General features: G+C 41.5%; 1 protein-coding gene and 1 long non-coding RNA gene across 2 annotated transcripts; one reads left to right on the forward strand and one right to left on the reverse strand.

The window, feature by feature from the left end:
* Positions 1-85,234: 85,234 nt before the first annotated feature.
* Positions 85,235-319,956, reverse strand: NRP1 (neuropilin 1). The gene is made up of 17 exons (XM_089668696.1): positions 319,230-319,956; positions 310,755-310,929; positions 226,342-226,523; positions 212,968-213,192; positions 192,886-193,041; positions 189,839-190,005; positions 140,706-140,861; positions 139,075-139,219; positions 136,120-136,454; positions 132,894-133,038; positions 129,055-129,159; positions 126,197-126,253; positions 97,578-97,715; positions 92,917-93,194; positions 92,579-92,675; positions 90,277-90,333; positions 85,235-89,598 (listed from the first exon to the last, which is right to left on the reverse strand). The coding sequence occupies exons 1-17, from the start codon at positions 319,324-319,326 to the stop codon at positions 89,309-89,311; spliced, it is 2,805 nt and encodes a 934-aa protein (XP_089524822.1). The 5' UTR covers positions 319,327-319,956; the 3' UTR covers positions 85,235-89,308.
* On the forward strand, positions 257,908-269,808 carry LOC149469737 (uncharacterized). Its single transcript, XR_016311521.1, has 3 exons — positions 257,908-258,108; positions 259,694-259,847; positions 269,687-269,808. It is a non-coding gene; the product is annotated as an uncharacterized LOC149469737 (long non-coding RNA).
* Positions 319,957-576,716: the final 256,760 nt, after the last annotated feature.

Below are 576,716 nucleotides of genomic sequence, written 5' to 3' on the forward strand. Positions count from 1 at the left end.
GCAATAGACTCCCCAGCACATCCTAGCACCCCTTGCTATTACATACATTCAGTGCTGGAGGTGCCAGAACTGCGTCCCCCCCGTGTTCCTGCTGAAATAGAAGCCCTGCCATGCCGTAACTCCTTTATGACTCGGGACTTGCAAACGATACAGTTTTTATTTTTGCAGATGAGAAAATAAAGTTACAGTACAGAAGACAGTGCTATGTACGTTCTGCATAAATGACCCTAGTGGAAGATAGATCATTCTAACCAGAGTCTGAATTGGGACATTGTTTACTGCTGGGCAGCATACTCTATGTCACATGCCCTGGAGAACTGATACAGAACAAAAGTGCTTTTATCATGATAGTCTCTACAGTGTAATAATTGTGTGCTCACTATATTTTACTACGGATAGCAATGCTGAATGGAAAGAGAATTGTTTATTGGATTCTGATATAAATGCTTTTGTCACCCAAAGTACAGAGCTATCATTGTATGCTGGAACTTACAACAGGTTAAAGTGAACCTGCCATAAACTAGTAGTTAAAGGGGAATTTTCAGTTGTACCTTGTGGATTTTTAACAATAACTTCACTCTCTCAATCAACATTGACTATTTTTATTCTTATGCTGCCATCATTATTAAATAGAACTTATATCATATTTACTTGTTTCAAACATTTTTTTTTTACATTTCTTCAGTAACTTCCTGGTTTCTTGCCTTGGCAAAATATGTCATACATCCCAGGAGTCTTCTGGAGGGGAGGAGGGGTTTTCTCAGCTAAGCACACTCTCCTGCTTGTATGCCTGAGCTAAGGGCAGACAGATTCCAGGAAGTAAATGCTACACAAATTATCTGCCCTTACTCAAGATGGCCATAGCCAGAAATGATAGAGTTTGTTTTTTTTCAAAGTGATTTCTTAGCAAAATAAAGCATGGAGACATGGATGAGTTTGCTTTGAATATTAAAAATGAATTAAATAGCATTTTTGCTTTGTGGTGCCCAGATGCAGTGTAGTTCTGCTTTAACTGGGCAGCACATTGGCTAAATGGTTAGCACTTCCGCCTGGCAGTACTAGGATCGTTGGTTCAAATCCCAACCACGGCACCACCTGCCTGTTCTCAATGTGCCTGCATGGGTTTCCTCCGGGTACTCCAATTTCCTCCCAAACTCCATAGACATGCTGGTAGGTTAATTGGTAGGTTAATTGGATCTTGTCTAAACTGGCCCTAGTATGTGTATGTATGAATGTGAGTTAAGGACCTTAGATTGTACACCCCTTGAGGGTTAGGGACTGATGTGAATGTACAATATACTGTATATGTAAAGCGCTGTGTAAATTGACGGCGCTATATAAGTACCTGAACTAAATACATTAACCACTTGCCGTCTGCCCGCTGTTTATAAATGGCAGGACGGTGGCACTCCAGGGGTGGGTTGCCGTTCATAAACGGCACCTGCCATTTCTAGCGGACACAGTGAAACACTGATCGTCAGACGGGACCTCTGTACGAGGTCCCAATCATGTGATCACTGATTGGCCAATCAGTGATCACATGCAAAGTAGTAAGCAAGATGTCACTTGTGACATCATTGCTTACTACGTGTGAAATCTGTGAATAATCACAGAGGTCACATGGTACAAGGCTATTCACAACAGCCTTGTACCATGTGACAAGCTGTGACCAATCATAGCTCACTCAGTAGTTCTCAATGGCTGCAAGAATGCAGACAGAGAGAAAGAGAAATGATTGCTTTTACATCCTATATGGGTGTAAAAGCAATCACTGTAAAAAAAAAAAAAAAAAAAAATCTTCATCACCCCCCACAAGTAGTAGGGTGCCTGCTAGGGTGACAGTATGTAAAAAAACCCCAAAAAAACCCCATAAATAATAATATAAAAAAAAAATAAAAATGTAAAAAAAATGTTTTAAAATTATTATTTTTGGTTATAAACTAATTTGGCTTATTTTTTTTTTACTAAAAAGATAGCGGAATACATTTTGGCCAAGATTTATGATGAAAGATTATTTATTTGCAAAATTTTATAAGAAAAACATTTTTTTCAAAATTTGTGGACTTTTTCATTTACAAAAAAAATAAAAATCCCAGCGGTGAATAAATACCACCAAAATAAAGCTTTATCTGTCTCAAAAAATTGTTAAAAAATTCATATGGGTACAGTGTTGCATGACCGTGCAATTGTCATTCAAAGTGTGATAGCACTGAAAACTGAAAATTGCCCTGGACAGGAAGGGGGTAAAAGTGTCCGGACAGGAAGTGGTAAAAAACAGAGACTACTAGTTTGTAGGGTTAAGAAGATGAACTTGTAAGCAGATATAGCATGTACATGGGACACTTCTGAACGATGGAAACTGACTGCTGGAAAACGTAGGTTAAAAAATGTCTGTTTAAGCACCGTTTGCATAACACGTTTATGCGCATTTATGTGCATTTGTGTTTAGAAGCGTTTTTAAAGATAAGCACAGGAGAACCTCCCAAATGCCCAGAATGCACTGGAAAGTGGTAAATTATTAACTATTTCAAACTGTTTCAGAGAAATACAGAGAGTAGAAGCAGAGACAGCAGTATGTGTTGAGATAATTAGGTAGGAGTTGCTCATTAACATTTCTTTTGTTTCCTAGGGTGGGAAAGGTGTCTGGTGGAGGGAGTTATTAAGGTCACTTGGCAGGAGGTCTTCATGAGGAATTTGAGGTGTGAATGGTCATTAACATATCTTTTGTTTCCAAGGGTGGGAGAGGTCTGAGGTGTGAATTGGTCATTACAATGTGTGACAAGCTTGGTCTGAGCATCCTGTGTTCAGTGTTTTGTCCATCTGAGTACCTTGAAAATGCTTTGCACACATATTTAATGATGAAAAAAGGCTCTGGACAGCATTGGGAACTGGAAGAGTAAAAAAAAAATTTTCAAACGCAAACTTTCTTAAATGCAATTTGCCGCGTTTACAAGCGTTTTGCATTTGAAACGCTGATAAAATCGACTGCTGAACTGAAATTTTCTGCGCTCAAAAAAACGACTGTAAACTCAAATGCCTGTAAATGACAATGTGTTCATGGACACATAGGAAAATATTAGGGTGAGTTTAGGGGCTGCTGAAAAAAAAAACGCTGAACAGCTCCTAAATGTGAGTTTATCAGCTGCAGTGTACATGAGCCCTTACTAATTGGGGGTCCAGTTGTTATCTGTGCTTTATTGCCACTCTTCTCCAGGCCAGCAGCAGATGTTAAAGCTCTGTAACTGATTTATTGATGATGTGTGAGAGATAACACGTTGATCAGTAAACAAAGGTCATAGAAGCAACACAGGGAAAGGTGGGCCCTAGCAGAAAGCCAACTGTTTTGTTAAGTTGATGGAAGAAATAATAGTGTAAGAAAGCAGTAAGTTTAAACAATATGGTAACTATGGAACATATTTCTGAGCAACTAAAACACAAAGCTTTTTTTGGCTGTTTCTCTGACCTCACTTTGTTCTTCTCTCTTTCTCTTCTGCATTTTGTTTCTCATTTGCACTCTCTTGCTGTATTTCCATCTATTGTTACATGCTCTCCTCCACATCTGAGTATTTTAGGCACATCAGCACAGAGGATCCCATTCAAGTGATTTAAATGAGAAAATTCAGGTCACTTCACCAACAATGCAACATGTGTGCGTCAATATCCTCCATTTAAAGTTTATTTATTTATTTCAGGTACTTATATAGCACTGTCAATTTACGCAGCGCTTTACACATATATATTGTACATTCACATCTAACCCTCAAGGGGCGTACAATCTAAGGTCCCTAATTTACATTCATACATACACATATTAGAGTCAATTTAGACAGGATCCCATTAACCTACCAGCATGTCTTTGGAGAGTGGGAGGAAACCGGAGTACCCCCGGAGGAAACCCACGCAGGCACAGGGAGAACATGCAAACTCCAGGCAGGTGGTGCAGTGGCTGGGAAAGTTGAACCTCAAGTGGTATTAAACCCAAAACCAAACAATTATTGGTTGCAGCTTACCAATTCTTAGATGTGATGGCTGCATTCGTTTTCTTTTTTAGGCTTTATCCTATTTTCATCTGGTGATCCTGCCAGTAAATGTTGTTTTTCAAAAGAACAAGCTCTCTTGCAGTTACAGATGTAGCTCCCTCTAGTGTTCTACTAGAATAGTGTAGTGTATTGCAGGTAAAATCATTGTGTAAGACTCTTGGTAACTGTGTGAATCTGTGACTGAGATCGGGTTATTGCAGGTCAGCTGGATGACTTAACAGGTTGTGGCTCTATCGCCTCTTCTTGACTCTGGAGGACCATAGAACCTTCCAGAAGTCAGTAAGCAGGAAGGGACCTAATCTGCATGTTTATGGGAGTCTGGCCAATCCCAGGTTTGGAGGCTCTGGTAGAGTGGTGGACTGGCCCACAAATATGGGAGAGTCAGGCTGACAGAGGAGGCGGGTGGAAGATGGAGTGCTGAGGAGACAGTCGGTGCCTGGGTCTGGGGGGGGGGCGGCCTCCAGGCTGGCTCAGGATCAGAGGCGGACTGACAACTCATGGGGCCCCCGGGAAATAGGGGATCATGGGGCCCCTGTGTCCTTGCCCAAACTCAAAAAAGCCTATGAAAAAGGTACCAGGGGCATCTCATGGGGCCCCCTACTGACCCCGGGCCCTCGGGCGGTGCCCGAGTTTCCAAATGGTCAGTCCGCCCATGCTCAGGATACATTCAGCAGTGCAGCACGAATGAGATCGAGACTTGGAGCAGTGGGAGCAAAGAGGACAGAATGAGTATATCCGTCCACCCTGGGATCCACAAGGGGAAAGGCTACCACACGTAGTAAGCTTTCAAAGGAAAGCGCTGGGCTCAATCCTTTATTCTTGTCCCGGGAGATCTTCTTAGCAGCCAGGAGGGCTGGTAGTGTCTACAGGCTGTGAAGCTGGGAGCAATTCTACAGGGGGGAGAAGAGACATCTCTGCATGTAGTTACGAGAAGCTAAGCTGATTCTGGAGGGCTGCAGGGAGTTCCTCACCCGTAAAGGATTGTTGCTACTTATCCACAAAGACTAATGGCTTTCAAGGAAAAGAACAGTCTAAGATCTGTCTCTGTACCTAGGAAGGAAGTTGTTCCCCCCTTCATTGAATCAATCCACACTGGGCATTCCATAATCTATATTTCCCTATCCAAGTTATTTTCCCCTAATGAAACAACAAAACCAAGCTCATGGATTGTTCACTGACTGTGGATGAAAGTGTGTAAAATGCCTGTTGCCTGGCTGTGCAGAACTTAGGGGTTCCCACAACACAGTGGCTCTCACGAGGGTAGCGCTACACGGGAACGAGACAAACCATTTACCACTGACATGGGTGCTTACAATGATGATATTTTATTTGTTTATGTAAAACCTTTACCCTAAAGGAACAAAATTGGCTTGCTGTAACTGAATATAAAGACTTTTCTGGAGACTGGTTTCAATTTGTTAGTGTATCTGAATCTACTAGTACATTTACACTCCCCTCCCTCAGACTGACAATGCTGCTGTCTGATGTGCCCCCTGTGATCCTTCATCCAGAATGCAGGCTCTAATACAGGAGGTGTGTTACTGACCAGATCACTAGGTGCAAATTAACACAGCCATAACATCTAATGGTTGGTAAGCTTCATTATATGACATTTTTTGTTTTTCAGTTTAAAAGGGTCCCGTGGTTTGCTCCCTTCCAACAGCCTGTAACTGAGTTACAAGGTTTTTTTTTTTTGGGGGGTGGGAGGGAAACAAGTACCAATTTATACCAGTACCTACTCCCACAATCCCCACCTAGGTGAGGAAGATGCCTGTTGCCCCTGCCCCTCGAGGCTGAAGAATCATTCAAAAAGCACAGCACAATGTTGCATATGCACAATGGGGTGTTAACTGTGGTTCTTAAGGAAGCCACATCTGACTTATGTACAATATCCATGATGGCGACCCGCAGTGGTAAGAACCTACTGTAGGAAGACAACACTAGACCCCAGGCACTGGTAATACCTGATTTATAAAAGTCAGCAGATTCTAACTTTTAAAAAAGAAAATACAAACCAAAGCTCCTTTTTAAATAATGGATTTTCTAAATCTCACGCATGCACTAAACGTTGCAGCAACATGCATTAAAGAAACAAGCCCCCATACTGAAGACATTCCACCCCCCACATATCCTCATCCTTAGCTTTTCATTGTTTTCCAGAACCATGTGATATTTTTGGCAGCCTTGCTGGTCCACTTGACATTCATTCCATGTTATCCCGTAATGTAGTGTATAGTGCCAGGGTCTGATTTACCAGTAGACAGAGTAGGCTTGTGCCAATGGCAGGCAGAGGTGGCTTTTGCCTGTATAGTTGCCAGCCACGCATTTTCTTTTTACATTATAACAAATGCTGTCATCTAATGTCAGGCTATTTACACATCATTGTAGTGTTCTAAGCCTTAGGTCCAGAAATAAGTAATCCCAATAGTGAGGTGTGGGGAGTGAGGGGATTTCAACGCCAAAGGTTGTGTGCTTACAGGCTCCAGTAGGGGAAATCGCACTCCATCAGTGCATGAGCGACCATTTATCTGACCCAAGAACTGCCATCTTGGGGCTGAAGGGAGCCTGTAAAACACTATGCACTTTTCAACTTTAAGAAAGCTAAAGCCTGCACAGTAGTCTGGGGCGACTATGGCTGCAGAGGAGCACAGGGATAGTAAGTCTACACACCTTGTAGTGTCTTTAGTGCAGAAAATTTGTTATTATTTGCTCTGTATGGGAAAATTCACCCTACACAAAATTCACTAAATGATTCTCCAAGCTACGTTGGGCCCCTTAGCAGTCACATGGTTTGCAGTGGTTTTAAAAGAGAAGAGAAGTTTTTTTTTCTTTAAATCATACTTACCTAGGTGGATGTAGCATCAGTCCCCCATCACTGAGTTCTCACCACCGATGTGAACGGAGAGTGATGACTGTCATTCACCGCTGTCTGCTCTGCCCTCCACCCTCCTGCACTCACTGGAGCACTGGGCTGTGGAGGGGGCGGATGGCTCAGTAGTTGCTGCTCCAGACTCTGGTGTGGATCCTGACTTTAAAGTCGGGATCTTTCCCCAGCCTGGATCAGCTGAGTGATGTCAGCCGACACCAGGCTTCAGCCTGCTGTTAGCTGAAAATGGGTCACAAATTGAACTGCACTCCCATGATCCACAAAAGTACAGCCAAAAGAGCTTTGGCTGTAGTTCTCCTTTAATGACCTCCCTGCAACTGTTTGTCCCTATGCACAAACTAGCTGGGTTTCCTTTTTTTATTTGCAATTACCATGAACAAGAGATGTATTGATTATGAATTCAGATTCAAATGAGCTCACAAAATATTACTACGACTATGGTGTGAAATAAAACAGCACTCTTGTTCCCCCTGGTAACTGGATGTCTTAAAACACCAGCAATTTGTCGGAGATAATTTTGCTTGTGTCTCAGATTTTAGATTGTGTATTCTGCCACATACTAAGCCATTATAATTGGAACAGTATGTACCCTTGAACTACAACATAAGCAATTCAGAGGATGGACTAATCATCCCGAAAAATGCATTGCCTAATTCTTGCAGCATAGCCAGAGAGATGAAAGGAATCTTATAAAGGGATATTTTTAGAAGTGAACTGCCACCCTTGGTGAACCTTATGAGCAATTTAAAGTGGATCTGTCACAAATATATGTGGGTTTCTATTTACAGTAGTTACGTATCTACAGCAGATCTATTAGTTGCTTATGAAGTAGTGAGATTCTGGTGACATAGTAGAATGCTCTGCCTCCTGGCTGGAAATAACCTCAATAACGTCAGATAGATGGGTGGGCAGTGAGTCAAAATTTGTACTTGATACCTAGGGTGGGGTGATGCACATAGCAACCAGATATTTTCTCTCATCTCCTCTGCACCCCCCACTTACTGCATGCCTTGTCCACCACTGCTCTGACAAAAAATCTGTACCCCTACTGCAGCCCCCTCAGGCCTGTTCCACCACTGCACCCACTACATACCTCTTCCACCACTGTGACCTCTGCAAACCTCTTCCACCATCCATTCCATCACCCAATACACCTGTTCCTCCATCACTGCACCATCCCTGCACAAATGTTCTACTACAAATGTACACCCTGCACACCTTTTTCGCTACCTCTATGCTATCAACAGACATGTTCCAATACTCCCGCACTTTGTGTTTTCCCCTATATTGGCATTGTGTCCACAGTAGCATTTGTGTAGGCAGAGCAGAGTAGGTCTGGCCATAGAGGGATTACTTTGACGCAGTTGGCCAACTTAAACATGTATTGCAATATGTGTGAACCAAATGTCCCTATTCTTTATTGCAAAGTCTGCTGGAAAGGGTATATACCAGTGTGCAGAGGGCCCTTCAGAATTTCTAGTGTTCCACCACTGTTCCCCCTGCACATATGGTCTACCACTGTACCCCTTCTGTACACCTGTTCCATACCTGTACCCCTCTGCACACGTGTTCCATCACTGTACCCCCCTGCACACATGTTCCATCACTGTACCCCCCTGCACACATGTTCCATCACTGTACCCCTCTGCACACATGTTCTATCACTGTACCCACCTGCACACATGTTCCATCAAGGACCCACACACACATATTCTGTCACTGTAACCCTCTACACACGTGTTCCATCACGGTACCCCTGTACACACGTTCTAGCAATGTACCAACCTGCACACGTGTTCCATCACTGTACCCACCCTGCACAAAAGTTCCATCACTGTACCCCTGTACACACATATTTTATCACTGTACCAACCTGCACACGTGTTCCATCACTGTACCCCCTGCACAAATGTTCCATCACTGTACCCCTCTCTACACATGTTCACCATTGATGACAAACAGGATTCAGTGTACAACTATGACAAGTGGGGTCATTGGCTCTTAGCACCCTTGCTCCAGCAGACATTTAATTCACTAGCCTGCACATTGTACTTCCTGCACAGTCCGGACTTCAGGAGGCAGCAGGTGCAGCGCTGAATGACAGGGCAACAGACCAATCAGCCTCCAGCTGCTTTCGGATGAATCGGCAGCCAGACCTCCTGCTGAGAGGTGGAGCAATGTAGATAGCTGTGTAGTAGAAGCTCTGGCGGAGCTGTTCTCAATGACACAAGAGATATGAGCAAGCACACATGAAGCCTGCTATGTATATTGTGTTCACTAAGATGCACATCCAAGAGTCTTTTAAAACTATCAAAACTTCCTGCTGACACCACCGATTGTGGAAGGGAGTTCCACATCCTTGCCCTGTGTCTTCTTACACTCCTTGAGACTGAATAGTTTACTTTCTACACTGGGATTACCATTTATGTATTTGTATACCGCTATCATATCTCCTCTCAAGTGTCTCCTCTCCAAGTAGAATGAGTTTAGTGTTTATAGCCTTTCCTCATAACAGAGGTCGTCCAGTCTGCTTGTTAATTTCTTCCCCTTCTCTGGACTCCCTCCAGTTTCAGCACATCCTTCCTAACAACTGTAAGATTTAATTCTCCTTTAAGGCTGTCAGCAGATCAGCATCTACAAATTCGGTAGTATCTAAAAATGCTTAAAAATGGAAAGCAACTGAGCATGTGCAGAGCAGGGTGGTACAGTGTATTACTGGATTATAAACAGTATAGACACTTATTTTTAATGTTTTACATAGCTATACCTGCAAAAGGGGCCAGTTTGAAGTAATCTAAAAGGACTTAAAAGTTCCTCTTTAAGAGACACTGACATGCACACTTTAGGCATGTTATTTACCTGTAAAATCCTCCCATGTGTACAGATCTAACTCAAGGTTGTCTGTCAAGTGACGCTCTGTAGCAGGGGTTTGAGAGGTGGAAATCTACCTGAACAACATGGAAGAGATCAGAGATCCCCAGGGTGTGGTGCCCTTGTCTTTTAAAGAGCAGGGCTTTTTTTTTGAATGGATGTGGTACTCCACGTTGCTACCTCCAGCACTTACCACGTGCTCACCAACCTGTTGTTTGGAAATGTAGAAGATGATAGAGGCAGTTTTCAGCACTACTCAATCCCTCTGCCGGTTTCTGTGTTTACAAGTGACAGTGCACCTCTTTGGGTGGTTCAGGCTCAGAACCCTCCCTTTTCCATCCATATGACACTGAGGAAGAGGTCAGCTGCACCAACTTCACAGCAGTGTCTCCTGCAGAAGACCTCGCACCCAGCGAGTAGTGAACAGTGAAAACTAGCAGTTCTACCAGAGCAGACCTTCTCTCTACTATTCTGTGTTCAAAAGGGGAGAGGGAGATATCAGTCTGGGCAGAGAGCTCTGTACTGGGGGGGAAGACTTTGGTAGGAAGGTAATGTAGCCAGGTGTTGGACTACAGAAACATGGAGAAGGAAACATTTCTCTCTTTACAATCAGTTTATGTTCACTTTCTGTTGTTATTCTGAATATTGTGTTGCACCTCCAGTCAACAGAGGGAGCACTATGGCTAGAAAGGTCTGTATGCAAAATAATAATAATAAAGGTCCTATGCAAAATAATGGGATTTGAAGTTCAGGTAGTAAGCCATATTATGGAGCTTTTGGACCCTTTGCACTGTAATTCCCAAGAGACCCTGGGACAAGGAGGAGCAGTGGAGCTGCTTTTCTGAGATTGTCCCGCTAGGTTCTTCTTCTTGTTGTCGAGGAAACTGATGGGAACACATCTGCTGCATATAAACCAGACTGCTGAGAGGCCAGACCAGTGGAGACACCCCAGGCAGCGCAGTGCAGATAGTAGCGACAGCATCTGCACTGTTGCCACAGGGAAACCAGAGCATCATCTCACCTTCCACCACTAAATCTCTGGAGAAATTTTGTTGAGAGACTGAAGGGGCTCCCCTTTTTACAGTGAGAGATCACAGCCGTACCACAGAGACTGGTGAGAGGGCACTGCCCACTATTCACACTACTAGCAGGGACTGAGTTACTAGAGGCAGAATACTAAGTATGCAAGAATAGTGTAAAAAATAGTAAGCGCTTTCAAAATTGTAGCAGCTGAACATCAAAGGAAAACGCATAACAAGTCCTCAAATTCTAGTATGAACAAAATGCAGCGCTAAAGAACATTAGAAATAATGGTGAAAATAGTGAAACACAGTCCAATAAAGGTGCTCCTTGATTCCCCGTGCAGATGGATTCCCAGTGCAAATGGCAGAAATACACACTAACCAGAAGGCGTATGAAAATACGCATATGAGTATATATCCTGAAGGTCCCTCTCTCCTTTCTGGTCTGGTCTGGTCAAGGAAATGGCTGGGAAAGATGGAGATCCTATGCCCTCATGTGGTGAAAGAATGGTCCAGCAGGTCAGAGAAGAATCAATCAAGATATGTCCCCCCTTCTCAGGCACTGACACAAGGATCTCTGAGGGCTGTAAGGGTTGAAAAGCTCCTCACAGGAGACATAGGGAAGCACTCATAGTGTAGTAAGTAAGAATTTTATTATAAAACACTAGTGCACAGTAAAGCATAGCAGTGCCAAGCATGAATGAACACACTGACCCCTTGGGAATAAAGGTGGCCGCCGGGCCTCCACGTGGCACCGGCGGCTTAGTGTCAACGGCGTCCTGGGCTCCATCTGACGCGTTTCGTGCGCACGCACTTCTTCAGAGGTAGAGCATAGCATGCCATTTGCACTGGGAATCCATCTGCACGGGGAATCAAGGAGCACCTTTATTGGACTGTGTTTCACTATTTTCACCATTATTTCTAATGTTCTTTAGCGCTGCATTTTGTTCATACTAGAATACTAAGTATAACCCAAATATGCTACACCTATATTGCACCTTAACTGCATTTTTACTACATCTATATCAAATGCTGGTTTATTAAAACTGTCATTAAGTGCACCAATGCTTCTTAAGGGGCCCCAACAGTAGCCAGCAGAAGAACAGCATAAAGGGCTGCCCCTCCTGTAAAACCATCCTGCAATCTCTCTTTGTTCTCTTCTCCCCTTTCCGTCATTTTTATGGACAGTGCACATCCAGTCAGTTTAGGCCTAGCATAGTTGCCATTAATACACTTTGGCAGTATAGATCCTCCGTTTGGTAAATCACACTTTATTACTGCTCACTGCTGCACTTTAGGTGACCTTGTTGTGGTGGTATTTATGCTAACCTGGATGCCAAGTGTCATCCTTTGCCTAGTCTTTATCACTAATCACATTGTACACTAAATTGTGTTTTAACCATTGTTAACCCATTTCTATGCTTACTTCGTTACCAACAATATCAGGTGACAATGTATTAAAGTGATTCTAAAGGCTGGGTGTTTGTTACCTTAATGCAGTCCCTGCATTAGGGTAAAAAAACACCTGACTAACTACCCCTCCTCTTTCTAAACACTCACTTGAGCCTGTCAGGAACCAAGGCTGTGCCTGGCTGCAGCCTTCCCTCCCCTCCCTTCCTTTTCCCACAGGGACTTGTGCAGTCAAATCCTGTGAGGAGGGACCAGGGGGCGGGGCGAGCTACACTGTGTGTGACTATGGAGCGTGGCTCCATAGACACACACAGCTAGGGAGTGAGCATGCACATGTGCCCCATAGCAAGTGGCTTGCTATGGAGGCACACAGAGAAGGGGAGGAGCCTGAAGCACTGGCGGGGGACCTCAGAAGAGCAGGTTCAAGGGTGCTTTGCGCAAAACCATTACAGGTAATTATAACACAGAGCAGGTAAGTATAACATGTTTGTTATTTTAATAAAACAAAAAAGGTAGACTTTACGAACACTTTAAAAATTGTTTTTCTTCTAAGTAATTCTTTTAGTGATTTTCTGTGATATTGCATGCTTTGTACACTCAACTTAATGTGTCAGAGGAGCTGAAGTTCTTAAGGAGGTTGGAGCAAAGAACAAAGGACCTGTCCTAACTATTGGCTCTTATGGGGGGTAGCACTACAGTAATTTCTGGGTGAACACTGGCCTGTATTACCCACTCTTGAGCACTGCTCCCTATGCGTTAAGCTCTCCTACACAGATCGTTGCAATCTAAGAGGGAGGGTCGAGAGATACAAAAGGTAATAACTATGGGGGATAGACTGATGGACAAAGTACATGTACAGTTGTTAGGTGGGGACAGGCTAGGCCTCTCTGAAGAGATGAGTTTTCAGGGACTGTCTAAAAGCAGACAGAGATGGAGATAGTCTGACACATTGGGGAACGGAGTTCCAGAGGCAGGGAGCAGCTCTGGAGAAGTCTTAGAGGCAAGCATGGGAGGAGGTAACAAAGGAGCTAGAGAGCAGGAGGTCTTGTGAGGAGCGAAGAAAACTATTTGGTTGGTATTTTGAGACCAGGTTAGTGATGTAACTAGGGGCTAAGTTGTGCATGGCTTAGGTGAGTGGGAGCCAGAGGAGGGACTGGCAAAGAGGGTTGGCAGACACTGAACGTTTGGTAAGGTGGATAAGTCTGGCAGCAGCATTCATGATGGACTGGAGGGGGGATAGACTATGCAAGGGTAAGACAGTGAGGAGGAAGTTGCAGTAATCAAGGCGGGAGATGACCAGGGAGTAAGAAGCTTTGTAGTGTCATTGGTTAGGAAGTATCTTGAAGATGTTGCGGAGGTTGAAGCGGCAAGCTTTGGACAGTGATTGGATGTGGGGCCGAAAGGATAGTTTAGAGTCCAGGATTACACCCAGCACCCTGGCATGTGGGGACGGGTTGCTGGTTGAGTCGTTGACTTTGGCAGAGAAGTCAGTGCAAGGGGCACGTAGGGGAGGAAATATTATGAGCTCAGTTTTGGATAGAATAATTTTCTGGAAGTGGTGTGACATCCAGGCTGATATGTCTGTTAGCAGATTAGTGATGCGTGAGGAGGCTGATGGAGTGAGCTGAGGGGTAGAGGTATAGATTTAGGTGTCATTAGCATAGAAATGGTATTGAAAGCCATGGGAGGCAATCAACTGACCCAGAGAGGAGGTGTAGATTGAGAATAGGAGGGTCCAAGTACAGAGCCTTTGGGAACCCCAAAGGAGAAAGGAAGAGGAGAAGAGGAAGTAGAATTGTAAGTGACACTGAAGGTGCTGTGGGATAGGTAGGATGAGAACCAACAAAGAGCACAGTCACAGAGACCAAAGAAGCAGAGTTTTTTTGAGGAGGAGGGAGTGGTCCACTGTGTCAAAGGCAGCAGAGGTCCAGGAGTAGGAGTACACAATATTGTCCATTGGTTTTAGCCATTAGTAGAATGCTTATAAGTTTGAGGAGAGCAGTTTCTGTGGAGTGCTGATCCAGACTGAAGGGGATCAAGAAGGTTATTCTCAGTGAGGTGGTTGTTCAGCTGGTTGTAGACTAGGCGTTCAGAATTCCTACTCCACCTCCCTTTCATCCATTGGGTCTGGGAGAGTGAGTACAGAGAAGGCCACCATGGGAAAGGGAAGCAGGGGAATCAGTATCAGAATGATGAAGCAAAGTTTCGGAAATGGCAACCAGGTTAAAGGAATTTGTGATAAAGAGGTCGTCGAGGGAGGTGAGTTTGTTACAGACAGAGTGGCTTTTTGCCATTACCAAACTGAACATATTTTGCTCTCTCCAGTAAATTTGATTGCATGACATATCCAAAATAGGTGAGTCTGGGTTTTGTAATCTTGTTATGCAGTGAAACGTCTGGTTTTGGGCTCTCCATTATTTGCTTGTCTGTTATCTTTGGTGTCCATGGAATGTACAAGAGTTCTCTCTAGCCCCATACTTTGTACACATCGATTTTCCTCCTGTCTAGTTTTTTCATGGTCCAACTTTCACAACCGTAGATAACAATGCAGGGCACAATTGCCCGGACTAATCTGCATTTGCAGACTAATCTGGATACCGTTTTAAGAAGGGCTAATAGCTAGAAATGTGTACTAGCACCAAAAAATTATGTAAAAACCCAGTTATGATGTCCTAATTAGGAATTATTCTGGAATCAATAAATTATTAGTAGGTATTACATATTGACTTCCATATTGATGATGATTGTATCACTTCATAAAAACATTTACATCAGCGCCCTTCATGTGAGATATTCTCATTTTCACTTTACTGAGCAGGAACAGACATTAAACATGCTACCTTTGTTAATATTTACCAAGTCATGCCTTTGCTTGCAGTGGGAGTGAGATTATTTCCTGTAGTTCAAAGTACTGATTAACACCATGGCCAAACTGATGAATATGCAAAAAATTCAGTATTACTATTGTTTTAGTCTAGATAAACTCCAGGGAGGCAACTGATTGCAGTGTTGAGATACAGTATGTATTTAGGAAATATTTTACCTGCAAAAATATTTGTGATTCAGTCCATCCCGTCTTTTGTTGTATACACCTCGGGCACACTGCATGGAAAGGTGGGTGACCTCATCCTTTTCCATTATAGGTAAGCTAATCAACTTGATCACTTTCCAACTCACAATTTACAATGGAGGAGCATCAGTACTTTGACAAGGCCACTCCACTGTACACTTCTCCTGTAAGCAACTTCCAAACGTCAGACTCTACTCTTTAATGCTTTGAATTGCTCAAATTGTAGCTTAAATAGGTGCTGTCCTAGATGTGAAGGGTAGGGTTAATGTTATTTCTTGGGCTTTGTTTTGGCGGGCATTCTTGGGTCCGACCCACTGGTCCTGTACCTATAAAAAGGGATAGTGATCTAGAACCAGGAGAGAGAGCTGTAGCCAATGTGCCATCTGAGTCCTATGCTGTGAGAGTTCCGGATTCTGGAGTTCCTGGCCTGTGAGCTGCATGTCACCACCAATGCCAGAGTCTGAGGTTGCCTACTTTCTGAAGCTTCCACGATGTAAGGGGACAGCTAGTCCTCCCTGAACATACCAGCAGCTGAGTTCTGCCAACCATGTACTATTCCACAAATGGACTCTAGCTATGAAGGTACGCCGGGACAGCACACAAGCCTGATATAGGGACTAGGGATGTAGGGAAAGAACTGTATTGTACTTTGAACTCTGTTATATTCAGAATTTTTGAGTAAAGCCTTTAAAACTTGCCTTTTGCCTGGTCTGAAGTCACTAAAGGAGTGTGGAGCAATCGTGCACACAGAGATGGATGCGAACCTCCATTTTGGCAAAGGCCTCCATCTTGTATCATTTTCTACTCCCAAATCAGATTCCTCCGATATCCCCCCTCCCTCTCTGTTGAGTGACATGTGGTCTGTTTGATACAGAGATCACAGGCAGCAAACTCATTGGGAGGGCATCATGTTTATAAACCCCAATTAGCCTGGCCCCCATATGTCTGCGAGACTCTTGCTGGAAAAGGATCGTAAAGCCATAAACCAAGTCCTTTACTGAGCCTCAAAGACACTCCAGGTAGTTGTAAAACGGACTCACATTTAAAAATCCCCTTTTCCCCTATGCTTTCATATCTTGGAATATGCAAGACTTACATAAAAACCAGGCATATGTTCAGACCGGTCACTTTAATACAAGTCATCTGATATATTACACCCCCTAGCTGACCTCTGCAGGAGAGCAGAAAATGATATCTCCTTCACCGTCCCAGCAGGTATGTCATATTTCATATCTAGACGTTCGGCAGGTGATTCTGCATAATATACTACTCGTGGATAGAATGTTATATGTATCCAGGGAAAGTTATTGCCCTGGTATCAACTTGGGAGGGATTTTGGTTCTAGCTGGGGCCTCCGCCCACAACTCCCTCCCAAATGAGGCAATTGGTTCTCTGTTTCAGGGAGACACCCTGCTGAGTTCCTAGAAAAACTGTTATGCTTGGAGCTAAGCTAAGTTAAGCTGAGTTGAGTTGAAGTTGAAGAAGTCTCCCTTTTAACATCGGAATCAACTTTGGGAGATAAAGGCCCTTTTGCTCAGGAAACTTGATCTGCTAAACCGGGTGTCGGCAACCCGCGGCTCCAGAGCCACATGCGGCTCTTTTTCACCTTGGCTGCGGCTCCGGAGCACACTGCCCACCAGGTGACAGGCAATAGGGCAGCAATGGGCAAACTACGGCCCGGCGGACCTTTTAATCTGGCCCGCGGAGCTAGGCTCCCGCTAGGCTCCTCTCACAGTCTGCCCTGAAGACCGGTGTAGCATGAAAATCTGTCTCCTATGAGGATCTGTCCCCCTCGACGTATCTGCGCATGTGCCGGAGATCGCCGATCGGCTGCTAATGCCTGAAACTGGCACATGCGCAGATACGTCGAGGGGGACAGATCCTCATAGGAGACAGATTTTCATGCTACACCGGGACGGCGCGGGAACACGGCGAGAGGAACGCGCGGAGCAAAGGTAAGTGAATTGACACAGGGGGGACTTGGGGACTTAATATGGGGGATGAATTACTATGGGGGATGAATTACTATATGGGGGATGAATTACTATGGGGGATGAATTACTATGTGGGGGATGAATTACTATAGGGGGGATGAATTACTATGGGGGATGAATTACTATATGGGGGATGAATTACTATGGGGGATGAATTACTATATGGGGGATGAATTACTATGGGGGATGAATTACTATATGGGGGATGAATTACTATATGGGGGATGAGTTACTATATGGGGGATGAATTACTATGGGGGATGAATTACTATATGGGGGATGAATTACTATGGGGGATGAATTACTATATGGGGGATGAATTACTATATGGGGGATGTATTTTCAGTTTTAAAAATGTGGCTCTCAAAATAAATTTCAATCGTGGTTTTGGCGAGATTTGGCTTAGTTGAAAAAAAAGGTTGCCCACCACTGACCTAAGGCTATGATTGTGATTATGACGATACACTGTGGCCCTGATTAACCCTTTGCTTACTGGGCCCTTAAACCCCCTTCATGACCAGAGCGCTTTTTGCAATATATGCAGTGTCGGATTTGTTTTAAATGTTGCAATGGTTTTGCGGCTCCCAGTCTTTTTTTCCCTCTCGGAAACGGGTCCAAGTGGCTCTTTATGTCTTAAAGGTTGCAGACCCCTGTGCTAAACCAAGGCTGACGGCAAGTACTTTATCTCTCTAAACTTCTTTCTGCTATCTCTTTGCTGTGTTATTGCTATCTGTATATTTATATATATATATATTGGCTACATCTTTTTCTGTAAATATTTTTATTGCACCCTTTTGACCTTTTAGTAATAAATCTTACTTTCTGAAAGTGTTGAACTGTTGCTAAAGCTCTTTAATACAAACTAAGAACCCCTGTCTCTGAAGAGCGCTACTGTGTGTTTTAAAATGTCTGCATACAAACAATTATTCAAACATCATAGTGTTATTGCTGATATTGCCGAGTTTCCTCTTTCTCTGTACAAAAAGGAGGTGGTGGCAGTGTGAAGGGTTAATTGCGTAATTAACCTGACCCAGTAACAATCGCTCCCAGGCTGCAAGTACACAGATTGTGGTCCATTAGCTGGAAAATCTTTGTGCAGGGTGCAGCTGGGTGTGGTATTGTTACGCACGTGACAGCGTGGTTTTAGATTGGCTAGTCCTTCGGTCACGAGTTTGGTGAGAAGGGCTGGGGTCTGACGCCGCCATCGTCACATAGTGTATGTAAGTACCTGAAACACATAGTCCATAACCTGGATCAGTAAACACATTGGGGTATGAAGACAAAAGCGGTTACCAAGGGTAATGGAGGCCATCACTCAGTTGTGTGGATTGCCATTAAACGTGTATCTGTGACAGGTGGGACATCCTTTTGTAGTAAGAGAGTGTTGTGGGCATATCTCCCCGGTGGTGCATTTCTCATAGCAATGGGAACAGATCAATGCTCAGAGGTTCCCGGCATGTGCGCTGTGTACGGCAGAGGAAGAGTTAAGTAGTGCATGCATGGAGTCCCTGCTAAGTGCATAGCGTGTTCCATTCTGCTACTGGCAGTGAGGTAGTGGAGATAGTTGGAGTGGGTAGAGGCTCAGCGTGTCCTTCCTAATTGCAGCAAGTTACAGTGAAGGTGTACGTCAACATGGGAACTAGAGAGTTAACTGGAGAACAGTTTAGAGGTCCAAGTGAACCCACTGTACAACACAAGGAAAGGTACCCCATGTGTGAGGCAGTGACCCTGCTCAAGAAGCCTGGCGTAGCCAAGAAGAACCCAACCCAGGGAAGGCCTTCTATGTAACCCATACTTGGCGCACAACAAGGAGGTGAACATGGAGCAAGTGTAACCAGCCTATTACCCCACGCAGCTTACATGCTGAGCCAACCTCAAGCTGGGTCCTAGGCTGGGCAATTTGGGAGGATAAAATTAAGCCAAATTCTAGAAACTTAATATATATATTGATTTTTTTCCATGAATGGACTGGAATGAAGGATGATTTTCCTATGTTAAACTCAGACTGGTTAAACCTTAATTAGGCTTTAAGAAGTTACCTAAAGGTCAGATTTAAACCTTACTTTAAAAATAAAATGGTACTTTGAAGTTAATTGGTAGGTGCGAAGCAATAAACATTTCTTACTATAAATCTGTAAAAGCAAGAGCCTAACCCAGTAGAAGACACAGGTTGAAAACAAAATACTTTTTAGGATAAACGTATATTTTGTGATTGGAGTACACTATGTCATTGATGGAAATACGTTGAAGTAAATAATTGAGTAAATATAACAGCAAACCTGAGTGATATTGTAATTTGTTTTGAGATCCACTAAAAAGAAATATAGCAGGTAGGGAGAGCAAATTCCTCTACATTGAGAGGAAATCACCACTTTGGTGGCTGTCACTGGAACAGATGCCCCCATTGAAAGATTTCTCTGTTTGGGTGACAACTCTAAGGCCCCATTTACACCATTGCATCGCATCACTTTGTTTGCTTTTTTTTGTGCACATTTGTAGTGCAGTAGGATAGAGCAGCCCATTCTCTTGAATGGGCTGCCCTATGTATGACAAACATGCCAAAATAGCTGCTGCACCATTTTGGGCAGTGAACCATTTTTGTACAGCTCAACAAAACGCATGTGTTCCAGCTGCATTTGTGTGTCATTAAAAAATAACTGCGATGTGCATTTTCCCATGAACCTGACAGTGTGAATGGGGCCTTAAATAATGGATTTCCCTCCTCTCGCTAATCCAGTGATCACAGGACAAAAAAAGAGAGTGAATCTTTCCAGTGGCAACACAGAAAGCAATAGAACCCGATCTTTCTTTGCTATCATCACTATAAGAGTTTTTGTTTGAGATATACTTTAAAGTATTTGTTTAGTATAACTTTAAGAAAAATTTAATTTACATTGTCCCTTCTCCTTCTTTATGTGGACGATGTAAACAAAAAAATCTAATTACCTTTTTCTTAATGGCACATGACCTAGCTCTTTCCCAGCCTGTCTGTAGGGAGACATAAGCAGGAGAAGCTTCTAGTCCTCTGCTGCTGGTCAAATGTTCAAAATAAAAAAAATCAGCCTTTGGGATGCAGAGTAAAAATAACTAATTATTATCAATAAACTGGTTTAAATCATCATACAAATATTTATATGAAATCAAAACTTTATTATTGTTTGGCAATAACATGGTGTGGGTGGATTTCTGCCAGTCACAGCCTGTGTCATACCCCTCCAGCCTGTGTCTTGGAATAACAGGAATGTAAAGCCTCCATCAATCAAGATGTATTATCCCACCCCCATACTGTTTAGCTGGTTAGCGGGCATGGGGTAGGAGGGAGGGAGTGGGCTATCATTTACCACTGTGTACTGCATACAACCACATGTGTGACTCTATAGTAATATGGGCTGCTCAGATGTGATAGGGAGGAAATGCACAGGGTAGAAAATACACTGAAAACTGAGCATGTGCAGTAGTTGCCAACACTGCTCTGCAAAATCCCCAACTGCATTGGGGACATCAAACAGAACGGGGAAATAGAGAACAGCAGGATCAACCAGGTTTTTTTGCAGAATACAGCAAACAAATCCCATAGTGACCTAGTGAGTATGAACAGCATGTAATACAGCATTTATTGATAGTTTGTTTATGATGTGGGTTTAATGACACTTAAAACTCTGCCTAAACAACTATTCACTGTTCCATTACTCTTATTTGAGTACAAGTCGCTGGGATATCTGAAACATTTGTTTTTGAAGAATTTTTTTCAAGGCCATGGGAGTCATACAGGTCTTTTGAAGTTAGATTTATACAGTAGTGTAATACCTGAAGAATGTTCTTCCAAAATCCTCTTCACCCCTCACTATTACAAAAATGCTCCATTTCCATGCTATGATTGTGAAATATTCCATAAACATAGGGCTTTATAATGGCTGCGTCTGGAATGTGTTAAATGACTTTCAGCTTTGACCATTGTAACACCACATCTTTATCTGATCAAAAAAATAAAAATTGCAAATAGCCTTGCTGATATTAATGCAGATTTTATGCACATGGAATGTATAGTCTTATAACCTATTTCAGGTTACACTACATGTAAAGTAGATCAGCTTTATCTAAATCATTTTATGAGTGTTGCTTTCAGTTTTCTTCCCTATTCATAGTATAATATATACTGCATATACTGTACATGGGGGCACACATGGCTGTTTGTTCATTTTTATATAAGTTATTCTTGGGTATCTGAGAAGTCCATCATCCTTCGATATCTTTTTATTTTTGGTATAGTCAGCCCAAAGGGAAGATTGCCCCTGTTTGTAGTCCAAGAATCGTCATTCAACCCAGGAATAAGCACAATCAGAACAGCATGTCTGCTTAGCGTGCCACTGTACAAATGCACACTAATACCGACACGTCTCAGGGCCATGCCCCTTTATCAGTGTGTGTATATAGAAATTCAAATGGTTTTGGCCTGTTGAGTTGGTATGTTTTATGGTATTTATGAAGGTTTCTTTAATGCTCTTAGGAACTTCAGTAGGATCCTGTCTCTGTTGTGTATGATGCTAGAAATACTAAAATTCAGTCAATGAAATACATTGATTCTCAGTGAGAATCACTGTATCTTGTGGCTGAGTTGTAGTACTAAACATCACCCAAACCATCCTCTCCGCTCCTTGCATGACCATGCTTTCTAGTTCCCTTGTCTCCTCCTCCCATACTCGTCTCCAGGACTTTTCCAGAGCCTCCCCCATCCTCTGGAACTCTCTACCCCAATCTATCAGACTATCGCCTACTCTGCCCACTTTTAGACGATCTCTGAAAACCTCTCTCTTCGGGGAAGCCTATCCTGCCTTTAGCTAATAATGGAATCTTCTATTTCTTCTACCAGTCCATCCCCCACAGTTATTACCTTCTGTACCACCAGCCCTTCCTTCTTAGATTGTAAGCTCCAAGGAGCAGGGCCCTCCTAACCCTCTTGTATTGAACTGTATTGTTGCTGTATTGTCTCCCTATATATTGTAAAGCGCTGAGAAAACTGTTGGTGCTATATAAATCCTGTATAATAATAATAACAGGTGGAAGTAAAATCTGAAGTTGCAGCTACATGTCATGGTAAAATTTAGGAGTTATGGGAATTAATAGCCCCTTTGTCTTTGATCAGAGAAGGGTTCCAATTAGGGAATTCAATCTAGCTGAGAAATCGTATTTAAGAAGATCAGATCTATAATTACCATAATGGCACTTGCAGGCCAGTGCCTAGGCATCAGGGTTATCTCGGGTTACCAGACCTCAAAATTTCCAAACTGTGGTACCATTTTCTGTCTTGTTTATTTCCTCTTCCCTTAAATGTACCTTAAATGTACCTCTGGACATTTGTGGCTTAATTTACCAAGAAAACAGTAGGTAAGGTGGTGCAGGGGATGTTGAGAGAAGTCAGAAGATGCACTGCAGTTCAGTTCTGTGTATGTCATGCAGTAAAAATAACAGTCAGCAAAGCAATAACAAATATATTTTTGTAGTATGTTAACACTTCCATGATTTATATGACAAATACAATATAACATTTTTGATATGCTTTGCAGTTTCAGGGTGACATCAGAGGGAACTGTGCAGATTGTTATCACTGCTTTGGAATACAGAGGAAGATAACAAAGCTGTTTACCAGATGTAAAGCTTTTAAATTGTTTTGTGCCCTTTGATGTGTTCTGTGACTCTGAAACCCTAGATTTTCAACAGATGATTATTCTCTACCTTCTGCAGACTGATCTAAAAGACAGCTATAAACAGACCATACAGTACAGTAGTACCACAATGAGCAAAGCATCATATTGTATATCATGGCTCACTCAATATAATTGAAGACTGATGATGGGAAATGTGTAGTTGTCAGTAGCTGGCAATCAGAAGTAATTTTTTATGGTTTGACTGCATTAAAGCGTAACCAAACCCAAAAACAGGAATTGTATATATTGTAGCTTAAAAATCATTGGATTTGGTGGCTGCATTAGTTTTTTTTTTATTCCCTTTTTTTCATGTGGTTATTGGCCAGTTCGGCTCCATTCACACCAATGTGAATTCAAAACCCTCCCTGGACCCCACCGACCTGAACAACCTTAGACCCATCTCCCTGCTGCCATTTACATCCAAGCTCCTTGAGCGCTTAGTCTACAATCGCCTAAGCTCCCACCTCACTGACAACAACCTCCTTGATCCCCTACAGTCTGGCTTCCGTCCCTTACACTCCACCGAAACCACCCTACTCAAATTCACTAATGACCTGCTAACCACCAAAGCTAATGGCCACTACTCAGTCCTCCTACTCCTCGACCTTTCCGCGGCCTTCGACACAGTTGACCACCCCCTCCTCCTTAATAAACTACACTCCCTTGGCATCAGAGACTCCGCTGTCTCCTGGCTCTCCTCCTATCTATCCCAACGCTCCTTTAGCGTTACCTATAATGCTACCACCTCCCCCTCTTTCCCCCCTCTGTTGGGGTCCCCCAAGGCTCTGTCCTCGGGCCCCTTCTCTTCTCCATCTACACCTCCTCCCTCGGCAAACTGATACACTCCCACGGCTTCAACTACCACCTCTATGCCGATGACACGCAAATTTACCTCTCCACCCCTCACCCCACCCCTTCAGTCTCCGCCCGTATCGCCCACCTACTGAACGACATATCAGACTGGATGTCACTCCATTTCCTCAAATTGAACCTTTCCAAAACCGAGCTCCTAATTTTCCCCCCAGCCCGTGCCCCCCCTCCCATCCTCTCCATCACAACCAACAACGCCACCATCAGTCCCACCCTGCAAGCCAAAGTCCTAGGTGTCACTCTAGATGCAAACCTGTCCTTCCAACCTCATGTCCAATTGTTGGCAAACTCATGCAGACTCCACCGCCGCAACATCTCCAAAATACGTTCGTTCCTAACCCCAGACACTACTAAACAACTTATTCACTCCCTTATTATCTCACGACTCGACTACTGCAACTCCCTTCTCACCGGCCTACCCCAACACAGGCTATCCCTGCTTCAGTCTATCCTGAACTCAGCGGCCAGACTCATCCACCTTACCAACCGCTCCGCATCTGCCACCCCCCTCTGTCATTCCCTCCACTGGCTTCCGATTGCCCAACACATTACTTTCAAAATACTAACACTGACATACAAAGCCATTCATAACGCTGCCCTAAATTACCTCACCGACCTGATACCCAAATACCACCCAACCCGTACTCTTCGCTCCTCACAAGACCTCCTACTTTCTAGCTCCCTGGTCTCCTCCCCCCACGCCCGACTGCAGGACCTCTCCAGGACTTCCCCCATCCTCTAGAACTCGCTACCCCAATCCATCAGACTGTCACTTACCCTCCTCACCTTTAGGCACACCCTGAAAACCCATCTCTTCAGGGAAACCTACCCCAGCCTCACTTAACAGCCGATCTCCTCCACTCCTCCTACCACTCCATCCCCCACAGCCACTTCCTCCTATACCACTATCCCCTCCCTCCTAGATTGTAAGCTCGAAAGAGTAGGGCCCTCGAACCCCTCGTGGATTGTTTTGTTACTATATTGTCTCATGTTCTATCCCCCACTATAATGTACAGCGCTGAGCAAACCTTTCGGCGCTATATAAATACTGCATAATAATAATGTGTTTTTTAGTGCTTTTAGCAGAAACGCACTATATATTTATTTCAGGTACTAATATAGTGCTGTCAATTTACGCAGCGCTTTACATATATATTGTACATTCACATCAGTCCCTAACCCCCAAGGGGCATACAATCTAAGGTTCCTAACTCACATTCATATACAAGGGCCAATTTAGACTGGATCCAATTAACCTACCAGCATGTCTTTGGACTATAGTCCATTTACATGGTTTCCTATGGAACATGTTCGCATCTATGCTTTTTTGAACTGCTGCATTTTTGGAAAGGGTCAGGGACGTTTTTAAAAGCAATGGAGAAGCTGCTGAAATGCATGGTAGTGTGGTTGTGCTGCATTTTTGCCAGGTTTTGCGCTTTCTATTTTTAATCTGCCCAGCAAAAAAAAAAAATTCCACGTTAACAAAAAAAAGGAGCTAAACAAGACGTGGTAAAAAGTCGCCAAAAACATATAAAAAACATCAAAAATGCATGTAGAAAAATGCAAAAAAACTGCAAAAAGCACTGCAGAAAGCATCATACACAAAATGCACATACAGTCAGGTCCATAAATATTGGGACATCGACACAATTCTAACATTTTTGGCTCTATACACCACCGCAATGGATTTGAAATGAAACGAACAAGATGTGCTTTAACTGCAGACTGTCAACTTTAATTTAAGGGTATTTACATCCAAATCAGGTGAACGGTGTAGGAATTACAATAGTTTGCATATGTGCCTCCCACTTGTTAAGGGACCAAAAGTAATGGGACAGAATAATAATCATAAATCAAACTTTCACTTTTTAATACTTGGTTGCAAATCCTTTGCAGTCAATTACAGCCTGAAGTCTGGAATGCATAGACATCACCAGGCGCTGGGTTTCATCCCTGGTGATGCTCTGCCAGGCCTCTACTGCAACTGTCTTCAGTTCCTGCTTGTTCTTGGGGCATTTTCCCTACAGTTTTGTCTTCAGCAAGTGAAATGCATGCTCAATCGGATTCAGGTCAGGTGATTGACTTGGCCATTGCATAACATTCCACTTCTTTCCCTTAAAAAACTCTTTGGTTGCTTTTGCAGTATGCTTTGGGTCATTGTCCATCTGCACTGTGAAGCGGCGTCCAATGAGTTCTGAAGCATTTGGCTGAATATGAGCAGATAATATTGCCCGAAACACTTCAGAATTCATCCTGCTGCTTTTGTCAGCAGTCACATCATCAATAAATACAAGAGAACCGGTTCCATTGGCAGCCATACATGCCCACTCCATGACACTACCACCACCATGCTTCACTGATGAGGTGGTATGCTTAGGATCATGAGCAGTTCCTTTCCTTCTCCATACTCTTCTCTTCCCATCACTCTGGTACAAGTTGATCTTGGTCTCATCTGTCCATAGGATGTTGTTCCAGAACTGTGAAGGGGTTTTTTAGATGTCGTTTGGCAAACTCTAATCTGGCCTTCCTCTTTTTGAGGCTCATTAATGGTTTACATCTTGTGGTGAACCCTCTGTATTCACTCTGGTGAAGTCTTGTGGACTTTGACACACATACACCTACCTCCTGGAGAGTGTTCTTGATCTGGCCAACTGTTGTGAAGGGTGTTTTCTTCACCAGGGAAAGAATTCTTCGGTCATCCACCACAGTTGTTTTCCGTGGTCTTCCTGGTCTTTTGGTGTTGCTGAGCTCACCGGTGCGTTCCTTGTTTTTAAGAATGTTCCAAACAGTTGTTTTGTCCACGCCTAATGTTTTTGCTATCTCTCTGATGGGTTTGTTTTGTTTTTTCAGCCTAATGATGGCTTGCTTCACTGATAGTGACAGCTCTTTGGATCTCATCTTGAGAGTTGACAGCAACAGATTCCAAATGCAAATAGCACACTTGAAATGAACTCTGGACCTTTTATCTGCTCATTGTAATTGGGATAATGAGGGAATAACACACACCTGGCCATGGAACAGCTGAGAAGCCAATTGTCCCATTACTTTTGGTCCCTTAACAAGTGGGAGGCACATATACAAACTGTTGTAATTCCTACACCGTTCACCTGATTTGGATGTAAATACCCTCAAATTAAAGCTGACAGTCTGCAGTTAAAGCACATCTTGTTCGTTTCATTTCAAATCCATTGTGGTGGTGTATAGAGCCAAAAATGTTAGAATTGTGTCGATGTCCCAATATTTATGGACCTGACTGTATGTGAACCAAGCCTTACACATCTTATGTCAGAGTGGCTACATTCCCTCCTCCACTGTATCTGTGGAGGAGCGGCATAGCCACCCTTTGACAGTAGCATTGTCAGGCTCTTTTCTTTATTTTCAAGTGGTGATTGGCCAGTAACACATCTCCTGTGTTAGGATGGTTACATTCCGTCCTCCACTGTATCTATGGAGGAGCAGCATAGCCACCCTTGCATTTCAGCATTGGCAGTCAGTGCAGAGGCTAGTAGATTTGGATGGACTCATGTACACTGCAGCTGATAAACTCATGTTTAGTGTTCAGTGTTTTTTTCAGCAGCCCCTGAATGCACCCCGATGTTTTCCTAAGTGTCCATGTACACATCTTCGTTTACAGTCATTTACATGCATTTGAGTTTACAGCCGTTTTTTTTTAATGCCGAAAACTTGCGTTCAGCAGTTGATTTTATCAGCGTTTCAAACACAAAACGCTTGTACACGCAGTAAATCGTGTTTATAAGCGTTTGCGCTGTAAAATTTTTTTCATCTCTTTTTTTCATCTCTTCCAGTTCCTGATGCTGTCCAGAGCCTTTTTTCATCGTGAAAAATGTATACAAAGCATTTTCAAGGTGCTCAGATGGACAAAACACTGAATACAGGATGTTCCCACCAAGCTTTTCACACATGGTAATGACCAATTCACACCTCAGACCTCTCCTACCCTTGGAAACAAATGATATGTTAATGACTATTCACACCTCAAATTCCTCATGAAGACCTCCTGCCAGGTGGCCTTAATGACTCAATCCACCAGACACCTTCCCACCCTTGGAAACAAAAGAAATGTTAATGAGCAACTCCCACCTAAGCTAATCTCAACACATACTGCTGTCTTTGCTTCTACTCTCTGTATTTCTCTGAAACAGTCTGAAATAGTTGATAATTTACCACTTTTCAGTGCATTCTGGGCATTTGTGAGGTTCTCCTGTGCTTATCTTTAAAAAACACTTCTAAACGCAAACGCACATAAACACGTTATGCAAACGCGGCTAAACAGATGTTTTTTAACCTACGTTTTCCAGCAGTCAGTTTCCATCGTTCAGAAGTGTCCCGTGTACATAGGGCCTAAGTGACTAACAATTTAAAGCCCAGCTACACCTAACAATTACTAAACAGTTACAGCAAGAGTTTTTGAAATAAAGTTTTTACATAATTGAATAAAAGATGATCATTGGAAGCACCCCTGTCAGTGTTAATTGGTTTGTCTCAGCCTTCTAACCTCCATTTTTGCTGGACAGCTTGGTCTGTTAAAGGAACCTGAAACACAACAGACTTACTAAAAAAGCCTGCTGTGTTAATGCTACTGACAGACTGTATCATATATTTCATCTTTGATTTTGGTCATAGTGAGGACATTTCACAAAGCAGTATCTTACCACATACAAGTATACGGAAAGATACCACACAGCATTTCTCCAAAAGTGTGTTGGCATTCACTAAAAAAAAGTTACTAAAATACCACAAGTTATTTTACAGTCAGGCTGTATTTTAGTATTGAAAACATGTGCCAAGGTAACAAGCTGTTCCTTGCTGACAGTTGAATGTGAAAAAAGAATTACTGGAAATTAAAGAAAAAAAAAAAACAGCGTGGGGTCACTCCCAATCCATACCAGGCACTTCGGGTCTGGTATGGATTTTGAGGGGAACCCCCATTCCAAAATAAAACAAAAATGGCGTGGAGTCCCCCCAAAATCCATACTAGACTCTTATCCAAGCATGCAACCTGGCAGGTCCAGAAAGGGGGGGTTGGACGAGCAAGTGCCCCTGTCCTAAACCATACCAGGCCACATGCCCTAAACATTAATTTGTAGCTGCTGACCTTTAATTTTTTTTTTGGGGGGGGGGGGGGCAGGTCCAGAACTCCACTTTATGTACCCTCCCAGCAGGTGTGGCCAGGAGGAGCTGATTGGTGGAACCTGCTGGGAGACACCTGCTAGTGGACACTGAAACTACAGCTTTCTGCCCAGAGATCCACAGCGCCACCAGCAGGTGAACCAGGTCGTGACAGCATGCATGAGGCAGAAGTCCATCAACAAGTATCTGTATGCAATATGACAGGTTCAGTAGAGCTGGGCTTTTTTTTTTTCCCTATTCCACAGGATGCATGCACTGTATTGTCGCCATTTTAGTAGACAACAAGAAGGGTGAGCTGTCACAAAGCTTCCATCAGCAAAACTGTACCAATTGTGTTCCTGCTGGAGCACACACTGCATGGCATCATGGCCAGGGCACTTGAGGCAGAGCTCTATTCAGACACTGCCCTTGTGTGAGCACAGCAGACACCAAAAGAGAAGGAATATGATTACCATTGAAGGTGAAGAAGACATGAGGCAAGAAGAGGGGCCATTCATGGTTGGCAAACCTCCTTGATCCACGTTACAAAGGGAAAGTCATAGAAATATGGCTGCCCCATAATAATATTGTCATTACAATATATTCATAAAAACAGGGTTTTTAAACATAAATACTGATCTCCAGGAATTATCCAAAATTCTGTACCCTTGCAGTGGGGCCCCACTGCACTGCATGGGTTAAATGCTTGTTAAGTCTAGTTGGGAGATGAAGAGGATGTATTACTTACCCTACACCTGTACAGGTGCTCTCCTTCTCTGCTTCATCATGTGCAATGCTATTAATCTTGCATTATACATAGAGGAGACAGGAGTGCAACAGTGACCAATGCACTATAGAGGGAAGCCAGAGCTGAAGCAGGGAATACATTTTACTCCTTAGATCTACACTCCCTAGACCTAATGAGAAATTATTACTTCACTTTCTTTACCACAGGTGAGAGACAAGAACTCATGGATCATGATACACAAAAAAATGTTGGAATTGTAAATGATACTTATAAAAAAATTAGAAAAATTATGAGACCCATGGATCCAATACATACACAAAAGACTACAACCTCCCACTGCAGTTGCTCAAACAATGAGTGATTTCACCCAGATCCAATATTTTCCTCTTCCTATCCCTGACATTCATTTCCCTCTTTCCCTTTTCTTACCTGTAGGTAGGTACCTACAAGTTGGGCTGTTAATAGTTAAAGGTAGTGGGCTGCCCAGGTACGGAAGGGTTAACATTGGGCATGCATGTTTTCTGGGCTTTTTCTGCCCTCCACCCTGTGATACATATAAATGGGGAGGAAACCTGAGTCAGTAGCCGGTCAGGAGTTGGAGAGGACCACATGAGAAGAGGCCAATAGGTCCATGCCAATAGGTCCATGCCAGATAGACTGGAACCTGGAAAGGTATGCCTGGGCAGCCTAAGATTAGTTAGTTAGGGAAAGCTGTGTTTTGCACTATGAACTGTACTGTCTCAGGAAATATTCAGCAAAGTGTCTTGAACTGTTAAAAGCCTGGTCTGAAGTTACTCTAAGGGGTGCATAAGAGTACATGGTGTATCTAGAACAAGTCCTGTAGAGGACATACAGGGTAGAAGAGAAGGTCCATCACAAGGGGTTAACTTGACAATAGAGAGGGAGGGGAGCAATTGCCACAGCTAACCCTGAACTGTTGAGAATGTAATGCAGTCAGATGTCAAGGAACGGTACCAGGTAGGGTAACAGGTGCTTCGATAGCAAGGGGGGTCGATAGTCCACCTTCATCCCTAGTGGTTGGTTCCCCAAAGGAGGAGCACTGGGACTGAACCTACGGTACGGAGACCCCATGTACCCAGTCACATTGTATGGGAGAGAGGAGTTCATTGTGTGCACACATGAAGTCCACACTAGTGCACGGCGGGACCCCATTCTTTCACTGGGAGTGAGGTGGCAGCGATATCCTGGTCTGGTGGAGCAGGGCATAGGCTCAGTGATGTCCCTCCTAAAGGTAGCATTCACAAGGCAGAGGTGTGTAACAACATGGGATCGGGTGCTTTACAGAGGAATTCTGTACAGTTGTCACTGTACAGTGAATGGCTCATATATAAGCTGGGGTTCAGTCTTAATGTTGATTTCCACATGAACGCAGCCCCACCTGGTACGGAGCATTGAGGAGCAGGTACACCAGAAAAAGGTACCCTTGTGTGCATGGGCATGGTGGCAATGCCCACATAACTATCCTCTGTAGCAGGTTCTTCTTACGTATAATAATTTATCAGATAATAGCTATATACAGGCTTTATCAAACCATTGTTCTTGTTTTTTGTTATGTATGCACAACTTTGCTTGAGATGAGTATATTTGGTTTCTATGCAACAAGTAATGTGATGTCTTAGCCTATGCTTTGGCTATTGAGAATCCCATGATGTAACGGTTATATTTCCGTTGTTGATATGCCTCTTCCTGTTGATGATGCCTTATGCTCTTTTACTATGTAAATTTTATACATTTCTTCTTAAAATCCTGAATACAAATCTGTTAAAGTATAGAAATATATCCTTGGTGCTCGGGAAGGGGGGGGGGCGCACTGCAAGGGTACATTTTTTTTACTGAGCATACAAGACATCTGGCAATATAACAAGGAAAGTCATAATATAAGCCTGAAGGAGATGTCCATTAGATGGATCAAAAAACACAATTATGAAAAAGAGACACCTCGCAGAAATGTATATAATTCAGTACAGTGGTTGGAAAAAAGGAATGTCACATGAAACCTTGGAACCTGTCTTGGAATGATTGTACTCTCTAAATAATGTTGAAATAACAGGAAAAAAACAAAAGGAGAAACAAGAAAAATAAAGGCTAGGGAAAGGTACATAGCAGAAAAAGAAATAGGAGGAACCTCAGAGCAAGGAGTCTGAGCCGACCGGGGCACTCACTAAAGGGCATGGTTACCAATGAGGAAAAGAAGAACAGCAGTATGAAATGCTATGAGGCATGGGGGGAGATGATCTGATGGTCAGAAAATGGTGGACCAAGAGGTCTTATCAAAAACCATCCAAAAATATCTGTAATTTAGGAGAGTCCTTGAACAGTATCCAGCCTAGCCAGGTCTGTTTGAATTTATTATAGGTATTTCTGTCAACGGCCACCAATCTTATCACTGAGAATCTCTAGCCATTTCGGGAAAGAAGGGACAGTACTAGATTTTAAGTGTCTGAGGATCAGATGTCTTACCGCAAATATGAAAAAAACGCAGTAAAAAGCCCTTTGCTTGTGAATTTGGCTAATTCCCGGAGTTCACCTTTAAAAAGAATTTACAATATAATCATTTGTTAGATGAAAAGTTGCCACCCTTACAGTCACAGTCTTGACGTGTGACAGACACTCTTCTGATATGTAGCGCCTGCGGAGAAGGGCACACTTTACTCACACTGCTTAGTACTATGGAAGTAGCAGCTAACCACAACCCTGTCAACCCCACCTATCTCTGTAGCACACTGCTGGCACACATCTGTTTCCATATCTGCAGAGACTCTTCAATTCCTGTGCATGTTTGGACACCTCAGCCAGCTTTTGCAGCTTATGAAATAAAAAAAAGAAAAAAAAGCAGCCATGAGCATGTACATATGCCAGCATTGGGCCTTTTTTTTTTTTTACAGAGATTTACTAATTTATTAGCAGATTTATCCAATCTTCTATTTAACTCATATAAACACAACTGTTATACTTTCTACAAAACGTAACTAATGTGCTATACAGTATGTGTGCAGCAGCTGAAGCTCCTTTCCAATGGTGACATTCTTCCTGCATGAGTGTAGGCAGATAGCACAGCCTCTTAGTTCCGCCTGCATTTGGTGGTAACATTTTATATAAAAATTTCAGTACACCCTCTGGTTATTGTCTTCACATAGAGCAGAAAAATATCAAACATTTCACATGCCTATTTCCAGTGTTATTCCTTTCTATAAATATTTTTTATTCATTTGCAATGTGCCTTTGAACATGCTAGAAAAATGACTAATCTGTTTCCTAGCATAACCCTTTCCCTACTTACTCATCAGTCTCCACTTCTGGGAGTGTCTAACTACTCTCTTTGCTGGCCTAGCTCCTCTGTCCCTCCCTTCAGCTCCTTACATAAACATATGAAAATGCTGGGATGGGTGCAAGGGGAGTACTATTGAGTGTCCCTTGAGTGACATATCCAAGATGGCGGCACCCAACAGCAGCAGTCTCAGAACTATTGGACGCTTACACAAGGGAAGTTTTTGACGGTAAATAATACGCTTAAAATATGTTAAATGCATATTTATTCTTACAAGAAGTTTGTTGTTGAAATGAATGGTCTGTCAATAGAGAATCTTTAACTACTTGAGCTCTAGAAGATTTTACCCCCTTCATGACTAGGCCATGTTATGGTACACCACACTGCGCAACATGCAACGCTGTACCCAAGTGAAATTTATATAATTGTCTCCACACAAATAGAGCTTTCTTCTGTGTTATTTGATCACCACTGTTTTTTTGATTTTTTTTTGCGATATAAATGAAAAAAATGAACATTTTGGGGAATAAACAATATTTTTTTACTTCCTGCTATAAAACATATCCAATAAAAAAAAAGAAGAAAAAATCAAATTTATTCATAAATTTTGGCCAAATGTATTCAGCTACATGTCTTTGATAAAAAAAAAAATCCCAATAACTGTAAATTGATTGTTTTACATGAAATTTATAGCGCCTACAAGCTATGGCATAATTACTAGAATTTTATTTTTTTATATGATGCAGCGGGTACTCTGACACTGACTAGCTGCCACTGACATCACCAGTGGCATTACGATACAGTGATCAGTGATAATATTATACACTGTCACTGTACTAATGACACTGGCTGGGAAAGGGTTAACATCTAGAGTGATCAAGGGGATAAATGTATGCCTAACAATGTGTATTATATGCAAGGTTTGCTGCTTTTTATGATCTCTAGGTTGACTGTCAACACAGAGCTCTGGGCTATGATTGTACACAGCCGATCAGCAGGTCCTGGCTATGAATCACTGGCCGGGACTTGCCGATAGGCTCCCGCTGTATACAATCACAGCGGGTGCTGGCCAAGGGGTGTGCATGCACGCACCCGAAACCCAAACGTAGGCAGCGATGTACGGGTACCTTGCTTTGCCTACAGAGGCTGCCCATGCACAGTACATTGTGGGCAGGCAGGAGCTAACTGCTAAGTTCCATTTTAAAAACATAGGAAGGTTTAGAGCTCTTGGTTTCTTTGCTGTCTGTGTCTCTGCTCAAGAGCTTCACACTCTATTTGCCCCAGTGACCAGGACAGAAAGTGATGGGAAATAAAAAAGTTTACAGTTGTCACCAGAGTGGGTATAGGTGGTAAATCTTACATTGGGAACACCTGTTCCAGTGTTGACTGTCTAAGGGTGCAATCACACTGGCTGTTTTAATTATACCTGGGTATGGTTTACCCTTTTGGTTCATTTATGAAAGTGCTCTGATCCATGTCTGTGTATGACTAAGTGTACAGTGTCTGCAACCACTTGGAAGAGGTGGTCTGGAGCATGGCTTATTTGGAGTCTGGGTGGCCTGGAGCATGGCTTACTTGGAGTCTGGGTGGCCTGGAGCATGGCCTATTTGGAGTCTGGGTGGCCTGGAGCATGGCTTACTTGGAGTCTAGGTGGCCTGGAGCATGGTTTATTTGGAGTCTGGATGGCCTGTAGCATGGCTTACTTTGAGGTTGGGTGGCCTGGAGCATGGCATATTTGGAATCTGGGTGACCTGGAAAGATGGTTTACTTGGAGTTTGGGTGGTCTGGAGCATGGTTTACTTGGAGTCTGGGTGGTCTGGAGCATGAATTATTTGGAGTCTGGGTAGCATGGAGCATGATTTACTTGGAGTCTGGGTGGTCTGGAGCATGGTTTACTTGTAGTGTGAGTAGTCTGGAGCATGGATTACAGGAGTCTAGGTGATCTGGGTCCATGGTTTACTTGGAGTTTGGGTGGTCTGGAGCATGGTGGGGTGTGGCTTCATAATAATCAGCTGGTGCACTCTGTGTTCTGATAAGAAAAGCTGCAGGATCTGCATCCTTTTAGAAATAATTACTCTTAAGTACCCTTAGCAAAAAGTAAAATTCTTTTACAGAGGATGCCTATAATTTGACTTGTATCTTATTCTAGAGTTCTGGGAAAATCAGTGAGTCAATCACATAAGCAGGAAATTATATTTTGTGGGGCGTTCTGAGCACAAACTGTGTACAGAACACTTCCAGGTTGCCATTGTAGCGCTCATCTTTGAAGGAGCTGCTGAGAATGTACCCAGATCTTCTTTGCTAGTACAGAGGATGCCAGCCACAAGCACAGTTCAATACACACTGGCAATACAGGCTACAGTCTAGGTGATGTCTTTTTAGAATGTATTGCTGAAGAACATGAACAGAGGAGGGCTTTAAGGCTATATGGATACTTCAAACAATAGCAAAAAAAACCCCAGGAGGACAGCATCTCACTAAGATTCTATAAGCAGCCTTTCCTGAAGGTAACAAGGGATGGCCAGTATATCCAGGACTAAGAGCATTCCCAGTCCATATAGCACCCTGTGGCACTTAGTCTCCTTCTAGAACTCACACACCCAAAAGGCCACAGCAATGTCTTTACTCACAATATCCAGGAGATGTCTACCAAATTCACAGGTAGATCCTCAATGAGGGAAATAAAAGATTCTTCTCCAGACCAGGACTTCAGGATAATGCCCTCCAGCAAATATTCCTTTAGCAGTCTTCTCCAGGCCCTCAGCTCAGCTCCTGCTGAGGCCCAGACTGTTATTTGTCATCTCACTAGTCATCTCCAAGGGGCAGTAGCCCAAGGAGGACTAAAACCTTCACTGAAGGGAAAGAACACTCTGGAAAGGTCTCCCAGATATTTAGCACCCGCAGCTAACTTCTGGATGCCTTCTTCCATGTATTGGCCAGGGCATGATGAATGTTCATAACTGGATGACTGACCCTCCTGCTCCATCCTCTGATAGATTCTTCCAGTAACAGGCAAAGGAAATCAATCTCACAGCTTAGGAAACCCTCACCAAAGCAAAGCAAAGGATCTTTGCTCCACTGACTGCAGTCAAGCCAAAAAAATAAATAAAATTTAGCCTAACTAGAGGAGAACACCACACCATATTGCATGTAATTTTACAGAAAATTACAGCAGCTGCACATTGAAAAGGATTGGTAGTATCAATAACATTGAATTACAATACCCTCCAAACATTTTTTTATCCCAAATTTTATTTTTTTTAAATTATAATCAGATCATTCTGACAGATAAGGGAGATTCTGTGATCAGAAAGGCGTTCCCAGAGCACAATATATAACACACTTGGGTTTAGTGTGAGGAAATGTAAACCACTCCCAAAATGATTTCACAACTTTCCAAAAATCTGGGTCATCACTAGACTCAGCTGCCAGGCTTCTCTGAAATCACAGTGAAAGTAATACATTATAAGGGAACTAATGTCTTTACACACACTTACACTTCCCCTCCATACCCCAAAAATAAAAGTTGAGTGCAGACAGGCTTTTTATTGTAGAACAGGTATACCATGTTGTAGCAATCAAACCCACAGAGATGGACGCGGTTCAACCATTTTGCTCCAACCTCTATCTTGCCAAGGGATCATCCATCTTGTACAAATATATCTTTCCTCATCCCCCTCCCTCTCTGTCAGCAGGGAGCTCCCAGCTATAAAACCTCAAGAGCTGGGTGCCTCGCTGTCTCAAAAACTGTGCAATCTGGCACATCATAAAAGTATAAACGGAGTCCCTCACTGAACTTCAAAAGACCTTCCAAGGGGTCGTAAAAACAGACTGACTTTTAAAAACTCACTTTTCATATAAGTTAATATCTTCACCTAGGACATAACTACCTAAACATGGAGCCTATATTCGGAAGTTTGAGGACATTCTCCTGGTATGTGACACCCCTTAGCTGGCATACATAGGAAAGCAGAAAAGTATATCTCTTGAACCATTCAAGTGCATATTTCATGTTTCATCTCTAACCATTCCGCAGATGCGGCTGAGTATTAATATACTAGTGCCCAAGTCGGCCAATGTACCTAGGAAAAGTTATGAGCCAAAATATAAGCTAAGAGAGATTCTGGTTGTACTTAGGTCTCCTCCCAACACCCCCTCCCCAAAAGGAGACGATTGGTTACTACTCCAAAGGGACACCCTGCTAGGATTTGGTAGAAAGGCTGTTAAGCTTGGAGTTGGGGTGTGAGAGAAAGAAGAGTCTCCTGTGTTTAATATCGAAGCTAGCAGTAGAGACAAGAAATCCTTTTGACTCATGAGACTTGAAGCTGCTTAACCCAAGGCTTTTTGGCAAGTACTTATCTACCTAAACTTCTTTCTGTTATCTTTTTGCTGTGTTATTGTTCTCTGTATGTATATATATATATATATATATATATATATATATATATTGGTTACATCTTTTTTCTGTAAATATTTTTATTGCACCCTTTTGACCTCTTAGTAATAAATCTTTATTTCTGAAAGTGTTGAACTGTTTCTAAAGCTCCTTAATGCAACATGCAAATTCCTGCCGCTGAAGAGTGCTACTGTGTGTGTTTAACCCTCTGTATAACCTGTCTGCGGTGACAGTGGTATACAGACGATTATTTCAACCATCATAGTGTTATTGCTGATATTGCCGAGTTTCCTCTTTCTCTGTACAAAAAGGAGGTGGTGGCAGTGTGAAGAGTTAATTGTGTAATTCACCTGACCCAGTAACAATCGCTCCCAGGCTGTCGGTACATCGATTGTGGTCCAGTGAGCTGGAAAATCTTTGTACAGGGTGCAGCTGGGCGTGGCATTGTTACACATGTGACATTGCGGTTTTAGATTGTCTAGTCCTTCAGTCACGAGTTTGGTGAGATGGGCAGGGGTTTGACGTCGCGATCGTCACACATGTCTGTTCTGTAATAAAATCTTCTTACCTGCCATTCCACAAGCCTGCAGAATACACTCACTGGCCACTTTATTAGGTACGCAGTGCTAGTGCCAAGAAAATATCCCCCACACCATTACACCCCCACCACCAGCCTGAACCACTAATACAAGGCAGGATGGATCCATGCTTTCATGTTGTTTACTCCAAATTCTGAGCCTACCATCTGAATGTCTCAGCAACCAGTCTGCCCATTCTCCTCTGACATTAAAAAAACATTTTCGTCCACACAACTGCCGCTAACTGGATATTTTCTCTTTTTTGGACCATTCTCTGTAAACCCTAAAGATGGTTGTGCATGAAAATCCCAGTAGATCAGCAGTTTTTGAAATACTCAGACCAGCCCATCTGGCAACAAAAACCATGCCACATTCAAAGTAACTTAAATTCCCTTTCTTCTCTATTCTGATGCTCGGTTTGAACTTCAGCAAGTTGTCTTTACCACGTCTACATGCCTAAATGTATTGAGTTGCTGCCATGTGATTGGCTGATTAGCAATTTGTGTTACCTAGCAATTGAACAGGTGTACCTAATAAAGTGGCCGGTGAGTGTCTATTCTTCGTGTACCTCAGTCCTGGGATATGTGGAAATGACGTCATTCCCAAGGTTGACCAATCAGGATGGCCAAAAGATGCCAAACTCAGAAGAAGACAGTGGCAGAGATGTCATATCGCAGATGTCAAACCACTGGAGGCAAGTATATGTGGACTTTAGGCCAGCTTTCAAGTGTTACTAAACCCATAACAGTAAAATCAGTTTGTATATGCAGGGCAGCACAGTGGATAAATGGTTAGCACTTCCGCCTGGTAGCACTAGAGCCATTGGTTCAAATCCCAGCCACGGCACCTCCTTCCTGGAGCTTGTATGTTCTCCCTGTGCCTGCATGGGTTTTCTCCAGGTACTCTGGTTTCCTCCCACACTCACATGCTGGTAGGTCAATTGAATCCTATCTAAATTGGCCCTAGTATGTGTATGTATGAATGTAAAGTAGGGACCTTAGATTGTACGCCCCTTGAGGGTTAGGGACTGATGTGAATGTACAATATATATGTAAAGCACTGCATAAATTGATGGCGCTATATAAGTAACTGTAATAAATAAAATATACAGTAACGCAAGCTTGTTATACTCACTGTCGAACCTAAGGGGGTTAATCCTTGTTTTTAATTTTCTAAGGATCAAACAACCTTTAAAAAGGCTGTTTGATCCTCTCTTCTCTGCTCCTCCCCTTATTCTACTGTCCCCAATCCATATGCTGATAGTATAAAGTCCTAGGAGTCACTCGGCAAATGATTGGTTTAGTGTGTATGGCTACAGATTCTTTTTGTACTTTGGGAGGGTACATGTGTTCTGCACAGGGCCAATCAGCACTGTCCAGACAGAGGGTCAGGGGTCATGCAGACTCATACGACAGTCAGAGCAGAATGAAAACTCCTCCTACAAGCTTCAGCCAGTGCTCAGCTGGACACTGATAAAAGTCACAAAACTGCTCTAACTGCTGATGAAAAAGGGTATATAGCAGTTTATTTTTACTAAAATAACTGCATTTTCATGTAGTGTGTACTATGGGAGACCAGATTTAGTGAATGCAGGGTCTTAGGTTTAGTAACACATTAAAGCAGATCTGCACCTTTAGGACAGTTTCAGTGTTTTCCCCCATGTTTTATCTTGATGGTCTTGCTAGCAACAATTCCAGTCCTAGGGTGACAACGCTCACTTACTGCACTGTATCTATGGAGGAGCAGCAGTTTCATTCTAGGGTAAGGCTATAGAACATTTCAAACCCTCTTCTTCTCCATAACATAGGAGTTGGTGGTAGGATCTCTCTTCAGGGAACGTTTGACAGGCAATGTGGAGGCATGATATCGCCTCCTCATTGCTTGCTATAACCCCTTAAGCGCTGTACTAGTGGGCTGCAAGCTCGCAAATTGCACACAGTTGCGAGGCACCCCTGTTCAGCCGTCCAGGGGGTGGCACTGCCAGTTGAACACAACAGCAAGGGTCTTGAATCATATGTATTTAGTTGCTGCCTCCATGAGCTAAAAATAATAAGAATCTCAAAGTTTGATATTTTTTTTTTTCACTTTGGATACCGTAATGAAGAGTTATAACCCCTCTCAGGTTTTTTTTTTAGCAATCTGTGTCCCATTGAGGAGCTTTTCCTTCACTTCTTGTCCCATAACCACAACAGGAAATAGGAGGAAATCCCCTAAAAGTGAGGAAAGTCCCTGGTAGTCACTAGAACTAGAGTCCCCCCATTGGAAGATTTCCCCTCTATTACTGCTCTGGTGACCACTTAAAATTTGGAATTTTTTGAGGGTAATAAAAGTCACAAGGACAATTCGAGAGGGTTAATCTCCATAGTGGGGTCTGGAAAAAAAAACCTGAGAGATGTTCAGATCCCTCTCTGGTCTATATTAAAAAAATTTTACTTTTACCTATACTTTAAAGGGAAAAAATAACTATTAAAAAAAAGGCAATGACATAGCAAATTTTATTTCTTTAAATTTTCTGTAAAAATCTTTTGCATTGATCAGTTTAAAAGTTTTGTAACAGGAGCAGAACAACAACAAAGTCTTTGTGTTGTAAAAACAATTCAATTTTCAGCCTTGACGCCATTGTTTTACTGGAAAAGAAATGTTATATATTGATGCTAAAAGCTTTTGGATCTGTACCAGGCTAGAAGTTCAGATTAAATGTTACAAAAATGAAATAATGTTTTGATAGACTGCTTATAAATACAACACCCCTTTGAGCTTTTTGAGTCCAAAAAGGAAAATGTAATTGATTTAAAAGGAACATTTAGCTTTTAAGGAAAATAAAACAAGATTACTGAAAGAATTACAGAGCGTATATTGAAAACTGCTCTTAAGGGTCACTACAGGCGGACATTTATTCAAAACCAGTAACATGATAGGACTCCTGTTGCAGATTGCTGCGGTTACAGGTTCAGCTCCACCTGCTGAGAAAATCTAACACTGCATGCAACCCTAAAATAGCTGGAGCCTGTATAAGAATTACTGTATATGTATGGTCTGCCTTTATTAGGACAGGCCTTTTATTCCAGCATAGGGCTCTTAACTAAATAACGAGTTTCCAGTTTTCATTCTTTCTCCTATAATAGAAGTCACATTAAAAAAAGACGTGAATATATATGTGTGCGTATATACACATTTGTTTTTATATAGGTGCAGGCACTCCCTCTGTCTGAGTCACCCCTTGTCTCCGCCCCTACCCATCCTCAGGCACTGGTCCTTGGTATGGAATTTGCTGATAACAAGAAAAAACGTAGACTAGATTCCCTGCAGCCAACAACAATTGAACCCCCCCCCCACAACAATAGATCCCCTCCACAACAACGGACCATTGTAACAAAATACACCCCCCTTAACAATAGACCCCTGGCAGCAACAGTAGATCTACCCGCAGCCAGTAGCTGGTCTTGCCTAGGGAGCAAAATAGTCTGGCACCGGACCTGGGAGCAGTATGTTTGGTGAAAGTAGTGTGTGTAGTGGGAGCGGTGTGTACATGGGGAGCAGTGTATGTAATGGGAGCAGTGTGTATATGGCGAGTAGTATGTATAGGGGGAGCAGTGTGTGTATAGGGAGTAGGGTGTACATGTGGAGCAGTAGTTGTAGGGGGAGCAGTGTGTGTATAGGGAGTAGGGTGTATAGGGAGTACGGTGTACATGTGGAGCGGTAGATGTAGGGGGAGCAGTGTGTGTATAGGGAGTAGGGTGTACATGTGGAGCGGTAGATGTAGGGGGAGCAGTGTGTGTATAGGGAGTAGGGTTTACATGGGGAGCAGTAGGTGTAGGGGGAGCAGTGTGTGTATAGGGAGTAGGGTGTACATGGGGAGCAGTAGATGTAGGGGGAGCAGTGTGTGCATAGAGAGTAGGGTGTACAAGTGGAGCAGTAGGTGTAGGGCAGGGGTGTCCAAACTTTTTTCAAAGAGGGCCAGATTGGATGAAGTGAACATGGTGGAGGGCCGAACATTTTTCCGAACATTCTTTGAACCATTACAATTAAATGCAAATAAATTATTTTATGCCAAGTTAATTGCAAACGACATACTTTTCATTTCATAACATTAAGATCAACTGTGAGCTGAGTTTTCATAATGTATTGAAAATAAATTTAAAAAAAACTTACCTGCACTAATGTGAAGAGTGAAAAAGGTAGCTGGAGCTGAAGTCTCTACTCGGCAGCCAGGAGGGGAAGAGAAACACACTTCACGCTGGAAGCCCGGCCCTGACGTCACCGCCCTCTGTCGCTCCCAGCGCGGCGCAGTCACGCATGCGCACTGCTCTCAAGCAGAAGACTGTCTGCCACAGAAGGGAGGGCCGTGCGACAGCCGCATTTACACAGACCAGGGAGAACGCGCCGCAGTCAGGCATGCGCACTGCCCTCTGCTCTCAAGCAGAAGACTGTCTGCCATAGAAGGGAGGGCCGTGGGAGGGCCACATTACACAGAGCAGGGAGGGCTGTTGGAGGGCCGTATTAAACCGACCCCCGGGCCGTAAATGGCCCGCGGGCCGGACTTTGGACATGCCTGGTGTAGGGGAAGCAGTGTGTGTATAGAGAGTAGGGTGTACATGTGGAGCAGTAGGTGTAGGGGAAGCAGTGTCTGCATAGGGAGTAGGGTGTACATATGGAGCAGTAGGGGGAGTAGGGTGTACATGGGGAGCAGTAGGTGTAGGGGGAGCAGTGTCTATATAGGAAGCAATATGTATAGGGGGAGCAGTGTCTATATGGGGAGCATTGTGTATATAGTGAGGAATGTTGGGGGGATGTGTGTGTAGGAGGAGCATTGTCTATATGGGTAGCAGTCTGTATATGGGGAATAGTATGTGTAGTGGCTGCAGTGTGTATAGGGGGTGCAGTGTGTCTAGGGGGAGCAGTATGTATAGGGGGAGCAGTGTCTATATGGAGAGCATTGTGTATAGGGTGAGGAATGTTGGGCGATCTGTGTGTGTAGGAGAAGCATTGTCTATATGGGTAGCAGTCTGTATATGAGGAGTAGTGTGTGTAGTGGAAGCAGTGTGTACATGGGGTGCAGTATGTATAGGGGGAGCAGTGTGTATATGGAGAGCATTGTGTATAGGGTGAGGAATGTTGGGGGATATGTGTGTGATAGGAGGAGCATTGTCTATATGGGTAGTAGTCTGTATATGGGGAGTAGTGTATGTAGGGAGATCATTGTCTACATGGGCAGCAATGTGTATATAGGGCAATCTGTTGAGAGAGAGCAGTGTATAGGGGAGCATTATCTGTAGGGGAACAGTGTCTATATGGGGAGCAGTGTGTGTAGGGGGATCTGTGTCTACAAGGGGAGAAATGTGTTATGGGGAGCGCTGGTATAGTGGGAGCATGGTTTATATTACTAGCTGTGTGACAGCTGGTAATGCAATTACAGGAATTGGTGGGGAGAGGATTTGGCAGCATCAGTGACTGAGCAAGAAAAAGAAGAAATGAAAAAATATCACGGATGGGAGTCCCCTTACCAAGCACTAGCCTAGAAGTTAAGGCTCCATGCACACAGGATGTTGTGATACCGCTGGTAACATTAGCTTTTCAGCATTTTTGTATTAGTGTTTTAGCAGTGTTTTTTTTCGCATTATTTCACGTTTGCGTTTTTTAAAGTTTTATGTGACCAAAAAAAATAATTTTTTTTTGGTTAAAAAAAGTCCAAAAACACTGGTTTGCTGCAATTTACAGCATTTTTCAGCATTAGAGCGTTTTTATAGCTAAAAAAACTCCTCTAGAAAACAGCTAGTTCTGGGGTTTTTTTCCAGGCAAAAAACATCCCAGCCAAAAAACGTTGCTTACAGTCTATGTGTGCATGGACACATAGGATAACATGCTGGGGAGTTTACTGGCTGTAGAAAAAAAATGCCAAAAGCCAAAAACAGCCGCTGTAAAAATGTTCAGTGTGCATGAGGACTTAATAATGCAAACTGCCGTTCTGCAATAAAGTTAGTTTACTAGATAAGGGCATGTGGACGTGAAGAAAAAAAAGACTTGCATATTTTATTAGGGAAGCTATGCATTTTTTTCTGTGTTGTTAAAATATAAAAATTTCCCCCCTTACAGAAGCCTCCAAATTGCTGGAGGGCAGCTTATTGTATTTCTTAGTGTAATTCTAACAGAGAACAAGCCAGGAGTAGTTTCTTCTCTCTTCTTCCCTCAGCGGACTTCGGTGCTCTGATGTCACTCACGTTTTAGCACCAATCCATCCTTCTCTTCTCTTAGGAAGGGGTTGCGTCCAGGGGCGGACTGACAACTCATGGGGCCCCCGGGCAATAGGGGATCATGGGGCCCCTGTGTCCTTGTCCAAACTCAAAAAAGCCTACGAAAAAGGTACCAGGGGCATCTCATGGGGCCCCCTACTGACCCCGGGCCCTCGGGCAGTGCCCGAGTTTCTAAATGGTCAGTCCGCCCCTGGTTGCGTCTTACACACCAATGGTCATGTAGCTGAGGTCATTTACACTCACATTGCACCATTGCAAAAAAAAAAGCAAGACTGCATAAACTTTTAAAGAAAGAACTGGTATGATGAAAAGGTCAAATTCAGTGCTGCCCTTTTTCAGGACTTGTTCACACCATGTCAGTTGAGCTGCATTGATCTACACAGAACAACGCAGGCTCAGTGCAGGACACAAACATAAGAATCGGGGCCTGCTAAACCGTCTGAGACAAGGTCTGTGCTTGTAATTCACACCAGAAAAAATACCATTGTAGCTCCAGTTCACCTCTGGTTTGTTCTCACTGTTGTCTATCAAGCCCTGGTGAAAGGGATGCTCTTGGACCTCTGAATCACGTTGGCTACTTTTTAGATTGTACCCCTGACTTTTATTGGAATAAAGTTGTATCTGGACCTCTTAGCAGGGGTGCAGCACTTCAATTTTAATTCTTATTACTGATGTAAAGGAGGACTGTGATATAAGGGGGAGCAGGATTTTGATATGAAGGAAGGACTGTGATGTAAGGGGGGGACGGGACTATAATATGGAGAGGGCTGAATGGGATATGAAAGAAGGACTGCAATGTAAGGGGGGTGGGTGCCGTGATGTGAAAGAGGGGTGGGGGCTGTGATGTGAAGGCAAAGCTGAGGACACTAATGTGAAGGCAGGACTGTGATGTGAAGGCGGGACTGTGATGTGAAGGCGGGACTGCGTTGTGAAGGGCGGGACTGCGATGTGAAGGGGGTGACTGCGATGGGAAGGGGGGGACTGCGATGTGAAGTGGGGGACTGCGATGGGAAGGGGGAGACTGCGATGTGAAGGCGAGACTGCGATGTGAAGGCGAGACTGCAATGTGAAGGGGTATCGTATGTACTCTCCAGCGCCTCAGGATATGCACATATGAACCTAAGGGTACCAGGACAGCAACAACCAAAGAAAATGCTTCAGGGGTGCAGCCCTCCTCAGACGGGGAGATCAGCCACTGGATAAAGAGAAAACAGGTGGCGCACACACCTAGTGCATTATCCAAACTTTGCTTGATCGTTGTCAAAGTGGAAATTTGACCAAGTGGAGTTAAAAAATAGCGATTATAACAGGAGATTATAACCTACCTGTTGGTCATCAGCTCTGAGGAAAGGGATTCATCCCCGAAACGCGTCAGCCATTTGACCGCACTGACAGTGAGAACACCTTGCCTGCCGTTGTGGCCATTGTCATTTTACTATGCTTTTTAGATACATGCTTCGTCTGTGAGTATGTTTTTATTATTCTTTCACTCCTACAATAAACCTTGGATAATGCACTAGGTGTGTGCGCCACTTGTTTTCTCTCTATTCTGCGATGTGAAGGGGGACTGCGATGTAGCACAACCATGGAGATGTTTACTGACCAGACCTTCCAGAATTTTAATTCAAGACCTCTGCACTATAGGAACCCTCTGGCATTTTTACATGTCCTGATTTTTCTCTAACAGCAACAAATCCTGAGTCAGGTTTTCACTGCTGTCTGTGCCCTATTGGGGAGATTTCTATACGTTTCCTGTAAGGTTACAATATCTGAACTTAGGGCACTAATGGTGTGTTACCTGAAGGTGAACCTTTCAATAAATGTTCTTCTTGCGGTATGTATAATATGAGTAGTTAAAGTAGAATATCCAATTTAGCTTGTGCCTATAGAGTGAACATTGTCTATGTAATGGAAATACTCTGCTTGATATGTGAAGCTGGACATTTTAGCTTTTTGTAGTTATTTCCAGTAAGACAAATGACCTCTACGGTAAATAGTAAACCATAGAAATGCATTTCCTTCACCTAAACATTGATGATTTCCTTTGTGAAACTAAAAGGATATGGCTCATTAAAGCATCTGCAACCAACCACAAGCAGAATTTTTTGCAGCTTTTAAGGAGGCTTAAGTTTTTTATAGTGACTGATGGAGGAACAGTTCATGTTGGTGGCAATAACCAATCAGAAATTCATTATCCAAAGAAAAGGAGCAGGTAGAAGGAGAGAGAACGTTGCTGGAGGCATGGGAAACAGTCATGAATGAAGCACGTTTCCTAAATAGTCCAGTAATAGGCTCCTGCAATCAGCCATGTTTGTATGTAGATGTGAAACTGGTCAGGTGACCAACATCTCACGTACATGAGTCTGGGTTCCTTTAGCTTGGCACAAGTGTGAAGATGCGTATGTAGCTCCCTCCTAAGTAGGTGCTAGGATTAAATAGATACGTTTAGTTATACTTTTGATAGGTACATTTAGTTGTCACTCTGTAGTCAGAGTGGATGTAAATAGGAGTTGGGAAAAAGCATAGTTAGCGCACTGTACTTGGTGAGCTGTGATCATTTAGTTGGGTCTGCTCTGTTTGCTCAGCTTCTGCTAGTCTGCCTATAGCTTCCCCTGTATCCAGGAAACTATAGAAGTTTATGGATGATGGGTGTGGAGTTATGCAGATGGCAGCATGAATACAGCCTCAGCCTATCCCAGAGAGAGGGTCTCTAAGGCATGCTGGGTAACAGTATATATTCAGTGAGTACACGGGATTCTGGGTCTTTCCTGGCTCGGATTGCCCAAGCCTGGGAGAGGACACATTGCCCTCCCAGGCAGCTGCTGCCGTAGGCCTCAGGTGGATTACCTGAGGACCTGAATTGCGCAGACCCGGGTTGTGCTCTGCTGACTGAGGGGCTGTCTACTGAAGATCTGGTCTGTTGTCATGGAGGAAAGTGTCCAGTTGCTCTTGCACTGTGCGAGTACAAACATCCCAAAGGGATATTAACAGCTTCCTGACCGCCCTATAGCAGAGATACTGCTACAGGGTGGCACGGGTGCGCAAAATCATAAATCTATACGTGATTTTGCATTTCCGGGTAGGGGGGGGGGGGTACGCGAGCTGCGCACACACCCTACCCGCACCACCATTCGCGGCCGCCAATCACTGTCCCCAGCCAATAATGATCCACTGGTGCCCAATCATTACCAAGCATCTCCGATGGGGAGGAAGACTGTGTTGCTTACAAGCAGTCTTCCTTCCTGTCAGCTTGGGCGCACTGCTCCTGATTAGTGTGCTTACAGTGAAGCACCCCCCTCCCCCCAACCCTAGTAAAGCACTCCCTACACATAGTTAACCGTTGATCATCTCTCATGTTAACCCCTTCCTGCCCAGTGTCATTAGTACCATGTCAATGTTTTTTTTTTAGCACTGATCACTGTATTGGTGTCACCAAGTTAGTTCCCCCCAGTGGCAGAATATCTGCTGCAGTCCCGCTAAAAGTCCCTGATCGCCGATCTGAGGAAAGGGGTTTAGCTCCCGAAACGCGTCAGCTTATACGCATCATTAGACACAGATGTACTGCGACTGTGTTTGTGGACCACACATATTGCTTTTATATCACGCTGGTTTGTGAGTATATATCTTCTTTTTTCAATAAATGCGTGTTTTACCATGGTAATGCACGATGAGAGTGCGCCCTTGTCTGTTCTTTTCTACTAGTGCTCAGATTTCCCGATCTTAGAAGGGCTGCACCTCTTCGGTTGGCATTTTGGCATCTTCTTGGTTGTATGAAGACTGGAGCGCTGGTTACGTTTGTCTATTTTTTGATGTTATAGGCATGGTAGCCATGACAAAAAGCGGACAGGGTTTAAAATATGCCAAATATTGGGCGTGGCTTAATGTGGTTAAATAGAGTTTGAGATAACTTCCTGTACATAGTGCAGAATGTGGTAATGTTAAAAAGAGAATATATGGTTCAGAATGAGGGAGGATGGAGATGATTGTGTGTGTGTGTAGGATAGGAATGACAGGATGGAGGTGTGTGTGTGCACAGGATCGAGATGACAGGATGGAGGTGTGTGTAGGATGGAGATGACTGGATGGAGGTGTGTGCAGGATGGAGATGACTGTGTGTGTGTGCAAGCTGGAGATGACTGGATGGAGGTGTGTGCAGGATGGAGATGACTGGATGGAGGTGTGTGTAGGATGGAGATGACTGGATGGAGGTGTGTGTAGGATAGAGATGACTGGATGGAGGTATGTACAGGATAAAGATGACTGGATGGAGGTGTGTGTAGGATGGAGATGACTGGATGGAGGTGTGTGTAGGATGGAGATGACTGGATGGAGGTGTGTGCAGGATAGAGATGACTGGATGGAGGTGTGTGCAGGATGGAGATGACTACTGGATGGAGGTGTGTGTAGGATGGAGATAACTGGATGGAGGTGCGTGTAGAATGGAGATGACTGGATGGAGGTGTGTGTAGGATGGAGATGACTGGATGGAGGTGTGTGCAGGATGGAGATGACTGGATGGAGGTGTGTGTAGTATAGAGATGAATGGATGAAAGTGTGTAGGATGGAGATGACTGACAGCCATACCCACCAGATAGAGAACTCAAATGACTGCTGCTCCCCCCCCCCCTAAAAAAAACCACAGTGACCCTTAGTATTGCCAGTGTCCTGGAAATCTGAGATCAGGGCAGGTTCAGCAGCAGATAGGTGTTCCTAATTCTGCAAGAGCCTAGAGTAATTAAAAGAGTAAAAACTTTCCTTGCCGTATTTGCTCAGCGGGAAGGAGGGGCCGTGGCAGACTGGGGACTATTCCTCCATTTTTGAATGCCGAGTACTAATCTGCAGTGCAGCGGCTTCCATGCATTAAACTAATGTCCCGGCCTCTTCTAAATCAATCTGCCGGAGCAATCCAGTGGATTGATACAAGAGTGGCTTGGAGTTTAGTTTACTAATAAGAACATGCATTGCTCCTGATTACTTCTCCACTCCTGAAAATAGAGAAATAGTCCCCAGTCTGCCCCCCCCCTTCCTGCCGAGCAAATAAGGCAAGGGAAGTTTTAATCTTTTACCTACTCTAGGCTCTTGCAGAAATAGGTACCTCTATCTGCTGCTGTCCCCGCCCTGATCTCAGATTTCCGGGACACTTTTTAGTTGTGATTTAGCATGTGTTTCTGGGTAATGAGGACTGAATTCAGGCCAGAGAAACCCCTTTATTGGTCACTATGAACTTACAATAAGTCATATTTGATTTCATATGGCTGAGTACAGAACACCAATAAGAAGGTTTAAAAGAGGTATGGTTTTTGTTTTTTAAATATTTACCTAGGTGGATGCAGCAGCGATCAGATGCTGCATCCGTCCCCTACTGGCTCTAAGGGTGGGAACTGAGCGATCAGACACCCCTGATCGCTCAGTTCTCCTCGCCGCTCTGAGCAGAGAGCCGGGACAGTCAGTTACCGTTGCCCGCCCCCCCCCCCCCAAGCTTGCTGGAGCATTGGGCTGTGGAGGGGGTGGGAGCGGCTGGCTCAAGCTCTCAGCAGCTTGCTGAGAGGCTGAGCTAGGTGCCAGTCCAGGCTTCTGGGTGAATCCCAACCATATGGTCCTTATCTTTCCTAAGCCTGGGCTGGCTCTGTGATATCAGCCAGCAGCATGCTTTAGCCTGCTGTCGGCTGAAAACAGATTTGGCTGTACTTCCCCTGCGGATCACAGGTGTGTAGTTCATTCTGCACTCCTGTAATCCACAGAAGTACAGCCAAACGGGCTTTGGCTGTGCTTCTCCTTTGTGCTCTGCACCGATCTTGTCACTTTCCCTGTGCATATCCAGCTCCTCTCAGCAACCAGTGAGGCAGCAAATTGGCAGGGAGATAGTAGGGGGTGGCAGTAACAGGAATGCAAAGGTGCCTAGGATGGGGAGTAATGGAGGTCTCCAGCAAGAAGGTGGCACCATAAGGAGATGCCAAATGGAGAGAGCCACAAGCAGGGATCATGGGAGTCCCTATTATCTATAGCAAGACCACTCTGTGTATACTTAAAAAGTCTCCCTAAAGATCCTTATAAACATATAAGAGCGACAACAGCAAAAAGACCAAGTAGGTTGTTGAGTCCTTTTTCATTTATATAATATTTACTTTCATTGTTTTTTGTCTGAACATATATCTGTTTGTCCAAAGCATGTTTGAAACCCACTTACTGTTTTATGACATCTCTGCTGGAAGTCTATTTAAAGCATCAACTTCTCTTTCAGCAAAATAATACTTTCTAGATTTAGTTTTGAATCTTCTTCCTGTTAGTTTGAGGTCATGTCCCCGTGTTCTTGATCTTGGCTTCATATTTAAAATACTGCCCTCCTGAACCTTATTTACTCCAGATGTATTTAAAGTGGTTGTAAACCCCAGACATGAAATATGAACAAAAGCATATCCCTCTATAGTGTGTACTTGTCTCAATCCAGAGTACTAAGTGTCATTTCTGTCCACTGCCTTGTTCCTCTGCTATCTGCATGAGTCACATCTGATGAGTTTTCCTGACATCAAGAGAAAAATGATGAGAGGGGAGGGCACAGCCTGTGATTGACAGCCTCAGATCTATTCCTGGGTTATGCTCACTGATGTAAGCTCAGCTCCACACCCCCTGCTTTTAGAACTGAGAGATTCTGTGTAAATTCTGCACTTTGAATGGATGTAGGAGACAGACTGCTGTAGATAAACAGGTACAACTTATGTAAAAGGATTTGCTTCATCTCTGTGTATTACATGAGACCAGTCACTTCACCAGGTGTATGTAAGGGTTTATAATCACTTTAAAGGATTCAATTATGTCTCCCATTTCCTTCTTTCCTCCAGACTATACATATTAACGCGCAGTTCCACCTGAAAAAAAAATAAAAGTCAGCAGCTACAAAAACTGTAGCTGCTGACTTTTAAAATACAGACTGTCCCTCAGTCCAGCAGTGTCCTCACTACAGCTGGTTTCACCAGCCATCTTCTCTCCCTGGCGCCGGCATCTTCAGTGTGGGAGCCCACTGTGCATGCGTGAGAAGTGCTGTGCTTTGTGAATGGCCCCATAGTCTTCTGAGACCTGTCACGTGTCCCAGAAGACTACAGGGAGGGAGGGGGGAGGACAACTTCCACTTCCGATTGCCTAGACGATCGCAGCAGAAGTGGGAACAGGTACCTGTCAAATTCAGGTACCCACCTGCTCCCCAAAGGTGCCAATCCTTAATGGGGAGCAGGGGACAAAGGCTTAAAGCGGAACTTTTGGGTGGAGCTCTGCTTTAAGTTCCTGAAGTCTCTAATGATCTGTTTTTATCCCTCAGACCTTTCACCATTTTTGTTGCCCGTCTCTGGACTTGTTCTATCCTATCAATTGTATTTTGTAAGTAAGGTCTCCAGAACTGGACACAGTATTCTAAATGAGGTCTCACTAAAGATCTATATAGAGGAATCAGGACCTTCTTCTACCTGCAGGTGACCCCTCTAGTGATGCACCCTAGTTTTCTATTCACTTTTCCCACTGCCTGCTCACTTTGCAATCATCTGCAATCAGTTCCCCCAATTCGTTTTCTTCTGTAGTGCTGGCCAACACTGTACTCCCAATACTGTACTTTATCAAGGGATTCTTTGTACTCTATTAAGAGATTCTTTTAAAACTGGAAGAAAGCCAAAAAGGAAAGCAAAGCTCAGAGGCCATTATTTTCAGGAGCGCCATCACAATATTTTGCTTTGCAGTGTCATGCTTCATTTCTATTGTGACATCCAGACTCTGGCTAACGAGTTCCTGTCCTCGGTGATTATGATCTGTCACCGGAGGAAGGAAGGTCCAATTTTCCTTAGCATTTTCTCTGCTCCCACTATCTGACTTGCAAGAGGAACGTTTGAATGGTCAAGTGGGGGAAAGCAATAATAACTTCAATATCCTTATTTACGAGGCTGCTGTTGACCCAAATAACCTAATAAACCTTGATAAACTATGCTGTAAGGTAAATGTTACACAAGGGGCCCATTTATAAAGAGGAGATGAATCTAGACAATACTCTTTTCTCTTGGCTCCATTGTTTTGTTTTTCCTGCATTTTCAGCTTACTTGTAGTCTAATTTAAGTTATCTAGGTATGGCTGCCCCAGCCAGGGTGAAGGGGTTAATGTTTTTACTGCCTTCCCTGGGGTTTAGTTCACTGGCTTTTCTGGGTTCTGGGCCCTCTTGTCCTGTGTGCTCTGATACTGTGAGTCCGGTGGATTTACAGTAAGCCACCCGAGAGTCTTCCGCTGTACTTTGCTCAGGGAACAGCTATAACACCAGCATGTAAAGGATCCTCTGGGATTTGTAGTTTGCTTGGAAGTTATTGACTTGTTGAGACGCCGTCCTCATGGACTACCGCCATGCTGGACCTACCACCTATGGACTCTTTCTATGCAGGTATGCTGGGGCAGCCACAGGTAGAGTTAGTTAGAAGAAGATTGTTGCCTGTTAAACTGGTATGCTGAGTTTTATCATTAAAGCCTTTTAAAAATGTTCTGCCTGGTCTAAAGTTATTCTAAAGGGGTGTATGGCAACCAGCACAGTAAACAGTCATCTGAAGTCTGGGTCAATTAAAGTACATTGGGGTATGAAGTCAGTCTCTGCAAGTGTTAATGTGTTATGGAGTAGCAGCGAGTAGTTGCCAAGAGCAAGGAGAGACTAATATCCAGTATAAGCAACCTGTCGTGAAGAGTCGTTCCTGTGCTAGGTGAGGTGTCCTCCAGTAGCGAGTGGGTCGCTTCTAGGGCCCCCTCTCCAGCAGTATGTTGCCCACAGCTATGGGAGCAGATCAGCGTCACAGAGGACCTTAGCTTAGCTACCAGGTATGGAAGAGTAGGAGGAACTAAGTGCACGCATGAGGTCCATGCTATGATCATGGTCGGACCCCATTCTGTTACTGAGAGTGAGGTAACAGAGGTATGCTGGACAGGTGGAATGGACATAGGCTCAGTGTGTCTCTCCTATAGACTTTAGTAAACAGTGGTATGAGCATGCAGGATTGATGTCTTCTGGGACAGATTTTCTAGGTGTTTTATTGCTCTATTATAAGATTTTAACAAAGGGCGTACATAATTGTACATCTATGGATGACCATGTTTACTGGGACAGGGATGCAGAGGTTTTTCATTAAAGCCCATTGCTGTCAATTAGGATTAAGCAGACATACGGACACAGCCGCTGCTCCCAATATGACATCTGTTCAGGTGCGCAGCCACAAACTCACCCTGATATCAAACTGGGAAGAGCGGCTGTATCCGTGCAGCTGCTGAGTCCAAGTAGACATCAATGGGACTTCTTGCATAGGGATTCATACAACCTGTGCACACCTGTACTGTAATTAATGGCCCTCCACAGGCGTACGGCTATGTACGTCTCATGTGAATGAGGCCTAAGACAGCAGAGAAGGAAATGCCCTATATATACTAGATGGTGGCTCAGTCTGACCTAAAAAGTACATATTCAAAGCCTGTCATGTCATGTCTGTGGGAACCTTTAGAAGAACAAAAAAGAGTATTTGTTACCCAACTCAGCTACTGTGCTATGCTGTGCTGGAGAATTTAAAATGCGGTCTTCTTGAATGGTATTATGATTGATGGCAACTCAGCAGCAAATTGTCCCCGACTTTATGTTGGCACATTCTTATTAACAATATTTATGTATGTATTAAAAAAAGTGAGAACAAGGATTGTTCATTAATGTAATTGTCAATGATTAAAAATGTGGATATTGCACTTGACAAATACTGAATGTCTTAATTGGGAGCTTCTTCGACTGTAGTGAAACTCTAAAACTGGAAAGTCAAATTCAGCTGTAAGGAGGTGACACGCCAAACCAACACCAGATAATATTTTCCAGAAGCCGTTGCAGTGGAAAATAATGTTCATATTTGGCATGTGCGACCCATGTGCCTACCAAATGTTTCCTTCCTGTATTTATATTTCACTTCACAGCTGCTGTGATTGTTATCAAAATGTGGATTTCTTTCTCCATCTAGTGGAAAAAATGGCTAATGACCATGAAAAGGGGAAGGTTTCTGAAAGTGTTACTAAACCCACGACAGTAAAATCAGTCTGTATATGCAGTAAAGCATGCTTGTTATACTCACTGTGGAACCTAAGGGGCTAATCCTCCGCGTTGTGTAAAAAGGCCATTTGTCCCTGTTTTCTCTGCCCCTCCTCTTGTTCAAATGTCCACGTCTTATCTCCTGATAAGACAGACTGAACCCGTAGCCACATTCACATCCTCGGTTTAGTGTTTATTGCTAGAGAGGTTTTTTTTTTCTTTTGGGAGAGTGCATGTGATCAGCACAGGGCCACTCAGCACTGTCCAGACAGAGGTCAAGGGTTCTGCATCCTCCTAGAGCAGAAAGAAAACTCCTCCCATAAGCTTTAACCAGTGCTCAGCTGGACACTGAAAAAAAACATAAGACTGCTCTAACCGCTGATGAGAAAAGGTATTTAGCAGTTTATATTTACTAAAATAATTGCATTTCCTTGTTATGTGTGCTGTGGGAGACCAGATATAGTGAATGCAGGGTCCTGGGTTTAGTAACACTTTAAAGAGGACCTTCCCTTCCAAATGGAAAGTTCATTTTTTTTTAGCAAGCCCTAGCTCCTCCAACCATACTGGCTGGGGAAGAACCTACTGCAGTGTGATCTGCACTGCATTAAAGTGGTTGTAAAGGCTCAAAGTTTTTTTTTACCTTCATGCATGCTATTTTATTCATGGATGCTAATAGCTTTCTTTTTTTCCTCCTTACTTTCTGTTAAAATAAAAATGCCAGAATAGTACAAAACCCCCTGAAATTACCCTTTTTGGAAAGCAGACCCAAGGTGATCTCATTTGTGCCACAATTTTTTGGAAGTGAAGAAACATGCTGGTACTGAGGGGGTTAACCACAGAGATTGAGAATGGTGAAAAGATATGTTAATGTACAGGTCATGCACAGAAGGAGGAGGAAGTGCACTGATCACATACAGTGGCAGGATGGAGATGAAAGGGTTAATGTTCAGCTGGGCAGGACAAGGTGGGTGGGTGAGGTTTTAATATAAAAGTCACATAGATACAGCATTACAGCTGGTATGTGTAGGAGAAGGAGCAGGATAGGGTTAAAAAAAGGCCTCAGAGTAAGTGCCACAGAATGCAAGGATCAGCAGTTGCAATTGCTGATCTATTCATTCTGTGCCCATTGAAAAGGACTGATCTCTCAACAGGGGAAGGAGAGGAAAGAATCATTGTAAATAATACCATGTGATTGCTGTGACCAATCAAAGCGATCACATGGTACGTAGCCCCTCGGATCAGCTGGGTTCAGTGTCTGTGTATCTAATGACGGGTGGGTACACAGCAATCAAAAAACAGCACTGGGTAAACTAGAAAAGCTACAATTTCTAGGGAAATTGTGTGAAGTGTTCTTGCCTCCACCAGTAGTCTACAACTCACACTCTAGCTTTTGTCACTCTTCTGACTGCTCACACACCTGGGTTCCTATGGCAACTCACTCAGCAAGGGCAGAGAAGAGCGGTTAAAAACAAACTGCTCCAACTTGCTCACTTCACTGGCAGTTGCCATCTTCAAACAGTTGTAGTTTAAAAATGATAAATCCTACACCGAAGAGCTTTATATTGTGAGAATCACAAGACCCAGGCCTACATTTTGAAGACACAGTCACAGTTTAGAAATTGCCCTTCAAATTTGTGGTGGCTAGAGTGGAGTTTCAATGAATGTCAAAGGGCGGCGTGAGTTGCAAACAAATGGTCATATTGTGAAAACTATCAGGACTATGGTTTAGCCGTGGACATTTTTAGTGGCAGCAGGGATAGCTGAACCTTTTGATATAAAATTTGTGTAGCTTGAAAATGAGGGAGTGATGGCAGTTTAGAAATCATGTCCTGATTTTCAGCTCACACTCTAGCTTTTGTCAGCTCCTACTCTAGTTTTGAACATTCCGCCATTCATTCCTATGGGACCAATTTCACCGCAAAAATGCCGATATTTCAAGAACCATTTGGCGAAACGTTCCACAAAGTAATAGCACACCAATCAGGAACAATCCGCACGTTTCGGTATATTACTGTCTATGTAGTGTAAAAACTGTGGGAGGAGTTAGGGTGGTAAATTTGGCTATAATAATAAGAACATATATGTGAGATAACAGTAAGTGGTCTTGCCATGCAAGAACACTTAATAAAGGGCTGTCAATCTGCCATTCATAGATGGACAGTAGTAAAAAAAAAGGTTCATCCTTGCCTAGGTGAGAATTACATCCCCTTGGCCCATCGTTCCTGCCACCTGCAGCTTCCTGGGACACGACACACATCCTAGGTGCTGTGTCCCTGCAAGTTGCGCCACACACAGTGCCACACAACCTCACACACGTGCAGCGGGAGTCGGCTGCGAGACATCAGGAAATCACAGCTGGTTACTACATCCAAGATGGCAGCACAGGGGATAAGAATGCAAACCGCTACTGTGCAGAGAACTGTGTGATGCACTGGAACGTTCCTCACACCGCCCCCTCAATGTGATAAAATTGACAGCTGCCAACACCACTCCAGTTTAATATGAGAGCAGTGTAATTTGTTTTCTAGCCTGATAAAAATACTTGCCACCCATGGAAGGTTTTCTTACACTTGTGGCCAAAGGCAGTAAAAATAGGTGTTTGAGCCTTTTCCTTTACCACCCTTCCCAAATCCTCCTAACACCCCAGTCACATCAAAGCCAATTTTGAAATCGTGCGCCTTACAGTGAAGTCGCACAATTTCAAAGTCAAGTGACTTGCCAATTTGAGGTGCGATTTGCAAGACATCTGACACAGATATCTATACAAATTTTTTTACATTTATTTCAGGTACTTATATAGCGCCATCAATTTACGCAGCACTTTACATATACAGTGGGGATCAAAAGATTGGGCACCCCAGCTAAAAATTTGTAATAATGTGCATAAAGAAGCCAAGGAAAGATGGAAAAATCTCCAAAAGGCATCAAATTACAGATTAGACATTCTTAAAATATGTCAACAAAAGTTAGATTTTATTTCCATCATTTACACTTTCAAAATAACAGAAAACAAAAAAATGGCATCTGCAAATGTTTGGGCACCCTGCAGAATTAATATCTTGTACTGCCCCCTTTGGCAAGTATCACAGCTTGTAAACGCTTTTTGTAGCCAGCCAAGAGTCTTTCAATTCTTGTTTGAGGTATTTTTGCCCATTCTTCCTTACAAAAGTCTTCCAGTTCTTTGAGATTTCTGGGCTGTCTGTCACGCACTGCTCTTTTAAGGTCTATCCATAGATTTTCAATTATGTTGAGGTCAGGACATTGTGAAGGCCATGGCAAAACCTTCAGTTTACGCCTCTTGATGTAATCCCCTGTGGATTTTGAGGTGTGTTTAGGATCATTATCCATTTGTAGAAGCCATCCTCTCTTTAACTTCAGCTTTTTCACAGATGGCATCAAGTTACCATCCAAAATTTGCTGAAATTTTATTGAATCCATTTTTCCTTCTACTTGTGAGATGTTCCCTGTGCCACTGGCTGCAACACAACCCCAAAGCATGATTGATGCAACCCCATGCTTAACAGTTGGACAGAGGTTCTTTTCATTAAATTCTGTGCCCCTTCTTCTCCAAACGTACCTTTGTTCATTCCGGCCAAAAAGTTCAATTTTAACCTCATCGGTCCACAGAACTTGTTTCCAAAATGCATCAGGCTTGTCTATATGTTCATTTGCAAAGTTCAAACGATGATTTTTATGGTGAGGACGTAGAAGAGGTTTTCTTCTGATGACTCTTCCATGAAGACCATATTTGTACAAGTATCTCTTTATAGTGGAATAGTGTACCACAACTCCAGTGTCTGCCAGATCTTTCTGGAGGGATCGTGCAGTCAAACGTGGGTTTTGAATTGTTTTTCTCACAATCCTGCGAGCTGTTCTGTCTGATATTTTTCTTGGTCTTCCAGATCTTGCTTTAACTTCCACTGTTCCTGATGACTGCCATTTCTTAATTACATTCCGAACAGAGGATATTGACATCTGAAAATGCTTTGCTATCTTCTTATAGCCTTCTCCAGCTTTGTGAGCGTCAACTATTTTCAGTTTCAGTTTTCTAGACAACTGCTTAGAAGAACCCATGGTGCTGATTGTTGGGGCAAGGTCAGATGAGTCTGGGCTATTAAAACCTTTGAGAGTGACATAACCTGGTCTTCCCAGACGATGATTGAAAACAATCCATGACACTGGCAGGTCTCAGCTTTGCAAAGGGGGCAGTGCATGCTATAAATTCTGCAGGGTGCCCAAACTTTTGCAGACGCCATTTTTTTGTTTTCTGTTATTTTGAAAGTGTAAATGATGGAAATAAAATCTAACTTTTGTTGACATATTATAAGAATGTCTAATCTGTAATTTGATGCCTTTTGGAGATTTTTCCATCTTTCCTTGGCTTCTTTATGCACATGAATACAAATTTTTAGCTGGGGTGCCCAAACTTTCGATCCCCACTGTATATATTGTACATTCACATCAGTCCCTAACCCTCAAGGGGTGTACAATCTAAGGTCCCTAACTCACATTCATACATACACATACTAGGACCAATATAGACAGGATCCAATTAACCTACCAGCATGTCTTTGGAGTCAAATCTCACCAAAAGTAGTGCATGCACTATTTTAGAAATCGGTGCAGCTCCGACCAAGTCGGAGCCACACTGAAATGACCGCTCTAATAGCAGACAATAGGTTGTGACTTAGCATACGATTTGCAAGTTGCATGGCATGCAAATCGCATGCCAAGTCACACCCGATGTGACTGGGATGTTAACCTCACATGACATCCAGACGGGGGCAGTATCACTGCCAAATGCAACCCATTCAAATGGATCATGCCACAACCACCCTGCAACCTTGGGTTAGGGCTCATTTACACCACAATCTCTCCTTTCACTCTGCTTTTCTGTGTCATCTCAATTCATTTTTTTTTATTAAGTTGTGTTTACCCGCATTTGCATTCATTCATGTGTGCTTGCAAAAAATGCAGCTTGCTGGGCTCTTTTTAAATGCACTGTAATAGTGTCAAATAGGCTCATTGGAATTTTTATTTATTTTATTACAGGTACTTATGCAGCACCATCAATTTAGGCAGTGCTTTACATATATATATTTTACATTCACATCAGTCCCTGCCTTCAAGGTCCCTAACTCACATTCATACACATACTAGGGCCAATTTGGACTCTGTAGAGTGTGGGAGGAAGTGTGGTGTTGTGGTTGGGATTTGAACTGACAACCTTGGTGCTGCTAGGTGGAAGTGCTAACCATTTAACCACTGTGCTGCCCTCTATGTGCTTAGCTCTCTTTCATATGCCTTAGTACTGCCTTTAGCAGTGTGCTGTCACTCATAATTCAGGGAAAATTGAATGGGGACCAGTGTCTCAACTCCTTTTCAGACTCCACCAACCCCACCCCATTTATCTGTCAGTGTGATGAGTGGCAGGGGAAGGATGAAGAACACCGAGTGCAGCACAAATTGTTTACAGCAGTCATCACTAAATGGTCTGAACCTCCGTCCAGACCTGTATCCAGCTCTGTTTCTGCCTGGCACAAAAAGCTACAGGAGTACTGTGATGGGGACACCTGATGTAAGGGTGCTTTATGATAGGGACACCTGATGAAAGGGTACTTTATGATGGGAACACCTGATGAAAGGGTACTTTATGATGGGGACACCTAAGGAAAGGGTACTTTATGATGGGGACACCTAATGAAAGGGTACTTTATGATGGGGACACCTAATTTAAGGAACTCTTTGTCTGTTTAGCATTTTCATTAAAAGTGAAAGTAAGAAAAATCTCAAATGTTGGGTTGACACCAGAACAGTATTAGAGGGGAAATCTTCCAATGGCCACACTGGTTCTGGTAACCCTTGTTGACACCCTGGGATTCCCTCCCTTTGGAGAGATTTCATCTCACTTCCTGTTTTGGCTATGGGGCAGGAAGTGAAGGGAAATCTTCCCAATGGGACACACATGGCAAAAAAAAAAAAAAAAAAAACTTGACAGGGGTGATAACTTACTGTATCCAAAATGAAAAAAAAGGTTTTGCTTTTAGTTTTATGGAGACACCTGAAGTAAGGGGCACTCTAATAGGGACACGTAATTTAAGGAAATAGGTTGATAGGGATACCTGTTGTAAGGAGGCACTGTGATAGAGTTACCTGATGTAAGGAAGCACTGTGCTGGGAACACCTGATGTAAGGAAGCACTGTGCTGGGAACACCTGATGTAAGGAAGCACTGTGCTGGGAACACCTCCATGCTCTTGAGACTGTGCTGGGAGACACAGCAAATCTTCTGGCAATGGCACGTATTGACGTGCCATTCTGGAGAAGTTGGACTGCCTGTGCAACCTCTGTAGGGTCCAGGTATCGCCTCATGCTACCAGTAGTGACACTGACCCTAGCCAAATGCAAAACTAGTGAAAAATAAGCAGAAAAGATGAGTAGGGAACAAAATGTCAGTGGCCTCCACCTGTAAAACCATTCCTGTTTTGGGGGTCGTCTCATTGTTGCTCATCTAGTGCACCTGTTGTTAATTTCATTAACACCAAAGCAGCTGAAACTGATTAACCAACCCCTCTGTTAATTAACTGACCAGATCAATATCCCAGGAGTTTAATTGACTTGATAATATACTCTGATTAAAAAGTGTTCATTTAAATTTTTTGAGCAGTGCATTTATATATTACACAGTTTTGATTGATTGATTTATTTATTATAATATATATATTTCTACTTAATTGTGAGTTTAATTTTTATCTAATAAATACAACTTTTATACGTACTACACTATGGGAATCCCATGTTTTGCATGAGCTTATTGTAAAGATAAGAACCACATCCCAAAGGGGCTTTAAACCAGTGGAAATAAGGGGGAGGGGCCTGAACATGGCGCCATGAGATCTTGAGGCAGAGGGAGCGGAGAGGAGAGAGGAGGACTGGCTTTCTTTCAGTGGAGAGGCAGCGACCTGAGAGAGGAGGGGCAGATGCCGAAGGTGCCCACGTGGTGTCAGCGGGGGGCGCTGGCTGGCAGTGGAGGAGACAGGACACCGGGGCTGTCTGCATTGGAGAGGAGCTGTCGGCTACCCAGGTTGAAGAAAGGCAGAGAGTGCCTGAGTGGATTGACCCCTGGTGGAGAAGCCCGGTTTAGTACAACACACTCCGGTATTCTGTCACCAATCCCTCCAGGAGCTCCAGGGATCAGAGTCCTAGTGGAAGATGGGCCCTGGAGAGATCCATGGTGGGGATTATTGCTGGACTTCCATTCTGTGAGTAAAGACCCTGAAACACCTGCCTGTACAGGGTTTCGGGACTTGTCGATCTGCATAACCTCCCGCCCAGGCCGCCTCACAAGGAGCCAGAGAACTTTGGATAGAAATGGTGAGTTGCCGGGGGTCAACGGCTAAATATTTATACAGATATTGCTTTGTCATTATTACAAGAGATCTAACATCTGTGAGAAGGGTTTGAGCGGGCAGAGTGATCTCTGAAGGGCAAAGAAAGTGTACTCAAAGGAAGGTGATATCATCACATATCTGTGCTAATTATTCCAGAACTGTACATATGAAAATGACCAACTAGGAGGAAGGGCCTTGTACTGGACTAGAGGGATATCTCCTTTTTTTTCCTTTTTCTTCTTCCTTCATATACCAGTGGCGAATACAGCTCTCGCGGATAAGCCCAAGTGAACATGAGGAGTAGAACTAATAAGGGAGGAGGTGTAAAGACGCCACAATCGAACGCAAATATGAGTACAATTAAGAAATATATTGCAGCACAGGAAAAAGTCCTGAGATACAAGGTTCCGAGAATCAAAAGGAAAGAATTGGAAAATTCGATGTGGAACAATCTAGACTGTCTTTTGGAACTCGGGAGGGAAATCTGGGTAGGGGGTTAAAGTGGATATATATGTTGTGATAAAGATTTATAGCTGTTGTTTTTTTTTTTTTAATTTGTATGTGTAAAATAAAATCTAATAAAAGATATAATTATAAAAAAAAATAAACCAGTGGAAGTACGATCTCCAAACCCAGAAACAGCAGGAGTCTTAAAGGGGAATCAACAAAAGAATCCTACACAAGGGAAAAAGGCACATATGACTTGCCAATGGACAGGTCCACATTTGGAGGTGAGCCCAGTGGTGAACAGTGGTGGATACAACTTGCATGGTGTGGAATGAACACAGGAGGTGCTATATAATTTAAAGTGGAGAAAACACCACACATCTTCGCAGTCACAAGATTAGCATAATATTTTAAGAGACCGTTTATGTATATTCACAAAGGATATTTTAAAATCAAGTTTACACTGTTATGGTGTTGAATATTTATTTAGATTTATGTTAATTTATATTATATTGAAAAGTGCAATATTCACATATACATATGGGATATGAAATGCATTTATTTATCTATGGAAGGGAAGGCGTAACATCACTTTTTTCAAGTCAGATAAACTGAAATTGTCCTGTAATAGGTTTATAAATTTATCCTTTATCTGTTCCTGCAGTGCTATTACTCCAGTCAATTTTAGGGTAGTTAACCCCCCCTTCATTATTATCACTGTCCCTGTAGCAATATGTTATATGCTGTGTATGGCCTCTAGGGGGTCTCACTACTTAGATACTGGTACAACTGTGTTATTGCCTCTCTTTGGTTGTAGTTCTAGGGCAGACACATGTATAATGGCAGCTAGAACCACCTAATAAAATGTCTCCTGTTAACTACAGTGTGTGAGCATCTGAGCAGGATCGACTAACAGAACATGGTGGCAGCTGGGCACTGAACCTCTGAATAGCAAGTCTTCTGTCTACAAATACAGATTGTGTGACACTAGAACTGTACAGAGAATCAGCAACTGTAAGTACAGAGTCCCTATCAGACTGCACTATGGAGAGTGGCCTGAAACCCCCTCAGAGACTGGATGTCACTTCTTCCAATCTCTCACAGACATGGAGACACTGGAAGGAAGAGTTTACTCTGTATGTGGACCTGACAGTTGCACCCAGAGATGAGCAGAGGGAAGTAAAGCTGTTTTATTACTTGATTGGGGAAAAAAGCAGAGAACTAGCCGAGACCCTGCTCACAGACAGCATGGCACTGACAGACATACTGCAAGCATTTGATAAGCACTGTGACCCCAAAAAGAATGAGACGGTGGAGAGATACAAGTTCTTCTCAAGGAATCAGGAGATTGGGGACAGTGTGGACAGATATGTGACAGAGCTGAGGAGACTGGCTGCAACCTGTGTATTTGGGGACATCAGGGACTCCCTTATCCGAGACAGGATAGTGTGTGGCATCAGAGACTCTCACCTCAGAGAAAGATTACTGAGGGAGGAAGAGCTGGCTTTGGAGAAATGTATACAAATCTGCAGGGCTGCAGAGCTGACTAAAGACAGGCTGAAGATGATGGAGGGCACCAGTGATGCCTCAGTACATGCAGTATCTGTGAAAGGCAGAGCAAGGTCCAGGCTCCCTGTGAGCTCAGTCCAGTGTAAATACTGTGGCAAAAGACATGAAAGAGACAAAGAGAAATGTCCAGCGTATGGGGAGTCCTGCAGGACTTGTGGCAAGATGAACCACTTTTCAGCTGTGTGCAGATTCAAAACCAGCAAACAGTACAGACAAGTCCACACAGTGACCCAGGACACAGACGAGGACAGCACAGAGGGCATCACATGGCTGCAGCTGCAGTCTGCAACAGAGAACGTCAATGTAGTCAAACAGCCAGTAGCCAATGATGCAAAGCAGCTCTTTGCCATATTTATGGTGGATGAACAGCCCATAAGATTTCAGCTGGATTGTGGAGCAAGTTGCAATGTCATTCCATTTACTCTGCTTAACAAACAGGTTCCCATTGAGCCCACTGATAAGGTACTGGTCATCTACAACAAAGTGTTCTGAAACCCATGGGAACATGCAAGCTAAAATTAAGAAATCCACGTAACAGAAAGAGCTACAGAGTGGAGTTTACTGTGTTGCAGGAGGACGATCACATTCCTTTGCTGGGAGTTAAAGCAGTTCAGGCTATGGATTTAATAAAGGTGCAGTCCCATAACATCATGGCTCTGGAAGTTTCTGACAATACTCAAAATCCTACACAAAAGGCAGAATACATTTTGGATTTTCACCACATAAAAACAGAGTATGCTGATTTATTTGAAGGTGATGGATGCCTGGAAGGTAAATACAAACTAGAAATTGATCACACAATACAGCCTACCAGACTGCCTACAAGAAGAGTACCTGTAGCCTTAATGCAACCGCTTAAAGAGGAACTGCAGGATTTGCACAGCAGAGGTATGATAGCACCAGTACAGGAAAGCACAGACTGGATAAGCAGTTTGGTGATAGTGAAAAAACCATCAGGCAAGTTAAGAATATGCATTGATCCTAAGCCACTGAACAAGGCCCTTAAAAGAAATCACTATCCAATGCCAACAATAGAAGATATTCTACCAGATCTATCAAAGGCTAAAATATTTTCGGTATGTGATGTGAAAAATGGGTTCTGGCACGTGGAACTGGATAAAGAATCAAGTTTATTAACAGCATTTTCTTCCCCATTTGGACGCTATAAGTGGCTTAGAATGCCAATGGGAGTAAGCCCAGCTCCAGAAGTGTTCCAACAAAAATTGATGCAAGCTTTGGAAGGACTGTCTGGAGTAAAAATAATAGCAGACGATATACTAATAGTTGGGGAAGGTGATGATCTAGAATCCGCAACAAAGGATCACGATAAAAAGATGATACAATTCTTAGACAGATGTAGAAAAAAACAAATCAAACTGAACCTGGAAAAATTCAAACTAAAAATGACAGAAGTACCATATATTGGACATCTTCTTACCTCAAATGGTGTTAAAGTCGATCCAGAGAAGGTAAGGGCGATACAGGACATGCCGACACCTACAGATATACGTGGAGTACAACGATTCCTGGGCATGGTGAATTATCTTTCCAAATTTTGCAAGCATTTATCAGACATGTGTGAGCCACTGAGACAGCTAACTCACAAAGACGTACTCTGGGAATGGACAGCAAGCCATGAAACTGCTTTTCAGTCAGTGAAAAATGCTATTGCAGACGCAGCAACGCTAAAATATTTTGATCCAGATCAAGCAGTGGTAGTACAATGTGATGCCTCAGAAACCGGCCTTGGAGCCACACTAATGCAGGATAAACAGCCAATCACATATGCAAGCAGAGTGTTAACTCTAACAGAGCAAGGATATGCTCAAATCGAGAAGGAACTACTAGCGGTAGTATTTGGGTTAGAGAAATTTCACCAGTACACCTACGGTCGACAAGTGGTGGTGCATTCAGATCACAAGCCTTTAGAAAGTATTACAAAGAAGCCACTACTGAATGCCCCAAAAAGACTGCAGCGTATGCTGTTAAGGCTTCATAAATATGATTTTAACATTTGTTACTGTCCAGGGAAGGATTTACTGATTGCAGATGCCCTAAGCAGAGCTTACTTACCCATCACAAATAAAGAAGAAAAAGACATTGAAAGCATCAATATGTGTGAATATCTGTCTGTCTCAAAAGACAGACTGAAACAAATACAGACCTGCACAGCGGAAGATAAAACTCTACAGATCCTATCGACTGTCATCTTGAAGGGATGGCCAAAACACAAGCAGCATGCTCCAATGGAGGTTTCTCCATTTTTTCACATAAGAGATGAACTCTCTGTGCAGCATGGAATCATCTTTAAAGGAGAAAGAGCTGTCATACCACAATCACTTAGAAGAGACATTATAGAAAGATTTCACTCGACTCACTTAGGTGTAGAAGGATGTCTACGTCGTGCACGAGAATATGTTTATTGGCCTAGAATGAATGACCACATAAAAAACTTTATAGCACAGTGTGAAATATGTGCATCGTGCAATGATAAGCAACCGAAAGAGACATTGCAACCACATACAATTCCAAACAGACCATGGTCAAAAGTAGGAACAGATCTGTTCACGTGGAACGACAAGGAATATCTGGTAACTGTGGACTATTTTTCCAACTTCTGGGAGATAGACTACTTACAGGACACAAGGGCCAAAACAGTAATTAAAAAACTCAAGGCCCATTTTGCCAGATATGGCATTCCGGATATTGTGTTCTCTGACAACGCCGCTCAATTTACATCGGAAGAATTCAAAAAATTCAGGGAGAGGTGGGAATTTGAGCACCAGACATCATCTCCTGGATATCCGCAGAGTAATGGTAAAGCCGAGTCAGCAGTAAAAACAGCCAAAAGACTCATGCAAAAGGCAAAACAGGCAGGTACAGAGATATACCTGTCTATACTGGACCACAGAAACACACCCACACAAGGCCTAGACACCAGTCCAGCACAGCGGCTTATGAGTAGACGTACAAGGACTCTCCTACAAACTGCAGGTCAACTACTAAAGCCAAAGCTTGTGGGCAATGTTAAAGCCAAACTAACGAAGAATCAAGATAAAGCAAGCTTTCTATTATAATAAATCTGCAAAAGATCTGCCTGTTCTCCAGAGCAATGACAATATACGGATTCAGCCAATAGGGAAATATGACAAACACTGGAAAAAAGCGAAGGTTGTACAGAAATTGGGACCACGGTCCTATGAAATTATAACAGAGGAAGGAAGAAGATGGAGGAGAAATCGGAGACATCTGAGAAAAACACAAGAAGGAGATGATACAGGGCCCTGGGAACAGTATATGGACACTCAAAGCGATGAGACTATGAATACCAGCAACAAAGAAACAGGGACTGCTGAGGAGCATAGGGAGGTCTCTAGGCAGAGAAAGACAGTCCCAGAAAATAGACTGCCAGAATCAGAAGAACACCAAGATTTCTGTGAAGAAACCTCATATGTTACGCGAGCTGGCAGAACAATCAGAAAGCCGGCTCACCTCAAGGATTATATCTAATTTATAGCTATGTTCTACTTCACCATTTTGTGTTTGTTATATTTCATTGTTCTTTTATTTAAAAGAGAAAGGATGTAGCAATATGTTATATGCTGTGTATGGCCTCTAGGGGTCTCACTACTTAGATACTGGTACAACTGTGTTATTGCCTCTCTTTGGTTGTAGTTCTAGGGCAGACACATGTATAATGGCAGCTAGAACCACCTAATAAAATGTCTCCTGTTAACTACAGTGTGTGAGCATCTGAGCAGGATCGACTAACAGAACAGTCCCAGTCCTTTCTAATACAGTCAAGTTCTGAAAAGATCATTGGTGTCAGTGGGAACTTATTTGAGAGGCATACATTGCTCAGGGAAGCCTTAGCAACCTCTGAAGGAACCCTAGAATTCCATGGAACCATAGTTGAGAAACCCTGGTATGGAACCTTTTCTATATGCAAAGTTGCACCTTTTATTTTCAAGTCAAAAGAGAATGCTGTCATTCCTTTTGAGTTGATTTCAAAGTGAAGAACTTTCAACTAAATATTCCTTATGGCCCATTTATATGAATGATCATAAAGCCCTTTTAATTGCCTCTTCTGAAGTGTTCTGAAAATACATTTAATTTAGCTAACCTTTTCTCCGAACTGAGGTCCTCCATGCCCCTCAATCGTGTAATTGTCTTTTCCCAGTTCCTTGTCATCCTCTTTGTGAACTGGTCCCCAAAAGCGAACTTCATATTGTAGATGAAATGTTACTAATGCTTTGTAAAGGGACAAAACTATGTCTCTCTCCTAAGTCTTTGCCTCTTTCTAGCTTTAGAAGCTGAAGATTGGAAAAACAACAAGGGCACCCCGATCCTTCTTCCTTGTTATTTCAGTTATTTTTACTCCCCCCAGGACTACATGTTGCATGTACGTTTTTGACTCTAAGTGCATTTTCCATTTATTTGCACTCACTGCCAGTCAGCCAATTTGTCAGAGTTCAGCTTGTAAATAGAAGATATCTTGCAGGGACTGTCTTCCATTCTATAGCCAAGGGTGTAGATAGACATCCTACCTGAGCCATTCTACCAGCTGGGGCATGGAAAATAAATTATTAAACCACTGAAGAATTAGAGATGGGGGAAAGTTTAACAAAGGTGCCATCAATAACTTTAAACTCTGTATAAACGCACTTAACATATTGCCTATAAGATAGATGTTGGAGAGGCAGTGGTGCCTATAAAAACAATAATATGGCAAATATATCACCTCTAGTAATGGTGTATCTTTGTTGGTTATTGCCTGATATTATTGTGTGTCTCTTGCAGTGCATAGATGGTTCTGATGTGAAGCATATGAACATCCAGTGGCTGCGGGCACCAATGGGTATTGTATCCCAAGAGCCCATGCTGTTTGACTGCAGCATAGCAGAGAACATTGCATATGGTGACAACAGCTGAAAGGTGATCCAAGAGGAGATTGAACAGGTGGCCGAGGAAGCCAATATCCAGACCTTTCTAGAGTCTCTACCTGATGTGAGTCTAAAATACTACATTGTGCAGCCACATTCAATTTAGAGCATATTTAAACCCTAAATCAAAAAGTTGATAGTAATGCAACCTACTATGTGGTGGTTGCATTAGCTTTATTTTGCACAGTTTCTCACAAAACCTCCTGCTCTCTAGCTTCCTTGTCACCTCCTCCCATGCTGACATCCAGTACTTCTCCGAGCCTCACCCATCCTAGGGAACTCTAGAGATTGAAAGAGACAGTAAAGTGCCTGATAAACTGTCTGGTTTAAGCGGAACAGTAAAGTACATCATAAATAGAATAATATTATAGTAATGTCTGTGATGATACGTGATGTAAAGTGCACTAAAATCGCAAGATTAAGATAAAATAAACAGATAATAATAATATAATAATGTCCGTGATTAAACGTGATGTTGGTAAAATCATAAATCCATGAAACGCCAAGTAGGTGTCCGTAGAACCATAAGGTACAGCAACATAAAGGTGCAAAGTGCAAGTGCGGTATTGATCACACAGGGGAATCCACCACCTCTGTCAGATGTACAGTCACCAGAATAAAGCTGGTAACAGGCAATCAAGCATAACACATCTGGAGATGGAAGGCAGCCAAGGGGTTAAAACGAACTGCTTATCTTGGACACTGGTTGAGAGATAGGCCCTTGTCCTCTTTGCTGCAGTGCTGTTCCTGATCCCTTTCACATGTGTGGTTTGTCTGTGCTCACCTAGGTAAGCAGTGCTCATGTAAGTAGTAGATGAGTATGGATTATTTTTGGAGAATAAGTCCTATCATCTCAGATCTTCAAAGTGCTTCTTACTATCTGATCTTTTTTTGCTTTTCCTGGGTGCTACCCTCACCTGTGTTTCTAGTACAGTTTAGAACTTTTTTGCTGTTTCCTTCCAGGTTGTACAGGAAGCTGTCAGCTTCCTGTACAACATTATGTTCCTGTCAGCTTCCTGCACCCCCTACTCTTGAACCCCGCGTTCCCTTACCAGAACGCTTCCGTGGAGACCGAAGCCGCTTCAGGGCTTTCCGGAATGCGTGCATCCTGTTCTTCGACCTGCAGCCCCGCACGTTCACCACCGAGACCGTCAAGGTGGGGTTTATAGTCTCTCTCCTTCAGGATGAGCCACAGGATTGGGCTCATCGCCTGATGGAGAATCACGACCCCCATCTTGATTCCGTGACTGAATTTTTTAGAGCCATGGCCATACTATATGACGACCCTCAGCGAGCTGCTTCCGCAGAGTCCACCTTGTACTCTCTGCGGCAGGGTCGCCGGGCAGCCGAGGAGTACGCGTCTGAATTCAGACGCTGGATGGGGGACACCCGATGGAACGATGCGGCATTATGTCACCAATTTCGCATCGGGCTATCTGAGTCACTCAAAGACGAGTTAGCACGGGTAGGCCTACCTGACTCCCTAGAGAAGCTAATCGAGCTGGCCATACAAATTGACCGCAGACTGAGAGAATGCCGGCTTGAACGAAGCAACCAGGGTCAAAGGGCGGCTTGGGTACCATCAAGGGGATTATTCCCACCCACAGGAAGCACTACCCGGAGCTCGGAACCTGAGGACACCTCCGAACCCATGCAACTGGGACTGGCTCGGTCCACATTATCGGCCGAAGAACGTCAGAGGAGACTATCACAGAACCTCTGTCTGTACTGCGGAGAAGCTGGCCACCGGGTGCGCTCCTGTCCTACGAAAAAATGTAAGTCCACTTCTAGTTTTTTCCCGTTATCTGCAGAAAGGGGTGATCAGTCAAGTTATCTGGCAATACCGGTGTCTTTACAGCTCCCAGGAAGAACCTTGACGGTGACAGCTATCATAGATTCGGGGGCATGTAGCTGCTTTATTGATCTCACGTTTGCTCACCAGCAAGGTATCCCACTCCAGACCAAGGAAAGGGGGCTGAACATCTTCCTGGCGGATGGGTCTAGCTTAAAATCGCCTCAATGGCTGATCATCACCAGGAATTCCTCCGTCTGGACGCCATCGCGTCCCCCCTTTTCCTGGTCATTCTGGGGCTTCCTTGGCTGCGAGCCCATAACCCCCAGATTGACTGGGAGAAGGGAACTGTGCAGTTTCGGTCCACATACTGTCTGAAAAGTTGCCACGTCTCAGGGCTCGTGGTCCCCCAATTACTCCTATGCATGGATGGGGATACAGATCTGTCCCAGGTTATTCCCCCGGCCTACCACGACTTTCTGGACGTGTTTAGTAAGCAAGGGGCAGACACACTTCCCCCACACCGATCTTACGACTGTCCCATAGACCTCCTGCCCGGATCTGAAATTTCGTTCGGCCGTATTTTCCCTTTATCGGAGCTTGAGTCAGGAGTTTTGAGGGAATACATAGACGAAAACCTTCAGAAGGGGTTTATTCGCCCTTCCACGTCCCCAGCCGGGGCCGGGCTATTCTTTGTAGAGAAGAAGGACAAGACACTGCGGCCCTGTATAGACTACCGCGACCTGAATAGGATCACGGTGAAAAACCGCTACCCGTTACCCCCTGGTTCCCGAGCTCCTCCAGAGGTTAAGGTCCGCAATGGTTTTTACTAAGCTAGACTTACGGGGGGCCTACAATCTAGTTCGTATCAGGGAAGGTGATGAATGGAAGACGGCCTTCCATACGCGTTACGGACACTTTGAATACCTGGTCATGCCGTTCGGGCTCTGTAATGCTCCGGCCACCTTCCAACATTTTATAAACGACGTGTTTCGTGATTTCCTTGATATCTTCATGGTTGTCTATTTGGACGACATCTTAATCTTCTCGCCCTCTCTGGAGGCTCATCGAAATCACGTGATGCGGGTGTTGGAACGTTTGCGCCAACACAGGCTATACGCCAAAGCAGACAAATGCTGTTTTGAACAGCATAAGATCACATTCCTGGGATTGGTTCTCTCCCCCGCGGGGGTCGCGATGGACCCCCGGAAAGTCTCGGCAATCCTGGATTGGCCGATACCCACCGATAAGAAGGGCGTGCAGCGTTTTATCGGTTTTGCAAACTTTTATCGAAAATTTATCAAGAACTTCTCCGGGCTGGTCTCCCCAATCACGCAACTGACTAAACAGGGGATCCGCTTTAAGTGGTCTACCGAAGCACAAACTGCTTTTGAAGTTCTCAAGAAACTTTTTACCTCTGCTCCGATACTCAGTCATCCCGATTCTTCTTTCCCATACGTGTTGGAAGTGGACGCCTCAGAAAACGCGGTAGGAGCGGTCCTGTCTCAAAGGAACGGCACCAAGGAGCTGCTACATCCTGTAGCGTTCTTCTCCAGGAAATTGACACCTGCCGAGCGAAACTACGACATCGGAGATCGGGAGCTCCTGGCCATAAAGACCGCCCTGGAAGAATGGCGGTACTTGCTGGAAGGAGCTACACACCCCATCCTGATATATACCGATCACAAAAACCTGGAGTATTTGAGGACAGCCAGACGACTGAAGCCACGCCAGGCGAGATGGGCTCTTTTCTTTTCCCGGTTTACCTTCCACATAACTTATCGACCTGGCTCTAAGAACACTAAGCCGGACGCGCTGTCCCGCATGTTTGAGGACCCCGACGATACACCAAGACCTGACACGATCCTACCATCCGGAAACTTCCTCGTCCTACAGACGGAACTCCGCTCCAAACTTCTTGACGCTTCCGTGGGACTACCAGCGCCACCTGGGACGCCTCTCCTGAACCGTGAAGGGTTATTGTGGAAGGAGGGTCGGATCGTAGTACCCGAAGGAGTCCAAACCATGGTCCTGGGCCACTGCCACGACCATCCAATGGCGGGCCATTTCGGAGTTACGAAGACCCTGGAACTTCTGCAGCGCTCATTCTGGTGGCCAAACATGGTCAAGGACTGCGAGCGCTACGTTCAGACTTGTCCTACCTGCCAGAGGAATAAACCCTCCAGAAGCAAGGCCTGGGGATTGTTGCGCCCGTTGCCAATTCCAAAGAGGGCCTGGCAAATGATAGCCATGGACTTTATTGTCGAACTCCCACCATCTCAAGGCCACACTGCCATATTTGTGATTGTCGATCGCTTCTCTAAGATGGCCCATTTCGTACCCCTGGAAAAGACACCATCCGCGCCGGAAACTGCACGAATATTTATCAAGGAAATAGTTAGACTACATGGAGTTCCCGAGGATATAGTATCAGATCGGGGAGCCCAGTTCACTTCAAGGTTTTGGAAGGCTTTGTGCGAAGCATTGGGAATCAAGTTGTCACTCTCGTCCGCTTACCATCCCCAGACCAATGGGCAAACAGAGAGGACCAACCAAGTATTAGAGCAATACCTCCGATGCTACACGTCCTACCTACAGGACGACTGGTTGACGCTGTTACCATCAGCGGAGTTTGCCTACAACAACTCGAACCACTCCACTACGGGGCAATCCCCGTTCTTCACCAATTACGGTTACCATCCAACATTTCTTCCCGATCTCATGCCAGAGAGCTCAGTACCAGCATCTCAAGACATCCTAAATTTCCTTTCGACCAATAACAAAACAGTTCAGGAGGCCATCACGAAAGCCCAGGAGGACAGCAAGAAGACATTTGACAGGAGGAGAAGGGGGGAACTGGCGCTTCAACCTGGAGACCGGGTTTGGCTGGCCACTGCCAACTTGAAGATGCAGTGTCCATCAAGGAAATTGGGTCCGAAATTTGTTGGCCCGTTCCAAGTCAAGCGAGTCATCAACGAGGTGGCTTACGAACTCGAACTGCCGGAGTCTTTCAGGATTCACCCGGTGTTTCATGTGTCTCTTCTGAAACCAGCCGCATCGGACCCTTTCCCGGATCGGGAATCCAGGCCTCCTGAGGCAGTCACCATAGGTGAACAAGAAGAGTACGAGGTAGAAACGATTCTCAGTTGCCGTAGAAGGGGAGGCCAGACGCAGTTTTTGATAAAATGGAAGGGTTATGGTCCTGAGGAAAACTCTTGGGAACCCATCCAGAATGTTCACGCTCCCAGGCTCATCCGGGAGTTCTTTCGTGGCCACCCGCGGTGGAGAAATCAGTGGGGCTCCCGGAGGGTGCCCGTAGGGGGGGCCAATATCAGGGTCCGCCGCGGCTCCGTCCCCGGCGCATGCGCAATAGCGGCGGCTCACGCCGGGACACAGGCACCAGATCCCGGCGGGCCGCGGCTGACAGGAGGCCGGGCATTCGCAGTAGGAGCCGCGGGCGCGCCTCGGGCGACCAATGACAGCCCGGGGGGGCGTCCTGGGCGGCCAATGGCAGTGCAGGGCGCGATATTTAAAGATGCCCTGCACTGTCACAAATCGCCGCAAGGTCTGATCTGATACCTGTGTTTCCTGTGATTGTGACCCGGATTGTTTGACGTTCTGCCTGCTCCTGCCCTGACCCGGATTATCTGACTACGTTGCCTTCCCCTGTGATTGACCCGCATTGTCCCTGACTACGCTGCCTTCTCCTGTCCCGACCCCCGGCTTGTTTGACCATTCTGCGGACTGACCCCGGTAACTGACCCAGCGTGCGACCTGACCACTCTCTGCCTACTGTCTCGGTACCACGCCATTTCCCACGGTGACAACCGCCGGTTTATCCTGCCAGGTCCTGCCGGCCTCCTCACATCTGACTCTACTCTGTCCTACTTCTATCCACGGAGGCTCCCTCTGCCACGGGTGGTATTGCTCGGAGGTCGTGACCTGGTCCTGGTTCTGCTCCAAGTCCATCCCCACCATCAGGGGCCCTGGTGAAAACGCAGACCGGGACTTAGACCCCACGCTCCGGGTGATTCCGCCTAGTGGGCTGCCAGAGGTGCCACCTGGCGGATCCGTAACAGAAGCTCTGGATAAAGCTCAGGAGGGTCGCACCTGTATAGTGATCGCTCACCGACTCTTGATGTCTGGACGTTCAGGATATCATTCTGCATATTAATCTACCAGTGGCTAGGCTGCTACATGTACCTAGTGAAGGTTATTGGCCATGGTATAAACGCGGGAGGGATTTGGTCACAGTCTGCGTCCCCGCCTAAACACCCCTCCCCAAATGAGGTGATTGGTTCTCTGCTTTAAGGAGACACCCTGCTGGGTTCCTAGAAAAAAGGCTGTCATGCCTGGGGAGTAAGATGATGAAATTCTCCTTTTTAACATCAGGAACCAACTTTGGGAGAAAAAAAACCCTTTTGTTCAGGACACTTGAACGCTGCTTAAACCAGGACTTCTGCAAGTATTCTACCTTCTTAAACTTTTTCCTTTATCTCTCTGTTGTGTTATTGCTCTATTTATATACGTATATATATATATATTGGTTACATCTTTTCTGTAAATATTTTTATTGCACCATTTTGACCTTTTTAGTTATGAATCCTATTTTCTGAAAAGTGTTGAACTGTTTCTAAAGCTCTTTAATGCAAACTAAGAATCCCTGTCTCTGAAGAGTGCTACTTTGTGTTTTAAAACCTCTGGATACATCTGTCTGCGGTGACAGTGTGTATACAGATGCTTATTCAAACATCACAGTGTTACTGCTAAGATTTGTGAGTTTCCTCCTTCTCTGTAAAAAGGAGGTGGTGGCAGTGTGAAGGGTTAATTGCGTAATTAATCTGACCCAGTAACAATCGCTCTCAAGCGGCTGGCACATAGATTCTGGTCCAGTGAGCTGGAAAATCTCTGTGCAGGGTGCAGCTGAGAGTGGCATTGTTACGCAAGTGGCAGCACGGTTTTAGATTGGCTAGTCCTTCGATCACAAGTTGGTGAGAAGGGCTGGGGTCTGACGCCGCGCCTGTCACAGACAGTGTCTTCTGTGCCCTGTCATCTGTCTTTAGACCCTCACCCGCCCATGCAAAATTGCAATATTGAAAATTAATTTCACTCATTGGCAGAAAATACAGGGTTAGACAAAAAAATAGAAACACTACATGATTTGCAGGTGTGAAGGTGATGACATGTTTTGAGTTGAAAGCGGAAGTGTTGTAACATTCTTTTGCTTCCGCTGTGTGATGAGACACCAAACTAACAGGTTGGAAGACTCACTTTTGTCATTCGCTGTGTGCGCTGCTAGTAATATGGAGTCATGTCAGAGCATACTGAGCTTCAAAGAGGGCAAATTGTTGGTGTCGCTAAACTGGTGCCTCTGTGACTGAAGTTGCCTATTTATATGCCGTGTCATGAGGTAAAGTATCAAAGGTTATGACAGCATATACAGTTTCCGAAAAACATTGTCTGATAAGCATAGGCACCCGACATGGTCAAATGACTGACAGAGACAAAAGGATATTGTGCAGGATTGTGGCCCGGAATAAGAAAACAACTACTACAAAAGTGACTGCAATCTTCGGGGGACTGAGATTGAGCTCTGCAGTCACTTTTGCAGCAGTTGTTTTCTTATTCCGGGCCACAATTCTGCGCAATGTCCTTTTGTCTCTTTCAGTCAGTTGACCATGTTGACCGCACTTATGCTTATCAGATGACCTTTTCCTGAAAACTGTATATTCCATTATAACCTTTGGTACCGTACCTCACAACACGGCAAATAAACTGGAAACTTCAGTCACAGAGGCACCAGCTAAGCGGCAACAACAATTTGCCCTCTTTGAAGCTCAGTAAGCTCTCACATGACTCCGTATTACTAGCAGCGCACGCAGTGTATGATGGAAGTGAGGCTTCCCACCTGTTAGCTAGGTGTCTCATCACACAGCCAAAGCAAAAGAATATTACAACATTTCCATGTCATCCCTTTTACACCTGCAAATCATGTAGTGTTTCTTTTTTTGTCCAACCCCTGTAAAACAATATACTTTACCTTACGCTAGGTTCACAACTATGCAGTTTGCGTTTGACTCGTTTCTGCATTGCGTTTTGCGTTGCATTTTTGCCGTGTTTGTGATGTGGTTTTGCAGTGTTTTTGATGCATTTTTTATACGTTTTGCAATTTTTTTCTTTTTTTGTTGTTGCTAGGCAGATTTAAAATGCAAAACGCATCAAAAATGTATCAAAGCGCGGCAAAAATGTATAAAAAATGCAGCAAAAACACACTTTTCCGCAGTGTTTCCACTGAAGTCTATAGAACTAAAAACGCAACTTTTTGCATTCAAAGACGTCCAAGACCCGTTCCAAAAAACGCATCAGGTGAAAATGTGGAGATGTGAACGTGTCCCACAGGACATCATGTTAGATGGACTGTAGGACATTTCTGCAAAACGCAAAACACTGTGGAAAACGCTTAGGTGTGAACCTAGGGTGACTCCTTAGCTTCTGCCCACAGTGCCATTACAATGGGAATATTAGAGCCTTCCTGCAAGATCCTGGGAAAGATGAAGATCCCAAATTTTTCCCCGCCATTCTTTTTCCAGATTTGGGATCCTCATGTATGGGGGGGCAGGGGGTAAAAAAATGGAATTAATACAAAAACCATCATTGTTTCCTTTTACCGTAAATTCACAGAAACCACATCATCATAAGGAAATGATTATTGTGGAACAGCATTGAAATCCCACAGGAAGAGCTCTATCTATAGGACATTCTGGGAGACCAGTTGGACAATATGTGTAGTTGCATGTTTAATATCTTTTCAGAGATAATATATTACAGGACTGTCAAAATACAGAACATGCAGTGTTTTTAAACTATAATTCTCTCTACGTAGGTTGAGATTATGCAGATGTTTTTATGTGTATGTTGTCCATTTACAGTATATTAACAACAGTAATTACTGTATGTTGTGTAACATTCTAGAATCCATTTTTATAAATTATGAGTCTTGGGCGATGTACCGGTAATTTAATATAGAATATGGCATGTTATTTGTTTACTTGATGTAGTAAAACAAAAGTGCATAAAAAAGCAATATATCTTTTAAATGTTTATTCATTGATGAACTAGCATTTAACATACCGCGTGCATTTTAAACAGATTTTAAATACTACACATACTTACATAAATACAGTGTATAAATAATGTATATGTGGAATATGTTATCTTTATAATACTGGTTCCTTCCAGCATTGCTTATGTTTTTATAACCTGTGGAAGTAAAAAAATATAGCAAATTGTTTACGCTAAAGATTCCTGGATGGCCAGTAAATTTATTTAATTTACCTTCTTTAATTAATCAAGTGTATACCAGATTCTGGAAGGTTCTGCTACCGTCAACCTAAAGGGTTTGTTCACCTTTTCAGAAAAACAGAAAAGGTAAACTAACACCCCCTTTCCTCAGGTACCTGCTGAACTTACCTCCATTGGTGTTGAGTTGTCAGTGCCCACACAGCTGGTGCAATGGTCAAGGGATTTGAAATCCCATCTCTTCTCCATCTTCTCTCTGCAGCACGTTTGGAACCGATCAGAGCGATACTCGGTGCAAGCGCTGACCAATCAGAATTGCTCTGATATGTTTCGGAAGTCCTGCACAGAGAAGAGGGAGAAGGGCGTGGGTTTCAAATACCTGGATCACTGCATTGGCAGCATGGGCACTGACAGCTCAACACCCATGGAGGTAAGTACAGCAGGGACTGAGGAGTGGAACAGTTGTACTATGTTAGTCCATCTTTTAATTTTTTTTCTGTAAAGGTGAACTAACACTTTAAGCATTTGTTTTTGGACCCCTTCAGAGGTTAAGGGTTCATTCTCCCTGTTTTGTAACTACTTTAATTTGACCCACTTACATCCTACATGTTTGCTTGGGACCAAGATCTTAGGACACCTATGTTCACACAACAATGGCAGTTGATGTTTATTAATATCAAAAAGATTTCCTATTAATTGGCTGTCCGGAAAACAGTTCATAAATATCTGGGCCATGATAGTTGATGGAGTTGCCCCTTGGTTTTGGTCCTTTGGGGTAGGGTATGAGATCTTATTCCTCAGTTAATCAGTGTTACGCTGAATGGTTCTTTAGCCCATTACTCATTGTTCCTCCCTCAACCTTCCACTCCAAATGTATTTCATAAACTGATCTAGTCTACCCCGGGGGCGGTGCAATAGACTATTGTGTGTAACTGTGATTCATTGAATATTCCCTTCAAACAAGTAATCATTAGGGTCACCAATATTCAGCTTATGGAAGGGGTTTACCACCTTATTCATGACTCTGATCCCAAGTACCAACCTGTGTGGGATCCTTGGCTTACCCAAGCACCTTACAAGGTGTCTTTTGTAGTGTAACTGTTTTAAGCTATTCACTCACCTCTCTCTATTGGTTTGTGAATATGATGCCTGCTGTATATTTTTCCAACGCTTTATGTGGTCAACGCTGCATTAAAAGGTATTTCCAGCCCAGGGCCGGTGCTAGACTATTTTGTGCCCTAGGCAAGACCAGATACTGGTGCTCCTCCCCCCCCTCAAAAAAATAAAATTTAAAAAACAGTAGAAAATATTAAATCAACAAAATATGAAACTGCTAAATTTCTTTTAATTTGTAAAAATAAGTGCCATAAGATGCCACCAGAACCAATATTAATGACAAAATATATACTAAACAAATATAAATTAACTGTATTAACCAGACAGAGAAACAAAAAATAAAAAGTTACAAAACTCCACAGTGATCAGCTGGCCATACATGTTGGGAATTTCATCCAGTTCCTGATGAACTGGTTGAAATTTGCTTCAAGGGTGGCCCTGTCTGCACCCTTTTGCCCAACATCCAGGTGGAAGATTGTGGTCTGAACAGTGCCTGGATCCAAGCAGTGATAGATTTCTCCATCCAAACTGTTTAGCATGGATGGAGGAATCTGTTTTGCATGGATGGAGGAATGGGTTTTTTTGTTTGGTTTCTCTTGGAACCCTTACCAAAACCAATTTACTGGGGATCAGTGGGAAAGATGTTCCTTACGTTTGTAGTGTTTCGCTACGTCTTTGGGGTCGTATTCGATATGTGCAAGGAGAGATCACAACAAATACTTATAATTATAACATTTATTACAAGTAATGACAGATAAAGAAAATATAACAATAATACTTGCTGTTTTCACCATGGGTCCCTCCATTATATGGCGTGGCTGATGACCCAGAGCTTGCATTAAGTATGCGTCTGTTCTGATCAAGACAAATATTTCCATTCTAGCTGTGTGTTATATACTGGACTTGTGTGTAAGCAATCGACAATCCACCCCCCTTGTAAACAACAACATGATGACCTTCTAAGGAAAGTGGCACATTCCTGAAAGGAGAGTGGGCTGGTTTGTCCATATAGTCACATTCCTTTGTTATTTAAGGTAATCAGACCATGTCCTCATATAGCCCTTTAACCAAGGCTTGGAAGCATTCTTACACATTTGTGAGGCCAATATTGTTAAGGAAATATGTAATTTGAAATTTCCAATCAGGTAGTCAGTAGGAAGAATGCAACCAGTGCACTCTACAGACAGCTAAAAAGATAACTGGTCATGCTACTGGCTTTGCCAAGTGGTATTGGCCCCGGGCCATGCAGACACCATTAGATGAGAGTTAAATCAGCCACAGCTCAAGGAATCCCTAGCCACTTTTGGAGGAACCCTAGTATTCCAGAGAATCCTATTTGAGAATGGCTGCTCCAAACATATAGATCAATGCAAGTTCATACTATGAGGATGGAACTAGACTCATTGGTGGACCGCAACTATAGTCTACTAGCTCCTATGTAAGTCTGATTTAAGGCAACCACAAGAAGAGAATTCAATTAGTGCTCCAGACATCCCTCTGAGAAGAAGGAATAGGGTACAATTCACCCATATTATATCACTGTTGGTATTCAAAAGGCACTTTTTTTTCCAACCTTCTGAATACTGTATACATAGTCAGTGGAATACATCTGCATGGTGCTAATTTAAACTGTCTGCCTGAGGTTCTTTTCTGCAGCTCACTGATAATGCTGTGTCTCTCCGCTGTCTCTGCATGTGCTCCAGCTATAGGAGGTAACACAATGACTAGCGGCAGAAGGAAGAGAAAAAAGTAAAGCAGGGGTAGGGGTTGCTCTGGAATACTATTAAAATGCTCAGGCCAGAGGGATAAAACTCATGAATCTTTAAATTGAATGCATAGTCTGTTTTTTTTTGTAGATAAACATGTAAATTGATCAATTTTATGTAAATGTTCTTCATATGTGCTAATGGTTTAACAAAAAAAAAATTCTGTGCATAATCTGTGCTTATATACTTAAGGCATCCATATATATGCATTACATCCCCAGGCTCTGCTTCCTGCTTTACAATGTTATACAACGGTTGTGCATTTCACAATGCAAGTCTATGAGTTAGCCAAATCATTGGGGTTGATGTACTCAAGGTAATGTTCACTTTACTCATCCTTTCTTGTGCGAGGTAAAATCCCATTTTTCCAATTTCAGTATAGCTTAACTTTATTCCTTTAAGTGTTACTAAACCCACAACAGTAAAATCAGTCTGTATATGCAGTAAAGCATTCTTGTTATACTGACTGTGGAACGTAAGGGTTAATCTTCTGCATTATGTGAAAACGCTGTTTGATCCTGTCTTTTCTGATCTCCCCTTCTTCCAGTGTCCCCCTCTTATCTATTGATAAGACATATCGTGTAGAGACACTCTTCACATGCTCAGTTTGGTGTGTATTGCTAGAGAGATTTTTCTTTTTCTTGGGAGAGTGCATGTGATCAGCACAGGGCTAATCAGCACTGTCCAGACAGAGGTCAAGGGCTCTGAATCCTCCTAGAGCTAAATGAAAACTCCTCCAACAAGCTTTAACCAGTGCTCGGCTGGACACTGATAGAAGTCATAAGATTGCTCTAACTGCTGATGAGAAAAGGTATTTAGCAGTTTATATTTACTAAAACAATTGCACTTCCATGTTTTGTGTACCGTGGGAGACTAGATATAGTGAATGCAGGGTCCGGGGTTTAGTAACACTTTAACACACACAGTAATGACCAAAAAAAAAAAAAATTCTACACACACACACCTATACATACAAATAGGCATTTTTTTTCCTTCAACCCAGCAGGCTGATTGAAAAAATTGGAGGAGCTCACTGAACTAACTATGCGATGTGAGTACAGCGATCTCACCACTGAGCCATTGTGCCCCCCCCCCCCCCCACACCAGAACATAACATTTTTCAGATGCCGATTGGATGCTCATCAGATGCCGTCTTCTGTCAAATAGGCTGCTGTACACATGGGCCGAACGTCGGCCCGTGTGTACCAGGCTTTAACCTAAGTACACCTTTGCTATGCTAAGTGATTATTTAGTATCTCTTTAGTAAATCTACCTTCATGGAAACAATGCATTTCTTGTGGGGGCTGTTATGTTATCACAACAGCTCTGAAGACAGAGACAGAATAATTGCACTGAAACACTGAGAGTCTCAGCTAGCTACAAAACTCTATATGTAATGTCATAACAACGGAAGTTAGATGGATCAAATCTTGGCCAGTTCAGCAGGGATTGGCCGAGATTCGATCCATCTATGGGCAAGCTAGTTGTACTTTTCAATATATTTATAAACAATATAGTGTTTGGGACTAAAAGTACCATTTCAGTCTTTGCAGATGACACCAAGCTGTGCAGTGGAATAACGTCCTTACAGGATGTCTCCCAACATACAAGCCGACCTCAATGCACTGTTTAATTGGGCAACTATGTGGCAAATGAAGTTTAATGTTGATAAATGTAAAGATATGCACTTGGGGGCTAAGAATATACATGCATCATACATACTAGGGGGGTACAACTGGGGGAATCAATGGTGGAGAAGGATCTGGGGGTTCTGGTAAATCACAAGCTTAATAATAGGCATGCAATGTTAAGCTGCGGTTTCTAAAGCGAGCAAAATCCTCTCTTGTATTAAAAGAGGTATAGACTCCAGAGAGAGAGATATCATATTACCCCTGTACAAATCATTAGTAAGACATCATCTAGAATATGCAGTTCAGGTTTGGGCACCAATTCACAAAAAGAACATTGGGGAACTTGAGAAAGTACAGGGAAGGGCAACCAAACTGATAAGAGGCATGGAGGAGCTCAGCTATGAGGAAAGATTAGAGCAACTGAATTTATTCTCTCTTGAGAAGAGGAGATTAAGGGGGATATGATCAACATGTATAAATACATCAGTGGTTCATATAGTGAACTCGGTGTAGAGTTATTCACCATGGGCCATCACAGAAGACAAGGAAGCACTCTTTACGTCTGCAGGAAAAGAGATTGAATCTCCAAATACGAAAAGGTTTATTCACAGTAAGAGCTGTGAAAATGTGGAATAGACTCCCTCAATAGCTGGTTCTGGCCAGTTCAGTAGATTGCTTTCAAAAAGGCCTGGATTCTTTCCTAAATGCACATACTATAACTGGATACTAACATTTTAAGGTAAAGTTGATCCAGGGAATATCCGATTGCCTCTTGGGGGATCAGGAAGGAATTGTTTCCCCTACAGGAGCAAATTGGATCATGCTTTGCTAGGGGTCTTTTTGTCTTTGTCCTCTGGATCAACTGTGGGTATAGGATTGTGTATATAGGTTTGTATACATTTTTTTTTCCATTTTATTGGTTGAACTAGATGGATTTGTGCCTTTTTGTAACCAGACTAACTATGTAACTGAAGTAGATCTATCAAACAACTTCAGTACAACCAGCCTGTTGGATTTTTTGTATGCAATTACTGCCACCGGCTATAGTCGCTAGCAGTGATCATTGTGTTCAGCCGGAAGGGAAGGCTCCCTGTTGGAAGAACCCAATAGCTCCACAGGAGGCATGCCCCCATCAACACCAACTGTGTTGATATAGAAATTGAGCAATTTTCTTTCCTTCCACCCATGGAAAGAAAATCATATCATCTATGGCCTGCTTAAGCATATAAGACATCACAAAGATAGACTGACCAGATATCCCCAGTTTTCTCTCTGAAGATAGGCTTCTCCCAGATTAAAAGTGTCCCTGGATGTGTTCCCATTTCTATGAGTTTTTATAAATATAGCTCTGTTCCCTGACCTGGCTGTCACATGCATGTAATTATGGAAGTGGTAGCTGGATTTGTCACACTGCGATAAAGCATCATTGGTTGTTAGAATGCATCTGGCCGGTCCACACAGCACCATGTGTTTCCATGGTGTGGGCAGTGGCAGCCAAGCCACCTACACCATGGAAGCATATGACCCAGTGTGGCCCAGCCACATGGTGTAATTGGTAGCTATGGTGCTGGTGGTCACGAGCCATCAGCCAGGTCTATGATATATAGCAGCAGGAGTGGGGCCCTTTCCAGAATCACCACCACATTGGGACATACAGTGTACAGGGAGCTGTGCTACTTCTGTGACACACAAGGCTGGGGGAAAAGAGTTGGTGACCAGTATAGATCAGAGTAGTCACCAGTACAGATGTCAGGTGTTCTTCAGTTCCCCTCCCTACCCTAGAGCCACACAGGGCCACTTGGTTCAATGCACCCTCCTAGGCTAAGGATGCTCGGTAAATGTACTGCAGTGTGGCTTGCTCTGTAGCCAGAGGAGTTCTGATCTGCTTTTATGTCTGTTCAGGCTCCACAGTCTGGGCATTTGATTGATTTCCCCTAAACATATTGAGAACTTTCCAGATCTCAGGGCTCCAGCCAATCCCTGGGGAGGTGTGCCCAGACGGTGGGTGGGAGGCAGGTAATAGCCCAGAGGGATCTGTTCTTCCCCTGGAACAGTGTTTCTCAACTCCAGTCCTCATGGACCCCCAACAGGTCATGTTTTCAGGATTTCCATTATTTTTCACAGGTGATTTGATCAGTTTCACTGCCTTAGTAATTACCACAGCTGTTTCATCTGAGGGAAATCCTGAAAACATGACCTGTTGGGGGTCCATGAGGACTGGAGTTGAGAAACACTGCCCTGGAAGAAGGGGGACCATGTGATTCAGTGGGCTGCTAAGCCTTGAAACCTTCCTGACTGACTGCTGGACTACTCCCTCTCCTGGATCGAGCCCATACCCTTGTTTCTATTGGGATTCATACTGTAAGTAGAGCCCAATCATCCGAGCTGCAGTTTATCTATGGTCCTCAGCTAAGGATATTACAAACTGCTCCAGTAAGCCTAGTGTGCTAGCCATCTTGTGGTCTTCAGATGCAAGAACCCAGACTGTTTCAGTTTGTTCCTCATAACTGCCCAAACCTGTCTTGTGGTCATCAGCTGCAGAAAACTTAGACTGTTCCAGTCTGCTTTCATGACCTACTCATGGGCTAACATTCTCCTGGCCTAACATTCTCCTGGCCTACAACTGGGAGCGAAAAACTAATCCCTAGTGGAGAGGTACATCTGCTAATTCTGTGCCTAATATTGTCCTGGTCCACAGCTCGGAGTGCAAGACTGTGTTGTTATCCACTAGAGAAAGTGTCATCTGCAAAATCTGTGCTTTGACATTTTGGAGAATCCCATACTCTATTGTGCAGGTTTTTAGCAATAAACAAAGACATCCCTTAGACTGATTATTGATCCGAAGTGAGTGCCTGGCTGCCTCTACACTAACTTTGGAGAAAAACCTGTGGAATCCAGCAGCCCTTTTTGGGGGGTGAGCGCTACACATAAGAAAAGCAAGAGAGTATTTTATGAAAATGTTTATTCAACTGTATCTTTGGAATGTAGTAGTCATCGTTTGGGATTTAAATTACAGTTCAATTTTATGTGATTATTATGCAATTCAATGTCCAAGAATACAAATGTCATTCAAAGTTAAGGCTTCGCAGTTCATTCCAAAACAACAGTTTACAAGTGTCATATTGTCATATAAAATAAAAATTTCTGTAAAAAAATTTGCACAAAAGTTCATGATGATACAAAACATGAAGCAATAATATACCAGTAAAATGAAATCATTTTACTACAGAAAAAAGTTTTTTTTTTCTTCCTTAATAGTTTTTGATAAAGAAAAAAATATGTTATTTTACATTTTTAAAAATTATGAAACAATCTAAAACAAATATAAATGAACATTTTTTCTTTAACACTGCCTTTACAAACAAACCCTTCGTTTTAGTCCCCAGGCAGAGAGGGTAGTGACAATCTGCTACGCAGCAGTCGCTACCCTCTTTGGCTGCTAAAGGGTTAAATAACCTTATCAACATATAATTTTAAATAGAGATTTCAGTGCAAGATTCCTTTCTCTCGGCTGAGGAGGATTCAGTATCATTTTTCCTATGCTCAGCTAAATGGATGAAAAGAAACGATAAGAGCTGAAATGTATCATGGGCAAATATTAGATTTTAAAGGTTTTTTTAGTCATTGATGAAAATTAAACAAAATTCGAGCAAAAACAGTTGTGGAATTTGGTAACATGCAGAGTGCAGCAACCCATAGCTACCATATTGACTTAATTTATATGATGACAACAAAATCCATGATAGTTTACAGAGTACCAATGGCATCAGTTCTTGCCTCTGTTGAAAGCTACAATTTAATGCTCCTATCACAATCATGGAGCTAATGTACTTTGCACATTGCCTGCAGGTGCGTTAAATCTAAACCCTGTGTATGTTCTAAGCTGGTCTGTCTGGAAGCTTATACAGGCTCTTATTTTATCTCCTCTCCTATGTTAGCTTTTATGCTTGAAAATTCAACCCACGCATGTTATCCTTTAGAGCCTAATCTATGCTCAGGCCTATACACTGGGTATTTCAGAAAGGAGTAGTGAAGAACACAGCCAAGATGAATATGGGTGAATGGTTAGCCCTATCAAGAGAACATCTCCAAAAACCTAAATTCTGCACACTGACACAAGGCCCACAAAATAAATCCCTTTATAAATTTCACAATAAAAATCTAATATGAGGTCGAAGTCCACCAGTACCAACCATAGTCACAGAACACAAAGGATTCCTTAACTCTTGGATTCTACGGACTTTACTCATCAAATACACCCCATTGGTAGAAACCTAAACATCATAATGTCTGAATGAGAAGTCACTTCCTAGATCTTAACACTTTATTGTATAAAGAACAGTACAATAAAGCAAATGTTTAGATCTGAGAAATTATTTCTCATTCAGATATTTAATGCCTATATGACATTTAGGTCAATGGGGGTGTATGTGATGAATGAAGTCCGTAGAGACCGAGAGCTGCGGATTCTTTGTCTTCTGTGACTATCAACAGGACCCATCACTTCAACCATTAATGATAAGTGAAGGAAATCAAGGCTGGAAGAAAGGGAGGTATATAAAACACCATCAACCAAAAATTAAAAAGGTATAGTAACATTTGAAGTCATCAAGTATAATCTAATGGTTATCACTGTCTAGTTAAATGGAAAATGTCAGGATAGAAATATAGGAACTGCCTTTGCTGACTTGTCTATTTTGTCAGATTTTCTTTGTTCCTTAAGGAGTCACTGATTCAGCGGAAGCACAACTTTTCCGATACTCCAATAAGCATATTTTTGTTCCAGGTAAAAATAACCCCAAGTAGGGAGGAAAGGATTGAGATAGCTGTCCTGCTGCTTGCCCTTACAAGTCAGTAATGGTGATCCTCATATTCTTTTCCCTTTAAAAACACCCCTATTCTCATGTTCCCCTTTTCTCTCTTTCTATATAGTACACAATGTGAAAAAGATGTGACTATATTTTGCTGTAGTGTTTTATTTAGTGTCTGCAAAAGATTTTTTTGGCCTAAAGGTGAACTCTGGGATTTTTTTTCACATTTACCACTTCCCCCTTCCTTTTAGATTGTAAACTCTTATGAGTAGGGCCCTCTGAACAATCTTGTCTTGATTTGTATTGTTACTGTACTGTCTCCCTTCATTTTATAAAGCACCACAGAAATTATCGGTGTTAAATGGTATTAGTCCTCTATAGCAAATAGGAATAATTTGATATGTAAATATAAACTTTCTATTAATTCTTGTCCTATGGAGTAGTGCACTTCCAGCTTCACAGATGCCGTTAGTGAGTTAACTTGATGTCTTTTCATGCATTATTGTTAAAGGGAATCTTAATGAATGCTGTTTAAGGACTATACAGTTTCAAGATCCAGGCACTTCCAGGTTATATCAGCCTGTATAAGTAGAAGAATGAAAAGACCTTGAAGTCCTGGACATAAAGCCAGCTTACTGTCTCATTCTTTGAATGTTTTGAAGAACTATCACCCACCCTATACTGCTCCAGTACACCTGTAATGGGGAGATATATCTGAGGTATTTTTTAGGATACAATAAACAACATACAATAGGTTTAAAAACATTCTACCCAACACCGAAACCTCCTGTATTCCTTTGCTCATTTTGTAACACATGACCTATAAGGATTATTAAATAACAAAAGTGCTGTGGTATAACTCAAAATAGCCAGTCAGACAAACCAGACTTATGCTCAGGACTATTATCCTATTGGCTGTTCTGGTTTTGTCAAGCAATGACTTCTACCAATATTATTAAATAAAGTCCATATAATTTGCCCTACGGTGAAAAATGATACTGTATCTTCTAACATCCAGATAGAAAGCCAAAGTTAGACTTTGTAGGGTTAATGTAAGAAGTTTCCCTTATTGGATTTACACCAGAGGATTATCTCATTATCGGAAACAGAGCTGTATTTTGCCTGTCAATCTATGGCAAAAACATTTACATTGTTTACTCAGAGTTGAGTATAGACCGTTAAATACATTCTACAGAGAAAAAAAATGGGATATTGCAGCCTTTTAAAAAACAAAGTAATGGATTCAACATTAAAATAAATGCAAAAAAAAAATCATTCTGTTTCAAAATAAAAACTTTCAGTTGAGTTGATGATTCAGTGGTAGCCCTTGCCTTTGAGAGGCCATCATCACATTTTTTTTTTTGGCCATCATGGTACATAGTTCTAGACAAGGGCCTATAATGATAAGAAATGAAACAAAAGCATTGTTGCAATCAGTGAGAACACAGTCAAAACTAACACAAACACAAAAAGGCACTTGAGAGGACATCCACTAGCCAGTGCCAACAACATTGTCTTAAGGGTAGGCCGTACCCTCTATTGCCCATTGCATTTGATGATGGTGCATGAACCCTAGAGACGTTTTAAAGCACTATGCTCCAGAACAACACTGAAACACAACATTAATGGGTAGCGTTGCTTTAAAAATTGCCAGAAAACATCATAGTGGCACATTTTGTTTAGGACTGCCTAAGCCTTTGTTGCTTTATACACAGCACAAACAGATATGCACAAACAGGAGGAGTAATTCGTGCTGCAAGTCCTATGATGCGTGGGGTGGGGACTTGGTGGACGTGGCATACCATGTGACCATCCACAGAACCCTACTCAGTGTATTTCTGTGACAGTATTCTGGATTCTGCTCACAAAAAAAGATATCCGCAGCAGAAAAACAAAACAAAATGGAACGAAGTTTACAAAACCATAAAGTCAATCATAATTGGTCTCAAAACCAGCATCTGATTATCCAAAAAAAAAAAACCCAAAAAAATGAAAACAGAAAAGCCAGCTGTACATGATTCAGATTGTATATGCGTCCATAGTTTTCAGGTATTTTCACTGAAGCTCCTGAGAGAAGTTTGGCTTCACGTCAACCAATGCATTTATAGCCTAGCAGTAAAAGATCATTGGCCCGCCTCCACCAAAACTGACTTTAGTCTTTCCGCTGAATTTATCTGCAACAATTTTCTTTATTTCCTATTTGCTGCTTCATGCCTCTGAATATGTATTTTGTGTGTTTAGTTTGTCCTTTTTTAACTTGACACCGTCTACAAGTTCGAAATTATAATTTTCCAGGGCGGATAAGTTCCTCTCTGACATGCCATTGTGCCAACAGGCACAGTACAGAACCACGCCACAAATGGCACCAAGTAAGACTCCCAAAGCACTCATGGCAATGATGGTAATGAGGATGGGGTCCAGGGTCTTTAGTACACCACCTGGCTTCTTGGAGATGCTTTCATCAACACGGTCATCACCGGAGTAATTCGGAGTAATCCCTATTTAAGGAATAATAAAGACTGTTAATAACAACATTTTCACAAATTTTCTAAAATTCACTGTTCTGACAGTAAGGTTAAATAGCTAGGTTTGCTTTATAAACTTAGCTGTACAGAAGTACAGCTTAAAGCTGTCCCAAATTTAGAGTTTAACCCTTCTGTGACCAAGGGTCACTGTTGCCTAGATGCCCAGGCCAAAAAACTTGGTTAACTTGACAATAGCTTTATGATTAATTTACATACCTAAATAATCTGGCTTTTATTTGGTACATTTTCTATTTTCGTTATTTACTATCTTTTATAGCAAAATTGCATCTGACAAATACAGTAATAAACAGATAAATACTGATACCTTCAGGCAAAAGTGACATCGGCCAACTGTAGTATAAAGGCTTACTTTATCAGTGAAAGCTCAAGCCTGCATATGGCTACTATGTACTAGATAACAACTCTTAATTAACTGTACATTTTAAGCAATATGTAATAGAGTCATATGAATTACATTGTTTAACATCATTTTTTAAAATGTTTGTTTTGGGAGATTAGAATGAAAGCTTTGTCTATTCTTTCTGACAATCTCTATTTTGTTTTCTTTATTATTTATGGTTTCCCATCAGGTTATTAAAATTTTTAATTGACACCAACAAGTTATATAGGATGAAGAGAAGGTGGCAATACCTGGCTTATCGTTATTATTGTCCTCAGTTCCTGTTCCAGATTCCAATGAGTCAGGACCTAAATAACCACAAAAACAAAATCAGTTTTACTGCAAATAAAGTTGTCAGCCTCTTATATCAAAAACAAGCTAAGTACAACTGAGTCATGCTATCAATTCCAGTTTGTTTCATCCATGCTTTACTTATGCTCAGTTTGAAATAAAGCTTAACAGCCCTCCAACAGCAGATTATTTACGTGCCCTTGTTCCTGCAGCCTGTGCTAAAAAACAAAATTAATGCATTGCTGGTCCTACAAGGATTACATCCAGAGTTTGCTTGAGTTTCCTTGAGCCATGGCTAAATGATCTGCCATTTAATGGTGCCTGCATTGTTCCAGGACCAACTCTTAGCAAAACCAGCAGCCTGACCCAATTATCTTTTAAGCCGTCTGTAAAGATGGCATTCGGACCACCGCTGTCAAAGTTGCATTCTTTCTACTGACCACCATTGTATGAGGCATTTTCATATTGACCCTTGATTAATAGATATTAGTACTGGTTCCCTGAGACCTGAAAATTATTTTAGGGGTTCCTCCGGGATACGAAGGTTGAGGAAGGTTGCCATAGACCAGCAATGGGCAAACTACGGCCCGCGGGCCGTATACGGCCCGGCGGACCTTTTAATCTGGCCCGTGGAGCGCGATACTGTCAAGATGGCTGTCAGGATGTGTGTAGGCGGGGCAGCGTGATGAACGTGAGGGGAGCTAGGCTCCTCTCACAGTCCGCCCTGAAGACCGGAACGGCGCGGGAACACGGCGAGAGGAACGCGCGGAGCAAAGGTAAGTGAATTGACACAGGGGGGACTTGGCTTACTACTTGGGGGGGAATAGTACTATGGGGGATGAAATACTATATGAGGGATGAATTAATATGGGGGATGAATTAATATGGGGAATGAATTACTATATGGGGGATGAATTACTATAGGGGATGAATTACTATGGGGGATGAATTACTATATGGGGGATGAATTACTATAGGGGATGAATTACTATGGGGGATGAATTACTATATGAGGGATGAATTAATATGGGGGATGAATTAATATGGGGAATGAATTACTATATGGGGGATGAATTACTATGGGGGATGAATTACTATGGGGGATGAATTACTATATGGGGGATGAATTACTATAGGGGATGAATTACTATGGGGGATGAATTACTATGGGGGATGAATTACTATATGGGGGATGAATTACTATGGGGGATGAATTACTATGGGGGATTAATTACTATGGGGGATGAATTACTATGGGGGATGAATTACTATGGGGGATGAATTACTATATGGGGGATTAATTACTATGCTTACTATGGGGGAATATTACTATACTTACTATGGATGACACATACACATCATTCATCTACTCTTGGTCCGGCCCCTGGGTCCAATATATGAACCCATTGCGGCCCTCAAGTCAAAAAGTTTGTCCACCTCTGCCACAGACTAAGGTCTACAGTGTGTCAAACATCAACAGGTTCACATTTAGTAGCACCAAACCTTAAAACCTTAGTTCCTCCTTACGTTGCATAGTGCAAGTTGTATGCCTGAATGGGTATAATTTGCACTTGGAGGGCAACAGGATTCTTTCATGAGAAATATTTATCTACTTTATAATAAGTGAACCAGGTCCTTACTCTGCTTAATAACTTATTTTGCCTAAAGTGAAAATAACACAGTGATATCTGCTCTCTGTAAACTTTGATAAGTTTTGAAATCTTTAAAGAAAAAGTCTTGTGTCAACTTTTATTAATATGTGTTGTTCCCCATCTTCCTGGGTGATGTCTAAGGCTAGCTGCAAGGTCACAGTTCCCCCCTGTCCCAGCCCCCCAACCCCATGGCCATCTAAACATGCAGCTAGGAACAATATGGCTGCTTTGAAACATGGCACTTTTCTCAGTCTCCAGGCACTCCCGTTAACAATTTTGTTTTACTTCCCCAAATTGGAGTTGAAATATGATTACACTAGCTTGCTGAATATACCATTTTCCTGGCTATTGTTGGCTTTCTGAGTGGCTGACCTGGAACAAGCACACAGCAAGTGAAGTCACAGTGAACTCCTGATTTACGTTCTTTCCAGGTCAGTGCAATTACTGAAGTCATTCAATTCACATAAATGCCATCAAGCAAAGGTCAGCAATAGCCTCCATACTTTCTCAGTAGTGCCAAGTTACACCATCCATATACGTTTTGTAGCTTAGTAAATACAACATAAGGTCTATGGTGACTTGCAAACTCAGCCTGTGTTAAGCAACCTACCTTTGCATTGTTCAGGAAGTATATGATTAGCAATAATGATATCATCCACAGCAATTCCACCACTGCTTCCTTTGCCAATCGTGCCCTCAATCACCACCTGTATAAAAATTAGACGTAATGTTATAAAAATCTGTTTTAACCCAAGGTGGAATTCCAACAAAAGCTTCTGGATAGCTCAGTGAAGGGGTAAAGAATGTGTCAGGTTGTCGGGAAATGAAAGAGAATCTCTCTAATTAGCTAGCAGACAGATTTTGCCAAACACATACCCCCCAATGCAGACCCTATTTAGATAGCAAGCCCCCACCACGGAGAAGAAGAGGAATCGTGTTTGCTCTTACCCGATACTGCTTCAGTGACTTGTGTAGTAACACCCGAGCTTCCCTCCAGTGGTCATCCCGACGCTCACTGTCACCGGCTGTCCACAACATCTGACCAAAGCCTTCCTGATTTAGGTACTCTAGCTTGATGCTCAAAGAACCAACGTGAGGTCCAGACATGTGGTACCAAAAGGTCATGCACTGGGAGGATTTGGACGAGTCCACCACAGGACTCAACAGTCGGGCCACTTTACCTCTGTGTCTTTCATCAGCTTCGGAGTAAATGAAATTTCCATCTCCTGAGAAAAAGAAATAAAAAGGTGTTTCTCAGGGCAAAATAAAGAATAAAAAAAAGATTCAGTCCGCAATACATGCACATTACCCAATGTTACATTCCTTTAAAGACCACGCAAGTACAGAAAAATACCAGTTGATCTGCCAGAAATGCACTCAGCTCCAAACTCCTGTTGTGACCTGACAAGACACAGCCTATTTATGGACTTCAAATTCTGTGAATATTTTGGACACTTTAGTGGTGTCAGGCCTGCCCAGCTATCTTTTTCTGAACTGCTCAAACCTTCCTCATATCCTGTTCTTCACCAGATGGAGACTAATTGTTATTTAGTCTCAAGAAAAGAACTGGAAGAGCTAATTAAGCTCCATAAGATGGCACAGAAAAAGAGCTCAGAACTCAAGATAGCTCTGACATGATCAACAGGTAATTTCTTATAAACTGATATAACAAACACTTTTAATTTTATATCTGAAACGCAAATATGAGAAGTTCATTATTAGGGTTTACATACATTTAATGTGTATTATTATACCAACAATTTACATATAGTATTTTGTACATCAATCCCTGCCCACAAGGAGCTTAATAGCTAGGGACCCTATGCATACTAGGGCCAATCAACCTGCCTACATGTCTGGAGGATGGAAGGAAACTAGAGTACCTGGAGGCAGGGGCGGACTGACAACTCATGGGGCCCCCGGGCAGTAGGGGATCATGGGGCCCCTGTGTCCTTGCCCAAACTCAAAAAAGCCTATGAAAAAGGTACCAGCGGCATCTCATGGGACCCCCTACTGACCCCAGGCCCTTGGGCAGTGCCCGAGTTTCCAAATGGTCAGTCCGCCCCTGCCTGGAGGAATCCCACATAAGCACATGGAGAACATGCAAACTCCATGTCCTGGTTGGGATTCAAAGGGCTGATCCCAGTGCTGTAAGGCAGAAATATTCACCACCAAGCCAACCCAACTCAACTAAACACCTGCATCCATGATCAACCTAAATTTTACATGTGAGATTAAAAAAGAACTCCGCAAAGGGCTGCTTACAAACTCAACTGGCCTCAAAACATAAGCACAATGTAGCAGAGAAGGTCTGAACAAGGTAAAAGCTCATAAAATCAACAAACAATAGATGTTTTCCCTGACTCTTCCCTTTAAAAGATGCGTGGCCATTCATAATGCTGAACTGCACAGGATGGCTGGAACCACAGCATTTTTCCGGGTGGCATGCAAATTAAAGCAGAACTGCAACCAAAATACCAAGATAAAAAAGAACAGCCAAATAAAAGATTAAATAACAAAACAAGCCTCTGGTGTGCAGCTATCAAACATGTAATAACTGGTGAAGGGACAGGCCGAATCTTAACACTGGAGGGAACCTGGAGCAGCATTTTCTCCAGGAAAGGTAGTTATTGTGGCCTTTTTGTTTGCTCTTCCTACGAAGAATACTAAAGATATATATATATATATATATTTACATTTGAGTATAGATTCAGTATTTTTGCTAGAGCAAAGCTATTAAATCTTTGCTGGATTCTGAAATACATAGTTTTGCGCTGGCGGCAGATATTACGCTTTTATGTCACTATACCCTGCCTGTTTTTCCTATGTGTAATGACCTTACACTTATAGAAAGGCAATTTTGCAGCAAAATGAGAAAACGTCCTATGAATAAAATGCCATAAATAAGTCATGTGACCTAGATTCCAGCGGGCCTGAGAGCTTCCCTGCGATAGCTGCATCGCTCTGCTCCTGATCAGCTGTGCGGAACAAAGCAGCAGGCTGTTTAATGCTCAGCTGCAGAGCTGCAGTCAGCTCACTGTCCAGGATGAAGAGAGGCTTGGCCGTTCAACTCGATTAGATCATGTTTTATTAGCGGCTCAATTCATCAAACACAATGTTAATTTTCTACACGCTGCCCATCAAACAGCAGGGAGGAGGATACAAACAATGCTGTCCATGACTAAATTGATATAAATTTACCCTTTTAAACATGCACCCTTGTGTAATACATTCAGAGCCGGGTATGGGACTACAATCTCTAGCCCAGGACATCTTACTGAAATAATGTGAACATTGAAGCCTTTTGGTTTTGCTGCTGTTGTCATTCTTTTACAGTTCAGTTAACACAACTGAATTCATTGCAAGTGGCTGAAGATGAACTCCAGACACAAAAATGTGTAATTTAAATATATTCCTCAACAGCCACAAAATAAATCAATACACTATGGGGCTGATTTACTGAAGGCAAATAGACAGAATACAACTGAATATAACTGGATACTAACATTTATAGGTAAAGTTGATCCAGGGAATATCCGATTGCCTCTCGGGGGATCAGGAAGGAATTTTTTCCCCTGCAGGAGCAAATTGGATCATGCTTTGCTGGGTTTTTTGTCTTCCTCTGGATCAACTATGGGTATAGGATTATAACTTTTTTTTTTTTATATCTTTGAACTGGATGGACTTTTGTCTATTTTCAGCCAGTCTAACTATGTAACTGTGCACTTTGCAAGTGCAGTTGCTCAAGAGCGTATTAATTTTACAGAAGCTCTGCTGACTTCTATCATCCAATCATGTGCATGCAAAAATGCATTTTTTTTGTATTTTCCTTGCATGTGATTGGGTATTTTTTGCAAAGTGAAGCGTCCCATCATTTACTAAGCTCTAGAGCAGGGGTCTCCAAACTATGACCCTCCAGCTGTTGAAGTACTACAAGTCTCATCATGCCCCTGCCTCTGAGAGCCTTGTCTGTGTCTGGCAGAGTCTTGCATGTCTTCATGGGACTTGCAGTTTCTCAACACCTAGAGGGCCATAGTTTGGAGACCCCTGCGCTAGAGCAATTGCACTTTACAAAGTGCACAGTCTGTTTGACTTTAGTAAATCAACCCCCATGTGTGCAATAAATGCCTTTGCAAGCCCAGATATTACCCTGTGACCTCATTCCTGTTCATAAACAAAGCTGTGGGAGGGGCCCAGCAGGCCCCACCCTTTAATAACTCCCTGCAGAAAACTACAGGGGAGGTGGAGACAAGACCAGTCACCCTGCACAAGATGAGAGGGCAGCAGTGACCAGTTTTTATTACAGGAACCTCCTACACAAAGGCAAAATTTCACACTGGATTACTGCACAGATCTGTAAGAAAGACACAAAGTGCAACAAGATTCAAATAAAAATACGCATGACTCTTGCATGAGTGTTAACCACTTCCCGACCAGCCGTTGTATATAAACGGCCGGACATTGGCACTGCAGGGTTGGGTGGCCGTTTATAAACGGCCTCCCCGCATCCTGCTTGTGCGCGCTCCCCGGGAGTGTGCAGCACTGCAATCTGGTGCCTGCTGTGTCCTCTGGACACACTGAAAAACCCATCGTCGGACGGGACCTCTGTACGAGGTCCCGATCATGTGATCACTGATTGGCCAAGCAGTGATCACATGCAAAGTAGTAAGCAAGATATCACTTCTGACATCATTGCTTACTATGTATGAAATCTGTGAATGATCACAGAGGTCACATGGTACAAGGCTATTCACAACAGCCTTGTGCCATGTGACAAGCTGTGATCAATCACAGCTCACTCAGTAGTTCTCAATGGCTGCAAGAATGCAGACAGAGAGAAAGAGAAATGATTGTTTTTACATCCTATATGGGTGTAAAAGCAATCAGTGTACAAAAAAAAATCTTCATCACCCCCCAATCATCACCCCCCTCATCACTGTACTGCTAGGGTGACAGTATGTAAAAAAGAAAAAAAAAGTAATAATATAAAATAAAAATGTAAAACAAAATGTTTAAAAATTATAATTTTTGGTTATAAACTAATTTGGCTTATTTTTTTTTTACTAAAAAGATAACGCAATACATTTTGGCCAAGATTTATGATGAAAGATTATTTATTTGCAAAATTTTATAAGAAAAACACTTTTTTTCTAAATTTTTGGACATTTTCATTTACATAGTAAAAAAAAAAAAAAACTCCCAGCGGTGAATAAATACCACCAAAATAAAGTTTTATCTGTCTTAATGGTAAAAAATTCATATGGGTACAGTGTTGCATAACCGTGCAATTGTCATTCAATGTGTAAAAGCGCTGAAAGCTGAAAATTGCCCTGGTCAGGAAGGGGGTAAAAGTGTCCGGACTGGAAGTAGTTAAATAAAAATCCTGCTTGCTGCATTTTTTATGCACTTTCAATGAAAACGTGCATTATACAGCGTTCAAGGGTAACAAACCTCAAACGCAGCCAAAGTGCACCGCAATGATGTAAACCAGCTTCAGGACCTAATGCAGTATATGCAATACATTTGTTTCCACTAGATGTCACTGTAACAATATCCAAACCAGAACTGTTACATGTCAGGCATTCGAATATTGAAGTTTTTTGACCCACCTGTGTGATCCTGCACTGGGCCGGTTTTGCTGTTCACCAAAGTCCACTTGAGGCTCAACGTGTGATCATGTTCCCACTGGCAGAATGTTTTCCGTAGTCCCCAGCCAAATGTACAGTCAAGGTTGCTTTGTAATGAATCTGTGTAAATATAAAAAAAACAGTGTTGGTTAAAAACAAAAAACCCTATCTTTGCTTTGTCACAGACACAGGTAAGTATACAGATCTTTCTTCCACAAGGTAGTTTACATAGGTGTTAGAAGGTGGGAGCAGTTACATAATTACATAGTTAGTCTGGCTGAAAAAAAGACAAAAGTCCATCCAGTTCAACCATAAAAAAAGTTATAATCCTATACCCACAGTTGATCCAGAGGAAGGAAAAAAAAATCCAGCAAAGCATAATCCAATTCTCTCCTGCAGGGGAAAAAAATCCTCCCTGATCCCCCGAGAGGCAATCAGATATTCCCTGGATCAACTTTACCTATAAATAGTAACCAGTTATATTCTGTGTATCCAAGAAAGAATCCAGGCCTTTTTTAAAGCAATCCACTAAGCTGGCCAGAACTAACTCTTGAGGGAGTCTATTCCACATTTTCACAGCTCTTACTATGAAGAACCCTTTCCGCATTTGGAGATTTAATCTCTTTTCCTCCAGAGTGCCCCCTTGTCCTCTGTGATGACCTCAGGGTGAATAACTCTACACCAAGTTCACTATATGAACCACTGATGTATTTATACATGTTGATCATATCCCCCCTTATGTATTATACATGTTGATCATATCCCCCCTTATGTATTATACATGTTGATCATATCCCCCCTTATGTATTATACATGTTGATCATATCCCCCCTTAATCTCCTCTTCTCAAGAGATAATAAGTTCAGTTCCTCTAATCTTTCCTCCTAGCTGAGCTCCTCCATGCCTCTTATCAGTTTGGTTGCCCTTCTCTGTACTTTCTCCAGTTCCCCAATGTTCTTTTTGTGAACTGGTGTCCAAAATAGAACTGCAGATTCCAGATGAGGTCATACTGTTACTTACTGTTTTATATATATATAATATATATATTATTTACCGGAATTCCACTTTAGCCCCTCATTTAGTCTGTGGGAGAATAAAGCACTTTTACTTACCTGATCCTTTGTTCCTCCAGCAGAGGGAGCTCCAGTGGTGAACTGTCCTTCAATGTCCTCGCTCAATGGAGGGCTATAGACCCTGCATCAGTTTTGATGACATAAGGACCTTACACTGCGGGAGCATGAGGAAGCAGATGCTGTGGGGACCAGTCTAACAGCCCAGAGAAGCAGAGGATCTGGTAAGTAAATCTATTCCATGCCATTACACCTTTTCCATGCCTCCTAAACCTAAACAAACATTTAACAATTGCAGTGCAGGCTTTAAAAACCTAAGGCAGCATTCTTTACATATGTATGCCATGCTTCCTGCTTTACACTGTTACACAATGTTTGCGCTTCATTTCTTATTCTCCTAATGCAAGTCAATGTGGAAGATTTACTGAAAATGGAAAGTGCAAAATGTGGTGCGGCTCTGCCTAGAAACCAATCAGCTTCCAGGTTTATTGTCAAAGCTTAATTGAACAAGCTGAAATTAAAAGCTGATTGGCTAGCATGCACAGCTGACCCAGATTCTGAGTGCTCCAGTTTTAGTAAATCTCCCTCAATAGGTCTGCTGATTCACTGAAACAATATACTAGCTGTGTGCCTAATAACACATCAGCAGTTGTTAAGTAGGGGGATTGAGAGACTGCAAAGAAATGCAGAGCTCCCTGTAGTGGCTATGACATCATTGTAGATGTAATACAAAGGAAAACTATAGATTGGAAAGCCTTCAAAATATGAATGCTCCAGGCCTATTATCCATATACTGGCTTCATAATATAGTAAGTCACTAAGCATGAAGAGTCCAATCAGGTTTAAATCTGAACTTGGTGAATAAGGCTGGCCATACATTATACAATTTTCTTTACATTTACCGAAGCCATACAATATGAGGTCAAACCTAAACATTTTCAATTTGTCTGCAATCAGGCAGGAAATTGAATAGGAAAATCATATAATTTATTGCCAGCTTTAGACCGGGTTAACGCTGATACAGTGCGGGAAACACTGCCAATGCTGTGCGTTTCCCGCACAGCATTGCAATCGCACTGCGTTTATGTGATCTGGTGCAGGCATCAATGTTAAATTAATGACACCCCTAAACAGTGCGATTGCCAGAAATTGCATCGCATGGGTGTTCTGAATGCCATTTGATTCAGGTGTGGGTAAAAAAAAAAGTTCCTGCACTGCACAGACATTGCATGTAATTTGCACAGGAATGCACTGCGATTCCTGTGCGACTTACATGCGGTGTCCTGCACTGCATTAGTGTGAACCCAGGCTTAGACAGAATCTACCCTTGCAGTGGCCCCTTCCTAGCCACATTGAAAGGATTAAAAGCTAATTGAATCTAGGGGTTCGGAGATGAGGTGGAGGAAGCAAGTACATGACTGCTACTGAGAGTGTCTTAGGCTCCATTCACACCTATGCAATTTGCTTTTTGTCCATTTTGCAGTTAATTTTGCATTTTTCTACATGCGTTTTTAACACGTTTTTCATGTGTTTCTACTGCGTTTTGTTCAACTTTTTTTTTTAAAGTGGAATTTTTTTTGTTGCTGAACAGAATAAAAATGCAAAACGTGTCAAAAACGCACTACCATGGATTTCAGCAGCTTTTCCATTGAACTCTACTGTAGCAAAATGCTGCTTTTTGCTTTTAAAAACGTCCCTGAGCCTTTCCAAAAACTCAGCAGCTCAAAAAAAATCATAGATGTGAACATCTATTCTATAGGAAATCATGTTAAATGGACTATAGTACGTTTCTGCAAAAAGAACTAAAAAACGCATTGCTGTGAATGGAGCCTTATAGAGACAGGTCCACAGGATGGTTCAAATAGATGGAAGGAACAAATAGATGGAAGGAGCCTACCAGAGGGAGGAATAAGGTACGTTTTATACCGTATCCCTCTAGATCTATGAATGGAGGATGCGGGGATGAATGAAAGATCTTCCTTCTCTATTCATAGAAATGATAGCACAGCTTCTATTAATGGAAGGGAGGGGCAGAAAGGAGGCATATTTGGCAGTCTTGAAGAGTGCCCATGACAGGTGCAGCAAGTGTATTAACCCCTGCAGCATTGAAAGAATATGGCTGTGGGGGTATGTGAGGAGCAGAGGACTTCAGATTTCAGCTAGGACAGCCGGCACCAGCAAACAAGACACTACTCATTCCATGTAGGTACCATCTCTTGTGCTTTTACTTCAAATTAGGTTTTAAGAATTGAATTTGCATCACTTGCTATGATCAGACAGCTGTGTGTAATATAGAAATCATCCACTAGATGTCACTGCGAACAAACCTTCAGCCTCTACAAAGGCTCAGTGCCAAGCTGAGTTAAGACCAAGGCACGTGTACAGCAAGGGAGCTGGTATTAGATGACATTATGAGATCCTATAAAATTGTGTGCTTTCTATTCCAAGCTCCCCAACAGCCTTACACAATGTAATTGCATTCTTCTTCTTCTTTTTTTTTTTTTCCTAAAGGTTTAGGAAGATGAATTGAAGGATGTGTGAGACAGATAAAGCTAATCATGTTTATGTTTTTGACTTCTGCCGCCTGCTGCAAAAATCATGTCCCTAACATCCTCTCAATTCCCTGGCTGCTGGTTCTTTGCCCAAGGAAGGAAACACCCGCCTAGCAGAACAAAAAAATATTCTTCAGGAATTCTGCCACGGCTCACAACAAAGTCATATAAGGTCTTAGAAAGCAGACATCCTTCCCTTGCAATTGCATATTTTTTTCCTGATACAATTGCCTTTATTTTCTTTTTCTGTAAGAGCAACATCCTCAAAAATAGGTCTCCAATTCCCTCAATGTCCCACCGCCCTGTCACTGGCGGCTGTTGTAAATTCTACAGAGAAGCCGGCGCTAATGGCGTTTATCATATCCGGCGCCCTGCGGTATCAACGTGTAAAGTGCATTTCCTTTGAGTATTGTGATGCTTATGCTAAAACAACATGATATATATATATATATATATATATATATATATATATATATACTTGCCATATATAATAAAACAATACTTTTAGAAGTCCAGGTTGAAAAGACGAAAGGACCATATTAAAGTATATGTCAACCCTCATCTTGTAAAACAACCCATTCAGTTTGAAATAGAAATGAAAGGCAAAACATTTGCGTTTGGATATAAAAAAAAATATTATGAACACTTTTTCCCTTTTTTAAAAGTGAATACAGTTGTGACCAAAATTATTCAACCCCCAATGCTGTAAAGGGGTTTAGGGACTATAGTGTACATTTGGAATTGTATTCAGAATCAAATCCTACAAGGACGTTGTAACTACCCAAATGCAACTAAAATGACATCAATTGTTTATGTAATACAGTAGTAAATGGTTCTTATGTGGTTTCTTCATTGCCACAATTATTCAACCCCTTAAAGACTACCACTCTGAAGAACAGAGGTTCATACAGGTGCTTTCCATCAGGTATTGAAAACACCTGTGGATGTCACCGAGCAGCAATCAAGCATAATAAGCACCAATTAGGCAGCTTTAAAATGACTGTGATACTCAGCTCCTTCTAGACATTTACTGGTGTGGTTACAAACATGGTGAAGGCAAGAGAATGGTCCAGGAAGACAAGAGAAGAGGTGATTTCTCTTCACAGGAAGGGCAATGGCTATAAGAAGATTGCAAAGATGTTAAACATACCAAGAGACACCTTAGGAAGCATCATTCGCAAATTCAAGGCAAAGGGCACTGTTGAAACGCTACCTGGTCGTGGCAGAAAGAAGATGCTGACTTCGACTGCTGTGCGCTACCTGAAGCGTAGAGTGGAGAGAAGTCCCCGTGTGACTGCTGAGGAACTGAGAAAAGATTTGTCAGATGTGGGTACAGAAGTTTCAGCCCAGACAATAAGACGCACACTGCGTAATGAAGGCCTCCGTGCCAGAACTCCCAGGCGTACCCCCTTGCTGTCTCCAAAGAATAAGAAGAGTCGACTGCAGTATGCCAAAAGCCATGTGGACAAACCACAAAAGTTGTGGGATAGTGTTCTGTGGACTGATGAAACAAAATTAGAACTGTTTGGGCCCATGGATCAACGCTATGTTTGGAGGAGGAAGAACAAGGCCTATGATGAAAAGAACACCTTGCCTACTGTGAAGCATGGTGGAGGGTCAATCATGCTTTGGGGCTGTTTTGCTTCTGCAGGTACAGGGAAGCTTCAGCGTGTGCAAGGTACCATGAATTCTCTTCAGTACCAGGAGATATTGGATGGAAACGTGATGCAGTCCGTCACACACCTGAGGCTTGGGAGACGTTGGACCTTTCAACAGGACAATGATCCCAAGCATACCTCCAAGTCCACTAGAGCATGGTTGCAGAGGAAAGGCTGGAACATTTTGGAGTGGCCATCGCAGTCACCAGACTTAAATCCGATTGAGAACCTCTGGTGGGACTTAAAGAAAGCAGTTGCAGTGCGCAAGCCTAAGAATGTGACTGAACTGGAGGCCTTTGCCCATGAAGAATGGGCGAAGATACCCGTAGATCGCTGCAAGACACTTGTGTCAAGCTATGCTTCACGTTTAAAAGCTGTTATAACTGTAAAAGGATGCTGTACTAAGTACTAAGATTGAATGTCACTTGGGGGTTGAATAAAACTGATAATGCTGTGAGCACAGAAAAGACATTTGTGGTTATTTCATTATAACTGTTATGTTATATTTGTCTGACCTACAAGTGCCTCTTTAATGTAAATGTAAGCAAGATGACTGAATGATCAAAAGCAATGTCAAACTGGCCAAAACACTCAATTTCAGTGGGGGTTGAATAATTTTGGTCACAACTGTACATTCTCTCTGTTTTCAGCTGCATAAGAGCAGGGGAAGGAGAAACAGCAGAACACTAGTCTTCCCAGCGAATGGCTGTGCAGGGGAGGTGTGTGTTAGGACAAGTCTGATCATTGGAGGAGATCAGGCTGAGTTCTCAGCACAGCTAGAGAACTGAGCTCGGTGTGCTCTAATGCCTACTGTGGTCAATTTTTAATAGAAAAGTAGAGGGACTGGCAGGAACACCAGGGATTTCACACAAAGGAAGCAACAGAAAGAGAACAGGATACTTTTTCATACAAGTACATGGTACAGCAGGCACATACCAGGAATATTAAATGTTGGGTTTACATATTCTTTAACCTTTTCGTGCCCACACCTCCCGGCCCTTTAAGAGCTTCTAGATCCTGGGAGGTGGGCATGCAGGTCATGTGACCACTGTGATTGACTGTCAGAGAGGTCACATGATCGGAATGATGCCGATGGTAAGTATGCATCGGGAGCTTAACGATTCCCGCCGGCTACCATGCAGGGAGCACTCTCTCAGCATGGTAAGTTGTATATATATAAATGTACAGCCAGCGCAAAAAGGTTAAAGCTGGTCAGAGATGGACGGAAATTCAGCCGATTCAGCAGGGACCAGATACAATTCGATCCATCTACAGCCGTTCCCACTCAACGGAACTCAATCTTATGATCGACTTTTGTTGAGTAGGACAGTTGGAAAATTTCCATTAGATCAGTGGCTCCATCCAATTGGCTGCAGCGCTGATCAGTGTATTCTGACAGTGGAGGAGTCCCCGTTATCAGAATAGCCAAGCAGTGAGGTCTCCTCCTTTCACCTCATTTATGTGGATGGGGGAATCCATCCATTTTTTTTAATCAGCCCTGTAAAAAAAATGAATCACCTATGGCCAGCCTAACCTTTTTGAACAATGGTGTGAAAAAAATATTGGTAACCATTGGGAAGTCAGCTTGTCACAGTGAACTAAAGACAGATGATTTCTGAAAGGTTGGCAATGCGCATAATTCATCCACCAAAAACTATCCAATTGTCAAAGGGGGGACGGGAGCAGGAGTCAAATTATTCACAGTCATAGATGGGGTAAAGATCTGCTATAATGTCTTTTATTGCAAGAAAACAAATAACAGAGGGTGCAACAGCCTAGTGCATTATCCCAGGGGTACTTTATTATATGAAGGTAAAAAACATACTTACAAACAGTGAAAATATGCAGTGTGTCCAGCCACCAACTCGTGGCACAGTGGATAGTGGGACCCAGGGAGATCCAACGCCAAGCAGATGGTGTATGGGATCTAGAAATGGCTTATGTGTTTCAACGGTAACCCCTCTTCATCAGAGCCTGATGAAGAGGGATTACCCTCAAACCGCTTAAGCCATTTCTGGACCCCGAACGGTGTCTGCTTGGCTTTGGACCTTCTTGGGTCCCACTATCCACTGTGCCACGAGTTGGTGGCTGGACACGCTGTATATCTTCACTGTATGTTTCTTACCTTCATATAATAAAGTACCCCTGGGATAATGCACTAGGCTGTTGCACCCTCTGTTATTTGTTTTCCTGCAGTTGTTACTGGACTTCCCCAGTTGCTAGAGGCAGCAAAACCTGCCATTCACTGTGATGTTGTAAAAAGAGGCATGTGTGCGAACTGACCCTAGTCCACCACACTTATGCACAGGAGGTGTTATATCATTTGAGCTATAGGATTTCTTTTCTATCTGCCTAGAGTTGAGCTTAAAGCGGTTCTCCAGTCTCCCCCAAAAAATTAAAAGTCAGCAGCTAGAAATACTGTAGCTGCTGACTTTTAATATAAGGACACTTACCTGTCCAGGGATCCAGTGTTATCCTCACCCGAGCCGATTCTTCAATTGGCTTCAGGTCCAGAAGCCGGCATCCTAACTAAAGGAAACCAGCAGCGAAGTCTTCAGACTACAGCTTCACAGCAGGTTTCCCACTGCGTATGCGCAAACCGCACTGCGCTTTGTGAATGGTCCCGTAGTCTTCTGGGACCTCTGATGTGTCTCAGAAGGCTGCGGGGGAAAATGGGAGAAGATGCAGATAGGTGGGAATTCCCCTTTTGGGTGAAGTTCCGCTTCAAGACCTTGTTCACACTCGGCATACTATAGACTTCTACCTGTGCGAGGGCCATGTTTCCCCACATGGGGATTCATAGGTGTTCTGTGCATCCCTGTGCAGGCAGTCCCATTCTTGACAATCGGGATGCAACAGCCACACGAATACAGCTCCGAATTTGACATTTATGTGGGTGCATGTCCCCGAATGTAAACAGTTTAAGTTCTGGGACATGCACCCACACAAATGTCAAATTTGGAGCAGTGGCTGGGTCCTTACGGCCACTGCTTTCCAAATGACATGAATGGGACTACCTGCATGAGGATGCATGGAACACCTGAGCCTCCCCGTGCGGGAAAACAGCCCTAGCACAGGTGTATGCTATAGTACGCCACAAATGAATGAGGCCTTCAGAACTTCTGAACATTTTTGCATTAGCTATATCATATACAAGTAATCAGCAGCGTTCATTAACCACTTCCCGTCTGGCCCATGTATATAAACGGCCGGAAGGGAGCAGTGCAGGGTCAGGTGGCCGTTTATAAACGTCCTCCCCGCTTCCCTGCTTGTGTGCGCTCCCTGGGAGCGCGCAGCACTGCGATACGGTGCCCACTGTGTCCGGAGGACACATCGGAACACCGATCGTTGTACAGGACCTCATGTGAGGTCGCGATCATGTGATCACTGATTGGCCAATCAGTGATCACATTAATAGTAGTAAGCAAGATGTCACATCTGACATCATTGCTTACTACGTGTGAAATCTGTGAATGGTCACAGAGGTCACATGGTACAAGGCTATTCACAACAGCCTTGTACCATGTGACAAGCTGTGACCAATGACAGCTCTCACAGTATTTCTCAATGGCTGCAAGAATGCAACCAGAGAGAAGGAGAAATGATTGCTTTTATAGCCTTTATTGGTGTAAAAGCAATCAGTGCAAAAAAAAATCTTCATCACCCCCCACAAGTAGTACAGTGTCACTATGGTGACATAAAATATATATACAGTCATGGCCGAAATTGTTGGCACCCTTGATATTTCTCCAGGAAATCATGTATTTCTCACGAAACGTATTGCATTAACACATGTTTTGCTATACACATGTTTATTCCCTTTGTGTGTATTGGGACAAAACAAAAAAAGGGAGGAAAGAAAGCAAATTCGACATAATGTCACACAAACCTCCAAAAATGGGCTGGACAAAAGTATTGGCACCCTTTCACAACTGCGGATAAATAAGAATGTTACAAGCATGTGATGCTCCTGTAAACTCACCTGGGGCAAGTAACAGGTGTGGGCAATATAGAAATCACACCTGAAAGCAGATAAAAAGGAGAGACGTTCACTTAACCTTTGCATTGTGTGTCTGTCTGTGCCACACTAAGCATGGACAACAGAAAGAGGAGACGAGAACTGTCTGAGGACCTGAGAACCAAAATTGTGGCAAAATATCAACAATCTCAAGGTTACAAGTCCATCTCCAGAGAACTAGATTTGCCTTTGTCCACAGTGCGCAACATTATCAAGAAGTTTGCAACCCATGGCACTGTAGCTAATCTCCCTGGTCGTGGACGGATGAGGAAAATTGATGAAAGATTGCAACGCAGAATAGTCCGGATGGTGGATAAGCAGCCCCAAACATGTTCCAAAGACATTCAAGCTGTCCTGCAGGCTCAGGGAGCATCAGTGTCAGCGCGAACTATCCGTCGACATTTAAATGAAATGAAACGCTATGGCAGGAGACCCAGGAGGACCCCACTGCTGACACAGAGACATAAAAAAGCAAGACTACAGTTTGCCAAAATGTACTTGAGTAAGCCAAAAGCCTTCTGGGAAAACGTCTTGTGGACAGATGAGACCAAGATAGAGCTTTTCGGTAAAGCACATCATTCTACTGTTTACCGAAAACGGAATGAGGCCTACAAAGAACAAAACACAGTACCTACGGTAAAATATGGTGGAGGTTCAATGATGTTTTGGGGTTGTTTTGCTGCCTCTGGCACTGGGTGCCTTGACTGTGTGCAAGGCATCATGAAATCTGAGGATTACCAAAGGATTTTGGGTCGCACTGTAGGGCCCAGTGTCAGAAAGCTGGGTTTGCGTCCAAGATCCTGGGTCTTCCAGCAGGACAATGACCCCAAACATACGTCAAAAAGCACTCAGAAATGGATGGCAAAGAAGCGCTGGAGAGTTCTGAAGTGGCCAGCAATGAGCCCAGATCTAAATCCCATTGAACACCTGTGGAGAGATCTTAAAATTGCTGTTGGGAAAAGGTGTCCTTCCAATAAGAGAGACCTGGAGCTGTTTGCAAAGGAAGAGTGGTCCAAAATTCCGGGTGAGAGGTGTCAGAAGCTTATTGATGGTTATAGGAAGCGACTGATTTCAGTTATGTTTTCCAAAGGGTGTGCAACCAAATATTAAGTTAAGGGTGCCAATACTTTTGTCCAGCCCATTTTTGGGGTTTTGTGTGACATTATGTCATATTTGCTTTTCTGCCTCTGTTTTATATTTGTTCCAATACATACAAAGGGAATAAACATGTGTATAGCAAAACATGTGTTAATGCAATACCTTTTTTGTGTGAAATACTTGATTTTCAGGAAAAATATCAAGGGTGCCAACAATTTCGGCCATGACTGTATATCATATACATATGATATAAAAAAAAAAATTTTTTTAAAAAGTTTGAAAAATTTTAATTTTATAAACTATTTTTTTTTACTAAAAAGATAACTGAATACATTTTGGCCAAAATTTATGAAGAAAGATCATTTATTTGCAAGATTTTATAAGAAAAACACTTTTTTTTTTTAAATTGTTGGACTTTTTCATTTATATAGCAATAAAATAAAAATCCCAGCGGTGAATAAATACCACCAAAATAAAGTTTTATCTGTCTCAAAAAAATGCTAAACAATTCATATGGGTACAGTGTTGCATGACCACACAATTGTCAAAGTGTGATAGCACTGAAAGCTGAACATTGGCCTGGATAGGAAGGGGGTGAAAGTGTCCGGACTTGAAGTGGTTAAAAATTGCAAAGAAACAAAATGTGAAAGATGTGTTCTTTTTCAGTCTGGGCATACATAGTGAAAGATTTAATATTAATAATAAAGTGCAGATGTGGAGGAGAGTGTGCTGCTTCTGGAAGTCAATCAAGGCAGCTTTAATGTTCTGATCTCCAATAAAAGTGACAGCTGGAACATTACTGGGGTTGTTGTAGGTAACGCAGTATCTTTCAGTCTTTTCCTGGGTCTGGTGGTGAAGCTCACATGGCGAGTCTCTATTTTTATTCCCCCGTCGCCTGTTTCCATTCCTGGAAAGGCTGCAGAATTCCCCGTGTCCTGTGACTACAATCAGGTGGTGATGAAGCCGGCGTGCGTCTAGTGGCATCTTGTGACTGTGCCAGGGAAATTACTGGCGAAGGAGCTCTGGGGAAATTCACTGAGATTTCCTCTTTTATAATGCACTCTTTAATAGCTCTGAAGCCATGAATGAAGCCTCCTAGTAGTAATAAGGGATAGTTAATGGCTTCTGCTTTCAGTAAGAGGGGATGATTAGCGGTATAATGTTGCGGTTGTCGTGGCGACAGCAGCACTTGAATTTTGGAGCTCTGCTTTCTAGAGAATCCGCGTTCTGTCGCACTTTCATCCTCCTCCTCGTGTTTATAATAAGTGGGGGTGCAGCAGAGTTCCATCAGGGTGGAAACAAGCACGGCACAATCGGCCACAGAGAAAGAAGAGAGCTGGATGGATGAAACACTACGAAGCAATGGAGCTCACAGCAACCAATCAGATGTTTGGAGCCTGATTAGGGAATGACAACGTCTCCTTAGTTACTATGGGATGCTACCATGGGCATGCTGCTCCTTGCATTGCTGAATATGCCGAGTGATATTATTTCAGGTATTTATATAGCACCATTATTATTATACAGTATTTATATAGCGCCAACAGTTTGCTCAGCGCTGTACATTTATGCAGCGCTTTACATACATATATTGTACATTCACATCAGTCCCTAACCCTCAAGGGGAGTACAATCTAAGGTCCCCAACTCACATTCATACATACACATACTAGGGCCAATTTAGACAGGAGACAATTAACCTACCAGCATGTCTTTGGAGTTTGGGAGAAAACCAGAGTACCTGGAGGAAACCCACACAGGGAGAACATGCAAACTACAGGCAGGTGGTGCCGTGGTTGGGATTCAAACCAACCACCCTAGTACTGCCAGGCGGAAGTGCTAACCATTTAGCCGCTGTGCTAATCAATATTCAATATTATTACACAGACATATCCCACAGAGATCAACAGTAAGGATTCAGCCAAGCCAAATTTGCCGGCCATACATAGGTTGAAATTCGACCGATTTTTCGTCCGAAAATCGGACCTAAGAATAATCGGCCAATTTTCGCTCTGTTAGTGGGATGATTTTCGTGGTTCCTTCCCTTTTCGCCGATCGGGCATGTTGGAAAATGCATGAAAAACGACCGATTTTCGACTCAATGATGGTCAAATCGTACGATCATTTTTCCGAAAAGAATATGCGCATGAGCCATGACCTGGAAGGAACAGAAGTTTTACCTGTTATATGGGGTGAACTGTATGACTTGGTCGGCCGATTTTCGAAATCATTGATAGCACCATCGGATTACCGAGCGAACGACGGTTTCAATTCTCCGACAAAAAATTGGTCGGAATTCGAGCCATGTATGGCCTGCATAAGTCCATAAGCCAATATTTAAGGTAGTTCAACAAGCCCGTGTTCTAACAGACACTCAATGGATGATTAAAGCCCCTGAATTCACTTTTTTTTTTTCACAGCAAGGCATGCTGTGATTGATAACTGTCCCAGTTGCTTGTGCTCTCAACTAAACTGCAAAGCCATCAGATGGCTGGTGACATAACTGATCACATGTCAACTGCAGATCAAACAGAGGCTAAGACGGCAGCTTCCTTGGCTGTAAAGCGTAGGAAGGTTTAGTTCCACTTATTGCAGATCTTCCCTCCTTTACTTACTCTTACTACTCTCATGCATCTTATTCCAGAGCTGGATTTGCTGGGCAGGTGAATATATCATAGATGCATAAATGGACTGTCCTCAGAAATCTAAGACCATCCTAATTAAGTGTTTTTAAAGAAATTTTTTTTTTTACCACAGCAATAAAATCAGTCTGTATTTGCAGTAAAGCATGCTTGTTATACTCACTGTGGAACTTAAGGGGTTAATCCTCTGCATTGTGTAAAAAGGACGTTTGATCCTATCTTCTCTGATCCTCCCCTTCTTCCAGTGTCCACGTCTTATCTCCTGATAACACATATGATGTGGAGTCACTGTGCACATGCTTAGTTTGGTGTGTATTGCTAGAAAGGTTTTTTTTTTTCTTGGAAGAGTGCATGGGATCAGCACAGGGCCAATCAGCACAGTCCAGACAGAGGTCAGGGGTCCTGCATCTTCCTGGAGCAGAATGAGATCCTGTCTTCTCTGATCCTTCCCTTCTTCTACTGTCCCCAAATCATTTGCTGATAGAACAGAGTCTTGGTGGCAAGCCACACATGCTCACTTTGGTGTGTATTGCTAGAGAGTTTTTTTTTGGGAGGGTGCATGTGATCAGCACAGGGCAAATCAGCACTGTCCAGACAGAGGGTCGGGGGTCCTGCAGCCTCATAGGACAATAAGGGGAGGATGAAAATCCTTCTACAAACTTTAACCAGTGCTCTGTTGAATACTGATAGAAGTCACAAGTATGCTCTAACTGCCCATGAGAAAAGGTTACTAAACCCACAGCCGTAAAATAAGTCTGTACATGTAGTAGAGCATGCTTGTTATACTCACTGTGGAACCTAAGGGGTTAATCCTCTGCATTGTGTAAAACCGTTGTTTGATCCTGACTTTTCTGATCCTTCCCTTCTTCCAGTGTTTCCCTCTTATCTCCTGATAACACATATCGAGTGGAGTCACTCGGCACATGCTCAATTGGGTGTGTATTGCTAGAGAGATTTTTTGTTCTTGGGAGAGTGCATGTGATCAGCACTGGGCCAATCATCACTGTCCAGACAGAGGTCAGGGGTCCTGCATCTTCTTAGAGCAGAATGAAAACTCCTTCTGCAAGCTTTAACATGTGCTTGGCTGGATGCTGATAGAAGTTACAAGACTGCGCTAACTGCTGATGAGAAAAGGTATTTAGCAATTTATATTTACTATAATAATTGCATTTCCATGTTCTGTGTACTGTGGGAGACCAGATATAGTGAATGCAGGGTCCTGGGTTTAGTAACACTTTAATGCATTCCCTGCAGTTAAAATATGTCCCAGTGTTGGTATCGTTTGCTCACCTCCTTAAATACACAAAGGCAGCAGTGGGAGCCATTGGATGTCATCCCCTGCTGTCAGGAGGGAGCAGGCACAAGGCCAAGCCATGCTGTGTGTGTCAATAGACACACAAAGCCTGGCTCGGGAGCATGCCTGCACATATGCCCCCGTAGCACACAGCTTGCTATGGGGGCACATGCAGGGAAGGAAAAGCAGAGAGCACTGGCGGGGGAACCCAGAAGAGGAGGCCTGTTCTGTGCAATACCATTGTACAGAGCAGGTAGGTATAACATGTTTATTATTTTAGGTACAAGAAATGTAACTTTAACACCACTTTCATTTAGTAGTGTAATCTACAGAGTAGAGAAGGTGTGCAGAGTGCTATAATCTGATGTAATCAGAAACCACTAGCACATTATGGCTGACTTACCTGTCAAGAGGAGACCTCCAGCATTGTGCTGTGTCTGCTCCAGGCACTTCCATCTTCTCCTACCCTTCCATCTGGGTTCACATGGTCTCTGGCCATGATGACGTCCCTCCCGCACATGTGGACGGAAATCAGGATCACGACACAGCACTCTCTGCATTCTTGGCACACTCTAGGTCCCCTAAATATAGAATGCACTGTGCGTGCGCAATGACATCATTGGCTGCAGCCTATGCAAATATCTCCTAAACGGTGCAAGTTTCCAAGAAATACACCGTACCTACAGGAAAGACTTATAATTAACGTACCTGTAGGCAGGGCTTTTTTTTCTCAGAGAATAGGTGCAGGAACTCCCCCTTCTGAGTTTCTGCCCCCTACTCAGCTCCGAGCACTGTCCCTTGGTTCCACCCCCTACCCACTTCTGAGCACCATCCCTTGGTTCCACCCCCTACCCACTTCCGAGCACCATCCCTTGGTTCCACCCCCTACCCACTTCCGAGCACCATCTCTTGGTTCTACCCTCTACCCACCTCCAAGCACCATCCCTTGGTTCCACCCTCTACCCACCTCTGAACACCATCCCTTGGTTCCACCCCCTATCCACCTCCAAGCACCATCCCTTGGTTCCACCCTCTACACACCTCCGAACACCATCCCTTGGTTCCACCCCCTATCCACCTCCAAGCACCATACCTTGGTTCCACCCTCTACCCACCTCCGAACACCATCCCTTGGTTCCACCCCCAACCCACCTCCCAGTAAAGGGTCCTTATAGAGATTACAAAGCAAAGTATGATTTTGTATGGAATTTGTTAATGATAACAAGAAAAGCAGTAAAATAGATCCCCTGCAGCCAGAAACAATAGCCCCCAGAGCAACAATAGATTCCCCCAGCAACAATGGACCCCCACAACAGAATACAACTCCAGCAACAATAGACCCCCAGCAGCAAAGAACAATAGACCCCCTACCTCAACAGTAGATCCCTTCAGGCAACAGTTGACCTCCCAGCAACAACAGATCCCTCTCTAGCAACAATAGATCCCCATGCAAAAATAGATCCCCTCAAGTGCCAATAGATGCTCCAGCAGCCAGCATCAATAGACCCTCTGGCAAACCCCAGCAACCCTTGCCATTACATACATTCAGTGCTAGAGGTGTCGGAACTGCGTTCCCCTGCGTTCCCGCTGAAAAAAAAGCCCTGGCTGTAGGTACAAGTGAAACATGAGCATGTAATACCACTTTAACTCAGAGGGGTGTATACTATCTGAGATTCAGTCTACAGAAACAGAACGAGGACAAACAGAGCGAACTATCTGTCAGAGATGACTCACGTCGGATTAGTCACAACCGTCTTACAAGACACGGATAAAATAATTAATAATGTATAGTCTTGAACTTCATAGCTGTACTTTCTCCGAGAACAAAGTGAATAACAGCGGCACTTGAAAGACACCAAAAATAATCACACATTCTTCACGTAATTCTATAATGTATGTTCTGCCAGTCTGGGAACCTACTGTGCTGACAAACCCCCTGTGACCGGAGCTGTGCTCATTGACACAGGGACACAGGGAACGGTGCTCATACTATACAAAACAGGTCACGAGGTGGGAGATGGTCACCAATGGTGGTCTGTTATTCTCTGAGCCTGGGTTCACACTGATGCGGTGCCACACTAGACTCCTCCCTCCACAGTAGATTTCCCCCAGCAACAATAGACCCACCCTGCCACAATAGATCCTCCAGCAGCCAGCATCAATATACCCCCCAGCAGCCAGCAACACTAGACTCCTCCCTCCACAGTAGATTCCCCCCAGCAACAATAGACCCACCCTGCCACAATAGATCCTCCAGCAGCCAGCATCAATATACCCCCCAGCAGCCAGCAACACTAGACTCCTCCCCCCACAGTAGATTCCCCCCAGCAACAATAAATCCCCCACCAGCAACAATAGACCCACCCTGCATCAATAGATCCCCCAGCAGCCAGCATCAATAGACCTTCCGGAACACCCCAGCACCCCTTGCCATTGCATACATTAAGTGCTAGAGGTGCCAGAACTGCGTTCCCCACATTCCTACTGAAAAAATCCCTGGCTGTAAATAATGTATCTGCCATTACATGCACTCTGTACAGACTACAGTGGATGTAGGTAGTTACAATGCATCAGTCTTTCTGACAAATGCCTCAAATATCATATTCCTGGTAACGAATCAGATACAAACCTGAGATACTGAAAAGCCCTTTTATTTTTTTTACATGAGAATACCTTTTTAGAATAGATTAGACTTTTCTTTAGAAAGAGCGGACAGTGATAAAGGTTAAATAGCGGCCTATAGAAATCAAGTCAAATAACATTTAAGTTTTCGCCTTTTAAATGTCTACAGAATAATTTATTCAGTTCAAAATGTCAACCGGTAATATTTCTAGACATAAGGATATTTCTTCTACAGAAGGAAATGCACTTGACAGGGGCATGTAGTTGTGTTTGGAATCACGTAACTTCTACATTGGTAGCGTAAACATTGGCAGAGCAGTCAGCGGCCTGACCTTGTGCTGGGGATACAATCACATGAGATTCCAGGAACACAGAATACAGCCAGGACAGATAGCCTGAAGTCTCATGGAAAGCTACAAGTGAAATGAATAGAAGGTTTACGTGTCTAAGGGCTGTCAGAGTTATCTCTCTGACATTGCTGGCTCACTTTGTGAGTCTCCATGTATTTCCAAGTTATTCAGTATATATGATAAGCCGCAGAGCTGTGCTGCAGCAAACTGCGATAAAATGCAGACAATGCACTGTACAATAATTCATACGGCGTCATGAATCAAGTGTACGTTTTGTAAAGTTTGTCCAAAACAACAAAAAAAAGAGGAAGTTGTGTGATGCGTTGAATTGCATTCCGCGCTCCCTCCCTGTCGGGAGCCTACAGCTTCCGGATAGGTAAAGCACTCTGACAGTTGTCCATTCTAGTGTAAACCTGGCCTAAAAAGAATGCCCCACACATGGTCCCTAGGTGAGGTCAGGTTTTTGTAATGACAAAGGTAGAGAGATGATCAAGAACAAAGTGTGCTGTACTTACTAGAGTTGGCTACATTGAAGAGTTTGTAAACATGTTTTAAGGGCTCTTAGTTATTAAGACTAGAGAAACAGCTACGGTCAGGTCCATAAATATTGGGACATCGACACAATTCTAACATTTTTGGCTCTATACACCACCACAATGGATTTGAAATGAAACAAACAAGATGTGCTTTAACTGCAGACTGTCAGCTTTAATTTGAGGTTATTTACATCCAAATCAGGTGAACAGTGTAGGAATTACAACAGTTTGCATATGTGCCTCCCACTTGTTAAGGGACCAAAAGTAATGGGACAATTGGCTTCTCAGCTGTTCCATGGCCAGGTGTGTGTTATTCCCTCATTATCCCAATTACAATGAGCAGATAAAAGGTCCAGAGTTCATTTCAAGTGTGCTATTTGCATTTGGAATCTGTTGCTGTCAACTCTCAAGTTGAAATCCAAAGAGCTGTCATGGTTTATGGACCTGACTGTAAATGCACAAATTAAAGTGTTACTAAACCCAGGACCCTGCATTCACTATATCTGGTCTCCCACAGTACACACAACATGGAAATGCAATTATTTTAATAAATATAAGCTGCTAAATACCTTTTCTCATCAACAGATCAGTCTTGTGACTTCTATCAGTGTCCAGCTGAGCACATGTTAAAGCTTGTAGGAGGAGTTTTCATTCTGCTCTATGAAGATGCAGGACACCTGACCTCTGTCTGGACAGTACTGATTGGCCTTGTTCTGAACCCATGCACTCTCCCAAGAAAAAAAACCCAAAACTTTTCTAGCAATACACACCAAACTGATCATGTGCAGAGTGACTCCACATGATGTGTGTTATCAGTAGATAAAAGGGGGACACTGGAAGAAGGGGAGATCAGAAAAGACAGGATCAAACAACGTTTGACCAACCATGCAGAGGATTAACCCCTTAGGTTCCACAGTGAGTATAACATGCATGCTGTACTGCATATACAGACTGATTTTACTGTTGTGGGTTTAATAACACTTTAAATATATATATATATATATATATATATATATATATATATATATATATATATAATGTATGTATAATGTTTAAGTTGTAAGATCTAAAAATATGCAATTCTCTTCAGCTATTCTTACAATTAGACTTGCCAGACAGCACAGCCAGGTGTCCACTGATATTAAACGATACAGCTTGATCACTAACTTGCCCACAGCCTGCTAATCAAACACCAAAAGAACATTACCGCACCCACAAGGTTATCAATCTGCTCCTATCCCCTCCTGCCATCATACACACTATGGGAATATCTGATAAATGATCGTCTGTTTTGGGGTTTTTTTGCATGCTAGTCTCATATCAAAAATGAATAGGTTACTAAAGTTACGAACATTCTAGTACGACAGAATTCACCTTTGGAAATGATGTATTGTATTGCATTGTATTGTAATGTATTCTTTCATTACTGATGAAACAAAAATCATGCTGGTCCCTTAGGATAATTTTGCATGAACTGTCATGATTGGCTCTTGCAAGTTGTGTACTAACGATCAGAAATTTGGACGATCACTCCGAAAGTGGTATTTTTTGTCCGATTTTCTCATCATGTGTACTAGGCTTTTGATTGACGCACTAACAAATGCAGTAATGCCTGATTGGCTCTCAGTGTTGGCTCTCCCTCTCCACTCTAAACCCACATTTCAGATTTCAACATTTTTTCAACTCCCTGTTGGCTGTAAATTTGTGGGAAGGCCTTCTATCTTCTTCCATACCCTAGACACCCAAATGAGTCATGAGAATGCTCGCTATATACTAGATTAACACCCACTCAGGGAGTAAAGTGCCACAATCTCTTGAAAGCCTAACCCACTTATGCTTAACTTTTTTCTGTTCATCTTCTGGATTTGGGAGCCAAACCCCATGTAAGCTCTGTGTCAAGAGTTGGCTCCCAGAGTTGATGACACCCCCAGTTACGTGACACATTTGCTCATGCATGAGAACTGCATCATGGGGGAAGTTCACATGCTACTCCAGCCTTTCTCAACCAGGGTGCCTTGAGGTTTCTTCAGGGGTGCCTTGGCAAAATGTCTAAAAATTGCTTAAAACTTGTATACAAGCCAGCGAGTGGAACAAGCCTGACTTTTAGTTACACAAAGCCACAGGTTTTCATTGAGCACCATAATGACCTTCTAGCCACCGGCATCCTGACAACCAATGACATCATCAGTTGATAAGGAGGATGTCAGCTGCCTGCACAGCATCCTAGTTTGCCCCTCTCCATCAGTCTGGGGTAACATTAGCTCAGTGATGGAGAAAAACTGAGGGAGAGGAGAAACATTGGAATACTAGTCAGTACCAGTGTGCAGAAGTGTATTTGCTTTGAAAGAATCAACCACCTCTAACGTTGGGAGTCCTATGTGAGTGGATTTTGCTGTCTTATATAAAACTATTAGAATCATGGACAGTCTAGAAGCACCCCAATTTAGAATGAGGTGCCTCAAGACTGTCCATAATTTTAAAGGGTGCCTCGAGGATGTCCATAATTTTAAAGGGTGCCTTGACTGAAAAAGGTTTGAGAAACACTGTGCTACTCCATAGCAGGAAGCATCTGGAATCTCAAGAGGGAAGCATGGAGTAAGTGAGAGTAAGTGGGACAGGATGGGCATTCAAGAGACCCTAAATGAGCAAAGCGATAGAGTCTCTTTGATGGTGTGGCCTTCTAACCAAGTGTATTTCTGACCACTTTTGGGGTATTTGTTTCTGGGTAAGTCTAATCAGCTAGGACACAAAAATGAGAATATAGAGAAGAACCAAAGAAGAATCAGGCAGCCCGAAATCTGCACAATAACTATCTGAAAGGGGTAGTATAAATCTATATCCACTGTGTAAGGAGCCCTGTTTAAGACCCTTTAAGTACAGGAAAATATTTGAACACCACCTTTAACTGATAGATGTTTTTCAAGGGGATCATACTGAAGATCTTCATGTCATCTCACCCCTTACACTGGCATACATTAGTTTTTCTTATGATAAAGTCTCTTGCTAAGTGCTCTATGATCAGCGAGACATCTGTTTTGTGAACGATGACAGCTGCATAAACCTAATAGAAGAAAAGTATCTCAGAATGTCAATACAGCCATGGAACAGAAGCAGCCACGTCTGACTTGGTTAACAAGAATGATAGCTGCCTCTATGCGTCTTATCTTGAGGTTTTTACTGATAAAAATGCAGAAGATTTCAGATACACATAAAAAAAAACAACAGCTGCGGGCTAAAGTATGGAACCTTCAGAAGCTGTTAAGTTGAACATATGCTTGGTTATAATTTTCTCTTAAAATGAATGTGAGAAGCAGAATTGTGCTTTGCTATTGAACGTATGACTGCAGTAAAAGAGGCAATGTTTTAATCATTGCATACATTATGTGATAGTGAAAACACATCATTGAAGAAGCTGCAATCATCCGGCCATTTTCTAAGAATGTCTGGCGTGGTAAAAGAGAAAACAAGCTGCGGGATGACGCATGGAGCTGCAGTGGCTCAATTCCTCGACAGACGTTAAATCCATCCCTTAATATATTTACAGTACATGAAACAATGCCATGTAACTGAAAGGAGTCAACTTTTTAATCATATAGCTACATAATAAATGTATTGAAAGTGCTTTTGTGATGTGTGAAGAACAAATTTGTGGCTTGAAGGTCATACTGCACCATTGTAAGGTTTAATTTATTGGCTTCTGCTATGTACAGAAAGAATGCCTGGTCTTTGCCACAACTCCTGGAGCTGGGCTGGAGTTCTGAGGCTGACAAACCCGGGCTATGGCCCTCACAGATGTCCCAGACAGATGGACAGGGAAAGAGAGATTGATGAACAGGGACTGCCAACAGTCCAACTCAAAGCAAACAAGGAACACTAAAACTGGCCATACATGTTCAACTCCTCATGATCTGAAAACCGAAGGATTTGGATGGAAAATTGCCAGCCAAATAGCATTTTCATCCAATTAGATGCAACCACTGTTTGGGATTCTGACAAACCCGGGCTATGGCCCTCAGTGAAGATATGAGTCAAACAGATGGACATTGAAAGAGAGATTGATGAAGCTGGACTGTCAAAGGTCTAACTCAAAACAAGAAAGGAACACTAAAGCTGGCCATACACTTTCAACACCCTGTGAACTGAAAATCGAAGGAGCCAAGTTGACAGGGAAAGAGTGATTGATGAACAGGGACTGCCAACAGTCCAACTCAAAGCAAAACTGGCCATACATGTTCAACTCCTCATGATCTGAAAACCAAAGGAGTTGGATGGAAAATTGCCAGCCAAACAGCACCTTCATCCAATCGGATGCAACCACTGTTCAGGATTCTAACAAACCTGGCCTCTGGCCCTCAGTGAAGATATGAGTCAGACAGATGGACATTGAAAAAGAGACTGGTGATGCTGGACTGTCAAAGGTCTAACTCAAAACAAGAAAGGAACACTAAAGCTGGCCATACACTTTCAACACCCTGTGAACTGAAAAACGAAGGAGCCAAGTTGAAAATTATCAGCCAAACAGTGCCTACATCCAATCAGATGCAGCCACTTTTTGGGTGTTTGGACAGCCATGGGGGCCAGCTGTCAGAACACAATAGCTGGCAGGGAAGATTCTTCAATCCAAACTGTTCAACTTTATTTTTATTATAATATGGAAAATGTGACAGAAGGAGCTAGAAAATTCAGCTATAAATATAACTTAATATTATAATATAGAACATAGAATATATAAAATAATTTGACATGGGGAGCAAAATCACTGACAAATCTAACATCTGACACCAACCAACACTGGAGATTTTTTTGGCAGCTGTAAAGGAGGAAGGAAAGTTGGGACAGCACCGGCAAGCTGAGTATCAGTGGGTCAGGGGGACCCTGGGCATAGACATTGTCACTCTGCCCTAAATGAACAAGGTGACAGTGTCTCTTTAAGGCTGGCCTTTAACCAATAGAATTTTGTTATAAAATCTTCATTTTGGGATCATTCATTCAATTTTCTAATGGTGGACTCAAATCAAGGATCCTTTTTATGCCAGTAGTGACAAGAAAGTTGAAGGAGCAGAATGGAAATTTTTTCTCTAATGAATTAATTTCTAACTGTGAATGTGGTTTAAATTCTGGAAATGCTGTACTTGTAATAAAATCTGTTTAATGTGTCTTAGATTCCATTAAAAAAAGCAGGTCTTCTGGAAACTTCAAGGGCTTTTATATGAAAATAGTGGACTCAATGATGGCAAGAAATAATGTTCTAACAAAAGAGTTTTCAGACTTTCTGTAACGTTCCACTGAAAATCTAAAGTATGGCCAAGCTAACCCTTACCCTATAAAGCAACCAATTCAGTTTAAAATAGACATGAAAGGCAAAATATACTATATATAAATATATATTTTATAAATACCTTTTTTCTTTTTTGATAAGTGATCACATAATCTCTGTTCTCAGTTGCCTAAGGGGCTTTGGTGTCCGTTTATGAACCAGCGGTAATAGATCGCTGCTCAGTTCTCCGGCATTCTCGGAGAACACAGTTCTCCTGTGAATGCAGTTTATGAAGCAGTTCTCCGAACGAAGGGAGAACGATCTCCAAACGCTGGAGAACGGTCTACAAACTCTGGAAAACGGCTGATTTTACTATAATCTCGCGAGATTACAGTAAAAGATCAGTTTACTAAGCAGAGGTAAATAATCTCTGCTTAGTTTTCGATCCCTCCGATTCCCCAGCTCTGGGCTGGAGAATCTGAAGGGAGAACACAGATCTCCAGAGAAGGGTTGAACATATTCTCCTGGGTGTTATAAACTGTGAATGACCAGAGAATAGCTGTGATCCTCTGAATCTCAGCTATTCTGTGTGTCATAAACGGACACCTTTGAGAGGTGGGATGGAGAAACACTGACCTTGTTAGTGAATGGCTGTGCAGGAGGTATGTGTCAGGACATGTCTGATCATCAGAACACAGGCAGGCTGTGCTCCCTGGGCTGGATGTGATTCTATGCCTAGTGTGGTCAGCTTGAAATAGGAAAGCAGGATCACCAAAGATATTCACACAGTAATAAATACAAATAGAACAGGATACCTTTCCACACAAGTACAAGGTACAAAAGACACATATCAAGAATATTAAATGTTGGGTTAGCATATTCTTTAACTCTCCATTATCTATCAAAAATTAAAACCGCGGGGTGGACTGATCCTTTCACTGTAGGTTGATCCTACTAGATCTCTATGCGTTAGTATCGTTTCTACATCTGTGTACTCTTGTTAGTAAGTAGTCCCCTTGGGTCAATGGTTCAGCTCCTAGTAAACAGAGTTAAACAAGCTCTCATACAACAAAAGAGTGACACTAAAGTACAGCTGGTGTAAACACCGGCATTTAATATCTACATGGCATCTGTTCTCTTAAATAAGAGCCTTACTATTTTTCCAGCATAGTAAGCCATTGATCTGCATTCACATCCCTGTCTTTTATTTAATTAAGTTTGCAAATAAGAAAGCCATGGATGTAAATGTGTAGTTGTGAATAGACTCGTTAAGGCGGCTTGATGTAAATTGTGTTCTGCTTAGTATTCACACAAACAAGGTGCATTCCTTTGCTCACCATGGAGAATTTACATGTGGATAAAAAGACAAAATATATTTATGGAGAGGACAGGAACCAACGCTGAGGAATGGAGCTCCAGGAGCCATAGGTCTGCAGTACATTGTTCAGTCTTCATCATGGGGTGTTTAACTCAGACAATATGGCCATGTCACTATTAATGGGCAAAACTGACCTACTTATAACGAATGTCAGTTGAGTGATAAAGGGTATGTAGTTCCTAACAATGAACATCTATTATCTGGTCCTTTTTCATCTGCTTACTATACTATTTTATTACAGGTACTTATATAGCGCTGTCAATTTACACAGCGCTTTACATATATATATATATATATATATATATATAGATACATATGAACATATTGCACATTCACATTAGTCCCTAACCTCAAGGGGAATACAATTTAAGGTCCCTAACTCACATTCGTACATTTCCACACTAGGGCCAATTTAGTCAGGAGTCAATTAACCTACTAGTATGTCTTTGGAGTGTGGGAGGAAACCAGAGTACACGGAGGAAATACGCAGTCACAGGGAGAACATGCAAACTCCAGGCAGGTGGTTCCGTGGTTTGGAGTCGAACCAACGACCCTAGTACTGCCAGGCAGAAGTATTGAAAGTGTTTAGTTACATTTGCTCGATGAGAGCAAAAAATATTCCCCGATCCAGCCAGAAATCTTGTGAGCTGATAATGTCCTGTGCTGCACTTTTATCAGGTACATTGTTCCCAGCTATCCCTGAGGACTACTGAACTCCTCTCAACTGTGTTATGGAGAAGAGGAGAGGGGGGGGGGTTATTGTAACCCTGTCCCAGTTGCTTTTCTATGTATAGAGTCCAAGATACTAGGACAAGTTACTGACAGCATCACCAGTTGAAAATAAAGAATAAAGGCTAGAAAACTAATACAGCCACCACATCTGGTGAGCTGCAATATATTACATTTTTGTTGCTGGCTTTTGATACACTTTAGAGCTCATTCACAATTGCAAATGTAGCTGCACTCCAATCAGATGTGAGAATCCCAGCAGGGTGTTCCCATGATTAGCTGGGGGAGGCAGCCCCTTTGAAAGCAATGGGAGGCTGCTGGCTCCCGCAGCTATTTGCAGCCCCAGGCATGTAATCTCTCATGCAGCGATCACATGCGAGTGATTGGTCCTGGACCCAGGCAGTCCAGAGCCACATGTGAGTGATCAGGCAATCTGTGTCCAGGGCCAATCACTGACATCTGACTACTGCATAAGGCTCCTTTCACATGGGCGTTCCTTATGTCCATTTTTCATCTGTACGTTTACGGATGACAAACAGACCCCCATGTATTTCTATGGATGTAAACGGGTGAACATGTTTTTACATCCGTTAATGTCCGCATTCGTTAACATCCGTTTTTTTGAACTGAAGAAAACCCTATTTTTCCCGGAATGAATGAAAAACGGATGTCAATAGATGTAAACGGGCCAAAAAACAGATGTAAACGGATGGAAAAACGGATGTAAACGGATGAAAAACGTATGTAAATGGATGAAAAACGGATGAAAAAACAGATGAAAAAATGGATGTAAACTCATCCATTTGTAATTTGAAAAAAAATGGAACACCCGTGTGAAAGGACCCTAAGAGATTATATGTGAGGGGCTGCTATTAGCTGCTGGAGCCAGCAGCCTTCCATTGATTTCAATGGGGTGCATCCTGCAACCAATTGTTAGAACCCCTACTGGGGTTCTTGCATCTGACTGGCATGCAGTTACATTTGCAGGTGTGAATGCACCCTAAACTTATAAACAACCAGCCCTGCTGAACGTTATCTTTACTTATTATCCATACACATTATCTTTACATAAAGGTCTTTTCAATGCCATTCACAAAAAATAGTCATGTTAGGTTCCATACACACTAGCGTTTTTGTTAGGATCAAAAAACGCTGGATAAAAACCACTGGTAATAACATTTTTAATAGCATTTTAGTAGCGCTTTAGTAGCATTTTGAAGGGTTTAGAAGCATTTAAGGGCATCAGCATTTTATTAGCATTTTTACAGTACATGTAGAAAACATGCTAGGAAAAAGCTGTTAGGAGCATTTTAGTAACATTTTAGTAGTGTTTTAGCAGCATGCAGGAGTATTTCGCGTTTTTTTCTGCTGCTTCAAAATACTCTAGAAAATTTTTTTTTTCTGCTCCTAGATGCTGTAGCTCAAAAAACACCAATAGCCTATAGTGTGCATGGCAACATAGGATAACACTATTAAGCTTCTAGAAGCAGAAAAAATGCTAATAACGGCTTAAAAAAAATGCTACTGTACATGGAACTGAAGTCCTCATACACACGGGACGTTTTGATAACGCTGGTAACGTTAGCTGCGTAAAGTCTCATTAAAAACATGAGTTTTTCAGCTTTTGTTAGTGTTTTTGCATTAGCGTTTAGTGGCGTTTTGCCGTAATTAGTAGCGTTTTCTCGCATTTGCAGTTTCTGCATTTTTCTTGTTTTTTTAACCCCCCCAAAACATTTTGGGGGGTCCAAAAAAACGGCCAGAAATGCCGGTTTGCAGCATTTTTCAGCATTAGAGCGTTTTTACAGCTAAAAAACTCCTATCTAGAAACCCACTAGTCCTGGGTTATTTTTCCAGCCAAAAAAAGTCCCTGCCAAAAAACGTTGACTACAGTCTGTGTGTGCATGGACACATAGGATAATATGCCAAAAGCCAAAAACAGCCGCTGTAAAAAAGTCAAGTGTGCATGAGGACTTAAAGTTCCCACACATGAACTAAATTAAACATACACATTGGGGTTGATTTACTAAAACTGGAGAGTGCAAACTCTGGTGCAGCTGTGCATGGCAGCCAATCAGCTTCTAACTAATGAAATGTATCAACCATTTCAGACTAAGGAATGTTCATTTTTAGCATGTTATGTGAACAAAGTGAAGGCTCCCATGTCTGATTTTGGCTTTTAATAAATCGAAGGGCTTGGTTGTCGTGCTGATGTTCCGGCTTCAATACTTTCTAGGTCATTGACCCATTGAGTACAGAAATATAGATATTTCTCCAAATTTCCCTTGATGCTTGGCTTGTTTTAGGTCAGACATATAGAAGCAAGAAACAGACAATAAAATAGAATTTTTAAAAGAGGGCCAGCAATAGCACCAATAGCACCCCCACTTTTCTTTCATTACAGGTGCACTTGCTGCCTATAACGTCTTTAAAAGGCATTTATAGACAGGAAGTCAAGTGACTATGAACCCTCTCTCTCTCTCAGGACTAGATTTTATTTCTTGGAAGGATTTAGATTGGATGGGTTCCTGAAAGCTTTCCTTACAAATGTGTTTGCCACAAAGCAAAATACCTGCAGGAAAAGCCTCAGATGGAAGCTGACATCCAGCTTCCTGGTTATGCATTAGTTGATGGGTCGGAGTCTATTCAGATTCACTGCAAGCAATGTCACTGGTCTTGGACTAGAAGTCTGAGAATGCCAGGCTTCATCTGATGTTTCGGTATATTTCTTTGTGATAGGTTCTCTTTCAAAGGGAACTCCAGGACAAACTCCTTTTACATTTTGGAGTGGAAAATGAGTTAGAGTCTTTGTCTCTTTGTTCCTTTTGATTAAACTTTTTCTTACTTTCTGTACTGATGATTCCCTGCCACACGTAGTGCATATGGTTACATAAAGCAAGGAGAAATCTCAGAAAAACTAACTCTTGCACACTCTCTGCAGTGAATTTATAAAAACATTTCGGAGCTATTCATCCTATGAAACTGCATGTACATTTGTTCTGTGTGATTTGGGGCAAAATCAAATAGTATTCAATTATTCTCTCTCCAGGTCAAGTGTGTGTCATTCATGCAGAATAGAGTAAAACAGGAAAATACTGTATTATGCCCAGTAGATGGAGCTGATGATCATAGGAATAAATACTTACAATAATCATCAGCTCCATCTAGTGGCCATAGTGCAGAATCACTGTTTTCTATATAAAAGAAAAACATTCAACCTGGAAAGAAAATAACCTAATAACATTTGCTCTTGCCCCTGTTTGCATAGAATGTAGGTGCATGCAGTTTCATAGGATCAATAGCTCTTTTTTTTTTTTTTAAAATACACCCTTGTGTGTGGTTAATAAGGCACAGGTTCCCTGCTGACAGGTGATAACTAAATGTGAAAGCGTATGTTTACCTGATTCTGTGCTGTCTTCAGTGGTTGGTGTCTCTGTGCTCTGAATTGTAGTTCCACCTAAAATACATTAAATAAAAAGTTAAAATATTCATATACTGTATAAAAGAGCTTAGTTTTTTTTGTTTGCATGAATCTGAATCCTTTAACCTGTTGCTGCCCACATAACACATATGTGCGGCAGCAAAAGGGTAGGCTTTAATGCCGCACATATGTGTCACTGGGCGGCTAATGTTGCTGTGATGAAAGCATTCTCGCTGTGCACTCCCAGCACAGAGACCAGAGAGAAAGGTTTTGGCCCCCACTAAGGTCTGGTTCACACTGATGTCATTTCTTGGCCCCCACTAAGGCCTGGTTCACACTAATGTCATTTATTGGCCCCCACTAAGGCCTGGTTCACACTAATGTCATTTCTTGGCCCCCACTAAGGCCTGGTTCACATTAATGTAATTTCTTGACCCCCACTAAGGCCTGGTTCACACTAATGTCATTTCTTGGCCCCCACTAAGGCCTGGTTCACACTAATGTCATTTCAAATGCATCTTAATTTGGCCAGAATTTCATGACAAGGGAAATCACATTGTTTTCAATGGTGCCCATTTATTTCAAGTTGCATCAAACTAGCACTAAATAATCACACTGAATGTCGGATTAAAATCGTATTGTAGCACTGTGAACCTAGCCTTACTATTGGTAACTGGTGATATCAGCTCCAAATCATGTGATCACTGTGACAGCCAATCACAGTAGTCAAATGACTGCAGACCCTTCCCACTCTCTGAGTGTAAAGAGCCCATTAAAGGGATGCCAGGGCTGGGCAGGAAGGGGTTAAAGCAAACTATGTTTTTGGTCAATAATATTCCAATTTTTGTCTGATCTTGGATATTGTTTTCTTATTACTTGATAAAAAATTCATACATTTTACAGATAAAAATGTATTACATGGGGCTTCTTTGACTTTTTGTTTGCGGAGCACCATCTGCACGCTTGTCAACTTCCTTTGTCTCCACGATCAACTTGTACATATGATAGAGATCTACATATAACATTTCTAGATAGCAGATTGTTTTAATTGTAGGTAACCTCTCCTTATGGACTTTTAGACCATATGCTTTTTTTGAATTGCCCAGTTTTGCAAAGCTTGTTTTTTAACTTTGCAAAAAATGTGGATTTCAGGTCAATCCTTGGGATTTAAACAAAATTCTTTTCACAATCCCATAATGGCCAAAGATGTTATTATCCTCCTCTACAAACACACCCCTGATCATGTAAAAGGTCTAAGTTGACTGTAATAGTCTTTGATGTAAAATCAAACTGGCATCAATTAAAATAAGATTCACACTTAGGGCGCTGGAAACAATTACAAGGCCTTGTGTCACTCATGTGTTCTCTATTAATTTTATAACTTACATGGACTAAAATATCCCAAATGATCTGAGCCTGACTATCATATTACCTATGAATGGCAGTTTTCTTAAGTTGTTGAAAATATTAACAGGTGTAATATATCTCGCAGCAATCGAAGCAATTATTGGATTATTGGTTTTACAACAGTTCTGGGAAACACTTCTGGGAAACCGGTCTATTCTTCTCCATTGTCCATCTAGGTTTAACATAATGAACTTTCAAGGCAGCAAAGAAAAGAAGTTTTTAATGAGCTGGTAATTACTGGGTATGAAAAAAAAAAGTCCATTCTTGCAGTACCATGGTGATACTTAATAAGGAACATGTGGCTTAGCTTCACACTATTAAATGGCTCTTATTAAATGCTGGGGAGCTGTGTATATTTTCCACCAAGATTGGTCGCTTTAAAGATGTTGATTCCTTAACAATGAAAAGTTAAAATGAGTAAAGATTGAAATTCTAAACCATTATTTAGTGGACCACTGAAGCTCAGCAACTCCACAACAAACTTCATTTGAGTTTTACTGGAAATACAAAGCTTGTTTTAATGAAATGCCTGGAGTAGGCTGATTATAACCATCCTGGGGTCCACAAATACATTTTTTTCCAGCATTCAACAAGTTAAGACTTGTAAAAGGCCAAGCAGGTGATGTGTTAACAAGGTGTAAACTTTTTTGTGGTTTGAAGCCAAAGAGGATAACTGGATAGTTCAGTTCCTTCCTAGTTTATAGTAGGAACATGTGAAGCACCAAATGCATTAAAAGCAACCATGGCAGTTTAGAGGGACATGGTTCTAAAATCATGTTACAAACAAAATCACAATCACCTGGACTTGTCTGCAGCTCCCCTTCCCCCTAGAATGAAGGCCTAAAGGCTGTCTACACTAGTCATATATGATATTCTAATGATTAGTGGGGTCAAATTGATGTTCCTTTTCGACAATAGTGAATATAAAAATTTGAAGGAGCACAATGAGAACATTTTCTCAAACAATTCTAACTTTGAAGGTGGTGTCTGCTTGGGAAAAATCACACATATTGTATTAAAACCTGTTTACTACATCCAGTATTACATTCAAATAGCAGATCTGGAAAAACTTTTAAGGGCTGATGGCAAGAAATAATGTTCTAAGAATGCTCTGTTGAGAATTTTTTACGAAATTCTATGGTCAGCTTTAGGAATGCACTGATGCTTGAAGGTAACAGAATTGCACCATACCAGATCAGATCCCTCTTTTAATATCTGCAGTAGAGCATCAACAACTGAAATAGGATTGATTAGGGGTAACGTAAGGCACCTTTCTCTCCCCTGCACCTTGTACTAAGAATTACAGTGTAGTGATTTGCAGTATCCTATAGCAATCACACAGGTTTCAGCAATTTAGGGTAGTTTGTTCATTTTTGTTGCCTTGCATATAAAAAATATACATGGATTTTTAAAGTGGATCGCAGGCTCACCTGCCAGTTTGTAGTCTTCACTTGTTCCACTGTGGCATGGAATCAGCTCATCATCACATTCGTCCTCGGCTCCCATCTTTGGGGTGGCAGGAATGGAGGTTGGCGCTGTAAACAGTTGTATAAAAAATGAGGTTGTGTTCTAGTCATATCACATTCTTCTCAATCTTCCAAAGTTGCCCAGTGCCCTAAAAAGTGAGGCTTTCACCAGCAGTTACATTTGATAACATGCAGTAGTTTGATCAGTGTACAACACTGCAATACAGTGGTATGAACTGCCCACATAGGGAACATGGCTTTTTGCCTTGTCTTGCATTGGGAATGCCCAGTGAACATGGTATGAATGAGCCCTAAGAGTACCTAAAGCCAAAGCTTGTTTCTTTAATTTTGGAAAGAGTAGGGAATGGGTAATACCCCTTTCAGGTTTTTTTCTCTACTCTCTGTGTCTTCTTATTAAAGAGAATTCTCTTCCTTTCCTAAGGATACAACAGGACATTTTTCAAAGTAACAACAAATACCTTCCTTGCTGTCATTGGGACAGGTATCCTCACTGGAAGAACGATAACATTTTGGATTTCCATAATTTGCATTCCCGATGACAATGGTCATCAAGACAAATACAGAGGGTGCTTCTCTTCAGTGGGGACACAGGTAGCAGATAAAACCTGACAGGGGTTCAAAACTTTCCACACTCCAACTAAAACAAAATAGTTTTTGGCTTTAGATACGCTCTAAAGGAGGACTCTCATCTGCATCTAAATTCCCAGTTAGCTTGCATAGTCATGTTATATTCCTTTTTGTCAGGGGCAGAAATGTCAGTGCTGAAGGTTAGACTTCAACTCCCAACAGGAGCTCAGGTATCTGCAATCAGCACTAATCTGGATTTAGAGCTGTCCAATGTCAGATAAGATTTGATTGTGAGCAAAAGCCATTCTGTGCTGCCAGCACAAAGAATCAGTCCTGTGTCAGGGATAGGTTTTGTCTCCTTCACTTTCTTAAATTAGATTTGGAGTATTGAAAAGAATATTATTAGAATGGCAATAATGGTATTTTCCTGTTCATATCTCTCTCTTTTTTTTTTGTTTTAGAAAGTTATAATATTTCTGAAAAGTTTCTTCCTTCAGAAATGACCTAGTACTTTTCTGGAATGTAATCAAGTTTTTTTTTTCTTCCCTCTATCTCCTCTAAGCTTGTGGGTTCCCAATAGAGATACCATTAAACAGCTCAGAGTAGTTAATGTAATGCCAGATTCTTGTCTTCCCTTTGTAGTGATAAGGCGAGGAGATGCCCTCTAGCTCTGAATATATAATGGGCTCAGATCTAATACAATTCTAATGCAGCTGATCCAAAAAGCACACACCGCGGTCATGGGAAAATATTCAGCACTTATATTTTAGCGATGTGCTCTTATCACTGTGTTATCATCCTATATGCTCCTTTTTTTTATTGCGCTCTATAAAATTAAAGGCACACTCCAATGGGAAAATATCACATATAGAGGCAGAGGCATTGATTTACTAACAGCGAAGAGTGCAAATTCTGCTGCTTCTCTGCATTGTAGCTAATCAGCTTCTAACGTCAGATTGTTCAATTAAGCTTTGACAAAAAAAAAGGAAGCTGACTGGCTTCTATGCAGAGCTGCACCAGTGTTTGCACTCTGCAGTATTAGTAAATCAACCCCAAAGAGTATTTTTCTGTATGTGTGTTGTATATAATTTTTATTTACAGGTACATATTTATTTTCACTCAGATTACAAACCATGAAAAGCTTTCAAACCACTGCCTGCATGCTTGTTGGCAGCCTATGTACAACTGACTAAACCAGACAACTGCATCTTTGCTAGGGCAGAAAAAGGAAGTGTGTGTGTATGTGTGTGTGGGGGAGGTGTTCTTTCTCAGAGTCACTTAACAGTCCGTGTAACCAGATCTCTAAGGCTCCTAAAGTTGGTTTTACAAAGAAAGCTAGTATTATGTAGCTTGGAGCCTGCCACCTACAGGCTAAAAGTAGTATATGCAGAATAATAATATGTAATTTTTTTATAAACTGTACAGTACATTCCTTAAAGAGATACACTTGATACACTTTAATTTTATTCTTGAAATTCTTAAACATATGAGTCTGTGTTCAACGTTCCTCTAAATGCCCTGCATGTTTACAGGCTTCGAATCAGGACCTTTAGAAGATGTAGGGTCTGGGATATAGGGTCTGGGATATAGGGTCTGGGATTAAAAATCCCATTTCAGTCTTTGCAGATGACACCAAGCTGTGCAGTGGAATAACGTCCTTACAGAATGTCTCCAACTTACAAGCCGACCTCAATGCTCTGTTTAATTGGGCAACTATGTGGCAAATGAGGTTTAATGTTGATAAATGTAAGGTTCTGCACTTGGGGGCTAAGAATATGCATGCATCGTACATACTGGGGGGGTACAACTGGGGGAATCAATAGTGAAGGATCTGGGGGTTCTGGTAGATCACAAGCTTAATAATGGCATGCAATGCCAAGCTGCAGTTTCTAAAGCGAGCAAAATCCTCTCTTGTATTAAAAGAGGTATAGACTCCAGAGAGAGAGAGATATCATATTACCCCGGTACAAATCATTAGTAAGACCGCATCTGGAATATGCAGTTCAGTTTTGGACACCAATTCACAAAAAGAACATTGGGGAACTGGAGAAAGTACATAGAAGGGCAACCAAACTGATAAGAGGCATGGAGGAGCTCAGCTATGAGGAAAGATTAGAGGAACTGAATTTATTCTCTCTTGAGAAGAGGACATTGAGGGGGGATATGATCAACATGTATAATACATCAGTGGTTCATATAGTGAACTCGGTGTAGAGCTATTCACCCTGAGATAATCACAGAGGACAAGGGGGCGCTCTTTATGTCTGGAGGAAAAGAAATTTAATCTCCAAACCAGGAAAGGTTTCTTCACAGTAAGAGCTATGAAAATGTGGAATAGACTCCCTCAAGAGTTGGTTCTGGCCAGCTCAGTGAATTGCTTTAAAAAAGGCCTGGATTATTTCTTAGATACACAGAATATAACTGGATACTAACATTTATAGGTAAAGATGATCCAGGGATTATCCGATTGCCTCTCGGTGGATCAGGAATGAATTTTTTTCCCTGCAGGAGCAAATTGGATCATGCTTTGCTGGGTTTTTTTTGCCTTCCTCTGGATCAACTGTGGGTATAGGATTATAACTTTTTTTTATAATGGTTGAACTGGATGGACTTTTGTCTTTTTTCAGCCAGACTAACTATGTGACTATGTAACTATGAAGGTGCCAACATTTATAGGTGTTTATCTAGAGGGACAGCCAAGTACATAAAGGGAATGCTAAAGCCACTTTGGTGTTAGGCATTACCTACTGTGTAAAGTTAAATGCAGAACGTACATGTTGGTACATTTAACTGTGTTAGAGACCTTGGCTTTCCTCCCTCCCAAACCACAGTGTAATAAGTCTTAGCTGAAGTTGATTCATTAACCACTTAAGTGCAGGACACAATACGGTCATTTGCTTGAACAGATGCTGGCCCCCAACAATATACATTAGCAATAATGACAGATGCAAATGGCCATAATGGACCATCTACAGGATATGGAAGCCGGAGCATTGTATGGGACATTAATATCCCCTCTATTAAGGACTGTAAATCCACAAAGATTGGCCATAGGATAGATTATCAATGAAGGGACACAAAAGCATTAGTGATAATGTAACTCAGCTCTCAGGACAATAAATATGTGTGACAGGCCAATTCTTTGCCAAGCAGAAATAAGGATGTATATACATATATAATATGTGCTAAATATAGAAATGGAAGGAATTAGTTACCTTCAATTTCGCAGCCCAGTAGTTCCAGTCGTAAACCAAGACCCGACACTGAAGCTCTTTCAGGGATTACGCGGATGTAGCGGGTTGTTATAGGGGCAAAGGTCCGTAACTCCGGGGTGTCATAATTTGTATTGCCTTCAAACGTCTAGAAATGGGAAAGAAGGTCTAAGTCAAAGTTCATGAAAAATGTCAACAAGGGACAGATTTATTCTGTCATTCTGGATGATAAATTCACCTTGGTGTGTACATATATACTGACCTGCTAATAAGTCATAATTTAAGTGTCTTCTCTTTTTATTGGTTTACTAAAGTGTATATAAACCCAGGAACAAAATGTTATACATTGCAGTGCACCAGTCTGTAAATGTATTGACTGCATTAGTTTTCTTTTTCAGGATTCTATTCGTTATTTTTACCTGGTGATTCTGCCAATAACACATGTACTGTCTTAGGGCGACAATGCTTACTCACTGTGCTTCATTTATAGAAGAGCATTGTTGCCAACTTAGGGCAGGATTGCAGATCACCTCCCCACTCAGCATCTCCACAGCATAAGGGGAGGTGCTCTGTAGTGCACAATGATAAATTAGGCAGGGCTGATAGCACTGTTTATCAGTGCAGCAGAGACAGAGAACACAGGAAGTTAAGAGCTCACTGGCTTTCTGTCAGGATTAACAGGTTTTTTTAGTGCTTATCAAATAGATATAATAAATAACTTTTGCCAATTTATTAAACAAACAGAGAAAATAACTGACGTTCATTGTTTATGCACTTAATTAAAGTTGTTCTAAAAGCAGAGGTTTTTTTACCTTCATGCATTCTATGCATGTAGGTAAAAAACCTTCAGTATGCAGCTCCCCCCTTATACTCTCCGGAGCCCAATTCCAGTCCAGTGCACAAGTGCAGAAGCTCTCCTGGGTCTATTCCTCCTCATTGGCTGCCACTGGCTCCCACTGCTGTGAATGAGGGAGGGAGCGGGGGGACGGGGCCAAGCCACACTCTGTGTGTCTCATAGACACACAGAGGTGGCTCAGGAGTAAGCATGCACAAGTGCCCCCAGAGCAAGCAGCTTGCTCTGTAAGCATTCAGCAAGGGGGAGGGGCTTTAAGCACCAGCAGGGGACTCAAGAAGAGGAAGATCAGAGCTGCTCTGTGGAAAACCACTGCACAGAGAAGGTAAGTATGACATGTTTGTTATTTTTTCTGAACCTTTACAATCACTTTAATAATGCTTACATACAGCTTTATTGATTTCCTCAATATATTGCTTTTTTGTCAACTAGCCTACTTCATAATGCCATCATCTTGCCTGAACCATGACTGGTTCACTTTTTTAGACACTTAATGGAATGTCCTTTCTATGCAGGTAAGCCAAAATACATTCTTTCCATTAAAATTTTAGATATGTCAAACTCTATCAGCACAACCCGACAAAAGATTTATCCCTTTAGATTGTATAAAATTCTCTTTTATTCAAACGATCTCTGAATATTTCACGTTAATAATGCTGCGCATTTAAAGGACATCATCTTGGAACATGAATATTTGATACAGATCAAAGCTTTACATGGGAACGTACCATGTATTTCACTTATAATTTAGTTATCACTTTCAGCTTTCATCATCATCAGAAATTTGTATTTTGTTGGTTATTCAGCACAGAATGAATAATCAGTGAGTAAAAACCGTTATTCTTTCCTCAACTCCACATTTTGCCAGTGGCATTCTATGGAAGTAAATGTAATACGGATTATATTACCAAGGAAGATGTAATCAGAGACAGCCCAGTTTATGATTATTATTATTATTCAGGATTTTTATAGTGCCAACAGTTTGCCTAGCGCTTTACAAAATTAAAACAGACCGTAGTTACTCTAAAAATTCAATACAGGAGGAATCAATGGGCCCAGCTTGTTAGAGATAACAGTCTAAGAGGGAGGGTCAAGTGATACAAAAGGTAATAACTGTGGGAGATGAGCTGATAAATAGAGTAAAATAGACAGTTTGTTAGAAGCAGGATAGGCTTTACAAAAGAGATGGGTTTACAGGGATCACCTAAAGGTGAATAGAGTAAGAGATAGTTGGACAGATTGAGGTAGGGAGTTTCACAGGATGGGAGAAACTGTGGAGAAGTCCTGGAGGCAAGAATAGGAGATGATCAGGGAGCTAGCAAGCAGGAAGTCTTATGAGGACCGAAGGGAATGGTTTGGTTGGTATTGTGAGACAAGGTTAGTCATGTAGCCGATTTATTGTGATTGGTTGCTACCATCTTTTGCCCAAAACATTACATTGCACTTTACAGTTTCAGTATCCAAATATCTATTGGTGTAGCATCTTTGTCATCAATTGAATGTATATGGCATTTTCAAACTATAGATTTGAAGCTTCTCCATTTATTTTTGGGACTATTGGTATCACTGAGATTCATGGGTCTTGTGTATCAAGATGTTTGAAGGGTAAAACATCTGTTCCCCATAATGACCAATAGGGTTCTTTAATTTATTTTCTTCCTATCTAAGTGACTAATAGAATCAGATTGTTATGGGCGACATACACGTATTAGTTATATGGCTAACGCAAGAGTATGCCAGTAATTTTAAAGTCTGTGTACATAGGCATTTACTTGCATCTGCACTGCATTTCTCCTTCTACAATGGGAATGCAAAAACAGCTCAAATTAGCTCAGAAAGAGATCAGAAGCAGCTCAGAAGCATCTGAAGAAGGCCAGAAGCATCTGAAATACAAGATGAATGCACCATAAAGCACAACTGTATTTGCTTGCCAAAACAAGCCTTTAGGCGTTCTTCTTCAAATGGGAAAAACAGTTGCCAAAAATGGGTCTTTTAACCATCACGTGTCTCATCGTAAGAAATACCACCTGTTGCTATGGATAAGGCTGACACTTTCATACAGTGGAAAACATTTGTCTATAAACATAGACTGGCTACCAATATCCAGTATATTCCTATATACCTCAATAAGCCAAGAAACTGAATATTAAAACATGTATTTCTATATGTAAATGAAATAAACAGAAATTAAATAGCCAGGAGCCAACATTTACAGGAAAGTTATACAACACTTGATGGTCTGATATGCAAAAAAAAACCAATCGGGCAACAACCACAGTTTAACCTGTTTTTTGTTTTTGAAAATGTAAAGTATCCTACCACATTTGGAACAGATATGCACAGTATATACATTGTATAGTCAACAGATTTTCCCACCTTTGGTTTGTTTCTGCTGGAATCCATGATCATCTCCCATTCAGTCCCATTATTACTGTAGGCGATCTTGAACTTTTTCATGAAAACTTTGTTCTCCCGATGTTTCCCACCCTGAATGATAATTCCGCGAACAATCTTTTCCTCTCCAAGGTCAATCTGCAGCCATTCCTTTATGTAGGGATGATTGTTAGAAGGTGGCAGAGCCCAGCCAGATCGGCTGGTTACCAAGCGAGCATACTCAGGGATCCAGTTCCGATCAAATTGACTAGAAGCTGTAATCTGAGCATCAGATACAAGTCCTGAAACCATCCCCAGCATTCCTGAGCAAGGGTAATCTGCAAGATGAAAGTCAAAAAAATGATTGATGTGTATACCTATTATTGATGTGTATATACTATTCTTGTCACATGGCACAATCTAACTTTTGTTAAAATATAGATACTGCTTTCCAATTATACCATACTGTGAGGAGCCACTGTCTAAACAAAGAGGGGAAAGATTAAAATATTTTATGTGCTTTGTATTGGGCCTGTCTGGATGGTTCCCACACTTCTCACATGCCTCTCCATAAGGGGACTGGACAGAAAATACAGTGAAGGTCAAGTTTTTATTGTTCTGTGTGTCCCCATTTGAGAAATTTCTTCTTACTTCTTTGGATTGTATAGGAATATCACACCACTGGGGAGATCATCCCAGTGCTTCCCCTTTTAAGAAGATGCCTAAACAGTCCCTTTACAAACCCAGTAACTAAAACAAGCTAGCAATGCAACACCCTGTGATACAATGGAGCATGACATTGTGCTGGCACTCCTACTATCAGCCTTATTTCTGCTATGTAGAGGTTTAAGGGAAGCAAAAGCTGAAATCCAAGCAAACAACCACATTGCTGAAATGATATATGTAAAGCAGAACTTTAGCTTGATCACATCCACCTGGCTGCTGAATGGACAGTGAAGGTTCATTCCTGTCCACACCCTGCTCTCTTCTCCTGCTATTACTCTAACAGCATTGTGCAAAGCAATAGATCACAATGTTTGAACTTCTTCTTCCAGCCCTGCCTAGAACTGTGGTAATGGGTCCAATGAATTAGCCTTTCTCAGCATGGGTTCCTTGCATCCAAAGGGTTCCTCAGGAGGTTGCTAGGGGTTCCTTGAGGATTGGGCAGGGGAAGATATGCTGTCTACATTGACCACCAGAGTAAGGGGTCGCTACACTATTTGTATTATATTTATTGGCCATATTTATTATATTTTTCATGTCATGAGTATCACTGCAGCTATTTTTTCATAGCGTACACCCTATTCTTTTTTTTTTTTTTTATTTAAATTAGGTACATGACATTCAAACTATCTACATGTACCATCAGCTGTAGATATAAATTAGTTGGGTACCCTGAGACCTGAAAACTTTATCAAGGGTTCCTCTGTGGAAAAAATGGGTTAAGAAAGGCTTGCCATGAATAAACCATTTTGTTCTTCTGTACCTTCTACGGTGGTGTCATGTATACTAATATGGGCTGTTGTCCCAGTATGACATTGGCTTCTGTTACAAGTCAGTGTGGGATTATCTGTCATTTATCACAGCTGGGGATATGGTCCAGGAATTGAACACTGAAGCTGACTGGTTATTTAATAAGATTTTCAATCATATATTACATTCAAATTCCTTTAGAAGCTTTTCCAGTAAATGTTTCTTGTGACACTATTTTATAAATGTCTGTTAGTATTCCTCCACCCTCACAAAGAGAAAAAAAGACTCTCTAAACATTTTCTCAGTGTCGTATATATATGCCATACTAAATTAAGCTATACAGCTGTGCTCAGGTGTTTATTTCAGCTTAAATGGTTACCTGGGGACAGCAGGCGGTGGGAGTCAGGTGCAATCAACTCCTAATTGCACACACAGGGGCCTCAAGAACATCAGCAGTGCAGTTTGCTTGGTGCTAAATTGGCTTGTGAACCCAAAACAATAATGTTGCATGTACCGTGTGTGAATATGTAATGGTATCAATTAATAACAAAGGTGCAGTCTCAATAGTGTGGAAGCTGAACAAGAAAGTTGCCTTACAAAAAATAAAATAGTCACATTTACAATGTCTTTCTGCTGAAAGCCATACAATTACAAGGGGATTAGTACAAAGTAAAGCAAATGTTCTGCATTAGATGACCTTGACTTAAGTGAAACCTATGCTGTTTAGAGACAATAAAGACTTGTATTATGTGACTGTAACCAGTCAAGGTGCTTTGTTTTATTCCAATAATGTTGTGTACATCTAGTGGTGGCTACAGATTGGTGTTGGTTAAGAGTTTTGGCATTTTTTGAAGAATCAGTTGATATTTTTTTTTTTTCATAGAGTGAAGTGTTTTTGTTATAGAGTTCTGTTTTTAGTAGAGAGGAGAAGGCTTTGGACCTCTGATTTCTAGTGTTTTAATTTTATTTATTAATTTATATTAATTTAGTATAATGATTGTTCTAGAAATAAACTGTATGCGTGTGTCCAGCCTCTTCACATTCTCCCCACAGAAAACAAGCAACAATATACCTACCAGGGGTGCTTCCCTTCATTGTATTTAAAAGTTAAAATGTGAGGATGTTGTACATCTCATCGAGAAGGAAGCAGCTATGGATGGGATATTTCAAAGGAAATCTGGCCTTATATAAAAGTATATGGTTATTTTGAGGGAAATTATCTGGCCATCCCATGTTAATACAGCCACACCTTAAGTCAGAGGTTCTCAAACCTGTCTTTAGACTTCACTTACAGTGCAGGTTTAGTGGATTTACTCTCAGGAACATGGGTGGAATAATCAGTAACTGGTCCAAATAACTAGATTTCCTACATATAACTCCTGCTTCTTGGGCAATAAACTTACTGTATGTTCTTGCTGTCAGTACATTTCAGACACATATTTCAGACTTGCAAGGTTACTGATAGGTTCCCATTGATATCCTTACCTGTTATTTTACAGCCATAGACTTCAAATCTTAAAGAGATTCCAGTCTCCCAAGTCACGGGACGGAGTTTAATAAACCTTGTTAGCACAGGCTTAGGAAACGCTCTGTATACAACATCAATTGGATTTGTGTTCCCTTGAAAACTCTGCATCAACAAAGAATGAGCAATATACATTTAACACAAAAGATATGCTATACATTGACTCAGTAGTTGGCATCTTCTGGAATTACTACAGTGTGTGTTTTAAACTACAATTGCTATAGCGTCCATATGGGTCATACTACTGGTGGTTTTATAGTAACTCTTGACTTTGCAAAGGTTTACTAAAACCAATGCTTATTATGAATTATTTGGGCCTATAAACACATTCCTGGAGCACAATTAGTAAGCAAAAATGCTGCTCCAGTCTGACCCCTGAGACCCAGCTTTTTCCCACCTGGCACTACCATCTTTAGTCTTGCATAACATAGAAAACGTGAAGCCAGGCTGTCTGTCACAGCCCACATGTCAAAAACCCCTCTTCCCTTCCCATCCCAGTCATGTGTCATTATTCTTTGTACATGTCAGACAGCAGGATGTGGTTAGAGATGGATAAAAAGCATAGCAACTTTTTATAAAAATGCCAAATTTGCATATTCTAAACTATGTCCTTCAGTCTGCTAGGGCTGCAAGCTTTGTGGAAAGGAGAATGTTTGAAACAGTTGATGGAAGACATTATGAATGTACCACCATGTTTACATGGAGATGGAAAGGTTCCCTTTATGAGTCAGTTCAACCAGTTTGTCAGTTCTGTTGGGTTCAATCACCAACGAGCTTCATATGCTTCATAGCTGCAAAGCTGCCATAATCCTGGTTCTTACCAACCCTCTATGGCTATTAAAAGGGAGTGGCCCCATGATTCCTTTTTTCATATATATCACATACAGACTGCTGCAGTAGAAATTCTGCGAATGCAAGGCAAGTTTGATGTGTGTGGGAAAGCTGGGTTTGGGGACCTGGGGACTATATTGAGGAGCTTTCAACACAGGAGTCATTGAAAAGTACTGGTGGCTATTTTAACTCATCAACATGTACCAAAAATTTAAACAATGGTCTTGGGTTGACTTTATTACAGTGCATAAATCTATTTGTAATGCATTCTCAAAATGTAATGCTGTCCAAAATAATAAAACATCCTATTGGCTCTCTCCTAAGGGACAGTCCATTTTTATTCTGGTCATTAACAGAAGCGAATAGTGGCCTAAAATAACAATTAAACACAAATCATTTTTTATGTATTCCAACTGTGCTTTATAAACATGCCCATACTGTGCTTGCTCTTGACAGATTTTTTTTTCTGTTTTTTGTAACTAGAATGGTTCCTTTTTCATCTGTTTAGGGGCCTTTGTGCTTTTATAGCCCCTTTTACTTGCATTCTATAAAAGAGTCTCCTAAGTCCTTTTAAATTGAACAGGTCTATTTGGGAAAGCTTAATTTCTGCAAGTGACTGTGAACATATTAAACAGAAATGGTACCAATGTTTAATAATGTGTTTCAAGGCATTTAATACTGGTCATGGTATATATTTTTTATTCTTAATAGTTGCTATGGCTTATAAATTACAGGCAAAAAACAGAACTTTGGTTCTTACCAGAGGTTTACTTCCATCTTTTAGTGTAATCCAGTCTTCTCCATTTGAGCTAATATCAACTTTATAGGATTTCAAAAAATACTTCTTCTTAGTTTCCTTTGATACGGCTCCCTGGGTTCCAATGCCAGAAACAAAACGCAGAAGCCCAAGGTCTACCTGCATTTAAAGAACACAGAAAAAGATGGTTATAAGGAGAAGTTAATGTACTATAAGGCAAATTGTGATTACCTACAGAATAGCCAATACTTCAAAAAAACTAGAGCACTTTGTAACCGATCTGAGGTTTTGAAGCTTTCACTACTGGACTAAGTGGCTATTCCTATGGTTATGTTAACCTGTATACCAGGCTTTTTCAACCAGGCTTCCTCCAGAGGTTGCTAGGGGTTCCTTGACCAATGACCAATTTCTGCTTCTCAGGTTCCCACTGACACCGTTGATCTTTTAAGCTATCTGTAAAGGGATAATTTTTCCCAATGTCTGAATTCTTCCCAGTGACCGTTGCACTAATGTATCATGAGCTGTACTGTAGATATACATTCACCGACCACTTTTTTAGGTACACCTGTTCAATTGCTTGTTAACACAAATTGCTAATAAGCAAATTACATAGGCAGCAACTCAATACATTTAGGCATGTGGACATGGCGAAGATGACTTGCTAAAGTTCAAACCAAGCATCAGTATGGGGAAGAAAAAGGATTTAAGTGAACGTGGCAGGGTTTACAGAGAATGGTCTGAAAAGGAGAAAACATTCAGTGAGTGGCAGTTGTGTGGATGAAAATGCCTTGTTGATGTCAGAGGTTGGAGGAGACTGGTTGATGCGACATTCAGATGGTAGGGTCAGAATTTGGTGTAAACAACATGAAAGCATGGATCCATCCTGCCTTGTAGCAACGGTTCAGGCTGGTGGTGGTGGTGTAATGGTGTGGGGGATATTCTCTTGGCACTAGCAAGGTGTACCTAATAAAGTGGCTGGTGAGTGTAGTAATTTATAGCACAAATTCCCAGAGACTGAAATTTATTTCAAGGGTTCTTCTGTGTTGAAAAGTTTGGGAAAAGCTGCTGTAGATAATCAGTCCAGCCAGGCACTAAAGAAGGGGGTAAATCAACACTAGTGACTGATGTCTTTTAACCTCAAGGCCTTGTTTACAAAAGAGAGAGAAGGGGAGGTTGGGGCCTTTTGGGGAGGAATTAAACCTAAATTCATAACATTTTGAATAGTGTAGGTAATAGTAATCTTCCAATAGTGGCACATGTTTCTGCTCTAAGAAGGGATTTCCTCTTAATTAGGAAAGATTTCCCTTTACTTCCTGTTTTGTCTCTAGGCTGGAAGTAAAGAGATATTTCCTTAATGGTACACTGATAAAAGAATCTCACAGGATTTCTAACCATTGTCATTTCTACATAAAACTAAAAAGGTTCCTCTTACGTGAACTTTATTAAAGTTAATCTGTGCTAAAATATTAATAACTGCCATCGCTGATTTCCGTCTGTAAATGCCATATGCCTTGAAGCCATTCCGATCCTCTGATTTTAATACTTTCTGGGTCACTAATACAGCTATTGAAGTTGGAACAAATTTGGAATTTCTGCATACGTAATTAAGACCAGTGACACAGAAAATACTGAAGCCAGCGGATCATTATAATGCAGAATTTTCAGAAGGAGTGATCAGTAACAGATAGAAGAACAACTAATATATGGCTTTCTGTTCTCCATTAATTGGCCTGAGGTGACTGACATGGACAGTGTAGATAATAACTGGGGCACTGTTGTGTTACGCATAGTGAATGCTGTGTGCACTGTGCCATTCGGCTAAATATACCATTTACGTCCTGAAATTGGTGCTTGTGTGGAAGGAACACTAGGCACCTTCTTTTAATGGTCAAATGAACAAGGCTTTCTTGATGGGATTTAAAAAAATGAATAAGCACTTGAACAAACCAAAACTGAATGTTACAAATAATGATGATTTTCAAGATACAGTCAGTGCAATCTCACTTATCATTGGTCAGAACAAGGGAAGATAATTTCTGATTGGTTGTACATTGCATGCTTCTTTTTGCCATTCATGTAAGCCTATGTATTGTTGATTTCAGATGATTTACTTCTTTCCTACTGAGCATGTTACTTAGCAAAAGAAGACAAATTGATTCCACTTCATGTTCACTTCATGAGTAAACACATCCTGCTCCCAGCAGTTCTATATTTAGCCCTCATTCATTTTATTTATTTGCACATTAATAAAACGCAATAACATCTTCTCTGGCAGATTACAAGGACCCTCATCTTAATTAGCATCACCATTGTCTCCGATCCTCGTAAAGTGTTCATATGCTAATTCATATTATTGGATACTTTTGTATTTGGAGCCAAGGCTTTGCATACTTTAGAAACCTAGATGTAAGCCATCATTATTATGATTAGGATAAAATGATTAGTTCTGCAGAAAGTTTGCACTGTACAGAGGATGCACCGTGACACTTAAACCTTTTCCTCTCAAGTGATTATAAAGTGTTCTAAGCTCATATTCCATCCTGTGCTCTAACCAAAATGAAGAGCTCTTTAGACTCTTGTGCTCTCTCTGTGACGTCTCTTAAAGCTTTTCAGCAATTAAGACTGGATAGGCCTAGAACCACTGACTTGTACAGACTGATTATAAAAAAGAAAAAACTTAAATGTTTATTCCTGCTTATAAACTTTGGAGAGACATGCAACTTCCCATCAAGTGGTACATTTCTTAATAAAGTTAACATGTTCAAATGCCTGCAATCAGTGGCAGTCGTTCTGTATGTCCAATTTGAAGATATGAAGAATAATCAGTGGCATCACTACCATGTGGTAGTGATGGCACTGATTTTTCCATGTGGAAATATGTCAACATTTCCAATTGAATTGACACTATTAACTAAAAAGTTACCTGACCACCAAGAGCCAATCAGAAGTATGTATTGCATGCTGAGGAATTTGTGATTGGGAAGCATCAATGGCACAGTGAAATTGCTCCATGCATTGAGCTCCTATGGGAATCATTAAAGCAGACTTAGCTTGGCCCCAACAGTGCCACTTTTATCCTGGGCCTGGGTTGCACAAAGTGCCTTGAGTTCACCTCAAGTTGAGATTAAACCTCTCTCCTTCTGATTAAAGCCATGTCCTTTGCCATTCAGCCATCACATGTCAAAGCCTCACAGTGCAGTATAAACTCTGGGCTTTGACAGATGAATGGCTGGGATGGGACTAAGTACTAAAATGGAGAGAAATTGAGGCTCTGTGCTACTTAAAGAGCTTTCAGAGGGACACGGTGATTGATACAAAGACTAACACAGGAACTACCAGAAACCACATGGAAGCCGCTTGCCAGCACTGCTGTTTTTACTTTTTTGCTGTTTTTTTACATGTGACTAGATGACAAAAACATTGAAAGAACTCTACATCTGTTATGCGCACCAACAGGCATATTTGACAGGTGCCAGAAAACTGGCGCATTTAGCCCCACACTAGATATCACTATACCATAGTCCACATAACTCAAAGAGGTATAATTCACTTGTGTGTGTTGTCAACAGGTCCACTGTAATGGGCAAAAGACATTCAACATTAAACTATACTGCATGAAAGAGAAAGGGCTGCTCAGATATGTAATGAAAATTTCAGCTCACATGCACAACTGAAGAACATAAGAGATGCCTGTTAGCTCAAACTAATATTGAAATTCAAATATCTGGCAAGGCTCCATAAGCTGCTTAAATCATTGAGAAAATCTGTTTGTGAAAAATGTGACTTTGTGTGCCCCTGGCAAATTTTCAAGGTTCACATAGCAACCAGAAAATAATTATGCAGAAATTACAGATTTTATTTTCCATTTAATATTTTTTAACTCTGCGGATGATATCGGAAACTACAATTCCCTTGTGAAGAGTCATTTTAAACACTATTAATGACATCAAGCCTTCTTATTGGATCATCTTGGCATCTAGCTGTGCAGTCATTGGCATGCCAGATATGAACTCATTGTTTTAATTAATTGTATTATTTCAAAGTCTCCACACTTGTAAAATGGAAACGTGTGCTTAAAATCTCACTGGTGGGAAAACAATATTAGTTAACAAAACAAAAATAACTGACCTGCCATATTAAATAAAGCAGCTGTACATACACAAAGCACACTGTTACCACTGATATATTGTACCATTAAAATGTATCAGAAGACAGTAATTATTCTTTCCTCTGTGGGACCAATACAGTGCAAGCGAAGATGAGGCCTCTGCAGTCTCAGAGCTTATACAACAGAAAAGGGCCAGGCACTGATTAGCTAGCTGATTATAATGTATCACAATGTACAAAGTATTCCATCCCCTTTGGGACCAATACAGCTTGTAGGCATCTATTATACATATTCTGCAACTTTCTATTCCCGCAAATCCCATAATGGTGGTCTGTGTGAGCTCCCACAGACAAGAGTCTGGTGGAAGAAATTTTGGTACCGAACATGTTAGCATGAAGGCACACTGTCTACGTATACCTGCACCCACTGCTGAAACCTGATGTTCTTATGTGCCTAGAGATTGTAATCACTAAATTTGCTTCATTGAATTTGAGTCAAGAATTTTTCATCTATGCCTATATTTTTAGGCCCAGATAAAGGGTTTATTTTTCAAACCCTGAAACACATCGGACTACTCTTTTGCATTTTTATAGTTGTAATAAACACACCTCGACCTTGAAACTTAATTTTCTCCCAAACCCTTTCAATGTGTACCTGTCACATAGTGCTAAAAATTGCCATTGAAGGTCCACACACTAGGCGCAATGTTATATTAAAGCCCATTCACACTGCTAAAGCCAACTCAGAAGTATTTGAAAAAATACAGGTTCCATCTTTGACATGCAGTTTTCCCAATCAAGTCACATAAATGGAGGCCACAATATCTGCTGTCTGTCTATGGCTGGATTTTGGATGGCTACAAATAGTCATATGTTTTACTAAAAAAAAAATAAAAAGATAATGAGGCAACTGCAGGGATCTTCCACAGTCTTCTTCCAGATACGACCAATGGATAAATGCAATACATGCATGAGTACATCTTTATTCTATTTCTTTTACAACATGGGAAAAAAAATCAAATATATACAGGACTTTAAAGGTTCCCTCACAAATATATACAATGTACACGATAAACAGTTTTATTTTTATTCATCTAAAACTTTGACCTTTAGATCTTTATAATGCATAACATTCTGGCCATTAAATAGCCAATGTATACACATATATTTCTAGGGTTCAAAATAAAATTTTGTCCTTTCCACCCTTCACAAATTGCTTATATCCTTATCATTTCTGAATAGGTTTTTTTTCTGAAAGTCCTTCCTGCATAGTAGTAACATCAGGGGGGTTCCAGTGGTCATTATGATGCGTTTCGTGAGTTTAGAGTTCCCACTTCATCAGGCTCTGTGAAACACCATATAGTATCCCAACTTTAGATGGTATCCCAACCAAATAAAAGAGAGAATAACAACTGTACCACTCTGCTAGCCAAAGTCAGTTAATCCCCATTGGGTTGTGATCCGTTCTTAAGAGGGTAAAAATCTACGTTTATATGCAATGACCTTAAACCATACAACAGATTAATTCATTATAGAGTATATGTGCCTAGGTGAGACAGAGCAGCCTTAATGTTTAGAGGAATAAAAAAAATTATGGAATTGTAATTATGGTGTATATTGTATACACGCAAGGGCACCTTAAAATTATTATATATTTTTGGTTTTCTACAAATTAAGGGATGGTGGTATCCAGTTTTGCGGTTTGGGCAGTCTATATATGACCTTCTCTGAGAAGAGAGATTGGCTATTGTTCTCAGATTTTCAACTATACCTGAAAATTTCCTAATAAACATTGCCTCTGTCTGCCTTGTTACTGTATGCCTACAAGTGATGCTCAAAATGGTCACACTGCTTGGCTTTATTGGCTTGCAGATGGCTACCCTAACACAGCCCGAGTATCAGGCTTAGCAATGATAAACAGCTTCGCACAAAAAGGTTCCAGTTCTGATAAGTCCTTTTTTCAAGCTCTGTAGCTATAAATCTTAGTTCATTGCCCTGGATTAAACATGTATCTACAACTCATTAAAATTCTCATTCATTTACAGCTTTAGTTTAATTACACTTCTCCAGCTCCACACTTCAGTTTCCCAGCACACGTGTCATGTATAGCAATTATTGTCTCAGGGTAAAGATTGCAAAAATTACAGAACCATAAAGAATATTTTCTTACTTGCATGATTTGGGATAACTGACAATTGTTCATGAAATCCTGTGATCTGACAGTGATGATCTAAGAACCAAATTTGCGGAAATGGCAGCACATGACCATGGTTATAGAAGAGCTCCAGCCAAAATCAGAATATTTCACAAGTTCTAATGACAGAGATAATACGTTAGGAACAGTTTTATCTCAGCATTTGAAACTGGGAGGTCTGCATTATTATTGTAGCACCTGAAGCCCTCCTCCTAACGATTATGAATAAAGTTTTCAGGCACTAAAAGACATCAGGGGGGATAATATTTAAATTGAAACTAGGACACTTGGATGACATATTTTTTCAGTATTTTAATATTTGACAGAGATTGCTCTTTATCATAGGGGCTTCTGAAGAAGTTGAAGTACAACTAAAATCTCCCAATCCACATGAACTATTTTTAATCCTTATGCTGCTAGCATTAATAGCAGGAAAGGAAGATATTATTATTATACAGTATTTATATAGCGCCAACAGTTTGCTCAGCGCTGTACATTATAATGGGAGACAGTACATGAGACAGCACAGTAACAATACAATACAATACACGAGGGGTTCGAGGGCCCTGCTCCTTGGAGCTTACAATCTAGGAGGGAGGGGAGAGTGGTACAGGAGGAAATAACTGTGGGGGATGGAGTGGTGGGAAGAGCGGAGGAGATCAGCAATTAGCTGAGGGTGGGGTAGGCTTCTCTGAAGAGATGGGTTTTCAGGGTGCGCCTAAAGGTGAGGAGGGTAGGTGACAGCCTGATGGATTGGGGTAGTGAGTTCCAGAGAATGGGGGAAGCCCTGGAGAAATCCTGGAGATGGGCATGGGAGGAGGAGACCAGGGAACTAGAGAGCAGACCAGGGAACTAGAGAGTATATATCATATTTAATCTTTTTTTTACATTTCTTCAATTGCTTCCTAGTTTGTGGTCTAGTACAAAATGATGTCATACATCCCAGGAGTCTTCAGGAGGGGAGGAGGGCCTTTCTCAGTAAAGCACACCCTCCTGTCTGCATGCCTGAGCTAAGAGCAGATGGTTTCCAGGAAGTAAATGCTGCACAAATCATGTGCCCTCACACAAGATGGCTGCCACTAGAAATGTTGGATGTTTTTCATAGTGATTCCTGAACAAAAGCATGGAGATATGGATGGATGAGTGAGTTTGCTTTGAATATTAAAAGTGAATTAAATAGCATTTTCAATTTGTGGTGCTACAGTTTCGTTCCATTTTAAGAATTCAGTTTTAAGGTTAAATGGCTAAACTGCAGCATTGCATTTGCTGTACTGTTAAAGCGAACGTATAAAGATTTTTACAACAATATACAGAAAGATTATTTACATTAGGCTGACCACATGTACATTCAGCTATGTATGCATAACTGCAAAAATCATATTATAAGCACCTAAATCTAGCTTCATACTTGCTTCCTGCATTACAAGTACTCATACTAGCAGATGAAGGCTATCAGTGACAACAAATACTTCATTGAAAAGTGCTGTAAATCTAACACAGACTGACAGGAGGTGACAGCAGGGTGGTGACTTCATCAGGTTTTTGATGCATCAGGCTGGGGGTGATCAAGTGCCAGTGGAAAAAGTGAGATCAGCGTCCTGGCTATGTCATCTGGCAGGAGTGCCTGGACCAAAGGACAAATCTGTTGCCAGGTAAGACAATTCACATTTATGTTTTTCAACAATCCATTTAGCTGCTTGCTTGGAGTTTAACTTTAAAGACTTTATGTTCAGTCTAAACCCTAAGGAATGGTATATTCCAGGTTATTAAAACCCACAGAGAGTAAAATATTTGTAGCAAACAGCCTCCCATTCCCATTGCCTTTAATGACATTTTTTATGAGGAATGTTGTTGCATTAGGGTTCTTTCAGAATGCTGCAATTACACCACATTTAATTGTAATTCACTGAAATTGTACTCACAATTCCTTTTCCCTAGGCCCCAAATAAACCCCCTCCCTATTTCATACAGTGGATAGCATCTGATTTATATTAACGCTGGATTATATCCAGGCTGTATTTTTGCAGTTGTAAAACTTGTAATGGCTTTGATTAAGATGATTAATTGCACGCGCGTTTGAATGATTTTTCTGATCTCGTCTAGCTATTTTCAGGCTAGGAGCACCTTAGCTGACTCCAATATTCTGACTGTGGAGCGAGCTTGATGAGTAACCCTTAATTACTGGCCAGTTGTCTAGCTTGAACAATTCATTACAGCTGGCTGGGGAAAAAAAAAAGAGTGGCAATAATTTCAGCGAGATTCCAGCCATTGTGTTCAATTAGAACCATAAAGTAAAATGCATCCATTAAAATATCAGGAAGTGGTTGGAAACACAGACAGCCGCACTTCTAATACACAACCGCTTTTAACGAACGAGGCTATTATATATGTAGCTAGATCAATGCTTTCAAAATGGCTTTGGGACGGACAATATAAAGAGGGCTGAACTGAGTGGAATAAATCTTCAAGAGACCACACTTGATTAATTTCACAAAATATTATAGTACATTGTTAATTAAGATTATAGGAATAATTGCAATTTTTTATTCCAAAGAAATGAACTATAAAACATTTTCTGAAGTATTGAGCTGCAAAATGATTTGAGGAAATGCAGCTTTTATCAAGTGGAGAACAGCTGGTGCCTTCAATTAAAGCAGACCACGCACTAAATGGCAAGGTCAACTTAACACATCAGGCCCCTTAACCCCCATGACAACATTTTGGATCATACCTGTCAAAAACTGTGGAGTAGAAAATATACTCACCTTATTACACAAAGCTTTCTCACTTTATATGGTGACATGATTCTTATGGCAAGATTCTGGAAATGCAGAGTATACCAAGTGTTCATGCACTATAGAGGAACATCTCATGAAGTTTGGGATCATCAATAATTTCCAGGCTCTCTTTAGAAAGATGGTGGCATAACTGTCGCTTAGGCAGCTGGGTATTAGGTAAGTATATTTTTTACCTTTTCTTCACAAGTATTCTTTTTCTACACGTATGATGCTACACATAGGAGTGGAGAGTTTGATGATATAGACAGACTTTGCATTTAACTACAAAGTCCGCTTTAACATTCTTAGTCACCTGAAGGTCCAAAAAAAGGAAGAAGATGACCACATGATGTCCAAAAACCTTAGTCAGGTAGGCTTATACTACAAGTCTTGTAAACTAAGGCTCAGCAGCAGTTCCGCATATGTAAAAAAATGAACACAACTCCTTGGCTTAATTTCAAGCTTGTTCCCTTGATTAAATTTCAAGCTTGTGAAAAGAATGTAACATTCATTCTCAGTGCTTTTTAGGTCTTTTTACAGCCTAATAAAAGAACAAATATAAGCCAAATACTTGACTGAGAGCATGAGCTTGCAAGTGCTTGGAAAAATCATATTTGAAGAGACACCTCAAATAAAATCAGTGGCTTGCTAATGATGTGAGCTTTAAAAGTGTACCTCTGGGGTGGGCACTAAGGCATGCCTAGTACAAAAGTACATATCATGTAAACGTCTTAATGAAATATTTATTGCTTAAGAGCATCAAACACAGCCAACAAAGGCCTTCCACTTCTTCAGGGCTTGATCAGTGGATGTTAGAATCACAATGAAACCTACTGTATGTTAGGGCTTGGGCTTGATAAAGACTGTCATCACTTAACAGGACTAGGAACTACCTAGGACTCTATCATAGTATTCTGCTATGAGTGAATGTGAAAATGTGAGAACTGATCTCTGAGCAAGAGGTGAATGCACAGATGGATACATACAGGTGAACTGTTTTTCCTTGCAAAGGATTTGTATATCTTTTGAGCCAGTCTTGTGATCCAGACACAGTGAAGTTACAGAATGTAAAGAGAAATCTCCCCAACGGGGGTCACAGAGTGGAATAAAATGTTGACAGAGATTCTAAAAACTCTATGACAAGAATTATTTATATACCTGTCTGCACCCTCAGAAAGCACTTCTTTGCCTTCCTGTTCCAGGTGGATACAGTCTCTATGCCAGGAAATGAGGGGAAACACTCCCCAGTGGAGGCAGAAGTAACATAAATTCAGCCAAAGTACTAACCCAATAGTGGTCAACTTACAACATACAGGGGCATCAATTGCATCCTCTGAAATCAGGGACAGACATAATGTTATATTTAATACCACAGAGGATTGTCACAAACTGCTAAGACACTGCTGGAGATGGTCAGAGACAAGTGACATGCTACAGGTGTAGATAAGAGCTGGTCATATGCTACAGGAGACTGTTGGAGATAAGGAACGTGTGACTGCTAAAGATCACTGCAATTACAGTCCCTTTAAAAAATAATGCTCCCACTACTGTCTGCTGGGGTCCTTGGGTCGAATCATAAGTACCAAAGGGCAGCAAGTTGGGCACCAGGGTTCTAATCCTTCCTTACTCTATCAAAATGAAAAAAAAAAAAGAGCTGGCTTGATTTCCACTTGACGTAATTAGCAGATGTCCTTCTGAACTGGCAACCCATACTTTTTGTTGAAGTATACATAGCTCTTGCTTACAAATAGAGTTCATTTTAATTGATTTACTTCTTCAAGCTAATCTATTAAGAGTAGCTGTAATCACGGTGTGCTAGGCTGATCACTAAGCAATGCTTTTAGACGTTGAAGTGTCCATACTTCACCTGCTGACCTGGCCATCGACTTCAAAAAGCTTCATTAACTGCACTGAGCAGAAAACCACAGTGCAACACATCTGGGACTAAACAAAAATCCAAAAAAAATCATTTATCTCAAACCAGATGAGCAGACTTATAATAAGTGCAAGGAATGTTCTATTGCTGATCCTTCTTTTTTCCTAAATTCCTAAACCACCTCTCCTCGACAGAAAAGATTTGTTGCCAATTTAATTTACTAACTGCGTCAATATTTTAATCATTGTAATATGGAGCATTATATTGAGCACAATATTTCACTGTATGCAGTGCACTTGCTAAGGTTCCTCAATACAGACACAGACTTCTGTTAAAGTTTATGTTTCTTAGCCAACATTGTTATTAGATATAGTGATAGTGAGTTTGTGACAAGGGGTCATCAAGACATTCACTGAGGGGACAGATACATCAATATAAAAACAGACGTGAATGGCAGCCCAGCACACCTTCACAATGCATGCGTGCTGCAATGACTGCACCATATCACAACATGCGATGGGGTTGATTTACTATAGCTGGAGAGTGCAAAATCTGGTAAAGCTCTGCATAGAAAACAATCAGCTTCCAGGATTTTTGGCAAAGCTTACTTGAACAAGATTCAGCAGCCTCAATACTTTCCAAAAAGAGAGGCAGAAAAGGGGCCAGGCAAAGGGTCCTTGTGCAAGAACATTGTTTGTGCCCAGCATTTAACTACTGCCCATGTACAAACACTGTGTATAGGTAGCTTGCAACCTGCCATATAAGATAGGAGGGCCCAGGTCTCTGTGACAGCAGAAGGAGGTCCTGTCCAGACCCACATCTAGTATATATCAGCCCTTACTGTACATGGTACAGCAGGCACATATCAGGAATATGAAATTTTGGGTTTACATATTCTTTAAAAAGATTTATGTTTTGTCTTGAATACCTCCTAAAAATTGCAATATGTTGTCATAACCCAGAATGACATGAAAAGTCTCAATCTGAATTTATGCCAAGCAGACAGACATACATACCGACAGTCTGAACAAATGTCTGTCTGCTTGGCATAAATTCAGATTGAGACTTTTCATGTCATTCTGGGTTACTGCACTTTTGGGTCGGGACAGTGACCCTGAAAGCATTGAAATCTAGCAAATAGCATTTTCAGGTGGAGGTCAGCGATGGCAGCCTACATATTGTTTTCACAACAGATTTCCTTTAAAGTAATAGTAAAGTTTTTTTTTGTTTTAAAATAACAAACATGATATATTTACCTGTTCTGTGCAATAGTTTTGCACAGAGCAGCCCCGATCCTCCTCTTCTTGGGCCCCCTGTCGGCGCTCCTGGCTCCTCCCCCCACCAAGTACCCCCATAGCAAGCTGCCTGCTGTGGGGGTACTCATGCATGCTCGCTCCTGAGCCAGCATTGTGTGTCCATAACACACATAGCAGGGCTTGGCCCCAACGTCTGCTCCCTTCTCACTGGCTCTGATTGAAAGCAGCAGGAGCCAATCGCTCTTGCTGCTGTATCTAAGCCAATTAGGAGTGAGAGAGCTGAGAGAACCTTGACTCTCGTGCATATCATTGGATCGAGATCAGGCTAAGGTGTATATTTAAGGGGGCTGCGGGGGGAGCTAAACGCAGAAGGTTTTTTAACCTTACTGCATACAATGCAGTAAGCAGGGGCGGACTGACTATTTGGGTACTCAGGCACTGCCCGAGGGCCCGGGGTCAGTAGGGGGCCCCATGAGATGCCCCTAGTACTTTTCATGGGCTTTTTTGGGTGTGGTTTGAGTGTGGGTGAGGACACAGGGGCCCCATGATCCCCTATTGCCCAGGGCCCCATGAGTTGTCAGTCCGCCCCTGGCAGTAAGGTAAAAGATCTTCTGCCTTCACAACCACTTTCATGTGGACCAGCAAAATCTCAAGATATGGGTTCTCTGGTAATATTTTCCGGACAGGGAAAAACATAACACACAATCATGCGACAAGAGACTGTAGACCTAGAAGGACAAAGAATGGTTTTATTTGTTGCCTGGCTTTAGTCTTTAAATAAATACCAGCAACAATAAGTAAAGGAGTAGACGTTTGAAAAAATGTCCAAAAGGATGCTAATTTTAGCTGCTTCCCGAATGACTCAGTTGACAAAGGAAATATGTTATTAATGAAAAACAGAACAGCAACTTGTAACCAACTTCAGTTCATCTTGTGCTAAAAAATGTTAAAGTTAGGAAACTTTGGTTTAGTTTAATGAAGTGTTCTGGCAACTTTCTACGCCAGGAAGACGAGTAGACAGAAGGGGGCTTCTATTTGTATGCAGCAAGGTGAAGCCCTTCAGAGATCACACTGAGCTCTATTTATAGGACCTCTCATGTGTTCATGTCTGGTGCTTGTATTACACACACAATGGTCACACCACATTAATGGCCATCGTTGACTTTGGGAGGCAGAACAACTTGCTCTGTTACTGGTCTCCAATAATTAAAAATAGAAATACTTTCACAGATTTAAAGTGAAGTACAGCAAAAAGAACCCCCCAAAACACTGCAAAGGTTAAATGCTCATAAAGTATGGAGATATATTTACTCTATTCCATGCTCCAGCAGGCTGTCTCTGCACCTTGCCCCACCCCCCACACAATGCAGGGTTCATAGCCCTGCGTTGTATGTAATAAAGTTTAGGAGGGGGCATACACAGGTTGAAGCTCCTTGGAAAAGATGACAGTGCTGGAGCCTTCTGGAATGGGTAATAGAGTAAGTAATAGAGCCTTCTTCTCTAACCCCGAGAAATAACAAGCATTCAACCATTGCAGTGTGAAGGGGACCCCATTGCAAGGGAATTTTGAGTTCAACTTTAATGACAATGGACAGAGTCACCATTTTTTTTTGCCCCCAGCAAGTAATCAACTCTGCACAGGTACAGCCTTCATTTATAACATAATGTATTCCAACTACATCAAAAATGCTTCCTAATAGGTCCCCTCTTTGCTACTGCTATTCTATGGAAGCTATGGGGCTCAGTTCATGAAAAAAATTTGTTATTTTCATTTGAGTCCAGTGAAATGTGAAAATTACAATTATATGGCTACAATAAAGACTGATACTGATACTGATCTATATCCTAAAGCTCTGAGATTACAAATATAAATTGCACTGATGATGACCTATAAGCGTGGTAACAGCAATATGCAATTTAAACTAAATGGCTATATAACATTAGGCTTTATCTGTGCTATACAACAATAGTCCTGGAGGCACAGTTGGCTACAAGGTAAAAAAGGAATGATAAACATCCATCCAGATGCTGTCCTTAAAAAATAGTTTTTTTGGGGGGGGATTTGTAATAAAGTGATGATATGTACAGCAATTTAGTTTTAGGAAGGCTCGGCTGTTCTTTGCTGTAGTGTAATGGAGGGCTTTATGGTTTCTGGTTGCCCACGATACTATAAACTAACTAGCAATACTATCCGCCATAAGAGAAGTCTTTCAATGCCTGATAAGAACTGTGGTTTTGCAAAAACAAACTTGAAGTATGAAGCTGACGTCTTTACAGTCACCTTTGACATCCATTAAATCTAGAGATGGGAGTTGATGACAGGTCACATGACCATTGCTTCTCCAAAACTGTTGACTATTATAGAAGCACACAGAATTTAAGGTGCATTCTCTCTTTCAGACAAACATGCTTGGAATCAGTTACTGTTTAACACCTGCATAATGTCATCAGTCAAGATACAGTTTGGTGCCTTCAACTTTGGTGGTCAAAACAGCCTCTTTCAGTTCCTGTATAGCAGAGCTCAGATTTGGGAAAAGGGGTCTGCAGCACAGGAGACAATCAGTTATGCGGCACTGCAAGGAGCATGCTCATAGGAGGAGAGAGCAAAGTGACGGAGAGATGAGATCATCAGTCTGACATGGGCTGACCATTTGGAAACTCGGGCACTGCCTGAGGGCCCAGGGTCAGTAGGGGTCCCCATGAGATGCCCCTGGTACCTTTTTCATAGACTTTATCCCCTATTTCCTGGGGGCCCCATGAGTTGTCAGTCCGCCCCTGGTCTGACATTTCTCTTTTTGCTGCCCAGTCACCGGTTGTATGGAGGAAACCTTTAGCCTGGGTTCACATATATGCGGTGCGGTATATCGCATGTGATTCGCACAGGAAACGCACCGCATTCTTGTGCAAATCACATGTGATTTGTGTGTGGTGCAATTGGAACCATACATTTTGTATGGCTCTAATTGCACCACACCTGCGCCAAAAACGTGCAGGACCCTTTTTTTGGTCCACACTAGAATCGGATCGCATGGGTATTCACATCTATTCTGCACAGCGCACTGCGTTTTGTGGATCGCTTTCGGGGTGTTGTTAACATTCACACCCGCAGCAGTTCGCATGAATGGGGTGCAATTCTGATGCGATGCGGAATTCGCACTGAAAACTCTGCGCATTCTGCACCACATCAGTGTGAACCAGGGCTTGAGGTGAAACTTCTTTCTCTCAATCAACATTGACTAATCCTTATACTGCTAGATTTAGTTAATAGACAGGAATACAGATCATATTTACTTGTTTTAGACTTTTACATTTTTTCAGTTACTTTCTGGTTTCCACACCTAGGCAAATGATGTCATACATCCCAGGAGTCTTCAGAGGGGAGGAGTTTCTCGACTAATCACACCATCCTGCCTGCATGCCTGAGCTCGGGGTAGATGGATGTAAGGAAGTAAATGCTGCATCTGCCCGCCCTTACTCATGAAATGCTAGGGGGTGTTTTTCTAAGTGGTTTCTCATTGAGACATGGATGGATAATAGAGTTTGCTCTGAATGTTAAAAAACAAATTAAATAGCGTTTTTGGTTTGTGGTGCTCATTTAAAGTGTAGTTCACCTTGTGTTACTGAACCGCAGCAGAGGGAAATCAAGTATCCTGCCCTGCCAAACAGAATTTAGTGGTGTGTAAATCACATAACTGGAAGGAGAGACATACAAATTCTTTGGCAGGTGAAACAGCCTCCTTATATGTTTTTTATTTTTACATTTAGTTCTTTGCCTGGAGTTCAGCTTTAAAGTCCAACTCCAGAAATTAGACAACATCTACCCTTGCAATGGCCTTTATTGTCTCCTCCCCTGCACTGCCAGTGTTTAATGATCATTAGGGTCAGTGCTAGACTATTTTGCGATCTAGGCAGACCAGCTAGAAAATATTAAATCAACAAAACATGAAACTGCTAAATTTTAATTTCTCAAAAATAAATGCGATAAGATGCCACCAGCACCAATAATAAAGACAAAATCAGTGTCACGGGTGGACTGTATCTGTGGCTGGCAGTGGCAGGGTGACAGTTGCAGTGAGTGGAGGATGATGGATTCACACTCTGACAGATCCCAGGCTGGAATTCCTCAGGCAATGGGGGGAGATAATATGTTGTGACAGCAGACCGCTGAACTGAGCGATTCCACACAGTGACAGATCTGACACACACCACCAACAACACTGACACAGCTGTGGGATCGTGATGATGTCACACTCACTGACACACTGCATATGTGATGGATGTCTGGCTGGCTGGGTCACACTCACACAGACACGAGACCTCAGAGACATTACTTTTCTCCACAGGCACAGCTCCACCTCCGCTGATGACAGGGAGGGAAGGGCTGGAAATCCACAGTAATCAGCAGTGGCCAGCTGACTTGCAGCAAGGGACTGAGTCTGAGAGGAACACTGGAAGGAGCGGCAGCTTGGCTGCTACACTGGCCCGAGACACCCAGCATCTCCCCCTGTCCTTTCTTCCTTCCCTCTGCCACCCTCCCCTCAGCTGAAGAATCATTCATGACGTGGCGGTGTCCCACACAGAGAGAATGCAAGCCTGTTCTGCGCCCAGGCGCTCCTAGGTGGCAGTGCGCCCTAGGCGGCCTCCTAGTTTGCCTAGTGAAAGCACAGGCCCTGATGATTATTATGTCTAGAGCAGGGGTCTCCAAACTTTTCAAACAAAGGGCCAGTTTACTGTCCTTCAGACTTTTGGGGGGCCAGATTGTGGCCAGTGGGTTTAGAAAATGTCCTGGGCTCAGCATTGGTGAAAATAAACAAGGTCTAGGGGTTGGTGGTCAGAAACAGGAGGAGTAGTGCTCCATCATTGATATTAGCGTGATGAATAATACTCCATCATTGGTGTCAGGGCAGGAATTATGTCTCACTGTTGGTGTCAGAGGAATAGTGCCCCAAGGGCCAGATAAAGGCTAGCAAAGGGCCACATTCGACCCTCGGGACATAGTTTGGAGACCACTGGTCTAGAGGGTAGAAAAACATGAAGGATTATGCCGAAGCAGCATAGTGCTGTCCTCTTCTGCCCAAAGCTCTGATCTGTGGGTGGTTCCTTGGCATCATCATGTATAATGCAGGGCTAGTAACCCTGCATTGTACGAAGAGAGGAGGATGGAGTGCAACTACAAGCACTGTGCAGAAGAGGCTTCGTTGGACCATTTGCACCACTGAAGGGAACCTGCTGCAGCAAAGAAAAAGGTATTACACCTTATTTATTCATGAATGAGTAATTAACCCTTGCAGTGTGTAGAAGGATAGGGTGTGTGTGATTTTTTGTTGTGTCTGGAGCTGGGCACAAGTAACGTAGAAGACAGAGCAACAATGCCGTGCACGTTTAGTAATCTATAGCAAATAATCAAATTGCCATTGCTGATATCAGAGCATTGGAGAGATGATTTCTCATTGGTGGGTATGCGTTACTGCACTTAGGACCACATCAATACATTCACGGACATGTACTGCTAGTGACTGCGAGCCTCACAGGAATAGTAAATAATCTTGACAGATATCTAATAATATGTTTTCTGGAAGCTAGGTCTCCATGTCTATAACGAATAGTGGATGCTTAATAAAACAAATGATATAGGCCATAGCTAGACACATACATTTTCTTGAAAGGTTACTCATAGAGGAAAAAGGATTAAAGTCTTGAGAAGGAGCCAAGGTCTGTGGTCTTCTCCCAAAGCTGTTATCCAGGTCAGATAACAAATGACTGTGGGTCAAAACAGCATTAAAATGCATATATCATCGTGGAGCAGCATGTATTCCCGAAATGAAACTATCCCAGAACTACATAGATTGCTCAAAAACAAAAACAAACACCTTACGAGACCTTACTGATGCAACCATCACATATGGGAGTTGCATCATTATACAATGCATATTCTAGACATATTTTTAACAAGAACATCTCAAGCTGGAGACGGTTAGTCCTCCTCACAGCCAATCAGAACAGTTCTAGACATACAACTAATCTAAGACTTGGGAATTAGGTGCTGTATAGAAAATATCAATACTCCCACAGGTAATATTTGTAACAGCAAGCTCATTAAAATGTATCTAGTAACATTGTTTTTGTATCTTTGTAACTATTTGTTTGTTGAAGTACATACATGAACATTGTTATATCCAGACCTACAGCACAATCATGCCGGTTGTCTAAAAATAATGGAACCATGGATATGTTTTACTAGCAAATCATCATATGTAATTCTGGCACCCCAAACTATAAGGGTTTGTTCACATGGGCGAGCCGGAGGAAGTAAGGCCCCGTTAACGCTTGGGTGGTAAGGAATCACCAACAGAATCGGCACAATTCTACACACAGCTCTGCATCTTTCATTAATACACACAATTTGTCTTTTTTATGATAAAGAAAGCATAAAGAAGACATACAAGGGCCAAGATTTACTTGCAATCAACAACCATGGGTCAAATAGTGCAGGCTAGGCGCTGATGGTAACAACAACTTCTAAAACTGCTTCTTGTACACAGTAGTTGCACGTGGACACCAATATTTTCTATGGAATAAATGGAATACATGTGATATTGTGTGAGCCTTCACCCATGGACCAAGTCAGGCAGAACACTGCAACAGATCTCCTAGGTAAGGCAGGCCAAGTGGATGATTTATGGAGGTGGTTGCCATGTCAACTGCCATACTCCATGCTGACAACATGCCATTATTAGCGTGAGGTCAATGCAAGCGTCAGACCTCAGGTGACCTTTGACCCCTGGCTCTCAGAGCCAAGTGTAAGGCTGCAACTAAGTAAGTGAAGCTAAATAAAGGGGCAAGTAAAAGTCTAATCTATCATAAGTAAAGCTTGCTCAGTCATAATCATTGTAGATGAAGTATTCCTGTTTTTACATTAACTCCATTGTGAAAGGTCTCCCCAAATACAAGCGTTAGTATCTGATTTCTATATTTGATGACTATACAGCTAGTAGGAAAGAATCCCAGCTTTAGTTAGGCTCCATGTACACGGGACACTCCTGAATGATGGAAACTGACTGCTGGAAAACGTTGGTTAAATAACGTCTGTTTAGGCACGTTTGCATGCCGCGTTTATGCGCATTTATGAGCGTTTGCGTTTAGAAATGTTTTTTAAAGATAACCTCAGGAGACCTTCCAAAATGCCCAGAATGCACTGAAAAACAGTAAAAAAATTTACTATTTCAGACAATTTGAAAGAAATAGAGAGAGCAGAAGCAGAGAGAGCAGTATTTGTTGAGATTAGCTGTCTTTTTGTTTGATTTTTTTGTGGTGTTTGGATGTGTTCCAGCTCATTTCTGTGCAGAAATTATTGCAGCAGTGTCTAACATTTTCTTTCATGCAAAACCTCAAAGTATGGTGTACCGGGTCTATTTGAGTACCGGGAAAATGCTTTGCATGCATTCTTCATGATGAAAAAAGGCTCTGGACAGCATCTGGAAATGGAAGAGTTAAAAAAAAATTTCAAACGCAAACGCTTATAAACATGGTTAGCCACGTTTACACGCATTTACAAGCATTTGAATCGCTGATAAAATCTACTCCTGAGCACAAGTTTGGTGCATTAAAAAAACCGACTGTAAACTCAAATGCCTGTAAACGACATAGTGTACATGGACACATAGTAAAACATTTGGGAGAGTTTAGGGGCTGCTGAAAAAAATGCAGAAAAGCTCCTAAACGTGAGTTTATCAGCTGCAGTATACATGGAGCCTAAGAGTGATACAGGGGTCTGTTTTTTACAGACGTTTTACAGATACTTGTTTTTCTTTTTCAGCCTGTAAACGCACCTCTATGTTAGCCTATGGGGGAAATTTACTAAAACTGGTGCACTCAGAATCTGGTGTAGCTGTGCATAGTAACCAATCAGCTTCCAACTTCAACTTGGTTAATTAAGCTTTGACAATAGAACCTGGAAGCTGATTGGTTACTATGTACAGCTGACCCAGTTTCTGAGTGCATACGGTTTAGTAAATCCCCCCCCCCCCCCCCGTGTGTCCATGAACAATTAGGTGTTTACAGGTATATTAGTAGAGGCACGTTTAAAGACTAAGACTGGGTTCACATATATGTGGTGCGGTATATCGCATGTGATTTGCACAGGAACCGCACCACATTCCTTTGCAAATCACATGAACTTTGTGTGAGGTGCGATTGGAGCTATACATTTTGTATGGCTCTAATCGCACTGCACCCGCACGAAAAAGGTGCAGGACCCTTTTTTGGGTCCGCACTAGAATCATATCGCATGGGTATTCACACCTATGCGATCCGATTCTGCACATCGCACCGCCTTTTGCGGACTGCTTTCGGGGTGTTGTTAACATACACACCTGCAGCGGTTCGCATGAACGGGGTGTGATTCTGATGTGGTGCGGAATTCGCACAGAAAACGCTACGAATTCCACACCGCATCAGTTCAAACCAGGGCTGAAAAAGAAAAACATCAAAAGTGTTATTTGGAGACGAATTGAAGAGCAGAAAAAACATGCAACATGCCTAAATGCTAGGTGTGTTTGAGGGTTAATGCATTCCAATGGCCAGAATAAATGAATATTCTGATCAATGGAATCCATTACAGTAATGCTCAAATGCTTGACATGCCTAAACGCATGTGCAATATGCAGATATTACGCACATTTTTAAGCAGCTTTTCTCCTGCTAAACAGAAGGCGTTCAAGGGGGCTAAACAGCTCGAGCTCTTACAGTTGTTGCTTTTTCCCCTCCACTTTCTGGGTGTTCAGCACTTGAAGTGGAACTATAGGCAAAATAAAAAATGACATATATGCCCCTTGTCAGTGCTTTATGATTTGTTCCAACTGTAGCTGTCACTTTTGCTGGACAGCTTGGCCTGTTAAAAGCAAAGGAAAGAATAACAGATCTGCTGGAAGGATAACACTATCTAACACTGGAGACAAAGAAAAGCAAAACTGCTGTGTTAAAGTGTTACTAAACCCAGGATGCTGCACTCACTATATCTGGTCTCCCACAGTACACAGAACATGGGAATGCAATACCTTTTCTCATCAGCAGTATATAGCAGTCTTGTGACTTCTATCAGTGTCTGGAGGCCGAGCAATGGTTAAAGCTTGTAGGAGGAGGTTTCATTCTTCCCCACAAGACTGCAGGACCCCAGACCCTCTGTCTTGACAGTGCTGATCACATGCACCCTCCCAAAAAAAACCCCAAAACTTTCTAGCAATACACACTAAACTGAGCATGTGCACAGCGACTCCTAGAGCTCCGTACTATCAGCAGATGGATTGGGGACAGTAGAAGACAGGGAGGATCAGAGAATACAGGATCAAACAGCCTTTTTACACAATGCGGAAGAAAAAACCCTTTAGGTTCCACAATGAGTATAACAAGCATGCTTTACTGCATATAGAGAAGAGAGACAGCAGCACCACTTTAAGTGTAGACGGTTAAAATCAGGCAGATTTAATGGTAAAATTGCACTCCCATAGGTAGGTAACAGGTAGGCATGTCAAGTGATGGAGGTCCAGTGGGAGCAGCAGGTTCTTTGGCCGTGCGCTGGGTGTTTTCCCGCCGCTCTGGTGGTGTCCAGGGCTCGGGGAGTAGCAGAGGGGTGCAGGGAGGCTCACAGGGATGATGTCATCGCATAGCCAGATTTCCAAGATGGCGTGCGTTTGGAGCATGCTCACTCCTTCGTCAAGCCTCCCTGTGCCCCTCTGCTACTCCCCGAGCCCTGGACACCACCAGAGTGGTGGGAAAACACTCAGAGCCTGGCCAAAAGACCTGCTGCTCCCACTGGACCTCCATCACTTGACATGCCTACCTGTTACCTACCTATGTGAGTGCACCAGCAGCTGCAATGAACGCACTGCCATTGGTGTGCACTGGGAAGAACATTGCCGAGGTACCAAATGGGCCCTTAAAGTGATACTTAACACTTTCCTTATTTTTCAAAAATAATCTGTACATACCCAGTACTGATTGTCCCTGCAATCTACTTTTCATGAAATTGTTTCTTACAGTGTTTTCTGTCTCCTTGTGATATCCTCCGTGAGCTTTCGAACCTCTTTTCCCCCTCACTTCTGTTTATTTGGAAGAAGCAGTGCACGTTGGTTGCGGTCATATGCATTGCTCTATGTGCACTACAAATCCCGTAGTCCCTAATTCATCTTGGAAGCAAGCAAGACAGAGTGGCTATGTTCCTACATACGGTGGGACCACAGGGAGTTGTATCACAGCAGTAAAAAAAGAAAAAAAAAAAAAAGGATTTGGAAATTTGAAGGAAGTTGAGAGCAATAGAAGGGTTTGTTATGAATACATACTTGAGTAGAAACTTTTTCTTTTTAATCCAGACTTTAAAATCACTTTTATGCTGACATGGGTGGACAGATGTGTTGTAGACCAGGCTGTCTATACCAGAGAAGGGAAAGTTGTAACCTGCCCAACTGAATACATGTCAAGCTTGTGATATTTAAAAAAAAGGTTACTTGACAAATTTTACCTTCCAATAATGCCTCATTCACACATTATTTAAAAGCTTTTTAAGTGTATCAACGAATGATTTATGTTTACTGTCACTTTAATCATGAACACTTCTAATCCACCATCAGGTCTGCTATTCCCATGCTTTTGTCTAAGATGATAAAACATTCCCATGTATCATCTGCAGGACACTTCTATATTTGTACTCAGGGTTACAAAATCCACATCTGAAGAAATTCTTCCATTATGTTCAAGAGAAAAACAGACACACAAACCAACCGCTGAAACGCAGCTCTTCACAAAAGGAGAATAGAAATGAGCTCATTTAAACATTAAGATGTAATGGCTTGTAACAGTGAGGCAACACGCTGCTTTCAATTTTAATCGTGCCATAAAACGTTACATCTTATGAATGAATCCTTCCAGCCATTGAGGCAGCTCATAATTAACCATTTTCCTATTGATTTTCCCAGAAATTGCCACTAAGATTTTCATTTCAAACGCTATCTAGGAGCCAAAAAAGCAGCATAACTTCTAAAACGTGTAGAGAGGCTATGAAGAGCTACATTCCTGCCCACAGCTACTGTCATACAAGTCTTAGAACAATAACATAAAAGTAACGTACAAAAAAGAATGGACCAAAAAAGAAGAAATCCATCAACAACTGTTTGTAATTCTATAAACCATGTAACATAACCCCATTCAGATTTCACAAAAACAACCTTTCCTGGGAAAGCAGTCAACTTCTTGGTATGAGCTCCCTGTGGTGTAGGACAGGGGTGTCAATTTCATCAGCATTATGGTTGCCCTCAAAGGGTCAATTGTAATTGTAAGAATAGATGTCCAAAGCACCCCCCCCAACATCAGATGTCAAGAGCCCCCCACCATCAGAAGTCAAGAGTCCCCTACTCTCCATTACATCACAGTGCATCTGCCTTACCATGTGCTGCTGCTGGGAAGAAGCTGGGGGTGGAGCTGGGAAGCAGAAAGTGCAGGGTCTGGAGGAGGATCAGAGGAGGGCTCGAGAGAGCTACTGAGGACAAAGGGGTGCTGCAGCTGCAAGGCTGTACAGAGAGGTGCAGGACCTGTAGGAGGAGTTTTGTCCTCCTCTCTACTGCTGACTGCTGAGATGGGGGGGGGGGATGAGCCCTTTCACGAATGCCCAAGATCCTCAGGATCTTGAGGAGAAGTTGTGGGGAATCTCCAACAAGGGCACAGACAGCAGTTATATCACTTTTATTTATTACTGGAAGACTAGAACCCATGTCAGCATGTTAGTGCTGTCTATATTAACTGGTGGAGATGTTCTCTCACTTCCTATCCTGGATACAATTTTGCCATGCTAGGGGCACAGACAACATTATAAACCTAACAGTGGTTCTAACTCTTCCCTACTCCAATAAAATTCATTATACTTTAAGTGTTTTTTTTTAAAGAGGGTGAGGGAGCAAAGGGTAGTCACAGTAATCTGAAAAATTGTTTTTATGCAAGGTGACAGCAGTCAGTCCAAAGTCCTAATGGGATAGAACCATACAGCCCAGCATGGCACATCATGGGTCAAGGATCACTGGAGTACATGCATTACTTTAACCTTCCTAGCGGTCTAATTATGTCCATATTTCTGTGCTCAAAGCGGTACTTTTTTTGCATGGAAATATGTATTTTTTTTTTTGTAGGCCTGTAATTTTTAGGAATAACGCGCTGAAATCTGTCCGAACAAGAGTCTAGTAAACATCCCGCGTAGGATAAAACTTGAAACACGAAATCATAAATTATAATTTAATAAATAATCATTAAAAATAATAATAATAAATTTAATTCAATAATATAATCAAACCAAAAACACTGAAATTTGAAATACAGCGCCAAGTTCGCACATCACTGAGCAAAATCGCAAAATCGTTTTCAGTGTCTGATGACGAATTTCCCCACAAATCATTATCACTCAATTCTGCAAGTAGTTCTAATTTACTATCGCTGTTCTCTAGCTGATCTAAAATCGCTTTTGACCTAAAGGGATGCTTTTTGGATGCCATGGACGTTTCTCAGTTTCCAGGCAGAAAGAACAGTAAAAATGCAGGCAGGGCACAGGACAAAGCACTCGGGACAAAATGTATGTGAAATGGTTTGATACAGTAATGTTTTACTATGTGATTTTAGTGAAAGTCACTTTTTGTCATTTTCAAATTTCCCACCGTTCCGTCCCCCCGTACGTCCCGACGCTCGCAGGGGACGGAACCCAGATGACAGATGCCGGCATCCGCCGGATTACATTGCCGGGGACACTGCAGGAGGGACATCGCCGGAGCGAAGGACAAGGTAAGTGATCGAGGGATCCCGGAGCAGCGCTGCATGGTAAGAGCAAGTGTACCTCGGGGTTACCGCGTGTGGTACTGAAACTTTACCCCGAGCTACACTCGGAAATACCGTCAGGGGGGTTAAAATACTTCCAGCATACATCATGTGTTTCAACTGTGTATATATTGCTGGAATACATAAATGTATTTTAAATGCAACTAATGTAAGTACCCAAATTTAATATTAGCCTCCTTTTTACAGTAGATTTCAGCCTGGGAGAGAGACGGTCAGTGCTATGAGCCAATCAGGTATGCTGCAGTACACATGTGCTGAACAGGAACATGCTAAGAGGAGGAGAGCGGAGAAAGCAAAGGAATAAACATATCAGTCTGCTGCTTCTCCTTTACAGTCCAATCCTAGCCTGGGGGTGAGGAAATGACCAAGTTGTATTGCTTAACTTCAGTAGATAAAAGGTAGGTGACCATGCTAGCACTGCTATGTGGCAAGACTACACAAATCTCAGAACTGGATTGACAGAACAAAAGAAGTATTTCAGATGTTTTCCTGGAATTTTTCTTAACATTAAATATATTTGTGCATACAAGATTATATGGATTTTTAGGTTTATAACAGCTATTGTACACAAAAGTATTATTTTTGTGAACCAATAATACTTGATTTTTGGTCTGGCTTTGTGCACTCCTGTCTGATGTGATGTATATTAAAACAGCAATGGTGTCTTCTTCAACAACGCAACAACAAAAAAGAAAGCAATACACATCACAGACTCTAGTAGATTAAAAAATGAATGTGTTTCTGGAAGATTAAAAAAGACAATGCTTGCGGGGACGGCCTGCCTTGCGCTTGGAATTCTTTGACTCTTTAATGCTTTTGTACTCCCTGTGCATAAATCAGGGCCAAAAAGAAGAAATATTTAATTCAGATGGATCCTTTGAACTTCCATCCTATCAAGTTGTCGTTTGAATAAAGAAATCTGTTTTAGTCGTAAAATATTGGCAAGAATGGACTCCAGTGAAGGAGAGAAACAAAAGAAACTCAGTGCTCCAGGTTTGGACACTGTCGTGCCACAGTGTGTGAAAAGGAGACATACACACACACACAGAAAAAAAAAACATTCCAAGCCTACTGGAGAAGAATGAACAGCCTCAGTGATACTTACAACAGGCGGGTATTGTGGTGGCACAACGGCATTGCAAGCGTCTTTGCCGGATTATAGCTTTGGGTTATGTATTAAGAGTGCCTTTTCTTTAAAAGCTAATACTTTGACTTATTGTGTCAAATAACTCAAATCCTTGTGAGCGGACAAGGAACAAAGGAGTCAGAGGCAGTTCAAGTGATTCATGAGGGTAAAATTGGGTCCTGATGGAAGTGTGCTTTTTTAATAATTGGCAGAGCAAAATATGGGTTACAGCTTTAATGCCACTTTTGTGACCGTCGTTTGGTGAAAATGCCTTAGGAGCTGTGAAATGACACTGAAAATTGTTGTCGGGACTTATGACAGTTGTAAATTGTGTGACTGAACCTTGTTTGAATATGTTGAAAGAAAACTTACTCTCTTCAGTGACTTTAGAAGGCTTTCTTCAGAGGAAACAATTTGGCTATTTGCAGACTAAATAATGGCTGAAGAATAGAAGGTTCTAAGAAGGAAATTTGTGGTTGTCAACAGGGCTAGACTGGGAATAAAGAGCAGCATTTGTCTATAATTTTCTGCCTCTAACAATTTAGAGGTTGTGTAGGGTTTGTAGGCCTCATTAAACACTACACTTTTTCAAGGCTAATAAAGATTGGGTGACTTACAGACAATTTAACCAATCCACAAATGCTTGCATATGGAAGCCCCTCAAGCAAATGCCAGAACTGGCAGGTTAATAGTCCAGGGCTAAACCTACCTTGAAATGTACCATCTGCCTATATACTACACTTGCAGGTAGCCATTTAATGCGCTACAAAAATACTCCCAATGCAGCATATCAATCACTATATTAAGGTTAGTGTCTCTGTCTGACAGAAACAGAATTATTTCATAGTCAAGATAAAGCACAAGGCAGCCAGAACTGGTTGTGGCTTTGAAAAGAGTAAGGAAGGGTTAGAACCTTTGTCATATCTGTAAATGTCCCTGATTAAATGAAGTTGAATTTCACACACATTGGGGGGGATTTACTAAAACTGGTGCAGCTCTGCATAGAAACTAATCAGCTTTCAGGTTTTATTGTCAAAGCTCAATTGAACTAGCTGAAGTTAGAAGCTGACTGTCTACCATGAACTGCTGCATTAGATTCTGAATGCTCCAGTTTTAGTAACTCTCTTCGTGTGTCTCAGTGGCACCCATGTGACACCAGGACAAGAGACAAGAGGGACTGGGATCCCTAAGACAGGAAGACCCAGACAGTCATACAAACTTAAGTAAAATTCTAATGTTTGTTCACTCTACTAATAAAACGTTTTGCCAGTCGATATCCCCCATTTCTATCTTACTCATACCCTTGAATCTCTATTGCTAAGATAGGAAGTTAGAGGAAATATCTCACCTGGGAACATAGACTACAATAAAAACAGAGAGATCCAATCCTTCCCCCAGAATAAAAACAAAGATTTGGCTTAAGCTGGGCTCCAAGAGGTAATTTGCCTGACCCTTTAATCCTCCAGTCCACCAGGCTCCACTGTACATGTAGGAACCAGGGCTGAAAACTATCTTCTGCTGCTTGGACGGGTTCTTGAAACTCCTTGTTAAGTTATTAATGTCACTCCTTTGTAAACTTCCTAATCTTCTGAAGGACAATTAACTGGACACATAATTACAGGACTGTAGATAAAATCATTTTTCTTTTCTACATATAGTTATGCTTCAGTTTTAAAAATATTCTCCTTTACAATGCAGACTATTTTACCGCCAGTATTCACCTGCTTCTAATAAAAATAAAACCATGGACAACCAATGCACAATTTGAAATCTTTAAAGCTGACTTAATACGAGCCACGTAACCCTGGTACTAAACTTAATTACAATTTAATTACCAGATGGGGAAAAACACGGTATCTCCACTACTTTATTAAAAATGCCTAGCAAACTTATTTCAGCTGGATTATTGTTCACTTAATGTAATTTGTCTGGAGAGACTCAACACTACAGCAGCAATACAACTCTCTAAAGAGGAAAACACAAAGGAGAGAATTACAATTTGCAGCTTAAATGAAAAAAGTTATATGTAAGGTTTGATAACCCACCACAAATGTGATATATTTGTATTTTTATGCTGTTAAAATAGCTCAACAGTTGGGTAAATAGATAACGGATTTACTAATATTCCAGCTCTAGATAGATCCTGGTAAATGAAAATCACTGAACTTTTAATACATCTTGGGAGCTAGGCAGGTGAGATTTTTGTTGTTATGCTCAATAGTAGGGTTTCTCCATTTTGTCTGATAATTCTTTTTACTTTATGGAGGGTACAGCAGAAGTAGTAATAGTCAAGAAAAATGGTAAGAATAATTAAAAAGACACCCTCGCATGATGCCCCCCCCAGTCCATCAGATTTGAGTGAGCTAACCCTTCAAGTCAGTGTTGGGTAACTGCTGTGGAGAAGTCATTTTATCTGTAAGGTATTTACAGATCCCCCGATTATGGATGTGCAGTTGGGTCCTGATAAGGTCTAATTACTACAGTGGGAGCCCATCTCTATGTTTGGTTGGTGGCATGAAGGCCCAAGGACAAATAGAGAGTGGGAAGAAGATGTCAAGGAATGTGATAGAAGGTTTAAGCATAGAGCTGTTTCTCAGGAGAGGTGTGAAGTTCAAAAATGTTCCTGCCATGCCTTCACGGACATGCACTGTCCAGTGAAATGGATGTACTGTACTGCAGGCCTGTGAGCAAACTCTGGCAGAGATAACAGGGTGCTATGGGAGGTCTTACACAAAGAAGAAGTCTAGAATCCTCAGTAATACTGTAATATGCCAACATGCTCAACCAGTGGACTAGTTATTAGACTGTACCCAAGTTTTGGTCCCCAGTAAAACCTGTAAAAACTTCCACTTAGTGTAACATATGTCCCATCTACTTTTCTATTTCTAATACCATATTGAGGCGGCTCCAGTAGAGTAGCTTAGTTTTACAATGAAATACTGTATGTTTAGAGACCTATTCTGGGCACTGGGTTTTATTGAGTGTAGCTAGTTAATATAGCAGTTGTTTTTCTCCCTCCTTTGGAATGGTTTATCTCATAACGAAACATCACCAGTGTAGTTTGTAAGTACAAAGCTGAGATAATGAGCAATTTATCGAGCCTGAAACATGTTTCCGTCCAAATCAGGGAAAACACCACTCATCTGTAGCATTTTATCTAATCTCTGCCTTTAATGTGAAAACAAACGATAAATGCCAAGCCAACTCAAATATGTCTTCTCCAACATTACATTGTCAGGGGGAGTTCTGCAAAGTATGCAGAGCATCTCAGAATGTAAAAAACAGACTGTTTAATACTGGGTGGGAATTTTCAATCTAATAATACATTTGTTTAGACTAGAAATAATCAAGAATTGGCTGTGTCCCTAAATCCTATTTAAGATTTTAAAGTATTAATATGTTCTGGCAGTTATAACCCCTCTCCGTTCAGCTGACAAGCTCCATATTGAATGACATCACTTTTTGAGATCTTTTGTATGTCTCTAGCCGGAAAAGTTGGGCAGCGTTGGAAAAGGCCTCCTTTTTGAAGTTTTGAAATTTCCTAAAGAAACAACACAGTGATGTGCAAGTATCTCAACCACCATTCTTAGGCCTCCTGCACACTGCTGCCTCTAAACGTGAGTTTAGGAGCTTTCGGCTTTTTTTGCCAAAGCCCCTGAACTCAACTCAATAGACGCCTATGTGTCCATGGACAGGCTTTTATTAGAGTTTAGCAGCAGCAGAGTTTAGGGGTAGTTATAGCTTCTATTCATATGAAAACTAAAAAGGGTTGGCTAATGAAGAATAGATGAATCACTGATATCAATAGACAGTAAGACCACTGTCCATGTCCATTTTCTCGTGCTAGAGCACCCAACACATGGTACAGTTTACATTCTTTGAAAAGATGGCAATTTGTTTCTCCAAAAATAATAATAATAAATATTGGAACAGGAAGGGGCCATCCCCAAACTGTTCCCACAAAGTTGGGAGCATGAAATGTCTTGGTATGCTGACGCCTTAAGAGTTTCCTTCATTGAACCTATGGAGCCATGCCCAACCCCTGAAAAACAACCCCACACCATAACCCTCCCTCCACCATACTTTACACTTGACACAATGCAGTCAGGCAAGTACCGTTCTCCTGGCAACCACCAAACCCAGACATGTCCATCGGATTGCCAGACAGAGAAGCGTGATTTGTCTCTCCAAAGAACACGTCTCCACTGCTCTAGAGTCCAGTGGTGGCGTGCTTTACACCACTGCATCCGACGCTTAGCATTGCACTTGGTGATGTAAGGCTTGGATGCAGCGGCTTGGCCATGGAAACCCATTCCATGAAGCTCTTTATGCACTGTTGTTGTGCTAATCTAAAGGCCACACGAAGTTTGGAGGTCATTAGCTATTGATTCTGCAGACAGTTGGCGACTTCTGTGCACTGTATGCTTCAGCATGTGCTGTCCCCGCTCTGTCATTTTACGTTGCCCAACACTTCGTGGCTGAGTTGCTGTTGTTCCCAGTTGCTTCCACTTTGTTATAATACCACTAACAGTTGACCGTGGAATATTTAGTAGCAAGGAAATTTCACAGACGGACTTATTGCACAGGTGGCAACCTATCACAGTACCACGCTTGAATTCACCTAGCTCGTGAGGGACCCATTCTTTCTCAAATGTTTGTAGAAGCAGTCTGCATGCCTAGGTGCGTGATTTTATACACCTGTGGCCATGGAGGTGATTGGAACAACTGAATCCAATGATTTGGAGGGGTGTCCCAATACTTTTTATAATATAGTGTATATGTGTATATATATATATATATATATATATATATCCCTAATAAAAACCAGGAGCTTTCCTTCTTCATATTCATCAATGTTCCATAAAATCAGAGTTTACCCACATGCTCTTACAGCAAAACATAAGAGCTATTACATTGTAATGATTTCTAGTGCTGCATTGTGTCAACCTAGCAGTTGATGTTCAATGTGAGAACTTACGATCTCTCTAGAAAAAGACAATTATGGCTTCCAGGACAGAAATCAACACACGCTTTTCAGCGATCATCTCGAAATTGCAATCATAAAATCTGAGACTGTTATGGTTTTTATTAACGTTTTCCTCCCTGCGGATTCCCTGTTGTACAATAACAGAACTTCCCTAACATTTAAATACCACAGGCACAAATGGCTTTTACAAAACAGATGTGGAACCCTGAGCTCCAATTGGCTGTACTGTGCTCAGCAATTGTTACCTATTAGTTTATTTGGAACAGGGACAACCAGGTTTTACCTCGAGGAGACAGCTCTGCAAAGGGAAAACAAGTCTAATTTTTAGGTGTGTATTTTTTTTGCTTTTGATCAAAGCAGACAGTTTTAATACTTTTTTAACCACTGAGAAGAATGTTACATGAACTGCTAGACTCCCTGAAAGAATTCCAAACCAGCTGTTAACTCTTTAATCTTTATTTTTTTACGAACATGACCAATAAAGATAATTATAAAGGTGAGTTCTATGCCTTCTGCTAGGAGGGACATGAGGTATGGAAAGCAGATTGTAGAAGAAAAAGGGAAATTTTACAACTAACGCAAAATCACATTTTTTTCCCAGAACACTGGCAGGAAAAGCTATTTTTGCAGAAATAAAATATAGTGTGTATATTTAATTTGATTGCAACACATAAATATCTAACTGTGTTCCATGAAAATGAGCTTAGTGCAGTTTAGCAGGTACCATATGTATGTCCAGCTAGATCAATGTATAGGTATCCTTTCATCTCCTTTCAGAGATCAAATGCAGGATCACAATATAAACTTTGAAAGAATTGTTTTATCTCCGCTAGTTGTAAACACATGTACAATCCTTGATTCTGCTGCATAGATGTGTGCTGCCAAGTAACAGAATCACAGGAATCAGCTGAAAAAATGTGTGCTTTTGACCAACTCACCGTATTTACTGCATGCTATACAGTAGATCAGTTGTCTCCAAACTGTGCCCCTGAGGCACTTTTCCTCCAGCTGATACAAGACACTATTCCTCACACTAAGGCTGGCCATACATTATTCAATTTTCTGTCTAATTTCTGCCTAATTTTCTTTAGATTTACCTTCAACTATGCAGTGCAAGAGCCTGTCTAATTGGATACAACTGAAAGTGTTAGGTTTGACCTCATATTATATGGTTTTTGGTAAATCTAAAACAAAAATCTCAAGAAAATTGTATAATGTATGGCCATCCTTACACCAACAATGAGGCATAATTCCTGTTACTCACATCAACAACGGGGCACTATTACTCCCATGGACCAGCGATATGGCACTATACTTCCCACTGACACCAACAATGTGGCTCTATTTCTCCCACTGATACCAACAATGGGACACTATTTTTTCCACTGACACCAACAATTTAGCATGATTTCTTCCACTGACACCAACAATGGGGCACTATTCCTCCGACTGACACCAATGATGGTGCACTTTTCCTCCCCCTAATGCCACAGATGCACTGTCTGAGTGATGCCAGGTCAATTTCTACACCCGATGGCCACAGTCCGACCCCCAAAAGTCTAAAGGACATTAAACTGACCCTTTGCTTAGAAATTTGGAGACCCCTGCTATAGATTTTCCAAACCTTTCTTAACAGGGGTTGGCCAGACCTGAATGATCATATCATACATATCCTTCAATCATATAACAAAAATAAAGTATCAAATATCAATAATTGCCTCAATATGCCCTTCTATATACAGTGGGGATCGAACATTTGGGCACCCCAGCTAAACATTTGTATTAATGTGCATAAAGAAGCCAAGGAAAGATGGAAAAATCTCCAAAAGGCATCAAATTACAGATTAGACATTCTTATAATATGTCAACAAAAGTTAGATTTTATTTCCATCATTTACACTTTCAAAATAACAGAAAACAAAAAAATGGCGTCTGCAAAAGTTTGGGCACCCTGCAGAGTTAATATCTTGTACTGCCCCCTTTGGCAAGTATCACAGATTGTAAACGCTTTTTGTAGCCAGCCAAGAGTCTTTCAATTCTTGTTTGAGGTATCTTTGCCCATTCTTCCTTACAAAAGTCTTCCAGTTCTTTGAGATTTCTGGGCTGTCTGTCACGCACTGCTCTTTTAAGGTCTATCCATAGATTTTCAATTATGTTGAGGTAAGGAGATTGTGAAGGCCATGGCAAAACCTTCAGTTTATGCCTCTTGATGTAATCCCCCGTGGATTTCGAGGTGTGTTTAGAATCATTATCCATTTGTAGAAGCCATCCTCTCTTTAACTTTAGCTTTTTCACAGATGGCATCAAGTTACCATCCAAAATTTGCTGAAATTTTATTGAATCCATTTTTCCTTCTACTCGTGAGATGTTCCCTGTGCCACTGGCTGCAACACAACCCCAAAGCATGATTGATCCAACCCCATGCTTAACAGTTGGACAGAGGTTCTTTTCATTAAATTCTGTGCCCCTTCTTCTCCAAACGTACCTTTGGTCATTCCGGCCAAAAAGTTCAATTTTAACCTCATCGGTCCACAGAACTTGTTTCCAAAATGCATCAGGCTTGTCTATATGTTCATTTGCAAAGTTCAAACGATGATTTTTGTGGTGAGGACGTAGAAGAGGTTTTCTTCTGATGACTCTTCCTTGAAGACCATATTTGTACAAGTATCTCTTTATAGTGGAATAGTGTACCACAACTCCAGTGTCTGCCAGATCTTTCTGGAGGGATCGTGCAGTCAAACATGGGTTTTGAATTGTTTTTCTCACAATCCTGCGAGCTGTTCTGTCTGATATTTTTCTTGGTCTTCCAGATCTTGCTTTAACTTCCACTGTTCCTGATGACTGCCATTTCTTAATTACATTCCAAACAGAGGATATTGACATCTGAAAACGCTTTGCTATCTTCTTATAGCCTTCTCCAGCTTTGTGAGCGTCAACTATTTTCAGTTTCAGTTTTCTAGACAACTGCTTAGAAGAACCCATGGTGCTGATTGTTGGGGCAAGGTCAGATGAGTCTGGGCATTTAAAACCTTTGAGATTGACATCACCTGGTCTTCCCAGATGATGATTGAGAACAATCCATGACACTGGAAGGTCTCAGCTTGGCAAAGGGGGCAGTGCATGCTATAAATTCTGCAGGGTGCCCAAACTTTTGCAGACGCCATTTTTTTGTTTTCTGTTATTTTGAAAGTGTAAATGATGGAAATAAAATCTAACTTTTGTTGACATATTATAAGAATGTCTAATCTGTAATTTGATGCCTTTAGGAGATTTTTCCATCTTTCCTTGGCTTCTTTATGCACATTAATACAAATTTTTAGCTGGGGTGCCCAAACGTTTGATCCCCACTGTAGGTCACCAGGACCCAAGATCACAAACGTTTTCAGGATTGTACAACTTTTCATTAATGACAGCAAATTAACTGCTTTTTCTGTAAATCTGCAGTCAGAGAAGTGACTCCTCCCCCTTTTCTATGACTCTTTTGGGTATTTCAATGTAAGACAGCCTACCTGAATGCAATATGGGTTTACTAAGAAGAAAACAAACCAGTTTTTTTTTCTTTCATGTAGGGTGTCTCTCATTTATATGTACAGCTTCGTCATGGAGAAGGGCAACTGCACTGACTGCAGGTTCACAGAGACAGCGCCTAAGTTGCAGTTACTCTTGAAAAATTGTGATTTTCAGTATTAATATTAAAAATAAATAAATATATATATATATATGTATATATTAAAATAAGATGTAAACCATCAGGTTAGATTTATTAACGTGTAAACTTTTAGGCTGTCCCAAACTCCAGGGTAACCTGCAGATGTCTACAAACACATTTTCTCGCACAGGACCCTACAGCCCAGGTAACAGGTCACAATTGTTTTACATTTCTGGTATAATACACAGTAAGGCAGCATCAGCGTTACTTAGAGAAGTCAGCTTTGCATACTCTAAAAAGCTGCTCTTGTGTTGCGAGCTCTGCATGGAGAACAACAGTATGGTGGATGCATAGTAAAACATATGTAAATAGTTACTTCTGAGAAATGGTAAGGTTCTCTATTTTTACACAAGCACTTAAATTCATTATCGAGTCAGAAATGCACAAACATGCTTATCATTATCACACAATATGTTAATTTTTCCAAGGTCGTCAAAAGAGCTAACAAACAGAGCGTTTCCTATTAGTGATGCATGTAGCGTGTAGCGGTGAAGTGGGCGCATGTACAGAGCTGAACAATCCACACATTACACCTCTCAGCTGATTGCAGCAGCTGCTTTTAGTGTTTCATTAAAGAGCCAATTTATCTTAGCCCAGAGCACACGGAGCTGAAAAATGGTCTAAGCTCCATAAAGCAGCCCTATGCACTTTTTACCTTAAACCTGTATGCACAGAAGAGACAGATGACAGGGAAAGTCTATTTTATTTACTCTGACACGGCAATAATGCAGGCTTCTGTCACACAAAAAGCTAAAAGTTCATGTCTGTAGATCACTGGAAACCAACAATCAATGGATGCCTTGCTGTATTAAAAGAAGGAGGGGTGATATTGGCTTTCAGCAATAGAAGACTTGTTCAGATTTAGGATTTGGCGTTATGTGACAAATAAACGATGGCGTGACTTTTACAAGGGTCTCTTGACACCCAAGCATCATTGGATAGTTCAGAGGTTGTCGCAGGAGGGTCTCTAGCTGTGTTTAACCAACGATTGCTGCATTGATGACATTACAAATAGGCCTGTTTTGGAAAACAAGCCATGCATTGTGTAGCAGAAGGTAAGTTCTCTTGTATTATTTTGCAGTATTATTATAATTCTTTACTTTTATAAGACTGTTTTTCAGTGAAAATTAGTTTTAACCAAAGCAATAAACAGAAATATATTATATTTTACTTTACGAGTTGTGACAATTTAATTCCCAGAATGGACTGTAAAAAAAAAAGTTTGCTTATCTATGCGCTTGCGGCTTTTGTCACCTTCAAAGTAGTCCCCTTGTGAAGTGATGCACTTTTCTATATGACTGTGCCACTGCTGGAAACATACTTTGAATGTGCTGGGTGTCCACAATGTCTTCAAATCTGTGTCCTTATAAGGCATTTTTAAAATTTGGAAATGGCCAAAAGTGGCAGGGTGTTAAGTCAGGGGAATAATGTTGTTGGTCAAGTTTCAGAATAGATTTCTGGGCCAACAACTTGTGAAAACCTAACGCATCCTGTGCAGGAATGTTGTTGTGGTAGAGAACCCACTTGTCAGGCCAGAGTTCTAGTATTTTCCTCTGAACGGATTCCCGTAACATTTCATTTTCCACATATGCATTTTTCCTTCGCATTATTGACGGATTCCCGTAACATTTCATTTTCCACATATGCATTTTTCCTTTGCATTTTTGGCTGCCCAGCGCTTCATCATGAAAATCAAGCCTTTCCTTAAAGAGCCTATGCTATTCAAAAACACTTGATTTCTTCATGGAATTGTTCACCATAAGCCTGTTGTAACAGAGCTAAAGTTTCACTAACGCTGTAGCCAATTTTCACACAAATTTTGATGCTAATCCACTGCTCATTTTCTGCTAACTGCGCAATACGTGTTATTTTTTTCTGCTACTCCATTAAGACTGAGTTAACTGGTCTGTGACCCAGGTGAGTGCAAGTTAGAACATGTCAGAACACGCTTGAGTGCTAATGGCTATGTGACTCACCATCATGGCACAGGCATTCCATGAATTAAATTGTCACACCCTCCTTTTTTTTTTTTTATTAAACTTTCACTAGCTTTGCACTTAGATGGTATATCTTACATTTTTGGATTTTCATTTTCAGGTTGTTCACTTGATTGAATAATGGTTAATGGGGTCAAACTGATGATCAAAATGAACAAAATTCTATCTGTGAATATAGTTTTAGTTTGGGAAAAATTGTACATATTGCAAAGCACATGTTCTAGGCAAAAAAAGAAACTTATTTAATATGTCTAAGATTCCATTTAAGTTGCAGGTCTGGAAAAATATAAGAGAAAAAAACATGCACTAGTGGAAGGAGAGAGCCAAACCAAAGGATAAGTGTCCAAATGAATTTATTGGTTGGTACTAAAAAACAGTCAATGTGTTTTGGGGATCAGAAAAAACTTCCACTTCATCAGGGCTTCATTTAAAATAAGAGCCTTGAATAGACTCAAAATAGAGCCTTCCTATGTGAATCTGTGTGGAGAAGCTAATTGTTGGATCAGGAGATTCACTGGCCAACAGTATCTGCAGGAGCAATGAAGATAGGAACTTAGGTGAACTAGAAGTACACATTCAGCTTTTTCAGCAACAAAACTGTTAAACTGTGTAGTCTGGCAACAATGAGGACCCATCAGGTTCAGGCAAGGCAGCAGTCTGTATTCATTATACATGGGAATATGTTAAAGACAACACCATGATGTATTGAGTGGCTGTGTGCTGCCTTTGGTATCTCTTCTGCCCTAGGCCACAGCCCAGACTAGTGGGGCACAAAGAACATCATTGCCCGAGTGTACAGATTCTACACCAGGAGATACACAATCCGCTTGTTTAAAAATGACTAATTTAAAGAATGTACATACCATATGACCCAATACACAAACAAGTCATTTACTAATTTACTGAGCAGATGACAGACAAAAATAAATTAAAAAAAAAATATTAATTTTTGGAAGCACCCTGGACCCATGTATTCTGTATAACTGAAAAGGCGTAAATATTTAATGCACTTAGTTCCCTACTTTAATGACTGTTTTTAGCACAAAACCTGTTGTTAAAATGGATGATTAATGAATTTATTTTCACCTGAGGCAATACAGCTTTATAAAATATTTATTTTATATACTGAGGACAAATGCTGGCAACAAGCTCAGAGACATAATGGCGATGGAGGGGGAAGAGACATTAGGGGTTTCCATGTGGACTGTTTTATTGGTGTTCTGCAAGGTCATGTAAGTACTGGTAAAAGTATGAACAGGTTTTCATTAAATTAATTACAATATGCGAAACATTTATATTTCCACAATGCAGGGCCAAATTTTGCATGCGTGCAGATAAGTTTCTGTTCCTTGTTTTCTGTGTGTAATTATTAAAGAGTAACTACAACCAAAATTCTTCACAGCCAACTGTGGTGTTACGGTTCTTAACCTTAATCGACTAATAATTTTCTGTATATGATGAAAATGTTCTTAGCCGTAAAAAAGAAAATGAGTGCACCTAGAACATCTAAGGACTGGTAAACTTTTTATTCTTGAGTTTAGTTATCTTTTAAAATCACAGCAGAGCTGAAGCTGCTTTACTGTAGTTTAGATATATTGTATTAGATCCTGTATTCCTCTGAGCCATTTGCTGTGTACATTTCAGACAGAAGACAGAAGAAAATCAAAATAAGGGCAAAGGAAATGTAAAATATATAGACACAGCGCCAATAAATTATATATAAAGCTGCAAACCTAACCAAAGAAAAGGTAAGTGACAAAAAATATATAAAGGAATGCGCTAAATACCAAATCACATGAAAATGCAGATAAATACATAAATAAAATAAAAAATATATTTATAAATGTCCGTAATTCATATATAAGTCCAAACACCAATATAAGTGATTAAAAAATCTCTTAAACAAGAAAAAACACTGTGTAGCAAAATCCACCACCGAATGAAATGGGTAAACTCACCAGAGCTATTTGCTGATCAAATTATAAATCAGCAAAAATAGCAATTGCTCTGGGAGCGATGATCTGTTGGAGTATCAAGGAGCAATAGACTGCAATCAGCCAAATCAGCACACATGAATCAGCCTTAACTGCAAGTGGTCATCATGCCTTCATAACTTTGGAAATGCTCGGGGTATCAAAGAAGAGTATCATGGTGCAGTATATTAAAACAAAGATAATTTTTACTGTAGCCTTAAATATGCACTCACAAGAAAGGTGTCCAACCGACACCAGCAATATCAGCAATATCAGTCTCAAAAAGCTAAAGCAGGGAGGAGCCTCGCTCACCGCGATCACAGCCGACAGTCTCGAGGAGCGTCCTGATGTCACATCCACTAAGCCCCGCCACTAAGCCCCACCCTACGTGTTTCGTCATCCGTCAAGGGCAAAGGAAAACATGAGAAAAATAGCCTACAGCTCCATCTGCTGACTAGAGAAAAGACTGCATAATAATCATATGTAATATTTCACATTTAATATTAAAACATTTTGTTAAGGTATAAAAAGCCAGCATCCAAGCTTGATATGATTTTTAAGCTTTTATTGCAGCATGTCAGATGAAAAGGCCACTAGGGCTTATTAGGCCAATCTTGGCGTTAACCTGTGGTCTAGCATCAATGTCCTTTTTATCTGCAATAAAAGCTTATAAATTGGATCACATTTGGATGCTGGCATTTTTGGACTTAGTATCGGCACTTAGAGAGAAGTTCCTGCTGCGCACCACCCATTGGTGTTCAGTCCTAATACTGCACTAATCAAGAGAGCTGATTTCTATCCTCCTATGCACATTTTTGTAGTCTGGACCAATGGAAAATAAAGAAAGAAAATAAATACAAGTTGCTATAAATTCACTTTAAGTTGAACTCCCAGCCTGTTATTACTGTGCCAGGAGTAGTTAGACACCTTCACAGTAGTAAAGAACCCTGCCTCACTCGAACACAATCAAAGAAAGAAATTTTGAGGTAGAGTTCCTTTTTAAGACATAGAATGAGTTACATGCATATATTTTAATCTCAGTGTTGAAAAACACAAGGAAAACAACCTACATCATAAACATGGTACATTTCTCATTAATTAGTGTAGTAGGCGCTTGCAAAAACATGTTATTTTTTCATTTTCATAGCGGAGCAGATTGTATTTCCCCCATCACGAGGGCCTGGGGTTTGTTTCATGTCTAGCTCCACTCTGTTATACAGCAATGAAATTTGGCCGTGGACGAAGATAGAGGAGCAGATGTTGACAGTGAAGAATCATTTCATAAATAAGAAACACACATCGCTCGATTCCAATTCATCCCACCGTTTCCCATGCACCGCTTTTTGACTCCATGAGTGAGTAATTGTTGCTGAATACCATGTTATTTGGCAAAGACGGATGACTTTTTTTTTCTCGTTTGCAGATCCGCCGCTGGAATATGTATATAGGGCTGGAAGATGCACTGATTGGCCATCCATTATTCATCACAGCGTTTTAAGCGGGACGGTGTTTACTGTTGTGCTATGATGCGGTTTCTCAAGTGTTTCATTGCGCACTCAAGCTCTTTCCGAAAGATATACAGCAGAGCGTCATTCCTGATTCCTCATCTCCCTAACTACTTGTTCAGCTGTCAATTTCGATGTAGACCAGCTTGGACATGTGTGTTAAAGTTTTATGCCTTAGTGTTATTAATAGTTGACTGGTAAAATGAAGTGAAATGCACTTCTATTAAGATATCATAAGTAGAGCAGGAGACTGAGGAAAACCAGGTAGTGGATACAGAATGGGGGGCCCGTGACCTTCTTTTCTGTTCTAGTTACAAGAATGCATGATTATGGTTATATTAATAGAATATCTGCCCAACTGTTCCATCTTTTTAAAGGAGAACTCCTTGTGACTAGAGAAACTGTTGAGGTATTTAAATACAGGGACAACTAAACCATTTATACAAACTTCTCCAGGACTTAGGGGCCCATTTAAAGATGTGGTGCTATTACAATTTCCAATTCATACCATTTGGGCTGGTATAATCTATGAAGGTATTGTAATGGTACTCCTTATAACTATCTATCTACCATTATAATATTTTATTATTACTATACAGGACTTATTTATACAGTGCCAACATTTTGTGCAGCAATTTACAATTTAAAGGGGGATAGTACAGGTACAATACAGCTGAAGACAAAAGGGTTAGGATGGCCCTGCCCATGAGAGCTTACTAACTGAAAGGAAGGGGAAGTGATGCAAAAGGTAATAACTGTAGTAAGATTCAGTTGTTAGCTAGTGGTGGGAAATGCTTCCCTGAAGAGTCAGACAGAGAAGAAGATAGACATACAGGTTGGGCTAGGGAGTTCCAGTGGGAGGGAGGGGCTCTGGAGAAGACCTGGATACAAGCATGAGAGGAGGTGATGAAGGTGCTGAAGAGCAGGAGGTATTGAAAGGAGGTCTTGGGAGGAGAGAAAAGGAAGGTTTTGTTGATTTTTTGAGATGAGCTTGGTGATGTAGCTGGGATCTATCTATCTATCTATCTATCTATCTATCTATCTATCTATCTATCTATCTATCCTATACATGGGGTATTAGTTGAATGGGGAACCTAAAAATTGCCCTTTGTGCCTTTGTTTGTCAATGACTAAACACAAACAATTCACTATTCCATGCAATAAAAGAGAGCCAATATGCGGTCCAATTAAGTCCTCTGTCACACAACAAAACCTCAGCACATATTGTGAGTATAGGGCGTCATGGCCCTGCCCCTTGAGAGGATGTCACACACAGCACCCTTCATTCAAAGTGTGCATCAGTAAGGACCTCTAGCGTGGAGAATAGGCGAAGAGGAAGAAGACCCAGCAGCATTACTTGCCCTGCCTCAAGGCTTCAAATACAGTACGTTTTACAACCAAAAAAGCATAAAATACTGTGAGTGGTGGCCACAGGGGAGAAAGGGAGTTGCTTTAGGGAGGGTAGACCATGGAGAGTAGGGCTGTAAAGTCATCAAAGGTGCTTGGCTTTTAAAGCTTGCTGTACACATTGTTCTTATACAAGCTGAAGGTCGTGTGAACAAAACAGTCCCAAATTGGGCTAGGAGGCAGCCCTGGTAAGATAAATATGTAGAAGCCAAAGAAGAAATAATATTTATTTATTTTCTTCTCTGCTGTACAGTGCTGGGACCTATATTTAGTTGATACATAAACATGTGGAGACCGTATATGGTTTTCTCCCTTCTTAAAGACAACTAGCGGAAGCTGTAACATTTTTATGTCAAGTGCCATTTCCTCCCTTTGGAAACTGTAGCAGTTCAGAGGTCAATCTGTTTGCCCATTAGCTGTGTCGGGAGAGTATAGATGATGAATGTTTGGGAGGGAACATCGACATTTGTGATGTTGAAAAGAATAGTTAGCCGACAGTAGGCACGCACAGAAGAATTGCATGTCATCCTATTTACAACAAACAGGGCTCTTGCGGATATTCCCTGCTGACTGAAGAGGAGTTTACAGGAAGTTCTGTCCCAGAATACACAACCACTTGTCTGGTGTTCCCACTAGAGCTGACCTTGTTATTCTGAGAAACTACAAATTCCTTCCCAAGCTCATAATACTTAATATCAACCAGTCATGATTTAGAGTGTGCAAGATTTAGAATTTTAACTCATAAATTATTATATGCATATTTATGCTTAGACCTTTATTTACCAATATTTATTTTGAACATTACTCTTGGCCTTCGAACTGTGCCCACAGACCGAATGTGGCAATTTGCTTGCCTTTATCTGGTTCTTGGGGCACAAGTGCTCCCATGGATTTGAAACTCTATGGCTCAATGGGGCACTATTCCTCCTCCTACTGACCACAGGCACAATGTAATATTTCTTACTCCCACTGTCCACCAACCCGAGGCATTTTTTACTCCCAGACATAGACAAAAGCACATTTTTAAGAGGGAAAGGTTTAGAGCTTCTGAAAGTGTTTTATTTCTGTTCACGTCCTTCTGGCCTGATGACAAACACACCATGTAATTTTCTACAGGTATCACAAGGCAGGAAGTGAGGGAATATCTCCCCAATGGGTTCATTGACAGAATAAAAAAATGTGAACACTTTCTCAATCAAAACTAAACAAAACTAAGTTTTAGCTGGAGGTAGACTATAATCTGTAAGGAATACACTTACTCACAGCCGACCTTGCGGTTGGGATCTGGTAATGAACTATAGAAACCTTATTAAATCTAAAGCCCAGCAAATTCTGTTTTCTGTTTTTGTAGTTATTTGGTTTCATGCATACGGATGCCAAAAATGCTGCGTTTAGATCTTTACAGCATTTTTTGTATATGAATGCAGCAGATGAAAATCCAATGTGTCCATTCATGTGGATGTTTTTAGTTTTGTTTACTAAAGCAGCATTTAGAGAGATAAAACTGAAATGCCCCACATTCAGGGAAGGGTACAGGCATACAGTATGTGCCTATTTAATCCTAGTGGCTTGAATAAATTAATATTAATTAATATTAATGACTTTACGCATGCACACTTCTAAATGCTTTACGCGAATAAACGTGTGGATTTTATTTGCCATTATAGAAGTGTTTATAGATGTGTCTGACAGCTTCTTGCATCAAGATCCAGTATGTGAATATTTAGTGATGCTCGTGTGCATGAGCCCCTACAGTTTTAGAATATATTTCTGATATGATAAATGTCTCATAATAAATTACCTTTTGGAAAATGTAACAAGTAAATAATGTCTGACCAGTGATATTTTCTGAATCCTTGCAATCTCATACTGAGTTGTGTTAGAAAAACTATTTTTTGTAAGTGCATCAATAATATATACTAGTCGCCAAAGTTCTGTTATCCTCTATGGCAGTTTTTTAAGATATTGTAGTAATAACGCCACAGCAGGGAACACCTAAATTAAAAATCTTAATTAAAATATCCTTTGCATTCTCTGTTTCATGGATATGATGTAATATGCAAATATTCCTCTCTGTAACTCTTGGCACATTGCCTCTCAGCATGAAGCGTGTTCTCGTGTTGAGCAAAAACTTCTTTGTGTACCATTCAGAGATTTCAGCATATTTTTAGAATTGGCTCTTCTTGATGAGCAATGATTAAAATATTTCACCGTTATAAAGCCTGCCAATAGTCTATAAAATGTGCCAATATTATAGATCGATTAACAAATGTGTATAATGTAATGGTTCACCAGACAGGAAAATAATTATTGACTGAGCATGGCCCTGGCAGGGTTAGATGAAAGAAAGCTATAAAAGTCACTCCTGGCCAGGACACTAATTGATTAGTGGTCTGCGAAAATTCACATTACAATCTTTAGGATCTTTCCAAGTTTTCAGAATGTCTATAATTCACCATGTGCCTATGTTACCCACCCAGAGGGAAAGATTTTCATTATGATGGATGAAAAAAATGAACACTTGAATTGTGAAGAAACTGGCATCCCAAAGGCAGAACTCTACCTTTTATCAAGACAGAGACAGACACTAATGAGTGTCAAGAACATAGTCTAGTATTTACACAGTCACCTAATTCAAACACCATGGAATGTATCTGGGGAAGGATGATTGGCCAAGAACATCATGGGACATGATTGCATGGTGTTTGTATTAGGATGACTGAATTACCCATGTGGCTATAAATGCTGGGGTATGTTCCCAACACTTGTTAGAAGCTGATTAGATTGGCATCAAAATGTTTTCAAAATTATAGAATATGTGCAGTAGAACTAACTACTGCAAATTAGACACACCTTTTGTTTTAAAGTGGAACTAAACCCTCCTATCCTTTATAGCCAAGGAAGCTGCCATCTTAGTCTCTGTTTGATCTGCAGCTGCCATGGTGCTGCACATGTGATCAGTTATGCCATGGTGCTGCACATGTGATCATTTGATGGCTTGATTGTTTGGTTGAGAGTACAACCAATGGAGACAGTTGTCATTCACAGCCTCGATTTTAGGAAGCAGTTAAATCAATGGGTTTAGTTTTGTTTTAAGAAGGCTCTACTGTTCTTAAAACCAATAACAAAAAACTGTTGATAGTCTTCTCTAAAGTAAGCAGCTATCTAAAGGTTAACCAATTTTAAAGCTCCGTCTTGATTACATAGTGCATAGCAGGACACTAATCCAGAAACACTCTTTATATCTCCAACATACTCCAACAGGCACATTTCTCTGCAGCAATTTGTACATTGGACTACTCCAACAAATCCATAATAAAGACATTAAAAGGCTAAAAAGAGACAGTAGCTCACCATGACCAAACTTTTCTGATTCCATAAAAAGAAGGCAAAAAACCCCTACAAAATGCCATTATGTTTTCACAGTATGGGAAAAATCTACGATGACCCTTGGTAGTTGGATACACGCGACATCTTGGTTCCCAAGAATACTTAAATGCAAGCTAGTTTTAAATATCAAACTCCAATACTACTACAGTATGTCCTCTTTCCCAGTTGGATTGAGTTCCCAAAATTATAAGGCAGCTCTGGACTCTCAAGTGACTTCCAATAAGTATGCAGGTATAAGGATAAAGGACTGTAAACCCTGCTACTCAGAAGTAATTTTCCTGCCAGAAAGCCTATGCTATGTTCTACCTGTATAGTAATTGTAACTATAAAAATATAATACAATTTATTGCCCGTTGCAGTTTGACTAATCAGAACTGACATTTTAACCCACATCTATTAAGCTGAGTAATTTCCTGTGTAACACATTATGGCAGTAAAAGGCACCTTAGTACAATGACAAGGATGCAAAGGCATCATCCTACACTGGCTTCAATCCAGTCCTCTAATGAATCTGTCCTTTATTAGGCTTTCTTATACCTTACAGAATGGCCCCAAAAGGACCACAAAACGTAAAATACAATCTGTTCTAATAAGACTATGCAGGTAACATTTCAATTATACTGTATATGTAATGTTTAATGGGTTCACTGGATATGCATTCATGATAGTTAATATTATTTTGTAGATTTTGAGGGCTGGTATAAGAGAAGAGGACAAATACATTACCAGGTCTAAGTTACTGAGTGACCTGATCAGAGGTCATGGTCATAAACATATTCCAAAAGTTTATATTTAACATTGCAGTCCAGTAATTTTAATAAGTTAAGTCAAAACTCCAGACAACAAATTAATGAATCAGTGAACTCCTAAAAGTAAATTGGAAGTATTACCACTGTGAAAACGTAATTGATAACTTAATTCAGTTTCCTCTAAAATGAACCTGTGCCCCATAATCAGCATTGCAGTAGTAGGTTGCAGTATGAGCTCTACAACAAGCCCTTGACCTCTGTATCTGTATACACTGTGAAGTAATTCATCTTCAAAGTTAACAGAAGTACCAAACCAATTCAAACTGCTTCCCCCTCCCAGAGCCTGTGCTCTGTGTTTCCTTTAAATGTTAAAGACTGGAAGGCTGCCTAGTTATTTCTAGTAGGAAGGAAAGTGTGAGCTGTGAAGCTGAGAGAACAACAGTTTGGTAAAGCTGAACTGTAGGGAAAGTAAAAATCCTTCCTTGCAATGGGGTTACCCCCGCACTGCAAGGGATAAGGGAATGTTCATTTACATCTAGTGAACTTGCTAACGCAGTTTTCTTACCCGATCCTCCACTTCTGCAGGCTCCACTGCACTGCAAGTTTGGTCCCCGCAATCTGATCTCCCCTATGCTGTGGTGGGTGGATTCCCCTGACATCAAAATCAATGCAGGGCCTAATGCACTAGACATGAGGACACAAAGGAAAAGTCCACTACCAGAGTATGGTGGAGCGTCATCTACCGAGTAGATGCAGGATCAAGTAAGTAAAACTCTTTTTTTCTCCCCCACTAAATGCAAACAAGCATGTAATCTTTGCAATTCAGGAGCATCCCCACTGCAAGTTAGAATTTTCACTTTTCCTGGAGTTGGACTTTAAAAATATGAAAATACTTGATTGTCCACAGCCTGAACACAGGTTCACCTTAACACCAAACCTTTCATAACTATGGCAGAATTAGGAAGAATTCACTGTTGGGGAATACATTTAATGGGCCATTGCCTGACTCAGCCCACCAGGCTCTATCTATAACTAAAAAAATTGTGGAAAGACAATCCCTTTAAAGTGGAACTTCACCCAAAAGGAGAACTTCCACTCATTCCCCCCCCCAGTCCCCTTTTACCTTTTGCCACATATATTTATGGGGGTTTTGCAGTTCTCCTCCCCCCATTCCTGCCTGCATTCTTCCGAGACATGTCACAAGTCCCAAAAGGCTTCAGGGCCATTCACTCCCACATGCACATTGGGCAGCTGGCTGTGAAGTCGCAAAGAGTCACAGCAGGTTGCTCACAGTAAAGATGTAGGAGCCGGGGACCAAAGACCGGTGAAGAAACTGGCTCAGGTGAGCACAGCGCTGTATCCATGGGCTGAGTATCTGTTTATTAATAGTCAGCAGGTACAGTTTCTGAATAGAATAGAACTTCAGAATAGACTGAAGAACCGTTTTAAGATCCCACAATACATCATTCTGCTAACTGGCCAACCTTATAGAATTCTTTGTTTCAGTAAAATGAGCAGATTTCAACATACATACATTTACTGTTTTTTCGAATGGCAGACACATACTCCCATAGCACAGTATATGGTTTTCTTAACAGAAAAAGGATATTGACATGAATATATAAAATTTCCTCTCTACAGTAGTCCACTACAATGGGATTGTCAAGGGATGTTTACAACCCTGAGTCTGGCTATATTTACTTTCTCCCCTGCTGTGAGCTTTACTATTTTTAGCACTGGACTTCCTAATACATAAAGGAGAACTAAGGTCAGTAAGAGAAAAAAATTTTTTCCAAAGGATATTATACATGAAATTGGGTGCGTAGGAATAAAAATGTTTTGTGACATTTCTTGTAGACCTTTCCTGTACCTCACATTTCAGTTGTACAACATGAAAGTTAACTCACACGCCGAAGGTTGGATTTAGAACTTTGCTATGCAATACTGCACATACATTAACGTGAGTTATGTTGCGTGCTAAAATAGGCTTCTGTAAGGCAACCAATTCAAAATGATACAACATAACAGAGGTTAAATGCACTTGCAGCTTTTTTTTTCTCAGCACAGTCAGAGGTTCCTTAAAATGCAGGTTTCTTGTGGTGCATTGGGATGTCTACTGGGGAAGAGGGGGCCTATGTGGAATGAATGACACTGCAACACACCACACTGTGCACGTTTCCATCCATTGTTTTAATTCAAAGATGCAAACCCCAAATGAATTTCAGCCTAATCAGAGTATAGCCTGTGAAGATCAGGACTGAATCAGATAATGTCTTCCTATGGGTTGATAATGTGCACTTACAACCTGTGTGATGAATGCCTTAGATTTAGTAAATGGGTCCTTGTGAACACAGGGACAGGCAGTTATTTTTATAAATCTGCCTGGATAAAAGGTATGGATGGCCAGTCCAAGTTAAAGTGTCTTGCTTAAATACATTCAGTGATTTCGTAATCTACATTTAAGAGCTTGGTCCACTAAATAGTGATTTTACAGTTGACCGTTAATACAGATTGGCTAAGTTAGCCCCTTGGCTGCTCCAACAGTGAGATGTTCCTGGCGCAATGCCCAATCCTGTTCTTGTTCACCTGGTTGTTTATGTGTTCCAATTCTTCTTGTTACATTCTTCATCATATAAAGTAAGAATAATTTATCCAGCAGGTGTCCAGATACAGAAACTCAAGCACAGATATTCCATCAATAGAGTATCCAAAATAAATAATAAACTGTCAGGTGGTTTATCTCACCAGCATCTACCAAAAAACTGAAATTTCACTTTTAGATGCTCACTCAATAAACCACCACATGTACACAGCGGAGCCACACACTGATAATGTTACCCAGTAAGTCATTATTTGGCCAAAAGCTAGTTTCTCAAACAGTCCCAGCCTGTCAGCCATGTCCCTCTTTAGGAAGCTGGCTTTTGGTCAAATAAATACTTACATGGTATCTTTACCATTGTGTGTCTCCGGTGTGCACTAGGGGTAGTTTTATCAAGTGAGGATTTATTCTTTTGGGACAAGCACCTGACTTCCTTACAGCTTGACATATCAGTAACTGGACTTGGATTATCGCTAACCTTGAAGATTTCATCAGATTTGGGTGGACTGACTCTTTAATCTGACAAGAGTTTGTAAAATTTATATATAGTATGTCTTCAATTAAAGTAACAGGTTCACACTTTACAATTGGCCATTGTTAGAGTTGCTACATACCTGTATCCACTCTTTAACATTGTCTTCACCAGGTGTCCAACCATTCTCAACATAGTTCAATCGAGATCTTTCTGCAGACCAGTTGGTGCTGTACTGTGAGGATACGGTGATTTGATCTGATGTGATCTCTCCAGATTCCATTCCAAGAGGTTCTTTACACTCAAAATCTAAATACAAAAAAAAACAAAACAAATAACTAGCTTCTTTTTATACTACGACCTACAACAGGTGAATGGCCTGCTATGCCTAAACCAATGCCCTTGTTTTCACAGTATTTGTGATAGAACTCTTTTCGCTTAAAATATGTATATCAATGAATAATGAACTTCTATTAATTGCTCCCTTCCAGTCTGTTTAATATACCATTGGATGCATTCTGTTGTATCTGTTTGCATTGTATATGTGCAAAAAAAAATCCATAGCTGTCCTGTGTCCCCTGCACACTTTCTGTGTCATCTCTAACAGCCCTACGAGTTTTTATGTTGTACAAAAGAATAATTAGCCTTTATGTTGTAGAGATCTGAGAGGGGAGTGGTTGAGTAGTTTAGCCAAAGACAACGGGGAGGACTGACACACTCAGGCCACAAAACTGCTGTGTGTTGTCAGTTCACAATAGGGGTTTAAGAGGTGAGCAGGGGTGGACTGACAACTCATGGGGCTCCTTGAGCAATAGGGGATCTTGGGGCCCCTGTGTTTTTGCCCAAACTCAAAAAAGCCTATGAAAAAGGTACCAGGGGCATCTAATGGGGCCCCCTACTGACCCCGGGCCCTCGGACAGTGCCCGAGTTTCCAAATGGTCAGTCCGCCCCTGGAGGTGAGTGCATTTCTGGCAGACAAATGAGTAATTTTCTGTACTTGTAGGGTCTTTAAATTAGTAAAACATGTGGAAATGTGCTTGTGTTGAAGAGATATATTGTATATAATTTTTTTTAAATTTTGTCTTGACATATACTTTAAAATTATATTAACATCACCTGTTGTTTAAATAGATCTTCAAGACAAGTATTAACTTTTTTGTGGATTTTAGGACTGTCAAGCATGACACCCTCTTCCTGCCACTGGCTTTAAATAATATATGATGTTGTTGTACAGGCAATTGGGGTTACATTTGAATGCTTTGAAGTTTCACTGGCTTGGTATTATACATATTATGGATTCTAACCCAGCCTACTACGAGAAGGTCAGAACATTGCTCTTTCCTGACAATGGAACGGAACTGCAAATGGATGCATAATCTGTTCCAGTTGTTCTTCACCAAGCATTCCTAAGGACCGAAAACATTTGTGACTGTATTATTACTGTATTACTATTATACAAGATTTAAATAGCGCCAACAGTTTACCAGCACTTTACAATATAATTCTCTCTTCTAAGAAGAACCAATTACTGTATGAATGGTATTCTTAGTAGAAGTGCCTATTACTTTATGTAGGTGGGAAGAGAAAACAATAAGCCCAGGGCTAAACAAAGTATATGCTTGTTTAATGGCTGTACCCAAATACCACCACCTGTATAGATCTTTAGCGATTTCATTTAAATATATACGTTTTGTGGGTAGTTCCTCTGTAAAAAAAGAACAGCAGACAATGTAGCACTTCCCCACTTTTCCTAGGCCAGGAAAGAGATAAACAGATTGGGGTGCTTGGCCATAGCCCACAACCTGTGGACTTCTAGGTCTCTAACCCTACCTATTCAAATGTTTTCATAGAACAAAACTATTTTTTATAATATCTTTAGATGTATATGAAATGGTAACACTATGGTTGGAATCTGACTGTTTGAGATGTACACCAATTCAATTGCAGAGAGAAAATAAAATGGGTGCATTTTTCTAGGGCTGCTGAGATCCCTATGACTCCTCTCAGCCCCTCTCCTTATTTTTAGGTTCTAATCCTGGGCTTGCTCACATGTCTAGATGTGGCAGCCAGGGCAAAAACGGTTAACAAATGTAAAAAGTAAAAGTACATCCTGCCCTGTAGTCCTACGTTAAAACCTACAGGTTTCTTGGTGGTAAATGCAGCCTAGTTAGCTATATCTATATACAGTTTGATGACTGATTGATTTTACTATTTTATTTTTTTATTGTGTTTTATGCTGGACAGTAACAAAACCAAAATAAGAAGCTTGAAATATTTTGAACTCCCATTTCTTCTTCTTCCTTTTATAAGCCCCATAGGATGTGTAGGTTGTTGTCATCATACATTTGTTTGATATATATATATGTTATGCTATAACTTATATTGTATATGTTTGGATGATGTAATAATGTGTTGATTTTAAAATTTATCAGCTGCTATAAAAGTTGAAAAATTAAGTGGATCCTAAGGAAGCTTGTGCTGGGTGAAACATGTCAATCCACCTGCTCTTCATTTTCATGGTCATTCAGTTGTATTGTGTTTATTCCACATTTGTAGCTGCTGACAAATATTTTTAAAGGATATTTTTTATTACCTGTAAAAAAATGTGTTTTTATGGATGTTTTTCTCTTTTTTTCTGTGTTTTCTCAAATGGGCGCATTAAAATCACCACTTCCCACATTATCCTGTGTATGTTTATGCTCTATTGCTTATTTGTTTTAATTGGGAATCGGATTGTGCCATGAATTGAGTTGGACAACCCACTCCCCCCCCTCACCTAATCCTTGAGAAGTTTGATTTAGTGTTAAGAACCTTGCAATGGAAAGCTAAGGCTGGAAACTGGAGCATTACCAAGCTGTTTAAACACATCTGCAAGTCAATAAGAGATGACAACCCAAAAAAATGGAAGAGTGTTCATAAAAGTGGAGCTCACACCATAACAACCAATCAGCTTTTATATTTATATCTCTGTGAAAATTAAACAGGCTATCTGATTGATCACTATGAACAAGTTCTACACAGTCCTCCAGTTTGTATAAATATGTGTTCAATCGAAAAAGGAAAAAAAATTACATGTTATACAGGAACAGTATTCTATTCTAGAGAAGATCTAATTTATTTAGAAGTTTCTGAATGTTTTATGTGGCTGGAGGGGTATGAGAATACATAACAATCTCCATAGTTACCAACCTTCCTCGGCATTGCTCTGTAACACAGTGTAGTTAGCAGAAAATCCTTCTTTGGCTATAGCATTGTCCGTGTGAAAAATCATTGTTAGGATTCCGGTGGAGGAACGAATACGTCCTGGCGTGTTCTGTCCACAGTAACGTCCAATGTAAGGCCCCACTGTAAAAATAAAGGAAATAAAAGCAGCTTAATAAAGATGGAAATGCTAGTCGGTCATTAAAAATCATTAAGAATAGGAATTTTAAAATATTTTAAGGAAAGAAGGATTAAGGAATAATTCCAGACCACAGTTGAAAGCAATACCTAAACAATTTATGTTATGAAATAACCATGTCTGAAATCAGACAGTTCACTCAATTTACCTTACAACCTGAGTTGCATATAATCCCTACAGTTGAATTTTCGCAGACCAGAAAAGGGTCTGTTTACTCTATTTTTCTGTTTCCTGCATCAACAATCAAATTTAAACTCATGTTTGAATCTGAAAAACTAAAATGTAGAGTTAGGCTCTAAATAGACACTCACACATTTGTCTGTCTGGCTGTCATTCCTCTGCCTATATATTCATCAGGAAAACTGATGCAAAACACAATAACCATTGTGCCCAACTAAAGCTTTTACTTTATAACTTGAAGGATTCTAGCTAGAATTGACTGGATGCAGATGTATTTGCAGAACGTCTACAATGATGAACAACCTGCTACAAGCTTTCCGTGTTCATGATTCAGTTATGAATAGCTCAGTAACAGGTAGTTTCGCTAGTATGTACTCAGCAATGCGGAAATTGCCTATCCACAGCCTAACTAGTGTCTTGACCCAGGCACCACTTTTGTTCCACTACAGGCAGGACCTCAACTTTTTGGCCACTTTATATTTTTATTTACACTACATTAACTTAAAATATTAAGTCAGCATTGAACAGTAAGGGAGGCATTAGGAGAAATGACTGGGGGTACTCCATGTTTGAGTTATGCAACTGTAGGTCATTCACTGGGCAGCATCTTCAGCAAATTCTTCAGTAAAATCTAGCCATGCTCTAGTACGGGTGTCGGCAACCCGCGGCTCCAGAGCCGCATGCGGCTCTTTTTCACCTTTGCTGCGGCTCCGGAGCACACTGCCCACCAGGTGACAGGCAATAGGGTTGCTGTAGCTCAGTGGTCGGCAAGCCGCGGGTCTTTACACATTTTAATGCGGCTCTTCTGTGTGCCGGGCGCCCGCTCACCTCCCTCCTCTCGGGCGGCCACCCCAAAAGTCAGGACTCTGCAGCTAGCCCAGCAATGGGCAAACTACAGCCCGGCGGACCTTTTAATCCGGCCCGCGGAGCGTGGCAAACATTGGCTGTCAGGATGTAGGCGGGGCAGCGTGACGAACTCCTCTCCTCTCACAGTCCGCCCTGAAGACCGGAACGGCGCGGGAACACGGCGAGAGGAACGCGCGGAGCAAAGGTAAGTGAATTGACACAATATGGGGAATGAATTACTATAGGGGGGATGAATTACTATATGGGGGATGAATTACTATGGGGGATGAATTACTATATGGGGGATGAATTACTATGGGGGATGAATTACTATATGGGGGATGAATTACTATGGGGGATGAATTACTATGTGGGGGATGAATTACTATGGGGGATGAATTACTATATGGGGGATGAATTGCTATGGGGGATGAATTACTATATGGGGGATGTATTTTCAGTTTTAAAAATGTGGCTCTCAAAATAAATTTCAATCGTGGTTTTGGCGAGATTTGGCTCAGTTGAAAAAAAAGGTTGCCCACCAGGCTATGATTGTGATTATGACGATACACTGTGGCCCTGATTAACCCTTTGCTTACTGGGCCCTTAAACCCCCTTCATGACCAGAGCGCTTTTTGCAATATATGCAGTGTCGGATTTGTTTTAAATGTTGCAATGGTTTTGCGGCTCCCAGTCTTTTTTTCCCTTCGGAAACGGGTCCAAGTGGCTCTTTATGTCTTAAAGGTTGCAGACCCCTGCTCTAGTAGATTCAAACAAATGTTTGTACAAACATTCTCAATACATTTGCTGAACTGACGAACGTCATTCAAATGTACTTCAAAATTTTGTTAGTTTTTAAAGTTTGTTTTTGAAACGAATGAACTTTGCTTAATGAAAACCATATTCACTCTTAGAAATTCATTCATTTGAGAAAGAAAATTTCTTTCTTGCTCCTTTGAATTTTCTCGCCAATGCCATCGAAAAAAAAAACATGGTTTTGACCCCACTAACGATTAGAAAACTGACCAAACGTTCATAAAACAAAACAAGTTTGAAAAAGTTTTTTCAGAGCTGCTGTAAGCCACATAATCTCCTGCTAGGCCTGAGTCATGTGACCTGGAATTGAAGCACTAAGCCAGAATTTTTTGTGGACTTTACCCCTAATGTGTTCCCAGTTGTTTAGAAGAAGAAGGAACCTTCCAAAAGCTAGACTGCAATTTCTTCAATGGAAAGAATTTCTTTTCCACTGAAAGAAAAACATTCTGGTGCCACCATAAAAATAGGCTGGAGACCACTTAAACAATAAAGAGCAGCCATTGAACTCAGGTGCCTACTTTGACATATAAACAAGTCCAGCATTGAAAATGGAACAAGAAGGACACTGTTTATCTGGAAGCTGTGATTGAAGAGTCTGTTCATGACTCTGTCTAATAATTCTAAAGGACTTATTTGGGACGTCTACATTTAGATTGTCTGGATTTTGCCCCCTGGACATCTCAGATCTTTGCTTTCTGTCTCTGTGAACACTGTACATTCAGAAACTGATGGGCCAACACAATACAAAGAAGTATTGAATTTGTTCGTACAGGGATTCCTAGACAAGCTAATGCAATATCGATCGTCAGAACATGGAATAAGGCAGAAAGTATTAATCACGCTTACATATAAGAGAAACATCAATTTCTTTCACTATATTTTAATTCATCCAGCAAGCCTGTAATTATCGCTTATAATAGCACAAGTTTCCTACTGTCAAAAAGGAGCGTTTAGGCTGAATTTCTCTAATGGATCTATTATTACATATTTACTAGCAACAAAATATTTCCTAATTTTGTTAGACCTATTAAATCTATGAACTGTGGCAAATCATCCTCGCGAATCTATTATTAACGCTTATAATTAACAACCGCTGCCCGAATGTCTAGTCAACAGTGGATGAGAGGAAGTAATTATACTTGGCTTATCTCTTGGTAGCTAATTATATGCATATATTTATACGACCTATCTCTTTCCTGTCTATCAAGGGCCTCTGTGGAGAAAGCCTGTATATTGTCAAGTCAGGGAAAAAACAAAACTACAGACATGAATTAATTACTGATCAATATAGATGTACAAATGGAGAATCTATTTGCATGACGGTCTGTCCGCAGATTAAGCAATACAAAAGACAGGTTGATGTAGTCAATATTTATGCCCATAACCAATCTTATTAAGCTCATTGAAAGTCTAGAACCGTTTCACAAAGGTTCTTGCTTCCAACTAGGTAGCCTAACCAATGTCTGAGGGAATCTAATTTTGGTCACGCGGTAGCCACATTTACTGTCTGGCCTAAACACTGAGCTCCATATTAGCTGCAAAACTAATTGGCCATAACACACTAATGCTCTGTTTATGAATTCATTCTTCACTAAGCAGCTTAGGTGCTGCTTTAGGGAATGAGTTGGTAGCTGTACAGGTGCCCAGACTGCTGATTGGCTTAAATAATAACCTAAAAGTTAGTTTTGAAAGAATGTTATGGTATTGGATAAGATGGTATTATACTCCTCCTAAACTTATTTCCTTCTAGGCAGTATAGGTTCGACTACAATAGTGTACAAATATGATCCAAAAAAGGTGCAAAGCTTCAACATGAAATTCCATTCCTGTTCAGATATTTGCCATCCACTGAATCTCTTAGCTGCTGCCTCAGGGAAACAGTTTTTGCCAAATGTTCTTGGCCTGAGTACTACGTTCCATGCTGAGTAGGAACTCATATGCTACTTTAGTATAAGATTAGACAATGTTACACATCACTTTACCATTTGCACCACCTTTGGCTCCTCATTATACATATCTGTGAGCAGAATGCACAACAGTATTGGCCTTCTTCTAGTTACCTTTACCAAAATGCCATAAAAGTGCCCATGCATGTTACAAGTCTATCTTTTTTTCATCTACCTCTTACCAAAGTCAACTGGTTAACCTTAAGCTGACCATTCGCTAGTAAAGTTTTGTTCACAATTCTTCATTTTAAGACTGTACATCTGATTTTGTAATTGTTAGTGGGTTAATTTTTGACCGCAGTGATGAGAAAATTCAAAGGAGTGGGACATACATTTTTTCTCGAACAAACAAGTGTATGTAGATTTTGTGCGGGAAAGTACATTCAATCCAAAATTGAATGGTAAACTCAAACTAAATTTTGAAGCACTTTTGAACAACCTTTGTCAACCAATGTACTGAGAATGTGCGCATGAATATTCGTACAAATTTTTGTACAAATGTTCATCGGAAAATCTATTACTGTATGACCAGCATTAGTATCACACTACCAAGATCAGATGTCACACAAGGCAAGTGAAAGAATATGTTACGTCAACATTTCTTACTCCTGATATGTGCCTGCTGTACCATGTACTTGTATGAAAAAGTATCCTGTTCTCTTTGTATTACTTCCTTTGTGTGAAATCCCTGGAGCTCCTGCCAGTCTCTCTTAAAAATTGATCACACTAGGCAGGGTAGCACAGCATGGTCAGAATTCTAGCTGTGCTGGGAACTCAGTCTGCTCTCCTCCAATGATCAGACTTGTGCTGACATCCCCTTGCACAGCCATTCAATGGGAAGATCAGCGAACTGCTGTTTCTCCTCACCCTTCAGCTTATGCAACTGAGAATAGAGGGTATGTGATCACTTATAAAAAAGGAAAAAAAAGTATTTATAATAATTTTATATGTGTACACAAATGTTTTGCTTTTCATTTTATATTTTGAACTGAATGGGTTGTTCTACAAGGTCAGGGCATACATATACTTTAAAGCTGATAGAGACAGTTTACTCACTCTACTTCTGACCTGAAGAGCAAGGAAAGCCATTGTCTTACTCTGCTATTAGCCATAGGTGTTGAGACCTAGAATGATTGATCTTTAAAGCGGAGCTCCACCCAAAAGGGGAAGTTCTGCTTTAAGAACTACTCCCCATTAAGGATTGGCACCTTTGGGGGGTGGGGGGAGAGGGTACCCGAATTTGACAGGAACCCGCTCCCACTTCCGGTCCGATCACCTAGGCGACCGGATGTGGAAAGTGTCCTCCCTCCCTCCCTGTAGTCTTTTGGGACATGTGACAGGTCCCAGAAGACTACAGGACCATTCATGAAGCGCAGCGCTACTCGTGCATGCGCAGTGGGTACCCGGCTGTGAAGCCGCAAGCTATCACAGCCGGGTGCCCACACTGAATATGCCGGCCTCCTGGAATACAGGACGGCTGGTGAAACAGGCTGCGGGGGACACACCACGGGACCGAGGGACAGGTAAATGGCTGTTTTTTAAAAGTCAGCAGCTACAGTTTTTGTAGCTGCTGACTTTTATTTTTTGACAGGGTGAGTGGAACTCCACTTTAACTACACAGCACACTAATCCATATACATACATAACTGCACAAATTGTATGGAGCCAGCGACAATAAGGAACCAGCTGGATAACTCTGGCAGACAGTCTAGAAGTCCTAAAAGTTCTGTTCTGCAATTGTAGAACTATTTTTATTAAATGTTTGATGCATACTCATCCATGGTAATTGATATTTTTTATATAATTGTTTTAAAGGTTATTAAATAAAAAATCAAAAGGATGTGTGTGGCAGGTGTCGCGAGAAATGAACAACAAATTGTAAAGCAAAAACTGCAATTGGCTGCATAACATCTTCATGTGTGCGATCATTACCCTAACCAACTTACTAGATCCCTCAAGCCACTAGCAGACAATTATTGTATGTGTTGGTGTCCATTGACCGCCCAGGAGGGTTAGAAGATTTAAAAGAAAACATCTGTTATTACTGCTGCTTCTTTACTGAAATCACTTTCCTCTCTGTCTGACAGCCTTCAGGTTTTATACATTTCAATATAAAAATGTGTCACAGCCAAATAGTGCCTTAGGAACAAATCAATTAGCTTCTTGTGCTAAGTACAATTCACTCATGGTCTGTTTGAAACAAAAGGTTAAAGTATCAACAGCGGCATTATCTGCAAATTGAATATGATTACTTGTACCTTTGGAGATGTTATCATTACAATGCATATTAAGTGTTGCCATAACTACTACTGCCATCCAACTTCTTTCTTATTTCTAACGCAATCTGTTAGAGGCTGTCAAGCTCTACATTCATTTATACTATCCATTTTTATTGACCAAATTTTATTCCCGCTTTGCTACATCATGTTTCAGCCTGATAGCATTGGGCCTTACAGCTATTTGGTAATGCCAATCACATGGCATTCTCTGGGAAGAGTTATGCCCTTGGTGCAAAAAAGGCAACAGTGTATGTGGCAAAATATGTGCCAATTGTATTGCTCAATGATTACACTTACAACAAAGGGTGTTGGGTCTCTCCCAATCATAGCTTAGGCAGAGAAACAGATTGACTGTTTCAGTCTGAGCACCACTTTCTCGGGGACCTGAAGAAGTCAGAAGCACTATTTTCTTCATAAAATATTAGTGTTTCCTAAATGAATGAACTTTTAATTAGTTAAGGCCAGCTTTAAAGCAACCCTGTCATGGCCTAAATTTTTTTTTTCAAGTATCTTCGTTGTTTGTAATCATTCCTGTTAAACATTTGTACAACTCAATGCTTTATACTGTAATCATCTGTTGTTTTTTTTTTAATTCAATAAAACATTTTGCCTTCTTGATAAAGTATCTTCAGACTGTTCTGAATATGGCAGATTCCTGGTCCAATGCTGAGCACTGTGGTTCCCTCTGTTAGCCCTTATGTCATCATTGTGTCTAATAGTGGTCTGTGGGAGGACCCACAGAACGGAGAAGGGGACCAGGTATTCAACACTCCTGAACACATCAGACACAGAAATTTCTTTTGGCAGTGGTATTTCTTAAATACAGCTTTGAGTAGTGCCACGGGTTAGCATGAAAATACTTCTTTTCCATGACAGGGTCTCATTGAGGCAAACCTGTGCCTCATCCATTCATGGCAAACAATAGGCTTGCTAAAATTTCCTCCCCAGCATATCACCTCTTCCCTGCTCGGTTCAGTGCTAGGAGCCGAAGAATATAACTGGTGCTTCCAAGTACCAAGGAGCACATGACTCCATGGGGTTTATTTACTAAAGCTGGAGAGTCCAAAATCAGACTCCCTTCTGCATAGAAACCAATCAGCTTCTAACCTCAGCTTGTTCAATGAAGCTTTGGCAATGAAACCTGGAAGCTGATTGGTTTCTATGCAGAAGTGAGTCTGATTTTGGACTCTCCAGCTTTAGTAAATAAACCCCCATGTGACAAAAGATGGTCAATAAGTGCTGTCCATAGTCCTGTTTAAGCTATGGCTGCAGTGACTGTAATGCAGCTCTTGGCAGCTGAATAGAGCCATTGGGGAGTGAAATGTGTTGCTGGAGAGAGCTAAATGAAGGTGAACCTGTTATTTGCCTTGCATAGGCAAACACAGGTTCACTTTAAGGTGTTTACCCATATTTGTATTACCCACTAGAAAATGTCACAGAAAATTAAAGGATGTTAAGTATCATAAATTCTAAAGGCAAAGTTATGAGGCCAATACAAATACATATATTAAAAACGTTTACATATAAATGGAAATCACAAAAGAAGGAAATAATTGCTTGCAATAGATTGCTCTGTTTTATATACAATGCAGATAAATCTTTTGGAGATTGCTCTGTAATTGCCTTACAAGCTCCTTACTGGTGAAATATTGTTTTATTAAGTTGTTTATAGTTCTTTTTATACTCCGCTCCCTCTTGGATTGGTCTGTTCTCTAACAGGCTCCATTCCATCATTTCTATATTCACATTACTTTTCCAGCTGTAAGTTGCAATGACAGCGAAGTTAGACAGGAAGCAGAAGAAGTTGAGATAAAAGAGATTAATAGAGTGTTTAATTTGCAGTGGCATTAACATCTATTGGAAGACGGTGCTTTCTGTGCCTTCATTCAAAAGTGTGTTTATTTTATTGACTTAAGCATTGATGGCTTGCCAAGGCAATAGTTCTGAAACTGTATGCACACTCTTCTAAATTACTTTTCACTCTCAGTATCACTCACACGTTCCTTAAAGGCAGGAGAGCTGGAGGCATGGAGGGAAAAAATGTGATGATTATCTTCATATCAAACCATACTCTTAAGCTATTCTTTTGTGTTAGGATCCTATCGTTTCATACACAAAGGCAACTTGATGGGCACTAAAGATTTTTAGAAGAAAGCAGAAATAATTGTAAACTACTCAATATCGAACCACAGGTGACCAACCAATACAGGCTGCTGTTCAGTGCGGCAAAATTGTTTATTTGTATTCATAGCTCAGTGATATCATGGCTTTATAGTGGATTGATTGACACTGGTTCAGCATCAAAACAAGATGCTATGACTCGAAAGCTGAAAGCAGCAGCACGCCCCTGGCAATCCACAATGCAAGATAATGCCACTGAAGGTGGTGTTGACGTCATTACGCTAAAGCCAAGATGCAGTCAGGAACCTTCATGTATCAGGAAGTGTTACACATGTGCAAAGGCTGCTGGGTGACTTAAAGAAGCCAAGTGGAGGTCGTAGAACTGGCCTTATTCAAGGATTGCTTGACATTGGTTCAGCAACAAAACAAGTTGCAATGACTGTTGAAAGCAGCAGCATGCCCTTGGCAATCCATGCTGCATGATAATACAATTAAAGGTGGTGAAGATGTCATTAAGCTGGATGATGCAGTTGGATGCCTATACGTATCAGGTGGTGATATATATGTGCAAAGGCCATTGGGTGGCTTAAAGAAGCCCAGTGGACCCTTGGCCTTGTTCAAGGATTGATTGAAACTGGTTCAGCATCAAAACAAGCTGCGATGACTCTAATTCTGAAAGAAACAGCACACCCTTGGCAATCCATAATAAATGTTAATGTCATTGAATGTGGTGATGATGTCATTACACTGGAGCCAAGGTGCAGTTGGAAATCTCCATGTATCAGGAAGTGATACACATGTGCAAGGCCGCAGGAGCCTTACAGAAGCCCAATGGAGGTCATAGGCCTGGTCCAGTTCAGTCCTGCAGACTCATTAGTAACTGAACACCCTATGGTCACTGAAGGTATTATAGTAAACCAATTTTATAAAGGGTTGTGCCTTACTGCCTGATTTCACCAGAGCAATCGACATTTACAGTGCCTCAGACTGAAAACAAAGTGTGGGAGTGGGGATTATACAAATACATGGGTTCCATTCTAAGGGTAAATCACTTTTAGAATATAATTTGTCTCCACTAGCGCTAGGTTCTAAGAAGAGCCAGCCTGTCAGTGTACAAAGAGACTAGAACATAATACTTGATAAAGGACACTAAGACGTCTTCCTATTGACTTCAGTCCATTGTTGAAGACAAGCTCTCATGTTCACTGACAGATGCATTTCAATTAGCATTGGCGAACACTCCTAAGGAGAATGACATGTGAGTGTGGAGTGGCACAAGTTTAACGAAAAACACCAAAAACTGCTGACCAGATGTGTCCTCTAAAAATGAGAGAAAGATGAGCAAATAGGATCATAAAAGGCCCAATCAAAAGTTACATTTCAGTTGCAGCTGAAGTAGATGGTATGCAGAATCTTGTTACCCTTTTCAGGGATGCTACCATGTAATTTCTGCACTGGAGATCTAGTTTCTGTCCTCTTTGCCATAGGGTTTACTCAACCGTAGGCTCCATACACACTAGCATTTTTTTAAGCTCCTAGAAGCTTTTATCAGCAATTTTTTCCTTCTCCTAGAAGCAAAATAGTGTTATCCTATGTGTCCATGCACACTATTTTAGGCTAGTAGCATTTTTCAACCTCCAGCCTTTAGGAGATGAAAACAAATTGTTTTTGTAGAGTGTTAGGGAGCGTTTTTCTGGCACAAAATAATGCCAAACGCTCCTAAACGCTATTAAAATGCTCCTAACAGCTTTTTTCTAGCTTTTTTTTCCTACATGTACTGTAAAAACACCAATGAAACATTATTGCTCCTAAACACTTCTAAACTCTACTAAAATCCTATTTAAAAAAGCTATTACCAGAGTTTTTTTAGCTTAAAAAAAAAAACCGCTAGTGTGCATAGAGCATAAAACTGAGCCAGTAATCTTTCTGGTGTATTCTCTTTAGTGTACATTAAAACAAAATACAATAGGGAGGCCGAGATCCCGACACCGCAGGTGGGTGGAGTTGTGAACTTAGGTAGGAGAGCTATTGTTGCCTAAAAGATGTTAAAAACTGATGGGCATTTAAACCTGCCAACATCTACTGAAGCTGGGTGGACTGTTTACAAAATGACATACAAGTCTAATGCAGCCTTTTTCAACCAGGGTGCCTAGGCACCCTGGGGTGCTTTCAGGTTTTCTCAGGGGTGTGTTAGCAAAATGCCTACAAATTTCCCAACATTGAATATAAGTCAGCAGGTAGATGAACCCTGCTTTTTAGTTACACAAAGCCACAGGTTTTCATTGTGCACCATTACGACCTTCTAGCCAACGGCGTCCTGACAACCAATCACATCTTCAGTTCATAAGGAGAATGTTGGATGCCTTTACAGCATCCTTGTTTACCCCTCACCTGCCCCTCTCCTTTAGATCTGGGGTCACATTAGCTGAGACAGGGAGAGAAACTGAGGGAGAAGAGAAACACTGGGATACTAGTCTGTACCAGTGTGCAAAGGTATATTTGCTTTGGAAGAATAAATCACCTCTAATGTTAGGTGTCCTACCTGTGTGGATGTTGCTGCATTATGTAAAACTATATGTTTCATTTTTTACATTTTAGAATTGGGTGCCTCGAGATTGTGTAGAATTTCTCAGTATTAGTTAATAGGTTGACACGAAGGCTGCTATTGCTATTGCTTAGCTGTATCTGACGTCAACGTCGTCCAAATGAATGACAAGGAATAAGCCTGCGAACTAGAAAGTCACAGAGATGTTGAACTTGTGATTTTTTCTGGCCTACTGGCTCAGGACTAGTTTACACTACATACATTCCAGTGCTTTTTTTTATGCATCCAAAACGCATAGAAAGTAGTTTACATCATTTTCAATGGCATAGTGCTTGCAGTTCCAGTGCGTTCCTGTTCTAGAAAAAAAGTAGAACATGCTGCATTTTTCCTGCACAGAACTGTACTGGAGGGTATTGTGTGGGTATAGGATTATAACTTTTTTTTTCTATGGTTAAACTGGATGGACTTCTGTCTTTTTTCAGCCAGACTAACTATGTAACTATGGAGCACGGTAAAAAGCATAAAAAATGCACCAGATCTCAGTACAGTAAAAAAAAAAAATAGGAAAAAAAGAAGAAAAAATGCACATGCAGAAATGCATCCAGAATGAACCTGAAGTGTGTTTTTGTAATGTAAACTGGCCCTTAGAAAGTATTGAAGCCACTGGATCAGCATGACAGCCAGGTAACTAGGATTTTCAGAGAGAAAGGTAGCAAGGACATCCTAAATATTACCTTCGGTAAAGGTTTCTATTAAACATTTTGACAATGGTATCTATACATTTATGTTTGTATGTTTAATGTTCATGCTCTCTACATAGAATGGATATAACAAGATATATACAGACATGTTGGTGTGTTTCAGATTTTTTTGTGTTACAAGACATTAGCCATGTTCCATTTGTGGGATTGAATTTGCTGGTACAACAGTGGCTACTTGTTTCCCACCCCGGGACGTGTGAGTGACAAACCGGTGATGTGTTCTGGCTCCACGGAGAGGTGAGAAACTTTAATCAAACCTGCCTGCCGAAGACGGCTGCAGCAATAGACCCACAGCTGCGGGTGTGAAATAATACACTGCCAATCTAAGAAAAAGCATTTTTATTCAAATGAGGACACCAGACGCCTGGGCACAATCGCTCTCCTCGTAATTTTGAACAGGCTTGGGCAATCTGTGGCTTTCCATGGAACACCACGGCCTGCGAGAGAAGGCAGGGATATGATTGCCTACACCAGAGTATGGCTGCAAGGAAATGTAGAAATACAAATACCTATTTAAATGTATTACAGGACCTATTCCTTCTGATGTATGATAACACGCACCTATGCTTCCTTTTCTATCCGCCTAACGCAATTAGGTGACAATCGTCCTCTATTATTGTGGCACATGTTGCCACAGGTCAGATGAATGTCAAAAAACTGCCAGTGCAGATAAAGGACATCTGTAGATAAAATCAAACAGCTTTGACCAAAGTTGAATAATGTCCTTGTTAAAGGTGTAGGTCATTTACATACTTCATGAAGCCTGACTGGAAAACTTCTTGAACGTTGCTAAGGATGTTGCTAACAGGAGCCTAGCTGTTACTGTTCACCTACAATGTCACAGGACAGAGCTCTCAAATGCTGAGTACAGAACGAGGAGGTGTGAGGACATGTGAGGGGGTTAGAATTAAAAAAAAAAGAGCTTGCTCCTGTGACTCTGAAGGCAAACAGTAATAGCTAGGGGTCTCTTAGCAACATCCTGAGGAGTTTTCCAGTCAGACTTCATCAGGTACGTAAATGGTCTACACCTATAGCAAAAGCATTATTCAACTTTGGTCAAAGCTGCACAGCTTGTTTTTATCTACAGACATCTCTTATCGGTATAGGCAGTTTTTTTATAAACTTTCTGATCCGTCCTTTAAAGTAGCTGTGAGTATGCTGCACCTAAAGCAACCAAAAGCAAGTGATTGGTGTGTCCCATAATATGCTTTAAACAAATAAACGTTTATAAATGCCTGTACTGATGTGATGATGTGTCCATGACAGCTTGAGCTCACAGGAAGTGGTTTGAATGACACTGGGACATCAATCAACCCAGAGAATCAGTAGCAGAAATGGTACAAAGCAGAATCCCTTTGGGTAACAACACCTGGAAGGTGGTAGGCATTGTTGTAGAAGCCGCTAAACTATATTACAATGTAAGCAAAACTGTCATGAATGGCTTTCATTTCTGACCCAGTGTTTATTACTGTGATTGGTCACAAGTGATCACATGGTACAGGGTGCTGCGATTGGCCCAGGTACCAAGTGCTCACTTGTGACCAATCAAGCATCACAGCCAGTGGTGTATTTAGGTTTTGTGCTGCCCTAGGCAACACAAAAATTGTCAGCCCCACAGACACTGACCAACACCACCTCTCCTTCCCCCTCCCACGCTGAGAGCCTGGCATTGACCAACAACACCCCTGTCCCCCATCTGGGAGAGCCTTCCACTACCCCCCCCCCCGGCGATAGAGAGAGAGATACCCATCTACACAGCTCCGGACATCCCCGGGAATGAGAGTAAGGCTCTACATACACCATCAAGCAGCCCAAAGCCTATCTCGGAACCCACCTGGTTCCCATGGTGCATATGTCCCTTCTTCCATCCCTTCTTCGGGGGGGAGGTGCTGTCCCCCCTGAAAACAGCCACCCTAGGCAAGTGCCTTGTTTGCCTTGTGGTAAATACGCCCCTGATCACAGCTGTAAGCAAAATGTCGTAAATGAAAGCCATCCATGACAGTTTTGCTTACATTGTAAACATGTGATCTTTATGATTGGTCATAGTGATCATATGATACCCCGGCCACTCACAGAACAGGGGGCGTGCCAGTGTGCATGTACGTACCAGTGATGTACCAGTACTTTGCGGTGACTGCTGCTGCCGCCCGCCACAGTAAAAGTACTATGGGCAGGCAGCAAGTGGTTAATGTTTGAGCAAATGCAGCATTATTTGTTTAATTTTGCTTTAAATCAGGGAGTCTGCTTATAACCACAGTAGTGTGATTGGACCCTCAGTGAAGTAAATGGTGTTTTGATATTTCTCTTTAACAAGTACATTAAAAGTGATGAGAGGTCTCCTGCATTCCGCTCCACCCCGAGGTCCATGATTCACTGCTAATTAGAGGACCACACATCGGGAAGAAAAATCCACATAGACACCAACACCAAACGTAAAAATGAAACACTTGCGTGATTAGGAAGTTCTCTAGAGGTAAGATATAGATCTGTGACTCTTAGAATTAAATCTGGCTATAGAAAATAGAAATCTTGCAGCAGTGCTGAGCAGATTGCTTCTGTCAGCGCAGTTCTGCAGATTTCATTAATATTATTTAAAGTTGATACAGTTTTTAACACCCCTGTTACCATGCAAACTTCAGCTATATAACACATTGGTTTTCTATTATTCTGAGAACTAATTAACATGTAAGATCTCCGTCTATGTTCAGGGAAGGAAATGTTCTTGGCTGTAATATATTGCTCTGCAGAGGTGAGAAATGTCATTAGCTGCCACAGACGGCAGCACTGAATGTCTGGCCCACTTGAAAGAAAAAAAAATATATATTTTGAATGAAAAAAAAAAAAGAATTTCATCTGAGGAACAAGCAAGAAGCATGTGATTTCTGTAATATACGGTACTAGTCTTATGTTCGGTTGGCCACGTGTGGGCAAATGAATACAAGTGATGCTACAGATTAGAGTACAGCTCACCATAGTTGGGCTATGAGGTCCACGTGTTCAGACGCCATGTTAGGTTTTTTTCAGTGGATACATTTTTGGAACACAGTCTAGAGCTGATTTTTAGGTGGACAGGAGGGGAATATTGCCACCACTTCAACACCGGTTTTTCAATCTCAAGGGGAATTTTACCTTGAAAAGTTTCACCACACTGACACCATGCTGTGATGTGCACCCGCTAGCTTGAACTGCCCCATTCAGCGGTAAGGTAAGCAACAGACATACACTCACCGGCCACTTTATTAGGTACACCTTGCTAGTACCAGGTTGGACCCCCTTTTGCCTTCAGAACTGCCTTAATTCTTCATAACATATATTCAACAAGGTGTTGGAAACATTCCTCGGAGATTTTGGTCCATATTGACATGAGTTACTGTTGCCTTTCTATCATCTTGAACCAGTTTGCCCATTCTCCTCTGACCTCAACAAGGCATTTTGGACCACACAACTGCAGCTTGCTGGATATTTTCTCTTTTTTGGATCATTCTTTGTAAATCCTAGAGATGGTTGTGCATGAAAATCCCAGTAGATCAACAGTTTTTGAAATACTCCCTGCCCATCTGGCACCAACAACCATGCCACGTTCCAAGTCACTTAAATTCCCTTTCTTCTCTATTCTGATGCTCGGTTTGAACTTCAGCAAGTCGTCTTCACCACATCTAGATGCCTAAATGCATTGAATTGCTGCCATGTGATTGGCTGATTAGCAATTTGTGTTACCACGCAATTGAACAGGTGAACCTAATAAAGTGGCCGGTGAGTGTAGGTATCCAACTTTGATGTAAATGTCTGTTTTTTATCACGGCGCTCTGCCCTAGGCTGTTGTTGCAGCTCTGCTTTACCTAATAGGTTTTGCTCCCTTGTTAGTGATCAAGATTCTGCAGAATTTTGTAAGTGACACAAAAATAGAAGGTGAATGTAATCTTACCAGTTCTGTTGCAGTTGATTTATTGCAAATGACAGAATGGCTAGCATGACATGTTCCGTATTCAAAGTTTCTGATGGCTACCCCACTGGGACACCTTAAAGGAGCCTTAAAGTGTTACTAAACCCACGACAGTAAAATCAGTCTGTATATGCAGTAAAGCATGCTTGTTATACTCACTGTAGAACCTAAGGGGTTAATCCTCTGCATTCTGCAAAAATGCTGTTTGATCCTGACTTCTCTGATCCTCCCCTTCTTCCAGTGTCCCCCTATTAGCTGTTGATAAAACATATTGTGTGGAGACATTCTGTACATGCTCAGTTTGGTGTGTATTGCCAGAGGTTTTTTTTTTCTTGGGAGCATGCATGTGATCAGCACAGTGCAAATCAGCACTGTCCAGATAGAGGTCAGGGGTTCTGCATCCTCCTAGAGCAGAATGAAAACTCATCCTACAAGCTTTAACATGGATACTGATAGAAGTCACAAGGCTGCTCTAGCTACAGATGAGAAAAGGTGTTTAACAGTTTATATTTACTAAAATAATTGCATTTCCATGTTCTGTGTACTGTGGGAGACCAGATATAGTGAATGCAGATTCCTGGGTTTAGAAACACTTTAAACTGAATATGCAATTAGAAGCATATACCTACCTTTCTCTTGCTCCCCTGCCTCTCTGATCAACCACTGGGATTGAAAGGAAAGCCTTGTGTAAATTACACAAAGTCACTGGAATTGTACTACACAAGGCCAAGGACTCCCTTTGTGCCTGTGTGACAGCATTCTCATCACATGAGTCACATGCTCCTCCATATTACAAAATACTGAGTCTTAAATGGATCTGTGTGGTGTAAGCCGTGTACCGGGGTGGGCTCCCCAGGATACAGTGAAGTCAGAAACGAGGAAAGCAAACCCAACACCAGCTTTTGCCTCAACAGAATTTTACTTAGATGTGGCAAATAAACACAAGCACAAATGCTGAGGACATACAATAAATTTACATACACCCAGCCCAAAGGCTGAGACCCTTGTGCTGCACAGCACGGCGCCTTCTGATGGATGAAGGTAGAAAGTGTAGTAATTTACCTACTAAGCAACAACTCAGCTGCCACACCTTACCCATTCTTACCCTAAAAGAGCAGGAATCAGTGTATGGGTGTACGGTATGGGCTAGCCTGCGGTGCAGCACAGCAGCTTACAATCTTACACAAATCTACAGTATTCCCCCTCCCATAACTGGTCCTGTAGCAGGTCTCTGAGTATTCCTTCTGAGCAAAACACCAGTCTGGCTTGAGTTTGTGGGATGTCATCAGCTCTCCAATGTGAAATGTCACTTTAAGTTATGGAGTCCTTCCAATGATCAGTAATAACACTTGTGGCCTGACACAAACAGAGACCCTAAGTAACTAACTATATCCCTGGACTCAGTCTCTAGGCGCCAACACTGAAATGAGCTGCATGCACGATCTTACCGACCCGGGTCTGCTTTTCATCCACTGGTGACTCTGAACAGAACAAATGTCTCTCCAACAAGCATGCAGTATCGCAGTGTATGTTGCTTTGTTCCTCTGCTCTCATCAGCATTCCTGGCAGCAATCTTCCTTTCTCTGAACTGGATCAATGTCTTGGACACGATCAGCTTCACCTAGCTACAGCTCTGGTTACGGAGGGATGCTCTCACACCTGGATGCCATCAGATTCTCTGCTCACACGGCTCCTGCATTCACCATCCTCTAAACATGGCTGCTGTCTCTCTCCTTCCTGTTCTCTAAAACTCTGTGTGAAAACCCCACCTCTTCATGAATATAGAAATATCTATGCAGTCTGAGGCTGTGTTAGGAAAACAGTAGCATCTTGTGGCTAAACCGCAGAATGTCACTCCACACAATAATTTACTGCACACAAACAGTGTTCAAACAATGAGAGCTGTTTCCCCATCTCACAGTGGGAGGGTGGGTGTTAAAGGAAATTAAGTATATGCGGCTAGGGAAGGAAAGGTTTAAGCAAAGTATGAGTTTGCCTAAAGGACTCAAAGATATTAGCATAGTTGCATATATACAAGGACAGGACAGTCCCCGCATTTTGCAAATTGTCTCATGGCCTTGTGGCCAGCACACAAGGAAAAGCTGCTCCTAGATAAGGCAGTACTGGACCCCTTTGCGGTACTTCTCTGCCCTACTTAAAGTGGTTCTAATGGCTAGACGTTTTTAGCTGAATGCATTGCCATCAGTAGCAGTATCACCTCCTCAACCCCTAAATATTTACCTGAGTCATCACTCAATCCAGCCCTGTGCCCATCTGTAATGGCTGTGTCTTCTCTTCCTGCATTCACAGGATAGAGAGGCAGCAGAGGAAGCCATTGGCTTTTGCTGCTGTCAATTAATTCCAGTGAGCAGAGAGCAGGAAGTGGGGCCAAGCTGAGCTGTGTGTGTGTCAATGGATGCACACAGCTTGGCTTGGGAGTGAGCCCGCATGTCTGCCCTCAAGGCAACTGGCTTGCCATGGTGGCAAACAAAGAAGAAGAGGTACCCAGAGTGCCGGTGGGGGACCCCAGAAGAGGAGGTTTGGGGCAGCTGTGTGAAATTCCATTGCATAGAGCAGGTAAGTATAACATGTTTGTAATTTTAGAGAAAAAAAAAATAACCCTTACAACCACTTAAACCACCTCAACACCTCCATACATATACTGCATATGGTCTGTTATTGGGGTGGTTCTACTAGGATCATGGCTGCAGCTACAGCCATAATCCTAGTATTAGTCTTTAGGGTAGACGATTCCCTCCAAAGTAAAAGTGGTTTGAGTGGCTATATGGCCGCTCATTGAAGAGTGTCTGGTGGAAGCTAGAAACTGAACAGTTGTCCTGAAGCATAGAGATGTCTGGAGGAAACTGGGGGAAGTTCAGCTGTCTTGGAGAGACATTGTGAAATTAGACCTGAGCCAAGTTCTAATACACAACAGAAAGACAACCTCTAGACTGGTTATTGGAGCCAGAGTGCATGGACTGTATCTTGTGTGCCTGGTGGCCACTGTACTGTCAGGGCAAGAACCAGTTAACATCAGCGGGTCCTACAGCGGTAGCGCTACAAAAGGCAATTCGCAAATGTCAACTAATTACCAGCATTCATACTTGTATCTATCTCGGAGAAAGATCTGACTTCTGTCAGATCATATCTGGGGAATATTTACATAACGTCCTCTGCTCTACAACACAAGGCCTTCTGACATGTAAATTATGAGCAGGGAAAAGAAAAGAACAGCATTGTTCTCCAGAGTGGTCACTGGATCCAAAGTGTGAAAACCGCATGCTGAAAAGATGCCTTTTGTGTTCAGTGCTGTGAGCAGAGAGCTGTGAGGGATAGTTGGTTGCACATTACCACTTGTAGAAGTCACTGGGCTTGCCAAGCTTTCATCTCTACTACATGGAAACTTTCATGCACCAATTTCCCTGTTCTCATAACTGGCTGTGCTTAAACAGCACTTTCTACTCCAATTCCTTTTTTACTGAAAAGCACTTCTAACGATTGAATGATAATACTGACATGGAGTCCCACAGAAACTGAGCTGTGATGTAAAGCAAACCTGTCACACCTGAAGCTAGATAGCAGTATTGCAGAGCTGAGTCAAACAAGCAGGCACGATTTAAAGTGTTTTGATATACGCTAAATGGACTTTTACAAATGAAAAATATTTTTTTTTTACCTACACTAACAACTACAGTAAAATGCTATCATTAGGGTTTGTAATGGCACCAACATCTCATTGTGGCGTCTTTAAGAGGTTTTTGTGTTCATTTCTCACATTTCACACAACACATGTGTGGATTGATTCATAGTAAAGTTTTTTTGGAACTGGGCAAGTGGCCAGCATGACATTCAAGTTACTAGTAACTATACAAAATCAAAATGTCAAACATTGCATGGATCTGTCATTTTGAAAAATTCAATGATAGAACTTGAATACGGTCAAATTGGAGTTTGTTTTTGACCCTAGTGATGTGAAAATTGGAGTGAGCAAGAGAAAATTTTTCTCAAGTGAACTATATTCAAACTGTGAATGTGGTTTTCGTTCTGGAAAATAATACATACAGTATTGTAATGGAACCTGTTAGATACATCTGAGATTCCATTCAAATATTTGACCTTGTACAGTATTTGCAGCTGCTGACTTATTTTTTTTTCATAAAGGCTGAAGAACCACTTTAAAAAATCAAATAAATTTTGTGGATTCCTGTAACCTAGCTAGTTTAGCTTTTACCAGGTATTGAGTGGGATAAGGGCACCATTTTTAAATTTTGTTTTATTTGACATTAACATCTCATGTTCCCAACAGAAATTAGACCATCACTTCCTTTATGGCACCAGATTTAAGCCTGCGCTAAACTTCTGAATCTGTTTAGTTACTGTGCGGAAACAATTCCAGTTCTTAGTAAGAGCACATTGATATGTTATGTTACCTACCTCCAGGAAATCCATCCCATATTTCCAAGTAATCGTATCGGCATGCCCGGCCTGGGCTATTGGAGTCTGGTTCAAGTTCAAATCCTTCAAACTCCATGATAATCTCTGACATCTTTTGTGCAAATATAGTGTACGTACATTCTATAGCATTGGGGTACTTTTCTGGGTAGCCAGGAGATTTTATCACTCCGAAGGGTGCTGTAAAATTGCGGGAGCATTCTGGACCTACAAAAAGAAAAAATATGCAAGATTAGCTGAAACCTTCTCTACAGAGACTGGGGATTTCATTTCATATTTCCACAGTTCTCACAACTAATTGCAAGCAACAAGGGTTTTGTATTAGCACATCTCACAAAGCCTGCTAGTCGGATCTGAATTTCCATTTGTACCTAGCAATTTAAGCAGAAGAATTGTGACAAATATTAAGTCATGTGGGAACAATAAAAATTCAACTTGTAAAAATCTTGACGTATCCCTCGAGATATAATTACAGCCCCTTGAATCTTAAATCTTTAAAGCTGGAGGTTGACAGCCATTTATTTTTGAATTACGGAGAAGACTTTGCACAAGTGGGCGATGTAGAGGGAGAATTTTTCTCTTACGTTTGTGCTGCAGAAAACCTCTAACTGTGCCAGATGTGACCTCTGCCTTATGACCAAGTTAATGTGAAAGGCAATTCTTGGTCGTATCCAGGGTGAACGAGTGTTTCTAAACAATGTTGACACAGGTGGAGCAGTAAAGTGTTTTCTATTGGGCGCTGGCATGATAAACTGTCTGATTACAGTCGGTGTGGCCACAGGTCCGTTCACACTGGTGTTCATATGCTAACCTTCTGCAAACTTCGGGAGAATTAGCTGGTTTAGAAAGTTCTCACATAAAACAGATGAAGTCAATGCATAAACTATCCATATATCTTGTTTATCCACATCAAAGCAGGAGCATGTCAGGTTGCATAAATTACATTTCATGTATACCAACACAACTTAGTGCAACTTTGCAAATGTTATGTTTGAAAGAGTTAAAGGGGTTATCCACCTTCAGATAAGATTAATTTATTGCAAACCTTCCTGCATGCTACTTTCTTTATGAATCACTGCATCTGCCTAGTTTACATATGTAAATTTTTTTTTTTTTACAAATATCCATACTTGCATATCAATGGGGTTTATTTATTCAGAAATAAAGGACATTTTGTGGCTTGTATATTAGCCAGTTACATTCCACCAATTGTTTGTGTACTTTAGAAAATGAGAAAATCATCTGATTTGTAACTATCAGAATCTTTTTTTCGTCCTGTGCATTTGCTCTTTATCTCTCTCCCTGAAACTTTTTCTCTCTCTATATCAGTCCTCAAAATTGTATGTTAGTGCAAATAAAAAAAAAAAGTATCACGGACAGTACTCAATTGGTTCTCTCTCTATAAAATGAGTAGGGAAGGTTGTCATAGGCCCTGTTTTGTTCTGAAGTTTTAATTTTTTAAATTTGTAGGCTGTTATTGAAGTGCGCTTGTATGACAATGTGCAGCATAAATGAGTTGTAATGGTGGAGGAACACCTGCGAATTTTTTTGTAAATGTAATTTTTAAACATTTTTAAAAACAAACATGTTATACTTACCTGCTCTGTGCAATGGTTTTGCACAGAGCAGCCCCGATCCTTCTCTTCTGTGGTCTCTCGCTAGCACTCCTGCCTCCTCCTCCTCCCTGCTGAGTGCCCCCCATTAGCAAGATGCTTGCTCAGGGGGGCACTTGTGCGGGCTCCCTCCTGAGCCATGCTGTGTGTATTCATAGACACACACAGTGTGGCTCGCCCTGCCCCCACTCTCACCTCACAAGATGTGATTGACAGCAGGAGGCGCCAATGGCTCCCGCTGCTGTTTCCATGTCCAGTAGAAGAGAGCAGAGAGAGTCGCTGCTCTTTGCCACAACGATGGATCGAGATCAGGCGCAGGTAAGTATTTAGGGGGGTCTGAGGGGAGTTATTGCTGACAAGTTAGTTTTGTACCTTACTGCAGAGAATACATTAAGGTAAAAAACCTTCTGCCTTCCCAACCGCTTTAAAGTTTTTTTTAAACTTCAACAATAAAATACTGATCTGTTATACAATTTAAAGGAATTTGTTATATTTGTTGGAAGTACAAAAACACCTGTTGATCCTGCCAGAACTTTAGTAGGCTGATAACTTCCTGTCCTCCTTTTATTGGGAAAAAGAGAGGGGGAGGTGCTCTGTAGTTTTAAAACACTTCCTGTCCTAGGAAGACAACCCTGCTTCATAGAAATAGTATGGTGAATGAGTGTTGTCACTCCGCAACAGGAAGTATGTCACTGGAAGGTTCACTAGATGAAAATAAAGGAAAAAAATGTGTGGAAGCAGAAAATGAATACAGCCACCATTTCTAAGAACTGATAAGCTGTGATATATTTTCTTTTTGTTCTTGGGTCACTGACCTTATTTTGGCATGGCATATCCAAAAAACCTTGTGAGATTTGCCAGCTAGGAAAGTGGATTGGGCACCTTGTTGGGCATGTTTGGAAGGGCAATGAGAGAATTAGCATAGTCTGAACCCTCGAATCTACCCTCTTGTATGCATGTTGCTAACAGCAATGTGCAAAGCAAACAGAGCAACTTACAGGGCTGCCCATTCTTCTACCAGCTTTAGTGCTGCTGTATAAGGTATTCCAGGAGGATAATATGAAGACAGATTCAGGTTTGTATACTGGTTGCAAAAAACACAATAATCTTGAATAAGCATAAAAGTCCTATCTGAAAATTTGAGTAAATACACACAAATTTTGTAAAACTGCTCAATATAAGTCAGTATCATGCACTGTTGCAACTGACATTTTTTTGTTTCTCAAGGGTCCAGCACTGTGAAATTAGAGCATACTATGTATATACTACAGGTATTTACACCCTAGCTTAACATTTGCTCAAATGACACAGGGCGAATTATCTGGAGTTCAGGGAGTGCTTGAGACACTGGTGGAATTTTAACTATTGGGGTTATTAGAAGAGGTCACGTTTATGTCACAGCAGGCTGGCTTTAAACACTTTCGGTGTAAGTAAACCTAAGAAGGTGAATGTTCAGTCTCTGAATAACTTTATACCTCGCCCTCGCTGACCTCAAAGGGAATAGAATGACTGGCAGGTTTTCTTTGAAACAACTAAAAAAGAGTAATAGTTTTATTTTGCTTACTTTTGACTTTTTTTTTCTTATTTTGACAATGTGTACTGGAATTTGTACCAGTCATTATTGCTGTTATTATTACTATTATCTTGATCAACTATCTTGAAAAGAACAGCTGTGAAATTAATAATATTTATATAACCCCTGTCAATGGACTTTATTATATATATATATATATATATTATATATATATATATATATATATATATATTGCCAAAAGAATTGGGACGCCGGCCTTTACACGCATATGAACTTTAATGGCATCCCAGTCTTAGTCTGTAGGGTTCAATATTGAGTTGGCTCACCCTTTGCAGCTATAACAGCTTCAACTCTTCTGGGAAGGCTGTCCACAGGTTTAGGAGGGTGTCTATGGGAATGTTTGAGCATAGAAACGCATTTGTGAGGTCAGGCACTGATGTCGGACGAGAAGGCCTGGCTCACAGTCTCCGCTCTAATTTATCCCTAAGGTGTTCTATCAGTTTGAGGGCAGGCCAGTCAAGTTCCTCCACCCGAAACTTGCTCATCCATGTCTTTATGGTCCTTGCTTTGTGCACTGGTGCGCAGTCATGCTGGAACAGAAAGGGGCCATCCTCAAACTGTTCCCACAATGTTGGGAGCATGAAATTGTCCAAAATGTCTTTGGTATGCTGAAACCTTAAGAATTCCCTTCACTGGAACTAAGGGGCCAAGCCCAACCCCTGAAACACAGCCCCACACCATAATCCCCCATCCACCAAAGTTTACATTTGGAACAATGAAGTTAGGTAAGTACTGTTCTCCTGGCAACCTACAGACCCAGACACATCCATCAGCTTGCCAGACAGAGAAGTGTGATTCATCACTTCAAAGAACACATCTCCACTGCTCTAGAGTCCAGTGGCAGCATGCTTTACACCACTGCATCTGAAGCTTTGCACTGCACTTTGTGATGTAAGGCTTGGATGCATCTGCTCGACCATGGAAACCCATTCCATGAAGCTCTCTACGCACTGTTATTGTGCTAATCTGAAGGCCACACGAAGTTTGGAGGTCTTTAGCTATTGACTACAGACAGTTGGCAACTTGTACACACTGTGCGCTTCAGTATGCGCTGACCCCACTCTGTCATTTTACGTGGCCTACCACATTGTGGCTGAGTTGCTGTTGTTCTCAGTTGCTTCCACTTTGTTATAATACCACTTACAGTTGACCGTGGAATATTTAGTAGAAAGGAAATGTCACAGATGGACTTATTGCACAGGTGTCATGGTACCACGCTTGAATTTACTGAGCTCCTGAGAGCGACCCATTCTTTCACAAATATTTGTAGAAGGAGTCTGCCTGCCTAGGTGCTTGATTGTATATACCTGTGGCCATGGAGGTGATTGGAACAATGATTTGGAGGAATGTCCCAATACTTTTGGCAATATAGTGTTTATATGTATTGATCTGTTTCGATATGCAATTTAAAAAGTTCATTAAGAAAGGGCAAGGTTACACGACATTCCATGAGTGGCAGTGATATTTGTTTATATCTTGAGAGCTTATAACTTCCTGTGCACTCTGCTTGTGCTACACTCCTAGTCACAGTGGCTAAATGGTTAGCACTTCCACCTAGCAGTACTAGGGTCATTGGTTTGAATCCCAGCTACGGCACCACCTGCCTGGAGTTTGCATGTTCTCCCTGTGCCTGTGTGGGTTTCCTCCCACACTCCAAAGACATGCTGGTAGGTTAATTGGATCCTGTCTAAATTGTCCCTAGTATGTGTATGTATGTGCGTTAGAGACCTTAGATTGTATGCTCCTTGAGGGTTAGGGATTGATGTGAATGTATAATATATAGGTAAAGCGCTGCGTAAATTGATGACGCCATATAAGTACCTGAAATAAATAAATAATCAGTGGTCTCCAAACTGTAGCCCGAGGGCCAGATGCAGCCCTTTGCTTGCCTTTATCTGGTCATCAGAGTACTAGTTCTCCCTCTGATACGAGGCACTATTTCTCACACTGACAGCAATGCTTGGGGCATTCTTTCTCCCACAGACACCAGCAATAGGGCACTATTCCTCTCACTACACACACACAGTCCAGCCCCCCTAAAGTGTGAAGGACAGTAAATTGGTCCTTTGTTTAGATAGCTTGGAGACCCCTGATCTTAACAATTAAATTATTCCCTTTGGGAACTACAACATACTTCCCTTATGTTACTGAGATAAGAAGAGGGGAGTTTTGTAGTTCTAAACAATGTGGGGGTTATTTATTAAAAATGGAGAGTGCAAAATCTGGTGCAACTGTGCAGAGAAACCAATCAGCTTCCAGGTTTTATTGCCAAAGCTTAACTGAACAGGCTGAAGTTAGAAGTTGATTGCCTACTATGCACAGCTGAACCAGATTCTGAATGCACCAGTTTTAGTTAATTCCCTTCTTTCTGTCCTAAGGAGTCAATGACACTTTTCCATAGATATAGTACAATGAGAAAGGGTAGTAAACCCTAGGACAGGAAATGTGTTAATGGCAGGATCACCAGATGAAATTTAAGTGAAAAAGCCTGAAAAAAAATAAAACTAATGCAGCCACCACATTTAAGAGCTAGTAAGCAGCACGAAAAAAATCTAATTTTTATTTTTGGATTTAGATTCACTTTAAAATAAATGGGTCTTTAGAAAAAAAGATACATGTAAGGAAGGGAAAGACAGAGGAAGAACGTTTTTACCAACTGCAAAACTGTGTAATATTTAACAACAACTAATCAGGCATTGAGAAGGAAGTCAAAAAGCTATTACCAGGTTGTAGTGGTTTATACAAGTCAGCAGGGTTCAATACAAGAATACAGGCAATCAGTACATAATAAATATAAAAGGAAAGGGGGATAAAATCAGCCTGGCATGGAAAGTGAGAAGAGTCCATTGATTTAGATTAGAAATGGTCCTGAGACAGGTATCGTTATAACACATGCTGAGGATATGAGCAACTACCTTGATTTAATGAAGCTTTATGTCCCTCTGTTATTTCTTTCTACCCTGCAATATGTTACTTCCAGCCATGCATCAAGTCAGATTACTTGTTTAAATGCACATCAAGCCACAGCAGGGTTTTGATTATCCAATATTGTGTCAAAGTAAGTCCTAAATCAAGCAAGCGTTTCTTGGATATGCCACTGTTACAGCGGTTTTTAAGGTAAATATAGTTCCGCCTGCTCAGATATAAAAGTGCATTCTCTCTCCTGATACATTCTGATGTCCTACACCTGATTATTATTATTAAAGTGTATCCAAACCCACAACTATTGATGCAACGATCGGCCTCTGAAAATTATCCTCCGAAAATAGGGTTACAAAGGTGCTGATAAAGGCTGTGTTTTTTTTACATTATTGTGCAGCATATTTAAGTTTTTTAAATTTATATATATATTTCATTTTATGTTCTGTCCAATCTACTGTCCATTATATTAATTAAAAAGTCGTATATAACACAATTATATATAAAAATATTTATTTTTAAAAACGTGTCCATTCCGGGTTTCGGTTTTTTGGCCAAGTGCATCCTGAATTTTCAGTTTTGGTCTATGCCATTTCATTTTGGTGCCCCACTACCGACAGTAGTAAAATCAGTCTGTATATGCAGTAAAGCATGCTTGCTATTCTCACTGTGGAACCTAAGGGGTTAATCCTCTGCATTGTGTAAAAAGGCTGTTTGATCCTGTCTTCTCTGATCCTCCCCTTCTTCCACAGATCCCAATCCATCTGCCATAGTTAGAGCAGCAGTGCCAAGTCTGCACATGCTCTGTTTGGCATGTATTGCTAGAGTTTGTTTTTTTTAGGGGGGAAGTGCATGTGATAGGCACAGGGCCAATCAGCACTGTCCAGACAGAGGGTCAGGGGTTATGCAGTCTCATAGGACAGTCAGAGGAGAATGAAAGCTCCTACAAGATTAACCAGTGCTCGGCTGGACACTGATAGAACTCACATAACTGCTATATACTGCTCATAAGAAAAGGTATTTAGCAGTTTATATTTACTAAAATAATTGCATTTCCATGTTCTGTGGAAGACCAAATTTAGTGAATGCAGGGTCCTGGGTTTAGTAACACTTTAAGACTTATGACTACAGCTGCATGAGTGCAAATAATGAAGTAGGATGATCAGACAAACTAAACATTTGCGCTTCTTATTCTATTTTACAATGACACATACAGGTATAGCACTTTCAAAGGCAACGCCACCCATTTATAAGAAGACTTTGTTAATGGGAGACGTTTATTTGCTCCATCCCCATGGGGGGTCAAAGGGCCCACAAAAAGACTTAAAAAAAAAAAAAGAAATAGAGTTTGGCTTGTAAGGCCATACATTTTATCATATCTTGGCTTCAGATACTCAAAGAATCCAGGAGATCCCTTGAGTTAAAGGAGTGAAAGCATTATCAGGGGTGTCAAACTGGCGGCCCTCCAGCTGTTACGAAGCTACAAGTCCCATCATGACTCAATCAAGTCCCATGACTTCCAAAAGCTTCTGCCTTTGGGAGTCATGCTTGTAACTGTTAATCTTGCAATGCCTCATGGGACTTGTAGTTTGGCAACAGCTGGAGGGCCGCCAGTTTGACACCCGTGCATTAGATGTCTGTTTCTAATAAGAGCCAATAAGAAATTCACTTTTATTGCCTGGACTAGCAAAATATCATGTTTTGGTTGTTGTGGCCAACAGCAGGGATGAGCGAAATTGAGATTTTTTTATTTTTCTGAAATTTTAGTAGGAGATTTCAGCAAAATTTTACCATTTTGGCAAACTGCATGGAAACCAATGTGGACTCAAAGTAAACTAAAGGGTCTTTCAAGGGCACAATAAATGACTTCTGAGGATTATGAAAGCTCCTTTCAACTCTCCTTTTACCAAGTAATAACCTCTTATTAGCCTCATTAATATCAATTTTTTTACAAAACAAAATTGTGAAAAATAAAATAAAAATGTAAAATGAGTGTATACAAATACTCGAATGCGGAAAAAAAACAAAAATTCTAATAACACAAAATAAAAAGAACTTAAGTACTCTTAATATATACTATTAAAAAATACCCCACGAAAAACAAATGTCCCCTAGATTGCTTAACAAGTGAATTTACATTTTGGGCTAATTTTGGTAATTTCAAGGCTAAATCAGTTTTGCCAAAATCACTCTGCTCATCTCTACCAGCTAACAGCTTTACATTTCTGTGCAACATTTTATAAACTCTCAACATCCCAGTTTCAGATGAAATGAGCCATTTTATTGACTCTACTTTAGCAAATGATAATCATTGCCTTATATAAAATTTAATTGATGACATGAACTTTAAAAAATTCCGTTGACCATATGACTTTCTTGCTGCCAATAAGCTTTGAACATGTGATAACCAACAGTGAAGGTTAGTATTAATGCTTTGCTCTACTTGTATCCCGACACGTGTACAGTGAGTACGTGTAGTATGTGCATTATATTAACTAATGGTAATATTAAACCCTTGTAAATGATCCCACACTGCTGCCTCTACAGGCTTTTCCAGCAGCAGGAAGAATAGACTGCAGTATTTTCAATATCAATGTGAAGTTGAATTGAGCAGCTGTGTCAACATCACACTTCACTAACTGCCATGAAGAGACTCACACTGGGCTTTCCGAGGGTAGCGAGGGTAGCGACTATACCGAAGGGATAGGAAATTGAAGATCCTGAGATAAGGCAGGGCACAACCTCCACAAATAGAACTTACTCCAAGTATTATTCAAATGACATCCTATAGAGCAATCTTTCACTGTAGTCCCTATTACCAGATTGCCAAACTACAAAACGTTATATGACAATTGAAATCTGTACAAATTTACTAAGAGGAAGCAATGGTCTTATTTACTTGTTGTAGAAAATTAATATTCAAAGCTTCTACATATACATATTCAAAGCTTCTACATATATTGGTTATTGATATTTATTACAGATGTGTCGACTTGGTCTACATGCCGCCCTACTGCTGTTTCTACCAATTAAAAAAATTGCCTAAATAAAATAAGTCCAAACTTTTCTTTAAAGAGTATGTAAACCCAACATTTCATACTCCTGATATGTGCCTGCTGTACCATGTACTTAGTTTGTAAGCTCCAAGGAGCAGGCCCTCCTAACCCTCTTATATTGAACTGTACTGCTGCTGTATTGTCTCCCGTTATATTGTAAAGTGCTGAGCAAACTGTTGCCACTATATAAATCCTGAGTAATAATAATAATGTGCTTGTAAGAAAAAGTATCTTGTTCTCTTTGTATTGCTTCCTTTGTGTGAAATCCCTGGTGCTCCTGCCAGTCCCTCTGCTTTCCTATTAAAAACCGACCACACTAAGCAGAAGAAAACACCGTGGTCAGTTCTTTAACTGTTCTGGAAACTCAGCCTGCTCTCCTCCAATGATCAGATTTGTCCTGACACCCTCTCCCCCCCTGCACAGCCATTCACTGGGAAGATCAGTGTGCTGCTGTTTCTCCTCCCCCAGTTCTTTAGCAGAAGAGAACAGACGGAATGTAATCACTTATAAATGTTTTGCTTTTCATTTCTATTTTATACTTAATGGGTTGTTTTACAAGGTGAAGGTTTACATATACTTTAGGGTGATTGTAGCCTTATTAGTGCACTTGTGACAGAAATAATTGAGTTCTGTCTGGGATACTTTTTTAATTTGTACTAACATACAATTTTCAGGACAAGTTTTCGTGGTATGTCCCTTCAAAGACATGCTGGTAGGTTAATCGGTTCCTGTCTACATTGGCCCTGGTATGTATATGTATGAATGTAATGTATAATATACCTTAGTCTGTACGCCCCTTGAGGGTTAGGGACTGATGTGAATGTACAATATATATATGTAAAGTGCTGTGTAAAATGATGGCGTTATATAAGTACCTGAAATAAATAAATAAATAAGTACTGCTTGGACCTTGAAGAAGAGGACATACCCCAAAAGCTTGTCCTGAAAATTGTATGCTAGTGCAAATAAAAAAAGTATCACGGATAGTACTCAATTGTTCATATACTTTAAGTAAGCCTGTCACAAACTTGGCACATTTAAACTGAAAATTAGGTTCAAGTAATGAAATGTAATATTTTTAATATTTTTATTATATTTTATTATTACTACTACGGGAGATATACAGGATGCTGAAGTTATATACCTTAATTGGTCATGTACAAGTCAAGATGGGCCTAAATATTGAAATTGGCTTTTTGGCATGTAGGAACACTTGAGAGGTGGCAGAGGACAGGCTCAAGTTCAACTTTTTTATGGAAATAATTTCAGCTGTCTGTCTAAATATATGGATCATTTTGATATATAGGGATTGATTTATTGAAGGCAAATAGGTTATTCAATTTTCAAGGGAATTTGCACTTTACAAGGAACATTTCCCCAGGGCTTGGTGAATGTGGTGAAATTTCACTTTGTAAAGAATACACAATCATATGCAAGGAAAAAAACAGCATTTTTGCTTGCACATGATTGGATGATGTAAGGCAGCAGAGCTTTACTGCATTCACTAAGCTCTGAGGAAAAATCCATTGCAACGTGCCACTTCCCTTGCAAATTGAAATGCCTATATGCCTTTAGTAGATCAACCACATGGTTGTTACTGGAGGTAACCTCTGTATATGCAACTTTAATCATAAATACAGAATGAAATGCTGAGGTTTGTGACAGGTTTTAGGACTAAACCGTTTTAATACTAATAAAACATGTCTGGTGCTAGAGACCTGTGCTAAGGGCTGTATCAGACTTAGATGCCCTACATACCATGCATCTACCCATTATTCTTTCTATATATTTTTAAAAATTTTAATTTTAAACTGATAAAACCACACAAAGCCATAAAATAGACAGTGTCCAGCAGAAAACAGATTGCCCTAGGTAGGAATAATCCCAGCTGTAAAATGTAAGCCGTGCTGGGAATTTTAGCTTTTCTAAACATTATTTAAAAAAAAAGAGTTCTATATATTACAGAGCAATACCAGAAACCTGAAAAATCAAACAACATTTATCAGAAGTTCTTGGAATGCAGTTGAAGATTTCATGAAGCAAGCAACACATTCCAGAGAATTGCAGCTACACTGGGCTCTATTGAAATGTCTGTACAATTCAGAAAAATAATTCATGGATCAGCCCATCCAAGACAGATTTTTCAGTTATTAGAAGACTCTCTCACAAACTTTATAGTTGTTTGGTCACGTCAGTGACTGTTTCCATCATGATATCCCTCATGCATACCCATGCTGAACATTTAGACCCCCATCACACCCGGAATATAGCTACAACTGCAATGCTATCTATACCAGAAAGTGAACAAAGTAGAAAAAAGGACACACATTATATGGCCTGACTGTCAAATCTACCTAAATGGCCATTTTGTTTCCAGTGAAGGGAACTGTTAATGTTACAACAGAGAAAGCCAACTGTGCACGTCCAACTTTGTGGTAACAGTTTGGGGAAGACCCACTTCTATTCCAGCATGACTTTGCCCCTGTGTACAAAGCCAGGTCTGTAAAGACATGGTTTTATAAGGATGTGGAGGAACCCCATATCTGTTCCAGCATGACCCTGCTGCTATGTACAAAGCCAGGTCCATAAAAACATGGTTTTATGAGGATATGGAGGAACCCCATATCTGTTCCAACATGACCCTGCCGCTATGTACAACGCCAGGTCCATAAAGATATGGATTTATGAGGATGTGGAGGAACCCCATATCTATTCCAGCATGACCCTGCTGCCATGTACAAAGCCAGGTCCATAAAGATATGTTTTTATGAGGATGTGGAGGAACCCCATATCTGTTCCAGCATGACCCTGCCGCTATGTACAAAGCCAGGTCCATAGAGACAGGGTTTTATGAGGATATGGTCGAACCCCATATCTGTTCCAGCATGACCCTGCTGCTATGAACAAAGCCAAGTTCATAAAAACATGGATTTATGAGGATGTGGAGGAACCCCATATCTGTTCCAGCATGACCCTGCTGCTATGTACAAAGCCAGGTCCATAAAAACATGGATTTATGAGGATGTGGAGGAACACCAGTGGTCTGCACAAAGCCCTGAATTCAACCGTAATAAATACCTTTGGAATGAATTGGAATGCTGACTGTGAACCAGGTCTTTGGGTACAATATGAATAAATGACTGCACTAATGTTCTTCTAGCTGATTGGACACAACTTTCCAAAGGCATACCTCAAATTCTTATGAAAAGCCTTCCCAGAAGATTGGAGGCTGTTTTAGATGCAAAGATGCAGCACAGTGGGTTAATGGTTGGCACTTCTGCCTGGCAGTTCTAGGGTCTTTGGTTTGAATCCCAACCATGGCACCACCTGCCTGGAGTTTGCATGTTCTCCCTGTGCCTGTGTGGGATTCCTCCAGGTACTATGGTTTCCTTCCACACTCCAAAGACATGCTGGTAGGTTAATTGGATCCTGTTTAAATTGGTCCTAGTATGTGTATGTATGAATATACGTTAGGGACCTTAGATTGTACGCCCCTTGAGGGTTAGGGACTGATGTAAATGTACAATATATATTTAAAAGCACTGCATAAATAGGCAGCGTTATATAAGTACCTGTAATAATAATAATAATAATAATAATAAAGACAGGGTAATGGGGAGGCATCTTTATATCAATCCCCATCGGGAAGCTGAGCTGACTTAACTGATCCAATCATGTAAAATTCCAGTTATTTTTATTTTTCATGCACATGATTGGGTATTCTTTGCAAAGTGAACTTTCACCACATTCACATGGCTAAATGAGAATTCCCTTACAAAGTGAGCACACTTTACTCCTTTAGTAAATCAACCCCATAGTGTATAAAAATACAAAGATGCTTGCTTAGTGGTTAGCACTTCGGCCTGACAGCACTAAGATCATTGGTTTGAATCCCAACCATGCCACTAACATGGAGCATGTTTTTTCTGTGATTGTGTGAGTTTTCTCCCACAATCCAAAGAAATGCTCACAGGTTAATTGGCTCCTCTCTAAACTGGCCCAAGTATGTGAATGTATGAATGTGAGTTGGAGACCTTAGATTGTAAGCTCCTTGAGGGCAGGGACTGATGTAAATGTACAATATATATGTGTAAAAGTGCTGCGGAAATACATTTAATAACTAATTTTACCATGTGAAATGTCATATATGGGGAATGTGTCCTTTGGGACTGACCTGCTTTCAAAATCTCATAGCGAATTGAAAATCCAGCGCCATGTGTTTCGTAGTCTGATACAAATCGGACAAACAAAGAAGGTCCATTAGAGATCAGCGGTGGTGGTGCAATCTTCCCGCAGAATTTCCCCAAAAGGTGGCCGGTAGCATTAAGTCCATCAAACACTTCCACGTAGTCATATCTAGTAAAGAAAGGACAGAACAATGTTTTGGTCATACGTGTGTTTCGAAGATCATGGCTATAATTTAGACTATAACACTTTGTAATTTAGCATTAAATACAGTTGTATGTACAGTAATACCTCGGCTTAAGAATTTAATTCGTTCTGCAGGACTTTTCTTATAGCAAAAAATTCTTAAACCGAAACACCGTTTCCCATAGGAATGCATTGAAAACCATTTAATCTGTTCCGGAGATCAGAAAAAAGTAAACACTAATAAATACCGCATGAGTTATTTTATCAAGTCATGCGGCATTTTAGTAGTGACAACCATGTGTTATTATTTCAGCTGTCAGCGGGGTTCCCCACTGACAGCTGAATATAAAAGAATTGCCAGCAATTAAAAAAAATTATTTAAAAAACTGCGTGGGATCCCCCTTCCCATCCATACCAAGCCCTTCGTGTCTGGTATGGATTTTGAGGCGAACTCCCACGCCAAAATTTAAAACAAAATGGCGTGGGGGTCCTCCCCAAAATCCATACCAGACCCTTTTCAGAGCATGCAGCCTGGCAGGTCAGGAAAGGGGGGCAAACAATGTTTCTTTTTAGTTTCTTAAAAGAAACATTTCCGTTAACTTTGGGGAAAGTGACAGCTAATTCTGTGAGCTATAGTGAAGAAAAATAAAGAGCCAGCAATTACATTTAAAAATCAGCACTGACATATACTTCATATTGCGAAAAAAATTTGTAAACCGCGGCATTATTTTCAGTGGATTTTCATTTGTAAACCGAAAATTACTTTAACCGAGGCGTTCTTAAACCGAGGTATTACTGTATTCATAAATCTTCTAACATCAACGACCATACTACAAGATCATACATAAGAAACAACAGCTGTATTAAACATTGGATTCATCTCATTTTTATCATGTAGGCTGTACTTGTGATCTAAGAACATCTTTTTTTTTAATGTGTCATTTGTATGCTCTCATTCAGTAACTGTTTTTGGCAGCAGTATGCAAACTTAGCTTTTTCAATAAATACAGTGCCCCTATGATTTTTTGATGAAAAGCAAAAACACATTTATCTCATAGATTTGGAATGCAAAGCTGGTTTTATTACAGTGGGGGTACCATTTCTTGTTACAAACCCGATTTTTAATGATTAATTAGCCTATAATGACTTTCCAGGGCTGACTGCAAGCTGACATCATCATAAATGAACTGCAGAAGCAATGATGTCATTAAATGGGGCCATATTGTTGAAAATTTTCCTGAAGAAATCAAAATGATTAAGACTTTTGTGAAGCTTTATCTGAGCCTACAAGCTATTTAAAAGGAAAGGAAAATTGTAATGTATTATCATGACCAATTGATATGCTGTTAAATTGTAGAAAACAGTAAAAAAAATGGCCACTGCCCCAGTCTATACCTAGCCTTCACAGCAAGGAGCACATGTAAGGGCGATACATGTTAAACAACAAATACACGTGCCTCTACTATGGGGACTTAAAATTGGAGAGTTAGGAACTACAGAATACTGGGGTGGCAAGACAAGGCTCTGTAGCTTACGCATGTGTTTGCAAATGTGTGCTAACTAAACCCCTGTTTTTAACGCATACTGTTAGACAGGTTAATTTGGTTTGTTTGCAGGTGGCTGGCAAGTTAGAGCTGGGAATTTTTCTTTTTTGTTGTTTGACATGCGTCACCCTTCCATGTCCTCCTTGCTGTGAAGGCCAGTTATAGACTGGGGCAGTGGCCACTTTTTGTACTGTTGAATTGTTGGTTGAAGGGGCGCACTGGACACCTTAGCTGCCATTGTGCTACATGCTGGGTGTCCTGTACCTTTAATGAGGGATGGGCTACCTCATGGTCCATCTGCACTTGGTCTATCCAATAAATATATGCGCCTCTACTATGGGGGCTCTTAAAATTGGAGAGTTAGGAGAGTTAGGAACTACAAAATAATGGGGTGCTGTGACGAGGCTCTTTAGCTTACGCATGTATTGCAAATGTGTGCTAACTAAACCCCTGTATTTAACACATACTGTTAGAAAGATTAATTCGGTTTGCAGGCTGGCTGGCAAGTTAGAGCTCGGAATTTTGTTGTTTGACGTAAATTGTAGAAAACCCTCTTTGAATATCTCCCTAGCCTGATATGTGTCAAAACATCCCCTACTGAGGCAGGACATTCTTCCTTTGGGACACCAAAAGGTGCAGGTCATTCTTTAAAACAGGTATAGTTTGTGTAAGCAAGGGTATATTTAGGGCTTATGTGGGGTGGAAGTTGCACATGTTATCATTTTGAAACATTATGAGGAGTGCAACTCAGTAGTGTTATTTTACATTAAACAATATAAGTTCTGTATAAATTATTGTGGTTCATTGATTGAGCCTAATTAACAAACTGCTAGTAGAATTCAGCAAACAGCTGAGTTCAGTCAGAAAGGCCACTCTGTTTCTCTTAACCTAAAGCTTCCAAAGCGGAGCTGCAGCTTCATTTTCCATGATTCTATGTTGTGTAATTTTTTTCTGCTTCTGTGAGAAATCCTTTTGTAGGTGGGATTGAGAACACCTGGTCCTTAATATTCACATGGCTTAGAAACAGCTACAGTATCTTGAAAAAGTATTCATACCCCTTGAAATTTTTCACATTATGTAATATTACAACCAAAAACGTAAATGTATTTTATTGGGATTTGATGTGATAGACCAACACAAAGTGGCACATAGTTGTGAAGTGGAATATTAAATGGTTTTCTCTACCAGCTTTGCACATCTAGAGAGTTACATTTTTTCCAATTCTTCTTTGTAAAATAACTCAAACTCTGTCAGATTGGATGAGAGCATCTGTGGAAAGCAATTTTCAAGCCTTGCCAGAGATTCTCAATTGGATTTAGGTTTGGACTTTGACTGGGCCATTCTAACACATGAATATGCTTTGATCTAAACCATTCCATTGTATCTCTAGCTGTATGTTGAGGGTTGTTGTCCTGCTGGAAGGTGAACTTCCGCCCCAGTCTCAAATCTTTTGCAGACTCTAACAAGTTTTCTTCTAAGATTGCCCTGTATTTGGCTCCATCCATCTTCCCATCAACTCTGACCAGCTTCCCTGTCCCTGCTGAAGAAAGGAATCCCCACAACATTATGCTGCCACCACCATGTTTCAGGGTTGGAATGGTGTGTTTAGGGGGATGTGCAGTGTTAGTTTTCCGCCGCACACAGCATTTTGCTTTTAAGCCAAAAAGTTCAATTTTGGTCTCATCTGACCAGAACACCTTCTTCCACGTTTGCTGTGTCTCGCAAAATGCAAACAGGATTTCTTATGGCTTTCTTTCAACAGTGCCCATGTCGTGGACGGCCATGTCTTGGCAGGTTTGCAGTTGTGCCATAATCTTTTTAAAACTTCAATCATGTTTTCTTCAATATCTCTCTTTATATTTGCACAATTTTTTTGTTTCGGTGCACTCCTATAGTATTTGACTGCTGAAACCAAATATTAATAGTACTGCAGAGTAGACTTAAACTCATACAGGCAGTGTTTTCTTTGTATCATATTTGTTAATGCCCCATTAGTTTATAGCAGCCTTCCCCAACCATGTTTCCATGGAACCCTAGGGTTCGTGCAGAAATTACTTGGGGTTCATTCAGCAGTTTCTGCCTCTCATATAAGTTACCTGTAAGGGAAGGGAGTTTCGATTCTCCTGAATGACCACAATGACCATCAAAAAAGGAGCATTCTTCCTACAGACCATAAATGTAAGGGGCATTCTTCACACTGACCATCATGCAAATGCATGAGCTGTGTTATCAAGGGGTTCCCTGAGCCTGTTAAGTTATTCAAAGGAGTCCTTCTGGTTAAAACGTTTGAGAAAGACTGTGTTATAGCAACAATTTCACACTATACATGCCTACTTTGGGTCAAAGCGGTTGTCCACTGTGGCCACATGTGAATAACTAGACCACTGTATCCATAAGGCACTGAATAACTGTTAGATGTCAACCCCCCACCACAGCCTATTTGGGCCTGGATATTGGGTGGCTAGACAAACATTTTTTATATTTTATATATTAGCTACACAAAGAGAAAACGATTAAAGAACAAAAGAGTCCAGGGAATTGCCAACCTTTCTAAAAGAAACAAATAGCACTATAATTAAATTAATAGGTCCAGTTTAACAAAAATAAAAGTAGGCACTACAGAAAAATGTAGCATCACACAAAAATGATGAGAGATTAAAAAAATCTTTCTATAAAATATTTGGCTTGGAACTACACAAAATGCAATAATTCTAGCTAAATGCCTACAGCTATTTAATTGTAAGATGTATGTGCTTTTAAAATGCATCACATAAGCGGCACAACTAAATTTAATTATTAGCCGTTTTAAAACTAATGTAATCATGTTGTATTTGTCCATGTGTACATTTTTTACTACATTTATTTATCATACATGGCATATAAATTACACAGCATTAAATAAATAAATGAGAGAGAGAGATCCTTTTTTTTAAAAAAAAAAATGTAAAAATGAGGGTAATATTTTTATATTTCTATTATTTTCTTCTTATGGTTCTTAATGCTGCTTTCAGCTGTCTTGTACCAAGCCTTCTTAAGCAGAAGACAAATGTTCAGTAAAAGTCCACTGGGACCAAGATACAATGATATCACTAGTTAGTGCAGGCAGGTAATGGGTTCTTACTTGAAAAAAAAAATGCATTACCTCATCAAGTTAATTTGTATTCCAGTATTGCTGAACATCAAAAAGAAAGAAAAATGACACTGGTGGGTCATATGCATTAGCATATGTGGATTATTGAATTAGCTACAAGTCGCTCAATACGTTTGGGCTGTTATGGTGGCTCTTGGTTCTTGTGCTACCTAAATATGCTGTGTTATTGCAAATTCATTGCAAATTGCTTGGAAGATGAAGAATATTTGGAATTCTAGGACAAATAAGCCTATGTCTGTTCTGCTTTTTCCTGACTGATACGGACGGCACAAAAACACTACATCTATTATTCTTCCATAAACGATTACTCGCAATAAAATTGGAATGATTGCATGGTTAAAAAAAGTCACTTCCTGTAACTCTGTAAGCTAAATGACCAAGTTACAATTTTCCACAAACCCTTTGGCAGTATAGTTGTGCATAAAGGATATATAAATTATGTGTATTTCATTTGTTTGGACTGAACTCATTAGTGACTGGTTTCATTTCATCTGTTGCAGCTTTCTAAACTGTGTGTTTGGCCTGTGGAAAGTACTTTGTTGCGATCATTTCCATGCACGTGACAGCAGTTTCTGAGTACACCTGGGGTCTTCACCAAATTAAGGCCACTGTATAGTGCGTATTGTGGCTTGAGCCAACATTTGTATGAGAATGCAGCCTGTATAATGAAGCATGGAGCCTCTGATATGTGACAAACAAGAACATTTTGTATTTAAATCGACTCAGGGGACATTTAATGAATGCCTCAAATTATTCCAGCACTCCGGAGTATTCCGCTACTCCAACACTCATCTTGTGCAGCTGTGTACATGGCTGTGGTTAGCATTATTTTTGAATGTCTCTGGATTTTACCTTGATAAAGAGGCCATGTGTTTCTAGATTTTATGTGCTGTTCTCTGTCATATTCAGAGAAGCCTACACAGCACAGAATCATGTGACAAGAGCCTGTACAATTGCACAGGAGCAGACTTTTTGGGTGGTGGTCTGGCTTCCTTTTGGCTTACAATGTTGGCTGGGGCATACACCCCATTTTCTGTGTTATAGAATCAAAAGGCTTCCTCTCATTAAATCTGAGCTTGTGACATCTTTTCCTGACCTCTAGGCAAAATATGTCATACATTTCAGAAGTCTTCAGGAGGTGAGAAGGCGTTTTCCCAGTTAAGCACAGCCTCCTGCCTGCATGCCTGAGGTAAAGGCAGACGGATTCCAGGAAGTAAATACAACATGAATTATCTGCCCTTACTCAAGATGACCATGGTCAGAAATGCATTAGACAATGAATTAAATAGCACTTTTGGTTTGTGGTGCTCAGATACATTGTAGGTCCCATACATGGATCAAAATTCTTCTGGTCTCTGCTGAACTGGCTGAATTTCAATCCATGTGTAGCTGGCTCAAGCTATCTCAGCTTAGCTACAGCTGTTACTGATACCCAGTACACACGTTCCAAAATTCAGCAGGAACTAGTCGAATTTTGGAACATGTGTGCCGCTATCTGTTCAACGGAAGATGGTCTAACGACCACTGGTTGAATGAAAAAAGCCTGTACATGTATACTGAGTGTTTTCCAAATACTTCTGTAAAGATTCTATTAAAGAGTGTATGACACATAAAAGCAGCAGCTTCTATAAAAAAAAGTCACAAAAATAGATATATGTTACTACAAACATTGTACTGTACTATTCTCCATTTTCTTACCATTAGCTCCACTTTCCTGTTATAGTACTATAGCTTGACTGCATTGCCCAAAAGACCTCGGTACACCCATACAATAGTGTGTCCATTGTGAGTATGGAAAGAATACAGAAAAACATTTCCAAGAATCAGGTAAAAGTCATGATATATGTCGGTACAAAACTATAAAGAGAAAAAAATAGGTGTAAGGCTTGAAGTGTGCCCTAAGCCAGGGACAACTCTATCTAGACTGAACGTCAAGCTCAGTTGGCCACAGTAGTGCTCAAATAGACCTGTAGTGGTATCCAAAAAAGCCTCCTTTCCTGCCACCAAAACATACTGCTACCAAACACATCCTATAAGCATTTTCAAGGCAACAGGGGTAAAAAAAAAAATCTTATTAAGCTACAGTGAACCCAAGGGCTTCCTAAAACACTCAGTTTTGCTCTAGGCTTACCCTAGCGTGCAGCTAAAAATAATATTATCATTTAGCACATACAATCCCCATCAACATTATTGTTATCCTTTTTAAAGAATGTACAAAGAAAAAAGTGTTCCTTCGGTCTACGGTACATAGTTGTAGACAAGCAAAATAATAAAAATGCATTTAATATAACCGTGCATAACAACGTTCCTAATGATTTAGAGCCAAAACTCCTAGAGACACTAGAGACAGATAACCCTAAGGGTGGCTCCACTCCTAAAAGCCTTTTCATGCTTGAGATTCATGAGCATCTAAACACTACTACCAGCATTTTCCAACCCCCGTTTCAAAACACAAGAAAAACAAAAATAATAAAAAAAGAGAAAATGTGCTGTGATTTCCATATGAAATGATGTTTTGTAATAAGCTCATTCAGATGCAGACGTAGCTTTCTTGGGAAAAACAAAATGCCTGTATTTCAAGTATGTTTTTTTTCGTCTCTGCCAGTATGAAATAAATACAGTATGTCTCCACATTCTGCTCGGATAAATAATAAGGTTCAAGGCAGGTTCTTTAGTAGAGCCATCTGTACGGGCCTGCACAATGTTACTGAGTGCATATAGAATGGAACACGTCTAATGAGAGGGAAGTATGCATCATCAGATACTTTATTCCGTGCAGGTTGCTTTACTGCACGTTTCATCTCACTACACTTCAAATTGGTTCTGTAGGCTGCTGACACTCTAGTTTAAATAGGGCCTATCACAAAGGCAAAGAAATGTACAAGTCACTGATAGAAGAATCTATTTCTCAACTCATAAAATAAATAATGCCTTCCAACTTTCTGAGACCGAAAAGAGATGTAATGTAGTCAAAGGACATATTCTTGCCAAGCACCCCCCACACCCTACCCATTACATAGAGCAGTGGTTCTCAACCTTCCTAATGCCGCGACCCTTTAACACCGTTCTTTATGTTGTGGTGACCCCCAATCATAAAATTATTTACCCAGTAATTATAATTCATGAAGTGTCGTTTTTACCTCCAATACTGCTTCTTTCAACATAGTAGCTGCTTTTAACAGAGTAGCTGCTTTCAACACAGCAGCTGCTTTCTACACAGTAGCTGCTCTTTACACATCGGAAATATGTGTTTTCTGATGGTCTTGGGCAACCCCTGTGAAAAGGTCGTTCGACCCCCAAAGGGGTCGCGACCCACAGGTTGAGAACCACTGACATAGAGCTTGAGGAATTAATATTCAAGAAATGAAGACCCACAAGTGCTCTGTTTGACCACTACCTATTCTTTATACTGGCTTTTCAACAAATGCAATGAATTATAGATTGGATATGAAAGTTTATTGCTAATTTATTTAATTTTTTTTTTATAATTCTATCAATTTTATTAGTAATTTAATAGTATATTTGTATTTTTATAATATTATAATTTTGTTACTATAATTATATATTTTTAATTTATTTTTCTTGTATTTGTATATTAACATTAATTTTATTAGTGTAATAATATATTTTCTTTTTTTACTTTTATAATAATTTTTTAAATATACTAATACATTTTTACAGAGGTCTGTATATCAGACTGGAAAGAGGAAGGGATTTAGTTCTTAACAGGGATAAATGAGCAGCTTAAACTGCTATGGAACAACAATTTTCAAAGAGTTGCTTTCATCAGAGCCCTTTCACTTGCTTTCAACAGAGCCCTTTTACTTGCTTTCACCAGAGCCCTTTCACTTGCTTTCATCAGAGCCCTTTCACTTGCTTTCATCAGAATGCTTTCACTTGCTTTCATCAAAGCCTGGTTTGCCTCTTTCTAATTGTCTTATCTAATTGTTCATTTTTTCTAATTTTTTAAAAATAAATAAAAACATTTGTTCTAATTTTTATAACTGTGTAATAGTCTAAATGTCTTGTCTACTTTCTAACGTTCTTTTCTTTTTTCTAATTTTGGATAACGTAAGAAATTATTAGGACCCCTTTTTCCTCAGAAGGTTGGGAGGTATGTATACTCTAATACAGTCACCAAATAATCTGTGGTCTGTAGTAGATGGGGTAGAATGAATGAGAATGGTGAGATAGGAGTGTTGGCAAAAACTTTTTAAAAGTTAGGTTTTTCTTTAAATGTAGGTTTCTGGCTAATATCACAATATTTTATAGACTCTTTCCAAAAACCTTCTGCATAACAAACATCTTCCAGATAACGGATGCTACAGCTTAGGGAAACCAATGGAAACAACTAAATTGCAAAATAGCAGAAAAGTGGCCATTTTAGTGACAAATTGCCAGCACACTCTGTTTATTTACTTTTGATCTACTCCAGAATCAGAAACGTTAATTCAGTCTGATGGGTCCACTTTAGGTTTGCAAAATATTGACTGTAAAATTGAGCATTACAATTTCCTGAGCAGGTTTGCCATTCCCTGATAGCGCTATCAGGCAGAATCTCCGCTATTTATGAGAAATTTAAATGATTCCTCTAAATACGAGATGCAGGCGGAATTCTGCCATCTGGTACGTATTATAAAGTCATTTGTAGCATCTCTCTGCTTCACTCTGAGCAAAATCCTCCTTCCTGCCAATTTTCTAGCCAATAAAAAGACTTGTAATTTATATTTGTTTACCTGCTCCAGATTACCCCGAATTCACTGATAAGGCCAAAACATTTGGCAAATAACCGTGGGCAAGTATCGCAAGCAGACCATTACAAGATCAATATTTGAACACATGTCGTGCCATTTGTGTATTCTGGCATTTTGTTGCTCTGTTAAACCATTAGGGACTGGGAGCTATGGATTATACTGGAGGAGGCTTTTTGACATATAAAGGACTGAACAGAAAACTGCTATCATTTCCATCATCCTGTAGGAATAAACTGAACATCATGACTTGTGGCACAGAAGGCCTGTGTTGCTAATTAGAATTAATAATACCTTCTACTATGTAATATTTTCCCCATAATGTTCATCTATTATCCACTGCTTTCTGAACTGGAAACTATATTGTATTTCCAGTGAGAACATACAATATGTAGGCTTATTTTTATATTATTTAGGTAAAAGTTAATTTTGATATGCCTCTTCTACATTTCCAGGCATGGGGTAATATATTTTCAGTACAGTATTAGATATATGAATTCCTATTGGACAACAGAGTGTTGGCGAGTGAAGGGAAGGTAAGAGTAGGCAGCATGTTTAAAATGTATATAAACACAAAATCTCGTTTTCAGTATTTTTGGTATCATATCTCGCTATATACAGTTTTCCCAAGAATATTTATTTATTTATTTCAGGTACTTATATAGCGCCGTCAATTTACGCAGCGCTTTACATATATATTGTACATTCACATCAGTCCCTAACCCTCAAGGGGCATAAAATCTAAGGTCCCTAACCCACATTCATACATGCACATACCAGGGCCAAATTAGACAGGAGCCAATTCACCTACCAGCATATCTTTGGAGTGTAGGAGGAAACCGGAGTACCCGGAGGAAACCCATGTAGACACAGAGAGAACATGTAAACTCCAGGCAGGTGGTGCCGTGGTTGGGATTCGAACCAACGACCCTAGTGCTGCCAAGTGGAAGTGAATATCATATTTTTTAATCTGTTGCAAAGTTTCTGACCTGAAAATGCTGCCATTAGCATCACTTCCTATTGAAGGCTGACAACACAAAACTCCTGCTTCACAATTGGCACAAGGTTGTCAGCCTGCTTTGTGAACTCCTTCAGTTGGCCATTGGGCTGCCTATCTGATAGACCTGATTGGCAGTCCAATGGATAACTGACGGAGTGCACATGGAATGCTGAACACATCTACTACTAAGTATAAGACAGTCGATATGTTGACTTCAAATCACGTGCAATGGAAATTCCTTTTTTTTACATTTCCCAGTGCATGATTGCATATTTCAAGTAAACAAATAATCACAGGGCTACAGGAACTTCATATTTCTTTAGCAATTCAACCCCTAGTGTAAAGTCCATGAGTAGACAGTGTAGAAAATGTCAGCCCTCAAGTAACCTCTGACTCCTTGACACATGCTGCACTGTCAAAAAAAGTCAAGCTAAAAGAGGGGGCAAACATAAACCTTTCATATGTAAGTCCACTCAGTTGAGGCTCCATTCACAACTAAGTGTTTTATAAATATGTACAAAAATGGCATTTTTTTTTCTGCATGATTACGCAATGTGCTAAAAATGTGTGTCATGTTTTCTGTGCCATTCATTGCTAATTGCACCCCATTGAAAAACGCATGGCAAAAAATGTGTAAAACTGAATTTGCAGCATTTGTCTTGCGCAGAGCAGCCCATTGAAATCAATGGGCTGCCCTATGCATATAGAGCAAAAATGTGCACAAAAAAGTGCATTTAGAAAACGCTAGGTGTGAATGGGACTAAAGGCTACATGCACATGGGTGCATTTGCCTGTTCAGTGTAAAGAAACTTCATATTTCTGGTGACCTGGTAGTCCTAGAGCTGCCTCCAGCAACCCATAGACATGAATGGGTGAAGGTAGCTGTACGCAGCTATTTGTGTAACGTAGCACACAGATATAATGCATCTACCATGTGGTACTTTATGCCAAAAGCGGTCCATGGCTGCATACAGCTACCTTCACCCATGTGTGTCTATTGTCTGTATGCAGCTCTATGACATCCAGTACACTAAAAAATACGTAGTGAATGTGTAGACTTCAGGCCCCATTCACACCTAGTGTTTTCTAAATTCGAGCAAGCGTTTTTTGTGCATGTTTTCTTGCAACACGCATAGGACAGCCCATTCATTTCAATGCATAGTAGCTCATGTAGCTTTTTGTTGCATTCAGTTTTGTACGTTTTTACTATTGCATAATATCCTAAGGCCTCTGGACACTGGATGTTGTTGCTATCTCTCTTAGAAACCTTTCCTCCTGGTGTTTTGGCAGAAAAACGCTTGACGCTTGAAAATGCATGTAATGCATTTAGGAGAGCCAAGCACTTGCGTATTAATTCATTTCATTTTCCAGAACAGTAACTTATTTCGGCCCTTAAAACACATAATTCATTGCCCCATGGGGTCTGAACCACTATTACATCATGTGATGTCATCCGAATTAAACAAATTCATTAGTTAATTTCGGTATAATTTTCTTTGTCAGATTTCCTGACATTCGTTACCATGTTAATTTGGAGATTCTTATACATCAGAATCTCCGAAAATTAAATTTTTCCCATAAAACTAATTGAGACAAACAAAATGCTCATGTCTATGTAGTTTACAGGCATCAAAAGGTTTTTCTGCAAAAATTTTACTATTCCTGGACGTGCTGGCAGTGTTTTTTTTCTGCCTCTAAACGCCCCTGCCTCTAAAGGTCTATGGACACATAGGCTAACATGCAGGGCGAAAAATGCCAAACGCCCCTAAGAGCAAAAACATCCATTGTGCATACAGCCTAAATGGCGATTTTCAGTGTCAAGAGCTGTTGAGCGTTTTTTTCAGCAGCCCCTGAACTCTCCCTGATGGTTTCCTATGTGTCCATGTACACATAGTCATTTACAGGCAGTTGAGTTTACAGTCGTTTTCTTGAACGCACCAAAATTGCGTTCAGGAGTAGATTTTATTGGCATTTCAAACGCCAAACGCTTGTAAATGCATGTAAATGCTTGTAAACGCAATTAACTGCATTTTTTGACAGGTCCATATCCACATGCTGTCCAGAGCCTTTTTTCTTCATCAAAAATGCATGCAAAGTGTTTTCCATGTATTCAAATGGACCCGGTACACCAGCACAGTCAGTTCCAGGTTTCGCGTGAAGGAAAAAATGGTAGAACGTGCTGCATTATGCTCATGACGGGATCCATAGTGACTACAACCTGAAAAGACAGGTCATCTCAACACATACTGCTCTCTCTGCTTCTGCTCTCTCTATTTCTCTCAAAATGTCTGATATAGTTCATTATTTACTATTTTTCAGTGCATTCTGGGCATTTTGGGAAGGTCTCCTGAGGATATCTTTTAAAAATGCTTCTAAACGCAAATGTGCAAAACGCATTATGCAAACATGGCTAAACTGACGTTTTTAACCTACGTTTTCTAGCAGTCAGTTTCCAGCGGTCAGAAGAGTTTTCCAAACGCCCTGTTTACATGAGCCCTAACAAGTGCACACAACTTTCGTAAACACCATTTCAAGCTGCCAACATGAAGGTGTTTACTGCTGAATATTTGGATGTTTCATCCCATAAACCCTGAGTGCAGATCTTTTGTGCCAGCACAGTTAAAAACACTTAATTAGCGCAATTAGACAGGAATAACCATTTAATTGTGGATATAAAAAATCCAAATCCATTAAGTGTCTCCTTTGATGTAGCCGACCAATTTAATGATCAGAATTAGTGCTTTTAGTAGATATTGCTGAATCTCGGAGAAAAAAACTAATTAGTATTTGCAGCCACTAACGCAGCGATCCACGTGAATCCGGAGCAAGAGGAACGGATTGTTTGGCATTGATATTATAGACCTGTAATTCTTTTTTTTATTTCCATGAAACTCAGCCATTAACTATTTTTGCTGGTGGGCATTCAATTTTCTGCGTTATGTCCACTGATTAATTAGCAATAATTATTAGTGCAGTGAGGTTTATTAATCCTCGTCCGGTATTAAGAACTTTACCAGTAAAAAGATTATGTACCAATTTGCTGTAGAATTTATAATGCACAAGTGCTGAGGACATTCGGCTTTAGCACATTACAAGGTGTTTAAATTATCGGAGCAATTACTAATTTTGTATGCACTTGGCCTTGTAGTTAACCTCTTCTATCTACAACCACAAATGCAAAGAATTTTAGGGCTCTGGAATCAGAAAAATCTTAAAGGCCCCATTCACACTTCACAATTTGGAATTACAGGCGGAATTCCAAATCACATGGTAATGGCTGCAAAAACACGTGATGCACTTTTGGGTGCCATTCATTCTACATGGCACCCCAAATGCAATGCGATTTGGCTGCAACTATTGAGTTTTAAAATTGAACTAAGCTTGTTGCCCAAAAAGGATCAGGAGCTTGTTCCCACTACGCGATATGTGAATGGAGGCCTAACGATTCTTAAAGACTTTCCCTGTTCCTTCTACCTATCCTACATACCTAAAATATGTGTTTACTTATCTATTTTTAATCTGGCCTGGTCACGTGATCCTGCAGCTCCAGCTTCCCCGTGCCAGTGAGCGGATGCTGCAAGGCAGAGGAGGGAGTACCGACAGAAGCTGGGCTATGGGAGCCTATGGGTGATGTCACGGCTCCGGGTATTCAAAGCTGTTGTCGAGCACTCCCTTACACCGGGAAGCCAGAGCTGCTGAATCACACGACCAGGTTGGACTAAAAAAGATATCTACAAAGATATTTTTTTTCCCCGAGTATGCAGGATAGGTAGGAGGAGGGTCTAGTGAACGTTTTTTAAAAATAGTTACATTTAGAATTTTACAACTACTTTAAGATGTATCTCAACCCAGAACCAAAATGTTATTATAGTTGCAACTTACTAGTCCTTGGATGTGGTGGCTGCAATTATTTTTTTAGGTAAAGAATATTTTCAGCAAGTACAGAAAACATCTGTTGATCTTGCCAGAAATGCAATGTCCTTGTCACTTGTCATCTTCCTAACAGATAGCAAAACAATCTTATCTTTCTTGTGTAAACTACTATTCTCATTGGCCCTAATGTTATAGAGATGAACAAAGGCAGACATGCTTGAAGCCCAACCTGGGGTTCTCCTTCCATTGATACAGTGGAGGAAAAATGTAGCCACCCCCAGACAGGAAGTGTGTTATTTACTAGGCATATATCAACTGAAAAGCCTGGAAAAAGAAAACTAAGCCACTACAGTTAAGGAATGGTAAGCTGCAATATTTTATATTTTTGTTAGATACACTTTAATGGACATCTGTAGCCCAAGAGGCGGAGAGCCTCTGTCTCTGCTGTCTGTGTCCCTGTTGAGGATACTAGCCCTTGCTTTCTGTTGGAACAGGAAGTGATAAAAAATCTCTCCAATAGAGATAGTCAAAATCAAATTTTTAGTAGAGTGAGTATTAAACCGTCTAATAATGTTTTTATTATGAGCTGTGCCTTCTTGTCCCATTGGTAACCATTCCCCCTATTTCGTGTACAGGTATCACAGGGACAGGGATAAGAAAAATATCCCCAAACTGGTCACAGGCAGTAATAAAAACCTAACAAAAATGTAAAATCCCCCCATTGTATCCAAAACTAAACAAAATACAGAACTGAAAGGTATTGGGTGTTTAGTTTAGTATATCACTGTCCAATAATTGATATTTGGATAGTTATGTGATTTCAGGTCTTGGTTAGGTTGACAGTTAGGCAGAAGACATTGGAGGAGATTTACTAAAGCTGGAACTGGAATCTGATGCAGCTGTACATGGTAGCCAATCGGAGTCTAACTTCAGCTTGTTCAATTAAGCTTTGGCAATAAAACCTGGAAGCTGATTGGTTCCTATGCAGAGCTGCACCAGATTTTGCACTCTCCAGTTTTAGTAAATAACCCCTATTGCTGGAGTTTGGTGAAGGGACACCCAGGGAAGGAGCTGTAATCTATGCTGGAGAGGTAGCTTAAAGTTTACAGTCAGTAGATGCTAGTTTGAAAATTTTTGGCAATATACCGAAATTTAATTTTACCAGCTTGATAAAAAAAAGTATACTTTAGCAAGGAACATATATTCCACATTAACAAATATGCTACATGTGCTGTAAATTGACACCAGCATTGCTCCTGTTTCTTTTTTTGCTGGGGGGCTGCCATTTTGTGGAAGCACAGAGCCCCTGAGCAGCAGTAAATCTTGAAGCTGCCACCAGATCAGCCTCTACATATTTGGCACAGTGCTGAAAAATATACAGCAACTGAGCATGTGCAGAGCAGGGTGAGACAGTGTATTACTGGATTTTACATAGTATTAGCACTTATTTTTTAATGTTTTACATAGCTCTACCTACAAAAGAGGCCAGAATGAAGTGATCTAGCAGGACTTCATTTTCCACTTTAACTAGCTTTCCATGTAAAATGCCAGTGATTCTGCAGATGCGTCCCATTGTTTACTACATCTTTGCAGAAAGGAAAATAACATGTAATTACTTAATCTTTATCACAGCGCTCCTGTTCTGTATACAAAGCATAAATCTCATTAATATTCTCGGAAGTCTTGGAGAATGCTGAATAAAGGACTGGAAAACCTTGCTGTTACTGCTAAGACTCTTCTGAAATAGTATGAGTATAACCTGCGCAGAGGACTGATCAATTAGACTTTCTTTGCGAAAGCAGCGGTCTCTCTGAAGAGGTCTGACACACCACCCACCAGATCTTTAGCTCTACAATCAGCAAAGCCTTTAGCTCTACAATCAGTAAATCCCATGCTGATTATAGAGCTTTAGATTTGACTCAGTAGGGGGTGACCTCTACAGAGAGATCACTGCTTCCACACAGGGATCCTTCTCTGCAGCATGCTGGTAAGGAAAGGCTTTTCACACCTTGTTCACACTGATGAGGTGCAGAATTTGCAGCATTTTCAGTGCGAATTCTGCACCGCATCTCAATCGCACCCCGTTCATAAGAAGGTGCAGGTGTGTATGTTAAGTTAATAACACCCCGACTGCGATGTGCAGAATCAGATTGCATTGGTGTGAATACCTATGCGATCCGATTCTAGTGCGGACCAAAAAAGGGTTCACATGGTGTGCAGATTAGATGCAGTTCAAACCTCATCCAATCTGTATATATGTGAACTGGCACTTAACTCTCTCAATCAACATTAACAGTTTTTAATCCTTATTCAGCTAGCATTCAGAAATAGATAGGAAGGTATATTAAAATGACTTATTCTAAACTTTTGGGCTAAGGGCAGATGGATTCCAGGAAGTAAATGCTACATGAATCATCAATCCTTACTCAAGATGGCCACGGCTAGAAATTCTAGGGGATGTTTTTCAAAATGATTTCCCAACAAAATAAAGTGTGGAGACATGGATGGCTAGGCGAGTCTGCTTTGAAAATTAAGAATGAATTAGGTTTGTGGTGCTCAGATACAACTAAGTTCCAATTTAAGAATTTCTCTTTTACCTATGCTGAACACAATTGATCCTTTCAATGTGCATGCACTGAAAAATGGCTTTTTATTTAAAAATGTTAACGACGGCATTTTCGTACAAGCCAAGATTCTACTCTTTTAGATCTGCAGCTCTTTTTTGGTCACCCAGAAATAGTATGAAGGTTCATAGGCAGTCCTCTGTGATGTCCTGGCTCGCAGCCCGCAATGTGCTATTCCAACATACTTTGTAATGCAGTGTGGGATTTTCAGGAGATAGCCAGGCCTGTCTAATGAACTGTTCTATCCCTGTGTGTGCCCAGATGATGTATGAGGTTTTCATGGCGTGATCACTTTGTAGACTCCCAGGACGCTTTGCTTACTGACAAAATCCTTATTCAATGTCCAAAGGCAAGACAAGGACTGAAAAAAGGGCGGTGTTGTGTTGCCACTAGATAATTGATGAAATTAATATGAAATATACTCTCAGGCCGGTGACGTGGGGAAGGGAGCTGTTGCTGGTGTTCAATCTATGATCAGCAGAGAGAGGTGACCTCCATATAAATTCACTGTGTGATGCTTTACAGAACATCTTGTTTTCTGTAGATTTTTATATTGTATATTTTGGTTTTGTAGTTTGCGTTGTGTCCTTGTTAGATACAAATAGTACTTATCAGCACTCTAAAGGGAAGCTCAGTGCCACTGATCGATTCAGGCCTCTTTCAGCCACTTCTGGTCCACATACACGGGCGGGGATCTGAAGTCATAAACTGCAGAGCCCATGAGTGTAATCTGAGACCTGAGTGGAGGGAATGGACACACCCCTCTCTACAAAGTCTCATAAGGAAACATGCACAGCTGGGGCTGTCAATCACCTTCTCTGTGCTGTAGGAGGGATGGGACCATCTCCTGGGAATTTTGTGGTGTTGGCATACATTGTCAAAAGTGACTAATGCAGATAGCAGACAGAGAGAGAGGAAAATGGTGAAAACCACGCTTAAGGCTTTGGATTGAGGCTAGTACACACTATAGAGGGATATGCTTACTTCATTTTTCATTTGAGAGGTTTACAACCATTTTGAGCCCTGGTTCAAACTGATGTGGTGTGGAATTTGCAGCAGTTTCTGTGAAAATTCCGCACCGCATCAGAATCGCACCCCATTCATGCGAACCGTTGCGGGTGTTTATGTTAAGTTAACAACACCCCGAAAGCGGTCCGCGAAACACGATGCGATGTGCAGAGTCGGATCCCATAGGTGTGAATACCCATGCGATCCGATTCTAGTGTCGACCAAAAAAAGGGCCCTGCACTTTTTTGTTGCGAGAGTGGTGAGATTAGAGCCATAGAAAATGTATGGCTCCAATCGCACTGCACACAAATTTCATGTGATTTGCACAGAAATGCGATGCAGTTTCTGTGCGAAAGACATGCGATATACAGCACCGCATATATGTGAACCCAGGCTTTTTAAAGGCCTTTGCCTCTTTAATGTTTTTTAAATCCAAATCTGTTCATTACATATGCAGACACTGCTTAAAAGAACTACATAGTGACTGTGCTTTCACTATTTCTCACAGTGCCAGCCTATGGGTCAAACCTGTCCTGCCTGAAACCAACACATTCTATGGGGTAAAATGTATGTATAGCTAGCGTTTTCTTGTTCTGTTTTGGATGTGGCAGTAAAAGATTAGGACCTCTGTCACATCTACTGTATATTGCTGTCTATGTCGACAATGTTTGCATTCTCAATTTGTTCTGATATTTTTACCAACACATAAAGTGATGAAAAATCCAAAACTTTACAGCTGTCACCAGAAGAAGTGAGGGTAAAGAGATATAACAGAATACAGAATTATTATTATTGGTATTTATATAGCTCTGTCAATTTATGCAGCGCTTTACATATATATTGTACATTCATATCAGTCCCTAAATCTCAAGAAACTTACAATCTAAGGTCCCTAACTTTCATTCATACATATTCTAGGGACAATTGATACAGGAAGCAAATAACCTACCAATTAACCTTTGGAGTGTAGGAGGAAAACAGAGTACCTGGAGAAAACCCACGCAGGCACAGGGAGAACATGCAACATACAGGTAGCGTCATGGTTGGGATTTTAACCAACGACCCTAGTGCTGCCAGGTGGAAGTGCTAACCACTTAGTCACTGTGCTGATTTAGGCAATCCAAAAACAAAACAACACATTGGCTATAAATGAATAAGAATCATAGATTGGAAAAATAAATGGAAAGCAAGAAGCTAAGAAATTTAAGAAGCAAATGCTAAGATGTGCCTAAAAATCCTAAGCCAATGCTTCAAATCCAGGTTGTTCCAGTGATAATCAGATTCTCTTTGTATCATTATAAATTAGTCAAAATCTCAGCAGTCCACACTTGATGTGAACACTTTTGCTAGAGATCTGAACTCGTTTGTTAAAAATACCTTACCACCCCCTTACATGGCACACTACAAATACTAAATAGCCTCTTTACATGATTGAAATGTATGTCGCCTTTATTAGTTTGGCCACTTGGGAATTTTAAGGTCACCCGCTCTCCACCTCCTCCTTCTCTTCTATTCCCTGCCCTCCCCAGCACTCTCGCCTTCATACTTGTTGAAAAGGTCTTGGCTACTTCCAAAGTGATGTATGCTTGTTTCTCTGAAATCTAATACCCTTTTGTACTGTCCTTAACTCAAACAAAGATTAGATTTTATTGAAATTGAAAATCAGAGCTGGACACATAGGTCTTCAAGAAATAGGATCCGGGAACCTTTCTGGCAAAAACGTTGATGCATTGTCATATTTAAACAATAGAAATTACAAAATTGGTTTACAGAGTAAATTGAAATTTAACCTTTTCTGGCAAAATTCACAATGACAATTCTTTAAAAAAAAAAAAAAAAAGCATGCTGTTTGGGAGAATATTATATTTTGGGAGAATATTATATTTATAAAAAAAGGAACTAGACTTAAAGTGTTTGCAAAAGGCTTAAGGTTTTTAACCTTCATGTATTCTATGTGCAGCCACCCCCCCTAATACTCACCTAAGCCCCCTCTCGATCCAGCGATGTTCACTGGAGTCTTGGCTATCCCCAGATTCCCTCTCCTCGGTGGCTGAGACAGCAGCGGGAGCCATTGGCTCCCACTGCTGTCAATCACAGCCAGTGAGCCAATGAGGAAAGAGGGGGTGGGGTCAAGTTGCAGCTCCGCGTGTGAATGGACACACGGAGAAGCGATTGCACCCATATCAAGCTACTTGCTTGTGGGGGCACCTGACAGAAGGCACGGAAACAGGAGGATCCGGGCTTCTCTGTGCAAAACCACTGTACACAGCAGGTGAGTATAACATGACTGTTATTATTAGAAAAAAATGTAAGCCTTTAGTAACGCTTTAAAGTGATTCTAAAGACAGAAGGTAAAAAACCTGCATGCCGTTTTTCCCAGCCCCTCTTATACTCACCTGAGCTCAATCCAGTGATGTGCAGGACAGTAGCGGCTCCTTCCCTTCTCATTGGCTTAGAGACAGCAGCTAATCACAGCCAGTGAGGAGGAAACAGGGGGCAGAGCAGAGCTGCGTTCTGTGTGTCTATCCACACAAGCACAAGTGCCCCCATAGCAAGCAGCTTGCTATGGGGGCACTCAGCCTGGTATAGGAGCCAGAAACACCACTGAAGAACCCTAGAAAAGGTGGATTGGAGCTGCTCTGTGCAATTCTATTCTACAGAGCAGGTGAGTGTAACAATTTTTTTCATTTTAAATAAATAAAAATGATCCTTTGTAGACACTTGTAATCAAGTGGTTGTAAACTCTTTAATCAGGTGATACACAGAGATGAAACAAATCCTCCTAGATAAGTTGTACCTATTTATTTGCAGGTGTCTCTTCTCTACATCCATTCAAAGCCCAGAATTTACATAGTATTTCTTAGCTTCAGAAAGCAAGGGGTGGGGTTATGACATCACACACTGCACAGCATAGACCAGAGAGTGTAATCTGACACCTGAGTGGAGGGAATGGGCACACCCCCCCTACACAGTCTCACAGGGAAACATGCACAGCTGAGGCTGTCAATCACCTGTTGGCATTAGTTGCTGGATGAGTATCCAGATAGAAGTGTTCAGGTACTTCCATAAACATAAAACACATTCGTCATTTGGAATCCACTTGATTGTATGCGCATAGGAAATGGTGTCCTACAAGCAAAGGCCACTGACCTATTCTGGAAAATTTGAGTAAGCACTGATAGGAAGAACAGTTGATTTTGAGATAACTTCCAACCCAACTGAATACTTCTGCTGGTTCTGCAGAGATCATATGGTTGTCTAATGAACCTGACCCAACTGCAAGTATAAGAAAATCACAATATAATACCTACAGGCACCTTACAGACCTTCTCTTGAGTCAAGATAAATATTTAGCTTTTGTAAACATTAATTTGGTATCTTGGGAATACATGAACGTTCACAAAACATTGGCAACATCAGTGGAGTAGTCAGGGCCAATGCCTAGGGTTGTAGAGTAAGGTAGAGAAACCATTTTAATTCGAACTACAAACCAAAAGTGAACATTGAAATATGTTTATCTCAGCTAACGAGCAGTTGAGATACCTCACCACAAAACAGCTGAACCTTGAAACTGTTGTCAGAGGACAACATCCACTTGTTATAGGAGACAATGTATCTAAAAGCCATTCAACTTAACAGGTACTTACATAAATACTTTTAATTTGAACTACAAAAAACAAGTGAACTGTAAAATCTGGTTATCTCAGCAAACATGCAATTGAGATGCCTGAACACTAATCAGCTAAACCTTGAAACTGTTGTCAGAGGTCAACATGCACGTGTTTTAAGAGAAAATGTGTCTAAAATCAGTTCAACTTCAAAGGAGTTTGAATAATTTATTTCTAATATAAGTGAAAATGTATCTACAATCAATTTAACTAAGACTTTAAAGAATGCTCTTTAATCGAAACCAAAAAACACCTTTTTTGTAGTACCTTACAATGGCTTAGTTCCTTTGGGTTGTCTGGACATAAAAAAGGTAAACCCAACATTTCATATTCCTGATATGTGCCTGCTGTGCCATGTACTTGTATGGAAAAGTATCCTGTTCTCTTTGTATTGCTTCCTTTGTATGAAATCCCTGGTGTCCCTGCCAGTCCCTCTGCTTTCCTATTAAAAACTGACCACACTAGACATGAGAGCACAGCGTGGTCAATTTTCTAGCTGTGCTGGGAACTCAGTGTGCTCTCCTCCAATGATCATACTTGTCCAGGCACTTGTCCCCCCCGCACAGCTTTTCACTGGGTAAATCAGAGTACTGCTGTTTCTCCTCCTCCAGCTCTTACGCTTGCAGTGTGGGAAACGCTGCAAATCCTGTGCATTCTCAGGACAGCATTGCAATCGCGTTCATGTGATCTGGTGCGGGTGTCAATGATAAATTAATGACACCCCAAACAGATTGCAAAACGCGATTGCCAGAAATTGCATTGCATGGATGAGAAAACCCATGTGATGCGATTCAGGTGCAGATTTAAAAAAGGGTCCCTGCACCTTTTTGGTGCGGATGTGATGCGATTTGAGCCATACAAAATATATGGCTCAGATCGCACCACACAGACATTTGCATGTAATTCGCACAGCAATGTAGTGCGATTCCTGCGCAAATTACATGCAGTGTCCTCCATTGAACCCGGGCGGAATGTGATCACTTATAACAAAGGGAAAAAGGTGTCTATAATGATTTTATATCTCTATACAAATGTTTTATTTCATTTCTATTTTAAACTGAATGGTTAGTTTTACAAGCTGAGGACATACAATAAACTCCACATTTTTAGTTTTTTTATACATATTAAATGAATAAAAAAGGTTTACGCAAAAGTAATTTTTATGTGATTTTTTCCTTTTTTTTAAATGCACTCTTCCATATATGGATTATTGTGTTTCAAATACAGCACATGTTCCTGCTAGTAATCTCTTTTTAAAACATTTTAATATATCAGCATTACCACCAGGAGGTATAGCACTCTGAATTTTCTTTTATTTCATACAGAAAAAAATGTACACATAAAAATAGGGGTTTAAAATGTAGTAAAAGAAGGACAGAGCAATTTTGTGTCAATAATGGCATTTTTCATTTTTATGGTTATAGGGCAAAGTGCACTCATGCATTACTGTAAAATCTAATCACAATGAGCGGCCTCTTTTCTCGGGAGCTGGATGCCTAAAAAAGATGGCGTTAATGTCTGAGGTGCTTTAATGCTGTTAAAAGCAAGACTAAATTCTCAACTAATAATTTTGCCGTGACCCTTCCCTCCTACGGTCCTCTCTCTCCAGCTCCTTATGATGCTTTTGAATGCAGACCACAGACCTGGAAAGGTTATTGATGTAATATCAAGATTTTTTTTTGCCGTCAATACTTTTTTAAGTAACAGAAATTATTGGGTGTTTTTTTTTTATATAGATAAGCACTCTGCGGGTGTCTATAGAAAGCAACCTTTTCACGAGGCTTTTAAATCCAAACGCCTTTTTTGTCACTAGGCAATCCATAAAGCTGCCAAGTTCAAATTTTCAGCTATTACTGAGGCAATAATTCTTCTGTATTTCGTGAGGTGGATTTGACATCTTACCCTCGTGCTAATTAGAATTCAAGTCTCAGCTATTGTAGCACAGTGTACAAAATCATTTCAAACCAGCCTATCTCACAATGAAGGACTCCTATGGAAGCAAGGTCCCGCTGGTCACAATTTGTCATAGGAACAAAAAAAAATGCAAAAATATTCATCAGTTGCTAAACACAAAGCAAGCACTAAAATTATGGCATGCGGCATTTGTAATTTATTCAAAGAAATACGAATATTCATGAAATCTGTTTTTTTTTCTTGTATTTTACAGTATACTATGCTTACATAGTTACATAATTAATCTGGCCAAAAAAAAGACAAAACTCCATCTAATTCAACCATTTAAAAAAAAAAAACGTTATAATACTATAACCACAGTTGATCCAGAGGAAGGCAAATAAAACCCAGCAAAGCATGATCCAATTTTCTCCTGCAGAATATCTTCCTGATCCCCCGAGAGGCAATTGGATATTCCTTGGATCAACTGTACCTATAAATGTTAGTATCCAGTTATATTCTGTGTATCTAGGAAAGAATCCAGGCCTTTTTCAAAGCACTCCACTGAGCTGGCCAGAACCAACTCTTGAGGGAGTCTATTCCACATTTTCACAGCTCTTACTGTGAAGAAACCTTTCCATATTTGGAGAATAAATCTCTTTTCCTCCAGACGTAAAGAGCGCCCCCTTGTCTTCTGTGATGACCTCAGGGTGAATAGCTCTACATCGAGTTCACTATATGAACCACTGATGTATTTATACATGTTGATCATATCCCCCCTCAACCTCCTTTTCGCAAGACAGAATAAATTCAGTTCCTCTAATCTTTCCTCATAGCTGAGCTCCTCCATGCCTCTTATCAGTTTGGTTGCCCTTCTCTGTACTTTCTCCAGTTCCACAATGTTATTTTTGTGAACTGGTACCCAAAACTGAACTGCATATTCCAGATGAGGTCTTACTAATAATTTAATATGATATCTCTCTCTCTCTCTGGAGTCCATACCTCTTTTAATACAAGAGAGGATTTTGCTCGCTTTAGAAACCGCAGCTTGGCATTGCATGCCATTATTAAGCTTGTGATCTACCAGAACTCCCAGATCCTTCTCCACCATTGATTCTCCCAGTTGTACCCCCCAGTATGTATGATGCATGCATATTCTTAGCCCCCAAGTGCATAACCTTACATTTATCAACATTAACCTCCTTGGCGGTATGATTCTTTCCGATTTTTGGTGCTGAAAGCGGTACCATTTTTGTGCATGGAAATATGTAGTTTTTTTATTGTAGGCCTGTAATTCTTAGGAATAACTCACTGAAATCTGTCCGAACAAGAGTCTAGTAAACATCCCGGATATGATAAAATTTGAAACACGAAATCATAAATTATAATTTAATAAATAATCATAAAAAATAATAATATAATAATAATACATTTAATTCAATAATGTAATCAAACCAAAAACACTGAAATGTGAAATATAGCGCCAAGTTAGCACATTGCTGAGCAAAGTCGCAAAATCGTGTTCTCCTAGCTGATCTAAACTGCTTTTGACCTAAAGGGACACTTTTTGGATGCCATGGACATTTCTCAGTTTCCAGGCAGAAAGAACAGACAAAATGCAGGCAGGGCGCAGGACAAAGCATTAGGGACAAGATGTATGTGAAATTGGTTGAGACAGCAATGTTTTACTATGTAAAATGTAAAAAAAAAAAAAGACATTTTTTAAAATTTTTAAATTTCCCGCCGCCAGCGGCGCCCGTACGTCCCGACGTCACAGGGACAGGACACAGAAGCCGGATGCTGGCATCGGCCAGAGGAGATGGCTGGGGACGCTGCAGGGGACACATCATGGGAGCGCAGGGTAAGGTAAGTGAAGAACAAATGCTGGAGCAGTGCCGCATGGTATTCCCGAGTGTAGCTCGGGGTTACCGTTTGTGGTACTGAAATGTTACCCCGAGCTACACTCGGGAATACCGCCAAGGAGGTTAAACCTCATTTGCCACATAGTTGCCCAATTAAACAGAGCATTGAGGTCGGTTTGTATGTTGGAGACATCCTGTAAGGAAATTATTCCACTGCACAGCTTGGTGTCATCTGCAAAGACTGAAATGGGATTTTTAATCTCAGACCCTATATAGTTTATAAATATATTAAAAAGTAAAGGTCCCAACACTGAACCTTGGGGTACACCACTGACAACCCTAGACCATTCAGAGTATGAATCATTAACCTCTACTCTCTGAATACAATCTGTTAGTCAGTTTTCTACCCATTTACATACAGATTTTTCCAAGCCTGTAGACTTTACCTTACACATTAGCCGTGTGTGGGGAACTGTGTCAAAAGCTTTTGTAAAATCTAAGTATACCACGTCCACCGCCACCCTCTGTCCAAGTATACCACGTTCACCCCCACCCCTCTGTTTAAGGTTTTGCTCACCTTCTCATAAAAAGAAATCAGATTTGTTTGACAACTTCTGTCTTTCATGAATCCATGCTGTCTGTTGCTTAAAATATTTTTTTCCAGCAAGAACTCATCTATGTGGTCTTTTATTAAACTCTCCAGTATCTTCCCAACTATAGAAGTTAAACTAACAGGTCTATAATTACTTGGGAAAGATTTTGACCCCTTTTTAAATATTGGCACCACATTGGCCTTACGCCAATCCAGTGGTACTATGCCAGTCATTAAAGAGTCCCTAAAAATTAGAAACAATGGCTTTGAAATGACAGAGCTCAATTCTTTAAGGACCCGTGGGTGTATGCCATCCAGTCCAGGTGCTTTATTCACCTTTATACTGTCTAAATACTTTTGGATCATATCAATTGTGAGCCAATGTGGATCATCTGGAGCTGTGTCAATACCATGCCCATTATGGACAAGAGCTCCCCCATGCTCCTTTGTATACACAGAGCTGAAGAAGGTATTTAATAAATGTGCCTTCTCTTTGTCCCCAGTCACTCACTCTAGATTATTTTGTAAAGGGCCTACATGCTCTGACCGGACCTTTTTACTATTACTATATTTGAAGAATTTTTGAGGGGTTTGTCCTACTATTTTTTGCAATCTTTCGTTCGTTTTCAATTTTTGTGGCCTTGATTTCCTTAATGCTGTTCAGATTAAAAGGGTTTCTTAGATTTAAAGAGATATTAAAGGCTTTTAAAAAAAAAATAGGTTATACTTACCTGCTCTATGCAACAATTTTGCACCGCGCAGTCCTTTAACTCTTTTTTGGCAGTCCCCCACTGGCCCTATGCACTCCTTCTTTTTTCAAGTGCTCCCTCAGCATTGTGGTGCTAAGAAGGCACCCAAGTCAGGCTGTGTGTGTCCACAGACACACACACAGCGCCGGTAAACCACATCCCCGCTCCGTCCTCATAGGAGTTTGACTGACAGTAACAGGAGTCAATGGCTCCCACTGCTCTCAGTGTGGCCTGTTAGACCAGAAAGAGGGGAGAGCAGTGCTGCAGCCAGGGCAGCACTGGATTGATGAAAAGAGTGAGGTAAATATTGTAAATATAAGTAGTGGGGTGTTTTTTTGGGGGTGTTTTTTTTTACCTTAAAGTGGATGTAAACCCTTACATATACCCAGTGAAGTGGCTGGCCTCAGGTAAGACACAGCCTCTCGCATAAGTTGTACCTGCCTATCTGCAGCTGTCTGTCCCGTACATCCATTCAAAGTGCAGAATTTACACAGGATCTCTCAGATCTGAAAAGCAGGGGGCAGGGAGCTGCAGTTACACTCCGTGAGAAGAGCTCTGAGAGCTGATTGGAGGGAAGGGACACACCCCCTCCACACAGCACACAGAACAAATGCTGAGGCTGTCAATCTACTGGAGATCACTCCCATTTTTCTCTTGGTGTCAGGAATACTTGTCAGAAGTAACTCATGCTGAGAGCAGAAGAATGAGGCAGCAGACAGAAATGACACTTGGATTGAGACAAGTACACACAATAGAGGGATACACTTTGTTCATATTTCATGCCTGAGGTTTACAGTCCCTTTAATGTAGGGAACGCATTACGGTAACAAACATTTAGACTTTAGAACTACTTTAAATTGATCTCAGATAAACTGTCTCTTATACCAGATACCTTTTTAAAGTGATATTAAAGGTTCAGCTTTTTTTTTAAATACCGAACATGCTATAATTACCTGCTCTATTCAATGGTTTTTCACAGAGCAGCTCCGATCCTCTTCTTTTTGGTTCCCCCGCCAGCACTCCTAGTTCCTCTCCCTTGACTAGTGCCCCCAATAGCATGCCATTTGGGATGGGGGCACTGCTCACTCCTCCCAAGCCCTGCTCTATGCAGCATACAGAGCTGTGGCTCAACCCAGCCCTCCCCCCCCCCTGCTCTCTCCCCATTGGTTCACTGGCTGTGATTGACAGCAGTGGTAGCTCCTGCTGCTGGCCCAGTCAATGAAGAGAGAGGCTCCCATGTACATCACTGGATTGAGGAAGGCTCAGGTGAGTATGGGGGAGGGGCTGTGGGGGGAGCAGCACACAGAAGGTTTTGAACCTTCATTCATAGAGTGCATGAATGTAAAAGCCTTTAGCCTTTACAACCACTCTAAGGTGCAGCTATTTTGTGGCCAGGCGTCTCAACTGCCTATTAGAAAAGAAGCAGCATTGAGACATAAGGGAGGACTTGCACTGGGTGCCAGTTAGGGTTCGGTTCAATTCAGATAGGTGAGTACCAGGGGCGGACTGACCATTTGGAAACTCGGGCACTGCCCGAGGGCCCGGAGTCAGTAGGGGGCCCCATGAGATGCCCCTGGTACCTTTTTCATAGGCTTTTTTGAGTTTGGGCAAGGACACAGGGGCCCCGTGATCCCCTATTGCCTGGGGGCCCCATGAGTTGTCAGTCCGCCCCTGGTGAGTACAATTACTATGATTTCACGTGGAGAAGGTTATTGGGAGTTTATATCAAAAAATGAAAAAAAATTTACTAAAAAAATATATTAAAGGTGGAAATGAAGATATTGACATTTTAAAGCAAAACTCCAGGCAAACATTTAAATACAAAAATTAACTATGCATATGTAAGCTGTTTTACCTGCCAAAGGATTTTAATTGTATCCTTTCACTCATGAAAGTTACTCAGCTCTTGGCACTAAGTCAGGGAGAGGACTCTTTTTCTGTTCCTGGTAAGAAATACTGTGATGTCATATCCACACCCACAGCCTGCTGATTGGACAGTGAAGAAGGAGCAGCAGCAGAGTCATGACGCCATCCCTCTTCTCACTCTAATCTCTCCTCTTATCATCATGTTCCTTCTCAGCACATTTGCATGATAAGACTCCCAGTACTGCTTCTCCCTCTACTAGTCTGAGTACTACGTACTGTATTCTAGGAATGCAAGATGCTGAGGTCAAGTCAAATTCATATACCCGGTACTTACACTAATATTTAAAAAATACATTTTATGGCTTTTTATTTAATACAGAGCTGAATTTATTTTTGCCTAGAGATCAGCTGTAAAAAATCTGCCTTTGTTTTAGGTAAATGTTGATTTTGAAATTCTTTTAAATTCTACTATCGGATTACTTGCAGAAATGATGTATGACCTGATTATTCAGCACAAGATAGCAGCAAAGACATTTCACTAGCAGCAGAAAAAAATCCTAATTGTCCTCAGTTTTGTTTTTAAAGTGTATTTTTTTCGAAAGAACGGCTACTAAAACATCAGTTTATGGCGTTTATTGAATCCCATGAGTACAAGCCAAGCACAGGCATCAGCTGAATGTGCTGATGTATTAAGAGTGAATAATATACCTTGTAAGTGTTCTGTTTACACATGAGGTTACCAGACTGATCCGAGTCAAGAACGTGTCCCAGAGGCAAAGACATCTTGTCAGCTCTTCCCAGAGTTTCCATACGATACACCGCAGAAACACAAATTGTGATCGTCATGTACAGGCTCAGGCTTGGATTGGCTACTGAAAGCACCAAAGAATGTTCTGCTGAGCCAAAATAGAATGTTGTGATGGAAAAATGCTCTGGAAAGTGACTTGACGATGAAATTATTAAATGCATATGTTATTGTTCTAACCTACTGTATGTTTATTATATATATTATGAGGTATACACTCACCGGCCACTTTATTAGGTACACCTTGATACCCGATGTGGTCTTCTGCTGCTGTAGCCCATCTGCTTCAAGGTTCTACATGTTGGGCATTCAGAGATGGTTTTCTGCATACCTTGCTTGTAACAAGTGGTTATTTGAGTTACTGTTGCCTTCCTATGATCTAGAACCAGTCTGCCTATTCTCTTCTGACCTCTGACATCAACAAGGCATTTTCGTCCACACAATTGCCACTCACTGGATATTTTCTCTTTTTTGGACCATTCTCTGTAAACCCTAGAGATGGTTGTGCATGAAAATCCCAGTAGATCAGCAGTTTTTAAATACTCAGACCAACCCGTCTGGCACCAACAAACATTCCGCAATGCTCCTAACAGCTTTTTTCTAGCTTTTTTTTTCTTTTACATGTACTGTAATGCTAACAAAATGCTATTGCTCCTAAACTCTTCTGACGCTACTAAAATGCTACTAAAAAACACTATTAGGCTCCATGCACACTAGCATTTTTTTAAGCTCCTAGAAGCTGTTAATAGCATTTTTTCTGCTTCTAGAAGCGAAATAGTGTTATCCTATGTGTCCATGCTCACTATTTTAGTTTATCAGCATTTTTTGAGCTTCGGCTTCTAGGAGCAGAAAAAAAATTGATGTTTGTAGAGTTTTTTGGAGCGTTTTTCCAGCAGACAAAAATACTAAATACTTCTAAACATTCCTAAACGCTACTAAAACCCTACTAATAGCTTTTTTGTAGCCCTTATTTTTTTCTACATGTACTGTAAAAATGCTAATAAAACGCTAGATCTTCTAAACACTACTAAAACAATGCTTTTACCAGCAATTTTTAGCCAGTGTATTCTCCAGCATTTTTTGATCTAGTGTGCATGGAGCCTTAGAGGAACCCTGGTTGAGAATCTCTGCTCTACATGCTATGCGCTCGAATTTGGGATGTATGCATACATATAGAAGCTACCTATTGCCAGACACATGCTTTAACCCCTAAGGAAGCTATCAGAAATCCGGGGTAATTGGTCACTTTTCCTTACAGTGATACTAAACCCACAACAGTAAAATCAGTCTGTAAAGCATGCTTGTTATACTCATTGTGGAACCTCAGGGGTTAATCCTCTGCATTGTGTAAAAAGGCCGTTTGATTCTTTTTTCTCTGTTCCTCCCCTTTTTCAAGTGGCCACCTCTTATCTCCTGATAAGACAGGCTGAACCGCAGGCATTTGCACATGCTCAATTTGGTGTGTATAGTTAGAGAGGTTTTTTTTTTTCTTGGGAGAGTGCATGTGACCAGCACAGGGCCAATCAGCACTGTCCAAACAGAAGTCAGGGATTTTGCATCCTCCTAGAGCAGAAAGAAAACTCCTCCTACAAGCTTTAGATAGTGCTGTGCTGGACACTGATAGAAGCCACAAGACTACTCTAACTGCTGATGAGAAAAAGTAGTTAGCAGTTTATATTTACTAAAATAATGGCACTTCCATGTTATGTGTACTGTGGGAAACCAGATATAGTGAATGCAGGGTCCTGGGTTTAGTAACACTTTACCCTTCGCTATTATCAAAGGATGCACATGTGCTCTGGTCCCTAGAAGTGTCTGCTGATGGGCTAAACTAGTTGCTGAGTTGCAAATTAATTCATCGGCCCCTTCAGTGGGCCTGTGGGAGACCTAGTTCTAACATTCTGACATAGAGACGTCAGCTATAGAAGTAGTCTGTTGACTCATCCTGTTTAATGAGGACATAACACATGTCTGTTGTCACATACAAGGCACAGCTCAGCCAGACATCCACTAAACCAAGCTGTATTTCAAGGCAACATTGACTTATGGCTCTCCGAGGGCTGTGTCATTCTACTGTTACAATACAGCACAGTGAGACACAGCGGTTTGTACAAGAACAGATCGAGTGTGGTGTCAGGGGAGCGATGAATGTTCACCCTAAATATTGGACTTGTCTGCAGAAAGGTCAGATTATTTTCACTTGTAAACATTCCCAGCTCAGTCTCCCGTATCTCCCACATGTTAATAATCAACTTTAAATCACTATTTAAGGACATGTTCTGGAAATTCACACAAAGTGCAGCAAAAAACACATTCCATTCATACCAAGACTTTAAAGAAAACAAAAATGATTAAACTGTAGCTAAAGCAAAAAAAAATTTAATCAAGGAATCAGGTCCCAACTGTCATTTTTTTTAGCTGCAAGGTGGAAAATTAAAGACGACTGTCTGGTAACAATACCTCCATCGCAAGAATGTACGTACCGCCAGACTTCCAAAGTTTGACGTTACTATGTACCTCACTATCAACTGCCAGCCTTCAGCAGATGTAGATACAAAGATCAAGTTGGGACATTATTATTATTATACAGGATTTATATAGCGGCAACAGTTTGCGCAGCGCTGTACAAAATGAAGGTAGACATTACAGTTACAATACAATTTGGTACAAGAGGAAATAGAGGGCTCTGCTCGTTAGAGCTTACAATCTAAGGGACATGATTCTAAATCACTGACACTTCTAACAGATCACATGATCTCTCATCAACTGCCGGAAAAAAAAGTGGCATTAAACACAAAATTAAATGTTTATTATATTGCAGCTTACCATTTGTCAGATGTGGTGGCTGCACACGTTTTATTTTTTAGTCTCTATTTCCTTTATTTTCATCTAGTGATCTGGCCAGTAAGTCTGTTATATTTCAACAGAGCAAGCTGTCCTGCAGATGTAGCAGTTACAAGGTTGAGACAAACCATTTACCACTGACAGGGGTGCTTACGATGATCAGCTTTTATTTATATAAAACCCTTATCCCAAAAGGAAAAAAACTGTTGCTGTAACTTCTTAAAAGTGTGAGCTGGATTCAGTTCAATTTATTAGTATATTTAAAGTGGTTGTAAAAGCTCAAGGTTTTTTACCTTCATGCATTCTACTCACAAAAGTAAAAAGTACTTCTGTGTGCAGCATCCCCCCAGCCCCTCCCCCCCCTCATTTTGTGCATTTCTCCTGGGTCTCTCCCTTCCCATTGGCTCAGTGGTAGCCACTGGCTCGCGCTACTGTCAATCACAGTCAGTGAGCCAATGAGGAGAGAGCGGAGTGCGGGGCCGAGTTACGCTCCATGTGTGAATAGACACACAGAACAGCTGCTTGCTGTGGGGACACTTGGCAGAAGGGAGGGGCCAGGAGTGCCAGCGAGGGACCCAAGAAGAGGAGGATCAGGGGTGCTCTGTGCAAAACCATTACACAGAGCAGGTAAGTATGACATGTTTGTTATTTAAAATAAAATAAAAAAAATCTGCCTTTAATATCACTTTAAATCTGCTAGTCGTGACCAAGACCAACTGTTTTTAATATGTTCATACTCACAGCACCATAGATTCCTGATGTGTAACAGAAGGTGTTTTAATAGATTCTTGGTTTTTTCACATACATACTGTATGTTTATACAGACATATTTTTCTATTCTTGTCTTTGTCACATGCTTTAATATGTAAATAAATATAAATTTAAATCTTATTCTGCTAGTTGATCTAACATTCCTCTCCACCAGACTGACAATGCTGCTGTCCAAAGGTGCCCCTGTGCTCCTTCATCCAGAGTTTAGGCACTCTAATACAGGAGGTGCGTTGCTGGCCAGATCACCAGGTGAAAACAAAGACATAAAGCCTAAAAAAACCCAAACGCAACCACACATCTAAGGACTGGTAAGCTGCAATATAACACATTTTTGGTTTTGGGTGCAATAATCAATTAATGTGATACATATCTACACATCAAGAGGTTTTTATTAATTTGTGATGAAGAAGCCAATAGAGCTCTTATCATTTAGGGGTAGTGATAGGGTATATCTATCCAACAGATGGTAATAATAATACATCATTCTATTACTTTTGGTTTATAGTAAAGCAGGATTTGCATTACTTTTTTTTTATAAAAATGTGTGTATAATAGGAGCCAGAGGCAGCATTAGGAAAACTCTGATATGTAAAGATAGTTTTACTGGAATCTATGAAGGGTATTGAAAAAGTGAGAGGGCCACACTGATTATTCTATTATGGGTTTTTTATTAACTACAATGTAAAGAGTGCATTTTGGAGGCTCCCACCCCTACTGTTTTCATTTTTTGAGACAAGTCTAACACAATAGCTAAATGGTTAGCACTTCCGCCTGGCAGTACTAGGGTCATTGGTGTGAATCCCAACCATGGCACCACCTGCCTGGAGTTTGCATGTTCTCCCTGTGCCTGCCTGGGTTTCCTCCGGGTACTCCGGTTTTCTCCCACACTCCAAAGACATGCTGCTAGGTTAATTGGCTCCTGTCTAAATAGGCCCTAGTGTGTGTATGTATGAATGTCAGTTAGGGAACTTAGATTGTATGCTCCTTGAGGGTTAAGGACTGATGTGAATGTACTATATATACACACACACATGTAAAGTGCTTCGTAAATTGAAGGCGCTATATAAGTACCTGTAATAAATAATAATGATGATTTCTATTTATTGTGAGCATACACACCCTGATGAAGGGGGATTTGTAGGTCCCTGAAACATGTTGGATTTTTACCTTTATGCTGTATTAAAATAAAATGCTGGACTAATTGAATCTTTGCTCCTATTCTTCAAATACCCTACAAATGTTTCCAGGGACTCCTTAAATTACCCCTGTCAATGGAGAGAACATTTTCAGAAACTGGCATACCTTTGTCATACACTCAAGGGTCCAGCACTCCTACAATACACATATATTTTTGGGGGCTGGAATCTGTGACACACATTCTTACAGTCATAGAATACATAGTATCTAACAGTATCTATGCCATAAAGATCTATGCCTAACCTCGACTAATTTGTATTTAATTACAAGTGCAGTGAGCTAAATGATGAAAGCCAAATTACACTGCATTGTATAAGTTTCAGTGACCCCTGACCTCCCCCCCACATGTGTCCTCTAAATCTTTCAGCGGTATGTGCTGTTTACACCTAGGGAGGTATAGCATATCTATGCTGTTGTTATAGGCACCAGGCATTTGGATAGTCATGTAAACTATGCAAAATAAAACTAAACATTAAAATAATATATTTGTACTGAGATACAAAGAAAACTTTACAAACAAAACAATTTTCATGCTTATTAGGTTGTATTAAAAGCTAAGGCTGTGTGATGTCTGCATTAGATATATGTGTTTCTTAAGGAATTGATTTTCATCCGAAAATTATATTTTCATAGCTTTGGATGTATACAAATCTCAGAATGGACATAGTAATGAATGTAAACGAATCCCAAGTTATAACGAAATTAACTAATACATTCATTTTATTTGGATGATGTCACATGATTCAATTCAGTTCGCACCCATGGGGAAATTAATTCAATTTTCAAATTTGTTCAATTTTTCAGAGTTGAGTAAATTTGGGATTTAAATTGAATTTGTAATTGTCACAGTCAGTTAGTTCAGTTCCACAGTCTAATGCAATTCTTAGGTTTGAAAAATTCAGGGGCTAACGAATTTTACAATATCTATTCAGTTGAGTCCAATAATATTGAATAATTCCGAAAAGTTCTGATAAATGAATATTGAATACACCTGAAAAATATAGCAATCTTCTGAAAAAACTGCAACATTTTCCACCCAGACAAACAAATATATAAAATGGATCACGAAAACAAATCCCAAAAGCAAATTGGTTCAACATAATGAATGTGATGAAATTAAAATTTTCAATGAACGAATGCATCCAAAACTAAAATTTACGGCGTGCACATGTCCAGTCTGGATCTACTCTGTAACCAGCAGTGTCAAAACTAATGACTTGTTAGGAAAGATTTAATAACAAACATACCCATAAACAAGATAATAGCATGTAATGCTCCAATGTTAAAGATTGTTTGCAAAAACCTTTTTTTTTTTTTTAGGAATAATGAGGGCCTCCAGCGGTAGTAGGTGCTGATTAATGAATAGGCAGATCATCCTACCTATAGAAACTTCCCTTGTAAGAGGCCTTGGTCCTTCGTTCTTGTTGCCTGCAGCTCTGCTACCTCACACCCCCACATTCCTTTTGGCTCATTATTATGATGGGCTACCTCACTGGCCAACATAAATGTGCAGGGGGCAAAGAGGGATGGGTAAACTGTGACACCATAAAGTCAGATTGGGTGGCGATCAGGACATAAAAGTATTCGAGATTGTCGTAACTATGAGCAAGGATGTCTGGGAATCTTTACCTAATATCTGCATCAATTGTTTTGCTAAGTTCTCTTTATTATTATTATTATTATTATACAGTATTTATATAGCGCCAAAGGGTGTGCTCAGTGCTGTACATTAGCGAGGGGGACAGGACATGAGACAATACAGTACAATACAATACACGAGGGGTTTGAGGGCCCTGCTCTTTTAAGCTTACAATATAGGAAGGAGGGGATAGTGGTACAGGAGGAAGTGGCTGTGGGGGATGGAGTGGTAGGAGAAGTGGAGTAGATCGGTTGTTAGGTGAGGGTGGGGTAGGCTTCCCTGAAGAGATGGGTTTTTAGGGTGCACCTGAAGGTGAGGAGTAGAGATGAGCGAATCGAACTAGGCGAACCGGAATTCGAGTCGAATTTCAGGAAATATTCGATTCGTGTCGAAACCGAAATTTTGCCTACTTCGGGTGCGCGAATCGAACATTTCCCGATCAGCCGGCAAAAGTGTCCCTGCAGTGAGCTCCGCTATTTCTGACAGTTCTCTGACAGAAGGAACACATGTTTAGCGGTTGAAACATTGTATCTATTAGTTTACATTTAGGATACAGATGTTTCAACCACTGTACATGTGAAGAAGTTGTGAGAGAACTGTCAGAAATAGAGGAACTCTGCACATACACTTTTTGCCGGCTTGGAATTATTCTTCTTTTCATCCTACTTCTTCTTCTTCTTCATCCTCAGAAGAAGAGGATGAGGATGAGGATGAAGAAGAAGAAGAAGAAGAAGAAGAAGAAGTAGGATGAAAAGAAGAATAATTCCAAGCCGGCAAAAAGTGTATGTGCAGAGTTCCTCTATTTCTGACAGTTCTCTCACAGCTTCTTCACATGTACAGCGGTTGAAACATCTGTATCCTAAATGGAAACTAATAGATACAATTTGTATCTATTAGTTTCCATTTAGGATACAGATATTTCAACCGCTGTACATGTGAAGAAGCTGTGAGAGAACTGTCAGAAATAGAGGAACTCTGCACATACACTTTTTGCCGGCTTGGAATTATTCTTCTTTTCATTCTTCTTCTTCTTCCTCATCCTCATCCTCATCCTCATCCTCTTCTTCTGAGGATGAGGATGATGAAGAAGAAGAAGAAGAAGTAGGATGAAAAGAAGAATAATTCCAAGCCGGCAAAAAGTGTATGTGCAGAGTTCCTCTATTCTGCAGATACACTTAGAGGAGCTCTGCAGATACACTTAGAGGAGCTCTGCACATACACTTTTTGCCGGCTTGGAATTAATCTTATTTTCATCCTACTTCTTCTTCTTCTTCTTCTTCTTCTTCATCCTCATCCTCAGAAGAAGAAGAGGATGAGGATGAGGATGAAGAAGAAGAAGAAGTAGGATGAAAATAAGAATAATTCCAAACCGGAAAAAAGTGTATGTGCAGAGCTCCTCTAAGTGTATCTGCAGAGCTCCTCTAAGTGTATCTGCAGAATAGAGGAACTCTGCACATACACTTTTTGCCGGAAACCGCTGTATGGAGTGAATGTCCCAGAACTGTCAGAAATAGACTATTTATGACAGTTCTGGGACATTCACTGCATACAGCTGTTTTAACCGCTGTATGGAGGGAATGTCATGGAACTGTCAGAAATAGACTATTAATGACAGTTCTGGGACTGTCCTTCAATGCAGCGGTTGAAACATTGTATGTATTTGTTTCCATAAATGGATTTATGGAAACAAATACATACAATGTTTCAACCGCTGTATGGAAGGACAGTCCCACAACTGTCATTAATAGTCTATTTCTGACAGTTCCATGACATTCCCTCCATACAGCGGTTAAAACAGCTGTATGGAGTGAATGTCCCAGATCTATCAGAAATAGACTATTTATGACAGTTCTGGGACATTCACTGCATACAGCTGTTTTAACCGCTGTATGGAGGGAATGTCATGGAACTGTCAGAAATAGACTATTAATGACAGTTCTGGGACTGTCCTTCAATGCAGCGGTTGAAACATTGTATGTATTTGTTTCCATAAATGGATCCATTTATGGAAACAAATACATACAATGTTTCAACCGCTGCATGGAAGGACAGTCCCAGAACTGTCATTAATAGTCTATTTCTGACAGTTCCATGACATTCCCTCCATACAGCGGTTAAAACAGCTGTATGGAGTGAATGTCCCAGATCTATCAGAAATAGACTATTTATGACAGTTCTGGGACATTCACTGCATACAGCTGTTTTAACCGCTGTATGGAGGGAATGTCATGGAACTGTCAGAAATAGACTATTAATGACAGTTCTGGGACTGTCCTTCCATGCAGCGGTTGAAACATTGTATGTATTTGTTTCCATAAATGGATCCATTTATGGAAACAAATACATACAATGTTTCAACCGCTGTATGGAAGGACAGTCCCACAACTGTCATTAATAGTCTATTTCTGACAGTTCCATGACATTCCCTCCATACAGCGGTTAAAACAGCTGTATGGAGTGAATGTCCCAGATCTATCAGAAATAGACTATTTATGACAGTTCTGGGACATTCACTGCATACAGCTGTTTTAACCGCTGTATGGAGGGAATGTCATGGAACTGTCAGAAATAGACTATTAATGACAGTTCTGGGACTGTCCTTCAATGCAGCGGTTGAAACATTGTATGTATTTGTTTCCATAAATGGATCCATTTATGGAAACAAATACATACAATGTTTCAACCGCTGCATGGAAGGACAGTCCCAGAACTGTCATTAATAGTCTATTTCTGACAGTTCCATGACATTCCCTCCATACAGCGGTTAAAACAGCTGTATGGAGTGAATGTCCCAGATCTATCAGAAATAGACTATTTATGACAGTTCTGGGACATTCACTGCATACAGCTGTTTTAACCGCTGTATGGAGGGAATGTCATGGAACTGTCAGAAATAGACTATTAATGACAGTTCTGGGACTGTCCTTCCATGCAGCGGTTGAAACATTGTATGTATTTGTTTCCATAAATGGATCCATTTATGGAAACAAATACATACAATGTTTCAACCGCTGTATGGAAGGACAGTCCCACAACTGTCATTAATAGTCTATTTCTGACAGTTCCATGACATTCCCTCCATACAGCGGTTAAAACAGCTGTATGGAGTGAATGTCCCAGATCTATCAGAAATAGACTATTTATGACAGTTCTGGGACATTCACTGCATACAGCTGTTTTAACCGCTGTATGGAGGGAATGTCATGGAACTGTCAGAAATAGACTATTAATGACAGTTCTGGGACTGTCCTTCAATGCAGCGGTTGAAACATTGTATGTATTTGTTTCCATAAATGGATCCATTTATGGAAACAAATACATACAATGTTTCAACCGCTGCATGGAAGGACAGTCCCAGAACTGTCATTAATAGTCTATTTCTGACAGTTCCATGACATTCCCTCCATACAGCGGTTAAAACAGCTGTATGGAGTGAATGTCCCAGATCTATCAGAAATAGACTATTTATGACAGTTCTGGGACATTCACTGCATACAGCTGTTTTAACCGCTGTATGGAGGGAATGTCATGGAACTGTCAGAAATAGACTATTAATGACAGTTCTGGGACTGTCCTTCAATGCAGCGGTTGAAACATTGTATGTATTTGTTTCCATAAATGGATCCATTTATGGAAACAAATACATACAATGTTTCAACCGCTGCATGGAAGGACAGTCCCAGAACTGTCATTAATAGTCTATTTCTGACAGTTCCATGACATTCCCTCCATACAGCGGTTAAAACAGCTGTATGGAGTGAATGTCCCAGATCTATCAGAAATAGACTATTTATGACAGTTCTGGGACATTCACTGCATACAGCTGTTTTAACCGCTGTATGGAGGGAATGTCATGGAACTGTCAGAAATAGACTATTAATGACAGTTCTGGGACTGTCCTTCCATGCAGCGGTTGAAACATTGTATGTATTTGTTTCCATAAATGGATCCATTTATGGAAACAAATACATACAATGTTTCAACCGCTGCATGGAAGGACAGTCCCAGAACTGTCATTAATAGTCTATTTCTGACAGTTCTATGACATTCCCTCCATACAGCGGTTGAAACCGCTGTATGGAGTGAATGTCCCAGAACTGTCAGAAATAGACAGAAACTGTCACAGAACTGTCCTTCTTCTCATCCTTCTCCTTCTTCTCATCCTTCTTCTCATCCTTCTTCTCATCCTTCTCCTTCTTCTCATCCTTCTCCTTCTTCTCATCCTTCTCCTTCTGCTCATCCTTCTTCTCATCCTTCTCCTTCTTCTCATCCTTCTCCTTCTCCTTCTTCTCATCCTTCTCCTTCTCCTTCTTCTCATCCTTCTCCTTCTCATCCTTCTCCTTCTCCTTCTCATCCTTCTCCTTCTTCTCATCCTTCTCCTTCTTCTCATCCTTCTCCTTCTCCTTCTTCTCATCCTTCTCCTTCTCCTTCTCATCCTTCTCCTTCTTCTCATCCTTCTCCTTCTCCTCATCCTTTTTCTTCTCATCCTTCTCCTTCTCCTTCTTCTCATCCTTCTCCTTCTTCTCATCCTTCTCCTTCTTCTCATCCTTCTCCTTCTTCTCATCCTTCTCCTTCTTCTCCTTCTTCTCATCATTCTCCTTCTTCTCATCCTTCTCCTTCTTCTCATCCTTCTCATCCTTCTTCTCATCCTTCTTCTTCTCATCCTTCTCCTTCTTCTCATCCTTCTCCTTCTCCTTCTTCTCATCCTTCTCCTTCTTCTCATCCTTCTCCTTCTTCTCATCCTTCTCCTTCTCATCCTTCTCCTTCTCCTTCTTCTCTTCCTTCTCCTTCTTCTCATCCTTCTCCTTCTTCTCATCCTTCTTCTTCTCATCCTTCTCCTCCTTCTTCTCATCCTTCTTCTCATCCTTCTTCTTCTCATCCTTCTCCTTCTTCTCATCCTTCTCCTTCTCCTTCTTCTCATCCTTCTCCTTCTTCTCATCCTTCTCCTTCTTCTCATCCTTCTCCTTCTTCTCATCCTTCTCCTTCTTCTCATCCTTCTCCTTCTCCTTCTTCTCTTCCTTCTCCTTCTTATCATCCTTCTCCTTCTTCTCATCATTCTCCTTCTTCTCATCCTTCTCCTTCTTCTCATCCTTCTTCTTCTCATCCTTTTCCTTCTTCTCATCCTTCTTCTTCTCATCCTTCTTCTTCTCATCCTTCTCCTTCTCATCCTTCTCTTTCTTCTCATCCTTCTCCTTCTCCTTCTTCTCATCCTTCTCCTTCTTCTCATCCTTCTCCTTCTCCTTCTTCTCATCCTTCTCCTTATTCTCAGCCTTCTTCTTCTCATCCTTCTCCTTCTCATCCTTCTCCTTCTCATCCTTCTCCTTCTTCTCATCCTTCTCCTTCTTCTCATCCTTCTCCTTCTCCTTCTTCTCATCCTTCTCCTTCTCCTTCTTCTCATCCTTCTCCTTCTCCTTCTTCTCATCCTTCTCCTTCTTCTCATCCTTCTCCTTCTTCTCATCCTTCTCCTTCTCCTTCTTCTCATCCTTCTCCTTCTCCTCATCCTTTTTCTTCTCATCCTTCTCCTTCTCCTTCTTCTCATCCTTCTCCTTCTTCTCATCCTTCTCCTTCTTCTCATCCTTCTCCTTCTTCTCATCCTTCTCCTTCTTCTCCTTCTTCTCATCATTCTCCTTCTTCTCATCCTTCTCCTTCTTCTCATCCTTCTCATCCTTCTTCTCATCCTTCTTCTTCTCATCCTTCTCCTTCTTCTCATCCTTCTCCTTCTCCTTCTTCTCATCCTTCTCCTTCTTCTCATCCTTCTCCTTCTCATCCTTCTCCTTCTCCTTCTTCTCTTCCTTCTCCTTCTTCTCATCCTTCTCCTTCTTCTCATCCTTCTTCTTCTCATCCTTCTCCTCCTTCTTCTCATCCTTCTTCTCATCCTTCTTCTTCTCATCCTTCTCCTTCTTCTCATCCTTCTCCTTCTTCTCATCCTTCTCCTTCTTCTCATCCTTCTCCTTCTTCTCATCCTTCTCCTTCTTCTCATCCTTCTCCTTCTCCTTCTTCTCTTCCTTCTCCTTCTTATCATCCTTCTCCTTCTTCTCATCATTCTCCTTCTTCTCATCCTTCTCCTTCTTCTCATCCTTCTTCTTCTCATCCTTTTCCTTCTTCTCATCCTTCTTCTTCTCATCCTTCTTCTTCTCATCCTTCTCCTTCTCATCCTTCTCTTTCTTCTCATCCTTCTCCTTCTCCTTCTTCTCATCCTTCTCCTTCTTCTCATCCTTCTCCTTCTCCTTCTTCTCATCCTTCTCCTTATTCTCAGCCTTCTTCTTCTCATCCTTCTCCTTCTCATCCTTCTCCTTCTCATCCTTCTCCTTCTTCTCATCCTTCTCCTTCTTCTCATCCTTCTCCTTCTCCTTCTTCTCATCCTTCTCCTTCTCCTTCTTCTCATCCTTCTCCTTCTCCTTCTTCTCATCCTTCTCCTTCTTCTCATCCTTCTCCTTCTTCTCATCCTTCTCCTTCTCCTTCTTCTCATCCTTCTCCTTCTCCTTCTTCTCATCCTTCTCCTTCTCCTTCTCCTTCCTCATCTCCAAGGGCATTTAAATTAAAGGTACAGTGTTCTGCACTAATTTAAAGGCTCTCTGAAGCCTAGAAACCCTTTAAATAAGTCATCTTCGTAGCGGAGAAATTCGCATCGAATCGAATTTCACACTGGAATTCGCCGAATCAGCCGAATCGAATTTTTCATTTCTTCGCTCATCTCTAGTGAGGAGGGTAGGTGACAGTCTGATGGATTGGGGTAGGGAGTTCCAGAGGATGGGGGAAGTCCTGGAGAAGTCCTGCAGTCGACGTGGGAGGAGGAGACCAGGGAGCTGGAGAGTAGGAGGTCCTGTGAGGAGCAAAGGGCATGGGTAGGGTAGTATTTGGGTATCAGGTCAGTTAGGTAGTTTGGGGCAGCGTTGTGAATGGGTTTGTATGTCAGAGTTAGTCATTTGAATTTAATGCATTGGGCAATCGGGAGCCAGTGAAGGGATTGGCAGAGGGGGGGTGGCAGATGTGGAGCGGTTGGTAAGGTGGATGAGTCTAGCTGCTGAGTTCAGGATAGACTGGAGTGGGGATAGCATTTGTTTGGGTAGGCCAGTGAGAAGGGAGTTGCAGTAGTCCAGGCGTGAGATAATGAGGGAGTGAACGAGTTGTTTAGTAGTGTCTGGGGTGAGGAACGTACGTATCTTGGAGATGTTGCGAAGGTGGAGCCTGCATGACTTTGATAGTGATTATCCAAAGTTCCAAAGAACATGTAAAGCTTCCTAACAAACAAATCCAAATATGCTATGACTACCTTCTGTACCCTTCCCTTCTTTATTTTTTTTTTTTTAGGAGGCACAGGAAGCTTCATCTGGGATCCATTTATACAAAAACATATGTAACTCTGAAACTCATAAATGACAAGAAGACGCCAAGCTTCCCTGCCTGCTGTTCAGTAAATACTAAGACTTTTAGCCTTTTGGTCTTTTTGCTGTTTTCATTGTTCCACTTACAATAGTGCATGAAATATTTATGAAGCAGACAGAGCAGTTTGGAAAAGGGATTACATTGTGAGATGGTTGGGAGTTCATTGTCACCTGCAGAGAGTAGTGTCTATAGGAGGGAGGGTTGCCTTGTGCTTCAACCTCACACTTAGCTGCTCTTGGGTTTCAGCATTAGCACACAAAGCCCTGTATATTCCCTCTGAATCTGGTTAGCACCTCATTGACACGAGTCTATGGCACCTGCAGTCCACACGCTGCCTGCACATCACTGAGTACACTTGTGGAAGTCATTATGATGAACACGGGTAGCATCTCAGAAAATAACTGATTGCATGCAACACATATGTTCAGCGTTAAAGAAAACCTACAATGTGGTTATATGTCATCACATATCCTCTGGAAGAAGACAAAGCATTCATTGTCACATACTTTTTAGGCTGAGGAGTAGATACAATTTCCTGAACTCCAAGCAGAAAAGCATAAAAATTAATAGAGTTACATTTTTATTACAAGATATCAAATATATGTTTTAATGCATCTACTATAAAAATATATTGACTTGATTGTAGCCTCTTGTAACACTGCACATCACCCTGAACACACTATCCCCACCATGAAACATGGTGGTGACAGCATCATGTTGTGGGGATGCTTTTCTTCAGCAGGGACAGCAAAGCTGATCAGTAGTGATGGGCTGAACATCCCCCTTGCTCAGTTTGAAATATTTGAACCTACCACAAGTTCGACCGCGAACTTCGAACCAGGACAAATCTACTGAGCGGTATCTTACTGCATCTGAGTATGCGGTAAGATACTGCTCAGTTACTAAACTACCGCATGTGTTATATTGTTAAGTCACGCGGTATTTTAGTAGTGACAGCTGAACGTCAAGAGTTCTCGGTGTTGCCCGACAGTTAAAAAAACTTTTTCAAAAACCGGCATAGGGTCCCACCCACCCATTCATACCAAGTCTTTCGGGTCCGGTATGGATTTTGAGAGGTACCCCCCCACACCAAAATTTAAAAAAAATGGCGTGGGGATTCCCTCCAAAATCCATACCATACCCTTATCCGAGCATGTAGCCTGGCAGGTCAGGAAAGGGGTGGGGCTAGCAAGCACCCCCCCCCCCCTCCTGAATCATACCAGGCCACATGCCCTCAATATGGGGGAGGTGCTTTGAGGCAGGGGGCCTCCCCCCCCCAAAACACCTTGTCCCCATGTTGGTGGGGAAAAGGGCAGGAGGCTCCCCCCATGTGAATGAGTACACAAAAAAAGTGTAGTGAAAAACAAGACAGGAGACAGTCTTTGACAAGTCTGTTTTTAAAAACAAAAATTTAAAAAATGTCCACCAAAGTAGATCCAACATCAATCACGATGCCTGCCGCCACTGCCAACACGAAAAAAGAAGAAAAAAATCCCCTCCGCCATCGACGCTGGCTCCCGCCATCTGAGAGCTGCACCGCGATGAGAGTCCTTAAATAGGGTGATGATATCACAATGGGGCAAGATCGCCCCACCCCCTTGTGACGTTATCATGCCCTGTGATTGGCCAAAGCATTGCACTTGACCTGTGGTCAGGTGCAATGCTTTGGCCAATCACAATGCACTGTCCGGGGTGCAGTGCATTGTGGGGCACAGTAGGCGAACAGCCCTCTGAATGCCCGTACCATGCGTGTGTTTAACAAACATGCGAATGGCCCATGTTCGAGTCGAATTTACATTCCACTCGAACATGCAGCCCATCACTACTGGTCAGAGTTGATGGGAAGATGGATGGAGCCAAATAGCCAAATACAGTGCAATCTTAGAAGAAAACCTGTTAGAGTCTAAAAAAGACTTGAGACCGGGGCGGAGGTTCACCTTTCAGCAGGACAACAACCCTAACCACACAGCCAGGGATACAATGGAATGGTTTAGATCAAAGCATATTCATGTATTAGAATGGCCCAGTCACAGTCCAGACCTAAATCCAGTTGAGAATCTGTGGCACGACTTGAAAATTGCTGTTCACAGACGTTCTCCATCCAATCTGACAGAACTTGAGCCATTTTGCAAAGAAGAATGGGCAAAAATGTCCCTCTTTAGATGTGCAAAGCTGGTAGAGACACCCCCAAAAAGCTGTAATTGCAGCAAAAGGTGGTTCTACAAAGTACTGACTCAGGGGGCTGAATACAAATACACACCACACTTTTCACATATTTATTTGTAAAAAATGTTGAAAACCATTTATCATTGTCCTTCTACTTCACAATTATGTGCCACTTTCTGTTGGTCTATCACATCAAATCTCAATAATTTAACAAAACAAAATGTGGAAACTTTCAGCGGGTATGAATACTTTTTCAAGGCACTGTACACTGGTTATATGACTTTTAGGTATGCCCATGTCTTTGACAACAATCTCACTGACAGCCATAGAATTCTGGGTAAACATCCACCAGAACATTGCATGATCTTATACTTTCCATCAAAATATAATTTATATGTATGCTTGTCCTGCCACATTTTGAAATGGCTCTGCAGTTCCAGCCATTGTCCTTGAGCCGATTGTACGGGAGCAGGGAGCTTGCTGAAGGATTTTATTCCAGTGAGATTTTTACGGGCTGTCTGGTGTAATTAATCTGTTTTGGGAACACACAAGTTTCCCTAGGTTTACCTGTTCCAGTGAAATATGTAGCACAGCTGACAGACAATAAATACAACTGCTCAAGTACAGAACTGTTTAATCAAGAATAAAAGAAAAACACATTCATTATCTTCAGAGGATTGAATATTTGCCATCTGCCAAAATACAGCACAACCAGAAGGAGCTTATAGCAAAAAAAAAAAAACAGCGTAAAAAGCCCAAGAGCTCATTCATACTCTAACAATGTATAATGGCTTATTGTAGTAAATTAACATCATATGGGAATTAATTCATAGTCTCCATATGTGGAACTAGGAGGATACAACAAAACAGCTCAGTATGCTAAAATATAAAAATCATAATTTAACCACATCGTCATATTGGATTTTGTGTTGAATGATCAGACCACCCAAAAGTGATATTTTTGCTTGGTGGGCTAAAGCTGCTCATGCACAGCTTGAAATTTGGGCGATTCCTGTGAATCAGGTGAAATTCATGCTGTGCGTGCCTCTGCTGACACCACCAAAACTTTGATTGAGAGACGGAAGGATCAGGGCAGGCAAATTCAGCCAATCAGCTGCAATCACTATTTGAGTATTATGCAAGCCATGGGTAGGTATATTGTTTAACATGGATGGGGGAATCTATGGATTTCCCTCATTCAGCCCACTGGGTTGAACAAGAGACATCTTTGCATTCATCCTAGGATGGAAAAGCATTAAGAACACAACCTAGATATTGGTCCTCCTGGCAGTGCTCTGTATTTCCTCTCTATTATTTCCTCTCTATTATTTTTCAAAATGAGCATTATAAATATCTTTTATTAATCTGCAGTTAATTTTGCAGTCACATGACCGCAACCAATCTATGCTGGGTACTGATAAAATAGCCAGCGGAAGTAGATTTGTTTCCGCATTGACATTGATACTGGAAGCAATGTTGAACCTTGTCCTTTCCCTGATTGTTTGCAGCACATGTGCGATTTAAAAGAAATTTTGCTTGTGCATGGAGATTTATGCTTCCAGGTCCTGACAACGCTAGGGGAAAAAGCTACTTGTATTGTGGCTTCATAGCGTTGTCAAGACCAAGAAGGTAGTAGGTCCATGACCATATAAAGAGCAGGACCACAAGGGGATTCAACTGTTACTAAACCCAGGACCCTGCATTCACTATATCTGGTCTCTCACAGTACACAGAGCATGCAAATGCAATTTTTTAGTAAATATAAACTGCTAAATACCTTTTTTCATTAGCAGTATATAGCAGTCTTGTGACTGCTATCGGTGTCCAGCCGAGCACTGGTTAAAGCTTGTAGCAGGTTTTTTCATTCACCTCTGACTGTTCTATGAGGCTGCATGACCCCCGACCCTCTGTCCATACAGTGCTGATTGGCCCTGCACTGATCACATGCACCCTCCCACAAAAAAATAAAAACTCTAAAAATGCACACCAAACTGAGCATGTGCAGAATGCCTCCTAGGGCTCTGTACTATCAGCAGATGGATTGGGCAGTATAAAAATGAGAGGATCAGAGAAGATAGGATCAAACAGCCTTTTTACAGGATCAAACATCCTGGAGATTCCCCAAACAAGAACTCCCTGCCATTATTTGTTCCTCTCCACCTGGAAGCTTTGGGTTTTCCACCCATCTTTGTGTGTTACAGCCTTTCCTGTTACATTCCCTGCAGGGTGGAATAGAATGGGCAATTGGGTGGAATGCAATAAATACAAATCAATAAGACGTGCATCTGACTGAACTGATCAATCAGTTGCAAGAAAAAAGTGATGTTTGGCAGATAAAAGTACACAGGTAGAAAATGCAAAAACAAAAAATATTGTCAAAGTGGTACCTTCTAGTGGCTAGCTTACAGTATCAGTAAGTTTACCTAAAGAAGGAGCTTTAGATCTCCAAACACTTGTATCTCTTTAATGTTTTTTAGTAAAACACTTTGACAATGCTTCTGCCTTTTCTATTATATGTATTGACCAATCTGGAAATGTTATTATATATTTTCATAACAAGCATCAGCCCTCTGGAGCACATTATCTTCATAGAGCAATCTACAAATACCCCAGAGGTTTAGCCATCCTTCTGACACGCCAAAAAAAAAAAAAAAGAAACACTTCATTCCCCAGCGTGAATGAGGTGCTAAACAGATTCAGAAGGAAAAGGCACTGGATGGTGTCTGTAAACCCCACTCATAGTATGTTACAAACGAAGAACAATTTCCTGAAAATTACTGGGTCACAGTCAGAGTAAATAACGAGATAGAATGCTATGGGGCTTATTCATAGCAGGATTGAACTGATACTATGCCATCTTCTTCATGTTCAGCCGATTTATAAAACTGCTCTGGACTATTGTTCCTCTTATCTTCACCATTCTCATCTTCACCCTTTTTCTTAAGGTGAAAAAACCCAGAACTCTATTTTGTATATTGGTTTTTAAGACTTTCCAGTATTTGCAACATTTCTTAAAGAAATGATACCACTCTAAAGCTAGCCATACATGGATCGAAATTTGGCCGTTTTTGATTCATGTATGGGCATCCTGGTTGTACAGAAGTTAATCTACCGATCGACTTCTGTATAGCCAACCTGTTTGTTCATAGGTTCCCCATCATCAGAGCACAATAGCACAGTGGGAGGATCCCCCATCCACATCTAATGTGTGGATAGGTGAATCAAATCATGTTTTTCGTTCAACCAGCTGGTTGAACAAAAAAAATTATGAATGCATGGGTTTCTTAAATCAGGCGTAACCCATCATTTCTAATGCAGCAAAGCTAGACATGGAACTTCCCTTGTATTTCTGTATAGTTTTTAATTATCTATGTACAGCCTTTTTGATACTCATTGCTAATTACAAACAACAGATTGTCTTCAATGAATATTGGCTGGAGGAGACCATGTGATACAGGCTGTCTAGGCAGTCAGATCAATATTTTATTTGTGGTAAGAAAGAGCTTTATTGTGAAAAATAATAATAATGGGATTTGGTAATTATTTTAAGTATAAATTGTAATAATTTGTCCAGTGAAGAAAAGTTCGTAAAAAAAGAGATACTTACCCAACATAATACATTTACTTAATGCCTGCACCACCATGCCACTTGGTTGCTTTCGAAAAGTTGATGCTGTTTTTGGGCCCCATTGTTGAAGTACCTGACCATTGCCGTAAGGTGGACACTCTGGTAGCAGCATGTTTTTTTGCTGCTTTCTTCCAACTTTCAAGCCTCTTACTAGCTCCGGAGCAGCAAAGCGGAACCTCATCAGCTTCTGACATCACTGACCCCGAACAGGTATGTGGCCACAAGTCATAGCTGTTGCTTTGTTACAAATTTGCTTTAATGGCCACCAAGGCATTCTGAGACTTTAAAGAGAATCACTGTACTGAATGATTATTTGAAACTGCTTTTCAGTGGAGCGAAGCCATACGATAAACTGTTGCTAATTAAAATAGGTTTGCATAAATTTATCTTGCTTATGAGGGCAAGGTCATAAGTAAATTTAAATTTTTTGAATAACTTTTCAAGGGTGACTGCTCCACAGAATAGGGTTATTTTCATGAATGGTAATTAAAATGAATATAATAATAGGCAAAGTGATTACTTCATTTAATCAAATCAGCGGAAGCCGTTGAATTGTTCAGGTTTTATTAAAGTAAATGGTAGTCATACACTCTAGCTGAACAGCGCCTCCTGTGGTCAGATGGACACATAACTGTATATGTCCTTTTTGTAGAATCTGTTAATGCTGATAGATTAGAAGTAGGTTTTTATTAGGTTTCTTTTGCTCGCTGAAAGGGCTGAGGGCTGAATAATTTGGCACATAATGGTACCTATTACTAAAAAGTCTTCTCCTTGTGATGCAAGCACCAACGCCAAAGGGAAACACTAGGGACAACACATACAGTAACACCACAACAGATGTAAAATGATTGATTTTCCAAAGACTGATCACTTTGAAAGGAAATTTTCATTTAAAGTGTTACTAAACCCAAGACCCTGCATTCACTATGTCTGGTATCCCACAGTACACAGAATATGGAAATGCAATTATTTTGTAAATATTTGTAAATATAAACTGCCAAATACCTTTTCTCATCAGCAGTTAGAGCAGTCTTGTGATTTCTATCAGTGTCCAGCAGCACACATGTTAAAGCTTGTGGGAGGAGTTTTCATTCTGCTCTAGGAGAATGCAGAACCCCTGACCTCTGTCTGGGCAGTGCTGATTGGCCCTGTGCTGATCACACGCAATCTCCCAAGAACAAAAACCTCTCTAGCAATACACACCAAACATGAGCATGTGCAGCTTGCCCCCAAGGCTCTGTTCTATCAGCTAATGGATTGGGGACAGCAGAAGAAGGGAAGGATCAGAGAAGATAGGATCAAACAGCCTTTTTACACAATGCGGAGGATTAACCCCTTAGGTTCCACAATGAGTATAACAAGCATGCTTTACTGCATATACAGACTGATTTTACTGTTGTGGGTTCAGTAACACTTTAACCTACATGAAGCTCTTCCATCATCCATTAATTTGCAAACAAAATTACTTTTTTCTTTTTTCATTTGCGTTTGGTTAATCTTTGCGAAGTTAATCTTTACCATATAAGGGGTGAGAAATGAAGCCTGTTCTGAATAATCTGCTGCTTCTGCAGCTTTTGTGCAACATATTATATACAGTATATATATCATGCACGAAGTGTGATCCAACAATGAATCCTTCTCAAACCCCTTAAAAGGGTTGTAATTCAAAAGTAAAATTTTTTTCACATGCCCCTCCCTCTCCTGCTTCAACTTCAACTACATCAACTTCCTTCTTTCTATGCTGCAATATGCCTGTCCTAGGAAATCCATTGCTTATAAATGGGTTCCCGAGAAGAGACAGTGCCTGCGCAGCAAAGCCTGCATTGAAAAGCAATGTGCTTTAGAGGATGGGCTGTTTTATGCCAAAGAAATCCAAGCCGATGAGAAATGGTAGTGGAAAAGCTGCTTGGCAGTGATATGAAAAGTGTACCAGTTGAGTCTATAACCTGGCTGCTGGTCTGCAGAGCAGATATCCCCCAATACTTCAGAGACCCCTGGACCTGTTAAGTCTGGACTCCAATCTTGACTAGAGCTGACCATTTCCTGGCCAGATCCTTTCTCCCCTTCCCATGCCTTCCTATTTGCCAATAAGCAGCCAATGACGCAGTGAACATTGGGGAATGTCAGGCTGAACTCTGGGCAAAAGCAGCATAGAGGCATTAGACAGGTACCAGTAACGTAGCACTAATGATGTGTGCCCCACTGTTGGCTGCTGCTTTGTTCCTGAAAACTGTTCATCCACCTCCTGACAGTGATGCAAGTACTGAACTTACACTGCTGATGCTAACAGTCAAGGCTGGAACACAGTGATCCTGCAACTCTTTCATTCATATTTTTTCAAAGAATACAAGGCATTCTGTCATTGGACAAAAGGAGATCATGATGTTCATGCACCCACTATCCAATCACAGAACACCTTGTATGCTTTCAAAAGAATACATGTCTCTACTAAATGGAGAAGATGTAGAGTGACTGACCTCATGATCGTTGTGCTCTGGACCGACTGTAAGATTCAGTGGTGTACGCTCAGAGCTTACATCACCATAAATCTAAATAGCTTACTGGTACCTAGCTAACGCCACAATACTGTTATTGCCCAGAGTTCAGTGTTAAGAGACTTTGCATTTTTTTCTCTATATATATGTATTGCAGTCTGAAAGAGAAACACATATAGGCTGATTCAGTGAGCAAGGGCAAATCACAAAGAGAATGCATTATGCTCATAAGATTTCTGTTTAACGACATAAAATCAATGACAAATGAACTGCTATTGGATGCTTTAGGTAACATGCTTTGGTATTTCTATACTTTGGAATAAACAATACTGACTTTTTTTTTTCATTACCCAATCATACCTGAAAATACTACAACATATTAATTTGCTAGGGCAGTGAACTATGTATCTAAATCCATACTTGTATTGAGCCCCTGTGATCTCTCTTTTTAGTTGCTTCATGCTGTTTCTATCCTTTAAAACAGTTTTGAAGTCCCGCTGAGCACAGCGTGGCATGTTTTTTAAAGTATGTGATCAATAAGGAAAATAACCCTAAATGCCTGTAGGGTCATCTCTCTTGAAATTATGACTCACTACGCTCCCTCCTAACTTAGTCACTCATATTCTTAATAACTTCTTATACTAGTAGGGGTGAGAAGACCACAAGTCAGAAATGCTAAACAGTCTATTCCATGTAACAGACCAGTGGTCTCCAAACTGCGGCCTGGAGGCGGGATGTGGCCCTTTGCTTGCCTCTATCAGACCCTTGGGGCACTTTTCCACCCACTGATACAAGGCACTGTTCCTTCTAATGACACCAACAATGGGGTATAATTACTGTTACTGATAACAACAATAGGGCACTATTCCTACCATTGACACCAATAATGGGGCACTATTCCTAAAACTGACACCAATGATGGAGCACTATTCCTACCACTGACACCAATATTATGGAACTATTCTTCCCACTGACACCAATGATAGGGCACTATTACTACCATTGACACCAATGTTATGGACCTATTCTTCCCACTAACAACAATGATGTGGCACTATTCCTACCACTGATACCAATGTTATTGAACTATTCCTCTCACTGACACCAATGGTATGGAACTATTCTTCCCATTGACACCAATGATGGGTCGCTATTCCTTTCCCTGATACCAACAATGGGGCACTAATCCTCTTCCTGATCCCAATGATGGGGCAATATTTTTTCCCCTACTACCAGCAATGGATCACTATTCCTTCTATCAATACCAATTATTACTAATATACAGGATTTATATAGCACCAGCAGTTGGTGCAGAACTTTACAATATAAGGGAGGCAGTACAATTACAATACATTTCAGTACAGAAGGAATGTGAGGGCCCTGCTCGTGGCGCTTACAATCTAAAGGAAGGGGGAGGTGATACAAAAGGTAATAGCTGCGGGGGATGATCTGGTGGAGGTGATTCAAGTACAGTTTTTAGGTGGAGGTGGGGTAGGCTTCCCTGAATAAGTGAGTTTTCAAAGATCGCCTAAAGGCAGACAGGATGAGGGCTGACCAGACATACTGTGGTAGGGAGTTCCAGAGGATGGGAAAGACTCTGGAGAAGTCCTGGATGCGAGTGTCGGAGGAGGTGATGAGGGAGCTAGAGAGGAAGATATATTGGGAGGAGCGGAGTGGGCAATTTGGGCTGATGAGGCATTGTTTATTCACATTGACGTCGAGGCATTTTCTAATCGCACTCAAAGTCTGAAGGACAGTAAATTGGCCCTTTGTTCATAAAGTTTGGCGAATCTTGTATTAGACAGAGTTGCAAAGCATTTCCATTTCTGTACAGTAGGTGGCACATTTCTGTACGTTCATATTGTTTGCTGACTATTTATAGCAGAATTAGAATATTCCGAATGGCTGGCTATTGGCAACTACATTTTCTAAATGCATCATACTGAATATGAAAGATTTATGATGTTGCAACATTTACTTAAAACTCTAACATCTGCTACAAACACAAAACCCACAGGCCAAATATATAGAGAAAAGCTTTGAGTTCTTGTCAAAGCCATGAAATATTCCTATTGATGTGCTATAAATCTCTCATGATATAAGAAAATATACGGACGGCTTGGACTGATGTCAGAAATCTACAATATATTTTGAAAGCCATGACAGACAGCAAGCTTTGGACAGGGTGACATCTAAAGTAGATCATCAACAAAATAGTAAATCAGCCCACAGAGCCCTCGGCTGTCTGTCCCAGCAAGATGTCTCATCCGCCATCTCCACAGTGACAGCTCCTAAAATTCTGCTTTAACTCTTCATATAAAAAGTTCAAAGAATGACCTAATAGCCATGATGGCATTGAATGGAATGTGCAGAGTGATGTCATAGTATCTCATTAGCTGACACCAAAAAGCTTTCTGTATACAATAGATTTGTAATGGTGCCAACTTCAACAGAGTGAAATTCTGGGGTCACATTATTTGGGAGGCACACGGGAAGTTTTTCCAAAAATTTCGCTATAGTCACTTTTACAACTTAGAGTTGCATACTAATTAGATACTTTACCCAGTGGGGTAACCTAATGAACTAATGCTACGATGAAGACTGTATTCCGTTTATGTATTTCCATGGTCATATCTGAAGTAGGAGACTAGTTTGTTAGCAATTAATTCATGCAGAAGGGTTGTAGTCTAGGTGATACCCTTAAAGAATATGTAAACCCAACATTTTTTATTCCTGATGTTCCTGCTGTACCATGTATGTGCATGATAAACTATCCTGTTCTCTTTGTAGTATGTGTGAAATCCCTAGTGTTCCTGCCAGTCCCTCTGTTGTCCTAATAAATAAAAAAAAACTGACCACACTAGGCATGAGAGCACAGCGTGGTCAGTTCTCTAGCTGTGCCATCCTCCAATAATTAGACTTGTCCTGACAACCCCCCTCAAAGCCATTCACTGGGAAGCCCAATGTACTGCTTTTTCTCCAGCCTCACCTTTTTATGCCGCTGAGAACAGAGGGTATGTGATCACTTATAAAAAAAAGGGAAAAAAATGTGTATACAGTATAATGGGTCATTTTACAAGGTGAGGGATTACATACACTTTAACTGGCTAACCGAACACTAAACTCCAGACTTACCTTCAGTCTTGCATGGTTGTAAAGGGTCCTCTCCTGTACTGAAATTGCTTACACAGATTGTACTGCAGACTCTCCAGCTTCTGAAGCTTTTGAAGCTGCAGCAAGTCAGATAGCCACTGCTTCATTTCCTGGCTGGAGGACATCTAGCACCATCTTGCCTAGCTGTTCTCAACCAGGCTTCCATGGAACCCTGAAGTTCCTTCAGAGGTTGTTAAGGAATCCTTGAGCTGTAGCAAACAGGTCTCCCATTTGACAGTGCCTGCATAAATCTAGGGTCAATACCACTTAGCAGAGCCAACTGCATGAGCCCAAGGATCTTTTAATCAGTCTGTAAAACAGGCCATACATTAAGCAACTTTTTTTCCTGCAACCACGGGTCAGTGTTGATGGGGGAATCTCTCCTGAGCTTTTGAGTTCTGACAGCGGAAGATTTTTCCAGTTGTCAGAATACAATGATCACTTTTGATGCCTAAAAAACAACAAGTTGGTTGTACTCAGGGGCGGACTGACAACTCATGGGGCCCCCGGGCAATAGGGGATCATGGGGCCCCTGTGTCCTTGCCCAAACTCAAAAAAGCCTATGAAAAAGGTACCAGGGGCATCTCATGGGGCCCCCTACTGACCCTGGGCCCTCGGGCAGTGCCCAAGTTTCCAAATGGTCAGTCCGCCCCTGGTTGAACTGAAGTTGATCAATGGACTTCAATATAACCAGCCTGCCCATAAATGGGTTAGAAATGCTACTTGTCCCTGCTGAACTGGACGAATTTCAATCCATTGATCCATGTCCGGCTTAAGGGTGACATTCTGACCACCACTGTAAAGGGGACATTCTTTGCATTAGCCACCAATGTAAAGGGCATTTTTCCAACTTGCCACCAAAGAGTTTCTGCAAAGGGTTTTCAAGGGTTCCTCTGTGGTAAAAAGATTGAAAAAAAAAAAGATGATCTAGCTCTTTCCTCTCCAGCCTCACTGTCCTAGTCAGCTCTTTTCATTCTTTGGATTTTAATTCAATCATTGAATCTCATCACCACATACGGACAGCCTGCATGCACATGGAACCTATCCAGGACAGTGAAGGAGCAGCTGATGAGCCCATCCCTCTGCTCACTCCACCCCCCAAGGTTGTTATTTATCATCACAGCACACCTAATTTGCTCCTACTGCTGCCCTCCCTCTCTCTGAGTAGTGCTTTATAGATTTCAAGCAACTGAACCAAGTCAAATGTAGGTGCTTAAACTATCTGCATCTGAAAATACATTTTTTATAGAATACATAACTGTTAATAAATACACAACTGCTTTAATGAATAAACAACTGAATTATTTGATGTTTTCTGTATATCTGCCCAGAGTTGGCTTTAAATCCACATTTCTTAGATAAATCTGGAATTTTTAACTGTTAGCCTAAAATAACATCTGGCCAGAAACTAAGTTGAAACAAAATTTTTTTGTTTAGAAATCTTATGGACAAAATTAAGTCTAAAGCAAAAATGCATCCTAATATTTCAGGAGTTTCATGACAGATTGTAACTAATTAACTAAGAGCCTAGCAATACCCCGGAGACAGCCCGCAGGTCCTTCATTAATATTTCTAACCTTTGAATACCGCTTAATGATTTCCCACAAAGTCTTAGAAATACTGACATCTATCCATCAATGTGAATAAACACGACCTCCTTAGGGAGCCAGGAATAATAAAGCACTCTAGTAGCCAATCAGGTGATCCTTTAATATCTAATTTTCACTTTAAAAAGTCTAAACTGCTGCACAAGGGACGCATTTTTCAGTTTGTGAAAACAAAATGGAAGTCAAAAGCCAATTTTAATTAACGAATTTCACATTAGGGCTTTTTTCTGGTTTTTGTTTTTATATCCTTTTTTAAAAAATAAATAATTTAAGCTCGCCCCCAGTATATTTTTGTGGTCGGTTACCTTCCATTAATTATTTAAAATTGTCTGACTGCTTTAAATCTTGATAAATGGTTCTTGAAAGATGGTGTATAATTAATTATAAGTGGTGGAGAAATCTCCTCCTCCCCAGTGGGTAGGAAGCCGAGTCTGGCTGTCAGTTGGAAATAAGTCTTCCATTGGCTTTTTCTTCTCTTTGATGTCTGGCTTTAATGTCCATGAGGAGAACCGAAGATTCCACACATTGGCTGTAAATGTCCAGGAATAACCTTTTTTAATCTAATCCCCAGACCTGAGTCATGTGTTAGGAAAACACAATTTTTTTGTTTTGTTACAAATGGATTAAGTTGCCTGGAGAGGGGGTTAAGTTGCCTTTAAATTTACATTTTATTGTCCTCATAACTCCAGCATTGTGATTGAAGGTTAATAGCTCTTTTGGAATCGGAGTTTACAAACAAAACTATAAACTGTTATCTCTAAATAAAAGTGAAATTTTATTTTGCCTTATGAAAAAATAATACTTAAAATGTCATTAGACAACAGTTACAATCTAAAACATTAAAGAAGTTAAAGAAGACGTGAACCCTAACTGCTAAGGAATTTTGCATCCTAAACAACTATCTTTTTTTCTTTTATAAAATACCTATTTTCCTTTTTATTTTTTTTATTTTTTTACATATCACTGGGGATGATCCCGTGCAGCTTCTTTGCAGCCACTTTCTATCAATATGCACTTCAGCAGTGGCTATATGCTGTTTCTTATGACAGGAGCTTCTGGTGGTGACAACAGAAAGCTTGCCTGTGCATTAAAGTGGTTCTAAAGGTAGAAGGCTGTTTACCTTAATACATTCTAAAAACTTTTGGGTGCAGCTCCCCCCAGCATCCCTTATACTTACCTGAGCCCCATCTCGATCCAGCAATGTGCATGGGAGCAGCGGTTCTCCTGGTCTCTCTCTCTCCTCAATTGCTCACACAACAGTGCGAGCCATTGGATTCTGCTGCTGTCAGTCACATCCAGTAAGCCAATGAGGAGAGGGGGCGGGACTGAGCCACGCTCTGTGTGTGAATGGACAATGTCCATTCATAGAACCGTGGTTTGGGGACAAGCCTGCTCGAGTGCCCCCATAGCAGTAGGCTTGCTATTGGGGGCATTTGACAGCGGGAAGGAACTATGATGGCTTGTGGGCCCAATAAGAAGAGGATCAGGACTGCTCTGTGCAGAATCAATGCACAGAGCAGGTAGGTACAACATGTTTTATTTAAAAAAAAATACAAACTTTAGAATTATTTTAGGCAGTAAGTCGTCCATTTGCAGGTTGACAACACATGAGCACAACTGGGATGAGACAAAGCATTATGGCTCTAGAACAGGAAGTGCCTTAACAAGGAACATCATGGCAGGATTATCAAGTACTATTTTGCCCCCTTCCCAAGGTTCCTGCCTGCCATTTAAGAGGTTCTTAACAATGAGAGACAGTTCCTAATCATGTGACCATTGTGATTGGTTGTCACAGCAGTCACATGATTAGGAGCTCCTCCTACCTGTACTGATCTTTAAAGTGTTAATTCACTGTTTCATAAAAAATGAAAAGATGAACTAACAATGTACACCCTCCCCACCCCCTAAGCCCTGCTTCATGGGCGATGAGCTCTCAGTGCTCATGCAGCTGGTTCAGCGGTTTAATCAGTGATTCTGATTGGTCAGTGCCTGCACAGTGAACCGCTCTGGTCCATCCCGAAAGCACTGCACAGAGCAGAGGGAGAAGAGCCAGGATTTCAAGTCCTACGGCTGCTGGACCAGCTGAGTTGGCACTGGCAGCTGAGCATCCCCAGAGGTAAGTAGAGGAGAGACTAGGGGAGAGGGGGTGGGAGAAGAAACACTTTACTGGTGCCCTGGAACAGTCAGTTACATATTGTTCAGTGTGCTGGAAGTGAGAAATGCACCATAGGTGTATCTGCTGCACATATCCATTGGGTGGTCAACCAAAAGTGATTAAAAGCTGCATATTAAGAAAACACTGAAACTGACACTTGAATTTATGGACATACAAACTTTCTGAGATGATAAAGAGGGACACCTTTTAGAAAAAAATAAGCAGGCAAATGGCACATCCCTGCCACTTCCTCGGTTACTTGAAACATGGAAAATGAATATTGGTTTTCCATTATACTGTCTCTTCAAAATAACAAATGCAATTACTTAGCAGTTATACAAAGGGTTTATTATAGTATAACATTTTGGTATTAAAATAGCACATTTTGTAAGGACTCATTCACACCATATGTGTTGGCTTGCATTGGGAAGCCTTGGCCAGTGCATTACCACTGCAAAGACAAGGCAATTTGCCCTGAGTCCTGTGTATAGTTCACAACCTAGACTGCAGTTGTGTGCACTGAAAGAAGTAGGACATGCAGTACTTTTTTTTAAAGAGAACAAAGATGGACAGGGGGACAAGCTTCCAAAAGAGTGACAGTTCGGAGCTATCATAAGATACTAAAGCCTACACACACGATCGGAAAATCATATGAAAAATACCGCTTTCGAAGCGATCGGACGATAACCTGATCGTTAGTACACAGCTTTCGTCCAAAATTATTTGAAGGGACAATCACAAAACTTTTTCTCGTACGATACCAGATCGTATGTTTTTCATTTATTCAGTACAGTTTTTGTCCGAAAATACAATACAAATACATTAAATCACTTTCAAATTTTCTTTCTGTAGTACAAGAATTTTCGTCACTTTAGTAACCTCTTCATTTTTGAAAAAAAAAACCCAAACGATCATTCGTCCAATATTCTCATTGTGTGTACGGGGCTTAAAGTGGCAGTAAAGGTTGAAGGTTTTTTTTAACCTTCATGCATTCTTCTGTGTGCAGCAGTGCCCTCAGCCCCCTCAACACTTACCTGAGCCTCATCGCTATCCAGCGTTGTGAACAACAGCCTCGTCTGTTGCGGGACTCTGCCTCCTCATTGGCTGAGACAGCAAGCGGGAGTCATTGATGCAAATGACAGCTAGTCAGCCAGTGAGGAGAGAGGGGCAGGGCCAAGTCACAGCTCCATGTGTGAATGGACACACAGAGCAGCGGGTGCCCCATAGCAAGCTGCTTGCTGTGGGGGCACCCAACAGACAGAAGGAGCCAGGAGAGCCTGCGAGAGACCCGAGGAGAATCCAGGCTGCTCTGTGCAAAACCACATCACACAGTAGGTAAATATAGACGTGTTTGCTATTTTACAAAAAAAAAAAAAGGAAATGAACCTTTAGAATTGCTTTAAGATGATATGTTAGGTATTGCGTTTACATATGTGTGAGTTCCTTCTAGGGACTTATATGAATGGTCCTGTGTACTCTGCAGAGCGATACATTGGCCATATATAAATACAGATAAATACATGAAGCAATATATTATTATTATACAGGAATTATTATAATAATATATATGCCTTAACTCTCTCCCAATCTTCTTCTTTATGTTACTGTATTTTGTGCTGCCCATTGAGTTAAACTTTACCTGTGAAATGACCTCCAGCCCTATGCTTTGGGGAAAACATGCTGGATGTGTGTTTATTGAACATTTTCTTTCATTACTCTGTGTAGTGTTTACAGAGGAGGGACCTGGAGGAAACCAACATTAAGCAACATTAGAGGCCTGGTCCAGCTATAAAGCTAGCTGGTGTCCTTTGTCTAACTGCCTTTTAATCTCATTCAAATAGGTCATTACAACAGCCCTTGGAAAAAGAAATCTACCTTTATATGGACTTGCAGAGATTAGTGGTGCTATCCTGTCTGATTTATAACCCTTTTGAAGGCAGCTAGCTTGTTGTTTAATGACAGTATGGCTCGCATGCTGCATTACCTCATGCTGTTCCGTATTCTTCTGTTCTAGGCTGTAAAGCACATTGTCTGGGTATTTAAACTGCCTTAGCTTTAAAGGGCAAGTAAAGTTAAAAATACCCCAGGGAATCTAAAACATACATACATCAAGGACCGTCATGGTCATGATACCATCGCCCTTAGGTTATATTCTCACAATGGTGCTGCAGCGTGCTCTAAATCATTTTAGGTTCCGCTCAGACAAGTTACAAAGTTACTACTATGGAGAAAGAGAGTGGGCAGCATGAGGTGGCACTGGCTTATCAATGGGTTGCCTAAGGTAATCAGGACGGGATTTTTAACCTCATAGTTCCTCATAATGGCCAGCTGGCCAAGGGAAGACCCTCAGATGCAAGATCATCACCCAATGTGGCCAGAAACATCCATCCCTTGTCTATGAGTAACCTAACGATGTCCACAGAGGGTAGATGGAACTGCTTACACAACCAAGCACATTCCAGACCTTGATCCTGCTAGTGTGCTCATAAACATGAATGCTTGGGCCTAGCTTATTTATAGCTTTTTGGAAAAGGTAGAGAGGATGATCATTAGCAACTAGATTTCTAACCTGTTCAGCTGATACCACCACCACCTTCCCTCCATGCAGGAGGGCTGAAATACTTACCTTCTCTGCAAACATGACCAAATGTCTGAGCAGCTACATAATCTATACCACAGACAGGACTGGATTTGGACCAGGGGGGTGGGGGCAGGGCACTTCAGGGCCCTCATACACAGAAAATCACCAAATCCCTTCATTGCAAGTCTTTGGATATAACAAGGCATATGTACATAGAAAAGGTAGTTATGGATAGAGGTTGGTCTAACTGTATGGCACTGGCTAGACCTACCTCTACACAAAATTTCCTCGGTAATCAACTTTTCTCACCAAATTAAGCCAACCATAGAAGGGGCGATTTTCTTTCCTGTTGTTGATAGTGGAATCCCTCCCACGGAGCCATTGTGTTCTCCCAGCAGGGAGAGCCGTCCCCACTGGGAGGACACAGTGATTACTGTTAGCAGCTATTATAATAATAATAATCACATGTAAAATCTGACAAGCTGGTTATACCCAAATTGATCGATTGATCAACTTGGGTACAGTCAGCCTGCCCATACATGGTTTGAATCTTGGCCGGTCCCTGCTGAACCGCGCGACATTCGAACCGTCTATACCCGGCTTAACTTATCAATAATTATGGAGTGGGTTTACTTTCTCATTGATAGTCAAGCTTTTTAAAAATACCAGTCTCAAAATCATTATGAGGTTACTTGTGCAGGCACACATGCAGTCATAGGCTATCTTTCTTAGAGGTATAAGCACTCTTTCTGTGGCTCGCTTGAGCTGTCTAGTAATTCCCCTTTTGCCCACTTATAGATCTGGCACTGTCTGCAGGGGAAGCTAGAGTTCAGGCAGAGCTACCAATTGGCAATACTGAGAGTCAGTCCCATAGGCTCTTGCAGCATTTTGGAAAACAGTAATACCTCGGTTTAAGAACGCCTTGGTTAAAGTAATTTTCGGTTTACAAATGAAAATCCACTGAAAATAATGCCTCGGTTTACAAATTTTGTATGAATTTTTTCGCAATACGAAGCGTATGTCAGTGCTGATTTTTAAATGCAATTGCTGGCTCTTTTTTTTTCTTCACTATAGCTCACAGAATTAGCTGTCACTTTCCCCAAAGTTAACGGAAATGTTGTTTCTTTTAAGAAACTAAAAAGAAACATTGTTTGCCCCCCCCCCCCCCTTTCCTGACCTGCCAGGCTGCATGCTCTGAAAAGGGTCTGGTAAGGATTTTGGGGAGGACCCCCACGCCATTTTGTTTTAAATTTTGGTGTGGGAGTTCCCCTCAAAATCCATACCAGACACAAAGGGCTTGGTATGGATGGGAAGGGGGGACCCCACGCAGTTTTTTTAATTATTTTTTTAATTGCCGGCTATTCTTTTACATTCATCTGTTAGTGGGGAACCCCGCTGACAGCTGAAATATTAACACATGGTTGTCACTACTAAAATGCCGCATGACTTGATAAAATAACTCATGCGGTATTTATTAGTGTTTACTTTTTTCTGATCTCCGAAACAGATTATTGGTTTGCAATGCATTCCTATGGGAAACGGCGTTTCGGTTTAAGAATTTTTCGCTATAAGAAAAGTCCTGCAGAACGAATTAAATTCTTAAACTGAGGTATTACTGTACATGACCAGCATTTGGTCACATGAGAAACATCAGAGGGAACGTAAACAAGCAATTTCTGAAGAACAGATATTTCAGCCCTTCTATTAGTATATATCAGTTAAAAGGCCTGGGTTTGTCAGAAAACGTGGGAATCATAACATATAAATCCATTTAAACATGCTCCTTGCTCAAACTATAGGAGCACCAGGTAAAAATACAGCTCTTGGCCACATGTCAAACAACAAACTAATATCTTTGGATAGGTTTAAAGCTCAATTCAGGTAAAAACTATCTTTTCATTTTGAACCTCTGTTGAATTTGATTGCTATTTTTGACCCAATTGGGAGATTGCCCCCACTTCTTCTCCTTGTGTCATCAGGACAAAAAATGAGGGGAATTCATATAACTGAAATGGAACAAAGAACTATTTAAAGGGCTTATAGCCCCTCCCCATCACTTCCTGTCTATGTGACAACCCGTTACCAGGACATAATGTGAAGGGAAATCTCCCAAATGAGAAACCAGACATCAATAAAAATCTACTCTCTTTAAAACAAGCAAATAGCTTTAGCTGAACTCCAGCCTTCCCTTCAGTCTTGCACAGTCCTACAGGCTCATCGCCTGTACTGAAATACCTTACTATGATTTCAATGCACACTGTGTGCTTCTCACAGTGTGAAACAGAAGCTTCAGCAAGCCAATTAGAGCCTCATTTCCTGGCTGATGGACATCCAGCATCATCAGCTCTTTTCTCCCCAGCCTTTGTGTCCCTGGCTTGTCTGTTTCATTCATTAGATTTTAGTTCTTTCAATCATGGAAGCTCAGCATCACATGTGGGAATTGCATAGGGCAATGTGCAAGTAAATACAGCCTGCCTAGGAAAACGCACTCCTCTAAACTGACATCCAACCAAGGCATTTTAATATTTGCCTAACTCCTCCTGAGAACCAGCCCATTGCTTGCATTAGGGATAGGGGCTCTTGAGAGGAGAATTGGGCAGGGCGCTGTGATGTTTTCTCTTAGATTGTAAGCTCCAAGGTGCAGGGCCCTCCTAACCCTCTTGTATTGCACTGTATCGTTGCTGTATTATCTCCCGTTATATTGTAAAGTGCTGAGCAAACTGTTGGTGCTACATAAATCCTGTATATTAATAATAATGTTTTCAGGAAGCTATTTACAGCACTCTGTTGGTCGCTCCCACCAGCTATAATCTGTCTGCATTGCATAGACATCCACATAGTCGTAGTGATTATATCACTGGGACTAAAATAAAGTATGTAATGAAAACAAAAAGCAGATAAAACTTAAGCTTGAAGAATGTAAATGCAATACCAAATACCCAGCATGGATATAAAAGCATTCAGTAAAAATGACTGGTGTTTCCAGTACTTCATATGTCAAATGACCTGGCCCTTTAAAAGATTCAACATTCTAGCAGACTACTTTACATATAAAATGACTAGACTTCATTCTAATAGAACAAACACAAGACAAGACTGATGCAAAAAAAAAAAGAGAGAGTGTCCAGCCCCAAGTCCTACTAATTATGTTCTACCAGTCAGCATGGGAAAAACAAACAGAGGAGGAAGAAACGCGGAGCTTGCCAGGGAACGGTGATTTAAACAGCAATCTTAACAAAATAAAACACACACAGAAAAATCCCGCATTGATTCTAAATGATGAATACCCAACAATTTGCCTTTCTGCTGCTTTGTATAATCAGATATTACATGCACTCGCGCTGCATTCATATCTTGCCAAGTCCCCGTGCATTTGCAAGGTTGTACTTTTCAAACCACAATTAAATGATTATGACTGATAAATCACTAGGCAAAAACCACTTAACGACAGCAAACAAACAAATAAAAAATGACATGCCAAGTCAAGCCAAACAGAAAATAATAAAAGGGCGCCTTTACACGCGGAAATTGTCGGGCTGAAGCCTAGAGAAATAACTCATTCACAAGTGACATTATAATACAACAGATTCCAGATGCATCTTTTTATTACCGCCTTATTCCTGAAGTTCTACAAGAGGTTTTCCCTGTTTTTTTTTTATATAGTGAGAAAATTATAGCCTTTGCCATGTTTTGGTGTTCAATCATTGCTACCCTTCAATTTAGTGGATAGTGTTTAATACTGACGATTTAATGCAGGTCTGATAAATGACAGTTTACAACAAAGATACCACATGCAGTACATAACAGTACTGTAGAAAAATTCATATAAAATTTTAGCCTACTGAAGCTGTACAATCAGCCTGCTGGGCTTAACGAAAGAATTCCAGAGATTCCCCTATCCTTGGTAAATTGCATGGATGGAGGAAACTCCCACTGCCAGCACAGTAGTAGTGCAGCTGATAAGCTGCAGTCATTGTTCAGTCAAATTTTTCCACTCGGCTCCTTCGACTTCTCAGTTGAAGTTTGTCGAGCCGGGAGGTATTGGTATAGCCAGCTTAGAGTTGAGAGTAGAATTTTGAAAGAAAATTTGTACGAAAATTTCTAGAAAAGTTGGTACAAAAATTCTTAGAACCTTCAAATGTTGTTCCAAAGTAGCTCAAGATTTTGTTTGCTTTTAGCATTCGATTTTGGAATGAAGTGATTTTACCAAATGAAAACCACATACGCTGTTAGAAATTCATACATTCAAAAAAAATTTCCATCCTGCTCTTTTGAATTTTCACCAATAATGATTAGAAAAGTGAATGAACATTCTTACAACATTCCTAATGTCAAACAAATTTCTACTAGTGCATACCCAGCTTAAGGGTAGGTGTTGATTAAAATTAAAGAAGCCACTGTCAGCTGTGTAATTTGAGCCAAGCTTAGATGCTCTGACATGCCCAATGTCCAGAAGGACAGCAGATTTGGGGCACTGAGTACTACAATAAATGGATTTAGTAAGCTCACATTTAGAGAAGAACACCAAATAAAAAAAATATTATTTTGGGTAGAGCTTCGAATTTCAGTCAAGTTTTAATTGCATGTTGTCTTCCAATTAAAGAAGTCAGATTCGAGTTTCAAATTGGGTATGGTCAAATTTGTTGAAGGTCTGGCTACCCAACTCAAGATAAGTAGCCAAAAATTCCCAGTGATGGTTTTAATGATAAATGGATCTTCATTTGACATTTCACACAAAAAAGACCAACTGTGCCAATAAAAACTAATTTACTAATGTAAAGGAAGACATAGGTGTTCTTCAAAGCATTTAATCAGATTGTATCTGTCAATTTATCATTGCTGGATAGAAATTGAAAAGCAGAATTTGACTGGGTGCTATGGAAAGCGCAGACCCTCATCCCATTTCAGGCACTTACATTAGTACCCTTGTCTACACAGGAATACAACAATGAATGGACTTTCAAAGAACCCAACCTGCCTCAGGCCACATAGTACTTGCAAGACTGGTGTAGTCCACAGGCTCTAGACTGGACAGCTCATGATGTATGATGAAACCATTTTTGAAAGCAACAACAAAGGTTTTCACTGATTTGGTTTTGTGCCACTTTTATTTTCTCTTGACCTTTCTTAAGTAGCTAGATGGTGGTTTGTCCTACAGAAGGTCAATGCTGTGAATGCAAAGGAATGTATGGAGGCTATGACAGCTGAATTCTTTTGTGTAAGGGTTTGTTCACACCAAATCGCATGAGTTGTGTTGACATGTTTTTTACACGCTTTGCATTTTTGAAGGGTTCCATTTCAACTGAGTTTAATTGCAAAAGCCTTGTCAGTGCACCCAAAAGGAAACAGGAATCCCTGGATGCATTCTACTCTACATTATCCACAGAGTACTGTCTATACAACAATCAACTGTGTATAAGACAGTAGATGGAATTGGTCCCTTCACAAACTCTCTGTAATGCCCCCACACAGTCCAAAGTTTGGTGCAAATCTCCTCGACATTTTAGAACCTACACACACATTTTAGATGCCCTACAATTCTTCATAATTTTCAGATGACAGCGGATCTGTCAATGGGGAACAATATATTGACCTAAATGGCCTCATGTAGCCACTTTCAGTAAAAAGGGCTCTCATCTATACTGGAAATCTACAGACAGTTGATTATTGTTCATCAATGCCAGTGCAGGTATCTGACAAGTCTATATTAATGCCCATGCTATTTCACAGGACACAATTGCATGTATGTGTGCATACATATGACCAAAAAAAACATCTTTTAGTATGCTGGGTCATTTCTCCAGCAACAAACTGGACATACACACATGACCATAAGACATATACGCATTGACATGATACTACAGAAGTTCACCTCTATGTGAAGCTGTACAATCCACCTGCAGCTACTCAACCATGGGAAAAGGCCTAGATTTTTACACCGGATCCTTTGCCTCCAAGTATCCAAATGAGGCCTAAAATGCTGCAAGTACAGAAAAATACCTGTTGATCTTGCCAAAACTCCCAACTTCCTGGGCACTCTGCCTCTGCTGCACTGCAATCTCACTTCTGAACTACAGAACACCTTACCTATGTTAAGGGACAAAGAGAGAGAGGTATCCTATAGTCCATATCAGTAGTGAGCAGCCTAAGGAAACAGTACTGTTCACCATGAGTAAGTGTAGTTACCTTAAGAAAGCAATTGTGTTACTGGCAAGATCAACAGTTGCAAATAGAAAAAGAGAAGCTTTTAAAGATAAAAACTAGTGCAGACACCACATCTAAGGATTATTAAGTTGCAATATATTACATTTTAGTTTCTGTGTTGAGTATCCTTTGAGTATATCTCTAGATTTACATAGAAACTCTAACCACCTGAGTTTACTTTACTAGTCCTCCAGGCTTGATTGTGCTTGTTACTGATCCTTTCTGGTAAAGGCAGTGGATTTACACATTGAAAATGCAAGCAGAAGCTGTTTATGTTACAGCCAGATGTTTGTGTGTGCGTATAGTCAGAAATGATTAATGGAAAAGAAAAGACTTTGGGTTAATTAAAATTGATTGCAATTTATAATGAGCAATTTGTAACCAAACCTCTCCAATAATACATACAAGGTAAACCAGTATGTATAGTTATGGAGCTTGATTGTGAATTTGTAGGCATTGCCACGGGGAATAGAAGGATAGTTGCCAGCCTGAAGTGTTTGTTCATATATAAGGAAATCCATACATTTTACAGGGAGATTTGAATCCAGTTACCATCAGTCTGGTCCGTTTTCATGGCTTGGAAGCTTAAGAGCTTAAGTTGTACCGTATATTAATATTAATAAGGCCAGAAATTTCGTAGGAAAACTGTCATTTACATTTATAACTACCATTATTGTGTCTATGGTGAAACGTCTCAGACATCATTAATAGCAATGAGTATGTGCATGGTGCAGGATCCCTCACTAATCACATTTCACTTTACTATAGCCAGGTTTCTGTCTGGTGTGGTGGGTTACCAGACTTTGCACTTTACCCTTTCATGGAATGAGATGATGGGGCTGATTTACTAAAGAAGTCGAGTCTGTTCACGTAACAAAAAGAGTAATCACTTACCAAAGTGAATGTTAGTAAATAATGTGAACCTGTGTTCATTTTGAATGTCCAATCACATGCTAGCAAAATAATCCTGTTTTTTTGTGGCACATGACTGGGCATTTAAAGCAAACACAGGTTCACTCTATTTAGCAGCATTCACCTTGCTCAATGCACACATTGTAGTGTATCGGGTTATAAAAAAGGGTCCTGTATAATTATACAGCAGGGGTCTCCAAACTGTGGCCGGAGGGCCAGATGCGGCCTTTTACTGGCCTTTATCTGGCCATTTGGGCACTATTCTTCCCAATGATATGAGGCACTATTTCTCCCACTGACACCAACAATGGGGAACTATTTATTTCACTGATACCAATGATGGGGTACTATTCCCCCCACTGATCACTAATGATGAGTCAGTACTTGTGCTCTTATTGACCACCAACCCTGAGGCCAGGTTTATTCTCATTATTCTCAAAGGACATTTTCTACCCTTACTGGCCACAATCTGGCTCCCCTAAAGTATGAAGGACATTAAATTGGCCCTTTGTTTGAAAAGTTTAGAGAACCCTGTTATACAGGATTTACGAGAGGTTGTCAAAATGTCCCTCCCTCTTAGATTGTAAGCCCTAATGAGCAGGGCCCTCTGAATGCTCCTATATTAATTTGTATTGTAATTATACTGTCTGCCCTTATGTTGTAAAGCGTTGCATAAACTGTTGGCACTATATAAATCCTGTATTATAATAATGTTTCCGCACTTTTATACATATATATATATATATATATATTTACTTATTTATTTTTATTATTTTTTTTTAAAGTGTAGAAACTTTTTGAAGAATCCCTCATATATAGCACCAACACACAGCACCAATTTGCACAGCACTTTGCAAAATAAAGAAAGTCATTTATGATACAATCAATACAAGAGGTTTAGGACCTGCTCATGGAAGCTTACAATGTAAAATAGAGGCGAGTTGTACAAATAACTTTGGGGGGATAAACTGATGGAGTGGGCCGAAATAGTTTTTAGGTGGAGGTGGGAAGAGTTTTCAGGGATTGCCCAAAGGTGGGCAGAGTAGGAGATAGCACTAGAGATTGGGATAGGGAGTTCCCGAGGAAGGGAGAGGCTCTGGAGAAGTCCTGGAGGAGAACATAGGAAGAGGTGATGGGGAAACTAGCGAGCAGGAGGTATTGGGAGGAGCAAAGAGACTGGAATGGGTGATTTGTTGAGATAAATTTGTAGATGGCTTTGTATGTTGTTAATATTTTGAATTATATACATCGGGTGAGTGGAAGCTAATGGAGAGATTAGCAGGAAAAGGCAGTAGCTGTATGTAAGGTAGATAAGTCTAACAGAATCATTTTTGAAAGACTGAAGGAGAAATGAGTTGTGTAGAGGTAGGCTAATGAGAATAGTGGTGCAATGACAGCCCATTCCAAGTGTATGAGCTACCTTAAAAAAAATGCACATTAACACTTGAAATACCCAACAAAATTCTACCAGAAGCCTCAGTTACTCAGCCCGTCCTAACAAACATCAACAAAAGGAGTTTTTAGTACCTTGTGTTGCTGTACATGTCACCTCTTCGCACCTGCTCTCGGTTATCTATTAAATTTGTGTTAATTCAGAAGCCGTGAATGTAATTGCCCAGAAATAATTTTCTGTCATGATTTTAGCTACAAAGTACATCAACGCTTTCATGATAAATGGAGAAGTTTTGAAGCAGAAAAAGAAAAGTCTCAAATGGTTTTCTGGCAGATAAAACACAGAGTAGCTAAGTGCAAGAGCGTATTGTCTCCACATCAAACAGAAATACAATGTATTTTTTCTCTACTTCATCAGATGCGGCGTTAGCTGCCACCGAATGTGTGAATTATATCGGGCTAAATTTAGCAAGCGCCATAAAACTTGCTTGCCCTAGACTTTAGCTCTGCAATAACAAGAGCCCATACTGCAGCCGAGTTTATGATTTGGAAAGAGTTTTTTACTAACACGAGACAAGATGGCAGTCATAAGGCTTGGCCAGCTAAGTCTAATCCGCCGCCATATGAACAATCCTCACATGACACTCCTGGAAAGAGGTTATAAATGTAATATCTGTACTGTACATCTCGACTGCAATCTGTTCGAGAGAAATATGCATACATATCTTTGCGTACCATGGAATAGTGTTTATTTACTGGACCTGCCAAGCAATTTGCCAGGAAAAATATTTATCGGCTTTATGAGGCTGTTAATATTTTCAGGTATTAGGCTTTGTATATATTGTGTGATCTGTTTTCTATCACTGTGAGTCACTGGTCTTTTTATATGTCTGAATCCCATATCTGGAGATTTTTAGAAACAGGTTCGGGCCAGGTAGTGCGAGGCCTACTGATGACTAGTGTGGCAATACATAATGGGAATTTTAGTTCAGCGCCACTTGAAAGGTTGTTTGGAGCTGGCTAGCATACATTACAGGTCTTGCTGAGGCAAAACACAGTATGAAAACGGAAGTTACCCGTAGCAATCAACTCCCTATTACCAGTGTGGCTACATCACAGAAAGAGGCTGCACGCTATTGCTCTATACGAGGTATTATAAAACATATTATAAAGGGGATAATGTGATTTATAAACTGGTTTTTGTGTCTCATTTCCCAAAAATGACAGCATTATTGCAGCGTTTATGGTCCGATTTACTAAAGTGGACCTTGTACTTCAGTCCCCTTCCTTTCTTAAACACTGCATGAAGGTGAAAAAAGAATTTGAGGGGGGGAGACCCTTTCACATGGGTGGCAAAAGGCCAATTAAAAACATACAGATGACCACTTATCTAAAGCCTACTGTGTCAGCAAGACAGAGGATGGTGCACATGTTGCAGGCGTGGGCAACTCAATTCAGCATGCTAGGTTTTTAAAGGCGGTACTGCCTGTCAAACTAGCCCATTGAGGTTAATGGGACCACAGCCCACCACAAGCCAAACACTTGCCTCCTTGTTTTGGCATGGGATTTTGTAAAAAAAACAGTAAAAAACACACACACTCACAAGGTGACAGGACCACCTACTGAACTCCCAGGAGCTGCCACTCTATCACCTTGTTTTAGGAGATCCACCGGTGGATTACTTCTCAGAAGGTGGTAAAGAGTGCCACCTATGTGAAAGAGGCCTTAGATATACTGACCTTTTTCTGACTTCTATAGTGCACGTGGTGACGTCATCCTCCTGCCAATGGAATCTGGGAATGCTGAGTATTCAAAATCTCATGAGAAGACACTGCAGCACAGTGCAGGATCATATTCAGAAAGGAGTAAGAGGTCACCCTCACCTAGAAGCTGCAGGCGGAGAAGTAAGTAGGTGATCTAACCTTTTACATCACATCTTTTTTTTTGCACTTTCATCCACCATTTTTTGGGGGGAAGTGGCACCTTGAACAAGATCTTGCTACTTTTAATGATAGTCACAAACTTTGGAACCTGATCACAGTGCAACCTAGTGATCCCAGTGCAATCATAAAAAAACATTATCAGCAAACAGTTAAATATATATTATAAATAATAAAAAATGCAAATGCAGTATGTGTCTATGTGGAAATCACAGACTGGTGCATTGGATGAGCTCTGATGCTCATTTTGTAAAACTAGCCTGCACATTATCTATCTACAATGCTGTGTCTGTGAAACTTTTACAACTCTCCAGATAATGACATCTGACCTCCTAGTCACCACGTACCTCTTCCTTCACCATTTGTCACTAGTCATTCTAACCCATCCTAATGATACACTTTGCCAAGAAACAGCCTGCTTTATGAACACACGGGCACTGCATCAGTGGCATTCTTGTTTATTGCTCCAATAAATATCACATTTATAGCATCCAGCAAGGCAAATGATTAAGATAAATGCATTAAGATTATACAAGATTTCCTTAAACAGGGCTGCAAATGATAGTTTATAGCCCTATGTTTACACTATGTGCAGCAAATGGTTAATGTGATTCTGTTGTAGGACAAGCCAGAAGCCTATAAATCTCTATGAAGAAGCATGCATTGAGCAAAATGCTGCTTTTGTAGTTCTGTCTGGGATAGTTCATGTATAGGTCACAGTAACTGATCTTAAGGTGTCAGCAAGGTCCAGTCATAGGATCAGAAATGGTCACATGTTGGTAGAAATTATTTATACTGATAAACTATTATAAGATGATCCATTATGTAAAGGAACATTTTCCCATTTTAGTATTTGGGACAATATTTAAAATTTTGTAGCTCAGCATACATTGCAAATTAATCTTCTAAAATCATTGGAGCTCAGTTTATCCTGTTTTTTAATATATTGTTGGTTTCAGCTTGAGATGCTTGTCTTTGGTCTGTAGGTTTCTCAAAAAAGCCCTATTGCTATCCAAATAAAATGTCACTTTGAAGGGGTTTTCATGGATAATTAAAAATCCACTGCTACTAATTTTACTTTCTCCTCTTGTTGTTTCCCTAAAAGCTTTTCTTAGAAGCTTTTTTAAAAGTTTTTCCTTCCATCTACCTTGATCAGCCATTCTCAACTAAGGTTCCACCAGTGGTGGCTAAGGGTTCCCTGAGCTGTGGCTAACTGACCTCCCTTCTGATGGTGCCTTCACAGTTTCCAGGTCCACCACCACTTGGCAGAACAAGTAGCATGACACTAATGATCTTTTTATCTGACTGTAAGGGTGGAATTGTAACCACCACTATAAGGGGGGCATTGTGACCACCACTATAAGGGGGGCATTCTTCACATTGATCACCAATGTAACAGGCATTTTCCTAATAGCCGAATGATGGACTATTTTTCAAAGAGGTTCCTTTAGACTTGAAAATTATTTCAAGAGTTCTTCTGGGGCTTAAAAGGTTGAGAAAGGCTGATCTAGATTTTCAGCAGATTGTTGTTGGGTGATGCTTCAGGTTTCTCATGTAGGTACATTGCAGCTTAGATGCACCTTAGATGTGGTAGAGCCATTCATTTATTTCAGGCCTTTCCCCTTTTATTAATCCCCTGAATAACAGTCTAGAGCAGTTTTGCTCAGTTCTCCCCTATATCTGTGGCAGAAGTCATGGTTGTCACCGTAAGCTGCTCCCCTGCTGTGGACTACAAACACAGCTTCCTCTCTTCGCCTTCATTTCATGGGGGCACATGAATTGGTACAGACAACAGATAGAAGGTAGAAGATAACATTGTTTGTGATCTTAGTTTAATTTACAGTAAGTAACCAAGTCTCTGCATGTCTGACAAGGCCAATAGTTATTTTCTGTACTTGCTGAATATGTTCTTAGCCTGGAAAAAGAAAACTAATGCAGCCACCACATTTAAGCACTGGTAAGCTGAAATATATTACATTTTTGTTCTTGGGAGGTCAGTCACCACTCTCTGCTCTGGCCCTCCAGCACTCACTGAAGCACCAGGCTGTGGAGGGGGCAGAAGCAGCTGGCTGAGGCTCTCAGTGGTGCTCTGAGAGGCTGAGCCAGCTACCGGTGAAGCATCTGGTTGGATCCCAACCTGGACTGGCTCTGGGTCACAGGACTGCAGATATATGTGCACTTCTGTGACCCAGAGGAGAAGTGTGGCCAAAAAAGCTTTGGCCTTTCTTGTCTTTTAATGGTAATAGGGCATAGAGCATGGTGGGATTTACCTTCACAATCAGGAAATGTTGTCATTTATTTTAGAAAAGGTTTAGTTTAATGCTGCAGAGTGGCCTATTTTAATACCCTTAAAGGGAATTCCAGCATAGGAAAATATCTTTACTTAAAGTCATAACTTTATCTTGCCTGCCGTCAGTTTTTAATACCTCCTGGCACTTCTGCATGTCTGTGTTATTATTAATAGTTCTTCTATAAAACCAAATTATGCTTTAGGTTTACTGGCCCTTTAGCTTTGCCCAAATGAACCTCTGCTCATAATTATCACAAAAATGTAATTTACTTTTAATGACCCCATAGCCTACATTTGTACTCAATCACCTCGCTATGCAGCTGGGATTTTACATCATTTTTCCCCAGGGCTATTTTAATGATTAACCCTGAAATAGCTAAGGCTGAAAGCAATCCCACAAGATACAGCAACATTCCGCAGGTCTATCTCACAACTTTTGTAGATAGATGGAACATGGCCAGCATCACCTTATCTGCCAGCCGAGGTGGCCTGCACAGGAGCAACAAACTCTTGTCCACTTTCTGTATCTGGGATAATAAAGTCCACTGCTATCTCCTTCATGACATCACTTTGTACATTGTTTGCTTAGTGTCAGTGATAGTGATGAAAGTTTTCTTTAGATTACAGTTCAGACTCATTACTGGCAGCTGTTGGCTCACACCGCAGTAAAAGGAGCAGACAGGACTGTGGCGAGTCCGCCTGCAAAGCCCTGAATCTCAAGAATCTGCAGCAAAAACAAAGCCTAGACAGTGAAATCATTGCTAAAATGTGCGGCAGGGCCACTACAGTATATGACATAAGTGATCTCATTCAGCAATAATTCAATCTCTTGTCCTTTCTGTAAAGCATGATTTAATAATTACTCTTCAGCAAGGGTACCTACTTCGAAAAGTTCTCATTTGTTCACAGAAATTGTGAAATTAATGTGAATTTGTGCTTTGTTCATGCTGCACAAAACAAGAGGATGGCTTTAATACCCCCAGTAGTATATAATATGTTCCTTACACTTCATTCAGTGAGTGGCTGCAGGCACTGATCAAATTAAATTCTCCAGTGGTCCCGTTTGAAAGAAGTCAATCACTAGGTCAACTTCTGTAGAGCGGGAACAGTCATAGATGGATCGAAATTCAGCTGTTCCCTGCTGAACCAGCCAAATTTTGATACATCTGAGGCCATTTATGGTTTGGGTGTCTCCTTATCCCCTTGTGATGACCAGTCACCAAACACCAATGCTGTCACTTTGGGAAAGTTCTCTGCGCCTCCATACCTGGAGGTTAGGGCATTTAAACTGACACTGACTTTGTTCATGGTTTGCTGTGATTATTCACACCAAAGGGGCTGGCATGAAGCACCACAGAGTGTGCTAGGGGACTAGCTATCTGACACCCCTGAAATTGTTAGATATGAGCAGAGGCTGTAGCTTTGCAAAAGAGCAAATGGTTGCTGACTGCTGGACAAGTAAGTATTGTTCTTCTTTCTGTTTCAAACAATTATTGGTTTTAAGAAGAGATTAACAACAAATATGCCCACACTTGAGGATAGAAAATCAAATATAAGCAAAAGTTCTTCTTCTTTTAAAGTGTGTCTAGGTTTATTTTATTTAGTATAGATCCCAATTGGAGGAACTGTCTTTTTTTGGAACTGTCCCAGCAATGCGGACTATGACCTTATTCTCTATTAACACAGTCTCCTTGTTATGGGTAATCAAAGCTTTATTTTAACACATGTGAGAGCAATTAAAATATCCAAATGTTTTTTTCTTTATGCACAAGCTTTTACATTTAGTAATTGACATAGATACATCCCAAATAACGTAACATACAACAATAAAATAAATAAAATAAAACAATAAAATAATCTAAATTCTTATTAATAGCTTAAGCAGAACAGTCACTTTTTTCATGGCTAGTATCTAACTAAATTTAACAGCTGATGCAGATACATGCTTTGACAAAAATTGGAAAGTTTAGAAACCTGAGGAAAGGTTCTGCATAAAAAGTAAAGGACCAGCTTAAAGCAAAATGGTAGATAATCTTGTCCCTCCATCTTCCTCAAATGTTCTTTATTTTGCTCTCATGCCTCAATAAAAATATACAATTTACTACCAAAGTGTCATACTACATCAAACCTTACATCCAGCCTCTAAATGACTGTATTATCTTATGTCTGCCTCAATACTTAGGGATTGATTTATTAAAACTGGAGAGTGCAAAACTTGGTGCATCTCTTCATGGTAGCTAATCATCTTTTAACTTCAGCTTGTTCAATTATGCTTTGACAACAAAACTGGAAGCTGATTGGTTTCTATGCATAACTGCATCAGATTTTGCACTCTTCAGTTTTTAGTAATCCAACCCCCATTGTATTATAGGGTGTCACTCTTTCTCATCTCAAGAATATAAGAATTACAGTCAAATTAAGTCTAGTCTGTAGACTTCACCTCTGCAACATCTATAAGATATGCCTGCTCTTAACCTCAGAAACTACTAAGCAACTCATTCACTCCCTGGTTATCTCTCGCCTTGACTATTATAACTCCCTCCTCATTGGCCTACCTCATCGCAGGTTATCCCCTCTTCAGTCTATCATGAATGCTGCTGCCAGACTCATCCACCTTACTATCCGTTCCATATCTGCCATCCCTCTCTGCCAATCCCTCCACTGGCTTCCTGTTGCCCAACGGATATAATTCAAAACATTAACAATAACATATAAAGACATTTATAACTCTTTCCCAAATTACATCACCGATCTTGTCTCCAGATACCACCCAAACCATACTCTCCGCTCCTTGCACAACCTCCTGCTCTCTAGCTCCCTTTTCTCCTCCTCCCATGCTCGTCTCCAGGACTTTTCCAGAGCTTCCCCCTTCCTCTGGAACTCTCTACCCCAATTTATGAGACTATCGCCTACTCTGCTCCCTTTTAGGCGATCTCTGAAAACCTATCTCTTTAGGGAAGCCTATCCTGCCCTCAGCTAATAATGGAATCTTCTATTCCTCCTACCAGTCCATCCCCCACAGTTATTACCTTTTGTACCACTAGCCCCTCCCTCTTAGATTGTAAGCTCCAAGGAGCAGGGCCCTCCTAATCCTCTTGTATTGAACTGTATTGTTGCTGTATTGTCTCCCGTTATATTGTAAAGCGCTGAGCAAACTGTAGGAGCTATATAAATCCTATATAATAATAATAATAATTCACACAAGTATCACATATGTAAAATGTAAAACAATCATGGTCAGGTTATTTTATAAAATGCACATTAACTGATGTTAACTGATGTAAATGCAGATGGATATATTTAAACAAATGTACATTGATGCTGTTGGTAAAGCAGGATAATGCAAAGCTAGTCTGTCAAATGTAACATGTCACTATTGACAAGTCAGTATTTTACCTATACATAGACATAAAACATTCATAAATAGCAGTATAAATAATTCTCCAGTCCACCCAGTCAACACTCTTAATAATGTGTGTCTAGGCATCCTTCACTAATGTAAAGAGCTTTGAAAGAACAGTCATTAACTCTTATACACAGAAAATAGGACAGAATGACAGTACTACAACCCAATCACAACCTCAACCAAGGCTTCCAAATTAAATAATGACACCCCCCCCCCCCTTATCTTGGTGGGCTTGGTGAAAATGTACTTTGTAGAGGGCAGAGAGGACAGGAATTTTTCTCTCTCCGTAGATACAAGGACAGGGACTCAGGTCACTCTACACCAGGGGCCAGCACTGAAAAGTTAATAATAAACCTACCCAATTAAGTCAGGCATTTCACTCTCTCAACTGTTTGTACTAATTGAAAATCCTACTATGTGCGCATCCCGAAGAAACATGTAACTACAGGCAGCGTAGGGGGTCCATATTGCACCTAAGTTTACTAGGATAGCAAATCAAGTAAACCTATATAATGTTTTTTTATAAAGTTACACATAATACATATTTAAAAAAAGGTTAAATAAGTGAACTTGCTACTGGAAGATTAAAGTTCTAAGTGTGCTGTGAACTAGTCAGAGACACAAACCAATCTAGTCAGCAATTCTACCTGCATGTATAATTGAAATATCACCTAGTCAAAGCCCTATACCATTGTAGAACCATAGTTGCTTGGGCTGGCTGAGAATGGATCTGGCAACCACCTGTTACTCATGGTCTCAGCAGATGTCTGCTGGCCAACCAATCTCCAAGTAAATGACTTATTGGTTAGGTTAGAAAAATCTAGTCCTTCTACCCCTTCCCCTCATTAAGTATAAACATGACCGCTTTGTCATGTTTATACATGGGCTAGTCCATCATTTTGACTAAGAACAGTGGACTCCTGTCTGAAAGTGCAACCACATTATGTTTAACAATAGTGTTAGTTTTTATGATCTTACAGCACTGGGGTATTTGAAGCAATTCCCCTTAGAGACACTAACTGTATGCTGTATGTTCCCTTATAAAATATTCCATTAGATTGCTTTGATTCTATCCATTTTTGTTTGTGGATGTCTCATTATAATATAATCTAATAGAAAGTACTTGTGTTGCCCAAGCAGCTAATCAAATGTCTTCCTTAGAACCCGCAGTGGAAATATAAAAAGTGGTACATCAATAATTGTATAAGCAATGCATGACACTTTTCCCTCCGACAGTTCAACATCTTCTGAAATAAAATGTTTTAGAGTAGCCATTATCAGCTAGGATGCCATGGAGCTCTAGGGTTCCTTCAGAGGTGGCTAAGGGTTCCTTGAGCTGTGGCTAGTTGACTTGCCATCTGTGCCTACATAGTTTCAGAGCCAATGCTACTTGGCAAAACCAGCAGCATGACCCAATTATCTTTTTTAGCTGTCTGTAAGGGCGGCATTCTACCAATATAAGGGACAATTTCCCCACTGACTTGACTGAATTGGTATTAGTAAGGGTTCCCTGAGACCTAAAACATATTTTAGGGGTTTCTTTAGGGTGAAAAAGCTGGGAAATTCCATTTTAGAGTAAATACATCAATCTAAATGTAGTAACATTTACAAATTGTATTCATTAAAAAGTCGCCCTAAGCTTAAACCTTTACCATACTGTGTAGACAGCAGGTGCAGCGTATGTATAGAGGGAACATGTTTAATTCAATAACCAAGGTTCTAGAAGAAACCCTGGGACCAAAACTCTTATCTTTTGCATCCATTTTTGGAGAATGTGGGAAAGAGGCTGAAATTATAAGTCACATAGAAAGCTATAGGTTTCCTCGCCTCAAGCTACTTGGAAATAAACATAGCAGCCTTCATTAATATTACCATTTTACAAGGCACATATTTATTTTACGGCTGAATGGGTCTCACGGCAGATGACGTTCATGTGCACTAAACATTGGGAACCAATTAAAAGACCAGTAAAAATTCAGAATGGAATTTCCTTCAGTTTCCAAAAACCACATGCCTCTCTGTTGCGCACCAGTGAGCTTCCGAAAGCCTGAATGCCTGTGTCCTTGAGCTTGTTTTCCATTTGTATACGATCTGCTTGGTGACGCATGGCACTTGTACACAACAATGAATGCTTCTTTTCTGTATGGTTACACCCATCATTTTACATTCTCATCAATTACAGTGCCACTGCAAACTCTTGTAAGAGACCAACTGTATAGAAAATGTAGGATATTAATGACGGGAAACAGAGCCACCGTTTCCGGAACTCAAACAGCAGCAGAAGCAGAAAAGAAAAGAAAACTAATTCTACACTTCTATAGGCATTACTGGCCTTTAGACCAGTTCAGATCATCAGTCAAGATTAAAAACGCTGGTATCCTTATAACATTGCGGTTGATCTCCAGGCAGATAAAAGACACAAATTATTATAGATCTGTATTCATTAATAAGTAAGTAGTGTGACTAAAGATGAGCTCATCAGTCTGCTGCTTCTTTTCCTCTATCCAATCACAATCTGGGGGAGGGACAAGACCTGTAAGTGCTACCTAAATGCAGACGAGAAAAATCAGGTCTTCTGTCCTGCCAGACAAGAATTTACATTGTGACAAAGCTGAATGGACTGGATGACTAACTTGTGTAAGAATGATGTAGATACAGTACTTACCCATTTTTCAGACCACTTCGGTCCAGTCAAATGAGCCCCTGTGTCAGCTAGCGGCAGCTGCAGGGGAGAGGAGAGGTTAACAAGTAGGAATGCCTGGGAGTGGCGACATCACCCATAGGCTCCTGTGACCCATCTGTTGTCGGCGGTCCCTTCTCTCCCTTGCAGCCGCCCATGACTGATATAGAAGAGCTGGATCACATGACCGGACTGGACCAGGCTGAAAATAGGTAAGTATACACAACTTTCTTTTACAGGTTAGTCAGCATAGGTGTTAGGATGGGGGAAGGGGATATTTTAAGACTAGTTAAGTTTTAGCTGGAATTCTACTTTAAAGCAGAGCTCCACCCAAAAGGGGAAGTTCCGCTTTAAGGACTGGTCCCCCGTACCCATTAAGGATTGGCACCTTTGGGGGGCAAGGGGGAGCGGGTACCCGAATTTGATGGGTATCCGCTCCCCCTTCCGGTCCGATCGCCTATTCGACCGGAAGTGGAAGGTGTCCTCCCTCCCTGTAGTCTTTTTTGAACACGTGACAGGTCTCAGAAGACTACAGGACCATTCACGAAGCGCAGCGCTACTTGCGTGTCACAGCCGGGTGCCCACACTGAAGATGCCGACCTCCTGGAATACAGGACAGCCGGTGAACCGGGCTGCGGGGGACACACCGAGGGACTGAGGGACAGGTAAGTGGCTGTTTTTTAAAAGTAAGCAGCTACAGTTTTTGTAGCTGCTGACTTTTATTTTTTGACAGGGTGAATGGAACTCGGCTTTAAGATGGAAAAAGACACTGTTAAGCTTGAGTGCAGACAACAATTCTTTGGACCGTAAAAAGCTGACATCTCTTTTTGGCTGTGACTGCAGAAACATTACCATTTATAGATTTATAAGAGGGATTCCAAAATGTGTCTCTGACACAGATCATTGGTTTATGTTTTATAGATGGAGTCACAAGAGGACAGACAATACAGTGGCTGACCCAGTGATCCCTGGAAGAGATTTGTCTTATGTCCCTATTTGGGAAACAAAAGATGATATAAACTTAGTACAACGTACTCCAGCTGTCATCTATTTCAACTGTTTCTTCTACAATCAGCAATTCTACATTGTTTAGAAAGAACAAAACTCAAATTCAAGTTTATCTCAAATGACCCGATAAAAAGATATCTATGACAATAACTTTACTTGAGCTATTTAGAATGAAAACAGCTTTTCTCACCCAGGGTTCCTTCAACAGTTGCTAGGGGTTCCTTGAGCAACTTCTTTCTCTAAGATGAGTAACCACTGACAACAATGATCTTTTAGCTATCTTTAAGGGGGAATTCTTCCCAATGACCACATAAGGAGCATTCTTCCCAGTGAGTGTCATATTAATATACCGTGAGCTGCAGATACAGTTAATATTAGCATGGGTTCCCCGATCCCAGAAGGTTATTTCAAGGGTTCCTCCATGGTAAAACGGTTGAGCAAGGTTGGTTTAAAAGCTCAGCCGTTGCCATCATGCTACAGGAGGAGTTGCTAATCCATGGCACTCCAGCTGTGGTGAAACTACAAATCCCATCATGCCTCTGCCTCTGGGAGTCTTACCTAAGGCTGTTAGAATCTTGCAATACCTAATGGGATATGCAGTTCCAAATTAGCTGAGGTTCCCTACCCTTGGGCTTCACCAACATGCTTCACAGTGAGCCATTTACTATATTTTCTCAATGGATCTCTGAATAAGAGCAATTACCACAAACACATTATAACAAAAATCCATTCTATATTATATAAGACAAATCTTAAAAATTCAGCAAACATTAAAGTGTCCTTGTGACATGGATAAAAAAGCTGAAACAGAGCTTCTATACAACTATATTACTAATACTTCCAGCATGTGGCTACTTCATTGACCTCTTGGTAGAACCACAGCATGCAGCGGGGACACGATATCTGACACAATGGAAGTAATGGACAGCAGCAGTGGCCTAAACTCTAAAAGGCCCCTTTCACATCAGTGCGTTGCAAGAATGCACATTTTTTGATGTTTTTTTTGTGCATTAGCATTGTGCAACATTCAAGTGAATGGGCTGCCCTACATGTGACAAACATGGCAAAGAACTTCCTGATCCTTGTTTGGGCCTCACAAGTTTTGGTGTGTTTTTGGTTCATTTTGTCTGCTAGTCACATTTGATGTGCCATTGAGAATTAATGTCAATGCAAACCTGATGTGTATTGTAGTGCATTTTTTTGTGTGTTCACAGAATGCATAGATGTGAATGGGGCCTAAGAGAGTTAAGATTAATGTTTCCACCTACCGGACAGGAAAGTACCAGTAATCTTTTAATACAGAGTATGTCTCATTTCAGATAGATTATGCTAGACATGGCGCTATAAACAATGAAATGTATTTGCTAAGAGGCATTTTATTCCAAGAGCTTGATTTACTAACATGAATGTTTTCAGTGATATGTTTCAAACATATTCCATCAAAAAGTCACTATAAATTGCTGAAATCTACACACAAGACTAAAACATAATTCATAACACTGCTGACAAAACACAGTCCAGTATCAGAGAGACACCACAATCAACACTGTATCCTCGTTTAAGAACAGATGGCAGAGCTGAGCCAGCGATGAGTCAATCAGAATGGATTATATGAAGTAGCTTCTTACATAAGCGCTTATGTAATAAGATTCATAACAGCAACACTGTACTGTGACGCATGTAAACCAATCAGGGATCAGTTTTAGATATAAATATATATTTTATAAAATATAATATATTTTTAATATAATAATACATATAATTATTATTAATAATAATAATAATAATAACAACAATAATAATTATAATATGAAATTCAATATATATATATATATATATATATATATATATATATATATATATATTGAATTTCAGATTATAATTATTATTGTTGTTATTATTATTATTATTAATTATATTTATTATTATATTAAAAAAAATAACATAAAAATATATTTGATAAATATATATATATATAATATATTTTTATGTTATTTTATTTTTTTAATATAATAATATAGATATTATTATTAACAATAATAATAATTAGAAGCAGCTCAATAATTTTTGAAAGCAGGACAAGCACTTGCAAAAATTTACTAAGGACAGGTTCACTTTATAATAAAACTTGCACCCCCCACCCACAGCTCCCTAATCCACTCTAATCCAACAGAACGCCCCCCCCCCAGGTGCCATTTTTTCTTTTTGCAGCACTGATGGGAGCAGGGCCAAGTTCAAGTCCTCTGGGAAGTTCCTGAAGCAGTGCAGGAAGAATCAGAATGAGGCTGTAAATACTGCTGGAGGTAAGTAGGCATCTTGGTTGGTGGTGGTTTAGATGAGATTATTAGGTTTAGGTTAGGTTTTCATTATAAAGTGAACCTGTCACTCAAGAGCCATTGTGATGTACAATAGCCTGTAGCATCCAGCCTTTGCTAAACCATATCCTAATCACAACACTACCTGCCTGGAGTTTGCATGTTCTCTCTGTGCTTGCATGGGTTTCCTCTGGGTACTCAGATTTCCTCCCACACTCCAAAGACATGCTGGTAGGCTATTTACCTCCTGTCTAAACTGGCCCTAGTATGTGTATGTATGAATGTGAGGTTGCGGGTTTAGATTGTAAGCTCTTTGATGGCAGGGATCGTTGTGAATGTACAATATGGAAAACACTGTGTCAATTGTTTGGCTATATAAATACTTGTAATAATGATAATTTCTGATTAGTTGCTGCCTTTTCTATTTTCTTCTGGAATAATTTACATGACTTCAATGCAAACACCTCCTGCAGCCTGGCTCGGCATCACAGGCTATGCCGCCCAGAAATTGCTGTATGTGCATTCAACGTAGGCAGCGATAAACCCTCTCAAAGGAAGAGCTTAATATGTACATACATATGCATTATTTACAGCAAGCAAATGAGAGCAGAGCCTGAGGCTCCGGCTACAAAATGGAACAGACATTACGGCACTGACATGCTCTGCGGAGCCAAGGCACAGGGAAGTGTATTTGGAGGAGGCGGCGGTGAGGCATATGTCAGGCCATTAGAGCCTTCACTCCTGCTTTCTGCTGAAATATTTTTTTCTTTCTTTTCTCAGGAATGAATTGGAACAGGCACATCAATGAGATGAAAACCAGGCAATGCATCGGTAAGGTGGATAACAAGAACACGCTTCACTTCCAGCGAACAGAACATTTAGATTTAATATCTCGGCCTCGAATAAATGATCTGACATGGGTTTCAATCCCCGATCGATCATAAAGTGACACACACAGGCGATGCTCCTTAGTAACCCATGAACTGTAGAGACTGGTACCAGCAGTTGCCTATGGTGACCAGCAGGTGGCGCCCAAGCCTTGACAGTCTGATTCTACTTACTTGCACTCCCGGTCTTCTAAGTCGAAGTGAGGGTTGAAGTTGATGGCGATCCTCTGGTACTTCTCAGGGGCTTGTATAATCCACTCACATCTCTGGGATTGGTAGTAGGTTGAAGGATATCCAGGGGAGGTCAGATAGTGGGGTTCCTTTACCTTTATAGTTTCACCACATTTATCTGCATGGAAAAAAGAAAAGTTGCAATCAGATAGATCTGCATAATTGTGCATTTAATTGCCTGCTCTGATGTTTTTTTTTTCTTTTCTTTGCTCTCCCTATACCATTTTCGTTCTTTTCTGGGGAGGAAATGATTTAAATGTTAATGCACTGAAATGTCAACCACTAAACCCGCGGTTGGAATGGAGTGATTCTCGCCTTAATTGGAAGCCATGATGTAAATTAGATAGACACCGCAACTTAATAAGGCTTCCTTCCATCAGAAACCTACAGAAGCTTTGCAGCCCTTTCAGGGTTAGATGTGCAGTAGTAGTGACAATCACATCTGGACACTTTGCAGGCTCCAGATCACTGCTGAGCAGTGTAATCTTATTATGTGACATGTTTAAGTGGCTATGCACTAAAAAGATAGCATGAGCCCCCTGCCCTGACTTTACATGATAAACCTTTGCTGAGTCACTGAACATTAGTGTCTGTTTTGGCTCAAAGCAGTTCCAGCCTTTGTCCATCTCATCCAGATGAACAGCCATTCCTCGAACCTGCAGTCCATTTGGTAATGCAGACAGCAGTTTTTGTTATATTCTATCGCAGAGAAGAGTCGATCATGAGTTTCCTTCCTGAAAATACTTACTTAAAAAAGCAAGGATGGGTAGTATAGTAAATGCATGTATTTATTTGCATATTTCACGCATATGTGTACATGCGCGTAAAATTTTTTCTAGCTTGAGTCATACATGTGTGTATTTGCATGTATATGTGGGGACGTGTGTGAAATACTGTCCAGCAACACAGATTTTTGTCATTCTCTTTTTACTGATCTATACGTGTCGCAAGTTTATGTACTTGTGTGTACAGGCCCATTAACAACAATGGGCTACATTTAGATCAGCAAAAAAAAAAAACCTGAATAAGTAAAAACATGGCGTTTTTAGGCATCTCTGTGCAAGAGGACAAAAAGAGACCTTGTGGTCACATCTTTTTTTCTTTTTCTATCCCTTAAGAATATATGTGAATTTAATGTAATTTATGCATTTTATTTACTTGTAAAAACCTAAGTTTTGTAACATTGAGACTGCTGATAGGGGTCGCCATCTTGGATGTGATGTCAGTAGCCCCAGCAGACTCAGAGCTGTCACTCTATAGTATTCCCCTTAGCTCCTCCATGGCAGCTACATACAAGCTTATGGAGGGAGGTAAAGGGAGGGGCTAAGGAGTTGGACCAGCACAGACAGTAATTAGACACTCCCAGAAGGGGAGGGGACTATGGTGTGTAACAACAGAGCGTGATGTGCTGATCTATTGTATCCAACCCAATATATCCAGAACCTTTAAGTGTCATGTGGGAATTGTAGGTATAATGTAATACTGTGTCTATATTCTGGACCTAACTGCACACAGTCTTATGACTCTCTGCACACTTGGCATCAAGCAAAATGCACGTTCGGTAGGGCATATACATGTGATTCCAAAGCCCGTGCAGACTCTTATCCTAAATAAAGTATGAATACTCCTGAGTTTATCTTGCTGCCCTGCTTTACAGTATCAAATATGTGGTTAAAGAGGATTCACACTTTAATCACTCCACCTTGAATTGCCCGTAGACTTTCAAGGGCAGTCATTTGTGTACACATGATCTGACCACCCTAAGGAACGACCATTGGCAGGGGATGGGTGGCACTCCCATTGTTGCTCTATTTAACCCAGCCATTTTCATCCAGGGTTCTGTGGAACCCTAGGGTCTTCCAGAGGTTGCATGGTCTAAGGATTCCTTAAGCTGTGGCTATTTGACCTAGCATTTGATGGCGCCTACATAGTACAAGATCCATCACCACTTGGAAGACCCAATGGCAAGACACCAATGTTCTTTATAGCTGTCTGTAAGGGTGGCATACTGACCATCACTATAAGGGGGCCATTCTTCCTACAGAGCATCAATATAAGGAACAATCTTCTCACTCATCACCAATATAAAGCGCATTAAACCAAGAAACTGCCAATGCATTTTGGAAGGATTTTCCTGTGACCTGCAAGGTCTTATACCTGCAAGGCCAGGGCAGGAGGGGTGGTCACCCAGGGAGCAATGGTATGGGAGGGTGCTGCCTCACTGCATGCAAGCTACAGAGCAGTGGCTCGCAACCAGCGGGACACAGCTTCATGTCTGCTGCAATAGCTACTGCTGCAATGCTGTACTCCAACATGCCCACTTTCTGCCTCATCTGCCCACCGCTGACATAAATGCACACTACAGGTGCAACCACTTTGTAGTCACAAGAAAGCAAGAAATTGGCCATGCATGGGTAGTGCACACTCAATACCAACCATGGACAGCCAAAGTGGGGGGTGGAGCAGAGAATGGGCATAAGGTGGTACAGTCATGCTATGGCATACATTAGAAGCTGAGGAGGGGGTGTAGTTCTATATCCTTGCACTGGGCACCGGTCAAACCTGTCCCGATACTGCTAACCTGCCAAACCCAGACAACTAATAACTGGGACTGGGGGCCTCCTCTAGACATCTGATTTTGCCCAATCTGGCCATAATATTACATAAAAAAAATTCCAGCTAGACGAAATTATGCTTTTAATAAATAAATGTAAGATAATGTCATGTTTTTGCAGTTATTACATTTCAGTATGTGTCTACAGAAACATTGCATCTTACATGTGAAAGTTTGATATCAAGTTATGCTCTAGGAGCTGCTAAATATCCGTAATTGTCTACAGAGTATTCTACAGGGAGTATGTGACCAATGAAAGAGCTATTTGATGTGAGCTTATTAATGAGATAACAGCCTCCAGGTTGATTTCATACCATAGAGCTAAATTTGCTGTACAAATTGTCATTTTGAATAATTATCTCTTGTGTCCAGCACAGTGCAGTGCTGAGAGTCCCTGAATGCCTGAATCTTTATGTCACATTGGTGAAAATGTAAAGAGAATGCTCCAAATCCACCAACATCCCACCAATGGTCCCTCTTCAACAGTATCACAAATTCAAGAAGTAAAAGTCATTTTGGCAGTTTCATTCTCTTCTATTGCAACAGGATCTAAGTTCAAGATCTAAGTTCAGTTTTTGCTGAATCATTCAAAATATGACATTGTCAGCTTTTTGGAGTAAAAGAAAAAATTAAATAAACTCATTCAAATAGCTGAGTAGTTGAATGGACTAATTAGAACTTGTTCACACAACTGTCTGCAGGCTGTCACAGCCCTTTCACGCTTTGGTACAAATCCAGAGCAGGGAAGGGTAGAACAGCAATAGAGAAAAATGGTGTTCTTTAAGGAACAAGGTATTTTCTGTCCCCATATAACCTGCCCTAGGAGAGACAGCAGACAAACGTGAGGGAAAAGTGGAACGCACTGTGCTCTCCCCTGATGCTGCGCTGAGGCTGGTTTCTGTGAAGCTCAGAGGAGACAGAAAATTATCCGTATAGAGATATAGAGAATGCTAGTTTTTTATGTCGTCCCACTCTTGTCCTTTTCATCAGCCCTCCAGGGCCAAAGCCTCTATAGAAGTCTTTCTCAACCTCCTTTACCCCAAAGGAACACTATGTCATCCCACTCTTGACCTTTTCATTAGCCTTCCAGGGCCAAAGCCTTTATAGCAACCTTTATTAACCACTTTTACCCCAAAGGAACCCTTGAAATAACGTTAAGGTCTTAGGGAACCCCTACTCACATTAATTATATCTACAGTTCACAGTTTGAACAGTAACTTATGCAAACATAAACAAAGCATGTGATATACACATTTAACACCCAGGGCTGTTCTATACAACATTATTTTCAACAACATAATGTTAATCAAATAATAATAGGGGCTGGAAAAATGTAGACCATGAAAACTGTAGTGCCCTTTATGTTGGTGGTCAGTGCAGTGACCCCTTACATTGGTGGTCATTTCATTGACCCCTTACATTGGTGGTCATTGCACTGACCCCTTATATTTGTGGTGAGTGGGAAAAGAACTCCTTACATTGATGGTCATTAGAAGGGGGCCCCCATTATACTGGTGGTCATGGAAAGTATGGTTCATACATTGGTGTAGGAAGAATGGTCCCTTACAGATAGATAAAAAAACCATTGGGGTTAGCTTTAATGTATATAAGAGGCAGAAATTGCTCTAGGAACCCGTAGCTAACTCTGGAGGAATCTTACAGTTCAATGGAACCCTGGTTGAGAAAGGCCGCTCTATGGCATGAACATTAACAAAGCCCTAGCGAAGTTCTTAGGATGCACACACATGGCTCCCCTTATTTCTGATAACGCTTTCTGTTTCTATATCCTGCTCCCTAATAGATTCCCCATGGAAGGGGAAATAGCATCACTGGCTCTCAGCGTGAATTTCTAAATGTACAGATTTTTTATTACAGCAAAACCAGGTCAATTGGAAATGAAAAGAATATGCCCATGAAAAATGCATATCGCTTGCTGTAGCAGCAGCAACATTGTAGATGTCTCCTGTCATGAATTAAAGTAAGAAATATGAGTTTCATTAACAGTGTTTGTTAAGCAAAGTGTTTTTGTGTGTCGGAGGGTGCCCAGGAAGGGGGTAATGGTGTAATAAACACCCAGGGCTGGGATAGGATGGGGAGGAGACATTGGGGCTGATGAATGTACAAACTGAAGCAGAAATCAAGAACAAGAAACCTCTTGGTTCAGTTTATTGTTTTTTTATTATCCTATAATAGCTCTATCATATTCCATGGCAGTTTACAGCACATGTAATATATCTTTGGAAATACAGCACACAACATAAGGTAAGAGATAAAGGGATCCTAAGCTCATTACAAACTTATTGGCCGTAACAGTCATTATTTTTTTTGCCATATAACTGTTTTTTTTTAATCCTATTGACTATGATTGTAAAAATGACAGTTGTTATAGTTAAGGCTGACTATCCCAACCCTTTTACATCAGAGGAACCATTAAAAAAAATTTGAGTCACAGGGAACCCCTGCTAATTAGTGCATTGGAGATCTGTGGGAAAGAGGCCTCATATTGGTGTTCAGTGTGAAGAAATGCCACTTTACATTGGTTGTCAGAATACAGCTCTTCCAGGCAGCCAAAAAGGTCATTAGTATTATTGGTTTGCTATATGGACACTATCAGACAGGTCAATTAGCCATAGTCCAAGGAACCCCCAGCAACCTCTGAAGAAACGCTAGAGCTCCACAGAAACCTTGGTGGAGCATAGCTGGTATGTATATAGTATATATATTTAAAGCTATTAGTATCATATATATATATATATATATATATATATATATATATATATATTAAACTGTAGCTGCTACATACTGTACCTACTTGCCAAAAACCATATGTACACTTATGGATCTTAGAAGAACAAATATCAGTAAAGAATCCTGAAGCTTATGTGAAGTATTAGAGAAGGAGGGCTAAAAAGAAAGAAGAAAAAAAGACGATGCCAAGAGAGAAGACAGAATCTTCCTAGAGAATGCAAAAAATAAAACCTCATTGGTTGCATTGGGCAAAGGCTCCAGTTTTGCTCAACATTTCTTTTCTGCAATTTGAATAAGTTGTCCCCACCTGTATCCACTCTAGAAGCGAACACAGAGAGATATACTTCCAGAGCACAGAGGAGACTGATAACAGTCCCTATTAAAACCACCTCCTGCTCCTAGCTAACAGCATGGAAAGGGGGATCTGGCAGGCGCTGACATAAACCAGTGTTGGTCCCAGTCACTTGACACAGTCACTTAGTACAACATTCAGCCACAATCCTGTACCAAGCACTGCTGTCTAATCTGTGACTTCTGAGACAGTGACACCATAATAAGATAATATGGTTTGTGCTTGCTTCTGCTCCATTTCACCAATGTACAGCATTGATGAGGACAGTTCCTTGACCATTAGACCTCAAGAAAAAGGTTAATGAATGAATTTAAAAGACTATGATATCTGGACTCAGTTCCTAGAGGTCTGCTGCTTTGCACTCGGGGTTAATGGCAATGCTGACTCCACTAAGGTCATTAAACAGTCCCTAACCACTCCGACTTTAGATAATAGTGTCTGCTAGTAATACAGTTTAGCAAAGTGCTGCTCTGTGTATCAGCTATTTCCTGGCAAGTATGTGCCCGACTCTTCTCATTACAGGGAAATCTTTAATCAACAGTCATGTAGAGGAGAAGACTGGAGGCAGCATAGAACACCATCTACCTTACACTACATAATAAACATAATCTATACACTGGAGTCTGGGGGGGGGGGGGGGAGTAAGACCTGACCCTAGACAACTCCATGCTTATAGGAAGGGAAATGCTAGCAGATCCAAAATGTAGATAGCAACATTCTTAGCAAAGTTGTCTTTATTGTACTTGTGTAATTTCTTTTACCTTTACAAATAATATTTACACACATATTAAGTCAGAATTGTACGTTTACAAATAGTAAGATTTGATTGTCGATAGGCATCTCAACCCCTGGCTGGAATTGATATGAATTAGAAAAGTGTGGTACTCCAACTGTTGAAGAACTACAAGATCCAACATGCTTGCATATACCCATTTCCTACAGGATGCCCAATCCTATCAATATGCACAAAGCTCCACCAACCTCATGCAATGTTCACACCCTCAGGTACTTCCTATATAGCAGACTGGCACATTCCAAGACCAGAATAACCAACTAGTGTCCTCCTGGCACAGGCTATACAATAATCTCCTAGGCACAGGCTGGTACTACTCAACTGTCACTTACTAACTGACACAAAAGCCTTGAGTATCATGCCTGTAAAGCCATCTATGCTAAACTACAAAAAAAAATGGTATGTATCATTTAGGCACATCATTTTTCTGATGACATTTACTCCAAACAAATATGTAAATTAACTGCTACTACTGATGATAACTGAACAGCTTTGTACACTGGACGTGTCATTACATACAAGCAGCAAGGAACTCTCAGTTATGTTTAGTCTGCAATTCCAAACTATTCAGCACTTATTAAAGAAGCCTGGTGTTTATGGATCATAAACTGTTACATGATAAGAGGGTAATAAGGAGAGAGAGAGAGAGAGAGAGAGAGAGAAGGATGGGGAGCTAAGAGTAGGGAGTAATGGGAGAAAGTGAGGAATAGGAGCAAAAAGTGGGGACAAAATCATCAGGGGGAAGAAAAGAGGAGAATAGATGAAATTGATATAGATGACAATGAGGGTGGGGGAGAGATTATTGAAAGAAAAATAAAATATGGAAAGAAAATAGAACAAATACAAAAGGGGATAATATATATATATATATATATACAGAGAGAGAGAGAGAGAGAGTGTGTGTGAGAGAGAGAGAAGGATGGGGATCTAAGAGTAGGGAAGGGAATAAGAGCAGAAAGTGAACCTAGAAGGTACAAGTAGAGGAAGACAAGAGGGGACAGGAAATTATTAGGGGAGGAAAGAGAATGGGGAAGAGAAGAAAGGATGAGAAAGAGGGGAAAGAGAACATAAAGAAAATAAAGAAAGAAGGATAAATAAGAAGGGGTGAGAAGAGAGAGAGAGAGAGAGAGAGAGAGAGAGAGAGAGAGAGAGAGAGAGAGAGAGAGAGAGAGAGAATAGCGCAAGAGAGAGTGACGGATGGGGATCTAAGAGTAGGGAGTAATGGGAGAAAGTGAAGGTAGAAAGCAAAAGTAGAGGGAGGCAAGAAGGGACAAGAAATTATCAGGGGGAGGATAGATAGAATGTAAAAGAGGAGAATAGATGAGACAGATAAGAAAAAGGGGGGATATAGAGAAAATATAGAAATAAAACAGAGCAAATAAGAAAGAGTGAGAAAAAAACGAGAGAGAGAGAGAGAGAGAGAGAGAGAGAGAGAGAGAGAGAGAGAGAGAGAGAGAGAGAGAGAGAGAGAGAGAGAGAGAAAGGCATAAATAAAGAGTAAGGATATAAAGAAAAATAAAATAAAATAAAACAGAGGTAGAGGACTAAAAGAGTAAAAGAGAGTGGATGAGAATATATGTATATATATATATATGTGTGTGTGTGTGTGTGTTTGTTATAGAGATATATATGTAAGAAATGGTAATACTATGTAAGGAAGGAATGGCAATGCTGGTTGAGCAGAGAGATAAAGGTATAAAACATGAGGTGGAAGAAATGCAGGGAAACATTTGATGGAGAAGACAGAGTGAAATGTAGAAGAGAGATGGAAGGAGATGGAAGGACTGGATGTTGGGGAAAGGACGGAGACTGAACCAAAAGCAGCAAGTGTGCGATCGTGCGGAGGATCGGAGGGAATGGTCGCAGCACACCATGCTGTGACAGCAGAGAAGGCAGCCCGGCTCCACTCACCGGTCGCGGCTCCCACACTGATGAGCAGTAGAAGGACCGAGCAGCAGCAGCATTGGCGGCGGCAGTAGCAGAAGAAGCGGAGCAGCCTGCGATGCATCCTCCGGCTGGATGAGTAGAAGACAAACAAACGCGCAGCGATAATCTCCGTGCAATCCTCTATCGTCGGCTCCAGGAAAACACACACACAGCTCCTGCTAGGGAAGCACAGGCACTCTTCGGGGTCCTTGGTGTCCGGTATCCTGTCATTGACTTCAGCCTTTCCTCCAGCACTTCCCACACTTGGTGCTGCCGACTTGTCTGAGCATCTCCCCACACAGCACGGGGGAAGAAGGAGAAGACAGACAGGCTCCTCCTAGAGCCACTTTGGGAAGTGATAAGGAAACCAACGACTCCGGGCTTTTTCCTGGAGAAATAAGGAAGGACACAGAGAATGAGATCTATGATGGATGAGCAGCTGCCCAGCGCAGAACCACCAGCAATGCTCAATAGACTGGCCAGGCTAATGACTTGTCTCCATCACATGGGTGTCCCTCCCTGGGAGTTCATTCAGCCATCTGGGCACATTCCATCCTGGGCTCCTCTTTGTTATATAGAGGCTCTCACTGGGCTGTACTGGCAGCTGTGCCAGCATCAGGGGCATTAGTTGTGTGCCAAGGAGCACGCCTTCTACTCCCCAGCTCAGCAAGTGCTCCCTACACCATCCCTAGCACACTGCATTCAAGATCTGCGATCCATCACAGTACATGCCTGCCTCCCTCAACACGCCCAGCCCCCATACACAGCCATACCTTCAGCCAGTGGAACAGGTAGTGCCCAGCCTTGCAACCTAAACTGTGGGATGGCAACTAAGAAAAAAAAAAAGCAGCAGCCTTAGTTTTAAGGATCACTAGTCAGAGCTGGTGGAAAGGCTGCAAAAAAAAAAAAAATTAAAGGATTAATCCACCCAGGCACTGAACTTCAACTGTTTATCAGAGAGCAAGTGAAGCCCCCAAGAGGTCTGCAGCCTATTACCGAGAGCAGTCCCTGTGCCAGGTAAACACAAGTGGAACCGACAAGGCATGACCTGCCCATCTGCATCAGGTAACAAGCTCTGTAATTAAAGGCAGCTCCTGCACTGCCTTCATTTTACAAGCCAATGCCTCCCTCTGCCCCAAATTCTGAAGCTGCTGCTAAACATATATATAAAAAATATCAAACCAGAGGAAGAGGGAGAGAAAAGGGATGACCAGTGGCACATCTGCTGCTTCTGATTCAGATCACTAGAAAGCTTTGCTAAGCCTTGACACTTCCACTGAAAACAGATCTGTCAGCAAGATCATCCATACCAGGGGATTAGCAGAAGGAAGCTGCTTGGGTTTACCAACCAGGCTATGAAGGGGACCCTGGCAGCAGGCAAGTGCCAAGTTAGGGTACATCCCCCACCAAGGAGCATGCCAGCTGAATGTAGATGCCCTAGATGACTGTGGGTGCCCTGTGCTGACTGTAGGTGGCCAGATATGACTGTAGATAGATGCCCAGAGTTTGTGCATGCCCAGGGCTGACTGTAGATGCCCAGGGCTGACTATAGATGACCAGTGCTAACTGTAGATGCCCACTGCTGATTGTGGATGCCCAGAGCTGACTGTAGATGCCCAGTGCTGACTGTAGATGCCCAGTGTTGACTGTGGATGCCCAGAGCTGACTGTGGATGCCCACTGCTGACTGTGGATGCCCAGAGCTGACTGTGGATGCCCAGTGCTGACTGTGGATGCCCAGTGCTGACTGTGGAAGCCCAGTGCTGACTGTGGATGCTCAGTGCTGACTGTAGAAGCCGAATGCTGACTGTAGATGCCCAGTGCTGACTGTAGATGCCCACTGCTGACTGTGGATGCCCAGTGCTGACTGTAGATGCCCAGTGATAACTGCTCAGTGCTGACTGTGGATGCCCAGTGCTGACTGTAGAAGCCCAGTGCTGACTGTAGATGCCCAGTGCTGACTGTAGATGCCCAGTGATAACTGCCCAGTGCTGACTGTAGAAGCCCAGTGCTGACTGTAGATGCCCAGTGCTGACTGTAGATGCTCAGTGCTAACTGTAGAAGCCCAATGCTGACTGTAGATGCCCAGTGCTGACTGTGGATGCCCAGTGATAACTGCCCAGTGCAGAGTGTGGGTGCCCAGGAATGACTATGGATGTCCAGAGCAGACTGTAGATGCTCAGAGCTGAGTGTGGTTGCCCAGAGCTGAGTGTGGATTCCCAGTGCTGAGTGTGGCTGCCCAGGGATGAGTGTGGCTTCCCAGTGATGGATAAAGATGCCCAGAACTGAGTTTGAATTGCCCAGTGCTAACTGCCCAGTGCATAGTGTGGGTGCCCAAGAATTATTATGGATGCTCAGAGCAGACTGTAGAGGTTCAGAGCTGAGTGTGGGTGCCCAGTGCTGAATGTGGATGCCCATGCTGAGTGCGGATGCCCATGCTGAGTGCGGATGCCCAGTGTCGAGTGTGGATGCCCAGTGCTGAGTGTGGATGCCCAGTGCTGACTGTCGATGCCCATTGCTGAGTGTGGATGCCCATGCTGAGTGCGGATGCCCAATGCCAAGTGCGGATGCCCAGTGCCGAGTGCGGATGCCCAGTGCCGAGTGCGGATCCCCAGTGCCGAGTGTGGATGCCCAGTGCTGAGTGTGGATGCCCAGTGCCTGCTTCTTCATAGGAGGCATATTGCACAGAGGACCTTGCTTGTTGGAAGCACAGAACAGCCATGCATGAAGTGAACACAGCAATACAGACAGAAATCCAGATTACCTTCTGCTTGCTGGAGTGCCCCCTTTAGATGCCAAGGCACAAAGGGTGACTTGTAGGACAGTGATTAATAACAGTGCCTGTCCTTGGTGAGGGTTGGAGCTGCTTGTGTGTGTGATGTGGTTGTGACATCCTGGTGTAAGATCTCAGTCTGTCAGCACAGAGAAGGGAGGAACATGAGACAGTGGCAGAGCTCTCCCTCCTTTGCCTTGTGATACCAGTAAGGAGGAGGAGGAGGAGGGCTGGAAGGGAGTGATCACTGGGGAGGAAGGAGGGAAGGACTTGCTTTTATGCTGATCAGTCACTTTTTCCTCTTTGTCAGGCTGTACATAGCAGTCCATAGACTTAGCAGCAGCTCTGCCATCCCCCCTTGTACAGGAGCTGCTGAGGTCTTCCTAGCTGGATGGAGGCAGGTCAGAGCTCCCTGGCTTGTTATGTCACCCCCTGGGGGGGAGTTGTTTGCTTTGCCCATAGTATCCCCCTCTGAGTGGTTTAGGACAACAAAAGGATCTGGCCACATCTGACAGTCTGCTCTGCAGGAGGCTGCGCTAAGTGATACACTGCTACTCTTAGGCTCACCAGCAATTCGCAGAGCGGCCGATAGGTGGCAGGCTTGTGCTCCAAATCATCAGCAAGCTGGATGAGATGCAGGAGAATCCCAGGAGGGCTCACACACCATCCATCTACATCGCATCCAATGATCGCACGGACATCGCTCCAATGTCACGTCTACAGGAGGATGCCTGCTGCCTGTCTATGGCTTTGTGTGAATTGCAGCATTTTTAATAGTTTTCCTTTTGGTGATTGTTTACTTTATAATCTGACAGCTGGTTATAAAAACTGCAATTTAGATGAAAAGCAACGGAATGTCATTGGCTCATGCACTGTGCATTATCATCTATTGCTGTTGTAAATAAACGTTTTCACTGCTGCTGCTGATTTCTTGCATCCTCTTTGCAGCCATTTCTGTCTATATGCAAGAACTCCAACCATGGCTGCCAGGTATTTCTTGTGATAGGTTTCTGATATTTCTCACCATGGATTGATGGTGACAATAGCAGACCATGCCTACGTTATGTGTGTTGAAATGTATTATTTATTACAGGTACTTATATAGCGCCATCAATTTACACACACACACATATATACATATATATATATATATATTGTACGTTCACATCAGTCCCAAATCCATATGGGGTGTACAATCTAAAGTCCCTAACTTACATTCATACATACACAGAGCGGTGTATTTACCCCAAGGCAAACAAGGCATTTGTCTAGGGCAGCATTTTTCAGGGGGGCAGCTCCACCCCTCCGGAGGAAGGGAAGGAACGCACACTGCATGGGGACCAGGTGGGATCCAAGAGAGGCTGTGGGCTGCTTGACAGTGTATGCAGAGCCGGACTCTCGTTCTCGGGATGTCCAGAACTGTGAAGGTGAGTATCTTTTCTCTCTCAATGTGGGAGGGGGATGTGGCCAGTGTATGGGCAGTGGTGGTCGAGGGCTCTCTCGGGTGTGGGGGGGCAGGGGTCTCTCTGCAGGGGGAGAGGGGTGGTGTTGGCTGGTGTCGGGATCTTTGTGCGGAGGGGGGTGGTGGTGTTGGGCGGCCAATTTTTTTATTGCCTAGGGCAGCACAAAACTTAAATACACCACTGCATAGACATACTAGGGCCAATTTAGACAGGAGACATTTAACCTACCAGCATATCTATGGAGTGTGGGATGAAACCCACACAGTCACAGGGAGAACATGCAAACTCCAGGCAGGTGGTGCTGTGGCTGAGATTCAAACCAACAACTTTAGTACTGCCAGGCAGAAGTGCTAACCATTTAGCCACTGTACTTGGCTACATGTAGGCTACACCAGAAGTCCTTGGAACAGGGTGACAACACAGAAGCAATAAGGAGATAGGGATAGCACACTGTCACCCTATACCAAAACTGTCTAGCAGGATCACCAGGTACTATTTTAACCATAGCCAGCGATTTAGGGCTCATACACATGGACATAATATAATAAATAATAACATAATAAAATTCTGATATCTATGTAGAATATTGCTGGCCAAAAAATCCTGCATAAAAAAAAATTAAATAAAAAAAATGTAATGGTCCATAAAGTGCTTTTGTTTATAGCAGGGCCCTCTGTTTCCTCTGGTACAAAATTGTATTGTAACTGTAATGTCTACCTTCATTTTGTAAAGAGCTGCGCAAACTGTTGGCGCTAAATAAATCCTGTATAATAATAATACACATTTAGATATATAAACTCTAGAAAATATTGGGCAGCACAGTGGCTAAATGGTTAGCACTTCCTCCTGGCAGTACCCAGGTCATTGGATCATATGCCAACCACAGCACCACCTGCCTGGAGTTTGCATGTTCTCCCCGTGCCTGCATGGGTTTCCTCTGTGTACTCAAGTTTCCTCCCACACTCCAAAGACATGCTGGTAGGTGAATTGGCTCCTGTCTAAATTGGCCCTAGTATGTGTATGTATGAATGTGAGTTAGGGACCTTAGATTGTACGCCCCTTGAGGGTTCAGGACTGATGTGAATATACAATATATATATGTAAAGCACAGCATAAATTGACAACACTATAAAAGTACCTGTAATAAATAAAAGGTTCATATCCATAAAATTCCCTAGCTCAGTTTTCAATCCTAGTATGCAGCCAAGTGCATGCGTTTACATAAGTACTGAACTACTGACCATAGACACAGAATTATCTACTTTGGTTTTGCGAAATGCAGTGTAAGATCACTGAGCACAATGCACATCTGTAAAGAAAGCTATACATTGTACGGATCTGAACGCAGCATTTTGTACGCCCATGTGCAGCAACCCTTGATAATACTGAAAATAACTTTTGAAATGACATTAGAGGGACCCTCCTCTTTGCAAGTTGACATCATTTGGGACATTTCAGTTTGGTGGCAGTGTTAGCAACGTGTTAAAGCTTATATAATTTAGTGATTAGATCTACTTCTGCTTTAAGCCCTGGTTCACACTGATGCGGTGCAGAATTCGTAGCATTTTCAGTGCAAATTCCACACCGCATCAGAATTGCACCTCATTTATGTGAACCGCTGCAGGTGTATATGTTAAGTTAACAACACCCCGAAAGTGGTCTGCAAAACGCAGTGTGATGTGCAGAATCGGATTGCATAGGTGTGAATACCCATGCGATCCGATTCTAGTGCGGACCAAAAAAGGGTCCTGCACGTTTTTGGTGCGGTGCGAATAGAGTCATACAAAATGTATGGCTCCAGTCGCACTGCGCACAAATAACATGTGATTTGCATAGGAATGCGGTGCGGATCCTGTGCCAATCACATGCGATATACCGCACTGCATGTATGTGAACCCGGGCTAATGGAACAAAGGCAGGGGAAATGGCATCAGGACATTACATTTTAAATAAGTCTAATGTTTGTAATGTACAGTGCTGGGCGAACTATTGGCGCTTTATAAATACTGTATAATAATAATAATAATAATGTGACACTAAACTTTGGTTTAAAAAAAAAAAATTTCAGTATGTATTCTTCCTCCAAATCTCCAAATTCCCTTTTTTGCTGCTGTGATCTGACTTCCTGTTAGAGGGTCGTTACGTTCATTCTCCATGGACCTAGTGTATGTAGGAATGTAGCCACCCTCTCTTGCTTGTTCTTGAGATGGACTATGGGATTTGTAGTGGGCATAAAGCAGTGCGTACGACTATAACCAATGTGTGTACTGTGGGAGACCATATAGAGTGAATTCAGGGTCCTGGGTTTAGTAACACTTTAACCATTAAATTACAAAAATAAATCAATGAAATCAATCAGAGTATGCTAGTTTAAAAATATGAGTTTTGAGACGTGATATGAAGATGAGTAGGAAGTCAATGTTGCGGATGTTAGGTGGCAGGGTGTTCCAAAGTTAAGGGGCAGAGCAGCTATAGGCTCTCAGTCCTATAGTAGTCATGCAGGCGGATGGAACATTGAGGTGGGTGGAAGAAGAAGACCTGAGAGTGCAGGAGGGTCTGTTGATATGCAGGAGTGCAAAAAGGTACAGAGGAGTGAGGTTGTGGGTGACCTTAACTGCTTCCCTGCCGCCCTATAGCAGATATACTGCTAAAGGGCAGCAGGGGTGCGCAAAATCACAAAATCACACGCCGCCATTCGCGGCCGTGGCTGTCAACCACCGGGTCCCGGCTGATGATTTTCCGTAGGCACCCGGTGATTACTGAGGATCTACGATGGGGAGGAGGGCTGCTTTGTTTACTAACAGTCCTCCTCCCTGTCAGCTCGGACACACTGCTCTGGATGGCTGTGCACAGTGAAGCACCAGCACACAGCTTCCCCAGTAAAACACTCCCTTTGATCGCCCCTCATGTTAACCCCTTTCTGCCCAGCGCCATTAGTACAGTGTCAGTGCTTTTTTTTAGCACTGATCACTGTATTGGTGTCACTGGGGATGTCAGTGACACCAAGTCAGTTCTCCCTAGTGTCAAGTCGCTGATCCCTACTATTACTAGTAAAAAAGCAAAAAATCCAGTATATATACCGCCATTTGTAAACAACATAACTATAACTTTCACGTAAACCAATTCATTTGCACGTATTGGGATTTTGTTGAGCAAAGACATGTAGCAGAATACATTTTGGCCTACATTTATGACAAAATTTGATTTTTAAAATTTTTTTACTGGATATGTTTTATAGCAAAAAGTCAAAAAAATTGGTTATCACTTTTGCTTTGAAGCACCAAGGTCTTCAGTTTGAATTCCAACCAAGACACTACCTGCATGGAGTCTGCATGTACTGCCTGTGTTTGCATGAGTTTCCTCCAAGTACTGATGTGAATGTACAATATGTAAAGCACAGTGTTGGCTCTATATAAATGCCTGTAATAATAAATAAATCCCTGCCCTCAAGGAGCTTGCAATCTAAGGTTCTTACCTCACATGCATACACACACACAAAATGTCTTTGGAGTGTGGGAGAAAAGTGGAGGACCGAGAGGTAACCTACACAAACACAAGAACACCCTGCAAACTTCATGCAGGTGGTGTCATAATTGGGATTCAAACCAAGGACCCCAGTGCTGCAAAGCAGGATTATTTACCTGCCATTTTTTTTTTCCATTTTCAGCTCCAGATTTCCAAATCAGCTGAAGTAAGGACTTCTAATGTTTTTGTTTGAAAGAGAAAAGTGGGATTAACCACTTAACCTCCATAGGATTTACCCCCCTTCCTGACCAGGCCATTTTTTGCGATTCGGCGCTGCGTTACTTTAACTGACAATTGCGCTGTCATGCAACGCTGTGCATAAATGAAATGTATGTCCTTTCTTTCCCACAAATATAGCTTTCTTTTAGTGGTATTTGATCACCTTTTTATTTTTTGTGCTATAAACAAAAAAAGACCAACAAATTATATTTTTGACATTTTGCTATAAAACAGGTCCAGTAAAAAAAATCTAAAAAATCAAATTTCTTCATAAATTTAGGCCAAAATGTATTCTGTTACATATCTTTTCTAAGAAGAATCCCAATACGTGTAAATTAATTGATTTACATGAAAGTTATGGCGCCTACAAATGGCGATATATATACTGGAATTTCAAATTTCGGCAATTAGCAACTTATAGCGGGACTGCGGTGGGCATTCTGACACTGGGTGGGAACTGTTGACTAACTGCCACTGACATCCCGATGACACTAATACAGGCATCGGTGCTAATAAAAAGCACTGACACTGCACTAATGACACTGGGCAGGAAGGGGTTAACATCTGGGGTAATCAAAGGGTTAACAGTGTGCTGTTTTACATGATGTGCTGTGTGTGTTTTTCTAGGGAGACATGCTGCTGTGTATTTCTCAGCTGTGCAGAGAAATACACAGCAGCATGTCCTTGCTGGCAGGAGAGACACCTGTGTTTACACACAGGTCTCTCCCCTGTCAATTCTACATGGTGATTGCTGGGTACCAGTGGGGAATCTCTGTCTGGGACCTGGTGACTGACATGTCTAGCCGCCAATGGCAGCGTGCGTAGGGCAGCATGTGCATGCACACCCCCTATCCGGAAATGCAAATCATGTATATATGTGTGGCTTTGTGCAATCCTGCTGCCCTGTGGCAGTAGTTCTACTATAGGTCGGAGGGCAAGCGGTTAAAAAAACAAACACACATACTCACATAGATACAGTCTGATGCTACATCTGTCCCCAGTTGCCTCAAATGCCCCGTACACACGATGAGACTATCGGACGAACGATGGGCCGTTGTTTTCCGCCTGCTAGTCTCACATCGAAAGTGAAAAGGTTATTGAAGATATGAAAATTCTCCTATGAAAGAAAATAATTTAGAAAGTGATGTCATGACTTGCGTTGTATTTGTATTGTATTTTCAGACGACTACTGTACTGATTAAACTAAAATTGTACGATCTGGTATTGTACAAGAAACATTTTTGCGCTTGTCCCTTCGGATATTGTCTTACGAATTGTCGTGATCGGCTCTCAAAAGCTGTGTACTAACGATCCAATTATTGGACGATCGGTCCTCGTACGAAAATTTTACTACAATTTTCTTATAGTGTGTATGGGGCATAAGACCAAGAACTAAGCAATCAAAGACTGCTAATCAATAATTTCTTGGTATTCAATGAGCAGAGATCCAGTGACTGTCAGCCTCAGGCTCTCTGCTCTGCCCCTCCAGCACCCACTGAAACACCGGGCTTTGGAAGGGGTGAAAATGGCTGGTTCAGGCTCACAGGAACACACTGACATTAAAGTCAGGACCCCTCCAGAGCCTGGACCGGCTGAGTGACATCAGCTGACTTTAGCCTGCAGTCAGCTGAAACTGGGTCACAGGAGTGCAGAAATAAGGGCAGAAATAAGTGCACTCCTGTGATCCACAAGAGAAGTAGAAGTGAAAATGCTTTGGCCATACTTCTCCTTTAATATGGTGCTTGTGTTTGAATGACACAATATTTGCAAGCAGCGCTAGGATCGCCACATAGTTTGCAAACATTTTGATTTGTATGTAAATATGGATGGTGCCACAAAGGTAAATACAGCAATACACTTCCTAAAAATATATATATAAAGATTATACCAGCTGCAACATCCGCCCTATAATAATAAGGTGCATGAATATTAACAAATAAACAGACTGCGCTAGTAAAAAAAGAGTGTCCAAAAATTCTATATCTAGTCAATACCCGTGGTAAATAAATATATAAATATAAATCAAATAAATCATATAAAGTCCCAAAAACAATTTTTTGCTGTTGATGATAAAGTGTTCAGAAACGAAATCCACCAAGTGAGTCCACCACCAAATAAAATGAATAAACTCACCAAAGCAATATGCTGATAATGTTATAAATCGGCATAAGCGCTTTCTGCTCTGGGAGCAATGATCTGTAGACTGTTGAGACAAAGCTTGGCTTGAAAAACAATCTCCACTGCCCTGGGAGCAATACTCTGCAGTAGAAACTGTGACTCTGTAGATCCACTTCAATCAGAACACCACCTCTTCAATCAGGTATGGGATAAGCACTCGGAATATAAAGAACAAAAGCTCATGGTGCAGTACCTCTAAAATCATTACTTTATTAAAAGCTTCATCACACTCACACAAAATGGTGTCCCAGCCAACACCAGCACAATCAGCATAGACAGAATGTACTCAAACGAACCCAGCCTCGTCGCACATGCGCTGTACTGACCACTGGGAACGTGTTGACGTCACATCAATCAAGCCCCGCCCTATGCGTTTCGTCATTGAAGTCCTCACGGAGCGTTTTTGGGACTTTATAAGATTTTTTGATTTATATTTATATATTTATTTACCACTGGAATTCACTAGATATAGAATTTTTGGACACTCTTCTTTTACTAGCGCAGTCTGTTTATTTGTAAACATTATAATTTATATGGGTAACGTTACAATAGAGAGGTTCCCAGTTTGTACAACACATAATATCTATTTTTCTAAAGATATTTGCAATACTCAACCTACCTAAGGCACTGTCCTCTTCAGGAAGTCCTCTCCACCACTAGAGGGTGCTGCTGTTCCGAGTTAAATGATGCCCTGTGTTACTTTCTGTGAGCCCAGGGAGTCAATGACCTGCCCCCTGGGAAGTGTCATTAGGTCTCCTTGATGGCAGGAAAATGCTGCAGAGAGATGCACCACATCATTACATGGCAGCATTCAAGACTCGCACACCATGGAGGTCAGAACGACACCACAAGACTGAAGACACCTGGGAAAAGATGTGTATACAAATTTCCTCTTCTTTTAACCACTTCAAGTCCGGACACTTTCACCCCCTTCCTGCTCAGGCCAATTTTCAGCTTTCAGCGCTATCACACTTTGAAAGACAATTGCGCGGTCATGCAATACTGTACTCATATGAATGTTTTACCATTTTTTGAGACAGATAAAACTTTATTTTGGTGGTATTTATTCACCACTGGGATTTTTATTTTTCTGCTATATAAATGAAAAAGTCCAAACATTTTGAAAAAAAAGTGTTTTTCTTATAACAGTTTGCAAATAAATAATCTTTCTTCATAAATCTTGGTCAAAATGTATTCATCTATCTTCTTAGTATAAAAAAATTATAATTTTTCAAAAACATTTTGTACTTTTTAATTTTTTTTTATATTATTATTTATGTTTTTTTTTTAACATACCGTTACCCTAGCAGTACAGGGGGGTAATGAAGATTTTTTTTTTTCACACTGATTGCTTTACACCCATAAAGGCTGTAAAATCAATACTTTTTCCTTCTCTCTAGCTGCATTCTTGCAACCATTGAGAAATACAGTGAGAACTGTGATTGGTCACAGCTTGTCACATGGTACAAGGCTGTTGTGAATAGCCTTGTACCATGTGATATCTGTGATCATTCACAGATTTTGCACGTAGTAAGCAATGATGTCAGGAAGGAATCTTGTTTACTACTCTGCATGTGATCACTGATTGGCCATTCAGTGGTCACATGAATTGGGACCTCACACAGAGGTCCCATACAGCGATCGTGGTGTCGCACGCTTCCAGGGTGCGCGCATAGACAGTGAATGCGGAGGCTGTTTAGAAATGGCCACCTGCTCCTGCACTGCTCCTGTCTGGACATTTATGTACATGGGCCGGATGGGAAGTGGTTAAATGAGGGTGCAGGGTGCTTCATAGGAGGTGAGAGTCATCCATTTGGGGGATGGGAGGTAGCTGGTGTTGGGGTTGTTTTTCTTTGATTGGTGAGAGAGACCCCCTGTGATTACTATGTAGCAGGAGAACCACTCAGCACAGGTCCCAGAAGACAGGATCACTGTAGTAGCAGCAACTACTACAGTGATTTTCTGCTTCCACACGGATTGGCCAGATATGAAATGTCCAAGCAGGACCAATTTAACTATGCAAAAATATCCATACCTGGAATTCAGCTTTAAATACATATAGTGTAGACTATGTCTAGATTAAAGGCAGCTAACATGTAAAAATTTCCCTAATTAGGGTGAGACATAGGTGAATGATCAGTGTGCAATATTTATGGGGAAGAATGACAAAGTTGAAATGAATTATTACAAGTATCTTGTTTTTACAGTTTCCAGTAAACCAATCCTGTAAGTCACATCCTCATTATATGGGGGAAGTTCCCAATCCTAGTCATACATAAAGCAGACAAAGGAAAACAGACAAGTCTTTATTTACGAATGACCCTCAGTGTGCCTGGAATCCAGCCTTGTTATTCTACTTTATTTTTAGCACTTAGCATATCTGAAGAGTAAACTTCATAAAACATCCCACTATTTTCTTTCTATTTATTTTCATACTGACCCTAATAACCCTCTATATTTTTTTTATTGATTTTGAAGTTGATTTATTAGAGGATGTTCACTGCACAAAAATGTTCCAATAAAGAGATGTCTCACAAATTTTTTTTGCCACAGTGCACTGTGATGAATGCATGCACTGAAATACTTGTGCATTGCCTGAGGGCTGGACGTGGTCCCTTCCTTGCTTTTATCTGGCCCTTGGGGCATCATTCCTCCAACTGAAACCAACTACGGGGCGCTATTCCTCCCACTGATACCAACGATGGGGCACTATTCCTCCCACTGATACCAACGATGGGGCGCTATTCCTTCCAATGATACCAACAATGGGGCACTATTCCTCCCACTGAAACCAACTGCGGGGCGCTATTCCTCCCACTGATACCAACAATGGGGCACTATTCCTCCCACTGAAACCAACTGCGGGGCGCTATTCCTCCCACTGATACCAACAATGGGGCACTATTCCTCCCATTGATACCAACGATGGGGCACTATTCCTCCCACTGATACCAACGATGGGGCACTATTCCTCCCACTGATACCAACGATGGGGCACTATTTCTCCTACTGATACCAACGATGGGGCACTATTCCTCCCATTAATACCAACGATGAGGCACTATTCTTCCCATTGATACCAACGATGGGGCACTATTCCTCCCACTGATACCAATGATGGGGCACCATGCCTCCCACTGATACTAATGATGGGGCACTATTCCTCCCACTGACACCAATGATGGGGCACTTTTCCTTGCACCGACACCAATAACAGGACACTATTCCTCCCACTGACACCAATGATGGGGCACCATTCCTCCCGTTGATACTAATGATGGGGCACTATTCCTCCCACTGACACCAATGATGGGGCACTTTTCCTTGCACTGACACCAATAACGGGGCACTATTCCTCCCACTGACACCAATGATGGGGCACTATTCCTCCCACTGACACCAATGATGGGGCACTATTCCTCCCACTGGTAACAATGATGGGGCACTATTCCTCCCACTGACACCAATGATGGGGCACTATTCCTCCCGCTGATACTAATGATGGAGCACTATTCCTCCCACTGACACCAATAACGGGGCATTATTCCTCCCACTGACACCAATGATGGGGCACTATTCCTCCCACTGATACCAGTGATGGGGCACCATTCCTCCCACTGATACCAATGATGGGGCACTGTTCCTCCCACTGACACCAATGATGGGGCACTATTCCTCCCACTTATACCAATGATGGGGCACCATTCCTCCCACTGATACCAATGATGGGGCACTATTCCTCCAACTGACACCAATGATGGGGCACTATTCCTCCTACTAATACCAATGATGGGGCACCATTCTTCCAACTGACACCAATGATGGGGCATTATTTTTTCCATTAATGATGGGGCATTTTATACTCACATTGACACCAGAGTATTTTCTACTTTCTACGTATTTCCACTGGCCACAATTCAACCCCCTCAAAGTCTGAAGGACAGTAAACTGGCCCTTTGTTTGAAAAGTTTGGAGTTTTGCCTTAGTGTGCAAAGGAGATTTTCCAAACCAATAGCAACCCAAAACATCAAGGCATTTAACATTTGTTGCGGTTATGTTGTGTATTGCCTCAATGCCTAAATCTAAATTGGCCAATTATTTCCTTTGCATATGATTTAGTATTCATAGTGAGTGCAGGTTTAGCTAGTTTAAAGTGTTACTAAACCCACAACAGTAAAATCAGTCTGTATATGCAGTAAAGGATGCTTTACTGTAACTTAAGGGGATAATCCTCTGCATTCTGTAAAAAGGATGTTTGATCCTGTCTTCTCTGATCCTCCCCTTCTTCTACTGTCCCCATTTCATCTCCTGATCGAACAGAGGCTTGGGGGCACGCTGCACATGCTCAGTTTGGTGTGTATATAGGGACAATCAGTGCTGTCCAGACAGAGGGTCAGGGGTTATGCAGCCTCATAGGACAGGCAGAGGAGAATGAAAACTCCTCCTACAAGCTTTAATGAGTGCTCAGCTGGTCACTGATAGAAGTCACAAGGCTGCTATCTACAGCTAATGAAAAAAGGTATTTAGCAGTTTATATTTACTAAAATAATTGCATTTCCATGTTCTGTGTGCTGTGGGAGACCAGATATAGGACATTCAGGGTCCTGGGTTAAGTAACACTTTATTATCATTCACTTTTTATCTTGAACAGCCTTTACAGCTTTAGTAAAATCACCCCCATTGCAGTTATATAGTAAAACAAAATAGTTCACATGCAAACCCTGCACCTAAAGCTCCATTGGGGTTGTTTTAGTAAAGACAAACAGACTGCGCACTTTGCAAGTGCATTTGCTCCAGAGCATAGTAAATGAGCACAAGCTCTGCTAACTTCTATCATCCAATCATGTGCCAGCAAAATAGCTTTTTACTAAGCCCTGGAGCAACTGCACTTGCAAAGTGCAAAGTATATTTGCTTTTACTAAATCAACCCCACTGGCTATATCAAAACATAACTTCAATAATGTGCGGTGTAATGTTAAGAAATGGTGCAGATCATGTGGTTCATGATTTTATGCCCTATTGTATAAGCCCCCATTCACACCTGAGCAATCTGAAGCACTTCAATGCTTGACACTCAGATTCCCATGTTGTTCTATTTCAGCCATTCACACCTGAGCCTTGTGCTGTAGCTCAATGCTCTGAAAAAGTAATGGGACTTCTTTAACGCATGATGACAGTCATTTGGAGTGGCTCAAAAACACGTGTTGTACTTTGCATTTTTTCACATGATTTTGTGTCTACTCCTCCTTCTAATAACCAGCTTTCTATTGGCTAAAACAGGAACACGTAAAGAAGATCTATCATTATAATTTGTTTGTTACCGTTCTGTACCCTAGGAGACAATCTACATGTAGTCGTTTGCCCCACATTGCTAAATACTTACCTGCCTTGATTAGGAGTGCCGACCTGCCTTCCATCCCCTCCTGCCAAAGCCAATCTGACAACAGCTATGAAGGAGACGGCTGACTCACAAATGCGGCTTGTATTGGCTGTAAGTACTTTCCTGGGACAAACAATGGCAAGAGGAATGCAGAGCATGACACGTCCCCCCTCCCTCCTCATTCCTCTTGCCACAGCTTAACTATGGAAAGGACCCTGTGCTGGGTGTGTTAGGGAATTCCTCTCCTGGGTCACAAACAGGGGTTCTCAGATCTCCAGATTACAAAGAAAGGGGTTTGGGGCAGTGGATCATCTGGATGGAGGAAGTTGTACCCCACTATATCAAAATGGAAAGAAGAGATTGAAACAAGGCCTCTTTGCAGAACTAGACCTGCCAGGGCTGCTGTTAGAAGCCATGGGGCCCCATAAAGCGAATCTGACAGAGCGCTCTCCCACCCCCCCAAAAAAAGCGTTTACTATGCTCAGTTATGAATGAACACAGTGAGTGATTGGTATCAATCACTCATTGTGTTCACTCAGGAATGGATGGAGCTGGTAACTGTGACATTATTTTGGATCCTCCCCCACTCTTCAGCCGGAAGGATGATATTGTGTGCTTGCAGCTGCCAGTAGGAAGGAGGGAAGCCGGAGGCACTGGGGAGGGGGGGGGGTGGCACACAGGGGGACCTGGGCATCAGGGAGTAACGTATGGTGCACAGGGAGGGTGATGGGGGGGGCAAAGGGGGGGGAGGTTACTGAAACTGATTCTCTGTATTGCTTTCTATGCAGCAGCTGAAAGCCAGTGGGAAAGAGAGGAAAAGAAGCCCCTCACCGTGCTGATCACCCCCCTGCCCCTGCCCAAATCTGACTCACTCAGCTGCCTGGGCCCCGTACAGGAGGACTGGTGGTATCCCCTTATCCATGGCTCTGAGACCTGCTATATACTGCAGAACACATTCCTGTATGCCAGTACAGACATAGGGCTGGCATACTGTTCTGACCTCTTTAACACTTTGCTGATGCTTACTGAGTAGGGGGCGGACTGACAACTCATGGGGCCCCCGGGCAATAGGGGATCATGGGGCCCCTGTGTCCTTGCCCAAACTCAAAAAAGCCTATGAAAAAGGTACCAGGGGCATCTCATAGGGCCCCCTACTGACCCCGAGCCCTCGAGTTTCCAAATGGTCAGTCCGCCCCACTGCCTGCTAGATAGGTGTGAGATAGGTTTGGATCCAAAATCATTTCGAAACCAGTTTACCCGAACCCAATGGAAGTTGTCACATGATTGCATCCCGGTTGGTCCAGGATATTCCCCACTCCACAGATGCACATAAAGGGACAGGGATGCTTGTGACATTATTGATCCAATGGCATTGCTCTAATATGGCCATGTAGCTATATTAGGTCAATGATATCATGAGCATCCCCACCCCTCTGTATATGTATAGCTGTGGATAGGGAAACCTCCTGTCCGCAGCTCATTGGCCCAGCCATACAGCTGGCTGCCAGATTTTAGTACAGTACAAACCAAACCCAAACTCACCCCTGCTGATAGAGATGCCATTTTACAAATACCTCCCAGATGAGAAAGAGGGACACCTTTTACCACAAAGGGGGTGATTTACTAAAAGTGGCGCACTCAGAATCTGGTGCAGCTGTGCATAGTAACCAATCAGCTTCAACTTGTTCAGTTATAACCTAGAAGCTGACTGGTTACTATAAACAGTTGCACCAAATTCTTTGTGCACTCATTTTAGTAAATCTCCCCCTTTAGTATGTAGGCAAAGGACACCCATCTGATACACCCCCCCCCAAATACATGGACCAAGAAGAATTAATATGCAAAAAAATAATAGTCAATTCCACAATGTTTAAAATTTTCACCACTGCTTTTCCTTTTTAAAGGGTTGTAAATAAATGCAGTAATTTGGAGGTTGGATGAAAGGTTTAGTGCAGTATAACACTTTTATAGCTTAAATATCACACCAAAAAGAGGCACAACTTAAAGCGACTCAAAACTCTGGTTTAAAAAAAATAATACATTCATATTCTTAATTCAAAAAGTCCCTTCTATTGCTCTCAGCCTTCTCCAAATCTCAATTATTAAGTGTTCTTGCATGGCAAGACCACTTCCTGTTATCTCACATATATATTCTTATTATAATAGCGAAATTTACCACCCTAACTCCTCCCACAGTTTTTACACTACATAGACAGTAATATACCGAAACGTGCGGATTGTTCCCAATTGGTGTGCTATTACTTTGTGGAACGTTTCGCCGAATGGTTCACAAAATATCAGCGTTTTTGTTGTGAAATTGGTCCCATAGGAATGAATGGCGGAATGTTCAAAACTAGAGTGGGAGCTGAAAAATCAGGACATGATTTCTAAACTGCCATCACTCCCTCATTTTCAAGCCCACCTACACAAATCTTATATCAAAACGTTCAGCTATCCCTGCTGCCACTAAAAATGTCCACGGGTAAGCCATAGTCCTGACAGTTTTCACAATATGACCATTTGTTTGCAACTCACGCCACCCATTGACATTCATTGAAACTCCACTCTAGCCACCTCAAAGTTGAAGGGCAATTTCTAAACTGTGACTGTGCCTTCATTTTTAATATTTCAGAGACATACTATGCATCAAAATGTAGGTCTGGGTCTTGTGATTCTCACAATATATATTTGGTGTAGGATTTTAAATTTTTAAACTACAACCATTTGAAGATGGCAACCGCCAGTTAAGTGAGCAAGTTGGAGCAGTTTGTTTTTAACCGCTCTTCTCTGCCCTTGCTGAAAAATCAGGACATGATTTCTAAACTGCCATCACTCCCTCATTTTCAAGCCCACCTACACAAATCTTACATCAAAACGTTCAGCTATCCCCGCTGCCACTAAAAATGTCCACGGCTAAGCCATAGTCCTGATAGTTTTCACTATATTCCATTTGTTTGCAACTCACTCCGCCTATCGACCTTTTTACAGTTACTCCAGCCACTCCACCCAGTTACTCCGCCCACTCCAGTTGTAGACTACTGGTGGAGGCAAGAACACTTCACACAATTTCCCCAGAAATTGTAGCTTTTCTAGTTATTATTAGCTATTATCCAACTTCCTGTTGACAATGGCTATGTTCAATCTTCATGGTCCCACTGTATGTAGGAGTGTAGCCACACTCTCTTGCTTTCTCCCAAAAAGGACCAGGGACTATGGGATTTGTAGTGTGCATAGAGCAGTGTACATGACTTCAACTAATGTGCGCTGCTTGTTCTAAACAAATGAAGGTGAGGGGGAAAAGTAGAGGTTTGAGAACTCATGGATGACATTACAAGGAGGCAGAAAAACACAGTAACAAACAATTTAATGAAAAATAGATTACAGGGTCATTACGTTTTGGATGTGTATGGACTATTTTTGGAGGATAAGGAGAATAAGGATATTGTTTAGTGTGACCTCTAGTTCTCTTAAGAAAAAATGGACAGAGGGACTTAGTTCCAAAACAGGGACAGCTGGGAGTGAAGTATTTTACATGTAATCCAATGACTGCACATTTCATGGGATCAGCATCTCCAGACAGACAATGACGGGACCTCACATAATATGTCATCTCATTTAACACTCCTGGAGAATCGTAAACTGCTTTTTTATTTGGTGCCTAATGAAACCCAGCTTTGTCCACGGCCTCCATATAGTCCTGTGGATCTGACACATGACTTTTCATGGGACATACTTTATTTTCCAGGCTTTCCTATTTTAGTCTCTTTCACAATGACCTCCCAATAACATGCAATGCTCTGCTGCTTTCATAATAATATTTACAATAGCCATGGCAATGGTGCAGCAATGCTGTGTCTATGGGCACTGCTATCTCTTTCACATCAAGGAGCCACCCACCAGGGTGCGTTGAGTCAGGGTACCTCCCGGAATGCAGGGGGTTAAAAAGCAAACCATTCACCGTGTCAAAGGCCACATACCTCTAGTAATTGGGATCTGAGTCAAGTTCTCCCTCATCTCCCACAGTGTGTGACTTCAACATCCACCGCTTCTTCTTCTTATAACTGTTTATAGAGCAGGAAGCCAGAAAAACAAACAACCACGGAAACAGAAACCCTCATTACTTCATACTGGAGATACTATGATTTCTACACACACACAACAAAGATCTGTCTATCCGATTTCCTCTATGGGCCTATCTGATTCTATCTATCTATCTATCTATCTATCTATCTATCTATCTATCTATCTATCTATCTATCTAATTGTATCTATCTATCTATCTATCTATCTATCTATCTATCTATCTAATTCTATCTATCTATCTATCTATCTATCTATCTATCTATCTATCTATCTAATTGTATCTATCTATCTATCTATCTATCTATCTAATTCTATCTATCTATCTATCTATCTATCTATCTATCTAATTGTATCTATCTATCTATCTATCTATCTATCTATCTATGTAATTTTATCTATCTATCTATCTATCTATCTATCTATCTATCTATCTATCTATCTAATTGTATCTATCTATCTATCTATCTATCTATCTATCTATCTATCTATCTATCTATCTAATTCTATCTATCTATCTATCTATCTATCTATCTATCTATCTATCTATCTAATTTTATCTATCTATCTATCTATCTATCTATCTATCTATCTATCTAATTCTATCTATCTATCTATCTATCTATCTATCTATCTATCTATCTATCTAATTGTATCTATCTATCTATCTATCTATCTATCTATCTATCTATCTATCTATCTATCTATCTATCCAGGGCTGCTGTTAGAAACCATGGGGCCCCATATAGCCAGCCTGACAGGGACCCCCAAACCACGGGGGCCCCATACAGCCAACCTGACAAGCGCCCCCCCATAAGAAAACACAGTTTACTGTGCTTCAATTATGAATGAACATAGTGATTGATTGGTACCAATCACTCATTGTGTTCATTCAGGAAAGGAAGGGGCTGGTAAATGTGACATATTTACCAGACCCTTTCCACACTTTCCATACTGAAGGATCTTATTGCTTGCAGCTGCTGGTGGGAATGAGAGGAGGGAAGCCGGCAACATTACAGGGGTGGGGGCAGCAGGGGGAAATGTATGGTGTACAGGGAGGGTGGTGGGTGCACCGGGGTGGGGCAATTACTGTAACCGTTTCCCTGTATGGCTCTCTCTGCAGCAACTGAAAGCCAGAGGAAAGGAGAGGAGAAGAAGCCAGCTTTCAGCGGCTGCAGAGAGAGCCATCTCTTTCAGCTGCCTGGGCCCCTATCCATTTCTGTATTGTCTTATGAAAAACATCATTGATTTGCAATTCCTGTCACATGGTTAAAGCATATCTATGGTCAAAATGTAAAATCATATATTCATTCCCACATTGTGTTTCAGTTATTTGTACCCTTCTATTACGCTAAACCATTTTGAAGTTTGTAAACTTACTTTGTAAAGATCCCCACACATTTGCTTTCTTTAATTCTGTGACATGTACTCACTATGCCCTGACTGCTGTGTCACACATTTCACAGAGCCTGCCTTCTGATCTACAGAGGTGCTGAGAGGAGGAGTTTCAGGAGGCGGAGTCAGTACAGGAATCACTGTTTGCGGGCAGCAAGGTACCATGGGATATGTAGTCCTTAGAAATTGAAAGTAAACAGCAGAGGAGAAGCTGCCAAGCATGTAGAGAATCCAGGAGGGCAGTGCTCACAACATGGTACGTTTATATACTGGATTATCAAATATAACTATTATTTGTACTCTTAGATTGTAAGCTCCAAGGCCAGGGTCCTCCTATCCCTCTTGTATTGAACTGTATTGTTGCTGTATTGTCTCCTTTTATATTGTAAAGCGCTGAGCAAACTGTGGGCGCTATATAAATCCTGTATAATAATAATAATAGTGTTGTTGTAACGGTGATGTTATACAATGAAAGTGTTTGCTGTGACCGTAGATCTCCTTTAATACTATTTGTTTTAGTTAATGTCATCTGTATAATTTTATCATTCTAATTTACAGTGTTTTTCATTTCCATTGAGTAGAAATATTGGGGGTCTAACAATGAAGGTTCTTGTAAACATATATATACTGTCATTTTCTAAGAGCTTTTAATGCACTTAACCTTTCTTTTACTTAGGAAATGTGGTTTGAAGTTTGTGCCTGTGACGTAAACATCCACAAGGTGAACTAACCGCCTACCTTCCTGTTTGAAGTTTAAGAAAAGCATCTTGTGCTCAAACCAGTTTGAACCAGCAACTGTCATGGCGGATGAACTCCCTACTACACATAGAGTCTCCACAAATATGCATGTGCTATAATGCCCCGTGGGCTGGCAATTATATCCCTCCTCCCCAGTGACTAAATCCTAAATAAACCAATAAGTAAATACAAGGTGCTTAAATGACAATAGTTCTAAAAATAGTTCATATACAATGCCATAAATCAGTGTATACAGTGAAATACACTATATTCATATAGAATCTTATGGGAGATGTGTTGTTGATAAGAATGGTCTAGGGCCGTCATTCTCAACCAGGGTTTCTCCAGAAGTTTCTAGGGATTCCTTGAGCTGTGGCTGATTGACCTTCCATGTAATGGTGCCTGGCATAGTTCCAGGGCCTACAGCACTTGGCAGACCCAGCTGCATGACACCAATGGTCTTTTTTAGCTGCCTGTAAGGCTAACATTCTGACCACCACTGTTAGTGGAGCATTCTTCCCACTGGCCACCAATGTAAGGGGGATTTTTCCTCTGACTGTCAATTAATTGGTTTTAGCAAGGGTTCCTCAAGACCTGAAAATTATTTCAAGGGTTCCTCTGGAATAAAAAAGAAAAGAGAAAAGCTGGTCTAGGAAAAGATCTTTTTTAAAACATTGGTTGATTATGCCTAGAGTAAAATTATGGAAAGCACAGTGGCTGTGTAGTTATCAACAAACAGGTTTTGTCCTGGTTTAGGCTCTACCAGGGTAATTCTCTACATGACATTAGTATGTTCTGCTTTCTTTAGTGTGGATTCTATCTGAATGCTCCTGTTTCCTCGACTGATCCAAAAACACATCGGGGGTGTAGGTGAACACACTGGTGTGTATGTCTCTGGTAGGGCTAGCATTGTAAATGCCATCATTGGAGACTCAAAGGACTAATCAAAGTGACTGACGTGTAGTTCTATATACTTTGTAAAGTGATGCAGAATGTACTGTATTGGGACTATACAGTTCTCACTGAGAAGCCTGGCTGGAAGGCCAACTGTGAAAATATAGTACAAAAGGAAATGGTTTTGTTGTCCATGAAGTGACATTCCAGATTATACTTTCTTTGGCGAAGAAAACATCTGATTGGCTGCCGAGGGCAAGGCTACCATTGTTATTGTTATTCACAGCAACTATACTCCTGTGAATGGACGCTTCCTTGCTTCTTTTATACTTTTCCTGTGGGCTCTTATGCCTCCACATCTCCGGGTAAAGATGTTTAAATCTCATATTGTTCAACTTGTTTGTCCAAGTAGCAGGAAGCTGGGACTTGTTTTCCTGTGTGTATTTGTGAATGAGTACACAACTCATTCATGTGTCCGTCCTCAAGGAGAAAGGAGGATGTTAAAGGAAATCTACAATGCCAGTGGATGCACTGTTTTATTTATTACTGTAACATAAACCTTTTAGTAAATTCAGAGTTGACTTTGATATTTATTCTTATTTGTGAGAATGAGTGGTTTCTGTGAAATTGTGAAATTTTGCCAAGATGGAAACTTCCAAATATTGACTTGATCAAGAGTATTGATTATTGAACTGCTTAGATAAAATATGCTTGGAAAAAAAACTGCCCTTTTTAAAATATTTTTAGAGGTTTTCTAGGTGTATTTAGGGAAGTTTGGTTTACTTCATTTAGTGTTTGTGCTTTCTTTGTGTGTTCTGTGTTTTTATTTTTCTATTTTTGTGTATGTAATTGTTAATTGTATAGCATCATTTTAAATTTTTGTTTTACTTTTTCACTATCTTTTTTAATTTCTTTTTGTAAAACAAAAAACAGCAACATAAAAAAATTATATTAATGAAGGGCTGCTTTTTTGACACAAGAACAGAATCAGAATAGTTGAAATGAGCTTCTGAAACCCTCAGTGACATTTAAAACTCATTGAACCCTTCCAAAAAAATATTTTTAACTTCCACATTGACTCCAATGCATTTTGCGAAAAGTCTGAAATGTAACCTCTTGGCACCAGCCGAACGCTGGGCCTAGACGCTGGGCCTAGACGCTGAGCAGCCACACATTTGCGTTCTATTAAAAAAAACATATGTGCTGAGAGCGCGCGTCCTGCGCGCTCCCAGCACACATGTTCGGTACTCATGGAAAGGTCCCGATCTCCTCTTTCGATCGGGACCTTTCCTGACCATGTGATCGTCGTGACAGCAAATCACTGCGATCACATGGCCCTAAAACCCCGCCCTGCCTCCCGGCTTCTGGAACCCTTAAAGGGCTGGGAGGAGACACCGGCGCCAAGGGGTTACACAGAATCTCACAATTTTTTTTCCATAAACAAATTTGGGGAAATTAAAACTCTCAATTGTACTCATTCCTATTTTTGTTCTGTAGTTTCATAGTTGTATTTTATATAGGTATTTGTAGACTCGTGCTCTATTCAGTACTTAATCTGGGCTCATTCACATGGGTGACATGGGTGATTGCTTTTTCAGAGGTGGTTATAAAACATTTTCAAGCATTCAGGATGCAATATGGCTTCCTCCTGCATGATTTCCCAGTGTGTTTTTACAGTGATTCACCATGCCGCAACTGTTTGGCACACAGTTGCTGAGTGGTCCCATTAACTTCAGTGGTTGAGTTTGATAGGTGGTTGGGCCTGCCAAATTCAACATGACACTTTAAAATTGCCAAACCACAAAGCAAAATAGCCACCATGTCAGATTGTAGTTGGGTGGTCAGGGGCAGTAAAAATGAAGATTATCATCTGTTTTTTCTGCCCCCCAACACTCCTCTGGGCCCTTGTAGCGATGACAGATTCTACAGTGCTATGCAAAGTGCATAGTCCATTCACAACAGTTCCCTCCTTTGAAAATGTTTATAAATCAACATGGCTACTCTGCTTTTACTGCAATGGATGAGTGCTAATAATTTTAATAACCTTGAACAGTTCACTCCATAAAGCACTATGGAATACGTCGGTGATATGCAAAGGTAAGAAATAATATAATAAATCCATGGTGCAAGTCTTGACATACATTATTTATTTAATTTATTCATTTATACAGAGCCAACATATCTCAAAGTCAGTGCTTTACAGAATACATGGAATAACTAGGATCCCTGGGATCAGGTGTGCAGTGAGCGGTTATAGCAGGCATGTCAAAGTAAAATGACAGTGAAAGCCAAAGTAGGATAAATCTGTCAGGAGCCACAATAATTCTACCCAGCACAAACTTTTATCTTTCCTCAAAATACTACAGTACCTATCAATTTACATGTAGTATATTGTTTAAATTGTAACTAAACCCAAAAACAAAAAAATAATATATTGCAGCATAGCATTCCTTGGATGAGATGGTTGCATTAGTTTATATTTTCAAGATTGTCTTTACTCTAGCCTTACCTGGTAATCCGATAGATAACACACCTAGATTCCTAGAATGACAATGTTCACTTATCCTACCCTACATTCATTAGCATGGGCTGCTGTACACGTGGAAAACATGGGTAAAGAAGTCCCACAACCTGTTCTAAAAATGTGCCACACAGAACCACATAGTGCTGGGGCACCGTGGGGTTTCGTACATGTAAAAAGCACCATGTTTTCCAATGTGTGGTAGTTGCCATTTAGAACAGAGCAATGCGTTTTGCCAGCGGGTCGGGAACATGCCTTGTTATTCACGTGTTTCTGACATATGTGCAACTAGATTAATCCCTTATTTTATAACAAAATAAACATGATCACTACAGTCAACAACCCAAATTTTTATTTTTTCTTCTCCAGTTTTCACGAATCAACTGTCTTGTATGGAATGGAAGAGCTTTAACCATTTCAATACCGGGCAATTTTACCCCTTCCAGCCCAGGCCATTTTTCACGTTTCAGCGCTCTCACACTTTGAATGACAATTGTGCGGTCATACAACATTGTACCCAAACTAAAATTTTATCATTTTCTTCACACAACTAGAGATTTCTTTTGGTGGTATTTAATCACCGCTGGGGTTTTTATTTTTTGCTAAATTAACAAAAAAAGACCAAAAAGTTTGAAAAAAAAACACGTTTTTCTTTGTTTCTGTTATAAAAGTTTACAAATAAATAATTGTTCTTCATAAATTTAGGCCGAGATGTATTCCGCTACATGTCTTTGGTGAAAATAACCCAAATTAAGATGTATTATTTAGTTTGTAGGAAAGTTATAGAGTTCACAAACTATGGTATAGATCTGAAAATTGATCAATCCTGAAGTACTGACAGCCAATCTAATTTCTTGAGGTCCAAGAATGTCAGAATAGTACAGATATCCCCAAATGACCCCTTTTTGCAGAGTAGACAGTCGGACGTACTTCATAAGAGGAATGGCGAGTTTTTTGAAGTTGTATTTTTTTTGTCATAATTTTTCGGAAAATAAAAAAATTAAAAAAATTATTTTCACTATTTTTTTTTTACATACTGTCACCAGTCGAGTACAGCATCATCATATAACTGGCATGGCGGTGAACAGGAACACTGACTGGTGACAGTATGAAAAAATATATATATATTCTTTTTAATTTTTTTAAATTTTTTTATTATTTTAAATTTTTTATTAAATTTTTCTTTTATTTTTTTAAGATTTTTTTTTCATATTTTACTATGACCAAATTAGTACAATGTTACCATAGTAACATTGTACTACTTTGGGGAAGTGATCAGTATTTGTTGTTTTTTTTTTTTACACAATTTGCTTATAGCAAAGAATTACTTTGCTATAAGCAAGCATTTAACTGAATGACATCGATTCATTCAGGTTTTTTTTTTTTTTTTGTGCTTAGCTGTGATTTGGCCACAACTAATCACATGACATGTGCATGTGACCTGCTGTGACCATTCACAGCTAGGCACTAGTATACAATGGATGGCATGAATCAAGCCATCCATTGTATACAACTGTACTCAGATCTGTCATCGGCCATGTCCGAGGTACACGGCCGGTGACAGATCGCACCGCTGCGCGGCTCTGCTACTGCGCAAACTGCGCATGTGCAGGAGCACGCCAAATGGCGTGCAACCGGAAAGCTGCAGCGCTTTTGATGCTGCCAAACGGCTATAGGCTGGGTGGCTAATGGTTAAAAAAGCAAAAAACCTTCATGATTTTTAGAAAATGAACAGACCCACAAACCAGGAAAGGATGTTATATTTGATTTTGACAGAATTTGTGCCCTTGTTTCCCAACACACAATGAAGAAAATTTTAACAAATAAGCCTTGCTTCAAACAACACTCACTATACAAAAGAATACAATACAAAATAGCCGAAATCTAATTCAACATTTTTCTTTGTCATGTGCTAGAGACTACATGAGATAAATCAATGGGATGTATAAACATATTTTTCTTTTCTTTTGTTACAGAGAGAAGGAGCGCTCATGCTAAGCAAGTTATACAAACTATGCCCAATTTTACAATGACCGGAAGGAAAGTGAGGAAATGGCCGATTAAGGTCTAGCTTCTTACTTGGAAGGAAAGCCAAAACGCCACTGTTCCACAAACTACAGTACAAAATAACAGAAGTGAGATTAAAATTTGGAAGCGGAGATTGTTTTTATGGCAGACGGAAGATTTAAATCATCCTAATGCTAAAGAAAAACTCCAATTTAACTACTTGATTTCTTTTTTATGTTTTAAACTTAAAGTGATAATAAAGGTTAAAAAAAATAAAAAATATGGTATACTTACCCGCTCTGAGCAGCCCCGATCCTCCTCTTCTCGTGTCCCCCACCTGCTCTCCTGACTCCTCCCTCTTACTGAGTGCCCCCAGAGCAAGTCACTTTCTCCAGGGTCACTCATGTGTGCTCGCTTTCGAACCCTGCTCTGTATGTCCATAAGACATACAGAATGGGGCTTGGTCCCGCTCCACGCTGCCTCCTCACTAGCTGTCTCTGGCTCTGTCTGAGCCAGTGAGGAGGCAGAGAGACAGGAGAGCAGCTGCTCTCGTGCACAGTGCTGGATCATTATCGGGCTCAGGTATGTATTGGGGGCTAACTGCATACTGAAGTTTTTTTACCTTTATGCATAGAATGTGTGAGGTAAAACACCTTCAGCCTTTAAAATCACTTCAGAAACAAAAGGTTCAACAAGTCATCTGCTGATACCTTTGTAAGCCAAAAATACTCCTCTGAGAGCCTCTCTGGTTTAGAGACACCCCAGGCCTGCATACTTTGCTGTGGCTTCTCTGTCCAGTCACAGTGGCCATACTCAGTGGTATATTTATCCCTTGTGCTGCCCTAGGCAACACTAACACCCTCCCCCAGCCACGATTATTATTATTATTATTATTTATTATTATTATTATTATTATTATTATACAGTATTTATATAGCGCCAACAATATAACGGGAGACAATACAGTTCAATACATCACCACAATCCACCACTGCTGCCCACCAAAGCACCCCATGACCACCACCCACTGCCACCCACCAACAACCCCGCCCTCTGTGGGTCATCTTGTGTTTGCATTGAGTGCTGTCTGGGCTCTGGGTGAGCAGCTCCGGAGGGAGAGGATGGGGCAGAGAGCGCTACTACGGCATGAAGGATGTGACGTCTGGGGCAGCCAGGTCCTCCTCAACTCCATCTGAGGGGATGGCTTGCTCCTGCTGGGGACAGGTGAATCAGCCCGAAGTGCAGGGGCAGGAGCGGGAACCTGCAGGTGAGCCAGTGGTGGAAGCAGGGAGCTCAGATGAGCTTGTTGGAGAAGCTGTCTTATAACAGCAGGTGGTTGCAATACCCCCCTGAAAATTGCTGCCCTAGGCAAAAGCCTTGTTTGCCTCACAGTAAATACAACACTGGACATACTAGCCATTGAAGCACTTGTATTGGATAAGGAAATGGTGGTTGCCAGGGCATAGGCCTGAATTGAAGAAAGGGAACCTTCCTGAATAAAAACCACATTCACAGACTTTTGGTCTCTTGAGAAAGAATTATCCATCCAACACCTTTGAATTTTCTTGTCACTATGTTAAAAAATGATCATAGATTTGACCCCACTAACCATTAGAAAATCCAACATTTGTTTCAAAAATGACATTTAATCAACAAAATTCTACAGGGCGAATATTAATCTAGGACTCCTAAGTAAACTCAGTCATTTTGCCCATTCAGGGTATTTACTAGGGGCCGTGAGGGAGAGTGTGGTGAGTGTTAGGGAGTGAGGGGGTTCTTCTTTTACGTTAACCTGTTACTTTGCCCATTCAGGATATATATTGAGGGCTGTGAGCAGACGTGTGGTGACTATTGGTGGGTGGGAGCCCAGAATAGGCTCTTTGGCCCCTTTTACACTGTTGCATAGCAACACACAGCAGTGCACTAAGCTGTATTGCTGTGCAAAGTGCTCTTGTGAAGGCTGCATGCACTTTTTTGGTGCATTTTGGTGTGTCAGATATCCAATTCAAATGAATCTCCCATAGTTGGCAACTTATATAGGGTAGAGTTAGGGACTAAACTTTTCAGAGGTGCCCTAATGCAGCAGTGTTTTTACCACATGTATTTCCCAACATATGCAACTAAAACCTCTGTTGAAAGGAATTAAAAAGGGTTTTTGCTGGCTATCTTGAAAGTGTGCTGGGGACCCACTTTGATTTTATTGGAATATAAGGCACAAAAGCAGCATAATTTGGGCCTTCTATGCACACTGCAAACTGGGACTGCACATCCTTTAAACGTGTGTATGCACAACTGTCAGGTTTGAATACATCCACATGTAGTCAGGTACAGTTAGCCTTCCCTGTAGGTGGCCTAGTGCAGGGCTCAGAATTTCAAATCCTGAGCTACTAGCTAGGCTTTAAGAGTTACGTTCCACCAGTTGCCCCACCAAACCCCTACCCTGCACCGCCCCTAATTTCACCCCTGATCATGCCCTCCTAAAATTATCTCATTAAATGACACTGTTACATGTTTTATGTAGAATAAAGTTACAAAAATAAATGGTAAATAAACACCCATCAGGTGTCCCCATTAGAGTCCCCTTTTACATCTGGTGTCCCCAACAAAGTCTCCCTTTACATCAGGTGTCTCCATTAGAGTCCCCTTTTACATCAGGTGTCCCCATCAGAGTCCCATTTTCCAGTGCCGCCATCTGCCCCACGTGCTGTGGTAAGTCCACCATAGCTACCATAATTCCCTATCTCATGTCCCGGTTCCCTATCCCATGCCAAAAAATAGGATAACTAAACTGTGCTAATCCGTGGCACCCACAGACATTAGAATGACAAAAAGTGAGTAGTGCAGCCCAAGCAATGGAAGGAAGAGAGGGAGGGAGGAAGGAAGGAAGGAAAGAAGGGGGGGGAGGAAGGAAGGAGAAGAAGGAAGTAAGAGAGGGGAGGAAGAAAAGAAGGAAAGGAGAGGAGTGGGGGAGGAAGAAGCAGCGAAGGAATGTTGGCAGGACACGGCAAGGGTTTTTCTCAGGGGAAGGTGCATTTTACTGCCCCTTCTCTCCTGGCTCTGGTCCTGGACACACTCACCACTACATTATTTCCACTTGCCAAATGCGAGCAGGAGAGTGGAAATTTTGAGCCCTGACCTAGTGCCATTATTGCTTAGAAAGGGGAGTCTTCAGACATTAGGGGGGCCTTACTGTGGCCATTGGGAGTAGAAATGGCTTCGACATCAGTGGGCAAAAACAATGTCCCATCATTGATGTCAGTGGAAGGAATTGTGCCCCATTGTTGGTGTCAGTGGGAGGAATTGTGCCCAATCATTGGTATCATTGGGAGGAATTGTGCCCCATCATTGCTGTCATTGGAAGGGATTGGGCCCCAACGCTGGTGTCATTTGATTCCATTGTTGGTGTCATTGGGTGGAATTGTGCCCCTTTGTTGGTATCAGTAGGGGGAATTATGCCAAATTGTTGGTATCAGTGGATGAAATAATGCCCAAAGGCATACCTCCCAACTTTTTGAGATGGGAACAAGGGACACTTATTAGCAAATGTATGTAGGCATAAGGCACCCCCTTAAAGGAGAATTATACAAAAAAAAATAAGCTAAACTCACAAGTGATTTTTTTTACCACTACTATTCATTTAAACCAGCTTTTGACATTTACAAATGTAGCAATTTAGAAATTGAATAAAAGGTTTAGCACTGTGAAGCACTTTTTGAAAGATAAATAGTGCATTTTATATACAACTATATAGATCAGACCAAAATGAGGGACAAATGAGGAGGACAGAGGGACTTTGTTCCAAACCAGGGACAGTCCCTTGAAATAAGGGACAGTTGGTAGGTATGCCTAAAGGGCTGGGTAAAAGCAAGCAAAGGGCCACATCTGGCTGTAGGTTTGGGACCACTGCTTTAGAGCTTCCATACATGTCTTGAGAGAGGAAAGTAGCCTGACTGGACACTGAACTCTTAGAGACTTGGGCAGCCATCTTGGGTGAGGGAATCTTTTAAATAAGGGAGTTCACATCATTTTGGTGCTTTTCTGGGGAACCTGCTTGTGAGGGACAGTGTTTAGCACAGGGTCAGGTTCTGGATGAGAAGGGATAGCTCAAGGAAGGCTCCTTCTTTACATATAGGCAGGTGTAGAGGTGTGGTGCCAATGCAGCCTACCCAAACATCTATAGCCTATAAGAAGGGACACTACCCTTAGAAACAGAAGCAATTCTCCGGTATTACCTTCTGTAAAGTACTGAGACTGTACGTCTTTTGGATTTCATTTATACTAGCACGCAGTTATCTGTGCTGATAATAGACTGCGCCAATTTACATAAAGACTTTCATACCCTGTGAGAGTATTCCCTTCCGATACAGGGTGGTTAAGATTGGTCCCACCTACATGCACACTCATACACTCATTTGGACTCAATCATAAAATATATTTCAGTTTTGGGAACTGTAAAACCACCTCATAATTTCTTATAGATCTCATTATGGTCCTTTTCAGATGGAGTGGATCTGTCAGTGTGATCCGCCTGCTCAGCGGGGGTTTTCTCCGCTGATCCCCGCTAAGCAGGCAGATGACAGGTCTCTGTCCGCTCTGCTGCTGCAGAGCACACATACACTGCCCACTGATTTCAATGGGACGATCGGATGGAAACGGACCGCCTGTCCGTTTCTATCAGATTGTCATCCGATCCAATCTGCTGGATGGATGGGGAACGGGTCCCTATCCATCTGTTTTTGGTGTACAGGATCGGATCGGATGCCGGCAGGTGTCAGCAGACTATTGCTTCTGACACCCGCCGGTCCATAGAAATTTATGGATGAACCAATCAGACCCACCTGAAAAACAGACAAGCAGACCCTGTCGGTCCGCTCGTGTGAAGGTGACCTGTGTCTGCACTGGAGTTCCTGGACTTGCTTACATGCCCTGGTCATCATGAGCACTTCTACGCTCTCTGCTTGATTTATACTTATAATATAATACTAAGAATGCAACAGGAGATGCTGGAACACAGTAAAATTGGTTTAAAAACTCAAAGCTCCCACAGAACCAAAAATTATGGTGGTGGAATCTGGTTGATGGAGTATGCCAAATATATAAGAAGATATAAGAAACCTAGCAGAATCTCAGGTTGCTGGTCCAGCCCTGGTGGATGTCCATGAGGCCCAGCTACAACCCTCATGCTCCTGTAGTAAAGAAGTGGGGTATCACAATTAGTTAAAGCTGTGCACCTTCCTGTCTCTTCATAATGCAGATGCACTTGTAGGTAGTTGGTATTTGATGGGATGGGCCAGTATAGACACACTTTGTGTGTCTCCTTAGTGCATATTGAAAGCCTTATCAGTGTCAATCGCAGGGATGAGGGACCAAAGCTGCTACATTTACTGGGGCCCCATTATGCCTTAAAGGTTTACTAACCTCCTGCCGCCCATGTAACGCGTTTGTGCAGTGAAAAAGAAGGTAGGCTTTAAAGCCTACATGTTGCCCATATACGTCTATGGATGGCAGAGGCTTTTGCGCTCATTGCACCATCACAAAGACCAAGCTGTCAAAGACAGCTCTCAGTCCTCACTATTGAACCTGCAGGACTGGCTGCCAAACATTGTACTACTGTGACAACCAATCACAGTGGTCACATGAGCAGGCAGACCTTCCTGCCCCCTAGGCATGCAAGTCCAGTTAAAGGGACACCATGGTGGGCAGGAAAGGGTCAAGCTTAAGGACAAAAATGTAATGTACTGCAACTTACTAGGACTTAGATGTGGTGGCTGTGTTCCTTTTCTTTTTTTTCGGGTTAAGAACATATTCAATAATTACAGTCCTTGCCATTTTCTGTGAAAGGAGATGGAAACATAAAACAATCTTCAATTAACCAATCATCTTCTTCTGTAAACTACAAATCCCCAAACCCTCAATGCACTGGAGATGACAGTTGGAAGTCCAGCCTGGGTGACAACCATGGATCCTTTCAGAAAAGCAGCATAGAGGTGAGTGTAGCCACTCCAGGAACGGAAAGTGTGTTACTTGCAGAATTACCAAGTAAAAAAAAAGGAAAAAAGCCTGAAAAATGAAAACTATTGCAGCCTCAACATATAAGGGCTGATAGGCTGCAATATAATATATTTTTTGTTTGTTTTTTTGGTACAGATACAGTATGCTTCAATTCACCTCTGATAAGAAGCCAAGAGCTGACTCAACACAGGCTCTACCTTTAACTAAAATATCACTTTGGGTGGACAGAACCTTTAAGAGCAATATCAGCATATCTGATAGTTAAACAGTGCATTTATTTATGATATAGGGACAGTTAGGAGCCATCTAAAAACATCAGCAGCTTTTAAAGTATATTCACTATTCACTGCCCTTTTCTTTTTAATGGCAGTGATGAGCAACAAACTCAGACAGAATAATCACCCTTAGTTAAAGTGAGCTTGTAATGGACAGACAAAATGGACCCAAGAATTCTGGAGCCAGACACAGCAATTTAGTTGTAGTTTTTAGGAACATATATCGGAGCTGCAGTAAAACCTATACACTCAGACACACATATAATATTCTCTGTTATCTTTGACAGTCATAATTCAGAGCTTGACAGGGTTCCAGGCCCAAGAAGAGATATTGAATTGTGGAAGTGCAATAAGGAACAGCGGAATAGAAAATCCATATTGTGATAGTCTTGGGATTATAGGATAGCCCAGGTCTAACTGGAAACAACATTCAGAGGGAATTTATAGCGAGGATTTCAAAACATAAAGTTTGTGTTTATAGGAAAGAGAATGAAATCAGAACACTTGGTATAGAACGCGTTGGTCTACTACAGAACAAATAAAAGTAATGCTGGTCATATTGTAGGCTTCAACATAATCCCAACATTCAGTCATAGGAACTGAAGTGTGCACAGGCATCCACATTTGTACTGCCAGCATGATGTAAATTCTGAGGGACATTTACTAAAACAGAACTGTGCATGGCAGCCAATCAGCTTCTAACTTCAGCTTGTTTAATTAAGCTTTGACAATAAAACCTGGAAGCTGATTTCTATGCAGAACTGCACCAGAGTTTGCACCATGCAGTTTTAGTACATAACCCCCTATCTGTGTGATAATGGGGACTTGCACTATTTTTAAGTGCTTGTTACAGTAAATCCTAACTTTTATAGCATTCAGTTTGTTAAAACATAAGTTTACTTTAAAAAAAAAAAATAAGCACAAGGGTCATTACTTACCTTTAGTGAGATGTGTCCCTTGTTCAGTAGAAATTTTCCATCCTCACATGACTCTCCGCACTCCTGCTGCTGTAATCTTCTGGTACAGGGCAGGGTTTCATAAAACTGAGAAGCTGTGGCAAATTCTCTTTAAGAGTACCCAACTACCATTAAGAGTACCAGCTCCTTCATTCAATGGAGCTATACTACAGCTTCTATCAATTGTTGCACCACTCCCTTAGGAGTCATTGAGTTTTGGGTCCCCTATAGTCCTGCACAGCCAGGCAACTCACATTTTCTTGCAGACTTGCATAGTGGAGATAGTAAACAGTCCTTGTGCTTTGTTTTAGGTTTTATTAAGGGGTATTGAACTTGGATGGGGTTAAGGGGTGTATGGGATGCCCAAGAAAGCTGCAAATTTGAGGAACAATTCCTTAGCAACTATGTACAGATGTGAACAAAAAATAGTCTCTCCTTTAAGAGCATCCAGCTCTCTGGTGTACCTCTTATGACCACAGATGAATCCTCTTCTTCACCCAGCTGCCTGAGGGTATTCCCTGAGCAAAGGGGCCCAGAAACTGCCAATTTAGCACAGCAGCCCCAGATGACAAGCTAGTTGGGTTTTCGACCTGACTGCACTCTCCCTTTATCTGGCCTGGGGGGTGTAAAAGTGCTCACACTGCCCTCTCCTGATAGCTCAATGGGTTGGTGGCTTCCTTCAGGTCTTTCCTGCTGCTCAGGAAGTCCTCCCTTGAAGACAGTGGTACAGTAGAGATCCTCTTCTCCAGCACCTGTCTGCAGGTAGGCTCCTTCCCTGGGCCCCCTCACAGGCTCCAAATTCTAGCTTCTCACTCTATTTTCCAGCTGCCACTCCCCTGCCACTCCCAGGCTCTGTGATTCTTAAGGGTTGCCTTGGTCACCATGCCCAGCCTCCTGCCAGGGGATTGGCCAGGGTCCCTTAAGCATGCAATTCTGAGCTCCTCCCCTCCTCCATCCCTCCTCCAGAAAGTTCTCAGGTTTCTAACCTGTTCTGAGGTGAACTCCTGCCTCAATCACAGACTTACTCATCCCAGGCTGCTACTCGGCCTCTTACCAAAAAAAAAAACACTTCCTAGCTAACGTGGAGGGTGTTATACAATTAAAAGTGATCTACGAATGGAGGACAGGCAGATTATTGAAAGGTTCACCCCCTCCATTCACAGACCATATTTTACTCAGATATAACAATCTTATGTACAATTATATTCATTTTTTTTGTCCAAATTTAAAGAACTTTTTTTATCTGTATGTGACGGTTAAACCTCTATACTAGGAAAACTGGTCTATAATGATCCCCAAAATCACATAGTTAGCACCAGCCATGCTTTAATTTGGGCATGACATTTAAGCACACCTCCATTTCTGTATCCCCTTTTCTTATAACTAGAACAGTAAATAGATCAGCTTTGTAAATAGTATTTATTACATATTTTGTTCTATAGCTATTGTACAAGGCATTAACATGTTCAATCTGCCAGGTTAAGAAGGTTTGTATTGTTTATCTAGTTCAGGGATCTCCAAACTTTCTAAGCAAAGGGCCAGTTTACTGTCTTTCAGACTTTAGGGTGGCCAGACTGTGGCCAGTGGAAGTAGAAAATGCCCTGGCATCAGTGCCCCATCATTGGTTTTAAAAGGGAGGAATAGTGCTCCATTGTTGATATCAGTGAAAAGTATAATGCCCCATTGATGGTGTCAGTAGGGGGAATGGTACACCATGATTGGTGACAGTTGATAGAATAGTGCCCCATGGGCCAGATAAACTCAGAGGGCCACATCCGGGCCACAGTTTGGAGACCACTGATCTAGTTAATCAAAATATTCTGTCTCCAGTGTTACCATATACATGTCCTGTCACAGGTTCTTACCTGTAACATACAGTATATGTAAATTTTAACAATGAACCCCTCTCATTTTCTAATGTCTGGTCTGTTCAATATATCATTAAAAGAGAATTGTGGATTTGAGAAAAACAAGTATACATGCTGACCTAGGTGGATGCATCATCGGTCTGACCGAGACCGAGAATCAAGTGATTAAAGACTGCTGATCGCTCAGTTCTCAGCCTTCAGTGAGCTGAAAGCTGGTGATCGACTCTTTGCCCTGCCCTTTCAGCACTCAATGGAGTGCCAGGCTGTGGCGGGGGAGGGAGTAGCTGGCTCAGGCTCTCAACGGCTCACTGAGCGGCACTACTCCTTCTTTAACACTTTTGGAAACTTATATCCGAACTTCAGTTCATCTTGTAGCACAGGGGTGGTCATACCTAAAGCTCTCGAGGGCGCTGCCAATATCTTCCTATTAGAAAGGGCGATGGAAGCCCTTCACATAATCTTAAAGCTGAATTCCAGGTTTGGATATTTTTGCATAGTTGCATCAGTCCAGCTTGGACCAATGTAACTATGAATGAGATCCATACCTGGCTGGAACCTGGAAATCACTGTTGTTGGCACCATTACTACAGTAATCTGCACTAGCTTCTGAGTCCAGTGCCAAGCAGCTACCCTGCTGCATAGTGAACATAGGAGGTCACTTGCTTGGCACGGGTGCCATTCAGGGAACACTTTGTATTTTCTCAACGAATGCAAAGCATTCTCTCATTGGATGAAGTGGAGATCTTGGGGTCACCACTCCATCTCTTCACCTCATTCAATCACAAAACACTTTGAGTTCATTTAGAAAATGAAGAGTGTTCTCTAAAAAGCAGCCGTGCTGAGGGAGAGACTTCCTATATTCATTATACAACAGGGCAGCCACTTGGCATAGGACCCAGGAAACGAATGGTGGTCAATGATTTCCAGCATCTACCGGGATTGGCCAAGTATGGATCATGCAGAGTTACATTGGTCCAAGCTGGACTGATGTATCTATGCAAAAATATCCATACTAGAATTCAGCTTTTAAATGAGATGATGACTTCTGTACAAACTACCATACTACCCCATGTGCTCATTTCTTACCACTCCATGTTTGGTTTCTTGTTTCTCACTTAGCTCCATTCTCTATGCTTCAGATTCCTTCACCTAGGTTTCATTAGTTTTTGCTAGTCTTAATTGTGTTTTTTTATTCTAATTTATTACCCTTTCTTATGTTACTTTCTTATCTTCTGTCTTTACCTTTTGTCTCTCATGGGCCCCTTGAGGTAATGAATCTTTTGGTTCTCTTCTGGCACGAATTCTCTCACTTTGGGAGTGATTTACTATGTAGGAGCCTTATCTTACCCCTCACTTGTCCTTAATACCTCAAAGGTCGTCAGTCTTCATGAGAGAATGGGATAGGATCAATACAATATTTCTGGGCAGATTTACAATATTTCTTGATCTATGTATGTAATAACGTAAATACTCTGCCCGTAGCCATTTGTGCCAATATGGATTAGTCACTGTTATAGTTGTTCTTTTTTGTGCACAGACCTGTAGTGACTGTTATTCTTGTTTTTTGAGTGAAAAGTTAAAAATAAAGAATTTACAAAATATACCATTTTTTGCTATATCTGTTCGGTAAGCACAATAAAATATCTGTTGATCAAGCCAGAAATTTAGAGCTGTTCTATCTACACTTCCTTTGTAATTTCAAAGGGAGCAATTAGTCCTCCTATGTTGTAGAGATGGGAGAATGGGAGGGCCTGAGTACTTAAACAAAAGATAACTGGGCAGGCCTGTCATCGCAACAGCTGAGTGCATTTCTGGCAGAATAAACTGTATTTCTCTGTATTTAAGTTTTTTTTTTAAATTGTGCCCTGATGTACTCTTTAACCCCTTTACAATCAGTCAACACATGTGTGTCGGCAAAAGGGTGGACTTTGACACCGACGCGCTGCGCATATGCGTGTTGTAAGGGGGTAGGTGGGTGCTACTTCCTCCATTCTTCACCTCCTCGTTGAGTGCTAAGTTTGGGTCACATAGGAGGCCTACCCCTGAGGTAGGTTCTTCTGGGCTATGCTAGGCACCTAGAACAGGATCACTTGCCTAGCACATGGGGTACCTTTACTGTGTTGTACTCATTAATGCCCCGGGACAAGGCAGGGGCCGCTTTCAGGGATAACTCTAGCTCAAACATGACCATACACCGTGTACAGATGAACAGATTGAACAGATGATTGAACGCTATATAACTCTCTTGAGCACCATGTCCATGTACACCACTGCTGTCACTTATTGCATTTATGAGGGACATGCAGAGCCGTTCTCTCCACATGTCCAGCACATCTCTGCCACCGCACTCCCAGCAACAGAACGGGGTCCCACCAGACCCAACACATGCACTCACTCAACTCCTTCACTTCTGCACCTGTGCACAGGCTAGGGATGTTTAAACAATGATCTGTTTCATTGCTATGGGAGACAGACCGCTAGGGGAGATAATGCTGACAACATCTCCCTCCCTACAAGAGACTGTCCCACCTCTTACAGGTACACACTTCACGACAGGCTGCTTGTAAAACCTTTGTTACCCTTGGAATCCACCGCTGTCTTCATACCCCAGTGTGTCTACTGACCCAGGATGGAAACTGCATGTGTACTGGTTACTTACATATACCCCTTTAGAGTAACTTCAGACAAGGCAATGTTTTGGTACTTTACTTTACAAGCAACTGGACATAGGCACAGGACTTTGTGGCTCCCCAAGGGAATCTCTGAAGGCTCCATCATACTCACGTTGCAAGCTCACTATTACTGCTGATCTCAGACTGAAGCAGCAGCTGGACATTAAATCTTGCTGGCTGTGTTTTCTTTCCCATACTGCAGACTGTGTGTCTGGGCAGATCCCTCACCCCTTTTATTAGCAGCACAGGGAGGGAGTCAGAGCCCAGCAGAAAGTGCGGGAAACAGGGTTAACTCTTTCCTTCTCGGCTGGGACAGCAACTGTCTCACTAACCAGCATTTCAACCTGCTTACATGTGTAATTGGGTGGCTGATGTTTATGTGTTAAGAGTGTGCACACTGTGCACTCTGAGCACAAACAATGAGCTGTCAAGGACTAACTGGACTAAAGATTGGTAGCTGGTGGGATCAGCTTCTGATCATGTGACCACTGTGACAGTGGCCACTGATCCTTCCCACCCCCGGACATCCTGCACTTGTAGGGCAGCACAGTGGCTAAATGGTTAGCGTTAGCACTTCCGCCTGGCAGTACTAGGGTTGTTGGTTCAAATCCCAACCATGGCACCACCTGCCTGGAGTTTGCATGTTCTCCCTGTGCATGTGTTCCTCTGATAATTTGGATCCTGTTTAAATTGGCTCTAGTATGTGTATGTATGAATGTGAGCTAGGGACCTTAGATTGTACACTCCTTGAGGGTTAGGGACTGATGTCAATATACAATTTACTGTATATATGTAAAACACTGCATAAATTGAAGGCGCTGTATAAGTGCCTGAAATAAATAACTGTAGAGACTTGGGGGTGGGCAGTATGGGCCACTATATGGGAACTCTTGTGTTCATAAATTAGAATTATTAAGCTCCATATACTGTAGATAAGTTTTCAGTAAAGCAGCTAAGGTTAACTTGTTAACCAAGTATCAGGAGCTGTGAATATGAAATATTTATATGCATATTTAGTTTTCTAAAAAAATTACTTTTTAATTTGGAACACAGTAAAGAACAAAAATATAAAAAAATATACAAAACACAGTACCTTCAACAAAACTATAATAAAATAAAAAAATACGATTACAAAGATTTTATCAGATTAGATTTGTCATTCGGTTGGAGTTACACTTTATTAATTCCTTTATGGAAGCCAAATTATGTTTTTAGGTCTATTGATCCTTTATTATGCTTTGATCAGGTATTTCTGTCCTGTGCTAAAATGCCACAAAATCACCAGCATAAAAGCCTTTTAGCGAACACATCTTAGCAGACCTTGAAAGAATCATCAATGCACAATCTACTTTTGTCTGCAGGATTATATTACGGTTCAGTGACTTGCAAAAAGCAGAATGTGATTACAGGACCCTTCCCTCCACACACAGAAGAGATGCTTACAACTGCCCCTCTATGACTAACCGTGACGGTAAATAATGGCAATGTATGGCAAACACATAGCAGCAGCATCTGGTGATAATTGCTCATTAACTCATCTTTAATACGCTTGTGTTCTGTGTTATGCTTTCTGCTGTTGGCAGGGCTAATGATGGTGTTGTTGTTGGGGCTTTATTATTTGATAACACAGCAAACCTACTTTTGACATTATACCATGGATGAGCATTATACTATGGATACCATGAATGATGTTGTCATCATACAATGTTTTTTATTTAAATACAGAAATGGGTGCTTTCTAAGACACTCTGGTAAGAAATTCCCTAAAATTTAAATTTTCACTGCAGACCTGCAAGTGAACCCTTTACCCATTGGGTTTTAAAAGTACAGAATGGTCTTTTCTGACAAAAATTAAATAGTCATCTATAGCATGACCCTAAAATAAAAAATTGTCAAATATGAGCTTACCCCTCTTTGTTTCTGGGCAATCATATCATTTTTCCCTGCAGGCTTCCTTTTCCTCTGTTTGGAGTTGGTAATCCTACCAGTATCAGCCTTGCTTGTGACTTTTTTTAAGGTGACAACATTGCCTTGCCTTGTGTTAAGTCTATGGAGACACAACATTGTCACCTTGGGACATATGCCCCTTTTGCAGTACAAGCTGGTGGGCTTCCACACAAAGTGCTGCCATGTTCAGCTTGTTTGACGTGGGTATGAACCACTGTTCAATATGGCAAAAGCATCAAGACCTCCCCCATTTTGGCTAATGTCTTGTGGCCATGGCATTGTACGCCAATATATACTCACTGTGTGCACAGAGCAAAGGGTTGCAGCGTTGAGAATGGAGTGCAGAAGAAAATGTATTATTTTATATTATTATCATAGAGGATTTTTATTGTGCCAACAGTTTGTTCAATATTTTACTCTAAAAAGTACAGTTACAATACAATTTCAAGACCAGAATGGATGATTTAGGCATGGGGAGGAGGAGGGGAATGGCTTCTGAACAGTCTATCATTTTCTGTGGATGCATGTAGGTGTCAGCTGGAAGCCTACACGTAAAGGTGGCTCTATGGAGAATAGATTTTGGAGAGATGGAATGCAAAGCAAAGAAAAACTTAAACAGAAAACACACATCAATAATGGTAAGTGCTGAGGTCTGCAGCACTATTATTGGTATTATTATTATACAGGATTTATATAGAGCCAACAGTTATATTTACAATATAAAGGGAGACAATACAGCAACAATACAGTTCAATACAAGAGGCTTAGGAGAGCCTGATCCTTGGAGCTTACAATTTATATGGTTTTTACATTTATTTGTCTAATAACACTCTAATTTATATGGCACCCACAGGACGTGGTGGTAAATCTACTCAGCTGAGACACAGCACAAAAAAAAAAAATCTATCCAAATATGACAAAAAAATAGTCCTCAAGTAAAGATACTTCAGACAATGTTTCTCAGGAAATGTATCTTAGTAAGTCTTTCCCAAAAACCGAGTAGTAGCTCAATAGGTTTTATTTCTCTAAGCCAAGTTTGTAAGTGTCACCTATTAGATTTTTTAAAACCTTTGTTAACCAATGTGTCTGTTTTTGAAAAAAATTGATGTGTAATTTCCACACATCCATTCAGAAGTCTTTTGTAAACATTCAAGCCAAATTAGTGGACATTCACCCAAGATTCACCTAGTAGAAAGCACACTTTAACTAAAATTCACCTAGTTGAAATACTCAGTTACTACATTATCAACTGAAAATACAATGATGGTCTAGACCAGCCTATCTTAACATTTGTAACATCAAGGAACCCTTGAAACACGTTTGCAGCATCCGGGAACACCTACTAACATTCACTCTATCTACAGCACATGGTACATTGACATGATGGTCAGTGGGATGAATGCTCCATACATTTGTGGTCAGTGGGATAAATGCCTACTTACAGATAGCTAAAAAGATAATTGGTGTCAAGGTTACTAAGGCAGGCAATAGACGGTGCGATTTTCTTTCCTGCAACCACAGGAAATTTATAGCATTTTTCACACAAACAGAACTTTCTATTGTTAATATTTGATCATCACTGGGTTTTATTTTTTTTTTTATTATATAAGTGAAAAAAGACTTATAATTAAAAAAAAACCCAATATATTTTCTACTTTCTGTTATAAAACATATCCAATAAAAAAAATCTAATTTCTTCATAAATTTAGGCCAAAATGTGCTCTGCTACGTCTTAAAAAAAAGTGTATATTAATTGGTTTGAGTGAAAGTTATAGCATCTACAAACTATGGTATATATAATGGAATTTATGGAGCTTTAAAAGCTATACTGGTAATGACGGTGTTCAGCGACTTATAGTGGGACTGTAATAGTGTGACTGGAAATATGGCGCTAACAGACACCTGTTGGGAGAGACACTAACTGTCACTGACGTTGCTAGTGACACTAATACAGTGATCAGTGATAACACTTTACACTGTACTGGGAATGGTTTAACATCAGAGGGCAATCAATGGGTTAACTGTGTGCCTAACAAGTCTAATCTGTGTAATATGTGCTATTTTTACTTACAGATCTGGCTGTCTTTTCTCTCTGCTTTGCAGGGAGAAGAGACAGCCAGATCACTGTTCTGTGAACACAGAATCCTGTGTGTTTGTAAACACAGGAATCTGTTCTGTGATTGGACACAGCCGATCAGCAGGTTCCAACCAATATCATTGGCTGAAACCTGTTGACTAACTCATGCTGTGTCCAATCAAAGCTCGGGTCAGCAGGGGGTGCGCGCGTCTGAAAACCTGGACGCAGGAGGCAACATATAGGTGCGTGTACTGCCAGTGGTCATCCAGCAGTTAAACATTGGAAAATAATAACTTCGCATATCACCTGAATAACCAATGATATCAAATGTTCTAACACCATATCAATTAGTGTCGTGCCATACAGACAAATATAATCATTAGTCCCACATATCATAAGTCATAAAGTCCCAATAAAGTGCAAAGAAGTGCTCGTGCTTCAGGAAATGAAAAAGCTCTTCACTTGATCGTGCTTTTGTACCCCACATGGACTTACACTCATCCTTTATTCATGACCACCCATGTCTAGCATGATCATATACGCTTATGGGGTGACCCCTTTTTAGTGTTGTTGGCATTCCTTTCTTCTGGGGAGCTTGCAATCCCATGCTTTATTTGCTGGCAGGGTTCACCCAGAAAAAAGGAAGAGTTCCATCTGTAAAACCATAGGCTAGTTTATTAAATATAAAATACTTATTCCACTCACATGTACTGGTGCCCTGATACCGACACCCAGTGTATTAAGCTTTGGCAGTCTATGATGGACACCTTCCATATCCGATACTGGAAGTTTGGATGCTTTCCACTGCCCAGAAGCCACATGACCAGAAGTACGTCACTATGCTTCAACACGTTTCAACTGATTGGTCATCTTCAGGAAGCTCCATCGGTCATCTTAGACTATCAGGGCACCAGTACATGTGAGTGGAATATTCATTTTATAGTTAATAAAATAATCTATAGTTTTATAGGTTTTTTTGGGTGAATCCTGCCAGCAAATACAGCATAGGATTGCAAGCTCCCCAGAAGAGAGGAACACCCACACCAGTAAAAAGGGGTCACTCTATAAGCGTATATGACCATGCTAGAGATAGATGGCCATGAATAAAGGGTGAGTGTAAGTCCATGTGGGGCACAAGAACACCATCAAGTGAAGAGCACTTTCATTTCCTGAAGCATGAGCACTTTTTGGCACTTCATTGGGACGTTATGATTTATGACATGTGGGACTAATGATTATATTTGTTTATATGGCACGGCACTAATTGATATGGTGTTTATTTTTTGTATGCATAAGTTAGCACATTTGATATAATTGTTTATTCAGGTGATACATGCAGTTATTGCTTTCCTATTTATTATTTGGGGCATATCAGCACATTTTTTAAAAATGCATCACTCATTTGTACTTAATAAGGCATTTGCAGGAACACATCTGGTGCGGAGAGATGTTTTTGTAACAGCGGTTAAACATGTGTGCAAAAACACGCAAAATGTATCTGGCATCTAAGGGTTAAATACAATGATAATCAAGTATCTAATCTAATCTAATCTTGTTGGACCCACAAAGATTAATCTGTTCCAAACTAGATTCTTCACCACAAACTAAAATGTTTAGCAATGCGCTGTAAAAATGTGGTTAGTTAATCTATGTTTTAATTAAAACAAAAAACTAAATTTATCCTTTGAGAATTGTATTTTTAAAAGCAGTAATGTATTTTTTTTCTCACTTCAATGTCCCTAAAATAGATTTTGACCTGAGTGCTGGCTGTAACAGTACATGTTGTCTGGGCATATTTAGGAGAACAAAAATAACCTAGTTTATTCTACCTTTTCTCTGAAAGTAGAAGCTTTCTCCAATATCACATTCAATAACTCTTTTCCCTTTGACAAGTTTAGCACGTACAATTCCACTTTGCACAAAAGGATTCGCGTTTGGAAATGTGTTCAGCGTGTGCGGCCTTTAGCTCTTCACAAATAAAGCCCTTGGCGGAAATACGGCAAGCACACAGTCCAAGTCACAGAACAATAAAACCTGGCTATTACCCTCAGAAGGGATATTGGCGCTGTGAAGATTAGGATTTACTCATCCACAGACCACCACCGCAAAACGTCTAGAAGAATGACTTATGGTTTACTTCCTCTTATGTCATTATCAAGCATCTTGTGATTTTTTTTCTTAAATGCCAGTTTCAAAAACTATTTTACATTGGGTGTCATAGTCACATATCCGTCCGTTTCCCCGAAATCTAGCCTTTTTTGAGGAGATTAGATTTTTGTGGTGTGAAATGTTATCAGTTCATATCTGTCACATTATTCTGTTATGACTCGTTTCAGCAGCAAAAAACACTGGCTAGAGTAATACAAGCATTAACCCTTTCGCTGCCAGAGTCGCATCTGTGTTTTTTGCACTCACTTTAAAAAAAAAAAAAAAATATTGTAGGCTGAAGATTAGATAAAACTCTCAAACATTATATGTTTTCTGAAAGCAGACACCCTGGAGGATAAAATAGTGGACGTTCCAATTTTTTAAACCGGAGTTCCACCTAAAAAAAATAAAAATAAAGCCAGCAGCAAAAAACTGTAGCTGCTGACTTTTAAAATACAGCCACTTACCTGTCGGTTGGTCCAGTGGTGTCTTCACCACCGCTGATATCACCAGCCGTCTTCTCTCCCTGGCGCCACCTTCTTCAGTGTGGGCACCCGGCTGTGACAGTTGGGTGCCCACTGCGCATGCGTGAGAAGTGCTGAGCTTTGTGAATGGCCCTGTAGTCTTCTGGGATCTGTCACGTGTCCCAGAAGACTTCAGGGAGGGAGGGGGGGAACAACTTTCACTTCTGATTGCCTAGGCATTTGCAGCAGAAGTGGGAGCGGGTACCTGTCAAATTTTGGTACCCGCTCCACCCTCGCTCCCCAAAGGTGCCAATCCTTAATGGGCAGCGGGGGACAAAGGCTTAAAGTGGAACTTCCCCTTTAGGGTGGAGCTCCGCTTTAATTCACGCGATATTTGTACAATAGATTAATAAAGTGCAATATTTCAGTAAAAAAAATATAATTTTAGGGCATATAAACGCAATTTATTCCACCATTTCTTAGTAAAATATAAAGGATGAAGCTGTGTCGAGTAAATAGATACTCAACATGTCATGCTATTTATTTGCACATGCCCGCAAAATGGCAACAAACTTTGGTACTCCGTATTTTACATAGGCAATGCTTAAATGCTTTAAATGCCCCTGCAGATCATCAGTTTAGAGCTAACCATGAATATTGGCCCTAGATATTGCTCTCACTCCAGCGTACACAGTGATATGTAACGTGTATTTATAGCAATGTTTTTATTTGTAGGCACCTTCATCAAGTGCATTTACGTATTAGCGTAGGTGCATGTGGAGGCAGGGTGGGCTCAGAATTTTTTAGGTGGTTGCTTTAAGTTTTTGGGTGTACCTTTATTGTTTGACTTTTTGTTTACTTACAATAAAACATTATTTATACAATCATGGCCAAAAATAATGGCACCCCTGCTTTTCTGTCAGATAATGCACCACTTTGCCCAGAAAATTGTTGCAATTACAAATGTTTAGGTATTGTCATGTTTATTTATTTTGTTTGTATTAGTATGACACAAAACATGGAGAAACAAAAAGCCCAAGCTAACACATTCCACGCAAAACTCTAAAAATTCACTGGGCAAACTTATTGGTACCCTCAATTTAATGTTCGGTAGCACACCCCTTGGAAAAAATAACTGAAATTAATCGCCCGTAACCATTAATGAGTTTCTTACACCTCTTTACTGGAATTTTGGACAACTCTTCTTTTGCAACTGCTCCAGGTCTCTCAAATGGGAAGGGTTCCTTTTCCCAAATGTTGTTTTTAGATCTCCCAAAAGGACTTTGGCAAACTCTAATCTGTCTTTTTTATGTTTCTGTGTCAGAAGTGGGGTCTTCCTGGGTCTCCTACCATAGCGTCCCTTTTCATTCAGATGTCAACGTATAGTGCGAGCTGACACAGTTGTACCCTACGCCTGAAGTGCAGCGTCAATTTATCTGGAAGTTGATCAAGGTTCTTTAGCCACAATCCTTCATTGCAATCTTTTATCAAGTTTTTCTCTTTCTTCCACGCCCAGGGAGATTAGCTGCAGTGCCATGGGCTGTAAACTTGTTGCGCACAGTGGACACAGGAACATAAAGATCTCTGGAGATGACACACAGAGATACACAACAGAAAGGTTGAGTCAATTTTTCACAATTTTAACTGGTTGCCGGTGTGATTTCTATATTGTCAAAACCTGTTAACTGATACAGGTAAGTTTAATTACAAATTATAGGAGCATCACAAACTTGGAATGTAATTATTTCTTACAATTTTGAGAAGGTGCCAATAATTTTGTCCACTCCATTTTTGGAATTTTGCGTGGAATGTGTCAGATTTGGATTTTTGTTTCTCAGTGAAGAGATGTTGACTTTTCTCCCTTTCACCAGGCAACGGGTGCCATACAAGTCCCGGGCCCGCAGGTAGGACAGCAGAGCCTTGGAAGCTTGTGGGGATGTTGCACTGGGGAAGGGGGCACACTCTGTTGGTCATGAAAATCGATCAGAAAGCTGTACAGCCTTTAACTTTCATCAGAATCATTATTGGCTTTTGGTCCACACCAGCCACATTCCATGGTATTGTCTGGTTGCCAACCATTCAACTTTAATCTATGGTACAATACACATGTAAATGTACAAGTCACATCAAAGTTAGTTAAAGTATACCTAAAGGAAATTTTTTTTTTTTTTTGTTTTTGACAGAGTAGAGATGAATTGGACTACCTATTAGGTTTTTATTGCTGTCTGTGCCCCCGTTATGGAAGTTCACCCCCTTTATTTGTGCTGTTTACTAAAAGTAAAAGTATAGAAAACCCCAAATTTTGGGTTGTCGTGAGAAAAGTAATTGAGGGGAATTTTTTCAATGAGGATTGAATATACTTAATTTTGGGAAATTATTTCTCACATCTTGTTTTGGCTACGGGACAGGAAGTGAAAGGGACAGGAAGTGGGTACGGGACAGGAAGTGAAAGTAAATCTCCCCAATGAGACACACATGGCAAACACTAAACTGACAGGGGTTATAACCCTCACTTACTCTATCCAAAATGAAAAAAAAAAAGTTTTGCCTATAGTTCTACTTTAAAGTGGGACTCTTTTAATATGTTGCCCTGCAGCACATTTATTCTTTCCCTGCAAGACTCGTCTCCAGCTCTGTAAGTGACTTACCTTACCAAGGTCCAGTACTGGTTGTCATCTAAGTTGAATGACAGCCAGCATAATCCTACCCACTTTCTGCTAGCCTAGGCTGTCATGGACCTACCCTGAGAGGCTGGTCTCACAGTACTTCTGGACTGAGTTGGGCTCGAACATCAGTGCATAAACTCTGCTTAGTCCAGGAGCAAGGACAGCTCACTGCCATCATAAGGAAGAAGATGAAGGACCTGTGACATCACCAGACCAGTCTGAAGACTTTAGGAAAAAAGTTATGGATAGGATGTTTTAAGAGAAAAAGATCAGGGCTTGACTTTAGAAAACAGAAGGACGGTGTGGGAGAAACAGGGTTTAGGTGGAAAGCTGGTGTTCCAACTAAAGCAGAACTAAACCTTCCTATTCTTTACAGACAAGGATGCTGCCTCTGTTCGATCTGCAGCTGCCATGGTGCTGCACATGTGATCAGTTATAATACCAGCCATTTCATGGTTTGACAGTTGGTTTGGGAGAACAAGCAAATGTGACAGTTATCATTCATGGCATGCCTTGAATGTAACTGGTTTGGGGAAAAAAGTTAAATCGATGGGTTTAGCTCTGTTTTACAATTGTAAGTCAAAATATACACTTTTTGTTCCTTTTTAGCATTGTCTTGCTATAGCAATGTAAGGCTCTAGTGTACGTATTCCTACTGTCCTGTCCATATGACAAGTTGGCTGCTCTGTTAAACTTCAAGTTCCTGAGTCATATCCTGTGTATGCAGCCTGTCCTTCAAATTTAATCTGTACACATTCTATCTGTTGTTTGCTTACATGAAATACTGTAAAGGAAAAATGAAACAGACATATTCAGCAAAAAAACATCTCCGAGATGTCACTAGTTGTCTCCAAGAAGTTATGGTTGAATAATTCGGGGATTAAGAAAAAAACAAAAGTTCTCGATCCATTGTTTTCTTTCCCACACTGAGATAGTGACTCAGAAACCACACATTTCTACTACTTTTCCAATTCTGACATTGTAAGTGCAATTCTGCCAGGAGTCAATTTAAAATGAATCATAAAGTATCTTGTAGATCAGCTGACTGTTTATGAAAGCTTTTATTTGGTCTCTAAGAAGCCGTAGAATAAATCAGCTTTATATGGTGTTTGTAGTATAAAAATTATAGTTAATCATGAAATAAATACACATCACACTGAAAGTTGACTTCTTTCAATGTCATCTATCACATCCATTACATGAAGGATGTGTTATACAATTAGACTATTGCTATTGCTGCACTGCTGCATAATGGCAGCATGAGTAGGATCTGGAGTGCTGAGTCCAGATGTGTCAATAGCCAGAGTCACCTGGGTGCAGAGCAGAGAGTGGACTTATCAATGTATGTGATTGGATGTTGAACTGCAGTATCGCTGGAACTGGTGAGCTGTGGGGATTTACTATCTGCTGCTAGAGAGACTGAGCCCTTTAGGAACTAACCATACAGCCATCTAGTAGCCTTAATGCTGCCTGAAGGTTTGACTGGGACTATTCTCTTGTGTACCAACAGTACAACTGGGCCCCAATGCTAGCCAGCTAAAGATTTAGGACTAAAGACTGTCCCTTTACAGCTGCTACACAGAGACCTTCACTTATTGCTTATGCTAAGAGGTACCCCTTAGGGGAAATTGCTCCATATCTTAGTTATTCTCCTGGAATGCACTCTAGACTAGTTTTAGTATTATTATTCACATTGCAGATAATGCTTGTATTTACTGTTTATTGCTGACTTTGCTGATTCATGAGTTAATCACAGTCTAGTTGTACAGAACTCGAAAATAAGTTACCTCAGCATAGTGATTATACTGTCTAGCAGACTGTGTTTGAACCCACCTGCTGTGTATTCCTTTATGCTCAAACCACCCTTTATTCTAACCCATACCAATACATTGGGGTTTATTTACTAAAGGCAAATAGGCTGTGCACTGCAAGTGCACTGAAACTGTAGTTGCTCTAGATCTGAGAGGAACATGTGAGGAACATAAAAGAACATTTTTACTTGCACATGATTGGGTGAAAGAAATCAGCAGCGCTTGGCCTCATTTCAGAACTTCCCCTTGGATTTAAAGCAACTGCCCTTGCAGCGCACAGTATATTTACCTTTAGTAAATCAACCCAATTGAGTTCATTTACCTCTTGTGTCTATTTCCTGGTGCTAATACACAGCTCAGTTAAAGGTATCTATACTTGTGGTCTTATATGTGCTTGCAGTAGCTTTCATTCAACAAGATGTGTCAGAAGGGTTGAAGGTGTTCTTGGAGTCGAGGAGCAGAACAGAGAATCCAAAACACCAAGTGGCTCTTGCAGTTGTAGCATTTCATACTGTTCACCTGTTTGCAATATATTCCTTGCTATAGTTTAACTGTTTGTTATACCATTGCTGTTTCATATCTCTTTTTCTACAGGGGTACTCCATATAAATCTGCAATAAATGTGCCCTACCCAGTCGAGTGGTGCTGTTTGCAGAATCGTGGGCACAGGAACAAGGGACCCAAGACATCCAGCAGCTCCTCTGTGTTTGAGCGCTACAAAGGTTTTACAATTTCACCACTTTATTCAAAACTAAAACAACATATTTGGTTGAAGTTGGGCTCTTATTGCAGTAATTTTGTGTTTGCACAAACAAGGAAAATAGAACATGAGTTGCATGAGATGTATATTTAGCAAATAAGATTGAAGAGAAGATGAAGAATAAGATGAAGAGTAAAGCAGCAGGTCCACTTCAATGCCCTCTCTCCAGTAACTCCTGGAGGCATTCTTTACATCTGGAGGAAAATAAATGTAATCTCCAAACACGGAAAGGTTTCTTCACAGTGACAGCTGTGAAAATGTGGAATAAATGTGGAAGAGTTGGTTCTGGCCAGCTCAGTGGATTGCTTTAAAAAAGACCTGGATTCTTTCTTAGATACACAGACTATAACTGGATACTAACATTTCTAGGTAAAATTGATCCAGGGAATATCAGATTGCCTCTCAGAGGCAATTGTTGTGCTTTTTTTTTAAACCTGCATAGTAAGAGCTAATTCACACGTGCGGTGCGGATTGAAGCTCAGGTTTTACAGCTAATTGACACAGTAACTGTTCAGCGGTTCATGTCAGGTTTACATCAGGTTCAGGATAGGATTAGCTCTCAGCAGGGGCAGACTGACAACTCATGGGGCCCCCGGGCAATAGGGGATCACAGGGCCCCTGTGTCCTTGCCCAAACTCAAAAAAGCCTATGAAAAAGGTACCAGGGGCATCTCATGGGGCCCCCTACTGACCCCGGGCCCTCGGGCAGTGCCCGAGTTTCCAAATGGTCAGTCCACCCCTGTCTCTTAGGATTATCCTGTTCACACATATGTGATTTAGAAAGGGTTCCCATAGAAGACGATAGCCTGTAATCCACACCTGAAACAGACTTCAGTGCTCAGAAATCATACAGGACTCTTTTTCAAACCACACTGAATCCGAACAGAATCCGTACCGCCAGTGCACTGGACATACAGTATGTGAACAGGCACCATAGGAAGCAATGTTTTTCCACGTCATGTGGATTGGATTATTATTATACAGTATTTATATAGCGCCAAAAGGTTTGCTCAGCGCTGTACAATATAGTGGGGGACAGTATATGAGACAATACAGTAACAAAACAATACACGGGGGGTTCGAGGGCCCTGCTCTTTCGAGCTTACAATCTAGGAATGTGGTTCAAACCACATCCAATCCACATAAATGTGAACTGGCACGTAGGCCACACTGCTGCTTTTTAAATGCCTCCCTAAATGTTAGTGTGTAGTTATTTTTTTTTATTTTGGATTACTGCATTGAGTACTTAGATTTTTTGCTTGAATTATACTGTTAATCTCCTCACCTAGGACCACCTTTCCTCTCCTAGACAAAAACTAATATTCATTGCTGTTGCCTCCAGTTTTGCGGCATTTTGGGTTTTTAGATAGAGGACTCTGGTGGCAGAAAAAGCTAATGTTATTCAGCAAATCTGGGTTAATATGATTCCAAAGGAAAGTTTTTAAGACAGATGTTTCTGCTGTCTTTTGGGGCAACACCAGCTAATGTAGACTATAGGATCAAATGTAACTTTTTCTTTCAATGAATTAAAAACTTTCTGCAGTGGCTAATAAAGTATTACACTCTAATATTGACATATACATTATATTTCAAAAGCATAAAGAAAACCCTACAGGTTCTCTTTAAGGCCCTATACAGTATTGTACATAAAAGTGTTATTCACAAAAGAAATGATTTGTTCCCCCAGCCAGTGGATTTGCTTTTTCCTCCCACATCCAGTCATGCAGTGGAAGTTCCCCTTTCCTTTAATTCATTAGCACATGATGTCCACATGGGTGACTGATGTGAAAAAAGGTTCAGTGACTAAAAAGAAAACAGATGTAATGGTCACGGCTTTTCAGTCCAGCACAGCTAGTCTGTCATTGTGTTAGTATCCCCTCTGCTATGCAGCTGCTATTGAGCACATCACCATTTTGTGAACTTGACATTACTTTCTAAGGATTAGTGCTTCTTAAAAAGCTAAAGGCCTTAACGTAAACCTTATCTCTTCACTAAGAATGTTTGTATCATCATAATTTGCTCCATGATCTATTTCAACTGCGGTCCTCCTTTTCACAAAATGTGCAGCCTTAGGAGACTAAACAGCACTGTTACTAGTATGCAAATTTTGACTTATTGCTAAAAGTCTACAGGTAAGCCCTAACCATTCCTCTGCCTAATGACATTATTCAAGAACTATTATTAAAGGAAATTTAGGTGTGTAATTGACATGAAGGCTATGATTGACACCAAGGTGGTGTCCAGAAAGGGAATTTATTATTATTATTATTATTATACAGTATTTATAAAGCGCCAATAGTTCACTCAGCGCTGTACATTACAAAGGGGGACAGAACAATAGTAATACAATGCAAAACATGAGGGAATTGAGGGCCCTGCTCTTTGGAGCTTACAATCTAGGAGGGAGGGGATGGTGGCACAGGAGGAGAAAGCTGTGGGGGATGGAGTGGTAGGAAGAGTGGAGGAGGTTGGCAAGTTAGCAGGGGGTGGGGTAGGCTTCCCTGAAGAGGTGGGTTTTCAGGGTGCACCTAAAGGAGAGGAGAGTAGGTGATAATCTGATGGGTTGGGGCAGGGAGTTCCAGAGGATGGGTGACACCCTGGAGAAGTCCTGGAGGCGGGCGTGGGAGGAGGAGACCAGGGAACTAGAGAGAAGGAGGTCTTGTGAGGAGCGGAGTGTGCGTGCTGGGCGGTACTTGGATATTAGGTCAGTGATGTAGTTCGGGGCAGTTTGGTGGACAGCTTTGTACATCAGTGTTAGGATTTTGAATTTGATCCGTTGCGCAATCGGAAGCCAGTGGAGGGACCAGCAGAGGGGGGTGGCGGAAACGGAGCGGTTGGGAAGGTGAATGAGTCTGGCAGCCGTATTCAGGATCGACTGAATAACTGGGTTTACCAGCTTAATAGTTCATCTTTGGCAGAGTTGCTGCAAACATTGTCAAATGAAAGGGTTGCTATAAATTAGTTAAATGATTTGCAGCAATTGTTATCATTAACTTTTTGTTTTAAGGGTCTACAAGAGGAAGAATTTCATGGACTGGGCAACCTCTGCATACAATGTCAAGCCAACAGCTTCATTTAAACAAGAATAGTCTTCCTTTGCCTGTTGAATCAAGAAACAAAATCCAATACATGTGTTCCCACCAGTGGAATTTTTCAGCAACCTGAACCCTCCTCTACCTTAAAAACCTTATTTCTAATTTAATCTCTAAAAACAGTCCCTCCACTGCATACTAGAACATTAGGACAGATTTGCCTTAGAACTAAGCCCTCCAGCAGCACGCTGTTACCATTGTCAGCACTTCCATATTCACTAGGTCTTCCTTCCAGGTTCGCGCTCTACAGCATTTTTAATGGCCAGGCTGCGATGACGTCATTCCTGCCCATTTGTGCATGGGAGTCACGGTCCCTACACAGCGCTCTCAATGGATAGGCATACTTGAGTGTGCCATCCATCCAGAGCACAGTGCTCATGAGCTGGTGATGTCACTGGCTGCTACAAATGTGAATATCTCCTAAATGGTGCACATTTAGGAGGTATTTACTGTACCTACAGGTACGCTTTATTATAGGCTTACCTGTAGGTACAAGTCATAAAGTGGTCTTTACTACTGCTCTAAAACTTTGCCTTCCCCAGCTTAAACCCATAAAGTGATCCCAACCATAAAGTGATCGCAACCACTGGTGGATCTAAAACCTATGAACACACATAAGCCCCCCCATGTGAAAGAACTAGGACTTGGTGATAGTTCCTATTGTCATAGAGTGATGCATTGCAGAAAGCACAAGAAAAATGTAACCTAGGCCCAGGGATTGATGGGCAGCTGAAGCAGGATTGGGAAGCTGGCCAGGTAAACTAATGTAAGCTACTGTATAGCATCAGAGGTGGCTCTATGTAACTGCAGGCCTACATCACTTTTTGTACAAATGTGACAGGTGTATTTTAAGGCAACACTGTCACTTGAAAAAAATAAAATTCTAAACAACTGGAAAGTCAAGCATTAAAGCATACCTGAACCCAAAAAACAACATTTTATATACTGCAATTTATGAGTACTTAGATGTGATGGCTGCACTAGTTTCCTTCTTGTATGCTTTTTTCCTTTATGGTCCTGGTGATCCTATTTATAACATGTTCTGTCTCCATTATATAGTTTAGAAGGGTAGTGTAGTGCATAGATAGCTGAAAATATTGTTTGCGATATAAAATCAGTGCACAGGAAGTAACATGGACACTGCATTTCTAGCAGGATCAACAAATATTTTATGCACTTTTAGCACCACGTCTAAGGACTGGCAAGCTGCAGTATATTATATTTTCTCATTTGGGTTTAAATATCCATTAAGTCTTCTTTAACATAGTTTTTTTAGAATTTTGTTTAAGACAGAGTCACTTTAAATTTTTTTTTTTAATTTTAGGAAACGTGTTTGATACATGTAGAAGATGTAGGAAAAATTTAAAATGAATTAAGGTGCATGGTACAAATCTTTTTGTGAATTATATTTTATATGGTGTTAATGGACAATATCCAGGTACAGCTTCAGGTTTGGAATATAACAGGGATTGTGAGGAGAACTATTTAATTTATATAAAATTTATATAATTTGTACAAATAATAAAAACACTCATTACCCTGCTTTCTCCATGCACAGAATTTTTAATACGCTAGTAATTTAATCGTTCGACTTTTATAGACTTTAAACTGAAAATCATTATTTAAAAAAAAACTATTTATTGAGCTTCAAAGGGGTCCATATGAGTCAAAAGAAGATCCAAAAATAATATGAAAAGGTTCTGTGCACAGACAGAAATGGCAGTGAAGTCCCTTAAGTCCCATAATATGACACAGGACAGAATAACAGCAGCTCTGCCAAAACAAGCTCCAGTGGAAATGAAAAAGAGGCTTATTAGTTGAATGCTTAGAGATATTGGAAAATAATAAAGCAGAACACCAAGCCATAGAAGTATGAGTGTATTGGGTATGTGGAGTTCAAGGTTTTCCAGCTGAAATGAAATATATTCATTACTAAGAGGCAATCTGAATGCGTAGGCAGTAACTTAAACGGGAAAAAAAACATTATTATTGCTATTATCCTTTTTAAAGTGCAAATTGTAGTTACATGATTGCTTTTATGAACTAACACCAGGAAACATTGCTTATTAATTATGAAAATATTTTTAAAAACTCCACTTTTCTGCTTATATTTATTTACCCACACCAACAAAATAATTAAAACTAGACCCTGGACAAGCTGAAACATATCCACAGGATACCCACCACTACCATCACTGTAATATCATGAAATCAATATAAAAAGAAAATATTTATAAGCAGCTTTTTACTATTACAATTCTCTTTTCTGGCTTCATTGAGATTTGAATCAAGCAAATTGAAATAAAAGGCTTGATGGTTCCATTCACAGCCGTGTTAATGTCACAGGAAAGCCAAGGAAAGGCCATGTGCTGCCATGCTAACTATATAGTGGTATCTATTCAAGTTATTACAATGGCCCCATGGTACCCCTACCTGAACATGGCATGGATATAGCTTCTACATCTTCTCATACAACAGATTCAATAATAAGGGGTGGGCACCATACTGGTACAAAGGATAGGCTATGGGAGACATTTAAAAAGTAGCTTCATGGTTATCCTTGACTTAGTTTAAACAACAAAATGTACTCTCTCACAGTGATGTGCTTAATTTTCTCTGGCTTGGGGATTCTGCAGCTAGAAGGAGAACATGGTCATGTTACCTGTCAGAATCACATGACAGTCTCGCCTCTAATTGTGGAGTTCTCTCTGTGGTATTAAGCAGAGAAACATCCATAGAGCACCGCAAGCTCCACACCATGAATGGTCATGAAATGTGGGCCTCCATGTGCATAGCCAATCAGAGTTAAAATGAAGACCAATAATGATATCCACTCTCACCTATATGACACCATATAGCTTGTCATTCTCCACCTATGCCCATTCTCATCTTTCTGCTGTAGTTTGGTGCCCACCCGTTGTTAGAGAGGCAGTGGAGCCTTTGTTAACTTTATGTTCATTCAAATACCCCCCACCCCACCCTTCTACCCCACTTTTACCCCACCTCCTATCTCATCATTATAAGCAGATCCAGACTTTAGAGATTACAACCTGCAAGAACAGTTTACCGAGCGATAAAAGTTTGCAAGTATTATTATTATTTTAATATATTTTGACATAAATTGGGTGTGGCTGAAAATGTTTCAGAGGTGTGGTTTAACACAAACCGCTAAACGTGCATGCAATCCCCTGCACAATACTAAAGGTGATCATAAGTAGACATTAGGAAGTTGTGCAATGCACTAAGTGAATAGAAACAGGTGCCAAGAGTCACTTCCAGCATGTCTGAGAAGTGGTACTTGTGGCGATTGCGGCGTCAGACCCCAGCCCTTCTCACCAAACTCGTGACCGAAGGACTAGCCAATCTAACACCACGCTGTCACGTGCATAACAATGCCACACCCAGCTGCACCCTGTTCAAAGATTTTCCAGCTAATGGACCACAACCTGTGTGCCTGTAGTCTGGGAGCATTTGTTACTGGGTCAGGTTTATTACGCAATTAACCTTTCACACTGCCACCACCTCCTTTTTGTACAGAGAAAGAAGAAACTTGGCAATATCAGCAATAACACTATGATGTTTGAATAATAGTCTTTATACCACTGTCACAGCAGACAGGTTATACAGAGGTTTAAAACACACACACAGTAGCTCTCTTCAGAGGCAGGGGTGCTTAGTTTGCATTAAAGAGCTTTAGAAACAGTTCAACACTTTCAGGAAGTAAGATTTATTACTAAAAGACCAAAAGGGTGCAATAAAAATATTTACAGAAAAAGATGTAGCCAATATATATATATATACAGTATATATATATATATATATATATACATATACAGAAAACAATAGCACAGTAAAGAGATAACAGAAAGAAGTTTAGAGGGATAAAGTACTTGCCGTCAGCCTTGGGTTAAGCAGATCAGGTTTCAGAGCCAAAAGGGTCTTATCTCCCAAAGTTAGTTCTGATGTTAAAAAGGCAGATTCTTCAACTTTGCTCAACTCAGCTCAGCATTACTTCAAGCACCACAGCCTTTATCTAGGAACTCAGCAGGGTGTCTCCCTGAAGCAGAGAACCAAACTCCTCATTTGGGGAGGGGGTTGTGTAGACAGGGGGCTCAGGCTATGACCAAAGCCTTCACAAATTATACTATGGCCAATAACTTTTCCTAGGTACATATAACATTCTATCCATGAGTAGATTAATACCCAGAATCTTCTGCGGAACGTCTACATATGAAATATGAGATACCTGCTTGGATGGTTAAAGAGATATAATTTTCTGCTCTCCTGTATATGCCAGCTAAGGGGTGTAATATACCAGGCGACTTGTCTTAAAGTGAGCCATCCGAATATGTGCTCCATGTTTGTGTAATTATTTCCTATTTGGAGATATAAAATTATATGGAAAACTGGGTTTCAAAATGTAAGTCTGTTTTACGACTCCCTGGCATGTCTTTTGAAGCTCCGTGAGGGCTTGTTTTATGGTCTTACGATATCCCAGATTGCGAGCTAACAGGCATCTAGGCACCTGCTCGGCTGGGGGTTTTATAGCCATGACGCCCTCCCAATGAGTTTGCTGCCTGTGATCTCTGCAACAAACAGACCACATGTCACTTAACAGAGAGGGAGGGGGGATGTCGGAGGAATCTGATTTGGGAGAGAGGGATACAATATGGAGGCGTTTGGAGCAAAATGGATGACTGCGTTCATCTCTGTGTGCATGATTGCTACAGTACAATGTAGTCCTTCCATGTAGATAAAGTCAATGTTAGTGTTGGCTCTATTTGGGACATGTGTACTCCTTGGATGAATTAAAGAGAAATTGTATTTATCCTCACCTGGTTGTTGACTTTATCTACATTGAAGGACTCTTGTGTTGCTGGGTGGAGACTGCAAGTCAAACATGGTGAGTGGCAACAGAGAACTCTTGCCAGCCTTGATTGCATGATTGGGTTGCATTTCCATTATCTTGCATGTGTGTCTGGTACTATGTAGTGCCTTTGCAGATGTAATACTATATACTGTGAATTGTACCCATCATACAGAGCAAGAGAAGAATTTATCCTAGCAGGGGGTGTTTCAAAAAGCTCCAAATGTTGTGTGCCTACAGCGATGGCCCCAGCTACACTTTATTACCAAGAACTACTGGCCACTTTATTCACAGAACTAATAATTTAAAAAATATTTGTCTGTGGTCTGACCATAACGTCTTTACAATTTAAATTAGGATACCAGACAAAACGTTTTTTTTTTTTTTTAGATAGACTGGCCTTATTCACCCAGGTTCCTCCTGAGGTTGCAAGGAGTTCCTTTAGCAGTGAGCAGTGTTAGATTGACCTCTTAACTACATCTTTAGGAGTGCAATATTGTAAAATAATTTTAAGATTATTACTGATAAAAACTGTTGTAAACAGTAGAACTTATAAATCAATCAATCTTGGGGCTCTGTAAGCCTGAAAATTTTTCAATGGTTTCTCCAGGGTAAATAAGACTGGAATAGACTGGGAAATTGTTAGAACCTATATCAGAGGATGTGGAGATATTTGTTCATTTTTTTCGTAGGTGGCACCATTCACGAGATCATGAAGTGAAGAGAAATCTTCCAGTGGGATTCTAACACTGGCATTTTTCTCACTTCTGGTCCCTGTCACACCAATCACCAGGAAAAGAAGTGAGGGGAATTATTCCAAATGTGAAGATAGTTTTACTTTTTCCTTACTCCTATCCAAAAATAAGCAAAACATATTTCAGCTGGAGTAATGCTTTAAATGCATATAGCTAGCGTTAGTGTAGATCTGCCACTTCCATGAAAAGTATACCCACTGTATATGAAAAAATAATAATATTACCTTTGAGGTCTGTGCATGTGGAGACAACTGAATTAATTTCTCACAGTTATTGGGCTATTCCCAAAATGACATAGCAATTGTCCATGCATAGGACACTAAGAACTGGGGGATGCTGCCCTTACTATTTTTAGAGCCCCCAGATGAGACCAATGTCTTTCCTTAGCTTACTTGCTCTGAAGTGCTCAATGCCATAAATCAACCATACAATTCATCATGAAGAGAGAGGAAAAACAGGGAATTTACAGCTTGCTTCATGATTATTGTTAAAGCATAAAGTCACAACATTAAAAACTGATGAAAATTACCTTAAATTTGGTCTAGAATTAAATATTTTTGGGAAAAGGGAGGTGGTGAAAATGTAACTACTCCAAAAATGTAATATATTGCAGATCGCCAATCTTAAGATGTCGTTGCTGCATTCATTTTCTTTTTAAGGCTTTTATGTTTATTTCTATCCTAGGGTGACAATGCCCACTTACCATATTATATCTATAGTGGAGCACTATTACCAAAATACAGGACCTCAGAATGCCTCCCCCTCCTCCTTTCCCCATAACATGGGGGGATGTGTTCTATAGTCCTCAGAGATAACTAGAAACATTGTAACTGATAGGACTGTAGCACAGGCAGTGAAGTTATCAGCTCACTAGATTTATGGCAATATCAACTGATATCAAGTTCCTGTGACGTAACGCGTAGGGTGTGAGCGGAGGAAGACGCAGACCGTAAATGATGTCATCCGCAAACGCTATAGTGATCTATATACTTTAAAAGCATTTTTAATATTATATTATGTAAGTTCATTAATATTTTAATAAATCTGGAGTTTTAATTTACTACACCATATGAGGCGTATTGATATTCCCCCCTTCCATATGGGCAAGGTAAATGGCAACAATATGAATGTATAGAAACATTAAAGGCACCATACCCCTTGATGCTGGATTGTAAATAGGAAGAAGTGAAGAACGCCTAGTGGTCTGGAGGTGAAGGAGGTTGCAAGCAGTGGAGGTAGATTGATCATACACTGTACATGCGATATGACAATAATCTGAAGGTGAGAGTTCTGTGAGCACATAATTGTGTGAAGTGGAAAAGCATCACTGTTATATTCCTTGGTGGAGGATTATCACTTTATTATTATGAACTTCATGGACTCTCAGGATATTGATATGTGATTGAATATAGAACTTCACAGGTTTAACTATTCTTGCAAACTTTGGTTATACATACTTAAAAATATTGTTTGGTTTTTTTTTGTTTATGTACTTGTATTGTTGATTTTGTATTGTATTGATAGCAGTGCAGAATCAACACTATATCACATCAGTTATATGTTCCAGCAGTTCCAGCCTCTCCCCCCCTTCTCCAGCCACAGTGAGTGAGGATCTTCTCTAGGTGCCAGCAATCACTATTGAAAAAAACTGTGCCCTTTGTTTTGTTCCACCCACATGGCTGTATCATTCATTCACAGTTTCCTGAAGTACAAGTACCGTCAGCCTTTGTGGCTGATGGCTTGCAGTTCTGAATGGACTGTGTGGTCAATGATGAGTTTGTAATTCATTCTCAAGGAGTCTGGCATTGCACCCCTGATCCACTGATCACGTGTGCAATGCTTTCCAGGCTCCGTAGGGAAAAAATAATAATTGCACTTTTTTTCTTCCAGCAAAAAAAGTGTGCATTTATTATTTTTTTTATAAAAAGGTGAACTTATCCTTTAAATGGCCAGACTGCACCTGCAGAAAAAAAAACACGTGGAAAGGTTTGCAAATATGTTTACCTAACCTTCAGCTTCTGCACATGAAAGGGTGAGTTACGGTCCTTCTGGTGAGATCCTAGGAATGCTGATTATACCAAATATCATGAGAAGACACTCAAGCACAGTGTACCTATTGTATTTTGGATCCTTAGCCCACCTACGATCTTGGCAGAAACATTGTAACGTCACCCTTCCCTAGGCACCATGGGATGTAAGTATATTTTCTAACCTTTTTCCAAAAGTTTTTTTCTTATAGATATAATCCTGAGATTTTAGATGAAGATGGAGAAGGTGTTCCATGGACCTTGTATTTTATTGCAAGGTTCACTTTAACTGCAAAGGAATTTTACATTACACAAAATTTAGCATTAATCTTTATTGCTTTGTTTTTAATTACAAAATAACAGAAAAGTAGCAGTGAAAAAAGTGATCATTTGTGTGTTTTAATTAATCATGGTCTGTTTGATTGTGGTAGATTGGGGGTAGGGGTGTCCACAGTCTGAATATTCCATACTGAAAGCTTTCTCTCTTTCCCACCATAGAAGTTTGGGTAATATGCAGTCCATGCTTGAACCTTTAGCACTCCAAAGTTGAAAACTGCTGATTGCTAAAACTCTGGATTGATTGGAACTGCAAGTTGATTTTCTACTGAAAAAGAAAAATAGAATTTTGACCTGCCATGTAATTAAAGGACAAATAAGAACATGCTCTTCCACTCCTTTTTCCTACAGACAGACTTATTTTCTCTTAATAACACAGCATGGGACAATGACTTTTTCTGGTATTTAAACAGGTTTGATCATGAAAACTGGAGCTATTAAAACGATAGAAGTTCGGGTGTCAGGAGCCGGAAGGAAATTATTGCTCTTCAGTGCAAGCCAAATTTTTTTCCTCCCTCGGGGTAACACTTACCGGGAACACACAACGGAGCGAATTGATTTTTTTTTTCTTTTAATAAAATTATCTGCACGATCCGACAATTTTACCTTGAACTGGAAAAAATATAATCATTTAGAAAGCCATCTATCAAGAAAAAGCAGAGTATATTGAGTGTGTCCCTAAAGGAAAAGGCAACCCACCTCCCTTGTGAGATCAGATTTCATATACAGACGTGATGACATCATTTATCACCGGTGACTTTTCAGGACACAGAGACAAATAGCTGGGTAATACACTGCAGGCGAGAGCTTTATTGCTTGGCCCTAGATCAGCATACAGAAAGGGTGGCAACTAATTAAAATTAGAAGGGGAGTCAGATGGTCAGATATGGGTAGAGGATTAAACTAAACATACTTGTACATTTTACATTTTATTTTTTTTCTGTGAGATGACAACAATTTGGGCGTTGTTTGCTATGACTGGGTATAACAGCAAAGAAAATATGTATTTTAGCATTATGAAGCAGTGAACATTTTTAGTGGTTTGGTTAAGCTTCCAGCATTCTAGAAAGGTTTGCTTACCCAGTGGTAATTCTTTTAAATTATAAAAAATCCCAATATTATTTAAAGCAACCCTGAGGCAAAATCAACAAGTACTACAGATTGTCCCCAAAAAGTAGAGATATTATGCTTAACCATCCTCTATCTTTGCTCTTTACTAGAGCTATGGAACCTACAGAATCATCTTCATCTGACACCTCTGGGAGTGTCAGATTCCTGGTACCCACCAAGTGATCTAGTTCCCTTCACTGACCCCTACGTCATTGCAGGACACAGTATTGATACAGGGGTCAGTGAAAGGAGCCATGGAACTTAGTAGGGGACCAAGAACATGACACTCCATGAAATGATTCTCTGGGCATCGTAGCTCATGAAGAGAGAAAAGTACATTGATGAGGGTTGGCAGGACAGGTAAATATAATATCTCTTCCTTACAGAGGAATCTTTCTTAGTATTTTTTTTATTTTACCAAGGATTGCTTTATTTCAATGTTCTTGGGCCAATAATTATGTTTTAATTTCTTTTTAAAGTAAATACATTTTAAGTTCCTTGAGGGTTAGGGACTGATGTGAATATACAATATATATATGTAAAGCGCTGCGTAAATTGGCAGTGATTTATATATATATATATATATATATATATATATATGTGTGTGTGTGTGTGTAAAATAAATAAATAAATACATCGTTTTTCACTTCTATATGACTTTAGATTTATAAGGCATCATGGGTTTTGCTAATGGGAAACAGCACAACATAAGCTGTTTTCCTTCAAACTCTCTCTCTCTAATTGAACCTTCTTACCAGTGCTGCCAAAACGGTGGCCAGGAAGGGAAGGTGTCCCTGTTCTGATGTATTTACTTGTGTGTATAAACTTCAGCTTGAGCTACTGAACTTTGTAAACAAGAGGCTTTTTTTTCAAATAGGAGCTCAGGAGAGTCTGGAAATTGAGTAAATACATTTTAAGTTCTTTGAGGGTTAGGGACTGGGAATATACAATATATGTATGTAAAGCGCTGCATAAATTGACAGTGCTATATAAGTATGTGTAATAAATAATTAAATAATACCTCAGTTTTATATTTTTATTTCACTACTATATGATTTTAGATTTACAAGGCATTATGTGTTTTACTAATAGGAGACAGCACAACATCAGCTGTTTTCCTTCAAACTTTCTCTCTTTAATTGAACCTTCATACCAGTGCTGTCAAAAAGATGGCTAGGGAGAAGAGGTATCCCTGTTCTGATGTATTTACTTGTGTGTATAAACTTCAGCTTGAGCTACATAAACAAAAGGCTTTTTTTTTCAAATATTATTTATTTAAGGTACTTATATAGCACTGTCAATTTACGCAGCGCTTTACCTATATATTGTACATGCACATCAGTCCCTAACTCTCAAGGGGCATACAATCTAAGATCCCTAACTTACATTCATACACACACAATAGGGCCAATTTAGACAGGATCCAATTAACCTACTGTCATGTCTTTGGAGTGTGGGAGGAAACTGGAGTACACAGAGGAAACCCATGCAGTCACAGGGCGAACATACAAACTCTAGGCAGGTAGTGCTGTGGTTGGGATTTGAACCAACAACCCTAGTACTGTCAGGTAGAAGGGCTAACTATTTAGCCACTGTACTGCCTGGAAATTGAGTAAATAGGATCCAAGTACCACATCTGTTGGCTTTATATATCAATACCATTCCTATGCAGTATTTCATACTTACCTGACATAAAAGAAAAAATGTTTTAGTCCTCAGCATAATAAATAAAATATGTAGAAAAGATCAGGATTTACCAATGTAGAATTTCATGTTCAGCAAGTCACAAATTACACCGTTGATGTCTACAACATGAGCTATCAATTGAGTTTTGTCATAACGTGCCACAGCAGTACATGAGCAATTGTAGCTCACACCATTTAAGTGGAAATATACTGTAGATAGCTGTTTTGTTAAGATATAGTACAGAAGATCTAGAAGAGCTCTTAGGTCATTACTGCTATGTTTCCATATTGATGAGAATTTCCCTTACTTTCTGGTTTCTTGACAGGCTGTCACTAGGGCAGCAAGTCAGGGAATATCTCCCCAAAGGGGCACACGGAACAACAAATACCTGACACAGGTTCTAACTCTGCCCTACTCTTTTCAGAATTGAGGAAGGAAACTGACTGATGTTCTATTATAAAAAGAAGGTTAAAGTGAATGTCACATTTTAGACAGAGTAGGAGAGGGTTGAAATCTATTAGGTTAATATTTTCTGCCTCTGTCCAAGTGGGGAGGATTGCTGTCCTATAAGGAAATGAGAGCACATTTCGCAAATGAATGGAATTCTTACAGAATTGTTAAGACCCTGATTGAAAGATTTTCCCTTACTTGATCTGATGACAACTCTAAAAATTTGGACTTCCCATCACTTTCTGTCTGCCACAATGACAATGGTCACCAGGAAAAATGAAAAGGCCAATCTACCCAATAGGAACACAAACAGCTTTAAAACCAAAGAGCCTAACATTCCCTGCTTTATAAAAAATCCTTTCCATGCACCTTAAATTACACAAGCATTTGTAGTCATTTGTACCATTTTGTTTTGGGTGGCCAAAATGTGCTCTGATAGAAAGCACACACAATGTTTATCTGAACAACAAAATGAGTAAGTTTGGAGTGTTATCACAAAAGTAACAAATTTCCTTCTTGTTGTTCTATCCAGCAAGCCTTTTATTCAGAGCTCCTTTAAAAAGCTGTCCTAATATTTGCCTTAACCCCATTTGAAAGTAAATCCTTAAGAACAATTGTAGCATTGATGATCATTAAAAACATGATAAGACCAGGCAAGGCCATCATGCATTCTTCCCAGTGGAGTGGAACCAGTTGGTGAAATAACGTTCTTTAAGTTTGAGTGTACACATTAATGTTAATTGTTTGCAGTCAGGAATACACAGACAGTGAATGGAGGGATGAAAGGATTCACTGAATGAGTAAAACAAATACACCATTATTTAACAAACGTTAACTACAAACTTCCCAGGGTAACACTGTCATCTTCCAGACTATTCAGTAAATCCTGGCTTGTGATGCTCCACTGCTGGGTGAGACAGCAGCCTTATGTCACTACCTGTAACAGAAAATAGTCTATAAAGAACAGCATTAATTATACCTGCCTTTCGTATTTAGGGTTCCTCCAGAGGTTGCTAGGGGTTCCTTGAGCAATGAGCTGTTTCTGCCTCTCACATAAGTAATCACTGACACCAATGATATTTTTAACTGTATGTACATTCTTCCCACAGACCGCCAATGTAAGGGGGCATTTTTTTCACTGATCACCGATGTAAGAAGCAATATTTCCACTGACTTCCAATGTAAGGGACATTCTTTCCACTGACCTCCAATGTAAGGGGGCATTCTTCCCACTAACCACCAGTGCAATGCAGAATTCTTCCCACTGGCCACCAATGTATAATCTATTCTTTCCCCTGACTACTAATGTAAAGAGCATTATTTTCACTGACCATCATTGTAAGGAACATTCTTTGCACTGACCACTAATATAAGAGGCATTCTTCCCACTGACCAGAAATGTAATGGGCCATTCTTCCCACTGACCACCAATGTAAGGAGCATTCTTTCCAATGACCACTAATGTAAGGAGCATTCTTCCCACTGACCATTAAAATGAGGAACAATCTTTGCACAGACCATCAATGTATGGAGCAATCCTCTCACTAACCACCAATGTAATGGGGCTTTCTTCTCACTGATCACCTATCTAATGTGTGAGATACTGGCAGGGGTTCTCTGACAACTGAAAGTTATTTCAAGGATTTCTCCATGTTGGTAGGTGGTGAGGAGGTGTTATGTCACCTTCTCACCGCCTATTTTAACCCCTACAATTCTGCAACACCACACCACAACTACTTACATTGCACATGATTGTTAGATGGTTGTGGCATGGCCCCATTCAATTGAGGGTGTTTAACTGTTACCATGGCATGTGTACACCCTGTCCACTGCCTTTTTGAAGAATAAGGGAAAGTAGTGTGTGGTTGCATGTTTTTATCGCCACCCAACTGCAAGCATAAATGATCCCTCAGAATACTGAGAGGGAGGTCCTGCCTGCTATAATGATATAATCAGTTGTAACTGCATAAAAGAGAAAGACTGCATTGTTGCATCCACATAGGTATACAGAAATACTCAATGAGTTTGATTTACTAAAGGAAAATAGGTTGTTCACTTTTTAAGGAAAGTTGCACTTTGAAAGGGAGAGATTAGTGAATGTGGTGAAACATCACTTTACAAAGATTACCCAATAACTCGCAATGAAAATTAAAAAAAAACAAACAAACATTTTTTGCAAATACATGAATTAGTTGATCCAGGGATTGCCTCTCGGGGGATCAGGAAGGAACTGTGGGTATAGGATTATAACTTTTTTTTTCTATGGTTGAACTGAATGGACTTTTGTCTTTTTTCAGCCAGACTAACTATGTAACTTTGAATGGATGATGGAATTTAGCAGAGCTTTACCTCTTTCATTAAGCTCTGGGGAAATTTCCCTTGCAAAGTGAACAGTCTATTTGCCTTTAGTAAGTGAACCCTATTGTGACAAACCTAAGAACACAGCTTGGAATGACTGAAACTTTTCCTCTGAGCAGACTTCTGGACCATCCAGAGACCTGATCACACATGCGGGGAATGAGATTTCTGGAGGTGTTGCCATGGCTGCAAGGATGCGACATTTGCATTTTTAGGCGGTATTAGAATATAACAGCTGGTTGTAGGTTGAAACAGAAAATTAATTTTGAATACTAAATGACAAAATGATTAATGTTGCAAATTTTTCAAAAAATAAGTTCTCCTTTATAAACATGCTTTATAGATTAGATAATCACGTGAAACTCTTGTAATATGTCACAGAAGGTCTCATAGACAAAATGACTGAATTGCCCAGCAATTCCCCTTTTGTGCTTCTACTGTAGATTGTAAAATGGAAGGACTGGTTGCTATGGATGGGCTCACACTGAGGGGTTTTCAGTTGCCTTGAGAAAGTCTGGGCTTCTGATGCATTCCTATACTCAATATTTAAAGTGTATGTGAACCCTAACAATACATTTCTCTTATTTGCTCCCTTTTGGTCTGGAAAAGATGCCATTGGAAACATTTTGTTAAAGTGTTAGTAAAGGATAACTATAACTATTTTTTAAAATTTTCCTTTGCCCCTTCTCCTACCTTTCCTGCATGCCCTGTATAAAAAAATGTGTATACTTACCTTTTTTAATCCAAACCGGTCACATGATTCAGCAGCTCTGGCTCCCCTGCGTAAAGGAGTGCTCCACAACAGCTTTGGATTTATGGAACTGTGACATCACCCATAGGCTCCTATGGCCCAGCCATTGTTGTTCCTTCCCCTTCTCCCCTGCAACATCAGCTCTCTGATATAGGCTGCTGGATCACATGACAAAAAAAGGTAAATACACAGATCTTATTCATACAGGGTATGCAGGATAGGTAAGAGGAATGGAGGAATGGAGGAGGAAACGTTTTTAAGAATATTTATAGTTAGCCTTATCTTCCACTTTGTATTCCACTTTGTATTTGTATGATAAGTGCAACAAAATGCCTACTGATCCTGAAAAAAATCTAGTAAACTGCAAAATTTTAGGCATGAGCAGAGCGATGAAAGAAGTGAATTAAGCACAGACTAGGTGGAAAGGGAACAGGGCAGTGTGGGATTGACTGGTTAAGAAAAAAAAAGAGAATAATGGCACTCACTGGATTGGTTAGACGAAGCCAGCTGATGGGGAGGAAAACAAAAGGAACAAGGAACGCTACAATCTAAGTGTAGACTTTATTTAGCCTTTCTAAAAATAATAAGAGGGTTAAAAGATGCACGCACATTGGCAAAGATGATAAAAGCAAGTAACATCCTCTAGTAGCATTTTCAGAGCTTGGCGGGGTAGTGACCAGGTGGAGCAGATTAATGCCTGGAAGTGGCTTAGGCATTTAAGCAGAGTTTGCCATGGAAGTGCTGCTGTGGATGGTAGAGCCAAAGCCGTAAGCGGCCGGGACTGGAGTCACTTGCAGGAACCAGCGTGGAGCACACCACTAGCCAGGGGCCAGAGCCAGAACTGGGGAAGAGAGTAGCGGGATGACCTGAATAACATGGGGGCATGGCTATGTGTTCTGGAGCAACCAGACTGCCCATTTCTCAAATCTGCCCAAAGTTATTAAAGAAGTGAATTAAAGTGTTACTAATCCAGGACCCCATATTCACTATATCTGGTCTCCTACACTACAAAAAACATGGCAATGCAATTTGTTTAGTAAATATAAACTGCTAAATACCTTTTCTCATCAGCAGTATATAGCAGTCTTGTGACTTGTATCAATGTCAAGCAGAGCACTAGTTAAAGCTTGTAAGAGGAGTTTTCATTCTCCCCTGATTGTCCTATAAGGTTGCAGGACCCCTGACCCTCTGTCTGGAGAGAGTTAATTGGCCCTGTGCTGATCACATGCAGTCTCCCAAGAAAAAAAACTCTTTAGCAATGCACACCACAGAGCATGTGCAGCTTGCCCCCAAGGTTCTGTTATATCAGCAGATGGATTGGGGACTGTGAAAAAAGGGGAGGATCAGAGAAGACAGGCTCAAACTGCCTTTTTACACAATCCAGAGGATTAACTCCTTAGGTTCCACAGTAAGTATAACAAGCATGCTTTACTGCATATATAGACTGATTTTACTGTTGTGGGTTTACTAACAGTTTAAGTGCAGGGCATAAACAACTAGGTAGAAGGGGAACAGGGTAGTGTGGGGTTAATTGGTTAAGAAAAAAAAGAGAGCAATTGCACCTATTGATTTGTTTGGAAGAAGCATTATTGGGGAGGAACATTGGAGGATAGTTTGCAGGGAGGAGTGAGAAAGATCCTGGATACAAATGGAGAAACAGAAAGGGCGCACCGACCTAGTGCATTATCGTTTAAAATAATTTATTAAAGAAACAAAAATAGGTATCATACTCACAATGGACATAATAACACAGGCATGTCAAACTGAACAAGATGTATGATCCAAACAACATCTGAGTCCATACGATGGAACCCTGCATGGCCAACTTGCTAACGCATTTCGAGGACACAACCTCTTCCTCAGAGCCAAGGTTGGGAAGAGGTTGTGTCCTCGAAATGCGTTAGCCAGTCTGTCATCCAGGGTTCCATCGTATGGACTCAGATGTTGTTTGGATCATACATCTTGTTCAGTTTGACATGCCGGTGTTATTATGTCTATTGTGTGTATGATACCTATTTTTGTTTCTTTAATAAATTATTTTAAACGATAATGCACTAGGTCGGTGCGCCCTTTTTCTGTTTCTCCATTTGTATCCAGTGTATTCGGACCACCCCGATCTGTTGAGGGCAGCAAGCAGTGCATATTCCAGAAAATTCCAGAACATTCCTATTGGGTCTACTGAGTCCTTTCCTAGTGCAGGAGTAAAGTGTTTGTTGTGTTGGATGAGAAAGATCCAGCTGGAGATCAAAAGTTAAAAAGTCATTGGATTGAGATCCCTATCTCCTTCCCTATTTGTTGGTTCTTAATGGTTTGGGTTCAGGTCGTAGCAATAGTTGGCAGGTTGGAGACCTGGAAGGTGGATTAAATCTAGTATTTCGGGGGAAAAACGGTGGGGAACCATCTTAAGTATGGTTCTCTAGTTGGCAAGGTCAACTCATAGTAACCAGGTAGTTTCAGACCGGTATATGTCTGAGGACACCTGGGATAGTCCCTGAGGTGCTGTTTTGCGGTTGTGGGTCTAAATTAGTTAACTGGTACCACAGACACAAGGTTTAGTTATATGGTACCTTCAAGAGCCTGCAACCTGATTTGATTTGTAATGTTATGTTTTGTTATTTAATTTTTGGTGTTAACGATAATAAAAGGCTGCTATGGCCATTTTAACTCCATTCTAGAGTAACATTTTTCTTTTGGGGGATATAGGGAGGTGGAGCTGGGGAAGGTTGGCCCGATGTTGTAGGTATATGGGTGACCTCTGATCTACTCTGGTCATGTGTTCTTGTGCTGCACTCTTATCAGTTAAATTGTTCTCTCTGCCTACTACAAAATATCAATACTGCTCCTCTGTAAGGTAGACAGTCAGTGTTGTTTGTCACCTTAGGAAAGAAAAAGTGTTTCTGGCAGGAGAACCAGGTGAAAATTAAAAAAAGCCTAAAAAAAGAAAACACACCGCATCTCAGGACTGCTCAGCTAATATATATTATATTTTTGCCTTTGGATAAATTGGACAAATTGTATAGACAATAAGGGCAAAAGAATCAGAATACTTTTATGGGCAGCACCGTGGCTAAATGGTTAGCACTTCCACCTGGCAGTGCTAGGGTCCTTGGTTCAAATGGCACCACCTGCCTGGAGTTTACACGTTCTCCCTGTGCCTGTGTCGGTTTCCTCTGGGTACTCTGGTTTCCTCCCACACTCCAAAGACATGCTGGTAGGTTAATTGGCTCCTGTCTAAATTGGCCCTAGTATGTATGATTGTGAGTTAGGGACCTTAGATTGTACGCCCCTTGAGGGTTATGGACTGATTTGAATGTACAATATATTTATATACAAACACATGTAAAGCGCTGTGTAAACTGACAGCGCTATATAAGTACCTGCAATAAATAAATATTTAGAAGGGGGAATCAAAAATATATATTTTTTTCATAATACTCTCAAACCTATATTTTCTACATTGGCTGGATTTTTAATTCCTACTCTGTACATTGATAAGAGCTTCAAACACCCTTAAAGCTATAGCTAAATAGTAATGAAATGATTACTTAAAGCTGAAATGTTTCTTTGCTTAGTAAATGACCCCTGTGACTTGCTAAACTTTATTTAACAAACAGAACAAAGAGAGGGATCAGGATCCCATGACACTTCTTTGGCATTAGTCTATCCATGTACTTAAAGTCGCGCTCTGGAAAACAAAAGTCTGGTTACTTCTCTGCACATTTCTGCTCTTTGTGTTATTAAATAATCCTCCTAGACAAGAATTTATCTCCGGGGCATCGTTATTGTCACTTGTACTTTAAGAAGTGTAGTATAATGCAGCATGTTCTAGTGTAATAGCCAATAAAACTGGCACTTTTTACAATGTATAGTGAAGATTATTCTCTCCTTGTCATCTTTTTCCTTCCCTGTTCCTCTCTTATGAAAGTGAAATCGTTCACAGCTACTTGTTGATTTGTGATGTGGCGACGGCCTGATGCAAATGTTATAGGGTGTGCGCCTTTTTACAAATTCTTTATTCATACACATTGTATTAGAATGGTAACATCACCCAAGGCGGAGGCTATAGTTAAAGCAATGCATTTTGTGGACCTTGCATGTTTTTGTATTTATATTTTAACATTTCTTTTGTATTTCTTTTTAACCACTTCCCCTCCTGAGGATTTACCCCACTTTTTTTTAGATACTTTAACTGACAATTGCACAGTCATGCAACACTGCACCCAAATAAAATTTATGTAATTTTTTCCCCACCAATAGAGCTTTCTTGCAGTGGTATTTATTTATTTCAGGTACTTATATAGCACCGTCAATTTATGCAGCGCTCTACATATATATTGTACATTCACATCAGTTCCTAAGCCTCAAGGGGTGTACAATCTAAGGTCCCTAACTCACATTCATATACAGGAGCCAATTTTAGACAGGATCCAAATGACCTACCAGCACGTCTTTGGAGTGTGGGAGGAAACTGGAGTACCTAGAGGAAACCCACGCAGGCACAGGGAGAACATGCGAACTCCAGGCAGGAGGAGACATGGCAGGGATTCAAACCAATGACCCTAGTGCTGTCAGATGGAAGTGCTAACCATTTAGCAACTGTGCTGCTCTATTTGATCACCTCTGCATTTTTTTGTTCTATAAACAATAAAGGACCAACAATTTTGAAAAAGTTTTTGACTTTTTGCTGTAAAACATCAAAATTTTAAAAATCAAATTTCTTTATAAATGTAGGCTAAAATGTATTCTGCTACATGTGTTTGATAAAAGAAATCCCAATATGTGTAAATTAACTGGTTGACGTGAAAGTTATAGCATCTACAAATGGTGGTATATACACTGGAATCTTTATTTATTTATTTTTTTATACTAGTAATGGCGGCGATCAATGACTTATAGCGGGACTGCGGGACTGCTGCAGGCATTCTGACACTGGGAGGGGGGGAACTGACTAACTGCCACTTACATCTCCAGTGACTCTAATACAGTGATCAGTGCTAATAAAAAGCGCTGACACTGTACCAATGACACTGGGCAGGAAGGGGTTAACATCTGGGGAAATCAAAGGGTTAACTGTGTGCTGTGTGTATTTTGCTGTGTGCTGTGTTTTACTAGGGAGATATGCTGTGCAGAGAGATACAAAACAGCATGTCCATGCTGACAGGAGAGAGACCTGTTTTGTTTACACAAAGGTCTTTTCCCTGTCAGTTTTACCCGATGATCACCGAGTGCTGGCCGGGACCCAGTAATTGACATCCCTAGCCTCCAATAGCGGCACGTACGCCCCTACCCGGGAATGCAAATCACTTATATACACTTGATTCTGCGCAGTCCTGCCACCCTGTAGCAGTACGTCTGCTATGGAGTGGCGGGAAAGTGGTTAATCATGATCGTAATAAACAAAGAAGGAAAATATTGTACATACTAAATAACTATTTATTTAGGGTTCTTTCAGATGAGTGGTGTCCATTCCAGTCATCAGAGGATCCATGCCAAACCCAAACACTTTAGCAGCGCACAGCAAATATTTTTTGTAGTATACACTATAGGGTTGTAAAAGGCCTGGGATACCTTTGGGTGCCCCAAGGAGAGTAGTAATGCAGGAAGTGCCAGTGGGAAGGCTTAAATGGACATGGTTAAATAAAAAAGCATTCTCATACCCATAAAAAATGTTTAGATTTATAAAACAAAAGTCAGTGGAAAAATATGACCTTGGTCTACCTTAACTACCTCCAGTTCAGACCATTTCTGGCACTTTTTGTTCACATGTAACAATCAGATTTTTTTCGCTAGAAAATTACTTAGAACTCATAAACATTATGAATTTTGTTTAAATCTGAGGCCATAGAGAATAAATTGGTGGTTTTTGAAATTTTTTATCTCACACGGTATTTGTGCAGTGGTCTTTCAAACACAATTTTATGGGAAAAAATACACTTTTTCGAATTTTATTTGAAAAAAATATAATGTATACATCATTTTTTGTAAAATATAAAAGATGATGTTACACGGAGTAAATGGATACCAAACGTGTCACGCTTTAAAATTGCACATGCCTGTGCAATGACGACAAACAATGTAAATTTTAGTATCCATAGGCAATGATTTAAAAGCCTTTACAGGTCACCATTTTAGATTTATAGAGGAGGTCTGGTTTTAAAATTACTGCCCATGATGTGTTGTTCGCGGTGATACCTCACATGTGTGGGTTGATTGCTGTTTGTGTGGGACCAATGTGTGTATTTGCCTTTGAGCACAAGCACGGGAGGATGGAGGCACTTTAATTTTTTTTTAAATTATTCATTTTTTTTATTTTTATTTTTACACGGTTTCTTTATTTTTTTTATCACTTTTATTGTAAACATCTTTGTGACAGCCATAGGCACATGACAGGTATTCTTTAGGGCAGTGGTTCTCAACCTGTGAAACCTCAGGACCCAGATTTTTCCATGGTCATTAAGTCGCGACCCAAAAATAATTTAATTTCTGAAACATTATAGTTTATTCCACAACTTGTGCAGTATTCTACAATGTATACACACTTTTTAAACAATAAACAAATGGTTTCCTTCCAATATGGATAGTGAAATTAATTAAAACTACCGTAATAGGAAAATTGGGGATGGTCCTTGCTCTTGATAAGTGTCTCAAAGTCTGGGGTGATGGTAGACAAAGCAACTCTGAGGTTGTGTTCAGTGTTCATTCTGTTCCAGTTGGCCACAATAATACAGATATTAAGGCTGGCCTTAGTTGCCATCCCGGGCATCTTAACATTACTATATTATTTTTTAAGTTATGTTGTCAGGGCACCAGACATTTTATTGGGGCATTAGAGAGGCCTGAGGGAGACTTGTCCTGCGACCCAGTATGCCCCTGGTCATGACCCACTTTTGGGACGTGACCAACTACTTGAGAGCTTTGGCTTTAGGGAGAGATCTGGGGTCTATAAGACCCCAAATCCCTCCTCTGCACTTACAAGCATTCAAGTAAACCGGGAGTGATGTCAGATCCTTGCTTCCAGTTTACTATAAAGGAGAGGCAATCAAAGCCGATCCTTGTTTAATTTGGCTGTCCAGCCAGTTGGCGGATGTGTCGGATGGTGTCTTGGTTCTTTCGGTGGGAGTGCTCGAGAGAGCGTCAGAAGCCGGCGAGAGGGGGGGGGACATCCCATCCCACTGCTTGTTATAGCAATCTAGGGGCTGGAAAGCTGCTCTGATTGTTATTACAAAAGAGCTGACCGGTGGTTCAAAAGAATGGTACCAGGGTGATGCCTTCAGCGGCATAAACACTGAAAGTACCAATACGTCAATGGCCAGGAAGTGGTTAAAAGTGGACAGTGTCAGTCAGTAGAGCAGTGGACGGTGTCAGCAGAGCAGTAGATGGTGTCAGAAGAGCAGTGGACGGTTTCAGTACGGCAGTGGACTGTGCCGGTAGGGCAGAGGTTGGTGTCAGTAGGGCAGTGGATGATGTCAGTCAGTGGAGCAATGGTTGGTGTCAGTAGGGCAGAGGATGGTGTCAGTAGGGCAGTGGACGGTGCTATTCATTTTTTTTTTATTATTTAGCCCTGTTGGGGGGGGAGGGGGTGTTGTGAAATATCAGGGGTCTAAACAGACCCGTGATGTCTGATTTTGTGATTTAGAAAGGGACTGAGGACAGAGATTCCCCAGTCCCTTTCTCTGCATCCACAGCTGCATTGCACAGTGAATGAATGGGAAGTACTCTGTAATGAGCACACAGAGTTTACTATGCTACAGTTATGAATGAACAGTAAGTGTACGTGAGTAAGTAATTGGTACCACTGTGTTCATTCAAAAAAGGAAGGGGCCAGTAAATTACATAGTTACCGGTCCCTTCCCCCACTCTCCATCCTTAAACATACCCTGCAGAAGCCAACTGGAGTAGAGAGGAAGGGAGCCAGCAGGGCTGCAGGGGGGGGGGGGGGGTGGGGTGGGGGCAAGGGAGTACCCCATCCAGGTGGGGAGCCACAGTCTAGCCTGAATATTGTGCCTGGGTTTCAGGAAGACTGAAACCCGGACACATGATTCAAAACCTGAATTTTCCGGGTGAATTCTGGACAGGTGGCAAACCTAGCATAGATCCCCTAATGAACCACAGCTGAACAGAATAGATGTCACTTTTGTGAACTGTTTGTTCAAGTTTTACCTCCAGCCTGAAACTGGACTCATGTTAGATCTATGAGTTGTACATGTGAACAAACTTGCTTTTACCTCCAATCCCTCACATTCAGGTCCAAAAAAATGGAAAAGTGCTCTACCCCTTTCCTTTTTCTTGCACCTAGATGGACTATGAGGTACTCGAATTTAAACAGAGTCTGATTCAGTGGCGTCCCTAGGGGGGTGCGGACCGCACCGGGGGACACCATCACAAGGGGTGCAGGCACAGGATGCCAGCAGAGCTTCTGGCCCTGGCCAGTTATTGGGGTGATCCCGGCACAGAGACAGCTGCCCCTGGTGTAGCAGTAAAATGAGTATCCTGTGAAGATATGTATCCCCTGTGCCGGTTTCAGGCAAAATAAGCCGATCGCTGATCTCTGACTTTAGCACAGAGCTGCCACAGTTAACCCCTTACAGGCTGCAAACCGCTGAAGCTGATCCTGTGGATCACTATGGGTTGCAAGATCAGTTAACCCCGTATAGGTTCAACCTGATCTTGCAACCCATAGTGATCCTCGGGATCAGCTTCGGCTTCTTCAGCCTGAAACTGGCACATACACAGTTGCTTCATGGGATACATATCTTCACGCCGCTACACTGGCACCACTCCTTCCTCTCTGGAGGGGTGACACCACGTGTTACCTCACTGGGTGACACCAACCCTAGGGACACCTCTGATCTGATTACATATGCCAGACCATAGACTAACATTGAGCTTCTGTTCAGATCCACATGAAAAACTGACAGATAAATCTGATTTGATTGAAAGGGCCCTTAAAGTCTGTCCCAGGGTCCAGACATGGGCCCATGTAAGAGCAACCAGTCCAGATGGCCTTATCCTAAAAGAGTATCCATCTCCATGGATAGCCAAATCTGCTATAGATTAGGTTGGGGGGAGTGACCAATGTATTCTTCTAGGGGCAGGTGTACTGAAGAAAAAAAATTGTATATATATACAGTATATACTCTATATTTAGGACCATCTGAACTGATTTTTTCAGCATGAGGGCTAAATTGTATATTTTACAAATATTTGCAGACTGAAAAAAAATCAGTTCAGGAGTGCCCATGAGAGTATCCCCTTACATCCAGGAGTGCCCATCAAAGTATCCCATTTCATCCATATGTAGCCAGGTTCAGGCTGGGTCATTCTGCAAATCAGGGACATCTGTTGCACAGGCTGATATTCTTCCCCTCTAGTGTTGAGCACAGGGAAAACACATAATTTCCTGCTGACAGAGTGGGGAGTGTGAAAAAAGAAGTAGAGGATCTTGGGACCTGTAGTCCCACTGCAGAGAAACAGTGTTTTTCAGCATAGTCTGTACTAATATTACCATAGGAGAGGAAACCTAAGGGCATCCTGGGGAGGTAGATAAAATCCCTCTTCAGCAGCCATGCTAGAACTCTTGGCGCAGGGACTTGGATGTTGACAGAAGGGAGCATGTCTTTCTTTCCACTATTATAAAACTAGGCCGCAGCTTCATCATCCCGTGCAGTAACTCTGCTCAACAATCCGGCATCACTCAGCACTACGGAACAACTTCCAATGTCTCTGGGACCGCAGGAATCGGGTCAGTTGCGGCTGAGCACTCTGCAGGTATTACCACTCCTGGTCTTGATCATCTGTCAGGAGGCAACCCGGAGACACTTTACAGGAGCCTGGTCCTTCACAACGGATTGCTGTGGTGTCATACCCCAGGGGTCTGGCAAGCGGATGCATTCTCCCTAATACGGTAGAGACACTGCATGCAGACACTTCTTCATCTGCCGGAAGGTTTCTGGTGAAGAATATCTGTGTTATCCTGTTCACCCTGCTAGTAGCCATTTTATATCTAAGGATATGTTCACCTTCAGGAGTCCAGTCAAAGGATCAATCTGCAGAGCCTGATACTGACTGGGCTTGTTTGGGACTGTGTAGCACTGGCTAATTTAAGGGGGAACTCTTACCCTAGCCTGTTGGATTGTGTTGTTTCGCTTTCCTCACCTGTGGGAGCAGGGCGTAGAGGGAGCTTACTGACTATAGGTCTCCTCTTCCCCCTCTTCCTCCTTGGGTCATAGGATTGTTTAGGAATAGCCTGGTTCTGCATTAGGTCTATTGCCACAGTCTTTGTGGTTTTATTTGAACTTATGTTGTGTAAGTTGAGAGTACTCATGACTAATGTTCTCTTATGTCTTCTGCTGCCTTAATAATCGATAGTGTGGGCAGCACAGTGGCTAAATGGTTAACACTTCCACCTGGCAGTACTAGGGTTGTTGGTTCAAATCCCAACCAGAGCACCACCTCCCTGGAGTTTGCATGTTCTCCCTGTCCCTGCATTGGTTTCCTCCAGGTACTCCAGTTTCCTCCCACACTCCAAAGACAGTGGATTTATATAGCGCCAACAGTCTGCTCAGCGCTTTACGGGAGATGATACAGCAACAATACAGTTCAATACAAGAGGGTTAGGAGGGCCCTGCTCCTTGGAGCTTACAATCTAAGAGGAATATACAATATATATGTAAAAGTATTGTGTAAATTGAAAGCACTATATAAGTACCTGAAATAAAAAAAAAATTAGCAAAGCATTGTCTTATAAAGATGCCCTTCCTAAAGTGTCTAGTACTGGTGTCTGCAGTATCAAGGCACAGAACAGGGAACCCAAGTAATCAGCTGCTCCTTCGGGGGTGGGCTACACAAGATTGCCCATCAGAGTCTCCCCTTACATCCTGGTGTACCCAGTAGAATACCCCTTTCATCCAAGAGTGCCCATCAGAGTCCCCCCTTACATCCTGTTGTACCCAGTAGAATTCCCCCTTACATCTGGGAGTGCACAATAGTGTCCTCCCAACATCCAGGAATGCCTGCTTGGCTGGCTGTCAGTAGATGCAGATGCGCCATTCTCCATTACGATACACAGACTGGCACATTCAAAATCTTGTAGAGGCCACATGTGGCCTGCAAGCCGTAATTTGGATACCCCTGTTCTAGATGAAGGCTTGTTTACAACAGAAAGATAACGCACACAGTGAGAATTGTGTTTCTAAAGCTAAATATTAATGACATGAATATAGTAAAAGCAGATATATACACTGTACAAATTACATTCTTACATTTCTACTGCTCATTGTGTATGAAGGAAATTGTACTTTATTTCTATTCTTATGATCTCTGGAGTATTCTCCGAACAACACATTTTCTGTAATTTCCAACATAAGAGCAGGCTGTTCTGTGAACTGACAAGGGCAAATAGTAACAAGTTAATTTAGATTTATAGGTGAACTCCTGCTGTATTTCCAAACACGCGGGGCAAAAATAACTGGTTTGTGCTTGTATCGCTCATATCTAATTAAATACACATAAAACCTGCTGTAACGGCACATAGATGTTTGCACAATTTGTTGGAGGAAATCCTAAAATGCACAGCTCCTTTCATATCTTGAAGATATTTTGGCACCTTTGACAATAAAACAGAGTTAAACTGTTAAACTTCTTAGCTACACATGAGCTGACATTTTTTTTTTTAAATAGTTTTTAACAAAATTCTAATTTTTCATTAATCAACCTGAATCTTGTCTCTTTTCAGGTTTTTTTTCATCTTCTTATCCTGAATCTTCTGCATGTGCGCAAATATGCCAAAGGGCTCTGTCAGGACCAAAGACCAGGCAGAACCCTTTGACACATCTGCGCATGAACCATATTGGTGGCACCAGAAGGGAGCAGAGCCATGCAAAACAGGACTAAAGTTCCCCTGTAAAGTGTATGCACATCAACCTTTTTTTTTTTGGATACAGTACAAAAGAAACTGAATAATGAAGATTGGTATAGCCTGCACTTGTCTTCCTGAATAGTAAACTTTATTGAATGAATAAAACGTGCATATAAAATTGTTTGCGCGTTTCTGCAATAAGCCTTAGTCATAGCCATGGCTGTGAGGGATATGCTGTGGCTATGATGGCTATGACTAACGCATAAGCCATTTTATATGCACATTTTACTCATTCAATATAGTTTACTATTAGGGAAGACGAGTGCTGGCTATACCAATCTTCATTGTTCAGTTGCATCTGTACTGGGAAGACACACAGAGCCAGAGCACCGACATTCCACCTCTGGGCATAGCACCTGGGGATTACCTCTGGGCATAGCACCTACTTGTGAATACAGTACAGAAGGGTTAAAACCCCTCTCAGTTTATTTTTGCTATCTGTACCAAGCTTGGGAGATTTTTCTTCACTTCCTCCCTATAATCCAAGCAGTGATAGAAAATTTTGACAAGGTAAAGGAGAATACAAAAAACAAAAAGAATGCACAGATAAATATTAAGATTTACATTTAGGATTTTTAGAACTCAACTTTAATAAGGAGTTCTTCTTTACAGTACAAACACGGCAGCAACAACATTTTAATATTTTATAAAAAAAGATCTTTTATCCACCTTGGAAGTGTGATGCTGTCAGCAGGATGATGGCATTGTGTGAGAATCTTATCTTCCCTATTTGTACCACCGAGTCATTTCAGGCCATGAAAAAGCCATTTCTTCATTCCATTAATGTTACAATTACACAGAGAAATACCACAAACACAATTCTGTTCTAGAATGCTTGTTCCAGAGCTTCTAAATGACCCTTTTTGATATTCAGAAATGAATTACTAGGTAGAGGAAAATGTTATTTTATTACCTAGAGAAATGGGCCAAGGTAAAACACAAGCACTAAGAATGATGACCTGCATTTGTCCAGCTATCAGTGCTGATTTCAGTGGTAGGCCATTTTGTACCCTTCTGGCAACTCTGGAAGATGCAATAAGGGCTGGTGTGTCTGAGCATTTGTACACATAACCTCTGGGTGGACAAACTCAGGAATGCCACTACTTGATTCTTTTAAATGAACAGGTCAGGTGTAAAAATCTCCCCTTGAAGTTTTCAGTATCAACAAGGGGCCCCAGTGAAGCCGTCCATCAGGGCCCATTTTAAGAGAAACCAGTTGTTGCTTCTAATAATCTAAATATCTACTCTTCAATTACTACAATAATATACTCCCAGCTTTCAGGGATTACTTGGATTTTCAAATGATTTACTTGTATTCTCTCCCTGTCGGAACAGAAGTGTCAGGCTGTAAGACTCTCTTAACTCCCAACTGGGCTTAGCTCTGATAAAAGACATTAGAAAAACTGTAATATAAGAAAGGTGCTGTCAAGAGCAGATAATAAAAAAACAAGGCTTTGTTAACTGACATTATTACCCTCTCTCAACAGACCACAGTGTGTCTATTATCAGCCCTCAGCCTTGAGCCGAACTGGCCTTGGTTTGGTTCCCAGGAAGAGCGGCAAGCCAAGCCAGAAATCTGAGAATCCCAAACATAGAGCCCTAACCCCATTGAAGTCTATGGGAACCAATTTTTTTCTGACCTTTTTTGAAGCCAGTTTGCAAGCTTTTTCTGAAGAAAGGGCATGTGTAGCTAGGCACTGCCATAGGGAACCAATCCAAACCAATCCAAAAAGAGTAGGTCTTATAGTAAGGAGTAAAAGACAACAAACATTAACTTTCACATGGAGTAGATTCTGCTAGTTCTGTGAAGCTCTAATCATTTTTGCATTTTACAGACTATTCTGGGGACCTTCAAGGATACTCAGTTGATAGACAGTTGCTTGCTGATTTTGAGTCTCGAGTCCTTCAAATTTCTGCTGCTGTCGTCTAATAGCATGTTTACTGCCAATTAATATGAATTTGGGGCTTTTCACACAGCCCCCTCTATTAACCAGTCTCTTCTCAGATCCGAAGCTTCCCTAGGAAAACCTCCACCTGGGAGGGCATCCTCATGCCCTTATGTGAAAAAAGTATTTCATTCAATCTTCTGTGCTTCTTATCGTACACTTTACATATACTTGTACACCACTTGTGCAGCCCTCCACCAGCTGTGCTCTCTCCTTAGATTTATGACCCACATACAAAAATGTTAGGTCATAAATAGTTTGTGCCTCTTCAACTGGGGTGCTTTTTAATCCAGCTCATCATAGTGCAAAAGGCATGCTTAATGTGCACTTGTTTTTCTGTTTGTCAGGATGTTAACCGGAACAAAGGTACTCTTACATCAGTAACCTGCGTGGGCACACACATTTGCATGGCAACATGCGTACCTGTGTTGAGCAGATGTCTGCGCATGTTTTCTCATGTTCATATCCAGAACTGTAGCCATATGCCCTACTTAAGGAAAGGAGAAGTGACTGATAATTCCTAGATGATCTTTAGCTAGTCTGTGGTTCTTGTTTCTGGACACTATGCTCTTTGTTACTGTGATTACTTGTTATTGACTGTGCTTACCCCTGGACTTTTCTCTGTGCTTGACCCCTTATTGTGACCTCAGCCCATAGCTTCTATTTGACCCCTTGTGTATAACCCTGATCTGACTCTTGACCTCTCTACTGTCTCCAGCTGTACTGCTTACCTGTGTATGACCTCACCCTGGTTTCAGACTATGGGGTTGCTTTACTAAAACTAGAGCATGCAAAATCTGGTGCAGCTTTGCATAGAAACTGACCACCTTCCATTTTTTTTTTTTGTCAAAGCTTAGTTGAAGAAGCTGAAGTTAGAAGCTGATTGGCTACTATGCACAGCTGCACCAGATTTGGATCTCTCCAGTTTTAGTAAATCAACTCCGTATTATTATTATTATTATTATTATACAGGATATATATAGCGCCAACAGTTTGCTCAGCGCTTATGGCTCTCATCCATTCTTTGCTGCTTACCTATGTATGATCTTGGCTTGATTCCAGACCATATCTCGCTCTACTTACCTATGCACGGCCTCAGCTTGACCTTAACCTCAACATTGTTGTCTTCCAGACCTGCCTTACCAGTCCTGCCCTGCATTATCTTACCACATGTGTAGAGACTACCAACTGCAGATCCTTCTTGGGGATCCTCGGAGGCTTGTGTCCACTGTATAGATACAGCCCTTACTGACCATCTCCATAGGCAACTATCTACAGACTGGATCCCAAGCACCCATTCCATGCACACAGTGTCAACACATCCAGGAGTGTTCAGATCAGAGTCACAAGTGAAGCCCTCCCATCACTTTCACCTCCAACACTGTCACTGAAATTGTTTTACAAAATAATAATGGGGAAACAAAGTTTAACATTGCCGGCTGTCCACTCACCTAATAATAGTGCAGGGGATATAACCAAAAAAGTACTGGGGGGTAATTACAGTATAAATCACTTTATTTGAAAAAATCTAAAACAGACAACGTTGTCTTACAACATGACACTGTTTTGTTATAATGCAGAGAACTTTCTAGGAGGCAGTGCTCAGGGGCTTCCTATGTTGTGCCATCTTCCATACTCAATTGAGTGATTCAAACTGCCAATACCTAATGAGTTTTCTATCAGTGGGCTGGGGCTTGTTTTAACAAATATGCTAAGGTAAACTCCCAGAAGAGTATTTGGTTACAGGTGGTTTCCCGAGGTACTGGGTTGGAGCCCAGCCTTCCAGTTTACCACATAGGTGCATTTTACTCATTTTGGAAGCCTTAAGCTGGCATGTTCTTAGTTAATTTTTCTGTGTTTGCTTTTCTAACTGACCTGTAGCCAGTCTGAGCTTTGTTTTCTTTTTGCTGCTCTGCCGGCTTTTTCTAAGCTCAGGGTATTCATGGCTTCTGCCTTTCACTGTTGAGGACGTTCCAGTAGTCAAAGTGAGAAGACCCAACAACTGAGTTATGGATATGCATCTAATCCAGCCAGTCACTGAGGGTTTTGTTTAGTGATATAAGATGAGGAAAGGTTATAACTGTTTGAAGCAACCTTCCAAAGTGTTCTTCTCATCCTGGGCTCTACCCTAGAAGCAGCCAGTGTTAATGCTCTGCTGAATTACAGTTACCTTGCTGGAGGGTTTGCCCAAAAGAAACAGAATGAGTAGGTGTCTGCATGGAGGAAGCATATTGAATTGAATCTTCTATAATAACAAGTGTTCAGGGATAGCTAGGTAGAAGCTGGTGATACTGCTGGACATTGGAAGAAGGACTTGCTGCTTACAGAATTAGGTACCTGTGCCTGTTCCGAAAAGGTCAAGGGACAAAATATGTACAGAGCGATCCATTGCAGATTTAGAAATAGACTGGGACTACTCAGACAAGGTCATAGATCTGGACTTTGACTGCTCTTACAGAGTCATAGATCTGAAAAATGACTGCTCTTACAGAGTCATAGATCTGAGCCATGACTGCAATTACAGAGTCATAGGTCTGAATTCGGTTGCCCTGGGCCATACCAGAGAAAGGCATACACAAGCTACACTAAATTGGGGTTTGGATTTACTCTGCTACCTGTGTAAGCCAGATTGCTGCCATATTTTTCTGGCTTTCTGTATTCCTAACCCTCCCTTCCAAAGTTGAAGTCAGCCATACAATTACAAAAAGACTAATGTGAATGGCACCAGCTTATTTACCCAACCAAGGATTCCTCCCTGAGACTGGATACATCCAGGAGAGTAGGTACTAAGGTATTCAAAGACATCAGCGTGCTCAACTACTTTTGAGTTATTTCACACCACCCTGAGAGTGATAGTGCTATGGGTGGTCTGAAGAGCGAAACATCTAACAGTGTTAACAGCAGGTCTACATTTCTTAGTACAAATAATAGTAGATATGAGGGATGTTTTATATCAAATCCGTGAGACAAAATAGAGATACATTATTAGTGTTTATCTTTTTATTTTCATTTTTTTTCTCAGTGCAACATGAAAAAAAAATACACAAAACTGAAAAAAAAAATGTGATTTTCATATTACATTGCAATACTTTGTACCAGAAACATAATGTTAGTGTCATTTTAAACAGGACAACTTATGGAATAAAATGCCTTTTATTTACAATAAAACTACTTACTGGTAAAAATAGAAAAATTGTAAAAATAGATTACTTATTATTTATTATTATTTAGGATCTACGGTATATGGCACCAACGGTTTGTGCAGCACTTCACAATATTAAGGGAGACAGTACAGTTACAATAAAATATAAGAGCGTTAAGGGGACCCTGCTCATAAATGCTTACTATCTAATAGGGAGGGACAAATAGGGAGGGACAAGTGATACAAAAGGTTGAAACTGTGGAGGATGAGCTGATGCAAGGAGTTAAAAGTTCAGTCAGTTGGAGGGGTGATAGGCTTCCCCGAAGAAATGAGTTTTCAGGGATCGCCTAAAGGCAGCCAGAGTAGGAGATAGATTGAGGTACAGAGTTCCAGAGGATGGAAGAGGCTCTAGAGAAGTCCTGGAGATGAGCATGGGAGTAGGATTCAAAATAATATAATTTTTGCTTGACAAAATCGCAAAAGGAAAGCCCAGTTTGTATAAAAAAAGAAAAAAAAAAGAAAGTGTGTATTACTTTGTTATTTTAAGTGATTACAAAGTTATCACCAAGTAGACAGTCTACAGGCTGCCATAGCGGGTGGGAATCAATTTACAGGGCTGTGCAGGCACTGATTCAAGCTTTACGCCCCATTCACACTAGGGCATTTTGAATCATGCTTAGAATCGTCAGTCGTGTTCGGGTGCCCTTCATTTTAATGGCACCTGAAAATGTGGTACGGTTCTGATGCAATTACTTCTTTTGGGTGACACTTGCAGTTTGCTGCAATTGTCATGCGATTTATCGCTCCAGAACCGCACCGCATTTTCAAGTGCCATTACAATCAATAGCACCTGAACATGCAGTTCTACAATTTGACATTTTAGCACAGAGTTTTGAAATCATTGGCAGAATTTCGACGATTCTGACCCTGATTCAAAACCCCCTAGTGTGAATGGGGCCTTAGTGGGTAGTGCTATAGTGGTACATATCCCGGGAGTTTTAGAGATGAGAAGAATGCTGAGAGCATAAGGGAATAAGCTAAGTATTTCACCTTATTCATCATTGGAGTGCAGTTCGTTCTGGCGGTGGACAGATGCAGCAACGGACCAATGCGGCATCCACCTAGGTAAATATGATTTGGAAATAAAAAGAGATCCCATACTTCTCTTTTAACCCTTACAGTGTGGAGGGAGCCCAATTGCAATGGTAGCTTTTTTTCCAGGCGGAGTTCAGCTTTAATGATCAGGTCAAACGGTTGATTGCATAAAACAAAGAATGTATGTACAGCCAACATTATGCAAATTATTGTTATTCGACATTATAAGATATGTAAGCCAGAGACAATATGCTTACCAGACAATTTGCTGTAAGCCATTTAATGTGTATATATACAGTTGTGACCAAAATTATTCAACCCCCAATGCTGTAAAGGGGTTTAGGGACTATAGTGTACATTTGGAATTGTATTCAGAATCAAATCCTACAAGGACGTTGTAACTACCCAAATGCAACTAAAATGACATCAATTGTTTATGTAATACAGTAGTAAATGGTTCTTATGTGGTTTCTTCATTGCCACAATTATTCAACCCCTTAAAGACTACCACTCTGAAGAACAGAGGTTCATACAGGTGCTTTCCATCAGGTATTGAAAACACCTGTGGATGTCACCGAGCAGCAATCAAGCATAATAAGCACCAATTAGGCAGCTTTAAAATGACTGTGATACTCAGCTCCTTCTAGACATTTACTGGTGTGGTTACAAACATGGTGAAGGCAAGAGAATGGTCCAGGAAGACAAGAGAAGAGGTGATTTCTCATCACAGGAAGGGCAATGGCTATAAGAAGATTGCAAAGATGTTAAACATACCAAGAGACACCTTAGGAAGCATCATTCGCAAATTCAAGGCAAAGGGCACTGTTGAAACGCTACCTGGTCGTGGCAGAAAGAAGATGCTGACTTCGACTGCTGTGCGCTACCTGAAGCGTAGAGTGGAGAGAAGTCCCCGTGTGACTGCTGAGGAACTGAGAAAAGATTTGTCAGATGTGGGTACAGAAGTTTCAGCCCAGACAATAAGACGCACACTGCGTAATGAAGGCCTCCGTGCCAGAACTCCCAGGCGTACCCCCTTGCTGTCTCCAAAGAATAAGAAGAGTCGACTGCAGTATGCCAAAAGCCATGTGGACAAACCACAAAAGTTGTGGGATAGTGTTCTGTGGACTGATGAAACAAAATTAGAACTGTTTGGGCCCATGGATCAACGCTATGTTTGGAGGAGGAAGAACAAGGCCTATGATGAAAAGAACACCTTGCCTACTGTGAAGCATGGTGGAGGGTCAATCATGCTTTGGGGCTGTTTTGCTTCTGCAGGTACAGGGAAGCTTCAGCGTGTGCAAGGTACCATGAATTCTCTTCAGTACCAGGAGATATTGGATGGAAACGTGATGCAGTCCGTCACACACCTGAGGCTTGGGAGACGTTGGACCTTTCAACAGGACAATGATCCCAAGCATACCTCCAAGTCCACTAGAGCATGGTTGCAGAGGAAAGGCTGGAACATTTTGGAGTGGCCATCGCAGTCACCAGACTTAAATCCGATTGAGAACCTCTGGTGGGACTTAAAGAAAGCAGTTGCAGTGCGCAAGCCTAAGAATGTGACTGAACTGGAGGCCTTTGCCCATGAAGAATGGGCGAAGATACCCGTAGATCGCTGCAAGACACTTGTGTCAAGCTATGCTTCACGTTTAAAAGCTGTTATAACTGTAAAAGGATGCTGTACTAAGTACTAAGATTGAATGTCACTTGGGGGTTGAATAAAACTGATAATGCTGTGAGCACAGAAAAGACATTTGTGGTTATTTCATTATAACTGTTATGTTATATTTGTCTGACCTACAAGTGCCTCTTTAATGTAAATGTAAGCAAGATGACTGAATGATCAAAAGCAATGTCAAACTGGCCAAAACACTCAATTTCAGTGGGGGTTGAATAATTTTGGTCACAACTGTATATATATATATATATATATATATATATATACAGTATATATATATATATGCATTAGGAGGATACATAACATACGTTCCCCTCCGCCTCAGTGATTTTTATGTTCTGGCTTTCTCTATTAGGCATTAATTCTGTTTTCACCAATCACACTCTATAGACTAATGAAATTCCAGAAAATATTGCAGTGAGGCTAAATTGCATTTTTTTCTAATAGTAAACTGTATGCAATAAAATAGACAAATACAAATGTAAACAGGTGCAAATAATGAAACCTATTTAACATCAAGCTGATTTCTATATAAACATACAAATGGCACAATATGTTGCAAAAATAAGCTTGAATTTTTTCAGTAGGCTTCAGCACTTAAAGGAGACCTGTCACTTTTGAAACACCTTATTCATCCATCAGCTTGATGCAAGTTATTGAATTTTCTCTAGTGATTTATATGTCAAGAATCGCTATTTTCAGAACTACTTTTTTCTCGAAAAATCAACTTGCTCTGGGCTTTAAACCTAGATCTAAAATGTTTATTTTAAACTTATCCTACGTACTTTTTGTCATTTTTTAAGACCACCACCAGTTTTGGGTAGAGTATGGGAAAACGTTCCATTTTTATTAGGGTTTTTTTTTCAGTCTGTGGTCCAACAGGGGAGATTGTTCCATATTTCCTGTTGCTGTGAAGGAGCTGTTGTCACCAGGACAAGAAGCCAAAGCCAGAAAGAAAAAACATTTTCGAACCGTTTTTTGCCCTACTAAAAACACAATTTTGTGTATGGCCCCATTGAATTGATTTCCCAGTACTTGTCCTGCATATATTTTATTACTTCTTTGCTTCAATAACCAAGTATTATTATTTCAGGTACTTATATAGTGCTGTCCATTTACACATTGCTTTACATATATATTGTACATTTACATCAGTCCTTTATCCTCAAGGGGCACCTAAGGTTTCTAACTTACATTCATACATACAAATACTAGGGCCAATTTAGACAGGATCTAATTAACCTACCAGCATCTTTTGGAGTGTGGGAGGAAACTGGAGTACCCATCTGTAACCAACACAGGAGAACATGCAAGCTCCAGGCAGGTGGTGCCATGGCTGAGATTTGAACCAGCAACCCTAGTACTGCTAGGTGGAAGTGCTAACCATTTAGACAATGTGCTGCCCAGTAAACTTAAAGCTGAACTTCGGCTGAGCGCTGATTGAACAAAAGTTTATCATTAGATCAACTTCTCACAAACGTGAATAGCCATAATGCATAAGTTAAAAGTGAGCGCTAGATTAAAGCTGCTGTACACCGAAAGGTACCAATAAACCTCCAACGAATAATAGATCAAAAAGGCGCAGCGCTAAAAGCAGATAGTAACAAACTAATATATTCAAAAAGGTAAATATGAGCATAAACCTATTGAATAAATGATAACAGATAAACAAGAGAACAGTAATAAAAGTGCATAGGTGAATGGTTAGTGTCAGAAAAAAGTGCCAAAGTCTGTATATTAAATATATCATATAGTGATCCTTCGTGTGTCTTCCGGTGAGCAAATATTCGAAATATACACCCACCATAATTCCAATATGCATATAGAAGACTATTCACATCTCAAGGTCTCAAATGGAATCCTCTTATGGACTTGTCTAACATCTCTGGGCTTCCCTCTGGGCACCTCTGTCCATCTGGGGTTCCCTTTGGATCATCCGATAAGATAAAGCACCTCTCAACTACCTTCCCTGGTGGCTCTGTGGGTGGTGGGCTCAGCACGAGTCCCAAGAAAGGATGCCAGAATAGTGTAATATCGTTTAAAGGATAATTTATTGATCCAAAAAAGTAGACATAGTAAAACAAAACAACTGACCATGAGAAGTGTTAATAGCCATAGATGAAATGTACAAATAAAACTTCAGCGCAACAAATAACTCCTCAAATTTCTGCATATAACAGTGCTGCTGACACTTACATGCGTTTCCACACACAAAAGATATGGCATAAAATAGGGCCGCGAATATATCTCTATAACCTCATATATGAATTAAAACATCCAAACCATGTGATTATGCAACAACGGTGAATGCATTGAATGCAACTTAAAAGTTCATAATGTGTGCTTGATCCATACCTTTATAATTTATTCCCAAACAGGTGCTCTTTATCGCTTATATCCACATATATTTCCATAGGTGCTCCTCCACCAGAGACATACTGTACATATATACTCTCATCTCCTTTTATGACCCAAATTGCATAGGTCAAATATTGCCTTTCCTTTTAACCCGGGTAGGTATACTGCATAGATGACTCCACTTTCCTTCTCACTCAAACGGTCTTGTCTCCTCTTTATCCCACAAATCCTCCGCATATGTAAACAGAAACACTTGTCATAGTGTAGTATATAAACATAGTGTGATTTATTAAAAAAACAAAGTGCACTCACATTTTCTCACTGTTCTGCTGGGACACCACAGCAAAAAAACCTTGTTATAATGTATTTTCAATGTGTTCAGGAATTTCCAAGATGGCAGCTCGTAAACTTCCTGTTTAGCAGCTTGACATCATTGGCCCACTCTACGCGTTACATCATATCACGAGAACTCCTGAGGAAGTCACGTGATAGCTTAACAGTTTAATCAGTTAATTTTGATAGATCCACGGTCTTTCCCTCAGGAAAAGAGTCTGGGTGTCATCCTCGCCTCCATCCGTTTCTCACACCCAACAGCACTGCTGTTCTCATTCACAAGCTGGTCACTTCCCGCATAGATTACTGCAATTCCCTTCTCTTCGGTCTCCCTTTCAAGTCCCTCCATACACTGCAATCTGTTCCAAACTCTGCTGCTCACATCATCACCTGAACCCCCTCCTTTAATCACATCACTCCTGTCCATCAGCACCTCTACTGGCCTCCTGTCAAAAATTGTATTAATTTCAAGATTCTTTTACCTTTAAGGTCACCCACAACCTCACTCCTCTGTACCTTTCTGAACTCCTGCAAATCAACAGACCCTCCTGCACTCTCAGATCTTCTTCTACCCACCTCAATGTTCCATCCACCCGCCTGACCACTATGGGACTGAGAGTCTATAGCTACTCTGCCCCCCGACTTTGGAACACCCTGCCACCTAACATCCACAACATTGACTTTCTACCCATCTCCATATCACGTCTCAAAACTCATCTTTTTAAACTAGCATACTCTATCTGACTTCATTGATTTATATCAATGAATATTGATACTTATTTTATTTATTTACTTTTTATTTGTTCTCTTGCCATCTTTGCAAGGTAACCATGGGTGTTCTGAAATAAAATGTATTATTACTAGATTGACTGAAATTTGGCTAGTCCATGTTGAACTTTGATCTATCTATGGCCAGCTTTAGAGATTTAGAGAACAATGTAAGCATAACATAGTGATCTGTCCTTTCTCCTCTTTTTTTCCCCTGGTAAATCACTCCCAAAATATCAAAGCCAGAGGATTAGTATAACAATCACTCTAGGGCAGCACAGTGGATAAGTGGTTAGCACTTCTGCCTAGTAGTACTAGGGTCTATTGGTTCAAATCTCAACCACGGCACCACCTGCTTGGAGTTTGCATGTTCTCCCTGGGCCTGCGTGGGTTTCCTCTGGGTACTCCGATTTCCTCCCACACTCCAAAGACATGCTGGAAGGTTAATTGGCTCCTCTCTAAAATGGCCCTAGTATGTGTATGTATGAATGTGAGTTAGGGACCTTAGATAGTATGCCCCTTGAGGGTTAGGGACTGATGTGAATGTACAATATATATGTAAAGTGCTGTGTAAATTGACTGTGTTATACAAGTACCTGTAATAAATAAATAACCAGTATTTCAGAAGATCAGCAATGGCAGCCCACATATTTCTTCCATGATGGGCTTACTTTAATATATCGCTACATACAATCTACCTTAATGAATAACTCTGCAATGGAAGGTTTTCCTTAACCCAGACAGATCATGAACATTATGTTAATTTGTCTTTATTACGTGTATGCTGGAGGGTTTTTAGAGAACGTCTAGATGAATACATTTTGATAGAGATAAGCTGAAATGGGCAATGCAAAGCAAGTAGTAACCTAAACTGCCACTAAATTGCATAGTGATTATTCACTAAACAGCTTACGTGCATTAGCGAGTAGCCCCAAGGTCTTAAAGTTGGTATTTTCCATGATAAATGGACTAATATGTGTTCACTAAGTATCTCTGCGTCATGTATTACAAGAAACTTTGACAGCTAAAGTGTTTATGTGCTCCTTGAGCAGAGCCATTGCTCATTAGAACTGGTGGCAGGCTTTGTAGATTTAGCGAAGGGGTGGGTATGATACATCTGTTGCTTCAAAAGTCTCTTGCAGGTTATACTCCCCAGGATCTGTCTCAGTGTAGGTTGTTTCATGTACCCTGGAAATAAAGCAAGTTGCAGAGGCTTTGCAAGATTTGTGAAAGACCCGCAGCACTCGGAGAAGGAGAATTAGTGAGTCAAATTGTTTTAAAAATGAGAGGGTCTGAAAAGGGTATGGTTAAAGCTGAGTTATAGCTGAAAAAAAAAATAAAAGTCAGCAGCTACAAAAACTGTAGCTGCTAACTTTTAAAATACAGACACTTACCTGTCCCTAAGTCCAGCGGTGTCCTCACCATGGCTGGTTTCACCGGCCGTCTTCTCTCCCCGGAACCGGCATCTTCTGTGTGTGCACCCGGCTGTGACAGCTTTCGGCTTCACAGCAGGGTGCCCACTACACATGCAGGAGAAGTGCTGCACTTTGTGAATGGCCCCATAGTCTTCTGGGACCTGTCACATGTCCCAGAAGACTATGGGAAGGGGGGGGGGGAGGACAACTTCCGCTTCCAATCGCCTAGGCAATCGCAGCAGAAGTGGGAGCGGGTACCTGTCAAATTTGGATACCCGCTCCCCCCTCCACTCCCCAAAGGTGCCAATTCTTAATGGGGAGTGGGGCACAAAGGCTTAAAGCGGAACTTCCCCTTTGGGTGGAGCTCCGCTTTAAATAAACCCTGAGCCTACTCACTGTATACACAGAACACATATGCCACAGTCCTTTACCCACAAAACATGCTGTAACTAATCTGCCACAAGCAAGAGTATAGCTGACCTGTATAAACTTCAGCACACTCATTTTTTTTTAGATTTTTTGTACCCAGCCTACCTTACAGAAGGACTTCAAAAGTGTATAATGTACTGATTGCGGTGGTTAGGTGTATGCCATATAAAGTCCAATGTGTAGAGTGCAGTGGTCAGGAGTATGAAGAGTACAACGCAATTTATGTAGTGCAGGGTTCAGGAATGCATAACAGAGTACAGGGGTCAGGAGTGGTATTGCACAGAATGCAGGGTTAGGAGTGGGTATCACACAAAGTGCAAGGGTCAGGAGTGGGTATCACACAGAGTGCAAGGGTCAGGAGTGGGTATCACACAGAGTGCAAGGGTCAGGAGTGGGTATCACACAGAGTGCAGGGGTCAGGAGTTGGGGCCTTGGGACCCAGGGCTCCCCTCTACGGAGGCAGGGCATTTGCCCCAGGTGTCCAGCGCTAGTGACACACATGGAGAGTTGGTTTATTAAGCACAGAAATACAGGCATAGTTAATAGCCTTCCTTTGAGTAAACATTGCAAATGCTAGTAATACTAATTTCTTCTTTTTGTTTTTATTTGTTTTGTGCAATGGACTGTTAGATACTATGTTTTAAAAGTCATCAGCTACAGTATTTGTAGCTGCTGACTTTTCCTTTTATTTAAATGGATAAAATTCCTCTTTAAATAATACCTGTTTGAAGTTTAAATAATACCTGTTTGGCGGTGACACAGGAAGCTACATTGCTAAACCAGGAAATGAGTGTGTCACCTGCATAACTGTACATGGTATTGTTTAGAAACAAAATCTAACTAGGTTTTATTGGCACCTATCAAGATATAAGACAAGGTGATGAGGAAGGAGTTAAAACAATATAATTGCACAAAACAACATACATTGCGCACACCCAAATGTTGATGGACTAAAAACAATAGTAATAATGAAGAGGAGATTGCTTCCCCACAAAATGTTATTCCTATCATAGCGTGCTAGGCCTGCTACATTAGGACTGCATAATGGGGTTTTAGTAATTGGCAGAAGCAAATAGCTTTTTTTCCCTTTGTTTTGTAAGGCAAAGTGCATTAGAAGCTGGGAGTCATAATTATACTTTGCCATGGTTTAGTGTACAGCATCTCAGTGCTCAGCTGGGTGCTGAAATGTTTAGGTTTTGTCCTCTATGGCATAGCTGTCACAATTCTAAAGACCTTTCCAGAGACACATTTTTTGCTGTATGTCCAGCAAGCCATTGTAGATGGAGAATGTACTTTAATTAGGGATAAGGCATTCATTTATAATGGGAGCGATTCTACAAGAATCATATCGTTAACCTATTGCACAATTTAAAATGAAAACATTTTTGTGTATTATCTTCCTTAACCTGTTATCACTGCCCCTTGCCCCCTGGCGGCCCATTAAATGGACTTTAAAGTAGAGTTCCACTCACCCTGTCAAAAAATAAAAGTCAGCAGCTACAAAAACTGTAGCTGCTGACTTTTTAAAAACAGCCACTTACCTGTCTCTCGGTCCCGTGGTGTGTCCCCCGCAGCCCGTTTCAACGGCCGTCCTGTATTCCAGGAGGCTGGCATCTTCAGTGTGAGCACCCGGCTGTGATAGCTTGTGGCTTCACAGGCGGGTACCCACTGCGCATGTGCAATTGTGACACTTTTACTTTCAAGAGTAGAGATTGCTCCTCTGCTCCTGAAAACTTTGATTCAAACTTGGATCGGTTTGATCTGAAGCTTTCTGTTGCTGTTAATGGCCAGTAAACAAACAGCCAAAACCCAAAGTGATGATATGCTCGTCGCTTCCAGTTTCGTATATGTATATGTGGAAGCCACCGTACCTCATCAAGGCCTCTGTATATAATGCGGTCCTAACTCTAGTCTAAGAGAGTCTCCATGTTGGACCATATATATCAATGAATAATTTAGGGTAGATTGCCTGGAGGCAGTTAATTCCTCCTTGAAGCCACAGTGACATATCAGGTATCTAAAGGAATCCAATGTGTCCCCGCGTCAATTCCAGCCATCTAAACAAAAATGGCAAACATGCCTTGATGAGGCGGTGCAACTTCTACATATATTTGAAAATGTTGTGCATCCCAGGAATTACAGTACCTGCTACATAAATGTCCTCCTCTCTCTCTGCTTGCAGCAGGTTGCTATTTGCAGGGAACAGGATCACAACAATCTCCTAATCCTCACCATGCTCTTACTAGCAGACCCTGGTCTAGGGACAGTTGGCATCTATGCTATTGTAAAAGTACTGATGGAGCAACTTCACAGACTTTGAATATTAAGGATTGTGATGTCATATGCCCCTCCCCTCCTCCTCATTCAATCAAAGAATACAAGGCGTTCTCTGAATGGGGGGGCTGTTGACCAAGTGCCCCCTATATTCAGAGTGCCCGGGAAGCCCTGCCAGAAGATCACGATTAGACAATTACAGTGATTTTCAGCATCCCCAGTGGCGCTCTGGATACCAGATATGAATACGTATATCAAGCCAAGCTGGGCCAATGTAACTTTGTAAAAATGATTATTTCCGGCAACCCGCTTTAACAGTCATTGATAGGATTACATATATTAATCTAGTAATGTTCATATATATATTTGTATTATATTTTCCCTTCTTCTTTCTGTAGATTCATTTTCTTACACAACTGTGCTATGTCCCACTTACCAGCATTTCACACTCTTGTTTACAGTACGATAACTCTAATGGCTGATTACACCAATAAACATAGAGCTCTGTCTTTCGTATCAATTAATTTGCCCAGCCACTTTAAGCACTGACAGTATTTTCAGGCTTTTAATCTCCTGGAGCAATTAGTTCATGCTATTCCCCAAGAAGCTTTAGGGCAGACTTCTACATCGTTCAAGAAACTTTGCAGTGGGCTGATTCACTTTCTTGTATTTGCTGCCATTTTAATAGGCTAATTGGGCTCTGCTTCAAATCAGTTAGGGTTCTTTGGCTCCCAGCACTGACCTCATAATTTAACGGTGAAGCAACCGCTGTTCAGGGGGCACAATATTTTTAAAGAGGTGTATCCACTTTCAGTATGATGGTGCACTTCTTCACCAGTAATCAAATTATAACAATTGTGCAGTTCAATAAGCTGCAGAAATGAACATTACAACATAGTTACCATCTGTCCCTAATTTCCAGGACCAGTCTTGGGTTTCATCCACGGGAAAATTTTGCCTCTGGGCTGTGTCTGTGTCAATAGAAGAGCTCCCTTTACTTTGAAACCAGATGTCAATATCTGTTTTTAAAGGGGATGTATAGTCTTCCCACTTATTTTTATTTTTTTAAAATATACAAATAAAGAAATCAGCTTGTGCTAAAAAATGTAAAAATGTGCTAAAAACTTTTACATTATGTTTAATTTTTTAAAAACCCTTTAGTTTGTATTTACATATGTGGGTAGCACTTCTCCTTGGGTGGTGCAAAATGAGCCCCTAAGTAATGTTGTAAGCAAACTTCTCCAACTTAAGGCCTGGTTCTTGTCATATGGTGAGTAGAAAAATAAGCTGGCTGCCAGTGAATTTAGTCTTTTTACCTTTTATTGCTAAACTCAATTTTAGGAGAGAGGGTTATGGGTACAGAAATAAAAGCCACACAGATCCATTGCCCTATCAGACCAGTCACAGTCTTCCTTAAAGAAGAAGTTTCTAAATGTTTAATGTGTTCGTTTCCCCATTGGAAAAAGTACATGTAGTAATTTGTCCCATCTTCCTAGGTGATGACTAAGGCTAGTTGTGGGATCAGACAGAGCAGCCCTCCTCACTTTACAACTGCCCAACAACGCAGCTATCAAGGAAATAGAATTTTTCTCCATCTCCAAGCACTAGTCCGAGGCAAGCATTCCAGGAGGAATGCAGGGGAGAAGGGTTTTTCAGTTAAAATGTTCGAGACAAGTAGGCAAGTGCTTAGAGACTTCTAGCTATGTTGTTCAAAGGCCGTGGAGAAAGGAGTGCTTGGCTTGTCTGATCTTACAGCTAGCCTTAGACAGTGTGTAGAAGATGGGGCAGTATACTACATGCACTTTGCCCCCATTGTAAATTACCAATTGCCCTGCCTCCTAGGTAATGCAGATGAAGTGATACAGACATGTTTATAGTCCATATCAGGACCATAGCTCCCTTCTTAGATAACGTGAAGTGACAAAGCCACCCAGGGACAGAAAGTGTGGTAATCTGCAGGATTACTAGGTAAAAAAAAAAATAAGCAAAAGAAACTTTGAAAAAGAAAATGAATGTAGTCACCACACCAAGGACCAGCAAGCTTCAATCTATTATACTTTGGGTTTCGGGTTTAGATGCACTTTAAATTGTAATGGATCTTTGATGGCAGTTACAGGCACTCTGAGATATGGGTGATGAATCCATATTGCAATGTCCAGTGGTAGTTTCTACCCAGCTCATCAGCATAGAAGAGTCCTTACGGATGATTCATCCATTAGCATCTTCTTGCCTCTCTCTCTCTCTCTTTCTCTCTCCCCCACATCAAGGCAGCTGAAATTCTCCTAAATTCTCTAAAAGCCTCTAGTACAAGTTCATGGCAGGGCAATGTCCCAGAGAGAAGGAACAGTCTACAATGACATCATTACCAGTTAGAAGCCCTGGAAGGAAAAACACTCTGGAAAGGTGCGCCAAACTTTTATCAAGTACAAAGCTATACTGAACAAACTCCTCAGTGATTGACTAGGACAGAGTAATATTCATATCTTAGTGATTGTCCATTGCATTCCAACGACTGAAACCTCCTTAACAGTATCAAGTAGGACATACTGGGCTTAGGTGAAACTGCAGAGACACAAAAATGTAAACAAAGCTCAGGCTTGTTACAATCTAGGTGCAAAACACACCTAAATTAAAGTGATATTAAAGGCAGATTTTTTTGTTTAAAAATAACAACCATATCATACTTACCTCTGTGCAATGGTCCCTTGGCCCCTCCCTCCTGCCAAGTGCCCCCATATCAAGCTGCTTGCTATGGGGGCACTTGGCAGGATGGAAGGGCCAAGGCCTTGTGTGTCCATTCACACATGAAGCTTGGCTCAGCCCCACCTAGCTCCCTCCTCATTGACTCACTGGCTGTGATTGACAGTAGCGGGAGCCAATTGCTGCTGCTGCTGATATTTCTGCCAATGAGGAGGGAGAGACCCAGGAGAGTTGAGGCTCTCATTCACATTGCTGGATCAAGATGGGGCTCCGGTAAGTTTTAGGGAGGCTGGGGGCACTGCTGCACCCAGGTTTTTACCTCCATGCATAGAATGCATGAAGATAAAAAAACCTTGAGCCTTTACAACCACTTTAACTAGTGACATTCAAGCCTAAAGCTGACCACAGATGGATCATTTTTGTTTGATCAGCCAGACAGCTGATCAAAAAAAAGAAAATGAATGACTTCCCCCATCCACATATTCTTCCTACTACGCCCTTGTATTCTGACAGTGGGGCTCCTCAGCTGTTGGAATACAATCAGCTTCAGTGCTGATCGAATTTAAATTTTCCATTAGTCACGTTCATGAGAGTTGATCATTAGATCAACTTATCATGAATGGAATTGGCAATAGATGGATTGAAATTCAGCTGGTCCCTACTGAACTGACTGAATTTTGATCCATATATGAGCAGTTTAAGGCAGGGTCCCTGTATGTACACAGGGCAGTCATATTTACTTTTTTGCTGATTGGTAGATCTGCACAAAGATTGAGCTACATATACTGCTCCTTCTTACAGTGCAATTTTGTTTCAATAGCTGACTCATTGAAATCCATATACTCCCTGTTTGACTGATCTCTAATCTCATCAGATGTTAGTCAGTTAGATAGAATAATTGTAATGGCTAATCTACCCAACCTCTAGTGTTCATACTACAAATCTCTACATTTAATATTATAACACAAAATGGAGTCAGTTCTGAATTTTATGGCACAGCCAATAGGCATTCTGCAGATTCTTTTTTGCCCAGGCCCATTTTATCATCCATTACTCAGTACTGTATGGCTTCAAGGCAGCCACTATAATAGTGGAGGTGCTACCTCACCAAGCAGATTTACTTGTTTCAAGACCCCACCCCCAATGACACCGTCTGTGTAATACAAATTATATTTACACATTCAGAGCAGGTTGGAAAACTTCAGTTCTTAGTATAAACACATTTAAAACATTGGACCTTTGATTTCTTACATGCCTCAGGGTCTATGATGGGAGAGTATTCTGTCCCTGAGTCCCAAGGTAGGCACACTTGCTGTTTCAAAGGGTCTCATTTTTCCTTTGGAATTTTAATTAATTGTATTGAGACTGCAACAAGAGGCATTTGTAACATCTAGAATAGCAGAGCTGAAAACTATAGAGGGATGAGCTCTATCACAAGATGCAGGATGTAACTCAAACTCAATCCACCAGACTCATTATCACTTTTCCTGAATTTAAGGACTGCAGTTATACAATGTTAGGTTGATATACATTTAGTTGTATGTAGTGCTTGTATTTTTGCCCTGGTTTCCCCTTACTTTGCCCCACAGCCAGGCACAGTGTATTTCTTCAGCCAAATACACACACACACTTCCGCTCATTGTCTTCAATAACCAGTCTAGAGGATGTTGGTTTTTGAAATTTTATTGTAGAACTGGGGATGGGGATGGGGAATTGTAGTAGGATACTCCAAAATTAGAACTATTCACACTGAACTTATCTTAAAGTGGAACAGTATTGAAGGTTTGACTGAAAGCAGATAGCAGACTTCTCTTTAGACAAGTAGTTTCAGGAGTGAGCAGTAATAGTAGTTGTAGGATTGAGCTCCTCAGGTACAGACCTGTTATAGTGGACTGTAGCAGTCCAGAAATAATAGAACTCAGCAAAGTCCTTTGCAGTAGCACACGTTGGACAAGCTCTTCAGAACACTAGCCAGTGTTCCCTTTTCTCAGGCCCACGCTGACTATCAAGCACCAGAGGGGTAGCAAAGCACACAAGTCCCCAAGATCTCCCAGTGTCTGTACTGACAAGTCCAAGGATAGAATGCTTGCTTGGTGACTCTCTCTCCATTGATACCAAACAGATCTTTGGCAGACAGCTCCCCTCAGTCACCGCACTGTAGGACCAGGGTCACTCTCTCTAACTTCAGGCCCTCAGGTCGATCTACCTGAGACTGAATGGAAGCATGTGTCAGGTGAGGCAGCCTGCCTCTAGCCTGTCTTTGTTCATTCCTCTCCTGGAAAGACACTGAACCCATGTGCTCACAGAACATAAATACCACTCCCAGCATGCAATGGGACTGCCCTCCTTTGCAATTGGCCAGGGCTGTATCCATATTCATGCTGTTCATCTGCCTATCCCCTACCCATGTTCTGGAAGGCTCTCATAGCTTTCTGAAGGTGAGCAGAACTCAGACAAATTCAAATAGCACCAGAGCATCATGAGCAGACCTGACTAATCCATCACAGTACTCTGTTAAGCAGAGAGCCCAATTCGATTTTCCTAACAGTCTCTCTGATAAGCAGAGAAACACAACTATGCTTACCTAACCAGGGGCGGACTGAACATTTGGAAACTTGGGCACTGCCTGAGGGCCTGGGGTCAGTAGGGGGCCCCATGAGATGCCCCTGGTACCTTTTTCATAGGCTTTTTTGAGTTTGGGCAAGGACACAGGGACTCCATGATCCCCTATTGCCCGGGGGCCTCATGATTTGTCAGTCCGCCCCTGTATCTAACTATACAAATCCTACCACCTGACAATAACAGGCACAGTGGGGATCATTTACCAAAGCTGGAGAGTGCAAAATCTGGTGCAGCTCTGCATAGAAACAAATCAGCTTCCAGGTTTTATTGACAAAGCTTAATCGAGCAAGCTGAAGTTAGAAGCTGATTGGCTCTCATGCACAGCTGAACCAGATTGTGAGTGTGCCAGTTTTAGTAAATCACAACCTTTGTGATAAAAGGTGTCCCTCTTTCTCATCTGGGAGATATTTGTAAAATGCTGATTGGCTCCCATGCACAGATGAAGCAGATTCTAAGTGCTCCAGTTTTAGTAAATCCCCCCCATTGCATTTTGAGGAGAATGGAGGAGATACTAAACAAATTTGACAAAGACGTAGAGAGAAATTGATGTGGAATTTGTAACCTAGTTTTCACCTCTATCAGATTACTGACTACTCCCAATCAACCCTTTGGTGCGGTATTGCTCCCCTGTCCAGTCTTTGGAACGCTGGTCCATCTGATAGCCATAGCATTCCGCTGTGGGGCTGTGACAACCCAATTCAGGCTTTGTAATCTACCATGTAAGTTACTGGGGCCCTTTAGTACCAGTGAGTGCACATAAAATGCCTGCTTGAATGGAAGATCTGTGATCCAGTAATCACAGAGTCTTAATTATTATATTTACCTTGTATTTGTAATATTCATGTGTGCGTGTTTTTCCTCAAATAACATGCAATGACATGGAGAAAAAAAATACCAGAAAGCAGATATTCCATCCTTTTAACTACCATTTAATAGTGATAATTTTATTTAAAGCAGAGCTCCACTCAAAAGGGGAAGTTTCGCTTTAAGGACTGCTCCCCATTAAGGATTGGCACCTTTGGGGGGTGGAGGGGGGAGCGGGTACCTGAATTTGACAGCTACCCACTCCCACTTCCAGTCCGATCGCCTAGGTGATCGGAAGTGGAAGGTGTCCTCCCTCCCTCCCTGTAGTCTTTTGGGACACGTGACAGGTCCCAGAAGACTACAAGACCATTCATGAAGCGCAGTGCTACTCGCACATGTGCAGTGGGTACACGGCTGTGAAGCCGCAAGCTATCACAGCCGGGTGCCCACACTGAAGATGCCGGCCTCCTGGAATACAGGACGGCTGGTGAAACGAGCTACGGGGGACACACTGCGGGACCGAGGGACAGGTAAGTGGCTGTTTTTTTAAAAGTCTGCAGCTACAGTTTTTGTAGCTGCTGACTCTTATTTTTTGACAGGGTGAGTGGAACTCCACTTTAAGATCAAAGCCCATTTAAAAGCCCTTCCCTACCTTCCATATTAAAGAAAAAGTATCAAGCTATATTCATTCTCTTTATGCTCCACCATTGCACTCCTTGTCCTTATTGGGTCTCACCCGCCATTCTTCTAAGTTGAATGATACCCGGCTTCATTCAAATGTCTCCTGTGAGCACATTGCAAAACCCTTTTTGAAGTGTTTTTTTTTAATGACTAGGGCAGTGGTCGGCAAGCCGCGGCTCGCGAGCCACATGCGGCTCTTTACACGCTTTAATGCGGCTCTTGTGTGCCAGGCGCCCGCTCCCCTCCCTCCTCTCGGGCGGCAGGGACTCTGTAGCGTGAATCAAAAAAAAAACAGCCAGGGCAGAACGCTCAAATGCAATGATTGGCCAGTCTCCCTGCCACTCACATCCTGATAGCCAGTGATTGGCTGTCAGGATGTGTGTAGGGGGGGCAGCGTGACGAACGTGAGAGGAGCTAGGCTCCTCTCACAGTCCGCCCTGAAGACCGGAATGGCGCAGGAACACGGCGAGAGGAACGCGCGGAGCAAAGGTAAGTGAATTGACACAGGGGGGACTTGGCTTACTACTTGCTACTTACTTACTACTACTATATGAGGGATGAATTAATATGGGGGATGAATTACTATAGGGGGGATGAATTACTATGGGGGATGAATTACTATGGGGGATGAATTACTATATGGGGGATTAATTACTATATGGGGGATGAATTGCTATGGGGGATGAATTACTATATGGGGGATGAATTACTATGGGGGATGAATTACTATATGGGGGATGAATTACTATGGGGGATGAATTACTATGGGGGATGAATTACTATATGGGGGATGAATTACTATGGGGGATGAATTACTATATGGGGGATGAATTACTATATGGGGGATTAATTACTATATGGGGGATGAATTATTATGGGGGATGAATTACTATATGGGGGATGAATTACTATATGGGGGATGAATTACTATGGGGGATGAATTACTATATGGGGGATTAATTACTATATGGGGGATGAATTACTATGGGGGATGAATTACTATATGGGGGATGAATTACTATGGGGGATGAATTACTATGGGGGATGAATTACTATATGGGGATTAATTACTATATGGGGGATGAATTACTATGGGGGATGAATTACTATATGGGGGATGAATTACTATATGGGGGATGAATTACTATGGGGGATGAATTACTATAGGGGGGATGAATTACTATATGGGGGATGAATTACTATGGGGGATGAATTACTATGGGGGATGAATTACTATATGGGGGATGAATTACTATAAAAACTTATTGAAACTAAAAACAGTGTACCATCCTATGTATTTTCAGTTTTAAAAATGTGGCTCTCAAAATAAATTTCAATCGTGGTTTTGGCGAGATTTGGCTCAGTTGAAAAAAAAGGTTGCCCACTACTGGACTAGGGTATAAAAGATGCTTTGACAATGCTGCCTGACCACCACTGCACCAACTATTGTTAGTTAATTAACCACGCATGACACCAATTGGAGTTTAATGGCCATAGCAGCCTTTTATTAGCCAAATATAATTAACATATCAACATTCAGTACAGTATAAAAGGGTCCCCAAGTCCTTGTGGGCAATTACCTCAAGTACCTGCGTACACCAGAATTAGGCCTCCAGCCGCAGAAACACTGACTCGGAGACAAACCAATAATCACAGATACCACCAACCAGAATAATGAGAGCAGTACCCCAGACGGATCCCTACAACTGTACCTGGTGTGCATAATAAAAACACATCCATGGACTTTGTACCCTGCAAGCTGCCATGACGTAAAATACACAGCACCTGTAACTTTTCAAAATACCAGCACAAGCACAAGCAAAATAACAAGGGAGGGAGGGTAGAAAGTTGTCCCGACCAAGCTTTCTTCCGACTAAAGGCTGCCCAAATCCTCCTACATCCCAAATCCCTGAAGGCCCACCTACTACAGCCCTATCCACCAATCTGGTGAGTACTCAAGAATCCTGTTACTTTGATCCAAAAATAACTCCTACCGTGCCAAACCCCTTTTAACCCAGTCATGGTGGCCCTGTGTCTAGGCTTCTGCTTCTTTCACTCTGGGCCTAACTTTACAAACATAATACACATCCATTAAGTGAAATGTTCAGAATCTCTTTAAAATCACAGTGGACTAATTTCACATTGTACATAGAAAGCTACATGACTGAGTAAGACAAGGTTAGGCAGTCCAGGTTGGCAACTAGCAGGCAGAGTAAGCAGAAACGGCAGGCAGAGGAATAGTCAAAGGGCAGGCCAGGGGTTGGTATAGGCAGATTTCAAGCAGGGTCAATAACAGATCAGCTCAGCAACGGAATCACAAGTTATAAGATGCATGGGTGCACAAAATTATTAGAGCAAATGGCACTAATGGAAGGCACTACCCAGCTTAAATAGCTCACCTGGCCCAAATGCGCCGTTGTGCCTGCGTATTTGCGCACTTCTGTGTGCGCGATGGTGCACACACATTTGCTAATTGGACATGAGCAGGGTTAACAGGGGTTCTGCACCTGCGCATAGATATGCGCATTCCCTGACAGAAACGGAACTGTGATACCCAAGAGCACTGCCTATCCAAAAATAATCCCAAAGTCTCACAAGAGGTCACAGGGATCAAAAGATCAAAATGTAAGTGCAAGATCGATATCTGCCATATAATGGCTCAAAGTAAAACTATGCCCCCTTCCATAAAAATATATATATATGCTTCAGCACTTACAGTTTTTTCTCAGTTCCCCTGCAAAGTCCCACAACACGTTGATCCTGCTAGTAAAGTCCACCTAATGCAGCTTCCTCTGACGGCATGACAATGATACTGCACTGCTCCTGAATTCAGAGCATAGTTGTCATTCTCATGTAGGTTGTGTCACGATCGTGGCATCAGACCCCAGACCTTCTCACCAAACTCGTGACCGAAGGACTAGCCGATCTAAAACCACGATATAACGTGCGTAACAATGCCACACCCAGCTGCACCCTGCACAACGATTTTCCAGCTAATTGGACCACAATTGATGTACCGGCAGCCTGAGCGATTGTTACTGGGTCAGGTTAATTTAAGCAATTAACCCTTCACACTGCCACCACCTCCTTTTTGTACAGAGAAAGAGGAAACGCGGCGATATCAGTTATAACACTATAATGGTTGAGGTAATCGTCTGTATAACACGGTTATACAGAGGGTTAAACAAACACAGTAGCGTTCTCTTTAGAGGCAGGAATTCGTAAATTGCAATAAAGCGCTATAGAAACAGTTCAACACTTTCAGAAGGAAAGATTTATTACTAAAAGGTCAAACGGGTGCAATAAAAATATTTACAGAAAAGATGTAACTAAGATATATATATAAATATACAGAGACTAACAGCACAACAAACCTCCTGATAACAACCTCCTTGACCCCCTACAGTCTGGCTTCCATCCCCTGCACTCCACTGAAACCGCCCTACTTAAAATCACCAACGACCTGCTAACCGCCAAAGCCAATGGCCACTATTCTATCCTCCTGCTCCTCGACCTCTCCGTGGCCTTCGACACTGTTGACCACCCTCTCCTCCTTGCCAAACTAAACTCCCTTGGCATCAAGGACGCTGCTCTCTCCTGGTTCTCCTCCTACCTTTCCCTTCAGTGTCACCTACAACACTGCCACCTCCCCCTCCCTCCCCCTCTCTGTTGGGGTCCCTCAGGGCTCTGTCCTCGGGCCCCTCCTCTTCTCCATCTATACCTCCTCCCTTGGCAAACGTATTCACTCCCATGGCTTCAACTACCACCTCTATGCCGACGACACCCAAATTTACCTCTCCACCCCCCACCTCACCCCTTCATTCTCTGCCCGCATCGCCCACCTCCTAAACGACATATCAGACTGGATGTCGCTCCACTTCCTCAAACTTAACCTATCCAAAACCGAGCTCCTGGTATTCCCCCCACCCCGTGCCCCCCCCATCTTCTCCATCACTACTAACAATGCCACCATCTCTCTCACCCCACACGCCAAAGTCCTGGGTGTCACCCTGGACTACCACACATTCAACTGCTATCTAGATCTTGCAGGCTCCACCTCCGCAACATCTCCAAGATACGCACATTCCTCACCCCAGGCACCACCAAACAACTTGTACACTCCCTCATCATCTCACGCCTGGACTATTGCTATTCCCTTCCCACTGGCCTACCCAAACGAGGGCTATCCCCACTCCAGTCAATTCTAAACTCAGCGGCTAGACTCATCCACCTCACCAACCGCTCCACATCTGCCTCCCCCTTGTCAGGGATCCCGGGTCCTCGGCGGCGCGCGCATGCGCAGACCGCCGATCCGTCCCAGCCGGCGAGCGCAGAGTCCTCGGCGATCGCGGCCGCGCATGCGCAGTAGTGATCGCGGCCGCACCAATGGGAGAGCAGGGCGCTCTATTTAAAGCTGCCCTGTGCATCTCCAAGTTGCCGCAAGGTCTTGTTCCTGTCCTGTAAGTACGCTTCCCTGTTGCCAAACTCTGCCTGTTCTGTTTATGCTGACCTTCTCCTGCTCTGACCCCGGCTCGTTCCTGACCATCCCTCTGCCTGACCCTCGGTACCACGCTGCCCGCTACCTGCTGAACCTGGCTTGTGACCCCGACCATTCTCCGCTTACTCCCCCTGTACCACGCTGCCCGCACAATACCGACCCGGCTAGTCTGACCTCGCCTACTCCTGACAGTCGCCTATCCATCCCGCTCGGATCGGGATCTGTCATCCCATCCATCCCGCTCGGATCGGGATCTGTCGTCGTCTTCACAGCAGGCTCAACCCGGGCACATACCCTCAGCGGGACCCCTCTGCCACCACCGGGGGTGCCCAGGAACGCGACCTGGTTTCAGTCTTGCACCAAGTCCATCCCCACCATCAGGGGCCCTGGTGAAAAGGCAGACTGGGACTTAGACTCCGCGTCCTGGGAAACCCCGTGCCGTGGACCACTAGAGATCCCGTTGGGCGGAGCCTGACAGTACCTTGCGGCCATGACTGAGCCTGGAAGGGGAACTTCCCCTCTGTACGACATCTGCCAACAGATGGAGACCCTTACACTGGGAATTAGGGGCCTACAGGAAGGTTATACGGTATTGGACAGTCGCATGCAGACCTTAGCTACCTCTACCATGGGGTCTGGGGAACCCACTAGGGAGACTCCGGGGTTGTTACCCGCACCAGAACCCCGTGTCCCCACACCGGAACGTTTTTCGGGAGACCGTAGTAGATTCAAGGCCTTTCGTAACTCCTGTCAGTTATACTTTGACCTCCAGCCTCGGACCTTTTCCTCCGAATCGGTGAGGGTAGGGTTCATTATTTCCCTACTACAGGGGGGACCCCAAGACTGGGCCCACCGGCTCCGAGAGAAGCGAGACCCACTGTTGAAGTCAGTGACGGTATTTTTTGAGGCTATGGCCCTCTTGTATGACGACCCGCTGCGCACCGCAACGGCCGAGAGGGCCCTATATACGCTCAAGCAGGGTCACCGGATAGTGGAGGACTATGCCGCTGAATTCAGGCGTTGGCATAGAGACAGCCAATGGAACGAGGCGGCTCTGCACCACCAGTTCCGTGTAGGGTTAGCTGAATCCCTGAAGGACGAATTGGCCCGAATAGACATACCTAGCACTTTGGAGGCCTTAATAGCTTTGACTATTCGAATTGACCGCCGGTTGCGGGAGCGCAGGCAGGAAAGGTGCAACCAAGGACAAGGACCAACTGGAACACCCCCTCAGGCCTCAACCCAGTTACAGCCGGCAAGCCAGAATCAGGATGCTATGGATACACCCGAGACCGGGCCATCGGGAAGGATCCGGCCGACACTTACGCCTGAGGAACGCCAGAGGCGTCTTACCAACCATCTCTGCCTCTAGTGTGGGGGAGCAGGCCATGTGGTACGTACCTGTCCAGCCAAGAGGGGTAAGTGTTCCGCTGTTTTCTCTACGGTCACTTCTAACAGTGTGGGCAACACTAGTTATCTAGCGGTACTTGTGTCACTTCAGCTGCCGGGGAGAACAGTGGTGACCACGGCTATTGTGGATTCTGGGGCGTGTAGTTGCTTCATAGATTTAGACTTTGCAGTTCAGCAACAAATTCCCCTACAAACCAAGGAGGTGGGATTGAATATTTTTCTAGCAGATGGATCACGTATTAAGTCAGGGGTGGTGGACCACGAGACCCCACCTATCCGTACTACCGTATCGACCCATCATGAAGAACTCCTTCGGCTGGACGCCATAGCATCCCCATTATTTGCAATTATTTTGGGGCTCCCGTGGTTGAATAAGGTCACAGTAAAGAACCGTTACCCGCTACCACTAGTCCCCGAGCTTTTTCAGAGGCTGAAGTCAGCATCTGTCTTCACTAAACTAGACTTGAGAGGTGCCTATAATTTAGTTCGTATCAGAGAGGGGGACGAGTGGAAGACAGCATTCCGTACCAGATTCGGACACTATGAATATTTGGTTATGCCCTTCGGCCTATGCAACGCCCCTGCCACCTTCCAGCATTTCATAAACAATGTCTTCAGGGACTACCTGGATATCTTCGTCATCGTATACCTGGACGATATCCTTGTCTTTTCCCCAACCTTGGAGGACCATAGAGGTCACGTGAGGCACGTGTTAGAACGGCTCCGCCAACACAGCTTATATGCCAAGGCAGACAAGTGCTGTTTTGAACAGAGTAGTATTTCGTTTCTGGGTCTAACCATCTCTCCCACGGGAATAGCCATGGATCCCCAAAAGGTTTCGGCCATTTTAGATTGGCCAGCCCCCAGCGATAAGAAAGCGGTCCAACGCTTCATCGGCTTCGCGAACTTCTACAGAAACTTCATTAAGAACTTTTCGGGCCTAGTGTCCCCTATCACCCAGCTGACCAGGCAGGGGGTTCGCTTACAATGGACACCTGAGGCACAGAGGGCTTTTGAAGCCTTAAAGGAATTGTTTACGGCAGCTCCTATTTTGAGCCACCCTGATTCGTCCTTGCCATATATCTTGGAGGTGGACGTATCCGAGAATGTGGTCGGGGCGATCCTGTCCCAGAGGAAGGGCATCAAAGAACTCATGCACCCGGTGGCTTTCTTCTCCAGGAAACTAACTCCTGCGGAAAGGAATTATGATATCGGGGATCGGGAGCTCTTGGCGATTAAGGTGGCACTAGAGGAATGGAGATACTTGTTAGAGGGGGCGGTACACCCAATATTGATTTTTACGGATCATAAGAACCTAGAATATCTGAGGACAGCTAAACGTCTGAGGCCACGTCAAGCCAGGTGGGCGCTGTTCTTTTCACGGTTCTTTTTCCATATAACCTATAGGCCAGGGTCTAAGAACACAAAACCAGACGCGCTCACCCGCATGTTTGGGGATCCCGAAGAGAATCCCAAGCCAGACACTATCCTGTCCCCAGGAAATTTCCTAGTTCTCCAATCGGAGCTCCATTCTCAACTGCAGACCGCGTCCGTAGGAATGCAAAGTCCATCCGGTGTCCCCTTACTAAATAGGGAAGGACTTTTTTGGAAGGAGGATCAGATTGTGGTCCCTGAGGAGGCCCGTACATTGGTATTAGGATACTGCCACGATCACCCGCTGGCCGGGCACTTTGGGGTACGTAAGACCTTGGAGCTGCTGCAGCGTACTTTCTGGTGGCCTAATATGGCCAGAGAGTGCGAAACCTACATAAAGACCTGTCCCGTTTGTCAGAGAAACAAACCCACTAGGAATAAAGCTTGGGGTCTCTTGCGCCCATTACCCATACCCGATAGGCCATGGACCATGATTTCCATTGACTTTATCGTGGAACTTCCACCCTCTCAGGACCACACAGCAATCTTCATGATTGTAGACCGCCTGTCCAAGATGGCCCATTTTGTACCTCTAAAGGACACACCTACGGCCCTTGAGACAGCACGTGTGTTTATTAAGGAAGTGGTAAGACTCCACGGAATTCCCAGGGACATTGTATCTGACAGAGGGGTTCAGTTTACGTCCAGGTTCAACACCCTCTCCACCTGCCCTCGCCGACTCTTCTCCACCTTCAACTCCCTGCTCTCTCCCCCCCCCTCCTCCACTCAGTACCTCACTTACCGCCCACGAGATTGCCACTCATCTCCACAACAAGATTGACGCAATCCGCAAGGACATAGTCAACTTGCAATCTACCTCCCCATCTAGCCTCCCCCCTTCCATCACCCCCTCATCTCTCCCCTCCTCTGACCTTGCAACGGCACTGCCCCCCACCACACCCAAGGCCCTGCCTACCGTAACCCCCCCATCACTGCACTCCTTCAGCCCTACTACCACTGAGGAAGTCACCAGAGTCTTCTCAGAAGCCCGCCTCACTACCTGCCCCCTGGACCCTATCCCCTCTCAACTCCTCTGGTCACCCCCCTCTTCCCTCATCCGCTCCCTTACCCACATCTTCAATCTCTCCCTCTCTACTGGCATCTTCCCCTCCCCCCTAAAACATGCGCACATCACCCCCATACTCAAAAAGCCCTCCCTGGACCCCACTGACCTCAACAACCTCAGACCAATTTCCCTGCTGCCACTCACGTCCAAGCTCCTTGAGCGCTTGGTCTACGATCGCCTAAGCGCCCACCTAACTGACAACAACCTCCTTGACCCACTACAGTCCGGCTTCCGTCCCCTACACTCCACCGAAACTGCCCTCCTCAAAATCACCAACGATCTACTAACCGCCAAAGCCAAAGGCGACTACTCTGTCCTCCTTCTCCTAGACCTCTCCGCGGCCTTTGACACAGTCGACCACCCCCTCCTCCTTAATAAACTACTCTCCCTTGGCATCAGAGACACCGCTCTCTCCTGGTTCTTGTCCTATCTATCCCAACGCTCCTTCAGCGTTTCCTACAACGGCGCCACCTCCTCTGCCTTCCCCCTCTCTGTTGGGGTCCCCCAGGGCTCTGTCCTTGGACCCCTTCTCTTCTCCATCTACACCTCCTCCCTTGGCAAACTCATACACTCCCACGGCTTCAACTACCACCTCTATGCTGATGATACTCAAATCTACCTATCCACCCCTCACCTCACCCCCACATTCTCCGCCCGCATCACTCACCTCCTAAACGACATCTCTGACTGGATGTCACTCCATTTCCTCAAGCTCAACCTCTCCAAAACCAAGCTTCTCGTCTTTCCCCCTTCCCGTGCCCCCCCCCCATCCTTTCCATCACTACCAACAACACCACCATCAATCCCGCCCAGCAAGCCAAGGTCCTTGGCGTCATTCTGGACTCAAACCTTTCCTTTCAACCTCATGTCAAATCACTCACAAATACATGCAGGCTCCACCTTCGGAACATCGCCAGGATACGCTCCTTCCTTACCCCAGACACCACTAAACTACTCGTACACTCCCTGATTATCTCACGCCTTGACTACTGCAACTCCCTCCTCACCGGCCTACCCCAGTGCAAACTCTCCCCGCTTCAGACCATCCTGAACTCAGCTGCCAGACTCATCCACCTCACCAGCCGCTCCACCTCTGCCACCCCCCTCTGCCTCTCCCTCCACTGGCTCCCCATTGCCCAACGCATTAAATTCAAACTGCTCACTCTGACCTATAAGGCCATGCACAACACTGCCCCTAACTACCTCACCGACCTGATTCCCAGGTACCACCCTACCCGTACCCTTCGCTCTTCACAGGACCTCCTTCTATCTTGCTCCCTGGTCTCTTCCTCCCACGCACGACTGCAAGACTTCTCTAGGTCCTCCCCCATCCTCTGGAACTCACTACCCCAATCCATCAGACTGTCACCTTCCCTCCTCACCTTCAGGCGCTCCCTGAAAATCCACCTCTTCCGGGAAGCCTACCCCACCCTCACCTAACAGCCGCTGCCCTTCCCTCCTCCTACCACTCCATCCCCCACAGCCTTTTCCTCCTGTACCTCTACCCCCTCCCTCCTAGATTGTAAGCTCGAAAGAGCAGGGCCCTCTTACCCCTTGTGTGCTGTTTGATGTTACTGTACTGTTTCATGTTTTGTCCCCCCCTCTATTGTACAGCGCTGAGCAAACCCTTTGGCGCTATATAAACTCGATAAATAAATAAATAAGGTTCTGGAAAGCTCTATGTGAAACCCTGGGAATTAAGTTATCGTTCTCCTCAGCTTATCACCCACAGACCAATGGCCAGACGGAGCGTACAAACCAGACCCTAGAGCAGTACCTCAGGTGCTATACCACCTTCCTCCAAGATGACTGGGTTACTCTCCTGCCGCTTGCGGAATTCGCATATAATAATGCAAGTCACTCTGCTACTAGACAGTCCCCGTTTTTCGCGAACTATGCGTTCCACCCTGTATTCCTGCCAGATCTAATCCCGGAGGTCGCAGTCCCAACCACGCAGGATATGTTGACCTTTCTGTCTACCAATAGCAAGGTATTGCAGGAAGCAATGGCAAAGGCCCAGGATGACAATAAGAGGGCATTTGATAGGAAAAGAAGAGGGGAATTGAGTTTGCGGCCAGAGGACCAGGTTTGGTTGTCCACCGCAAATTTAAAAATGTCCTGCCCTTCGAAGAAATTGGCTCCCAAATTCTTGGGGCCTTTTCGGGTCAAACGTAAGATCAACGAGGTGGCATACGAGCTGGCACTGCCCGAATCTATGAAGGTTCATCCGGTCTTCCATGTGTCCCTGTTGAAACCAGCAACTCCAGACCCCTTCCCGAATCGAAGGTCTAAACCACCGGAGGCAGTAGACGTGGATGGGGAGGAGGAATTTGAAGTTGAAGCTATCTTAGATTGCAGAAAGAGGGGAGGTCAAACTCAGTTTCTGGTTAAATGGAAAGGATATGGGGCGGAGGAAAATTCATGGGAGCCGGCCCAAAATGTGCACGCCCCAAGGCTTGTGCGGGAATTTTTTCAGAACCAGCCGTTGAGTAGGGGTCGGTTGGGCATCCGGAGGTTGCCCGTAGGGGGGGGCAATGTCAGGGATCCCGGGTCCTCGGCGGCGCGCGCATGCGTAGACCGCCGATCCGTCCCAGCCGGCGAGCGCAGAGTCCTCGGCGATCGCGGCGGCCGCGCATGCGCAGTAGCGATCGCGGCCGCACCAATGGGAGAGCAGGGCGCTCTATTTAAAGCTACCCTGTGTATCTCCAAGTTGCCGCAAGGTCTTGTTCCTGTCCTGTAAGTACGCTTCCCTGTTGCCAAACTCTGCCTGTTCTGTTTATGCTGACCTTCTCCTGCTCTGACCCCAGCTCGTTCCTGACCATCCCTCTGCCTGACCCTCGGTACCACGCTGCCCGCTACCTGCTGAACCTGGCTTGTGACCCCGACCATTCTCCGCTTACTCCCCCTGTACCACGCTGCCCGCACAATACCGACCCGGCTAGTCTGACCTCGCCTACTCCTGACAGTCGCCCATCCATCCCGCTCGGATCGGGATCTGTCATCCCATCCATCCCACTCGGATCAGGATCTGTCGTCCCCTTCACAGCAGGCTCAACCCGGGCACATACCCTCAGCGGGACCCCTCTGCCGCCGCCGGGGGTGCCCACGAACGCGACCTGGTTTCAGTCTTGCACCAAGTCCATCCTCACCATCAGGGGCCCTGGTGAAAAGGCAGACTGGGACTTAGACTCCGCGTCCTGGGAAACCCCGTGCCGTGGACCACTAGAGATCCCGTTGGGCGGAGCCTGACACCCCCTCTGCCAATCCCTTCATTGGCTCCCGATTGCCCAACGCATCAAATTCAAACTGCTAACTGACCTACAAAGCCATTCACAATGCCGCCCCAATCTACATAACTGACCTGATACCCAAATACTACCCTACCCGTGCCCTCCGCTCCTCACAGGACCTCCTACTCTCTAGCTTCCTGGTCTCCTCCTCCCACACTCGATTGCAGGACTTCCCCTCTGGAACTCCCTACCCCAATCCATCAGACTGTCGCTTACCCTCCTCACCTTCAGGCACACCCTGAAAACCCTCCTCTTCAGGGAAGCCTACCCCAACATCACCTAACACCCGCCTCACCTAACAACTAACCTCCACCACTCCTCCTGCCACTCCATCCCCCACAGCCATCTCCTCCTGTGCCACCTTCCCCTCCCTCCTAGATTGTAAGCTCGAAAGAGCAGGGCCCTCGAACCCCTCGTGTAATGTATTGTTACTGTCTTGTCTCATGTTCTGTCCCCTCTGCTACTGTACAGCACTGAGCATGCTCATTGGCGCTATATAAATACTGTATAATATTAATAATAATATCAGAGAGAGGTGAAAGGGTTAAGGTACTTGCCAAAGTCCTGGGTTAGCAGATCCAAGTTTCAGAGCGAAAGGGCATGGGTCTCCCCAGGTGGTACTGATTTTAGAATGGGAGATGTCTTCAACTCACTTTCTTAGGCCTGACAGCCCAATTGTAGTTCCCCAGCAGGCGGTGTCTCTGAAGTCAAGGACTAATACCCCGTTTAGGGCGTGGACATCTGGGTGTGGACCTAAACTAGAGCCAAAATCTTGTGTAGTTCATATTTTGGCTCATAACTTTTCCTATGCACAAGTGACATTCCACCCGCAGGTAGATTATTATGCAGACACATCTGAGGATTGATTAGATATGAATTATGAAATTATACACTGAACGGTTCACGAGATCTATTTTTCGGCTTTCCTATGTATTCAAGACAAGGCGAGTGACCTATCAAATTGTTTGTCTTCTCTTAGCCAATCTGACGATATGTCTGGTTTTTATTTAAGTCTCTCATATTCCAAGATATGAGACATAGGGGAAAAATGGATTTTTAAAAGTGTTAGCTGGTCCCGCCTTCTTTGGAATGTCTTGAACTCAGGGGAAAGCTTGCCTTATCTTGTACGAGGTGTTACATTTTACAGGTTCTTCCCCCTCAGCTCCCTTGGGGACTTTATAGCTCATAGCCCCCTGCTGGGCCCTGGCCTCCTGTAACCTCCTAACACACATACACACTGGCGGAATGTTGCTGTGACTCTCAGAAAGGAAGGGGGAGAATGAGGGGGAAATATGTTTGTCAGGATGGTTACCCCCTTTGCCAAGATGGTGGTTCTTAACAAAATGGAGGACTGTGTCAGTCTCTGGGTATACGCTGTTACAGGTTGTGGCTGCTTGCACTACGGTCAGAAAAAAAAACCTTGCAGTTGGTGTGGCTATCAACATTGTCACTGCTGATTCATTTGATGGTACATTAATTTTTGTACATTTTGTAAGCAAATTGAGAGACACCGATGGTGTAAACTTGCTCAAAAGCCTTTGTCAGAGTTGCTTTAACTAATTACCACAAGGAAATGGACTATTTGCTAGTAAGGTTAATTATGATTGTGACCACATCATTATTAACTGTGCGATGTTAGGCACCAAATCCTCATATTGTAAACAAAACTTCCCTCATATATACAGAGCCGAAACATGACCCGCATAATGAGATGACCAGAGTAATGTGAGTGCACTAGGAACTGTGGAAGGCAGATTTCAGCCATGGCAGCTCTTTAAATGCAGAATGTTTTGTAAACTGTGAATACCCAACAGACAAGTAATGTTAATAATGATCTTCTGAAGGCTAACATCAATTATATCAGCATTTCATTGTTTATATAACACTTAGTTATTAATTAGACACCTTGACTAAAGACTGTAGCTCAGATTTCATTAATAATCATCATACATAAGCAAGCAATAATTCTTCCACAGTACTTTATTTTCAGGAATAAATGACAACTATAGTAAAAATTATATTGTGGCAACTGTATGGGTATTAATACCTGTCACGATGTACAGTATATAGTATATGGATTCCTTTTTTTTGTTCATTTTATTTATATTTTTCCACATTTACATGCAAGCCAAGCTGTCCAACAAAAGTGACAGTCACAGGGGCTGGGACAAATACTCACTTACTCACTGTTTGTGCAAACGGTTCAAACATTTCTCCAAATGCAGACTTCTGTGGGACTACTTAAAAAGTCTTAGCTGTAGTTGGGTTTTCTTTTTTTGTCCATCTAAAACATATCCATCAAAAATTCTCCTGTTCACATGGTGATTATGCTGCAGTTATGTCATTTCCGAAACAACAGCAATGTAACCCTGGCTGGATCAACAGATAATAAAACTATGTTACTGGGAAAACTTTTTTTTTTTTTTTTAGAAAAATCCATTCCCCCTCATTTCAAATAAAGGTAAAGGCCCAGAAGTAGTACTCATTCTCTCCAAGTGCTAGCATCACACTGCTCCCAGAAGCCACTTCTCTTGCAGGTTGAATGGCACTGAACATAATTTAACCCACTTCCTGTGAGCCCAGGGTGTAAAGGAAATGCCCCCTCATTGGCATTACACAGCATCATTTTCTCCATCATTGACCTCTGGAAGGTTTTACCCCCTTCATAAACAGGGCATTTTTTTGCTATTCAGCACTGTTCTACTTGAATTGGCAATTGCTCAATCATGCAACACTGATCCCAAATTAATTTTATATAATTATTTCACACAAATAGTGCTTTCTTTTGGTGGTATTTAATCACCAGGCACTCCATTTTCCTCTCACACAGGTTATTTGGATCATGTCTAAACTGGCCTTAGCATGTGTATGTTTGATTGTAAGTTAGGGACCTTAGATTGTACACCCCTTGAGGGTTAGGGACTGATGTGAATGTACAAAACATATATGTAAAGCGCTGTGTAAATTGACAGTGCTATATAAGTACCTGTGATAAACAAAATAAACACATTTTGAAACAAAAAAGATATTTTCTACTTTCTGTTATAAAACATATCCAATAAAAAAGTTAAAACATCTACTTTCTTCATAAATTTAGGCAACAATGTATGTCTACATGTCTTTGGTGAAAACATTTTTTCCAGTAAGTGTATATGAATATGGTTTGTGTGAATATGATAGTGTCTACAAACGATGCTATATACAGTCATGGCCGAAATTGTTGGCACCCTTGATATTTTTCCTGAAAATCATGTATTTCTCACGAAACGTATTGCATTAACACATGTTTTGCTATACACATGTTTATTCCCTTTGTGTGTATTGGGACAAAACAAAAAAAGGGAGGAAAGAAAGCAAATTCGACATAATGTCACACAAACCTCCAAAAATGGGCTGGACAAAAGTATTGGCACCCTTTCACAACTGCGGATAAATAAGAATGTTACAAGCATGTGATGCTCCTGTAAACTCACCTGGGGCAAGTAACAGGTGTGGGCAATATAGAAATCACACCTGAAAGCAGATAAAAAGGAGAGACGTTCACTTAACCTTTGCATTGTGTGTCTGTCTGTGCCACACTAAGCATGGACAACAGAAAGAGGAGACGAGAACTGTCTGAGGACCTGAGAACCAAAATTGTGGCAAAATATCAACAATCTCAAGGTTACAAGTCCATCTCCAGAGAACTAGATTTGCCTTTGTCCACAGTGCGCAACATTATCAAGAAGTTTGCAACCCATGGCACTGTAGCTAATCTCCCTGGTCGTGGACGGATGAGGAAAATTGATGAAAGATTGCAACGCAGAATAGTCCGGATGGTGGATAAGCAGCCCCAAACATGTTCCAAAGACATTCAAGCTGTCCTGCAGGCTCAGGGAGCATCAGTGTCAGCGCGAACTATCCGTCGACATTTAAATGAAATGAAACGCTATGGCAGGAGACCCAGGAGGACCCCACTGCTGACACAGAGACATAAAAAAGCAAGACTACAGTTTGCCAAAATGTACTTGAGTAAGCCAAAAGCCTTCTGGGAAAACGTCTTGTGGACAGATGAGACCAAGATAGAGCTTTTCGGTAAAGCACATCATTCTACTGTTTACCGAAAACGGAATGAGGCCTACAAAGAACAAAACACAGTACCTACGGTAAAATATGGTGGAGGTTCAATGATGTTTTGGGGTTGTTTTGCTGCCTCTGGCACTGGGTGCCTTGACTGTGTGCAAGGCATCATGAAATCTGAGGATTACCAAAGGATTTTGGGTCGCACTGTAGGGCCCAGTGTCAGAAAGCTGGGTTTGCGTCCAAGATCCTGGGTCTTCCAGCAGGACAATGACCCCAAACATACGTCAAAAAGCACTCAGAAATGGATGGCAAAGAAGCGCTGGAGAGTTCTGAAGTGGCCAGCAATGAGCCCAGATCTAAATCCCATTGAACACCTGTGGAGAGATCTTAAAATTGCTGTTGGGAAAAGGTGTCCTTCCAATAAGAGAGACCTGGAGCTGTTTGCAAAGGAAGAGTGGTCCAAAATTCCGGGTGAGAGGTGTCAGAAGCTTATTGATGGTTATAGGAAGCGACTGATTTCAGTTATGTTTTCCAAAGGGTGTGCAACCAAATATTAAGTTAAGGGTGCCAATACTTTTGTCCAGCCCATTTTTGGGGTTTTGTGTGACATTATGTCATATTTGCTTTTCTGCCTCTGTTTTATATTTGTTCCAATACATACAAAGGGAATAAACATGTGTATAGCAAAACATGTGTTAATGCAATACCTTTTTTGTGTGAAATACTTGATTTTCAGGAAAAATATCAAGGGTGCCAACAATTTCGGCCATGACTGTATACGCAGCTATGATGCTATACTGGTAATGGCGGTGATCAGCAACTTAAAGTGGGAGTGTGATAGTGTATTGGACAATCTGGCGCTAACTGATCCTCTCTGGAAGGTGCACTAACTGACTAACTGACACTGACATCAATAGTGGCACTAATACAGCGATCGGATATAATACTGTACACTGTCACTGCACTGTTGACACTGGCTCAGAAGGGGTTAACATCAAGGGGTTTACTGTGAGCCTAAAAAGTGTAGTATGTGCTGCCTTTACTCACAGATCTGGCTGTTTTTTTTCTCCCTGCTATGCAGGGAGAAGAAACAGCCAGATTGCTGCTCCCTGTACAACACAGGCCTCTGTGCTGTGATTGGCTTCAGCCAATCAGCAGATATCAGCCATAAAACATTGGCTGAGACCTGCTGACAAAATCACACTGTAGTCAGTGACAGCATGGGTTAACAGGGGGTGTGCATGCGCACCCCAAACCTGGAGAAGGCTGGATGATGTACATGTACATGACCAAGCCTGACTGTGGGTAGGCAGCAAGCTGTAAAAGATCATCCACCTGAAGAAGAGGAAGAGAACCAAGGAGCGTTACATGAAGCAAGCTCAAAAAAAGGTAAATATACAAAAAAAATGAGAAAGAAGGAATGCAAGAGGAATGCTCTGGAGGAAGGGGGTTGTGCTCCAGTAACCTGCCAACAACTCCAGTGCATACCACAAGGTACTAGTACCACAAGGTATTCGTTCATTTTGTGACTGGGAAACACAGGATAGGGGGAAAGCAGATCACCACATTTAAGGGTTGAAGCACTCCAAAAAATGTAGTCCCATAAAATCACACACTAGCACGGTTTAACAAGTAGGGAAACTGTTAACACATCTCACGCTACAACATTATGAGTAAGGGCTTGTAGCATGAAATGCGTTAACAGTTTCCCTACTTGTTAAACCGTGCTAGTGTGTGTTTTTATGGAACTACAATAACATTGTTTGGAGTGTTTCAACCCTTGAGTGCGGTCATCTGCTTTTCTCCTATCCTGTGTCTGCCTTAATATTTTACAAATTAAATGACATGGGACACAGACTACTAAACAAATGGTTTTTCCCTGCAATGCTATCTTTCTAAGTAGGTCACATTATCTTCTGAATGTGAACCAATGAGCAAACTGGTGTGTAAGGTGGTTTTAGTATTGCCCATCCGCAGGGGCGGACTGACAACTCATGGGGTCCCCGGGCAATAGGGGATCTAGGGGCCCCTGTATCCTTGCCCAAACTCAAAAAATCCTATGAAAAAGGTACCAGGGGCATCTCATGGGGCCCATTACTGACCCCAGGCCCTCAGGCAGTGCCCGAGTTTCCAAATAGTCAGTCCGCCCCTGCCCATCCGTTGAGCTGGGGGGCTGTCAACCATCCAGGAGTTCTTGGAGCATCTGTAGAAAGTGAAGGCTGATTGAGGTTGTCGTATTTGTTTATTCAGAATTCCGAGCTCTGTTTTTTAAGGTTTAGTTTGTGTTGGAATAAGAAAGGTAAAAGATAAAAAACCCTACCAACAATGTACTGAAACCTTTGCCAGAATTAAAAATGAAAACATATTTTGTTGTAACCAGTACACATTTTTGCTAGTAAAATGCATGATTTAAGATAAGAAATATATAGTGTATGGTTTTGGGGTTTGGGTATAAATTATATTGAAGGAACAAGTAATATAACTTAGTAGATTAAAAATACATTGTATTATTGCAGTAACCGGTATATCATCGTTGTCAATGAGATGCAAACATTTCTCTATTTATTTTTCCTCCACCCCAGCTGGCAGTATTCTTAATTGCAAGAGACAGATTTGTAGTAATAGAATACTTGTGGTTGCACTGGAGTGGCCCCTGAAGCAGTGTAAGATACAGTGACATGTGCCAGGTCACCAGGAGAATTGACACTGACACCTGATACAGGATTATACCCTTCAAAGGAAGTTTTCTTAGCACAAAAAAACGAGGGGGTTAAACCTTAGCTACATTGGGCTGGTGTACAATTCCTGTGACATCCATGTGTTGCAGAAGGCTGGTGTTTTATTTTAGGGCCAGGAAGCAATTCCTAGATTTCAATTGTGTTATTTCAGAAGACAATCTGATCACACCGTGACCCGCAGACTTGATATGTTAACCAAATGCTCGAGGTCATCTATTGATCCCTGCAAAATTTGGTGAACAATACACCCAGGAAATTAGGAAATGCTACACCAGGGAATTATTAACACTCATTCAGTTAAATACATGGCAAGTGGAACATGTTTGGATATTGATAGATGACAATCTATAGATCAAGATTGCCATAGACAGTTTTATTAATGCTGAGTAAAATGCACAGCTTAAATGGACATTATTCATTACAAGTCATGCTATGCAATTAAAGTGAAAACTAAGGACAATACATGTAATTGTTTTTTTTTAATGGCTTTGGTGGTTTAAGAGAAAGGAAACCACTGAAGTACAAACAGGGAGGGGAAGACAATTAATTAATTAAATTAAATTAATATATATATATATACACAATTGATTTGCATTATATTTTTATGTATAATGCTCCTACACATAGGCTAGTTGTAGTGGAGTAGTGGAGTTGTAGTGTTTGCAATGGGTTTGGGAGTTTTTGGGGTATGAGTTTGTACCACAGGCATAGGATATATGTTTAGTGGTTAGGCTAGTGTTTAGGAGGAAAGCTTAGGCATGTAAGAGTTTAATGGTAGGTTCAGTAAGGGTAAATGTTAACTTAGATGTTAGGAGTTAAGACATGGATAAGGGTTTAAGGGTATGCCAGGGCAAAATTTACAAACCCCCCCAAAAAGCCTATATAAAGTATATTTTACCAATACGGGCACATTTTCACATATTTATCCCTTTAAAAACCTTATACCTACAAAAATACTTGAAAATCCAGTGTGCTCTTAACTAAGGCAAGCCATAGATGATTTGATTTTTTTCTCTGCAACCCTGAAAAATTGCTCTATTCCCATCAACACAGTCAGTGTTGATGGGGGGATGCCTCCTGGGGTTCTATTGAGTTATGCCGGCAGGGAAGACTCCCAGCCGGTAGAGCACAATGATTACTGCTAGCAGCTGTAGCCGCCAGGAGTAATTACATACAGAAAATCCAACAGGCTGGTTGCACTAAAGTTGATTGATGGATTGACTTCAGTACAACCAGCCTGCCTATACATGGATTGAATCTCGGCTGGTCCCTGCTGAAGACTCGATACATCTATGGCCAGCCTAACTCCTAGTTAGCAGTGTTATCTGTGTACGTTCCCCCCTGTTAGGCTACAAAATTCCACCTGTCACCGCCCTCCCTTTCCACATGTACACATTAATTTCTTTCTTAGTATAACAGTTCTGCTGCTATGACTCCCAAGAACTTGCCCTCACACAGTGTATAGGGAAAGGGCTCTTGGGTGATGTTGTTCTGGGGGGAGTATTAAAATAATTTTTTTTGCTAGAGTACTAAGGTAAGAGGAGGAACTTAAGAACTAACCTGCTGACGAGACTAAATGAAAAAGGTTTTACCACCTGCAATTTTAGTGTACTTTTGGTTTGTTAGGCAAGACAAAAGTGCTAATTATATAATGATGTGTCTATGCAGTCCCTGTTTAACTGTTTCAACTGTCTCTTGTCTGATCTAGAAGTTCAGATTGCTGGGAGATGCTCCAGTTGAATGACCCTGAAATTCTGCCGAGTTATAATTTTAACAATCATTGATCGATTTCTGATAGATTTTTCTTTTTAAAAGGGATAAACTCATATCTAACGCTGCTCTGTTTTGGTTACAATAATGCTAAATAATGAGGATTTCCAATGTGGATGTTGGGCATCTTGTGCATGTCACTAAAAATGGTTTTAATGACTTACATGGTCCAGCAACATGACTATCAAACAACAGACTCAATGGGTACAGAGTAGAGAAACCTCAATGAACCTGTGCCTGTGGGCAAATGGAGGTATTCTCCATTTTCCTGGTTGAAAGTGGAAACCCCCTTAAGTAGCCAAAGATTATATAAATCCCACGGCCTGATTCTTTTTCATGTACCTAGAAAATAAGAATTTTCTGACTTGAAGGCAGTTTTATTGTCATTGTGATCATAAGAATCAGCTTACCCGATGATGAATAGTCAGAAAATAAATTGTGGGTTTTCTGGTGAATATATCCTCTGGCTCTGAGTCAGCAAAACGAACACAAATCTCAACAAGTCACATAAGTCTTCTATAGAAAACGCTAAGAAAAGGTAAATTTGGCTTCCCTTCACATCATCTGATTTAATGTCATGAATACGCAGAGCAAGCACAAGATTTAAAAATATATGCTTTGAAGGCTTTTTTTCTGCACAGTAACTCATTGTATTTCATTGCTGTGGCTGAAATGGAAAGCTGCCTGGAATAAAATGAATATGAGTTGCAAAGTTTAAACACTTTAGCTATTCATATACAAGCAAATCAAGCAGCTGACCCGAAGGTTGGACAGCTGGATCTGTAAGAGTTTTGGCTATGTGCAAACACAATTAGATTTGTATATTTGTTGCTGTAGGGGAGGCTTGGTCATGGTTGGAAAGGGGCAATTACAAGGAGGTCACTTGTGTATTGCCAAGGGGAACAAGCAAAAAATTTAATACAGTGCCTTGAAAAAGTCTTCATACCCCTTGAAATTATCCACATTTTGTCATGTTACAACCAAAAACGTAACTGTGTTTTATTGGGATTTTATGTGATAGGTCATTTTCCTTCAAATTCACAATTATGTGCCACTTTGTGTTGGTCTATCACATAAAATCCCAATAAAATACATTTACATTTTTAGTTGTAACATGACAAAATGTGGAAAGTTTCAAGGGGTATGAATACTTTTTCAAGGCACTGTATATTGCAACTTAACAATCCTTAGATCTGGTGAGTGAATTTGTTTTAATTATTTTGTTCTTTTTTTTATTGTCACCTGGTGATCCCCAAGTAACACACTTCCAGTTAGGTCCAGAGTGAAGAAAGAGAGACCTTAGTGTAAGGGCCTACAGGATTGTGTTAAAAAGAGGTTGGCATTGGAGGAATTTTGGAAGTTAAAAGAAAATATGGAATTAACATACCTACCTGGTTGGTGGTTCAGATAAGAACAGTGGAGGCTTTAATTGGAGGAAGGTCTCAAGAACATCTTTGTTCAGAAGATAGCTGGCATTGAAAAAACCTCACACCCTCCTTCCTCTCTTAAGTTTATTTTGATGGTTATTGTCCTTCTGCTGTGGACCATTACAGGTTGGTCCATACAGTCATAGTTCAAGGTCCTTGAAGGTGGTCAATATGGCAAAATGTAAATTGGTAGAGGCACACCTTAGGTGCAGCTTCCCTTATTTTTTCTTCTTATCCACTTGCCCTCCTGAGGATTTACCCCCCTTCCTCACCAGGCCATTTTTTGCGTTTCGGCGCTGCGTTACTTTCACTGACAATAGGGCGGCCATGCAACACTGCACCCAAATGAAATTTACGTCCTTTTTCCCATGAATAGTGGTTTCTTTCTGTGGTATTTGATTGCCTGTGTGCTTTTTATTTTTTGCACTATAAAAAAAAGACCAATAACAAAACAATATTTTTGACTTTTTGCTATTAAACATGTCCAATAAAAAAATTTTAAAAATCAAATTTCATCATAAATTTAGGCCAAAATGTATTCTGCTACATATCTTTGCTAAACAAAATCCCATTACGTGAAAATTAATTGGTCTACGTGAAAGTTATAGCGTTTACAAATGGCGGTATATATCCTGGGCTTTTTCATTTTTTAAAAATTTCAACTAGTAATGGCGACGATCAGTGACTTATAGCGGGACGGCATTCTGACACTGGGGGAAACTGATTTGGTGTCACTGACATCCCCAGTGACACCAATACAGTGATCAATGCTAATAAAACGCACTGACACTGTACTAATGGCACTGGGCATGAAGGGGTTAACATTCTGTGCGATCAAAGGGTTATCTGTGTGCTGTGTGTTGTTTTACATTATGATCTATGTGTATGCTTCACTGTAAGTACAGTGCTTTGCTGTGCTGTGCACAGCCATGCAAAGTAGCGAGCCAGAGCTGAGAGGGAGGAGAACTGTTTTGTTTACTAACAGTTCTCCCCCACATTGGAGATCATCGGCAATCACCGGGTGGCGGCGAGTAATCACTGTCTGGGACGCGGTGATTGACAGTGAATGGTGCCACGGGTAGGGCGTGCGCGCGCCCCCTACCCGGAAGTGCAAAATCACGTTTATATACGTGATTTAGAGCACAGCTGCTGCCCTGTAGCAGTATTTCTGCTATGGGGAGGAGCTAAAGCTGTTAAGTGACAGTGAACTGGGGTCTTTCATAGTAGTAGCTGAGGTTATTGGTGCAGTTGGTGTTGTGCAGCTTGAGGCTAACCCTACAGGTTTATGCTGGTACCCAGCTAAATAGAAATGCCTACAAGGACTTTGGAGCTCCATTCATTTTGTATTAAATGCTATTTTGTCATTTATACATTTTGTTGCTATGGCCATTAAACTCCACTTTGTGTCTTGCGTGTGTTTTTTAGGTATTGATGAGTGTGGTCAAGAAGTATGAAAAACAAATTCATCTTTAACACCCTAGTCATGTCCTAGGGTAACATCTTTCACTCACCAACCTGAATCTTTTGAGGAGCAGTGTTGTCATCCTAGGAAAGGAAGTATTTTAGGAAGACTGAGGACAAGGCTGGAGGAGAACAACAGCACTGAGATGTAAAAAGGATGAAAGAAAGACTGTGAAAACAGTATTTAAAAAAAAACAAAACAAAAAAAAAAAAACAGCCAATTGTTTAAGATACTCAAGGCAAATGGAAAACTAATGGTTTAGAACAGCTATAAAGCCAAATTCTAGGTTAAAGAAGATGCTTTCTATTGTTTAGGAGTAACTTAAAAGCAATTTACATATCCTTTGCCTTCACAGCCTTCCTCCAAGCTGTATGACCAGACCCAAAAACCACTTCTTTTCCGCATTCTTTTGGTTACAGAAACTCTGGCGCCATCAGGTACAGTACAGGATCAGCTTCCCTGCAAGTAAGGACAGCGAGGGCCCACCCACAACCCAGAATGTTAGAGAGGAGAGAGTCAGTTGCTGGGGAAGCAAGGGATAAGGCAAGTAAAACTGCTGTTTATGTTCCCCTAGATTAAAACAGGCATTTAAGCCAGAGTCATAACTAGAATCTTTGGACACCAGTGCAAGAAACCATGAAGGACCCTTCCCTCTGAGCCTGGGGCCCTTCCCTGCGAACCCAGTGGCGAAATGCCAGTGTGACCCTTGCAACTCTGGGGGTTCCTCCACTGGTTTCAGTAGTTTTTTATTTTTATTTTATATTTTAATTATTTTTTTACCATTTTATTTATTTGTTTTTTTACAATATTATGTTTAATTATTTTTTACTGTTTTTTTAGGAGTCCCATTGTGGGGCTTTGGTGAGATATCAGGGGTCTAAATAGACCTCTGATGTTTTACCTTTGAGGCAGAGAAAGGAGAATGAGGACACAGCCCTCAATCTCCATCTCTGCAGTCTCAGCTGCACAGAATGAATGGACAGGAATAGCTCTGTACAGAGCTTCCCATTCATTTACAAACTGAAGCATAGTAAACTCAATTTCCTATACTTCAGTTATGAATGAACATTGACTCTGTCATTTCAGACAAGGTTTGGGCCAGCAAATAACATATTTACTGGCCCTTTCCCTGCTCTCCATCCTGACACATTCACCACAGCATTGGGTGGAAGAGGGAGGAGGGAGCCTGGCAGTGCTGCAGGGAAAGATGGGGTGACAGGAGACAGTACAGGGAGGACCCACCCAATAAGAGCACAATGGGGACTGGAGAAGAGCTGGGGGGTGGGGGAGAGAGCACAGACGTGGCCGGGGAAGATCACAGGGGGGCCAAGAGAAGGCAGAGGGGTCCATGGGCAGCAGAAGGAATCTGTACAGGAGGAGTGGTATATAGAGGAACCACTGCCCTGCATGTTCTTCCTGCAGCTGCTGAATGCCTGTGGGAGGGAGAGGAGGAGAAGCAGCATTCAGTGGCTGCAGGAGGAACATGGAGGGCATTGGTTTCTCTATATACTGCTACTCTTGACCAGTTGTAGAGGTGACCCCAGCACCCCTGTAGTTACGCCCCTGATTTAAACATTGCAGTGCAGAGGAAGCCCCAGTGTAAAGGAAACTTTTTTTTATCTCGAATATGGCTATAGGGAAAAAGCATAAGGATGTAGAATCTGCATTTCTGCATTCCAGGAATGACTGAGATTTTGAGAAGGTGGAGCCTAAATATTGGGGTGGGGTCTAGTCTCTGGAATGCTGGTTTGGCTGCTCGATGCTGCATCAGGAAACACAGTGAATAAGACAAACTTTGACAAAGACAAGCCTTTAGCAAAAGGTTCTCTGGTTCTCTATGAAGGTACAGCAATCCATGGACAATAAGGCATGCCCAGAGCAGCTGGCAGTTTCTCTTGTGTATGCTGAAAGCATTCCTCGCTGGAATGAAGTAAAAGCCCCATATACAGAAAGCTATTGTGGTTTCAATGTTAGACATCCTTTGGACAAAAAGACAGTGTAGCAGAACGTTTAGACACCTATCAATTTTATATCTAAGAATGCAGTCATTCAACTATTATCCTGGCTTGCAAAGTTCTGTACTGTCTTTAATGGAAGCATACACATTACCAATAGTTTTTTTTTTCTACCTCGCTCCAAGTACCTGTATATGAATTAAGCACATCCATTCAGAGACAGCTGAGGCTCAGAGCATATGTTAGGTTTGCAGAAACAGAATGCTGGCGTTACCTGATGGTGGAGGACCCAAGTGAGTAATAAAAACTGGAGCTCACACCTGGTAGAAACAACCAGTGGACTGATAAGCTGTTTATAGTTACCAGTCTGGAGAATCAGGTTCCCAGGGCCTTTCCTGGGGTCTAATGGATAATTATTTTTTAATGCAATAATAGCAAACACAAGATGCTGCCTGTGTGCAGACTGATCAAAAGTAGAATTTAAATCACTGTATAATTTATCTAGAGGGCAAATTTAGAAGAACAAGAAAATAAAACTGTGAACTCAGTTGGAATTACTTTTACTTCTCTCATAAGTGTAAAAAGTCTTGTCTGGGTTCTGGAGCCTGAAGGTTTTGTAGAGCTTTAAGTGGGATAAAGTCTTCATTCCTAGGTCCACATCTTACTTGGTAGCTGGATCCCATATTTAGTCTCAGTTTCCACAGGCCTTTATATTTGTAAGTCTACTCATGTCCAGGGCTTTTTCTTGCTCTTTTTGCTGTGAGAGCCTGCTGGGTGGGTGAAAAGGCTGAGTGATGACAGAATACTAAAAGGTCCACCAAGGATAACATTTCAGAGGACAGTAAAGTCTGCTGCCCGTGCAAAAGGGACCTAAAAATGCAGGACAAACCCAATTGGAATCTTCCAGGGTGTTCCTTTCTCATGCATGGTTTACCGCTGCCACTACCAGGCATATCAAGCATTTTTGCTTGATGAGTAGCCAAACTAAGTTCATGTTTTAACCAAACTATAGTTAAAGTCTATCTAAAACCAAAAGTTTTGAATAGAATGGCAAAGATTAGAACCCCTCTAAGGTTTTACTGTTGTCCAGGGCTCCATTAAAGAGATTTACTCTTATTCACTGTCCCGGGGCAAGTTTTTTTTTTTTACCAGATAGGAAGCAAAGGAAACTGTCCAACAGAAGCAAAGACAGAAATAAAAATGTTTAGTAGGTGGATGCTAGAACCCCTGTCAGCTCTATAATGTTGTCTGTTTCTCTGTCTTCCCAGATTTCTTGGTGAGTTAAAATCGATTTGAGCCCCATATAGCAGTAAAAGCTGACAGGGTTTGTAATCCTTCCTCATTCTACCCAGAACTGAAAAATAAACTTTTGACTATAGATAAACATTAGGAAGACATTCATCTTTATGAAAAAATGTGGAAGTCAAGGGGAGGTGAGCGAATAGGATAAACAGTATTTTATTTAACAGTATTAAACATGTTTAATCCCAATTGCCTGAACTGCTGGCTGCAAGCCCTGGACAGATCTACAGTAGCTTCTGGAACTATAGCCAACAAAAGAGCCTCTAAACTCCTAGCCTAGAACGCCTAGTCTACAATTGCCTGAGCTCCTACCTCACTGACAACAACCTTCTTGACCCTTTACAGTCTGGCTTTCGCTCACTACACTCCACTGAAACTGCCCTACTAAAACTCACTAATGATCTACTAACTGCTAAAACCAATGGCCACTACTCTGTACTCTTAATACTCGACCTCTCTGCGGCTTTTGATACGGTTGACCATCCCCTCCTCCTCAAAAAACTCCACTCTCTTGGTCTCCGAGACTCTGCTCTCTCCTGGTTCTTCTCCTACCTATCGCAGCTCTCCTTCAGCGTTACTTATAACTCTGGCTCCTCCTCCTCACTCCCACTTTCTGTAGGGGTCCCTCAAAGTTCCGTCCTTGGGCCCCTACTCTTCTCCATCCACACCTCCTCCCTTGGTCACTTGATAAACTCCCATGGCTTTAAGTACCATCTCTATGCTGATGACACACAAATCTATCTTTCTACCCCTCACCTCACCCCTTAAGTCTCCACTCGAATTACTAACCTACTAAGCGACATATCGGCATGGATGTCACTCCACTTCCTCAAACTCAATCTTTCCAAAACTGAGCTCTTAGTATTCCCTCCAGCCCGTGCCCCCTCCCCTGACTTCTAAATCAAAATCAATAACACAACCATCAGTTCCTCCCCTCATGCCAGGGTGCTAGGTGTAACGCTTGATTCCCATCTGTGCTTTCAGCCCCAAATCCAATCACTGTCCAAATCTTGTAGACTTCACCTCCGTAACATCTCACTCCATTCCTAACATCGCCCGTTCCTAACCTCGGAAACCACCAAGGAACTTATTCACTTCCTTGTTATCTCTCGCATTGACTATTGTAACTCCCTCCTCATTGGCCTACCTCATCGCGGGCTATCCCCTCTTCAGTCTATCATGAATGCTGCTGCCAGACTCATCCACCTTACTAACCGTTCTGTATCTGCCACCCCTCTCTGCCAATCCCTCCACTGGCTTCCCATTGCCCAACGGATAAAATTCAAAACATTAACAATAACGTATAAAGCCATTTATAACTCTGCCCCAAATTACATCACCAATCTTGTCTCTAAATATCACCCAAACCGTACTCTCCGCTCCTCACAAGACCTCCTACTCTTTAGCTCCCTTGTCTCTCCCTCCCATGCTTGTCTCCAGGACTTCTCCAGAGCTTCTCCCCATCCTCTGGAACTCTCTGCCCCAATTTTCCAGACTATCACCTACTCTGCTCACTTATAGGCGATCTCTGAAAACCTATCTCTTCAGGGAAGCCTATTCTGCCCTCAGCTAATATTGGAATCTTCTATTCCTCCTACCAGTCCATCCCCCACAGTTATTGCCTTTTGTAGCACTAGCCCCTCCCTCTTAGATTGTAAGCTCCAAAGAGCAGGGCCCTCCTAAGCCTCTTGTATTGAACTGTATAGTTGCTATATTGTCTCCCGTTTTATTGTAAACCACTGAGCAAACTGTTGACGCTATATATATCCTGTATAATAATAATAAGGATTATACTTTGCAAGTGCAGTTGCAGTCATTTTCCCCAGAGCATAGTAATTGTGGCGAAGTTCTACTGATTTCCATCATCCAATCATGTGCAAGCAAAAAAGGCTGTTTTTTTATTATTTTTCTTACACCCAATTGGGTATTCTTTACAGAGTGAAACTTCATCACTTTCACTATCTCTGTTGAAAATGAGTACACAGTCTATTTGCCTTTAGTAAATTAACCCCATTATGTTTTTCAGGACAACACCCACCATTCAGAATGGCCACCAATCACCGAAACACCTTGGCACACTTTTTTACAATTTATTTTGCCCACAGGAAACCTATCTACCATGAAAAGATCAGTTGGCTCTGCTTGCGTCCCAAGCCAGAAGTGCCCAGCCCTATAGAGCTAGCATTGGCTACAGGTCCTGTAAGTAGAGTACACAATGGTGTGCAGGCAATGGATGCAAGCTAAAAAAAATGTCCCTGTGAGATCCATTAATTGACTTCTTCCACTAAAGTCTCACAAAAATAAGAAAAGTCATAATACAAATATAAAAAAAAGTCTGGGTCATGAAAACCAGATTATGTATGTTCTCCTACAACTTTCCATGTTCTTCTTTCATCTTTTTTTTCTGTTGTTCATTTGAGATTTCAAATTCAAGTCAAGGAATAAATATTGAATGCATATAGATGATCAGAATAATACTTCATAAATGAAAAAAAAAGTAGTAGTATCGAGAGGGGAAAAACTGTTCTGTAATGATGAGCTTTGCACAGCGGGAATCTTATCATTAGTGCTCAAGAAGACTGACTTCTGCTGTGCAGTGACAGTAATAAGTAGCATCACACTCTGTTACAGAATAGTCATTACCCATGCACAAGAAGCTCTTTTTACTCTAAACTTGAAGATGTTAAAACTTCCTGAGATAAAGTAAGCTGCATTTTGAAAAATGAAGGTGTTTTGAACGGTTATTGGTGTTGCAGTTGAGTTGACACGCAGAACGTCTCACTTTCTATGAATCTTTGTGAAGTAGAAGAGGACATTTTCCCCCCTTCCTTTTTCCTCCAGGGAATTCTGTAAATCACTAAGACTTTCTATCGGTATAAAATGTTCTGTTCTACTCTGTTCAAAGAGATCTAAGAGTGTTTTCACGAAGGACGATGGAAGGTCTTGATCGCAGCCTGAGGAAATATTTTGGAGATGGTGACAAGAGAATGTACAACTCAGTTAATTAGTAGTTAAAAAAAAAAGAGAAAAACAAAATACAACACAGTTTGGAGTTCTGACCCTCTGCTCACATTGAAAAAGACTTAGTACGCCCACAATCTGGATATACATTGTGTCCTTTACTCTCTATTGTGTAAATCCACTAGCTCAGATTCTCTTTAAAGTTGGGATTCATTAGGAAATAAGGTAACTGCCCTTGGGAATGGATTAAGGAGGATGTGTGTTATTTAGATTGTGAGGTTAAGCTTAGGTCATATGTTGGTCAGGGACAAAAAAGAAACAAGGTTGTACATCCAATTACTCTGGGTTATAAATGTATATCTAAATGTATGATGTATATCTAGCAGTAAATTTAAAGGGAAAATATCATTAAACACTTAAAAAACTAAATGATCATGGTAGAGTCTACATGGTCTCTATATAACAATTTACCTTAATTTTTACAGTGTATGCAAACCCTAAACATGACCTTCTCTAATTTGCTTCTTTTTTGCCTATTAACTGCCACCAACTTTGCATCTACAGTACAGACTGGCAAAATTACACACACACACATATATGGTATCTCACAGAAGTGAATACACCCTTCACATTTTTGTAAATATTTTATTCTATCTTATGTGGCAACACTGAAGAAATGACACTTTGCTACAATGTGACGTAGTGAGTGTACAGCTTGTATAACAGTGTAAATTTGCTGTCCCCTCAGAGTAACTCAACAAACAGCCATGAATGTCTAAACTGCTGGCAACAAAAGTGAGTACACCCCTAAGTGAAAATGTACAAATTGGGCCCAATTAGCCATTTTCCCTCCCCCGGTGTCATGTGACTCGTTAGTGTTACAAGGTCTCAGGTGTGAATACACCAGGGGTGTAAAATTTGGTGTTATCGCTCTCACTCTCTCATACTGGTCACTGGAAGTTCAATGGCACCTCATGGCAAAGAGCTGAGGATCTAAAAAAAGAATTGTTGCTCTACATAAAGATGGCCTAGCCTATAAGAAGATTGCCAAGACCCTGAAACTGAGCTGCGGCATGGTGGCCAAGACCATATAATGAGTTCCACACAGAACAGGCCTCTCCATGGTCGACCAAAGAAGTTGAGTGCACGTGCTCAGAGCCACATCCAGATGTTGTCTGTGGGAAATAAACATATGAGTGCTGCCAGCATTGTTGCAGAGGTTGAAGGGGTGGAGGGTCAGCCCCTTGGTGCTCAGACCATAAACCTCACACTGCATCAAATTGGTCTGCATGGCTGTCGTCCCAGAAGGAAGCCTCTTCTAATGAGACCAAGATAAACTGATTTGGTTAAGATGGTGGCAAGTGCGTGTGGCGGCAACCAGGTGAGGAGTACAAAGACAAGTGTGTCTTGCCTACAGTCAAGCATGGTGGTGGGAGTGTCATGGGGCTGCATGAGTGCTGCCGGAACTGGGGAGCTACAGTTCATTGAGGGAACCATGAATGCCAACATGTACTGTGACATACTGAAGCAGAGCATGATCCTCTCCCTTTAGAGACTGCGCTGCAGGGCAGAATTCTAACATGATAATGACCCCAAGCACAACTCCAAGACAATCACTGCCTTGCTAAAGAAGCTGAGGGTAAAGGTGATGGACTGGCCAAGCATGTCTCCAGACCTAAACCCTATTGAGCATCTGTGGGGCATCCTGAAACACAAGGTGGAGGAGCGCAAGGTCTCTAGCATCCACCAGCTCCGTGATGTCGTCATGGAGGAGTGGAAGAGGACTCCAGTGGCAACCTGTGAAGCTCTGGTGAACTCCATGCCCAAAGGGGTTAAGGCAGTGCTGGAAAATAATGGTGGCCATACAAAATATTGACACTTTGGACCCAATTTAGACATTTTCACTTAGGGGTGTACTCACTTTTGTTGCCAGCGGTTTAGACATTAATGGCTGTGTGTTGAGTTATTCTGAGGGGACAGCAAATTTACACTGTTATACAAGCTGTACACTCACTACGTCACATTGTAGCAAAGTGTCATTTCTTCAGTGTTGTCACAGGACAAGATAGAATCAAATATTTACAAAAAATGTGAGGGGTGTACTCACTTCTGCGAGATACTGTATATACATGATTTTGTTCTTCCAGGTAGGGGACTTGCCTGCCAGCCTACCCACACTGTCATTGGCTCCCTGCTTTGCAAAACTGTCACACCCCCTAGTAAAACAGCACACTGTACACAAATCACATATAGTTAGGCCCACAGTTAACTCTTCGATGAACCCCTTTCTGCCCAGTGTGATAAGCAAGCCACAACAAAGATAATGTACAGTGTTCCAGAAAACAAATTCCTGGAATATTTCCAGCAGTGGCACAGTTATCTAAAGTGTCGCTTCACATGGGGACTACTTTGAAGGTGACAGTAGCCGCTATTGTATAGGTAAGCAAACCTTTTTTTTTTTTTTAAGTTCATTCCGGGAATTAAATTGTCAAATCTAGTACTTTGAGCCAGAAATCCGGTACGCTTATATGTCTCTGTAGACTCACAGAGCGTCCTGTCCTAGGGTGACAATGCTGCTCCTCCATAGATACAGTGCAGTGAGTGACAAGATAGAAAGGGTACTACTGGCAGAATCACCTTGTAAAAAATAAAGGGTACAAAGACTGAAAATCAAAATTAATGCAGCCACCACAGCTGATGACTGTCAAGCTGGTGTATCATATTTTCTCATTAAAAACACATTTATCATTTAATTTATCTAATAAAATGGGCTTTACTTTCACTGGTGATGATGTCACAATAAAAAAAAATCTTTCTCATTAAAATATGGTCTCCAATGGGTCCTGCACACTTAGGGACAGGAAGTCCATCCTCTCAGAGAAACCCCTTACTAGTTCATCACACGTTGTGGAAACTTGGTCTTGAAACTTGTTTTGTCTGCTAAATCACTAACAAAATGGATTGTCTGGGATTCGCTCATCACTGACCACTGCTCTCCAGTATATCGATGTTTCTCTTAAAAGCCATAGAAAGGTTCATTCTGCACTTAACGAACAATCACTTCTCCTTCACCAAGAAGGGTGAATAATTAGACTGTATCTTGCATCAAATGAGTTTTGCTCTAGTAGTACAGATTATTATCTTTTCCTTGATTCTGCTGATGGTGTTATCAGCACATACATGACTAGGCTTTGTCTAGTTTTATCCATAGGAAACATTTAGCCATCAGTTGCAGCATGTTGGAAAATTTCTGTGTTGGACAGCAATGACTACCAGTCATCAGGAATGCTCAATACTGCTCAAAACAAAAGGCTTGATTAATGTAGATGCACGAATTGGTTTCTTCGCTTGGTTTTATCAGGCCATATATATATCCAATTTGGTAATGGACATATTACTAATGTTGGATATCTTTGGGTCCTTGACAAACAGAAAAGAAATCTAGAGGTGGAGAGGGGGGGTCAACTTTATGCTTGTACACTAGGAAATATATTTTCAATTCAAATGTTGCAAGATAGAAAACAACTCTTAAAATTTTGTTTAATGATCACGTTGATTCCATGTGTACAAATTTGACCCTACTTTACAGCCTTTGATGGTACCTACCATACACTAAATACCTTCATTGTGTCAACGTCTGATCGAAATAAAGTGGTTGTAAAGGCTGAAGGTTTTGTCCCTTTATGTATTCAATGCATGAAGGTAAAAACCTTCTGTGTGATGTTCCCCTCTCAGCCCCCCTAATACTCACCTGAGCCCACTCTCAATCCAGTAATGTGCAGGACAGTCTCTACTGTCCTGGGTCTCTCCCTCCTCATTGGCTGAGAAACATCAGTTAGAGCCACTGGCTCACACTGCTTTCAATCACAGCCAGTGAGGAGAGAGTGGGGGGTGGGGCCGACCAGTGGCTCTATGTGTCTTATGGACCCATAATGTAGAGCGTGGCTCTGAAGTGAGTACGCACCTGTGCCCCCATAGCAGGCCACTTGCCATTGGTGGCACTGGTTAAGGGGGAGAAGTCAGGAGAGCTGGTGGGGACCCGAGATGAGGAGGATCGGGGCTGCTCTGTGCAAAATCATTACACAGAGCAGGTAAGTATAACATGTTTGTGTTTTTTTTTTTTAAATCTAACCTTTAACCTCCCTGATGGTATTCCTCAGTGTAGCTCGGGGTTAAGTTTCAGTACCAGAAGTGATAACCCTGAGCTATACTCAGGATTACCCTGCACTGTTGCTCTGGGATTCCCTGTTTCACTTACCTTGTCCTGCGCTCCCGCGATGTCCCCCCTGCAGCGTCCCGGGCCATCTCCTCCGGCTGATGCCAGCATCCGTCTTCCGGGTTCTGGTCCCTGCGAGCGTTGGGACGTACAGGACATACGGGGGCCGGAACTGGTGGGGAAACTTAAAAATGTTAAAAAGGGACATTCACTAAATACACTAGACTAAATACAATAGACTTTGAAGAAGGGGACATACCCCGAAAGCTTGTCCTCAAAATTGTATGTTAGTGCAAATAAACAAAGTATCACGGACAGTACTCAATTGTTTCTGTCGCAAATGCACTAATACGGCTACAATCACCTCAAACTAAATACACTAAAATCACATAGTAAAACATTACTGTATCAAAGCATTTCACATACATTTTGTCCCGAGTGCTTTGTCCAGTGCCCTGCCTGCATTTTTACTGTTTTTACTGCCTTGAAACTGAGAAACGTCCATGGTGTCCAAAAAGCGTCCCTTTATATAAAAAGCGATTTTAGACCAGCTAGAAAACAGCGATAGTAAATCAGAACCACTTGCAGAATTGAGTAATAATGATTCATGGTGAAATTCGTCATCAGACACTGAAAACGATTTTGCGACTAAGCTCAGTGATGTGCGAACTTGGCGCTATATTTAAAATGTCAGTGTTTTTGGTTTGATTACATTATTGAATTAACTTTATTATTATTATATTATTTTTTATGATTCTTTATTATATTATAATTTATGATTTCGTGTTTCAAATTTTATCATACCTGGGATGTTTACTAGACTCTTGTTTGGACAGATTTTAGTGAGTAATTCCTAAAAATTACAGGCCTACAATAAAAAAATGACATATTTCCATGCAAAAAAAGTACCACTTTGAGCACAGAAATATTGACATAACCATACCACTAGTGAGGTTAATATCACTATAATAAAGACAGGCAGCATAGGTGTAAATCAGGTGAAATACAACCCCTGTACAATTATTATTATTTTTATTATTATACAGTATTTATAAAGCGCCAATAGTTCGCTCAGCGCTGTACATTACAAAGGGGGACAGAACATGTGACAGAACAATACCAATACAATGCAAAACATGAGGGAATTGAGGGCCCTGCTCCTTGGAGCTTACAATCTAGGAGGGAGAGGATGGAGGCACAGGAGGAGAAAGCTGTGGGGGATGGAGTGGTAGGAAGAGTGGAGGAGGTCGGCAAGTTAGCAGGGGGTGGGGTAGGCTTCCCTGAAGAGGTGGGTTGTCAGGGTGCGCCTAAAGGAGAGGAGAGTAGGTGATAATCTGATGGGTTGGGGCAGGGAGTTCCAGAGGATGGGTGACACCCTGGAGAAGTCCTGGAGGCGGGCGTGGGAGGAGGAGACCAGGGAACTAGAGAGAAGGAGGTCTTGTGAGGAGCGGAGTGTGCGTTCTGTGCGGTACTTGGATATTAGGTCAGTGATGTAGTTCGGGGCAGTATGGTGGACAGCTTTGTATGTCAGTGTTAGGATTTTGAATTTGATACAATAATATAATATATTTACTGTATGTCTTCCAGGGTAAAGGTGTAGTTGAAGACTTTAGGGGCCCATTCATATCCCTGTGTTGGGGTTACTTCAACACGAGCTATATTCATTGATGCACTGGGGTGACAATTATTGTGACTAGCACTGTAACGCACCTCCAAATGAATATTTGCTGCAACACACAAGCATGGTGTTCCATTTTTGCATATGTTGCTGTGCATTTCAGGCCATTTATTTTAAATGCACTGCAACACAATGCATGTGAATGCGTGACAACAATTACACAAAGCTAAGGTTTGAATGGCCCTAAATACCTGTCAGCACTTGGGACTATGCTATAACAGAAGTGTTGTTTGCCATAGCAATCCATATGTTCAGCCAAGTGATCAGCCATTGTTATGGCAAAAAAATTGTTTATTGAAGCCTTTCACGCAGGTGAAAGCCTTTACTGTAATGCACATCTTACATAGTACTGCAGGGGAGGACTGGAAACCAGGGGGCAGGGCAACGCAATAAATTAGCCCTTTCATGACAAGGACAGATTTGTATTCCTAAAAAAGTGTACATTACAAAGTGGGCCAAAGGTGGGTGTTCTATTTGTTTTTTGTTTTTTTTTTTCATAAAAATGTTATTGAGTAAACAAGTTAATACATTGAAGAAATTCCAAGTACAGCACATACTTTGCAATGTAGGTACAGAATGCTGCGTCATCAATGTTGCGTGGCCTACATCAGGTAGTGGAGCCTAAACCTGGAAGTGAGTATCTGGACAATATATAGTATAACAAACCTTTGAACAGAAGAGTCAATATGAACAGCACACAGCAAAACAGACATAGTAGCAGCAAAGCCACTATGGCCCAAGGTAGGCAGGCCAATCCCCTCTCTGCTATGCTCATATGCCCCCAACATTGAGGGGACCCTAGGAGGGGAGGGATAGGGATATCTAAGTAAAATCCTCTTTGAAAGGGCATATTGTGTGAGCCAAAACCAAAGGTTAGGAGGTAGGTGGGGAGGGGATGATTCAAGAGTTCAGAGGGAGTGAGGGAAAAGCATAGAAAAGGGTAGAAAAAAAAAGAAAATGGAGGAGGAAAAAAAAGACAGGTCATTGGGGAGAGAGGCTGGGGAGTAGCGCCATTTGCCATCCCCGTCTCCACCTGCAGACTCAAATCTAGGAAAACTGTACGGTGCTCTGGTTTATTGTAACACATCATCACATCTTGCAATATCAGCTCCCTTTGCACCTCTTAGCATTTGGAGCCACAAAGGAAGACACAGTTGGAAGACTTCCCTCTGTCAGATCTTGTGATCAAATGTTTGAATGGGGAACAAGTAGCTTTATAATGCTCTCTATGTGTTACTGACCACTGACCCCATTCTGATCAATGTCTGAATGGTGAAGTATCTTCAACCAAGGCCACCAACCCAACATATATTATTAGTACTGGCCATGGTTGGGGGGGGGGGCTCCTCTACACTTCTGCCCAGTCCTCCCCTGCTGTACAGTACAATGAGGGGGTTAAAGAGGTACAGGCAATGTCTTGAATGTACTGTAAGCTTTAGTATGCTATTTTATGACTGTCAGCATTAGATGGTTCTGTGGACATGTGACATCTCACCATGCTTTAGCTTTTACCCTGGGTTTAATAAATTATATTGTTTACAGTCAAAACATATTATTCAAATATCACTGAACATCGGCAGATCGCACAATTTTAAAATCACATTGAAATGACATACATAAGAAGATAACCCTTTGAATGTTGTTTTCTTGGCCTTTTCTACTAGCACTTCAACTTTAGGAAAGTGGCTACTACTTTGCAATCTAAACTGATTTACACATTATTAGTGCTAAATTGCTGCAACGTGACCAGGCACAGGTATCATTATGTTTAATGTGAAAGAAATGAGATCCCCAGGATATCACAAATAACATTTTATGCCTCCCAAATCTATGAGAACTATATACGTTTTCCAATAGCATTCAGAGAATAAAATTGTAGGTCTTGTGAAATGCACACAAAGGTTAGCTTGTGCTTTTGAAGATAATATATTTTTCAGCATGAGGTGCTGCTAAGTAGACTATTTCTGTATTTTTTTTCTTTAAATTACTTCTCGTAAACATGATTTTTCTTTGTATGTTTTATTAGCTTCTTGGTTATTATCACTGGATGATTGTTTTATATCCTTAAGGTATTCAGCCAGCAGTTGTTCTCTTGCAAAAGTAAACTTGGTAATCTGTATGTAATAGATGCTAAGATGTCTTGTTTAAAAATGTTCTGTGGGCATATTTATTTAAAGCAATGAATGTGACTTTCATCAAACAATCACTGATGGTAGATCAATTACTATCATTTAAAATGTATGACACTGGAAGATTCAACTGCAGAGAATGTTTGGTGAATAACAGATTCACCGCTTTATATTTATTTATTACAGGTACTTATATAGCAACATCAATTTACACAGCACTTTACATAGATATTGTACATTTACATCTGTCCCTATCCCTCAACAGGTGTTCAAATCTAAGGTCCCTAACTTACATTCATACATACACATACTAGGGTCAATTTAGACATGATCCAGTTAACCTACCAGCATGTCTTTGGAGTGTGGGAGGAAACTGGAGTACCCAGAGGAAACCCATGCAGCCACTGGGAGAACATGCAAACTCCAGGCAGGTGGTGCCGTGGTTAGGATTTGAACCAATGACCCAAGTACTGGCAGGTGGAAGTACTAACCATTTAGCCATTGTATATGACTCCCCTGCCTCTGTTGTTTTGGACAAAATGTTGCTCTGAATTAAACCGGTAGATAGAAGACCCTTTGTTTTTATTTGAGGTTTTAAGCCTAAAGCTGGCTATAGATGCATCAAAGTTTGGCCGGTTCATCAAGGACCACCCAAATTTTGATCCACCTATGGGCAGGCTGGTTGTATATAACTCAATCCCTTCATTGACTTCTGTACAACCAGCCTGTTAAAAATGTTTTGCTCAATCAGTGCCGCCAGCTACAGCCAGTGGTGCTGATTAGTTTATTTTGATAACAGGGAAGTCTCTCCACTGCCAGAATGCAGTAGCTCCATGGAAAGGATTCCCCATCCATCTCAAATATATGGATGGGAGAATCGATTAATTTTTCTTTGTTCAACCCACTGTTTGAACAAAAGAAAATGAATTATGTATGGCCTATCTAAATGGCCTTTTGGAACTTAATGTAAAAGTGGAATTGAACTTAAAAAATTTAAGATTTCCTGTCTTATCGGGAACATTTAGAAATGTTTATTGTGCCTACAGTGCAAGGACCTACAGTGCAAGGACCTCCTTGCCTCTGCTTCATCCATTTTGTGGATCTCTGCTTTCTCCACCTCTCCTGCTGCTTCTTGAATATCCCCCCTACTGTCGTCAGATCAGAAATCATGGGGAAGGGGGGGGGGGGGGGGCAGCTCTGCCTCTACCAAGATGACCTGATGAAAAACATACCTGAAGAGAACCTACAGACCTTTGGCCTTTGCATGTCACTTGGGTACAGCTTCTGCAGTACAGGTCCCCTCTAGGCCCCATAATCACTTTATGGTAAACACTGTCTAACTGTTCACTTTGTATATGGCTTCTGTAAGAAAGTTAGGCTGTGGATAGTGTACCTTAAAATGAAACTAAAGGCAGTATACTTACCTTCTCTCTAACTGTATGGGTCCCTCCTTGGCGCTGGCATCTTCTGGGTATCGGTCTTCAGGCACCTCCATTGGCCAGCATTGATTGACATAACTCCTGCACATGCACTGGAGGCACTCATTGTGGCACGCAGGGACTGGCTGCATATGTGAAGCTCAGTTTACATGCCGCAGAAGACTAAGAGCAGGCAGGTAGGCATTTTATTGCAGAAAAGACATTGTACAGCTCTTCTGAGATAATAGCCTTCCTGCAAGCTAAATGACTTTAGTTCCACTTTACCACTGATAGCAACAGGAAAAAAGAAAGATAAAGGAAATCTTTCCTGATAGAAGCACAGAAACTGCCACTGTGTGTTCTAATTCCAAAAATGCTAATTTCCTGGGTTTCATGGTACATTCTCCCCAAAGTAATTAAGTCAGTAGGTCAGTATAATAACCAGGCAACTAGCATCTTAAGAAAGAATGAGTGGACTGATTTTGTCAAATAATTTCCTCAGTGAGGTTACCAATTTTGTTCTTGGTGAAATTTTGCCAACGTGGAAACTCTCGTTTGTTCCTTGAGTTTTGTTCATTTATTTATTTATTGATTAATTTAAAAAAAAAAAAATTTATGAAAAGAAAAACGAACAAAAAAAGAAAAATTATGATGCTAACGAGGGCCTATTTTGGCTCAAAAAGTAGTTTGTATAACCCATAGGAGATATTTAAAGCCCAATGCACAAATGCTCGAAAGCCACTAAAAACATATTAGTTTCACCGTACCTTTTGACTCCAATGCATCATGCCAACACAGCAACATTTTAATTACATTTCCCCTGTTTTTGCAGCATTTTGGGTAAATTAAAACTTTCCACTTCACTCATCCCTAGAACATGGCAGCCTGCAGTTTTCTGTCACTGTTCTGATTATTCATACACTACCTTATAATGCCAAGCATTACATTGGTAAGTCAAATCCCTTGCAAAAAAGTGCATGGCCAAATATACTGTATATAATATCTAAGTCCTTGAACCCAGCAGACCTCATTTATCAATGCGTCTGTGAAAACAGTTGTATCCTATGGTCTCCTAGCAACCAGATTCTCCTTTCTCTACTCTTCATGCAGTAGAAGAGTGTAAATACCAGAATCTGATTGGTTGCTGTGGGCAAAAACTGACCTGTCTAGTGCAATTCTTCCCTTTGCAATGTACTCTATAGTCAGGTGAAGAGGATTATGGAAACTGGTCATAAACAGATAAGAAAAAAATGGGACACAGCTACTGTAAATGGTAACATTCTTCATATATGGTGTAATGGTATAACAAATGGAGTATCACCATGCTCCTTAGAAGACCCCTATATATTACATAGACCATACCCATTTGGTGCTATAGAGGGGATCCAATGCATTTGGTAACAATAGCTGATATTATCTTACAGTAACAGCTCTCCAGGGACAAGATGAGCCATTATATTTAGTGACAGGGTTTCTATTGCCTTGCAATGACAGCCACAGAAGGGTGGTAAGGGGGGCTCACACTAACACAGAACAACAGATAATCAATATACCAAGACAAATACATCCTTCTGTTATAATTGAAATGCTTCTCTATGATTATTGCTGTTTAGAGCACCTGTGTGCTTTTGAACCTTTAATGCTATTACTGAGGAAAAGACAAATTGCCTATAGCAACCAATTAGTTTTTATGCTATGATTTGAAAAACAAAATGACAACTGGAATGTGATTGTTTGCTAAAGGATGCACTTTCATTTTATTGGTTTTAAACCAATTGGGTAAATTTCCAATCATCTATGACTGTATTAAAAGTTCAAATGCACACAGGTGGCACTAAGTGGGATAACAATGATGATATTTATTGGGATGACTCTGGTATTTATGTCTAAGAAGACTGAAAGGACCCCAGAGCCATCCTCTATACTGGGGGAATTGGGGTAAAAATCGATGAGAGGTTTTAGTTGACATCTTCCTCCTGTGTCAACAGGAACAGCAGTTCAGAAGGTGCCTAAGTCCCTAAGCTCTAACACTATCCCCTCTTCTTGGCACTAAGGTTCCTTTTCTGCCTTCTCTACCCTTTTGGGGCACAGCTACACCTCCTTTCAAAAATTTAAATTTAGTTTGCCTTTACAAAATTAAAAAAATAAAATTGCCCATGGACTTTGGTTGTCCCCAGCACATCAGAAAAACATTTTGATAAGACTTCTTATCAACGGACTACCTATAGGCCATTTGTGACCATTTCTGAGCCTGTCCCAAGTAGGCCATTCTTTACGTTCTGTCTAGATCACAAGATGAGCCAATCATTGAAAATACAATGGTTGGCCCATCCTGACATCAAGATAGGATGACAGGATGGGCCTGTCCTAAATGCTCACCTATTGTACTAATGCTCACTCGCTGTATTGTGTCTGTGGGGGAACAGCATTATCACCCCAGGCTACTTGCTCCTGATTTGGACTACTGCACCTCCCATTCTCCTTATCCTCACAGCATATCGGGAAAGGTTCTGAAGCTCACAGGGGGGAACTGGAAGGCTGATAGTACTGAAAATTCAGATAAGTGCACAGGAAGTTACAAGCACACTGCATTTCTGGCAGGACCAACAGGTATTTTCTGTATATGCAAAAATATTTGTGGCTTGAAAAATGAAATCTAATGCAGCAACCACATCTAAAGACTGGTAAGCTGCAATGTATTACATTTTTGTTCTTGGATTGATCTATTGCTGAAGCAATGGCCAACCTCCACAATATGACTGCTTCAGCAATACGTAAGCCATAGGCACATTTTAAAACAAATGCACCAAAAATGCCAACGCAGAATTTCAGATCTATAAATTCTATCTCCTATAAGGCTGAGCTGATCAAGCACATGATTCAGAGGCAGTGTCCTTATTGTATATCACAGCAAATCTCTCTTTAATGCACCAGAGGGGATAATGAATCTTAATATACCTGTAAAAGTTCTCCTGCCATAAATTATCGGCAATGTGTTTCAGCTGTAAATGGCTAAATCTGATTAGCTAAATTAAGAGCCTCTTTAAAGTGCTACATGATGTCATGAAAGCTCCTATGTCATTCCTGTCTTGTATGTCTTCTGACCATCTGGGCAGAATTTACAAGCTCCATTCCATTGTAAGGTAACATTTACAAGCTCCATTCCATTTGTGTTGCTGGGGAAGGAGAGCTTTTCATCCATTCCATTAATGTGATCTATACTTTAATTGTTAAGCCATGTCACCTTTATATAGTTATTTGATGATTATATAAGATTCAGACAAACTTTCTTTGAACCTGACCTCAAGTTCATATTTGTGTTATGTGGTTTTACTTAAAGGGATGTTTCAGTTTTATATTATTTATTGTATTTCAAAACCTTTACTAAATATTCATTTGAAACATCCTGTATTTTTGCTATTTTCTGCTTGGAGCTGGCCATAGATGGATAGAATTTTGACCCAAAAATGTTTAGAAACAGACATAGGAAAATTTGTACGAAAATGTTCAGAACATTCGAATGTCATTCAAAAGATTTCATTTGCTTTTAACATTTGCTTTTGGATTAAATGGACTTTGCCAATAGAAAACCTCATACACTGTCAGAAATTCATTAGTTCAAGAAAAATTTCTATTTTGCTCCATCAAATTTTCTTGTAACTGTGGTCGAAAATTAATGTCAATTTGACCCACTTGTGATTAGAAAAAAACTTTCTTGGAACATTTTTTTCTAGGAATTTTTGTTCAAAACTCTACCCATCTATGGCCAAACAAAAAAAGTTTATTTTCCCCCATTACACTGAAATACTAATTTCCTTATATAATGGCTCCTGCACACAGGTGTATAAAATTCTGTGTTCTGAATTGTACTGTGTACAATATTATGTGTGTAAATTGGAAGATTCTGTACTCTGGTAAGAACTCAAAATGTTGAATTTTCTTTTATTTTTTGTCTCAGTGACAATGGTCCCTAGGACAAATAAAGAAGATGAATCTCCCCAGGGGTGAGAAAGAAGTAAATTTTGGACTTCTGATAATTTTTTGCCCTGGAGATCACCAGGTAAAATATGGGGGGTAATCATTCAAGTGATGGGAAAGAAGAAAATGTAAACTTTCCATGACTTCCTGTCCCAGTGATAAAGATCCCCAGGACAAATATAGGGGTGAATCTCCCAAGCGGTGAATAAGAAGAAAATTTGGACTTCCCATCACTTCCTGTCCTATCCTTTCACCTGTGTTTCTGTTGTGACAACACAAAATGTTGGATTACCCATTGTTTATACTGTTCCTTCCTCTCTCAAAAATTATTTGATTATGTATCACTTTCTATCCCAGCAGTAATGGTCACCAGGTCACATGGTCCAATGGTCACAAATAAATGGTTGAACCTTCTCCAGCAGGGACATAGACATTAAAATAAATATAACAGCAGTTCTGACCCTTCCTTACTCTTTCCAAAACTAATAAAATGTTTTGACTTTCTATACACCTAAAGAATAAACATTCTTTATTGAATAAGGCTAATGTATCTCCAGACATAGTCAAGTTCTGGTCTGGTTTGTGTAGCCTGGTATGCTCGTATATGCTTCTTCCCCTCTTTATTTTATGTTGTTTTCAATTAACACTTCAGAAATGCTTGATTTTTTTCTTTTTCTTGGCTTTTAAGTCTTGGGAAATTAGTCTGACCTCAGTTCCAGCCACACAAAGGTTCTTCTTAATGGCATTCTATCCTTTTTCTGCAGTGCAAACGGCGGGTTAGCAGCTTAGGCACCTAATAATGTCCACTGTGTAGGAGAGATGAAGGGGGAAAAATGCTTCTTTGACAAATATTTAGAAATCTGTTATTATTTGCTCTGCTCTGAAAAGAGCTGTCCAACATGGAATAAAAGTAATGGCTCATGGAGTGCTGGGCTCAGCCATTGCTGCATCAGCTATGCAAATAATTTCGCAAGTGCTTGCAGAACAGGCCCTGGGAACAATTACTGGGGAAGCCAAATAAAGCATTAAAAGATGAATAATATATAATGACATAGAGCAAGGCAATAATTTGGAGAATACAGTTAAAAAAGAACTAATCCATCAAAGAAAGGCTTAAAAATTATGACAAAGAATGCTGAAAAATAAAGAGTGAATTACAGCTTTTGTACAAGCGCTGGGACATTTTTATGCCGTGCAAGTACAAATAAGTTCTATTGTCCTAATTCAAGTTTTCTCAGATGATGATGATGATGACATGTTCCATTTTCTATTTTTATTAAATCTCTCATAAGCAAACAGAGGCTCTTTATGTTCCATTTGTTCTGCTACAAGCTCTATATAAAACTGTGAAGGGATAGACAAGCTGATATTCTTATCAGCTTGTATAATGTGATAATAAAAGACATTTCTGCTATGTGTGGCAGTCATATTGCTTCTGATTTACTAAAATATATGCAAATATTCTGTTGCATTGATGTTCCCACAAAGCAAACCAAATAACCCAACCCAACCCAACAATTGTATTAGTATTTGCCAGGCTCCTGGAGATGCACACAACAATAACAACATAGATATGGCTAATCTATACCTGTTTTAGTGTCCAAACATATGTCAACTAAGGGCTGCCAAACGTACAACTGAAATAGGATTTTCCTTTTTTTAGGCATCTTTTAACTATTTTGCATGCACATTTATGAAGTGTACCCAGCATGCAGTGCACACTGATGGCTGATGGCAGTGGCAAGCATGCATTATTTTATATGCTAATACTTCCAAATGCTTCTTGGAATGATAAATACTTGTATTTACACTACTTTATTTGTATTGTCGTATGGATTTTATAGAGCTGTTCCCTTGTTTGGCACATCACCATACTGTAGTAAGCAATTCTGATGCTTGTCACTAGAGATGAGCGAATTATTCAAAAATTCGATTCGGCTGATTCGCCGAATTTGCGGAATAAATTCGATTCGATGCGAATTTATTCGCTGCGAATTTAACTTATTAAAAGGGTTTCTAGGCTTCAGAGAGCCTTTATATTAGTGCAGAACACTGTACCTTTAATTTAAATGCCCTTGGAGTCTGCTGGGGAAGAGAAATAATACTGTCAGTCAGTATGACATGCAGATGAGTGCCGTCGATCTTAGAATCACCGCACACTTCACTCATTTGGGCAGTCACGGGGCCAAAACCAGAGTGTGGAGCCACAATGTGGCGGTGGAGGCAGCAGCAATGGGAGGCCATACAGCACCCTATGACAAAATGGAACCCACCAGCAGTGTGTGAGGAGACCTGAAAGTGGCACATGGCAGAGTGTGGCGATGGAGACAGCAGCAATGGGAGGCCGTACAGGGACCCATGACACACTCTGGACCTGGCAGCAGCATGAGGAGGCGGTACAGGGGCCCATGACAGATTACGGGCCTGGCAGCAGCATGAGGAGGCGGTACAGGGGCCCATGGCAGAGTGGCGAAGCGTAAGCAGCTTAAATTGAAGGCCATACAGAGGCCTATGTTAAAAAGTCCCCCCAGCAGCAGTGTGGGGAGACGACTATCAAGAGTCCAATGGCAGAGTGGCGGAGCAGAAGCAGCTTCAATTGAAGAAGAAGAGGATGAGGATGAAGAAGAAGAAGAAGAAGAAGAAGAAGAGGATGAGGATGAAGAAGAAGAAGAAGATGAGGATGAAGAAGAAGAATAAGAGGATGAGGATGAAGAAGAAGAAGAAGAAGAAGAAGAAGAGGATGAGGATGAGGAAGAGGAAGTAGAGGATGAGGATGAAGAAGAAGAAGAAGAAGAGGATGAGGATGAAGAAGAAGAAGAAGAGGATGAGGATGAAGAAGAAGAAGATGAGGATGAAGAAGAAGAAGAAGAAGAAGAAGAGGATGAGGATGAAGAAGAAGAAGAAGAAGAAGAAGAAGAGGATGAGGATGAGGATGAGGAAGAAGAAGAAGAAGAAGAAGAAGAAGAAGAGGATGAGGATGAAGAAGAAGAAGAAGAAGAAGAGGATGAGGAAGAAGAAGAAGAAGAAGAAGAAGAAGAAGAGGATGAGGATGAAGAAGAAGAAGAAGAAGAAGCAGAAGAAGAGGATGAGGATGAAGAAGAAGAAGAAGAAGAAGAGGATGAGGATGAAGAAGAAGAAGAAGAGGATGAGGATGAAGAAGAAGAAGAAGAAGAGGATGAGGATGAAGAAGAAGAAGAAGAAGAGGATGAGGATGATGAAGAAGAAGAAGATGAGGATGACGAAGAAGAGGATGAGGATGATGATGATGATGAAGAAGAAGAGGATGAGGATGAAGAAGAAGAAGATGAGGATGAGGAAGAAGAAGAAGAGGATGAGGATGAAGAAGAAGAAGAAGAAGAAGAAGAAGAGGATGAGGATGATGATGATGAAGAAGAAGAAGATGAGGATGAAGAAGAAGAAGAAGAGGATGAGGATGAGGAAGAAGAAGAAGAAGAAGAAGAAGAAGAAGAAGAAGAGGATGAGGATGAGGAAGAAGAAGAAGAAGAAGAAGAAGAGGATGATGATGATGAAGAAGAAGAGGATGAGGATGAAGAAGAAGAAGAAGAAGAAGAGGATGAGGATGAAGAAGAAGAAGAAGATGAGGATGAAGAAGAAGAAGAAGAAGAGGATGAGGATGAGGATGAAGAAGAAGAAGAAGAAGAGGATGAGGATGAGGATGAAGAAGAAGAAGAGGATGAGGATGAGGAAGAAGAAGAAGAAGAAGAAGAAGAGGATGAGGATGAAGAAGAAGAAGAAGAAGAAGATGAGGATGATGAAGAAGAAGAAGAAGAAGAAGAAGAAGAGGAGGATGAGGATGAGGATGATGATGAAGAAGAAGAAGAAGAAGAAGAAGAGGATGAGGATGAAGAAGATGAAGAAGAGGATGAGGAAGAAGAAGAAGAAGAAGAAGAAGAAGAAGAGGATGAGGATGATGAAGAAGAAGAGGATGATGATGAAGAAGAAGATGAGGATGAAGAAGAAGAAGAGGATGAGGATGAGGATGAGGAAGAAGAAGAGGATGAGGATGAGGAAGAAGAAGAAGAGGATGAGGATGAAGAAGAAGAAGAAGAAGAGGATGAGGATGAAGAAGAAGAAGAAGAAGAAGATGAGGATGAAGAAGAAGAAGAAGAGGATGAGGATGAGGATGAAGAAGAAGAAGAGGATGAGGATGAAGAAGAAGAAGAAGAAGAAGAGGATGAGGATGAGGAAGAAGAAGAAGAAGAAGAAGAAGAAGAAGAGGATGAGGAAGAAGAAGAAGAAGAAGAAGAAGATGAGGATGATGAAGAAGAAGAAGAAGAAGAAGAAGAAGAGGAGGATGAGGATGAGGATGATGAAGAAGAAGCAGAAGAAGAAGAAGAAGAGGATGAGGATGAAGAAGATGAAGAAGAGGATGAGGATGAGGAAGAAGAAGAAGAAGAAGAAGAAGAAGAGGATGAGGATGATGAAGAAGAAGAGGATGAGGATGATGATGAAGAAGAAGATGAGGATGAAGAAGAAGAAGAGGATGAGGAAGAATAAGAAGAAGAAAAAGAAGAAGAAGAGGATGAGGATGAGGATGAGGAAGAAGAAGAAGAAGAAGAAGAAGAAGAAGAAGAAGAAGAGGATGAGGATGAAGAAGAGGATGAGGATGAAGAAGAAGAAGAAGAGGATGATGGTGAGGAAGAAGAAGAAGAAGGAGAAGAAGAGGATGAGGATGATGAAGAAGAAGAAGAAGAAGAGGATGAGGAAGAAGAAGAAGAAGAAGAAGAAGAAGAAGAAGAGGATGAGGATGAAGAAGAAGAAGAAGATGAGGATGAAGAAGAAGAGGATGAGGATGAAGAAGAAGAGAATGAGGATGAAGAAGAGGATGAGGATGAAGAAGAAGAAGAAGAAGAAGAAGAGGAAGAGGATGAAGAAATAGAAGAAGAAGAAGAAGAAAAAGAAGAAGAAGAGGATGAGGATGAAGAAGAAGAAGAAGAAGAAGAAGAAGAAGAAGAGGATGAGGATGAAGAAGAAGGAGAAGTAGGACGAAAATAAGAAAAATTCCATTCCAGCAAAAAGTGTATCTGCAGAGAGCTCCGCTATTTCTGACAGTTCTCTGACAGTTCCTTCACATTTACAGCGGTTGAAACATTGTATCTATTTGTTTCCGAATAAAAACATCTGTATCCTAAATGGAAACAAATAGATACAATGTTTCAACCGCTGTAAATGTGAAGGAACTGTCAGAGAACTGTCAGAAATAGCGGAGCTCTCTGCAGGGACACTTTTTGCCGTCTGTAGAAGGGATGAAAATCGGCCGATCGGGGAAAATTCGATTCGTGCATCCGAAGTTTGCTAATTTTCGGATTCGGCGCGAATCGAATTTTTCCTGATATTCGAAACGAATTCCACTTCGCCAAGTTCGATTCGCTCATCTCTACTTGTCACTATATAGATTTTGTTGTACAGGACAACTGTACATATAGTAGTGTTATGCTTCCATGTCATCTCCCCAGCACTATCCTTCCTCAAATCTGATATTTACCTATTTTGGTGCTTATGCTCATCTGCTGTGTACCATACAGCCTCTTTATTATTGTTATTTACTATTAGAGGTATTTATATAGCATTACACACTGTATATATTATACTTTCACATCAGTCTCTGTCCTCAAGGAGTTTACAATCTAAGGTTCCTAACTCACACTCATACATACACACTCTAGGACCAATTAACCTACCAGCATGTCTTTGGAATGTGGTAAAAACTAGAGGAAACCCATGCAGGCACAATATGCTCCCTGTAGTTTGTATTCAAACTGACAACCCTAGTGCTGCTAGGCAGACGTGTTAAGCACTTATCCACTGTGCTGCCCACTTTACTAAGAGCCTGGACTCTGTTTCTTCCTCCTAGTCATTCTTTCAGTGGCATTTAAGCTTAACACTATATGTTCTTAAAACTGTTCCCTCCCTCCTTTTCCTATGAATCCTGCCTACCCTGTATATAAAATATCTGTCTACTTACCTTTTTTTGGTCCTGTCCAGTCCGGTCACATGATCCAGCTTCTCTTTGTCGTGGAGCACCTGAAAATGGCTGGGAAATCCAGGAGCCATGACATTACACATAGGGGGAGATTTACTAAAACTGGAGCAATCTGGTGTAGCTGTGCATGGTAGCCAATCAGCTTCTAACTTCAGCTAGTTCAATTAAGCATGACAATAAAATCTGGAAGCTGATTGGTTTCTGTGCAGAACTGCACCAGATTTTGCACTCTTCAGTTTTAGTAAATCTCCCCCATTGGCTTCCATGGCCCAACTGTTGTCAGCACTCATAGGCTCCCATGGCTCAGTTGTTTTTTTTTCACTTAAAAGGGTACACTGTCTATTATTCCTTCCAATAATGGTGACAACCAGGAGACTTTCAGTGAAGAGGCTATGTAGAAGACAAGGAAAAACATTGTCACCCTGTAAAAGAAAGTACCTGCACAAGGCAGAAGCAACAGGTATTATTTTAAAGATATTATAAACCTTTTTATCTGCATCTTGTGTTTTTCACCTACATATAATGTGTGTTGATCATAGTAGTTTCATGGTGCCATTTGTTGCCCTGTATATACAGTCTATATGTAGCACCCTCCTAGAAATCTAGGGGGAGCTAGAGGTTAATTTTTAGATAGAGGTGGAGTAGCATCCTATGGAGATAGTCAGAGGGAGGTCAAGTTCAGGTCAGAGCTGATAGGCTCTGCAGACCAGCTCTCTGGAACTTACCCCTGCTCTAGAGTTTTGGAGAAAATTCTAGAAGCAGTGGGAGAGAGGGAGGAGTGGCTGGTCTGCACTCTTGAGGGATCCTGACCAATCCCCAACAGGAGGATTGGCATGGGGTCAGGACTGCCTTTAAGAGTGACAGAGCCTGCTGAGCAGGGGGAGTTCGGGTGGAAGATAGAAAAGTGAGAGGCTGGAGAGCAGGATCCTGGGAGGGAGCCGAGATGGAAAGGGGCTCACCTACAGGCAGGGAAGCTTGAAAGGAGGAAAGCATAGGACTTCACCAGGCCCCAGAGAGAGGACTATCTATGCATCAGGGAAGGAGCGGCCCAGCAGAAGGTCTGAGATCAGCTACCGACCTATCAGCCCATAGGAGAAGGACTGAGTGAGTAGACCTGCACTGCCTGGGCCAGTAAGGGGAAGGAGCACTGTGGTGGGAAACTGTATTAGCTACTACTCAGGACTGTCTTCTCCTAAAGTGACAGGCACTGGATGCCCTGACCAGGAATTCACCCAGAACAGCTGGCTAAGGAGTATCTGGGGTTTTGGGTGGTACAACAGGAGATGCTGGCTAGCTCGCTGGAAGAGAATTGTTTGCTGAAAAGAGACTTGTATATAGTTCCAGGAAGTTTGTCCTCTTTTGCCATTCCTTTCGGCATCCTATACATCCCTTACAACATCCAAGTTTATATCCCCTTAATAAAATCCCCCAAAAAACAAGCTCAAGGACTGTCTCCTGCATGCAATCATGGAAAATGCTTCTTGCCTGGCTGTGCAGGACTGTAGGGGCACCCAAAACTCAACAACTCATACTGGGGTAGTGATACATATAGTAGAGTAAACCATCAAATACCTATGTCAGAAGTTGCAGTTTGTGTTCAAACATGAAAGATGCAGTATGGCACTGCAAAAGTTAATCCATGATCTCAATCTGTAGTCTAAGAACTGGCACTTCCTGTGAATATACCACATATCCCACAATCCCTGGGTCTCTCAGTCTTGTACTGTTGCAGGTGCAGTAATTAGATCGGACACAGCCACAAACAGGTTGAGCATTCACAGAGAGATCACCAGCCTGGAAGAGACTTGGTTTCATCACATTAGCTCTTCCACTTGCGATGCAATACAGAGAAATGCAAGGCATGATATGGTTGGTTCATGGTCCAGACAAGAATTTGCCTGTCCCTTTGCTGAAAAGTGACAGAATGTGAATAAATACAAGGACATAGGGGAATTGATCGGCCATGGTACTGAAAACTTCAGCCACAACATGTGAGCCTGTCTTTACAAGGAAAGGCAAACAACCAACAGAGAATATACCTACACTAATATCCCCCAAAAATCAAAGTGTAAAACGCCTTAAAATGAAAGCTTCAGGTTTAATTTCCTTACCATAAATGATTCAATTCACTAGCGATGTGCCTCAATGTGAGTCAATTCCCCCCGAACAGCTAGAGTCCCCCTACCTGCTGCCACGTCATAGCCCTTTCTTCTTCTGGGAGTGTCTAATTACTCTCTGTGTTGGCCCAGCTCCTCTTTTCAAGTCCCTGAATAATTTTTCATGTAGTTGCCATGGTAACAGCGAAAGGGAATACTATAAAGCAGGGGTTGTCAACTGGACTACTCATTGATTGAGGTCATCTGACAGGTAGATTGTGACCCACTGTGCTGCCCACCACCTATTACACAGCCCCGTTTTCTCACTCTATCTCTGGCTACTCTGTCCCCTTGAGAGGCTCTTTCTGGGCACCAAACTTCTCCAGCACCACCTCCTGCACTTATAATGGCTGCTAGAAGGCAGTGACCTGACAACTGTGCATCCAGCTGGTAAGAATGTGGAAGTACAGTAAGAACCGAGAAGAAATGTGAGCTCCCTGTTACAGGATCCTTTTCAGCGGGTGAAGAGATAAGTGACAGCTATTTTTATAGGATATATGACACAGGGATTTCTATAAAGCTTATATAAGTTAAAGTGCAGGATACATTAAATATTTTTTTCTATGCGTGTGTTCACATATTTATATTTTATAAATCATTGTCTCTATTATTTTCAAGTATTTTTTCCATCTGAAGCACCTGGTTGATCTTGCCAGTCACCTTTCTTCCTTGTTCTAAACTGACCACACAAGGTACATGACACTGTGCAGACACACACCATGACTGTATTGGGTAGTCTGTTCAGCCACCATGCCCCCCACCAATCACAGCCTGACTTTAGCAAACCCCCAACCAATCACAGCCTGCCTCTTAAACAGGCCCCCTGCTCAAGCACAGGATGCATTCTGCTTCAGGCTGAACAGACTATGGAATATAGGCACATGGTGTATCTGCACAGTGTCCTGTAACCCCTCCCCCCACTATCAGAGAGAAAAGATGCTTGGCCATATGACAGGACTATTTAACTTTGTAAAAAAGAAAAAGCTCAGAAAGATGATTTCTGAAACAATGCAAAGGCATTAATGGTGCCTGCATAGTTATAACTGTATTAGAAATATTAAAATATTAGAAATGCATTGGGGTTGATTTACTAAAACTGGAGAGTGCAAAATCTAGTGCAGGTGTGCATGGTAGCCAATCAGCTTCTAATTTCAGCTAACTTAAGCTTTAACAAAAAAATTCTGGAAGCTGATTGGTTTCTATGCAGAGCTGAGCCAGATTTTGCACTCTCCAGTTTTAGTAAATCGATCCCAGTATGTTCACAACTACTTCCTGTCTGCCCACTGCACATAAATGGCGGGACGGGCAGTGCCAATGCGGGTTCACATCCCAGTTCATCACCCTGCAACAAAGGCTTGTGCACTGCTCACAGAGTGTGCACCCGGGAGCCCGGTGATTGTGGTGTCTCCCAGACACAGTGGATCACATTACCGCTGTGTCCGGGTGATCACATGGTGTTTTACCATGTTATGGCTGTGTCCAATCACAGCAATCACATGGTAAACATAGCAAAGTGTAAGTAAACATTGGTTCTCTCTGCTCTCACATAAATCAGCTGTGAGAGCAGAGAGAACCGTTTCTGTAGCCTGTCACACTGCATGTACACTCACAGACTGCAGTGCCAGCCACCCCAGTGTCCCTGATCACTGCCCTTAGTGTAGTACTAATAAACAATGCAGTCAGTACCTGCCATCTATTGCAGTGTCATCAGTGCTCACAGTACCACCATACCAATGTCACAGAGTCCTGATCCCTGCCATACACTGTACCAGCGTCCTAATCACAGCCATACATCACATCAGTGTCCTGATTACTGCCATACCTCAATTCAGTGTCCTGATCACAGCCATAGCCCCCACCAGCATCCTGATCACTGGCATACGCCGTACTAGCATCCTGATCCCCAATTATTTCCACTGTCCTGGTTATCCAGGGTCTCCAAAAATGTGATAGATAGTCAGGAAATCAGATGAGTATATTATGCCCCTAGATTTCCTTGAGGTGCTTCTTAGATGTCAGGCCTTCTTTCTGGCTAGGCTGTGAAAAAGTCTCACACATGTGGTATGCTCTTACTTGGAGGAGTAGCTGAATGTGTTTTGTTGTGTAATTCTAAGTAAGCCCATGCTCTGTTTGAGAAATATCTTAGTAAATTGACAACTTTGTGCGAGAAAAAATATTTTCATTTTCTTTCTGCATTTTCAAAAATCGTGTGGCAAAAAATGATGTCTTCAATCCACTCACCATTGTAAAAATGCCTTAGTGTGTTTACTTTCCAAAATGGGGTCATTTTGAGGGTGTTTCAACTGTCCTGGTACTCAAAGCCTCTAAAAATGTTATAGGTAGTTCTGAAATTAGATGAAAAATGTATGCCCCTAGAAAGCCTGGGGGTGCTCCTTGGATTTTGGGCCCCTGTGTGTGGCTAAGCTGTAAAAAAGTCTCACACATGTGGTATAACCACACTCGGGAGGAGTAGCAAAATGTGTTTTGGGGTATATTTCTAAGTATGTTAATGCTGTTTGTTAGAAATATCTGAACAATTGACAACTTTGTGCAAATATAATTACATTTTTATTTTCTTTACTACAGTTTGCAAAAACTTGTGCCAAATAATTATATTTTCAAAATATTCATTATGCCTTTCAGAAAACACCTTGGGGTATTTGCTTTCCAAAATGTGGTAATTTTTGGGGTGTAACCACTGTCCTGATGCTCCAGGGACCCTAAAAATGTCATCGGTAGTCAGAAAATTAGATGTGTAATTTATGCCCCCGGAACACCTGAAGGTGCTCTTTGGATTTTGGACCCATAGGATGTAAAAATGGCTCACACGTGGTATCCCCATACTCAGAAAGCATTGCAGAACATGATTTGGAATGTAATTGCAAGTATGCCTATGCTGTGTTGGAGCAATAGCTTAAACTTTGTGAAAAAAAAACACTTTTTATTTAATTTCTTCAGTTTCCAAAAAACTGTGACAAGAAATTGCAATTTCAAAAACTCACCCTGCCTGTTACTAAATACCGTGAACTGTCTATTTTGGGGGGTATTTTTTCTGTTCTGGCATTTTAGGACCTTAAGAAGTGAGGCCGTCTGTACATCAGAATTGAATATACAGTACGGTATATACCATAGTTTGTAGACACTATAACTTTTGCACAGACTAAATAATTGTTATTGTAACTAAAAAAATGTAGCAGAATACATTTTGGCCTAAATTTGTGAAGAAAGATTATTTATTTGCAAAAATGTATAAACTAAGAAAAATGTGTTTTTTTTCAAAATTTTCTGTATTTTGTCATTTATATAGCATATAATAAAAAACACAGTGGTAATTAAATAACCCCAAAGGAAGCTTTCTTTGTGTGAAAAAATAATATAAATTTCATTTGGGTACAGTGTTGCATGACAGCAATTGCCAGGTAAAGTAGCACAGTGCCGAATAGAAAAAAAAATGCCCTGGTCATGAAGGGGGTAAATCCTTCCACAGGTCAAGTTGTTAAACCTCAAAGGGTTAGTTTAACGACTTTTAACTAAAAACAAAACCGGAAAAGCACAAACGAGCAATCATGGGAAATGATTCATTCCTTACCCTTGCATGTGCAGTCCTGGGGCTCTGCATCCAATGATCTGCCATCAATGCCATCTGCAGCATGGAGAATGGAGGACAATAGAATACACAGGTTAAAAAAGTATTTTTTGCAAATGTCATTAAAGGTGAACTAACCCTTTAATTACGATTTCCCTCTTTTTGTTTACTGTCTCCAGATGAGTTATAGGTGTACACTGCTCATTTAAAAAGAATGCTAAGGTATTAAAGTCTTTTAGTGGATAACAAAACATGCAATAAACAGATTTCTAGTTATTAAAATTGAAATGTAGCTAAAGATGACTATATTAAATCCTGTTCTCAAATAATATCTTCCAGTTAAATGTCATCCAAATATCATGCTTGTCAATCAGTGGATCGTCTTCCCAATTGAGTCAGAGTTTACTTTCACTGTTTTGTACTGGGAAAAATGATATCTCTATGAGCTGAGAAATTCCAGCTCTCCAAAGCATACCTTAGACAGCAAAGGTGGTCATATACACTATATTGCTGAAAGTATTGGGACGCCTGCCTTTACACACACATGAACTTTAAAGGGATCCCAGTCTTAGTCCTTAGGGTTCAATACTGAGTTGGCCCCGCCCTTTGCAGCTATAACTCTTCTGGGAAGGCTGCCCACAAGGTTTAGGAAAGTGTCTATGGGAATGTTTGACCATTCTTCCAGAAGCACATTTGTGAGGTCAGGTACTGATGTCAGACAAAAGGCCAGGCTTGCAGTTTCCGCTCTAATTCATCCCAAAGGTGTTCTCTTGGGTTGAGGTCAGGACTCTGTGCAGGCCAGTCAAGTTCCTCCACCCCAAACTTGCTCATTCATGTCTTTATGGACCATGCTTTGTGCACTGGTGTGCAGTCATGTTGGAACAGGTAGGGACCATTCCCAAACTGTTCCCACAAAGTTGGGATCATGAAATTGTCCAAAATGTGCTGGTATGCTGAGACCTTAAGAGTTCCCTTTACTGGAACTAAGGGGCCAAGCCCAACCTCTGAAAAACAACTCCACATCATAATCCCCCCTCCACCAAACTTTACACTTGGCACAATGCAGTCAGTTAAGTACCGTTCTCCTGGCAATAGCAAAACCCATACACGTCCATCGGATTGACAGACAGAGAAGCATAATTGGTCACTCTAGAGAGCATGTCTCCACTGCATTCGATGATTTGCATTGCACTTGGTGATGTAAGGCTTGGATGCAGCTGATCGGTCATGGAAACCCATTCCATGAAGCTCTCTACACACTGTTGTTGTGCTAATCTGAAGGCCACATGAAGTTCGGAGGTCTTTAGCTTTTGACTCTGCAAACAGTTGGATGGACGTATTGCACAGGTGGCAACCTATCACGATACCATGATTGAATTCACTGACCTCCTGAGAGTGACCCATTCTTTCACAAATGTTTGTAGAAGAAGTCTGCATGCCTAGGTGCTTGATTTTATACACCTGTGGCGTGATTGGAACACCCGAATCCAATGATTTGGAGAGGTGTCCCAATACATTTGACAATATAGTGTATGTGACTTAATTCAGCTGTAGAGAGATTGTTTTTTGAATTATCTTTCCATAACCATGCTTGAAGCATGTCTATGTCAATGCAAGGGCACAGCAACTGGGAAACCTCAGAGCCAACTTATCTTTGAGGATTGCTGGATATATCCAACATTGCTATTTGCCTTTTTTCCAGGACACATTGGCCACATCTACAGATGGCCTAAGGTAGTCTGCTGGTACTCATAGACATGGTGAATCTCACACTCCAGTTCTCGTGCCGTTATTGGTTAATTACTTTATTGATTTAATAGCAAACATGCTTTCAGCATTTTGCTTCCCCGAATTCAGCCTGAAGCAGGGGTATTTAATGAAGAGGAAGACCCAGGACAATGAAGGAAGACACTTGAGGATTACTTTAAAGTGGACCTTTCAGAAAAAATTCCATGCAGTATGAAGAAATTCCTGACATATCACAATATCCGGTATAAGTATTTTTTTCAAAAATGTGTTTTTCTCATTAAAAAGATTCTTGAGCTCCATTGATTTTATTTAGGCTGAGGATTTGATCAGTTTACTGAAGGCAGGAGATAACATTTTTCAGTCTCCTCTCCTCCACTGATCACTCAGACTTTACAATCTAATGTGTATTTATGGTCAAAATGTAAAATCATATATTCATTAACAAATTGTATTTTAGTTGTTTCTAGCCCACTCCTATTACTTTGAATGGTCTTGAAGTCTGTACGCTTACTTTGATCCCTACACTACTACTTCCTGTGACAAGTATTCATCATGTACACTGTGACCATAGAACTCCTTTAACAATGTAGTAAGTCACCAGGTGGGGAGTAGCAGCTGAACTGTGTCAGACATTTGTAAACACTACCCAGAACTCCATAGGTGCAAGAGCTTACATGACTGTATCATCTGTGAGTTGACATGTCAGTGCAAGAAATAGATGCTGACCCTAGATAGTTCCTGAACCAAGATGGCGCCATCCTTTTTGGGAGAAAAGCATATAAAGACAATGTAATCTCTATCTCAAGATGGAATACATGCTCATGAGTGTTAAATTTACCTTACCTTACCCTGGCCACACATTTTCTTGTTCAATTTCCTTTAGATTTATCTTTAAAGTGATTCTAAAGGTTTAATTTTTTAAAAATAAACATGTCTATATTTACCTGCTCTGTTCAGTGGTTTTGCACAGAGCAGCCCAGATCCTCCTCTTCTCGGGCCCTCCGCCAATGCTCCTGGCCCCTCCATCCTGTTGAGTGCCCCCGCAGCAGGCAGCTTGCTATAGTGACACCCGAGCATGCGCACTCCCCTGCCACTGCTCCGTGTATCCATTCACACATGGAGCAGCGGATTGGCCCTGCTTCCTCTTTCTTTCCACTGGCTGTGATTGGCAGCAGCGGGAGCCATTGGCTCAGCCAATGAGGAAAGGGAGTCCCGGGATAGCCAAGACTACAGTGCACATTGCTAGATCAAGAGGGGGCTTAGGTGAGTATTAGGGGGGGGGGAGGCTTGGGGGGATGCTGCACAGAGAAGGTTTTTTACCTTCATGCATCAAATGAATGAAGGTAAAAACATTTGAACCTTTACAACCACTTTAACTATGTAGTGCAAGGGTCGACATTATTGTATACAAATTGAAAGTGTTTACGTTTGACCTCATATTATATGTTTTTGGAAAATCTAAAGGAAAATTGTACAAGAAATTATATAATGCATGGCCAACCACACTTAGCATGCATGCACTTAAAGTGTTACTAAACCCAGGACTCTGCATTCACTATATCTGGTGTCACACAGCACACAGAACATGGAATTATTTTAGTAAATGTAAACTGCTAAATACCTTTTCTTATCAGCAGTCAGAGCATTCTTGTGACTTCTATCAGTGTCCAGCAGAGTACTGATTAAAGCTTGTAGGAGGAGTTTTCATTCTCCCCTGATTGTCCTATGAGGCTGCATGACCCCTGACCCTCTGTCTGGACAGCGCTGACTGACCCTTAGCTAATCACATGCACTCTCCCAAGAAAAAAAAACCTCTCTAGCAATACACACCAAACTGAGCATATGCAGCTTGCTCCCAAGGCTATGTTCTATCAGAAGATGGATTGGGAACAGCAGAAGGGGAGGATCAGAGAAGACAGGATCAAACAGCCTTTTTTACACAATGTGGAGGATTAACCCCTTAGGTTTCACAGTGAGTATAGCAAGCATGCTTTACTGCATATACAGACTGATTTTACTGTTGTGGGCTTAATAACAATTTAAAACTAGACCAACTCTCTGATGTTAGGTCCACTTGAACTATTCTTTATCTTTATCAAAGTCTTTCTCTAACAGTCTGAATATGCTTATTTTTACTTTCACCTGAGTAGGGAATGGGTGAGGGAGCCAAAGGTCCCATTTTTTAGTTGATTGTGGCAGGAACAAAAAATGTATCTGCTCACACCCGGTACATCTGGAATTCTGCACCACATTTTGGCTGTAGTGCTGAGAGGAATGACATATTGGTATGGACCCCCCACTTGAAGCACCTACCGATGATGGAGGGCTTATGGGATGGTCTAAAATCTGAGATATATACGGTATATATACTGTGTGTATATATATATATATTTGAGTGAGTTATGTATTAAATGAAAAGATAGTGAATGCATTTTATTTACAGCTGCCATAAGTACTTGAATATACCTTCATAACAGCCACCTATAATCGCATACACAGCAATGCTTTCTGATATGGAGGTCTGCACTGTCAGTAAGTTCTCTATTGCAAAGTGCTATCAGTCCGAAACAGGAAACATACTTACAGAAGGATCACAGGCATGTCCTCATTATATCGTGTAATGAAGCACGCTGCAATCCACCCTTGTATCAAATGGGCTGTGCATAAAAACAACAACCTAATGGCATACATTATGATTGCATGCATATATTTTGATTGATATTGAGGTTTATCAGGTCCACCATGCAAGATGATTTCATTAGTTTAAACCTTGTGGGTGGAATTATATTAAACTTTGATTTACAGATGGTCAGAATGGTGTTCAGCTCCCCATGAGGTCTGGTTAAACATGGACATCTCCCATTGAATGCATCATGACTGGATGTTGAAAAGTGATTGGACACCTGACAGACTGCTGTCACTATTTATAGTTGTGTTTTATTTCATATGTTTGTATTCCTTGCTCAAAAAAAAGCTTGTTTGATGGCATGAAATGTTGCCTTTAGATAAAGAGAGTTTTACACTACAACTTTTTGCTATCCAGTTGCACTTTAACAAAGAGCTATATGGAGTTAATTATTGGATCTACAGGTCCTTTGTGCGGATGACTTCGAAAATATTAAGTATGACGTCATTAGTGATCTACTTCTCCTTAATTGTCCAGCCACATAATGGGTGAGTCCTGGTAGAGCTTGTTTTGCTGAACCATTGCCCTCTTTACACACTTTACATAGACTTCTTCCTCCCCACCTTTTGCTTAAAACATAGAAACTAAACCCCTCCCTCCCTCCCTCCCCTGCATTTACCTCTTTTGGGGGACCTGGGCTGACTCATCTGCCTTTTTTGTGCCTAGGTGAAAATTATATATCCCCAATCCCTGAAGCCTCCTGGCAGGGGCGGACTGACAACTCATGGGGCCCCTGGGCAATAAGGGATCATGGGGCCCCTGTGTCCTCACCCACACCCAAAAAAGCCTATGAAAAAGCCAATGAAAGGTACCAGGGGCATCTCATGGGGCCCCCTACTGACAACGGGCCCTCGGGCAGTGCCCTAGTGCTCCAATGGTCAGTCCACCCCTGCCTCCTGGGATACACATATAAGCAGGTTGCCTAAAGTAGGTAAAAGAAAAAGGGAGAGAAAAAAGTTTCTGGTCAACTTGCCAACCAGCTTGCCAACAACTGAATTAACCTGTCTAACAGTATGCATTAAAAACAGGGGTTTAGTTAGCACACATTTACATACATACGTAAGCCACAGAGCCACGTCAAGGCACCGCGATATTCTGTGGTCCTAACTCTACAAATTTTGAAGAGCCTCCATAGTAGAGGCACATTTATTTAATGGATAGATCAAGGGCAGGTGGACCTGAGGGAGCCCACCCCTCTTAAAGGCATAGGAGCGCACTGGACCCCCAGCATATAGCACAATGGCAGCCAGGGTGTCCTAGTGCACCCACGTACCTACAATTCAACAGTGCAAAAAAAGTGGCCACTGCCCCAGTCTATAAATGGCTTTTGCAGCAAGGACAAATGAACAGGAGACGCATGTAAAAAGAAAAAGGGAGAGAAAAAAGTTCCTGGTCAATTTGCCAGCCAGCTTGCCAACAACCAAATTAACCTGTCTAACAGTATGCGTTAAAAACAGGGGTTTAGTTAGCACAGTGACAGGGGCCACTTTTTTGCCTAAAGTAGTAAGGCTAGCCCAGGTAGGGGGAAACAGTTAAATCTTTGTGTCCTTTTTCCTGGGCTTTTTGAACCCAGCCTATGTACCCTGTGTTGTTAATATAGGGGTAAGACCAGGTGCCAGGAGTCCCTCCTTGGGTAATCCGTCTGTGTACCTGCTGTTTGCCTAAATTGTGCCTGGGTCTGGACAATGGTTCGGTCCCAGGTTACGGATGCTGTGACACCACTTTGCAAAGGATGGCTGCTGGGCGCTGCAGTCCAAAAATGCCAAATGTATCAGAGAACTGCCAAGTATGCACTTTCATCAGTGCTGGACTATGACCTATCAAGATATGTCTGGGCAGCCACTAGACAGTTAGTTAGATCATTATGGAACTTTATTCTCTTACACTACGAAACTTTCAGTAGGGTTTGTTGCATTTTTCCTAAGCCTGGTCTGGAGTTATTAAAGGGGCAGATGATGGTCAAATGGCAGCTATGCTACACTATCTTGGGTCAGTTAAGCACATACAGGGTATGAAGCAAGTCAGTCGCAGGAGGTAAACTCAATATCGGAGTGAAAGAGGAGGGTAGTTGCGACGGGTAACAAAAGGACTGGTGTCAAGTGAATGGCAGCCTGCCACAAAGAGTAGTACCTGGGCAGGGTGAGGTGTCCTCTGGAAGTGAGGGGGTTGCTTCTTGGACTCCCTCCCCAGGGGTCAGTCTCTGATAAAAAGTGTGAGCAGACCACAGGACAGAAAAAGAGCAGTTGGTTAAGTGCACACATGAGGTCTACGCTAGGTACACAGAGGGACTCCATTCTGTCACTGGGAGTGAGGTGGCAGAGTTACGCTGGAAGGGGGGAGTGAGCATAGGCTCAGCGGTGTCCCTCCTAAATGCAACAGTTACAGTCAAGGTGTGCGGTGACATAAGACAACGTGTTTTACTGAACTCAGTACATGCATTCGTTGCATGCGGTGCATGGCTCATCGAGGGCCTGCCTTAAGGTTGATTTGAATGTGACCTCCACCTCATCCTGGGGCATTGATGAGGAAAGGCACCCCATGTACAGGATGAGTTACCCCACCAATACTGCCTGGCGTAGCCCAAAAGAACCCCATTGAGAGTGGAAAGTGACTGATACAACAGCATTTAATCAGCCATTTCCACCCACCCCCCTACACACATGGCATCCATTCCAGGATCTATTACACATTGTGCATGCACTGCACAATCTTGTATACACTAAGCGTGTATCACGGTGCATCATCAGGGGCAGATGAAAGAATCTGAGAGAGTGGCTGACCCCCTGATGATGTTACCATAGAAGATGGCAGCGCAGGACCTGGAGTGTGGAGTTGGAGGGGAAGGTTGCAGCAGACAGGACTGGATTCCCTAGCTGTGTGAGCATGTTTGTGAGAACAGCCAGTCGTACAGGTAAGATAACAAAAAAAAAAAAAGGTAAAGAGGTAGTGAAGATGTTCTTTTTAGCATCATTGTTTTTTTTAGAAAAGGCTCAGAACCCAGCTGTGCAGTCTTGTAGGGGGGCCTATATCACAAGACTGGTAGAACAGATTTACAAATCCTCTGATCTTCTGACAGGTAAAACAGTGCACACATACAGTATGTATAGTGCTGTCATTTTTTGAAAGCTGACAACTCATGTTTTTTATTCCTCTCAATTTCAGTTGTAACAATGCAGGTGGCATATTGCGAACAGTTAGCAATATAGTATGTTGCTTGCATCATTGCATTGGAACATGAACACGAGATACTTAATCTAGTACAATAGGGTAACTAAACAACTAATCCAATGATCATGTCAATGACAAGTGGGTAGGGAATGACACAATCTGCCAGTGTTCCGGCTTGCATCTTCTTATACCAGTCCAGGGGTAAAACCTTTTTTTTAACAAAAATGTTATCAACAAGAAAATAATTTAACACCTTCCCGCCCAGCCTATAGCAGATTGAGGGCTGGGCGGGACACTCTCCCTTGTGACTGGGCGTCATATGACTTCCTGTCAAAACAAGCTGCTCATGCGGCTGCGTGGCCGCACAGCAGCGCGATCTGTCACCGGCTGTGTCCACGGGATACACAGCTGATGACATATCACTACATCGGCCCATTGCCAGTGTCATGTGACCGCTGTGACCAATCACAGGAGATCACGTCAATTGTATACAATGGATGGCTTCCTGTCATGCCATCCATTGTATACAATTATGTTGTTAGCTGTGACTGGTCAAGGCAGTCACATGACACAGACAGGGCCAATCAGAGCCCATCTGTATCAGGTGATCAGCTTTGCCCAATCACAGCTAATCACAACAAAAGACTGAATTAATCAGTTTATTTCAGTAACAATGACTGAAAATATCAATGAAATACATTGGGATTAGCAATCATAATGTGTTAAAAAAAAAAAAATCCTGATCACTTGCCCAGAGTAGTTCAAGGTTACTATGGTAACATTGTATTACTTTGGTTACAGTGTGCTGAAAAATAAAATAGTAAAAAAAAAGAAAAAATGTAATAAAAAAATAATAGAAACATTTGAAGAAAAAATACAAATTCAATTATTATTTTCACCAAAGAAATATAGCAGAATACATTTTGACCTAAATTTATGAAGAAATGTTATTTATTTGCAAAATTATTAACTAAAACGAAGAAAAGTGTGTTTTTTTTCAATAGTTTTAGGTGTTTGTTTTATTTAGCAAAAAATAAAAAAACTCAGTGGTGATTAAATACCACCAAAAGAAAGCTCTCTTTGTGTGAAACAAATGATAAAAATTTCATATGTGTACAATGTTGCATGATCGTGCAATTGTCATTCAAAGTGCGACAGCGCTGAAAGCTGAAAATTGGCCTGGGCAGGAAGGGGATATAAATGCCCGGTATTGAAGTGGTTAAAGAAATTATAAATGGGTGGTTCTGAACTTTGAAAAGTGATATCTGGATCAGTGAACTGCTGGAGCAACAGCTTTTCTGTTCTTTGCTCATCTCTCTTTGTCAACACATCAAAAAAAAATCGAAGTTCTAAACTTTAGTTCAGAGATTGCTTTGGTTCACTATGAAACTAAGTAGTAGTAAATAGTTAATGCTTGATGTTTTGGAACTGTATAGATATTTTTTAGTCTTGACTGATGTTCTCCTGTAAGAGGAGAAGATTAGTAATAAAACTTGCTTCCTTAACTTAACTGCCAGACTTCCAAAACTAAACACAGATGGGAGATTGATGGCCTTGAGCTACCATGCTGTTTAGCAAACTCATCCTTGTTAAAAAGGCAAAATGCTTGTGATGCTGTTGAAATAAGGGATGCATCACAATACACCCTGGTGCTGCCCACTTGGCACACTACAATGGCAAAAGATACTACATAAAAGAGGGGATATGGAACCATGACAAATACACAATCTTGGCATCCTGGCTGTTTCTTAAGATGCTACCCAAAAATTATTATTTAGCTATGCACGTTATATGTCATGTCTATACTGTATGTGTCTCTGCATACATTCATTGGAATGTACAGTCAGGTCAATAAATATTGGGACATCGACACAATTCTAACATTTTTGGCTCTATACACCACCACAATTGATTTGAAATGAAAGGAACAAGATGTGCTTTAACTGCAGACTGTCAGCTTTAATTTGAGGGTATCTACATCCAAATCAGGTGAACGGTGTAGGAATTACAACAGTTTGTATATGTGCCTCCCACTTGTTAAGGGACCAAAAGTAATGGGACAATTGGCTTATCAGCTGTTCCATGGCCAGGTGTGTGTTATTCCCTCATTATCCCAATTACAATGAGCATATAAAAGGTCCAGAGTTCATTTTAAGTGTGCTATTTGCATTTGGAATCTGTTGCTGTCAACTCTAAAAATGAGATCCAAAGAGCTGTCGCTATCAGTGAAGCAAGCCATCATTAGGCTGAAAAACAAAACAAACCCATCAGAGAGATAGCAAAAACATTAGGCGTGGCCAGATCAAGAACACTCTCCAGGAGGTAGGTGTATGTGTGTCAAAGTCAACAATCAAGAGAAGACTTCACCAGAGTGAATACAGAGGGTTCACCACAAGATGTAAACCATTGGTGAGCCTCACAAACAGGAAGGCCAGATTAGAGTTTGCCAAACGACATCTAAAAAAGCCTTCACAGTTCTGGAACAACATCCTATGGACAGATGAGACCGAGATCAACTTGTACCAGAGTGATGGGAAGAGAAGAGTATGGAGAAGGAAAGGAACTGCTCATGATCCTAAGCATACCACCTCATCAGTGAAGCATGGTGGTGGTAGTGTCATGGCGTGGGCATGTATGGCTGCCAATGGAACTGGTTCTCTTGTATTTATTGATGATGTGACTGCTGACAAAAGCAGCAGGATGAATTCTTAAGTGTTTCGGGCAATATTATCTGCTCATATTCAGCCAAATGCTTCAGAACTCATTGGACGCCGCTTCACAGTGCAGATGGACAATGACCCAAAGCATACTGCAAAAGCAACCAAAGAGTTTTTTAAGGGAAAGAAGTGGAATGTTATACAATGGCCAAGTCAATCACCTGACCTGAATCCGATTGAGCATGCATTTCACTTGCTGAAGACAAAACTGAAGGGAAAATGCCCCAAGAACAAGTAGGAACTGAAGACAGTTGCAGTAGAGGCCTGGCAGAGCATCACCAGGGATGAAACCCAGCGCTGGTGATGTCTATGCATTCCAGACTTCAGGCTGTAATTGACTGCAAAGGATTTGCAACCAACTATTAAAAAGTGAAAGTTTGATTTATGATTATTATTCTGTCCCATTACTTTTGGTCCCTGAACAAGTGGGAGGCACATATGCAAACTATTGTAATTCCTACACCGTTCACCTGATTTGGATGTAAATACCCTCAAATTAAAGCTGACAGTCTGCAGTTAAAGCACATCCTGTTCGTTTCATTTCAAATCCACTGTGGTGGTGTATAGAGCCAAAAATGTTAGAATTGTGTCAATGTCCCAATATTTGTGGACCTGACTGTATTTAACTTGCAGCATGTTGGGTGCTACTGCCGCTTCTTTTAGTGGCGAGTGTGTTTCTTGATTACTGGACATGGCCAGTGGTGTTGCAGCAGAAATAAGAGGACCAATGCTGTCCATTCTTAAAGAGGCAATGTGGTTCTCTGTGTCAGCTTTTGCAGCATATACAAAGGACAAGTTTCTGGAGTTCAGTGTATACAAGAAATGCCAGACCCAGGAACCCCAGGCATTTTCTCAGAGGATCTTGAAAATTGGATTGTGCTGTGGTTCTCAAATGGGAATTTCACTCCCCAAACCCCAAATGTTTCCTTCTTTTACTTTTTTTCCAGTGTTATGTACTGTTTACATACTCACCTGGCTAACACATCCAGTGTTATCTTGCTGTGCTACTGTCACAGTCTGGGTCTTGTGCCGCCATCTTTGTTACCGATGTCATTGGGTAGTAGTTGCCTGCTCCTGGTTCAGGCAGCCTGACCCTCTGTTGATGCGTTGCCAGGCCTGCCCTCCTTCAGTCGCATGAAAGGAATGTGAAGCCTCCTGTAATATGTGACATACAGTACATATCCCAGGAGACCACAAAGTAGTGAAGATGTTATTCTCGCCTAGGCGGGATGGCCAAAAAAAAAAGAAAACAGAAAAACAGAAATAATAAACAGTTATTGATTGAGAAGTTGGGAAGGTGGGACAATGCCTAGGTCATCTAATGGGTGATGGTCTTCCTTAACAAGCTTTAGTGAACAGATAACGCAAGTTGGTTGCAGGATCAACATACTTGTCAATTATTACCCTGTAGTGCAGGTATCTATTAAGTGTAAAATGTTTTTGCAAATGTTGAAGGCCCAGTAAATATCTTGTGAATTAGTGATCACATGGCTGCTTTATGTTTCGGGCTGCAGACCATGGTGGTGGGCAGGGGCTGACTGACCATTTGGAAATTGGGGCACTGCCTGAGGGCCCAGGGTCAGTAGGGGGCCCCTTGAGATGCCCCTGGTACCTTTTTCATAGGCTTTTTTGGGCAAGGACACAGGGTCCCCATGATCCCCTATTGCCCGGGGGATCCATGAGTTGTCAGTCCGCCCCTGGTGGTGGGTGGGATGCAGCCACAGTGAGTCACAAGGGATGTTACTGTCTGTTTCCTGTCTTCTTGCAGCTTTACCCATTATTGGAGTTGCTGTCATTCAGGCATTTGGAACAGGCTGGTAGGCATGGCAAAATTGGCTACCAGCAGCACCTTTTATGTACAGTGTGTGTCAGCACGGCATCCTTTATCCCAATACAGAAACATTCCTGGTGGGCTGAGATCACTAGCACAGCATTAAGAAGTTGTGAGTAGTGTTATAACACTATTACAGGAAGTAGGTAAGTGGCTACAAAAAATACAAAATACAAAAAAATTGGATTACCACCATCCACAGACATGATTTAATTTCCAGCAGATTTAATGTAAAGTCACAGATTATTAATATCATAAAAAATATGTTGAAGGCATCCATTTCACCAGCATATTATTACATAATCATCAATAGATACAGACCTATAGCATGCCAAATTTTATTTTTCTTGTAAAAGTTCACCCAGGGCCTTTATGCTTCCCAAGCTCCTGTAGGTCATTATGGCTGCCAATCACATTAAAGGACCAACAGACAGATACAGAAGGTGTAATAGGGTGGTTTTTACAGGAAAAGCCAAGATTTGCAAAAAATTCAGCTTCCTGTATCTCTAAATTTTCAAATCGCCCCCGCCCCCCGCAAACGGTTCCAATCAACAGTGCTACTTGAACAGCAACGCTGTTGTCGATTAGAGCAATATTAAAGTGTATCTAAACTCAAAACCAAACATTTTATATATTGCCGTTTGCCATGCAGTGGCTGCATTAGTATTCTTTACTTAGTTTTTTTTCCCTTTATTTTCACCTGATGATCCAGTAGCACACTTCCAGTCTTATGGTGTCTTCACTCTATGTGGGAATAATGGAGCCACCCATGGACAACAGCTTTCTCACCCTGCTGGGAGGGTAGTGTTAGATGCACTAACAAATTTAGGTCGGCTTGACTAACAAATTAAAGCCAATCTCCAGCAAACACTTTTCAAGCAGTTACAGAAACAGATTTTTTTTTTTTTTACCTTTTGGGATAAATGTTTTAACTAAATAAATAAAAGCTGACCATTGTAAGCACCCCTGTCAGTGTTAAATGGTTTGTCTCAATCCTCTAACTGACAATTTTTGTCTGGATGGCTTGGAATGTTATAGAAGTTTAAACATAACAGACTTATTGGCCAGATCACCAGATAAAAATATAGGAAAGAAGACAAAAAAGTAAATGAATGCAGCCACCGCAGGATTGGTAAACTGCTATATAATAAATTTGGGATTTGGGGTACTCTTTAAGAGGAAGTGTTGAACCATTGAAAACACGGGCCATTGCTTGAGTGAGAGCAGCGGCCTGACTCTCAAATGTGCTGGTAACAGAGGGCACTTGCTGCAGATCTTAGTATGTAAGATTACACAGAAAAGAGGGCATATATATCATTGTATATGCAGCCTGACTGCATTACAGTTAAAGTGCAGAGGTTTTAGATGGACTTTTGGTGAACCTGTTGTATCTGGCCTCAAACTGTTATATGTTCTGCACAATCCCATATATATATGTAACTAGATGGCAGCAGATAAAACTAAACCATAAGGACATTGATACAACAGACCAAAAAGATTGTTAGGTGATTCCTAGTTTATTTTGCTTATTGAAAAAAAAAAAAATCTTCAATGAAAACTATCCAGTGGATGTACATTTTTAATGGAAAAAGCAATATTTAGGTTTTATGGTTCCCTGTTGGAGCAATCAGAGATATATTGTAAAGGAAGCATTTATTTCTTCTTTTGTACACACAGAAGTGATTGCAATCTTTAAAAATAAAATCTTCCTCTGTTAGCCATGGATGTGAATTCAGACACCGATGACAGGCATGTAACGTGCTGAGGAGCACAATTCCCTTTTCAAGGTTCTTCGCTATTAGAACCAACTTCGTACTATTTAGGAGACACTTACATGTATGTATCATAGACTAAAACCAGCCTAGCACAATTTTCTTTCTTATAAAGATGTCCCTTTGAAATGTAATTTCTTTGTACATTCCTTTATGAAAAGGACAGAATGGGGGAAAAATCTATTATTTGACATTGCATTAAGAACACATTTGTTTAGTCATGGATTCAAAGGCTTTCATGTTTTCTCTGTGATGTTTACCATTATTTATATGTGGTCACATACCAGGCATGCCTTATTTTATCCTGCGCTTTACAAATTAAACCAAATTGCTGCCATTTTTCAATACCCGGAAAAATCCTTTCACCATCATTTATATGTCAAACTATGCCACATGTGTTATGGATGACATTGCCTCTACAAGGTACAAAAAATAATAATGACAAAAGTGTTGATTATATAACATGATTGGTAGTACTATTCAAATCAGAGCAAACTCAATAACTGGGATTTTTTAATGGTACCCAAACTGAAACATTAACATAACCAATTATTAAAGTAAGTAAGTAATAAGTCATTTTATTCCACATAAATAGTTAAAAAAAATTACATTACAGATAATGAACATGAAAAGACAAAAGAGTAACAACTCCTTCCTGGCTCTCAACACCCACCTCTTATGAAATTTGATTCACATTCAAACCATAAGAAATGGTTGGTAAGTATCAACAAACACATGATGTGATTTTTTTATGAGCCCTGATTCTCTATGAATTTTTGTTTATATATGATCTTACAATTCCTGTAACTTAAATTAAATATATATATATATATATATATATATATATATACTGTACATATATATATTTTTTTAAATGTGATTTATCCGTGGTATCTCAAACAAGGTGGCTCTATGAAAATAAGTTGTTTAGATGGAGTTTTGATTCACTGAGCTTCAGACAGAATATTTATCTTTCTTTATGGGTTTGGAAGTCCAGTATGTGGTGTTGGTTCTGTTTTTTTATTCTTGCCTAATTTAATAGTATATAAAATCTCTGTCATCTCAGAATTCCGAAATAAGTCAAAGTTCTGAATTATTATCTCAGAGCTGAAATATTTTCTCAGAATTTTGGCTTTCTGCTTCGGAATCTACCGGTAATTTATTATCTCAGAGAGATATTATCCTAAAACTCTGACTTGTTATCTCAGAGCTGTTGTTCTTTTCTTTTTGGTTAGGCCTATGGCTCTTCTGTAATAATGATTGAAAACAGTTTGCAATGCATAAAAAAAGTGTAATTAATCAATACTAGTGAAAACCAGGAACATATTCAAGGACAAAAGTTTTCAAAGACAAGCATTCTAAAGATGAGACTGTGTTGGAAATGAGGATCTCAGACACTTTCCCTTCATTAATCATTTGTATATTTCAGTATATTAAAATGGCTCTATTATTTGTATACCCTCCTTCTCCCTGAAACCTCCTACAACTATTAATCTTACCAGACACAGTTAGTTTTTTCTCATTTAGCCAACAGCTGAATGAAAGAGAAACAATGGATTTCTCCATCCATGCTAAACAGTATGGATAGGGAATCTGTACTGCTGGCTATAGTATTCAGACAGCCACAGCACCTCTGACTGTCTGAATACCTGAACAGAGACTGCACCTGATAAGATGCAGTCACTGTTTGGCTGATAAATCTCCATCTGTCAATTTTTACATAGACTTTTGGTGAGCTGGGTGGTGCCAACGGGGCCACCCATGGCTTGGATTCTGGCCAGTTCAACAGAAATTCAATCCATCTATGACTAATGTTTTTACATATCTTAAAGTGTATGTGAGCTCCACTCAGTCCAGGAGTTCTGTGAGCCCAGGCTGTGTGTGATGATGCACCCCCCAAGGATGTGTCCATGACAGATTGGACCCACAAGTGGGATATAATACTAAGTCTGGCTGCAATTTAACTCAGAAGATGAGTGATGCTGGAGAACAGCACTGGTGATAAGGTGAGCATTGCAGAAAAGGTTTATGTTTTATTTTGAAAGGGACAAGGCACCTTTATTAAACTTGAATATTAATTTTCTTTGGACATTTTCATATACCATTCAGTAGGGTTACTGTCACGTATACTAAGATAGTTATTTAAGAGGTTGTTAAATAAATTAGCGTGTCACCCAATGTATGGTCTCCATTCAGTAGCCAAAAGAGGCATACAAAAAAGGAGGGTTGTGAAAAGAGATTCACAGAAAGCGGCTACATAATGAACAGAACGTGACACTCAGGAAATAATTTCCAAAAATTATGCTTTATTGCACAAATATAAATATGACATATGGGCATTCGCCCTGGTTTACCATCACCTCAGTATGAAACAATACATACAGACCTAAAACCATTTAAAATGACACCAGAACCGGTCTAAATGTATGTGCAACAGGGAAAATGGCTACATGAGTCTAGTGTCCCTGTAGCACAAACACACAGGTGAACACTTCCCTAGGGAGGTGTATCCAAAAATTATGCCATGGGCATACCATAATAGAGGATATAAGGAATTAAGCAGTAACCATAATGGCAAATCCTTATCAAGGAATCCAAAAATTATGCTGTAAATGTGTATATCACATGTATGCAATAGAGCAAGCACAATATGCGTCAAAAAGGAGAGTAGCAGGCCTCAGGCCTGTATGAAGGAAGACATAAATGTCAAATATATTATACAATACATTCCTGTGCCGGCACAAGTGGTTGGGGCCCATTCATCTGTAATGTAGATAGCTGTTTCCTAGAGCTCTTGGATGGGAATATGCCCCATTTATTTCCAGGGTGGAGGAAAAGATGCACACAGCAGCACTCTGCTTAAAATGGTTTCTTCACCACTGCATGTGGACTATACACCACTTTTTTTAGGAAAAAACAAGACACATCCCACAGACTCTTCTGCCTGTTGAAATATATATGGTGGTATATCTTGTTTCCTATACAAGGCACCATGATGTCCCCATCCTGTAGTGAAACAAACAATATGTGGGAAGTCACTGACAGAGCTAACACTCTATGGAAGATATATAGGTCATATAGTTCACAGAGGACCATATATCTAATGTCCTGTAACGATCCACTCACCACCTAGGCATCGTAAAATTACTAAAGTCTCTCCCCTTTCTGTTGTCTCTGGATGTCTGTCTTTTTAATTATATTCAACAATGACCAGCAGCTGTGCTAAGTATTTAGCCTTTTCTTTCTTCCATTGGGAATAACTGCAGGTTGGTGTTTTGCATAAATGGGTGGGTCTCTACCCACTATAAATAGGAAATTGAAATGCGGTTGTTTCATTGGTCCTGACGAAGCTGAGTGAGATACGCCCATCGGCGAAACGCGTTGACGTCATACGTCAGATACGTCACTTCCGGTCATGCGCACTAGGTGGAACTCACGCTGACCCATAAGGAGGAAGCCATCTTCACAAGCCATGAGGCAAGCTTAAGCAGCACAAGCGCCGAGAAGGGGCTGGAACCCGCGGTATGTCGGCGGATGTCAGCGGTGGTTCCTTGGCCGCCTTGGCCCTGTATGGCAGTACCTATGAAGGACTTCTCTTTCATTCCCGTTATCCATAGCACAGGTGGTGAGTGGATCGTTACAGGACATTAGATATATGGTCCTCTGTGAACTATATGACCTATATATCTTCCATAGAGTGTTAGCTCTGTCAGTGACTTCCCACATATTGTTTGTTTCACTACAGGATGGGGACATCATGGTGCCTTGTATAGGAAACAAGATATACCACCATATATATTTCAACAGGCAGAAGAGTCTGTGGGATGTGTCTTGTTTTTTCCTAAAAAAAGTGGTGTATAGTCCACATGCAGTGGTGAAGAAACCATTTTAAGCAGAGTGCTGCTGTGTGCATCTTTTCCTCCACCCTGGAAATAAATGGGGCATATTCCCATCCAAGAGCTCTAGGAAACAGCTATCTACATTACAGATGAATGGGCCCCAACCACTTGTGCCGGCACAGGAATGTATTGTATAATATATTTGACATTTATGTCTTCCTTCATACAGGCCTGAGGCCTGCTACTCTCCTTTTTGACGCATATTGTGCTTGCTCTATTGCATACATGTGATATACACATTTACAGCATAATTTTTGGATTCCTTGATAAGGATTTGCCATTATGGTTACTGCTTAATTCCTTATATCCTCTATTATGGTATGCCCATGGCATAATTTTTGGATACACCTCCCTAGGGAAGTGTTCACCTGTGTGTTTGTGCTACAGGGACACTAGACTCATGTAGCCATTTTCCCTGTTGCACATACATTTAGACCGGTTCTGGTGTCATTTTAAATGGTTTTAGGTCTGTATGTATTGTTTCATACTGAGGTGATGGTAAACCAGGGCGAATGCCCATATGTCATATTTATATTTGTGTATTAAAGCATAATTTTTGGAAATTATTTCCTGAGTGTCACGTTCTGTTCATTATGTAGCCGCTTTCTGTGAATCTCTTTTCACAACCCTCCTTTTTTGTATTACTGTCACGTACCCTGGTTGGAGGCTGAGCTTCCCTTGTGGATCTGGTCCGAGCACCCCTGAAAGTGGTGACAGAAGTACAAGACTTAAAGAAGTACGGTGCCACTAATTTGGTAGCAGGTGACTACCAGGTACAAAGTGGTCGTCAGGGTGAGCCAGAGTCATACACGGTGAGGCTGAAGCATGATCAGGTAGCAGGCTGAGGTCACTACCCAGGAAAAAGGCAGAGAGTAGTCAGAGGCAAGCCAAGGTTGGTATCTAAAATCCACCGAGCAAGGTCAGGAACTAGCTGGGTCAGCAATGGGAGATCAGTCAGCATAAGCAGGAACACAGGTCATGGGGAAGCTGAAGAACATGCAGCGATTAGAACACACCAAGGTTTTCTTTAAAGTGTTACTAAACCCACAACAGTAAAATCCGGCTATATATGCAGTAAAGCATGCTTGTTATACACACTGTAGAACCTAAGGGGATAATTCTCTGCATTGTGTAAAAAGGTTGTTTGATCCTGACTTCACTGCCCCTCCTCTTGTTCAAATATCCAGATAAGACAGACTAAACCCGTAGCCCTTCTGCACATGCTCAGTTTAGTGTGTATTGCTAGAGAGGGTTTTTTGCTTGGGAGAGTACATGTGATCAGCACAGGGCCAATCGGCACTGTCCAGACAGAGGTCAGGTGTATTTCATCCTCCTAGAGCAGAAAGAAAACTCCTCCTACATGTTTTAACTAGTGCTCTGCTGGACACTGATAGAAGTCACAAGACTGCTCTAACTGCTGATGAGAAAAGGTATTTAGCAGTTTATATTTACTAAAATAATTGCGCTTTCATGTTCTGTGGTAGACCAGATATCTTGGGTTTAGTAATACTTTAAATAGGCAGCTTGGTGCCTATGCGCATGCATGTGCATGCCGATGTGTACTGGCATACACAGCTGCGCCTACGTGTCAGTGCACAATGGATATTTCTCCCAGCTAGGTCTGTGTGCTGGTACATGTGCAGCATTAGTTGCACAAGAATGAGTATTAGTTGTAGCATTAGAATTAGCTGTGCGAGTATGAGTCCTCTGACAATTACAAGTGTTCATTTCATTTCATGCTACAGTTTTGTATATATATATACTTTATATTGTCAAAAGTATTGGGATGCCGCCTGCCTTTGCACATGAACTTTAATGGCATCCCAGTCTCAATATTGAGTTGGCCCACCCTTTGCAGCTATAACAGCTTCAAAATTTCTGGGAAGGCTGTCCATAAGGTTTAGGAGGGTGTCTATGGGAATGTTTGACCATTCCCCCAGAAGCGCATTTGTGAGGTCAGACACTGATGTCGGACGAGAAGGCCTGGCTCACAGTCTCTGCTCTAATTCATCCCAAAGGTATTCTGTCGGGTTGCGGTCAGGACTTTGTGCAGGCCAGTCAAGTTCCTCCACCCCAAACTTGCTCATCCATGTCTTTATGGATCTTGCTTTGTGCACTGGTGCGCAGTCATGTTGGCACAGGAAGGGGCCATCCCCAAACTGTTCCCACAAAGTTGGGATCATGAAATTGTCCAAAATGTCTTGGTATGCTGATGCCTTAAGTGTTCCCTTCACTGAAACTAAGGGGCCAACCCCAACCCCTGAGAAACAGCCCCACACCATAATCCCCCCTCCACCAAATTTTACCCTTGGCACAATGCAGTCAGGCAAGTACCGTTCTCCTGGCAACCGCCAAACCCCGACACGTCCATCGGATTGGCAGATAGAGAAGTGTGATTCATTACTCCAGAGAACACGTCTCCACTGCTCTAGAGTCCAGTGGCTTTATACCACTGCATTCGACGCTTTGCATTGCACTTGGTGATGTAAGGCTTGGATGCAGATGCTCGGCCATGGAAACCCATTCCATGAAGCTCTCTACGCACTGTTGTTGTGCTAATCTGAAGGCTTCACAAAGTTTGGAGGTCTTTAACTATTGACTCCACAGACAGTTGGTGACTTCTGCGCACTGTGCGCTTCAGTAAGCGCTGACCCCACTCTGTCATTTTATGTGGCCTACTACTTTGTTGTTCCCAGTTGCTTCCACTTTGTTATAATACCACTCACGGTTGACCGTGGAATATTAGGTAGCAAGGAAATTTCACGGATGGACTTATTGCACAGGTGGAAACCTATCACGGTACCATGCTTGAATTCACTGAGATCCTGAGAGCGACACATTCTTTCACAAATGTTTGTAGAAGCAGTCTGCATGCCTAGGTGCTTGACTTTATACACTTGTGACCAAGGAGGTGATTGGAACACCTGAATCCAATGATTTGGGAGGGTGTCTCAATACTTTTGGCAATATATTGTATATACAGTATATATATCAAAAAACTGTCTAAACCAGTGTTTCTCAACCTTTTTCAGTCAAGACACCCTTTAAAATTGTAGGCGATCTCCTATTCTGAAATGTAAAACACTTAACTAAAGATTTTACATAATGCGGCAACATCCACACATGTAGGACATCCAACTTAAAAGATGATTTATTCTTACAAAGCAAACACACCTTTGCAGACTGGTACTGACTAGTATTCCAATGTTTCTCTTCTCCTTCACTCAGCTATTTTGACCCCAGTGCTGACAGAGAGGGGCAAACAAGAATGCTGTGCACACCCCCAACGTCCTCCTTATCAGCCAATGACGTCATTTATTGTTAAGACGCCATTGGCTGTAAGGTTGTAATGGTGTACACTGAAAACCTGTGGCTTTGCGTAACTAAAAGGCAGGCTTTGCTATACTGTACAAGGTTGCAGGGCACTTGCAGAGCGGCCTCATTCACTTGAATGGGCCATGCTTGGCAGGTGCTGCACCCACCAACCATGACAGGGTGTAGGAGAAGCACTACAGAGAAGACATCAACTTATGCGGCTCTTGCTCCCTAATACAGCTCCAACTTTACAAGTAGTCCCTCTGCATTGCACTCTGTTTGATGCTCTAGGATGGCAGGTCAGCAAGCCCTGACCGTGATCTACCAATCACCTGGCCAAGATCTATTGGTAGATCATGATCTACTGGTTGCTGACCCCCGTTTTACAACAACCCTGCTGCTTAACTAAAATTCCCCCTCTAACAAAATTAGAATATGAATAGTTACCTCTACCATGCCACCTAATGCCGTTGTGTTGATGAGTAAGCTTCCCCCAGAGATTGCTAGGAGAATGGCATTTCCAGAAGTGATGATCTTCTGTATTCTCCCCAGAGCTCAATGGTACCTTCCACTGAACCCCACATCACTACTGTGTCTATTAGTGACATAGAACTCAATGGAAACTTCTGTTTTGCTGGTGTGGTGTTCTGCAGTGTGGGGGGGCAGGAGATGTAAGTATCTATACTCCTCATTATAGACGTACAGCTTTTCTTTGAAATTTTAGCTTAGCGATAGGGTCTATTTAATCTAACATGTTTTCAGGCACAAGGAGCCTGCTAATAGGAGGGTGATGTCGTCAGGATGGTTAGGCCCCTTCATTGTTCAATCAGTGGAAGCCATGAGGCATTGCTTATCTATAACAGAGTGTGAGGCCACTCTTTTATTAATGAAGTGTGGCAGGGGTATGTGAGTTACAAGAGTGGTTGAATGTCCCCTCCCTACCGCTTTGTTGCTAGAGTAGGCTCTGTGCTCCACTTGCATACTCATTTCCCCCCTGCCATTGTGAACAGTAACAGAATGGCACAGCTGCAGGCTCCTCTCCCCTGCCTGCTACCACTTCGCCTGGAGCTGTCTGCAGCGGTTGTGATGTTAAGGAAACTTGAAGATGCAGCCACATAGGATCCTAGGAGATGTAGTCCAGAGGGAGTGTGGCCGTGTGGAGGTGGATGGGTCTGTGGACTACTAAGACCGGGAGACAGTTGGATAATGGGGGAAAGGAGTGGGATCTGGGTCTTTTGCTGCTGTGAACCAGAGCTATACACACCTGTATCTTTGCTGTGCGAGACTGGAGTGTGCAGACCTGTTGCTGGGGTGTCTGTGCCCACACCAGAGCCTGAGGGCTGAGCCACTGAAAGGTCTTTTGCTGTGCTGGGACCGGTGCTGGAGGGACCTGTTGCCATGTGTGTGCCTACAGCAATGGAGAACTGGTGAGAGTCTGAGTGCTGGGACTGAGCCTTGTGAGGACCCGATAATGAGGACCAAGCTAACGGGGACTGAATTGCTGAGGACAGCAGATCACCAAGTGTTCAGGACAAGTTTCACTGTGTGCCAGGATTGGTGAGCAGAATCTACTTTGCTTGTTTTCACACTGTCAGCAGTTGAATGTCAGTAAAGACTTCCCATTACTTAGCAGCAACAAGCGCACCACTGCACAGATGGGCCCCAATGTTAGTTGGCTTGAACTAAACTTAACTAATATAGCAAGGTGGTATATTAATACTCAAGTTACAACCAGGTGTGTCAGAGGGTCTGGAACAGAGAACCCTGATACCAAGCAGCTCTTGTGGAGGTGAGTGTTAGAAATGCAAGAAAGAAAAAAAATCTAAAAAATAAGGGGTTCATTTCTTATTTTAGGATAGTGGATTTAGCGAATTCCCTTATGTCTTGTGGCTAACCGTGAACTCATTACATCAGATAGAGTGTTTGGTTTTCAGTTCCTCTACTAGTTCTTTCTTTAGGAAGTAAGAGCACTACACTGGCGGAAAATGGCAACCTACTTTGTTAGGGCTCTTTCATACTAGAGGTGGTAAAAACAATTGCAGCATAGTCCTTCAATATAAAATTGCTGGTAAGCAATAAGAAAAAAAGAAATAAAAAGCCACTGCTCTACCACCTTCTGAAAAACAGTCCACCACGGATCTCTTTTCAGAGAGTGGTAAACATTACCATCTGTCTGAAAGAGCCCTTACTGCAATGAGTCTGGCAAAATTAGCTTCTGCAGGGAGAGCCAGCACAGGGGAGACACTTTAGCAGGTAGCAATCATAGTCTTCCTTCAACTTTCAGTTTAGAGATCGTACACATATTCTCAGTAGTTTGCTCTGTCTAATCACATTTATAACAGTGTGAAGATGTGTTTTAAATATACATGGGTGGCACCATGGATGACATATTCTTGCTGTTTTCTTTCACTTCTCTTATTTTCTCCCTTTTTGGTCTGTTAAATGTATCATGTAGTGTTTTGCTATTTTTGTTTGATAAGTGTAAAAAACGTACCTGTTGATCCTGCCAGAAATTTTGTAAGCTGATAACTTCTCGAGCCGTTTGCTTCTGCTGACTGTTATCAGTTAGCATTGATCTGAAAAAACAACTCCCTTATGTTATGGAGATGAAGTGGGGTTCTGTTCTTCTTCCTGCCCTGGGGCTCCTAATTTACATACAGTACAGAGAGTGAGCATTGTGTATAATACATCACTCCAGTACCGACTGTCTGCCCACTCACTTCCAACCTCTGGTACTGGCTCACCCAGCGGTCTGTCATTTGCTTGAAACATAAAACATGAAGAGAAGAGATGAAGCCGCACAATGAAATAAAAGCCACTTTTACAAGTTTAATAATGCATCTATTGCCCAGGTAAACTGCCTGAACCTCCATGGGGCAGTGTACAAGTGTAAGCAGGGCGGAGGAAGTGAAGGACAGCAGGACAGTGTACAGGGGTCAGCACGGCATAGAACTGGAGTCAAAAAGCAGGGCATAGGACAGGGGTCAGCAGGACAGAAGACAGGGGCCAGTAAGGCAGTGTACAGATTTCAGTAGGCTGGAAGACAGGGTTCAGCAGGGTGGTGGACAGGGGCAGGTTGGCATCAGGCAAGGGGCAGCAGAGCTGAAAACAGGGATCAGCAGGGTGGAGGACAGAGACCAGCAGGGCAGAGGATAGGGGTTATCAGGGAAAAAAACAGGGGTCAGCATTGTGGAGGACAAGGGCCAGCAAGGTGAAAGACAGGGGCCAGCAGGGTACAGGATAGGGGTCAGCATGTCAGAGGACAGGGGCAGCATGACATCGGACAGGGGTCTGCAGGACAGAAAACAGGGGTCAGCAGGGTGGAGGACAGGGGTCAGCAGGACAGGACAGAGGCAAGGGTCAGCAGGGCAAAGGGCAAGGGACAGCAGGGTGGAGCATAGAGCCCAGCAGGGTGGAGAACAGGGCCCAGAAGATCCGTGGACAGGAGTCAGCAGGGAGGAGGACAGGAGTTAGCAGGGCAGTGTGCAGGGGCCACCTGGGCAAAGAACAGGGGCCAGCAGGGTGGAGAAAAAGGGCCAGCAGGGCAGATGCTGGGGTAAGCAGGACAGGGGTCAGCAGGGCAGATGATGAGGCCAACATGACAGAGTACAGGGGTCAGCAGGGCAGTGTACATGGTTCAGCAAGGTGGAAGACAGGGACAGAATGACATTGGACAGGGGTCAGCAGAGCAGAAAACAGGGATCTGCAGGGTGGAGGACAGAGACCAGCAGGGCAGAGGACATGGGTCATCAGAGTAGATGATAGGGCCAGCAGAGTAGTGTACAGGGATCAACAAAGTGAAGGACAGAAGTCAGCAAAGCAGAGGATGGGGTCAGCAAGGCAGTGGATGAGATCACTGCTGGCAGGGCACTTAGCAGAGCTCTCATCCTCACATAGCATGTAGCTGAGATCAAATTCTTTTACAGACACAGCCTCCATCTGCAAAGCATGTAGCTGGAGATTTGACAGGTCAGAACTGCTTCCTAGGAGGCAGTGACACACTGTGCAGATGGGGCCTGCCTGTAAGAGAGTCTAATCTCAGCTATCTACTGTGTTGGGACGAAGAGCTCTGCTGCATGTCCTGTGCCCAGGCTATGTGCAATGCAAGGATGGGAGGAGGAACCTGTGGGGCGGGGCACGGCATCCACAGGTGATCACATCACTCCCCATATCTGGCCATGCTCAATGCAAGCAAGCAGGTGAAGTGGGTGGGATTTGAGGCGGGCAGGAACTGAGGTGTGAGGTGGTGCTCCTTTCTGTGTACTCAGCCACAGTCCCCGGCCAGCTTTGTTGATGTGTTGGAGGTGTGTGCCCCAGGATTCCTTCACATGCTGAGATAAATCAGGCTGCTTGCCATGTGTGGTACGCCGACTGGGGTTGCCGTCCTTATATTATATTATATCATATTATATTATATTATATTACACAATCCCTAATTTTCTGTTACTTTTTCCTGTACATATTGTTGTTGCAATCCACTGCAAGTCTGAAAGAGCCCTTAGAAAAAAAGCGGTGCAGCAAAACTATATTCATGTGGCAGTTTTTCCTCGAATAGTTTGCTGCATTCTGAGATAGATAACTGCTGCCCCTGGATGAAGCAACAGTCTGTGCTAGGGCTGCAAAGTCATTTTCCGATTACCTGCTGCCAGTTTGTGTGTAGCCAAGACTTAGTAGAGACGCTGACCCTTGCGTCACATGGCTTGCGTCCAGGGTCAGTCGGAAGATCTATTTACATGTAACTCCTTGGATGAGCTGGTTAAATGCAAACAGCAAGGGTGTCTGTCATTGATTTGTACAGAGTACAAATATGGCAGCCGTCCCTGACAACTGTTGTTGGACGCATACAGTGTGTGCAGGCAGCATTTACAACCACCAACAAAACAAATTGACTGATTCTTGCCGGCAGCTGCCCTGGTCACAGCTACAGAATACTCCCATTTGTAGCCTTACCTATAGTTATGTTATAAAAACACATACAGAAAGCCTGAGGATAAATCAGAGCATAGGTGTAATTCAATCTTTCCTAAGGGCCTTGCCACTAACATGCCAAATTTCCCCAGGATTCGTGCAAACGACTTCAATGATTATACCATACAGCTTTCTCAAACAACAAATTCCACGTTTCACCGCCATGCCCCTTAAAGTACAAAAACACCATTTTCAGCAATTTGGAGGGCCAATGTACAGCTTTTCCTTATTGTAAACATCTGTGAAAACAAGACCTGGGTTTTGAAGTGGCATGGACCTGGTTTAATTATAAAGCTGTACATATGACGAGAGGAGACTGGAGGGCTGAGGAAAGGAGATAGAGAGGATGTGGCAAATATCTATAAAAAGACACTTCCGCGCTTCCCTTTATTACACAATATTTTCCACCATATAACCCTCATTTACAGCCACTGCTTTTATAGCACAATATTAGAAATGATCTTACCTCAGCAGGTTTTCATTAATTTAATTAGATCGCATTTGTAATCAAATGAAATGGATTGCTGTGGAAATAATGAACCTCGCTAATTAGACTTTCTCTTGTAGTTTGTAATCAATTACAAGCAATGTATATGCAATTATTTTCATAATTTATTATTTTATATACACAGCAATTGAAGTTACTTTTTTTAAAAACAATTCTTTCTAAATCTGCTTTCAGCTTCACTTTATTATCAAGATGAATTGTTTTAATGAGAAACTGGAGTTCTTTCTTTAGGTATAATAATACTGTATGTGAATGATCAGTTTAATGCATGAAATCAATGAACGTTACTCCTTTAACTCCTTCCAACCCAGCCCTGCCATCCCTTTACCTGAGCTATTACTCCTGGGAAGGTCTGCCTGATCAGGTGGCCACTATCACCATTTTACATACATACCAACTGTGATATGAGGTTGTAAGACTCAGAGGAGGTCAGTGTTTTTAAGTGAGATCATGTCAATCTGAACTGTTATTTTAAGGGCTTGGCAACCCTTTTTTATTAATAAAGGAAAAGCAAATTTCATAAACATATATTTTCCACACAGAGGTCTTCTCCAACAAACAACAACAAAAATGATAACCTGCCTGACTACACTTCAGCAGCTCCGCTCCACCACTATTAGCAATGGTCTCCCTAACCACAGGTTCCTAAGGCTCCTTTTACAGCACCTTGCTCCTGGCTTCCTTATTATTATTCAGTATTTATAAAGCGCCAATAGTTCGCTCAGCGCTGTACATTACAAAGGGGGACAGAACATGTGACAGAACAATACCAATACAATGCAAAACATGAGGGGATTGAGGGCCCTGCTCTTTCGAGCTTACAATCTAGGAGGGATAGGGTTCTCTCAGCACCCCAGGTTCTAAAACACACTTCTCAGGAACCCCAACTCCCTCCAGCCCCCCTCTGGACTTGCTAGTCACCTCAGCTTTCCCAGTCACTCCGCACCCACTTTCTCAGTCCCACAGGCAAGAAGTCCCCCCAACATGGTGTCTTGTCTTCCGAGCAGTCCACCCCTCCTGGCTGGAGCACATCACTATCTTCAAACAAAGACTGGGTCTCTAAATGGCAGCACCTGCCCCAAACTCTAATCAGGTCTAGCTTATAACGACCCAGCACACCTCTGTACTCACACCGGCTACAGGCATTTAACAAAGCCTGGACAACACAGGAGTGAAGGTTCTGTCCCACCCAAGACACTTCGGAACCTTTAAACTCCAAGCCCTGATCCAGGGCTACCAAACCCTGAAAAAAATTAAAACACAGCTTTCACTGCTTATAACACCCACGCTGGAGCTCTATAAACGGAAACTTTGAAAATCCTGTGTCATCTTTACATGCCTTTGCTTATGCCTAGTACAGATGGAAACATATCTCTTTAGAAACATTAAATTTTCGGAGTGATAGTCCAATAATCTGATCGTTAGCTTTTGAGAGCTGATCACGACAGTTCACACAAAATTATCTGAAGAGACAAGCATGAACATTTTTCTCTATATCTGAACACATGATTTTTGTGTTATCAGTACAGTATTTGACTGTAAAAGATTCGAGTGACCAAGACTGTGCATGCTCGGAAACTAAAGAATACATTGCAATACAATACATTATATTATACCATAGCGAGAAGTTGTGTTCTGTCATATGAGAATCTTCTTAACTTTAGTAACCTATTCATTTTCGATATGCAAATAAATGCATGCAAAAAAAAAAATGGACGATCATTCATCCAGTATTCTCATCTTGTGTACCAGGCTTTAACCTCACACTGTGGCAGGGCCTTGTACTGTCACAGTATATACACGATATTTGTACCTTCATCATGACTCAGATCAGAGGTAATTATAGTGCCTTGAAAAAGTATTCATACATACATTTTGTCATGTTACAACCTAAAAACGTAAATGTATTTTATTGGGACTTTATGTGATAGACCAACAATTGTGAAGTGGAAGGAAAATGAAAAAATGGTTTTCAAAATTTTTTACAAATAAATATCTGAAAAGTGTGGAGTGCATTTTTATTCAGCCCCCTGAGTCAATACTTTGTAGAACCACCTTTTGCTGCAATTACTCTTTTTTAGTATGTTTCTACCAGCTTTGCACATCAGGAGAGTCACATTTTTGCCCATTCGGCTTTGCAAAATAGCTCACATTCTGTCAGATTGGATGGAGAATGTCTGTGAACAGCAATTTTCAAGTTTTACCACAGATTCTCAATAGGATTTAAGTATGAACTTTGACTGGGTCATTCAAACACATGAATATGCTTTGATCTAAACCATTCCATTGAAGCTCTGGCTGGATGTATAGGGTTGTTGACCTGCTGGAAGGTGAACCTCCGCCCCAGTCTCCAGTCTTTTGCAGACTCTAACAGATTACTTCTAACATTGCCTTGTATTTGGCTCCATCCATCTTTCCATCAACTCTTACCAGCTCAACTGTCCCTGCAGAAGAAAAGCATCCCCACAACATGATGCTGCCACCACCATGTTTCATGATAGGGATGGTGGGTTCAGGGTGATGTGCAGTGTTAGTTTTCTGCCACACATAGTGTTTTGCATTTAGGCCAAAATGTTTAATCTTGGTCTCATTTGACCAGAGCACCTTCTTCTACATGTTTGCTGTGTCCCCCACATAGCTTTTCCCAAACTGCAAATGGAATTTCTTATGGCTTTTTTTCAACAATGGTTTTCTTCTTGCTACTCTCTCAGAAAGGCCAGATTTGTGGAGTGCACGACTAATAGTTTTCCTTTGGACAGATTCTCCCACCTGAGCTGTGGATCTCTGCAGCTCCTCCAGAGTTACCATGGGTCTCTTGGCTGCTTCTCTGATTAATGCTCACCTTGCCAAGCCTGTCAGTTAGGTGGACAGCCATGTCTTGGTAGGTTTGCAGTTGTGCCATACTCTTTGCATTTTCGGATGATGTGCATTTTCAGTGCTCTGTGAGATGTTCAAAGCTTGGGATATTTTTTTTATAATCTAACCCTACTTTAAACTTCTCCACTTTATCCCTGACCTTTCTGGTGTGTTCCTTGGCCTTCATAATGCTGTTTGTTTCATAATGTTCTCTAACAAACCTCTGAAGGCTTCACAGAACAGGTGTATTTATACTGAGATTAAATTACACACACGTGGACTCTGGTTACTAGTTAGGTGACTTGAAGACAATTGGTTGCACTAGATTTTATTTAGGAGTATCAGAGTAAAGGGGGTTGAATACAAATGCACAATTTTCAGATATGTATTTCTAAAAAAGTTTGAAAACCATTTATCATTTTCCTTCCACTTCACAAATATGTGCCACTTTGTATTGGTGTAGTTAGCAACTGGTGTAGGTAAGTCCTTGTTATGGCCAAAATTCTGGAGGAGGAGCTGTGTACTAAAACTACCCTTATCCTAAATTCATTGATCAGCCATAACTTTATGACCATATGTTAAGTGAATAAAATTGATTTTCTCATTACAATGGCATCTGAAAGTCAGTGGGATGTATAAGTCAGCAAGTAAACACGTGATCCCTGAAGTTGATGTGTTAAAAGTAAAAAAACAATGTGCAATGCATTGTGTTGTGTATGGGGCTGCGTACGTGCAGACCAGTCAGGTGTCCACAGCCAAAAGTGCCTACAATGGGCATGTGAGCTTCAGACCTAGACCAGAATGCAGTATAAGAAGAAAGCAAGCTGGCAGAGGCAGTTTAATGCCTTGGACAATGTTCTGCTGCGAAACCTTGGGCTGTGCCATTCATGTGGATGTTGCTTGACATGTACCACTACCTAAGCACTATTGCTGACCAAGTACACCCTTTCATGAAAATGGTATTGCCTAATGGCAGTGGCCTCCACCATGTCACACTGAAAAAATGGTTTAAGAATGGTTTGAGTTTTAGGTATTGACCTGGCCTCCAAATTCTCTAGATCTCAATTCATCAAGCATCTGTGGAGTGTGCTGGAAAAACTGGTCCAATCCATGTAGGCCCCACCTTGCAATTTACAGGAATTACACAATCTGTTGCTGATGGCTTGGTAACAGATATCACAGCATACCTTCTATGATTGAGTAGTGTCCATGCCGTGACGGATCAGAGCTGTTTTGGTGGCAAAAGAGGGACCTGCTCAATATTAGGTGGGTGGTCAGATAATTATGGCTGATAGATGTATCTGACATTAACAGGAGAATAGTATCACCCATGCAGTTTAGCTCTTACAAATAGGCCAATAGTGTGAACTTTTTTCCCTTTTTTGGACCAACTGACATATTGATTGTGGAGACCTCTGTTCCTTTAAAACTAGTTCTGACATGGCTTAATTAACCAAGAATGAATGTCAGTGGTGTACAAACAGAATCTTTTCTGTCTTTCTTGTGCCAATCCAATTATGCAGAAAGTCATATGAATGCTGTATACAGTATAATTTCTATAATCTATTGATATTTTTAGATATTTCTTATGGAAGTTTAAAAAAAAATTGCAAACTAAAGGCAACTTCATGTACAGAGGATGTGGCTTGTGGTGGTAAAGAACAGGAATCACATTCATTTTACTTGGAAAAGAGAGCTAAAACTGGAAATAATTGTAATTTCTTTTAAATCACGACCATTGTTTCCTGTGAAGACAAATGTAACATTTGACGGTTATTAATGTTATTGGAGCTACTGTAAAAATCTAAAAGCCCACAAATACCAAGAAAGCAATTTTATTTATTTTCTATAATGATTAAAAACACATTAGACAGTCATTAGGGCTGAGTCCCTGTCAGACCACACATATGTATCACCAAGTTAGATTGGATTTTTGAACCCTTGTCAAACAAGGTAAAGGTTAACGTTCAAATTCTTCAATGATAGCAGTCAGAAATAATCTCTCACTGTGAATACCCTAAACTCATGAGCCATGAAATCTGATTGGTGGTTTTGGTTTGCTGACCTGTGTATCATCATTATTATTGCTCTTTGCAGTGCATTTAGAATAAAAAAAGATCGTTAAAGTTCGTGTATGGAAATAAAAAATCTTGTCCATAGAAGCTATTCAGCCACCGTTATCTCCGTGGCCTATATGCAGTCTGGGTTACATAGTAATTTGGCTGACCCTGCTGTTAAGTTCCGTTGGGAGCACCATAACTTTTGGTCACTGCTGAATGCATGGCTAGAAACTGAAAAGCCTTTACTGCTCTATTACCACACTTGTTCTGTACAGTATATTTATTTTGATCACACATCTTTTGGAATCCCTAAGAAAGCTTACAAGATCTTCCTTCCTAAACATGAATTATAGTATCAACCCTGTCTACCCTGTGATCTGCCCTTAAAGAGTATGTAAACCCAACATTTCATTTTCCTGATATATCCCTTTGAAAATGTGCACAAGCACAAAACGCGTTAGTGGGGAGCCTAGCTGTTGTGAAATCACGCCGCTGAGGCCGCATGGAAGGCTGGCGGCCATCTTGCTTTACCAAAAACCAGATGTGAGTTTATTCTTACTCTGTATGACCTTTTATTCGCCAAATTTCCATAAAATGACTGCACTATCAAGCACTTTATTCTTTGGCTCGTTATTAACGAGCCTCCAAGGTGAAGTTTCCCCAGTGCTCACTGTGTTCCCATCCTGTGGTCTACGAGATCTGACGAGATGTCCCTGGATACTGTGCGAGATATCTGAAAGTTACCTTGCACATTGAACATGTGCCAGATGATTTCCAACATCCCTATCCACACCCAGATGACCATGACGGGATAATATTAACACAAATGCGCTTTTAAATTGCGCTTCTGGTGAGTGCAATCACATTATCAGCTCCAAGTCACGGATTTCACAACACGGATTTCATTATTGCTGGACTGTATTATATATACCAACTATCACTCAAGTCAATTTATTTCATCTGATTGATATTTATTCACTTTGAATTGATCTTTATTAAATTCAGGATGATTTACTCCTTTATTGTGTCACTTATAGCGCTACAAGGCACCCGCACTATTTTCACTTTACTGTTTATTATCATTATTTTTAGCGCTGTATATCTGTTTACATATTTATATAGAGGGTAAGAGGTTTCACCTTTATGCAAGCAGCTTCATACCTAGCACTCTTTTTATTCGTTTTACTATATATATATTATTTTTTTTTGCCCAGCAACAGCAAAAGTATTTAGGGCATAATTGTTGTTCCCCCTTGTGCACCACAGGTGTTCCTCCTTCTGCATCAGCAGTGGTTCCCTTTTTCTTTTTTGTTTTGGCTTTCTGAATTTTTTCATTTATTTTTTTTTCCAGCAGCAGCTAAAAAAATGTGTTCTTCCTTCCGCATCAACAGTGTTTTTTTTTTGGCTGTCTTATATTTTTACATTTATTTTATTTACATTTTTTTAACTGTAGCAGCAATAAAAAAAAAGCTCTCCATAATTGTTCTACCCCCTATTTTCTATATAAAAAACCCCAATAATAATATGGTTTACAGTGCACCAATCAAAAAAGTATTGCACCCAAGCACCAAATTCCCATCCCACACTGTAAAATAAAGTTATAAAAACTTTCCGAAAAAAATCCCCGTCATGTCTGAAAGGCCAACAAGGAGCTCACAGGCAGCTAAAAGAGGACAAGCAGCGTCTGTGTCCACAGTAAAAAGTGGTGGTCGTGGACATGGTGCATCCTGTGCAAGGCTGGCCATGTTATTGAGCCACAACATGCAGAAGAAGTGGTAGAGTAGATAACTAAGCGATCCTCATCCTCTGTCATCCAGGCCTATACTAATTTGCTGTCCACCACAGCAGCCACAAATTCCACTCCACAGGCTTCTGGTTCACAGCTGCTCCTTTCATAGCCCCACCATCATGCATAGAGGAGTCAGCTGAATTATTCGAACACAGTGTCAGTCTCATGCTCCTGGATAATGAGCAGCAATTTCAATGCTCTTATGTTGGTTCCCAGGTTGAGGAAGGCAGTGACGTGAGTGTAAGCCGTGTACCGGGGTGGGCTCCCCAGGATACAGTGAAGTCACGAATGAGGAAAGCAACCCCAACACCAGCTTTTGTCACAACAGAATTTTACTTAGATGGGGCAAATAAACACAACCACAAATGCTGAGAACATACAATAAATTTACATACACCCAACCCAAAGGCTGAGACCCTTGTGCTGCACAGCATGGCGCCTTCTGATGGATGAAGGTAGAAAGTGTAGTAATTTACCTACAGGAGTGCACAACTAAGCTGCCACACCTTACTTGTTATTACCCTAAAAGAGCAGGAATCAGTGTATGGGTGTATGGTATGGGCTAGCCTGCGGTGCAGCACAACAGCTTACATTCTTACACAAATCTACAGTATTCCCCCTCCCATAACTGGTCCTGTAGCACATGCCTGATTATTCCTTCTGAGCAAAATGCCAGTCTGGTTTGAGTTTGTAGGATTTTAGCAGCTCTCCAATGTGCAATGTCACTTTAAGTTGTGGAGTCCTTCCAATGATCAGTAACAACACGTGTGGCCTGACACAAACAGAGACTCTAACTAACTAACTATAGGCCTGTCTCAGTCTCTGGAAGTGCCAACACTGAAATGAGGTGCGTGCACGAGCTTACCGACCCGGGTCTGCCTTGCATCCACTGGTGACTCAGAACAGAACAGATGTCTCTTCAACTAGCATGCGATCTCATCAGCCTTTCTGGCAGCGATCTTCCTTTCTCTGAACAGGATCAGCGTCTTGAACAATATCAGCTTCACTCAATTGAATTTCTGATTACGGAGGGCTGTCCTCACATCTGGATGGCATCGGATTCTCAGATCACACAGTCCCCCTTCTCTCTCTCAAGCATGGCTGCTCTCCTCTCCTTTTCCTGTTCACTCTCCAAGTGTAAAAACCCCACCCCTTCATGAATATAGAAATCTCTATGCAGTCTGAGGCTGTGTTACAAAAACAGTGACATCTTGTGGCTAAACTGCAAAATGTCAGTCAGAACGTTTTTTAATTTACTTCAATCAGTATCCAATGAAAGCTGTTTCCCTATCTCACATGAGCCTAGAAAGAGGGGTTGCCAATGAGGGAAAATAAATTGGCAGTCATGTTCCCCCAGCCGCAGGACACTGCCAAGTTGGCTCCAGTGACAAGGAGGGAGGGGATGATGAGGTCACTGACTGTACTTGGGTGCCGGAGAGAACAAAGGAGGAAAGTGAGGAGAAGGAACAACTCCAACGAGACAGGATGTCTTCCAGGGACAGTTGTAAGGGCAGCCACCCTATTGTAACACACGACAGTGCCCCACAGGTGCAGGGTGCTGCTGACTCCAAAAGTTCATTTTTCAACACGTGCAGCAGACCGCTTTTTTCTGTTAAAGGACTTGTCAAAAACTGTTGTTTTGTTTTTGTTCAATTAAAGGAATTTTTAAAAAGACTGGTCTCTTTATTTTTTACTGAATTTCACCCTTTAGTGAATGGGTAGGGGTACAAGGGGTCAGCATCAGGGTGCCCCCTTATTTAAAGGAACACCCTGATGTTAATGAGCCCCCCTGCCCGCAGACACCCACAACCACCAGGCCACAGTTCTGCGGAAGAGGCACTTATCCCCTTTGGCATTAGGGACACCCAATTCTGAGGGCACATGACCTGATAAGCCACAGGCCACCCCCCCTTTCCTGTTCTGCCAGGCCTGTGTTTGGATCAAGGGTCTGGTAGGAATGTAGGGAGGACCACACGTTTTTTCCCCCATTTTTGGGGGGTGGGGTTCCCCTTAAAAGTCCTACAAGGCCTAAAGGGCCTGGTATAGCTTTTAGGGGGAACATCACACACTTTATAAACATTTGTTTTTACTGTGGAGCTGTGGAGTCCCTCCTAACCTTTCTACCATACCTAAAGGGCCTGGTGGGGGGGGGACCCCACGCTGTTTTTAAAAAAATAAAAATGTAATTAAAAAAAATATATATATCAGTCCTGCTGCAGCAGGTTTTTTTACATTGTACAGATGTGCAGATAGTTTAAGGGGACTCCCCAGGCATGATATTTAAAGGAATTTTTTTTTACTTTAAGCAATGAAAAATTACTGCCTCTTTAAAAACGGTACTTTTAAAAATAGTTTTTTTCACTGATTCATGTCCCTCAGGGCAAGAACCGAGTCCTTACCCCTTTTACAGTATAGCCAATAATGTGCATATAAACCTTCAAAATGGGCACTTTTGAATTTACAAGTTCAAGTCCCATAGACATGCAGTGAGTTTGAAGTTCGTTCATTAGGTTTGAACGTTCGACCGCAAACCAAACAAGGGGGTGTTCGGCCCATTACTACTATGCACCCTTTCTAGCAAACTTTGCAAAAAATAGGGATTTTTAGTTCACATACTGTACATTGCAAAGTATGTTAATCTGGCCTACCGCATTAAAGTAATCCCTCTCTCGCCAGTCCTTACTCTGCTCGGCAAACTTCAAATGCTCCAGTGGATATAGTGCCAGTATGGGGCAAATAGACACAAGCTGTAGGAGAGCTAGAGGTTAAAGTCTGGTCATTGACCTGCACTATGCAACAGAAATAAGATGTACCTATGCTCAAATATACTGTATATTTATACATTATTGGGATTTGAGCACATTTTCTTTTTGAAAATTTTGGAAAAACATTTTAGAGTGGGTTTTGGTAGGTAAGATGCACTGTGATTATAGTGCATCACCTTGGTTTTGATTTATATAATTTATTTTCTTTACATCTGGAGAAACAGATTTAGAACTACTAATGTAACTAGAGATGAGCGAAGTATTCAAAAATTCGATTCGACTGATTCGGCGAATTCGTGGACAATATTCGATTCGAGTCGAATATATTCGCTGTGAATTTAACTTAAAAAAGGGTGTTTCTAGGCTTCAGAGAGACTTAATATTAGTGCAGAACACTGTACCTTTAATTTAAATGCCCTTGGAGTCTGCTGGGGAAGAGAAATAATACTGTCAGTCAGTATGACATGCAGATGAGTGCCGTCGATCTTAGAATCACCGCACACTTCACTCATTTGGCCAGTCACGGGGCCAAAACCAGTGTTTGGAGCCACAGTGTGGCGGTGGAGGCAGCAGCAATGGGAGGCCATACAGCAACCTATGACAAAATGGAAACCAGCAGGAGTGTGAGGAGACCTGAAAGTGGCACATGGCAGAGTGTGGCGATGGAGACAGCAGCAATGGGAGGCCGTACAGGGACCCATGAGAGACTCTGGACCTGGCAGCAGCATGAGGAGGCGGTATAGGGGCCCATGGCAGATTAGGGGCCTGGCAGCAGCTATGGGAGGCCCGTAATCTGCCAGCACCCTATGTCAAAAAATTCAACACACCAGCAGTGTGTGAGGAGACCTGAAAGTGGCACATGGCAGAGTGTGGCGATGGAGACAGCAGCAATGGGAGGCCGTACAGGGACCCATGACAGACTCTGGACCTGGCAGCAGCATGAGGAGGCGGTACAGGGGCCCATGGCAGATTAAGGCCTGGCAGCAGCAATGGGATGCCCGTAATCTGCCAGCACCCTGTGACAAAATGGAACCCTGGGCTGGGGCAGGCAGAACCGCCGTATCTTTATCACGGTTTTCCCAGGCCACCGAATGGCGACGCTGCATATGCTGACGCAACGCTGTAGTCCCAACATGGGCCCCCTGGCCACGCTTGACTTTCTGGCCACATAGTCGACATACGGCTACGTTTACTTCCTCGGGCGGCTTGACGAAAAATTGCCACACCGCCGAGTAGGAAACTTTGCCCCCGCTACTCCTCACTGGCTGACTGCTACTTCCTCCGTGCACACCGGCACCACTACTGGCCGTGGTGGTAGGCTGCAGTGGAGCTGGTGCTCTACTCCGTGGCCGTTTGCCTCCACTGACACTGCTGCGACCCTGCTGCCTCCTGGCAGCAGCAATGGGAGGCCGTACAGGGACCCATGACACACTCTGGACCTGGCAGCAGCATGAAGAGGCGGTACAGGGGCCCATGGCAGATTACGGGCCTGGCAGCAGCAATGGGAGGCCCGTAATCTGCCAGCACCCTATGACAAAAAATGGAACACACCAGCAGTGTGAGGAGACCTGAAAGTGGCACATAGCAGAGTGTGGCGATGGAGACAGCAGCAATGGGAGGCCGTACAGGGACCCATGAGAGACTCTGGACCTGGCAGCAGCATGAGGAGGCGGTATATAGGGGCCCATGGCAGATTAGGGGCCTGGCAGCAGCTATGGGAGGCCCATAATCTGCCAGCACCCTATGTCAAAACATTCAACACACCAGCAGTGTGTGAGGAGACCTGAAAGTGGCACATGGCAGAGTGTGGCGATGGAGACAGCAGCAATGGGAGGCCGTACAGGGACCCATGAGAGACTCTGGACCTGGCAGCAGCATGAGGAGGCGGTATATAGGGGCCCATGGCAGATTAGGGGCCTGGCAGCAGCTATGGGATGCCCGTAATCTGCCAGCACCCTATGTCAAAAAATTGAACACACCAGCAGTGTGAGGAGACCTGAAAGTGGCACATGGCATGAGAGACTGTGGACCTGGCAGCAGCATGAGGAGGCGGTATAGGGGCCCATGGCAGATTAGGGGCCTGGCAGCAGCTAAGGGAGGCCCGTAATCTGCCAGCACCCTATGTCAAAAAATTCAACACACCAGCAGTGTGTGAGGAGATCTGAAAGTGGCACATGGCAGAGTGTGGCGATGGAGACAACCCACCGACTGTTTTGCTCGCTGCCAAGCTGCCACCCTCTTCTCCTGATGATGCGGAAGCAATAGCCTGATGACGACAAGGCTGCCAAGTGCGATCAGCCTCATCATCATCAATTAGGGTCTCCGCCTCACTACTAGCCCCCTCGGCTGCGTGTGGGTCAGGAGACAGACCTGTCTCTAGACCGGCTACCGAGCCACTCTCCTCGCCACTACTTCTTCGCCTGGCTGCTGAAGAGGCGGATGTCTCCCCCCGTTCCTGACCGCCCTCTGTTAGCTCTTCCTCACTGTACTGGATGACACCGGGAGCACTAGCCTCTGGCTGCGAATAGTGCTGCCTCGACCCCTTCCTCTGCTGCCACGTCTGCTCGCTCCTAAAACATTGCCTCCTCTGCCACTCCTCTGCATGTTGTCTGACATACTCTTTAATTAAACGATTCTGTGTCCCTGAGTAACAATTCTGTGTCCCTGAGTAATGTTTCTGTGGCCCTAAGTAACAGTTCTGTGGCCCTAAGTAACAGTTCTGTGGCCCTCAGTAACAATTCTGTGTCTGTCCCTGAGTAACAATTCTGTGTCCCTCAGTAACAATTCTGTGTCCCTCAGTAACAATTCTGTGTCCCTGAGTAACAATTCTGTGTCCCTGAGTAACGTTTCTGTGGCCCTAAGTAACAGTTCTGTGGCCCTAAGTAACAGTTCTGTGGCCCTCAGTAACAATTCTGTGTCTGTCCCTGAGTAACAATTCTGTGTCCCTCAGTAACAATTCTGTGTCCCTCAGTAACAATTCTGTGTCCCTGAGTAACGTTTCTGTGGCCCTAAGTAACAGTTCTGTGGCCCTAAGTAACAGTTCTGTGGCCCTCAGTAACAATTCTGTGTCTGTCCCTGAGTAACAATTCTGTGTCTGTCCCTGAGTAACGTTTCTGTGGTCCTAAGTAACGGTTCTGTGGCCCTCAGTAACAATTCTGTGTCCCTCAGTAACAATTCTGTGTCTGTCCCTGAGTAACAATTCTGTGTCTGTCCCTGAGTAACAATTCTGTGTCCCTGAGTAACGTTTCTGTGGCCCTAAGTAACATTTCTGTGGCCCTCAGTAACAATTCTGTCTGTCCCTGAGTAACAATTCAGTGTCTGTCCCTGAGTAACAATTCTGTGTCTGTCCCTGAGTAACAATTCTGTGTCCCTCAGTAACAATTCTGTGTCCCTCAGCAACAATTCTGTGTCCCTGAGTAACAATTCTGTGTCCCTCAGTAACAATTCTGTGTCCCTCAGTAACAATTCTGTGTCCCTGAGTAACAATTCTGTGTCTGTCCCTGAGTAAGAATTCTGTGTCTGTCCCTGAGTAACGTTTCTGTGTCCCTGAGTAACGTTTCTGTGGCCCTAAGTAACAGTTCTGTGGCCCTAAGTAACAGTTCTGTGGCCCTCAGTAACAATTCTGTGTCTGTCCCTGAGTAACAATTCTGTGTCTGTCCCTGAGTAACGTTTCTGTGGTCCTAAGTAACGGTTCTGTGGCCCTCAGTAACAATTCTGTGTCCCTCAGTAACAATTCTGTGTCTGTCCCTGAGTAACAATTCTGTGTCTGTCCCTGAGTAACAATTCTGTGTCCCTGAGTAACGTTTCTGTGGCCCTAAGTAACATTTCTGTGGCCCTCAGTAACAATTCTGTCTGTCCCTGAGTAACAATTCAGTGTCTGTCCCTGAGTAACAATTCTGTGTCTGTCCCTGAGTAACAATTCTGTGTCCCTCAGTAACAATTCTGTGTCCCTCAGCAACAATTCTGTGTCCCTGAGTAACAATTCTGTGTCCCTCAGTAACAATTCTGTGTCCCTCAGTAACAATTCTGTGTCCCTGAGTAAGAATTCTGTGTCTGTCCCTGAGTAAGAATTCTGTGTCTGTCCCTGAGTAACGTTTCTGTGGCCCTAAGTAACGGTTCTGTGGCCCTCAGTAACAATTCTGTGTCCCTGAGTAACAATTCTGTGTCTGTCCCTGAGTAACAATTCTGTGGCCCTAAGTAACGGTTCTGTGTCCCTCAGTAACAGTTCTGTGTCCCTGAGTAACAATTCTGTGGCCCTAAGTAACGGTTCTGTGGCCCTCAGTAACAATTCTGTGTCCCTGAGTAACAATTATGTGTCTGTCCCTGAGTAACAATTCTGTGGCCCTAAGTAACGGTTCTGTGGCCCTCAGTAACAATTCTGTGTCCCTCAGTAACAATTCTGTGTCTGTCCCTGAGTAACAATTCTGTGCCCTAAGTAACGGTTCTGTGGCCCTCAGTAACAAATCTGTGTCCCTGAGTAACTTTTCTGTGGCCCTAAGTAACGGTTCTGTGGCCCTCAGTAACAATTCTGTGTCCCTCAGTAACAATTCTGTGTCTGTCCCTGAGTAACAATTCTTTGGCCCTAAGTAACGGTTCTGTGGCCCTCAGTAACAATTCTGTGTCCCTGAGTAACAATTCTGTGTCTGTCCCTGAGTAACAATTCTGTGGCCCTAAGTAATGGTTCTGTGGCCCTCAGTAACAATTCTGTGTCCCTGAGTAACGTTTCTGTGGCCCTAAGTAACAATTCTGTGGCCCTCAGTAACAATTCTGTGTCTGTCCCTGAGTAACAATTCTGTGTCCCTAACTAACGTTTCTGTGGCCCTAAGTAACAGTTCTGTGGCCCTCAGTAACAATTCTGTGTCCCTGAGTAACGTTTCTGTGGCCCTAAGTAACAATTCTGTGTCCCTGAGTAACAATTCTGTGGCCCTAAGTAACGGTTCTGTGGCCCTAAGTAACAATTCTGTGTCCCTGAGTAACAATTCTGTGGCCCTAAGTAACGGTTCTGTGGCCCTCAGTAACAATTCTGTGTCCCTGAGTAACAATTCTGTGTCTGTCCCTGAGTAACAATTCTGTGGCCCTAAGTAACGGTTCTGTGGCCCTCAGTAACAATTCTGTGTCCCTGAGTAACAATTCTGTGGCCCTAAGTAACGGTTCTGTGGCCCTCAGTAACAATTCTGTGTCCCTGAGTAACTTTTCTGTGGCCCTAAGTAATGGTTCTGTGGCCCTCAGTAACAATTCTGTGTCCCTCAGTAACAATTCTGTGTCTGTCCCTGAGTAACAATTCTTTGGCCCTAAGTAACGGTTCTGTGGCCCTCAGTAACAATTCTGTGTCCCTGAGTAACAATTCTGTGTCTGTCCCTGAGTAACAATTCTGTGGCCCTAAGTAACGGTTCTGTGGCCCTCAGTAACAATTCTGTGTCCCTGAGTAACGTTTCTGTGGCCCTAAGTAACAATTCTGTGGCCCTCAGTAACAATTCTGTGTCTGTCCCTGAGTAACAATTCTGTGTCCCTAACTAACGTTTCTGTGGCCCTAAGTAACAGTTCTGTGGCCCTCAGTAACAATTCTGTGTCCCTGAGTAACGTTTCTGTGGCCCTAAGTAACAATTCTGTGTCCCTGAGTAACAATTCTGTGGCCCTAAGTAACGGTTCTGTGGCCCTCAGTAACAATTCTGTGTCCCTGAGTAACAATTCTGTGGCCCTAAGTAACGGTTCTGTGGCCCTCAGTAACAATTCTGTGTCCCTGAGTAACAATTCTGTGTCTGTCCCTGAGTAACAATTCTGTGGCCCTAAGTAACGGTTCTGTGGCCCTCAGTAACAATTCTGTGTCCCTGAGTAACAATTCTGTGGCCCTAAGTAACGGTTCTGCGGCCCTCAGTAACAATTCTGTGGCCCTCAGTAACAATTCTGTGTCTGTCCGAGTAACAATTCTGTGGCCCTAACTAACGTTTCTGTGGCCCTAAGTAACAGTTCTGTGGCCCTCAGTAACAATTCTGTCTGTCCCTGAGTAACAATTCTGTGGCCCTAACTAACGTTTCTGTGGCCCTAAGTAACAGTTCTGTGGCCCTCAGTAACAATTCTGTGTCTGTCCCTGAGTAACAATTCTGTGGCCCTATCTAACGTTTCTGTGGCCCTAAGTAACAATTCTCTGGCACTCAGTAACAATTCTGTCTGTCCCTGAGTAACAATTCTGTGGCCCTAACTAACGTTTCTGTGGCCCTAAGTAACAGTTCTGTGGCCCTCAGTAACAATTCTGTGTCTGTCCCTGAGTAACAATTCTGTGGCCCTAACTAACGTTTCTGTGGCCCTAAGTAACAATTCTCTGGCACTCAGTAACAATTCTGTCTGTCCCTGAGTAACAATTCTGTGGCCCTAACTAGCGTTTCTTTGGTCCTAAGTAACGATTCTGTGGCCCTCATTAACAATTCTGTGTCCCTGAGTAATGCTTCTCTGTCCCTAAGTAACGTTTCTCTGTCCCCAAGTAACGTTTCTGTGGCCCTAACTCTGTCCCTAATACAGAGCGGTCTGCCTCTCTTGAATGACTGGAGGCAAATGAAGAATTCTAAAATGGCCGCTATTTATAGCTCGACCATTACACAGTGCTGGCTGGCTGCTGATTGGCTAATGCGATCACATGTCATTAAGGAATGCATTATGGGTCAGCGCGCCTTGTCTGCGCGCCTTCCCAGACATCCCCGCTCCGTCGCCGCACATGTCCGCCGCCATTTTAGGAAAAATTTCGATTCGCGCGTCCGAAGTAGGCTATTTTTCGGATTCGGCGCGAATCGAAAATTTTCCAATATTCGACTCGAATTCCACTTCGCCTACTTCGATTCGCTCATCTCTAAATGTAACGCTGGCCATAGATGAGTAGAATTCTGAAGTTTGATTTTCTAATCATTAATGGGTCACTGTTCGTTTTCAATCGCAGTGGTGAGAAAAAGGATGAATTTCTAACAGTGTATGTGGTGTTCATTCATTCCAAAATCAAATGTTAAAAGCAAACAAAATCTTTGGAACGACATTCGAACGTTCTAAGACTTTTCCCAAGAATTGTTGATCAAAATTCTATCCCTCTATGACCAGCTTAACTTGATGGTCTTAATCATTTTTACCTTGAATGCTACATTTAATCATGAAGAAACCATCAGAATAAACAGTGGTATTGTAATGTAAAATCCTGCTCCACAAAAGACAAGAAACCTCAAGAAAAGCATCCTTGTGCTTATGATATTCCTTCAATTTACAACACAATGGAAAACAAATGTGAGGTTGAGTTTGGTATATGTGGTTTGAGGTTTACATTTAGGTTCTTTGCTTGAAGTGGAACAATGTGAGTAGCCACCGTTTGTAGAAAGGAGAGGTAAATAGTGAAAAGTATTCTAATTATGCATTGCAAAAACATTCTGAGCCATGTAATGTATTGCATCCTGTAGGGTGCAGTTGTGTAAACTGTCAGAACTTGTTGCCCACCAAAGTTGTCACAGATAAATAGTGAAGGTGTATTTCTGACTGGTTCTTTTATCCGAGAGGCTTAGATGTTCTCACAGTACGATTCTAAACTTCTCATCAGAGCTTTGTGTCCAGACATGTTCCACTGTTACACAATCAGACATATCATATCATGAATGATTAATGAGACAAAGCAAACATCAGGTGAATCTATAGTCTTTAAATGCCAACTCCAACCTTATTTCATGAGTGGGGATGCTTAAAAAAGTGTTATTTTTTAAATTTCTGTATGTGACCCTCTGTGTATCTAAAGCTAAACTCGAGGCAAAAAAAAATGTTTTTCTATACGGATTAAATGCATACAAGGGAGCTGTTTTACATGACAAAGTAGTTGTATTTCTGTCCATCCAGGCCTGAGATTTACACAGCTCTGCTACACAGTACTACCCTATGTGACAGGGAAGGAGACCAGTTTTTTTCTACTGTGGTAACATTTACAAATAGATATGTGCATGCTATAAAATTTTGTTTTGTTTCGGGAGCATTAGTGTGATAGAGATTTTGTTTATTCGTTTCCATTGTATTGGTCCATTTTGTTTCTTTGGGAATCGCTTTGTATATTTGTTATACCAAGCTATGATTGTTAGGGAGCGGGCTGGCACTGCATCCTTAACAACCATGACTCACCTGCTGTCAGCGGGGAATCCACAAAAGAAGTGCTGGGGAAATCTAGAAAAAAAAACAGCATTGGGGTCCCCCCTCCTAATCCATACCAGGCCATTCGGGAACCCACGCCATTTAAAAAATGGCTTGGGCCTCCGAAAACGAAATCAGACCCAGGAAAGGGGGGATGAGTGAGCACCCTCCACCTCCTGAACCATACCAGGCCACATGCTCTCAACATGGGGGGGTTCTTTGGGGGAACCATGTGGATGGGGACAAAGGCCTTTTCCCAAGAACCCTAGGTGGTGGTCATGGGGTCTGTGAATGGGGGGGCTTATCGAAATGTGGAAGCCCGCTTCAACTAGATCCTAGCCTACATAATTTGCAGTGTGAAAGTGACGTCATGTTTCGTGTTGAAAGCAGAAGTGATGTAACATTTTGTTGCTTCTGCTTTGTGATGAGACACCTAGCTAACAGGTGGGAAGCTTTTTTTTCAACATTCATGCTAGTGATATGGAGTCATGGCAGAGCTTACTGAGTTTCAAAGAGAGAAAACAGTTGGTGCCCACTTAGCTGTTGCCTCTGTGACTGAAGTTGACAATTTATTTGAGGTGTCGCGAGGTACAGTATGAAAGGTTATGATGGCATATACAGCTTCTTGGAAAAAGTCGCCTGATAAGCATAAGTGTGGTCGACATAGTCAGCTGACGGAAAGAGACAAAAGGACATTGCACAGGATTGTGACCCAGAATAAGAAAATAATTGCTTCAAAAGTGACTGCAGAGCTCAATCTCAGTCTTCCAAAGCCCGTCTTCACAAATCTGTGCGGAGGGAACTCTATAAGCAAAACATTCACAGGCGAGCTGCAATTGCCAAACCACTAGAGACTGATATTTATGCTCAGAAGAGGAGAGAGTGGTGCAGCATCCATAAATTGTGGACTATTGATCAATGGAAGACTTTAATATGGTCAAATGAATCGAGCTTCACACTGTTCCCAACTACCGGATATTTTTATGTGTGGCAAACATCATCCCAAGCTTACAACCAGGACTGTCTTGTGCCAACAGTAAAGCATGGAGGCAGCACAATCATGGTGTGGCAGCCATATCTTGGTATTCTGCAGGACCCATCATCACCTTGAAAAATAGAGTGCCTTCCAGTGACTTTGTACAAATATTGGCCAACCATGTGCACCCCATGGTGTATACATTGTTTCCCGAAAACAGCACCATATACCAAGATGATAATGCTCTGGTTTACACAGCTGGTGTTGTTAAATCATGGTTTGACGAACATACAGATGAAGTCTCGCACCTTCCCTGGGTGCCGCAGTGGATGGACTTCAATATCATAAAGCCACTATGGTCATTTTTGGGGAACAATTTTTCAGCTTATTTTCCGCCTCTGGCATCTCTACAAGAACTGTAAAGATTTCTACATGAGTGATATCAGATTCCATTATCCACCATCCAAGACTTATATTAGTCAACTCCTAGGAGAATTCAGTCTTGGATGCCAAAGGCGGTCCAACACCATATTAGGTAACAATTTTGTTTTTTTACCTGGTGTTTCCATCATTTTGTCCAACCCCTGTATCTTATGCTTTGCTGCTCTATCCAAAGCAAAAAAAAAAATTGTGGGCTTTATATGTACTTTAAAGGAATTTTACCTTGTTCCTGTCCCTATGCAGTAGGTTGGCTGCTGTTGTCGCCAGGAGAGGAAGGCACAGACACCAATCAAACGTTTTAGGAGTTCTAATCAATTAACTCTCTACTATAATGCATTTTGTTTTTACCTTTGCCCCATATGGAGAGATTTCCTATCACTTCCTATCCTTACAGAAAGTCAAAGGAAATCTCCCCAATGATGCAGATAGCTACAGAAATCTACCAGAGGCTCTAACTCTTCTCTGCTGAATACAATTTTAGCTGATGTTTGGATTAAAAAGAAAATATGTGTGTGTAGTGCACCCCTGCAGGAGCCGATATTTCGGTAATGCCACTGGAGTTATTCTTCTCTTACTGAACTGAGTGGTGTAATATCTCAACCACTCTGACACACCTTTTACACAATGCAACCACATCAGTTTAAAATGACCTTGAGTATATGGAAGGTAAGTCAGTCAATAAAGATGAAGTTGTACAACTATAATCACAACCTTGTAGCACTTTACTACTATGCAATACAGTCACAAAATAGGAGATTTTTTTTTTTATATACTAATGGTGACGGAGCCCAGATTCCAGCACGTTTATAACTTGACCTGTAACAGGACCACCAGAGTCCAAGCAGAGTAATTAAAAGAATAAAAAAAAGTTCAGGCGGATAAACTACCTCAGTTCGCCCTGTTAAATCCAAGTACCTGCAGAGCTTTGATAAACATAAAAAATGATCTTTAATAAAATAAATAGTGAGACAAGTGCTAATAATTAAGATAAGTGGATATTGTCCCCAAAATGTAATCTTTCTTTTCTTTTTGTTTGTTGCTAGCTTAGTTGGAGCCCTTCTTTGATGGTGCACAAGTGGTGAACCTTGGTTAAGTCCATCAATCCCTCTAAAAGGTGTTTGTAAGGTGATGCTTTAGAAAAGAATGGAAACACTGATAGCTGAAGGTAATTTGAAACAAGCCCCAAAGGGAGGAGAGAGGAGGATGAACTCTATTTCTCTTGGATATCTTAAACCATGTGGTATATCAGTATCTGTTTGTTTCTGTAATTTGTGTAAAATGGGTTTGACAAACCTCTCTCACCAATCCTTTATGGCTGAGGGACCCCTTTCAGATTCATAGGTCGGACTCTAGATTGACTGACCCAATGTATGAGGTATGATGAGCAGTGGCGTTCCGAGGCAGGTGCAGGGGGTGCAGTCCGCACCAGGTGACACCAACCGCATGGGGTGACACCGGACTGGTTCCACAAAAAGGTAAGTTGTAAAGCAAGCCGACGATCCCCGCAGGATTGTTCCGATCCATCCTGCGGGGATCGTCGGCTTGCTTTACAACTTATCTTTTCTTGGAGCGGGTCCAGTGTCACCCCGTATAGGTTGCATGCCAATGATCCTCGTCGGCATGCAACCTATACGGGGTGACACCAGACCCGCTCCAAGAAAAGGTAAGTTGTAAAGAAAGCCGACGATCCCCTCAGGATGCTTCGGATCTGTGGATTGAGTATAATGGATCGGAGTCCATTATGCTTGATCCGCAGATCCGATCCATTCTGCGGGGATCGTCGGCTTTCTTTACAACTTTCCTTTTCTTGGAGCTGGTCCGGTGTCACCCCGTATAGGTTGCATGCCGACGAGGATCGTCGAAGGGGGTTACCAAGTGTTACCGCACCGGGTGACACCTACCCTAGGGACACCTCTGATGATGAAGGACCACCAGGTCTGTACTGAGATGTATAGACTGTAAGGGATGTTTTGCAAGATATGCCCTGACTCACTAAGAAGTCACTATAATTGGCTGGAGTCCTTGCCTTAAATCACGGAGAGGTGTATATAGAAATATACTATCTAACTCCCTTCAAGAAATGACCACTGGCCACACCTCATTGTAATGGTAACAGTGAGTAAAGCTGACAACTCACCCTGGGATTGTGTCACTCAGATCCTGTCACTTGCCTGTTGCTGCTGAAGCTCCTATATTAATGAGTATCAGATTGCCAGTCCCGGCCATTCCTCGGCAGAGATGACAGGACAGGCAAATCCACCAGGGTCAGTGCTCGGATTCATGCATCCTTCCTCTTCTCCAGTCTGACCACTAAGACCTAGAACTTTCTTTAGGCGTTCTTCCTCATTGTTTTGTTTTTCCCCCTCGGCCTCAAAGCTTTTTGGGAATTGTAGTTTCCTTTTTGCAGCATTGTCATGTGATTCCATTCCATTTATCAGAACTATATCTCCCATCCTCTTTTGTTTGGCAGCATCTCCATCTTGCTACTCGATGGCCAAAGGGGGGGGGGGCAATAGAGGCTGTGTTAATAGTCACATTGGGATTTGCTGTCCTACTAACCACCCTACAAAGTCCGTTTCAGGTACTTTATGCTAGTACCTGGCTAGATGTGTAAACTATATTGTCAAGAGTATTGGGGCACCCCTTCACATCCAAAATTGGATTCAGGTGTTCCAATCATCTCCATGGCTACAAATGTATAAAATCAAGCACCCAAGCATGCAGACTGCTTCTACAAACTTTTGTGAAAGAATGGGTTGCTCTCAGGAGCTCTGCTCAGGAGCAACAGTTAGTGGATTGGCGTAAGGCCAATGTGGTACCAATATTTAAAAAGGGGTCAAAATCTTTACCAAGTAATTATAGACCTGTTAGTTTAACTTCTATAGTTGGGAAGATACTGGAGAGTTTAATAAAAGACCACATAGATGAGTTCTTGCTGGGAAAAAATATTTTAAGCAACAGACAGCAAGGATTCATGAAAGACAGAAGTTGCCAAACAAATCTGATTTCTTTTTATGAGGAGGTGAGCAAAACCTTGGACAGAGGGGTGTTGGTAGACGTGGTATACTTGGATTTTGCAAAAGTGTTTGACACAGTTCCCCACACACGGCTAATGTGTAAGGTAAAGTCTACAGGCTTGGAAAAATCCATATGAAAATGGATAGAAAACTGGCTAACAGATCGTATTCAGAGTAGTTGTTAATGATTCATACTCTGAATGGTCTAGGGTCATCAGTGGTGTTCTCCAGGGTTCAGTGTTGTGACCCTTACTTTTTAATATATTTATAAACGATATAGGGTCTGGGATTAAAAATCCCATTTCAGTCTTTGCAGATGACACCAAGCTGTGCAGTGGAATAATGTCCTTACAGGATGTCTTCAATTTACAAGCCGACCTCAATGATCTGTTTAATTGGGCATTTATGTGGCAAATGAAGTTTAATGTTGATAAATGTAAGGTTCTGCACTTGGGGGCTAAGAATATGCATGCATCATACATACTAGGGGGAGTACAACTGGGGAATCATTGGTGGAGAAGGAACTGGGAGTTCTGGTAGATCACAAGCTTAATAATGGCATGCAATGCCAAGCTGCGGTTTCTAAAGTGAGCAAAATCCTCTCTTGTATTTAAAGAGGTATGGACTCCAGAGAGAGATATCATATTACCCCGGTACAAATCATTAGTAAGACCTCATCTGGAATATGCAGTTCAGTTTTGGGCACCAATTATGTCAAGTACCTGACTGGAGGCTGCAATAGAGAGAGGGCTCCCCTTATGGCTAAGTGCAGTGCGCCGCTGGAGGTGGAAACAGGAGGTGCAGTGCCCAAAGAAGCACTGGTTGCCAGTGGTGTTGCTGCTGGGAAATGCCTGATGAGATGGAACCCGTGGGTGCTCCAGTTGCAGGATGGGTTTCTCCAGAGAACACGTGGATCCCGGAGGATGGGTAGAGTAGTCAGTAGCCAGAGCCAGAATCAATATGGAACAGCAGACAAGAGCAACTTCAGGATCAAGCCGGGGTCATACACAGAGTAGCATCAGACAGGAACAAGGTCAGGATCAAGCCAGGTCAGTAATGGGTAATCAGCAGTAAACTCAGGAACACAGGAACGGGAGGGGCTGATGATAATCCAGCAATCACTGAGCAGAGCTGCAGTCCTTATAAAGGCCACTGAGTGTCAGCAATTACTGCACCCTGCGTGTGCGTTTTTGTGCACAGGAATGCATGATTACGTGTCGCCCGCCTATGCGCATGCGCACTTCTTTGCGCAAATTGACGTGGCCATATTGCGCATTGGCGCATTTGCCCGGGCTTCCTCGTCTTTTCCTCTGACAAATTCATAAAATAAATATTGGGGAACTGGAGAAAGTACAGAGAAGGGCAACTAAACTGATAAGAGGTATGGAGGAGCTCAGCTATGAGGAAAGATTAGAGGAACTGAATTTATTCTCTCTTGAGAAGAGGAGATTAAGGGGGGATATGATCACCATGTATAAATACATAAGTGGTTCATATAGTGAACTCGGTGTAGAGCTATTCACCTTGAGGTCATCACAAAGAACAAGGGGGCACTCCTTACGTCTGGAGGAAAAGAAATGTAATCTCCAAACACAGAAAGGTTTCTTCACAGTCAGAGCTGTGAAAATGTGGAATAGACTCCCTCAAGAGTTGGTTCTGGCCAGCTCAGTGGATTGCTTCAAAAAAGTCCTGGATTCTTTCTTAGATACACAGAATATAACTAGATACTAACATTTATAGGTAAACTTGATACAGGGAATATCTGATTGCCTCTTGGGGGATCAGGAAGGAATTTTTTTCCCAGCAGAAGTAAATTGGATCATACTTTGCTGGGTTTTTTTGCCTTCCTCTGGATCAACTGTGGGTATAAGATTATAACTTTTTTTTTTTTATGGTTGAACTGGATGGACTTTTGTCTTTTTTCAGCCAGACTAACTATGTAACTATGTAACAAAGTGGAAGCAACTGGGAACAACAGCATGAAGTGGTAGGCCACGTAAAATGACAGAGCGGGGTCAGCGCATGCTGAAGCGCACAGTGCGCAGAAGTCACCAACTGTCTGCAAGGTCAATTGCTAAACTTTGTGTGGCCTTCAGATTAGCAAACAATAGTGTGTAGATAGCTTCATGGAATGGGTTTCCATGGCCGAGCAACAAGCCTCACATCACCAAGTGCAATGCAAAGCGTCGGATGCAGTGGTGTAAAGCATGCCGCCACTGGACTCTAGACCTCAACCCGGCAGAACACCTTTGGAATGAATTACAACGGAGACTGTGACCTTCTCGTCCGACATCAGTGCCTGACCTCACAATTGCGCTTCTGGAAGAATGGTCAAATATTCCCATAGACACATTCCTAAACCTTGGGGACATTCTTTCCAGCAGAGTTGAAGCTTGTGGACCAACTCAATATTGAACCCTATGGACTAAGACTGGAATGCCATTAAAGTTCATGTGCATGTAAAGGCAGACGTCCCAATACTTTTGGCAATATAGTGTATGTCAGGAGGAGAGTGCATTTGCATGTGTACATTTGCATGTGTACATGCTCGTCTCCAAGACTTTTCCAGGGCGTCACCCATCCTCTGGAACTCCCTACCCCAATCTATCAGACTACTCTACTTACTTTTAGGTGATCACTGAAAAACTATCTCTTCAGGGAAGCCTATCCCACCCTCTGCTAATACTGGAATATTCTACTCTTCCAACCACTCCATCCCTTACAGTTATTATCTATTGTACCACTCACCCCACCCTGCTAGATTGTAAGCTCCAAGGAGCAGGGCCTTCAAATCCCTCTTGTATTGAACTGTATTGTTGCTGTATTGTCTCCCACTATAATGTAAAGCGGTGAGCAAACCCTTGGCGTTATATAAATCCTGTATAATAATAATAATAATTTTAAAAATACTGGGGATCTCTTTTTGCTGAAAGTCAAGCTATAACCATAATGTTTTCGGTAGCTTTGAGTTGAAACGGTAAATGCTTTGTCAAGTTTTTATTGCTGTCTCTAAGTTTGTTAGGAAGATATCTAATGACTGTGTGGCCATCATTGGAAACTCTCTATTATGATTAAAAACAGCAATGAGAGCGCCTATGGTTAATAGAGAGGAGAAGGGTTAGAATTTCTGACAACTTTTTGGTGGGAGAGTTCCTTTACCTGCTATGCTGCTTTTTCATTGGACCAAAGTTGGCCCTTAACTATACCTGGAATTTTGAAATGTATTTTAGGATTTCAGTAAATAGATTTAACAAGATTTACATTTTTATTCACAGAGATGAAAAAAAATCCATACAAATTTATACGTAAATTTGAAGCATGGGGTTGGTGTTACCCATTGTTACAGTATAACAAGGAAACTACCAGCCGAAAGAGAAGGCAGACATTTAGAGGTGCCTGTAATTAGCTTTGCATACTTTGCACTCTGGAAATCCTGGAATACAGTTCACTCTTTTATGCAGATACCAACCTCAGTACCCAACACTGGAACTCTGACCCCACTCCTTGTACATTGCTGTTGGGCCATGGTGATGAGGACTGGCTTCATTGGCATGTTATTCCTAAAAAAGGTTTCTGTCTTTTTCTTTCAATTGTTGATTCTATTGATTGTCATCATACACAGTTAAAAATGTCAAAAAAATAAGAAAAAATCTATCTATCTATCTATCTATCTATCTATCTATCTATCTATCTATCTATCTATCTATCTATCATTGTATTTAAATATCTTGAAGCTTACATAGTAAAGCCCCAGATGACAAGGTCTTAAAAGGAGATTATTACCCACTCTTGATAAATGCATGATCTGTTCTACATAGCAAATATGCAGACAAGACATGTCTGAAGTAGTTGTAAATCCTGTTCCATTCAGCGAAAAAAACCTTTAGAAAAAGCATAGCAGACAATAATCTTAAAATGTCTCCATCTTTGGGAAGAATGTTTCCCACAGTCTAATGACTCATATGTGAATATGAAGAAAAGAAAGAGCCGAAGATTACATAATTACTGGTACAAATCCTACAACATGTTTTGGAGGGGAGGCACTAAATCCAGGAGCAGATGAGACAAATATTTTGGCAATGCAGTCATTCAGGAGTGATTAGAGTTGACCTACAAAACCTTCTAGACAGAACTGACAAAGCTTTGATACTATTTGTGATTCCAGGATGTCCAAAATGTTTGTTGGTCAACCCCTCGGCTGATCTTGACACTCAACATTCATAACATGATTTCCACATAAATTATAAGAAGTCCATTAAACAAATCATAAAAATTGTCTTATAGTAGAATTCCAGGCAGGTAGTAAAAGAATACCACTTAATTTAGTTGTGTAGTCATTTAAAGAATAGTTTATTTTTTTTAAAATTCACATATTAAGGCTTAATTCACACGGATGTACTTAAAGTAGAGCTTCACCCTAAAGGGGAAGTTCTGCTTTATGTCCTCCACCCCCTCCTCGACCACATTTGACACATATTTTTTTTTTTGTGGGGGTACCTAGTTTTACCTGCAGCCTTATGGGACATGTCACAGGTCCCAGAAGGCTGCGGGTCCATTCACAAAGCACAGTGTGGCTCGTGCATGGGCAGTGGGAAGCCAGCAGTGAAACAGCATGGAGTCACTGCCGGATTCCCACAGTAAACATGTTAGTTCTGGGGACCAGAAAACCAGTGAAGAACCAGCCTGGGTGAGGACAGTACTGGATCCCTGGACAGGTAATTGTCATTTTGTTTAAAGTCAGTAGCTACAGTATATATAGCTGCTGACTTTGATTTTTTTCTTTCTAGGATCTTCATTGAGCGTACACCTCTTTGAGGGTTGTGTTTGCCCATACAGGCAGGGCAGGGACAAAGTCATCCAGCACCCAGGGCAAAGATGCCAACTGCGCCCATTCCCACAGTTCATGATGTGCAAGCTTAGGGGATCCTATGCCCATCAGTCACTCGCTTATCAAAATCACTACCACTGTCACTACTCCTGTCAGCCTTGTAACAGAAGGAAGGTGCCCCCATCTCTGCACAGGTGTCCTGAACATCCCCATGCTGGCAGTCCTATTCATTGCAATTGGGATGCAGTGGGAATGTCAAATTGGGACAATCAGCTGTGCCTACGCACCTGTGACATCATAATTGAAATGAATGGAATTGCCTGCATGGGGATGCTCAGAACTCAGAATCCAAACAGGGCTCTCACACACGTGTACCCATATGCTTTCTATGCATGAAGGTAAAAAGCTTTGTCTGTGCAGCACCCCCCCCAGCCCCCCTAATACCAAGCCCCCCTAACACCTAAGCCCTCTTTTGATCCAGCAATGTACACTTAAGTGTACATTGCTCTCGACTATCGACTATCCAGGGACTCCCTCTTCTCATTAGCTTAGACAGCAGTGGGAGCCATTGGCTCCCACTGCTGTCAATCACAGCCAGTAAGCCAATGAGAAGACAGAGGGGGTAGGGCCGAGCGGCTCCATGTGTGAATGGACACACAGAGCAGCTTGGGAACATGCCTGCTCAGGTGCTCCCATAGTAAGCTGCTTGCTGTGGGGGCACCCAACAGGAGGGAGGGGCCAGGAGCGACGGCGGGGGACCTGAGAACAGGAGAATCCAGAGCTGCTCTGTGCAAAACCACTGCACAGAGCAGGTAAGTATGACATGTTTGTTATTAAAAAAAAATGTAAGCATTTAGTATCACTTTAAAGCGGTTCTAAAGGTTGAAGGTTTTTTTACCTTAATGCATTCTCTGCATTAAGGTAAAAAAACCTTCAGAGTGCAGTTCCCCACCAGGACCCCCTAATACTCACCTGAGCCTAATCCCAATCCAGGGATGTGCACGAGAGCAGCAGTTCTCTAAGCTCTCTCCCTCCTATTGGCTCAGAGACAGCAGCAAGAACCATTGGCTCCTACTGCTGTCAATCACAGCCAGACACTGCGGGGTTTATTTACTAAAACTGGAGAGTACAGAATCAGGCTCTTGCATAGAAACAAATCAGCTTCCAGGTTTTATTGCCAAAGCTTAATTGAACAAGCTGAGGTTAGAAGCTGACTGGTTTCTGTGCAGAAGTGAGCCTGATTTTGCACTTAAGCTTTAGTAAATAAATCCCTGAGGGTCTTATGGACACACAGAGGCAACTCGAGAACGAACCTACAAGAGTGACCCTATAGCAAGCAGCTTGCTATGAGGGCACTTGGAAAGGGGAAGGGGCCAGGAGCACCAGTAGGAGACCTGAGAAGAGGAAGATCAGGGTTGCCCTGTGTAAAAGCATTGCATAGAACTGGTCAGTATAACATATTTGTTATTTTAAAAAAAATAGACTTTGAATCTTTGCAATCACTTTACGTTTGCACATGTAAACAAGGCCTTGCAAGTACTTAAACCTCCCATCATATTGGATTCTGCTTCTTGTACAGCAATATTTAGATTGGGGTTGTGGGGGGCAGCCCTGTGAGCCTATCAATGCAAAATGCTATCAATCTCATACTCGGGATTTGCTAAGAGGAGGAGAGAGCAGACTAAGCAGTAAAACGACTTTATTCTCTGGCTGTGGCAGGACTGTGACCTAGCTGAGTCGCTTAACAGCAGTGGATAAAAATGAGTTTGCTGAACTAGCTGTGACGTCTGGCAGGGGTGTATAATCACAAGACTGGCTGATCAGCATTCCAAACTGTTTTATCAGGTGTCATAGATCATACATCTTTTAATTGTAATCAATGGGTACATTGAATATAGCATTCAAAAAAAATCCTTGCATGGTTTAAAGCTTCTCCTACTTTGTCATGCCTGTACCACCAACCCATTATGTTTTATCATTGGTACTCATTTTAATTCATTTTTTCATATACATTTTGTGTAGTTCTGCCACTGTTGCCTATAATATTAGGCCTCTGTAGGTGACCTTTGTACTAGTTATTTACACTAATTACCATTTCAGAGATGTGGCTACTTTAAGCCCTGTTCTCTTCCACCCTTGTCCCTATAATTTCTAAAGATCATGTTCTCCATGGACACCACCATATTTATGTCCCCCAGAGAGGTCATCAAATTAGGACGCTAGTTTCTCAAACAAAGCCATTGGAGTCTGTGGATAACAATAGGCAGCTGCCTCTAGAGACCTCATATATTGTACTTGATGCCCAGGCCTCTGACCTGCTGCTATATACCATCTGGGGGGGACATGTCCCAGTAGGAGCATATACTTTACTCTTTTGGAAATCCTGGTGTACTTTGTCATTGTTAAAAAGGAGGGGACTTTTCAGGGATCAAATAGAGGTAATTTCTCAAACAAATGTAAAACCTGCAACTGCCCCTTAAAAACTGACAGTTGGCAACCATAGTATGATCATCCATAATAGGTTGGTATTTATAAGCATTCTGTACAAATTCAGGACAAATGTCAGCAACAGCGTGGTGCTAATTAAACTGGAAAATGATTAATTCATTGCAATTCTCACAGGAAGTGCAAAGGTGAGTGCCACTTAAGGAACTTATAATATGTCATCAGATGCAGAACATGACTGAGCAGCCACAAGCAGCGCCAAGAAAAGTGCTAAAACCCATCAACTCCTAGGAGAACAAAGGCATTTCTAAAGCAGGACAGTTAGGGCTGGTGTGATCAGAAGAGCAAACAATGTATTTGCCAAAGGTTTTCAAGCCAGACTTTCCACACCCTGCCTATTGAAATAAGCACAAAAAGGATAAATAGCAACTATTTTTCAATGTTATTCATGCATTCAGCAGACACGCTACTTCCTCGGAGATGTGCTGAGTTCTGAGGGTAGCTGGGGATTTACTGTTTCATTTGTGTTGGGGGAATTAGGCCTTCTGCAATCAAATCTGTGTACTATATGAGGCTGAGTGCTTGTAAAATGTATTGGAACTTTATAAATGGTTTTATGGATACACTCAAGTTTTCTATATTGAATTAAAAACACAGATTTGCATTTCTGTCTAAACCAGTAATTGTCATCTTAAAAGGCCTTGATGTCATCATTCACATCTACCAGACAGAGCATCTGGAGTGCTATACCAAGTCTGTCCTCTGGGATGTCTCATTGAAAGAGATTTTGTGCTAACAAAAAACACACATGAGAAGGAAGAGTCCTATCTCCTCTGCTTGGAAACATTAAAAGTGGTTTTAAAGGCAGAACTTTTTTTTACCTTAATGCATTTTATGCAGCATACAGCCCTCCTTATACTCATCTGAGCCCAATCTCAATCCGGAGATGTGCATAATCTAAAGGCTCTCTCCCGCATCATTGGCTCACAGACAGCAGTGGGAACCATTTGCTCCTACTGCTGTAAATCACAAGCAGTGAGGCAGGGGCGGGGCCAAGCTGCACTGTGTGTGTCTATGGACACACAGAGCTGACTTGGGAGCAGCTTGCTATGGGGGCACTCAGCAGGGAGGAGGAGCCAGGGGCACCAGCAAGGGGTCAGAAAAGATGAGGATCATCTATCATCTCGAATCAGTCTGCCCATTCTCCTCCAACCTCTGACCATCAACAAGGCATTTCCGTCTACACAAATGCCCCTCACTGGATATTTTCTCTTTTTCAGACCATTCTCTGTAAACTCTAGAGATGGTTGTGCGTGAAAATCCCAGTAGATCAGCAGTTTTTTAAATACTCCAGCCAGCCCATCTGGCACCAACAACCATGCCATGTTGAAAGTCACTTAAATCTCCTTTCTTCCCCATTCTGATGCTCGGTTTGAACTTCAGCAAGTCATCTTCACCATTTCTACATTCCTAAATGTATTGAGTTGCTGCCATGTGATTGACTGATTAGCAATTTGTGTTACCAAGCAATTGAACAGGTGTACCTAATAAAGTGGCTGGTGAGTGTATATACACCATAGTTTGTGGACGCTATAACTTTCACACAGAATAAATAATATACAATGATTTGGGATATTTTTTACCAAAGAAATGTAGCAGAATACATTTTGTCCTAAATTTATGAAGAAAAATTCTATATTTGCAAAAAAGTGTATAGCAGAAACGAAGAAAAAAGTGTTTTTTTTTCATAATGTTTGCTATTTTTTGTTTATATCCTAAAAACTAAACCCAGTGGTCATTCACTGTGGTATGTGCGCTGCAGTGCCTTGTGGTGGCGTGCGTTGCTCTAGTTGCACACTGCTGCGACCCCAAAATTGTGTGACTTGCTTGCAACTTTTGTGATTTACCATTGCAGTCTATGGCACTCAAGTCACACCAAAGCAGGGGAAGACTGACAACTCATGGGGCCCCCGGGCAATAGGGGATCATGGGGCCCCTGTATCCTTGCCCACACTCAAACCACACCCAAGAAAGCCTCTGAAAGTTACCAGGGGCATCTCATGGGGCCCCTACTGACCCTGGGCCCTCGGGCAGTGCCCGAGTGCTCAAATGGTCAGTCCACCCCTGCACCAAAGTTGCAGAAAAGTAGTGCAGGAACCTTTTTTTGTTGTTGCTGAGTCCCATTGATGAAGATGGCAGTCATTCAAATTAATGTGTGTTAACTTGTCATGCGACTTTACGTGCCGCAATTCGCGTGATGAGTCACAGCAGTGTAAACCAGGGACTAAAACTCTAGGACTTCTCCTTTTCCCAGGCCTCAGCAAAATATGCTGCATATACAATAAACATGTTTATATACTGTGAGATGTGTCATGAATAAGGATGTCTGAAAATAGAAACTATAAAGAAATCTCATAAAAAGACTTTCAGCTGCAAGCCAGGCCAATTCTATGTAAAGAGAAAATGTCAATTTTTGAAAACAATATTCATTTTCATATTATATATCAAATTGATTTATAACATTTAAATAAGATATTAATAAAATATACTGATAATAATAATAATAATAATAATTATTATTATTATTATTGCTATTAATAATCTAAAGATAGAAAATGGTATTAATGTGAACTTGTATTTGAAAAATAAATATTGAATGTTGTTTTATTATTGCATACAGTATATAACCTTGGAATCAGCACTGTCATTTGTACTTGAGTTACACTGTACATTTATGTGGTTTCTCATTAAGTCCCTTTATCCAGAGCTTTTCCTGTTGATCACCTAGTGGGTATTATGTGCTGTGCAGAACTACATCTGCTCCATTGTGAATTATTGGATTCCATAAAGTTCCATATGAGCTGCGTTTTCTATTGACACCCCGTAATATGCTGCTCACAGTAGGCCATGTGTTGTTACTGCAGCAAACAATGCCCATTACTGTAAATTTGTCCAGGAGAAACAGAAAAACAACATTCACTACACTGACACTTCGCAGTAGAAAACACAGCGGAAACCAACGATTTTGTATTTTTTTTTATTTTAATGACATCTTATCAGTTGCAGGTGCAGTTTTAATACATCAGAAGGATTGTTATGTTAATGATGATGAATCTGAATTTTTTTGTTGATTATCTTCAGGAAATTCCACAATTTCCAGTTCATAAGCTTCTATCTAGGGTATAAAAGTTTGGAGGCATTGCATATTGCTGTTATTGTTTTGATTGATGTTTCAATTTTTTTTGAACCAGCTCTAGAAAATGGATGCACAGTTTTAATGACTGTTCTCGGATTACTACAAAATTAATTCTGATTGGATGATCTATTATTGGATGTTTGAATTATCAGTATTGAAGGACACATGAGACCTAAGAGCAGAAGAAGATAGACAGTCTGCAAGGAAAACAATTACTGCTGCACTTTCTCATTAGAAAACCAATAATGCTGTATAAAACTTGTGTCATGGGAACATCCTGTATTCATTTTTTTAAATAAAATATAGATTTTACGTACATAAAAATAATATAAGTTACAAATGTAAGAACTTTGTTAAAATTACAATAAGAAAATTAAACTGTCCCAAAAATATTGCAGTTGCTTCTGTGCACAAGCATCAAATAATATTTTTTCTGCCATAGATGCATTAGAAAATATTCATACATATTCTTGCTGAATGAAGATGAGTAGAAAAGAGCTATGTTCTTTATTTCCTGTGACCAGGGAGCTGGTAAAATAATAGACATTACTCTTATTCTGCCATAGATATGGATTAGAAAAGGCTGTGCAGGATCATTTCATTGTATGGGAAAAGTGTAATAGTTATACAACTCCAGCCAAGTTATTAATCACAAGACCTTTAAATACCGGCTCTCTCTCACTGCTTGTTACTTTCATTGCTGGAAGAAAGCCTTGTAATGTGAAAACATCATCTTAATGCAACCCGCTACAGCACTTCTTTGTTTATTGCTGTATTGTGGCCACTGGAATATCAGTTTGTTTCTTGAGACATTCCTGAGATGCAAGAGTTTTTCTTGGTTCTGTGGATTAAGAAGCTTGCAAATCAGAAATTGTTGCCCTACTGAAATATACAATAAAGATCCTAGTGGCAGAAACAAGCAACAATAGTGGACACAGCCAACAGAGGCCCCAGCCCTCTTATGTAACACATGAGCTTCTCTGGAGTACAAATAACATATCCAGGGCATAGCAAAAGGTTAGTTTTAATTCCTTATATACCTCCAGTTTTCCTTTATTCCCCAGCCACTTTGGGCCAAGAGCCCCAATACTTCTGGGTATAGAGGTTTATGTGATGCACTCCATGTGACAGCTTTGGGCCAATCAACACTGTCACATGAGAAATCCATAGGTGCGTGTGCTACAGTTACACTTTCCTTCATTCCTGGTGGCTGGATATATCAAAACTTTCCATTCCCCAGATGGCCAAACCACAGATCGATTGTGTGTGAGTGATTGGGCTAGTAGAAATGGCAAGAAACGGGTGTGCCATTAGCAAAATATTTTTTTCAACCTGCTTTATGATATTCAGCCCAAAAAAAAATTCTAAGTTGGGCAATATTAAATGGTATGGTGTGCCACAATCTCAAGCAGGATATCTGGCATTTCACATATCTCTTCTGTGGCAATCTTTCTGATAGTCTGTATGGTAGGCTCTCTGTAGGATGCATTCTCTGTAAAAGTCTCTAAATGGCATCTGGATGGTGACATGTCTCTAGCGGTTCCCCTGAAAGGCACAGTCATTGGCAGTCTGGTTATATATGAGTGGTGGACACAGCCTTCATCACACCATGAAAAGTCAGTGGCAGTATTTCTTTCACCCAGCAGTCTCTTATAACAAGGTATTCCTTTTTTTTACAATATGGCAGTGGTAAAGCTAGGTTTCTGCTAAGGAACCAGGTGAGGTTCCAGACTCAAAGTGATTTTAAGATGGGCTTGCAAGCAGGGGTGGACTGACAACTCATGGGGCCCCTGGGCAATAGGGGATCATGGGGCCCCTGTGTCCTTGACCAAACTCAAAAAAGCCTATGAAAAAAATACCAGGGGCATCTCATGGGGCCCCCTACTGACCCCGGGCCCTCGGGCAGTGCCCGAGTTTCCAAATGGTCAGTCCGCCCCTGCTTGCAAGTATATGGTTTACAAGTCAGGAATAGATCCATAGAACCAATCCTGCACTTGTGTGAGTGAGGACCGCATCATCCTTAATATAGGAAACATTATTTGAAATTAGTTGAAATGCATCCATGCTGTAGCTGACATTTTTGACCGTTTGCATGTGTACATGTCATCTGATCAAACACACAAAAATGCACATTGCAAACAAAATGGTGGTTGAAGACAAAATGACCATCTATATGCCCAGTTATTACACTGCTCATTCTATCTGGGTGCAGGGAATATTTTATTCCTCGAGCAAAGATTAGAGAGTAGCAGATAACTCGAAAATATACATTTCTTTCAATTCATTCTACTTGCTTTTGCAGTATGGTCCATCAGGTTCTAATCTGCTGGCAATCAATGCCACCAGAATTTATTCACACTTTTTTAAAAATAAGAAAAAATAATATTTTTCATTCTTCAGTGATGCTGACATGGCACAATAAGCATACCAGCTAACATTTCCAGATGGAGAGAATCTTCCATCTTGCTTAAACCAGTCTATGTGCCTATCAACTTTGGATGAGTGTTTCAAGAGGTGGGCCTAACATTCTGCTGCTGATGGACAATTTGATGTAGAAATAAAGGCAATTTTTTTTGTCTTTCATTTTGTAAGAATAAGGGGGAGTTATAAGCCCTGTTTTTTAACATCTATGTCCCATTGGGAAGGTTTCCCTTCACTTCCTGTCCTGTATCCAAACCAGGAAAAGAGAAGAAATGCCACCAAAGTGAGGGAATCACTTGTTGTTACCATGGTCACCAGAACTTGTGGCTCCACTGGTAAATTTCCCTCTATTACTGTTCTGGGGACAACCCACAATTGTTAAATTTTCTCTCACTCTCACATTCTGTGACAATGGACAATTAGAGAGGGTGAATCTCAGTACCGGGGATATAGATAGTAATGAAAACCTGACTGGTGTTCTAATCCCTCTCCATTCTATCCAAAACTAAAAATGCCTTTAGTTATTCTTTAAGGTGCAACTTAAATCATATCTAATTGTAAAAACAAAACGTAAATATAATTCAGCATACCAGTCCTTAGATGTAGTGGCTTCTTTTTTTTTGTTTTGGGCTTTTTTCCATCACTGTCATCTGGTGATTCTGCCAGTATCACACTTCCTGTCCTATTGTGCTACGGCTTTGTGGTTCACAGAAGATAGCTAAGAAAGCTGAAACATAGACTGGGTTTCAGTTTCACAGAAAGCTATGAGGACACTAGATTTCTGGCTGGATCAACAGGTAATTTCTGCAGAAAATGTCCTTAGCTTTAAAGAAGAAAAAGCAATATAATACATTTTTTGGGTGTAGTTATACCTAAATTCTCCCATGGTGGATTTTAAGCTGATACCCCTATTTTGTAAATTAGTAAAGAGGTCTTTTGGACCCCCCAATCACTTAACAATATGGAAGAAAAAAATCAAACAATTGTCACAAAGTCTTGAATGGATCAGGATTCATAACAAGTGAAAACCCCTTATTGACTATTTTATTAATGAAAAAATATTAATCTAATAATATTAATAATGAATCAAGTTTGGGTGTTGGACACTGGGTCATCATATTAAAAAATGGATTGTTTCTTCTTGGATAACGTAGTGGAACAAAACACCCTGGTGTTTTCCATTCAGCTACTACACCATTACGGAATGAGTTTCTGCCAGGTTCTTTATAATAGTCCTGGATTGTGGAATTGTGGTGAATTCCTTGAATGCAGTTCCTGCACTCTGATTGGCTAAAGCCACACTCCAAGCAAATAAAACTTTTTTCCCTTGCTGTGCCTGTACTGCAAGGTTTAAAGTAGTTGTAAAGGCTCAATGTTTTTACCTTCATGCATTCTATGCTTGAAGGTAAAAAAACCTTCTCTGTGCAGCAGCCTTCCCTAATACTTACCTAAGCCCCCTCTTGATCCAGCGATGTTCACTGGAGTCTTGGCTATCCCGGCACTCCCTCTTCTCATTAGCTGAGACAGCAGCAGGAGCTATAGGCTCCCACTGCTGTCAATCATAGCCAGTGAGCCAATGAGTAGAGAGAGGGGGAGAGGTCAAGCCACAGCTCCATGTTAAATGGACACATGGAGCAGCAGGTGCCCCCATAGCAAGCTGCTTGCTGTGGGGGAACCCGACAGCAGGGAGGCTTCAGGGGCCTGAGAAGAGGAGGATCTGGGCTGCTCTGTGCAAAACCACTACACACAGCAGATGAGCATAGACATGTTTGTTGTTTTTAGAAAAAAAATGTAAGCTTTTAGTATCACTTTAATTGCTTTTGGTCTACAGGTAAAATAAATGGAAATATACTTACCCAATCCCCGCAGCTGGACCGGTCCTCTCAGCTCCTGCACCCCTGCACTCTAATGGTCTAGGGTTCTCATGTCATCAAGACTAGAGCAGGGTCCATAGCCCTGCTCTGGACATGAGGACGCGGAAGGATAGTCCACTGCTGGATCGTGGAGACGCACCGTCTGTTCAGTAACTAAAATGGAAAATTGTTTAAAATACTTACCATAATTTTACTTTCTTGGTGTCAGTCCATGGCAGCATACATGTGATAGTATGCTTCCATGTTGGTGCCAAGAAATCAAATACTTACTATAATTTCTCCTTCCTGGAGACAATCCATGGAAGCATACTGTCATATGTATGCTGGCATATTGGTGCCAGGAAAACATTTTCTCCTCTCCCCTGGACAAAATGAATTACTAACCGTTGCACAGCCCCACTGCAAGGTATCATTTTTTTACCTGCTCGGAGTTGGTCATTAATGACTTCATGTATTCAATATGAACTGTTATGGTTACAAAATAACTTAGTTCCAATGATAGTGCTGGGTTTATTTTTTACTTGCCTGACACATCTGACAATTTTTTGAGTTCACTGGAAATTGATATTTTATGACAAAGCGCATGGGAACTGTAAGCTTATTTCATTTGTACCTCTTCATGACCTGAACTGGATTTCTAACACGTTTGTACAATAGCAGAATTTAATTTCAGCACTTTCATTGTTTTTATCATATTTTCATTTTGACAACTTGCAACAAAATACTCCACTAATCATATTCAGATCACATTCAAATAAACAAACAAGAAGCTTAAGATTTGTTGGAAACTGTTAGAAACTCACGAGAGCTGCAGGGTATACCAGCTATAAATTATTTATTTATGTTCGAATAGTTATTTTTGCATTAAAATTTATACCTCCATTCTGTAGAAAAAAGATTAACGTAGCCTTAAGCCATGGAGCTGCCGCAAAAAATATTAACAAACTACAAATAAAAAAAATCAATTTTCCTTCACTTCAATTAAAGTGGAATAAAGTTGAAGGCCACAATTTGTAGCTGGGACTATTGATTTTCATTTTTTAATTTTTATTGTGATATTTGGACTTACATCCTGAACCAAGTTTTCGAAAACTTCTTTTAACTGATAACATTCATTATTACAGCAGGAGATGTGTAGAACATGATAGAACATTGATGTGTGATGACAAGGGATAAAGTATCTGAGACAAAAAAAAAAGGAATAGGTTAGAAATAAAGTAATATCCTTCCCATTTTTGTAGACTGAAGTTACTGATGTCTATTTATTGGCTGTTCCTATTAAAGGGCTATGACGCACAGTAACATACTATTATAGTCACTGTATCAGAAAAATTGGGCAGTTGCATTTTCTGGTCTGTTGTGGTGTGTTGACTGTCGATTCAAAAGAATGGGATGCCTCAACACAAGGCATATTAACACATTACTGCACTGCACAAGATAGATCTGAATGTGGTCTTAGAGCATCTGTCAGGTTTTTGTTGCCATCCTTGTGTCAGGACAGGAAGTAATGGAAAATCTCTCCAATGAGCATGTGAGAAAGTGATAGAACTTTTGGAAATGTGTTTCTTGCTGTTTGTGCCTTTGTTTCTCAGTGACATCTGCACGGCCCATTTCTAGTATGGGTGTCACAGGTCCTGCAAGTGAGTAACAATTCTTCCAAATGGGATCACAGACAGACAAAGACATAACTCTTCTCCAGGCTAATCAAAACAAATTAAGTGTTGGCTAGAGTTAGGCTTTAAATAGAAGTGTGCTTTCCATATTGGGCATGGTTAGTTGTTTTGGGGAAAGTCCACCCATCTTCAGTGCTCTTTTTTTAAATGACCCTATTTTGTTAGGTAACAGATTACCTCTGGCACTGTAAAGTAGACACATCACTCAAATACAGCTATGGCAGTCTTTTATTACATGCAGAATTGTCTTGAAGCTTAATTTAACGACTTTACCCCCAGGCTAATTCTGACATTTTTTGCATATATGTAAATATAAGCTTTTTATTTTGCTAGAAAATTACTTAGAACTCCTAATCACTATATATTTTATGAAAGCAGAGACCCTGGAGATTAAAATGGTGGTTGCTGCAATTTTTTAAGTGATATGATCATTGTTGACATATGGATATGGGACCTATGTATGCGTTTATATTTGCATGTGAGCGTGAAGGGGCGAGGACACCTTCATTTTTTTAAATTATTATTTATTTTATTTAAATCTTGTGATAGCATAAGCCATGACAGATCCTCTTTATGGAGAGATCTGGGGTCTGTTAGACCCTAGATCTCTCTTCTGGCCTCCAAAACCGATCTCAGTTTGATCAGATGCTGTACAAGCCAGTAACGGCTTGTAAACAACAAACTGAAACCAGAAGTGATGAAATCCCTCATTGTTGCTCTGGCTTCCAAAATCTCAATTTGATCAGAAGCTATAGAAGCCGATAACAACTTGTAAACAACAATCCAAAACCGAAGTAATGAAATCCTCATAGCTTCTGGTTTCTTACATCACAGAGGGCAGGTGGGTATTGATGTACCTTACTCTTCTTTCCCCCCTTCAGCACATTGAGCGGTGGTGATCCTTGGCTCCCCAGGACAGCTCATTAAGGGGGCCAGTGGTGGTGGGGGGGAGCCAATCCGCACCCTATAGAAGTGATTGGGTGGCTGTAGAGCCACATGGAACACATCTACAGAAACGCCTGGCTGAAAATTTTGATATCAGGATGGTGGCTGCAGCCATAGCGATCATCCTGGTACAGCCACTTACATTTGGGTACTTAAAGAGGTTGAAGTGGTTAAGGCTGCTGCTATGTTCACTGAAATCTTTAGTCTTCTGCTCCCATATACTTCTGCAGCTATGATCTTCCTGTGCTGCAGGAGTTATTATGAGCAGCTGGACCTGTTATAAGTACTTATCAAAAATGTCCACTATGCCCACCCTTTCTGCCCTCCTCCTTCATTCATATAAGATGTACTATCGCTTCCGGCAATAGAAGACCCTCTATAAAAGGAGTATGGGCAGATGAATGAAAGGTCCACCTCCTCAATTCATAGGGTGCTTTTCATTGCAGGAAGCTATACCACAGTTTCTACAAATGGAGCAGGTGGAGCAGAAGGGACGAACATAGTCAGCACATTTGATAAGTGCCAGTGACAGGTCCAGCTGCTGGGATCTTCAGGGCTATCTGGGGGCAGAGGCCTGATGATTTCAACAAACATGGCAGCCACCAGCACCAGCACAAGAGACATTTCTCTTTCATTGTTTGTATCATCCCCAGTGCTTAATAAAAAATATTTTACTAACTTAAGCTTTAAATCTCAGGAATCTGCAGCACAAACAGGACAGGGAGAGGCTTGACACGGTCTGCAAAAATGAAAGGTGGAAAAGGAATTGGGTGTGTTCCTGAACGACCATCCCTAATCCAATTCAAATACTTTGGAAATAAAACATTATCTGAAGATAATAATCCCAAACAGAAGACTAAAAAGAGACAAACAGAATTCCATAATGCTTTATGCACTTAGGAAAATTATCAAAGGGATGTCATGAAGAGGGAAATCTTCAAATTGAGTTTTATGCACCCATAAGGAAAATGTAACTAAAGCAATGAATCTGGCAGCTCTAGAAAATTCTAAAAAATATCATTAAACTTAGGGAAAAAAAGTTCCTATTTAGAGAAGTTAGCAACTGAATAATGATAAAGAAGTCTTTTTGAATCCAGTAATGTTAAAAATCAGCTAATGTTCCAAGTGTTAGCTGGCCTATTCATCAAGAGGAAACATACAGTATATGTGGAAATTGGCTATCAGTAAAATAAAGTATATCTCAAGCCAAAGTTTTTATGTGTAGAGTAGGGAAGGTTTTTCTGTGATGTTTTTGTCCTGTTAGATAGATTTACCTTTACTTTTGTTTCAATGCCCCATGGACTATTAGGGAAGTCCCCCCTTTTTTCATAATAAGTATCCCTATTGGAAAGTTTCTCTCTCTCTTTCTGTTCTGGTGATAGCTTTAAAATTTTGGATTTCCCAATGGGTTTTAGGTCAAATGTAGAGTGTGAATCCGCCCAATGGGGGATATAGACAGAAATAAAACCCTGCCAGGGGTTCCAATTCTTCTTTATCGCAAACAAGTTTTGGTTTTAGGAAACCTTTAATTCTGCAAATTCAGTTCTATATGCAATGTATAAAGATGAATCTCAGGCAGATATAAAATACACAAATTATTGCAGATCTGTAATCACACAATTAAATCTGTTTTTTAAATTCATGTAAATTCCTGAATTTGATCTGGTGTTAGCCTCTTGCAGTCTCTGTACAGCATGATTGGAGTATGAAAGTGAGAAGCAGCATAAGGAGCCAAAAAGTTCATGTTTTTTTGCTCATTTCTCATCCTTTTTTTTGCATCTCAGTGCTACTGATTTTTTCCAGTCTCTTTTAGTCAATTCCTGTCTACACAGTCTTGCTCCATCATTGCTCTGGGCAATATTGCTGATAGCTACATTGGTGAACCATGCTTGCATAAAATGCATTGGTATAGATTCTTGTAGTTCCCAACATGGGTACATTTGACAGGGTGACATTGAAGACTGGGAGACAGTTGTCACCATATAACAGGAAATACCTGAACAAGGACTGTTTGGCAGGATCACCAGGTGTTAATTTAATGAAAGCTGTAAAAAGAATGAAAAGAACTTTTAAAAATGGCATTTACTTGTTAGCGCCTATTAGAGATTTTAAGTGATTGGGTTTATATACTGTATATATATTATACTTTCCTTTTTTTTCCTTTTTTATGTCAATCAACCACTGCTCAAGAAACCTCTGGCAACCTCTGGAGGAACTTTAGGGTTCTATTGAAGCCTGGTTGAGAATGTCTGGGTTATATTTGTGTAGCACCCTCCTAGTTTAGCTAGGGGGAGCTAGACCCTGATTGCTAGTGAGGAGCTGATTAAAGGCTCAGGTGAGATAGTCAGAGGGGTTAAATTTTGGTCAGGACTGTGAGACTCTGCAGGCCAGCCCCTCTGGAATTCGCCCCTACTCTGATGTTTTCGGAGGAGGGCCTTAGAGGCAGAGTATGGATTTTAGGAGTGGTTGGCTGCACTTTTGGGAGACCTTAGCCAATCCAAAACAGAAGGCTTAGCAAGGGGCTGGACAACCTTTAAAAGTATTTGAGCCTTCTCAGTAGCAAGAGTGGTGGTGGGAGAGGGGTAAGATGCTGGAAGATGTGAGGCTAGAGGAGGAAGGCTGCCAGGAGGCCTGGTGGGATGGGGCCTGCCTGCGAACCTGGAGCTGGAAAGGCAGAAAGCTTGGAACTCAGTGGCCCCCTGGGAGACGACCACTAGTATGGCAGGGAAGGAGCAGCAGCCATTCCACAATTGGTACAGGAGAGAATCTGAATGAGTACACCTGCACCCCCTGGGCGGATAGAGGAAGGAGCTCTCTGGTGAGAAACCAGATTAGCCCTCTGCTAGTGACTGTGCACCTACTTAAGGGAACAGGAGCCAGATCCCCAGCTCAGGAAGAAAGTCTTCAGATTGCTGGATGAAGAGGAGTTCATCTACGGTCTGGGGTGGTACAACTAGGAGATGCTGGCTAGCTCTCCAACAGAGACTGCATCAGAGAAGAGAAGCTCTGAATAGTTCAGGAAGTTGTCCTCAGATTTCAGTTCCCTTGGGCATCCTATACCCATCTTACCCTATCCAAGTTTAATCCCCGCAATAAAACAACAAAACCAATGGTCAAGGCCTGATTACTGTCTGTGGATGAAAGCCTGTTTGAAAATGCTAACTGACTGGCTGTGCAGGACTCAGCAATCCCTAAGGGGGTGGGGCTACAGTTATATCTTAATCATTAACAAAAATATTTACCTTGATCTTCAAAAATTTCCAAATGTAATATATGAAGTAGAAAAGTAGACAGTTCAAGTCCAAGATTTAAGTCCAGAATCTTGAGCTGAAAATGAGAAATAAATAATTATGATGGTAGACAGGCATTTCTCTGTGCTCTCCAGATCTTTGTGCATCCTAGAAATGATAATGTGACCTGCCTGGCTGCATGTGTTCTGTACGGTGTCAGGTCTGTCATCGATAACATGCAGTAATCGGAGGCTGCCCTGGAGCATGAAAGCTGGGAAACCTGACAGCTCTTTCACTGACAGGCAACTTCAAAAAATCATACTTTTAAGAATGCTTTATATTTTTCTGGCATTCTGCATTTAAATGATCTTACAGATTTCGAATAAACATTATTAAAAGTTTAAAGTGTTGAATACTTTCAATGCTCCAGGCAGGTAGTAATTGTCTGAGGAGACAAAAATTCCAGTTCAAGCTGTTCAAAAGCCTTCTATTACCAGTCCCTAAGTAGGAACGTCAGCAATTACAAGAGAACAGCTCTCTGGAACATGACTACCATAAAGTGCTATGTCTGCTCTGTGCAATTTATATTATTCCCTGAAAATATATCACTTTCTGGAGTCATGAGATGTGAAAGCAGATATTTTGGGACCTGCGAAGGGATCATATTATAGCACCTATATACAGCTCTCAGTAGATGCAATGTAAATTGATCCCAAAACCAGGGTTTTAAAAAAATGTCAAAATCTGTTATTGTCTCCAGATAGGTGACATTTAAGATGTTTCTCCTTGTAAAAGTAAAAAGCAACACTAATGCTCAGTTGAACCTTCCATTTAAAGTACACTGCTCAAAAAAAATAAAAGAACACTCTTTAATCAGAGTATAGCATCAAGTAAATTAAACTCCTGGGATATGGATCTGGTCAGTTAAGTAGCAGAGTGGGTTGTTAATTAGTTTCAACTGCTTTGGTGTTAATGAAATTAACAACAGGTGCACTACATGGGCAACAATGAGACGACCCCCAAAACAGGATTGGTTTAACAGGTGGAGGCCACCGACATTTTTTTCCCTACTCATATTTTCTGACTGTATTTCACTAGTTTTCCATTTGGCTAGGGTCAGTGTCACTACTGGTAGCATGCACGTGTACAAACCCAACGCACACATTCCTGCATTAAAAATGGCGGTGTGTATAAGTGGGTGCTGCAGCGACCGTTCGCTGGAACTGAACAGAATCAGCAAGGGAGAATGCCACCAGTACACCGAGGATCACCAATATGTTTCCAAACGTTTTAATGAACAATCACATAGTTACAGCAAGGGAATGTTTCGGAGTCTCACAGGACCCCTTCATCAGGCATATGACATGTTTTCCATTTGGCTAGGGTCAGTATCACTACTGGTAACATGAGAAGCTACCTGGACCCTTCAGAGGTTGCACAGGCACTCCAACTCCCCAAGGATGACACATCAATACGTGCCATTGCCAGAAGGTTTGCTGTGTCTCCCAGCACAGTCTCAAGAGCATAGAGGAGATTACAGGAGACAGGCTGTTACTCTAGAAGAGCTTGACAGGGCCGTAGAAGATCCTCAACCCATCAGCAGGACCAGGATCTGCTCTTTTGCGCAAGGAGGAACAGGATGAGCACTGCCAGAGCCCCTTCAAAATGACCTCCAGCAGGCCACTGGTGTGAATGTCTCTAACCAAACAATCAGAAACAAACTTTCTGAGGGTGGCCTGAGGGCCCGACATCCTCTAGTGGGCCCTGTGCTCACTGCCTGCCACCATAGAGCTCGGTTGGCACGTATCATTGAACACCAGAATTGGCAGGTCCGCCACTGGCGCGCTGTGCATTTCACAGATGAGAGCAGGTTCACCCTGAGCACATGTGACAGATGTGAAGGGGTGTGGAGAAGCCGTAAAGAACGTTATGCTGCCTGTAACATCATTCAGCATGACCGTTTTGGTGGTGGGTCAGTGATGATCTGGGGAGGCATATCCATGGAGGGATGCACAGACTAGACAATGGCACCCTGACTGCCATCAGGTATAGGGATGAAATCCTTGAACCCATTGTCAGACCCTACGCTGGTGGGTCCTGGGTTCCTCCTGGTGCGTGAGTATGCAGGCAGTTCCTGGAGAATGAAGGAATTGATACCATTGAATAGCCCCCATGTTCGCCTGACCTAAATCCAATAGAACAACTCTGGGATATCATGTTTTGGTTCATCCAATGCTGCCCCATTGCACCTCAGTCTGTCCAGGAGCTCAGTGATGGCTGTCCAGGAGCTCAGTCCAGATCTGGGAGGAAATACCCCAGGACACCATCTGTCATCTCATTAGGAGCATGCCCCAACATTGTCAGGCCTGCATACAAGCACGTGGGAGCCATAAAAAATACTGAGTACCATTTTCAGTTGCTGCAATGAATTTCAGCAAAATGGACTAGCCTACTGCATAATTTTTTCACTTTGATTTTAGGGGTGCCATTGAATTCAGTCCTCTGTAGGTTGATAATTTTAATTTCCATCAAACGATGTTCCTAACATGTTACTCAGTCCATATCAGTAGAGATATCCAGCATGATATTTTCCCCCATTGAGATCTGATGTGTTTTCAAAGTGTTCCTTTAATTTGTATCAGCAGTGTATATGTGAACCCTCACCTTGTAAAACAACTCATTCAGTTTAAAATAGAAATGAAAGGCAAAACATTTATGTATACATATAAAAAAAATTATAAATTATTATTATACAGGATTTATATATAACACCAACAGTTTGTGCAGACTTTACAACATGAGGGTAGACAGTACAGTTCGATACAGAAAGAATCAGAGGGCCCTGCTCATTAGAGCTTACAATCTAAGAGGGAGAGTCAAGTGATACAAAAGGTAATAACTGTGGGTTATGAGCTGATGGAGAAAGTAGAAATAAAGTTGTTAAGTGGAGGGAGTATAGGCTTTCCTGAAGAAAAGGTTTTCAGGGATTACCTAAAGGTGGACAGAGTAGGAGATAGCTGGACAGATTGGGGTAGGGAGTTCCAAAGGATGAGAGAGGCTCAGGAAAAGGCTAGCATGGAAGGAGGTGACAAGGGAGCTAGAGAGCAGGAGATCTTGGGAGGAATGAAGAAAGTGGTTTGGTTGATATTTTGAGACTAGGTTAGTGACATAGCTGGGGGCCGAGCTGTGAATGGCTTTGTAAGTTATTGTTAGTATGTTGAATTTAATTCATTGGGTGAGTGTCAGCCAATGAAGGGATTGGCAGAGAGGGGTAGCAGACACTGAACAGTTGGTAAGGGGGACAAGTCTGGCAGCAGCATTTATGATGGACTAAAGAGGGGATAGCCTATGTAAAGGTAATCCAAAGAGGAGGGAGTTGCAGTAGTCAAGGCGAGAGATGACCAGAGAGTGAATTAGAAGCATTGTGGTGTCATTGGTTTAAAGGGGGGTATTTTGGAAATGTTGCGGAGGTTGAGGTGGCAAGCTTTGGACAGTGATTGGATGCAGGTCTGAAAGGAGAGTTCAGAGTCCAGAATTCAACTGGCACCCTGGCACGGGGGGACGGGTTGATGGCTGTAAATACAAATTCCTCCTGCGCTTATATGGAGTATACCTATAATTTAAAGCATCTCACACTCAAAACTGAAACCTCAATCAGTGAAAATAAAATAAATAATGATATAGTGCAGCGCTATCAAAATATTAACCCAATATCATATAAATAATCAACCCATATAACTAATACAAAAGTGATTCAAAATTCTATATAAATAAAGTGCCACAATGTGCTCCAATATGAGTGTTTAAATACTATGTGACCTGAGGTCCTGGTAAAATTTCAGAACCTGTGCCTTATTAACCAATGAATACGTGTCTCATTACATATAAACAAACCCCTCATGGACAAACCACACTTCAAGTGATCAGTAATAAAAGTGACCAAATTAACTCAAGTATATGATTTTGAAATATATTCCACTCAAAATATGAATAAAGACTAGAGATGAGTGAATCGAACTTGGCGAAGTGGAATTCGTTTCGAATATTAGGAAAAATTTGATTCGCATCAAATCCGAATTTTAGCAAACTTCGGATGCACGAATCGAATTTTCCCCGATCAGCCGGCAAAAGTGTCACTGCAGAGAGCTCCGCTATTTCTGACAGTTCTCTGACAGTTCTGACAGTTCATTTACAGCGGTTGAAACATTGTATCTATTTGTTTCCATTTAGGATACAGATGTTTTTATTCGGAAATAAATAGATACAATGTTTCAACCGCTGTAAATGTGAAGGAACTGTCAGAGAACTGTCAGAAATAGCGGAGCTCTCTGCAGATACACTTTTTGCTGTACTGGAATTCTTCTTCTTTTCATTCTTCTTCTTCTTCTTCTTCTTTTCATTCTTCTTTTCATTCTTCTTCTTCTTCTTTTCATTCTTCTTTTCATTCTTCTTTTCATTCTTCTTTTCATTCTTCTTTTCATTCTTCTTCTTTTCATTCTTCTTCTTCTTCTTTTCATTCTTCTTTTTATTCTTCTTCTTCTTTTCATTCTTCTTCTTCTTCTTTTCATTCTTCTTTTCATTCTTCTTCTTCTTCTTCTTTTCATTCTTCTTTTCATTCTTCTCATTCTTCTTTTAATTCTTCTTTTCATTCTTCTTCTCATTCTTCTTTTCATTCTTCTTCTTTTCATTCTTCTTCTTCTTCTTCTTTTCATTCTTCTTTTCATTCTTCTTCTTCTTTTCATTCTTCTTCTTCTTCTTTTCATTCTTCTTTTCATTCTTCTTCTTCTTTTCATTCTTCTTCTTCTTCTTTTCATTCTTCTTTTCATTCTTCTTCTTCTTCTTTTCATTCTTCTTCTTTTCATTCTTCTCATTCTTCTTTTAATTCTTCTTTTCATTCTTCTTCTCATTCTTCTTTTCATTCTTCTTCTTCTTCTTTTCATTCTTCTTCTTCTTTTCAATCTTCTTCTTCTTCTTTTCATTCTTCTTTTCATTCTTCTTCTTCTTCTTCTTTTCATTCTTCTTCTTTTCATTCTTCTTTTCATTCTTCTTCTTTTAATTCTTCTTCTTCTTCTTCTTTTCATTCTTCTTCTTTTCATTCTTCTTCTTCTTTTCATTCTTCTTCTTCTTCTTTTCATTCTTCTTTTCATTCTTCTTCTTCTTCTTCTTTTCATTCTTCTTTTCATTCTTCTTCTTCTTCTTTTCATTCTTCTTCTTCTTCTTTTCATTCTTCTTTTCATTCTTCTCATTCTTCTTTTCATTCTTCTTTTCATTCTTCTTCTCATTCTTCTTCTTCTTCTTCTTTTCATTCTTCTTTTCATTCTTCTCATTCTTCTTTTAATTCTTCTTTTCATTCTTCTTCTCATTCTTCTTTTCATTCTTCTTTTCATTCTTCTTCTTCTTCTTTTCATTCTTCTTTTCATTCTTCTTCTTTTCATTCTTCTTCTTCTTCTTCTTTTCATTCTTCTTTTCATTCTTCTTCTTCTTCTTTTCATTCTTCTTCTTTTCATTCTTCTTCTTCTTCTTTTCATTCTTCTTCTCATTCTTCTTCTTCTTCTTTTCATTTTCTTCTTCTTCTTCTTTTCATTCTTCTTTTCATTCTTCTTCTTCTTCTTTTCATTCTTCTTCTTCTTCTTTTCATTCTTCTTTTCATTCTTCTTCTTTTCATTCTTCTTCTTCTTCTTTTCATTCTTCTTTTCATTCTTCTCATTCTTCTTTTCATTCTTCTTTTCATTCTTCTTCTCATTCTTCTTTTCATTCTTCTTCTTCTTCTTTTCATTCTTCTTTTCATTCTTCTCATTCTTCTTTTCATTCTTCTTCTCATTCTTCTTCTTCTTCTTCTTTTCATTCTTCTTTTCATTCTTCTTCTTCTTCTTTTCATTCTTCTTTTCATTCTTCTTCTTCTTCTTCGTGCCCCGTGACTGCCCAAATGAGTGAAGTGTGCGGTGATTCTAAGATCGACGGCACTCATCTGCATGTCATACTGATTGACAGTATTATTTCTCTTCCCCAGCAGACTCCAAGGGCATTTAAATTAAAGGTACAGTGTTCTGCACTAATATAAAGGCTCTCTGAAGCCTAGAAACCCTTTTAATAAGTTAAATTCGCGGTGAATAAATTCGCATCGAATCGAATTTCTCCCGCAAATTCGGCGAATCAGCCGAATCGAATTTTTGAATAATTCGCTCATCTCTAATAAAGACCATAAATCCTACAAATAGTGCTCAAAACAACAATAATTCATGCAGAGTGATGACAGTGATGATTTCTGTGTTGGTGCCAGCACACTTATCCTCCATGACTAAAATGCCCCCTCACCTCCATTCTGCGACCCAAAAGGGCCACTAAGCCTCCAGGATCACTCCTAGATCCTTATCAAGTAATGGCTGGTATCCTCTGTATTCCTCCTGTGGTTCCCCCTATGGTAAGTGATCTGTACTCCAAACCACACCAGCTCTAAATATTACTCACCATAAACCATGGTAAGTGAAAGAAAGATCCTTCATAGTGCAGTATTAATGGGTAAATCAGACTCTTTAATATATAAAATGCCCACTCACTTGTTGTACATCAAATCACAGCAACAATCAGTAGAAAAACCTCATGCCTGGGTGTACTGCATGGGTTAGGACTCCTCTGGGTGTGCCAAGATGGCTCCTGCGCCGGATGTACGTCACCGCAGACCGGAAGTTGCATCACAGAGTATCTACGCGTTGCGTCACTATACCACGTGACTTCATCAGGATATCAGGATATATTTATGCATATTTTGAGTGGAATATATTTTGAAATCATATACTTGAGTTAATTTGGTCACTTTTATCACTGGTCACTTGAAGTGTGGTTTGTCCATGAGGGGTTTGTTTATATGTTATGAAACACGTATTGATTGGTTAATAAGGCACATGTTCTGAAATTTTACCAGGACCTCAGGTCACATAGTATTTGAACACACATATTGGAGCACATTGTGGCACTTTATTTATATAGAATTTTGCATCACTTTTTTATTAGTTATATGGGTTGATGGCTGTGCCATTCATCTTGATGGAGAAGTCAGTAGAAGGGACACATGTGGGAGGTAATATTATGAGTTCGTCTGTTTTGGATAGATTTTGAGGAAGTGGTGTGACATCCAGACTGATATGTCGGTAAGTAAGTTAGTGATGTGTGAGTAAACTGATGTTGTGAGCTGAGAGGTAGAGAGATATATTTCAGTGTCGTCAGCATAGAAATGATATTGAAAGCCATGGGAAGCTATCAGCTGACTCAGGGAGGAGGTGTCGATCGAGAATAAGAGAGGTCCAAGAACAGAACTTTGGGGGACCCTGACAGAAAAAAGAAAAGGTGAGGAGGAAGTGGAATTGTAAGTATCACTGAAGGTGTGGTGGGATAGGTAGGATGAGAACCAATAAAGAGTACAGTCATGGAGACCAAAGGAGTAAAGTTTTTTGAGGAGGAGGGGGTGGTCTACTCTATCAAAGGAAGCCAAAAGGTCTAGAAGTAGCAGTATAGAATTGTGTCCATTGGTTTTAGCTGTTAGTAAATTGTTTGTGAGTTTTAGGAGAGCAGTTTCTGTGGGGTGTTGAGGGCAAAATCCAGACTGAAGGGGATCAAGAAGGTTATTCTTAATGAGGTGGTCACTCAGTTGGTTGTTGACCAGGCATTCAAGGAGTTTGGAGGAAAAGGAGAGCAAGGAGATGGAGTATAGGTTGTTAAGACTGGTGGTGTTCAAGGAAGGCTTAATAAGTATGGGGGTGATTAGTGCATGTTTTAGAGAGTTGGAAAAGATGTCAGAAGTGAGGGATGGATTGAAGATGTGAGTAAGAGAGTGTAGAATAGTGCCAGACGGTGACAGCAGTATTTGAAAGGGAACAAGGTCCATGGGGCAGGTTGTTAAATTGTTTAGCAACCTCATCTATGGTAGCAGGGTTGAATGAGAGGAGTAATGACTGTGCCTGTGGACATAAAGTGTTAAGTGGGGGAGGTATCTGAGCAGCGGAGATCTCCTCATGAATTGTCACAATCATATTTTTTAAGTGATTGGTGATCTCCTGGGAAGTGAGTTAGTGGGTGGAGGCAGTGGAGGACAAAGAAGAGAGTTGAAGGTAGAGAAGAGTTAATGGGGACTGGATGAGAAGTTGTTAATGAGAGTGATAAAATACTGTAGGTCTGCTTGGCAGTGTGGAGGCAGGAATTGTATTTTTAGAGGGCACATTTATATTGGTTAAAATCTTTCTCAGACTTAGTCTTATGCCACAGATGCTCAAGAGCATGGCTATGTTTTTGACTTCTGGTGTTATTTGTTTGCTAGGGTTTTAGGGGTCAGGGCCAAATTATGTCTGTAATTTGGGGGGGCGAGCTCGTCCAGGACAAAGGACGGGGATTTATTGCAGACCGACAAGGCTAGACAGGATAGTGGTGTGATTTTGACCTAGAGGTGGTCAGTAGCAGAGAAGAGAAGGGTTAAAGTATAAAAAGTTTCTATAGGTAATTGTTAGGCGGTTGGTGGGAGAGGTGGTGGAAGACAGGGGGAAAGCAAAGCTAATAAGGTGGTGATCAGAGGGAGGAAAAGGATTGTTGGGAGGTTGCACAGAGAACATAGGTAGGAGAATACAAGGTCAAGGGTGTTGCCATCAGAGTGAGTAGAAGCGTGTATCCGTTGCTTCAGGTCAAAAGTGGAGCTTAGACTGAGAAGTTTAGAAGTAGCAGGAGTGTTAGTATTAACAAGGATGTTGAAGCCATAAAGAATGATTGTGGCAATTTCAGAAGAGGGAAAGTAGGGTAGCCAGACAGAGAAGTCATCAAGGAAAGCTGATACCAGTTCAGAGGGCCAGCAAATCACAGAAATTCTTGAAGAAATTGGAGAAAATAGATGTTTACAGTCAGATTCAAATAATGAAAGGGACAGAGAGGGAGGAGAGTGAAAAACCTGAAAGGTGCTCCGTAGGGGGTCTGGGAGAGTGAGTCCAGAGAAGGCCACCAAGGGATTGGGAAGCAGAAGAAGTAGTATTGGACTCATGAAGCCATGTTTTGGTAACAGCAAATAGGTTAAAGGAGTTAGTGACAAAGAGGTCATGGACAGAGGTGAGTTTGTTGCAGATGGAGAAGGTGTACCAAAGGGCACAGGAATAGGGAAGGCTGGTTTTGGGAAGAAGAGAAATGGAAATTAAAAGGTGTGTTTTGCAGTTTCTGCCAAAGGGTGCAGGGTGATGGGTGCGTTGGATAAAGTTAAATGATGGAGGCCCAGGGTTTGGAGATATATCTCCAGAGATTAGGAGAAGCAGAAGGGTAAGGGAGGTAATATGGGAATGTGATTTATATGAAGGGATGTGCCTCAGCATCCTGGGGGATTTTATTAGCATGTGGGATTAGAATTAGGAGAAGGCAATGAGTGCAGCAATAAGGAGAGGACAGAAGTGAGGGTGATATATGCAGGTTGTGGGTTGGAGAAGAGGGGTGAAGGAAACAGAGTTTAAGGACAGAGGACACAACTGTGAAAAGGAAACGTAGAGAGAGCATGTTACAGAAAGGAAGAAGAGCTGAATGGTGAAACGAGTTAACCTGCAATATGTTTGGTGTTTTGCAAAGTAGTTTGCTGTTTGCTTCCTGCAATTGCTGAAGTGCAACTTAATAAAAGAATGCCACTTTATTGAAAGAACTCCAACACGTGTTCCTCTAGCATGTGTCCCCCATAGAGGTAGTCTAGCTTTATACTGTGGTGGGTGCTTGTGGAATTTGCCAATTAATCAATCAGGAGTTAACACTAGGCACACAGCTAGCAGAGCAAACTGCAAGAGGACCAAGAGGGCAGGGTTGTAAACAATTTATGTAAGACACTAAGAGGTTCACTAAGTGATTTATTTACTAAAGCTAGAGAGTGCATACTCGGGTTCACTTCTGTATAGAAACCAATCAGCTTCCAGGTTGTATTGCAAAAGCTTAATTGAAAAAGCAGAGGTTAGAAGCTTATAAAAAGAGGGGGTGCAGCGCTAGTAAAAACAACAATATCAACCAAATATACAAAGTGACAAGGTGCAAATACATAAGCCACTGAATGGTGGTCAGAAGTGATAGAAGGTGTTGACCCAATTAAAAGTCCACAGAGAAAGGGTGTTGGTAAGATCTCGGATGATCTCAGGATATCCTGTAGTAAGGACCGCGGGTCGGGTGATAAATGATAGAGAGATTGCGCACTCACCAGATACGCAAATCAAATGCGCATAGATAGTAGAAAACCACTGGTTATCAGGATATCATCAGATAGGTCTGGTCAGATCTGGTCAGGTTATCCCTCACTCCCTGGCTGTGCTGTCACACATGGGGGTCTCCATACAATGGATGCAGCCTGCTCACATGGGGGTCTCCTCACAAAGAATGCAGCTTGTTCTGCTGGTATAGTTGGCTTCCAAGAGAGCTCCTTGCTGCTCCTGATTCCTTTACATGTGTGTTGTCTGTGCTCACCTGGTGAGCTGCCATCACTCCCTCATTTTCAAGCCCACCTACACAAATCTTATATCAAAACGTTCAGCTATCCCTGCTGCCACTAAAAATGTCCACAGCTAAGCCATAGTCCTGATAGTTTTCACAATATGACCATTTGTTTGAAACTCACGCCGCCCATTGACATTAATTGAAACTCCACTCTAGACACCTGAAATTTGAAGGGCAATTTCTAAACTGCGACTGTGCCTTCATTTTTAATATTTCAGAGACATACTATGCATCAAAATGTAGGTGGTCTGGGTCTTGTAAATCTCACAATATAAAGCTCTTCACTGTAGGATTTATAGTTTTAAAACTACAACCATTTGAAGATGGCAACCACCAGTGAAGTGAGCAAGTTGGAGCAGTTTGTTTTTAACCGCTCCTCTGCCCTTGCTGTAGAGTGAGTTGCCATAGGAACCCAGGTGTGTGAGTAGGCAGCTGAGTGAGAAAAGCTACTCTGGCCACTCCAGTTGTAGACTACTGGTGGAGGCAAGAACACTTCACACAATTTCCCCAGAAATTGTAGATTTTCTAGTTATTATTATTATTACTTGTTGCCTAATTATGGTAGGACCCAGTATGGCTAAGGCCTAATGTGTGCGCATTCATTTTCCCACATTCTGGCATATGGACCAACACATATAGTTGACAGTATACACTCTTGACAGTTGTGTGCACATGCGTCCCCACATCTCTGATTTTGGCTTTGCCGCATTTGGATTATTTAAAAAATAATTCCAGGCATGGGTATTTTATACATGATTACATTGATCCATCCTGGACAAATGTAACCAGGGGCGGACTGACCATTTGGAAACTCGGGCACTGCCCGAGGGCCCAGGGTTAGTAGGGGGCCCCATGAGATGCCCCTGGTACCTTTTTCATAGGCTTTTTTGAGTTTGGGCAATGACACAGGGGCCCCATGATACCCTATTGCCCGGGGGCCCCTTTAGTTGTCAGTCCGCCCCTGAATGTAACTATGTATATACCATGCCTGCCAGATGCTCCTGGAAGCTAGATATGGTATATACTGTACATAGTTACATTGGTCCCAGTTTTCCATATCTGGAATTCATCTTTAAGTCTGAGTTCTGACTGAGTCCAGAGCTCAATGGTCTTCAGCTATTTCTGCAACCTGACCAGACCTGCTTTCTGTTCATGTAAGACCAGCCTTGCTTGCTGTTCCCCACCTCTCTACTGAATTCCCCTCTGGTAAACTACTTGGTTATTTGCTCTTCAACTGACTCCGTACCCTGATAACTGTTCACTTGCACCTGACACTGACAATGCAGAATTTATAAGGGGGCAAAATGGGCAACTGCCATGGACTGCCTTGAGAGAAGGCCCCCTCTATACAAAAATAATCTAAAATACAGTATATAATAATAAAAATTACTTTCTTTTATAATGTGTATTTTGAGAAGTAAAATTTTGCCTGCCATCATCTGTAAATGTTTTTACTCTGGACTGGTATATGGTATTGGTTTAAAAACAAATTTTGGTGGCTCAAGCAAACTACACACAGAGTGCTTACAATCTTAAAGGATAAGTTCACCTTTTGACCATTAATAATAAATGCACATTTTTTGCAGGTAAAAAAATGTGCATTTATCATGTTTGGCTGCGGCAGCCTGTAAACCATTGCACCAGTGCTCAGCAGATCACTGGTGGCTGGGAATCGGCCAGCGGCTGCAGCATTGGGAACATGTTACGTGTTCCACCTGTTTTTAGGTGGAACTTATCCTTTACCCTGGGTTCACATACATGCGGTATATCGCATGTGACTCGCACAGGAACCGCACCGCATTCCTGTGCAAATCACATGCAATAAATTTTGTATTGCTCTAATCGCACCGCACCCACACCACAAAGGTGCAGGACTCTTTTTTGGTCCGCACTAGAATCGGATCTCATGGGTATTCACACCTTTGTGATCCGATTCTGCACATCGCACCGCGTTTTGCGGACAGCTTTCGGGGTGTTGTTAATTAACATACACACCTGCAGCAATTCACATGAACGGGGTGCGATTCTGATGCGGTGCGGAATTTGCACTGAAAACGCTGCGAATTCCACATCAGTGTGAACCAGGACTTAAGGAAGGTGACCTATAACTGCATGTGTGCACACATGACCTCAGAATGACCTTGTGTCATGCATTTTTAAAATGTGTGACTGTCATTTAGAATGTAAACCAACTCTGTGTATAAGGACCCTCCCCCCCAAAACCTGAAGTGCCCCGGGACCCCAAAGGTCTAAATTTGGCCCTGGACACTGCATCTGTCTTCTGCTGGAACAAGCTGGACCAATGTAACTTTGAAAAAAAAAAAAAGAAACATACCTGGAATTCAGCTCTAATGCACACTGGACATTTTCTTTACTCTCCTAGAAGCCGCCTTCCTGGCAGAAGAGTTTTGGCCAAAAAAAATGCCTGACGCTTGTGAATGTGTGTAATACATTTAGCCGCTTATACCCACATCAAGCATTTCAGGTGTTAGGTCATTTAGTTGACCAGAATAAATAATTTATTCCGGCCACTGAAATAAATTAATAGTTAAGCACTAAACGTGCCGAGAATGAATGCGCGTTTAGACACGTTTAGACACGTTTAGACACGTTTACGCTCATCAATCTTTTTTCCTGCTGCTCCTGGATGAACTGGCAGTGGTTTTTTCTTTCCTGCCTCTAAACTCTCCTGCCACTAAATGCCTCTAAAAGTTTATGTGTGCATGGACACATCAGCTAACATGCAGGGGAGTTTAGAGGCAGGAAAAAACGCCAGATGCCCCTAGAAGAAACTGTAAATCTTCCAGTGTGATGAAACCTAAAAGCAGCTTTAGCTACTGCATAGCCCAGTGGTTTCCAAACTGTGGCTCTTTGCTTGCTTTTTTCCAGCCTCTGGGGCACTTTTTCATCCAATGATACCAACAATGGGGCACAATTCCCCCTACTGACACCAATGATGGGACACATTTTCTCCCAATGACACCAACAATGGGGTACAAGTTCTCCCAATGACACCAACAATGGGGCCCTATGACGACACCATGATCAGGGTGTAATTAGGTTTTGTGCTGCCCTAGGCAACACAAAAATTGGTGCCCCCCCACCTGCAGAGAGCCTGACATTGACCAACAACACACCTGCCCCCAATCCCGAGACAGCCTTCCACTACCATTGCCCGCATACACCAATCACCATCCTCCATGGTGAGAGAGAGAAAGACACTCACCTTCACAGCTGTGGATATCCCCGGGAATGAGTCAGGCTGTGCATACACTGTCATGAAACTCGCAGCCTCTCTCGGAACCCACCAGGTCCCCATGCCACGTGTGTCCCTTCTTCTGTCCCTTCTTCCGAAGGGCAGTGCTGCCCCCCTGAAAAATGCCGCCCTAGGCAAATATCTTGTTTGCCTTGTGGAAAATACACCCCAGCCAATGATGGGATACAGTTCATCTTAATGACACCAACGATGGGGCACAATTCCTCCCACTGACACCAAAGATGGTGTTAGTGTTTTTCCCCACTAACATTAGGACCTTTTTTACTCCCAATGGCCACAGTCCGGCCCCCGGAAAGTCTGAAGGACAGTAAAATGGCCCTTTATTTAAAAAGTTTGGAAACTACTGGCATAGCCAAGCTTACAATATTTTATAATATAAAAAATTGTACTCACAACAGTGTCCTATGTTTGACGTTTCAGGAGGCAGATTTTGAACCTCCCTGGATAGATAATTATAGCGTGGCATTTTCAGCACTTGCAGTTTCCATAACACGCTTTCCAATATCCATGTAGGTTCCTAGAATAATTGAATTAATATATATATACTTAGCAATTATAGTATTCAACTCCAGTTATTATAGTTGATAAAATGGTTTCATGCAAAAAAGAACAAAATTAAATGTATATAGTGACACATAAAATATTGCTTTTAGCGGCTCTAATTTCTTCAATCCTAGCCTTAAAAACCTCCGTGACCTTGTTAAACATTCTGTCTTCTCTCCCCTGGGAGGCCAATAAGCATAAGGTAAAAAAAAAAAAAGCAATCGACATCTTGCTATGCAAGCTGTGATCAGCTGACAAATTGTGCGATGGTCACGTGACTCTGTTCCCTCTTCTATTGCATTGATCAATTTAATTAGGTCCCAGGTGATTTGCTCAACATTTATCTTTCTGATATTCGTAGCTTCAGTCTATTCTATGACTGTCCAGGGTGTCCAGACATAACATTCTGAGCTGCAAAACCTTGCCAAAATTGTTAGTGAGAAATGTAGAGGAAAATGTAATTTTATTTTCCTGTAAAAGTGTAATAGAACAAAATGCCATGTTCAGTCCATGTAGGGAACTTCTACATCCAAATTATTAGTTACAACTTCCCCCCCCGTTAATTACTAACTGAAATGCCCCTTGGCATGGGTGGTGAGCCTATTTTAGCTAAAATACAACTAATACCTTTATTATTATAATTATACAGTATTTATATAGCGCCAGAAGGTTTGCTCAGCGCTGTACATTATAGTGGGGGGACAGTACATGAGACAATAGAGTAACAAAACAATACACGAGGGGTTCGAGGGCCCTGCTCTTTCCTCATGACTTTGTGTAATTTGTATTGTTGGGGAGCCTATTAAAGAAATCTAAAAACAAAATGTAATATATTGCAGCTTCTTAGAAGAAGTGCCTGCATTACTTTTATTTTGTCTATTTGTTTTCACCTGGTAAGGGTGCTAATCAGGGGCGGACTGACAACTCATGGGGCCCCCGGGCAATAGGGGATCATGGGGACCCTGTGCCCTTGCCCAAACTCAAAAAAGCCTATGAAAAAGGTACCAGGGGAATCTTATGGGGCCCCCTACTGACCCCAGGCCCTCAATAGAGGATCATGGGGCTCCTGTGTCCTTGCCCAAGCTCAAAAAAGCCTATGAAAAGGGTACCAGGGGCATCTCATGGGGCCCCCTACTGACCCCGGGCCCTCGGGCAATGCCCGCGTTTCCAAATGGTCAGTCCGCCCCTGGTGCTAATAACACACTTCCTAACCTAAGGTGACAAGGCTTACTCACACCACTGTATTTATGGAGAAAGCCATGGTTGTCAGCCAGGCTGGACTTGTCTGAACATGTCTGCCTTTGTTCGTCTCAATTACATGGAGGTTTATAAGATCAACAGTTTACACTAGATATATAACATTGTGTTGACTTCCAGGTCAACTGACAGGAATTGACAAGGACTATGGCATCAACATGTATTTTCTGTACTTGCTGAAAATATTTTCAGCCTAAAAAACTAAAACTAATGCAGCCACCATAAGGACTGATAAGAAATATTACATTAAATATTAGATTTTATATGATTTGTTTAAGATGCATACCAGGTAGCTTGCTTATGAATCCCATAGGTGACAAATGAAGCATAATGCAACCAACTTGAATTCCCTGTTTTTTCCATTCCTAGTAGTTGCTGTTACTAGGGCTTTACCTGGGTGTGATCTGAAAGTGAGATCAAGTGTAGCGCTACTTTCCTTGGGGGCTTATTGATTTGCTGGGTCCCCCTAAGATCTGCACAGCCAGGAAACACACCATTTTCCATACTTTCAGAGTCAGTAAAACAGTCCTTGAGCTTGTTTTTCTTTTTTTTTTTCCTATCAGGGTTAACAACTTAGATGGGGTCTAGGGGTATATGGGATGCCCAAGGAACTGTAAAACTTGAGGACAACTGTACAAAAATGTAGATAAAATTTAGCAACAGTCTTAGTAAGGAGCACTGAGGTCCCTTTTTGTGTACCTTCTCAGACCCCAGATGAACATTTTCTCATCCACCTGGCTATCCTGAGGGTATCCTTGGGCAAGTGTTTCCAAGATCTACTGCAGGGTAGTCCCAGATGAGAACTAGTTGGGTATTGCACCTGACTCCCTTCTGTGGCTCAAGGGGTGTAGAAGTACTCACATTGTACTTATCTTGAAGCTTGGTGGGTTACAGCTGCTTTCAGGCCTTATACATGGCTGGCTCCCTCCTTACTGACAGGCTGTCCTCCCTAGGAGACTGTAGGGCAGTGGAGATCCTTCCCACTCCCTGGGGCCCCCTCCCAGGATCCACACTTCAGCACCTTCTTTAAGTCCATCTTCCACCCGACTCCAACTACTACTCCCCTGCTGTTCAGGCTCTCTCACATTTAAGGTCTGTTCTAGTCACCATACCAAGCCTCCTGCCTGGGGATTGGCCAGGTTCCCCTAAACATGCAAATCTAGGCTTCCTCCCCTCCTCGGCCCCTCTTCCAGAAAGTTCCAGCAGTTTCTAGAAGGGTGAGAGGTCTCAAGAAGCCCAGACCTGTAGAGCCCCCCAGTCTGCCTGAGGTAACCTCGCTGCCTCACTCCCAGGTTGACTCATCCAAGGCTTCTAACAAGCCTATGACTAACCACAAAAATATAATATACCTAGAGGGCGCTACACAAGTAACTCATGAAAAGTATCAGATTTGGTATAGCTTAGCGGAACATACAGAATTATTCACTATACTATAATAGTGTGAAATTATTGGACACAATACTCCCCAATAAAGGAAGCTTTCAGGAAGCCTTTGTTCATTGGTAATAATCTAGATCCTGTGCTTCTCAAAGAAAAACAGAGTAACTTTTTATAGAGTTTTCTTCACCCTAAACTGTGCTCCTTTTTCCTATAAAGTTAACAGAGTGAACTTAAAGAGGAGCATCACCCAAAAGGGGAAGTTCTGCTTTACGGACAGCTCCCCCATTCCCCATTAAGGATTGGCACCTTTGAAGGGCAGGAGGGGGGAGCGGGTACACGAATTTGACAGGTACCCACTCCCACTTCCGATCCGATCGCTTAGACAACCAAATGCGGAAGGTATCCTCCCTCCCTGTAGTCTTTTGGGACTCGTGACAGGTTCCAGAAGACTACAGGACAATTCATGAAGTGCAGCGCTACTTGCGCATGCGCAGTGGGTACCCGGCTGTGAAGCGCAAGCTGTCACAGCCAGGTGCCCACACTGAAGATGCCAACGCCTGAAACACTGGATGGCCGGTGAAACGAGCTGCAGGGGACACACTGCGGGACTGAGGGACAGGTAAGTGGCTGTTTTTTAAAAGTCACCAGCTACAGTTTTTGTAGATGCTGACTTTTATTTTTTGACAGGGTGAGTAGAACTCCACTTTAAATTAAATTAAAGTAGAACTATAGACAAACCTTTTTTTTACAGTTTGGATGAGGGAAGGACATAACCCCTGTCAGTTTATTTATTTGCCAACTGTGTCCCATTGCAGAGATTTATCTCCCTGTCCCATAGCCAAAACAGGAAGTGAGAGATAATGCCCCTGAAAATGGGGAATTCTTTGGGGCAACCCAAGTCACCAGAACTAGTGTTCATATTGGAAACATTTCCCTTCTATTACTTTTCTGGGGACAACCCAAAATTTGGGGTTTTTCTTTACTTTCACTTTCAAAGATAATGGTAAAGAGGACAAGTAGAGAGGGAAAAGTTCTCTAACGGGGGCACAGACAGCAGTAAACACCTAATTCTAGTCCATCTCCACTCTGTTAAAAACCAAAATAAAATGCTGTAAAACAAAACATTTGTGTAAATAATTATGAATATTCTTCAATTAAAGACCAGTTTATTAAAGTCTTTGGAAAGTCCTTTTCCCTTACAACAGTACTCCTTCCAAACAAAGGTGCTCCCACGTGCTCATACCCAAATATCACACTCACCAGAACTCTGTGACCCCTTAAGTTAATAAGCAGGTTCAGAACAGCCTTACACAGTACTATGCTCCCAGGCAGCCCTCCAGATTTCTCTTTCACACCATCCAAATAGACTCCCGCAAACCACTTTTCTTACTTAATATATAGTATACAAAGGTGTAGTGCTACAACTAGAGATGAGCGAATCGAACATGACGAAGTGGAATTCATTCTGAAGATTTGGAAAAATTCGATTCGCGACGAATCCGAAGATTAGCAAACTTCGGATGCACGAATCGAATTTTCCCAAAAATGGCGGTGACATGTGTGGCGACGGAGAAAATGGACAGAGAAGATGGGGCGGGGATCTCTGGGAAGGCGCGCAGACAAGGCGCGCTGACCCATAATGCATTCATGACATGTGATCGCATTAGCCAATCAGCAGCCAGCCAGCACTGTGTAATGGTGGAGCTATAAATCGTGGCCATCTTAGAATTCTCCATTAGCCTACGGTCATTCAAGAGAGACAGACCTGTGTGTATTAAGGGACAGAGTTAGGGCCACAGAGACTTTAGGGCCACAGAATCGTTACTCAGGGACACAGAATCGTTACTCAGGGACACAGAATCGTTACTCAGGGACACAGAATCGTTACTCAGGGACATAGAATCGTTACTTAGGGCCACAGCTATCAAAGAATTGAAAATTTAAAGTGACATACACCCTTTTTTTTTTTGGTGGCTGTCGTGCACAGTTGGTGCTGCAGTTTGCCGATTGTGCAAAATAAACTGACTTTCTGCTTCACAACCACTATTGTACGTTCAAAGAGTTAAATCCATTTACACGCCGGCTGGCGGTAATATTTTTTGGGTGATTAGTGCATTCCAGTGACAGAAACGTACAGTTTCCAGCCAACGGCAAGCTGCAATTGACCAATTGTGCTAAATAAACTGACTTTCTGCTTCACAACCACTATTGTACGTTCAAAGAGTTAGATCCATTTACACGCCGGGTGGCGGTAATATTTTTTGGGTGATTAGTGCATTCCAGTGACATAAACGTACAGTTTCCAGCCAACGGCAAGCTGCAATTGACCGATTGTGCTAAATAAACTGACTTTCTGCTTCACAACCACTATTGTACGTTCAAAGAGTTAAATCCATTTACACGCCGGCTGGCGGTAATATTTTTTGGCCCCCTGTACCGGCTCCTCATGAACGTGGTTCAGCGGGTTTGCATCACTTAACGGCAAATCGTTGACAAACGCTGGGACGTTCAGTGTTGTGCGCATTAAGCCAGACACCAAAGGGCAGCACAGACCTGTTATTACTTGCTCAAGCATGGCTGAACAAAACCAGTCTCTACCACAAATTGGACCCAGACCTGCCCAGGGTCTCGTAAGTAGATTGCACGGAGGAGTAGAGTTCGTTATTGGAATTAACTGTGAGGGACTTTTAAACCTAGGCCTGTGTATGGCCTTCAATTGAAGCTGCTTCTGCTCCGCCACTCTGCCATTGGACTCTTGATAGTCGTCTCCCCACGCTGCTGCTGGGGGGACTTTTTAACATAGGCCTCTGTATGGCCTTCAATTTTAGCTGCTTACGCTCCGCCACTCTGCCATGGGCCCCTGTACCGCCTCCTCATGCTGCTGCCAGGCCCGTAATCTGCCATGGGCCCCCGTACCGACTCCTCATGCTGCTGCCAGGCCCGTAATCTGTCATGGGCCCCTGTACCGCCTCCTCATGCTGCTGCCAGGTCCACAGTGTGTCATGGGTCCCTGTACGGCCTCCCATTGCTGCTGTCTCCATCGCCACACTCTGCCATGTGCCACTTTCAGGTCTCCTCACACTGCTGGTGGGTTCCATTTTGTCATAGGGTGCTGTATGGCCTCCCATTGCTGCTGCCTCCACCTCCACACTGTGGCTCCACACTCTGGTTTTGGCCCCGTGACTGCCCAAATGAGTGAAGTGTGCGGTGATTCTAAGATTGACGGCACTCATCTGCATGTCATACTGACTGACAGTATTATTTCTCTTCCCCAGCAGACTCCAAGGGCATTTAAATTAAAGGTACAGTGTTCTGCACTAATATAAAGGCTCTCTGAAGCCTAGAAACACCCTTTTTATAAGTTAAATTCGCAGCAAATATATTCGGCTCGAAGCGAATTTATTCGGCGAATTCAGCGAATCAGCCAAACCGAATTTTTGAATAATTCGCTCATCTCTAGCTACAACCCTTCCACCAAATGAATATGAAAAATTTATACCCATGCCTGGACCACAGCCACTCAAGCTTCCCATTCATCTATACAAAAGGTCATCAACACAGTAATAATAGCGCTAAAATCCTCTTTATTGTAAATCCGTCAAATGTAAAAGGATTCACTACAGAGAAAGATTGATGTGTTTCAGCCCAGGTGGGTCACTTATGGCCATCTGGACTGAAACGCTTCAACCTTTCTCTATATTGGACCTTTTAGCATTTTGATGAACTTACAATAAAGAAGATTTTAGAGTTGCTGCCAGCTCTTTATATAGACTTTCCTCATTCCTCCAAAACCATTCCATAAGATAAGCAACAGAAAGTCAAGATCTTTATTAAAAAAAACATGCCAAAGTGAAGGAGAAACCTGGAAGGCTGCCTGGAAGCATAACATTGTATAAATCTGTTCTGAACTCGCTTATTAACTTAAGGGGTCACAGAGTTCTGGTAAGTGCAAAATTTAGGTGTGAGAACGTTGGGAGTAAAAAGTGACGCTTGGAGGTGGTGTTTTGTAGTCCATATCAAATTTCAAATTTTTTTTTTTTGGAAGGAGCAATGTTTTAAGAAGATGGTATTTTCCAAAGACTTTAATGAAATGTTTGAAGACCGTTTATATTTATTTACACAAATTCTTTCTTTCATCACAATAATTGAGTATTATAGCACTGATTATTGCAAAGTGTCAGATAAAATGTTTTGTTTATGGTGTTTATAACACTACCTGTCTGAGGTTTTCATGTTCTCCCTGTGACTGTGTGGGTTTCTTCCGGGTACTCTGGTTTCATCCCACACTCCAAAGACATGCTGGTAGGTTTATTGGCTCCTGTCTAAATTGGCCCTAGTATGTGTATGTATGAATGTGAGTTAGGGACCTTAGATTGTAAGCTCCTTGGGAGCAGGGATTGATGTGAATGTGCAATATATATGTGTAAAGCGCCGCATAAATTGATATATAAGTATATGGAATAAATAATAAGTATATGATTAGCAAAGCACATATTATTTAATTTAATTTATTTAAAACCTTTGTTCATACTAACACTGATAAAACTGTCAGTGGTCCTTTTCCCAACTGTATGTCCCAATTTTACATTTTAAACTAAACATAATAAGCCAGATCTCACATGGACCATGTCGTGTTTTTAAGCACCTTGAAACAGCAGCCTGTACTTTCCTCTCAGTGTTCCAAATAGAATTCTCTTCCACCCTCATAAAACACACCTGCAAACTAAAATAAAATACTTTCAAGGGACATTGATGAGCCAAGTCTGTTTTTAAACATGTTATTGCAAAATTGACTTTGAGCACTAGTGTAGTCCCAACTTGTATGAAGTTTAAACAGTTCCTAAAATTGGAATGAGTGCCATCTTTCTTGTATTATTATTATGATTATTCAGAATGTATACAGTGCCAACAGTTTGCTCAGCACTTTACAAAATAAAGGGTGACAGTACGGTTACAAAGCAATGCAAGACATGCAAGACAAACCATGGCCCTGTATGTAAGGGTGAACAGAACAGGAGATAGCAGGAGAGATTGGGGTAAAGAGTTCCGAAGGATGGTATAGGCTCTGGAGAAGTCATAGAGATAAGCAAGGGAGGAGGTAATGAGGAAGCTAGAGAGCAGGGGGTTTTGGACAGTGTGGTTTGGGTGATATTGTGAGATAAAGTGGGCGATGTAGCTTTAAGCTGTGGATGGCTTTGAATTGTATTCATTGGGCAATCAGAAGCCAGCGGAGGGACTGGCAGAGAGAGGTGGTGGAATATGATGGTAAGGTGAATGAGCCTGGCAGAGCATTCATGATAGACAAAAAGGGGGAATAGCCTGTGTAAGAGGATGGAGCTGCAATAGTCAAAGTGAGAAATAATAAGGTAGTAAATTAGTATCTTAGTGGTGTCATTGTTTAAGAAGGGATGTACTTCAGAAATGATAAGGAGGTTGAGTTGGCAAGATTTGGACAATGATTGGATGTTGGACCCAAGCATGGGGTCAGAGTTTGGGATAACACCTACCACCCTGACATGAGGGGATGGAACTAAAGTTGGAGGGGGCAAGGCAGGGTGGGGGACTGGGATATGGACTCAGTTTTGGAAAAATTGAGTTTTAGAGAGGGGTGTGACATCCTTACTGATATGTCAGTTAGTAATGTAGTAATGTACTAGGAGACTGAAGGGGTGAGCTGAGGATTAGAAAGATAGCTTGTAATGATATCAGTAAACATAAATAAAAGATAAGGATGAAATAATATACACAGAGAAAAATATAGAGCTTGTCAATATAATAAAAGCTGGAATATTTCTTTGAACAGACCCTTATAACTTTGTGGTGTTTCTGAAAATCAGAGACTGTTTACAGCTATGATATACATGACTGTGTCAGTCACCTTTATTCTGGGTACACATGGGCCGAATATCGGCCAAAATCAGATGGTACAATAGAAACTGGCCATCTTTTGGCCCGTGTGTACAGCTCCATGTCTAGCAGAAGCAGGTCTCACAACTGGCTTCTGTTGAAAGAGCATGCTGGAAAACCGGCATCTGATCAGCACTGGCAGCCAATGGCTGCGAGCTCTGACCTGTGCGTTCTAGCGGGGTGGTCTGTCTCCCATCGAACACAATAGTTCAGTGGGGGAGATCTCTGTACTAACATCACTTGTGTTAGTACAGCAATCTGGCAGTTTTTCTTTCATTCAGCATGCTGGAATCAACAAAAAAAACGTATTGTGTATACCAGACATAAGTTCATGATTAGACCGTTTTTTTAGAGTATCACAAGGTTTCTTGCAGACTCAGACCACCCATTTGTGATCAGTGATGTTTGGATCCTTTTGGCTCTCCTCTCAGGCCTCTTGGTTCTGGTCAGCAAAAGAAAAGCACACATAAATGACTGTAGTAAAGTATCTAAGCACCTCACGAAATGTTTCTTGGAATACAAATGCAAATAAGCCTCATCCAAAAAAAAAAAACGTTAAAAAATTTACAGCCTAATAAAAATTGTCATGTATTTGTATAATGAGATGCACCCTTGACATATATTATCCCATTATAGCTCTTTCCATACCTCCTATGGGGTGACATCTTTCTTACAACTGTCATGTAATTGCCTGAGCTCCCTGCTGTGGCAGCACGCCAAGCATGCCCCAGCCCCACAATTTGTAAACGGCCTTAATGAAGCAACCTAATGTAAAATAGATTAAGAGAACTATAAGCCAAGAATAATAAGCATAAAAAAGGTTATAGGTAAGGTAAATAAAATCTGACATCAGGGGACATGAAGGTCAAAATTTAATAGGCAGTGCAACTGAAAAAAAATAGAAAAAATACAGACCACCAAGAAGGCCGTGTACTCTTTACGCTAATTTAATAATCATTAGTACAAGGGGCACTGTATGTCACTCATGTTGTCTGACAGCCGTGGTGTTTCCCTTGTCAGATCAGCAATTAGGATAAGGGCCAGTATTTTTGTCTTGTGAATCTGGGGCTCCCCTTGAGCAATAGGCAATTATATCAGTCATGTTGGACATTCCTTTCAATATCTCTTATTACTTTCATTCCAGAGTTCTCATATTCTAGAAATTCCCCTGCAATTAATAACTTTCCTGACATATACTGTACTACATATAGGTGAATCTAAGGGGCCTATTTAAAAAGAACCCAATAACCAATTATTATTATTATTATACAGTATTTATATAGCGCCAAAGGGTTTGCTCAGCGCTGTACAATAGCGAGGGGGACAGAACATGAGACAATACAGTAACAATACAATACACGAGGGGTTCGAGGGCCCTGCTCTTTTGAGCTTACAATCTAGGAGGGAGATCATTCCCTGCAGACAGATTAGAATGATAGAATAATAGTGACATTTTAAAAGCCAATTTGATGGTCGTATTTTTCCATGCTCACTGCAATGGTGTTGATTTACTAAAACTGGAGAGTGCAAAATCTGGTGCAGCTGTGCATAGAAACCAATTAGCTTCCAGGTTTTATTGTCAAAACTTAAAATGTAACTAAAGGCAAAACTTTTTTTAAGGAAGTACAGCTCTTTTGGCTACTTCTCCTGTGGATCATAGGAGGGCAGTTCATTCTACACTCCTGTGATCTGTTTTCAGCTGACAGTGGGCTGAAGGCCACTGTTGTCTGATGCTGCTCAGCCAGTCCAGGCTGGGGAAAGATCCCAAGTCACTGAGCCAGCCACTCTGTCCCCTCCATAGTCCAGGGCTCCAGTGAGAGCCAGGGGTGGGGGCAGAGCAGACAACTGACAGTCACCGCTCTCTACTCAGAGCGGCTGTGAGAGCTCAGCGATCAGCAGTCATGTGATCGCTGAGTTCCTCAGTGATCAGCAGTCATGTGATCGCTGAGTTCTCACACTTAGAGCCTGCGGGGGACAGATGCAGCATTGAACCGATGCTGCATCCACCTAGGTAAGTATGATTGGAGGAAAAAAAAACCTATACTTCTCTTTTAAGTTTTGGACAGAGTACAGATAGCTTAGAACCCCTGTCAATTGTTATTGCTGCCTGTGCCCCCGTTAGGGAGATTCTCTCTCTCTATTTGTCCTGTTTAACATTATCACTGAAAGTGAAAGTAAAAGAAAATCCAAAATTTTGGGTTGTCCTCAGAAAAGTAATAGAGAGGAAATCTTTCAATGGGGACACTAGTTCTGGTGACCTGGGGGTCCCCTAGGGATTCCCTTAGTTTGTGAGGATTTCCTCTCATTTCCTGTTTTGGCTACAGGACAGGACGTGAAGGGAACTCTCCCTAATGGGATACAGATGGCAAAAAAATAACCAGTTAATAAAGCAGAGCACGGGTCTGACCAAGCTATTATGACCATATGAAACCTCCCCCCCACTGAAACCCATGGAGGCCACGGCACCATAAGTTTTAATGATAGAAAAGAGAACAAAAAATAACACCATAATTCAATGCTGTGGTTATCAGATAACAGTAGGCATCAAGGTATGGAGCCAATGATCACCGATAAGCAGAATAATAAGCTCCATGAGTCAATCAAGGCAGCTATGGATATAGAACATAAAAGAGGAAAGAAAAAAGAAGGGGAGAAAAGAAAAAGGGGGGGGGGGAGAGCAGGAGGGGGGGAGGGGCATAAGGGAAGGGACGTGGGACAGATGGGAAAGCAGAAGAGAGAAGAAGGGAGAGAAGAAAGAGTGAAATCAGAATAAGAAAAAAGAAAAGAAGAAGAAAACCAGTCCGTCCGAGAGTCCAGCGCTCATCAGTCTGGGGGTCTTGTTAGTGTATTTCAACCTGCTAGTGCATCTAACACTACACCCCCTTACCAGACTGACAATGCTGCCACCTGTTGTGCCCCCTGTTCTCCTTCATTCAGAGCAAGGGCACTCCAATACAGGATTTTGACTGGGCTTAAATGGATTCAGGTGAGCAGAAACCAAAAAAATGTGCACTCTGATTTACTGCTTGGAAATGTTCAGGAGGACAGGGTATGACAGGGTTAGTGAATGCAGTGAAGGGAGACACAGCTCTAGTCCTGGCATGGAAAAGTGGCTCTGCTAAATGCTGCAAGAGAAAGGAGCCACCCTGAAACAGGAAACCTGGAGCAGTAGGCATGGCCCCAGCTTAAACTGGAATATTGGTAATCACATACTCAGTAAGTGATTAAAGAGTAACTCCACTTTTGTTGAGAAAAAAACATTCCCCTTTGGGTGATCTATGTACATTGCAGGTATTTTAATAAACTTTGTTGCAGTTTAATTTTGTTATTCTCAAGAAATAGCCGTTTGTTCGTCTGTGCCCATATGCAAAATGAATAAGAGAGCCATGTTTTCCAATTGGACCAAAATTGCACTTTAGGTAAAAAAAAAGATGAAATATTTATAAATGATATACTGTATATATAAAGCTGCTAATTACGTACATTTATTTAGAGATCTCCTTACTACATATGAGCTTTTAGGCCGTGTAATGACTGTGTTAACCAGGCTAGTCCTTTGTTAGAGGCATGCGGTATGTCTGGAGGGATTATGTGTAATGATTGGAAACCCCATTTGTTGCTTCTAAAGGCCCTCAAAAGACTCAGCTGTGCGTCAGCTGTCAATAGATGAGTAGATGAGTGGAAGCTGATTTCCAGGAGAAAGGAGAGGCACAATAATGTAAGGAAACAACAAAACATCTATAGAGTCATATGAATGTCCTTCCTGTACCATGAGATGTAACAAGCTGCAATTTTTTTGCTTTGAATAAAATCTGCATTTTTTAGCCCAGATTCCGCCCTTCTTTTGTTATTAGCACAGAGACAGGTAAATCAGAAAACAATTTAATCATGCAGACACAGGGAGCACATACAAACTCATCTCTGTAGGACAGCTATGTAATAACACAGAAACTGAAATCATTTGTACTCAGCATAAGGCAGGCCATACATTATACATTTATTTTGGTTCAACCAGTGGATTGAGCTAAAAAAAAGTACTGATTCCCCCATCCACACACTTGGTGCTGATAGGGGAATCCTTCCCGCAGTAATATTGTGTTCTGCCGGCTGGGAGCCTTCCCCATCCACATAATACAATGATCTTTGCTGTCAGGTATAGCTAGAGGCACTGATCATTTTGGAAAATCCCGTCAGGCTGCTTGTACACAAGTCGATTGAATAATCAACTTGTGTAAAACCAGCTAGCCCATACATGGATTGAAATTCAGCCAGTCCCTGCTGAACCAACCAAATTTCGATCCATGTATGGTTGGCTCTGGGCATTGGGGGATGGATAGCACTAAATGTATCAGTTTCATGTGAATTGAAGCTTGAGGTGATGGTAGCCGTATTAGTGCATCTGCGACAGAAACAATTGAGTACTGTCTGTGATACGTTTTTTATTTGCACTAACATAAAACTGTATGTTAGTGCAAATAAAAAAAGTATCACGGACAGTACTCAATTGTTTCTATGTGAATTGAAGCAATATTTATTTTACAAAGAATATTCTTTAGATTTTTTTTTCAATTTTCAAGAAGTTATACAAAGATCCAAATGAAAACAATGCAGTTGTACCAAATATTGACAATCGGTACTAAGTAACAATGCAATAACCATAAGTAGGTAACACAGGGAAAACAGAACACAAGAGAAAAATGAAAGATGAGAGGGTGCGGAGATGAATGCCATACAATCTTTGCTGTTTAATCAGGTCAGTGTAGGTAGCAAGTGTGAAGGATAAATGATAAATGATTGCTCTGTTTGGCAATAGAAGGGTAAAATATATTGAAAATATCTACAAAAAACTAGCGCTAAAAGTATAAATAAACAATAATAATGCAATCATAGCTGTGCATCCATGAAGCTAGATGTGGCATTGTTTTCAATACAATATGAAAATAGTATAAAAGTGAAAAATAAAAGTGAGCCCCAATTCCAAAACATTTGTAAAATATCAAATGTGCAAACGTGAATCTTCAAATGCTAGATGGCCAAACGTTATCCATGCGAAACACGTATCACCCCACTCCGTGCTCAAAGAAGCCTTACCAAATGTATTTGACCATCATGTTATAGAATGGTCAAAATCATCTCAAGAATGATCATTAACCAACCGCTCCAGTCTCCTCCATAGCCTCCAAATGTGGTTCAAATAACATTCACCCACTCCATATTGACAGTCAATGCATGTGTTGTCAGACTGGTTGATGGTCAATACGGAGTGGGTGAACGTTATTTGAACCACATTTGGAGGCTATGGAGGAGGCTGGAGCGGTTGGTTAATGATCATTCTTGAGCTGATTTTGACCATTCTATAACAAGATGGTCAAATACACCTGGTAAGCCTTCTATGAGCACGGAGTAGGGTGATAGGTGTTTCACATGGATAATGTTTGGCCATCTAGCAATTGAAGATTCACGTTTGCACCTTTGATATTTTCCAATTTTTTGGAATTGGGACTCACTTTTATTTTCTACTTTGATGCTATTTTCATATTGTATTGAAAGTAATGGCCCATCTAGCTTCACGGATGCACAGTTAGGATTGCGTAATTATTGTTTATTTATACTTTAGAGCTACACTTTTATTTGTATGTCTTGCAAATTCTTTGTATCAGAATTTAGTGTTGCCAGCTTACGTTCTATTTGCACCAGCGCATATTTTGATGGTATATTTACATACTGAAAATATCTGCCTTGGAAATTACACAAATAAAAATAGTCTCTGTATTGTAAAATTGCACAGCTGTTAAGCTGGCCATAGATGGATCGAAATGTGGATGGTTCAGCAAGGGCCAGTCGAATTTTGATCCATCTATGGCCATTTTCATTCAACAGAAATCAATCTAATAATTGATGTCTATCAAATGGGAATGTTGGAATATTTTCAAATTTTCATTCAATCAGCTGCAGTGCTGATCAGTGTATTCTGACAGTGGAGGAGTCCTGCTGTTAGAATACAATAGTGCAGGGAAGGCTTGCTTCATCCATCTTGCTTGTGAACATAGAAGAATTCATTCTTTTTTTTCTTCGATCAGCCGGCTGATCAAAAAAAAGAAATGATCCATCCAGGAGCGGACTGACAACTCATGGGGCCCCCGGGCAATAGGGGATCATGAGAAATATGAAAGTGAGCGCTCTCTCAGCAGCTGCCAATACACTCAAAGGTAATCACAGTTAAACCCTCATAATACACAAATAAATATAGGAGTGCGGCGCTAATGAATAAATGTCTCAGATTAACTAAAACACAATATGATGTATAAGCAAAAAAATATAATATCCAAATAAATGTCCAAATAATAGAATAAAATGAACGCAGGATCTTGCATAAAAGATGAAAAAGATGAAAAACCAGGATCCAACGGTAAAAATGCGCACTCACCGGACGCGCTATGGAAAAGCGCATATGTAGTATAACCTTTAGGAAACCTTCATCATCTGGAGACGGTGGGTAGCCATCCAGGGACAAATGATCTCTATATAATGGACAATTTCCAATCCAGGAATCCCTTTAGAAGTTGTAAGTAAGGAACTCCCTCCGGTGGTGAAGATAGGTAATTCCTAAAAAATGTTAGCTCCAAATGGGAGCCAAAAAATCTCTCATAGTGTAGTAAGTAAAATGTATTTATTCAAAAATAAGTATCATAAAAGCAAGGCAGAAACACTGTGACAGTCAAACATGAAAAAACTGAAGTGTAACTGACCACAAGTAAAATGGCCGCCGGGCCTCCTCGTGGCTCCAGGCGGCTAGATATCACGCTCTGCTGGCTCCTCCTAAGGCCTTTCGTGCTCCAGCACATCATCTGGCCTCCCCTCTGATGATGTGCTGGAGCACGAAAGGCCTTAGGAGGAGCCAGCAGAGCGTGATATCTAGCCGCCTGGAGCCACGAGGAGGCCCGGCGGCCATTTTACTTGTGGTCAGTTACACTTCAGTTTTTTCATGTTTGACTGTCACAGTGTTTCTGCCTTGCTTTTATGATACTTATTTTTGAATAAATACATTTTACTTACTACACTATGAGAGATTTTTTGGCTCCCATTTGGAGCTAACATTTTTTAGGAATTACCTATCTTCACCACCGGAGGGAGTTCCTTACTTACAACTTCTAAAGGGATTCCTGGATTGGAAATTGTCCATTATATAGAGATCATTTGTCCCTGGATGGCTACCCACCGTCTCCAGATGATGAAGGTTTCCTAAAGGTTATACTACATATGCGCTTTTCCATAGCGCGTCCGGTGAGTGCGCATTTTTACCGTTGGATCCTGGTTTTTCATCTTTTTCATCTTTTATGCAAGATCCTGCGTTCATTTTATTCTATTATTTGGACATTTATTTGGATATTATATTTTTTTGCTTATACATCATATTGTGTTTTAGTTAATCTGAGACATTTATTCATTAGCGCCGCACTCCTATATTTATTTGTGTAATAGGGGATCATGGGGCCCCTGTGTCCTTGCCCAAACTCAAAAAAGCCTATGAAAAAGGTACCAGAGGCATCTCATGGGGCCCCCTACTGACCCCAGGCCCTCGGGCAGTGCCCAAGTTTCCAAATGGTCAGTCCGCCCCTGGATCCATCTACGCCCAACCTGTAGGCAGGTGGCACTCATCTGGAGAAGCACTGGAAGTGGAGGGGAATCTAGGGAAGCTTGGTTTCTCTATGGCTTTCTGGTTGGCTACTCTGCAGTTAGGTGACCCTTGTGGACACCTTGGGTCACCCAGATTCTTTTTAAGTCCCTGCCCCCAGGTTTTCACATGCTTTGGTGAAATGGCTAGTGTAGGGAGAGCATTTCCATCTGTCAGAGACAGCACTAGCAGTAAGGACAGGTTCTGGAGGAGTAGGCACAATCCAACACCTCCTGCGCTCAGATCAGAGAAAGGCCAATCAAACAATATGATGATGCGATGAAAGTATAATGTTCATCCAACACTGATCAAAGGTTGTGTGGCTCAAACACGAAGCTGGGGAAGCCTGATAACAACTGAAGTAAAGAACAAAAAACATAGCGCACCAACCTTGTGCATTACCTCAATAGGCAATTAATACATTTATTGATAAGAAATATGCTCACAAGAGTAGCAATATAAAAGACATATAACAACGAACAGCGAAACACTGGGTTAGGAGTAGGGTCAGCTTAGGGCCTATGTCTGGACTTCAGCAAGCTCCCTTTTGGACCTATTACTGCTACACTGACTGTAAATTCCCAGTTGGGTAAGCTTCTCTGCTAGGTTGTTGTACTGTTTGCAAGTTCCACAATACATTTGTTACTGCGCTCTGGGCCTCTGTGTGATTATTGCTACAGCACCACACTGCACCTACCCAACAAACC

This window comes from Staurois parvus, unplaced genomic scaffold (genome assembly GCF_062004578.1).
Source record: "Staurois parvus isolate SC_StPar_1 unplaced genomic scaffold, SC_StPar_1.0 ptg000061l, whole genome shotgun sequence".
Classification (NCBI taxonomy): domain Eukaryota; kingdom Metazoa; phylum Chordata; class Amphibia; order Anura; family Ranidae; genus Staurois; species Staurois parvus.

Coding starts and splice junctions, on each gene's coding strand:
- NRP1 (XM_089668696.1), bottom strand. CDS start 319,326: ATGCATCGCAGGCTGCTCCGCTTCTTCTGCTACTGCCGCCGCCAATGC. Junction 193,042..212,967: donor ATGGGATGGATTTCCTGGAG/GTAGGTAACATA, acceptor TTATTTTTACAG/TGGGGCCTTACATTGGACGT. Junction 93,195..97,577: donor CCCAGTGCAGGATCACACAG/GTGGGTCAAAAA, acceptor TCTTTTTCTCAG/GAGATGGAAATTTCATTTAC.